Below are 576,716 nucleotides of genomic sequence, written 5' to 3'. Positions count from 1 at the left end.
TATGCCACAACAACTTTCATCTATCTGATCAATCAAACAAATTTTATCATTGACATTCAAGTGAAAGATATTACCTTTAGTCTTTGTCCCTGATAAAATCTCTATTCCTGAGGCATTTAGAATCTTGCATTTACCATTCTTGAATTAAAAATAATATCCCTTGTCAACCATCTGTCAAACACTCAAAAGATTATGCTTCAAATCTTCAATATATAAGACATCATCAGTATTATTATTACCATCAAAGGAGATAGAACCTCTACCACAGATCACACAAGCTTTATCATCTCCAAATCTCACTATACCACCATCATACCTCTCCATACTCACAAATTTTATTTTATCATTTGTGATATGATGTGAACAATCACTATCAATTACCCATTCATCTTTCTCTTCAATCTTAGTAGCCAAAGCTTTCTCCTCAACAATGTAGCTTGTAGAATTCACTGGTACCAGATCATCTCCCTTGATAGCAATAAATACAAATTCTTCTTCTGAATTCCCATTGTCTAATTCTTCATCTGTCACACCTTCATCAACTGTATAATAACATCTCTTCTAATATCTGTACTTTCAGTTAGGCTTATAGGGATTATCATACTTGTCATGCTTAGCATATCTATCATTCTTATCAGATCTATCACGCCTTTCAAATTTATCATGCTTATCTAAACATTCTTTCAAGGCACTTAGAAGCAAAATGTCCCACCTTATTACAAGAGAAACATTTCAAAGGTAACTTTTCATCATACGTACTGGCTCCCTTAGGCAATCTCTGAGCAATAAGTGCTTCAAGCTCATCCAAGTCCCTTTCCAGTTCTTCCATCTCTCTCATCTCTCTTTCATATCTAGAAACCCTAGATGAACTATCTCTTGGATTATACTTCTACTTCCGGAATACAAAGGCTTTAAATGTAGTCTTAGATTTACCATGTGTCTCTCCAAATTTTCTCAACTCAAATGCAACTAGCTTACCAAACAACATGTCTCTTGTCACAATAGTCACACTCCGGATCTCATAAATAGTAGCAACTTTAGCTTTGTAAGAAGGAGGCAAGGATCTCAAGACCTTAGCAACAATATCATCTTCTTCAAGAGTTCCACTGGCACATCTAATATTCATAACAAATTCATTCATTTTAGCCATAAAGGATGTTATATTCTCATCTTCTCCCATCTTCAATGTCTCATATTTTCCTTTCAAGCTTTGCAACTTAGCAACTTTAACTTGTGCATCTCCTTCATACAAGGTCTCTAACTTTTTCCAGATCTCATGTACATTATTTAAACCCATCACATTAGTCATCTCTGAATCGGTCAAGGCACTCAATAATTCTTCCTTAGCTGTTATATTATGTTCAACTTCCTTGATTTCATCAGTAGTAGCTGGTCCATTTAGAGGAACATTGTAGACATTCTTTGTAATCTTCTAATAATCTTCTCCAAGACACTTCAGATGAACTTCCATTCGATCCTTCCAAATAATATAATTGTTTCCATCAAATCTAGGACTCTACTTCTTAAACACATAGGTTGACATCTTGAATCTCCTCAAGTGGTTAAGATTCTTCTATAGGATCTAGCTTTGATACCACATGTTTTCAACAACAAGGAAGGAAAACTAAGAGGGGGGGTGAATCAGTTTTCACTATATTAAACAATTTAAACATAATCTTAGATCTGATCAACTACAGTAAGAACAAATATAAGCACAATAACACCAATATTTTGACGTGGAAAACCCGATTAAGGGAAAAACCACGGTGGGAACCTACCCACAATAAGATGATACTCTACAACAGTATGTGAAAATATTGCAATGGGGAATGCACATGCATTCATGCACACTTCCTAGATCTCACTGCTCAAATTACAATGACCCAGAAAGCTACAACCCTTAGGGAAGGTTCACTACCTTACAAAGATATTCAGACTACAATCCCGAAAAGATGATCTGCAAAGATAGCATTTGATAATGCCTAATGACAGTTCCGCTTAAGCATATTTGTCTGCCCTACAACAATCTCTTCTCAATACACCACCCTGAAAGATAAAATCACTTGTTCACACATACACCACTCTTTATTAATGTATAATCAACACCCATACCCAAATTACATGAATATTATACTCATTTATACAAATCATCAACCTTGACTACAAGGTCGGCCAAACCCTCAACACGTAATTACAAAATTACATCACACCATACATAAATTAGCCATTAGATGAATACAATGCCATATACAACATAGCATGAACCCAAATCAACTTTCCAAACATGCAACACCACTAAAAATCTTGCCAAGATCAATCACAACATGTCATACCACTGAAAATACCGCATAACACGAATAATATCACCGGACCTAGAAGATCTTCAATAAATCGCACAAGGATTAATGCAGACCACCAAAAGAAATAGGACATGATTAGGAAGCACCAACAAGCACATTAAAACCATTTGCAATAGCTGCACCAACACCACTTATTCAAATCTTCATTGATTAACATGCTAACACCGAAGAACACTTATCAACAGCAACTCAGATAAGAAATATAGCTTGCAGAGCGTCAAATCATGAACCATCTGAAATGAAGATACACACGAACATTCAAAACACTCCCCCAAATCTGCAACCTCAGTTACATCTTTGGGAAATTAGATTGTAGACATTATCACATATGGATGTACCATTACATTCATAGTATTCTAATTGGAAAATAATATTGTGACTGGTCTCAAATAGTTTCAGATAATATTCATCATCAATTATGAACATTTCTCCAAACAAAGAAGTTTTTCATGGCTTCTTATGTCATATGGGTGGTGGATAGAAGCGGAAAATACCCCGGATTGAACACAAGAGACAGGTTAGGAGAGGAGTCGAGCCAAAAGAGAGAGTGGGATTACTACACTCAGCTCCCAATCGAACACACCAAATTCCATTTTAGAAGGATAAATGATGCTTTTATTTTTGTAGCAATTTGCAGATTAACAGGTGTTGTAGGGTACCATCTCTCTCCAGAGGTGATGAAAATAATGCAGGAATGGGGCACATGGTTCTTACAAAATCAATGCTCCACCTACATTCGGGTAAGCGGATTTATAGGAAAACCCTTCCTCCTTCAAAGGTATTGCAGTGACCATATTATTATTCTTGAATACTCAAGACAAATTGTGGGATTTCAATCACTCTTGACTCTTAAGAACAAAATGGGAGTTACATTCCCAATTGTCATTGGACACTATACCTACCAAAACATATAAGTTGCCAAGTCAACCATTCATGAATTATAAGATCTTAGTCTAAAGGAATTTGATTATGCTAGGGAAAAGTATGACCCACTTGGGAAATAAAAGCAAATGATGGTTGTAGCATTTTTGGGCCATATACCAACTTTAGGAGATTTTTGGGTGAACATGCAAGATAGTTTTGAAGCAAGAGAAAGGGGATACTGTAGACATACCGTTCCCCAAATCAAAAATTTAAAGGTTGAGACAAACCTCCCTAATGATCTCAGAGATGATGGAGAAATACTAGATCTAGTCTACAAACAAATCGGGATTGATAAGAAACCACTTTCTCCAATTAGGTGGTCTGAGCAAGAGAAGGTTGATATTAACACTATAACTGAGAAATTGGTCAAAAGAACAATGCAGTGGCTAGGATTGAGGATTCATCCCAGTGCATTGAAGGACAAAAAGAAAGAAAAGGCTTCTAGCAATCCTCAATCTAAGACCACCAAGGAGTACGTTAGAAGGACGAGATCAGAGTCTAGGAAGGAGCCTGAGGCTATTACTCAAAGTATTGGTAAAGAAGATTTTCTACAACAACTTGATGCAAAAATACAAAAGTCCTAGCTCTTGAAAATTGCAGCAGAGCATGTAGTAACTATTGGGTTGCAGGTAGTATCACAAGCATCAGCCACCCCTATTGTGCCCATCATTGGGATTGTACCAGGAGAGGGTACATCACAACCAAGAGAAACTGAGCAACAGGTTCCTCCTTCTTCTCAAGCATTTGTATCAACTATGGCCGCACACCAAGAATATGTTATCATCCACATTTTGAAATAGATTTAGACAAGGACGATGAACCGATTGTAGTGTTAGTCCACCGTAAGAAGGGTGAACCCGTGCAAAAATGAGCCTCAAAGAATGATCGAGAAGCACCATTACTACAACAGGTAGAGCCTCCTAAGGACTAGGAAGAGAATATTGATCAGTTACAAGGAGAAGTTGGGAAAGATCAAACTATAGACATAGATGAGAAAGATGAACACTTAGTGTTGACTCCTCAAGACCAGAAGATGCTCTTGCAACAATTGGAAGGTGACAAAGAAAAATAAAATGGAGGGGTCGATAAGGAAGCATTTGAATAAGAAGTTGGTGAAAAGATTGAAGAGTTTGGTCAACAACAAAAAATTGAATAGGTACTTTCAGCAAACCTTGCCCAACAAGTCTCTTCAACACATGCACAAAAAGAGGACCCCACCTCCCAACAGATGCATGGGAAACTTCATGAGGAAGAGAAATATGAGGATGATGAACAAGAGAAACATGTGAAAATGCATATGGTTATAGTTGAGGTGATAAATTAGGGTGAAGGCCGCGATGAAAGCATGCCCCAATGGTTAAATTTCAACTTCCAAAAGAAGTAAGTAGTTCTTCCTAGCATCACCCTACAAGATGCAGTTTCAGAGTCACCAAGGCAAGCTAAGAGGGCCAAGGTTCTTCATCATTTGTCAAGGAGTGAAACATGAGATGTCATTTCTAGTGTGGCCACCCTAGCACATGACGAACAAGAGGATGTTAAAGGATCCCCAAAGCATCATATCTCACAAGTTATCCTTGTTAGACAAACTAAATGGGGGGAAATAGCCTCTTTGGATGCAACCACCACCTCAATCAAGAAAATGATGGAGAAATAATATAATTCTTAGAGTGAGGTGAAAGCATAGTTGCAGCAGTATAGATAACTTCTAATCAATATCTCAAAACCTCTAGACTCAAGATTCAAATATTCTCTACCTTCCACTTCTTTGCTCTCGTAGGAAGAAGTTAAAGCCGTTTATGAAATGAGAAGGGTTGTGTCATCTCTCAAACCGTGTACCACTGACCAACTTAGCAAAGTAAGAGGATTCCTTCAAGACACCATGGAAATATATGAAGACGCTCAACTCTCAGAAAACACTCTCATCTTTCGCAGTGAGAAATGGGGGACTCAATCAGATGGATTTGTGAAAGCAATAAAACTATTGAAGAAGATTAAAGGATTTGGTGAAGGTGTCATAAATGAAGAAGACATACTTGGAGGAGAAGACATCAACAACTTGCAAAAGTGTGTTGACATTTTGGAAATGAAATTAGATACAATAGATCAGTGCCAGAAAAAGGTATTAAAGGAATATCCTCCCCTTAGATCTATTTTAATGTTATGAACAATATGTAGTTGAGATACTGGGTAAGTGTGGGACAAACTTGAAGCAAGACAAATCACTTAAAAAGGAAGAAGTTATCAAGCAATGGTAAGCATACGCTGCTGAGTACTTTTCTTCGACTATTAAGTTCAACATGACATTTATGGATAGGTATATGTACATGATCTTCCAATCATACCAAGCAACTCAGCTGATTGATAACTTGGTTGATAAAGTAAAAGTGAATGAAGCACTAAGGGTGGCAAAATTCCATGTTGAATATATACTAGACCCACCATTCACTTCCATTGAGTGGTACATCAGTAACTACCACAGTTACAGGAGAAGCAAAAGACAAACATGTAGTTAACTTGCAGATGTAGATAAAACAAAGTGTCATCCTAAAGAGGTCACTGCAGTTCACTTGTAGTCCTCCTATTGCACCTATTATTTGTTAGCAATTCCATCCAGAGGTACTACACATGTGGAGATTATAGAGAAACAACACCTGGAAGACTACTTTGGATGACTCTAGTTTAGTAGTAGTAAAGTGGAGTTCCAATGGCACCGACTTGCATGTCGACTGCAACTCCCACCATTTTGTAACTAGGTCATAGGCATATTTTACTCCTAAAAGGCAGGAGGCATAATAATATAAGTATGGGGAATTATGCCATTTGGAGGGTCCAAAAATTTATGATTTGAGGCCCTAGATTAGAATTTCTTTCATTTCTAGCATTTAGTTTTGGATATTGTTGAACTTCTACAGTATCAGTGTTAGTTGTTACAACTATTCTTTCATGAAGAATCAATATAAGCTGTTGTTTTGGATCGCATGTTCCATGACTGATGTTGGATTGAGTTAGTATTCCCTTTATTTTAATATCTTCTCTCAATTTAGATGGTATGAGTGTTCTATGTATTATGCTTTCTATTGTCACGCACCTGAGATTACTTAACTAGCTTTGCTTGCAAATGAGATCATAGATATTGTATGCAAAGAAAAATCATAAGTGATGGTATTCAAATTATTATTGATAATATCTCTATTGAGATTCACTTTCTTTAATTCAACAAGCTTGTATGGTTATCTTCTTTTCTCTCACCCCTATATCTTTTGAACTTTGTTTCTAAATGATATGTGTAAGCATTGTCCGCAACCAACAATACCACCTTGATGATTAAGTCTCATAGGCCCTAAGCTACACAAACATTGTTGTGACCCAACTAACAGGACCTTGGGGAGCACATACTTTGTAGTGTTTTCTCTTTTCAGGAGAGGTTCCGCACTTGCAAAACCTGCATGTAGGTGAGTATAAAAGGCCCATGAACAAGACCCTATTCCAATTTTTTCAGACTCTCCTTCAAAAATTGATTTTTCTTGAAAGAAAAAGTAAGAAAAATTACCAAATATTTTGGGGGCATTATTCCACCAATTTGCAATTAGATCTTTAAATCCTTCAGAACAAAACTACATCTTTTTAAACTTGAAAGGACATCTTATCAGAGCCAAATCATCATAAATCAAAAAGAAAATTGGCTAATGATCCAATCCAGAGAAAGGACTAATATCAACCTAAAAAAAAAAGGAAGATATGCCCATCACCCAAAACAAAAAAATGATCTTGTTCTTTTCACAATATTCAACAAACCCTGTTTGTGATTAGACTAGGTGAATTCCCCAATTTTTAATTTAATCTCCTTTAGGCTATTATCATTAACAAAATTATTGAAGTCCTTTTGAACATGACCTTTCCCCCTTTCTTATTAGTGGGATTCAAAGTAGCATTGAAATTCCCTCTCACAAGAATAATCTCATGATCAAGGTCTCAAATAATTTTAGAAAGGTGAGCCCATAATGCTCATTTATCTCCAGTCTTCATTGGTCCATAGACATTAATAATATGAAGACAATTGTTTAAGGGCTTTGAGAATACCTTTACTAGCTACCAAGGTTTCTCCTGATTCACCAAATTACCCACCATCATCAAAGCATTCCAAAGTAAACCTAAGTTGCTTGACGCTCTAGTAGCCTCACTAAAGACCCCTTCCAAAAAATGAAATTTTTTCTTAAAAGAATTAATTTCATTGCCCTTCAATTTGGTTTCTTGAAGAATAACAACATGAAGTCACGATTGATCAAGGGACCTTTTGATCAATCACCTTTCGTCAGGGGCATTGTAGCCCCTAGCATTCCACAATAATACCTTCATTGCCCCTAAGAAAAGGCATAGCCTTTTTCTCAATCTGAGCTTACTCCAACCTTTTGCACTTCAAGCTAGTTCCAACTTCCTCTTGGTATTTCATGGACCTCTTTTCCTATTCTCTCCTATCTTGGATTTGATACTTTTAGATTTCAACTATCCTAGAGAATTCTTCTCCAAAATGCCTTCCGTAGATTGAATCCCCAAAACATTTTCTTATTTCTCATCTTCCCATGATTCAACATCATTAGTTTTCTCAACTAGAGATGCACCACACTCTTTGACCTTAAATCTAACTTTTTGATGGGAGAAATCTAAATATCTTACAATTAAATCTCGTAATCCATATCCTCCTCTTTGTTCAAATCTGAAATTGTCAGTCACTTGTCACTACCCATTTCGACTTCCCATTGTTCAAAATATTCTATTGCCTTTACTCTTCTGACCATCTAGTCCTCAACCCCAAACATTCCATTCATCGAAACAACATTTGCATTATTCAACAAGGGGGGGAATATCCCATTGTTGATTATTCCCTTCTATCCCATCTTTATCTTCCATTCTCAACGACTCTTCCCTTTTTGAAAAAGAAACATTGGTCATTCCCTCTTCAAAGTTAGGTCTCTTTAAAGAAGATGTGGTAATCTGCTTCTCTTCTTCTTGGGTATCATTCACAGGTCCCTCCATCATAATAGGATTGAGAATTGGATTACTAGCTTCCATGTCTTTTAATTCTTTCTAGAAATCAGTAGCATCTGGATGATTACCAGAACCCATCAGTTTGACAATAAGACTATCTTGCTTTAAACCTTTGCCTTTTTATTTTGAAGACAATCATCGACCGAGTGATTCACTTTCTTGCATTTCGAACAATTTTATACCATGTCTTCCATCTCAATTTCTTGCCACCAAAATCCTTCCCCCATTCTGATTTCAATCACTTTCGGTAAGGGTGGGAACAGTTTCCATAGGATACAAATCTTTGTGTACATACTATGTTCCTTTTTGTCTAGTGCTTCATTCGCCTTCATGAATTTCCCAATACAATTACTAATGAATATTAGTATTTTAATATCCCAATACTCATGAGGCAAGTTATACAATTTGATCCAAACTAGCACTTCCTTAATAGACACCTTCTTCAAGTCAAAGTTGGGAACCTAATCTTTGACATATAACCCCATTCCTCCCATCATAAAAAGGTTGTTTCACATTATCTCCAATTCCTCTCTCTCACTCAAATAGATAACCAGGTAGAAGCTATGTTGGTTCCCAAATCAATAGATTACAAGTCCTAAAGGAATAGCCACTAACTTATCAACAAACTTAGAAAAAGATTTGGCCAATGAATGGGATTTAGTCACAAGATTGAGATCTCCTACACTTTAGGTTATGCAAAACCAAGGTGGGTCTCCCTTGCAATGTCTTAATGACCTACAACAAATTTATGCTTAGACATTGCATGCTACAACAAATTATCCCAATAAAAATATACTAAGGAAAGAAAGATAAACTCCTAGTTTTGGCTTTAACCTCAGTTTATTAGCATCTATGCAACCATTGGGACTAGTTTTTCTACACTACTACTCTTAAAATAAAAATGACATGGTTATTGAAGAGATTTGGAACCAACTGGACCCGAACTTGCAAAGTAATGACCAGTGTGAAAGAGTGGGCAATAGAGTCATATGAAGAACTACCTATGCTGTTACATCAAAACATGCTTTGAAGATATTCTAAATGTTACTAACTTGTAATAACAAGATCACTGAAATAGTATCACATAATCATTCTTAATAATCCATTTAAAATGTAAACATCCTATTGCATTCATGAAAACATTTACTCTATCTCTTAGATAGACAACAAGCACAAAAAATACAACTCAAAACAACAAGTGTGCTTGAAGATTGAAGACATCCCTTGATCATTCCAGTCTGCACTCAAAATTCAAATGTGAAATCTCAAGAATCTAAAGAAACTTGAGTAGTCACTTATCACATTCAACTTTTGCCTCTACTTTGAAAATTTCCCCATTTGCCATATTTGCATCACTGTCCATCTCTGCAAATAGTCCACTTTTCAGTTCAATGTAAAAAAGAAACTTCCCTCTTTGATGAAAGTCAAAAAATGACTTTTACTGCCTCTTTTCCTGAAAATTGAAACTTTCCTATTTGGTGAAAATCATCTCTGCACATTTTACTGCTGACTAAAAATGAATTTTCTCTTAGAAAATTCTCTCTTTGATAGAAGTCATTTCTTGTATATATTTTTTTCCTTAAAAAGAGATCAAATAATTGCACTCCCATCCAAAAATACTTCCCTTTAACTTGTTTGAGAAATAATCCTCTTTTTTTGACAAAATTTCATGTTTGACAGAAAAATATTTTACCCACTGCGTTTACCCTTTCCTCTTGCAAAATAATAATCTTTGTTATGCCTTGATTTTGTGATTTTCTGTATTGATAAAGTAATCCTCTCCTAGATTATCTATTCACATGACCTTGATGGAATCAATGAACACTGAGAGGGGGGGTGAATCAATGTTCTGGTATTTATAAATTTGTTAATATGATTCTTCAACCACCAGATGCAAATAACTAAAAGCAATGTGCATAAACAAAAACCAAATAAACATACAAACATAACACCAAGATTTTTACGTGGAAACCCAGAAAGGGAAAAACCACGGTGGGATTTAGAACCCACAATATTATTTCACTATGGCCATGTAGTAGAACAATATTACATGAGATGAATGCACTTGCATTCAGGCACACTGCCTAGAGCTCACTACTCAATTACAAAAGGGCTACAACCTTGGAGGACTCACTGTCCTACAAATGAGATATAGAAGCTAATGCAATATGTCAAATGGAGTATAGCATCTACAAATGCTAGAAATCGGTTCCGGTTAGACTTAAGAATGATCCGGTACTGTTGTTTTGATAAACTGCTCTGTTATGCTCTGCTACTAATTACCAGATCATTAACACTCAAGATGCGCACGTGAAACTGTGCTCAATTGCACCAAAAACAATTTCTCTCACATACATACATACAAAAAGATCACCCAACACCATCTTATATATCCGCACCACCAAAATTGCTCTCGCACAAGTCGACTTCACAAAATATCACAATATGAAATGTGTAACTTCAAGACGGCTCAAATCTTCACAAAACCATATACTGGATCCAAAACATATAATCAAATGCTTCCCATAAGTCAATCCAATTACCTTGAACTTACCAATAACCACCGAAATTACCTCAAGACATCCGGTCCACACGCTACACCACCAAAATATAGATAACACCATTTTATTGCTTTTCTGGATATCAGACCTTCTAACTTGCTTAAGAAACATTACCAGAGGATAGGATTGCATGATAATATGCTTCTCATACTCAATCAACTTAACTCAGATCATCAAAACCAAAAATACATCACCAAAAATAAGAACTGTTCACCAAAGTTGTATGATAAGTATCACCAACAAACTTGCACCAAAACTCCATACCAAATATCCCAAACTATATACTGGATAAGATAAATAGGCTGAGTTGCCATCAATGAAAACTCCTAAGAAATCTTATGCACCAGACATCATCAATCTTCACTGGAGCATCATCAAAATAGTGTCTTATGCCAACAGACGCTACGTGAAAATAACCTCATTTCGTGCAAGAAGGGAATTCTGCTGTAGCTTTTCACTTTGGGATGAAAAATATCCATCACATTTTACCCCAACATTGGTAAAAATGAAACTTACCCTTTTGCCATATTATGAACATTTTCCACCTTCAAGTGAAAACCACTGGTAAAATATTTCACATGAAGCTTAGACGGGATAACAACTCCAAGGAAGTAAAGAAAATACTTCATATTCAATTTTCACTGTCAAACTACTACTTTGTACATGCCCTCTCATTTTCACAGGGTCCCTACTCACCTCATAACTATGTCTCCCTCTTATGAATAATTAATTTTGAACCTGCAAATTTAAGAATATTTGATATGACCCATTTTTCCTTCATAGGTCAAATTGTCGCACATGGATCTAATCTTTGCAATTTTTCTCTGATACCTGATAAAGCTTGTGAAACTACCTTTACTTGGATAGGGGATTCAACATAAGGCGTATGTTTGATTGCATAATCATCTCCATTTCTCATTTCTAAATGGGATATATGTGTTTGTTCAATTGCTTGGTGAGGAGCAGTATCAGGAAGTGAATCATTGATCTTGAATTCTTTAGGAATTTCATTGAAGGAGGGCATCCACCATTCTCAGTTTATACCTGCATCATACAATCATGGCTGAAATTGCAACATAATATTTTCATAGTGAAGTCTTCGACCTTTACACTTGTTCTCTACGCCATGTAATTGTGATTCTGTTATCAAATCTGTAAATGCCTAGATTCATGGCCTAGTAGATTCACCTGTCATTTTTCAAATATGCTGCTTACTTGATAGTGTCGTTGCACCATTACCATGCTACATTGGGGATAAGAGTCCAATTCTTAGCAACCCTTATCTCAGATTTCCCTATCACAAAATAACCTCCCATTTCGCCTTGGTCTAAACTCTACATTGGGCTTGGGTGCATATCGTGGAAAGAGAGAGGTATTACAATCTTCCTCCCTCGTTGGCTCCTCAATTTTTTTTAAAAAAGAATAGTGGCCCCCACAATTTTTCCTTTTCCCTATCCATTGCTTCTCTAGGCATAATTTTTCAATTGCTCTTACAAAATATACCTGATCTTTACTTTCATTTCCCTTCGTGAAAATTTTATACAACCATAGCAATTTATATATCCCTTTTTAAAAGGTGATTACCCAACCTTCTAATGGATCCAAATCAAATTTGGAAATATTATTACCTAGCTCAAGAAAGTAACCTGAACCATCTTATTTGCTACCTCTCTTGAATTGGCTTCTAATGTAGCATCATTAAAAATGAAATGATTTAACTAATGCATTCTTTTTAATATGCCTCAATTCGCTCCACTAGGTCTCATCATTAGTCGGGCCCCGAGTGGGCCCAGCTAAAAAAAAATTCATTTTCAAACAACTGGCCTAGAGAGAATGACTTGATACACCTGCCGGATGTACCTTGAGCATGGGAAATTAATTGAGCAATCATTAAATTCGATATTTTACAACTTTGAACTTTGGCCCAAAACACTTGAGTAGCCTCCAAAATTGGCTTTAAAAACTGACCAAAACATCTGATTAAGGCCTGCAAGCTGGCACATAGATAAAATGTAATAGTGAGAATCCAGAGAATCTTATAGGTCATCATTACGACATCCGAGGCAAAATTTATTAATTGTCAAAGTTGCCTACTCAAAAAAATTTAGAAAGTGCTGCTTGTTAACCCTGAAAAAGTTCTTTTTGAATTGATCTTGAAAAATGATCAGATGATGAGTTGGGGAGCTACAAAATGGGAATATGGTAGAAAATTTTATAGGGAATCATAGGGTACAACCACCTTGAAGTGTAGGTCAACTAGGAATGAAATAAAAATTCACAGAGCGGGCCTTTGACTATTGCTTGACACTGTCCAGTTTGCAAAACTGAACTTTTTGCAAACGAAATCAACTTTAGAAACTGAGAAAATGGATTCGTGGGCCTAATCCACTTGGAATGGGGTCTCAAAAAATTGTAGATAATCACAAAAAACTTTCTGTTTGGCTTGACAATCAACTGGTACAGAGATATAATGCCTCAAAGAGGGCTCCTCAAAAAGGTTGAATAACTGCAAATCAACAACCTAACTTTTGGACCTGCAAAGAAGACTTCACAAACTCATAAAATCTGGTCCAACGAAGTTGTAAATGGAATCGTATCATCTCTACAAGGTTCTTAACACTCCCCTAAGAGGATTTTGCATGATACTCAATATGTGCAAAATTGCAAGCTCTCAAACAAAGCAACTTTAGCTTGCTCTGCAAGGGAAAATCTGAGTGCAATTGAACAAATTTTTACATGGGCCCTCAAAATTATGCAAAATCTTTTAGGTCCCCAAAAGATGTTAGGGAGGGTTTTTAACATGATATCCTTACTCCAATGTTCATCGCACCACTTGCAAACCCTTGAAAAAGTTAGTCGTTCCCCAACTGACTTCATATAGAAGGCTTTTTCTCTGAAAAACTTAATCGAAACTTTCCATTTGGTATTATAAATATTCAATGAAACTGTATGATTATTTTTTGTTCTGATACATACTTTCTTTGGTGGTGGTTTAGATTCCTGCTTCAGCCTCCAAAACTTCTTCTCCGTGTTATTGAAATCCACCTTTTGACCGGAGTGAACTCTTGCAAACCCCCATCGATTTCCCTTGTTTGGATCTTGATTTTCCTCACCTGTCTTGCATCATGTACAAGCATTATTTGCTAAATCATTCCATGTCTATCCCGGAGGCTTCCATGCACTATTGTGATACCCTTGAGGCCTTGTTCTCTTGAGCATCTATCCATTCCTACAACTACCTTCTCTGTGAAACCCTAGACCTCAGCTCCTCCATGACTCCATCTTTTGATTGACACAACCACTTATTTATCAAGCCCTTTTTGGTGGTTTATTATTAAATTATTTCTTATTCCATCACTTTCTCATAATTAAATAATTATCTTAATTATTTAATTAGCTAACTAAAGTCTCCTATAATTAAATAAATTATTTAATTTATTTAAATATTCACTTTTCTTGGTCTCTCCTAAAAATAAATAAAACTATTATTTTATTTATTTTATTATTCTTAAACATATGTTTAAATAAATTTAATTATTTAAATATGAATTAACTTTACCTCTTAATTGACACTCACTTTAAGTTTTTTAATCAATCAGTCCACTTCAACTAATCAATTAATTATGTTAACTGATTCTTCAATTCACTTAATGGAGCAATCAAGTTAGTTGACCGATCAATCAATCCCAATCACAAAGTCAATTAACTCCTAATATATTCCTCTCAATTAATCACAACCATTGATCATCAAACCTCTTCCTTATATCTTAACTATTGATCAACATCGGGAAAAGCAACCTTGATCATCTATCATGAACAACCACAGTCTTCAAAATTTTTTGTGCCTACATTGTGATATTAGTGCTACAAATTTTGAGAGAAACACTACTACCAAGCATAGAAAGTGAGAAGAGGAATGGAGGCCAAAATGAGTGATTTGCATAATTGAGGTATAAATACTTTGATACGTTTTCTTTCATTCTCATTCTTCATTTTTATGATTGGAATTCATTGTGTTTCTTAGGATTGTTGTGGTTAAGCTTAGTATTGAATTATAATTGTGTTTGAATTTATTGATCATATAGTATGATAGTCTTATATTATGTTAAGACTATATGACACAAGGAGGCAACATACTAGAAATGACAAGAAAAATAAACCTTGGGAATAATCATGGTAAAATAAGCTAGAATGAATAATTATTAAGTAAAGAGAGTGATAAAGAGAGAATAGCTATACAATCACAAAAAAACATAGTTGCATGTGTACTTTAGGGCATTTAGTCAAGAGAATATAAAAGATAGTTAAATGCAAATAAGGTTAGATCATTAAGAGGATAATGTGCAATGATATTAACTTGAAAGTAGAAGATACACGATATGCAAAGGCACATTCATGCCTACTTTTTTATGATAGTGTACAATCAAATTGGAGTAGTCCTTAAATCACTATAAAAATAAGAAAACAATATTTTAGTTGAAGGTAGTTTGACTTTCATAAGAGAGGCAAAAGAAAAATTATCACAAGGTACCAAAAAGAATGATGCCTTAAGGATAAGTTTATAGGCCTCACCAAAAGAGCTAAGAATGTTTGTGATAACATAAGGAATATAATGTTTTCTGAAATGAGACTGAAGGTATAATAAAGACATACATAGCAATCTTAAGGTAATATGTAAATGAGAACGGGTTATAAAAGTCATCAAAGAGAATAATCACACGGAAATACAACACCAAGAATAAGACATGAGGGTACAACCACAAGTAATGGTGTTTAGTAATGATATGCCTTGATAAATGATAGTGATAGTGGTAATCTTCACATTAGTACAATCAACATGATATCTGACAATACACCTTTTTAAACAATCGTAATGCTTCACTAGATGAGAAGACAACCACACATATTTTAGAGTATTTAAGAGGTATCACATAGTGACAAGCACAATGAAGACACAACATTTTAGTGAGGCATAGTGATATTATTTTAGATAAAAAGAGGTTATTTACTTTATGTTGTAGACCTACCCAATGAATAGTACCACTTTGATAATCAAAATCCATGACATATCATGACAATGATAATCCTAGAAGAAAGAAATGTATGACAATCTAAAGGGAACAAAATGGACAAGTGATGTGAATAGTGAATAGGAGAATCTTTTAATATATTGGGTAAACTAATAAGACTATTTCAAATTATTTTATTCCCTAGAATACCAAACATAGTTATGTTAAATAAAATAAAAGGGCAATGAATGATAGTCCTTGTGAAGGATATTTTTGAAATTGTAGCGTCGTAAATTGTCACCAAACCAATTTACACCTCATGTTTGTGCCCCTACTTTAGTGTGTCCTATACTCATCACTTGTCAAGGTTTATTTTGTGCCTATTCTCCAGCTCTGAGACCATGAACACCCATTGGTGGGTCCCTTGGTGAGGTACCCCTCCCCCTTGAGCCTTGTTTTGGTCCCTTATGTAGGCGCCATGGTCTAGACCAATGGGGCCCAAATTTGAATTGGGGTAGGTGTTGTACTTCCCCAATGGGAATTGGTTGCCGTGGCTCCGCATGATCGGTGGAGGTTGGCCTAATCAACAATTTACCTAGATACCCCTATATAAAGACATTTTATCAACCTAATTTCATCTAAGCATCATAAGTGAACATATCCTAACAATCTTGCATCTGTGAAATATTCATTATCAAGCATTTTCAAATATCTTCAAGGTTGCATATTCATCATTCAACCATTGCATAGAAAAATTAAATCATTCCTATGCAAGTATGTGCGTGTGATTAAGGTTTTGTCATGTTCATGTGCCATTTTATATAACATATGTGATTACATTCAAAGAAGCAAAGCATCATCATCAACAATTACAAATTTGAGGTATATCTATCTAGCATTTATTTTAGTATTTGCATTATTTCATTCAAGGTTGATTCCAAACTGGGGTTTGACTTAGGCAAACCCCTATTCCAAAAAAATTCCCTCTTTTTCACTGTATGTAGTAATAGGTACAAAGTTGCGTTCGAGAGGGTTGACAGGGTTCACAGAGACGAAAAGGTTCACCTTTTTATGGCAAAAAATTTGGAGGACCAGGTTGGCCACCACCACGATCTTGAAAAATTAGGCCAAAATTCTAGGAATAGATCTGTGATATTTTATTATGCTCATATTTAGGTCCATGTCTCTATGGGATGATTGTAGCTCACTGTTTATGCACGATCTCTTCAATAATCACCTATTTGTACTAATTTCAGCATTTTCACAATTCAACTTGGAAAGAGGTGGTCAAAACAATAAATAGTGAATCTAATTAGAATTATTAGCCCTTCCTTATTTGTATTAATGCTAGATCTATTGGATTCACCCCTCTTTCAATGTAAAGGTTATTTTGGTTTATTAGTGGTCTTATCTTATTTGGTGCAACCCTAGTTCCAAATTACACCACTACATTCTTGGGAACCTGACTTCTTTCGTGCTAATTTTAGATTTGTGTTCTCATAGTTGATTTGTATGCATTTTGGATTTCAAATTCGCACTCATAGATCATATTTTCAATTAAATTCCATAAATTTAGAGGTTAATTTCATAAAATTTGACTAAATTTGACTTGTGGGTTGCATAATTTTTCAATTACATTTTTAGATTTGATTGTTATTACATGTTGTTCAAATTTAGATGCATTCAATTATTGTTTATGTAAGTTTGCATTAGTGAAAAAATCCTAAAAATTGCACATTGTTATCTCCTTTTATCATGTATTTTGTATATGTTATCATTTAAAAAAAAACAAATTGTTGTAATTTTATTTTCAGTTAGTTCCATGATGCAATTATTTCATAGATGTGATAATGGGTTAGCCTCCCTTGTTTCACTTTATCCATCTCTTAAATATCCTCTTATCTGTGAGGACATTTTAGTGCAAAAAGAGACCATTATCACTTCTTTCAAAACTCTCCCTCCTAAGGATAAAGTTTTGAAGAATGATGCTGATATTTCTCCTCAAATGTGCCTCTCCTATGAGAGTATCTTAGAGGATGAGGATGATATCATAAACTGATTCCTTAATGTTACCTTACCTTCTATACATGGTACCTCTCCTAGAGAAAATTAAGAATTGTTGATGGACATTGAATTATCCTCTACCAAATTTGGTCCTACCAATGAGGGCACATTGCTACAAAAAGAGTTTATGAACACTTCTTTCAAAACTTATCCCTCTAAGGATGAAGCTTTGAAGAATGATGTTCATTTTTCTCCTAAAATGTACCTCCCCCATGAGGATCATTTGGTGCAAGTGGATGATATTGTCACTACCTTTCCTATTAATACCATACCCTCTTATCATTTCAATAAATTTCCCACTAGAGATGAAGCATTAATGAGTTATGTTTGTTCTTCTCCTAAAGCTTTTCTTACCCATAAAAATACTTTGGAGCAAGAAGATGAAATAATTAGTAATTTCCTTGATGCTCTCCCTTATAATGATGTATTCTTGGAGAACAAAACAAACTAATCAAGTCAATACCATTCATGTTTCTTTTCAAGAGAGGCCTAAGACGAAGAAACCTCCTAGCATTCTAAAAGTTACATATGTGAAAGAGGTGATATGGAAAGGCAACTAGAACAAAAATATGGTTCCAAAATACATCACACAATTAATACTTGTGCCCACAAGAAAGATCCCAATGTTATTTTCACTTCCCTTCCTTCCTCACCCCATCTTAAGAAACCTATTAATAGGTGGTGCAGGGGCACTAGGATACATGTTTTCATCATTTGGATGTGTGTTGTTCCATGGTGATGTTTTGTGGTAGGATGTGTGTTGATCCATGGTGTTGTCCATGGTGGTCCTAAGACAATATAATAAGCCATAAGCCATAAGGAACCTAATCTTGTTGAGAAAATCCATGATATCTTAGCTAATATTTCCCTTTGGGATTTGATTCAAACTTCACCTTCACATCATAAGTTGATCCAATAAGCCCTACAAAGGGCGGTTCCTCATCCTTCTTCTAAACAAAATGATATTACATTCTCACAAGATGAATTGACTTCTATAGATGTTGAAAATAAAGATGATCCCCTTATTATTACTCCTTCCATTTATGAACACAAGATAAGAGGTGATTTAATTGATAATGTGTTAGTACTTAACATTTGTTGTGTTGACTTATTAGATAAGATAAAATTGGATTATTCTTCTATTCAGCTAGATCATCTTTGTGTGTGTGGCTTTGATAATTTTCCTAAATAATCACTTTGTATAGTCATATTACCTATCAAATTAGGACTCACGACTTTACTTACCCGTATCTATGCCATGCCCAACCATCTTAATTATAACCTTCTTCTAGGTAGACCGTGGATTCATGCTATGAAATCAGTTCCTTCTACCCTTCATTGCACAATCAAATTCATATAAAATAGTGGACTTCACAAAATAAAGGTTGATCCTAATCCTTATAATCTCATTCATCATGAAGTGGGATGCATTTACCCTTTTAACACTACGATTCCTTCAACAACACCATCTCCTATCAATAATGCTTCCCTAGCAAGGAATTGGGGTACAATAGACTTTACACCCTCTTTCAATGGGCATAAGATCCCTCAATATAAGAATGAAGGGAGCCTCTTGTGTCTTTTATCCAAGATTCTTCTAAACCAATTCCCACCTCTCCTTCCAACACAAATCTTGATAATGATGGGTGCTCTTTAGATTTTGATACTAAGAATGAACCCTCTCCTCTAGACATTTTAACACCTACACATATATACAATGGAAATGGTTTAAGATGTGTGCAATAAAGTTTTGATGGTCATAATAAATCTATATCACATTTTTCCAAATAAGGTCTAGGTTTCCAACCTCTTCCTTTGTCAACATCCCCTCCTCCATTGTCTAGTGAATTTACATCTTATTTCTATATGGCATTACAAAAAGATACTATTTTGTTCATCCCTCTTTATGTCAAGTTGATTTTTCTTCTTTTCCCTAAAAAAAGACATAAACTACAACATAGTACCCAAGGACCAAGGCCCTTGTCCTAGGAAAAAGATGCCAAATGCCTCGGTCCTACTCAGAACCATGGCACCCAGTGCCTTGGTTCTCCCTGTTTAGATCCAAATATTTAGGTTTCCTTCCAGGCTATTCCAAACTTTAGATTTGTAGGTTGCAACTCCGAATGCCATAAAAATAACATAAAAGTAGCATGTGACAATGGATGGAATATTTTTCATAATCATTTAAAATAACATTCAAGTTCCTTTTATGTTTCTCCTCACCCTATGACACTAGCAGTTAACTTAACTATGGGCTCTTTGTCATAAGAGGTTCTTTTTCAATTACAAACATCTTGGTATAACAACATAATTCATTCTTGCCTCTATGCTTGGGGAGCAAGAATATTATCTTATATCTTCTCTCTATCTAAAGTTTCACTATTCTCTTTAGGGGTTACATTTTTCATACTTTGATGTCCTTTCTTGCATGGAATTGTATGTCTTTTATGATTAATATTTCCTTAGGGGAGTTTGTGATCCTTCATTCTAATTCTCCCTTTCCTTCTTCAAAGATTACCTCTTCTTTAGAGTTGTATTTTGCATATCATAATGTCTTTTCTTGCACTAAAAACTCCTTCATGTGAGTACATGTGTGTTCCTTGTTTAGGACCTTTCTTTGCTTGGAATAGTGCATTTTCTTATGTATAATCTATCCCTATAGGTTGTTTAATTCTTCTCATTGTCCCTACGCTTGGTGGTATTTCTCTTTCCTATCCTTTCTAGGGATCCACCTTTCCTTTGTTGATTGGTGTTTGATTATGATTTGATATCATTCCTTGTGTGAAGTTGTTGTTTGATCAAGGATTCTCTCTTTAAGAGGTGTGTATCCTTTACTACAACCTCTTTTACCCTTGGCAATGCATATCTATTATAAAAAACCCTTCACTTTGGGTCAAAAGTGTGTCATCCTTCATCAAGAATCCCTTTCACCTAGCAAAAGGATAAAGTTAGGAATTCTTGTTCTCCTTCCATTATTTTGGTAGAAGATGTTATGTTTTTCAATAATTCATCTTGGAGGTAGATGTATTTGAGAAAATATCTCTCCTCCTCCAAGGACCCTCTTTACACTTGTTGCAAGATATCTTTTTTTCAACTATTGTATCCTTGCTTATAAGAGTATTACATCTTTAGCTTGGATTTATGAACATTGTTTCCTAAAAGGATATCTCCTTCATGTTGAAGGTGGGTATCCTTATTTATAGCTTCCTTAAGACATCAATATAGGGATATGTTAACATCTTAAGGGGGGGCATACACATCACCCTCTTTGTACTATATTGTACTATATTTTTTCATTTCTTAAACGAGGTGTTCATTATCAAAACCAAAGAAAACAAACTCTTACATGAGATGCTTCATGCCCAAAACTAGATGTAACATTTATATATGTCTTATATGAGGTGCACATTCTTGAAAATAGAGAAAATAACTCTTACACAAGATTTCCTTGAAACCAAGCATATATTTGTCTTACATGGGATTACATTTTCTCGAAACCAAAGTAAACTTACTCTTACATTAGATGTTCATGATACCAGACATGCATTTGTATTTTCATTTCATGTCTTACACAAGTTGTTGCATGATCAAAGCTAGATAAAACAAACTCTTATATGGGATTCTTAATGCCTGAAACTAGACATCACTTGCACACACAACAAGATGAGTGGAACTAGAAAAACACTGTAGAGGTATAAAAATGACCATATTCCTAAATGAATATTTTATGTTCATTTCTCTATTTAATTAAATCCAATTTAATTAAATTACCCACATTTCTCTATTTAATTAAGTAAATTACTCAATTTATTTAAATTAAATTCACTATACCCATTTAATGAATAAATCATTTTATTCAATTAAATCCCCTCTATCCACTTTTAATTAAATTCAAATTTAATTAAATAGTTATCCTAAATTGAATAAATCTAATTTATTTAATTTCCCCAAATTGCAACCAAATTGAATTAAATTAACTTTATTTAAATTAAATCCTATTATCCCTCCATCCACTTGCATTTTCCTACATCTCCCACTTGCTTCTTAAACCCCTTCCTAATTTCTTCTAGACCCTTCTAAACGCTTCTAATTAGCCTAACCCATCTTATGAACTTTGTCACATCCCTAAGCAAGGGGAGGTCACTTCTCAAACTCTTAAAGTCTTTGATAACCATTAAAGGCTTCAAGTCTTCAACCACTTAATATCCCCAAAGTCTCCCAAACCATTAATGGTTAATTCAACCCTCTTACATGGTTAGAGACTTTTTTCCTAACTTAACCTTCATCCAACCCAAGGATCTCATCAAGCCTTTAATGCTTTGACCATGATTATCTCTTAATCATTTGCACAAGGGTTTATCCTTGGATTAACTCTTAATCCATTAAGGTAAGCCTAACTTAAGCTTAACCCTTATCTCTAGATAACCATAAGGTCTTCTCAGACATTTAATGTCTCCAACCCCTTCTCTCAACCCAACCCTATGTTGACACTTGTCATCATTTCATTGGTACAAATTGCAAACATGGATTCCCAACTTTCAAACTCAACCCTTGATCAACTCTTTCAATTCTGACCATCCATTGCCCTATTTTTGCTATAAATAGAGCTCTCCATCCTGCATTTAAAAAAAACCAAGTTTGTAGTATCACACTTATGCTCAAATACATTCAAGCTTTCATATATCATTTTTATGCTCATCATTTTAGCCTCTCTTTAACTAGGAATTAGTCTAAATATGCATGTTTAGAATACTTTCTTTATCATTTAGTTCAATCATTTCTAATTAATCATGTTAGGATAGTATTTATACTAACCTTGTCATCTTATAATCTAGTTTATTGCATCTTAAGATCATGCATAACTTAGGATGCATTTCATTCTAAAATCTATCAAAAGCATCCCTCGTTCTTGCATTTGCCATCCCTAAACCATTTTGCTCAGTGATCTGAGAGCAAAAACATTGGTTTGAGGGATCGTGTAAGAGAGAGAACCATGGGACCAACCTTGGGAAGCTAAGTGATACTTCATTACTCCATGGCTTGCACCAAGAAGTCCTCTGTGTGTGTGAGCAAGGCTCCATAGAGCTCCATTTTTTGCATATTGAGTTCTATCGACCCGCTTTTCCCGCATACATTTTCAGGCACCCATCATGGGGCTCAACTCCATATATCAAATCGGTTTTTGCATTTAACCACTTTTGCAGACACGCAGGAAAAATGAATTAGCACGTTAAGTCAACTGTTTAGCGCATCCGGTTAACAGCCTAGCGCATCCGGTTCACTGTTCAGCGCATGGAGTCCATCATCTAGCACGTGAAGTCCATATATTAGCCCATGACTTCCACTAATCTTTTCCTGTAGGTCTCAGCGCGGGGGAAAAATAGAGCAGCGCTTTCGGTGCATAGAGTAGCACATCCTGAAGACAGTATAGCGCATCACAGGTTTCTTTTAGCGCATCACTGAGATTTTGTAGCGCATACAGTTTGTTCTGTAGCGCATCACAGACAAAAAAGAAAAGAACTAAAGTTTGTAACCGAAAGTTAAAAAAATTAGACTTGTGGAAGTCCACCAAATCATCTAACATTTTTTCTCTGGTTTTCTTGCAGGATTCTAACAAATTTGTTGCAGAAAGGAGCTTAATCTTAGGATATTTAGATAGTTAGGATTTTCACTAACTTAGTTAAAGTTAGTTTAAATTTTTAAAACATCTTTTATTCTTAAAATTGAACTCACTTATTTCTTTTGGGCTATAAAAAGAACCACTATCGAAAATTTTCTTGCTTTTATAGGAGAAAAACTTTATTTGGGCTCTAAAAAGAACAACCCAAACTTTCCTTTTTTTGCAAAAATAGAGCTTAAAAAGAACCTCACCATCCTTTGGTGTATAAAAGGATTCGTTTTAAAAATTTTCAAAGGAAAGAACCTCACTTACGAAGTTTTGTTACAATCAAAATAGGGAAGTTATTCCCCTTCTTCGATTTTCTTTTGTTGACCATATCGAAAATTTTGCTTTGTTGACCAGGTTCCTTCACTAGATTAAATAATCATTGCTTTGAGGAACTAAAAAGAACACCATGCTTTTTTGGAGCAACATCTCCTAGTAGAGATTAACAAATCACTGAATTGAAGGCTTAAAAATAACTTTGATTGCCTTGTCTCGAAAGTGGAAGGTATATGCTCTTCCCTTAACTGGGTGATCAAAAAGCCACACCACTCTTAAGCTTTCTGTATTTCAAGCATAAAACCTTTAGTAGGCCTGCCTTCCTGAGGAGTTGGAATCAACTCTTAAAGCCGTTTATGGCCGGTGTGAAGGGAATGACCTAAGTGGGGAATGACTTTAACGCCAAGAATTCCAACCCACTATAATCAAATGTGGAAAGTGACGAAAGTCCTTTTCAACGGTTGCACGCAGCGATTAGCCTTCCCCCAGTATCCTTGAGATACGTAAAGCCTTTGTTCTAAAGGTTGGGAAGCCTCCTGAGGGAGTTTATCACTGACGGCCGAACGGGAAGCCTGATTATGAACCATAGAAATAGAAGCTTTGAACCGAGTCAGTAACCAGACATTTATAACATCATAGTGCAAGGGTGGGGAAGAATCCGCCCCCAAGATTACTCACCATATATCTCCCAAGATAACTACTCAACTGTGAAATGATTCACTTTGAGTTAATTTCTGGCAAAAGGCAAAAAAATGGACGCCCTCTAGGGGGTGAGACGACTGTTTGAGTTGACGGAGTATCAAGACTAGTGGGCTATGATGTTATTTATGACCTTTGAATAAAGAGTCTTTCTGAAGTGTATTATTCGTATCCAAACCTATTAAAATATTGGGGATTTGAACACATCCTCGCAGAACATACACTTTTTGTTAGATTAGGCAAAATGGTTGTACTTTTTGTGCCATGCTTGCATTTACTACTTCAGAAAATCATCCATTAAACTTGAAAAATTCACAACCAAATTCCAAAATTTACAAAAGAAACCAACCAAAGGAAAAATCAGGGCAGTTTAGCACATAAGAGCAACTTCTTAGTGCGTGAGGTACTTTTGTTAGCACATCCAATCATTAAGTTAGCGCGTCGGTTCCAAACAGTAGCGTTTTTATCCCAAAACAAAATAGTGTGAAAACATTTAGCACATCAGAGAAACAGTCTAGCGCGTGGAAGCATCAGCTTAGCGCATGAAAACCGAACATTAGCGCATCAGGTTCAAAAGTTAGCACGTTCCAGGCCCATGCTAGCGCATGACTTTTTAAATAGATAGAAAACAATTTTTGAACAGTCAAAACTTTAGCGCGTGTCTGGGGGTAGCCTAGCGCGTGTGGTCATTATTTTAGCCCGTGGAGTAATTTTGGTAGCGCATGTAGTCTCTGTTTTAGCGCGTGATCAAAAACATATAAACAAAGGGCAAAACAGTGAGGAATTTTAAAATTTTTGAAAACATTTTTAGAAGCCTTTTCTATCAACATCATTTTTCATCAAAGCAAAGTGACAAAAACAAACCATTAAAAACTATTTCTTGAGCTAAATTTGTGTCAAAACAAACGTTGTAAAAATCCTAAACTGATTGCACGATAAAACATATCTATCTTATCATAATCTGAAAACCTCATCATCAGTATCAATAGAATCCTTTACCATCTTACAGATTTCATCTCAAAAAACACTTGTTTAAAAATTTCAAGTTGTCAAATCAAGTCTCCATATCGGGAGGCTTTTATCCATATCATTTGACACGCTTTGTCGTGAAGGGGCATCTAAACCTTCACTTTGATAGAGTAAGATTTGAAATTTTCCAAACAAGATCAACTAAATCCAAACAAATCAAAGGAAACCATTGATCACTCATTCATGACTAATCCCCATATTCTGAGAAGAAAGAACTTTTATCGTAACATCACGTTGAAGAAACAACAACCTAGTTTTTCCAAGTTCATCAAGAGAAACAAGTTTTTATACATCAATCGTCAACTCTTCAAATCTCATTGGGTATTCCTTCGTCATGTCAAACGTTCTATCTAAAACAAATCCAACGAATTTGACAAAGAACCCTTAAAAACAAGAGCCTACTGTCAAAAGTCTGTTTTTAATCAAATCATCAACCACGGAGGAAAAATCAATCCAACATTCTTGCCCGACAAGTGTATCACTTATAACACATCTCGACTAGAATCACTCACCCCCGAGCAACATATCAATGAGGCTTTTGTCCCCTTCATCACTGAAAGTTTCTACTAAAATGCCTATTTCTCGCTCTCAAAGAAACCAACAAAGTGAGACACACGCAAAGTCTAGTATGAATCGAAGATTGTCAAATCCTTTTGAAGTTCCACACTTAGAAGAAACTAAAATTTCTGAAGCGCTTCTTTAGGAATGTCAGGAAAACCCCTCATTCCAAAAACTTGTCAAAAGGCTCATGGAAAATGACAAAGAAAAGTATCTGCTCATGCTCACAAGTAAAGGCGTTAAACTTCCCGAAGATTTAGACACAAACTTCTTTAAAACTGGATCTCGACAATATGCGTATCAAGAACAACAAAGAGAAGAAGAAACTCACATACCTGAGCAACATATTCTAGAACAACGTATACCAGAAATGCGTATACCTGAGCTAGAAACTCTAGAGCAAAATATACCATTTAACACACCTTTTCAGCTGAGAACTAATACAAGGGAAGAACTTTTCCCTCGACAAGATAATGCACCTTTGGTTGCTCTTACTCAACAAATACAAATGTTACAAAGACAAATACAGGATATGCAACAAGGGACAACAGTGCGGTACTCTTTAAATGAAATCTGTCCCTATCCATTTGACAGAAGATTGAACATGGTGCCTTTTCCTCCAAACTCATATGTTCCCAAATTTGATAAATATGATGGGAAAAGTGATCCCCAAGATCATGTTTGAGAATTTTGCACAATGAGTCTTGAATTTGCTCATGATGACACCTATTTGATGAGGTTATTCCCAAGAAGCTTGGGAGGGCAAACAATGGAATGGTTATCCAAAATTACACCACTTGTCAGATCATTTGATGAATTGGTTAACAAATTCATAACCCAATATTCCTATAACATTCAACATGCCATAACCATGCTAGATATTTGTAACACCAAACAAAAGAACAATGAAACATTCATGATATTCCTTCAATGCTGGCGACGTATGGTATCATGATATCCTCGAGACATTCTCGAAAAGGAGAAAATGGAAATCTTCATCGATAACTTGAATGGTGAAATGAGTTACAGGCTAAAACTTCAATGCATACCATGTTTCGCTAAATTAATTGAAAATGGCATTCAAGTAGAGGAAGCATGTGTCAAAAAGGGAACACTCAAATTCTACAAGGAAGGAACAAACTCATCAAACTACAATAACCAGAACAACACCAACCTCGACAAATCTCGATTTTGGACTCGAAAAAAAAATGAAGGCAACAATGAATCATATGATCCCAAATCTAAGTAACCAGTGCTTGCATTATCCGGAAATCCTCAAAATACGAAAAATCCTAAAAATGCTAATCCAAATGCTAACACATATGCACCAAACACCGATCAAGGACAACTCAACACAAACAAGACCAGCGATACTCAAGGCAAAAACATGAATCCCGGACCTAACAACAATTCACACAACAACACGAATAATTTCCAAAAGCGTATCTTCACACCACTGGGGCAATCACTAGAATCATCATTCAGAGAACTTTTGGCAAACAAGATTCTTCCTTTACCTCCAATCAGCAACTATGAACCCCAAATCAAACCACCTTGGTGGAATGATTCACACTATTGTGATTACCATCGTAACAAGGGTCATCAAATGAACGATTGCATGAGATTAAAACATGTGGTGCAAGATATGATTGATCGAGGTGACTTAACAGTAGATGGTCTCAAAACAAATGGTGATCATGGAGCCTTTAAAAACCCTCTTCCAAATTATAACAAAGATGGAGCTTCAACCTCGAACGATACACGTAGAGCTCATATCAACCATATCTACAACAACACCATAAATCACATATCAGCTGAAGATCATCAAGTAAATGTCATCACCATCCGAGATAAGCGAGATCATGAATCTGTCAATGTAACAACCCGAACTTAGAAATGTGTCTTAAAAGGACATACTGCACCTACAACTACCACACCAAAAATCCAATATGACTTGGTTAGCCAACTACGCAAAACTCCAGCTCAGATATCTATACTGGAATTGCTGAAACTATCACCGAAGCACAAAGACATATTGGAACAAGCACTATTGGAAACAAATGTACCTCAAAATCTGGATACAGACAGATTTCAAGCCATGGTTGCCCATATGACTAGACCTCATAACCTCACCTTCTCAGAGCATGACAATACTTCCTTAAGCCATTCACATAATACTCCTCTCCATATCGAAGTCATTGTTTACAAACATTGAGTAAAAAGAGTCTTAATAGATGGAGGAGCCAGACTTAATATATGTACTTTAAAGCTTATCCATGCATTAGGCTTCTCAGAAGAGTGTATTGATCCTTGCAAGAAAATTACCATAAAGGCATATGATGATGAGGAAAGGTCCTCTAAAGGAACTGTGATATTACCCATTCAAGTAGGACCAGTGCAAAAAGATACTATGTGTCAGGTCTTAGACATAGATCTTACCTACAATATTTTGTTAGGGCGACCCTGGATACATGAAATGCAGGCAGTACCTTCTACATATCACCAGTGTGTTAAATTTCTTTATGACAGACAAGAAGTCTCCATATCTGCTGATCACAATCTATTTCAACATTGCAACACAATGGGGGCAGCCCAAGACAGTTTGGTTCCTCATAAGAGTGAGAAACAATGATCTTTAACATCAGATCTACAAACAACAAAGTCCAACTCCTTATTTGGAGACTTCAAACAGAAAATGCAAATCAAAGACCAAGGCATAGGAGAATACTCTTTGGAGCCCTTATGTTTGGCCGAATTGCCAACATCACCTAGATCTCATGAATTGCCTACTACATCAACGCATCTGGTAACTCAACCCCTCACCAAATTTGATGGTACCTTCATCCAATTGGGCACTCTAGCACATGAATCAGAAGACAAGTATATTCTTAGCTGGTTATACAAAGATGAGGAAGAAGATAACAGAGCAGCTGCTCTGGACATTGTTCTACCAACACACCTATATGGAAAAGGATACTTAATCATGCAACAAATGGGATATGATGGTAAAGGACCTATTGGGAAATGCAAAGAAGGAGTCACTGAACCCATAGATCTTCCTTCACGACCCAATAGAGATAAGACAGGATTGGGTTGTGAGCTCACTTTCCTATTAAAAAGACCACCCCGCCTAACTACAAAACCTCAACGGAAAGTAAAGAAGAAGTACAAAGAAGAATCCTGGCAGGAAACACTCTTTGAATTAGCAGAAACAATCTGCAAGGCACGGAAACGTCAAGATCAAAACTTACATCACGAAAAGCTTCTGAGCCACAAGAAGGCCATATCTGCAGCAGTAGCTCATATTCCAACACCAATATCTCAAGAACAAATCATATCATCTCTGGATACCATTATTCCTTCCCGAGGAAGCACAGTCTATGAACAAATACAGAAAATAGAAGCCGGATCTGACACAGAATCAACAAAAACTATCAAAATGGTATCCATCATCAAAGATTTGTTTTCACCATACAACATACTAGTTTACAACATTGATAAAATCTGGGATGAGGCCTCTGAGACTGATTCCAATGAATATGAATGGGGTACTTTCTCCAATGCTACTACAAATATCCCTGATGATACTGATTCCATATCCCTTTCTCAAGAAGAACATAACACAGAAGATAGACCTCTTGAATTTGGACCACAGAATATCTATGACACCAAGGAAAGCGAACAGAAACATTATGAACAAGTCTATGCGGAAGATAATACCATCGAAGACCTCGACGAAATCCTGGACTTCTTTAAAACCAAGAACAATCACGATGAACACTCTGTCCTAACACTTACAGTAGCAGAACTTGATCCACCTAACGATTCCTTACCGCTTGTCTTTCCTGACCTGATCGACTAGGATGAACCTGAAATCCATGATATACCAATTTTCCCAGATGATGAATCTATTATCCATTACCTATGTACCGTAAATCCAGAAATAGGCTCTATCAGTTAAAAAAGTAACGATGTCTGCCAATCAGGGAGTGCCAAGTCTCTCAGTCGCAAAAATAAATCACAAGAAAGATTTGATGTTGAAAACCAAACAATGGCAGCTCTAGATCACAAAAAAGTGAAAATAAAGGACGCATCTGAGGGTGAAAACCTTTTTAAGGAACCTAATGATGGGAGACTTGACACTCTTCCTAAGCACTTTCATGAGTGATCACCCATATTGATTGAGCCCATTCAATCAATCAACATTGGTACCACAAAGGCAGTCAAAAACATACACCTTGTAGAATCTCTGACAGAGGAAGAAAGATCAACATTCATCGTTTTCTTTAGAGAACAACAAATTAACTTTGCTTGGTCAAATGCTGATATGCCCGGAGTGGATCCACACTTGATCATGCATCACTTGTCCATCTCTTCAGGAGTTAAACCAGTCAAGCAAAAGCTACGAAAGATGAATCCACAGGTAGCACTCAAGGTAAAAACTGAACTAAAGAAATTATTAGATGTTGGATTCATCCGACCCATTGACTATGCAGAATGAATTTCCAACATCGTTCCAGTATCAAAACCAGATGGTAGTATCAGAATATGCATTGACTTCAGAGACGTCAACAAAGCTTGTGCAAAAGATGACTTTCCTCTGCCTAGTATCGACATAATTGTAGATCTTACAGCAGGCCATGCAATGCTCTCACTAATGGACAGTTTCTCAGGCTATAATCAAATCAAAATAGCTCTAGAAGATCAAGATAAAACCGCGTTCACCTGTCCTTGGGGAACGTACTATTGGAATGTTATGCCTTTTGGCTTAAAGAATGCAGGGGCCACTTATCAAAGAGAAATGACAACAATATTCCATGACATGATGCACACATTTATGGAAGACTATGTGGATGATTTACTAGCTAAATCCTTCACCAGAGAAGAACATCTCAGCATCCTAACAAAGATCTTTGATTGATTGGAGAAATTCCAAGTCAGGCTCAACCCTAAGAAGTGTGTCTTTGGGGTTACATCAGGCAAGTTACTAGGCTATATAGTCTCAGCTAAAGGTATCAAAGTAGATCCAGCAAAGGTACAAGCCATTATGGACATGCCACCACCAAAGAATATCAGTCAACTTAGATCTCTACAAGGAGGACTTCAATCAATTAGGTGATTCATCGCTCAGCTAGCAGATAAAAGTCTACCATTTAACCATTTACTACACAAAAATGTACCATTCAGATGGGAGACCAAATGCGCAGAATATTTTTACCAAATCAAATAGTACCTGATGAATCCACCAGTTCTAGTACCACCAATCGCAGGAAAGCCACTTATCCTATATATCTCAACAACAGATATATCGCTCAGGGCACTATTGGCACAAGATGATCAACAAGGAAAGGAAAGAGCCATATATTATATCAGTAGGACATTGAATGGCTATGAACTCAACTATACATTCATTGAGAAGGCTTGCCTAATAGTGGTCTTCGCATCTCAGAAGTTCTGACATTATATGCTAGCACACACCATTAAGCTAGTCGCAAAAATTGATCCTCTCAAATATCTACTCAGTAAGGCAGCTCTTACAGGCCGATTGGCTAAATGGGTCATGATTCTCAGTGAATTCAACATCCAATACACAGAAAGACGAGCCATCAAAGGACAAGATATTGCAGATCAGCTGGCTGAAGCACCGTTACTAGGAAAACAAACCATGAAGATTGAATTTCCAGACAGGGACATTCTTGCTCTTTCTACCAAACAATGGACCCTATACTTTGATGGATCCTATACACAACATGGTTCAGGTGCTGGCATTCTATTCATCACTCCTGAAGGACACACTATACCAAGATCATATAGGCTTATGTTTCCATGCACAAATAATGTGGCTGAATATGAGGCATTGGTTATAGGTATCAAAATGGTCGTAGAATGGAAAATCATAGAGTTAAAGGTCTATGGAGACTCACAACTAGTCATCCATCAAATCAACAAAAACTATCAGACAAAGGATGACAAGCTACTACCCTACAAGCGAATGGTGGATGACTTCAAACAGTATTTTGTGCACATCACCTTCGAGCAAATACCAAGGTTAAACAACAAAGCAACTGATGCAATGGCTACTATCGCTTCATTACTACAAATTCCAGAGCAACAGAGTCGTTATGAGTTCCTGGTAGAGCAACTGTTCTCCCCAGCCTATGACCACTCTGAATCCCAGGTTATCTATGCCTTGACTGGTTCAAATTCTCTGCTTTATGGACCAATATACGACTACCTCAAGCACAATATCTTACCAATTGACCAATCCCGTAACCAAAAACGTAACTTTATCCAACAAGCTACCCGTTACACCATTACCGTTGATACTTTGTATCATCGAGGTATAGATGGTACTCTTCTTCGTTGCCTTGATCGCAATGATTCCGATTCTACTTTACACGAGCTTCATGAAGGTATTTGTGGAACACATTCAAGTGGTACTACTCTTGCTAAAAAGCTTCTACGGATGGGATACTACTGGCCTACAATGGAGAAAGACTCATATCACTTCGCTAAGAAATGTCCTAAATGCCAAATCCATGGTAATCTGATACATGCACCAGCACAGGAACTGCAACCATTTACAACATCCTGGCCCTTTTGTTAGTGGGGACTAGACTTAGTTGGCAAAATTCATCCTTTGTCTTCAAATGGACACAAGTTTATTATAACAGCAATAGAATACTTTACCAAATGGAACGAAGTAGTTCCCATGACCACAGTGACTGGGAAACAAATTGCCTCTTTTATCCTAAATTATCTAATCTGCAGATATGGTATTCCAATTTCAATCATCACAGATAATGGACGGCCTTTCAAAAATCAAGATGTACAAGAACTATGTGAAAAATTCAAAATCCAACATAGGTTCTCTACACCATACTACCCATAGGGAAATGGTCAAGTAGAAGCATCTAACAAGACAATACTGAAAATCCTCAAGAAAACAGTAAATGATGCTGACAAAGATTGGCACGTCCAACTCAATCCAGCACTTTGGGCATACAGAACCAACATCCGCACACATACAGGAGCAACACCATACTCATTGGTATATGGATCAGAAGCCATTTTACCCCTGGAAGTAGAAATCCCATCTCTCAGAGTCTCTTTGAAAGGTTTAATCCTAGATGAAGAGTATCGAGTTAACCGACTGCAAGAACTCGAACTATTAGATGAAAGACGTTAGCATGCTTACACTTATCTCAAAGCATATCAACAACGCATGTGCAAGAGCTACAATCACAAGGTCATCCCTCGCAACTTCAAAGTTGGTGACCTAGTCCTCAAAGAAAATCCAAGAAATCAGCAAGATCGAGAAAAGAAAGGGAAATTTGAACCTAACTGGTTGGGTCCCTATGTTATCATATCAGTCTATGGATTAGGTGCCTATCAGCTAACAACTTCAGAAGGAGATGTGCTCGACGAACCAACTAACATCATCCATTTGAAAAAGTACTACACTTAAGTAGCCTAGTGCACGGAAAAAGCCAAAACAAAGCAAAAAAAAACAAAAAAAACAAAAAAATCCAGAAAAAGCAAAAACATAAAGTACAATAAAAACAAATGGTGAAAACCTAGTAAACAGGCGCTCTTGTGAAAGAATGGCTCCTCTATCTATCTCCATACGATTTTATCCGTAAAAACACTATCGGCCATCGCCCAACACTTAGCACATATCCATTCAGGACATACTTAGCGTAGTCACTATCCTGGGTTATCCATATATATACTCTTACCACATTCCACCATGGCTTGGAAATCACTATACATATTCACATCAAGAGGCACACTCAAAACTAGGGGCATTAAAATCGTAAAAATTTGTGAGCATTCAAGACATCAAAACTATTAGCAACACTCAGAAGCATGACATCCAACAACCAAAACTACACTTCATCGCAAAGCAAAACATAAAATTCACAAAAAAATACCAAGGATGGATGATTTTCTGAAGTACTGAATGTTGCATTATAGCATAAAAATCTTGACTAGTTTTGCATTTTGAACTTTTTCAGTTATTGGATTCTCTTCCTTATCTCACTAAATGCTTCACAGCTAGAGATCATGGGGAACTTCCAATATTTTCTTAGTCTTTTGTCTGGGAGTCGATCAATTGTACTGTGTGAATACTTGCCTCGAGACATGATACATTGAATATCACTGAAGGCTTGATTCCACTTCATGCATACAAATGATTTACTCTTGTCTGTTTATACGCAATACACACTTAGGTCGTCCTAGTTCAATTATACCTTGACGCTTGTGCTATCTTGCAAAATCAAAACATCATGTAAATTTTTCTCAGGTCATTATGGTTCAATTATACCATCATGCTTGTATAAATTTTCAACATATCCTAAACAAATCAATGCTCAATGATGATACCTACAAAGAAAGCAAACAAAATATGGCTATATCGGATGGCAAATGCAGAATGAGGATGCTACCAAAAACATAGTTGCATATCATTTTACAAATAATTGCATATCATTTTACAAATAGTTGCATATCATTTTAACATAGTTGCATATCATTTTACATTTTACGTCTCATTATCATACATCCCATTTTCAAGATACATCTCACATCATATCAAATCATACATCTCATTTTCAAGATACATCTCACAGCATATCAAATCATACATCTCATTTTCAAGATACATCTCACAAACATACATCCTGCATCATACATTATATCATATATTTAAGCATTGCATCATCATAAACGAAAAGAGCACATAAGCACATCCATCCATATAACACACCACATTATCAAAGAAAATGGTGCCGTATATATATATCTCAAAAATGATCAAAATGTACAAAATATATCATCACTGTGTCTAGTACAAAGAATACAATGATAAAAAATACAACAGAGACCCCGTCTCTCAAGTATGACTATCCCCTGACAGAGATGGTCTAGCTCCAGATGTGCCTGCCCCTGGATCTCTAGGAGGGTCCCGTCTTGATGGCCCTGTCACACCTCAGCTCTTGGATCATGACCCAGTATCTCAAGATCAACTGGATCTCGATTGTGTGAAGCTCTGTACTCGACGATCCCTAGGTACCGCAGCCTCATAATGCCGCTGGTAATACTCCACCTCCTGAGCTCTCAATGATAGATCTCTCAGGGTGTCTCTCATCGGACCACCTGCCACTGCTCTCTGCACACTGGCTGCAAGCTCCTCCGCTCACCCCCTCCGCTCTATCTCTGTATCCCGCTCAGTGGTCAACTGCGCAATCTGCTGCTGATATGTCACAACCTATGCCTGCAGCTGCTGAACAGTCACCTGCAGGGTCTGAATCTAAGCATCCTCCACATGGGTAGGGACCCGAACCCATAGCGGTACCTGTGCAGGGGCAACCCCTCCCACTCTACCTATCCTCAATGCTGGAGGTGGGAGCACATCTGTCCTCCTCCTTTGCGCTGGTCGCATTGTCTCACCAGTACCCCCCACTGCAGCTAGCACCTCTCCCACCCTCCCCTCTCCACTGGCTCCAATAGCTAATCCGCCTCTCCCCCTATCTATCGCCCCTTGTCTAACTGCTCTCTCCACACCTCTATCTCCTCTCCTCCCTCTATCTACCCATCTCCCTCTGAATCCTCTCCCTTGTCCTCCTCCTCCATCATCTCCATCATCCTCATCATCTCCCTCTCCCTCCTCATCATCATCATCAAATGCTGGCCGCATCTCCTCGGGATCAGATATCCTGGCCACCGCCCGTGTCGCAAACAATCTCACAAACTCATCGGTCATGCCCGCATCCAAAATCTCTGGGGCATAATCCCATATCTGCCCCGCCAACCTGACAAACTCCTCCACCGCTACTGCGCTATCAATGGTCGGACCCCAATTGACTACATCCTGCCTCCGCAAGCTCCCTGCGGTATACCCTGTTGTCAACCAAACTGTCTCAAAACTTGGGTCACCACAAACCTCTCAATGACAAATGGGGTCCTCCCAATCAAGTATCTAGTCATGAACACATAGGGCATCTCCAACCCGTCCTCCACCCACACCTTGCATCCTATATATGGTTGCCATGTGATCGTATCGATGTCATCCAAAACTCTCCTCCAATGCTCTAGTTTTCCCAGCTTTCACTGGACAACTAGACCCCTGTATCCATATGCATATGCACCTCCAACGGGCCTATCTTTGTCTGCTAATGGCCTTGCAGCTGGAATGTGCTCCCAGCACCATACCTGTAACAGTGTCACGCCAGCTGACAAACTGCCGTAACCGAGGTATACCACCTCATGCAAGCCCCTATACAGATGGGCTAGCATAGCCGATCCCCATGAAAACCTATGGCCCTGTGTCACCATCTCCTCTAAAACCAGCCCCCATCCCACAGAGAATCCCTTTGACCTGTGATCAGGACAAAGGAATCCACCAATAAACCCTGCCAGTACTGATGGAAGGGGTGCATAATCCAAGTCTAAGAACTCCTGCCACGGGATCTCATATCCACAGACTGTCTCATCATGAAAAATGTGGCAAAGTGCCTCTGTACCACCCTCCTCTGACTGCTCATATGGTAGTAGTGCACCTACTACGGGAATGCGCAGGATCCTGTAACAGTCCTCTGGTGTGACTGTCATCTCACCTGTGGCAAAATGAAAGGTGTTCATGTCGCTGTGCCACCTCTCTGCTTGTGCTGTAAGTAGCCCCCAGTTCACAGTGAATCGAGGCATATCTAATAGGGAGGTCAAACCGCATCTCTCAATGATGTCCAGGTCGGCCTGAGTCAACCATGGTATCAATGTCCACGGCCTCGAAAATCGCTCCCACGACTGAACCACACCCAATCGCTCCTGTCAACAAGCAAAACAAATCCAATATCAGTTTCCACATCAAAACAAAGATATCGAAATCAAACTCACATCAACAACATGAAACAATTTGCTCATCTACATCAAGTTCAAAATCCTATCATTTCATATCAACTTGTAAAACAACTCAAGTTCTCAAAAATCATATCAAAACTTGTAACACAACTCAAGTCTCCAAATCACATAAACTTGTAAAACAACTCAAGTTTCCCACCCATATCAGCTTGTAAAACAACTCAAGTTTCCAACCCATATCAGCTTGTAACACAAATCAGGCTTTACACATTGAACTTGAAACAGAGTGCAAACACAATTCATATTTTGATCCACACAACACATTGATATCTATGCATAACTTGACATATCGCAAATCAAAACAAGTGATATCAACACTCATATTGGACAAATCCATAAAAATCATGACAGCACGACACAACAATTTCACAAATCAGTTCATCTCGCAAATTTTTTTTCGGATGCACTAAAACAGATTCTCGCTGCTCTAAAATCCACCCACGTGCTAGGTTGTTGTTCCTAAGCGCTAATCTATTCACCCTATGTGCTAGACTGACTCTACGCGCTAATCTATTCACCCTATGCGCTAGACTGACTCTACGTGCTAATCTATTCACCCTATGCGCTAGACTGACTCTACGCGCTAATCTTTCCCCCCCATGCGCCACCTAACCTACCCTATGCACTAAACCCTACCGACGCGCTAACCTATGCCTCGCCGGTGCTACCTGTTTGACCTTATGCGCTAGGTTTACCCTATGCGCTAAAACCCCTTACCCATGCGAACCCCTGCGACCCCTGTGCGCTAGGTCTACCCTACGCGCTACCCTGCTGACCTGAAGCGCTACCTTACGTTTGACATGCACTATTTTCACTCTCTGCGCTAACCTAGACTTTCTATGCGCTACCCTATTTTATTTCAGACGCAGCCCTAAAAATCAACTTGATGCGCTACTTAAATTTTCGTATGCGCTACTTTGTGACTTTGACGCGCTAAAATGCTAAAACCAAATTTCAAAAATCAAAAAATGACCAAAAATGACCAAATCAAAAATCCAAAAGGGGTCAAATATGATGACTTACTGGTGGTCCATACGTGGCAGGCCTCCGGTACCTCCTAACATGCTCAAAACGGTGCCTGGAATATGGGATAGGCATTTTGCTTTCAGACCCAATTCTCTTTCTCCAAAGTTAACAATGCACAAATGAATCAAATCAAAGCACTTTTCCCCTTTTATAGGGAGAAAATGAAATTAGGGTTAGCAAACCGGACATGTAATGTGGTCACGGTCTTCCCTATACCCTAAAATCTATAAATTATCGGGAGATGAATCAATTCAAACATTTCACATAGACAAAATCATATACACCAAACACAAATCGCCAAATCAAATCAAAATTTTCAAAATATTGATTCATCTCCCGAGGGGGCATCATGCATCAAATCAAATCTGGGGCACGACTTGCAAATCATAAAAGCGACACAAAAATTGCATTTGATCATAAATCACGATAACACATCATTGTCTTTGAAATAACATATGCACACACGTCACTTCAAAGAGGGGCAAAATGTAGACGTATAAAAATGACCATATTCCTAAATGAATATTTTATGTTCATTTCTATATTTAATTAAATCCAATTTAATTAAATTACCCACATTTCTCTATTTAATTAAGTAAATTACTCAATTTATTTAAATTAAATTCACTATACCTATTTAATGAATAAATCATTTTATTCAATTAAATCCCCCCTATCCACTTTTAATTAAATTCAAATTTAATTAAATAGTTATCCTAAATTGAATAAATCTAATTTATTTAATTTCCCCAAATTGCAACCAAATTGAATTAAATTAACTTTATTTCAATTAAATCCTATTATCCCTCCATCCACTTGCATTTTCCTACATCTCCCACTTGCTTCCTAAACCCCTTCCTAATTTCTTCTAGACCCTTCTAAACGCTTCTAATTAGCCTAACCCATCTTCTAAACTTTGTCACATCCCTAAGCAAGGGGAGGTCACTTCTCAAACTCTTAAAGTCTTTGATAACCATTAAAGGCTTCAAGTCTTCAACCACTTAATATCCCCAAAGTCTCCCAAACCATTAATGGTTAATTCAACCCTCTTACATGGTTAGAGACTTTTTTCCTAACTTAACCTTCATCCAACCCAAGGGTCTCATCAAGCCTTTAATGCTTTGACCATGATTATCTCTTAATCATTTGCACAAGGATTTATCCTTGGATTAACTCTTAATCCATTAAGGTAAGCCTAACTTAAGCTTAACCCTTATCTCTAGATAACCATAAGGTCTTCTCAGGCATTTAATGTCTCCAACCCCTTCTCTCAACCCAACCCTATGTTGACACTTGTCATCATTTCATTGGTGCAAATTGCAAACATGGATTCCCAACTTTCAAACTCAACCCTTGATCAACTCTTTCAATCCTGACCATCCATTGCCCTATTTTTGCTATAAATAGAGCTCTCCATCCTCCATTTTAAAAAATCCAAGTTTGTAGTATCACACTTATGCTCAAATACATTCAAGCTTTCATATATCATTTTTATGCTTATCATTTTAGCCTCTCTTTAACTAGGAATTAGTCTAAATATGCATGTTTAGAATACTTTCTTTATCATTTAGCTCAATCATTTCTAATATATCATGTTAGGATAGTATTTATACTAACCTTGTCATCTTATAATCTAGTTTATTGCATTTTAAGATCATGCATAGCTTAGGATGCATTTCATTCTAAAATCTATCAAAAGCATCCCTCGTTCTTGCATTTGCCATCCCTAAACCATTTTGCTTAGTGATCTGAGAGCAAAAACATTGGTTTGAGGGACCGTGTAAGATAGAGAACCATGGGACCAACCTTGGGAAGCTGAGTGATACTTCATTACTCCATGGCTTGCACCAAGAAGTCCTCTGTGTGTGTGAGCAAGGCTCCATAGAGCTCCATTTTTCGCATATTGAGTTCTATCGACCCACTTTTCCTGCATACAAACACAAGTAGACCATTCCTACTCTCCTTCCCAACATGGATCGCCTAGAAAAATAGAACTAGAATGTGTATCCATGTCTTATCTCATTCTTCTTCTCATGGATCACCTAGAAAAACACATCTAGAATGTGTATCCATGCTCTTCCCTTTCTTCTCATGAGCTCATAACTTTTCTATTTGTAGTTCATGGATGATGCACGCTTTTTCTTTTTTTATGTGGTCACTTGTGTTCTTGAGATGGCATTTTCGAGAGTGATATTAGTGGTTGAGACATTTGGATATCAAGGTCTCTTTGACTAGTTGACTTGAGGTTTTATTTTTTATTTTTAGCTTTTGTGTGTTTTGTGTTTGTCTTTTGCATTTTTGTCTTTTTTTGCCTTTCTTTTTGTCTTATTTTGTGTTCCATTGCATGCCATTGAGTGAGTTAAGATCCTAAGATTGGGGGCTTGGTTCCTCGAAATTAGTGATATCCTATAGCCCTTGTGATTGTGCTCTTAATTTCTCATCTCTTTCATATTCTTTACCATGAGTATTTACATAGGCTCATACTCCCACTAAAGTGCGGGATAAATTTAGCCTCATAAATTGTAACCAAACCAAATTACACCTCATGTTTGTGTCCCTACTTTAGCGTGTCCTATCTTGATCATCTGTCTAGGTCTGTTTTGTGCTTATTCTCTAGTTTTGAGGCCATGAACACCCATTGTTGGGTCCCCTGGTGATGTACCCCTCCCCCCTGAGCCTTTCTTTGTTCCCCTATGAAGAAGGACCATGGCGCATAGTGCCATGGTCCCTCTTAAGGGGCCCAAATTTAAATCAGGTCAAGTGTTGTACTTCCTCAATGAGAATTAATCCCAGTGGCTCTGCATGACCGTTGGAGGTCGACCTAATAAATTTTTTACCTAGATACCCTTATATAAAGACATTTTATCAACCTAATCTCATCTAAGATTTAAAAGTTAACATATCCTGACATTTTTGCATCTGTGAAGCATTCATTATCAAGCATTTTTTAGAAATATTAAAGGTTGCATATTCATCATTCAACCATTGTGGAGAAAAATTACATCATTTCTATGCAAACATGTGCATGTGATTAAGGTTTTGTCATGTTCATGCCATTTCATACAACATATGTGATTACATTCAAAGAAGTAAAGCATCATCATCAACAATTGCAGATATGAGGTATATCTATCTAGCATTTATTTCAGTATTTGCATTATTTCATTCAAGGTTGATTCAAGATTGAGGTTTGACTTAGGCAAATCCCTATCCCAAGAATTTCCCCCTTTTTCACTATGTATAGGAATAGGTATAGAGATGTGTTTGGGAGGGTTGACAGGGTTTGCAGAGATAAACAGGTTCATCTTTTGACCGCAAAAAATTTGGAGTACCAAAGCGACCACCACCACGATCCTAAAAAATCAGTCTGAACTTTTGGGAACAGATCCATGATATCTTACTCTGCTCAAATCTAGGTTGGTGTCTCTGTGTCATGATTGTAGCTCATTGTTTATGCCCGATCTATTCAATAATCACCTATTTACCCCAATTTCAACATTTTCACAATTTAACTTAGAAAGAGGGAGTCAAAACCCTAACCAGTGAATCTAATCAGAATTCTCATCCCTTCCTTAGTTGAATCTAGGCTAGATCTATTGGATTCACCCTTCTTTCAATGTAAAGGTTAATTTGGTTCATTAGTGGTCTTATCCTATTTGGTGAAACCCTAGTTCCAAATTATACCTCTACATGAATAAAGAGGTAATACAAATCATCAACTTTTAAAGAATATAAATAAAAAAAGTAGAGAAAAGCATCAACAAGGGGAATGCATAGTGTGAGAAGGAGCTTAGAGAATCAAGTGGTCTATCAAGGGTTCCACGATGACATTGTAAAGCGTTAGAAGACAATACAACATTGTAGTGGCATATAGAATAAAAAAATACCTAACATGGCAAGACTAATGATATACTAAAAAGGGAAATCTTTGTTTTTCAAAGAAAAGAGATAAAGAGAGAGAAGGCAAAGCATTGATGATGGAAGTTATGGGTGAAGCACAAAGGGCGATCAAGAGTAATGATAAATAAGATAGAACATATAGACCAATAAAGACTATCCATGATTAACATAAAATAATCCAAGGAGAATAGTCAAGGCATACCAAGGAAAATGACATATAAAACTAAGAGGCATGAGTTCCATGAAAGGGTGTAAATACAAAGTTAGGACAATCCTAAACATAGTCGCTCATGACTTAAATGGGAAAATTATCACATGTATGACAATTAGAGGTGAATGGTAGAGTTATAAGTAGACCTAAATGTGATAAATATATCAAGTTATTGCATTTTCACGCTAAAAGAAATGAAGACAAGTTGTTCACTATTTTCACCAATCATAGGGAGCATAACCATGGTGAATAAATAAGGAATTTACAATGGTCTTGAGAAGGTTGAAGGCAAGGCATTTATGTATCAAATAAATTACTTTAGCGTGTTTTAAGTGAAGAGAACATTTGAGATCATGGAGAATTAAAACATTCATCATGATATACAAAATATTAACAAAGAGATCGTCCTCTCATAATCAATGATGCCAGATTCTTGGAAAATAGGATGATAGTTTAAGATAGTATTATAATGTCATATGACTGTTGAGAAGCAACACAAGGGTATGAAACATAATAAGACAATAATGAGAAGTTTTACTAGAAGTCAAAGACAAAAGAAAAATTCAATCTATGGAAGAACAAGGACATTAACACAAATAATTGAGACCCAATAATAAGATATGACAAAATTGAGATGAATGACATAGGATTAGTGCACAATGACTAAGTATATAAATGAAAAGAGTCATAAAGGAGTGACAAGGTGTAAAATTCTATCTTAAAAGGCATTCTATGCCCTCTTAGAGTATTTAGTCACTTTTAACCACTTTTCAACCATTTACACATGGCTTAAAAGCTAGGAAAGGCATGTTTGTTGGAAACACATACAATAGTAGTTGCAAGCATTTGAGAGTTTGGGGATAGAAGAAAGAGAGTCACGATGATTATTACAAGTGGTAAGATATCTCCCTAAGAATCCTCCTATGGCCATTTGTGGTAGTTAGTCAATTTCAATCACTTTTTTACTATTGTCGCATGCCCTATAAGTGTGATTGGTGGAAGTTGCAATGATTGGAAAATATCTAGGAGCGTATTTAACATCTTGAGAAGGTAGAAAATTCATGTTTCTCTTATCCAATTCCACCTAGTAATGTTTCAAGATATTACAACAAAGGGTGGCTTTTTCTAATACCAAATGGAGGCCAACTACTATGTTAAGAAAGAATAGGTCATTTAATAACCTTAATGCCTATTATACTACTTCTCCAATGTTGCATGGAGAAATAGAGTGCATAGGGTCATTTTTAGGGGTTATTATTATTTAGACTAAGGTTGGGAACTTGAAAGAAGGTTCTTTCTAGTTTTTTTTTTTCCTATCTCACAACTCATTGTAACTTAGTTTCAAATCGAGAAATACATATTTTTAGACACATATATAGTTTTACACCTTCTAAATCAATACCAGATATATTATTTTGTCTTCATAGAAGATATTTTATCATGCGTTATTAGATTATTGATGTATGTTTCTTGTCATTGAAATTTGTCTCATCATCGACATCTTTAGGCAAAAAGTATATGTTTTGTGCGGGTTGTAGGTTATGTAGATGATACTAATAGTTAAAGTTTGTGAAAAAAATTTGAATTTTCCTTTCAAGGGGTTCAATATCATAACCGTTATATAAAATACAGATACATGGGCATGCAAAAATGATGAGTTGTGCATAGACCAATGTTATATCTAATTTTTTGTTTCTCTAAAATAGCACTATAGGTTTTGAAATCAGCTTTGGTGCATCACCTTATTAGTCCTAGGTTTCATTGCCATGGTTTCTTCATCTCTTTTCTCAACAAATGCAGTAATAAAGATAGATTAGATGAACTCCAAGGGAGCTATCCCTCTCTAGAGGTTGGCTAATTATCAATTCCCACACTCTATGAGTTCATCCCATGGTTCACTAGATATTTGAGTGGAAAATTCAATAAGGGTGCATATCTAAGAGACAATAGTGCTAAGGGAACTAAAAAAGGGTTTTACAATGACAAAAATAAATATATGAGAAGTTAGAATAAAATAACGTAAACAAAATCACCTCACAAATTTGTTGAAGCCAAGAGATATAATGATGTTGTTGAAGAAGTTTCATTGGGCTTCTAAGGAATACTTGTAGAGAGTTGCAAAATTCACATAGAGCACCGATTTATATGTATACTAGAGGATTACTAAAGATTTTGGTAAGCGAGTAAAAATTGCAAGCTTGAGTGATAGAATTAAGAGACAAGTGATTGGAATTCAAAAGTTAGATGAATGGAAGGAGATAAGGGAGTTGGGAAAGTGTTTATATTCGCTCTAGAGTGGTTACCATTGAATTGGGTAGGAATTAAATGGAAACATTCTCTAATGTAACCATTGAATGAAAAAACACCATGATATGTTAATGTGTTGCATTAGTATTTGCATATTTTCAAATATTGAAACTGGAAAACAGTAGAAAGTCATAAGACCAAGATACTTGTAAGATTAATCATGATAAAAAAAATGACCAAGGGAGTCAAGGCCTTGGCACCCTAGGTAGAAAATATATAAGACAAGGGTTGAATGGACCTATAAACATGATAGAGGAGATGGACACCAAAGTGAGCCCAAAATATAATGTAAAATTATGTAGTGCTCTTGCGTGACACACGTTATTTTTGATGCATTTGATAGACATTAATTGACTTGTTTAGACTCTTTTCTATTGAGATATTCTGTGGTGACTTTGATGGATTATGTTTTTATAATTGGATGATGATATACTCAAGACTATGATGATGTTAGGGTTGTGTTTGTGTTATTTATGTTTACTCATTATCATGTGATGCGGCTTATATTTATTTATTATGATGTTTTTCCACGTGCTAACCCATATTTTTTTCTTACATTAGATGTGATGATGTTATTGATGATGCTATGTCATTCCCATGTTCTCTTCTTACTGTGGACATGAAAGGGACGATGTCACATCACTCATTGATGAGCAAGGTGTGATGTTGCGATTCTCTTTCACTTGTTTGTTTACTTTATGTTTATATGCATGTTGTGCACAAACATTTGGTGTTATGCAGGTTGTAGGTACTAAGCATTGACTCCACTTGGTCCCATAGGTCTGAGCATGACTCTAATCTGAATGGCAGTTGATCGAAAGTGACATAAGGTCTTATCACACTCTAAATCTAGTCGGTGTCTTGTAAGTTCTAGTGTTTAGCTCGAGTCACCTTGTTAGGTGTTATGTAATATTTTATTTAATCTTTTTGTTGGGTTGATTTTATAGAGTTGTGGTGACTAATTCATTAATTACTATATATAGCCTTTTTGTGTAATTAATAAATAATGTTATATATATATATATTGTGAGCATATAATATTATATTAATGATTATATGAGAATCTATGTTTATTTATGAATTTAATTGTTTATTTTATATTTGTTGGATACCTTGGAGTTGAATATCTGTTTCCCTTTTTTCTTTCGAATGAGGACGTGGAGTGATTTTTGTGTTTGCATGGGAAGTTTATATTTGGGTTCTCAGTGTTTTAGGAAAAGGCATTTTCTTTTTTATTTTGCATGTTTTTTGTTTGGTAAGGGTGGTATTTGGGTAGGAGATGGTTTTGTTCTTCCAGAGGATTTTCTTGATGAAGGTGGTTTTGATGCTCTTGTTTTCAAAAATTAGAGATTGTGGAATGGTGTGTTGAAGGTCTACATGTTTGGATTCAAAGATGGTTTCTTGATTTTGGATTAAGAAATTTTTCCTATGTGTGCTATAGTGTGGCATTGGAGAGTTTGCTTGGATTTATTGGTGGTTGGGCATGTGTTGGAGAAGCTAGTTTTGCTGTGAGTTTATTTTCGTGTGAAGGAATGATCATGTAGATACATCTACTTCTTAATTCATTGTCCAATTCATTCTTCTTTTCTAGGTTGGTGTTCTTTGTGTTTTCCTTTTCTCTCTTGCATGTGTTTTTCTTTCAAAGGGAAATGCATGCTTGCTTTCTATTTACTTGTTGTGTTTCTTATGCTAGAAATTTTGGCTGTCCTTTTGAGGTTTCATTGTTTAGTTGAGATAGGTGTGTTCTTTTCGTTTCTTATGAGGTTGTTTTAAAGTTGATTTTCTTGTGTGTTGAATTTTATAGGTATTGAGCTTATCTAATCATGTTTCTAGGTTAGAATATATCTTTTCTATAATGGGATTGTGTCGTTTTTGAGTTTAGAGTCGATTTGGAGTTTGTAGGTGGACTTGAGTCATTTTCTGGGTCATGTATTGCTCTCTATCTTATATGTGCTAGAACAAAAAATGTATGTGGTAAATTACTTGTCATATGTGCCATCGAGTGTTTCAAATGCGCTAGTTTATGTCATGAAGGCACTATTTTGTGTTGTGTATGTGCCAAAATAAGTTGTAAAAGTGCTAAAAGAAATGGCAAAAGCGCCAGAGAAGGTGTCAAATGCGCTAAACGATGTAACAAAAGCACTAACTCACAATTTTATATTTTTTGATTTAGTTTTTGAAGTCCGAGTCGATTTGCATTAGATCAAAGGCTTGTTTTAGGGTCTGTGTTTTTCTGTGGTTGCTTTTCCAGAGGTTGGTTAATTGAATTTGATAAATTTTATGTGTTAATTTATCTTCCTTGCATGCATGTATATTGAGATGTCGGTTTTGCATTCTTAGCATTGCATGAGACTTATTCGATTGGAGTAATGTGTTAAGGATAAAAAATGTTAATGTGGTTTAGATTTTTGATATGAAACCTATGTGACGATGTATCATGTGAATATCATGAGTTCTTTATATTTATGTTTAATCCCTAAGTTTTAGGAGCATGATAGGGGGAGTGGCTTCCAAGTGGGTGTCGGGGCCCTAAGTGGTTTCTAGGAGATCTCATTAGAAGTTGTTATAATTAAGTGATAATTCTAATGAATTAATCTAGGGGTTTGGGTAGTTTTCACATTAATAAGATAATTTTGTACCCCATTCATGGCCTAGAGTGCTAGTTCAAGCTTAGGATGAGTTTGGGAAGGCCTTGTTGGCATGATTGTACTCAAAAGGTTGAGTTGGTTCCGCATGGGTGTCACTTGGGCACTAGAGTCTGGGGAGAGACTACCAAGATAACCCTTGTTGATGGCATGCAATGACACTCTCTCCTATATGTGTCCTAAGACCTCAACCTTTGTGTTGTGTGAAGCCTCTGACCTGTCCATGTCTTGTGGTTAAACGTATGTCTTATGTTGCTCTAGTCTTTAATGTGTTGTTGTCATTGCATTTTATTTCTTTCCATGGTTGTGTAGGTGTCAGCCTATGTCTAAAGTGTCTGTGGGGCCTTATGTCATTCTCCAGAGCACGGGGGGTGGACCTTTTTGGTTCCACATGGTTAGGTGGTTTGATGCCTTCTTCCATTGGGATTCCTCATTGGATGTTCATGTTCATGATTGAGGATTCTACTTCTCTTTAGTTCTCGTGCTTTGGATTCATGGGGCAGATGTGATCTATTCTATATGTTCATGAGATATCATTTTAATATGTATTTGGGATATTATTCATGTAATTAGTGTATCATGATCTTCTATTTGAAACAAATAATGCATATTTGTAATGCAAACCTTGCATGAGATGCAATATGAAATGTAATGATGATTTAAGTGATTTATTTTATATAGAAATGGTTCCGACTATATTTTAGGAATGTGTGGATTAACAAGTATGTTAGGAATGTTGACTTAGGAACATTTTGCATTGGTGTATTAAAAAATGGACTTAATATGTTAGAAGTGTTAGATGTATCCTAATTCATGATTAATGTTCTATAGTTTTAAATGATTACATTCCTATGTTAAGTGCAATGAAATGGACATTAGTTTAAGTAGGGGAAAGTCATGTATCAATACTAATTATGTTGCGTATGTCTATACCATCATTGTTTCTAAGTAATGTCATTAAGTTACCTTAGGGAATGAAATATAAATGTTATAAGTATTTTTTGCTTGTGCATTTAGGATTATGTGATCACATTAATTTAATTAATGTGTTTCTGTTAAGTTTTATGTGTTATTATAACTCTTTAAAAAAAATTATTATCTCTACTTTCCTAGTTAAGTGTTTAGTTTGTCTAGGGTATTCTTGACGAGCATTAAAAATTACATGGGTATGCAATTTATAACATTATATTTTCCCCCACTTTAATAAGTTTATGACACTAAGTAACATGTAAGGATAAAGTTCGTATGGGTTTTGATAGGTGGGTATATGACAGAATCAATAAATTGGAAAAAATAGCCAAGCAGCAGGAAGAGTAGGGAAAGAAAGATGAAAGTAACCAGGAGGAGTGGAAAAAGGTTATGGATGAAAAAGTGGAGAAGCTAGAAGCTCAGATCAGTAAGCTGGAGGAAGGAAAGAAAACCATGAAGAACTTCTTGATTATGATTCCGGATATCCTTAACTCTGTGACCAGGAATATGGAGGAAATTGCCAAGTACCTTGATGGCTCCAGTACTTCCAAACCTGTTGTATACCTAGATGTTGATGATGATGCTATTGAAGCAGGGAACGTGGATAGTGCTCCTGGTGGTGTGGCCAAAAGGACTAGGGCGAGTAAAAAAGCTGCCTTGGCCTCTTCCAAGGAAATCCCAATGCTCAGGGATAATATCAAAGAAATGCAAGGGATTAGCGGAAAATTGGCTAATGCCCTTAAAAACATTAAGTAATTTGTCTTTTTTCTGTTTTGGCTAGATGTTGCTGGTTTTGTTGGGCTTTTATGCTGGCTTTTGCCTAGAATTTTGCTGGTTTTTTTTGCAAAATGTCTTTTCTTGTTTCTTAATTCTCTTATCTTTTAAGGATCTATTGTAAAGGGTTTCGGGGTCCCTTCAAAACCTGTTTTTCCCATAATAAAAAACATGTAAGGATAAAGTATATAAATAAAATATTGAAAGTTTAACATCATGGCACCCAAAAAGGATATTGTAGATGAATCAAATAGTTGTTCAATTAAAGATAATATGCCTCCAGATTGAGAACTTTCAAAATGTATGTATTAGAATGCAACAAACTACGCAACAAGAAATTTTAAACTAACATGTAAAACCTACACAAGACAAGAAATAGATAAGTACAAATTGCAAAATAAAGATGACAAAAAATTACATAGGCTTAGCACACACAAAACATGCATAAAAGATAGAAAAAACATTAATAAAACACCCAATACAAAAACACAAGAAGAGAGTGATAAAATTAAAAGAATGGCATCAACATATTATATTTCTACGAAAATGAAAGGTATGGTTCAAGGAGTAGCCTAATATCTATCTAGGAACAATAATGCCTTCGAGCTCATAAAAACTACAAACTTGGTTATATCAAAAAGGTACGAAATATGAAGTTCACAAGCTAGAAAGGAATGTTGCTAAGTGACTCATATACTACTATAGTAGGCTATGCGAAGCACATGGGTGAGAGATTTGTGTTTCTAGCTAACTCACAAGCTATTAAGCTACCAACGTTGTAGGTGGCATGATAAAAATGACGTGGGTGTGTGCAAATGGACTTGTTCATTAAAACATTTAAATAAATGGATAATATGCAATTTATTTTAAGGTAATAAACAAAAAAAAATATGCCTATAAGAGGACGTATTGAAACATGCAAATTATGCTCGAGAATGACATCACACTAAAAGGGACATCAAATGGAAATAAGAAACATCACATGAAGCACACAAAGGGATACACAATCTTGAATTTTTTATACATATATAATTATAATTATTATTAGGTAGAAAATGAAGTATTATCATCACTCAAGCTTGAGAGCTATGAGTACAAAGGAAGAATGAAATATATAAATCAAATAATTATTTTAGGTCAACATGGGAGAGATCTAAATTTCCCATGGAGCACTTTAATTCTTTGATGGTACATGTAGACTATAGGGATTGTTCCCTTAATATTTGACTTTGTTTTTTATCCCTTATACAATCTCTACAAGTGGGAGAATTTTAGAAAGAAAAAAAAGAAAGATTCTTTTATAGTCCATAATATTGGGTGGTCTTTATATGGGTCTATAGATGGCTTATAGAAATATGGGACTACCCCGTACTCCTTGCAACAGGCACCTAATTGTTCTAAAAATGAGGGATACATACATTACCCCCATGTGAGAATTGAACTTCTATCCTCTCTTTCAAGAGCACAAAATTTCCACCACTAGGCTAACTTGAGATGTATAGAGTTACCTATGTCCACTTGAGTTAGGAAAAGGTGTTTAGTAGACCTTGTGTAGAGTTCCCTATATCCACTTATGATTCAGCTAACCTAAAAGCTTCCATAACTCAATGATCAACTATGCTATATTGAGAAACCCCTAATGGACTATAAGTTACATTTAACTTGTCAACCCAAGAATGTATACTTAAAATGGGCCTACATTGCACGTGCATATGAATCTACCATGATAATATCCTAGTTTGAAAGAAAACATTGTAGTAAAGTAAATTGCAAGAAATCAATTAACTTAAAATAATTAACAATTGATAACAAAGCAATACAACAAGAAAAAGTACAAAAAGGACATTAATTAGTAATATGTATACTATGTTATGCCTATTGCAGAAGAAGATGCTTGGGAAGGATGCAAAAGATGACGAAAATTACAAAGATCTCTTTAAATTCCTCATAGAGGATTGGGACAGTCTATTTGCCTAGCTACTTGTTGGTTATTTTTTGGGTCTCTTATTATATAAGTTTAATAAAATTTTATACTGTATAGACTTTTATACTGCTAAGTTTACTTTGAACTACTTTTGACATTATAGTCTAGACAATTTGGTGTTGTTAATGTATTGTTAATGGTTTGTTAAAATTGCCCACGATGTGTTTGTCAACAAGGTCAACGCCCTTGTTTTTCTATTGTTTAATATAAAAAGAAAACAAAATAGTGTTGCTTTTTATTACGGTAAAAATAGGTTTTGAAGGGACTTGAAACCCTTTACAATAGGTCAAAACCAAGATGAGACATGAAAAACATAATAGTTAAATAAAATGCTACCAAAAGAGAAAAACTGAGAAAAAGGTAGCCCAAAACCAACCAAAAACCAGGTAGAAACCAAGGAAAGAAAACTAAGCCAAACTCCTTAAAGTCTCAGTGGCCTCTGCCTCCAATTGATTCATGTTTTGAACAAATTTCTTGAATTCCTAGATCTCCTACAGGGGTTTGCCTGCCCTCCTCTCTAGATTGGCCTAAGTCCTCTTACTAGGACCCTTTGACTTTTCATTATCATTTTCCTTCTCCAGATCCAAATCCACCACCAAGTTACCCTGATATACCTTTTCCATATTCATAACCATGGTATTCATGCTTTTTGCAGTGGTCTTGATAACTTTATGACTATGCCTCATGATGGAAATGGAGAGAATCTTTAATGCCTTTAATTTTCTTTTCGAATGCCGCAATCTTGTACTCATAGCTTTTTTTTAGATTATCCATAGCTTCAATAGTTTTAGTGAGACAATCAACAACTGAAATTTTTCTTCCTTTGTCCAAATTGCATCGCCTTTAGTGCCTTGTCTACAATGAGAACCCTCACCACCAGTTTCCAACATTTCTACTTTACTGTTTAAGTAGCCCTCTATTTTCAATTGATGTTCTTAATCTCATGGAAGGCCTACTTCATTATCCAGAAAGAATCCACTGCCCCATTTCTTGAAATGGATAAAATATCAATGGGGAACTCCTGGTCTAGATTCAAGAGGTGAGAATTTGGGTTTAGCTAGGAAGGAAAATGGGATCTATTCTCCTTGTTCATAGAGGGGTAAGAATTGAGTAAGTGCAAGGGAGACTGGGAATCTTGATTAACATGATTTGGTGAGGGAACCTCAGAATAAAGAGCCTTACCCTTTGATATAGGGAAACCCTTAGACTTCTTATTGCCACCTTTAGTTCCAGAACTATGGGGGAGGATCTCTGAATCTTTAAACTTCCCCTTCCCAGAAGGTGAAGGATTGATAAGCTTAATTTTGTTTTTTCCTTTTCTCAAGAGGGACAAAGAAATCATCCTCCATATCAGCGTTCTAGTCAACATCATTGGAACTATGGGTTTCCGACTCCACATCCTCCGAAATGGAAATAAGGGGGGAGTTGGGCTTGGCAGAATTGGCTTTAAAATGATCATAAATCAAGAGCAGTAACCCCTCATGAAGAATATGACTAACACTAGGGTTATCTTTATGGTAAAAAATACTAGCATTAATGGAAAACGAGAGATAGAAAGGGAGGAAAACAAAATAGTGTTGTTATAAGATGTTAACTGAATAATCATAACTCTATGCTACAATTGAATTAAGTATAACAATTCTAACTAGTGTACACAAATAAAACACATAGATGTGTTACCTCAAGTGGGCCCTCATTGGGCAATACACTTGGATTGATAATGAGATGATATAACAAATTTAATAGATCATATTATTCATAATTGTTCAAATACACACATGCTACTGTTCATAATCATAAACTTACACTGAAAAGAGAAGTAAGCATTAACCATATCTAGTCTTTCTCGAACTCATTTATAATCTGCATTCAACTAACTAACCCTATGACTATCTATTGGGTGAATATTTTGTAATCAACTGACCTATTGCAAGATGGTCAATTCATCCATAGTTATAGTGATATTGTATCTCTCTTCACAAAGGGGAGTTTGCCTACTTATTAGTAAAACAATTAGAATCTAAAATAAAACTATTTACACTAAGTTACTCTCTGGGTGTTACATTCATCATATTCTCTTTTTTCAGAATATAAGTTCTTCCTTTTGTGATAATTCTTAAATCACAAACTCGTGACAATTACAAAATGTATATTACACCAGGATACTAATTGGAGCAATAATAGCTGATATATAATCAAGTTAAATGAAGAATAATTGAAGATGCACCAAGAAGTTTTAAATAACAAACAAACCCACACAAACCAAAGTCTTATGTTGTTTCTCTAAGCTAATCAAAGGAATCAGATTGTGATATACAAGAAGATCAAAGTATCTCACGTACACCACAATTTAACTACTCTAAGTAGATAATAGAATACAATACAAAGTCTCTAAACTATTACCAATTCATGCATAACAAGAACTCCAAATATAATAATGTAGCACAAAGTATACAAAATTAGATTTGATCACCTCTTAAACAAATGATTCTCCACACTACACAATTCAATCACTTCAAGATAATGTGATAAGAAGGACATAAGAACAATCTCACCACACAACACACTGAATCCAAGGCAAAGATTGCATGGCAATTTTCTTCTTCATTTATTGAATCTTGATTTTTACTCTAAAGACAAAGTCTTAAAATTCTTCTCAAATCGAAAGAGTTTTGATGCATAGGGTAAAAGATAATATTCACAATGGGGTTGCCTCATTTATATAGAGAAAAACCTTGAGAAAAATTAGGAAACCTATAACTAATTTGACTTATTCAATAGTACAATTGACTTAGGACTTGTGTTGTGTCTACATGCAATTTTATATTTACAAAAAGACATGTAAAATGTTGATGAAAAAACTACAAACTACATAACTAGAAAGAATGAAAAATAGCTAAGTGTCTGGAGACATGTCTTTATCATCATCTTCGGTCTTATTCAAGAACTCTTCAAATTTCTAAAGGGTAGCTTGCATCTTTGATTCATTGTATCCTAGGGTGTGACTTCAAATGGCTTGAACCCTTGTGATAAAATATTGTATGTTGATGTATAATTTCTTGTGCTTCTTCAAAATGGTCCCTAGCTTGTCCAAAATCACCTGAAAATTCACTAATTTGTCAATAGAGGATATTGTGAAATATTTTGCTTCAATCTCCATTTAAATTAGTGAAGTGAATTCTTGAATAACTGTGTCTACAAGAAGTATCTTTTGATTGTAATTTTCAAGGGAGCTTAGAGAATTTAGTAGTGATGCCAAGCATTTTATCCACACTTTCTTCTTCCTCTTCTTCCAAATCTTTTATCAATTGCTTCAGAATATCCTTATGATGCTTCATCTCTTCTCATTGTTCAATGTACATCCTCTTAGTGGGATTACTTCATTATCCACCAACACTTCTAATTTGAAGTCATTTAGCTTTGACCAAGCATCTGTTGGCATTATGAGAACTGGTATGAGGACATAATGACATTGTATGTTGTCATTGATGTCAATATGCTGAAGAGGTGAGAACCGGTATATGAGAAGAACCGGTATAACACTGTGAACCGGCATGTGTGCCAAAGTGAAGCGATGTGCTTGTTCAAAGGTGAACCGACATATGGTTATGGGAACCGACACATGGAAGCATTGTATGACTACCGGTTGGTAGTCTCAACTTCAAGGTTTCCGGTTGAAGTGCTTCAAGTGTGTGTGGCTCAACCGGTGACTTTGTGTGATGAGTCAGCATGATAACAAAGAACATATCATGTTGCCACGCAAGCCTTGTGTGCATGAAGGATCTTGCATGAAGGAGATTGTTCCTATCTACCTGGGAATGTGAGAAGTCTATTAAATGGTGATAACATGTGATGGGTTATTAGCCGCCATAAAATCGGTGGAAATGGATGACGGAGAATGTCTTGAGATTGGATCATGAACTGTTGCATTTAATGCAGTGTGCTCAATGGTTAGGATTGAACCGTTTGAATTCCTTAACCTAACAGGTTTAGGGTTTAGGGTTTATGCTACCAACCTATCTATTTTCCTATAAGGTCGATGTTGTGTCTCTTTCTGAGGTTGTTGGCAAAATTTGTGTGTGTGTATCCAAGAGAAGGGATACGTGATTCTTGCCAGACCAAAAGGAGAGAAGTGATACCTGCAGAGTGTAAGTGCAGAAGGTGAAGAGGAGCTTAAACGGATCTGCATTGGCACTGAGTGCTATTACCAAATCATTGTAATACCTGTTGATCTCTAACCACCTCAATAGTTGGAAAATCCCTTAACAGGGTAGCCTTAACCGACTTGTTGTAAATCCTTTAACAGGGTAATTCAAACCTATTGAGTTCAAAATCCTTTAGCTATTGAGTTCTTGAAATCCTCTAACAAGGTAACCTTTAACAGGGTTTAACCCTTAACCGGGTATTGTAGCCATCCCTTAACTAGGTGATCTCTAACAGGATCGGTTTGAACTGAAAGCGTGGGTGCAACAACATAAATAGTAGAGATAATTGGCACATATGAAACAACAAAAATGGAAGGAAAAGATTGTATAGTAGAAACAATAAGAGTAGAAGGAAGGGACTGCACACTAGTGACAAGAGGAGTTACTGTAACAAAAAAAAGAGTAGAAATCCCTAGAGAAACTTCTAGTGTAGATCATTGCTATGATGTAGTTGGAGGTTCTAGTAGATCTTCCTCTTAGTATTCTTCATCTTGTTCTTGTTCTTCTTTCTCCTTAGTTTGTTTCTTAAATTGTGTGGAGGTTTCCCCTTGTTTTTAACCTTTATCCTTACCCATTGTGAACTTGTACTTTGGTGTCTTATTGGAGGTAGGGACATCCTCCTTATTCTTGGTTCTCAATTCAAATTTCTTGCTGACAAGTCCTATTGTGTCCTCTTCTGAGCCTATTTTGAAAGGTTTCAACCTAATTCCTTTCTCCTACAACCAAACATTTGTATTCATGAGAATAGGTCGAAATATTTCCCTTAACTCCTTTTCAAATGATTGAATTGGAGGAAGAGGAGTATAAAGAATCTTCTTCTATTCATATACATGGTCTAGGAGATCTTCTTCATTTTTCACGTTCTCTGGTATAGCTACAAGATCTTGTTTTGCCCTGCATATCCTACCACATCATTTTCGTTGGTTTTCAAAAATACGGGTCCCCTTTATTTCTTTTTTTGTTTTTCCTTGTTTTCTTTTTCTTCCTTTTTGTTTTTCCTCTTTGGGATTTAAGGTTCTCAAAATCCCATAGTTCTTTGTGTTTTCTTTGCTTTGCTTCTCTGGGATTTTGGGTTCCTGAAACCCCAAAGTTCTTTGTGTTTTCTTTTTTTTACTTCTTTGGAATTTTGGATTTTCAAAACTCCGGGGTGTCTCTTTTTGTTTCTTCCTTTTTGTTTCACTTCAGGGCTTCGAGTTCTTGGAACCCCAAAGCCTTGTCTTGTTCCTTTTGTTTTGGAGCCCCAAGATCTCAGATGTTCAGAATCCCAGGCTCTCCTTGTTATGTTCGTTTGATTTCCAGCTCCGAAACTCCAGAGTCTTGAAGTGTTTCCTTTTTTGTCTGTTCGAGCCTTAGGGATCATCCCCAAAATCCCAGGTTCTCCTTGTCTTTTTTTTTTCTTTTCTCCCTTTGGAATTTTAGAGTCCCGAAACCTCGAAGGTTTTCATGCTTCAGATTGTATGATTGCATGAAGGGGTATATATAGCACTCAAGGAGTCATTTTGACTCACTTGCACATTGAAGCTCTTGGATTCCTCTCCGTCCTCTCCTTTCTGGCGATCTAGTTCTTGCATGACACGCTTCATTTGGTTTCTCTCTTTTCTTCTAGGTAGGATCTTGCCCTCCTATTTTTCTCTTTTCTCATTTTGTGTGTTTTGTTTCTTTTCTTTCATAGGTTAGGATTTAGATTTTCTCGCTTTCAATAAGTCAATTTTTGAATCAACAGCTAGGTTTTGTTTTTGGCCTTATTTTCTTTGTTTCGAGATCTCGGGTTCTCAAAATCCCAGAACACCCCCTTTCTTTGGACCTACTTTGGAACTTCGGAATCCAAGAATTCCCCTTTTATCTCTTCCTTGCGACTTGAGAACTCCAAAACCCCAAAATTCCAGAGTCCTTGCCAATACTTTAAACTGCTTTGAGACTTCGGATCCCCAAAATCCCGAAGGCCATCCTAAAAACTATTTATGTACACTTTGGAACTCTAGGTTTTCGTAGTGCCAAAGCTAACTTTTTCAAGAAGACCCCTTTTGACCTTGGGACCCTGGAACCTTAGAGTTTTGGAGTGGTCCTAAGTGTTTCCTTATTTGCTTTGGAGTTTCAGAACTCCAAAACCCCGAAGTAGGTTCCATTTTTCTATATGTCAAGATTCAGGACCCTGGAACCCTAGGATCTCAAAATATGTATAATTGGCTCCTTTTTGACCTTCGAACCCTAGAATTCTAGGATTTTGGAGTCTCTTATGTCTCATCAATCTTAAGATACTAATCATGTGTAGTTTGCTGCATATTAAGGCAATCTTATGGAAACTTCAACATCAGCTAGAAAGAAGACCAAAAGAGAGATCAGGGTAGAGAAGAAAGCACCAACAATGAAGTACCAATACCCGAGCTAGACCTTGGTCTCAAAGATCAAGAATGAGGTATAGTGGGTGACAAGCACCGAGATTGGTCAAATGGAGCTTGAGGAAATTAGAACATATGTGGCTCAACCAAATCTTGAAGCACCATATAGAAGGATTAAGAGATCCGGGTTAGTTGAGGCCACTATATTCCCTCAGGTAATGCAATCACCTAAATTAATCCTTTCTATATCCCAACGTTATGATAAAAATACTAGAAAATGCTTGTCCACACAAAAGGGAATGTAGTAGTAGATCTCTCTTTGTAAATGCTTGACATGACGTTCAAAATTCCTTAGTTTGACAAGGTCCTCCAGACCACTGAAGAGGAGGTAGCTACCATTTTCAATCAAAATGCCTCAAACTACAAGCGTCACATAAATGAAGCTTGTCTCGAGAAGCCAAGGAAAATAGGCCTCAAAGATATAGACAATATTCTTGGGGCTAACTTCAAAGACACACTATGGATTTAATCATCTTGCTCAGTCGTGCCTTTGGAAAGCTCGATTGCAAGCACTATCATTTATGGATGGTCCATTACATCCATACAATCTTAATAGGCAAGGAGTATTTTTATTGGGCTCAAATTATTTCAAATAACATCCATGAGCAATTGTGCAACGTACTATAAACAAAGAAGTTTTTCATGACTTCTTATGTTATCTGGGTGGTAGCAAGGAGTGACAGGTACCTAGGAATCAACACAAATGGAAAACAAGGAGAAGCACCTAGACATAAAAGAGTTTGGGAATACTACACTCAATTTCCAATCACACAGGATAAATTCCGTTTCAAGAGAATAAATGATGCATTCATATACATTTTTATATGCAAGCTAAGAGGTGATGTAGGCTACCACATCCCTCCAAAAGAAATGACAATGGTAAAAGAGTGGGGTTGTTGGTTCCTCTAGAACCAATGCTCCACTTACATTTGAGTGAGATGGTTCTCAGGAAGGCCCTTTCTCCTCCCATGATACTGCGGTAACCATATAATCATACTTGAATATACAAGGTAGATCGTAGGGTTACAATCACTTTTGACCCTTAAACATAAGACCGGGGTCACATTTCCAATCTCCCTAAAACATAAAAGATGCCAAGTCAGCTATGCATGAATTGTAGGATCTTAGCTTGAAGGAATTTGATTATGCAACAGATAGGTATGATCCATTGGTTAAATTGAAACACATGATGCTTGTGTCATATTTGGGTCACCTATCCACCTTATAAGATTTTTGGGCAGATATGCAAGATAGTTTCGAAGCCCGAGAAAGAGGATATTACAGGTTAACAGTTCCTCAAATTAGGAACTCTCAAGTTGAAACAAATATTCCTAGTGATGTCTGAGATGATGGTGGGTTTCTAGATCTAGTCTATAAGGAAACCGGGGTCAAAAAGAAGCCTCTTTCTCCCATCAGATTGTCTGTGCAGGAGAAAGTTGATATTGATATTATCACCAAAAAAGTATTCGAGAGAACAATGAAATGGTTGAGCCTTAGGATTCGCCCAAGTGTTTCCAAGGAAAAGAAGAAAGGAAAAGCATCAAGAAATACTTAATCCAACACTACTAGGGAGTATGTTAGGAGAACAAGGTCAAAGTCGAGAAAGAACACTCCTACGAAACCAATGGATACTTCTCAAACCATTGATAAGGAAGAATTGATGAAGCAACTTGGTGCAAAAATGAAGGAGTCCCAACTCCTCAAGATGGTAGAAAAATATAGGATCACAACCGGTTTGTAAGCAGTGCCACAAGCTTCAGTTCATCCCATTGTGCCCATTATTGGGATTATCCTGGGAGAGGGAACATCACAAGAAGATGATGTTGATCAAGAAGCCCATCCCACTACTCAAACACCAACATCGACCTCTACACCACTTCATGAACAAGTCACTATACATAATATTGAATTTGACTCAGATGAAGATGAAGATCCCATTTTAGTGGTCGTTAGTAAGAAGAAGAGTGAAACCATGCAAATGCAGTCCACTCCTAAATAGGTTCAAGGAGAAGTAGTGTTGCAACAGGTTGATCAGCCCAAGTCAAGAGGAAAACATTGATCAAACATAGGTATAGGTAGGACATGATGAAGCCATGGACATTGATGAGAATGATGAATAGATGGTGCTAACTCTTGAAGACCAAGATATGCTCATTAAGTAGTTAGAAGGAGATAAGCAAAAAGAACAAGAGGAAACTAAAAAGGAAGCTTTTGAGCAAGAGGTTGGCAAAAAGTTAGAATAATTTACCAAACAAGAAAGACAAGTTAGAATAATTTACCAAACAAGAAAAGTTAAGTCATGAATAGGTGCTCTCAGCAAACCTCACTCAAAAAATCTCTCAACCCCTTGACAACATGAAGACCCTTCACAACAACAACCACGTGAGAAATCAATGAATGAAGAACAACAAGAAGATGAAAGGCACGAGCAACAGATGGAATCACATATGGTTACTGTCAAAGTAACAACCCAAGGTGGAGATGAAGATGATAACATGCTATAGTGGTTGACCTTGAATTTTCAAAAGAAAAAGAAAACTATCCTCATAAGCATCACCCTACAAGATGCCATAAGCAAATCACCAAGGCAAGTCAAAAGGGCCAAAACTCTCCATCATCTTTCAAGAGGTGATTCTGGTGATGTTATAGCAAGTGTTGCGGTTCCAATACAAGAAGAACTAGAAGGTGGTCAGATCTACCCAAAATATCAAATCTCTTAGGTTAACCTTGGCAAACAAACCAAATGGGGAGAGATAACTTCTTTGGATGTAGCCACCGCTTCCATCAAAACAAGAATAGAAAAGGAGCATAAGTCGAAGACAGAAGTTAAAGCACAATTCCAACAATACAGGAAAATTCTCATTGAGATGTTAAAGACATTAGATTCAAGTCTAAGGATGCTCTGCCTTTGACTTCATCGCTACCATAGAGAGAAGTGAAAACATTATATGAAATGAAGAGGGTTGTATCTACTCTTAAGACTTGGACTGGAGATCAACTTAGCAAGGTAGAGATGTTCCTACAAGATACTATGGAAATATATGAAGATGCTCACCTACTTGAGAATGGTCTCATCCTTTGTGCTAAATAATGGAAGACCCAATCTGATGGATTCTCAAATGAAGCCAAATTTCTGAAAAAGATCAAAGGATTAGTTGAGGATGTGACAAAAGGAGAAGACCTATTAGGAGGTGAAGATTTTAGCAACTTGCAAAAATATGTTGATATCTTGGAGTTGAAAGTGGATGTGATAAACCAGTGCTAGGAAAAAGTACTCAAAGAGCATCTGCCTTTCCTAGATCTTTTGGAGTGATACAAATGATGTGTAGTGGAGCTGTTGGGAAAATATGGTACAAATCTAATGCAGTCCAAACCACTCAACTATAAATCAATCCTTAAACAATGGGATGCATATTCTGTAAAATAATTCTCCTCAACCATTGTGTTTGATGTCACCATTATGGACAGGTACATGTACTTAATCCTCTAGTCTCACCAAGTAATTGACAACTTGGTTGACAAGGTAGATGAAGTGAAGGAAGCACTCAAGGTTTCCAAATTCTGCATTGATTACATATCAAACCTATCATTTGCTTCTGTAGACTGTTACATAAGAAACTATCATAGTTACAGGAAGAGAAAGAATCAAACTAGTAGTTGACTAGCAGATGCACACTCAGGGAAGCACCTCTTGGGGGGGATCATTGTAGTTCACCAACAACACTACATTACACTTGTTATGCATCAACATCACCATCAAGGGACATTGTATATGTGGAGACTACAAAGCCACAACACCTAGAAGATAACTAACTGCTGATACATGTGTAGTAGTAGTAGTTAAGTGGAGTTCCAAAGGCAATGACTTGCACGTCAATTGCAACTCCTACCAATTTTGTAACTAGGTTCTAGTAACATTTTACTCCTGGGTTATAGGGATTGAAATACTATACATTGTAAGGGGTTGGGCCATCTAAAGGGTCCAAGAATTGGTGATTCAAGGTGAGTAATTAGGAATTTTTAGTTTACTATGCAACTTTACTCTTACAACTATTTTGTTACTGTTGGAACACTCTCATTTATTCTTCAAATCACTACAAGCAACTTGTGGATTTCATGATCTAAAAATGTGTCTTTGTGATTGAAATCTCTCATAGTCTAGTATCTTCTCTCAATTTAATCAACAACTTAGTATTTCAACTTTGTCATTTCATGAATCATATTGCGGATGTAAATAGTGTATGAGGATGAGGTGGTGATGCAATTTTATGATCTTTAATATCTTGTTATGTTTGTATGTGAGTTGATTGGATTTGCATGCTTATTGGGAAAGATACTTAATTGTTGTTTTAGATGTTATTGATAATACTTTACTATGGTGCATCAATTTCGTAATTCACTTAGTTGTGCATACTTACTCTGTTATCTCCTATTACCCTGATCTATCTTTTGATATTTATTTCTAAGTGAGAATTTTAAAAAATAGTAGAGAAATATTTTGTATTTTGTGTTGCCAGCAAACCCCTTGATTGCAAACAATATTATGTGAATGCTGAGTTTCCACGCACCATTGTAACCCAACCATAGAGACCTTGGGAGGTTAGGGATTTCTAAGTTTCTTGTCCTCTTTCAGGAGAAGCTTTGTCTCATGAAGCTTTCATGTTAGGTGTGTCGAAAGGCCCATTAACAGATCTACATTCTCAATTTGCTCTAAAGTAAGTCGATTGTAGTCCAACTTCCTCACATATTCTTCTGATATGCAACCAACCCACATGTCCTCAATCCTATGAACACAAGTAAATATCCTCTCGAGCTTATCCTTGATTCTCCTTTTGGAAGAGGAGAAAAAGTGTGAAGAAGAAAATGAAGTTTGTTATGTGCTTAATCAGAATTGTAACCAGGCATTAAGGATGCTATTTCTTAGTTCATGATTTCTGGAGGTAATTTGTGATTGATTGTAAGGCAGTGAGCCTTCCCTGGGCTATAGCCCTCTTTATTTTGAGTAGTGAGCTCTAGGCAGTGTTCCTAAATGCATGTGCATTCCCCATTGTAATACTTCTAATAGAGTATACCTAATTTGTGGATTCATCCCACCATGTTTTTTCTACTAACAGGGTTTCCACATCAAAAATCTTGGTGTAATGTGTGTTTATGATGTGTTTCTAATTCATGCTTTCATGTTTAATTATCAGATCTGAGATCAAGTTCAAGTTGTGTAGGTTTTTGGTGACAACCAATTCGCCTTCCCTCTTAGTTTCCTACCCTATTTCATAACTATTTCATCATCAAAATCTTCCCCTCTTGAATTTTTTCATTATGACCCATTGCACCTTTGCTTCCATGGCCTTGCCCTTGTAAGATGTTGTCACTAAATATCTATCAATGGTGAGAGGGAATTTGAATCCATCTTTGTGTGATTCTGACTACCTTCCATTTGCAATCATGATCTGGTGACACAACTCCATTAGTACAATATTGTCACTTGGGAAAGTGGGAAGCATATAGGAACAACCTTCAAAACACACAATCTTGGTATATGTAAAGGTTGGAAACTAGAGGTATGTACAACCATTCTTGTTGATAGTTTCACATACCTCATATGAAACTCTTCTCTTTTCAAGTTTCTTGTCAAACAAACACATATAGGAACCAAATAAGGTATTATTAAATCTTCTAAAATGTTTAATATTTCTTTTAGAGTTAACTAAGAAGAATACCTATACACAAGAACTACACAAGAACTTGCCTTCTATCATTTTTAGTGGTCAAACTCAAAAAGTGTCTCATTGATGGTGCAACATAAACAAGATATGAAGTCATGTAGAACTTTAGGTTTTTTGTGACCTTTGAGAGTTGATCACAATTGGCATCACTAATTTGCTTCCCCCAAAGGATCTTAGGGTTAACTTTCCTAACACTATGAATGTGTACATCCATTCTTGAATGATGTTGGAAATTGGAAGGTGTTTAACCCTACTGAGAAGGGTTATCAGATCATTTATTTCCTCTTTGGAATCACTTCAGTAGAGAAATTTCGACCATCTTGTGATCATTGGCCTAGGATTTAGAAGCCAATTTTTGCTTATATTCCTCTTGCATTTGTTTGAGAACTTGTCATAGTAAGCCTGTGACAACTCCACAGTAAGGTTAGAATAGTCTTCTATATTTGGACATCTAAATATTTTGTCTAATAAATCTTTATCCAAATTTATGAGCACTTTCTCATCTGCATCCCTTACACTTTCTCTCTTTGTTAAAGAGAGTAGTCACTACTAGGACAAATTATAGATCACTTGTTGATATAGGAAAAGAAGATGCCAGATGAATACCATTATTTAGAATAGGTTGCATATGGGTTGGCATTAGTTGTTGGTTTATTCTATCCAAGAACTCAGACATATCAACATGTCCGATCTCAATGTCTCTGATGTCATTGACGTTAGATGACACTAAGCTCTTTGGGAACACATTTTGATACTTATAATTCATTCTTTTTTTTCTTGGTGAATAATTAGACATGTCAAAGGAAGCTACAATGTTGTTTCAACAATTTCCCCAAAGTTAGGGAAATTCAACATCTTAAATCAAAAATGCATTTTGGGGAAAATTTCCTGAAAAGCATGAATGGATATATAGTAAAATTATACAAATTGGTATTTAAACCCAAAACAACATATGGTAAATATGGTACAATTGTTGTGTATATCAGGTTTTTAAACCTGATATACACATAAGGAATGTTTATAGTGTACGTTGGGGTTTAAACCTCAATCTACACTTGGTAGGAATTGTCTCAAGTGTTGGTCAGGGTTTAAACCTCGACCTACATATTCAGTTGGTTCAATTGATATTATAGTTTGGGTTTTAAACCCTGAACCACATTTAACTCAAAACAATGTAATTTGGGGTTTAAACCCTTGAACCACATTGGCCTTCATTTTAGTCAAAAGTAATGGTGCATGTTGGTTGGGCTTTATAACCCAACCAACATAATGGGCATACCGAGTGTTGGTTGGGTTCCAACACAAGTAGTTTATGTGTTTAGGTAATGGGATTGTGTGGTTCGAGGTTAGAAACTTGAACTACACCATGTCAAGGGCAAAGGGTGTAGTTCAGGTTTCTAAAACTGGACCACACCTTCTTGGGTGGTTGTTGACTACACATGGAGAAATATGGAGCAAAGCGAGGGATAACCTTGAATTCACATTTAGAAAGAGGAAACCCAAAATAAAAACATGAATTAAAACCAAAAGCTAAGACATGAGCTGACACAAGAAAAACAAAACAAGATGAAAGAAAACAAAGAAATAAAATAGAGAGAAATACCCACGATGAACAAAAAGGGTGCACAAAGACTTTTGGATCAGGTTTTGGAGGAGGAAGAACAAGCTCAAAGAACACCAAGATTAAAAAAACATGAAAAATGAATGACCTAAAATGAAATAAAAATTAATTGACAATCTAACTTGAAGTTGTAATTAATGTGAAATGTGTGAAGGTATGACATGTAGTGAACCCAAAGGGCAAGTTAGAATTTTATGAATTGTATTTTGGGTTTTAAAACCCAAAGTACATGAAGAATATGAACAAGATGTCAATTTTAAAACCCAAAATACACAGTACTTCAAAGAACGAAAATAATGTAATATTAGGAAAAAAACCCCGAGTTTACACAAAAATAGAAAAATGACTAACTCTGAAAAGTGATATTTTGGGAAATTCAGGACAAAAAGAGATATGATCAAAATTAAGTTTTGTGGGATCTGACAACATGCAAGGGTAGGTGAAAATTTTACTGATTAATAATCTTATAGGATATGGGCTATAAAATGAACAAGCTTCATAGGGGCTATCCCACAATTTGAGCAAGCCAAAATCACGGATAAGAGTTGGCTTTGACTGGGGTACTTCCTTTGACCATTCTCTAAAATGATTAAAGGGATTATAATCCTCAAAACTCTAAGTGCCTCCAACCATCCATTGGGATATAGATTTAAGCAACCAAAGATGCTAAAAAGACAAAAAGAAAAAAACACAAAACAACACAACTATGTACAAAACTTATCCTATGCTTCACTAAGTGAACTACTTAAGATATTATCCATTGTGAGGGAGAAAAAATGGTGTCCCATCTTGGTATGCTACAATAAAAACATTCTCACCATAAAATTGATGAATGGTGAAAGGAATCTCCACAAAGAGTCAAACTTTATGTGCATCCCCTTCGGTTCTCTTCTTTTATTCCACAACAAAACTAGATCACGAACTTGGAAATCTTGAGATCTTTTTTTTCATGAAAGAGCTTCTTGACTTGGTTTTGGTGTTTTTATAATGTGATCCACCACCTGTATGCACTTCTCTTCCAATTCAAAAAGGAACATGATGTTCTTATCGATAGAGTTGTTGAAAGTCTCATCTTCTATGGCCTTAGCCAATTTCAAAGCGAGCAACTCCAATATGATAGGAATCTCAACATTCAGGCTATATAAGAGCTGAAATTAAGACATTCCAATCACCCATTTGAGGGTAATATGATCTTCCCATAACACATCATACAATGCCTTATGCCAGGATCTTTGACTTTCATCAAACAAGTTTTTGATTATGGTGACCAAGTCCTTATTACTTGATCCTACTTGACCATTCTTTTGAGGTTAATAGTTGGAATAATGAACAAGAGTGATCCCATGCTCAAAACAAAATTTAGTTGTTTCGTAAGATGAGAAGTAGGTAGCATTATTTACAACTATCTTATTTGGAATATCGAACCATGAGATGATGTTTTCTATGAGGAAACTACATACCACTTCAGAGGTAGGATCTTTGACTTTCATCAAACAAGTTTTTGATTATGGTGACCAAGTCCTTATTACTTGATCCTACTTGACCATTCTTTTGAGGTTAATAGTTGGAATAATGAACAAGAGTGATCCATGCTCAAAACAAAATTTAGTTGTTTCGTAAGATGAGAAGTAGGTAGCATTATTTACAACTATCTTATTTGGAATATCGAACCATGAGATGATGTTTTCTATGAGGAAACTACATACCACTTCAGAGGTAGGATGCTTGAAAAGAATGAGAGGAAGTGTATTTTGGGTTTTCGAACCCAAAATGCATGTTGTTGAGATTCCTATCACCTTGGGGTTTCCCGTGTTGAAATTTCCTAAGGCCATATATGATGAGACTTACAATAGCTCTATTGATAAGTGCATTATGTTCCTTTTTGAATTGGAATAGAAGCCCATATAGGTGGTGGATCATGTTCTAGAACATCAAAGCCAAGTCAAGAAGCTCTGTGATAAAAACCAAGATCCCAAGATTTCCATAAGTTTAGATTAGGTTTTAAAACCAGATATACACAAAAGAGCTTTCTATAAGTGTACATCAGATTTTAAAACCTGATGGACACAACAATTGCACAATCTTTACCATATATAATTTGGTATTTCAATATTTCCTATATATTCTTTCATGCTTTTGGGGAATTTTTTCTTGAAATTCAGTTTTGATCTACGATGCAAAATTTTTCTAACTCTGGGGAAATTGTCAAAACAACATTGGAGCTTCCTCTGACATGTCTGATCCTTCACCAAGAAAAGAGACAATGAAGTATATGTATCAAAATGTGTTCCTAGAGAGCTTAGTATTGTCTAACGTCAATGACATTAGAGACACTAAGATCAGACATGTTGATATGACAAAGTTCTTGGATAGAATAAACCAGCTTCCAATGCTAGCCCATATGCAACATATTTTGAATAGTGGTATTCATCTTGCATCTTCCTTTCCTATGTCAGCACATGATCCATATTTTGTTCTATTAGTAGATTTTTACTTTGACAAAGAGAGAAAAAGTGTAAGGGATGTAGATAGGAAAGTTCTCATAAAGATGGATGAAGACTTATTTGACAAAATATTCAAATGTCTAGATATAGAAGACCATGTTGACCTTACTATGGAGTCATCACATGCTTACTATGATAAGTTATCAAATAAAATGTGAGAAGAATATAAGCACAAATTATCTCCTGACTCCTAGGCCATTGATCATAAGATGGCCGAAATTTCTCTACCAATGTGACTTCAAGGAGTAAATAAATGATTTGATAACCCTTCTTAGTAGGGTTAAAGGCCTTCCCATGTCCAACATCGTTCAATAATGGATGTATCAATACATTCATACAATTAGGAAAGGTAACCCTAAGATATTTTGAAGGAAGAAAATTAGTGATGCTATTTGTAATCAGCTCTCAAATGTCACAAGAAACCTAAAGTTCCACATGACTTCATATCTTGTTTATGCTGCAACACCAATGAGACACTTTTTGGGTTTGACCATTGACGGTGACAAAAGACAAGTTCCTATGTACAATATTATTCTTAGTTAACTCTAAAAGAAAGAATTAAATATTTTAGAAGAGTTAATGATGCCTTCTTTGGTTCCTATAAGTGTCTCTTTGACAAAAAAATTGAAAAGATGACAGTTTTAGATGAGGCATGGGTAAACTCTTAAAAACTATGGTTGTATATATCTCCAGTTTCTAACCTTTCCATATATCAAGATTGGGTGTTTTGAATGTTGTCCTTGTATGCTTCTTAGGTACCCAAGTGATGAGATTGTACTAATGGATTTGTGTTGCCAGATCATGATTATGCATGGAAGGTAGTTTGAATCATACAAAGATGAATTCAAATTCCCTCTCGGTATTGTTAGATATTCAATGACAACATCTTATAAGGTCAAGGCCATGGAAACGAATATGCAATGGGTCGCAATTAACAAATTTAAGAGAAAGGAAGAATTTGATTATAGAGGAATGAAGGATAAGCTCAAGATAATTTTTACTCATGTCCACAAGATCAAGGACATATGGGCTGACTATTTGGACTACAAATGACTAAATTTAGAGAAAATTGAGAATCTAGATCTTACAGATATTCTAGGGAACATGAAAGATGAAGAAGATGTCTTAGACCATATATATGAACAAAAGAAGATTGTTGATACTCCTCTTCCTCAAATTCAATGGTTTGAAAAGGAGTTAATTTCTATAAGGGAAATATTTCAACCTATTCTCATGGATATAAATGTTTTGTTGTAGGAGAAAGGAATTAGGTTGAAACCTTTCAAAATAGGCTCAAAAGAGGATATGATAGGACTTGTTAGCAAGAAATTTGAATTGAGAACCAAGAATAAGGAGGATGTCCCTACCCCCAATGAGACACCAAAGTAAAAGTTCACAATGGGTGAGGATAAAAGTAAAAAACAAGGGGAAACATCTGCACAAGCTGAGTAAGAAGGAAAAAAAAGAGGAAGAAAAATGAGAGGAAGATCTACCAGAACCTCCAACTACATTAGAGCAATGATCTACACTACAAGTTTCTCTGGGGTTTCTTACTCTTGTTTCTATCACAATAACTCCTCTTGTCACTAGTGTGCAATCCCTTCCTTCTATTCCTATTGTTTCCACTATACAATATTTTCTTCCATTTTTTTTATTTCATCTATGCCAATTGTCTCTACAATTTATGTTATTTTAACTGTGCTTTTAGTTCAATCCATCCATTTTTCTACCACTAGTGAGTCCATTTTTGACACTCCTCATGATAATATTGAAACTATGTTTGGCTCTTTATTCATTTCCCAACCTATTTAAATTATTTTCGACTATGCTTGATGCTACTATGATTAATTTTAATAATTTCAAGTCCTAATCGTTGCCAAATGTATCAACTGTGGAAACACCATCTATAGTAATGACTAATACCACACCCATTGTAATCGTTTCTTCTCAACAAAAAAATACATATGTGCAAGCAGTGGTTACAAATGTTAAAGAAGATTCTACTCATACTCCTTGGTTGAACTCAATAACACCTAAAAGGAATAAACAAGCCATCTCCCTAGATAACTTTGATTTTAGCCAGCTCGTTCCTACAAAACCAAAGGTTGCAAAGAAGACCAAAACACTTTCAAGGGTAAAGGTGGATCAATCAGGGAAGAAATATGCAGAAGTAATCATGCCTCCAACAGAAAAAAATAGTTGAATAAGTTCAAGCTTCTAATAATGTGGTAACAAGGATGGATTTTAGCAAGTAAATGCATGAAAGTGTCAAAGATGACTTACATGCAGCTACAAACACACTTATTGAAAGATATGATGGAGACAAGGAAATAAAGGATAATCTTAAGGTTAAAGTAAACCAAATTACTGTCATTCTAATAAAGATAACCTAGTCTTCAGAGGTGGTTAAACCAATAGGTTCATTTGTTGATGAAGATACTATCAAAAGAGTTGAGCATATTAGTGCACAAGGGAGGGAAGTAAGTTCATGGATTGACAAGATGCTCTCATAGGGCACACATATATTAAGTTCCTCCATTAAGTTGTTGGATAATTTGAATATTTTTAAGTTTGAATTGGACTAAACACTTAATCTTCTATCTCAGGAATTACAAATACAGGAAAAATACCTTGATGCTTGGTCAAGCTAAAGCACTTCAAATTGGAAGTGTTTGTGGATAATGAGGTAATCACCACTAGGAGGATCTACATTGAAAAATAGGAAGCGATGAAGTATCACAAGGACGTTCTCGAGAAATTTAGACATGTCTCTAGACACTTAGCTATTTTTCATGCTTTCTAGTTATGTAGTTTGTAGTTTTGTCATCAACATTTTACATGTCTTTTTGTAAATATGAAATTGCATGTAGACACAACACAAGTCCTAAGCCAACTATACTATTGAATAAATCAAATTAGTTATAGGTTTCCTATTTGTTCTCAACACTTCTCTCTATGTAAAGGAGGGAGCCCCATTGTAAATATTATCTTTTAGCCTATGCATCGAAACTCTGCCAATTTGAGAAACATTTTAAGACTTTATTTTTAGAGTGACAATAAAGATTCAATCAATAAAGAAGCAAATTGGAATCCAATCTCAGTCTTGGATTCATTATGCTATGTGGTGAGATTGTTCTTATGTCCTTATCATATCATCTTGAAGTGATTGAATTGTATAGTGTGGAGAAATCATTTGTTTAAGAGCTAATCAAATCTAATTTTGTAGACTTTGTGCTACATATCACATTTGGAGTTCTTGTTATACATGAATTGGTAATAGTTTAGAGACTTTGTGTTGTATTATATTATCTACTTAGAGTAGTTAAATTGTGATGTATGTAAGAGACTTTGAGCTACTTGTATATCACAATCTTGTTCCTTTAATCAACCTAGAGAAACAATGAAAAGACTTTGGGATTGTGTGGGTTAATTTGTTATTTAAAAATTGCTAGTACATATTCAGTTATTCTTCATTTAACTTGATTATATATTAGGTTTTATTACTCCAATTAGTATCCTATGGTAATATACATTTTGTAATTGTCACGAATTTGTGATTTAAGAATTATTGTAAAAGGAAGAACATATATTCTGAAAAAAAAGAGAGTATGATAAATGTAACACCCAATGAATAATTTAGTGTATATAGTTTTAGTTTAAATACTAGTTGGTTAAGTTAGCAATAAGAAGGTTTCCTCCCCTTTGTTAGGAGAGATGCAATCTCACTATAATTGTGGCTAAATTGACCATTTTATAACCAGTCGGTTGATTACATAATATTCACCCAACGCTTTTATCTATTACTTGTTAGTTTCATTTAGGAAGACGATTATTAACAACACGAAAACATAAACAACTTTAGAGTCCTAATGTGATTGTACCGCATAACCACTTCCACATCATAAATATCCATTTGCAACAACATAATAGAATATTAAATAATAGTACTTAAAAGTTGTTGGCTATGTATTTGAAGAGGTATTGAGATAATATGATTTTTCAATGGTTCTGCATAAGTACACCAATATTGACTTATTCAAACTATGTTTGTTTGTTGTTGTAGGAGCTTGGACAAGTTTGGCTGTAAGAACTACTTCAATAAGTCTAGTTGAAATATTGCACATCACTTTAGTATACAAGAAATTTTTATATAAAACTAATTGCACAAGTCCATCACATTCAACAAATAACTTACATTTATATATCATATAATCATTCATTAATAAAACATATTGTAGTGCTCATAATTGACCTAGGTGATGGAAAGCATCAAGTTCAAGATAAAAGTTTGCAACATATTTAACATAAAATTCTAATTAAATTTTGATAAAAGGACATAAAATGGATAAAAAATGAGTCCATCATCTCCCTACCTTATCTTCCTTCTAATCCCAAAGTAGGTAGATGTAATTGATTCTTCATTAATGTAAGCTCATTGAAGTCAGATTATGTTGTCATTATTAGATACTAGCTTGGTGGGTTCTAGTAGAACTCTTTTGTCGTTCCAATTCTCTACCACTTGGATTCTTCTACTTATATTTTGTATCCCTTGGTTCCTCTATAATTGAGCATTGGTCACCAAGTAATGGTGGTTGGAAGATAAGAGGTAACAAGGTAGGTTCTTTGTCACTGGCCAATTGCATGTACTTTTTTATCCTTCTGATAACAACATGGTAATTGTTCAAGGAATAGGGCTTCTTCTTCTTTAGTTCATTGGTGAGCTCCTACCACCTTTTTGCAATAAATCCCAACACTTTTGCCAAAAATTTATGCCAATTTATCATACATATTGTAATTGTCCCACCTGGTTCTCACTACCTATTGTTGAATAGCAAGGATATTCATTAGGATGACCCAACTCTTTAATATAGCATCAAGATTCTCGAATTTGACCTTTAGAGATAAGACACTTGATTTTTCTATTTCTCTATAGCTACTAATTTTATTACCTTGTTTTTCTTCATTTTTCATGTAGGAATATAATGCACTTACTTTTAAGTCACCAATGTACAATAGAAAATTCTAATTGGTATCATAGGGGACAACAAAGTTATCCAAATAAAATATACATAGGGAATTTTGTAAATCAAGGGTGGATTAGTTAAAAATATTAAAAAAATATTTAGGAGTCACTAAAGAGCGTAAATCACAATAGAGTTGCATAAATTGAAAACTTGATAATTTCTCTCTTAAAAAGAGAGTGTACACCCTAGTTGGTGGTCTACAATTGACAATTTAGGGTACCATGTTTGTCATAATATCTACCTTTCCCTTCAATCTATTAATCTCCTTATCCTTATATTAAATCCCCTTTTCAAACTTTTGTTACAACTATTTCTTTTCTTATACCCACTTCTTTTGCAACTGTAACTTCTAAACCTTCTTCCATAGTCTTAGTACAATTATAGGCCAGGATAGTATAGGACAAACATGAGAAACAATAGCAACATGGAGAAATTTACTCAATAACTGACTCATATTCCTACATCTACCATTTTTTCTAGTCTATCCACTTTAGTGTCCTAATTCCTATTCACATCTTGAACTTTTGTTGTTGGCATTTCTATCTCTTGTCCCATTTCTTGTTGTTTCACTATCTCAACTGAGGCTCCCTTTTCTCCCACTGGCTAGTCTAGTTTAGGTCTATCAATGGATTCCATGTTTGTGTTCAAAGAGATATCATCCCCTCCTATAAGTGGTCTCTCCCTAAACAAATTCTCTCTTTCCCTACTAGTTTGAAACTTAATATCTAACACATACTTAGCTTTGGTTTGACCCTTTTTAGTGCCTAACTTTGATTTCATCCTATGGGACTTCCTAGGAGTTTTTGAAGAGTCTTTTGTATCTTAACTTTCTTCTCTATCTTGGTTACAATAATAGTTTCCTGTTGTTCATTAAACTTAAAAGAAGAAAATATAGGAGGTGGTTTTTCAATTACAAGGGTGCTAATAGTTGCTTTATCCTTTTGTGGGTCAAGTCTTTTCTTTACGTTAATGAAAAAATAAGTTGTCTTTTTCTATCTATCAGATACAAGGGATGATTCAGGTTTCCACTTCTTCCTTGCAACTATAGATGGTTCCTCTATTTCTTTCTTTTTGGTTCTAGATTGATCAATTTTTTTCTTCACTTTCCTAGGTGAGGGTTTTGCATTTTTCTCAGAAGGAGAAGAAGGTTTTTTTTTAATTCTTTCTCCTTTCCAAAGAAAACCTTTCTTTTCCCTTTTCTATCTATAACAATAGGGGATTTTTCTACATTTTTCAACTTCTCCTTTATAGGACTTTTCTCTTTTCCCTTATTCTTTCTAACCCTCGAATGCTTTTTACTTTTCTTTTTGAGTTGTGTTTGTGGCTTTTTGAGCCAATTTTTTACCATGAGTTTTGGTTGTAGGGTGGGTTTTTACATTCTCTTCTTCCACACTTTCGTATGACTCATACCCTAGGATTCTTGAAAATACTCAAAAGTGTCCTCTTTAGTAGAGAAACAAAGGGTTTCATACTCATAATCACTTGGTTTCTTACTGATTTCCCCTTTCCCCCTATACTTCCTATTAAAACCTCCAATTTTTTTTTGCATTTCTTACATAGTTATAGTGTCCTTAAATAATTTTCCCACTACTATCCATATAAATAGACAAACCAAATAAAAAACATTCAAAGGTATTCACAGATAGATTTCCTTATTGACATAATTCAATGTGTTTTCTAGCCTAAAAAATCCCCAAATTCAACACTAAATCCTTGATAACAAATCAAATATTTGAGCCATCAATAGACCCTAAAAGAATTATATCCTTGTTGATAACCTTATTTGTCAATAAATGATTTCATATCTTCCAATATTTCCCTAAAAATATCTATATATCCCACCTATCATCTCATTTGGACCATCATATAGTAATACCATGGAGCATTGTTATTTGGCAAGGTCATTATTCTATTATATCAAGCAACTTGCAAAATAGCAACAAGGAAAATGAAAACTATAAAGGTATCGCTATTTCGTAAAATACATATTTTACTATACTAAGTGGCCGGTAAAATGGCAACAAAGAAAATAAAGCCTATCAAGATATCACTATTTTGCAAAAATCATATCCTATTATATTGAGAAATCCACGAAATAACAACAAGAAGAGATAAGTTCATAAGAAGTCACCATATCGCAAAAGAGGTTTAATGTTGAAAACGGGCATTGCGATAACGAAATAACTTAAAGTGTTATCAGTGTATCATTAATGGAACTTGAATAAGAAATCATAAGACTGCGATATAGCTATGGCTTAATAGACTATCGCCAGTTCGCAAGGTTGAAGTAATTAATAAAACTTAAGGTTGCAATATAGTGATAACGACCAGATTACATGTCGCTATATCGCACAAAGCAAGGATAAAGGGGAAACAAGTATTGTGATATAGCGGTAACTATTATCGCTATTTCACAACAATGGAACAATATTTTTAAGGTGGGTTTGCAATACTGCAAAAACATTAAGCTGAGTCAAGTTGAGAGTGATGTCAACATTTCATAAATCAAGAATTTGAAAAGGTGGAGGAGCTATTAATAGCAGGCATGAATTAAATGAAGAAAAGACCCTCAAGAGCCATCATTAATAATTTAATTTTTGCTTGAAATTTTTATTTTAAACAAGGAATTACACAATGTGAGCTCTACGATAAGGGAGAACAAGCCAAAATCACTTGCAAAAGCATACAAGTAAGTAATTTATTACTCCTTAAGCTACAAAATTTATAGAGTTTAGTTGAATTTATAGTAAGAAGAATAAAGTGAAGATTCTTAGGAAGAAGGAAGAGTCTAAAATAGGTGAGGGCTCAAAAGGAGGTGAGATTTTTGAAAGAAAACACCAGTCATCAAACCCTGTGGATAAGAAAAGGCCATTACAAAAATCATTGTTAGACACATTGCCCAGGTCAGAATACACTAGAGCTAAGAATGAATTCAAGGATAAGATAGAGGGTTGTTGGGATGCTGCAATTCCAGTAGCAAGAAGGGATTTATTCTGGTACTTTTATAAAAATAGAAATGGGAAGGTCCATGTATCGAATCCTTGGACCCTTGATATTGAAAAGTTAATATTGCCCAATATCTTCATTGATGTTGATTTGATCTAGTTGTCGGTAGACAATAATTATCCAATAACTTGAAGTGTCAGAATGTCTAGTGGAAACCCTTTGTTGATAGTGACAAAATCAACTATTGTTGATTGCTTTATATTGAATAAGTAGGCCTTAACTAGGGTTGGTCTTGAATAGTTTGAAATGGAATATAATAGATTACACAAAACCTTCAAAAGGAATAAGCTCCTATATTATCAAAGGAGGGTTATCAACACTAAGCCCATGGTGATTACAGGCAGTGAGCCATTCCTTGTGGAGGCTTTTCTTGTCTACTTTTAGAAAACCTAATTTTCTTTGTGTAAGATATTAGGAGAGGATGCCAAGATAAGATTTCTAGTGTCACTAATGTATATGGCCATGAGAATCCAAAAATCATAATTAAACCTTGAATTTGACTTTGTCGTAGAATGAAAAAATAATTCACTCTCAGCTTGTGGTGTGGAAAGAGGAAAAGGATGTGACTTAAGCCACTATTCCCTATTATGTTACTTGATTTTGTACCAAAACAGATAGGCTTTTGGTCAATAGTTAAAGCTAGGAATGGTAGATGATAATGGAAATAGGCTACCTATGCAACTATGGTGCTACCTATGGGACAAAATATGTAGAGATTGTAGTTGCAAAATTTTTGATGATTCATTTGTTGTTGTGGTTTTTCGTTCCCTTAACCATCAGGTTGAAAGATTGTCATTGAATCTGAGAAAAGTTTTAAGCCAGTTGCTTTTGATCTCAAAAAGGGCCACACACACAACTTTGTTGATTGGTTCTACATGGGAGAACACACTATCATCAAAGTTTATGGGTGTCCTCAGGCTCCCCATCCGTTACCCATGTTTGTATAAGACAGGCTTGCACTCTTGGAGTTTATGTGACAATTGATGTGACTAGAGAACGAAATCATGGAGAAAAGAAAGAAGGGGACATTCTTGCCCCATGTGACCAAATGTGCAAACTTCTATATTGAATCAAATGTTTTAGAAAAATTATAAGCATCTAAAAACCAATTATTCTTTGAAGTCTGGTCAAGAGAGGATGTGTGACCTAGAAGGTCATATTTATTCTTATGTTAAAACAGTCTCTCATGAGGTGTCAATATAGGAGGTTTTGATCAGAAAATGTGTCACATTCCAATATATTGTACACAGAAGAAAGAAATGGCAAATTTTAATGAAATTGGAAGAAGAAAAGAAAAAGAAATATCCAGATTTCCTTGGGTTTTTTGATGAGGAGATTGATGAGTTGAAGAAAATTGATTTATATTTGGATAAATTTAAAAAAAAATATGGAAAGTCAATAGGCGGTGGGTTTCCATCAAAGAAGACCGAAATGCCACCAAGGATACCCCATGGGGTTGTTATTCATGATGTTTTTGAAGATAGTCTTTGCAAGAACCTTCACCTACTTCACCCCCATCCAAAAAACAAAGGATAAATGACCTAGAGCCACTAGTGCCTTATGAAGAATTAGAAGGAGAAGGTGACACCAATGAGGCCATCAGTGCATTAAGAGCTCTAAAAGGTGATGAAGGGGAAGAACAATCACAAATGGCACCATTGAGGTATGAAGAAGAGATACATGGCTATGAAGCTCAAGTGGAAGAAGGGGTAGAGCCAACAAATCATATGGATGAGAGGGTAGCTATACCAATGAGGTTCATAGAAGATGATGAATTCATCAATACCTTCGAGTTTAAATATTTCTGGATGAAGATAAAGATGAAGGAGTTTGAGGAGAGAAAATAGATGAGCCTAATGGGTGTGGAAAAATCCAAACATGAGGAAGTAATTGCCCAAACTTTCAAAGAGATAAAATTTGATGAAATACATATTACTCCTGCAGAAGCAAGAGAAATAGCTATGAAGAGTAATATGTTAATTGTTCCAGGGATAACACTGAAACAAATGTTCTTATTAGATCAAGTGAGGCAACAATAAGATCCCATGCTCATAGCAGAATTTGATTCTAAAGAAGGGGTAAGTGGTACAGGGTATAACCCAAAAATGGAGATACTAGCTGCATGGGTGAACTTTAAAAGTACTAGCAAGCCAAAGATGGTAGACATGGTGAAATAAACAAAGGGAACAACCATTTTGAAGACCATGAAAGATTCCTCCCCATTGGAGATGGCTATATTAACCATGCATTCTTCTATATTCACTAGGGATGCAATGAAACATATGCAACATAAAATTATTGAACTTGAAAAGGGGCATGCAGAGATGAACAATGAAATTAACAAGTTGTATATTGAAAATGCTATGTTAAAAGACAAAACAAAAGAGAAGCCTGATAGTCAGAGAAAAGCTATCATCCTTCATAAACATGTTATTCCTAAGCTAATAGACAAAATTGAGGACAACAAGGGGTGGGATGAAGAGAAGAAAAAATATGAAAAGGAAATTAGGGAATTGAAAGCGGCCAATGAAGAAATTTTGCAAAAGGTGCCACAACAAGTCCTCAATACCTTTGAGAAAATACTGACACATAGAATAAAACTTGTTCTTCACAAGTTGGATGAGGTTTATAAGGGCTATAAGTCCTTGTTAAAAATGTTGAACATATTTCAAGAAAATAAACCTAAACTGGAATCTTTGACAAAAAAGGTGGCAACCAACATATCTTACTCTAGTCACTCTATGTAATGTAACACAAAGGGATCTTGATGCTCCTCATGCAATAAAAGAGATTCAGAAAACAATTAGCATAATCACTGAAAGGATCAGGTATGTCTCCAGTGAAGAACAAAAAGTAAGGGCCAAAATTGATTCTTTTAATATGTTCCAACACTGGACCATACCTCACATCATTGACAAGGATAAGCACATCAAAGATTTTAGTGATTGGAGAATTGACTTTTGTCAAATGGTGCCAAATATTATAACACAGATGAAGGAGGAAACATACATGAGAATTCAAAGTTTCAATTTGTTTTAGGACAAGATCATAACATTAGATGTTGGTTACTCAAAGTTTATTGTAGAGGTGAGAGCAATGACAATCAAAAAAAGGCAAGATCACCTTGTGAACGTCCCTACCATCCAAAGCTTCAAATGGACAAGCGACTATGGAGTTTACCAGTGGGAGACATTATATTAGAAGGACTTAGGAGATTAAGTTCCTTAGAAAGCCAATCGATGGATGTGGAGCACACCCAACTTAAAGTATAACCTTGCCCGACCCACTGGCCATGGGTTGCTACTCATAAATATCATAATAAGGGGATTACTCACATTCACTAGCTATCTTCATAATTCACAATTATGTTTTGTTTTAATACATGTTACAAAACTTTTGTTCCAGAAAACTGTTTAATGTTTTAATTAAGTTCTCTTTTAATTATGCATAATTATATTTAGTTATGAAGGGTTGCAATATAATAGTTTGAAGCTTTTCACTCCTCCCAATTTTGATATATAAGGGAGAAACCATGACCGAATGAGGGGGAGAGAATATAGATACATACAATAGCAGTGACAAGAAAATTTTGTACTTTCTTTACAGTGGCAAATTATAATAGAAGAATCCCAGTTTCCCATTCTCAGTTATTTGTTGGTTGTGGTGATAAAATATTATATGGTTGTCTCCAATTCATTTCTTTCTCATTTTTTTTAATTCAAATTATCAAGGGTATTTTTGATTTATTAAAGCAACTTTCTCTGCTCTGTGTGATTTGGTTAATTGGTTTCTGTAAGACATAATTCAATTCCATTTAACTGAGTTACAAGAATTTGGAAGAAAATAATTGGATTAAAAAGAACTTGATAATATTACATTTGTGCATGTTTATATAAGATATAAACACATTTTTATGATGAATAACTTGAATTATAATCAGGAATCAGATGTATCTAACTCTGTAACCCTGAAGGAAGGCACTGATCGTAAATATTTTAAAATAATTTTCATTGAAGGTTCAATTTTCTTTTATTTATTTAAGAGAAGTAGGTAGGAGTAGGAGTAATAGGGTATAAAACCTCCATTTCAAGTATATGTGCCATACCAAGTGGATCTAAATTAGAGTTTCAACATGAAACTATAAATCTACTCTATTTATTAAAGGTATACCCACCAAGGTTTAGCAAAGCCTAAAGAGTAGAAGATATCTTCTTTCAAAAGATTCTTGTTTGTTGGCCAAGTCAATTGCACAATCTTATTATAGAACTTGGCACATTCTTAGGGTTTTGCAATCTATTGATTTGGGAGCCAATACTTCCCTTTGGATTTTAGTTTCCAACCTCCAAGTCCTATGTTTATGTGCTCAACCATCTTAGCATATAAAAATCCTCCTCAAGTCATATTGGGATAATAAATACTCAAAATTCTCTTGACCAGTATTGTAATTAAATAGTGGTATGAAAGTGGAGTGTCCTTACCTTTCTGCACCTTCACTACCATTCGAGATAGAAAGTGAGCATGATAGTCAGGTACATTAACCAATCTTCCATGTTATAGGTGGCTAGGAGCTTAAAATAGTGAGAATATAACAATGACAACCTTTCTTCACAGGTGAAATACCTTATAATTTGAACAACTTTATAGGCCCACTTTCTTGGAAGGGATATTTTTTTAGTATTCTAATTAGATGTGTCTAGTGGATCATCCCCTAGTCTTGTAAGTTCAGTCCCTGTCAAGATCACATCATGGTGTTTTGGGTAATCCTCTCCTTCAGAGTATAAACTAGACACCTTTACTATATCCATCATATTGGCATCAACCCTAAACCCTTTAACTATAGCTATATTATCTTTGAGGGTTAAATCAAACTATAATGTTATGTCTTTATTGTATTCATTCAGTCCGTGGAAGTAATCCAACCATCTTGCTTCCTCTATCTCTTGCCTACATTATCGATTATTTTCCACTATCATATGTTTTTAAGGCTCCTTTTTTAAGGGTCTTCTCCCATTATACTAAATACTAAACCTAATTCCTTCTAACTCAATATTTATGAAAAATTTTCACTATTCTTCCCTTATTTTCACTCTACAATTACCTCAATTTTGGCTATCCTATCATTACAACTTGTTCAAATCCTCTAGTACTCATAAAACTGTTCAAATCCTCTGGTACTCATAAAACTTTTAGCTTCTATTACTTGTTACTTGTGTCATTCATAAAAGGTTTGAATTTTTTTATCTAAGGGTAAGTGTTTGACTGCTAAAGGTAGACAATAACATGAGAATGATTGATGTAATAGCTATCGTACTTAGCACAATACATTACATTAATTGGGAGTGAGGGTGGATAAAAGCTAAAATGTATAACTAATTATGGCCTTAACTAAGTGAACTGATTTCCCAAAGTCATTGATAAATGATTCTATCCCTAGTTGAAGGTGAGCTAATTGTCCACATATGCAAATAGATAGGGCGAAGATTGATTAATTAAAATTGAGCACTTTATATGATTGTTGATAACAAAAATGATATAATAAATGCAATTATTATATAAAAATATGATAAGTTTGATATAACTAGTACATATGATAAATTTTGCATACCATGTAATGATGACAAATATCTTTTGTGGAATCTATTAATTTGATAGTTGCGGAGTGAACAATTAGTGGTGCATGAACTTGGGCTCAGAAGACATTGAGTTATGCTAGCATTTGACAAGTTGTAAAAAAGGTGAAATTTGAAATTGGAGCCTAACATGTGCTAAAGATGTGGTGTGGAATTGGAGTGAGCTAACGTTGAAGTCTAAAATTTCTTGGCTATGTGGTTGCAGGAACATGTCCCTTCAATATGATTAATGGTAACTCCTAGGCAATCAATGACACTTATTTATTATGAAATGATGAAGTGTCCACATGTGTGGGAACTTTATTATGGAGCTACAAACATAAATCTTATTAATAAATTTTCATTTGTGCCTAATATTTCATTATCAGGTACAGATGGTTCAAGAAGTTATAAAGATGTGTTTAGGACAAGCTTCTTCATAAAGTCTTCTTTATCTCATAGGGGACCGACCATCTAGTTTGGATTTTCCTCTTGTGGTCTTTATATATGGAGTTATACAAAAGGGCCCAATCATCATTTTAGAATTGCCTAGTTTTATGAACCTATCATGCCACTTGATCCTCTAGTTTTGTATCATCTTGATGTGTTGAAGTGCTTCCATTATGAATTCATCTAGATCATTTAGTTGATTGATCCTTTCTTATTTTTCTTGTGATAATTCCATCCCAAGTTCTAATTTTGTCCTTAATGTCTTATGCTCAAATTATATTAGAAAGAAAACCTTCTTATCATACACTAGTTCAAATGGTGTGAAGTTAGTGGTTGTTTTCCAAGTTGTCCTATAGGCCCATACAACTTCTATAAGTCTAGAGGTCCAATCCTTCTTGTGAATAGAAATTATCTTAGTTAGGATTGTCTCTATTTTCTTGTTGTTCACCTCTACCCGTCTTATGGATTGTGGATGGTAGGGTGTGGATTTCTTGTGTCTTAACTAATATTCATTCATAAATTCTTATATCATACTTGATGCAATTTATGGTCATTGATCTATGATAACTTCTCTTGGAACCCCATATCTGGTGAATCTATCCTCATAGATAAACTTTGCAACCTTGTTGTCTCTTGCATGCTTCATATATCTAAGCTTAACCCACTTTGTTAGATAATTAGCATAGACTATGATGTATTCCTTATTATTGGAAGGTGGGTCAATGGGACCAATCAAACCTGACTCCAATTTGTAAAAGGGTGCTAGAAATAGACAAGTTTGCAAAGGCATCTCATCAAATCTTGTAGGTCTACCCATCCTTTAGCATTTGTTACAATGCCCAATATACTTGATTGAATCTTTATGAAACACTAGCCAATAGTGTCTTGTGTTGGGTACCTTCATAGCATTCTTTTTGGCTAAAAAGTGGCCCCCATAGGGTTCATCATGGCAAGCCTAAAGTATGTCATGAATCTCATCTTCCATTATGTATCTTTTCATTATATTATTAAGTCTAATATTAAATAAGTAACCTGAAACCCAAAGAATATGAGAATATCTTTTCCACTAATTGACACCATTCTCTTGGAGAGAAGTATGGACGCATTTTGCTTGACACAAGGTAGTTTTCTATGTTGGCACACTATGGATTTGTACTTGGAGAGAAAAAAGATGCTGATAAACAATAGAGTAATATATGATAGGCTCTGATTCTCCATTTGTGAGCCTAGAAAGAAATTTAATAACATTGGCTCTAGTAGATTTGTCTATTATAGTAATATCAAATTCTTGCAATACAAGTAACTATCTAAATAACTTGCCACTAACAAATAGTTTATTCATCAATTACCTTATTGTTGCTTGACCAATGTGCAACAAGATTTGGTACCTAGTTATGTAATGCTTGAATTTGTTTATTCTATAGATGATTGTCAACATCTCCTTTTTTATTATTGTATAGTTGAGTTCTTGTGCGTGCACTTTTTTAATAACATGGTAAACATCATACTCAACAACCCGTTATTTTTGTTCAAGGACTGCTCCAACAACATGATCCAAGGCATCAATATGGCTGTGGAATGGGAGATTCCAATTTGAACCTCTAAAGATAGATTTCTTGTTTAATATGTCTTTTATTATTTAAAAATATTTTTGTCCGCATCAATCCATTCAAATACTACATCTTTGGTTAGCATAACAAGTAATGGCAATGTAATCTGGTGGAATTTTTTTATTGAAACTTCCATAATAACCAACATTTCTTAGGAAAATTCTAACATGATTTTGTTTAACATGGAAAGGCAAATTTTTTATTACCTCAATATTTGTAGGATCTACTTATATACGTTGTTGAGAGACATAATGGCCAAGCACTACACCTTATTGCATTATCATATAACATTTTTCATTTCTCAATGATAAGATATGGTCCTAACATATCTATAATACCTTCTTTGAGTTGGCCAATGCCTCTTCATAAGTATCACCATAAGTGGTGAAGTCATCCATATACACCTCCATGTAATCATGTGTCAAATTTGAGAAAATACTAAGGAATTATTTCTAGAATGTAGCAAGATAATTGCAAAGGTTGACAGGTAGGACTACATATATATATGTACCCCAAGGGCAAGTGAATGTAGTCTTGTGTCTTGGTCTTCTAGTGAAATCCTTATTTGTTTGTAGCCATTGAAACCATCCAGGAATGAGAAGTACTTTTTACTAGCTAGAGTCTCAAGTACTTGGTCAATGAAAGGAAGGGGAAAGTGATCCTTGTTGTTAAATTGCTTTCCATATAATCTACACAAACTCTCTACCTCACTCCTTTCTTAGGATAATGACCAAAGGTGAGATCCACTAGGTTTCAAAGATGGGGGTATATAAATATGGTATCCAATAGCTTTTGCAACTCTATTTTTATAATTTCCTTTATAATATGCTTCATCCTTCTCTAAGACTATTTAATTGGTCTACAATCATCTTCGATGTAAATCCTATATGAAAATATTGGATCAATCCCCTTCATGTCATGATGTCCCTAGGTGGAATCTCTCTTATGTTCCTGCAATAGAGAAATCAACTATGATGTTGTTCATTGAGCTTGTTGTTTATATTGAGATGCTTTACAAGAGTAATCTTCACCTAAGTAGTGGGGGGACTCGTTGATGCAACATTCATACAAGGAATATGTTATGCCTTGCATATCCCACCCCATCATTTTCATCGTGTTGAAAATGTGGGTCCCTTCTTTCTGTTTTGCTTTTCCCTTTTTTTTGTTTTGTTTTGCTCCTTCAGGATTTCGGGTTCCTGGAATCCCGAAGTGTTTCTTTGTTTCTTTTTGTTCTATTTTGGGATTTTGGAGTTACAAAACCTAGAAGCTTGTTCTTTCTTCTCTCTATTGTTCTTCAAAACTCTAGGTTCCCAGAGTCCTAAAGCCTTGTTTTTCTTTTGTTATGTTGAGACTCTTGGGTTTTTGAAATCTTGAAGTCTTGTTTCGCCTCTTTTGTTTGAGCCCCCATATCTCGTGTTTTCGAACTCCCAGGTTCTCTTTGTCTGGTGCACTACTTTGAAACCTCGGAGTCTTGAAATGGTATTTTGTTTGCCATTCTCGGAGCCTCAGAGTTCCAAAATTCTAGAATCTTGATCTTCTTCGTGTCTTGTCGTTGTTCCTCAGGGTTTTGAAATTTTGAAACCCTGAGGTCATTTCATGATGCGGGTTGTACAGTCATCTGAAGTGGGGGTATAAATAGTGCCAAATGAGTGATTTTGGCTCATTTGTGCAATCAGTCTTTTGGATCTCCTTGCTCTCCTTCGGTGATTCATTCTCCCGCAGTGCATGTGTTTCCTTCATCCTTTTTTAGGTGGGCTTTTGTCTTCCTCTTCTTGTTTTCTTTTCATTTTTTTGTGTTTCATACTTTTGTAGTTTAGTGTTTAGTTTAGATTTCATTCTTTCAATAAAATCTATTTTGATCGATCCTTAGGATTTTCAACCTTATTTCTAAGTTCCAGGATCTCAGGTTCTTGGAATCCTGGAACTTTCTTTTGTCCCACTTCGGAACTCCGAGTTCCTAAAGTTATGAAGTGCCCTCCTAGTCGAGTTTGAAATCATTTGGGATTCTAAAACCCCAAAATCTTAGAGCCCCTTATGCTTCCAAGTTAAACTCCTTCAAGTTCCTGAAACCACAGAATCCCAGAGACCACTTTAAGAAGGTACTTTGAGCGCTTCAGAACTCCGAGTTGTCGGAGTCCCAAAACCAATCTTTTGAAGAGTTCCTTTCTACCTCTGCCTAGAGTTCTAAAGTTAATCCTTGTGTTTCCTTTATCATTTTGGGGTTTCAGAACGCTGAAACTCCGAAGCAAGTTCCTATTCTTGCATTTTAAGCTTCGAGACCCCAGAACCTGGGGATCCCAAAATCGACTGTAATAATCTCTTTTAAGACCTCAAAACCCCAAAGTTCAAAGTCTCTTATACTTTGTCAATATTATGAAGTTAATTATATATCTCATGTTGTAGTTTAAACTAGGCTTATAGAACCATCCACATCAATTCGAAAGAAGACTAGAGGAGACATCAAGTTGGAGAAAAACCTACCCACTATGAAGTACCACTATCAGGATCAAACTTTGATATCTAAACTGGATGATGAGATACAATGGGTGACTGACACAGACATAGGTCACATAAAAATAGAAGAAATCAGAAAGGAAGTGGCCAAGCCTAATCTAAATGCACCTTACAAATGGACCAAGAAATTCGGCTTGGTAGAGGCTACAATATTTCTGTAGGCCCTGTAGTCTCCTCAACTTATCCTAACAATAACACAACATTATAATCAAGAGACCAAAAAATGTGTTGATGCAGTTGCAAATGTGGTAGTGGATCTCTCTCAAAAGATGATTGGGATGACATTCAGGATCCCTGAATTTGATAAAGTCCTCCAAACCATAGAAGAAGAGGCAGCCTCCATATTCAATAAGAATGCCTCTAATTACAAACTTCACATCAACAAAGCTTGGTTGGAGGAGCCAAGAAAGTCAAGCCTTAAGCCAATAGATAATATCTTAAGGGAAGACTTCAAGGAGGCACCAATGGATATAATAATCATGCTAAGTCATGCCTTCGGTAAGCCAGATTGTTAGCATTATCGTCTATGAATGTTTTATTATATGAATACAATTTTGATAGGAAAAGAGTATTTTGATTGGGCAAAGATTGTTTCTGACAACATTCATAACCAGTTGACTATTGTGATACAAACAAAGAGGTTCTTCATGACTTCTTACATCATCTGGATAGTAGCTCATGCTGGTAAATATTTAAGTCTCAACAAGGAAGGCGGGTTAGGAGAGAAGATAGGACATAAAAGAGTATGAGAGCATTATACCCAACTACCAATCACTCAAGCCAAATTCCACTTCAAAAGGATAATTGACACATTCATATATGTGGTTATATGTAAATTAACTAGTGATGTGGGCTATAGAATCTCATCAGAAGCTATGAAATTGATAAAAGAGTGGGGTTGTTGGCTCATTGAAAACCAATGCTCTACCTACATCAGAGTGAGTGGGTTCACTGGGAGGCCATTCCTTTTACATAGATTTTGCAGCAATAGAATAATCATTCTGGAATACACAAGGCAGGTTGTGGGATTGCAATCTCTCGGACCCTTAAATAGAAGAGTGGGGTCACTTTTCCAATTTCATTAGAGTATTATTCATGTCAGAATATACAAGCAACCAAGGTATTCAAAAAAGAGTTACAGGATCTTAGTTTAAAGGAGTTTGACTATGCCAAGGATATATATGATCCATTGGGAAAACAAAAGCAAATGATGCCCGTCTCATATCCAGGTCACTAGCCAGCCTTGGAGGACTTCTAGGCTGATATGTAGTACAACTTTGAGGCCCGTGAGAGGAGATGTTACAGGTTAACCATTCCTCAAATCAGGAACTTTGATATAGAGACCAACCTCCCTAAGGATCTTAGAGATGATGGAGAGATGCTTGATCTAGTGTATAAGGAAACATGAATTGATAAAAGGACACTCTCTCCTATTTGATGGTCTGAATAGGAAATTTTTGATGTTAATTCTTTAACAGAGAAAGTAATTGAAAAAACAATGTAGTGATTGAATTTGAGGATTCGTCAGAGCACGACAAAGGAAAAGAAGAAAGGTAAAGCAATGGATAATCCTCAATCCAAAACAACCAAGGAGTACACGAGAAGGACAAGGTCAAAATCAAGAAAGAACACTGCTACCAACCATAAGGTTGCTGCCCAAATGATTGGTAATCAAGAACTCAAGAGATAGCTTGATGAAAATATTAAGGAGTCTCAACTTCTTAAAACAATTGCTGAACACGGGATCACAATCAGATTGCAAGCTATCCCTCAATATTATATTCATCTCATTATTAGAACCACCGGGATAGTACCAAGTGAAGGTACTTCACAGGTCGAGGTGACTGAAGAACAAGCTCCTCCCGTAGAACCAACGCTTGCACCTGCTCCCACTCCAACTCAGGAACATGTAACTATACATTATATTGAAACTGATTCTGATCAAGATGATGAACCTATTGTTGTTCTTACAAGAAAGAAGAAAGGTGGGATGCTATCAAAGTAATTCACTACTGGACATTAGGTTCAAAATGTACCTAAAGGTGGGATGCTATCAAAGTAATTCGCTACTAGACATTAGGTTCAAAATGTACCTAAAGGCCAAGAAGAAGATGTTATTCAGGTGCAAGAGCAAGAGGTGCAAATAGAGCCCATGGAGGAAGAGACTAAAGAGAAAGATGAGTGTATGGTCCTTACACCTCAGGATCAAGAGATGTTGCTCAAACAACTGGAGGGAGATGGACCAAAAAAACTAGATGAAACAAAGAAGTTATTTGAGGAAGAGGCGAGTGAAAAGTTAGAAGATATAGCCAAGCAACAACAACTAACTCATGAACAAGTTCTTCAAGCCAACCTCGCTCAACAAGTTTCTCAACTTCCTCGAAAGCAAGAAGATCCTATACAACAATAGACTCATGAGAAGCCTCATGATCAAGAGAAACATGATGGTGGAACACAAGAAAATCAGATGGAATCATACAAATCACTATTGAAGTAACCATACTAGGAGGAGATCAAGACGACAACATGCCTCAATGGTTAAATTTCACTTTTATGGAGAAAGTCATCCTCCATAGAATAACTTTAAAAGAAGCAATTATTGAGTTCCCAAGGAGAATTAAAAGGGCTAAAACAATTCATCATCTGTCAAGAAGTGACTCAAGGGACATGATTGCTAGTATAGCAGCTCCTATACCAACACTCGAAGGATAGCCTCAAACCACCCCAAAGTACCAAGTGTCAAAGGTCAATATGGGTAAATAGACCAAGTGGGGAGAAATAGCTTCTTTAGATGTTGTGACTTCTACTATCAAGACCAGAGTAGAGAAAGAACATAAGTCAAAGGCAAAAGTTAAGGAACAATTGAGACAATATAAACAATTAATCATAGAGATAGCCAAGCAATTGGATTCCAGGATAGAAGACACCTTGTTGTCTACTTCATCTCTTTCACTAGGCAAATTAAATGCATTATACAAGATGAGAAATATGGCTACCATAGTAAAAACTTGGGCCTAGGACCAACTAAACATGGTAAAATTGTTTTTATAGGATACCATGGAAATATATGAAGAAGCTAATTTTAATGAGAAGGTCCTCACTCATTGTTCAACACAATGGGAACAACACCTCACCAAGTTTTCAAAACAAGCCAATCTATTAAGAAAAGTCAAGGACCTTGGAAAGGATATCATAATTAAGGAGGACTTATTTGGAGGTGAGAGCATAAAGAGTTTGTAGTCATATATTGACATTTTGGACTTAAAGATGAAGATGATGGAGAAGTGTCTCATCAAGCTTCTCAAAGAACACCCTTCACTCCTCCGTGTGCTTGAGCAATATGAGCAATTCATCATCAAATTGCTAGGGAAATATGGTTATAATATTAATAAATATGGAGCATTGCATTCAGAAACCATACTAAGCAGATGGGATTCTTACACTGCTGATCACTTTGCAACCACTACTGAATTCAATATGGATACAATGAGCTGATATATGTATGTGGTATTCCACTATCAAGGAGTTGAATCAATGACATGGATGAAATGGTGAGTAGGTTGGAAAGCACCAAAGAAACACTAAGAGTTTCTAAATTCAAAATGAATTATATAGGTGACCCACCTATTGCTTCCATGGAATGTTTTATTGGCAACTACCAAAACTATAAGAAAAACAAGAGACAAATAGGTAGTTAGCAACTAGATGCATGCCAAAGTGACACCACCACTGCAGTTAACCAATTAGCACTTTTACACTTATCATGCTCCTGCACCGCCCATGCACACTTGGAGGTTACAAATCTGCTGCACCGTCAAGAACATGAATTACTAGATCCAGTTTAGTAATAGTTAAGTTTAGTTCATAGGCAATGACTTGCATGTTGACTGCAACTCCCACCATTTTGTAATTGGATCTTAGGTAGGATTTATTCCTAGGTTATAGGGATGGAAACACTATAAATTGTAAAGATTGGGGCATTTTGATGGTTGGTGAATTGATGATTCAAGGCCAATTAATTAGAAATTTAGAGTATTTTAAGTAATCTCTCTCATACCTTTTGTTACAATTGAAGCACTATTATTCATTTTAAAGATTAATACAAAGAAACTTCTGGATAGCCTGATCTGCAATACGTGTTTTTTGTAGTTGATGTACTTCACAATTGGGTATCTTCTTTCATTTCAATTAGTAGTTTGTCCATTTGGTTCTATGGTTTTGTGACATGATATCTTATCCCATTTGTATGTGAGTTGCTTGACTTTTCATATTTATTGGAATGTTACGTAGTTTTTGTTTCAAATGTTATTGATGATACCTCTTTGTGATACACCAACTTCGTATTTCCTCAATTTCGCATGTTAACTTCATTACTCCTTGTTACCTTAACTTATCTTTTGAAGTTTGTTTGTAAGTGAAAATTGGAAAATACAAAAAAAAGGTTTTGTATGTTTTGTTCTAACCAACATGCCCCTTAACAGGTATAGTTGCATCAACCACTGAGCGACCCAACAATGTTGTGACCCAGCTATAGAGACCTTGGAGTTATCAGTTCTTCAATATTGATTGCTTTTCAGGAGAGGTGGTATACATATTCATATTCTACCTGATTGTTGGTGACTGCATAAAAACACCCATCAATAGAATACACACATCATTGGCATGAGCAAGAAACTTATGATTCACATGTACAGTAAACAAATAGTTCTTAGATGATGTCGTGGGAAGTAAGGCATACAATAAGTAAGAGGAACAAGCTAGAGCATAAGGCTTCCAGCAAATGTCATGAGGTCTTGTAGGTTATTATACTCATTATCTTTAGCATCGATCCATACTATCTGATCAACCTCATTACCTACTAGTGTTAGTGGATATAAAATTGGTTTCTTGGTAACATTTCCATTATAAATTATCATTTCTCCTGATCTACAACCAATGATTTCACCTATAGTGGCAAGCAAAGTTCTAGCTAGGATAAATGGATACCCCCCAAGCTATGTTGGCATTATAACAGACAATGGGAGATTGTTGGCATTTCAATTTGGATATTGAGAAGGTTGTTGATGATTATGGATATAACTGATTACGGATGATTTACTGTCTTAATATTATTATTTTGTCATTGATGTCAAGAAATTGATTTTCTAACTTAGTATGATGTTGCCATATCTTGAGAAGTATGATTTGATGAGTATAAAGATGTTGGTAAAAGACACAGAAAGAATATGATAAATAAGGGGATGAATAAGGTATTCAATGGGCAACTATTACCGAGTCAGACAATGATGAGATCATGATGTTTATATTGTTTTAACATCATACATATGTTGTAAATTGTAAGGTTAATACTATACTATGTTATTGAGCAAAGAACCTAGTCGGTAAACCCTAAGGAACCTAGTCGGTAAACCCTAAGGTTATCGCTATCGGTTAATGAAGGCAGAATGTCTACCGAGTGAAGTTTAGTATTTACCGAGTTGTGACCGAGCTGTAACAGATTACATTAAATGGTTACATGCATTATTTAATGAAGGAAACTGATGAGCTGGAACTAATTAAATGATTGGTATGTCATGCATGAAGTTTGTTAAAGAATCTATGGCAAAGGAAAATCGACATGAAGATCTACAGTGCAGATTGAACCACATTACCCTAGCACAAGTTCCAAGAAATGTATGCAAGTTCCAAGGCATGGTAAAACATTTTTCAGATCGAAGGATACATTGAACATGGTCAAATATTGAAGATCTGATGGCTATGATTGATCATGGGAAGTGTGATCAAGGAGATTAAGCGATTGGCGAATTGTTTATAAATAGGGAACTGTTGATAAACAATGCATGCGGGCAAATGTATGCATAGGGATGCTACATAGTGATTACCGAGCACAGAAGCTTGAAGACCTGTTTGAATAACAAAGTATAGAAGCTCAACAGATGGACAAGATTAGTTCTATGTCTAGATTGTATTGAGCAAATAAGAATCTGCTTTAGCATTTTAGATGTGAAGTTGCAAATAGATTTTTATTACTGTTATTTTGTGAAAGTGACAAAAAATCTCTTAACCAAGTGGACTTAACAGTCTTATTTGTAAAACCCTCTAGCAAGGTGACATTCTAATTGAATGTTTGAAATCCTTTAACAAGGTCACTTCTAACAAGGTGAAGATCCTAACAGATCTGAGGGAAATTCCTTAACTGGGTCACATCTAGCAATGTGTTTGTAATCTTTAATAGGATTTTTTTTTAACCGAGCATACTCTAGAAGAGTATATTTCTTAGTGGGTCCGAAATCCCACAGTGGTTTTTCCCTATTTGGGTTTCCATGTTAAATCTGGTGTTATGAGTGATATGATGTTTATATGCTTTTGAGTTTGCATGTTTAGCAGTTCTGGTTATATTACTGAAGTATATGTTACCAAGGTTGAATCTGATGTTTTTATGGAAGATTAAGTTTGTATGATTCACCCCCCCTCTCATCTTGTTGGCTATTGGATCTGTACTTACATTAAGTATCAGAACTATCAATTGGTATTAGAGCTTTGGACTCCGGAAGAAAAAGTTTAAAGGTACTTGAGGCAAAGATCCAAAGATGTATAAGAGGGACACACTGAAGCTGAACAAGTCAAGTTTCTCTACATGGAAAAAAAGGATGAAGCTACACCTATCAGGAGTTGGAGAATATGCTGTATATTATCTAGAGAATGATTTCATCACACCGAGAACCTATCCATTGAATATGGAAGAAATAAAGGCAAAGAAAGAACATATCCAAGCAATGATTGAAAAAACATCTGCATTGACCGACCCAGAGTTTAATGATCTAGAAGGCTGCAATGATGCAAAGGCAATGTGGGACAAGCTCATATCTGTATATGGCGGTGATGAACATGTTCAAAGAGAAAAAGTAGATAGTCTAAGAGGACAACTTGAATCTATGAGGATGAATGAAGGCGAGAACATAACCTAGTACAATACAAGACTAAAGGAGATTGTCAATCAAATCAAAGAAGTAGGTGGAACTATTGAAGAAAAAGATATAACAAGTAAGTTGTTAAGAACCCTTCTACTGGCTTATGCAATCCGAGTCTCTGCAATCAATGAATTGAGGTCTGTACCTAATATGCTAGTTTCTTTAGATGCTACTATTGGTAAGCTACATGCATTTGAGTTAAGTAACTTTGATAACAGTGGATCTTCGGTAAATAAAGTTGAATCTGCATTTAGTTCTTTTCATCTTGATGAATCTAATGATTACAATGAAAGAAAGTATAAGTACTCTGAAGGAGATCACAATGGAGCAAGTGAAAGATTTCGTAAGAACATGGAAGAAGTACACAAACTGTATGAGGAAATCAGAAAGCAGGAAGAGTTTGAAGCACTATTAGCCAGAAGGTTACCGAGAGGCAAAGGTAAGTATAAAGGAAAACTACCTTTGAAATGTTTCAATTGTGATAAAATAGGACATATGGCTTCTAACTGTCTTGACAAAGATTCTACTGAAAAGAGAGATTACCGAGATGACAAATAGAAAGATAATCATTATAGAGGACACTGAGACTTCAGAAGAAGATATAGAAAGACATGCTTAATAGTCGATGAGGAATCCAACGATGATAAATCAGATGAAACTGATACAGAGGAAGTAGTTTATGTGGCTATCAAAGATGGATTAGATGAAGAAAGGTATGAAGAAAAAGCCCTAATATTAATGATTCTTGGATCATAGATAGTGGATGCTCACATCATATGATAGGTGATAAACACAAGTTTGTTATGTTAGAAGATTATGATGGAGGCTATATAAGATTTGATAATGATGCACCATGTTTAGTAAGAGGTAAAGGATCTATAACACTTCTTGACAATGCAAGATGCAATGATGTTTATTGGGTTGAAGGTTTGAAATACAATTTGTTGAGTGTAGCATAGCTAAACAATACAGGTTATCGAATAGAATTTCAGAAAGGAATTGTCAAAGTTCATGACAAGCATGGAAAGTTAGCTACTACCGGGACACAAACAAAAGGTAACACATTTCACCTTGACTCAACTCAGAACAAGTGTTTGTATGCAAAGATAGATGATACCTAGTTATGGCATAAAAGGTTTTGTCATGTAAATTTTGATAATCTGGTCAAAATAAGTAAGAAGCACCGAGTAAGAGGTCTACTGAGTCTTGAAAAACCTAAGAATGCTATGTGTCGAGGATTCCAAATGAGTAATATGACAAGATCAAGCTTTACAAGTAAGTCTTACACTTCTAAGGGAATTTTAGATCTTGTGCATACTGATCTTTGTGGTCCTGTGAAAGTTCAAAGTTATTATGGTGACAAATATTTCATATTATTTGTGGATGACTATTCAAGGATGAAGTCAGTAATGTTTTTAAAAGAAAAATCATAAGCTTTTCAAATGTTTAAATGGTACAAGGCAAGAGTTGAAAATGAAACAGGAAGACAACTAAAATGTCTTAGATCAGATAGAGGAGGAGAGTTCACATCTGATGAGTTCAACTTATTCTACAATGATCATGGTATTAAAAGACAAGTCTCTACACCGAGAACTCCACAACAAAATGGAATAGCTGAGAGAAGAAATAGATCTATTGTGGATTGTGACAGAACCCTGATGAATGAAAAGAAAGTGCCACAAACATTTTGGAGGAAAGCAATAAGCACATCAGTTTACACCCTGAACCAAGTACAACTAAAGAAAGGTACTTTGAAGACACCATATGAAATATGGTATTACAAGAAACCTAATGTAAGTTATTTTAAAATTTTTGGAAGTAGATGCTATGTACACAAAGATGATAGAAATGACAAGTTTGATCAGAAAAGTGAAGAAGGAACATTTCTAGATTATTCTTCTAGAAGCAAAGCATTTAAATGTCTAATCAAATCATCTAACAAAATAGTAGAAAGTGAAAATGTGAAAATTGATAAATTTGTAGAAAGAAATGATGAAGGAAATTCCAAAGAACCAGAAGATTATGATGAATTTGTCTATGTTCAACTGACAAGTCCTACCGAGAAAACTGTTGAAGAAAATGAAGAGAATATCTAGTTAACGAGTGATGAAGAAGATCATACAGAGCCTACCAAGCCTGTATTAGCCAAGTATGTCAAAAGACATCATGCACCAAGTCAGATTATAGGAGATAAGGATGATCCAGTGATGACAAGGAACAAACTGGGACAGAACACATGTTTGATATCTGAATTTGAACCGAGAATAGTGAAAGAGGCATTTAACAGTGAAGATTGGATAAATGCTATGACAGAAGAGATTGATCAAATCAAGAAGAATGACACATGGACACTAATCCCAAGACTGAAGGACAAAAATGTAATTGGTACAAAGTGGATTTTCAGAAACAAGCTAAATGAAAAAGGTGAGGTCATTCAAAATAAAGCAAGACTGGTATGCAAAGGTTATGCTCAAGAAGAAGGAATTGATTATGGTGAAACTTTTGCACCTGTGGCTAGACTTGAAGGAGTAATAACATTGTTGGCATATGTTGCTTTCAAAAACTTCAAGGTATATCAAATGGATGTCAAATCTGTATTTCTGAATGGAATATTAGAAGAAGAAGTTTTTATTGAACAACCTAAAGGATTTGTTGAAGACAAGAGTAAAGATCAGGTATGTAAATTGAAAAAAGCATTATATGGTTTGAAACAAGCACCTAGAGCATGGTATGAAAGATTGCACTCTTATTTGATTAAGATTGGTTTTATAAGGACAAGTGAGAATAGCAATATGTACATGAAGAATGATGAAAATGGAATACTGATCTCAGCCATATTTGTTGATGATATTATATTTTGTGGAAATGACTCTTTATGCAAGAACTTTGGAAATGAAATGAGCAAAGAATTTGAGATGTCATTAATCGGTGAGATAAAGCATTTTATAGGTTTACAGATACTACAAATGAAAAATGAGATTTTCATTACTCAATCCAAGTACATAAAGGAAATCTTGAAGAAATTTGGAATGGAGGATTCAAAACCAGTAAGTACTCCTATGACTACCAACTATAAACTATCAAAGAATGATGAATTTGCATCTGTTGATGAGACACTTTACCGATCCATGATTGGAAAGTTGCAATATGTTGTTCACAACAGGCCAGACATAGCACATGCAGTAGGTATAGTTGCAAGATTCTCTGCAGATCCTAAGGAAACACACATGACAGCAATCAAAAGAATTTTTAGATACTTGAAAGGCACCGAGGATTATGGCTTAGTATATTAGAAAGGAAATGATTTTGATTTAAAAGTTTATATTGATGCTGATTGGGCAGGCAACACTGATGACAGGAAAAGCACAAGTGGAGGAGCTTTCTTTTTAGGAGAAAGACTAGTGAGTTGGCTTAACAACAAGGATGTGTTTCACAATCAATAGCAGAAGCTGAATACGTTGCTGCAGCATTGAATTGTACCAACATAGCATGGATCAAACAACTGTTGGAAGGTATAAATGAGAAAGTTACTGAGCCAGTAACTATATTCTGTGACAATACTAGTGCCATTAACATTTCAAAGAATCCTATTATGCACTCTAAGATAAAGCACATCTCTATCAAATATCATTATCTTAGAGAAGAAGCTCAAGAGAAGAAAGTGGTGTTGGAGTATGTTAGCACAAAGGAACAAATAGCAGATATCTTCAACAAGCCACTGCCAAGGGACACTTTTGAGTATCTTAGAAGTAAGTTAGGGGTCCTGCCCCTATCTTCTACTCACTGACCGAGTTTGGTGAAAGCATCAATTAGATGACTCTATCAAATATCTTTTAAGAGTTGATGCTGATTTACACACTTTAGGATGTTTTCTAAAGGTGTGCAGGAAACAGTGCAGGATACAATACAGGAAACAGGAATTGAAGACAAAATGCTTTGACCGAGACTAAGTTGACACATTACAGCAGGAATTCAATTCATACAGGAAGAAATTATGTTTTAGTTCTTTACTTTTTGGCATTGTTGTCAAAGGGGGAGAAGACTAGAGAAGAAGACTGGAAAAGACTGAAAAAAAAGCAGAAAAGAAAGACTGAGAAAAGAGGAGAAGTTTAATGTATGGGGGAGAATTCTGATGACAGGAAGAGAGCATTTTAGAATCTCACAAACAACTCACAACAATCCGAATCAATTAGGTCAAATCAATTAGTTCTACCATCAATGCCAAAGAGGGAGATTGTTGGCATTATAACAAACAATGAGAGATTGTTGGCATTTCAATAAGGATATTGAGAAGGTTGTTGATGATTATGGATATAACTGATTAAGGATGATTTACTATCTTAATATTATTATTTTGTCATTGATGTCAAGAAATTGATTTTCTAACTCAGTATGATGTTGCCATATCTTGAGAAGTATGATTTGATGAGTATAAAGATGTCGGTAAAAGACATAGAAAGAATATGATGAGTAAGGGGATGAATAAGGTATTTAATGGGCAACTATTACTGAGTTAGACAATGATGGGATCATGATGTTTAGATTGTTTTAACATCATACATATGTTGTAAATTGTAAGGTTAATACTATACTATGTTACTGAGCAAAGAACCTAGTCAGTAAACCCTAAGGTTATCACTATTAGTTAATGAAGGTGGAATGTCTACCGAGTGAAGTTTAGTATTTACCGAGTTGTTATCGAGTTGTAACCGAGCTATAACAGAATACATTAAATGTTTACATGCATTATTTAATGAAGGAAGCTGATGAGCTAGAACTGATTAAATGATTGGTATGCCATGCATGAAGTTTGTTAAAGAATCTATGGCAAAGGAAAATCGGCATGAAGATCTACAATGTAGATTGAACTGCATTACCCTAGCATGAGTTCCAAGAAATGTATGCAAGTTCCAAGGCATGGTAAAACATTTTTCAGATCGAAGGATACATTGAACGTGGTCAAAGATTGAAGATCTGATGGCTATGATTGATCATGGGAAGTGTGATCAAGGAGATTAAGCGGTTGGCGAATTGTTTATAAATAGGGAACTGTTGATAAACAATGCATGCAGGCAAATGTATGCACAGGGATGCTACATAGTGATTACCGAGCACATAAGCTTGAAGACCTGTTTGAATAACAGAGTATAGAAGTCCAACAGATGGACAAGATTAGTTCTATGTCTAGATTGTATTGAGCAAATAAGAATCTGCATTAGCATTTTTGATGTGAAGTTGCAGATAGATTTTTATTACTGTTATTTTGTGAAAGTGACAGAAAATCTCTTAACCAAGTGGACTTAACAGTCTTATTTGTAAAACCCTCTAGCAAGGTGACATTCTGATTGAGTGTTTGGAATCCTTTAACAAGGTCACTTCTAACAAGGTGAAGATCCTAACAGATCTGAGGGAAATTCCTTAACCGGGTCACATCTAGCAATGTGTTTGTAATCTTTAACAAGATTTGCTTTTAACCAAGCATACTCTAGAAGAGTATATTTCTTAGTGGGTCCGAAATTCCACAATGGTTTTTCCCTATTTGGGTTTCCACGTTAAATCTGATGTTATGAGTGATATGATGTTTATATGCTTTTGAGTTTGCATGTTTAGCAGTTTTGATTATATTACTGAAGTATATGTTACCGAGGTTGAATCTGATGTTTTTATGGAAGATTAAGTTTGTATGATTCACCCCCCCTCTCATCTTGTTGGCTATTGGATTTGTACTTACATTAAGTATCAAAACTATCAAGTTGGCCTTAGACTACATAATAATGAAGTTTGTAGGATACTCCCAAGTATCTAATTTAATAACTAGGTCCTCCATAATCCATTCTAGTTTTATTGTTGAGTTGTCACCTAGCTACAAGACTATGGAAGTATGCTTTAAGTACAAAAAATGCAAGTTTTATATAGTCTCCCTACTCATCAAATTGATGGCTACCGCTAATTCAATGAGTGTATTAGGTATCAATATTCTATTGATGGTAACATTTACCACATGGTTGTTGGGATTCATATACTTTGGGACAATGATCCTTCCTAATATTATGTATGTTATTTGTCCCACAACATGAACAATTGGAGGATCTTTCTTCTTCCTACTTAGTTTCTTAAGGCACAACTCCTTCATTTTGTTGTTATCAATGGGAACATCCTTAATTTCTTGGAACAAGGGAATCTCCACACTAACATTTTTGAGTTGATCTGGGAAATAAAAAACGTAACTTTGGTTCGCATTTTTCTATGGTCCTCTTATCTGGAAATCTTGGATTAGTTTACAATAGGCTCTTGTTTAGGTGGATAACTATGGGTTCTCAATGGTGGATTATCATCACTAGAGAGTTCTTTAGAAGGAATCTTGGTAATAAATGGTGGTGTTAGTGTAGTTAAAGTTTTACCTAAATGAAGGTCCGCGTTATCGACATCTAGAATATAGGCATAGAATTATTGTGTATCACTAGCATGTACATATTGAACATGATGGTTATTAGGGTTTTGTGTAGGTTTTTCTAGCAATTGAGTTTATTTTGGAGGTGTAGGAGATGAATTTTCAATATTAGGCATAATAGCTAGTTGAGAAAGTGGGGGTTTTAGTTGTTGCGAGTAACCTATATTAGGATTCCCCCATGGTTGATTGTCCCTCCATTGATGTTGTTCCTGCTAATTTGACTGTGGTATTTTTCAATTAGGATGTTGACCCTTGGCTTGATAGGGAGACCATCCCCTTAGAGGATTATTTCATGGTGAATAACCATAGTTCATCAAGTTAGAAGGGGGTTAATTTTTTTGTAGAGTACATTATTATAGGATAAGAGATCTTGAGTCATATATTGTCTCTGATTTCGTGTATTTCATTGGGCTAGGTAGAAAAAATGTCCATCTTTATTCTCTATATCCTTAAAGTCCAGTCTATCCTCTTACATTTGTATTCCTTCTTCCTATGGCATTAGTGAGGGCAATATTCAGTTAGTTCAACCTTTGTTTCTTCCTTGCATACAATGTACCCAATTGGGTGGCCATATGATTGCTAATACATTCTTCATATTCTTTAGTAAGTTTAGCATCTTAAAATTGTACCCTTTGTCATCCCTATGCTTAATCAGGACCTATTTATGCCTCTACCCTGCAAAATTGGCATGAGTATCATATTCCATCTTGCACTGCACCTTAACCTTGGCCCAAATATGGGGTAGGACCAGGGTGTGGCACCTTGGTCCTCATTGAGACCATTACACCATGCCATGGTCCTGCTTAGGTGGGCCCTAATTTAAACCCATTGCCCTATCCAAATTTTGGGTGGGAATCCCCTCCTCGTGTCAGCCTATGTCAGAAAATTAATATGTTTGATGACAGACAAGTATATAAGGAGGTCTACCCCTCTCATTTGGATAAGAAGGCATAAGGTGGCTACACGAACTACATTCAACCAATCAATCATTCAATCATTGAAGCATTCATCATCAAGCATTTCTAGAGGCCTTAAAGGTTGCATATTATTCATCTATCCATTGTAGAGAAACAATAATTCATTAATTTGAAAGAATGTGTGTGTGTTAGGCTTTTGTCATGTTTATGCCATTTCATATAACATATGTGATTACATTCAAGAAGCAAAGCATCATCATCACTCATTATAGATTTGAGGTATACCTTTCCATTATTAATTTCAATTCTTTGCAATATTTCATTCAAGGATGATTCTAAATTGGGGTTTGACTTAGGAAAACCCTTATTTCCAACCTTTTCCCCTTCTTTTTGTGTGCAGGAAATAAGTGTGGAGCTCTACTCTTCAGAATAAGCTTCATTCATAGAGACAAATCAACCCTTTTCAATGTGTGGAAAGTTCAGAGGACTGTGGTGCTGCATCATGGTCCTAGCTTTTTAGGATATTTTTTGAGGGTCAGATCTGATTCAGCTTATACTGTTTAGATCCAAGTGCACATGAAAATCTTGCATTTATATCTCTTTTTCCGCATATTTTCCTCCATTTTTCAGTACTTTACCTATTTTAGCATTTCAACTTACAAAAGAGGACACCAAAATCAATCCAATCCATTTAGCATTAAGTCCTTATCTAATTTGTGACTAAATCTAGTGGATCCCTTCCCTCTTTTGAATGTAAAGGCCCCAAGTGAAAATTGATTTAGTGGTTTCTCCCTTCTATGTTGCAAATCGCTAAGTCAAATTTTCCCCTTTACATTTTGGTGAACCCAATATGTCCTATGCTTACTTCTTATTTTTTGTTATCAGATCTGAGTGTGTATGCAATTTAAAATTCAAGTTTTAATTTACAAGTTTGATTTCCTTGCAAATTTTAACAATTTAGAGGTTAAATTCACTAAAATCCTAATTTTTATTTTCAAAATTGAGTTTGTGAATTGCTTAATTTGAGTTAATTATTTAAGATCCGAGTGTTCTTCAATTTCAAAATTCAAATTTTTGTCTGCAAATTTCAGTTTCAAAATTAAATTTTAAAATTAAGTGGTTAATTTGAAAAACCCTAATTAAAAAAAAAATAAAAAAATCAGCTTGTAGGTTGCTTAAATTTTAAATTTTACACTTCAAATTTGCATTTTTATTTCAATTCCAATTTAAATTTACAATCTTGAATCAAATTTCAATTTCAAATTGAGATTTTAAAATTAAGTGGTTAATTAAAAGAGCCCCAACTTATTTAAATTAACCTTGTACATTTCCCAACTTTTCAAATTTCATGTTGGAATCAATGAACATTGAGAGGGGGGGTGAATCAGTGTTCTCAAGTTCACAAATTTATTAAACTGAGTCTTTAACAACTAGATGCAAATAACTGAAAGCAAAGTGCAAAAACAAAACCCAAATAAGCATACAACCATAACACCAATATTTTTTTACGTGGAAACCCAAAAAGGGAAAAACCATGGTGGGATTGAGTACCCACAATATTATTATACTATGGTTAGTAATATAACAATATTACATGAGAGGAATGCACATGAATTCAAGCACATTTCCTAGAGCCCACTTCTCAATTACAAAAGGGCTACAACCCGAAGGAAGGCTCACTACCTTATAGGCTAATAAAAAATTATTATAGTGAGTAATGAACTAAATAATAACATCTAACTATGCCAAATGATAGTTTTAGTTAAGCACAAAGTGATCCGCTGTTGTTGTTCTGATAAACTACTTTATTCTACTCCACTACTTACTACTGGATCAACAAAACTTGGGGTGCACACGTGAAACTGCTCTCAATCGCTCCCAAAATCAATTTCACATACATACATCGCAAAAGATCACCCAACACCATCTTATATATCCACACCACCAAAATAAATCTCCAAGTAGTCGGCTATCAAAATATGAAATGTGTAGCTTCAAGTCAGCTCAGATCTTGACACATCCATATTCTAGATCCAAAACATATGATCACACATTTCCCATAAGTTGGTTTAATTACCTCAAACTTACCAACAACCACCGAAATTACCTCAAAGAATTCAGTCTACACATTACACCACCAATAATAAAGATACCCCTGTTTTACTACTCTATCGAATACGAGACCCTCTAACATGCTTACAAATCAACACCAAAGGATAGAATTGCATGATAATATACTTCTCATACATAATCAACTCAACTTTGATCACTGGAGCCAGAAACACATCACTGAAAATGAGAACTGTTCACCAAAGCTATACACTGAGTATCACCAACAGACTTATACCAAAACTTACTCAAGACATTCAGATATCCCAAAATCCATACCAGATAAGATCAATAGGTTGAGTTTCCATCAATGACAACTCCTAAGAAATCTCATGCACTAGACATCGTCAATCTTTACTGGAGCATCACCAGAATAGTGTTTTATGCCAACAATCTCCCCCTTTGGCATTGATGGCAACACTGTGAAAAATGATGAGTGTTCCAAAACTCTAAAAACTGCAAGCAATCAGACAATCTAAAATTTTTACACTTGACTTTGACTCCCCCTAACAATGAGCATCATTTTTCACCGCTCTCTCCTAACTCCCCCCCCCCCTTTGACATCAATAGCAAAGGTTAGGAATCCGCCAAAACTTATGTACAAATGAATGCAACAATTTACATGAATTTAAAAATGTTTGCATAAGTGAATTTCAAGGATTTTGAGTACTCATTCCATCCTCTTAGGAAACAATCTAAAACATTTATTAGAGAACTAAATATGTATGCATGAACTTCAACGCCTTTGAGATCTGATGGCACCGGTTTACCTAAGGCATTGACTGCATCCTACTGAGCTCCAAGTAAGGTGTCCATCCAGGGAGTGATTAGACTCCTTAGTTCTCCCACTCTTTTTAACACTTTCTCTCTTTCCTTATTCAGGCCCTTTATTTTGTCACTGAAATCCATTATTTGAGCTTCAAGGGAACTTGGAAAAAATGAATGAGGGGCAAATGAATGACCAATACCAGCTACTTTCCCTTCAAGATCTCTTATTTTCTTATCAATCTCTACAATAAACTTGGGCAAAAAGAGACATGATTTGAATAATTTGTCGCCTTCATCTAATGCATCTTCTACACTTTTCACAATAGACTTCAAAACTTACCTATAAACTTCAATTGTTTTCAAATAGGTTTGAAGCCTCATCTCATTGAACTTATTCAAAACCTTTATATCAACAACTTTCTCTAATGATACAAAATCGGATTTTACTTTATTTAACATATCCTTAAGGTTACTGAAGGTCGAGTCATTAGAAATCTACTTAAGGCTAGGCAAAAATTTCTCCAAAACTATAGTTGCCAAAGATATCACCTCTTTCTCTTCTGATGTGGACTTGGGTAAGTCCTCACTTTCCTTGATCTATGTGAGGGTGGCTAACTTAAGTGCTTGAAGAGGGGACAAGGTGCTCAGATCAACCAGACCATGAGAAAGATCGTCCTCAACTATAATTTTCTTTCCTTTATCAGGAACAGTGGATTTTGCCATGGTTACCGAAGGCTTGTCAGTTTTCTCTTCATCTTTCTTCTTCCCAACTTATTCATTCTTATCCTCTTCACCATTCTTACCATATCCATCACCTTTTCCTGCTTCACCTAACTCCTCAACTATCATCTCTGCTATAATCTCAATCTCTAGAGGATCCTGAGTAGCATCACTCGAGTTATCAACTGCTTGATCATTAGTGGCATCATCAATAGCTTTCTATTCAACCAGATCAATTTGTACAATTGGCTGATCCTAAGAAACTTTTTCCTGAATATGGATCACCGAAGGAGAAGTATCTTCTGGTTGGGAGTCATCCTTCTATGGAATAACTTGATAGTTATTTTCTTTCAAACTTTTCCTCAAAATACCATATGTGTCTTTCACCACTTCATCTACCTTCCCAAACATTATCTTGTTTACCCTATGCTTGCTTTGAAAGTTTTCCTTTGCAAGTCCCAAAATTCTTGGTATATCCTCTCTTGTTATTTCCAGACACAACTTTACTAAGATTAGTTCTTTTAGCCTTTCATCTTCTACACTAGTTGTGTGTCTCCAGGCATCCAAAATATCATACAACTCTTTTGGAATAAGGGATGACAATTCAATCAATGCTTTAATAAAAGAATTCATATAGTGTACAATTGCCTCTTCAATAGCTCTCCAAACTTTCTTAGAAGAATGCTCATAATATACATAAAGGTTTGAAAAATTGCCTTCATTAACTATTTTATCTACAGTCTTATGCAATGGGGGTACAATAGTTAAGGAAACTTCTATCTTACCGAACTTGAGGGCTTCATCTATCTCAAATTTCTTCTTTCCTATCCTTGACCTTCAGGATTGCTCTCCTTGTGATGGAGCATCATTGAATGTAGGTTTCTGGACTACCCTTGCATAGGTGGGAGTCCTCTTTACTTCCTTCACCTCTTCATCTAACTCTATTTCCTCTTCCACTACAACATATTTCCTTGTATATTTCTCCTTCTTCCTCTTCTTACCTCCACTGTTAGATGTTGTAAGTTTAGGCTTGGGTGGAGGTACCGGCTTCTGCACACCGGAGGTAGGTGCAGATTTTCTAGGTTTGGCCTTGGACTGCTTTGAAGATGAAGGTACCAGTTTGGGCTGAGGCTTCACCATATCCTCTTCTTTCAGTATATTCTTCTCTCTTTCCCTTTGCACTTCTTACCGGGTTATACCCACTTGCTCTGTTAGATGTTCAACTTCCTTACTTTCCTTTTCCTAGCTGGTTCAGTGAATTTCTTATATAGGTCCATATCCTTCTCCTTAAATGTACCAAAATTTTGTTCTTTCTAGTCTACTAGTTGGCTCAATATGTGTTGATAATATGCATCAAGGGTGTCAGTATCAACCTCATACCCCATGGGCATGATCCACACAGTTCTCGACTCAACTATTTCCATCAAACATTAATCCTTGTCCACCATAAAAAAAATAGTTTTCTCACATTTCTCTACTATGGTCTTAGGAATTCTCTCTCTTTCTTTCATAGTAGCTTGGAAATTCTTGAAATAGCTCCCTAAGGCAGATATCATCACTACATTGTCACCTATACCCAACAATCCTTCCTTAATTTGCATAGCCACCAGTTTTTCATAATCGCATTGGACTTTTCCTATACCAAGAATGTCATTCATGAAGTATAATGCTAGATAGACAATAAGGGATCCAAACTTGAAAGTATGTTTTTTATCCTACCTGATTTAATTCTAATTGCTCATCAATTCACTTAGGATTATTGAACAAAGATCATACCTTCTATCATCTTTGAGCATCTGATATGTAGAGAATATGGCAGTACCAGAGATTAAGTTTTGCCTGCTGGATTGATAAACTTTGTAGCCCACTACCATTGATGAAAATCTAACATCATGCTCAACTATGTGGCTAATTGTCATCGAATGGTTGTCATATTGGGAACCGGTAACAACTGGCACAATGGTGTTATGTAGTTTCCTTAGGCTAGGAATCTCATCAGATGCACTCAATCATGTGTCTACTTGAATGGCCTACTTTGTAATCTTATGAGGTCTGTCCAACCATATGAAATCATCATGAACCCTTCTTGGAATGTACTGGACCGATTCTGCTTCATCAAATACTGAAAAATGGATAAACTATGCGAAACCCTTGTCATGAAGAATCTTGTATTCTGGTTTCAGATTTCCCAGACTATCCGCCATATGCTTTTTATAGCGTATAAGCATGTCTGCATTGCCAAGTTCTTCAATATCACAGTGAATGTATGCCTTGATATATTCATTGTGAAGAACACCATACAAGAATGAAGAAAATGCTCCTTCAAGATCATCTTCAATAGATTTGAAAGGATGCTTTTTGAAAACGAGCCTTGCTCTATCAGAAATTTCAACTACCAGAGGAGTCACAATCTCAGATGCAAATGCAATGACAAATTTAGGGTGTGAAAATATTGCTCACAAATAGATAAATACCTCTTTCGATTTTAACCGGATGCACAAAATATCTAAAATGATCACCTCAAGCTCGATTATCTCAAATCAAACTTGGTCACCTTGCCTTGCTTCCTTTACTCTTTGTTCGCAGTGTAAAAAATAAATGACTGTAATGCCTTTTTTAACCTAATTTCTAGTTGTAATAAATGCTCAACCTTTAAGGCTTCCGGTTACACTATTTTTCATTATTTCATTCACCAAATTACCAAACTATCACAAATCTTCCGGATATCATTTGCATGTCAAATAAAGATCTTCTACAACCTTCCAAAATCAGTTACAGATCTCCGAAGAGGGGATTCTATTGATCTGCATGAAAAACTCCCCCTAAGGCCAAAAAGCCTTAGTTACTCGATGAGGTTCCATCACTAGATTCAGGTGTGGAGTCGTTGTGCATATTTGAATCTTCTTTCTTCACCCACATCTTCTTTATGTTGATCTCTGATTTTATCTACCTTAGCTTTTCCTTTCTCATTAGATTTGTTTTTTTTCACTGATGCATTCTTGCTTCTGCAATGTCTTGCTATATGACCAATTTTGTTACATGCATGACAAACTACATTCCTCTGCATGGGCCTAAAGTTCATCTGATTGGGTCTCATCCTGCATTGGTTAGATATATGTCCAAACATCCCACAAGAACAACATCTCTTGTTCTAAAAGTTATTTAACACTATTCTACTCATATTTGACTTATGACCAAAGTTGTTGCATATGAAACATTGATCGATAAAGGTGGGACCATTATTCATATTATTCATCATCCCATTATCCATCCTACTTCTGCACTAATTTTCCATATGACCAAATTTACCACAAGTATAAGATTTACCATTGAATTTATAGGAATTAGGTTTTGTTACCAAAGGTTTCTTTTCCTTCTTATGATGATTGTTTTGACCAAAACTGGAGGATTCTCCTTTCTCAAATCCAAGTCCACGCGTATGTTTCCCATGTCTCTAACTATCTAGCATCTCATCCAACTAGGTTGAACTAGCTTTGATTTTTTCTTTGTAATCATTAGTAGTAGCCAACGCATCTCTCAAAATTACAATCTGCCTTTCAAGTTCTTGTCCATCATTCTTTGGTTGCACCAATTCAATCTTTAGCTGATCATTCTCATATGCCACTATATAGAATTCATCAGATCTGACCTTCAGGGATTGAGTCAAGATTTCTTCATTCTTATTTTGGTCTTCAATCTCCTTAGTCAACTTTATTATAATAAATTGCATTTCATTCTTCAAAACTGCATTCTCCCTAGCCAACTTCTCACATTCATCAGTCTTGTCTTGTAAGGCTTGATTGTCAAGACTTTGTTCTTCTTTCTTCTACAACTTGTCCATCAACTCCTTTCTATTTTCTCTTGAGGTGTTCAATTGATCTTTTAGTGTCTCAATGAATTCTCCAGATACACTTAGATTTATTTTCAGACCACTCCTTTCCTTCATCGCCTCATGAAGATCTTCAAGTGCCACAGTAAGTTGTTTTTGCAAACCGGAGTCCATTGATTCAATCTTTGGGATGTTCCTCAAGCTGTTAAGCTTCCTTGAAGGAACTAGGATCTAATACCAATTGTTGGAATCAATGAAAATTGAGAGGGGGGGTGAATCAATGTTCTCAAGCTCACAAATTTGTTAAACTGATTTTTTAACAATCAGATGCAAATAAATGAAAGCAAAGTGGAGAAACAAAACCCAAATAAGCATACAACCATAGCACCAAGATTTTTTACATGGAAACCCAAAATAGGAAAAAACATGATGGTATTGAGTACCCACAATATTATTATATTATGACCAATAGTAGAATAATATTACATGAGAGGAATGAAAATGCATTCATGCACACTACCTAGAGCTCACTACTCAATTACAAAAGAGATATAACTCAAAGGAAGGCTCACTGCCTTACAAGTTAATACAATTTTTTTTATAGTGAGTAATTAACTAAAGAATAGCATCTAACTATGCCAAATGACAGTTCAAGTTAGGCACAAAGTGATCCACTGTTGCCATTCTGAGAAACTGCTCTATTCTACTTTGCTACTAACTACCGAATCAACAAAACTCAAGGTGTGCACGTGAAACTACACTCAATCACTCCCAAAATCAATTTTGCATACATACACACATCCCAAAAGATCACCCAACACCATCTTATATATCCACACGACCAAAATAAATCTCCAAGTAGTCGGTTATCAAAATATGAAATGTGTAGCTTCAAGTCGGTTCAATTATTGACATATCCATATTTTGAATCCAAAACATATGATCACACGCTTCCCATAAGTTGGTCCAATTACCTTGAACTTACCAACAACCACTAGAATCACCTCAAAGAATCCATTCCATACGTTACACCACCAATAATGAAGATAACCCTGTTTTATCATTCTACCAAATACCAGACCCTCTAACATGCTTAAGAATCAACATCAGAGGATAGAATTGCATGATTATCTGCTTCTCATACATAATCAACTTAACTCTAACCACTCAAGCCAAAAACACATCACCGGAAATGAGAACTGTTCACCAAAACTGTACACTGAGTATCACTACCAGACTTATCCCAAAACTTACTCAAGACATCTATATATCCCAAACTCCATACCGGATAAGATCAATAGGTTGAGTTGCCATCAATTAGAACTCCTAAGAAATCTCATGCACCAGACATCATCAATCTTTACCAGAGCATCACTAGAATAGTGTTTTATGCCAACATTTCCAAATTTCAACCTAGATCTAATTTCAAATTTTACAATTAAGGGGTTCTTTTTACAAGGCCCTAATTTTAAATTTAATTCTCTTATATTGGATAACTTTAAATTTCAATTTTAATATTAAGAGGTTATTTAACAAAGCCCTAATTTTAAATTAATTTTTTTTTTTGTATAAATTCAAATCTTCTAGTGTGTAATTTTAGATTTAAATTAAGAGGTTACTTTCAAAACCCTAATTTTAAATTTAAATTTCCTAGGAAGATTGCACACATTTTCACACTAATTGAATAATCATTTTTTCTAGAATTTTGCATTATTTAAGTATTTTGCAAGTTCCAAATTTCAAATTTTCATTTCATTGTAGATTTTTCAAAATTTAATTTAAAAAAAAAAACAAATTTGAATCTCATCAATTTACATGAAGTAAGTGGTAAAATCTTAATTTATTTCAATTAATTTGCTTCGATTTAAATTTCAATATTCATCATGGCAATTAATGGATTTGATCTATTTGTTATTTCACATATGATTACATTTCTTTTTACGTACATTTATTATAATCATGTGTCGGATAATGACCTCTTTCACTTCATGTTACTTCTTTTCATTCATAGCACTTGGACACATTGCATTCTTCGGATTTCCAAGTTGATTCCTTTTGATAAATTAGATCTCAAAGATTTCATTTTTCATGTACGTTGTGTTATGGTGATGTTTTTGGGCAAATGCATTTCATACGTAGATCACCTAAAAGCTTTTGTAGATCCCAATCCTAGAGATGACAATGACAAACCTAATACTTGTACCTCTCCTAGGGCATCTAATGTGAATGAAGAAAGACCTAATTCTCCAATCAATAATCTCTCTAATGGACAAAAATAATTGAAGATAAACATGGCACCATCTTCTTCTCATACACATACCCTTGCGCAAGGGGGGCAAGATCAAAATATTTGCATTTCCATCTCTCTAGATCCTCCTTATTATCCTAGAGCCTATCTTAAACATCAAAAAAATTGTGGATAAGAGGATGCCATGCATGTAATTCATGATCTCTCTCCCCACAAAACATTAAGTAAAGATGGGGCCTTAGATGATAAGGATATTTCTTCCCAATCAACCAAAGAGAATATGCATGATGAAACAAAGGAAGAATCTCCTCCACAAGATATTCCTTCTTCATATAATAATCCTTTCATTCCTTATAAACATCCTTACACTACAAACTTCAAAAAAATTTATTACAATATTCCTCCGCCTTCTCAATTAAAAGATTCTTATGGTAGTGGCTTTAACATAATATCAAACAAGGTTTTAGAGGATAAGGACTTGGAAAATTTGAACAAGGAATTTGAGTCCATATAAACCCCTCCTACACAAATCACTACAAAAGGCCTAGGAAATGATAATAAATATTCTATGGATGACTTCCTTAGGATTCAATATTTCAAAGATCATCTTGAAAGACAATAAGCCATTTGCTCCCGTAAAAGTGCTTCTTCTTCAAAAGCTCATTTTTGTTCATTTCATCAAACTCACGATCATCATGCTAATGATTGTCCTCATTTTCAAAATTCAATGAAATAACTTATTGATACTGATAAAGTTAGAAACATTGATGAAAATCATTCTTCTTCTAATAATATTTCTTTTTCTCAATCTCAAAACAATAAGCCTACACCTACTAATGATGAAGAAAAATTGGCCACTAGAATCTTTTGGAAATTGAAGTATGACAAGAACATTATTTTTCCTTTTGTGAAGTTTAGAAATAAGCATAAATAAGGAAATTTATATTGTATTTTTAATCATGGTGGTTCTCATTCTCTTGGAAAGTGTAAAGTATTTAAGGAATTTGTTCAAGAAAAATGCAATCGTGCTCGTATATGTCTTTCAACAGATCTTGCTCTCTTTCTAGGTGAAAAGGTAGAGCCTCAGCACTCCTTTCACCCTCATGTTGCTCCTCACCCTATGACAAAAGTAGTTGACTTAATTGGGGGCTCTTTGTCATTAGATGTGATTATTTTTAAATTTCAAATATCTTGGGGTAGCAACATGATCCTCTTTTATCTCTATCCTATCTTTTAACTTTAAGTTTCACCACTTCCTTCATGGATTGCATTGTTCATAACTTGATGTCATTTCTTGCATAGAATTATCCTTCATGCAAGTAAATGTGTGCCCCTTGTTAGGACTTATTCTTTTCTTGAAATGACACATCTCTTATGAATAATCTCTCCTAAGGAAATGTGTGATTCTTCCCCCTAATTTATCTTTGTGCTCAAGGATAGCTTCTTCCCTTTCTCTCTTTCTATCTAAGGTATCACTATTCCCTTTAGGGGTTGTATTTTTCATGTGTTGATATCCTTTCTTGAAATGGTATGTCTCTATTGATTAATTCCTCCTTAGGGTATTTGTGATCTCTCTTTCTTTCTCTCTCCCTTTGAAGATTACCTCCTCTATAGAGTTGCATTTTACATATATTAATGTCTTTTCTTGCAGTGGATATTCATTCATGTGAGTATATTGTGTATTTGCTTATTTTTAGTCTATTTTTAAAAGTAGTGTAATTCTTCTCATTGTCCTTACACTTCAAGGGGCAATGATTTCTTTCTCTCTCCCTATCTAAGGATCCATTTTTCCTTTGTTGAGTTGTGTTTTCTTGTGATTTGATGTCATTCCTTGTATGAAGTTTTTTTTTCTCAAGGATTCTCTCTTATACAAGAGGTGTAAGTCCTTGGCTATAACCTCTTCTTCACTTGGCAGTGTACATCTATCATAAAATTACACCATCACATTGGTTCAAAAGTGTGTCATCCTTCATCAAGAATATCTTTCACCTAGCAATGGGGGGAAGGCATGCATTCTTGTTCTCCTTCCTTTCTTTTGGTAGAAGATGTTATATTTGTTCAAGATAACTAATCTTGGAGGAGATGTATTTTGAACAAAGATCTCTTCTCCTCCAAGGATCTCCTTTACACTTGTTGAAAGATATCTCTTTTTCAACTATCTTATCCTTGCTTGAAGAGTATCTCCTCTTTAGCTTGGATTTATGACATTGTGGCCTAAAGGATATCTCCTTGGTGTTTCAAGGTTAGGTTTCCTTGTTTCTAGATTCCTTCAGACATCAACATAGGGATATGTTGACATCTTAAGGGGGGGCACCCATATCACTCCCTTTGTACCATATTGTAATAGATTTTTGCATATCACTCTTGCCTATCTTAAACAGGGTGTTCATTCTCAAAACCATAGCAAAACTCTTACACGAGATGCTTCACATCCGAAACCAGATGCAACATTTGATATATCTCTTAGACGGGGGTATACATCATAAAAACTAGAGCAAAAATATTACATGGGATGACCTCGAAACCAAGCATGTATCCATTTCAATCAAGGTTACACATTCTCAAAACTAGAGTAAAAATCTTACATGAGATGTTCTTGAAATTGCACACAATCTCCCCTTGTAATTTGCACACACATTTGCCCCTTGGAATTTACATTTACATTACATGACTTATCCAGGTTGAATCATAGTCTAAACCAGAGGAAAAAAACTCTTATACAGGGTGCTATACACTTGAAACCATACATCACTTGCACACATGCACGAGGATGAGTGGAACTAGAGGAATAGGGCTAGACTATTCCTACTCTCCTCCCCAACATATATCACCTAGATGCAAACATGTAGGGGCAATGCATCTATGTTATCCTCTTTTTTATCATTCTTCTCATGGATCACCTAGATAAACACATCTAGTGTGTATTTATTCTCTCTCTTCTTCCTCTCATGAACTCATAGATTTGTTATTGATAGTTCATGGATGATTCTTATTTTTCTCTTTTATGTAATCGCTTATGTTTGTGAGATGGAATTTTTCAAGAATGATTATAGTTGTTGAGACTTTTTGATATTGATGTCTCTTCCACTAGTTGACTTGAGGTCATGTTTTTGGTTCTTAGATTTTGTTGTCTGTCTTTTTCCTTTGTTTGTCCTTTTGTCTGTGTTTACCTTTTTTTTTGTCTTGTTTTTTGTGTGCCCTTGTATATGTTTGAGTGAGTTAAGATCCTAATATTGGGGGCTTGGTTCCTCTAAATTAGCAATCTCCTATACTCCTTATGATCTTGCTTTGCATTCCTCGTGATCATCTTCATTCCTCTTTCTTTTATTTTATCACAAGTATTTTCGCAAGCTCATACTCTTGTTAAAGTGGGGGCTAAAATTCTAAAATTGCACCCTTTTCAATTTTGACCGCATTAGGGGCCCTCGCTTTAGTGTTCTCATCCCTATGCTTGATCAAGACCTATTTATGCCCCTACCATGCAAAATTGGCATCAATATCATATTCCACCTAGCATTGCACCTTAACCCTAGCCCAACTATGGGGTAGGACGGGGGCGTGGCACCTTGGTCCTCATTGGGACCATGGTCCTCCTTAGGTGGGCCCTAATTTAAAACCCTTGCCCTATCCAAAGTTTGTGTGAGATCCCCTCCCCGTGTCAGCCTATGTGGAAAAATTAATATGTTTGAGGATGGGAAAGTATATAAGGAGGTCTACCCCTCTCATTTGGATAAGAAGGCATAAGGTGGCTACACGGAATAAGCGGGAGAACTACATTCAAGCAATCAAGCATTCATCATCAAGAATTTCTAGAGGTCTTCAAGGCTGCATATTCTTCATCTATCCATTATGGAGAAAAATAAAATCATTCATTTGTAAGAATGTGTGCGTTAGGGTTTTGTCATGTTTATACCATTTCATACACCATATGTGATTACATTCAAGAAGCGAAGGATCATCATCATTCATTGCAGATTTGAGGTATACCTTTTAATTATTTATTTCAAGCATTTGCAATATTTATTTCAAGGTTATTCCAAACTGGGGTTTGACTTAGGCAAACCCCTATTCCCAACCTTTTTCCCCTTCTTTCTATGTGTAGGAAATAGGTGTGGAGATGTACTCTTCAGAATAAGCTTCATTCACAAAGACCAATCAACCCTTTTCAGCGTGCGGAAAGTTCGAAGAACCGCGGTGCCACATCATGGTCCCAAATTTTTAGGAGTTTTTTCAAGGCTTAGATCCAATTTGTCTTATACTATCCAAATCCAAGTGCACATGAAAATCTTGCATCTATAGCTCACTTTTTCTGTATGTTTTCCTCCATTTTTTAGCACTTTACCTATTTCAGCATTTCAACTTACAAAAGAGAAGACCAAAATCAATCCAATCCATTTAACATTCAGTCCTTATTTGATTTGAGATTGAATCTATTGGATACCTTCCCTATTTTAAATGTAAAGGCCCTAAGTGAAAATTGATTTAGTGGTTTCTCCCTTCTATTTTTCAAATCGCTAAGTCAAATTTTCCTCTTTACAATAAGTTACTAATGCCCATCCATGAGACTCTTGCATCTCTCTTTGTAGCAAGACATTTTAATTTACGATTTTTATTTATTATTGATCTGGAGTAAATTCTAGCAAGTTGGCAAAGGTCATCCCAAGGAACTTGAGATATGTCTATTGGCTTGATGATGATTGTAATGATTAAACTTCATCATATGTTATCAGATGAAACACATACACACACATATGTTCATATTGTCTACCGGTGTGACTTCAAAGTTGTTTATACTACAACCGGTATTCTAGAGGTTTATATCCAACTGATACATGGTGACAACTGGTATCTATATATGGAGACTACCAGTGGATTTGCATAACTCAGCATCAACATGAGGATCTGATGGAGATTATCATAGGAGCATCAAGGATAAATGGTTTATATGTTTAACTCCAACCGGTATTAATTGATTATATGATGAGTTATCACAAGCCGTGATGAGTTATCCTTACCGACAAGATTTGGCTGTATTTTGGTGATGGGTTATGATCACTTGACTAGATACATTGTACCTAGGTAATTGTGTTATGATTTCTAGAGGCCGACATGAAATCTAAATGTCTATATATTGACATCACAATGAATTATTTTGTATGAGCGAAAGTGATATGTTATGTGTAAAGGCAGAAGTGTTAACTCACAGAGTATGTTGGTAAAAAAGTGTTAAGTGCGCAGAAGAGGATCTATACAAGCAATTTGTGCTACTACTAGATCACATCACTTGTTGTTTTCTAATCATTGCAACAATCAAATCCCCTAACTGGGTAAGCTCTAACAAGATTCATTGTTCAAATCCTCTAACCTAGTGATCCATTAATTTGGATTTAGAAAGCCTCCACCGAGGTTACTCCTTATAGGGTACTACCTTTTACAGGGTATATATTTTAACTAAGCTTTGAGATCTTTAACAGGATTCGTTCCTAGCAGAGCATTTTGTAGACCCTAACCGGTCAATTATCTATTACTACAGATAGTTAACTTGTGAGTCCCATCTCACCATGGTTTTTACCTATTTGGGTTTTCCATGTATAAACACTTGTGTTATGGTGGATGTTTTACTTATTGTGGATGTTGTTACATCATTTTTGATTGCATGCATATTGTTTAACAAACTTGTTAAGTTTATCTATTGGTCAATGTTTAAAATAGTACTATTTTTGGTGTCACTGATTCACCTCCCCCCCCCCCCCCCCCCTCTCAGTGCTTTACAAGTCCATCATTGTCCTCTCCTCCAATTAGGTCCAATGTATCAATACAATACTCATTAACTCCTCTTAAGAAGATCAACTTAAGAGAGTATTCTCCCAATCTATAATGTTTGGATTTTTGCAAGCTAAACAAAAAGCATTCTACATAGTCCTCTAGAGGCTCATCTTTTCCAACTCATTATAAAAGTTTCATCTCCTTGCAAATCCTCTCCTCTAAAACAGTCCTTATATTTATTGAGAATTTATCCTTAATGGAACCCCAATGAGCCACCTCATCTCTTCCCAGACCCATAAACCACCTCAAGGTAGAATCCTTTACAGTAGCAAGGAATAATTTCATCCTATGGGTATTTGTAGTGTATCCATAAATACAACATAGGAAATCAAACTCAAAGAGAAATGTGTAAGGATCTATTTTGATTGGCCAATGGAAGTTTGGAATAGCTGAGGGTGGTATATTCTGAGGGAAACATTTTTATCCTTGTTTACTATAGGAAAATGGAAGGTGGTTGTCTCATTGTTCTAATTGCCAATTGTTGCATCTCCCATGTTGACTCGAGGTGGTGAGTTGGAACTTTCTTGGGAGGCACATAATGATGGTGGAGAGTGATAAACTTGGTTTATGTCTACTACAGTTGATGGAGTAGATGAGCTACTTTTTACTAGGGATTAAACAAGTTTTGAAGGGACCCAAAATATCCTAATCAAAAAACACTACCATTAGCAAAAATATAGGGGCAGGCAACCAACAACAAAAAACCAAAGGAGACCAACAAACAACAAGACTACTAGTTAAGATTATTAAGGCCTCAACAACTTCAACTTCAAGATAGGGAATATTCAAAGCCATTTTCTCTATATGGAGTGGATGAATTGTTGATATTACGGATGAATGTTCCAAAAGGGTCTCTTCTATGCATGCAAGAAGTAGAATCCTTATTCTAGCTTACCTACATGTGGTTAGTAAAAGTTTGGATGTTTTCTTAAATTCTAAAGGTCCCAAGTACTTAAAATAAAAAAATATATCACTAGGAAAGTATAAAAGACTACTAAACAACCAAAATAATTTTATTTTTTGTCACCATCCCTAATAATGACAACAAGAATGTAAAGTTCCTTGTATCCACTTATGATTCAGGTTGACCTAAAAGTGTCCATAACTTAGGGATAAACTATCCAATACTGAGCAGCCCCTAATGGACTAGAAGTTACATATAAATTGTCAACCCAGGGATTATACTTTATATGGGTATTATAATGGAGGAATGTGATACCACAAAAGGAAAATTGTGCTCCTTTGAGAGCCAAGTTCACTTCATGCATTCAGATATCTCTAACAAGTAAAACTAGTGAAGATATCTAATTATAGATATATAAAATAAAAATCATGATTCATGAAATGGAAAAAGTAGATGACAGAGATTTTTCAGTCCAAATTTGAGCATCTTGGCCAAGGGCACCAATGTGATGCATAAATAGTTGTGTGGTGTTCTATATTCTTGTACAAACCAAAACATAAAAGACTCAAATAACACAAAAAATCTAGATGATCTACATTTGACTAACTTGTAAAACCCAGAAATAAAAAACCTAACAACAAATACTATATAATACATACAAATGAAAATAAATAAAAAATACACATGCAAACCTCTATGTTTGAATTCTTCCAATAAGCCTAAACACACATAGAAAAGGAAAAAGATTTGGGGGTGTTTGGAGACTTGCCTCAGTCAAGTACCTATTTTGGTGTTATTACCTCCACAACAACTAGTAAATAGCTAGATGAAATATAATATATAAAATGATAAAATGAATTGATAGACACGAGGTGTGAGAAATACCGAGATGCTCAAATACATATTAAGAATAGCAAGTTATTACCCAAGAGGCTTAAGGAAGCCAAGAGAACAATAAAGATTGTTGTAGCAAGCTAGAGATTGATATAGCAAGTAAGAGAGAGCAAGAGAAATCTATGAGAGATAAGAGAACAAGAGAGATTTAAAGAGAGAACCAAGTAAGGTCAAATAATGGATTAAAAAATGTGAATAGGAGGGAAAGAAGAGGCTATCGAGTCCTTTTAGAATATTTTGAGTTGTTTCCAATTACCTGAGTAGTTGACAAGTGTTAAAATGCTCAAAACTAACATTGAACATTTAGATGTCATGGGACTCTAGTGCGATGTGTGGATGTCCGCATCATATAAAAATGTTTAGACAAATCACACTAAAAAATGATGGGTCACAAGAGAAACACATGATTAATGCAAAATAGATGCAAGAAGGTAGCTATTAAAAAAGTGTCTTGAGCATCTTGAGGGGGAAAAGGATGATCCTAGGGCTGGAATGAGCCTACTCAGATGCTAGGGACATGGTCACTAAAATGGAAACAAAGTGTAGGTGAAATTGTAAAGGGGTTACAGTTTTTTACTCTACAAGTATGATTTGTATATGCATTGTGAATCTACCTAGGTTGTTGTCCTAGTTTGGAAAAAAACATTATAGTAAAGTAAATTAAAGGAAAGTAATTAACTTAAAATAATTAACAACTAATAACAAAATAATATAGAAAGAACAAGTACAACAAAGGCATTTAAGAGTAATATTTATAATATGGTAACAAAGTAAACAATTCTACTACGTGATGATAACTAAAATAATTAGATCTCTATGCTACAACTAAATGAAGTATAAGAATAAAATTAAAGCATGTAACTAGTGTATAACAATAAAATTAAAGCATTTAGCTAGTGTATAAAAAAAATTTAAAGCATCTAACTAGTGTATAACAATAAAATTAAAGCATCTAATAGAGGGGTGTTACCTCAAGTGGTACCTCCTTGGGTAATACACTCTCAGATTGATAAAAATATGAGATAACTAATTTAGTAGATCATATTATTCATAACCATTAAAATACATGCATGCTACTATTCATAATCATAAACTTGCATTGAAAGGAGAAGTAATCAATAACCATATCTGGTCTTTCTCAAACCCACTTATAATATACATTCAACTAACTAATCCTAAGAGTATATGTCACCCATTCCTTTCATCTAGGAAGAGAATTATTAACCACTTTCAAGGCATGAATATCCATTTGTAACAACATAACATAATATTAAATAATAGTACTTAAACTAGAGGTCATTCATTTCAAGAGGTCTTAAAATAATAGGATTGTTCAATGATTTTGGATAAGAAGACCAATGTTGACTTATTCAAACAACATTTTGTTTGTTGTTGCAGAAGCTTGCACGAATTAAACTACAAGAAATGCTTCAGTATGTCTAGCTAAAATGTTGCACATCACATTAGTATACAAGAATATTTCATATGAAACTAATTATATAAATCCATCACATACCACAAATTTAAGAATTTATATATCATATCATCATTCATTAAGCAAGCATATTATAGTGCTCCTAATTAACCTAAGTGATGGAAAGTATCAAGTTCAAGATAAAAGTCTACACCATATTAAACATAAAAGTCTACAAAGTGTTTGATAAAAGGTTTTAAAATGGGTCAAAACACGGGCCCATCACCTTGCATATTGTTATAATATAATTTAATATTATTTAAAGCATCACCTAGGGGATATAGGGATGCATATCCTATACACCATATCCAAATTATCTCCTAGTATTGGTTGTTAGGGATCTATATCCAAATGTATTTTAATCATTTATAATTCACTAACCAAACCTTATCCACTAAATTAAACAATCACATTTTAAAATATTATAATACATAACAACTAATGTGAAACCTATGAAAATATATTAGAGGATTTGAAGGTCTCATGTAAATTCCATAATAAACTAGAATTGATAATACTTTTAGGAAATTATGGGAAAACTTGTTACTAATGTTGCTAGGGAATTCTTCTAAATAGGATTAAGCACACCTAGGGGATATAGGGATACATATATTACACACCATATCTAAATTATCTTCTACTATTGGAAGTTGGGTATCTATATCCACATGTATTTTAATAATTTATAATTCACTAACCAAATATTATCCACTAAGTTAAACAAACACATTTAAAATATTATCATACACAACAATTAATGTGAAACCTATGAAAATATATTAGGGGATTTGAAGGTCTCATGTAAGTTCCATAGTAAACTAGAATTCATAATACTTTTGGGAAATTATGGGAAAACATGTGACTAATTCTATTAGGGGCTTCTTCTAAATATGAAACATATTAAAATAACTTAAAAATACTTTCATCATACTTGTCCTCAAGAAGATAAATCTGACCACTATGGCTATTTTTAGACCAAATAGCACGTGTAATACCATCTACAAAGTGTTCACCAAAAATATTTTTCACTATATACAACCATTTTTTGTCAAGATGAACTCTAATAGCCAAAAGGGCTCTGTTTGAGGGAGATAAATTATGGTTATGGCTATTATTATTCATAAAAAAATTATCTCTATGAAAAAGGAGTCATGTGCAAGGTATGATTTTGAAACTTGATATCTCTAAAACCTATGATAGGGTTTAATGGGAGTCCTTACTTAAAGTCCCTTGAAAAATATTCTTTCAAGTTAGAGTAGTTTTTTTTCTAATTAGTGAGAGAATTATCACCCTAAAATTATCTATTTTAGTTCAAGGTACCCCTAGATATCTCTTCAACTCCAATAGGGGTCTTAGACATTAAACATGCCACATGAATAAGAGGGGGGGTGGGGGGGTTGGTGCAGGAGCACCTAATAGGTCTTTATGCCTTAATAAAGCATGATGCAATATCATAAGTTTTTTAAGTTTATTTGATTTAATAAGGTCAATCATGATCATTATTGATGTAATAAGTGTCTTTGAATTCATTAGAAAGTGTTTAGAGTCATGTTGAAGTCATATAGGCAATATTGTAAAAAATTGTCAAAAGTTGTCATTATGTTGAAAATGAGTGTCAATGGGTCAAATATGTTGTTTTATGGAATGTAAGGGTCTTTGTGGCCTATTTGGACCTATTTGAGTCATTATTGGGACATGGGAGTCATAGATTAATTCTAGATGCAATTTGGAGCAAAATTGTCAAAATTAACAAGAGTTGTCAAGCAACTTTTGAGATTGTAAGGGTAATTATGTGTTTGTTGTTAAAATGAGTTTTAAAGGTGGTTATAACTGTGTGGAATCTTGGAAGGAATTATAAAATCATTTTACACATTTGGGTATGGATGTTGGTGGATGTAATAAGAAAAATCAATAAAATATCTTGATGTTCCCTAAATTTTCTGGTTTTTTTCAGAAAAATAGTTTGCTATTTCATGTTTTTCATTGCTTTAGCCTATTATTTTGAGGATAAAATAAATTTTAAGTTGTATAGGGTTTAATACCATAAAATTTATATTTTTTCTCACTAAATTTCATTTTGATTTGAAAAAGTTATAGTAATTTTCCTAAAAAATAGTCAAAACCCTACCCTAGGATTTGCTGAGGCATTATAAAATGTAAATAGCCTCCATTCAATGTGATAAAGGGCCAAAAAATTTTATAATGGAGGGAAAATATATTTATTTCTAGTTTTTTTTTTTCAAGGATTCATACATTATTTAGCACGTGCAAAACTTGAAGGAAGTTGACTGAAAATTTGTCTCAGTTTGGGAAAGCAGCGTAAAAGAGGAAGTTTTGGTTGGTTTGAATGTCTTGGAGGACCTTGAGGGGTCAATTAAGGGTTGTGGAGAGTGATTGAGGGTTATGTAGACAAGGAACAAGGTTTTTCAAGTTGGGGAAACAATCCAAATGCACAAACTATTGACTGTCCTAAAATGGCTAGTGGTTGTCCTAGTTTGACAATTTAACAAGAAATCGTGTTTATGAGTTTGAATGGTGGTTGGTTTTGTAGTTGGATCATTTGGTGAGTGTTTTGGAAGACCCTAGTGAGTCTCTATAATCCTTTGGAGGCATTTAGAAGTGGAAAAGAAACCTTAATATATGACTATCCTAAACATGTTGTTGGTTGTCCTAAACATGTTGTTGATTGTCCTAGAAACAGTCAGTCCTCATTGAACATTGTTTTGTCATTTTGGGAGGTTGGGTGGGTAGAGAGAGTCAAGTTTTAAAATGTTTGTAAGACCTTTAAGATTTACATGGGAGTTTGGGTGTTTGTGAGGAACCTTATGGAAAGATATGGGTTAGATACTAATGGAAGGTGGAAATCTTATTTGGGGCAGCCTTGGTTGTTTGAGTACAAAGGAAACTAATGGTGTTTAAATGCTATGGATCATGGATATGGGTTCAAGAGGGTTGAGTATGTATGGAGGAATATGTTTGGGAGGCTGGTTAAGGTTTTGAGAAGCTTGGGTTAGTTTTGGGCTATTGTAGCCTTGTGAGTAGGCTAGAAGTCTAGTAAGGGACTTGTGAAGACTTGGAAGAGTTAGTACCTATTGAATAGGAAAATTGGGAGAAATAAATCTCCCTAATATGGTTTTGGTGTGGATTATATGCATCAAAGTTGTATCAGAGCTAGCAAGTAGATCAAGTGAATATTGAGAGGTTGAAGGAGTTGAAGCCATCATGTAGGAGGTTGAAGAAATGAGAGCAAGGTATGCCAAGTTGAAGGGGATGACTCAGAGACAATCCATATTCAGAACAAATTGCAAATGTCAAGGCAAGGTATGTAGGAAATGGTTGAAAAGTTGAATTTTCCAATAAAACCTCATGAAACACCCTACATAGCATATTGGGTGAATGATGATGAGTGGGTTTATGTTAGAGAACAAGCATTTGTGGATTTCAATATTGGTTCATATTATGATATTGTTCTTTGTGATGTTATACCTTTGGAAGATTGTCATTTGATCTTGGGTAAAGTTTGGCACTTTGATAGATTTGTGTTACATGATGGTAGGAAGAATACATATACCATTGACAAAGATGGAGAAAAGTTTGTGTTGAATCCATTGCAAGATGTTGAGGCATCAATGAAGGTGGCAAAGATAGGGTTAATTGGAAGAAGAGAGTTACTAATGCATGAGTAACATGAAGATGAAGATGAGGCACAAATAAGAGTTTTTTTCAATGAAGGATGATGGTGTTTTGGAGAAGACAACCATGAAGAATGCAAATGTATGTGAGATTGGGACAATGATCCTGACAAGGAAAGAGGATAAGGACATGAGAAAAGACAGTTTTTTGTAGCATTGGGATAGTGAAGACACAAAGGAAGAGGTGAGTTTTCTACTGAATGGACAAGAATGCAAGGTGCAACAGATAGTTGATGAAGATGATAGTGAACCTATTGGCAAGGAGGTTATAAAAAGTGAGATCAAGGTAAAGGATAGAGGTATTAAAGATGACAACAAAGAAACAAGTCTTGAAGGGCTTGAAGATGGTAAGAAGATCATGATTGGGACCATGTTGTGTCCATTGGACATGGAAAAAGGTATAGTACAACAAGATACCACTATGACAGTGGTTTATGAGGCTGAAGATACAATGATATAGGTGGATAATGAGTTGGAACTGAGTGAGAAGTTGTGTCGAATGGAATGACATGTAATGGAGAATAAGTTGGTTGAAGTAAACCATGATGAGAGCATGACAAGTAGAGGTAATGAGATTGAGAAAGAGATGGAAGTTGGAGTGACCATGAAGGGTGAAGATGAGCAGGTAAAGAATCAGCAAAGGATCTCAATGTGGGGAGAGACTAAGACTGAAAAGTTGATAGTGATGGGCCATGAGAAGGCTAAAGAGTGTGTGTGGTCTCCAAGTGAGATAGAAAATAGAGGATATGCTAATGTCAAGGCAGTGAGTTATCTTTGGATGGCAAGTGTAGTTGTGATGCTGATATATACTATTCTAAAAGTGATGCCAAGCATGATGAAGTTGGTAATGGATGCGAGGAGGCAAGGTAAGAGGCATAAGGTAAAAGGAGCTTGTTGTTGCTTCTTGATTTTTTTAATTTTGCTGATGAATGCTAAACCAAAGGTAAAGATGAAACTGGAATATCAGTGTACAAGTTGTTTTGACATGAATGAAGTTGAAGGACAAATAGGGAGCAAATGGATGATGGAAAATCCGAGCATAGGAGTGCAAATCCAAGTTGGTAGAGAAAGCATGAAGGATCCAAGTAGCCAAGCAAACGTGAAACTTAAAAAAGAGGATATGAAAAAGCCTAAGGTTAAGATGAGAATATTTCAATGACAAAGAGGAGCATATAATCAGGTTTGTTTTGCAAGTACAACAGTTCCAAGAGACTTAAAATTTTTTCAAGGCCAGGAGTATGGTGCAGGAGCACCTAGTAGGTCTTTATGGCTTAATAAAGAATGATGTAATATCATAATTTTTTTTATTTCATGTGATTTAATAAGGTAAATCAGACCATTATTGATGTAATAAGTGTCTTTGAAGTCATTAGAAGGTTTTTTGAGTCATGTTAAAGTCATAGAGGCAATATTGTAAAAAATTGTCAAAAGTTGTCATTATGTTGAAAATGAGTGACAATGGGTCAAATATGTTGTTTTATGATATGTAAGGGTATTTTTGGCTTATTTTTCCCTATTTGAGTCATTATTGGGGCATGGGAGTCATAGATTAAGTCTAGATGCAATTTGGAGAAAAATTGTCAAAATTGACAAAAGAGTTGTCAAGCAACTTTTGAGTTTGTAAGGGTAATTATGTGTGTGTTGTTAAAATGAGTGGTAAAGGTGGTTATAATAGTGTGGAGGCTTGAAAGGAATTATAAAATCATTTTACACATTTGGGAATGGATTTTGGTGGATTTAATAAGAAAAATCAATAAAATATCTTGATGTTCCCTGCATTTTCTGTTTTTTTATAGAAAAATAGTCTACTATTTCGTGTTTTTCATTGATTTAAATTATTTTTTTGAGGATAAAATAAATTGGAAGTGGTATAGGGGTTAATCACCTAAATTTTCCTTTTTGTCTCACTAAATTTTTTTTTAAAAAAAAAAGTTATAGTAATTTTACTAAAAACAATCAAAACCCTCCCCTAGGGTTTCCGTAGGCATTATAAAATGTAAATAGCCTCCATTACATGTGATCAAGGGCCAATTTTTTTTGGAATGGACAGAAAATATATTTATTTTAGTTTACTTTTTGTTGTAGAGATTCATACATTATTTAGCATGTGCAAAAGTTGAAGGAAGTTGACTGAAAATTGTGTCTCAGTTTGGGAAAATAATGTAAAAGAGGAAGTTATGGTTGGTTTGAATATCTTGGATGACCTTGAGGGGTCAAGTGATGGTTGTGGAGAGTGATTTAGGGTTCCATAGACAAGTAACAAGGCTTTTCAAGCTAAGGAAACAATCCAAATGCACAAACTATTGATTGTCCTAAAATGGCTAATGGTTGTCCTAGTTTGACAATTTAACAAGAACTCGTGTTTATGAGTTTGAATGTTGGTTGATCAGTGTTTGGGCAGACCCTAGTCTCTAGAAGCCTTTGGAGGAATTCAGAAGTAGAAAATAAACCTAAATATATGACTGTCCTAAACATGTTGTTGGTTGTCCTAAACATGTTGTTGACTGTCCTAAAAACACTAAGTCCTCATTGAACATTGTTTTGTCATTTTTGGAGGTTGGGTAGGTAGAGAGAGTCAAGTTTGAACATGTTTGGAAGCCCTTTAAGATTGACAAGGGAGTTTGGGTTTTTTTGAGGAACCTTATGGAAAGATACAGGTTGGATACTAATGGAAGGTGGAAATCCTATTTGGGGCATCCTTGGTTGTGTGAGTACAAAGGAGACTAATGGTGTTTAAATGCTATAGAGCATGGATATGGGTTCAAGAGGGTTGAGTATAAATGGAGGAATATTTTTGGGAGGTTGGTTAAGGGTTTGAGAAGATTGGGTTAGTTTTGGGCTATTGCAGCCTTGTGAGTAGGCTAGAAGTCTAGTAAGGGACTTATGAAGACTTGGAAGAGTTAGTACCCATTGAATAGGCAAATTGGGAGAAAGAAATATCCCTAATGTGGTTTTGGTGTGGATGCTCTACATCAAAGTGGTATCAGAGCTAGCAAGTAGATCAAGTGAAGATTGAGAGGTTGAAGGACTTGAAGTCATCATGTAGGAGGTTGAAGAAATGAGAGCAAGGTATGCCAAGTTGAAGGGGATGACTCAAAGACAATCCATATTTAGGACAAATTGTAAATGCCAATGCAAGGTTTGTAGGATGATTTTTGACAATGGTTCATTTGATAACATAGTTTCAGTGGAAATGGTTGAAAAGTTGAATTTGCCAAGAAAACCTCATGAAACACCCTATAGAGCATATTGGGTGAATGACGATGAGTGGGTTGATATTAGAGAACAAGCATTTGTGGATTTTAATATTGGTTTATATTATGATACTGTTCTTTGTGATGTTATGCCTTTGGAAGATTATCATTTGATCTTAGGTAAAGTTTGGAAATTTGATAGATTTATGTTACATGATGGTAGGAAGAATACATATACCATTGACAAAGATGGAGAAAAGCTTATGTTGAATCCATTGCAGGATGTTGAGGCATCAATGAAGGTGGCAAGGATAGTTTTGATTGGAAGAAGAGATTTTGTAATGCATGAGGAACATGAAGATGAAGATGAGGCACAAGTAAGAGATTGTTCAATGAATGATGATGGTGTTTTTGAGCAGACAACCATGAAGAATGCAGAGGTATGTGAGATTGGGACAATGATGCTGACAAGGAAAGAGGATAAGGACATGAGAAAAGAAAGTGAGTTGTAGCATTGGGATAGTGAAGACACAAAGGAAGAGGTGAGTTGTCTACTAAATGGACAATAATGCAAGGTGTAGCGGATAGTTTATGAAGAGGATAGTGAGCCTATTGGAAAGGAGGTTCTAAAAACTGAGATCAAGGTATTAAAGATGACAACAAAGAAACAAGTCTTGAAGGGCTTGAAGATGGTAATAATATCATGATTGGGACCATGTTGTATCAATTGGAGATGGAAAAAGGTATAGTACAACAAGGTGCCATTATGACAGTGGGTTATGAGATTGAAGATTAAGTGATATAGGTGGATAATGAGTTGGAAGTGAGTGAGAAAGAGTACCAAATGGAATGGCATGAAATGGAGAACAAGTTGGTTGAAGTAAACCATGATGAGAGTATGACAAGTAGAGGCAATGAGATTGAGAAAGAGATGGAAGTTTTAGTCACCATGAAGGGTGAAGATGAGCAGGTAAAGAATGAGCAGAGGGTCTCAATGAGGGGAGAGATTAAGACTAAAAAGTTGATAGTGATGGGCCATGAGAAGGCTAAAGAGTGTGTGTGGTCTCTAAGTGAGATGGAAAATAGAGGATATTCTTATGTAAAGGAAGTGAGTTGTCTTTGGATGGTAAGTGTAGTTGTGAGGTAGATGTGTACTATTCTAATAGTTATTCCAAGCATGATGAAGTTGGTAATGAATGCGAGGAGGCAAGGTAAGAGGCAGAAGGTAAAAGGAGCTTGTTTTTGCTTCTTGATTTTGTTTATTTTGTTGATGAATGCTAAACCAAAGGTAAATATGAAAGTGGATAGTTAAGGTACAAGTTGTTTTGACATGAATGAAGTTGAAGGATAGATTGGGAGAAAATGGATGATGGAAAATCAAAGCATAGGAGTGCAAATCCAAGTTGGTAGAGCAATCATGAAGGATCCAAGTGGCCAAGCAAGCATGAAAATTCAAGAAGAGGATATGTAAAAGCCTAAGGCGAATATGAGAACATTTAAAGGATAGAGAGGATCATATAATTAGGTTTTTTTTCCAAGTACAACAATTCCAAGAGACTTAGAAAGTTTTCAAGGCCGGGAATATGGTGCAGGAGCACCTAATATGACTTTATGCCTTAATAAATAATGATGCAACATTATAAGGTTTTTTAGTTAATGTGATGTATTAAGGAAAATAATGACCATTATTTATGTAATAAGTGTCTTTGAAGTCATTAGAAAGTGTTTTTTGTCATGTCGAAGTCATATAGGCAATATTGTAAAAAATTGCCAAAAGTTGTCATTATGTTGAAAATGAGTGTCAATGGGTCAAATATTTTGTTTTATGATATTTAAGGGTCTTTTTGGCATATTTGGATCTATTTGAGTCATTATTGGGGCATGGGATTCATAAATTAAGTCTAGATGCAATTTGGAGCAAAACTATCAAAATTGACAAAAGAGTTGTCAACCAACTTTTGAGTTTGTAAGGGTAATTATGTGTTTGTTGTTAAAATTATTTGTAAAGGTGGTTATAAATATGTGGAGGATTTAAAGGAATTATAAAATCCTTTTACATGTTTGGGTATGGCTATTGGTGGATGTAATAAGAAAAATCAATAAAGTATCTTGATGTTCCGTGCATTTTCTAGTTTTTTTCAGAAAAATAGTCTGCTATTTAATTTTTTTCATTTCTTTATCCTAATATTTTAAGGATAAAATCAATTTTAAGTGGTAGAGGGGTGAATCCCCTAAATTTTCCCTTTTTTATCACTAAATTTCATTTTTATTTTAAAAAGTTATAGTAATTTTACTAATTAGAGTCAAAACCTTGCCTTAGGGTTTGCTTAGGCATTATAAAATGTAAATAGCCTCCATTCCATGTGATCAAGGGCCAATTTATTTTGGAATGGAGGTGAAATATATATATATATATATATATATATATATATATTGTATTTTATTTTTTGTTGTAGGGATTCATACATTATTTAACACATGCAAAACTTGAAGGAAGTTGACCGAAAAATTGTGTCATAGTCTGGGACAACAATGTAAAAGAGGAAGTTTTGGTTGGTTTGAATGTCTTTGACGACCTTGAGGTATAAAGTGAGGGTTTTGGAGAGTGTGTGAGGGTTCCATAAACAAGGAATGAGGGTTTTCAAGTTGGTGAAATAATCCAAATGCACAAACTATTGGCTGTCCTAAAATGGCTAGTGGTTGTCCTAGTTTAACAATTTAACAAGAACTTGTGTTTATGAGTTTGAATGTTGGTTAGTTTTGTAGTTGGAGTTGGTGAGTGTTTGGGCAGACCATAGTGAGTCTCTATAAGCCTTTGGAGGCATTGAGAAGTGGAAAATAAACCTTAATATATGACTGTCCTAAACATGTTGTTGGTTGTCCTAAACATGTTGTTGACTGTCCTAAAAATAGTAAGTCCTCATTGAACATTGTTTTGCCATTTTGGGAGGTTGGGTGGGTAGAGAGAGTCAAGTTTGAACAATTTTGGAAGCCCTTTAAGATTGAAATGGGAGTTTGGGTGTTTTTAAGGAACCATATGGAAAGATATCAGTTGGCAACTAATGGAAGGTGGAAATCCTATTTGGGGCAGTCTTGATTGTGTAAGTACAAAGGAGACTAATGGTGTTTAAATTATATGGAGCATGGATATGGGTTTAAGAGGGTTGAGTATGCATGGAGTAATATGTGTGGGAGGTTGGTTAATGGTTTGAGAAGCTTGGGTTAGTTTTAGGCTATTGTAGCCTTGTGAGTGGGTTAGAAGTCTAGTAAGGGACTTGTGAAGACTTGGAAGAGTTAGTACCTATTGAATAGGAAAATTGGGAGAAATAAATCTCCCTAATGTGGTTTTCGTGTGGGTTCTCTACATCAAAGTGGTATCAGAGCTAGCAAGTATATCAAGTGAATATTGAGAGGTTGAAGGAGTTGAAGCCATCATGTAGGAGGTTGAAGAAATGAGAGCAAGGTATGCCAAGTTGAAGGGGATGACTCAGAGGCAACCCATATTCAAGATAAATTGCAAATGCCAAGGAAAGGTATCTAGGATGGTTATTGAAAATGGTTCATTTGATAAATAGTTTCAGTGGAAATGGTTGAAAAGTTGAATTTGCCAAGAAAACCTCATGAAACACTCTACAGAGCATATTGGGTGAATGATGATGAGTGGGTTGATGTTAGAGAACAAGCATTTGTGGATTTTAATATTGGTTCATATTATGGTATTGTTCTTTGTGATGTTATGCCTTTGGAATATTGTCATTTGATCTTGGGTAAAGTTTGACAAAGATGGTAGGAAGAATACATATACCATTGACAAAGATGGAGGAAATTTTGTGTTGAATTCATTTTCAGGATGTTGAGGCATCAATGAAGGTGGCAAGGATAGGGTTGATTGGAAGAAGAGAGTTCCTAATGCATGAGGAACATGGAGATGAAGATGAGGAACAAGTACAAGTTTGTTCAATGAAGGATGATGGTGTTTTGGAGCAGACAACTATGAAGAATGCAGAGGTATGTTAGATTGGGACATCGATCCCGACAAGGAAAGAGGATAGGGACATGAGAAAAGAAAGTGAGTTGAAACATTGGGATATTGAAGACACAAAGGAAGAGGTGAGTTGTCTACTGAATGGACAAGAATTCAAGGTATAACAAATAGTTGATCAAGAGGATAATGAACCTATTGGCAAGGAGGTTCTAAAAACTGAGATCAAGGTAAACGATAGAGGTATTAAAGATGACAACAAAGAAACAATTCTTGAAGGTCTTGAAGATTGTAAGAAGATCATGATTGGGACCATGTTGTATCCATTGGTGGAAAATTTTATAGTACAACAAGGTGCCACTATGACGGTGGGTTATGAGGCTGAACATATAGTGATATAGGTGGATAATGAGTTGGTAGTGAGTGAGAAGGAGTTCCAAATGGAATGACATGTAATGGAGAAGAAGTTGGTTGAAGTAAACCATGATGAGAGAATAACAAGTAGAGGTAATGAGATTGAGAAAGAGATGGAAGTTGTAGTCACCATGAAGGGTGAAGATGAGCAGATAAGGAATGAGCAGAGGGTCTCAATAAGAGGAGAGACTAAGACTGAAAAGTTGATAGTGATGGGCCATGAGAAGGATAAAGAGTGTGTGTGGTCTCAAAGTGATATTGAAAAGAGAGGATATAATAATGTCAAAGAAGTGCATTGTCTTTGGATGGTAAGTGTAGTTGTGAGGCAGATGTTTACTGTTCTAAAAGTGATTTGAAGCATGATGAAGTTGCTAATGGATGCGAGGAGGCAAGGTAAGAGGCAGAAGGCTTGTTGTTGCTTCTTGATTTTTTTTATTTTGCTGATGAATGTTGAACCAAAGATAAAGATGAATGTGGATAGTCAAGATACAGGTTGTTTTGACATGAATGAAATTGAAGGACGGATTGGGAGTAGAGGAGTGCAAATCCAAGTTGGTAGAGCAAGCATGAAGGATCCAAGTATCCAAGCAAGCATGAAAGTTAAAGAAGAGGATATGTAAAATCCTAAGGTGAAGATGAGAACATTTCAAGGACAAACAGGAGCATCTAATTAGGTTTGTTTTTCAAGTACAACAGTTCCAAGAGACTTGGAAAGTTTTCAAGGTCAGGAGTTTGGTGTAGGAGCACCTAATAGGTCTTTATGCCTTAATAAAGAATGATGCAATAAGTTATTTTAGTTAATATGATGTAATAAGGTAAATCATGACCATTTTTTATGTAATAAGTGTCTTTGAAGTCATTTGAATATGTTTTGAGTCATGTTGATGTCATATAGGCAATATTGTAAAAATTGTCAAAAGTTGTCATTATGTTGAAAATGAGTGTCAATGGGTATATGTTGTTTTATGATATGTAAGAGTATTTTTGGCCTATTCAGACCTATTTGAGTCATTATTGGGGGATGGGAGTCATAGATTAAGTTTAGATGCAATTTGGAGAAATTTTTTCAAAATTTACAAAAGAGTTGGAGTCTACTTGAAGACTTGATCATCTTCCTTACATCCATACCGCATCGCATTTGGATCATTTTTCAACAAGTTATTGCTATTGGTTTCCTTTATAGTTTCCTGTTAGTGGTTGACAGTTCTTATTACCAATTTCCTAGACCTATTTTGGTGATCTACCGGAACCCCTTCCGAAGCTTGCGGAGCCTTGGGCATTGATTTTGATGTTTCTTGGTGTGTGGCCGACCTTTTCCCACGATGTACGTTTCATCCTTTGGATTTTCTAGAGGAATCTCTTGGCGGAGGCCAGACTTGTTTATTTTACATGTTAGGTCTTATTCTTCTAGTTTTGATCCTTTTTGGGCTGACTGGATCCTTTGGATCGTATATATAATTGTAATTGTGCATTAGAATGTAATCAATCGAAGAATCAAGTAGAAAGACTGTGCATAGAAGATAGATCTTATGATTCAAGGTCCCAGTTGTGACCTATTTTGTATGTTCTACCATGCCTATGAGCCAGTTATGTTGTAACCTTATTGTTATCGGTTGCTTGTAATCAATTTTCATGAAATAAAATAATCTGTTCTACATTGCCTCCATCATATCTTTGTGTTTCTGTTGTGTTACTCTTGCTAACTAGTTCGATTTGATCTCTTTGAGGTCCCTCCTCATCGGTGACTGCTTCAAGTAGTATCAGAGAAAAGTTTCATTCTGGAGGTTGCATGTCTTGAAATTTTTGTTGTAGGGTGGTGGATTATGGATCTGACCTACAACTATAGAGGATTGGCGTGAACAATGGTGGGAAGAGGAGATACGAATAGTGGATCATGTGGGAATGCAGAGCCTGTTGTGATGGAGATGTTGTGATGTTTAGAAGCCCGGTTGGAAGCCATGGAGATGACCCAAAGAAGAGGTTAACATATCAAAGATGTAAGTGAAGATGAAGGTGAAGAAGCCCCAATAGAACAAGCAAACCCACTGGTGGTTGATCCAAATGAGGAAAGGTTTTTGAGGGTTTTGAGTAGGGAAATTACTAAACCTTATTTTACCCCACCAAAATATGATGGGAAGTTGGATTTAGATGAATTGATAGATTGGATCTCGGAGATGGAGAAGTATTTTGATTTTGAAAACATTACAAAAGAGAGGAAGGTTAAATATGTTTGTACTCGATTGAAAGGTCATGCATCTCTTTGGTGGGAGCATTTGCAAGTTTATAGACAAAGAAGAGGTAAAGAGAAGATTAAGACATGGGATTAGATGATTGCTAAGTTGAAATTGAAGTTTATGCCAACTGATTATCAAGTGAATCTATTCCGGAAGTTGCAAAATTTGAGATAGAAGGAATCTTCTGTGAAGGAGTATACCGAAGCATTTTACAAGTTGAATATTAGATCTAGACATGTTGATGATGAAATTGAACAAGTTGCAAGATATTTGAATGGATTGCAGATGTCTATACAAGATGAACTTAGTTTGATCAAATTGGAGAGTGTTGAAGAGGCTTACTAGTATGCCCTAAAGGAAGAAGAGAAGCTAAACAAAAGACATGAGAAAAGGTAGAGAGGCAGAGGTGGAAGGTTTACCGGAGGAATATTTCAAGGAGGAAGACGATATATCGAAGGTAGAGGAACCTATACATATCAGAACAAGGAAAAGGAAGTGAAAATGGAAGGTAATTCATACCGGAAGGATGATTGAAATTTCTACTGGAGAAGAGAATCAGATGGCTATCGGAATGAGAATTTTGGAAGACAAGACAAGAGGACATTTAGACTAAATTGCTATAAGTTTGGAGGAGAAGGACATCATGCATTTGAGTGTAAGAAGACAGAGAATACTGGAAGAGAAGTAGTGGTTGAATAAAACCCCCACCGGATCAGACAACAAACTGAAAGATGGAGAACTATTGCTGATGAGGAGAGCTTTGTGTCATATCGGAGGAGATGAAGAGCCCTTGCAGAGGAAGAATTTATTCAAGACCAGATGTAAGGTATCTGGTAAGTGTTGTAAAGTTCTTATTGATAGTGGTAGTTCAGATAATCTTGTTTCAAAAGAGATGGTGAATAAGTTGAATTTGGAGAGATTGAAACGCCCTAAGCCTTATCAGATAACATGGATTTGGGATGAACATAAGTTGTTAGTAAGTGAACAATGTCTGGTGAAATTAAAAATTGGGAATTATCATGATGAGGTCTTGTGTGATATTATGCCTATGGATATTTGTCATCTTTTGTTGGGTAGACCTTGGTAGTTTGATAGACAAGCAATACATGATGGGAGGAAGAATACATACACTATTATGGCCAATGGGATGAAGAAAACCTTTTTGTCTTTGGAGGAACCCTTGAAGAATGAAGTCTGTACGAATGCCAGAATCTGTTTGGTAGATGGAAGGAAATTATTGGATGGATTGAGACATGAGAATGTGTGTTTTGCCTTAATTCCTAAGAAGATTGAGAAATCAGAACCTGGAGGAGAACAACCAGAAGAGATAGATTTGCTGATAGAATATGAAGACATCATTTCAAATAATGTACTTGATGGATTGCCACCTATGAGAAGTATTAGTCATTGCATGGACTTGGTTCTCGAAGAGAGTTTTCCTGACAAATCTGCACACTGGTTGACATTGGAAGAGAATGAGGAGCTGAATAGACAAGTGCAGGAGCTATTGAAGAAAGGTTTGATCAGGGAAAGTCTAAGCTCTTATGCAGTAGCAACAGTGTTAGCACCTAAGAAGAATGGAGAGTGGAGAATGTGTACTGATTCCAGAGCAATAAACAAGATCACAGTGAAATACCAGTTGCCTTTTCCTAGGATGGATGATATAGTGGACTGTTTGAGTGGAGAAAAATACTTTACAAAGATATATTTGAAGAGTGGATATCATTAGATTAGGATCAAAAAAGGAGATGAGTGAAAGACAACATTTAAGACAAATGAAGAATTGTATGAATGGATGGTGATGCCTTTTGGATTAACTAATGCACTGATTACTTTCATGAGGTTGATGAATGAGGTATTGAAGAAATTCTTTGGTAAGTTTGTTATTGTGTATTTTGATGATACTTTGATTTTGAGTAAGACAAAAGAGGAACATTTGTTGCAGTTAAGATAGGTTTTGCAAAGATTGAGAGAAGAAAATTTGTTCATAAATATCAAGAAGTTTACTTTCATGAAGGATGAGTTAGTCTATTTGGGATTTGTTGTATCTGAGGATGGTTTGAAGATGGACCCTGAGAAAGTGGAAGAAATTATTGAGTGGCCTAGTTTTTATCGAAAGTTTATCAAAAATTTCAGTTCTGTTTATAACCCTATAACTGAAATCATGAGAGGAGATCAGAAGGAATTCAAGTGGACCACCGGAGAAAACAAAAGTTTTAAACTATTGAAGCAGAAAGTGACTAAGCATCATGTGTTAGCTTTATCGGATTTCAATAAATTATTTCAAGTGGATTGTGATACAAGTGGAACAGCAATAGGAGCAGTCTTGAGTTAGGAAGGGAGAGTAGTAGCTTATTTCAGTGAGAAATTGAATGATGTCTGGAGGAGATATTCAGTGTATGATTAGGAGTTTTATGCCATAGTTCAAGCCTTGAAGAAGTGGAGTATTAGGATTTGAAGAGTTGAAGACCTTGTATGATGATGATCTAGATTTTGCAAAACCTTGGAAAGCATGTAGAGAACTGGTTATGGTAGATAGAAGCAAGTGGTTGGATTACTTCATTTAGGATGGGATGTTATTCAAAGGAGTTCAGTTGTGCATACCTAAGAGTTCTATGAGGGAGAATCTGATAAAGGGGAAACATAGTGGAGGACTAGCTAGACATTTTGGCATTGACAAAACAGTAGCATTGGTGAGTGAGCAGTACTTTTAGCCCTAGATTCATAAGGATGTTAAGACATATGTGCAAAGTTGTAGAGTTTGTCAAGTTGCAAAGGGTATTAGTCAGAATGTGGGATTGTATAAACCTTTGATAGTACCGGTAAGACCTTGGGAGGATATAAGAATAGATTTTGTACTTGGATTGCCTGAAACACCAAGAAGGGATGATTCTATATTTGTGGTAGTGGATGGATTCTTGAAGATGTCTCATTTCATACCTTGTAAGAAGACATTAGATGCATTACATGTAGCAGACCTATTTTGCAAGGAAGTGGTGAGATTGCATGGATTAACTAAGGCATAGTTTCAGATGGAGACACTAAGTTTGTTGGCTATTTTTGGAGAACACTTTGGAAGAAGATGAAGATAGATTTGAAGTTTAGTTCTACTTTTTATCCACAGACTAATGGACAGACAAAATTAGTTAACCGAAGCTTGGGAAATTTGTTCAGATGTTTAGTGGGAGATAAAATTGAAAGTTGGGATTTGATCCTTGCACAAGCAATGTTTGCCTACAACAATTCAGTGAATAAGTGTACCAAAAGAACACCTTTTGAGATTGTTACTGGAGTGCATCCTAGAGGTATATTAGAATTCAGAGACATTAGCAGTGAAGACCGAAGAAGTTCATAAGCAAAAGATTTTGTAGATCACATGATAGCCTTGCATATAAAGGTTAAGAAACATTTGGAAGACATGAACAACAAGTATAAGAAGAAGGCAGATGAGAAGAGGAGACATAAGGAATTTGAAGTTGGCGATGAAGTGATGGTATATCTGAGAAAAGAGAGATTCCCGATTGGAACTTATAACAAGTTGCAGATGAAGAAGTTTGGACTTTGCAATATTTTGAGGAAGTTTAGTTCTAGAAATGCATATGAAGTGGAGTTACTGGATAGTATGAGTATTTCACCTATGTTTAACATTGCAGATCTTCATGAGTATCATGAACAAGAATTCAATGAGGATAGTATTGTAGACTTGGAGAAACAGTTGCCCTAGAAGGAACCAGATCAGATTGCAGAAATTTTGGACAGTAGGATTGGGCGTAGTACCCAAAGTCGTCAATATAAGGAGTATCTAATGAAGCGGAAGGACATACTAGTTGAAGATTCATCTTGGATTTCTCGAGAAAAGGTAGACCACCTTGGTTTTAATCTGACCCCAACAAAGTGAGAGGCTCACTTTTTTAATAACCCTTGATGTCTGATGCTGGAGCATCCCCATTTCATACAAATCTTGCATCAACCAAAAACATTTTCTTTCCATTTTGCTTTCTATTTGTAGTTTCAGCTTTTCTTTCTGTGTGTCCTGGTTTTCGCTCACTGGATCTTGTGGAGTTGGATTCTAATTGAATACTTGATCATCTATCTTAGTTCTAGACCACATCACATTTGGATTATTTTTCGACAAGTTATCGCTATCGATTTCCTTGATAGTTTCATGTTACCAGTTGACAGTTCTTGTTATCGGTTGCCTAGACCTATTTTGGTGATCTACTAGAACCCCTTTCGAAGCTTGCGGAGCCTTGGGCATTGGTTCCAATGTTCTTTGGTGTGTGGCCGACCTTTTCCCATGATCTACATTTCATCCTTTGGATTTTTTGAAAGAATATCTTGGCGGAGGCCAACCTTGTTTATTTTACACATTAGGTCTTGTTCTTTGGGTTTTTATCCCTTTTGGGCCGATTGGATCCTTTGGATCATATATATAATTTTAATTGTGCATTAGAATGTAATCAATCAAAGAATAAAGTAGCAAGACTATCCATAGAAGATAGATCTTACTAGTCAGGGTTCCAATTGTGACCTATTTTGTATGTTTTACTAGGCCTGTGAGTCGGTTATGTTGTAACTTGGTTGTTACCGGTTCATTGTAATCAATTTTCATGAAATAAAACAATTTGTTATGCATTTCCTCCATCATACCTTTGTTTTTCCATTATGTTACTCTTGCTGACTGGTCTGAATTGATCTCTTTGAGGTCCCTCCTCATCGGCAACTGCTTCAAATTGTCAATCAACTTTTGAGATTGTAAGGGTAATTATGTGTTTATTTTTAAAATGAGTTGTAAAGGTGGTTATAACTATGTGGAGGCTTGGAAGGCATTATAAAATCATTGTACATGTTTAGGTATGGCTGTTGGTGGATGTAATAAGAAAAATCAATAAAATATCTTGATGTTCCCTGCATTTTCTGGTTCTTTTAAAAAAAAAATAGTCTTCTATTTAATTTTTTCATTGCTTTAACCTATTCTTTTGAGGATAAAATCAATTGGAAGTGGTAGAGGGTTGAATCCCCTACATTTTCCCTTTTGTCTCACTAAATTTCATTTTGATTTTAAAAATTTATAGTAATTTTACTGAAAACAGTCAAAACCGTGCCCTAGGGTTTGCTTATGCATTATAAAATGTAAATAGCCTCCATTCCATGTGATCAAGGGCCAATTTTTTTAGAATGGAGGGAAAATTGTGTCTTAGTCTAGGACAATAGCATAAAAGAGCAAGTTTTCATTGGTTTGAATGTCTTGGATAACCTTGATGGGTCAAGTGAGGGTTCCATAGACAAGGAACAAGGATTTTTCAAGTTGGGGACACAATCCAAATGCACAAACTATTGACTGTCCTAAAATGGCTAGTGGTTGTCCTAGTTTGACAATTTAACAAGAACTTGTGTTTATGAGTTTGAATGCTGGTTGGTTTTGTAGTTGGAGTTGGTGAGTGTTTGCACAGACCCTAGTGAGTCTCTAGAAGCCTTTGGAGGCATTGAGAAGTAGAAAAGACACCTTAATATATGGTTGTCCTAAATATGTTGTTGGTTGTCCTAAACATATTGTTGACTGTCCTAAAAATAGTAAGTACTCATTGAACATTGTTTTGTCATTTTGGGAGGTTGGGTGGGTAGAGAGAGTAAAGTTTGAACATGTTTGGAAGCCCTTTAAGATTGACAAGGGAGTTTTGATGTTTGTGAGGAATCTTATGGCAAGATATGGGTTGGATACTAATAGAAGGTGGAAATCCTATTTTGGGCAGCCTTGGTTGTGTGAGTACAAAGGAGACTAATGGTGTTTAAATTCTATGGAGTATGGATATGGGATCAAGAGGGTTGAGTATGCATGGAGGAATATGTGTGGGAGGTTGGTTAAGGGTTTGAGAAGCTTGGGTTAGTTTTGGGCTATTGCAGCCTTGTGAGTTGGTTAGAATTCTAGTAAGGGACTTGTGAAGACTTGGAAGAGTTAGTACCTATTGAATAGAAAAATTGGGAGAAATAAATCTCCCTAATGTGGTTTTGGTGTGGATGATCTACATCAAAGTGGTATCAGAGCTAGCAAGTATATCAAGTGAAGATTGAGAGGTTGAAGGATTTGAAGCCATCATGCAAGAGGTTGAAGAAATGAGAGCAAGGTATGCCAAGTTGAAGGGGATGACTCAGAGAAAATCCATATTTAGGATAAATTGCAGTGGAAATGGTTGAAAAGTTGAATTTTCCAAGAAAACCTCATGAAACACCCTACAGAGCATATTGGGTGAATGATGATGAATGGGTTGATGTTAGAGAACAAGCATTTGTGGATTTTAATATTGGTTTATATTATGATATTGTTCTTTATGATGTTATGCCTTTGGAAGATTGTCATTTGATCTTGGGTAACATTTGGCACTTTGATAGATTTGTGTTACATGATGGTAGGAATAATACATATACCATTGACAAACATGGAGAAAAGTTTCTGTTGAATCCATTGCAGGATGTTGTGGCATCAATGAATGTGGCAAGGATAGGTTTCATTGGAAGAAGAGAGCTCCTAATACATGAGGAACATGAAGATGAAGATGAGGCACAAATAAGAGTTTGTTCAATGAAGGATGATGGTGTTTTGGAGTAGACAACCATGAAGAATGCAAACATATGTGAGATTGGGACACCGATCTTGACAAGGAAAGAGGATAAGGACATGAGAAAAGATAGTGAGTTGAAGCATTGGGATATGGAAGACACAAAGGAAAAGGTGAGTTGTCTACTGAATGGACAAGAATGCAAGGTGCAACAGATAGTTGATGAAGAGGATAGTGAACCTATTTGAAAAGAAGTTCTAAAAACTGAGATCAAGGTAAAGGATAGAGGTATTAAAGATGATAGGAAAGAAATAAGTCTTGAATGGCTTGAAGATGGTAAGAAGATCATGATTGGGACCGTGTTTTATCTATTGGAGATGGAAAAATGTATAGTACAACAAGATGCCACTATGACAGTGTGTTATGAGGCTAAAGATATAGTGATACAGGTGGATAATGAGTTGGAAGTGAGTGAGAAGTAGTGCCAAATGGAATGACATGTAATGGAGAAGAAGTTGGTTGAAGTAAACCACGATGAGAGCATGACAAGTAGAGGTAATGAGATTGAGAAAGAGATGGAAGTTGTAGTCACCATGAAGGGTGAAGATGAGTAGGTAAAGAGTGAGTAGAGGGTCTCAATGAGGGGAGAGACTAAGATTGAAAATTTGATAGTTATGGGCCATGAGAAGGCTAAAGAGTGGGTGTGATCTCCAAGTGAGATGGAAAAGAGAGGATATTGTGATGTCAAGACAGTGTGTTGTCTTTGGATGGTAAGTGTAGTTGCGAGGCAGATGTATACTATTCTAACAGTAATTATAAGCATGATTAAATTGGTAATGGATGTGAGGAGGCAAGGTAAGAGGTAGAAGGTAAAAGGAGCTTGTTGTTGCTTCTTGATTTTGTTGATTTTGCTGATGAATGGTAAACCAAAGCTAAAGATGAAAGTCGACAGTGAAGGTATATGTTGTTTTGACATGAATGAAGTTGAAGGATAGATTGGGAACAGATGGATGATGGAGAATCCAAGCATAGGAGTGCAAATCCAAGTTGGTAGAGAAAGCATGAAACTTCAAGAAGAGAATATAAACAATCCTAAGGTGAAGACTTGGAAGAGTTAGTACATATTGAATAGGAAAATTGGGAGAAATAAATCTCCATAATGTGGTTTTGGTATGGATGCTCTGCATTAGGGGTGAATCAATTTTGACCTCAAAACACTTCACTTTTAATTTATTAAACTTTAAACCATAATTAGCTTATCACTACACTTATGAAACATGAAAGAACATAACACAACAAACACATGAACACCAAATTTACATGTAAAACCCTAAATAGGGAATAACCATAGTGAGAATTACACACACAATATAAATAAATGATTAAAATGTTTAGACACAATGCCAAGGAGCTCACTACCCCTTAAAGGACTTGCAACACTAAGGCGCACAACCTTATGGAAAGATACAAAGGGTTTCACAAACTTCCAAAAGGAACACACATTCTTTTGGAAGGTGCAAAGGAATAATGAACTGAAATGAATAAGATCTCTAGATCATGAAACTATCCTTGAACCACTATGTCAAGCGACCGATATCATGGCAAACATCTATCTAATCAAAAACTCTATCTCAACTCTCTTCTCAATTATCTTTCGTACTTCTACAATATCAAATAATCTTGCACATTAGTAATGTGCATTTCACATCAATTTGTATTCATCCCATACTCAACTCATACATTCACACTTCTATATATACAAGATAATTCATTGAAACTCTAAACTATATTGGCCATAGATAGAATAACAACATTACACAAATTCGGCCACACAAACTTTATCATCAAATGCGGTCCACTCCAAAAGATAGAGAGGACTTGAAGACACAATAAAATAACATTTCCAACTACTTCCAATGAGTTGCATGTGCTAACACATCCTCCAAGGTTGACACCGAAGAAACATGTAGATAAATGTTCTAACACGCCAACTAGTTAGTCAAAAACCATTCTCCAATGCATAAAACACAATGTGTATCTACACACACCATTATGAGACCCATGTCATCATTAAAACTCATCTACCAAAATACATTCGAAACAAAACGAGCATGATCTAGATAGAACACATCACCTTGGTCAATCAGTACCTATACCAACTAACAATACTAAACTGATAACATCACTTCCAAATCGAACCATTATTAGAAAATTGAATTGGAACATTGCATAAATCAAATAAACATGTCCTCCAAGCCATAGTATAAAAACCCGTATATCAAATAACTGCCAAGCATTATTTGGACTAGTTCTAACAGACATTCCACTGTAAGAAACAACAACTAAGTCAACCATCTAAATAATAGAGGACATATAAAATTGATAGTACAATATAAATAGATCATAAACATTATATCCAAAACCATAATCCATAATCTTCACACACCGAAGGTGATGCAGGATCATCTAGGGTGTAGGAGCAATCTTTCATCACCCAAAAAAAAGAAATGTTCTATTTTCCATTGTTTTGTGGTTTCTCCTTAGTTCTGTGGGACCCATTAGGTTGGTTCCACTATATATGATGTGTAGAAGCTTAAAATGGCCAAAAAATAGTCACACGCTACTTTCACGAATTTTGCTCATTTTTTGTCGTACGAACATGAAAATTGGTCTGAAGGACCAAAATTGAAAAATAAGATGATTGGTGCAAGAATCACCTCAATATCCTCAATAGTTTGAAAGACATCACAATTTTTATCCCGAGTGATTTCTCCAATGAAGCTTAAAACTCAAAATTAAAAATCTTAGAAACCTTGAAAACGTTCAAAACCCAAACAAATAGATCTTTGATGTACTTGTGGTTGTAGATCTCTTTGCATATTTCTAATGATATTATAATAACAAATCGGATGCCCAAGTCAAAGTTATGGCACCTGGAAGTTGTGCCACCAAAACTTAGGTTTTGATGAAATTCTACTTGGGCAAGAAAAATGAACTGATGGACCACTGGGCACCAAAAGGGGAAAAGTTACACTTCCAAAAAAATCTAAGGGAGTTATAAATGCTATATAATGGGGTGAATGAGGGTTACAGAGGACAGTTCCTGTATTGTAGATTGTGGCTCTTGCTTGTAGATTATTGTAATGGGAATGCCCATGTGGCTGTTGCATGATATTTTCTGAATGTTGTAATTTCATTTCATTGAGATAATAGAAAGAAAGTGTTTCCTCTTGCATTTTTTGTTTATTTCTCTATTGTTGTTATGTGTTTGGGTTTATATGTTGGAATTCTACACTCTTGTGAGAATAGTTGGTGTTGTCATTGATGGCAACCATCTAGAAACCTTCTAGCATTCATCTGGTAAGCCACCGACAAGCACCGACACTAGCATAGACATCTACATACATCAGTAGGCACTTCACCGGCAGTGGCAACAATGCATACTGACACCCCAGCTGATAGGGAATAAACTTTTGTTTATTGTATTTAAATGTAATTATCTTTTGTAAAGCCGACATGACATATTGTAAAAGACTCATATATATGTATGAGATATTATAGGTCATTTTGTGTAGAAGGTAGTATGCATGGAGAGAATATATGGATGATATTTTGTATAAGGAGATATAGTTGACAACGAAGGTTTTGGTTATAGAATGAGCTTAAACCGGTACTGAACCTGGCATAGTTGATGCTGATTTGAAGCAGTACATTGTATTGGATTTCATAATCCACTTTTGTAGTCAGTGTGACTCTTATTGAGTAGTGAGCTCTAGGCAGTTGGCCTTCCTGCATGTGCAGGCCCCTCATTGTAAGTAATATTTATTCATCGGCCAGTGGATGAATATTGTGGGTCACAAATCCCACTGAGGTTTTTCCCACACTAGGTTTCCTTGTTAAACATCTTGTGTTATGGTGTGTTTCTATGATGTCTTTATTGTTCCTGTTTACTGCACTAATTCTTATTTACCGGTACACTATTTTGGAATGCAAAGTTCTTAATAAGGTTAAATATTCTAACCGGTTATATACTGATTCACACCCCCCTCTCAGTATCTTTGGGACTGTCATTAATCCTAACATTATAAGGGGAGTACCCTTCATCAAGTGGTATCAAAGCAAAATTTCTTGAGTGCGTAAATAGATCATTGAACGTGAGGTAGTTTGCATTAGGATTGTGGTTGTGGGTTTGTGAGGAAAGTGAGAAAATTCCTCCATGAAGTAACAGTGGTGGAAGAAATGTCAGTGTGATGGAAGAGGGTTTTAGAGCCCTCCAGAGACAAGTTCAAGCACTATAAGAGGAGTTACATAGAGGAATTGATATCAAGGCAAGAGATGAAAGTGATGATGAAGAAGAAGACCAGTTCAAAGAAGAACAAGAACTAGCTAGAGGTCCTGATGAGGCTAGGTTTTCTAGGGTCATTTCTAAGATTGGACAAAGGCCAAAGATTGAAGTTTCCACATATTCTAGAAATCTTAATCCAAAAGAGTTGATCAATCAAATAAATGATATGGAGGAATATTTTGAGTATGAAGAAGTGGGCGATCCCAAAAGGGTCAAGTTTGCAAAGACCAAATTGAAGGGTCATGCAAGTATTTGGTGGAAAGAAGTTCAGTTAGAGAGAAATAGAAGAGGAAAGGAGAAAATAACAAGATGTGATCGGATGGTGGACAAATTGGAGAGATAATTCATTCTTGTTGACTATGAGCTTGATTTGTTAAAAAATATGCAAGGGTTGAAGCAAGCAAGAAAATTTGTCAAGAGTATACAGAAGAATTCAATTGAATCTTGATTAGAATAAGTCATTCTATAGCCAACAAGGAGAAAGATTTCCATTATATAAATGGGTTGAAGCCAAGTATCCAAGAAGAGTTGAGTTTGGTAAGAATGTCTACCATTTAAGATGCATATCAATTTGTTTTGAAGGTAGAAGAGAAGCACCCACCTCATTTTCATCGTTCTTCCAATAGTTTGCATTTCCATCAATCAATGATGTTTAGGTTTGTAGACTCAAACAACACCACATTTGTGATGCTACTCGAGTCTATGAACCTGAGCATCACTATTTTTCCCTTGGCACACTATTTTTTGTATTACCCTTCCTATTGGTGGAGTGTGGGTTGATGAACCCAAACTACACCAACCTTTGGTGGAGTTCAAGTCCATAAACCTGCACTCCACCCCTTTACCATTGTTGTGTATGTGAGCAGTGTGTGGTAGGTTCATAGGCCTGCCATGCACCAAAAGCCTTTTCTCGATGCTTGGCGGGTCTACAAACCCAACCCGCACCTTGCACTCGTTGATTATTGCCATACACATTTTCAAGTTTTTTTGCCTTAGTGTATGGCTAGTTTATAAACCTGCCTTACACTTTGATCCACCCATTTTGGTGTATGGCAGACCTATAGGTCTGACTTAAACTTGGTTTTGATATGCACTCAATTAGTGTAGTTCAGACCAATAGGTCCAACCTACACCTATTTGTTGTTTTTCCTAAGGTGTAGTTCGAGGTTATGAACCTAAACTACACCTGTGAACCACACTTTAGCAAAAAGTGTAATTGGGCCTATGGACCCAAATTACGCTAATTGCACACATGTAAATAGGGTTCATAGGCCCAATTTACTTCTAAATTACTATAATACAAGGAGGGTTTTTGAAACCCTAATGGCATCAAATGCATCTCATCCAAGAGCATGCTTGGTTCCAAATAAGTAAAGTGATTGGTGTTTTCACTTTTCCAATATTGATGATTTTCCCATGTTACAGTATTGCTACTATACAAATAATAGAGGCATCTCCAAGCAAGAAGGCCATGAAGTTCAATAAGCAAGACCCACATTCGGTCTTCTCTCCTTCATTAGTTTCATCAAACATAGACCAACTAAGAGACACGGAGATAGGTCATGTTGACATAGCTGAGTTTCTCAAGAGAGTTGAGAAGCCTCCTTCATACTACAAGATGGATTCCATCATGAATAGTGGTATCCATTTAGTTTCATCTTTTCTCATGTCTGCTCAAGATCCAGAATTTGTCATTGCAGTTATAGGTCACTTTAATCCTATTAGTAAAAGTGTAAAGGACAACACTTGTAAGAAGCTGATCTGACTAGATGAATATTTCTTTGATACTATCTTCAAGTGTCCTAGCATTGAAAAATACTCAAATATAACTATGTAATCAGCTTAAGCCTACTATGATAGGAATTATGACAATGTAAGAGGAATATGAATAATAACTGGTTGAAGGCTCCAAGCCCTACAATTTCCAGATGGCCAAATAATTTTCCCAAAAGTGATCTCATTGAAGAGGTAAATGATTTGGTAACTCTCTTGAGTAGGGTAAAAGGGATTACTACCTCTAACACCTATTATGAAGGGATGTATCAATACATTCATGTCATCAGATACACCAAAGAGAAGATATTTTGGGGTAAGCAAATCATTGATGCAATATGTGTACTTATCAAATTGCCCACCACTCTTAAGTTCTACATGACTTCCTACTTAGTATATGCAATAGCTTCAATGAGGCATTTCCAAGGATTATCTACATCAGAAGATAGGAGATAGGTTGTTGTATATGAGTACTACTCTCAATTGGTGTTGAAGAATATTTTCAATCATTTCTAGAGAGTAAATGTTTCTTTCTTTGGATAACACATGTGCATGATGAAAATGGATTTGTACAATAGAAGAGTATCAGATCATGCTTGGGAGGTTGTAAATTTGTACGAATGCATGTTCTTCCATTTTCCCACTTTCAGATATCTCAAAGTAGGGTGTTTCATGTTGGGATCAATGAACACTGAGAGTGGGGGGGGGGGTGAATAAGTGTTTTACAAATTTCAAACTTGTTAATCTGATTCTTAAACCACCGGATGCATAAGAAAGAAAGTAAAGTGTAGAAACATAAAGCAATCAACCACACAACCATAACACCAAGATTTTTACGTGGAAACCCAGAAAGGGAAAAACCATGATGGGATTTAAACCCACAATATTATGATACTATGGCCAGAAGTATGATAATATTACATAAGGGAAATACACTTGCATTCAGGCACACTACCTAGAGCTCACTTCTCAATTACATAAAAGGGCAAAAATCCCAGAGGACTCACTATCCTACAAATGTGATATAAGATAAATTACAATGTTTGAACTGGAATATAGCATCTAAAAATGCCAAACATCAATTCTGGTTAATTACAATATGACTGTCAAATGTTATTCTACCTTTCTGCCCTGTTCTGCTACACAATCATCTACCAAATCACCAATTCTGCATTTTGATGCTCATCTGCATACCACACATCCTCATTCACATAAAACCATTGCTAAAATGATCATCTAGATCAACATTATATATATGCACACCCTAATAAGATCTCAAACATGTTGGCTTCACAAAAACCACATAACACACAACATGAAACTTGTCACACCAAGTCGGTTCAATCCATCCACAAATCTATATGCGGACCTAAACTGAATGATAAAAAGATTCACATGAGTCGGCCCAATCACCTCAAACACAAAACCAATCACCAAAATCAACCCAACAATTCCACATCACACATTACACCAAAATAGATCTGTTCTAACTAAATTATCGGATACCAAACCTTTGATCTTTCCCATGAATCAGCACCAAATATAGGAATCACAAAATAAGATTCCTCAAACCTTGAATCAGTTGCCTTAATCACCGCAACCAAAATTACATCATCAATATCAAGATATGCACAATGATCTCATGCTCTACCAATTATTGTGTTCCACCTTCTAGACTTATGCCTTATGACTTTCGATAAATCAAATCTATGTACATCGAATGTGATATCCAAACTGGGTTGCCATCAATGACAAATCCTAAGCATCAATCATGCGTCGATCTTCACCAGAACAATGTCTCTTTCCAAAAATCTCTTGGTTTGGCATTGATGGCAACACTGTGAAAAATGAACTATACACTCAAGACTACAAAACTTTAAAATTACAAACTCTCCAAGAATCTACAAGCTCCCCCTGAGAATTTGTACAATTTTTCACTCTGCTCTCTCTCCCCCTTTGACAATAATGCCAAAGATAGAAATCTACCAAAACTTATATACAAGAATATGTACAATTGCTCACAAAAATTTGAAAATATCGGGAAAAATTATCCTAAGGGACAACAAATGAGTATCCCATGCCTTCTTCAAACTTTCCAAAATGCTGATAATTCTACTGAAAAGGTAAGCATGCATATCTTCTCCCCTTCTGTCTGTTAGAATAGGATTATGTAGAGCATCCTTAGCATCTTACATGCTACTCATTAGAGAACCTATCTGAGGAGTAATAATATTCCACACTTCTCCTACTCTACCCAAAATTTTGTTCTTCTCCTAATTTAGACTCTTAATCTTATTCAATACACTCAAAACTTGTGGTTCAAAATTGCCCGTCGGGACTGATTGAGGTGCATATGACTGAGATATGCTAGCAATCTGACCTTCACATTCCCTTATTTTCTTGTCAATGTGTATTGTAAACTTAGGCAAAATTAGACATGACTTGTATATATTACTAGCTTCATCAAGTGCATCTTGAATACTCTTTATAGCAGTTACTAAACTGACTCTATCATCCTCAATCATCTTTAAAAATGTTTTCAATATCATAGCATTGAATTGATTTAAAAATCTAATATCTTCTACCTTCTCCAAGGACTCAAAATGAGAACCTATAGCATTCAGCATACTCTTAAGCTTATCAGAGGTATTAGATATGTCTAGGTTGAAAGATGGCAAAATTTTCTCCAAGACATCTCTTGCCAATGTTATCAACTCTTTGTCTGTTGAATGGGACTTAAGTAAGTCCTCACTAGCTTTACCTTGAGCGAGAGTTGCTAACTTCAATGCTTACAACAGAGATAAGGAACTCAGATCATTAGGCCCTTGACCAAAATTATCTGAATCAGTAGCAATTTGTTTAACTTTATTAGTTATAGTGTCTCTTGCCACTGTTACCGGAGCCTAGTCTACCTTCTCCTCTCCTTTCTCCTTTCTGGCTACCTCTACACTAGCATCATTACCATCATCCTCACCCTTTCAGGTTCATCAAACACTAGAAAATGAATAAACTGGATAAAACCCTTGTCCTGCAATAACCTGAATTCTGGCTTCATATTTCCCATTCCATCCATCATATGCTTGGTATAAAGTGATAGCATGTCTACATTCCAAGCTCCTTGATGTTACAGTGGATGTATGCCCTAATGTCTTTGTTATACAATATGCCATACAAGATAGGAAAAATCACCTTCTAGATCATCTTCAACAAATTTAAATGGATGTCGCTTCTCAAATTCAACTGAATGCTAGGAATCTCAGACTGATCGCTTCAAGCTTGGTCATCACTACTCAATCTTGTTCACCTTGCTCTTCTGTTCTTTCTCTTCACTCGCAATGTGAAGAATGATTTATTGAAATTCCTTTTTATCTACTAAAAACCTAACTTTAAGTTGTAATAAATGCACAACCCTAAAAGATCCTGGACACCTTGCATCTTTGATAATTCATCACTGGATACTTAGATAGGCATGAAATCTTCCGGATATCAGTTGCATAGCTAATTTCCATCATCATCAACCATCCTTGACTAGTTATAGATCTTTGAAAGGGATTTCTTAAGATCTGCATGAAAAGCTTCCCCCTAAGGTCTAATGCCTTAGTTATCGGATGAGGTTCGAATGTCGAAATTAGGTTTGGAGCAATTTGGAACATTTGAATCTTCCTTCTTAACCCACATCTTATTTTTCTCTCTAAATTCTTAAACCTTTTCTTTTCCTTTTTCATCTAATTTGTTCTTGTCTACCAGAGCATTCCTACTTACATTCTTACTTTTGCAATATTTAGCAATGTGACCGGATTTGTTGCATGCATGACAACAACATTTCTTTGCATAGGCCTGAGATTAATTTGATTTGGTCTCATCCTGCATTGGTTAGAAATGTGTCCAAACATTCCACAAGCATAACATCTCTTATTCTAAAAATTCATCACTGTTCCGCACATGTTTGACTTATGACCAAAGTTGTTGTATATGAAACATTGACCGGTAAAGGTTGGACCATTATTCATCACATTATTCATCATCCCATTATTCAGCTTATTTTTGCATTCACTTGCCATATGAATGAATTTTCCACAAACAAAGCATTTACCATTGAATTTATAGTCATTAGGCTATCTTATCAAAGGTCTCTTGTTCTTCTATCGATGATTGCTTTGTCTAGAATCGGAGGATTCTCCTTTCTTAGAGCCAATTCCTTGCATGTCTTTCCCATGTCTTTGACTTTCCAACATCTCATCCAACCGGGCTGAGCTTTCTTTTAATTTTTATTTATACTCATTACTAGTAGAAATATCATCTCTCAAAATTATGATATGCATTTCAAGTTTTTGTCCATCATTCTTGCTTTGCACCAATTCAAGCTTCAACTGATCATTCTCATAGTTCAACCTGCAACATTCATCAGATCTATCCTTCAATGAATAACTCAAATTTTCTTCATTCTTCTTTTGGTCTTCTATCTCCTTTGTCAGCTTCATCACAATGGATTGCATCTCATTCTTCAAGACTGCATTCTCTCTAGCAAGCTTCTCACATTCATATGTCTTGTCTTGTAGGGCTTGATTGTCAATGCTTTGCTCTTCTTTCTCCTTGAGTTTATCCATTAGTTTATTTCTCTTCTCTCTTGATGTGTTGACTTGTTCTTTCAGAGATTCAATGAAATTTTCAGCTTCTTCCGGACTTCTCCTCAGGCTACTCTTCTCTTTCATAGTTGTATCAAGATCTTCAAGTGTTGTACTAATTTGCTTCTACAAACCGAAGTTCATTGATTCAATCTTGTGGATCTTCCTCAAGCTATTAGGCTTCTTCCAAGGAACTAGGCTCTAGTACCAATTGTTGGAATCAATGAACACTGAGAGGGGGGGTGAATCAATGTTACAATTTTCAAACTTGTTAATCTGATTCTTAAACCAACAGATGCATAAGAAAGAAAGTAAAGTGTAGAAACATAAAGCAATCAACCACACAACCATAACACCAAGATTTTTATGTGGAATTAATGAAAGGGAAAAATAATGATGGGATTTGAACCCATAATATTATTATACTATGGCCAGAAGTATGATAATATTACATAAGGGGAATGCACTTGTATTCAGACACACTACCTAGAGTTCACTGCTCAATTACATAGAAAGGGAAACAATCCCGAAGGACTCACTATCCTAAAAGTGTGATACAAGAGCAATTACAATGTCTAAACTAGAATATAGCATCTACAAATGCCAAAGATCAATTTCGGTTAAGTACAATATGACTGTCAAATGCTATTCTTCTTTTTTACCCTATTCTATTGAACAATCATCTACTAAAGCACAAATTCTACATTTTCATAACATTTGCATGCCACACATCCTCATTTGCATCAAAACATTACTAAAATGATCATTTGGATAGACATTATATATCCACATACCCTAATAAGATCTCAAACATGTCAGCTTCACAAAAATATCACAACACGCAACATGAAACATGTAACACCAAGTCAGCTCAATCCATCCACAAATCTATATGCGAACCTAAATTGAATGATAAAAAGATTCATATGAGTTGGCTCAATCAGCTTGAACACTAAACTAATCACCAAAATCAACCCAACAATTCTGCATCACACGTTACACCAAAATATCTCTATTCTAACTGAATAACTGAATAGCGAACCTTTGATCTTGCCCATGAATCAACACTGGATACTGGAATCATAAAATAAGCTTCCTCGAACCTCAAATCATCTACCTTAATTACCACAACCAAAATTACATCATCAATATCAAGATATACACAATGATCTCATGCTCTATAGGTTACTATGTTCCACCTTTCAAACTTATGCCTTATGACTTTTGGTATATCAAATCTATGTACACCAGATGTGATTTCTGAACTGGGTTTCCATCAATGACAACTCGTAAGAATAAATCATGCATTGATAATCACCAGAATAGTGTCTCTTGCCAACATTTCAATGGTGCACCCTTCATACTACTGAGATACCCATCAAAAAAAATAGTTTTGATGGAATTAGCTTGTCAGATGGTGGTGGTTCATGAGGCACAATCAGGTTCCCACAAGATGGGTTTGAAATTCACATTAACCATTGGTAGATATTCCATCACTTCAATATTAAAAGCTAGGGCCATGGAGGAGGAGATGAGGAAAGTGACCATGAGGTTCCTCAAGGCACAAAGATACTTCAACTACAAGGAAATGAGGAACAAGTTGAAAAAGGCCTATGTTCATCTTCATCATATAGAATATGTTTGGGTTGATTGCAAGATTGAACATGATATCAGGAAGCTTGATTATTGTTAGCTCATGATTGATTAAATTTGGGAGTTTAATCTTGTTGATATCCCAGATGACCTAGAAGAGGATGGTAACATCCTAGACCTTACCTATGTTGATAAGAAAGTTTCATCTACTCCTTTTCCCCTTATTCAATGGTTATAGGAGGAGTCAACTTCCATCAAGGACATACTTCAGAGTATTCTAGCAAATACTAATGTGTGGCTTTCAAGTAAGGGAATTTAGTTGAATCCCTTCTCCTTTGACTCTGACAATGATACAACTAGACATGTTGTGAGGAGATCTGAGATCAGAATGAAGAATAAATAGGATTCCTCCACTCCCACTAAAGCTCCTAAGTCGAAGTTCATAGTTGGGGCTCGTAAAGGAAAGGCTCAAGGAGAGCCATCTACCTCTAATGTTATGGAGACAATAGAGCCTGAGATACAAGATGAACATTTGGATGATGAACACCCTGATTTAGAGCCTATTGATGTTGATCATCTTGAAGGTGATCACGAGGGCGATGAAGAGAAAATGAATATGATAAAGAAGGGTTACCACAAGTAGGTAAGTCCCCCGAATCCTTACCCCAGACATCCCTTTCTTCTTATATGGTGCAAGATCTAGTTTTTACCTTTGAGTTAGAACCCTTTTTTGTCACACATGTCTCTCCTAGTACAGTTATTCACATTTCTTCCACTAGTGCTAGTGAGTCTACTCTAGATACCCCACATGACAATATTCAAAAAAAATTCTCCACTTTTCCAAGTTTGTCTAAAGTTTATGCCACTATGTCAGATGATTTTGATAAATTTATGATAGAGACGAGTCCTACGCCCAATGAGTCATCCCTTGAAAATCCTTCTAGTGTTGTTACTACAACGTCACCCATTGTTACTACTACCCCTCAATAGTTGATGAATCCCTCTCAAGATTTAGTCACGGATGATGATGACTCTTCTTTTCCACCATGGTTATTCTATAATGCTCCCAAGAGAAAGAAACAAGTTGTTTCTCTTGATGAATTTTATTTTAGTCAACTTGTCTCCACCAAACCCAAAATCACCAAGAAAACCAAAACCTTGTCAAGGGTAAAGGTGGAAAAAGCAAGAAACAAGTATGTAAAAATTACCATCCCTCTGTTGGCAATTTGGAGGAATTGATTATGTGTTGCATTGATGTTTGTCATCGATCTTAGTAGCTTGTTTGGTTGTCTACCTGGTTTCGGTAGAGTGGTTGGATTGTGATGTTGACTTGGAGACTATCTTTGGTATATTCTGGTATGTTCAGATTGGTGGAATTGGTTTGGTTTGGTCATTCAGATGTGTCTCACATTCAATTGGTTCGGAATTTAGTGATCTAGAAGCTATCATATGTTCTAGTAAGCCTTTTGGTTACCAGTAAGGGTTTTAGCGGTAGATCTTTGTTGAAGATCTTTTGATGGATTCGATAAGTGGTGTTGGTGTGGCTTCTAGAAGGTTTTTTGGATGTTGATGGTTATCTTGTTTGTGTTCCAGTTGATCAATAGTGTTGCATTTAGCACCGGATCTAATGCTATTTTGTTAGGTTATGGACCATTTTATATAACGTGTTGGTGGATGCTCCTGATACGTTACCGGTTGGATTTATTATTTGGTTAATATTGTTTTGGTCATAGGCCGACTTGTGTAATCATTGGTTTGGGGGTTTATAGAATGGATTTATTGTATTATCTTTTAGGTGGTTGACCTAATTGTTTAGGTCTCGAGTTGGTATAAATATGATGTAAGATCTCTTTGTAGAACATCGATCGTGGGTTATGGGATTATCCGTGTGCAAATAAAGTTGTAATCATATGAAGAATTTTTGGTTGATCATAGGTGATTGAATTGGGTTTGTGTAAGAGGTTTAAGACCTCTGGCATTGAGCTTAACTAGAACTGTACTCAGGCATAGGAGATGTTATTCTTGAAATTCTTTCTTATTTTCAGGTTGTAGTTCGAAGATTTTTTGTAGTCAATGAGGCTCATTTGTGATGAGTAGTGTGCTCTAGGTTGTTGGCCTTCCTACATGTGCAAACCCCTTATTCTAATCACATACTTACTGCAGAAGTATCATCTAATTGTGGGTAGGCTTCCCACCATGGTTTTTCCCTTTACCGGGTTTTCCACATTTAAATATTGGTGTTATGTGTTGTGGATGCATGGTATTTGGTTTATGATTTATGTTTGTGCCTAATTGATATATATGATATTCCGGTATTCAGTTTATGCATTCTGGTAAAAGGTTTTGTGTGCTTAAAGTTTCATAATCTGTTAACAATTGATTCACCCCCCCCTCTCAGTTGTTCACTGGTTATCCTAACAATTGGTATGAGAGCTTGGTCCTCTCTGCAGAAGCTTAACCACTTGAGGAAGATCCTATGGTGAGTAATCATTCAACTTCAATTGCTTACCGAAAGGATAGCCCAAGGCTTGAAGGAACAAACTACAAAGTATGGAAGTTTCAGATGGAGACTCATCTGAGATGTCTTAGCAAGGAGATTTGGGAGATCACTAAAAAAGGATATACCCCTTATGATCTGACATTTGGCAATCCTCCTATGGCAGACTTGGATAAGAACATTGAAAATGATTGTCGAGATAGAGAAGCCCTTTTAGATCAGCAAGTAATGGGATTAATGGACTAATCATCTACAAAAGATATGTGGGATAAGTTGGAGACTCTGAATGAAGGTGACCCTACTATTAAAATTGCTAAACTTGATGGTTACTGGGTGAGGTATGAGAACCTTAGAATGGAGGAAGATGAAAGAATTATTGCTTTTATGGAAAGAGTCAACGAAATTGTCTTGGGAATTCAATGTTGTGGTGGATCTCTAAGCGAAGATGAGATTGTTTCTAAAGTATTGAGAGCTTTGTCACTGACTTACAAGATGAAGGCTACTGCAATTAATGAGTTGAGAATAATGTATAATACTTCTATTAATAGGGATACTTTGGTTGGAAAGTTATATGCTTTTGAGTTTGAAGAATTTGGTCCTCAAGGAGCTACAAAGATAGATTCTGCATTCAAGACATCTACATCATCAACTTGCAAGAGTGATTGGAAATAATTATATGTGAAGGAACTAGAGCATATGAGGAAAGAAGATGAAGAGTTTGAGAAACTTGAAGCCCTATTTGCTAGAAGAGTACCTAAGGGTCCGATAGGAAGTAAGTATGAATGAAAATTACCTTTCAAATGTTTTGCATGTAATAAGATAGGTCATTTTGCATCTAGATGTCCTGAGAGGAATTCAATATTTGAAAAAAAAGATAGAATATCTTTTAAGCCTAACCATGAATATCAGAACAAGCATAAGTATAGGAGGAACAAAGACAAATCATGCTACTATGCTGATGAGGAAGGTGTAACTGATGATTCTGATGATGAACCGACAATGGAAAGGAAAGGGTATTCTTAGCTATCAAGGAAGATGCTTTGGAACCTGTCATTCAAAATGAAGAAAAGGCCCTTGCTGCTAAAGTTGAAGATAATGATGAATGGGTAATAGATAGTGGATATTCACATCATATGACTGGAGATAGAAGGAAGTTTCTATCTTTGCAAGAATTTGATGGTGGTCTAGTCAAATTTGGAGATGACAAAGCATGCATGATCAAAGGAAGAGGAACTATATCATTGGATGGTAAGCATAACACTAATAATATCTATTATGTAGAAGGTTTAAGGCATAATCTTTTGAGTGTAGGATAGTTGGTGGATAAGGGATTTATATTATAGTTCAATGATGAAAAATGCAAAATCATCAATAGATCTAGATTGGAGATTTTAACTGGTACTCAGACTAGAGGTAACATCTTTCATTTGGACTCTGGTGAGAAGACATGTTTGATTGCACATATTGATGAGAGTTGGCTATGGAATAAGAGGTTGTGTCATGTGAATTTTGATTGCATTGTAAATATCGGTTCAACTAAGGAAGTTAGAGATAATACTAAGATTGTGAAGCCTCATAATCTGGTATGTAAGGAATGTCAAATGGGTAAACAAGTCAGAACTTCTTTTAAGAGTATACAAGACAAATCTAATGATGTTCTTGATCTTATTCATACTGATTTGTGTGGTCCTGCTAGAATAAGAAAGTTTCAAGGTGATAGATATTTCATTCTAATCATTGATGACTATTCTAGAATGATGTGGGTTACTTTTCTAAGGGAGAAATATGAAGCCTTTGAAAAGTTCAAGATCTTTAAAGATATGGTCGAGACAAAGGCAAGGTTGAAGATCAAATGCTTAAGATCTAATCAGGGTGGTGAATTCACATCTGGTGAATTTAATAGTTATTGTGAGAAACATAGGATAAGGAGACAGTTGTCTACACCCAGGACACCTCAGCTGAATGGTTTTGTGGAAAGAAAGGACAAAACAATCCTAGACGCAACAAGATCTATGATGATGGAAGCAAATTTGCCTCATATCTATTGGACAGAAGCTATGAGCACAATGGTATACACATTCAATAGAGTTCATATCAAAGGAGACATCGATAAGATACCTTATGAGTTATGGTTTGGTCATACACCTACAATTAAGTACTTCAGAATATTTGATAGTAAATGCTATATCAAAAGAGACGATTCCATTGGAAACTTTGATCCTAGATGTGATGAAGGAATATTTATTGGTTATTCAAATGAAAGCAAAGCATATAGATGTTATAATAAAATATTGGAGAGAATTGTGGAGAGCACTAATGTCAAGGTGGATGAGCAGTACAGAGGTCAAATCAGAACTTATGAGAGAGAATCAGAAGTGGAAATGATCATAACTAAACCAGTAACACCTATACTAGAATATAATGTTGAACCAGTTACTCCAATAATATCAAAAAAATTAACAGTAACTGAAGATCAGAGCAAAGAAATAGAAAGTCAGAAGACTCCTAGGTATGTAAGGTTGAATCATTCAAAAAATCATATCATTGGAGATAAAAGAAAAGGAGTGATGACAAGGAGAAGGTTGGCAGCTGAAGAGGTATGCTTAATTTTTCAAATTGAACCATCATCAGTAGTTGAGGCATGTAAGGATGAGTGTTGGATCAAAGCTATGGAAGAGGAATTGGATCGAATAGAAAAGAACAACACATGGACCTTAGTTCCCCAACCTAAAAATAAGAATGTTATTGGAACTAAATGGGTTTTTAGGAATAAATTGAATGAAGATGGACAAGTTGTGAGGAACAAGGCTAGATTGGTCTATAAAGGATATTCTCAGAAGGAAGAAATTGATTATGATTAAACTTTTTCTCTGGTAGCTAAGATTGAAGTTGTGAGATTATTTCTTGCTTATGTTGCCCATAAGATATACAAGGTTTATCAGATGGATGTTAAGTGTGCAATTCTAAATGGAGATCTTGAAGAGGAAGTCTACATTGATTAGCCTGATGGATTTTCACTTTCAGATGACAAGAACATGGTTTGCAGATTGAGGAAAGCTTTATATGGATTGAAGCAAGCCCCTAGAGCTTGGTATGCCAGATTGGACAAATATATTTTGAATTTAGTTTCACTAAAGGTAATGCTGACAGTAACTTGTATTATAAGATTACTAATGATGACATATTGATTGTTGAGGTCTTTGTGGATGATATCATTTTTGGAGGTGAGGAAAAGTTATGTATGGAATTCTCTGATAATATAAAGAATGAATTTGAGATGTCTATTATTGGAGAAATGAAATTTTTCTTAGGTTTGCAAATTACTCAGACTGGTAAAGGTATTTTCATCTATCAAACTAAGTATGCTAGAGAGTTGTTGAAGAAATTTGGTGTGGAAAATTCTAAACCAGTTGGTACTCCTATGGTTACAAGCGAGAAACTGACAAAGAAAGATGTATCAACTCTGGTAAATCCTACAAGGTATAAATCTATGATTGGAGATTTGTTATATTTGACATAGAATAGACTAGATATAATGAATGCAGTTTGTATTGTATCAAGATATTAGAGTGATCCTAGAGAGAATCATGAGAGTGTAGTGAAAAGGATTTTCAAATATTTACAAGGTAAAACTGAATATGGTTTGTGGTATCCTAAAGATGACGACTTTACACTCTGTGCATATACAAATGCAGATTGGGCTAGAGATATAGATGACTGGAAAAGAACATCCGATGGAGCTTTCTTTCTTGGAAAGAAACTTGTTTCATGGTTCAGCAAGAAACAATCATGTACTTCTTTATCTACTGTTGAAGCTGAGTATGTTGTTGTTGCTACTAGTTGTACACAAGTTCTATGGATGAAGCAAATGTTGAAAGATATAAGGGTAGATTGTAATGAACTGATAGTTATTCACTATGATAACTCTACTACTATTGACATATCAAAGAATCCGTTATTTCATTCTAAGACAAAGCACATATCAATCGAGTATAAATTTTTAAAGGAAAAGGTGGAAGCAAATGAAGTTAGATTGGTTTATGTGAACACTAAAGAGAAGATTGCATATATCTTCACTAAACCTTTGCCCAAGGAATCATTTGAGTACTTTAGAGACAGATTAGGGGTCTCTGCCCCTCCGGTAAAGACTTAAGTGATGTTGATTGGCATCAGTTTGGTATGCATTATCAAAACTATTATTCATTCTGGATTGATGAGTTGGTGCTACTACTCAGGGGGAGTAGTTAGTTGTGTGGTTAAGAGGATCTATGGTTTTTCTTTAATGTTTATGTCAGACTTCTGGCATTGATGTCAAAGGGGTAGAGATATACATGTGAAAAATGAAGCTTAACAGAGATATCAGTCGCAAGGGGAGTTTGGTCTATGGTTTGGTTATTTGGTTCAGAACTTCATTGTTATATCATTTTTTGGATGTCTTCCATTGGGGGAGACTTGTTTGGCACTTCTTAGCACTTGGATGTTTTTCACATGTAGTGTTGCCATCAATGCCAAAGGGGGAGATTGTTGGAAATTTGGAGGAATTGATTATGTGTTGCATTGATGTTTGTCATTGATGTCAACACTAGCTTGTTTGGTTGTCTACCAGATTTTGGTAGAGTGGTTGGATTGTGATGTGGATCTGGAGACTATCTCTGGTATTCTTCGATATGTTTCGATTAGTGGAATTGGTTTGGTTTGGTCATTCAGATGTGTGTCACATTCAGTTGGTTTGGGATTTGGTGATCCGGAAGCTATCATACATTCTAGTAAGGCTTTTGGTTACCGATAAGGGTTTTACCGACAAAGCTTTGTTGAAGATATTTTGATGGATTCGATAAGTGGTGTTGGTGCAGCTTCTAGAAGGTTTTGCGAGATGTTGATGGTTATCTTGTTCATGTTCTAGTTGATCTGTGGTGTTGCATTTAGCACCGGACCTAATGTTATTCTGTTAGGTTATGGACCGATTTATGTAACATGTTGGTTGATGCTCCCGATGCATTACCAGTTGGATTTATTGTTTGGTTAATGTTGTCTCAATCTTAGGCTGACTTGTGTTATCATTGGTTTGTGATTTTATGTAATGGATTTATTGTATTATCTTTTAAGAAGCTGACCTAATTTTTTAGGTCTCAGGTTGGTATAAATATGATGTAAGATCTCTTTATAGATCATCAATAGTGGGTTATGGGATTATATTTGTGCGAATAAAGTTGTAATCACATGCAAAAGTTTTGGTCGATCATAGGTGATCAAATTGGGTTTGCGTAAGAGGTTTAAGACCTTCGACATTGAGCTTAACTAGAACTGTACTCAGGCATAGGAGATGTTATTCTTGCAGTTCATTCTTATTTCTCGATTGTAGTTCAAAGATCTTTTGTAGTCAGTGAGGCTCCTTTGTGATGAGCAGTGTTCTCTAGGTTGTTGGCCTTCCTGCATGTCCAGGACCCTTATTGTAATCACATACTTACTACAGAAGTATCATCTGACTATGGGTAGGCTTCCCACCGTGGTTTTTCCCTTTACCGGGATTTCCACGTACAAATCTTGGTGTTATGTGTTGTGGATGCATGGTATTTGGTTTATGATTTATGTTTGTGCTTAATTGATATATCTGCTATTCTGGTATTTGGTTTATGCATTCTGGTAAAAGGTTTTGTATTCTTAAAGTTTCATAATCTATTAACAATGGATTCACCCCCCCTTCTCAGTTGTTCACCGGTTATCCTAAAACCCTCCTCCTGATTAAGATATTGATTAGATTCAAGAATCGGATCACATCATTAATAGGATTGAATTGGGAAAAAACACTCATGATTCTGCTTCAGGTGATGTTCAATCAACTTTAGATTCTCTTGTTGCTAGGTATGATGAAGATAAGGTCAAAAAGGATAAACTCAAGGCATAGGTTGAACAAATCACCACTATGTTAATTAAGGTGACTAAGTCTTCAGAAGCCATTGAACCAGTGACTACTTCACTGGATGAACAAGTTATGAAAAGGGTTGAGAAAGAAACATCACGAAGTAGAGAAGTGGGAGAATGGATGGACAAGATGCTAAGTCAAGGTACACAACTCCTAAGCTCGACCTTCGCTATTGTCAGTAATCTCGATGCCATAAAGAAAGAGGTGGACAATAGTATAGAAATATTCTCTCAAGAATTGGAAGCATAAGAGAAGGATTTTGAGGCATGGTTGAAGCTTGAAGACTTTGATTTAGATGATCTTGTGTAGAATGGTGTTATTCCTTCTCATCATATGTATGTTGAGAAAAGAGAGGTGCTAGAGCCCCAAATGAATATTCTAGAGCACCTTATTAAGGACATGAGGAAAGCCCAAAAGGAGTGTGCAAACAAAAAGAAGGAGATCTTTGATAAAATATCTCAGATCCCATGTACTTTCCTCGATGAAAATCAAAAGGTTCTTGATGTGGGTGTGGTTATTAAGGAATTCAGTTTGTTGGTGACTATTGAAATTGATAGAGAGGACTTCTTCTTATCGTCTATTGATAAATTGGTTGATCTAAAATTCATCCTAGATTTTCTAAATTCTCTTCTGAAGAAACATAAGAAATGTTGTGTTGATTTAGAAGATTCTATCACATGGGAAGATTATCGTTAGCCATACCCAAGGACCCGATGGAGCTTAGATGAAGAATTTCAAAAATAGAAATCGGCATGAAGAAAATGATACTTAGTCATTTTTGTGATTTTCTAGTGGCATTTGGTAATGTCAATCAACACCTTAAGTGTCAATTTGTATATGCACTAGTACACATGTAGGACTACATGTGGTCTAAGTCAAATAGGTCTCTACTTTTGCTTTGTTCACAAATTAGTTGTAACTGTCCTAGTTTCATGTTGCACCTCTCCTCTATATATATGATGTTTTTCATTGTAATAAGGATCTTTTTCCATCATTATACTATGCAACAAAACTCTATCAAATTGAAGAGAAAGGTTAGACTTGGTGTCCATATTTTAAATTTGCAAACTTAATCAAAGAGAAGACAAGTTTGGCTTTCAAACTTTGTGTTGGAATCAGTCTTTTGTATGATATAGATGTTCTTATGTCATTTAAGTTATATTTTTTTGAAAGATCTAAGTTGAGCATTGTTGTTGATGCAAAATATTGAAGAGAAATTTGAATTTATATAAGTAGACTTTATGTTACTTTGAGAATTCAAGAGTTGGCAATTGGTAGGCACAATTGTTTAAATTCTTTGAGCTTTTACAAATTATCTTTAAAGTTTATATTAAGTGGATAAGAAGTTAAAGTCTTTGTGCTATACTAAGTTCTCTTGTTAGAGTAGAAAATCTTACGATATATTTCAAAGTCTTTCAACTAGAAATATATTAGAATTTTGGGTTACAGTGCTTGATAGGACTTAGGTATTTGAAAGAAACTTTGAGTTCTTTGTATATACAAGGCCCGTCCCTAAGTCATTTTTCAGAAAAAAGAAGTAACAGGAGACTTTGTTCTTTCACAGACACTTTACTTCCTAATTAGCATAGTTTTAATATTACCACAAGTTTGTGTTGTTTCAATTCAAAGAAGAAATATGTTCTAAATAGATAATTAGATAGAACTTGATCTAAAAAAAGAGAACAGATTTGATGTATCGTCCTAGACTACTATAAAGTTAGAAGGTAGATTTAGAATAGATAGTAATTGCAGTAGAAAGGGGGAGCTTTCCCTTATAAATAGGAGAGATTATACCTTTCCTTCTGAGAGTTATCATCTCATGTAATGTCGTAAAACTCACATTTTGTAGGCCTTCGCCAGCTTACAAATTTTTCACCCAACAATGTAGTAATAGGTTTAGAAATTATATTTTTAAAATATTTTAATTTTTTTACTCTCAATTGAAAATTTAAAACTTACTTTTACATATTTTAATAAATAGCAAAAAATTTTAAAATAAATTTTGATTTTTATAAAATTTAATTACATTCATATCTACCACATGTTATTAGACAATACTATTGCATTATAGCATTTATTGAAGCTCAATTCATCAATTATTTTGCATCCTCCAGTACCTTATTCAATGTATATTTTACTATCGGCCTAACTATTACACCTTGTTTTGGTACAAGTGCTAGTAGTATTTAAAAAATAAATTTAATAATGTACTCTATATAAAATATAATGATGATCATATTGGTTGACACTTTGGGTAGGCATATTTAGAAAATTGAATCAGATGACAAATGGAGAGGGGTGAGAATTGCAAAAGGCCTAGAATCGACTATCCACCAACAGTTTGCAAATGACCTCATTTTGTTTGGGGAAGCCATGGCAAGGGAGGCACAAACTATTAAAAAGGTTCTTAATTGCTTTTGTGAGGCCTCAAACAAATAAATAAACTAGTTAAAATCCAAAAAAAAAAAAACCTTCAAAAGTTCTTTAGACAAGCAAAGAGAGATTGTGAAAATATTGGAAGTTAAAGTTGGGAAACTGCCTGGTAGGTTTCTTGGCACCCCTCTCTTTGGTGGTGCAGACATAATTAATTTATAGCATAGCTTGGTGGGTAAAAGCACAAAGATGTGTCACGTTTCAAGACAACCTATCAGCATAAGTGAATTTAAGTAATTCTAACTAAAAATTAATTTTAGTCAAACATATGGTTTATAGAGATTCATTATAGCTATATTATATATGGTCCACAACTTTTCCAATTGGAATTGTCTACTAAATGTATATTTTATACCATTTTGGATCTAATTACCATTTTAAAAAAATAAAAATTAAAACTCAATGTTTCAACAACTCCTACTCTTATAAATAATTTTTTTTTTTGAAATGTAAAAATACCCTTTTATAGATGTATAAGTTAATTTTCAAAAATATATATCTTTTAATATTTAAATTAGTTTTAATATTTTTATTTTTTATTTTTTATTGAAAGTAGGTCATCAACACTAAAATATAAGGTTGATTATCTTGTAAAGGAAAAATACTAAAAAAAATTTTAAAATTTAAAAAAAAAAAATTGAACTAGAGAAAAGAGTCTATGTCAAGATGATATAATTCTTTTCTGATTTGGATAAATAATTAAGAAAAAAGGTGATGCCAAATGGAAAGAGTTATATTTTAGTACACACAACTTTTCAAATTTATTTAAAAATATATATATACATAAAAAATTATATATATACATAAAAATAGTTAAAAATATATTATTGCACTAAAGTTTCAAGTTATCAATATAAACAAAAAAAATGAAGAAAAAAGGTAAAATTTACTATATAATGTGTGATGCCTTGTGTAACTTCAATTTCAACATTTTATCAACAACTAAATTATAGTGTTTATTTTATAAGAAAGTATATTCAAATAATTTTTGAATTTTTTTAAAAAATTACAAACATAAAATATAAATTTTATTAGTTTACATCATTTCAAAATTCAAAACATATATTTCACTTTCTATTGATTCAATTTAAAAAGTTGAATCAGCATTGGCCATTTCCTTTATAAAAGTGTGACACAACTTTGTGCTTTTACCCTGGTGGATAGTCGTGTGAACAAATCAGAGGGTTGGAAAAGCAGGTGGCTCACATCTGCAAGTAGGCTTCTTATGCTCAAAACAGTGATTTCAGTCATCTCTATTTATTCAATGATGTGTCTAAAAATCCCTCAGAAAGTGGGGTAAGTTATAAACCAATGTATTAGAAAATTTATTTGGAATGGGAAGAATAAGCAAGATAAAATTTCACTTCTGGCATGGGACAAAATTTTCAAACCCAAAAATGTTGGAGGTGCAAGCCTGAGAAATTGGAGCTTTCTTAATGAGGCGATAGGGGCAAAATTGATTTGGAATATGTACACACACCAGATCAGAAATGGGTTAAGACTTTATCCTATGACTCTCTCGAGAGAGAATGGATTTTTACCATACAAAATCCACCAAAAGGCTCGATGGTTTGGAATTTCCTGATGTCTTGTCACAAAGTTATTGCAAACCACATCACCTGGCAGTTGGGGAATGGAGAGAAGGCAGATTTCTAGAGATTCTTAGAAGGGGTAGATGATTTTAAAAGACAAGGAAGGAGTAGAAGTTATCAGATAGATTGTAGTGGGAATATGGAGTCATATAGTTAAAGACTACGTGGAGAAAAAGAGGGTGAATGGGTTGGATGTATGGAAGTGGAAGGACACTAAGGGGTTGCCTCTAAATTAGAAATAAAGGGAGATTTTTGACAATATTTTGCAAGATCAAACTCTAATCTTGAATAGTGAAGTATATGTGTTAAAATGGTGTGGTTCAAAATTAGGGATCTGTTTGGTCAAAATCGAGTACAAGTTGCTTGAATAGGAGAGTGTAGATCAAGACTAGCCACATAGGTTGTGTTGGAACATTCACTACCTGCCTAAGGCAGGTATTTTCGCATGGACGACTCTGAAAGGGTGCACTCTAACAAGGGACAAATTTAGTAAATTGGGTTTTAATGGCCCTTTTAGGTGTGTATTCTGTAAAACTGAAAATAAAGGACTAAAACACATGTCGTTAAATTGTGAATTTTGACAACAATGTTGGAACCAACTGAAACAAAAGTTAAACTGGGCTACGCCACTTCCTGAGAGCGAGCTTGAAAATTTTCGGAGTTGGTATGTGGAAATAAAGAAGTACCTTATGTTTCTGGCTCCAAACTATGAATCAATATATTTTTTTTCAAGCTTCCTTTTCCATTTTGGGTTGTGTTTGTTTGTACAAAAAACATACAAAAATCATAAATATATGTACATATTTGCAGCTTAAAAATATAAATTAAGTTTAAATAGCTCATAATATTATTTTAAGTAGTACAGTGGAAAATTACAAATTTACATGTGTATGGTGACTCATAGCTCATAATTAACCATGTCAATGGTGTCTACACCACTAAAGATGACAAGTTTTTGCCATATAAATGGATGGTAGATGATTTTAAATAGTATTTCAATAATATTGTCCTTGAGAAAGTTCCCCGAGTACAAAATAAAGAAACCAATACTTAGTCACCATAAAGAACTGATTATGAGTCACCATAAAGAAACAACATGGAAAAGAACTTGATCATGGGTTAATTTTGGTTCTTGATGCCATTGATAGTACATGTCTTATTGTCATATACAACAGCAAATTGCTTCCACCCAACTCTTACCAGAAAAAGATAATCAGCATTGTAATAGCCCTGTCAACCACTCAATAGGAAAGCAACCAAATGAATTCAGAAAGGACAATTCAACAAAATAACTAATATTGTTTTTTAGCAGTTTGGTTTCAAGAGATGATGTCCAAATTTAGAAGTGAAGGGTGTGTAATTTTTCTTTGGAATCTTCCTTGAGCCATTAGGATAAAACTCAATACCAAAATTTAAGAAATATGTGGCTGCATTCACATGTTTTCAATTCATTGCTATTGTGTCTTTATGCAATGTTTCAATTTGTGAAATCCATATAATACAATAGGGAGAAGTTATGATTAAAAAAAATCCAAAGAATAGATTCAAAGAAAATTAAGTCAAATCCTATCGACTATTCAAATGGAAAACAAAAACCAACCAGAATTGATTTATAATATTAATATGACCAACAACCATAATTATATTACTTAATAAAATTTCAAAAATAAAAGTTCTGATTTTAGATCAATTACTAAAATATTTAAATTAGTAGACAAAACAAGTATCATCATTTTAAAAAGCTTCCTCTACAAAAAATGATATCTTTCAAACATGAACCATATAAATGTGTTAGAACGAGGATAGAAGTCATGGCAGCAAGCATAAAATTAATCTAAAATGAGACAAAAATATTGATTAGAGAGTTAATATCTATTTTAGGTGCCGGGGAGGATGGCGGTTTTAAGGAAGCCATGATGGATGCTAATTTTCTATAAAACCTTTCGGACATGGGGCATTTGTGGTGGGTGTTTCCCCATCCTAAATAGGACTAAAAATATATTTTAAGTTTTATTTTTCTTCATTTTGACTTAACCTAGACTCTAGTCTTTAAATTATTATTTTAAGTTTTATTTATTATTTTAAAAAAATTTACTAATGTAAAATTGTACTGAATAATTGTCTGGTTCAAAACTTAAATAAATTTGTTAAATTTTCAAGTCATTTTTTAGAGATTTCAATATTTATAAATAATTATTACTAATAAAGGTAATTTTATACTTTTTGTGATTTTTGTATTTTTCAATATATTATTCAAACTATATTTTACAATCAACATAACTATTGCACCTCCTTTTCATACAAGTGCTAATTGATTAAACACCATAATATAGAGGGGAATGTCTCTTGGAAATTAAAATTTCATGTGCAAATTGAAACCCACAAGCTGTGTGGTTTTCATTTCTAGTGAGGCATAGAAAAATTTCATAACATTTCTTCATAAGATTCAAAAATTATCCTATAGATCGAGGAAAAGATTCCGAGGTAATGATTAGGACAATCAAACCAAAGCATGCAAGATAAAACTAAGTCAATCACGAAATACTTAATCAAACACACTAATCTATCATAATCTGACCAACGAAATGAAATGAAACCTAAATTAAGATGCAAACCATCTGTGTATGTTCCTTCAGTTTAACTTTGTTGTTCTTCCTTTCATCTCCAATTTTGATATATTGCTCTTATCATATTGAGAAAATACAAAGTGAAAGCAAGGCTGGGATAGGCAAGATTTACTAGGAACTTGATTGAATGACAATGATGATGCTAATTACAAGATAATTTTGACAAAATGACAGTAGAAAAATAAGATTACATGCTAAGCTATTTCAACAGAATGAAGATACTAAAGTTATAAATAATTTGAATGAAGGACGAGCTCCCAATTTATAGAAAACTAGAGACTCGATGGATGGACAAGATCAAAAATATTCTTGATTAGATGGACAAATCTGATTGAGCGCACAACAAAGTTGTCATTTGAGGAAGGATGAAGATGATGAGGAAAAAGTGTAGAAAAAAAAAAAAGCAGATTTTCGAGGATGCATACCTCATTTTCAAATTTAAAATTAAAATTAATGAGATATTCCCAAAAAGGTGGATTTTCAAAAATCAAAGAGGATATTAGTCTCTCATTATCGAAAATTAAGAAGATTTGGGGAAAATTGCATAAAACAAATAAAATATTTGTTTCCATTTTGAAAATTAGGAGATAAATAATTACATACATAAATATATTTATTTAATTATGATGACATAACTAGATAATTAAATAATTTAAATAAATTATTCAATTATGAGAGGTAAAAATTGCAGGTTTAATTAAATAATTAAAATCATTTAATTAAAGTGTGAAATTTGAAATTAATTAAATAATATAAATTATTTAGTTAATATTTAAAAAGGAGATGGTTAATGATGAAAAATTAAATGACTAAGGAGAATAACTAGTAAAAGGGGCTTAATTAATTAAATAATCAATTAAACCTAAAAGGGCAAGTTAGTCAAATTGACATTCAGAGACCTTAATTAGGTCAAATTAAGTCAACTTTCTTCAAATTGGGTGAAATTGGGAAGAATTGGGAAGAATTGGAAGGTTCAGACAAAAAATGGGAAGAATTGAGAGAAAATGGGAAAATTAGGTCAAACCACGTAAAACAGAGTAAAAGTGGGTAAACTGGGTCAAAATGAGTCAATGGAAAAAAAGGGATGAATGTGATGACATGGGGTGGGAGAAGATGTTGAAATAATATCATAAAATAGGAATTGGGATAAAATGATGCCAACAGGACATAAAATGGGAAACAAGAAGCAACAAAACCAAAAACGAAGCAAAATGACCTATTCGGGGCAAGGTTCAGATCAAAATTGATATCACTAGATTGAAAAGGGAACACAATGGAACCAAGGGGTTGAAGTTGAGGAAAAAAAAAATCCTAGACTCAAAATGAGGAGAAAATGATCATGACAAAAAATGGGAAAGGTGAAGCAACAAGACCAAAATGGGAGTAGAATCACCTAATCGAGAAAAATTTGGGAAAACTAACGTCACAAAATCGAAAAGGGAACAAATTGACATAAAGGGGATGAAGCTAAGGAAAAAATGATATCATAAACTTTAAATGGGAAAAAATGGTATCATCAAGACATAAATTGGGAATGCGAAGCGGGATAGGATCACGTGAATAAAGAAGACTATACACGTGATTAGGTTAAAATGAAGAACACGGGTGTTTGCCAGTTTTTAGTGTCTACATTTTCCCCCTCTTTGAAACAATGTGATTTAACACGTTGTTTCAAAGAATATGTGAATGAAAAATACATTAAAACATGCCCCTAGGCATGACAGGTTGGCGCCCCCTCGATAAATTGATCGAAAAAATTGGAAAAGAGGTTAATTTGTCGACAATGATGTCAGGATCCTGAAATCACGAATGGAAGTGAAATTGGAGTTAAAACACAAAATATACAAGCCTGGGAAGGTTAAAACAACCACAACCAGTGCAAAAGGGAGTGTGTGCATGTCCATCTAGGTAGGCAAGGGGGATATAAAAGGGTGTGGGAGGGTGAAAAGAGCTCATTTTCACTCTCTTTTTTGGAAGAATTGAAGCTCTAGAAGGAAGGAGAAGTTAGGAAGATGGTGCAAATTCTAACAGAGAATCATCATGGTGAGTGCATACGGACCTACCAAGGACCAGAGGGGGTAGGACCAATGGTATGTAACTTGAATCCCACTTGTCAATTTGAGATTTGAGCATGCTTTTCTAGGGTTTATTTACTCATTTTTTATGCATGTCGGGGGGATTGGGTTATTGGGTGTGTTTTCTACACAGTTGGTTAAGAGTTGTGTAGTTGGTTGATAGTTTTGTGTAATTGGTGGCTAAAATTGCACAATTGGTCAAAGAAACTATGAAGTTCGTGAAAGAAATTACGAATTTGGTAAAGGAAACTGTGCAATTGGCTAAGCCAACACATAATTTGATTAGGTTTCAAGGTTAGGTCATGGACTAGGATAACTTAGGTTAACCTAGGGTTTAGGTTAGATAGACTAGGATTAAACAATCAGGTACCCAATTAGGAGACCAAATTAGGGTTTGCAACTAGGGTTTCAATAATTAGGATTAAGACATAACTGATTAGGTAAGGAATCATAATGGAAGAGGTTAGGCTAACATACTGTTTGCCCCACTAGTTTGTAGGTTAATCTCTTGACATTACAAACTCGTGAGAGTTGGCCATCATGTTTATCATTACATCATCAGCTATGAAGGTGAGAGAGATATTTCTTATTAGACTTAGAGTTGTTGCATATCACTTATATTCCTGAGATACGGACAAACAAGGAAGTGATTACCACATTGACAGAGCGATGGCACTCAGAGATAAATTCATTTCACCTACTGATGGGAGAGGCGATAGTCACATTGGAGGATCTCTGGCAGATACTTAGGATTCCTCTTCATGGGGAGCTAGGTGTGTACAATCCTTATACTAGGAGAGAGGTGTTGAGTTGGATGTTTGACATGGACGGGGATGAGCTATGCATCATTGGCCATGAGATTAGATGGGAGACTATGGCAGCTCAACACTTGAGGTTGGTGACTGTCATCAGTGCATTGATAGCGAGATTAGTAGTAGCAGATAGGAGAGGTCATGGATTCTCTATCCAATGGGGATGGGTGTTAGAGTGGATGGTTATGGAGGGTACAGTATTTGTGTGGGGACCATGCATGCAAGGTATGTTATACTTTCATCTATACTAGGTGGCATATATATAGACTCTGACTATCAAAAGCGGGTTCTCTATTACATGTGTGGACTTTTGAGCACATAGAAGTGTTCATACCTATTCCAGATAAACATGTATGGATAGGAAGACCTTATGTATATTGTTATGATGGGCCATTTTCATAGGGGGGATTGGGTCAGACATTATATTGGAGACATCAAATAGACTGCTTGAGGAATTTCACATGGAGACCATACAGGGATTGTGAGGGTTGGCGGGACAATGATGATCATCTTTCATATTGCAGATAGGAGAGGTACCTAATAGGTAGGACCATTATGAGAAAGATGATTATTGAGGTTCAGCTACTGAAGAGGGATCATAGGTAGGTTGCTGAGTGACAATATGTACCTACAGGTACAACATATTATGCACGATCCAAGCGAGAGGTTGGAGATTGGAGACTAGTTATCAGACCACATGTAGATTTCACAGAGTTTGAACAGTTATAGCTGAGACAGTAGGTTGTGAGGCCAGATGTTATAGACAATAGGGATGATAACAACATATGATAGGTGGTTTGTAGAGGATAGGTCGATACCTTTGATAGATCTAGATGTTCTAGTTCTAAGAATGCCACCTCGATGAAGATGAAAGAGAGGACAGGATGATGGAGAGATGGATGAGGTTGAGGGGGGCAAGGACGAGCAGATAGATGAGGATGACGAAACAAATTCAGATGAGGAGGATGAGACCAAGGATTGGGATGTCATGTTAATGGATCAGGTTGATACATACATGATCTACAGGATGAGCCCATGCAAGATATAGCAGTAGGTGATGAGGGAGCACATTTTGTATAATGGGGATGTTACAGGTGAGGTGAGATATCAGAGGGAGCACATTGTAGTGTTAGAGATACAAATAACATCTCTTCAAGGTGATAGGATAGCTTGGGATGCTGAGAGAGCATCATTGATTTCATATATGGAGAGATTAATAGTAGAGAGAGTAGTGGAGTGCAGACACAGCTACACTTTTTGTGGAGAGGGATACTCTAATATCCTCTCAAGATATAGTAGCAAATAGAGTTGTGTGGGAGGTAGAGCAAGCACAAATGATCACAAATAGAAACAGACTTACAACAAAGAGATTTATATCGATAGCCTCTTGAGATATAGCAATAGATAGAGCACAAAGAGCAGATGAGATAGTTCAAGAGTTCATCCAAAGTGGCATAGATATGAGTATGCACAAGGCTATGTAAGAGATAGGAGATCTAGGGAAAGAGATCAGGTGTTGGAGAGACATATATGATAGCATGGTGCAAGCAGAATAGAGAGCATCATCATATCAGGCACAAATAAGGTCATCTAGTAGGACACACCCACAAAGGACATAGAGTAGCATAGGGGTAATAGGGCCATTAAGGGTACCAGGACAAGAAAGACCAATTATAGGAGGAGCTTTGTCCTCGGGACAGGATAGAGGTCAAAAGGACTGAGGAAGCACCCAATGATACTTGCATTTATATACATCCAAGTAGACACCTTTTGAGATTGTAGCAAGCCTACGAGCAAAATTTTGACACAAAGACTCAAAATATATACTCAGACATTTTTATGATATATATGAGATGTTGATTTTATCCAAGACTTACTTTAAATGTTGTAATACATGTGACATTGTTTTTATGCTTATGATAATGGGTATGCATGATGCTATTGATTTTATGAATGAGGAGATGTATGGATTACTATGATATTATGAATGATGTGTAATATAAGATGTTATGTGATTATAAGTTAACATATGTATGCAGGTTGAGACAATATACAAATGATTATGATATGCATGTGAGCTAATATGTTATGAATGTAGGATGCTTATTTTTTAGTACCAGAGTACGAAACCACAAGGACCACAAGGACTGACCAAAGGAATATAAGTAAAAAGGACAAAAGTTTATACAAAGAAAATATTAGTAAAAGGAAAAAGTTAGACAGAGAAAAAAATTGTAGAAGGACAAGGGTATGTGCAGGATCATGGTGTGCCAAAACAAGCCCTTAAGTGGCAATGAAATTTCAAAAAATCAGAGTTATGCAACTTGACATGAAAAATTGAATAAGTTATGAACATTATTTTTAAAATATGTAAGAAGAGAATCTATAGAAAATTGAATGTAGTTTCTAAGCTACTAGTTTTTTTTTGAAAGAAAAAAAATCCTATTTGATGAAAATTTTAAATTTCAATGCAGTGGTACAAAAATTTTAGGAAAAAGATAGGAAGTAGATGTATGTCTGACCACCCTAATCACAATCAAATCATAATATTTTTTTATAAGATTTATAATATAAGTATTAGAATCATGTCCGGATGTGACACATATTTTTTTATAATTTTTTATAAAGTAAATAATTATTTATGAATTTTTTACTACAGCTTTTCAGAAATTCAGAAACTCCTACATCTGACCACCTTAACTTGGTCAAAACCTTATGAAATTCAATTTTTTTAATTTTTCCTTGTAGTAGACGAAGCATAGGATGTGGCGCATGTTTCAGATTCAAAAAATGTTATGCGGTTTGAAAGTTATGAGTATTTTTTAATCAGTCTATCAATCATGACTTTTGTCAGAATTCAATTAGAAAATAAATAATTATTATTTATTAAAGTCAAAATAAGACAAGCCTTATATTGTTGGAAAGTTGAGAACTTCCTTAAAAAACCCTTTTTTTTTCATATCAATTTTGGCTATAAAAAAAGTCGTCAGCCATCAATGTAAAGTCTGGAAAATCAAGGAATACTGAAAAACACGTTTTTTCAGTTGACTTTCCAGGCTTGTCACTTCCAAGCCAAATCCCAAATCAAACCCAAACCAAAAGATGGAGGGAAAAATTTATGTTTTAAAATCGGATATCCATTTTTGAAAAAATAAAAAAATATATTTTAGTAAATTGGGCATAACTTTTGCGTTTTATATCAAAATTTTGATTTTTTAGAGGCGTTGGAAAGGTAATTAAGAGCTCTATGATATGGAATAGGTATATTTTCAATTATTTATTTTAAAAATAATTTAAAAAAATCATCCTTCATTTTTAAAACATAAAAAACTCATGACTTTTTCATATGATTTCCCTATTGCATGAATTTTTGTAGCAATCATCTCAAAATAAACTAAATAAGTAATTAATTAATAATAGAAAATTTATGAATTTCATTGAGTTCGATAAATTTTGATAAACCATTTTATCTATGTTTGTTCCTTTCTCCACCTCTCTCTCCTAAACCTATCACTCCACCTATTTATTTCTTCCTCCCTCTCTTTAGCCCATATTTATGCATCTCTCTCTAAACCTATATCTCTAACTATCAATGAATATCTCATTCAATCTCTCAAGCTCTACAACGTGCTTATATTCCTACCTCTTCATAATTGCATCCTCTATGTCACTCTCTCTTCCCTAAGATCTAGACTAGTCTCTCTGCATTTCCTTCTCATCTCTAGCAACAAAATTCAGAGGGGACAAGGAGAGGCGCAGGGAAGTATCAAAAAAAGGAGAGGGGGAGAGAGGTGATAAGGAGAGATTAATTGGGGGGAAGAGAGTGTGAGAGATAGAGATATAGGTAATTAGGTGGAAGGCGAAGAGAGAGAGGGAGGGGGTGATTGGAGTGAAGAGAGAATGAGAGGGAGAGTTTGAGATTATTAGGGGGTAGGAGGAGAGGGGGAGAGGAGAAAGTATCAACAAAGAGAGAAGAGAGATGAGGGAAAGGTGAAGAGAGACATAGAGAGTAATTAGGGGCTGGGGAGAGGGGGAGAGGGAAGTATCTATAACCCATAGGAGGAGAAAGGTGATCGAGGGTAATTGAGGGAAAGAAATAATGTGTGAGAGAGTTGGGTGTAATTATCGGATAAGAAGAGAGGGAGAGATGTGGAGAGAGGTGAAGAGAGCGATAGAGAGAGGATAATTAGCGGGAGTAGAGGGGAAGAGGGAAGTATTAACAAAGAGATGGACTAGAGAGAGGGTAATCAGGGGGCTCTCTCCCTATCTCTCCCCCCTCTTCCTTTGTTGATACTCCCTCCCTCTCTCTCCCCCCTCCCCTTCCCCTAATTACCTTCTCTCTAGACCTATCTCTTTGAACCTCTCTACTCATCTCTCCCTCTCTCCCTTTGTTGATACTTTCCCATCCCCCCTCTCCTCCCAACACCTAATTACCCCCAACTCTCTCTAATTATCTCTTCCCCAAATGTCATCTCTCTGTCATACCTATCCTTACCTCTAACTTTACCATATGATCCCTTAGGTGTCATTAGGGGTCATATTGTGTCCTAATGAGTCATATGGTGTCCTATGAACCCTTAGGACACCATATGATGTTGTTAGGGGTCATATGGTGTGCTAAGGGTTCATATTGTGTCTTAAAGGGTCATATAGTGTCCTATGACCTCTTAGGACACCATATGACTCCTTAAAACACTATATGGTGTTGTTATGGGTTGTATGGTGTCCTAAGGGGTCATATGGTATCCTATGACCCCTTAGGAAACCATATGGTGTTGTTAGGGTTCGTATGGTGTGCTAAGGGGCCATAAGATATCATATGACCACTGAAGACACCATATGACCCCTAAGGTGTCTTTAGGGGTCATATTGTGTCCTAAGGGGTCATGTATGGTGTCATATGACCCCTTAGGACACCATATGGTGTCATCATGGATTGTATGGTGTCTTAAGGGGTCATATGGTGTCCTATAACCCCTTAGGACACCATATGACCCCTTAGGACAACATATGATCCTTTAGGTGTTGTTTGGGGTCATATTATGTCCTAATGGGTCATGTGGTGTCCTATGACCCCTTAGGACACCATATGGTGTCGTTAGGGGTTGTATGGTGTGCTAAGGGGTCATATTGTGTATTAAGGGGTCATATTGTGTATTAAGGGGTCATATGACCACTTAGGACATCATATGACCCATTAGGTGTCGTTAGGGGTTATATTGTGTCCTAAGGCTTCATATGGTGTCCTATGACCCCTTATGTGTTGTTAGGGTCATATTATGTCCTAACGGGTCATATGGTATCTTATAACACCTTTGGATACCATATGTCATCTTATAACCCCTTAGGATACCATATGGTGTCGTTAGGGGTTATATGGTGTGCTAAGGGGTCATATTGTATCTTAAAGGGTCATAGGACATCATATGACTCATTAGGAAACCATATGACCCCTCAGATGTTGTTAGGGGTCATATTGTGTCCTAAAGGGTCATATGGTGTCTCATGAACCTTTAGGACACCATATGATGTTGTTATAAGTCTTATGGCATCCTAAGGGGTTATATGGTGTTCTATGAGCCTTTAGGAAACCATATGGTGTGTTAAGGGATTATATGGTATCCTATGACCCCTTAGGACACCATATGACCTCTTAGGTATTGTTAGGGGTCATATTGTGTCTAAATGGGTCATATGGTGCCCTATGACCCCTTAGGACACCATATTGTGTCATTGGGGGTTGTATGGTGTGCTGAGGGGTCTTATTGTGTCCTAAGGGATCACAAGACATCATATGACCCCTTAGAAACCATATGATCCATTAGGTTTTGTTAGGGGTCATACTATGTCCTAAGAGGTCATATGGTGTCTCGTGACCCTTTAGGACACCATATGACCCCTTAGGACATCATATGGTGTCATTATGTATTTTATGGTGTCCTACAGGGTCATATGGTGCTTTATAACCCCTTAGGATACCATATGACCCCTTAGGACACTATATGATGTTGTTAGGGGTCATATTGTGTCATAAAGGGTCATATGGTGTCCTATGACCCCTTAGGACACTATATGATGTCATTAGGGGTTATATTGTGTTCTAAGGGGTCATATGGTGTCCTATGACCCCTTAGGACACTATATGATGTCATTAGAGGTTATATTGTGTTCTAAGGGGTCATATGGTGTCTTATGATCCCTTAGGACACCATATGGTATCGTTATGGGTCATATGGTGTCCTAAGGTGTCATATGGTGTTCTATGACCCCTTAGGACACCATATGGTGTTGTTATGGGTCATATGGTCTCCTAAGGGGTCATATGGTGTCCTATGACCCCTTAGGACACCATTTGGTGTTGTTATGTGTCGTATGGTGTTCTATGACCCCTTAGGACACTATATGACCCATTAGGACACCATATGGTGTCATTAGGGGTCGTATGGTGTGCTAAGAAGTCATATGGTTTCCTATGGCCCCTTAGGAAACTATATGACCCCTGAGGTGTCGTTAGGGTTTATTTTGTGTCCTAAGGGGTTTTATTATATCCTAAGGGGTCAAATGGTGTCTTATGACCCCTTAGGACACCATATGACCTCTTAGGACACCATTCGGTGTTTTTATGTGTTGTATGGTGTCCTAAGGGGTCATATGGTGTTCTATGACCCCTTAGGACACCATATGGTGTCGTTAGGGGTTGTATAGTGTGCTAAGGAGTAATATGGTGTCCTATGACCCCTTAGGAAATTATATTGCCCCTTAGGTTTTGTTAGGGTTTATTTTTTGTCCTAAGGGGTCGTATTGTGTCCTAAGGGATCATATGGTGTCTTATGACCCCTTAGGACACTATATGACATCATTAGGGGTCATATTACATCCTAAGAGGTCATATTGTGTCTTATGACCCCTTAGGACACCACATGGTGTCGTTATGGGTCATATGGTGTTCTAAGGGGTCATATGGTGTTCTATGACCCCTTAGGACACCATTTTTATGTTGTTATGGGTTGTATGGTCTCCTAAGGGGTCATATGGTGTCCTATGACCCCTTAGGACACCATATGGTGTCATTATGCATCGTATGGTGTCCTAAGGGGTCATATGGTGTTCTATGACCCCTTAGGACACCATATGGTGTCATTAAGGGTTGTATGGTGTGCTAAGGGGTCATATGGTGTCCTATGACCCTTTAGAACACCATATGACCCCTTAGGTATCGTTAGGCATCATTTTGTGTCATTAAGGGTCATATGGTATCCTATGACCCCTTAGGACACCATACAATGTTGTTAGGCATCATATGGTGTATTATGACCCCTTAGGACACAATATGACCCCTTAGGTGTCGTTAGGGGTAATATTGTCTCCTAACGGGTCATATAGTGTCCTACGACTTCTTAGGACACCATATGGTGTCGTTCGGGGTTGTATGGTGTGCTAAGGGGTCATATTGTGTCCTAAAGATTCCTAGGACATCATATAACCTCTCAGGATACCATATGACCCCTTATATGTCGTTAGGGTCATATTGTGTCCTAAGGGGTCATATGGTGTCTCGTGACACCATATGACCCCTTAGGACACCATAGTGTGTCGTTATGGGTCTTCTTGTGTTCTAAGCATTCATATGGTGTTCTAAGGGGTCATATGGTGTTCTAAGTTTTCATATGGGTTTATATGACCCCTTACGATACCATATGACCCCTTAGGACATCATATGGTATCATAAAGGGTCGTATGGTGTTCTAAGGGGTCATATGGTGTTCTATGGGGTCATATGGTTTTGTATGACCCCTTAGGACACTATTGACATTGTTAGGGGCCATATTATGTCCTACGGGGTCATATTGTGTTTTATGACCCCTTAGGACACCACATAGTCTCGTATGGTGTTCTATGACCCTCTAGGACACCATATTATGTTGTTATGGGTCGTATGGTCTCCTAAGGGGTCATATGGTGTCCTATGACCCCTTAGGACACCATATGGTGCCATTATGTGTCCTATGGTGTTAGATGACCCCTTAGGACACCATATGATCCCTTAGGACATCATATGGTGTCATTAGGGGTCGTATGGTGTGATAAGGGGTCATATGGTGTCCTATGATCCCTTAGCACATAATATGACCCCTTAGTACACCATATAGTGTCCTTAGGGGTCATATGGTGTCCTACAACCCCTTAGGACATAATATGACCCCTTAGGTGTTGTTAGGGGTCATATTGTGTCCTAATGGGTTATATGGTGTCATATGACCCCTTAGGACACCATATAGTGTCATTAAGGGTTGTATGGTGTGATAAGGGGTCATATTGTGTTCTAAAGCTTCCTAGGACATCATATAACCCCTTAGGACACCATATGACCCCTTAGGTATTGTTAAGGGTCATATTGTGTCCGAAGGATTCATATGGTGTCTCATGACACCATATGACCCCTTAGGATACCATATCGTGTCATTATGGGTCTTCTTGTGTTCTAAGGGGTCATATGGTGTTATATGACCCCTTAGGATACCATATGACCCCTTAGGAAACCATATAGTGTTGTAAAGGATGGTATGGTGTCGTAAGGGGTTGTATGGTGTCCTAAGGGGTTATATGGTGTCCTATGACCCCTTAGGACACTATATGACGTTGTTATGGCTCATATTATGTCATAAGGGGTAATATTGTCTTATGATCCCTTAAGATACCAAATAGTGTCATTATGGGTTGTATAGTGTTCTAATGGGTCATATGGTGTTATATGACCCTCTAAGACACCATATTATGTTTTTATGGGTTGTATGGTCCTCTAAGGGGTCATATGGTGTCCTATGACCCCTTAGGACACCATATAGTGTCATTATGCGTCGTATGGTGTCCTAAGGGGTCATATGGTGTTCTATGACCCCTTAGGACACCATATGACCCCTTAGGACACCATATGGTGTCATTAGGGGTCATATGGTATGCTAAGGGGTCATATGACCCCTTAGAACACCATATGACCTCTTAGGTATCGTTTGGTCATTTTGTGTCGTCAGGGGTCATATGGTGTCCTATGGCCCCTTAGGACACAATATGACCCCTTAAGACACCATGTAGTGTCGTTAGGGGTCATATGGTGTCTTATGACCTTTTAGGACACAATATGACCCCTTAGGTGTTGTTAGGGGTCAAGTTGTGTCCTAATGGATCATATGGTGTCCTATGACCCCTTAGGACACCATATGATGTTGTTAGGGGTTGTATGGTGTGCTAAGGGGTCATATTGTGTCCTAAAGGTTCCTAGGACATCATATAACCCATTAGGATAACATATGACCCCTTAGGTATTGTTAGGGATCATATTGTGTTCTAAGGGGTCATATGGTGTCAGGAGTCATATTGTGTTCTAAGGGGTCATATGGTGTCTCCTGACACCATATGACCCCTTAGGACACCATATGGTGTCATAAGGGGTGGTATGGTGTTCTAAGGGGTCATATGGTGTCGTATGACCCCTTAGGACACTATATGACCCCTTAGGTATCATCATGGGTCGTATTGTGTCCTAATGGGTCATATGGAGTTCTATGACTCCTTAGGACACCATATGACCCCCTGGGACACTATATGGTGCTATGGGTCGTATGGTGTCCTATGACCATATGACCCTTTAGGATGCCACATTGTGTCATTAGGGGTTGTATGGTGTCCTAAGGGGTCACTTAGTGTCTTAGGACCCCTTAGGACACCATATGGTGTCATTAGGGGTCTTATTGTGTCTTAAGGGGTCATATGGTGTTTTATGACCCCTTTAGACACCATATGACCCCTTAGGAGACCATATGATGTCGTTAGGGGTAATATTGTGCCCTAAGGGCTCATATGATGTTCTATGACCCCTTAGGACATGATATAACCCATTGGGAGATCATATATACTATTTCAAATAAGGAGAGATATAAGGGTGAAGAGAGATGAAGAACTAAAGAGAGGGAAAAGAACTAAAGGACAAGGACATAAATAGAGATATAGATATTAAGGAGTATGAAGTGAGAGGGAGAAAAACTAAAGGACAAGGATGGATAGAAAGAGGTAGACATATATAGATATTAAAAAGGAGAGAGGACGATATAGATTAAAAAAATGAAGATAAAGGGAGAGGGAAATGAATAGATATAGAGAAAGAGAGAGGTAAAGACAGATAAATATATGAAGAGATGGAGAAAAATGGATAGAGAGGTGTAAAGAGAGATAAAAAAGGAAGAGATAGAGAGATATAAAGGAAGAGAAATATCAATAGATAGAGAGATATAGATAGTACAAGAGAGTGAGAAAGAGAGATAGAGATTATAGATGGGGATAGATAGAGAGGGAGAGAGAGAAAGAGGAAGATATAGAGATATATAAAGACACTATAGAGAAGGATGTGGGGAGAGAGACAGAGATATATAAAGATGGAGAAAATAAAGAGATAAAGGTAGAGAAAGGGAAAGATACTTGAAGAGGACAATAGAGGAAGAGACAAATAAGTAGATTAATCATGTATAGAGGAAGATATATAAAGATAGAGGAACATATAAAAAGAGAGATTGATAGGGAAAGAGATGGAGATAGAGATAGATATGGATAGAAAGTGATAGAGAGAGTAAGACAAATGGAGGGAGAGATGAAGTGAATAAGTGATATTTAGAGATAATGAGATATAAATATACATGAAGACAGATCTATAGGGATATAGAGATAGAGGGGACAAGATAGGGAGATAAAGGAGGTGATAGAGAAAAGTAATATATAAGTATAGGTAGGATAAGGTAGAGGAGGAGATAAATAGAGAGAAGAGAGATTATTAGAGAGAAATATAGAAATAAGGAGTGACAATGATGGAGTGAGAGGGGGAGATAGGAATAGAAAGATGGAGATATATGCAGAGATGCATGTAACTTGGGAATTTATTTATCTAGATGGGATGAGAAAATAAGTGACATAAGTAAAAAAGAAAGAGATAGATAAAATATATTATATAAGTATAGATAGACAAGTGATAGATAAAGGAGGTGATAGGAAAAAAATGAGATTTTGTATGCAAAATTTGTGAGTATTTAAAGTTTTAAAATTGAAGGACTAACTAGAAATGATTATAATTAATTTTGTTCTATAATATCATCAAAATACCTTATTCATTTGATAGGTCTCTGATTTACCTTTCCAACGCCTATAAAAAATCAAAATTTTGATAAGAAACGCAAACGTTATGCCCATTTTACTAAACTATATTTTTTATGTTGAGAAAAATGGATATCCGATTTGGAAAAGTATGACATCACAATAGTGACATCACAAATCGGATATCTGATTTGGTTTGATATTACCAAACCAAATTCAAATTTTGGCCGACCCAAACAAAAAGTCAAAGCAGATTTTGGCATGTTTGGAAAGGTTTAAAACACATTTTTTTTTCCATTGCCACTTTTTGGCCCCCCATGATCTTACACATACCCACAAGAGTTAGAAAGAGAAAAGATTAGTGTTGATGAGTCTTTGCTTTCATAAATGCACCATTAGCAGCAAAGAGATTTATTTAATATCGAAAAAGGATACATTTTATCATGGCATATGAGGTTAGAGTGATAATGTGATCCCTTCGCAGAAAAAAACAAACAAAACATATTGCAGAAAAGGAATGTTCCAATTAAATCGGAAATGTTGGGGTGTATGTCAAGGGTCAAGGTATATGTAATAGTCACAAAGTGAACGTACCAACACAAACACCCAAGACATACATGTTTTAGAACTTCATGAAAACATCCCACAAATAGAAGACAAAATAAAAAGATCATGAACCATCCTGGCCACTCTAATCACTTGTGGATATCATCGAGTAGCATAGGAACATGATCAAAGATAAATCAAGGAATGATAAGAGACCAAGCGAGTCAACAACCATTATGATCTTGTTGTCAAAGTGTAATAGGTTGTGTTTGATAGGACAATCATGATGTATGATTTCAAGAATGATGTAGCCCATATAAGACAGACATGGTCTAGTTTCAAGTATAATGCACCCTATATAAGACTGATGATAGTCGGATAGGGTTAAGTGATAGGTTGATTGATACAACAAGTTTATGTTTGATTGTTGATTTGATTGATAGGTTGTCTATTGATGCGTGATTTGATAAGCATGGTGTTTTTCGAGTTTTTCATCTGTGTTATCTCAAATGTATGTATGTTGTAAAGAACAATTTACTAATGGATGGGAAATGGTTATTGTTTTTGGAGTTTTGATTGTTTGAAATTTTTAGGGTTTTGTGGTTATTTGATTTTTTTGGAGAGTTTCTTTAGGACGTTTTATCAATTTTTTTCGGGAAAAGTTTTTCATGACATTATTTGGATGTTTTTGGTCTTTTTTCAAGATATTTTGCAATTTTTAAGTATTTTTTTAGGACATTTTCTTTTTTCAAGATCCATATTCAATTTTTTAAATTCTTTTTTCAGGATGATATTCAATTTTTTGGTTCTTTTTTCAAGATCGTATGCCCTCAAGTATAATACTTGCAGAGGTACATACTATTTATAGGTTCAAATATTGGTTGTCCTTCTGATGTTCCCAACTGATAAGCTCCATATCCATAGGCTACAGTAACCACATAGGGACCTAGCCAATTAGGCTCAAATTTGCCTAGCTTCTCCCTTTCTTGTTGATTCTTTGGATTCATCTTGAGGACCAATTCTCTGACTTCAAAGTGTCTAGCTTTGACTTTCTTTTTATAGTTCCTTTGGAGATGATTTTGATATGCTTGTAGATGAACTAGAGCAATTTGGCATTGCTCATTTAATGTTTCTAGGTCATGCAATCTGGATACTTTGTATTCTTCATCATCAATGATATGATGAAATGAGACTCTCAATGAGGGCATATCGACCTCAATAGAAAGGATAGCTTCAGTACCATAGACTAGGGAATAACGGGAAGCGCCTGTAGGTTTGCATATACTAGTTCGGTAAGCCTATAAGGCGGGATTAAGCTATACATGCCAATCAAGGCCAACATCATTGATAGTTTCTTGAGGGTTTTTATGATGGCTTTCTTACATGCTTCAACTTGGCCATGACTTTGTGGCTAGTAAGGAGAGGAAAAGAAGTGTTGGATATGAAACTTCTCACAAAGTTCCCTAACATCATGGTTTTTAAAGGGGAGACCATTATCAGTAAAAATGGCCAAAGGAACTCCATATCGACATATGATATAATTTAGGATAAACTTGGAAATCTGTGTGTCGATAATATATGTCATAGGATTGACTTCAATCCATTTGGTAAATTATTATGTGGCAATGATAATGAACTTATGGCCATTGGATAAGGTAGGGTGAATCTTACCTATGAGGTCAAGTCTCCACTAAGAAAAGGGCCAAAGATATATGATAGGTCGAAGTTCTTGTGCTAGTGCATGAATTAGGTCTCCATGAATTTTGACATTTCTAGCACTTCTTTACAAAAGTGTGAGCTTCTTATTCCACAGTAGGCCAGTAGTATCATGTTCTTGTAAGTTTCTTAGCGAGACTTAAACCATTGAAGTGGCTCCCACAAATACCATCACGAACCTCTTGTAGAGAATTTTGTGCTTCATCAGAATCAAGACACCTGAGGAGGGTTTGGTCAAAAGAGTGATAGTATAGGGTGTCACCAATGATAACGTATCTAGTGGATTAATGGATAAAGGAACAATGTTAATTCTTAGACAAGCTAGGAGGCAATGTTTGTGATTTTAATTAGTTATATATGTCTTGGTACCAAGGAGAATTGGGACCAACAATTTCACACACGAGTTTAGATTTTGGAATCTTAAAGGTCAGAATCAACAGTTATTCTACCAAGAACTCGCACTTAGCAACATTTTGTGGGATATCAAGCATGGAAGAAATAGTAGACATGGCATATATTGGTTTGATTTGTAGCCATGGTACTTGAATGAATGTAATTGTAACAAACCTAGTTTTTTATAAATCAAACAACTTCTTGTAAGGGATAAGTTTCTCATTTTTAGTCTCATATGCATCATTTGCTTGCCAGATGACTAACTTAGAATCACAATATACTTGAAGATGATTAATGTCTCATTGTACTGCAATTCTTAATCTTGTGACTAAGGCTTCATACTTTGCAATGTTGTTTGTGCACTGAAAAGTTATTCTGTATGATTTAGGGATTGCATCCCACTGAGGTTTTGGAAACAAAATACCTACTCTCGAGCCATTATGTGTGTGTGAGAGCCATAAAAATAGAGTTTCCATTCAGTGGTAGATGTGACATTGAATAGTGACTCATCTAGGAAATCAAATAACAATGGGTGATCATCTTGTACAAGAGTTTCGGCCAGTTGATTTTCTATTGCTTTCTTTTTATCACCTTGCACTCTACATAATGTATATCAAATTTACTCAATATCATAACACACTTAGCAAGGAAACTTGTGAGTGTTTCTATTTTGAGTAGATACTTTAATGGATTTATCTTTTCTATGAGCAATGTTTTGTGACTCAACATGTAATGTCTCAGCTTCTGGATAGCGAAGACAACTACTAGGCATGCATGTTCAATAGGAGTATAGTTAAATACATAACCAACAAGATTTTAGTTGATATAGTATATATCTCTCTCTCTTTTCCTTATTTATTGTGTTGTGCTAGGAGAGATCCTAATGTTATTGTGGTTGTTGATATGTACAATATGGAAGGTTTGCCTTCAAATAGTAGGCATCAAGACCGATGGAGATAGCAAAATAATATTTCAACTATTGGAAAGCTTGTTAACATTGTTCGTTCAATTTGAAAATTACTCCCTTGTGAAGCAAATGTTGGAAGGGATGACATTTATTGGCCAACTATGTTATGAATCTTCTAATAGACGGTAATTTTTCCTATAGACTTCTTAATTGTTTCATATTTGAAGGTGGAGGCATATCCATTATGGCTGTCACTTTTGTTGGATCTACTTCAATGCCATGCTGAGAGACAATGTATCATAGTATTTTTAATAATGTAACCCAAAAACCACACTTTTTAGGGTTTAGCCTAAGCTTATATTGTTCCATTCTATAAAAAATCAAAGTAAGGATATTCATATGACTATCTCTAGTGAGTGATTTACAAAGAAATTCATCTAAATAAACTTCCATCAATGTGTGCATGAAATAATTAAGATAGTTATCACTACTCTTTGATAATTTTCTTTATCATTTTTTAGGCCAAAGGGTATTACATTCCAAAAATAGTTTCCTGAAGCACATGTGAAAGTTATTTTAGGCTGATCCTCATGAGCTATTCTAATCTGATTGTATCCAGAAAATCCATCCATTAGAGACATCATTTCATAGTTGACTATCAAGTCCACAATTATATCAATTTTTGGCAAAGGAAAGTCATCTTTTGGACATGCTTTTTTCAAGTCTTTGAAATCAACTTACAAATTTTAATGCCCCCAGTTGGTTTTCTCACTGTAACCAAGTTAGAAATCCACTCTGCATAATAAATAGGTCTGATGAAACAAACATCTAATAATTTATTGAGCTCAACTTTTACAAGTTAGGCAATTTGTAGATGCATTTTTCTCAATTTCTTTTTGATTGGTTTAGCATCTAGTTGCAATGGAAAATGATGAAGTGCCAATTCTAAATCTAGCCTTGTCATATCTACATAGGACCATGCAAAGTATTTTTCTAGGAAGAATGTGATGAAGTCTATCTTTTCTTGCTCTAAAAATGAGGATGCCAAGTGAATGATCTTAGGATTATTTCGCATTACCATATTTATTTCTTGTGTCATCTCCACCAAGAGAACATATTTTACATGTTATGTCAAGGGTTATTCCATTCTTCAATCCTCAGGCACCTCAAAAAGGTGTTCACCCTTGGATACATCATTTTTTTTACTTGTTTAATGTCTAGAGGTGCCTTGCAGTTTTCACCAAGAGACTCATTGTGAACTGACTGCAGGGACTGCACATGGGCTCAACATTTTGCCAATCAGTCCAGACTCCAATAGTTCTTCAATCTATTTTTCCATCTTAACATTCTGATTTGGGGTGAGCTTGTATGTTGCTTTATTAGGCAAGGTGGATCCAGGTATAAGGTCTATGAAATGATTTATATCCCTCATAGGAGGTAGTGTCCTTGGCATGCCATCATAGATGACACCTTTGTACTTGTTTAGTAACTGTTGCACTGCAAGGTCAACCAACCTCAATCTATCTCCTTTCTTGTCTTCAAACTCTTCCACCTTTGTCACTTTGGGACTAGGAATAAAAGCATAACAAACAATGCCTTCATCTGCTATCTTCTTCATGAATTGCTTTCCTCCTACCACCAACACCTTGGCCTCCTTTGCTTTTGTTTCCTCCTCACTCTCCATCAAAGGTAGCAACTCTATCACCTTACCATCTTTGGTGATTGAATATGTGTTCCTAGCACCATCATGTTGTGCCTTCAAATCAAATTTCCATGGTCTCCCAAATAGGAGATGGCAAGCATCCATCTTTGCAATGTCAAACAACAACCTATCCTTATAGGCTCCAATCTAGAATCCTACCCAAGCCTGCTCTTCCACAACAACTTGCTGACCTTGGGTGAGCCATGAGACCTTGTAGGGGCAAGGGTGAGGTATTCTTCTCAATTTTAGATTCTCCACTATTTCTAGAGACAAATTTTTCAGTTGATCTGGAATCTATTTAGAACCTTGTATACCTTTCCACCTGCTTTGCAAGTGGTCTTGAATAGAGACTTTCTCTGTGGGGGTTCTTTGTCAGCCATCTTCATGGTAGTTGTTGCTCTTCTAATCATCAAAGCTTCACCTCTTCCAGGGTAACCATATCTATGAGGGGTATTGACACTCTGGTATGTATTTCCACTTGCCACACTTTGGCAATCAGATTCTTGGACCAAGTTACTTCTTCTTTCCCCCATGGAACTAGTAGGCTTGTAAGAACACCTATTTGCCATGTGACCCTCTTGATTGTAGTTATAGCATCTAATGGGACCTCTACCTTGAGATCTTCCCCTAAATGGTGGTGTTATCACTATTTAAAATTGGATATTCTTGTTCCATAATTGACTAGAAGTCCACAAAAAATGTGTCTAGTATGGCCTTGTTACCACTGCTTTTCTTGGGTCAGAAGAGGGTTTGAGGTTTTCAAGTTTTAACCCTTCCTATGTTTACAAAAAACCCTTATGTTCTATTTCTGAGTTACTTTTACCACTTAAAGAAGGGTCGGTCTATTGTGAAAAATGTCCCCCCATTAGTTATTTCCCTAGGCAGTCCCTTAAATATTTTAAATCTGTGCGCCTTTACCTTTATCCTGTTTTAATATTTGTTGGGGCCCTTAATTGTTGTTCAACTCATTGTTAATCCTATGGTTGTCATTGTTTCGTTAAGCAGAGATGTCGGAAAGTTAAGTTTCATGAAGTAGCAAAAGGCTTGGCGGGCCCGACCAGATGGATTGACCGTCAGATAAAAGGACTACATCTTGTTTTAAATCTAACGGCTCGCGTTGATTCGCTAGCCCGAGATGCGGGTGAAATAAGTTATGTGAAACAGCGAAAGACTTGGCGGGTCCCAGAGGCAAGCGGCTTCTTTGGTTAAAGGATGATCATTTTAGAAAAGACCAATGCTTCACATTGATTTGTGGCCAAAAGATGCACGTGTTCTACCTTTCATGAAGTAGCTAAAAGGTGGTGGGCCCGGGCGAGGTGGTCGTAGCAAGGGTAACTGACGAGCAAGTTCCTGAGATCCAACAAATATCATTGCTTCACGAAGATAAGTAACCTGAGTTTTAAGCTCTGCAAAATGGCGAAAGGAGCTGGTGGGCCCAAAGGACAAGCAGGTCATAAAGTTAAAGACCGATTAAGTATGATTTAATCAGACGGTTGTCGTAGATTCGTGGCCTAAAGTAAAGCAGAGATTAGTGATCGCAAAATGGCGAAAGATAGGTGGTGGGTCAGATGGCACTTAGCTGGCAGTCCAGTGGTAGGTCTGGGTGGCGATGACTGAGCAATGACATGGTGCAGGAGGTGGCGGATTTCGATGAAAGTGCATATTCAATGAGACCTATAGACCGCTCGCCGAAGAAGAAATTCCATCGAAAGATTGAGACTAGACTGCTGAGGTGGCGGACATGAAGGCATGACATGCCAGGATAGATGATTTGTTCCGTGGAGTGGAAGGGTGACCTGTCAAGTGCGCGTGGCTCTAAAGGGTACAATGAGGGCCTGCCTTGGATCAACTTATGTGGAGAATAGTGAAGTAAAACACGTGGCAGTTTCAGAATGGAACCTGATGGAACTTCCTAAGCAAATGGCTAACTACCACATGGCATTTGTTAACCGGTGATGAGATAAAGCAAGTGATCTCCAAGATAAAGGGCCCACTTGAAGGGTCTAAAGCATGTTAAAAGGTGTTCATCTCGTGGTTGATCCAATGGTTGTCATTGTTTCGTGGCCTAAAGATGCCTGCAACTTAGTCTCTACGAAATGGTGAAAACCGTTAGTTGTCAAGGTGATGCGCGGTTAGTTAATAAGACTCACAGTCATTGTTGGAGATAAAGATCGGGCAGGTAGATCATGATCTAATGGCCAGCATTGCTTCGCAAAAGTAAATTGCACAAGTTGTAAGGGCCGCGAAGTAGCAAAAAGAAGGTAGGGCCCATCACTAACATAGAAAGACAGGATGGAATAAAAGCGAAACAAGTTCCCATGATCCAACGGTTGTCGTTGTTTCGTGAAAGAAAGGTGCGGAGGTTTTAAGCTTTGTGAAATAGCAAAACAATGAAACAGAGGAAATACTCAAAGAATTTATGATCCGTTGGAGCCCGTTTTTTAATTCAATTTGTGAATTCAATTCTGAGGTGATGGCTGAAGCATGCAGGATTAATTTCTAAAATTCAATCCCAACTTGCCGTATTAGAGTCTGCATCAACATGAATGTTGGCATAATTTCAAAGAGTGTGTTGCAGAGCAATTGGTGCAGAGCGGTTTTCTTCAAGCGAATATCAGGTTTTTTGTGCTTTTTCTTGCTAATTCTGGTTCAAAATCAATACTGATTGATGTGTGAATTGTTTCATTAGAGGTCTGTGCAAATCTCATTTTATATAGTTGCATTATCAAGATGGCACCAAGAAGGGAGTTGACAAGAGAAGTGAATTACCAGGATAGGAACATTTGTGATGATTTTTTGTAACAGCTAACTATGTCAATCAATGTCGGGGCTAAAGTGAAAGAATTAGTACCAAGGAACCCTCGTCTTAGAATTGGGGATGGCTTATATGATAAAGGTAATTGGTTAAGGGATCCAGAAATAGGGATGTCAGGTTTAGGATTGTTCAAAGTAGGTTTTGGTCAGAGACATTCCCTTGCCCCTTTTAAATAGCATATGGGAATTGGATGTGGGGAAGCTTATGGTCCCTGGAGTATTCATGGATGTAGATTTGTTGACCCTGATTGCACAAAATTATGACCCTATAGTTAGATGTATCAGGAATGTGAAGGGATCAACCCTGATTGAAATAAATGATGATGAATTCAGAAATGTATTTAAGCTCACTGAAGCTTCAAATCTGTTAGAGCCTATTGATTTTGAGTCATTAGCCCAGGTCTATAATGCTCAAAGGGATCACCTTAGGAGTGGCCCATTGAAAGAGTTCTTTGTTAAGATAGGAGGGTTAATAGTTGTAGGCCCCAATCAAATGGAACCTTTCTCCTTGAATTTGTTTACTCTAAGAGCTAAGGGTATGTATTGGGCACTGTGTCATATTTTTGCAGAAGATGCTGAGAAAAACATGCCAACCCATTACATGCTGATGATTGCACAAATTCTAAACCCCTCCCTGGCAATAACATTTGATTATGCACCATACCTTACTGATGCAATTCATGCAGGGCTAGTAAGGATAAAAAATGGTAAGGTGGACAAACCGTTTGGATGGTATTCCCTTCTGATGCACATGTTTTTGTTCAAAGGTGTTGATTATTTTGCAAAGGAAATGGATTTGGTTAAGGTAAGAGATAAGGAAGAGATGCATGTTCAACTTTGGAGCACTGTTTTATCCTGGGATAGGGAGGATGCTATCTTTTTAAAGATTGATAGATGCTTTGCATCTAAAATTAGATTTCTTTTGTGCACAGAGAACCCTAGGATTCCTAAGGCTCTCTTGGAATTCCTTAGGCCTAAAGAGTTTGCTGAGGGTATTAAAATTGTTCACAATTGGGGAGATATGTATTTGTACCCTATTTCTACCATTTTCAGAGTGTATTGTTTCAGAGGTACTCCCTATCTATTGCCCTATCAGGGCCCATTCAAGATAGGGATTGCAGAAGTCTTGAGGCAGATTGGAGGTTTACAAGAGGCAGAATTGACAAATAGGGGTAAAGGGAACATTTTCCCTACCATTTTTCTAATCACTAAAGGTGGCTAGAAATATTTTGAAGAATTATCTAAGCCATATAGGTTGTCAACTGCAGTTTCAAGATGTGTAGACCCAGAGGATTTTTTCAACGACATGTTTAGAAAGAGGGTAGTGTGTAAAGGTAGGCCTCACCAAATTTAGTTCCTTGAAGATTTAATTAGAAATGAATTCAGTTTGGATGAGAAAGAACTAAGGAAAGAGAAGTGGGTTGCATATAAGAGGGCTCTTGATTTCATTCATCAATTTGATAGCAGTTATGACCCTCTCTCTAGTTTCAATCCCTATGAGGAGAAAATCAAATTCTTGGTTCTTTATTTTGAAGACCTTATGCAAACCTTGAAACAAAAAAGGGAGGCTATAATGCAAAATGATCCTGATAAGGTTAAATTGGTCCTAGCTAAGGTTATCCCACCTGGTGATTATGTGATGCATAGGAAATCAAAGTACAGTATAATGATGCTAGTGACAGGTGAGCCTTCAACTTCAAGATGCAAAAGAGCAATTGAGGATGTCATTGACATCCAAGACTCCCCTAAAAGGCAAAGGATAGGAAAGGAAGTGCAAACCAATGAGGATTTGTATTCTCCATCTCAGTCCCCTATCCACATAGGAGATGAGCAAGCGGTGGCTGAACTATTGTTACAGTTAGGGAGTCTCAGGGAGATTGCCTACACATATGAGGAGACCCAAGAGGGGATGCTAGAAGAGCCACCTAGTGCTGAAATGAACTTGATTGATGGTGAGCTAAAAGGCCAAGAGTTAGACCTTACTATTAAGCAAGCCAGTGAAGAACTCTTGGCTGACAGTAATTTTGTTACAACAGGGGCTTTCATGCAATTTGTGTGAAAGCAAAATATAGAACAATTCAAAGCCAGATGTGAGCAAAGCAAGAGTGAACAACCTCACAGGGATGTAACTCAGGTGGAAGAAGAGGTAAAGAAAGAAATGATTGAAGAATTTAAAACTATTACTCCTGAGAAAGGAAGAGAGATGGTGTCTAAGGTTGGTGTTTTAATCCTCCCTGAATGGGATATAGTTGATGCTTTGGTCCTTGAAGCAGTAAGGAAGGAAACAAAACCCATGGAAGGAGTGACCTTTAGCAAGGATAATGCTGCTCTAGTCATGTGGTCACTAAAGAAAGATGAGAATAAAAGGAGTAAAGGTGTATCATATTCTAGCCTCCTAGGAGGCATGATTGTAAAAAGAGTCCAAGATACAGGGGTGGTGGAGGCTGCAAGCATAGTCTTGGAGACTGCAAAGTTTAGTGTGGCAGTAGCAAAAAAGGAGGCAAAAGAAAAGGCTAATCTCCAATTAAAATTGTAAACCATCTTAAAGGCTTACAATGAGGCCAAAGAAGGATTAGCCAATAGAGACAGTATTATTGCTAGACTTCAGATTCAGTTGGCAGGTCAATACCATCTAGGTGAATCCTCTACTCTCCCGATAGCCTCCTCTCCAACAAGACCTCCAACTACCAGTCCCATTATAGAATATCCCCCTTCTCCTATGCCTTTTGGTTTCCAGTCAGCTAAAACTATCCAACATGAGTTGGAAAATTTGAAACAAGTTCAAGTCTTGTTTGCAAGCAAGTATGAAGAAAAGATAAAAGCCACAATTTTGAAGTTTGTTGATTCGGCTAAGGCCTCTATTGTACACATTTCTATGAAAAGGATCCTAAATATCCTGATTGAATTAAGAGAGGATGAAACCACCTTGGAACCAATCCTTAATAAGTGGATGCCTAGAGGTAAGGAGTTAGAGCTTATGTGCTCATCCCATGCAGATGCAAAGGAAAATGACAATCTTAGGTCCACTAGTGAGTTTATAAAAGAAATGAATATACTCTCAGAGGAAAGGGTGGGTGTAAAAAGAAAATCCCAACTGTATAGAAAAGAATATTCAGATCACAAATATGAATTGTTTCCAGGTGGTTTTGTTGGTGCAATTCAGTTAAAAGAGGAGAAGGTATGGCTAGAAGAGTTGGACCACAAATTTTCCCAAAGGGTTAATGAAGTCATTAACACTGATGACACATCCTTGTTTGTCCAAACAATTGAAGAGATTGAAAAAGTAAAATCACATTATGGTTTCATAGAAACAAAAATTGGGCAGTTAAGGTGATAGAGAGGTAGTGCAAGTGGGTTGCCCAATAGGTTTGTATGTTATTAGGTGATAGTTCCTTTACTAGTTTCAAGGTGTAGCCACAAAAATCAAAGTGCAAAAGTTTTATAGACAACCTAGCAACTCTCCTTGTTCCACCTCCCTAAGACAAAAACATCTTGGTTGCTCAAGGGCTTTAACTCCATAGTTGTTGGCTTAGTAATCTAACACCTTACTCACTCAATTGGGATTCATTACCTCTATCTTGATCTATTCTCTGACTGCACAAGGTTTCCTTTTATTGGATTGCAATTTTGTGTCAAGTTATACCCCCATGGGTGTCTTTGGCCTTCTATGTTTTGGAGTGTAGTGATCCTTCTCAAGTGCTACAAACCAACTTATAGAGTCTACCTCACCAAATATGTTCAATGTATGCAAGAACAACTTGTCTCAACTAGATTTGATGAATTTTAGGCTTTACATCCTCCATTTGTGTACCCGATTTGACACAAACCCAAGTTTTAGGCCTAAAACGGGCTACTAGGAATTAGCCCTCCTTTTGGGGTTTTGTGCTCACCCTACTCCAACAATGAACTTCCAGACTAAAAGAATCTCATATATGGATACCCTTTTGGGATTGTTGAATATTATCTAAGTTTTGGGGTCCATTAGGCCTTCTCCATGACTGTCCCAAAAATGGGTGCAAAAAGGAGGGTTTGCAAGGGTTTGGTGGCAAACATTGACTAACAAGTTAGAGACCTTAAATTGAAACCATAAAAACTTGGTTCTACCATGTTACATGCTAGTTAGGCCATGAAAAGATAGTTTTTACACATTCCAAGGGTTAGAGAACAAGGTTTACAAAAGTTGCTCATAAGGAATATGCAACGTTGACAACTTTTCCTTTCTTGCTTTCTACAAACACATCTTTAGTATGAAAACCAATTACATTCTAGAACATGAGAACATGTCTATCATTAGAGACACAAGAGAATCACATTAGCACTACACAAAAGGAATTAGGAAATTACAAAACAATAAGTTGTTCACTGTCAAGTTAATTATGACTGCATTTTGCCTTCTCACTGCTTTTTCACTTTGGACCTGCACTTTACACTGTCAAAACTCTTTCCCAAAGGTCTATTTTGTGCCCTTTAACAATGCTTTGTCTTTAGTTACTTTTTGACCTTCATACCTACATTTTGAAGAGGAAAATTTCATATACAACTTCAACAAAAATGCAAAAATTAGTCATAGTTGACTGTGGCAGCCAGCTGGGCATTACAATTTTGCCTCAAGGATCATTAATTGATCTTGGTAACCTCAAACCCATGGACAAGACCAAAAAAACCACTCCTTGTTCTTGTTTACAAGCAATTAGAAGGAGGTACAAGGCTTTACCAACTCCAATAAATGGTGGAGAGGAAGCAAGTGAATGGAAATCAACTCCAAAACAGTGACTCACTGTTTTTTACATAATTTTCACAAACTGAAAATACAATCATCCTCATTATAGCTTAGAAAGACTCTTTACCCTTAAATTCAATCTTAAGGATCAAAACAGGTCTGATTATCTGAAGAATGCATTTTCTATAGAAGAGCAAAGCATCAAACTTCCTCAAAGACCCTAGCCAAATGGCACACTTGCCTAGGGCTCCATGACCACAAAACTTCTTGCACCTGCATTTTGGAAAGAAAAACATGTATATACATATCTTACAAGTTGACCAACTAGTTCTTGAGAAGCCATGAACATTTAGGGCTTCAAGAAGCCAAGTTGGTCAAGCATCCTTGCCAATTTCCTAGACAAGGCAGTGAAACTGTCAAAACTAAATAATTTTGCACAAAACTTGAAACTTAATGAAATTGAATGCCATGAAAGGGAAAAGCTTTAGGAAATGTAAGAGAACTGAAAAATGCAAAAATAGTACGGCCATGTATAGTAGGTGTACGGACTGCTGCTCACATGGAGTCAAAACATAAGGAAAACAAGGTAAAAAGTAGTGTAAACTTGCAAACTGCTTGATATATCTAAATGATCAACCCTTACAATGGTAAAAGAAAGAGAATAAATACTTCTACAAGTCAATTATCCTCCTGTACAGATAGGTATATGTCCAAGAGCACTTAAATTTGACATTTTGATGTCTAAATGACAACTTTTGATGCCTAGATGATGCAAGGTTGATCTCAAAGACTACAAAACACCTAAGAACACTAATAACACCTACAAACCAAGTACAAAGCATGTCTAAACACTTTCAAAACAAAAACACATTAAAAACTCACTTTTTACAACATTTTGCCAGGGAACTCCAAACTGGCAACTTTGAGCAAAAAGATGAAAACAGGAAGCATGACCACACAATGAGTTCAAAACTCATCCAAACAACTTAGAACAACTCAAAAACAACTTAAAAAACCTTTCCAACTCAAAACAAACAAAAATAAAACCTACTATCAAACTAGTGATGAAATGAAGGCTAGGTGCTCCTACACCATACTCCCTCAGTCACAAAGAAGGCATGTGACTCCTTTGGGCAGAAAAGAGAGAGGGATACCAACCTTATGGAAGTCACTTTTAGGTATCCAAGTGGCTTCAGAGGCTAGTTGATCTTTCCATTTGATCAAATGTTCAAAGTAGTCATGCTTTCTAGTCTTCTTGATGATTCTAGAATCAAGTACCTATTTAGGAATGGGAGAAGAAGAAGAGGGGAGAGATAGATCATAAAGGGAATGTGAAATGTCTAAAGCTCTCTGAGTCTCTTCTTAAGGCTTTCCCTTGAAAGGTACCAAATCTGCAACATTAAAGATAGGAGACAAGGAAATATCAGCAGGTAAATCAACCTTATAAGCATTAGGACCATACTTAGAGAAAATCTTGCAAGGCCCTATTATTCTCATCTGTAACTTGGTAGGAACTCCCTTTTGCAATCTAGACTTATTGAGATGCACCATCACAAAATCTCCTACTGATAATTGTACATCCCTCTTTGAAGCATCCACCCTTACCTTGACTCTTGTTGTGGTGTCGTGCAAAGACTGCTTAACCTGTTCATGGATCTCTTTTAGAGACTATGCCATATCCTCTGCTGTCCCACTAACATGTTGCAAGTTAGACACATCATGTAACTCAAAAACACCTTTTGGATGCATACCATAAACAATATGAAATGGACTCTTACCAGTGGATCTGTTTACACTATCATTATAGGCAAATTCTACCTGTGGAATGAGTTGATCCTAGCTTTGTCCATACTCCTTGGTGAGACATCTGAGTAGATTTCCCAATGTTCTATTGACCACTTCTGTTTGGCCATCTATCTGTGGATGGTAAGCTGAGCCAAAAGACAAGTTAGTACCCAATTTCTTCCACAAAGTCTTCCAAAAATGACCCAAAAACTTAACATCTCTATCTAACACAATGTTAGATGGCAAACCATGTATCCTGACAACTTCTTTAAAGAAAAGGAAAGCAATATGACTAGCATCATTAGTAGTTTTTCAAGGTATAAAGTGAGCCATTTTGCTAAATCTGTCAACAATCACAAAGATACTGTCATACCCTGCTTTTGTCTTTGGTAAACCTACAACAAAATCCATACTGATGCACTCCCATGGCCTAGAAGGAATGGGGAGTGGCTAATATAAACCAACATTAGTGCTATTACCTTTAGCCTTCTGACATATCATACACTACTCAACATACCTTCGAACATCTCTCTACATCCTAGGCCAATAATAGAAGCGTTGAACCAACTCTAAGGTCTTATTGAGACCAAAATGGCCACTCAAACACCCATTGTGTTTCTCTTGGATAAGATTTTCTCTCATGGAACCTTTAGGAACACACAACTATCCTCCCTTGAATAACAAACCATTCTGCAATGTATAGTCAGCATACTCACTATGGAAATGATTCTCAAAAGCAAGACAAACTTTATAAGCAGTAGCAAAATCATCATCATTAGGATACAAATCTTGAAAGCAATCAATACCAATACTCTTAACTTGGATCTCTTGAATAGTCAACAATCTCCTACTCAAAGCATCAGCTACCTTGTTACATTGGCCTTTCTTGTGTTTAAGAGTAAAGGTGTATGCTTGTAGGTATTCTACCCATTTCACATGCCTATGGTTGAGTTTATCCTGAGAATTCAAGAAACTGACTGCCTGGTTGTCTGTATACACAACAAACTCTTTAGGAAGCAAGTAATGCCTCCACTTCCTAAGTGCCTACACCAATGCATATAACTCTAAATCATAAGATGAATACTTTTTCTTTGCATCATTTAGTTTTTCACTAAAGAAAGCAACTGGTCTATTATCCTGACTCAAGACTGCACCTATTACAAGATGACTGGCATCACATTCTATGGTAAAGAGCTTATCAAAACTAGGAAGGATTAACATTGGTTGTGTAGAAACTCTAGTTTTGAGTAACTCAAACCCCTTATTGGCTGCTTCTGTCCATTGAAACTTAACCTTATGACCACCCTTTATTTTATCTAACATGGGTGCACAAATCTCACTAAACCCTCTGATAAGCTTTCTATAAAATTGGGCTAGACCATGAAAACTTCTAACTGCACTGGCTGATTGTGGGGTTGGCCAACTTGTTATGGCTGCAACTTTGGATTGATCCATCTTAAGATCTCCACTGGACACAACAAAACCAAGATAGACTAGCTCTTGTTTCATAAAATCACATTTCTCAAGATTTATGGTTAATTGCTCATCAGATAATCTTTGCAAAACAATAGCTAAGTGTTTCAAATGCTCCTCTTTAGTCTTACTAAAAATGAGACTGTCATTTAAGTAGACTACCACAAACTTACCAAGAAAATCCTACAATACTTCATTCATTAGCCTCATAAAGGTACTGGGAGCATTAGAGAGTCCAAAAGGCATAACCAACCATTCATAAAAACCCTCATTTGTTTTGAAAGCAGTTTTCCACTCATCACCCTCTTTTATTCTTATTTGATGGTAACCACTCTTCAAGTCTAGTTTGGAGAAATACCTCGCACCCCCTAAACAATCCATCAAATCTTCTATCCTGGGAATAGGGAACCTGTACCTTATGGTGATTTTGTTGATAGCTCTGGAGTCTATGCATAGTATCCATGTGCCCCCTTTCTTAGGTGCTAACATAGTGGGTATGGCACAAGGGCTTATACTCTTTCTTATTAATCCCTGATCCAACAACTCTTGAATCTACCTAGCTACCTCTTTGTTCTATTCAGGAGTCATTTTATAAGTTGCTTTGTTTGACAAGGAATCTCTTGGTATAAAGTCAATTTGATTACTAATGGATCTAGGAGGAGGTAATGTTGCTGGTTGTCCATCACTGATGATGTCCTTAAAGTTATCAAGAATTTTCTGCACTTCTTGTGGGATGTCTACTTGTTTTTCTTTCTTCTCTTCCTTAGGTTTCACTACAAGTGCATAACCAATCCCATCTCCCTCTTTCATGGTTTGGATGAACTCTTTTTCATTGACTAATAACAATTTAGGTGCCTGTGGTTTGTTGTTCTTTGTCTCTTCACTAAGGGACTGAATTTTGTAGACAATGCCATTCTTTTGAAAGGAATATGTGTTTTTCTCACCATCATGGTATGCCCTTCTGTCAAATTGCCAAGGTCTACCCAATAGTAGATGGCAAGCATCCATAGGAAGGATGTCACATAGTATCCTATCCTTGTATTCACCTATGTTGAAGTCTACCCATGCTTGTTCATTCACTAGGACATGTTGCCCCTTGTTCAACCAGGTTACCTTGTAGGGTTCACTATGCCTCATTCTAGGTAGGTTCAATTTGCTAACTGCCTCCTCTGAGATAATGTTATCTATGGAGCCTAAATCTATAACCACCTTACATACCTTGCCCAAGATTTTGCACTTGATCTTGAACAATGCTCTTCTCTGAGACACTTCACATTTGTGAGGTTCTTGCATCAATACTCTCCTCATCATTAGACTCTCACCATCTTCGGGTGTTAGGTGCATTGCTGGAGTTCGTGTACTACTTCCTTCCTCCTGAACATAGTTTACTCTCTTTTCACCTCCATGGGAAGAACTAGGCTTTTCTAGACACCTATAAGCAGGATGACCCAATTTCTGACAGTTATAGCATTTCATTGTGGAGAAGTAAGACCCTCTACCTAGGCCACTAGATCTACCCCTTCTTGGGTTGCTTGATCCCCTACCCCTATAGTTGGGCTTGCTCTGAGAATCCTCACTTTTCTCTATAAGCTTAGATTCCCCTTGGGACCTTTGATCTATGTGTCTTCCCCCAAAACTACCTCGATGGCCTTGACCATCTCTGCCTCTTCCTCTACCTCTATTATGCTGCTCTTGCTTCTTCCTACTCCTTTCCTCTACCTTGAGTGCAAGTTGATAGCACTTCTGAACTGTTGTAGGACATAACAAACTTAACTCTTCCTATATGTTCCATCTCAAGCCATTGAGATACCTAGCAACCTTGACATTTTCATCCTCTTGGATCTTTGACCTAAGGCATAGCTTCTGGAACTCCTTGGTGTAACTATTGACATCTAACTCCTTTTGCCTAAAGTTTTGCCTTTTCCTATGGAGCTATATTTCATAATCCTCTAGAATGTAAGTCTCTCTAATCTTGGACAACATTCCCTTCCAAGTTGCTATGGGCTTTTTGCCCTCTTTCTCACGTTCATCCTCAATGAACTTCCACCATGTTAAGGCAGCTCCTCTCAACCTGGATTTAGCCACCTTCACTTTTTGGGCCTCTGTCACACCATCACATTCAAAATGGTTCTCAAGCCCCTCAATCCACTCCATGACCACTTCTGGGTCCATTTTACTACTAAATAGTGGGACTCCTTCTAGTGTTCTCCCAGTCATAGCCTTAAAGGCTTTAAAAAAGGGTTCATTCTCTATCACAGGGTCTGGTATAGGGGTTTTGTCCTCTATAGCTAATAGCTTACTCTTGCCTTTTGTTCCTTCTATCTTATTGTTGACTTCATCTGCCTTCACTTCTACTTCAGCCAACTTCTGCTCTAGGAGGTCTAGCTTCACTCTGACTAACCTATTTTCTTCTTCGTGGTCTTCCACTTTCTTTGCTAGCTCTGCATTTGTCACCATGGTTGCCAAATTGCTACGTGTCCCCAAGTGTAACTGAGCTCTCATACCACTATGATAGGGAGGTAGTGCAAGTGGGTTGCCAAATAGGCTTGTATGTTATTAGGTGATATGTCCTTTACTAGTTTCAAGGTGTAGCCACCAAAATCAGAGTGCAAAAGGTTTATAGACAACCTAGCAACTCTCCTTGTTCCACCTCCCTAAGACAAAAACTTCTTGGTTGCTCAAGGGCTTCAACTCCATAGTTGTTGGCTTAGTAACCTAAAACCTTACTCACTCAATTAGGATTCATTCCCTCTATCTTGATCTATTCTTTGACTGCACAAGGTTTCCTTTTATTGGATTGCAAGTTTGTGTCAAGTTATACCCCCATGGGTGTCTTTGGCCTTCTACGTTTTGGAGTGTAGTGATCCTTCTCAAGTGCTACAAACCAACTTATAGAGTTTACCTCACCAAATATGTTCAATGTATGCAAGAACAACTTATCTCAATTGGATTTGATGGGTTTTAGGCTTTACATCCTCCATTTGTGTACCCAATTTGACAAAAACCCAAGTTTTAGGCCTAAAACGGGCTACTAGGAATTAGCCCTCCTTTTCGGGTTTTGTGCTCACCCTACTCCAATGATGAGCTTCCAGACTAAAAGAATCTCATATACGGATACCCTTTTGGGAGTTATTGAAGATCATCTAAGTTTTGGGGTCCATTAGGCCTTCTCCATGACTGTCCCAAAAATGGGTGCAAAAAGGAGGGTTTGTAAGGGTTTTGGTGGCAAACATTGACTAACAAGTTAGAGACCTTAAATGGAAACCATACAAAATTGGTTCTACCATGTTACATGCTAATTAGGCCATGAAAAGATAGTTTTCATACCTTCCAAGGGTTAGAGAATAAGGTTTACAAAAGTTGCTCATAAGGAATATGCAACGTTGACAACTTTTCCTTTCTTGCTTTCTACAAACACGTCTTTAGTATGAAAACCAATTACATTCTAGAACATGAGAACAAGTCTATCATTAGAGACACAAGAGAATCACATTAGCCCTGTACAAAAGGCATTAGGTAATTACAAAACAATAAGTTGTTCACTGTCAAGTTAATTATGACTGCATTTTGCTTTCTCACTGCTTTTTCAGTTTGGACCTGCACTTTACACTGTCAAAACTCTTTCCCAAAGGTCTGTTTTGTGCCCTTTAACAATGCTCTATCTTTAGTTGCTTGTTGACCTTCATACCTACCATTTTGAAGAGGAAAATTTCATATACAACTTCAACAAAAATGCAAAAATCAGTCATACTTGACTGTGGCAGCCAGCTGGGCATTACAATTTTGCCTCAAGGATCATTAATTAATCTTGGCAACCTCAAACCCATGGACAAGATGAAAAAAACACTCCTTGTTCTTGTTTACAAGCAATTAGAAGGAGGTACAAGGCTTTACCAACTCCAATAAATGGTGGAGAGGAAGCAAGTGAATGGAAATCAACTCCAAAACAGCGACTCGTTGTTTTTTACATCATTTTCACAAACTCAAAATGCAATCATCCTCATTATAGCTTAGAAAGCCTCTTTACCCTTACATTCAACCTTAAGGATCAAAACAGGCCTGATTATCTGAAGAATGCATTTGCTATAGAAGAGCAAAGCATCAAACTTCCTCAAAGACCCTAGCCAAATGACACGCTTGCCTAGGGCTCCATGGCCACAAAACTTCTTGCACATACATTTTGGAAAGAAAAACATGTATATACATATCTTATAACTTGACCAACTGGTTCTTTAGAAGCCATGAACATTTAGAGCTTCAAGAAGCCAAGTTGGTCAAGCATCCTTGCCAATTTCCTAGATAAGGTAGTGAAACTGTCAAAACTAAATAATTTTGCACAAAACTCAAAAATTAATGAAATTCAATGCCACCAAAGGGAAAAGCTTCAGGAAACATAAGAGAACTAAAAAATGTAAAAATAGTACGGCCACGTATAGCAAGTGTACAGACTGCTGCTCACATGGAGTCAAAACATAAGGAAAACAAGGTAAAAAGTAGTGTAAACTTGCAAAATGCTTGATATATCCAAATGATCAACCCTTACAATGGTAAAAGCAGGAGAATAAATACTTCTACAAGTCAGTTATCCTCCTGTACGGATAGGTACATGTCCAAGAGCACTTAAATTTGACATTTTGATGTCTAAATGACAACTTTTGATGCCTAGATGATGCAAGGTTGATCTCAAAGACTACAAAACACCTAAGAACACTAATCACACCTACAAACCAAGCACAAAACATGTCTAAACACTTTCAAAACAAAAACACATTAAAAACTCACTTTTTACAACATTTTGCCAGGCAACTCCAAACTGGCAACTTTGAGCAAAAAGATGAAAAAAGGAAGCATGACCACACAATGAGTTCAAAACTCATCCAAACAACTTAGAAAAACTCAAAAACAACTTAAACAACCTTTCCAACTCAAAACAAACAAAAATCAAACCTGCTATCAAACTGGTGATGAAATGAAGGCTAGGTGCTCCTACACCATAAGGGTCACTTGGAAAAGGCTAGAAGGAATGAAACATAAGATTATCGGCTTTGCTTGGCCAAGTGATGACGTGTTCCAGGAGTGGAAGGATAAATATATCGGACAACAAGAAGATACTCCAGAGTAGATAGAAAAGGTTGCAGCAGAACAACAAATGGAAGAGGTCGTTGATATTGAAAAAGACTTGTAACTGTTTCTTGGAGAGTATTGCGGTTTGTAACAAACTTTTTTAGGAATGTCTGAAGCTTGTATGCATCTATAATGTTATAAATGGATACCAGGACTATTGTAAAAGGGATCACAAGAATTTTGTAAAGAAACTCTGGCAAAATATACTTAGCCTTTTTCTGGTTTTAAGGAGATTGCTCTGAGTTATGTAATATTTTTAGGAATGAATATGAATATATAGATCAAAGTTTTAGGCCTAAAATTCCTTTGTCTTCTGGTGTGCATTGTTTAGTTTGTTGTTTTCATTTGGATAATCTAGGGTTGTTTGAATGAACATGGATTGTAAGGCAATCTTGCGGATGTTATTTCTGGCTTTTCTCTTCAGGAGGGATTAAATGTGCATGAAATACTTCTGTCAGCAAGTCTATTGTTTGTAGCTATGAATATGATGATTTGTTTTAGTTGAATGGGAGAGGATCTATATATATGTTTAGGCATGTATGGGATTCATAAAAGCCAAAATGATGAGATGTATATGAGTGTTCCATTTTGAGAATTATTATTTGATTTAGGTGACTCTGTAGCCCAGATAAGGCACTGGTATCAAATTGTAGGATGTCTTTCTATCTTTTCTTGAAGATCAATACTGAAAATGAATGCAAGTTTTTCCTTTAGTGTTTCAGTTTCATTTAGGTGATGAAGTTCATAGGTTTTCTAGCACTGGTTTACTATGGATCTCAGTTTTAAAGTGTGAAGATATTCACAAAAGGTATACCCACCTGAACTTTGGATAAGTTCAAAGTGTAGAAGGTTCTCAAAACCTTGTTATATGTTACTCTAAGGTTCCTTTTTTCGTTGATCTCTTCGTATGCAGATAGAGTTATTCATTTTCTTACAGGGGATAAGAGGGAAATCAAAATCTGAGACTAACAAAAGTGGCGACTTTGCTGAGGAGAGTCATAGTGTGTATCTATGTTGCATATTGGTGCCTGAATTAGTTCAGAAGTTGTTCAGATATCTGTGTTGTGGAAAATTGCCTGATCTTTGATTTGTGTTATCTGTCTCTTTGAAAATCTTCATGATTTTTGTTTTAAAAAAATTGGCTAGTTTTTTTTTGTCTAAAGCTTGTTTTCTTATTTCCCACAGTCTTTGTGGGTGGCGAATTTGACAAGTATAACCAATCCTTTTTAAATAAGTGAAATTCTTTTAAGAAAACAAGCATAATGCAGAGAGGAAGGAACACCTGGTCTTTCATGAAGAAGCATCCTCATGAGACATTGCAAGAGGGACTACCAGAATAGTCACAGAGAGGCCTAATTTTGCTTGGGTACAGAAGAGCATCAATACAGGTAAGTCATCTGAGAGACCCGTCTATGCAAATTCAAATTCTTCTTCCTACGAATCTGAGCATGATATTTTAGGTTTCCATTCTAGTTTGTTTGGGAATATTGAAGATGTCCAAGTTTCAAATCAGGGGATCTCCCATGCTAGTTTTTCTAGGAAAGGCAGTAGTAGTTCAAACATTAAGAGAGATTCTGTACCTAGGACAATTGATGGAAACATCAATTTAATTGATATTAACCAAGTCAATATGTCAAACTCTAAAGAAATCTTCCCTGATGATGATAAGGTATCCCAAGAAATTGAAGTCCTGAATAGAAGACTCCATCATTTAATTTCCTTAAGAACACAAAAGGAAGCAAATAAAGAGAGAGAGGTAAAAGCAAAATTGATGGAGAGAGACAGGCTTCTAAGACAAATTGCTGACCTTGAGCTATTTACCCAAGAAAAGGCCAAGAGTGAGGATGAAGGTCCAGTGATCAGAGAAATCTTAGTTCCCAAGACCAAACCTGCATATAAGTCAATAGTGCAACCAAATAGGGAAGTCCTTGGTGACCCACAACCTGTTAGAAATAATGTTGACAAACGAAAGCAGAAATGCATGCAAGATGGATCTAGATCTAAGACTACAACAAAAATCTCTCATATGCTATCTGCACATGAAAGAGAGATGGAAAGGATGAGGAAAGAGAAAGAAGATTTGCAAAGGGAGTTAAAGAAAGCTGAATTAGAAGCAGCCAACCAAGAAGTTAAGAGAAAGATTAGCTATCTAAAGGCTCCTCCTATCATGTTTCTCTCAGTAGACCTAAATAAACCTATTCCTCAGCAAGCTTCACTCCCCCCAGTTAAAATTCAGCCAACCTTGCCTATTAGCACTGCCACAGCAAATCAAGCCCCTGTTACTAACCAAGGTAACCAGAACTTTCTGACTCAAAGCCCCAATGTAAGAATGAACATGGGAAATAACCTTGTTGCTAACCAATTCTAGAGAAAACCTATTAATCTATAACTTTATAGGTAGCTTTTTTTTTATGGAATCCTAGGGTACCATAACCATGTTCCTATGGAATTGAGGGATAGAATTCACAAATTTGCTGGGAAAAATTCAATCAGTGCAGAAGAGCACTTAAAATCTTTTGGTGACTTGATCAATGATTATGAAATTGTAGATGAAGATGTCATCATGAAATTGTTTGTATAGTCTTTAGTAGAAGATGCAAGGGACTGGTACATAGGTCTCCCTATGAATAGCATTGGGTCTTGGGAAGATTTTAAAAATTGCTTTCAGGAACAATATGGTGACAAGACTAATGTGAGCTTTATGCTCAATGAGTTCAACAATATCAGAAAGTCTGACAATGAAATTGTCATAGATTTTAATGCCAGATTTCAGAAAGCAATGCGTAGGCTATACCAGGTAATGAGGTTAGATGACAATATGTCCCTGAATACTTATTACAATGCCTTTGATTCCAAAATGGCTTATATTTTGAGGGATAAAAATCTGCATAGTCTGAGAGATGCATTTAGAATTGCCATCAATGTAGAGAGCAATAGAAAAGCATCTGGGAAAATAGGGAGAAGAACTGATGGTAGTCTGTGGCAAGAATCAAAACAACAACCTAATAAAGTTGCTAAAGAAGAAGACAAAATAGAGAAATTAGTGACTGCTATGAAGGATCTTACTGCCAACGTGAGTAAAAATGATAAGCATCATTACAATTGGCAAGACAGGCCTCCTAGGTTGCACGACATGCCTTACAACATTACTTGGAAGGATGGTAAGCCTCAAAATGAGAAACCAAAGAATACTCAGAACCAGGATACCCCAGATCCTTTAAAAGGAGGAAATGTTCATAACATGAAGAATACTCCTTGGTGCATGGTTTTTGATGGACCACATTCTCCTCATCAGTGTGTTGTAGCTCAAGCCCTTGAATAATCCATGAGACAAGAGGCTGAGCCTGATATAAATATGTTTGAAACTATCATAGAAAGTGATGATGAGTCATTACAAAGTGAACTTAGTGAATGTGATGTGCTGAATAGTAAGAGGTCTTACCAAGGACAGTTGTCACTTGATTGACATCCCACTTTGAATGTGGTAACAATTGAAGATGAAGAAGTTCATCTCAGAAGACCCAGTGATGAAGAAGTAAGAAATCTCACTAACGCTTCCATAGCCAAGGCCAAGAACAACTATAATTTGAGAAGTACTAAGAAGGATGGGGATCAAGGTGAACTTGGTTCAATGTTTATAAAAGAGATATCTTAGAAGAAAACAGCAAGTAAAGCTACCTTGCCCCAAGATAGTCAAAAGGGGAATGACAAATTAAAGGATGCAGCTAAAACTATGGATGATAAAGCTACTAGTGATATACAAGGAACTACCACAATGAAGAAGGCAAGTCAGCCTAAGACAAAGAAAGTTAAGACTAATATTGAGTTGATTAATAATTCCACATTTGATATGACTCAGGCTCTTACCCAAATGAAGGTCACTAACCCATTGATAGAATTATTGAAAATAAAGGAACATAGAGAAGCTACTCTATCTTTGTTTTCTAAGATATCTGATAGTAACACAGCTTTACCTTCCGGTTCAACTAAGGATGAAAAGGATCGGGAGTTGCAAACCCCAGAGGTATATGTTGCAACAACTATTATGCAATAACCCTCACTAGTTAATCCTTTCTATGTTACTTCATTAGTAAATAACCAGTTAATTAAAAACTTTATGGTAGATTCTGGTGCAACTGCAAATGTAATGCCTTATGGTGTCATGAAAGAATTAGGATTGTCAGTGAGTATAGTGTATGGGAAATGTTATGCTATGGATAACATAGAAGTGCCAGTGATAGGTACAATGAAATATGTTGAAGTAAAAATAGCAGCATTCCCTGAAGCAACATACAAGATGGATGTCATTGTAACTGACACCAAACCTCATTATGGCATGTTGTGTTCTAGACAGTGGGCTGTAGCAGTAGGTGGAAATGTTCAGTTGGATCTGTCATATGCTACTATCCTAATTAATGGAAACCAAGTCAAATTATATAGAGAACCACGTGCTCCTAGGGTAATTGAGAAAGTAGATCCTAGTATGCTCAACTATATGATTGATGTGGATCTTGACAATTTTAGATTATAGCCAATTTTACCTCAATTGAAGAATACTGACTCTATTGTGACTGAATTGGAATCTCAACAACATAGTTTGTGGCACATGTATTTTGATGGAGCTTTCTCTAAAGAAGGATCTGGAGTAGGAGTTCTTTTTGTGTCCCCTTCAGGTTTAACCTTCAAATATTCCTTTATGTTATCCTTTTAGTGTACAAATAACACTACTGAATATGAAGCCTTGTTATTGGGACTTGGAGTTACAAAAAGGCATGGCATTCAGTTGTTAAAAGTGTTAGGAGATTCAGAATTGGTTGTTTCTCAAGTTAGAGCTAAGTATGCATCTAAGAATGATAGATTGAAAAGATACAAGCATGCAGTATGGGATGTGATTGAGAATTTTAGTGCATTCTCTATAAATTGGATAGAAAGATCTAAAAATATCATGGCAGATTTCTTAGCAAATGTTGCATTAAAGAATGATTATGCAACACTAACCGGTATATCCACAGTTGAGGTAAAAGCTAGGCCTGCCATTCTTGACAATGTATATAATTGGCAAGTGTTTGCTGATGATGAAGATATTCTCAGGTTTATACAATGCATTGATGACTATGATGGACAAAAAATTGATTGCAATGCCCTGGTGGAAGTGGTTGAAAATAGAGAAACTGTGTTTGGAAATGACCTAGTTCAGTTAAAAACTAATGAAATACCTAAAGGGTTGGTAGAACTGGAAGGTATACTCAGTTACAGTGATAGTCATCTGCACCAGCAATCAACCACTAAGTTAGAGGAACTAGAGGAAGTAAACTTGGGGACAGAATCATCCCCTAAGTTGGTGTATATTGGAAAAAAATTGCCTCCTCATGTCAGAATAAATCTTAATAATTTATTAAAGAAATATAAGCATGTCTTTGCTTGGTCTTATGAAGATCTTAAGGCGTATAGACAGGATCTGTTTTAGCATAAAGTCCCTCTGCTTCCAAATTCTAAGCCTTTTAGACAAAAACAAAGACCTATCAACCCCCTGTTGGAATCTAAAATGCAGCAAGAATTGACCAAGTTAAGAGAAGGGGGAATTATTAAGCCTATAAGGCATTCATCATGGGTCTCAAATTTGGTCCCGGTCAGAAAGAAGAATGGGGACATTAGACTCTATGTGGACTTTAGGAACCTAAATGTTGCTTCCTTGAAAGATAATTACTCATCTCCTAATATGGAGGCGATGTTGCAAAGAGTACATGGTTGTGACCTATTGTCTATGATGGATGGGTTCTTAGGGTATAAACAGGTGTTAATAAAAGAATCTGAACAATTCAAAACTACTTTCACCACCCCTTGGGGAACATACATGTATGTCAGAATGCCTTTTGGTTTGAAGAATGTTGGAGCTACTTTTCAGAGGGCAATGGATGTAGCTTTCAAAGAAATCATCAATATTATCATGGCAGTATATCAAGATGATTTGACATGCTTGGCTGGATGACCACTGTGGACACTTAGAACAGGTTTTCAATAAATCTCTAGAATTTGGAGTATCCTTAAATCCTAAAAAAGGGTCATTTTGTTGTTACTGAAGGGAAGCTACTAGGGCATATTGTCTCCAAAGAAGGGGTAAGAATAGACCCTGAAAGAATTGAGGCTATAAACAATGTGCCTGAGCCGAAGAATGTTAAAGGTATCCAATCTTTCTTGGGCAAAGTAAATTTTGTTAGAAGATTTATTGCAAATTTTGCAGAGATAGTCAAGCCCATTGTTAAACTGCTTAAAAAGGATAAAAAGTTCTGCTGGGATCAAGAAGCTTCAAAGGCTTTTGATGAAATCAAAAGGGCTATTCAGGAGGCACTAGTGTTGAAGTCCCCTGACTATAGTAAGCCTTTCTCTTTGTTTTGTTTTGCTTCATATCACACAGTGGCTGCAGTTCTTTTACAAAAGGATAATGAAGGATATGAACATCCTATAGCTTTTTATAGCAAATCTTTACAAGTTGCAGAGTTAAAGTATGAAATTATGGAGAAGCAAGCATATGCTTTGGTCAAGGTTGTTAAAGCTTTTAGGCCATATCTTGTAAATGTACGAGTAATTACTTATGTCCCACATGTGGCTGTCAAAGATATTATATCCCAGTCCGAGGTCATAGGTAAAAGATGCAGATGGATAACCAGAATCCAGGAATTTGATTTAGAAATTAAGATCACTAAATTGGTGAGAGGTTTAGGCCTTGCTAAGCTTATGGCTGAATCAAACCTTCTTGATGTTGAAGTGAATAATATTGAAGTTGAGAACATCCTAGTCACCAGTATTGAGACATAGCCCCGGTACTCAGAAGTAGTACATTTTTTAAGAGATGCAACATTTTCAAAAGGAATGACCCCTAACCAGAGAAGAACTTTGAAGTTGAAGTCACAGAAATATGTCTTCATTCAAGGTGATCTGTTTTGGCAGAATAGAGATGGGGCATTGCTAATGTGTTTGGATAAATCCCAGGCTAAGAGAGTGTTAATTGAAATGCATGAAGGAGTGTGTGGAGGTCATTACTCTGCCAAGACAACTGCTGGTAAGATAGTTTAGGCTGGGTATTATTGGCCTACTTTGTTTAAAGATGCTCATGAATATGTTGGGAGATGTGACCCATGCCAAAAGTTTTCATTAAAATTGAAGTATGAGGGAGCTTTACCCCTCAACCCAGTCACAGTGGAAGCCCCTTTTATCCAATGGGGCATTGATTTTATTGGAGAAATTGTTGAGAAATTAGGAAGAGGTCATAGGTGGATTATAGTAGCTACTGATTATTTTACCAAATGGATTGAAGCTATACCCACTAGGAAAGCCACAAGTAAGGTTATTATTGACTTCCTGATGGATAATGTGATAACCAGATTCAGAGTCCCTGTCACTAGTGATGGACAATGCCATGAGCTTCAAGTCAAAAGAGTTTGTTGAATTTTGCACCAGCCATGGAATAGTTATGGCCTACTCTTCACCTTACCATCCTCAGGGTAATGGTCAAGTTGAATCAAGTAATAAGAGCCTCTTGAACATTATTAAGAAAATCTTGGAGGAAAATAAAAGGTCTTGGGACCAGAAGTTGAAATTAGCCCTTTGGGCAGATAGGGTTACTGTTAAGAGAGAAATTGGTGTCTCACCTTTTGAGTTGGTCTATGGTATGCAATCTAGGGTGCTAGTCAATAATCTTCTTCCAGTGTATAAGTTCCTGCAAGCTGAAGACATGGAGTTATTTGAACCTATGGAAGACCGGATGATTTAGATGGTGGAGATAGAAGAAATTAGAACTTTGGCTCACAAGAGGAATTTGAAGATCCAATTGCAGTCAAAATATCTATTTTACAAAAGGACCTCATTGAGAAAGTTTCAAATTGGTGATGTGGTTCTTTAGTGGAATGCGAAAGGACAAGATAAGGGAAAACACAAAAAAATTGAGTCACTGTGGATAGGCCCCTATGTGGTTTGTGATCTTAATGGAAAGGATTCATATTTTTTGCAGAATATGAATGATGAGGTACAGGAATTTCCAGTGCATGGACAATTCTTGAAACATTACTTCCTATGTTTGCAAAAAAACCTTCCTATGTTTGCAAAAAACCCTTATGTTCTATTTCTGAGTTACTTTTACCACTTAAAGAAGGGTCGGTCTATCTTGAAAAATGTCCCCCCGTTAGTTATTTATCTAGGTGGCCCCTTAAATATTTTAAATCTATGTACCTTTACCTTTATCCTATTTTAATGTTTGTCAGGGCCCTTAATTATTGTGCAACTCATTGTTAATCCTGCAGTTGTCATTGTTTCGTTAAGCAGAGATGTCGGCAAGTTAAGTTTTGCAAAGTAGCGAAAAGGATTGGCGGGCCCGACCAGATGGATTGACCGTCAGATAAAAGGACTGCATCTTGTTTTAAATCTAACGGTTCACATTGATTTGTTAGCCCGGGATGTGCGTGAAATAAGTTATGCAAAACAGCAAAACACTTGGTGGGTCCTAGAGGCGAGCGACTTCTTTGGTTAAAGGATGATAATTTTAGAAAAGATCAATGGCTCACATTGATTCATGGCCAAACGATGCATGTGTTCTACCTTTCGCAAAGTAGCGAAAAGGTGGTGGGTCTGGGCGAGGTGGTCGTAGCAAGGGTAACCGACGAGCAAGTTCTTGAGATCCAACGGATATCACTGCTTTGCGAAGATAAGTAACCTGAGTTTTAAGCTCTACAAAATGGCGAAAGGAGCCAGTGGGCCTGAAGGATAGGCAGGTCATGAGGTTAAAGACCGATTAAGTATGATTTAATTAGATGGTTGTCATGGATTTGTGGCCTAAAGTAAAGTGGAGATTAGTGATCGCAAAATTGCAAAAGACAGGTGGTGGGTCCGATGGTGCTTAGTTGGCAGTCCAGTGGTAGGTCCAGGTGGCGATGACAGAGTAGTGACATGGCACTTGAGGTGGCAGATTTAGATAAAAGTGTCTGTTCGATGAGACCTATAGACCGCTCGTCGAAGAAGAAATTCCACTGAAATATTGAGACCAGACTATAGAGGTGGCGGACACGAAGGCATGACATGGTAGGACAGATAGTTTGTTCCATGGAGTGGAAGGGTGACTTGTCAAGTGCACGTGGCTCTGAAGGGTACAATGAGCGCCCACCTTGGATCAACTGACAGTTATGTGGAGAATAGTAGAGTAAAACACGTGGCAGTTTCAGAATGGAACCTGATGGAACTTCCTAAGCAAATGGTCGACTGCCACGTGGCATTTGTTAACTAGTGACGAGATAAAGCAAGTGATCTCTAAGATAAAGGGCCCACTTGAAGGGTCTAAAGCATGTTAAAAGGTGTTCATCTCATGGTCGATCCAACGGTTGTCGTTGTTTCATGGCTCGAAGATGCGTGCAGCTAAGTCTCTATGAAATGGCGAAAACCACTAGCAGTCAAGGTGATGTGCAGTTAGTTAATAAGATTGACGGTCATTGTTGGAGATAAAGACCAGGCAGGTAGATCATGATCTAATGGTCGGTGTTGCTTTGCAAAAGAAAATTGCACAAGGTTTAAGGCCCACGAAGTAGCAAAAAGAAGGTAGGGCCCGTCACTAACATAGAAAGATCGGACGGAATAAAAGCAGCGTAAGTTCCCCTGATCCAATGATTGTTGTTGTTTCATGAAAGAAAGGTGCGGAGGTTTTAAGCTTTGCAAAATATCAAAACAATGAAACAGAGGAAATACTCAAAGAATTTATGATCCGTTGAAGCCCATTTTTGAATTTGATTTGGGAATTCAATTCTGAGGTGATGACCGAAGCATGTGGGATTAATTTCTAAAATTCAATGCCAACTTTCCGTATTAGAGTCTCCATCAACTTGAATGTTGGCATCATTTCAATGAGTCTGTTACAGAGCAATTGGTGCAGAGCGGTTTTCTTCAAGTGAATATCAGGTTTTTTGTGCTTTTTCTTACTAATTCTGGTTTGAAATCAGTGATTGCTGTGTGAATTGTTTCATTAGAGGTCTGTACAAATCTCAATTGATATAGTTCCATTATCAAGATGGCACCAAGAAGGGAGTTGACAAGAAAAGTGAATTACTAGGATAGGAACATTTGTGATGATTTTTTGGAACAGTTAACTATGTCAACCAATATCGGGGCTAAAGAGAAATAATTAGTACCAAAGAACCCTCGTCTTAGAATAGGGGATGGCTTATGTGATAAAGGTAATTGGTTAAGGGATCCAGAAATAGGGATGTCAGGTTTAGGATTGTTCAAAGTAGGTTCTGGTCAAAGACATTCCCTTGCCCCTTTTAAATAGCATATGAGAATTGGATGTGGGGAAGCTTGTGGTCCCTGGTGTATTCATGGATGTAGATTTGTTGACCTTGATTGCACAAAATTATGACCCTATAGCTAGATGTATCAGGAATATGAAGGGATCAGCCCTGATTGAAATAAATTATGATGAATTCATAAATGTATTTAATCTCAGTGAAGCTTCAAATCTATTAGAGCCTATTGATTTTGAGTCATTAGCCCAGGTCTATAATGCTCAATGGGATCACCTTAGGAGTGGCCCATTGAAAGAGTTCTTTGTTAAGATAGGAGGGTTAACAGTTGTAGGCCCCAGTACAATGGAACCTTTCTCCCTGAATCTATTTACTCTAAGAGATAAGGGTATGTATTGGGCACTATGTCAGATTTTTGGAGAAGATGCTGAGAAAAACAAGCCAACCCATTACATGCTGATGATTGCACAAATTCTAAACCCCTCCATGGAAATAACATTTGATTATGTGCCATACCTTACTGATGCAATTCATGCAGGGCTAGTAGGGATAAAAAATGGTAAGGTGGACAAACCGTTTGGATGGTATTCCCTTCTACTGCACATGTTTTTGTTCAAAGGTGTTAATTATTTTGCAAAGGAAATGGATTTGGTTAAGGTAAAAGATAAGGAAGAGATGCCTGTTCAACATTGGAGCATTGTTTTATCCTGGGATAGGGAGGATGCTATCTTCTTAAAGTTTGATAGATTATTTGCATCTAAGATTAGATTTATTTTGTGCACAGAGAACCCTAGGATGCCTAAGGCTCTCTTGGAATTCCTCAGGCCTAAAGAGTTTGCTGAGGGTATTAAAATTGTTCACAATTGGGGAGATATGTATTTGTACCCTGTTTCTACCATTTTCAGAGTGTATGGTTTTAGAGGTACTCCCTATCTATTGCCCTATCAGGTCCCATTCAAGATAGGGATTGCAGAAGTCTTGAGGTGGATTGGAGGTGTACAAGAGGCAGAACTGACAAATAGGGGTAAAGAGACCATTTTCCCAACCATTACTGTTGCCCATCATTTTGTAATCACTAAAGGTGGCTGGAAATATTTTGAAGAATTCTTTAAGCCATATAGGTTGTCAACTGCAATTTCAAGATGTGCAGACCCTGAGGATTTTTTCAATGGCATGTTTCAAAAGAGGGTAGTGTATAAAGGTAGGCCTCACCAATTTTAGTTCCTTGAAGATTTAATTAAAAATGAATTCAGTTTGGATGAGCAATAACTGAGGAAAGAGAAGTGGGTTGCATATAAGAGGGCTCTTGATTTCATTCATCAATTTGATAGAAGTTATGACCCTCTCTCTAGTTTTAATCCCTTTGAGGAGAAAATCAAATTCTTGGTTCTTTATTTTGAAGACCTCATGCAAACCTTGAAAGAAAAAAGGGAGGCTATAATGCAAAATGATCCTAACAAGGTTAAATTGGTCCTAGCTAAGCTTCCCTTTGCTAAGGATATCCCACCTGGTGATTATGTGATGCATAGGAAATCAAAGTACAGTATGATGATGCTAGTGACAGGTGAGCCTTCCACTTCAAGAGGGAAAAGAGCAATTGAGGATGTCATTGACATCCAAGACTCCCCTAAAAGGCAAAGGATAGGAAAGGAAGTGCAAACCAATGAGGCTTTGTATTCTCCATCTCAGTCCCCTATCCACATAGGAGATGAGCAGGTGGTGGCCGAACAATTGTTACAGTTGGGGAGTCTCAGGGAGATTGCCTACACATATGAGGAGACCCAAGAGGGGATGCCAGAAGAGCCACCTAGTGCTGAAATGAACTTGACTGATGGTGAGCTAAAAGGCCTAGAGTTAGACCTTACTTTTAAGAAATCCAGTGAGGAATTCCTCGCTAATAGTAATTTTGTTACAATAGGGGCTTTCATGCAATTTGTGCGGAAGCAAAATATAGAACAATTCAAAGCCAGATGTGAGCAAAGGAAAAGTGAACAGCCTCACAGGGATGTAACTCAAGTGGAAGAAGAGGTAAAGCAAGAAATGATTGAAGAATTTAAAACTATTACTCCTGAGAAGGGAAGAGAGATGGTGTCTAAGGCTGGTGTTTTAATCCTCCCTGAATGGGATATAGCTGATGCTCTAGTCCTTGAAGCATTAAGGAAGGAAACAAAACCCATGGAAGGAGTGACCTTCAGCAAGGATAATGTTGCTCTAGTCATGTGGTCATTGAAGAAAGATGAGAATAAAAGGAGTAAAGGTGTATTAGATTCTAGCCTCCTAGGAGGCATGATTGTAAAAAGAGTCCAAGATACAAGGGTGGTGGAGGCTGCAAGCACAATCTTGGAGACTGCAAAGTTCAGTGTGGTAGTAGCAGAAAAGGAGGCAAAAGAAAAGGCTAATCTCCAATTAAAATTGGAAACCATCTTAAAGGCTTACAATGAGGCCAAAGAAGGATTAGCCAACAGAGACAGTATTATTGCTAGACTTCAGAGTCAGTTGGCAGGTCAGCACCATCCAGGTGAATCCTCTACTCTCCTAATAGCCTCCTCTCCAGCAAGACCTCCACCTACCAATCCCATTATAGAATATCCCCCTTCTCCTACGCCTTCTGGTTTCCAGTCAGCTGAAACTGTCCAACATGAGTTGGAAAAGTTGAAACAAGATCAAGTCTTGTTTGCAAGCAAGTATAAAGAAAAGGTAAAAGCCATAATTTTGAAGTTTGCTGATTCGATCAAGGCCTCTATTGTACACATTTTTATGAAAAGGATTTTGAATATCCTGATTGAATTAAGAGAGGATGAAACCACCTTAGAACCAATCCTTAATAAGTGGATGCCTAGAGGTAAGGAGTTAGAGCTTATGTGCTCATCCCATGTAGATGCAGAGGAAAATGACAATCTTAGGTCCACTAGTGAGTTTATAAAGGAAATGAATATACTCTCAAAGGAAAGGGCTTGTGTAAAAAGAAAAGCCCAATAGTATAGAAAAGAATATTCAGATCACAAATATGAATTGTTTCCAGGTGGTTTTGTCGGTCCAATTTAGTTAAAAGAGGAGAAGGTATGGCTAGAAGAGCTGGACCACAAATTGTCCCAAAGGGTTAATGAAATCATTAACACTGATGACACACCCTTGTTTGTCCAAACAATTAAAGAGATTGAAAAAGTAAAATCACATTTTGGTTTCATAGAAACAGAAATTGGGCAGTTAAGGGTCACTATGAAAAGGCTAGAAGGAATGAAATAGAAGATTATCAGCTTTGCTTGGCCAAGTGATTATGTGTTCCAAGAGTGGAAGGATAAATATATCAGACAACAAGAAGATGCTCCAGAGTAGATAGAAAAGCTTGTAACAGAACAACAAATGGAAGAGGCCGTTGATATTGAAAAAGACTTGTAACTATTTCTTGGAGAGTATTGTGGTTTGTAACAAACTTTTTTAGTAATGTTCGAAGCTTGTATGCATCCATAATGTTATAAATGGATACCAGGACTAGTGTAAAATGGATCACAAGAATTTTGTAAAGAAACTCTGGCAAAATATACTTAGCCTTTTTCTGATTTTAAGGAGATTGCATTGAGTTATGTAATATTTTCAGGAATGGATATGAATATACAGATCAAAGTTTTAGGCCTAAAATTCCTTTGGCTTCTGGTGTACATTCTTTAGTTTGCTGGTTTCATTTGGATAATCTAGGGTTGTTTGAATGAAAATGGATTGTAAGGCAATCTTGTAGATGTTATTTCTGGCTTTTCTCTTTAGGAGAGGGATTAAATGTGCATGAAATACTTCTGTTAGCAAGTCTATTGTTTGTAGCTATGAATCTGATGAATTATTTTAGTTGAATGTGAGAGGATCTATATATATGTTAGGCATGTATGGGATTCATAAAAGGCAAAATGATGAGATGTATATGAGTGTTCCATTTTGAGAATTATTGTTTGATTTAGGTGACTCTATAGCCCAGATAAGGCGCTGGTATCAGATTGTAGGATCTCTTTCTATCTTTTCTTGAAGATCAATACTGAAAATGAACGCAATTTTTTCCTTTAGTGTTTTAGTTTCATTTAGGTGATGAATTTCACTGGTTTTTTAGCACTGGTTTATTGTGGATCTCAGTTTTAAAGTGTGAAGATATTCACAGAAGGTATACCCACCTGAACTTTGGATAAGTTCAAAGTGTATAAGGTTCTCAAAGCCTTGTTATATGTTACTCTAAGGTTCCTTTTTCCTTGATCTCTTTGTATGCATATAGAATTATTCATTTTCTTATAGGGGATAAGAGGGAAATCAGAATTTGAGACTAACAGGTGGTCTTCTTCCTCTGAAGTTACCCCTCTGATTGTATCCTCCATTTTTATTGTGACTACTTTCTCCTTTAGTGCCTTCTTGATTTATTTCACCTTGGTTTCCAAAACCATTTCCCTTACCTCTGGAATAACTTCTTCCACCCCTCTATTGTCTTCCTCTTCCTTTATTGTTCTGATTTTATCTCCTTTTTATTTTCTCTTCCACCTTGATGGCGAGTTGATGGCATTTACCAACAGTATCCGGGTTAAGGAGGTTTAGTTCTTCTTGGATGTTGTACCTTAATCCATTTAGGTACCGGGCAACCTTTTCACTCTCCTCCTCCTTTGTCTTAGTCTTCATACATAGGCTTTGGAACTCCTCAATGTAAGAGTTCACATTCATCTCCTTCTACTTGATATTTTGCCTCCTCTTGTGGAGTTGAACTTCATAATCCTTGGGTACATAAGCCTCCTTTACTAAGGCAACCATATTTTTCCAAGAAACAATCTTGGGCTTGTTGTCCTTTTCTCTCTCCTCCTGGAAAAAGTTCCACCAAGTTAGAGTGGCTCCCTTCAACTTGGATTTAGCAATCTTCACCTTCTGGTGCCCTAGAATGTCTTCACATTTAAAGAAACTGGACAAGGAGTCTATCCAATCCACCACTACATCTAGTTCCATCTTCCCAGTGAAAGTTGGCAAATCAATCTTCTACTCCAGGGTTCTTCCCTCCATGGACTTGAGGGCATTAAGGAAGTGCCTCTGGTTAGGAGGAATCACCTCTTCCTCTGGCATAGGGATCTCATCTTCATCCCCTTCTTCACCACTACCAGTGCCTCCATATTCCTTCTGATCTACTCTACCCCTCAACCTCTCTATCTCCTTCTGCATGGCCTTGTAAGCATTGGCCTACTCTCTCACAATCTTTGCCAATTCCATGTTGGTGATTGGTCCCCTAGGGACTTCTTCCTCTCCCTCTTCCATTTTCTCAAAATTGCTCTCTTTAACAAAGTTATTACTAGCTCTGATACCACTTGATGCAGAGCCTTCCTTGTATCTTGTCAAACACTTTAGGATGTATGACACTAACCCCTCAACACACCAATAGGATCCTACAAAGCAAGGCTCTACACTCTTAGTTCCAACTTCTTATTTCACTCCAAGGTTCATACTACTCAAATTAGGTACCTTTCTCCATTATGCATCATGAAGCCTCCTAAGGTTCTTGACCTTCACAACCCCTATTTTGGATCATACAACACTCACATGGACCAGACCAAACACTGGTTTCAAGGCTTCAACCCAATTCCCTATGACACCTTCACAACTAGGCATATTTGCTTGTAGCCCTTGGAGACGGGTAATGGGACCTTAAGTCCAAACTTTTCCAAATACCCTAGAAAAAAAATCATTGATTCAGATACCCTTTATGGTCTTACACAATTCCAAAAAAGTAGAAGTCAAGATCTGACAAGGAAAGGTCTGAACCCGGTGATGACCAATTGTCCTAAAGGGCTAATTAGGCCTCCATTTGTGAAGCAACTATATCAAAATGGACACACATTACAACCAAAACCCCATGATCATGTGGGGAACCATAAACCATTATAAATTCCAAGGTTACACACCTAGAATCATCACCAATTGTCTTCTAGGGTAGCTATTGCAGTCTAAGGACTAGGTAGCCACATAGAGTTGTCTACCTAGGGAATGATCAAACACACATCTCCCTTGCTCCTCCTGAAAAAATATTTTGGTATCCTAGAATAAATAGGCCACACTTTCATCCCACCCACTACCATGAGTTTTAGATGAACAGGTTGCAACTTATGGCCATGGAAAGGCAAAACCCTAGGTGAAACCCTGGTTTTCTGGGTACCTACAACAAAACTTGGATATCTGGAATAAAAAAAAAGATCACGACCTCAAATAAATACAAAACCATTTATAACTTAATGCAATAACAAAATCACAACATTGGGGATTGGTCCCAATCCATACAACTCCGTACTTCATGCCAAAACCTCATAGTTGCAGGAAAAACTCAAAATTTCTTATTGTTTGCAATCATAAAATATTTCTTCATACAGTCTCTCCTTGGTAATTGTATCCTCAAGGTTTTTATGTCCCTCTAAAAATTCTCTCAACTTAAAACAAGAGTTTGGAGTCATTGGAGGAGATAAACCAATAAAAATTCAAAAAGTTGCACAAAAGTTGCTCATGACAACTTTTGACAAAGTTGTCAAAAATGTCATTTCTTGCACCCGAATGACTTGGGTCAATACTAACACCTCTAAACACCCTAGAAGAACATAAAACAAATAAAACCACTAGAAAAAACCTATCCTAAGCATACTTAGTCCCCTTCTGTCCAAAAGTCCTAATTGGCTTATCAAGATGCCAAAATAGGAGTTTGGCTCACAAGATGGGGTCCTTTATTACAAACACAAAATGTATGATTGAAACACAAGGAAAAGATCCTAAGACATGTTTAAAGTCTTATCCTTCCTCCTCTAAGCCTGAATGATCATGTTGAAGGGTTGCCCCAGCACCATAGCACAATGACACCCTTTGAAAGGCATTTGGCATCATCTTAAGCTTTGATAGTTATCCTATTTGAAGGATCGATGTCACTTTCAAAGTAGCCAAGAGCTATGATAACTCTCAATGTACAAATTCTCAACCTTGCTTCACCATCTATGAAGACTCATCTTATTTTAGTGTTATACAAAAATATTTTTAAATGCAGTGGATCATTGTGATTAGGCTTGTTGTGTGGGAAATCATTTTTAGTAAAAGTAGCTACATGTGAGGGAGCGATATTTCCTATCATGGCCTAAAATTGGTCGACATTTATATCGGTAGGAACTATGGATTATTGTAATGCTTTGTCAATTTAATTTCTCTATGGGTAGGGGATATATGCACCAAATCAAGGATAGAGATTTGTGTAGGTGTTTTGCCTAAATGATCAAGAATTATATACTAGCTAGTAGCTTATGGTGTGGAAGGATCTCCTTGCAAAACAACCTTAGATCATTAGGTAGTTATTGCACATTAAGCACTTGGATCCTTGATTATTATGGTACATACATGACTATCTGACATTTGGAGACAATTGATAATATATTGATTAGAGGCATTGGTGTAATTAACATTGTTTTTTTGAGTCAAAATTATATGTAGAGGCCTTTCCTTTATCATGATCAAGTAACAGAGTGTTGAATATGGTGTTATTTGTGCTTGAGGAAGCTGTCAGAGAATCTATCTCAACCAAATCTTGGTCAATCAAGTCTTGTATAAAATGTTTCAGCTAGATACAAGAAGGTATTTTATATCCTTTTGTTCGGTGATATTCAAAATATTGGTTGTCATTCCACCATTCAGGTTTTACTACTGGTTCATTTATGATCTTGGGTGATTGTACAAGATTTTATTGAAGCAATTGTTTTAATATAAACTCAATGGGTTCCCTCAATGGTTTGAACTGTCAAGGGGGTGTATCACTATTTCTAGGAGGTCTTTGTTGTTCATTTTTTTGTTGAGATTGGTTGTTTGTTTGAGTATTTGATGTTACAACCCCTTTGATGACTATTTTTTTCTTTGCATTCTTTACTGTCTATGCATCCACAAATCCATCGTTGGTAACATTCTTGTTTCTAGACTAGAATTTTTTTTCATCCACAAATTCCATCGTTGATAACATTCTTGTTTCTAGACTAGAATTTTTTTTCATTGGAAGTGCTAGGGTTGTTGTTATCTTTAGATATCTTGATAATCCCCTTTTTTATAAGATATTTCTCAATGTCCATCCCTTTCTTGACAATTTTGTTGATGGTGCTAGGACTTTTGACCTTTAATTCATACATTAATTTTGGTACTAGGTTCTCGATGAATAGGTTGACTTGTTATTCTAGATGGATGTTGAATTGACATCGACTGACTAAATTTTGCCATCTTTGTAAAAATATCATGAAGGATTCTCCTATCTTTTTTTTATCATGGTGACTTCATTGTCTATATTGAAGGCAAAGTGATAAATGAATTTCTCAACTAATTCACTCCATGACTTAATATTATTGGGTAGTCGGGCATACCAATCCATCGCTTGTCCAGATAGACATTGCAGGAATAAATGCATGTGATATGTGTTGTCATAATGAATTTTTATATAAGATGCATAGAATTATTTGATATGATCTTTTGAGTCTTCTTTCCCTCTATATTTTTGAAATTTAGGTACACTGAAATTTTTAGGGAAAGGAGGCATGTACAAACTTTTGTCAAAGGGATTAGGACATAAGTCCTATGGTGTGTAACTTCTTTTAATCCCTCTCATCTTTAATCCTTCAACTTGTTTGGATAATTTTTCAATTTTTTGAATCATCATATTAGAAAGTACTTGTCTAGGAGATTCGTTGTTCATTCCCGCATGGCCTCGTTGTCAGTATATTGTTCCTCCAAGTGTATATTGCTCTTGATATTTGGGAATAGTGTTTAGGGTGCACTTTCTATTGGTGTATCTTGGTATGGGTCCCTATATTGTCTCGTGGTTGTCTCTTGGTATTGATTTTGCTATTGTGGTTCTTGATATTGTACTATGCACTGAACATAGGGTTGATATTGAGTGTTGGATTATGTTTGAGGTTGAAATTGCATGTTTGATTGTGTCTGGGGTTGAAATTGTTGTGTTTTTTGGACAAGTTAGAATTGGTGTGCTTGTTGGACATGTTGTTGTTGAGTTCAAATTGCTATCAAAGGATGACATTATTGTTGTTGCAATTGTTCTACTGGTATTTGTTGTTGAGTCCCCGATTAAGTCGATTGTTGTTGAAATCAGGGTACTTGAGGTTTTGTTATTGATATTGTGGCACAGATTGTTTTTGTTGTAGGTCTAATTGATATGGTTGGATGATTGGTTGTTGTCATGTCACTTGGTGTGTTGGTCCAACGTTTTGATAAGCTTGGGGTTGTTGAGATTGATATTGGGTACCAGAATGCATAGTTGGTTGCATTTATTGTCAATATTGTGTAGCAACTTGTTCTTAAACAGTCGGTTTTGTGTATCCTAATCTCCCAAGAAGGTTGTCAAGAATTTCTATGTTTTGTTTTTGATGTTTAGAAGGTTTGAATTGTGATGCCATTTTTACACCCTCTTGTGGTAAAGTATTTCTTGTTTGACTTTTTTGTGTATTAGTGTTGATTTGCAATGTGGGAGTGGGTATGCCAACTTGTGGCGTAATAGTTGTTTGTTTGTGAGATTGTGTTTGCATCCGATCTACTTGGACATTTGCAGTTATTTTGCAAGAGGTTGTGTGCATGAGGGAAGCATTTGGTTGTGTTTGTATATTCTCATTCAAGGTTGGTATGTATGGCATTCGTGTTGTATATGTAACCACTTCTTGAGTAATGGGTTGTTGTAGACCTGTTTTCAAGGGATATTTAATGTTTGGGGTTGGATAGTGTTTTCTAAGGTTCTCATCGTTATCTGTGATATCGGTACCTTGTATGGATCCATTTGATGTGTTGATGATATTGGACATTGTTGCTACTAGGATATGTTGATGTCATTAATGTCAACATATTCTTGCTCTGATGATTGCAGATTAGTTTATTAGGATTATTGTTTGGTGTATGGAGTATTCATGGTATCATTATATTCTTCTATATTGGTCTTGGTGATTCGGGAAGCTTAATTGATCATATCATATAATCTGGTTTTGTAGTTTGTTTTTTTATCACTGTTGTGTAGAGTTCACTATTTGCTCTAATATATTCTGGTATGATCAAATCTTGAGCTAAGTCTTTGGGAGATTGTTTGGGATGGTCTTTTGTATCTTCATTTCAGATTGTTCATGATTTGGTGCTCTGCAAGCTATATTTTTTTGTGACAGTTGCTGGTGTTTGAGTGTTGGTGCAGTTGTTTCTGATGATTCTAACATGCATGTTGGTGTTTCCTAATTGTGTCCTATTTGTTTTGATGATCCACATTGATCGTTGTGGGAGTTGTTGGTGATTTTGCTGATTCAGTGATGTTCTTTATGTTATGTGGTATTTCTGGTGGTGTAGCGTGTTGCGGTTGATCTTGGCATGATTTTCGGTGGTGTTGTGTGTTTGATGATTTGATTTAGGTCCATGTTGTGTTGTGTATATCATTATATTGGTTTGATGGTCAATCTTTGTATTGTGTGATGTAATTTTATAATTGTCAGTTGAGGGTTTAGCCAACCTTGTTGTCAAGGTCGATGAATTGAATAAATAGGTGATATTGTCATGTAATTTTGATATTGAGGCGGTGTCTACATTCTCAGAGAGTGGTGTATGTGTGAACAAGTGATTTGTCCTTCAACATTATGATTGAGAAGAGATTGCCATTGCAGAGAAGACAATTGTGCTTAACTAGAACTATCATCGGGCATTTCGAGATACTTTTATTGTGATTCATTCCTTTTGGATTGTAGTCTGAATCTTATTGTGAGTCAATGAGACTTCCTTGAGGGTTGTAGCCTTATGGGTTATCATATTTGAGCAGTGATCTCTAGGCAGTGTACCTGAATGCATGTGCATTCCCCATTATAATATTTACACATACTACTGCAGAGTATCATCTTATTGTGGGTAGGTTCCCACCGTGGTTTTTCCCTTAATCGGGTTTTCCACGTCAAAATCTTGGTGTTGTGCATTGTTCTATCAATTTTCGTATCTTTGTTATTGCTACAATTTATCAGATCTATTTTTGTGGTTAACTTTGTAGATTCGATGAAAAGTGATTCACCCCTCCCCCTCTCATTTTCCTTCATTGTTGTTGCCAATGATTGGTATCAGAGCCAGATCCTCTAGAAGAATCTTAACCACTTGAGGAGATCTGAGATGGCAACTAGAACTAGAGGTGTTATCTTTAAGAAGGAGATTCTGAGATTTGATGGAAGTAACTATGCTATATGGAAGAACCGGATGGAAGTGCACTTGAGATGTCTTGGAGAAGATTACTGGAAGATTACAAAGAATGCCTATTCCACTCCTTTGAATGGACCGGTTACTGCAGATGAGATCAAGGAAGTTGAACATAATATTAGAGTGAAGGAAGCATTGTTGAGTGCCCTAATTGATTCAGAGATGACAAATGTAATGGGACTTCAGACAGCACATGAGATCTGGGAGAAGCTTGAAACCCTATAGGAAGGAGATAAACAAGTCAAAGTTGCTAAGTTGTAGAGTTTGAAAGGAAAATATGAGATGTTGAAGATGGGAGAAGATGAGTAGATAAATACCTTTATGTCTAAGGTGAATGTTCGTGTCCTAGGTATTAGATGTGTTGATGGAACCCTTGAAGAAGATGAAATTGTTGCTAAGGTGTTGAGCTCTTTGCTTCTTGCTTATAAACATAATGTAGTTGTTATTGATGAGATCTGAAGTGTGACTATAGGTAACAAGAGATATGTTGGTTGAAAATATTGTTTCTTTTGAGCTGAGCAAATTTGGTGAATCACATGGAAAGTTTGAGACAACATTTAGAGCATCTATATCCGGAAAGCAGAAGTATGATCCTAAAGAATACAGAATATACAAATATAAAAGAGAAAGGAGAGATTTGGAAGAGAAAGAAAGAGAATTGGATGATCTTGAAGCATTGATTGCCCGAAGATTTCCTAAAGGAGTCGTTAAGTATGATGGAAAATTGCTCTTAAAATGTTTCTCTTGCAATAAGGTAGGACATTTTGCTTCTAGGTGCCCAGAGAGAATGGCTAAGTATGATAGGAATAACATATTTGATAAGCATGACAGAAATGATAGATATGAGAAGCATGAGAAGTATGATAAGCCTTAAAAGTCTAACTAGAAGTATAAGCATCATAAGAACTACTATTATGTTGTTGATGAAGGTTTTATAGATGAAGAATCAGAAGGAGATGAAGTTGTGTTTCTTGCCATTAAAGAAGATGAACCGGTACCTGTTGATTCCACTAGCAACACTATTGAGGAGAAAGCCTTAGCTGCTAAAGTTGAGGAAAAATATGAATGGGTGATTGATAGCGATTGTTCACATCATATGACCAGTGATAAAAGCAAAATTGTGAGTATGAAAAGGTATGATGGTGGAATTGTGAGATTTAAAGATGACAAAGCCTATGTGATCTGTGGTAGAGGTTCTATTTCCTTTGATGGTAAGCATAATATTGATGATGTTCTATATGTTGAAGGTTTGAAGCATAATCTTTTGAGTGTTGGATAGATGGTTGAAAAAGGTTATGATTTACAATTCAATAATGGTAAATGCAAGATCCTAAATGCCTCTGGTATATAGATTGCATTTGGAACTAAGATTGAAGGTAATAGTTTTCACTTGAATGCTGGTGAGAAAAGTTGCTTGATTGCTCAAATTGATGAAAGTTGGTTGTGGCATAGGAGAATGTGTCATGTTAAATTTGACTCAATGATTAAGATCAGTTTTACTCAAGCTATTAGAGATTCGCCTAAGATTGTTAAGCCTGCTAATCTGGTATGTAAGGAATGACAATTAGGTAAGCAAACAGTATACATCTGATGGATTGCTAGATCTTGTGCATACTAACCTATGTGGGCCTACAAATGTTACAAGTGTGTAGGGAGACATATATTTTATGTTGCTAATTGATTATTATTCCAGGATGATGTGGGTTATCTTTTTGAAGGAGAAATCTAAAGCATTAGACAAATTATGGATATTCAAAGAAAAGGTTGAGACTAAGTCAAGATTGAAGGTGAAATTTATGAGAACTAATAGAGGTAAATTTTATTCCAGTGAATTTAATTCATTCTGTGAGAAGCATGGGATTAGAAGACAATTAGCTGCTCCTAGAACCCCTTAGTAGAATGAAGTTATTGAAAGGAAGAATAGGATTGTCTTGGATGTTGCAAGGACTATGTTGATTGAAGAAAATGTTTCGAAGATCTATTGGAGAGAATCTATTAGCACTTTTTTTAACAAATTCAGTTGAGTTCATATTAAAGGTGATATCGGTAAGACTCCTTATGAGCTATGGTTTGGTCATGTTCCTACAATGAGATATTTTAGAATATTTGGTAGCAAATGTTATATCAAGACAGATGATTACATAGGAAAGTTTGATGCAAGAAGTGATGAAGGAACTTTCTTGGGATATTCAACAAAGAGAAAAGCCTACATGTGCTACAATAAGAGACTAAGAAAGATAGTGGAAAGTGCAAATGTGAAGGTGGATGAGAACCTTGGGAAAGCAATCAAAGCTTGTGGATATGATGATGGTCATCATATTGTTCTGAATCCTATTCAGACTGAGGAATAAAAGCAGAATGATCTGGTAGAGATAGTTAATCTAGATATTGTTGATGTCGGTGGAGAGATGCAGGAACCTAAAAAATCAGAATAATCAGAAGACTTCAAGGTATGTAAGATTGAATCATTCAAAAAATTAGATTATTGGTGATAAAAATAAAGGTGTGATGACTAGAATAATGCTAGTTGTTGAAGAGGTATGTTTGATTTCTAAAGTTGAACTTAAAGATGTTGTTGAGGCTTGCAAAGATGAAAATTGGATGAGAGCTATGGAAGAAGAATTAGATCAGATTGAAAAGAATAACACATGGGATCTTGTGCCTAGACCTAAAGATAAGAATGCGATTGGTACTAAATGGGTATTCAGGAATAAATTGAATGAAGCTGGTGAAGTTGTCAGAAATAAAGAAAGACTGGTATGCAAAGGATATTCATAGAAAGAAGGGATTGATTATGAGGAGACTTTTTCTCTGGTAGCCAGACTTGAAGTTGTTATAATATTGCTTGCATATGTTGCCTATAAAGATTTCAAAGTGTATCAGATGGATGTCAAGTCAGCTATTCTGAATGGTGATCTTGAGGAAGAAGTCTATGTTGAGAAAGCTAATGGATTTTCATTATCTTATGATGGAGACATGGTATGTAAATAGAAGAAAGATCTTTATAGATTGAAACAAGCCCCTAGAACTTGGTATGCTAGATTGGATAAGTATTTGTTGAAGTTGGGATTTAATAAAGGGATTGCTAATTGTAATCCATATTTTAAGATTGAGAATGATAACATTCTAATTGTTTAAGTCTTTGTTGATGATATTATATTTGGAGGAGATGATAACTTGAGCATGAAGTTTGTCATTAATATGCAGAAAGTATTTGAGATGTCTATGATAGGAGAGATGAAATTTTTCTTAAGTTTGCAGATTTTGTTGGCATTTGATCATTTGAACTAAATCGGTAATGTTTGTTTGCTTGATGCAACTAGTACTTGTATGAAGTTATAATGTTGGATAATGACTATTATGTATGTTGTCATTAATGGCAACTATGTTTCTTTAAGTCATCTAAGTCCTACAGTTCAACTGGTAAGACTTAACCAGTAAAGTAGAGACAGTTTTATCAGAACTGATTATTAGGACTTCAATCGGTAAATGACTGACAGTCTTATATTCTGACAACTGGTACGTGAAACTCATGAAGATTGAGATGATGCAATTTTCAGTAGTATTGAAGACTATTGGATGAAGATATGTTTGTGACCGCACATGCAGATTCGATCAGGTGAATGAGATTTGTTTGACAGAATAGATTAGTTGATGAAAACTTAACTGATAGTGATGAAAATCACACAGATCGGTAAAATGACACAGAATTAGATTTTTTATGTCGGTGGCTGACATAACTAAAGCGTACAATGTAAGATTGTCTAGATACATTGAACCTAGGGAATTGTAACAAGGTTCTAGCCAAACTTATGATGATTTTAAATGTGTGATGAGGTATGAAAGGATATATGTATATGAGCTTGATAGTGTGATAGATCAGGAGCGAATTTTGTATTTTCTGATAGTGCGGTGGTCAGAGGAGTTGAGAGATGAAGTCAATGTGATGATGTAATGTTTTGAAGTGGATTTTATCAGACACAGAAGGTGTTATACTGAGATCATTTGTACTTGTTGACTCCCTAACAGTTGCAACAATAAAATCCTCTTACAAGGTCACTACTAACAGGGTGCAGTCAGATCCTAACAGTTTTGATCATTAAATCCTCTAACCGGGTGACACATTAACTTGTTTTTGCAAATCCCAGTAACTTGGGTAGCTCCTAATAGGGCTGGTCCTCATAGGCCTTTTTGTAAAGCTCTTAACTGGGCTTAGACACTTCTAATAGGGTGTGCCCCTAATTGGATGTTGTAGACCTTTACCGGTCAGATCTCTATACTGCAGATAGTGGATCTTGTGGGTACTAACTCCCACCGTGTTTTTCCCATTTGGTTTTTCCACGTATAAACTCTTGTTTCATGGGGTTTATACTTTATGTGGTGATTGGATAATTGGTGTTATTTCTTACATGCCTATTGAGTTTTAGGTTGGTGAAATTGATAATCAGATTTGTATTGTTTTTACTATCACTGATTCAACCCCCCCCCCCTCTCAGTGCCTTATAAGTTCATCAATTGGTATCAGAGCTTAACTTCCTTAAGGCTTAACTGGTTGGAAGGGATCTCTAATCCTAAGGAAAATATGTGGGAAGGAATGAGCCATAGAGAGATGGAAAGATAACTTGTTGAAACCAAGGATGAACTTGAAACCCTACGAGGAAAATACAGGACATCACTAGCTAAAAGGAAAGAACTGACCGAACAATTGTTAGAGATCTCTGACAGCAGCTCTTTAGATGAGGCAAACATTGATGCACTGGTTGAAGAAGTGGAGAAGTTGAATGGTGAGAAGACTAACCTGACAAGAGAGCTAGAAGCACTAACAATCTGAATGAGTGAGGAACTTGAAGCTAGAAGAAAGGCTGAAGATTAGATCCGAGATAAAGAGCATGAAATCTTTAAGATCAAGCAAGAGAATGCAACTTTGTATGAAAATTGGCATGAGGAGAAAGAAGAAAAAGAAGCATTATAGGTAGATCTTGAAATGGCAATGTCTCTTAGAGAGACCCTCATGAAAATAAATGAAGATCTTACAAAGGAACTTGTTGAGGCCAATGAGAAGCTTGATAAATTCAACAAGAGTTCCTCTATGCTGGATGAATAGATCCAATTTTAGAGGGTGAAAGGTGATACAAATGGGTTAGGATACAATACATCTGAGAAGGGAGAACATTCTGGTACAAAGAACAACATGCATGAAGATAAAATTGCTCCTAAGGCTCAGAAGCCTACTGGTAAGAAATCTTACAAACCTAGTTTTTTTAATTGTCATAAACCAAGACATACTGCTAATGTTTGTAGAAGCAGATCTGATGTAAATATTGGTTATAGACCTAACACTAGATATGTATCTAGAAGATTTGAAGGTTATTGTTAAACATGCAACATGTATGGGCATAGATCAATTGAATGCAGATATGGAGCAAACAATCTGGCACCTCACATGAACCCATGACCTATTGGTGAGTGGAGAAGGAATTTCAATGACTAGAGGAACACAAATTGGTAAAGACCCTATGTTAACTGGTCTAGTCCTTGTGAGATGGAGAAGAGAGTCAATGTGATTTGTTCAATCTACAAAAACTTTGGACATATGGCAATGAACTGCAGAAGAAGAACATGTAGAGGAAACTCAAGACCTTGGAGAGAATCTAGAATGACATGTTATCATTGCAACAAACCGAGACACGTTGCCAAGTTTTGCAAAAAAATAGAAGAACCAATCAATGAATTACCCTGCAGATCGGAAAGGAAAGCAGAAATTTAATATTGAATAAAACAGAGTTGAGATGAAGAGAACCTAGAAGAAGAAGTGTGATGACAAACCATCTGAGGAATCAGATTCTTCACCTAATGTGGAGAATCCATCTCCGGCAAACTAAGTTGTTTCTACAACTTGGGGTGATCTTATTGTCAAATCTTGAGTTGAACCCCTGGATGATGTACTATAAGTTAAATCTGCATATTCTGATGCATATTTATGTTTTGATGTTTTTCTGGATTATAACTGATAAATATCATTGAGTTTTTACTACCGATAATATGCTTTAGAGTATTTTAAGGTGTTTTAGGGTTTTGTCGATAAATGCATTTATTGCAATAGTTAGAAGGCAAATAAATAGATATTTTTGAATTTCATTTGTCACTTTGCAATCTTGAGAACATTTGACGAGTGAGAAGAGCAGAGATAAGTTTGTGCTAGTATCATTCAAACCATTTACCAGCAATTTGAGGCGATCGAAGTAAAGTTTGAATCGGTGATCGAGTATTGAAAGCTTTTGACAGTTTGAAACCCTAGTACCAAAGAAAAAAAGGTATTTATCTGAGAAATCCTATTCTTTGCTTGGTGATTTGCATATTTGAAATGGATACACCTCATCTCGTCGATGTAACTGAGAGGGAAAAACCAGAATTCAAACAACATCCATACAAGTCAAAGGAAACTGACATTATCGATGCCCTATCCAGTGTATCAAATGGTTTTTTGCATGTAGAAGATGTAAGATCCTTTTATCACTGCAAACTTGAAGACTTGGGAGTTGCAGTTATTCATGAGTAATACAGATCTCTGTGTAATGAATAGAGAAGATTGAAAGAACAATTCAGAAGCGTAGCCGATAAAGGTTTTCATCATGCGATCAATTTCATTAATGATTTTTATGATGAGTTGATAAGATTTGTTTTGAGCCGCATTCATGATCAATTTATGTGGTTAGACAGACCTCACAAAATCACTAAGGAAGCAATCCATGTTGTAACCGGTTTCTTTATGTAATTTGATTGAATGCTTGTTGGAGAGACCAAATCAGTTCAAAAGGAGACTGGAAATTTGGTGAAAAAGGCTTTAGGTCTTATCCCTGATGAAGAAGAGGAAAAAGATGAAGAAATTGAGGGTAATACCCATGTAAAACCAAATTCAAAAGAACCAGAAGAACTTACTGGAGGTGTAAAGATCACAAATTTTGAATCGGACGATAAGTATCTGTATGATGACCCTCTTGATACTGAACTGGTTGATATAACTAATGATGATACCGGTGATGCTGATAATGTTGCTAACATTGCTGACAACATAGTTTTTTTTGAAGTTAATGTACATATGTTTGAACATCAACGGGAATAGGTTGAGAACAAAGGAGACAAGAAAGAAGCAGACAAAAGATCGACTGAGCAACCGGTAACTGCACCGTCAATAGAGACTCAGACTGCACCAATAAATGTAAGTGCAGATGCAAATGTAATTGTTTCTACTGAGGATAATCAGAGGGATGCAGTTGATAAGGAAGAGGAAGCATCAGTGAAAGAACAGACTGTTGAAAATCTGCAACCGGTCAAAGACACCACTAATGAAGAGAAGACAGAAAAAGATGAGGAAGAGAAGAAAATAGAGAAGGTGGAAGAGGAGAGGAGAATGGAAGAAATAAAGACAACTCTTGAGGTACCTCCTAAATCCAAACTAAAGAAAACAATAGTTGATTATGATGATGATGATGACTCCGTGAGCATTAAAGGTCCTATTAATATGGACAATTTGAGTTCTTTAGAGTTAATGGAGATTACTACTGCAACGCAATACTATGCACAAAAGAAAAGATTGAAGGAACAGCAAAGAGAAGAAGAGACTATAAGGACCGTTGTTGATATTTTGTCAAGTCTCCTACCAGAGGTTGATACAGAACATTTGGATACCCCTATTCCCAAACTTCGACAACTAGTTGTTAGTGTCGTTGAACAACTTGAAACCCTTGAAGAAGTTACATACATTTCTATTGAAAAGGATTACAAGAAGAAAAGGGGAGGATAGTTAATGGTTGAGATTGATAAAGGCAAAGTATCCCTAACGGTGAATAAAGACTTGTTGAAGACCGGAATGGAAACCGGTTGTAAGATTTTAGCTAATATTTCCCAATTTTCACTATTTTGTGCTGACTTGAGAAAGAAGAGAGTTGATATTGAGAAGGAGTTACAAAACTTAAGTGACATTCATACCGGTATAGGACTCAGTGATCACTTTTGGTAGAAAGGTTGTTGATCTATAGCACCAATTAGAACTTTGTGAACATGAGCAAGTGAAATGGGTCAGATCACTGAAAGAACTCTAGACTCAGCTACTTCCGAAAGTATATATTCTTCAGAGAGCATTCAAGGAGTCAGAGGCAATTTTGGATACTCCTGAGATGAGTACAATTGATGCTATGGAGGAGTTCACAGCATAGATAATGGCACATGTTGAGATTACCGAGACACTGTTAGAAATTTGGGACAATGATCTAAAATAGTTGAAGTTTCATTACAGTGATGTTTTCTTGAGAATTGCATTGTAAAGACCTTAACACTTTTATTTCTATATAATAGCAGTTTTGATGACAAATTTTGATGAAATGTATGTATTTTACTTCTTTATTTGGCATGATTGTCAAAGGGGGAGAAGAATTAGTTTAAGAGTCAGTCAAACAAAATTTGTATGTACTGTTAAGGGGGAGTAATGATTTCATTTTTGTAATGGCATGCAATTTCTAAGGGGGGGTGTATGTCATGAAGTCAATTTTTTTTATGCACACTTGGTTGACAAAATTTTCCTAAGTGTTGCCATCAATGTCAAAGGAGGAGATTGTTGGCATTTGATCATTTGAACTAAACCGGTAATGTTTGTTTGCTTGATTCAAATAGTACTTGTATGAAGTTAGAATGTTGAATGATGACTATTCTATATGTCGTTATTGATGGAAACTATGTTTCTTTAAGTCATATAAGTCCTACAGTTCAGCTGGCAAGACTTAACCGATAAAGCAAAGATAGTTTTATCAAAACTGGTTATTAGGCCTTCAACCAGTAAAAGACTGATAGTCTTATATTTTGACAACTAGTACGTAAAACTCATGAAGATTGAGATGATGTAGTTTTGCAATAGCATGAAGACTATCAGATGAAGATATGTTTGTGACCGCATGTGTAGATTTGATTAGGTGAATGTGATTTGTTTGATAGAACAGATTATTTGATGGAGACTTAACTGGTAGTGATGAAAATCACTCAGATCAGTAAAACAGCACAGAATTGGATTCATTATGTCGGTTGCTAACATACCTAAAGCGTACAATGTAATATTGTTTAGATGCATTGAACCTAGGGAATTGTAACAAGGTTCTAGCCAACCTTATGATGATTTTAAATGTGTGATGAGGTATGAAAGGATACATGTATATGAGCTTGATAGTGTGATAGATCAGGAGCGAATTTTGTATTTTCTGATAGTGCGATGATCAGAGGATTTTAGAGATGAAGTCAATGTGATGATGTAATGTTCTGAAGTGGATCTTATCAGACATAGAAGGTGTTATACTGAGATCATTTGTACTTGTCGACTCCCTAACAATTGCAGTAAGAAAATCCTCTTACAAGGTCACTCCTAACAGGGTGCAGTCAAATCCTGACAATTATGATCATTAAATCCTCTAACCAGGTGACACATTAACTTGTGTTTGCAAATCCCAGTAACTTGGGTAGCTCCTAATAGGTTTGGTCCTCACAGGCCTTTTTGTAAAGCTCTTAATCGGGCTTGGACACTTCTAACAGGGTGTACCCCTAACCTGGTGTTGTAGACCTTAACAGATCAGATCTCTATACTACAGATAGTGGATCTTGTGGGTACTAACTCCCACCATGGTCTTTCCCATTTGGGTTTTTCATGTATAAACTCTTGTGTCATGTGGTTTATGCTATATGTGGTGATTGCATACTTGGTGTTATTTCTTACATGCCTATTGAGTTTTAGGTTGGTGAAATTGATAATCAGATTTGTATTGTTTTTACTATCACTTATTCACCCCCCCCCTCTCAGTGCCTTATAAGTTCATCAGATTTCATAGACAGAAAAATGTATTTTTGTATCTCAAACTAAATTGGTGAAGGAATTGTTGAAGAAGTTTGGGTTAGATGACTCCAAACTAATAGGAACTCCTATGGTGACTAGTTGCAAATTGTATGAGAATGATGAATCTCTGAAAGCTAATCAGAGCTTGTATAGATCTATGGTTGGTGGACTGTTATATCTTACTCTGACTAGGTTAGACATTATGCATGTTGTGTGCATGGCTGCTAGATATCAAGTTGATCTGAAAGAGAGATGTCATTGTTGTAAAGAGAATATTCAGATACTTGAAGGGAACTATGGATTATGGTTTGTGGTATCCAAGGAATGATGATTCCATGTTGTGTGCTTACACTGATGCTAATTGGGTTGGTGATGTTGATGACCGGAAGAGTACCTCTAGTGGTGATTTATTTTTAAGTAAGAGATTGGTTTCATAGGCTAGTAAGAAATAGAATTCAGTGTCCTTATGTACTGCTAAAGCTGAGTACATTGTTGTTGTTGGTAGTTGCACTCAGGTGGTTTGGATGAAGCAAATGTTGAAGGATATCATAGTTATCTATAATAAGCCTGTTAGCACATATTTTTGCAAAATATTTTATGCTATTTAATTATTTTTTATATGAATATTTTCATCATAAGAGCATTTACTGTTGAATTGCATGTGCAGGAAATATGTTGTTGTGTCAGAGAAATCCAATTGTAGCTTGAATCTGTATGAACAAGTATCACCTAGGCATATTAAGGGATGGCATTAAGTATGGTGACATTTTGATAACATTCATCGTGACAGTCTTTGCATTACACGAGAGAATTTTAGGGTTCACCACAGAAGCATGGTCATGAGTGCATTCAGAGATGTTTTCAGTGCCTTAGAAGTCCATTAGCATGGTTGTGGAAAGTTACATTTGTGAAAGAAAGCCTTCTCTTCATAATATGTAAAATTATGTTTATCGGCGTAAGTCACCCTGATAAGATTGCCTAAGCAGAAAAGGGTGCATTTCGATTGGCAAAACTCACACCAATGAGTCCGATGGTGTTTTCTCAGGGTGCGATCGTCAGGAAGAAGTTTGGAGAGTTAGTAATCCATCAAGAAGAGCTACACCGATAGCATAACAAGAAGGTAGAGTCATCGGCTTATCATTCACTATCGGAAGCACGAAGAAGAAGTTACCCCAATACTCGATGAGGTTATCGGCAAAACTTATGTCGATGTCGGATGGAGAAAAACACTTGTTGGCAATGTCATCGGGTCATCAGAAAGTGTCATCTTACGCTACCCCGATACCCGATGGACTAGGTGGCGAAGGTAGTGTTATCGGTTGGACCTACTCCGATGAGGCGATAGAAAAAGGAGGAGAATACTGAGTCATCGGGGTAACTTAAGCCATCAGGGAAAGGTGTTTCAGGTTATGTCAATACTTGATGAGGAAGACAAGTCGGGCACAGAGAAGGAGAGTTGATCAGGATAAGTTACACTGATCGAAGTCATCAGGATATCATCGGCTCATCTGGAGGAGACATTTTTTGTTACACCGATACCCAATGAGAAAGTAGAGATGGGTGCGAGCAAGGAGATCTCATTAGGGAAATGTATGCCGATAGACCAGAGAAGTAACGCAAGTATGAGGTCAATGTCATCGGGTCATCAAAGAAACATAAAATGAGTTGTTTTGATACCCGATAAGGTAACCCAATGTAACAAATGAGATGCAGATGACAAAGGACAACTCATCAGAATAACTTCTAACCATCGGAGGAACATATTTGGAGTTATGCCTCTATGTGTGAAAAGTGGACCTGTATCTGTATCTAGAATACACAACACTTCAATTAAGTCATTAGATGCATGGTTGGTAAATCAATAATCAATCAATAATAAACCATTACAAAGCGAACCATTGCCTTCTAGTAGATGTGAGTTTAGATTGCTCTCAGATTGCTAAGCTATCCAATGACTAGACAACACCTAAACGAAGGATTTTTAATCTATATGAGCATGGATTTAAGCTAGATGGATGCAAGATTTAAGCTAGATATGCAAGATTAATTTAACATGATTTAAGCAATATATTAATATTTAAGCTAAATGATTTAAACAATATGAAATAACTAATATGCAATATCTCAATGCAAATTCTCAATGAACCTAGAGCAAAAACAACATAATAACAATATATTCTCCAGGATCTTTGAATGAAATATGAAGGCCTGAATTTATAGAAAATTTAGAAAGAAACCAACGACTGAGATCAAATGATGATGAGCGGTCAAGATTTTCCAAGAGGAAGCACAATCTAGGTGAATTGATTTGATTGGATGTTTTTCTCAGTTTTAAAGGAAATTGAACTAAAATTAAGATAAAATCAGAAAAAAATGATTTATTCTCTATTTCATTCAATTTTAATATTTAATTGTTTTACTTGCTTTCTTTGAGATTATTTATCAATTTTTAATTCTTTTTTGTCAATTAATTCCTTTTTTGATGATTTAATGGCAAATTGATTTATTTAATTAAATATACTAGGATATTTAATAAAATAAATAAGATAATTGCTTAAAATGATTTAATTCAAATGATTTAATTAATTAAATAAATATTTAATTAATATTGAGTGATTAATTTGGAATGTGACATTGATCATTTAAGAAATTATTTGTGTGCTCAAGATTTATTTAATTGCCTTTGGTTAGGACCTCGGTGATGTTTCCGAGATTAGGGGCCCATGGTTTAGATGACCATTTTTAGGGTATTACATTTGCCCCTCTTTGAATTAATGTGCGAGCAGCACGTTGGTTCGAAGAATAATCGATGTCTAGGAGATACCAATTCTGAACTTGATTGATCGCGAACTAGATGAAGAGTGAGTTATTCAGTTTCTTTTGAAGCAATGAAACTGAACAGACTGATTGAAAGTGATACTAATCCCAAAATTGATTGAACTAGGAATGATAGAGAGCGAAGAACTGAACTTGAACTTGATTGATCAAGAAGCGGATCTTACTGATCTAGAACTTGATTGAACTAGACTCAGTGAGCGAAGAGAAAATCGATCTTGAACTTGATTGATCAAGATACGATGAGTGAAGATAAACTGTCTAGCTTGATTTGATGCGATGAAATTGAACACCTGCTTAGATTGAGCGTGTGATCGAAGAAACTCTTTAAACCATTGATTGAGTTTAAACGAATAATCAACTTGATGAAAAGAGATGAAACTGATTAATGTTAAGAGACTGATTCAGATAAAGACAATATCAGCTTGATTTGAAGTGATAAAACCGATATGCCCCTAGTGATTGATTTCGTGAAACTTAGCTGCTTGAAGATTTGAAAATTTTCTTGACATTTGAAGATGTGAGGTCATAAGGTCATGAGTATGCCCCCTCAGGAGAGAAATTGAAATATAGCAAGGGTACATGATTAAAGGCAATTGTTGAGTGATTATAAGTTATTTGAGCACAAATGATTCAGAGGAATATTTGAAAATTTAGTGATAAATTGAGAGTCAGTGTTGATTCATTAGAAATTGAGCGCAAATTAAAGAAAGAATTGAGGTTCTTATGAAAAGCGCTAAGTGGTCCAAATTTTGGAAATTGACTAGCAAAATGATCTCGAATTTCGATTTCAATCCCGAAAATGGAATCAAGACGAGCAAATTAGCTAAGGGTACAATTTTTATGTCCATCGGAGCAAGTTGAAAAATTAGGGTTTTGGCTATATATGGGGTAAACGTGTCATTTTCAATTCATTTTAACCCTCCAAGTTTGAAAATTCAAAAAGCCTTCTATGAAGAAAAATGCATCGATTTGAGTGCCAAAGACAACATAATCGACCTTGGAACTATGAGCTAGCGGTAAGTGATCTATCTTAAGCCTGTTATTCATTTCAATTTTGAATTTTTTTGTTGAATTTTTCAATTTTTTGCATGTTTAAGTCGGTCATTTTCGTGTTGTCGTACGAGATAGGATCTTGTCTCGTACAAAAAATTGATCAATTTTATTTTGTCATTTAAGTCTACCAGTTTTGTCGTATGAGACCTACCCTTTTGTCATACGACAATATTCAAAAGAGCCCATTTTGTCATTTAGGGGCTAGTCATGTGTCGTATCAGCCTATTTTGTCATTTTAGGCCACTTCCTGACTTGTACGAGTTTCTGTCTCTATGATTTTTTGTCATTTGGAAAAAAGTGAACATTTTTTAAGGTGTAAACATGAAAGTTTGATTTGCATGACGTTTTTCTTCCTTTATGGGCTACTTTGGAATGTTTCCTGATGATCTTTTGTTTGATTTTTGTAGGTTCGATTGCCCCATGTATTATTTAGATGTGTATATCCACCTACAATAGCATTAGTTCAGCAGTTATCAGATATAGACCCAGCGCATATTGATGTGTGTGGATTGACTCATCTTCTTGGGCTGCCTAATATCTATGTAAATCACGATATGCTGACTGCATTAGTGGAGAGGTTCCATTCAAAGCATAATAAATTCCATTTTCCAGTTGGGGAGATGAACATCACTCCCGAGGATGTATACAGGATTCTTTGTATCCCTTTTGCTGGGGATAAGGTAGATTATGATTCAGCACAGCGTCCTAGCCTTCTAGCCTTGAGGCAGGTATTTCGTGATGCAGACATTCTGACACAGGCGAACAATTGGGAGGACATGATGACCAGATATAGTGAGGACTTTCCATTGACTTGCATCTTGGTAGGTTTTATCAGCTATTTTCTTATGCCAGATAGGGGACAGTAGGGGTTTTTATGCAGATGGGGCAAGATGTTGGAGAGACTTGTGGAGAACCCCTAGAGGTTAGGATGGGTTTCTTGCATATTGGCCCACATGTATCGTGAGATGCATGAGATCATCTATTGGGAGGGGAAGAGCATGGTTGCTGGAGTTTTGATTTTGCAAATATGGGTCTAGGAGCATCTCCCACTATGCAGGTCAATTGTTGATGAGGCCAGAGATCCACAACAGCCCATTGTTTATAGGTATGCTGGATATATGACGCAGCCCCATCTGGGCAAGACCAATTTTTGGAGACGTCAGCTAGACGATCTGATAGCTATCACATGGAGACCTTACAGGGGTTTGGAGCTTTGGGATGATTGGAGAGTTGTTCATAGAGACCTCTTCATGACACGGCCTCTCATACGAAGATCACAAACAGTGGTCAAGCGGTTTATTGTTACGCGAGTGATGAGGTAGTATGGTAGATGTCAAGGGATCTCGCAGGATTTTACTGCATACGTATGTTATGCAGATGAGGAGAGGTAGGGATGAGGACCTAGGCTATCATATGCCTTGAGCATGGAGGAGCTTCCTGGATTACAATGGTTGAGATGGGATTACCTGGGTGATATTGCAAATGCGAGGGTATTGCCCCAGTACAGGGACTAGTTCCAGCAGCATCCATTCCTGGGATTCACAGATCTGACTGACCAGGAACCTCACATAGAGGATATTAAGGATGATTCCCTTGCACAAGGATAGGGACATGGATAGAGGTAGGGATAGAGAGCCAAGGCTCTAAGGTGGGAAGGTGGTGATCCTGGTGCTAGCAGTAGCAAGGTGCCAGCTAGTGGTAGGCAACAGAGAGGAGAGGGCGGATCCCTAGGGATGGTTGGAGTGAGGCTAAGTGGAGAGAGGGTGGTGGAGGGTGGAGGAGAGGAGGAGAGAGAAGCTCTGAGACATGTTTGGTAGAGGAAAGAGGAGTAGGGGGAGTCGGAGGCAGAGAGGGAGTAGGGGATGGAGGCAGAGATGGAGGTAGAGAGCCTACAAGGGATCAGGGGGCTAACACAATGCGGTCGATGAGAGCATGCCTAGCGGGTTTGCAGTCATAGCTGATAGTGGCACAGACTCAGCTGGTGGAGCAAGACCAATAGCTAGTAGAGCTTAGAGTAGAGAGAGATCACCAGGCATGGTGATGAGGGCACAACGAGACTCTCTTCAGTAGGATGTTCTCCATCAAATGAGTCAAGTATCCTATTATGTTGCAACTTACAGCGTAGCAGTTCCAGTAGCATAGCATTTTGTACTATATTCATAGTATATGGCTTGATCTGAGAGAGCTTGGGCACCTAGGAAGGATCCAGGTCAGTAGGCTCCACCTCTTCCACCACCTAGCGATTAGGGAGAGGTAGAGAGCTAGATCTTCTTTTTGTAGCTCTAAGATATTTTTTGTAGCCCTTACGATTCTTGCTCCGATGGGAGTTTGTATATGATAGTTGACATCCTTTTGTACCCTGAGACTAGATCATTTTATATATATGAGATCTTGATTTGACTTCATTTTACTTGTGTCAATCGATTTATGAGATGCTTTTCTATATGCTTTAATCTATATGTATGCATATCTATTTAGTATGGATGTATGTAATGCAGATGAATATGGATGTTTGTTTTTGTTTCTTTCTCATATGCAAATAAAATGGATGAAAATGAGTAATGAGTAGTGCAATTTTTTTTATTTTTCAATGCAATAAGATAAATGTAAATGAGTGATAATGAATGTATGAATCTATATAAAATGCTTATGTATGCAGCTAAACATCTCAATACACAAGTACTCGATCGAAGAAATGATGAAGAAGAGACCACTTAGCTAAGAAATGATGATGCTTCCAACTCTCATTTAGAAGATAAAGAGATCATTGTTACCATATCGAAATCACTCTAAATTCACAAAGTGTAGAATGAGATGCAAAATGAGATGCAAAATGAAATGCAACCTAAACCTAGTCACTGGATTTGAAATGCTTAATTTCCATCATTGAGCGTTTTACAACCATAACAGGTAGATTAGAGTTCCTTGCTTTTCATGTGCAATATTAATTATCTCATCCACAATGACCCTTTTTCGTTCATATCCTTGGACAGATTTCGCAGGGACCTGGATTGCATGATAAAGAAATTCCCTCAAAATAGACAAAGAAATGATGGGAACCTCCCTGTATTATTCAAATAAGTGGAGTCGAGGTATGTGTGGATATTTCATCTTGATGTGAAGGCTCTTATCACAGACACCCAACTAATTTAGATGTTTCCAGATCATCGAAATCATTCCTACAAGCAGAAAATAAAGAAAATATTATGCCCCCAATCCTTGCTCCTCTTAGTCAAGATAGACTTCCTCGAGTTACTCAGAGGGATAATAATTGAAAACCAATATAAAAGATAGCACACAAAGAAAATTTCATGCATAGCTCAAATTATTTAGTGATTGTTTTCAGTAATGTTGTTTTGCTTGTGGACTCAGTGATAAAACTCTTCATTAGTCAGGAGATAGGTGACTGACTTAGAGTGGACGACCAGGTTTCACTGATGTAAAGTTGACTTGGGTGATGCTGCTTAGGACATGTAATATGCTCTGTCAATTTAACCTAAGACTAGGACATTAATTAGTTTCAAGCCATGAGGGTTCCAATGAATGAGGACGTCACAAAAGTGACTGAAATATGTACAAGTGAAAGCAAAGATGCATGAAAGCAGGAATGCCAGTGTTGCATTGATAGATGGAGCGCTTGAGTACAAGAGGTGCTTGTTTGCTAGGTTTTTACCTGCTTGGCAGAGATTCATTTTTATTTTTTACCAAGGTGCCTGTTTACTAGGTTTTCACCAAGGCATTTTCTCTCTTTTTCCCTTTTTTTTCTTTTTTTTTCTTTTCTTTTTTTTGGGGGATTTCTTCAGGACTTTTTCTGATTTTTTAGGATTTCTTCAGGACTGTTTAGTTGCATAGGCTGTTGAAACAGAAAATATTTAGGTGAAGAATTTCTCCAGGACTGTTTAGCTGCATAGGCTGTTGAAGCTGAGAATATTTAGGTGAAGAATTTCTTCAAGTGGATGGTGTTGACCAGTTCACTGAGCTGTTCTCCGTCTGATGTTGAGAGTTGATAGGCACCAAAGCCAAAGGTTGCAGTAACAATGTAGGGACCCAGCCAGTTGGGTTCAAACTTCCCTTTGTTGTCTCGAAACTGTTGATTCTTAGGATTTTCTCTCAGGACAAGGTCACCAACCTGAAATTCTCATTGTCAAACCTTTTTTTTATAACCTCTAGACATTCTCTTTTGATATGCTCTTAGATGATCAAACGCCACTTGCCGACGTTCATCCAGCAATTCAAGTTCTTGTAATCTAGCTATTTTGTAGTCTTCATCAGTAACAAGACCTTGTAAAGAAACTCTTAGAGATGGTATTTCCACTTCAATAGGTAATACTGCTTCAGATCCATACACCAAAGAAAAAGGTGTAGCCCCAGTAGGTGTTCTGATACTTGTTCTATAAGCCCACAGGGTAGGATTGAGTTGCAGATGCCAATCTTTTCCAGATTTATTTACTGTTCTATGTAAGATAGTCAACATATTCTTGTTAGATGCCTCGACTTGTCCATTACCTTGAGGGTAGTACACAGATTACCAATGTTGTTTTATTTTGAATTTTTCACGGAGTTCATTTAGATCTTTGTTCTTGAACTATCCTCCATTGTCAGTTATAATGGATGAAGGTATACCATACCTGCACATGATATAATTAAGGATGAACAGAGCTACTTGTTTTCCGGTTGCTTTGATGAGCGGAACCACTTCTACCCACTTAGTAAAGTACTCAGTGGCAGTTATAATAAACTTGTGTCTGTTAGATGATGCAGGATATATTTGGCCAATGAGATCAAATGCCCACTGTTGAAAGGGCTAGTGTGTAACAAAGGGTATGAGATCCTTTGCTGGATCATGTATAAGGTTCCCATGTAGCTGACATTTTTCACAGGTTTTAGCAAATTTTATAGCTTCTTTCTCCATGTCTGGCTAGTAGTAGCCATCCCTTAGTAGTTTTCGTGCTAAAGTTAGACCATTTGAATGAGATCCACAAACACCTTCATGAACCTCAGATAATGCGCATTGAGACTCCTCAGTTTATAGGCACCTAAGAAAAGTACTATCTAAACCTCGCCTAAATAGGTCGTTAGCAATGATGACATACCATGACGCATTTTGGATTAGGTTCCTTTTTTCATTTCGGGAAAGATTGGCAGGGACAACTTGGTCACGCAGGTAAGAATAAATGTGGCTATAGCGAGATGAGTCATGTCCAATAATAGAACAGGCCATCTGGGACTCGAGAGAATCATAGGTAGGATAATGTAACTCTTCCCCCAGGAATTCAAAGCAAAAATTAGATTCTTGTAGTTGTGGTATAGACGCCAAGGTGGCCATTGCATCCGCTGCTCTATTTGTTGATCCGGGGATCTGCTAAAATGATACAAAGGTAAAGTATTTCTTGAGATCATCCACCATTCTCTTATAACGCATCAGTTTCTCATCTCTTGCCTAATATAGATTATTGATTTGGTTGATAATGAGTTGAGAATCCCATAGATGTTTAATTCAACAATCTTCCATTCGATGGCTAGCTTGATCCCATTTACCAAAGCTTCATATTCTACAATGTTGTTTGTGCAAGGGAAGAGAATCTGGTAAGCTTTCGGAATTGAATATTTTTGAGGAGTAATAAAAAGTATTTCGGCACCAGAACCATGTTGATTGAAAGACCCATCAAAGAACATCTTCCATGATTGTTGAGTAAGGTGCATGATTGATTCATCCAAAAATTCTATATGCAGAGATTGACTATCTTCAAGTGCAGCATCAGCAAGTTGGTCTGCAATAACCCATCCTTTGATGGCTTTTCATTCCACATATTCAATATCAAATTCCATAAGAATCATGACCCATTTAGCTAGTCTTCCTATGAGCATTGCTTTGTTGAGAATATATTTGAGTGGATCAATCTTAGCTACCAGCTTAATAGATTGTGCTAACATATAGTGTCTTAATTTCTGTGATGCAAAGACCAATGCCAAGCATTCTTTTTCTATTATAGTGTAGTACATCTCATAAGACACCAATGTTATGTTGATGTAATATATAGCTCTCTCTTTTTTATTTTCATCTTGTTGTGCCACAAGTGCCCCCAGTGAAGTATCTGTAGCTGATATGAATAGAATCAATGGCTTACCTTGAATCGGTGGCATCAATATGGGTGGATTAGAAAGATAATCTTTGATTTGTTTTAGATGTTGTTCACAATCTTTATCCTAGTTGTATTGAACTCCTTTCCTTAATACCTTTGTGAAGGGTTGAGCTTTGTTTGCTAGCTGAGATATAAAGCACCTTATTGATTGAAGACGTCCCTGTAAACTTCTCATTTGACTGATATTCTTGGGCGGAGGCATTTCCATTATAGCCTAGACCTTTTCAAGGCCAACCTCAATTCCTTTATTTGAAATTATGTAACCAAACAATTTTCCTGATGTTACTCCAAATGCACACTTTTTAGGATTTAACCGGAGCTTGAATCTTTCCATTCTATCCAGTATGAGGCCTAGCTCTTGAATATGAGTAGATCTCTTCATGGTTTTTACTAGGGTGTCATCAACATAATATTCCATTTTTTTATGCATCATACCATGGAAGATAGTGGTTACTGCTCTTTGGTAAGTTGCTCCTACATTATTTAGTCCAAATGGCATAACATTCCAGTAGAAGGTGTCCCATGCACATGTGAAGGTTGTCTTTTCTTGATCCTCATGAGCTATCTTGATCTTATTGTAACCAGAGAATCCATCCATTAATGAATACATCTCATATCCAGCAGTCATATATACTATCATATCAATGTTGGGAAATAGAAAATCATCTTTTGGACATGCTTTATTGAGATCCCTGAAGTTTGTGAAAACTCTAATAGATTTGTCTGCCTTTGATACAGGTACTATGTTTGATATCCATTCTACATAGTCTATAGCTCTAATAAATCCAACTTTTAGCAATTTTTCTAGCTCAGCCTTGACTAGTAGTACCACATGAGGATGCATCTTACGAAGTTTTTTCTTGACTGGTTTAACTCCTAGTATAATAGAGAGATGATGCATGATGAGATCAGGATCTAGTCTTGGAATATCGGAGTATGTCCATGCAAAGTTGATCTTCTTTTCTGAAAAGAGGTTGTTGAAATCTTTTAACTCTTTTGCTGATGGTGATTGAGCTAGATGAATGATATGTGGTTTTTCTTCACTTCTAATATTGACTGGTTGAGTTAGTTCAGTCAATATCGAAGACCTTTCTTGGAAGTGACTTGACAGCATATCAAGTATCTCACCTTCAGGCACCTTAGAGAGGTTTTCACCTTTAGGTATGTCCTTTATTCTTACTATTTTTGATTCTGACACTACCACAATGTGGTTTTCACCATCAAATCTCTTATTTTTCTTTTTTTGATTTTTATGACTGAGATACTTGATGTCTGTTTTAGTCATTTTCTCACTTTTCTCATTGGTGGAAGAGTTCATTGGTTCCACTGCGTTAAGATAGCAAGATAGTGTGTAGCCATTGGGGAAGGTGGGTATATTAAAAGGTTGGTTATAAAGAGTACAGTCAATCAACTCGGGATGTATCAAAGATAAAGTTTGAACAGGTTCAAGAGAGTTCATGGTACTATCATTATGACTTTCGACCAACCAGTCGAGTTCCAGAAGACTACCTTGCGTAGGTGTCTCGAGACCAGGAAGAGTTACAACACGGTTATCGAATATCATGTTAGTATTTATTGGACCTAACCCAACCGACCTACTTCTAGCACTGTCCCCTACTTCAAACTAGACTACATACCATGGTGTGACAGTAACAGGGTCAGCAAACAACATCTCAACATTCATGACAGAGTAGTCATAATGTGTTGTTGAATAGTTGTTGTTATAAATAGAGCTTTTTTCTGAGCTATCAGAGTTATAAGATGAATTTTCTAACTCATCTTCAAGTGGTTTAGTAAAAGTATATATAGTATCAATACCTAATTCTTTGATGTTGCAAGTTCCTTCATGATTTGGTTCATTGATCACTTGTATTTGACATACTTGTGGACATAAACTTGATGGTTTTGTTAATCCTTGTCATCTGTTCCATTCAGCTTCCTCTAGACTGATGACTGGTCCTGCTTCTGTAGCTTCTAATTCTTCTTTTGTAGTTCCATACCTAATTTGTCCTATCTCATTAGAGGGAGAGTTAGTAGGTGAACAAATTTCTTGTGTCCTTTCTTCCTCCAACTATTGTTCATAGTCTTCTTGTATTTTTACTCTGATTTCTTCTATTTACTTTTGCATTTTTAAGTGTATCAGCTCTTGTGTGTCATCTATGATATCACTGGATTCTTTGGGGGTTCCTATAGTAGATGTATCAGAGAGATGCTCTGGACCCCAATCATACTCATTTGAATCAGTTTATGAATCCTCCACTTGCTGTCTGCTAGTATATGTGACTGGAATGTTCAGTGGTGCAAACAATTCTCTAATTTTGTATACTTCTTCTCTTATATCCTCTGGAATTTCTATTTCCTGTAGTGTTATAGCTGATACAATCGGAACTTGATTACCATCTGCTTTCTCTCTTTGGGTTGGCAATTCTTCTTGTTCATCATCACACTCTTCCTGAGTTTGTTGAGTATTAATTTCCTATGGTGTTGAAGGTAGTATCTTTTTCCTCCACTTAGGTTGATGGTGAGGAGTATGTTTCTAATCTAATGACTTTCTTGGATCGTATCCCAGTCCAACTTTATCATTTGCAGACTTAGTTTGTAACTATATAGGTTCAACAATACCTTCCTGACGCTTTCCTAGAGGACCAGTACCTAAATATCCCATGCGTTGAAGCATCTTATAGCCTGGACCATATTGTGTCGGGGAGACCTCACAATGTCATATTTATTTGTTTGCGCTATCTTCTTTGAAAAGCCATTTGAGAGCAGCATCCTCTTCTATTTCATCTACAAGGGAAGTAGAGGACTGTATAAAGAGACCATCATAAATGACTTTTGGAGTTAAAATTTGTGGCTTCATAACCTCTTATGGTTTTCCCGTCTGTCTTGGTGATGGAGGAAGAGACATTAGTGAGAGTACAAGCTCTATCTTGTATCCATCCATGCCAGTGTTTGTGATTTTCAATTTCTTCTCTAAATCTTTCAGCAAAGATTCTAAACTTTCTGCTATAGAAGTTGCTCGGTTATGAGGAACAAAAGCATCAGCACTTTGCATTAGTGCATTGCAAGTATATCTTGTATCAGTAGGAATACTGACTTCAACTCCATTATAAGGAAATTTCAAGCACTGATGATACGTAGATGGTACTGATTTCATATCATGACTCCATAGCCTTCCCAGTAAGATGTTGTATGAAAGAGGAAGGTTAAGGACCTGAAAAATGACATCTCTTTCTATAGGTCCTACCCTGATTGGTAATAGTACAAACCTTTAGAGGTTCTTTCTTCTTCATCATAAGCTTTGATTGTTATTTTCTTTGTTGGATCAATAATATTTTCAAAAAATCCCAACTGTGTTAGTAGATTGTAAGTACAGATATTCAACCCGGCGCCTACGTCTATCAAAACACGTTTAACTTAGTGTTTATGGATCATAGTTTCGATGTGTAATGGCTGGTTATGCGGGTGACTCAGTGAGTTATCATTTTCTTCAGAGAAAGTGAGATAATGAGGTGAAGTCAGGTGACCCACCATAGATTGAAACCAATCTATGTCTAAATCTTTAGGGACATTAGTGGTGAGCAAAGCCTTGTCCAGGATCTCTCTATGAGCAGAAGAGATCTTAAGTAGTTCCAAAATGGAGATTTGAGCGTTAGTTCTTTTTTATTGTTCAACAATACTATAACCAAGAGAGGATGATTAAGCTAGCTATTTTGATTTGGTTGTGATTTTGTATGTTTGTCTATTTGTAGGAGTTGGTAGGTTTGATGTTGTTTGATCGAAAGTTGAGGAATTAGCTCCTTGGAGAGTAACCTTATTTTGAGTGCAGGGGTCACAGCATTGGTAGTTTTTGCTTGATTTTGTTTATCTTTGATTATGATCACATTGCAATATTCAGGTTGTGAAGATTCAATCATGTTGATCACGTTGTTATTTTTAGTGTAGGTATAATTGACTCTAGCACCTCCCTTGGATTTTGAGGAATCTCCTTGTTCATAAGTCGGTAAGGGATCTTTAAAGGCCTTATGATCAGCATTAGTCACATGATTTTCAACAATGATCTTGCCAGCGTCGATGAGATCTTGAATTTCATGTCAGAGTGTCATGTAGTTGTTTGTGTTATGTACCATGTTCCGATGGTAGTCACAGTATTCATTTTCTCTCCACCATTTGGGTTTAACTTTTGGATCATATGGTCTAGAATTGTTTGGCAACGTTATCAGATCATTTGCCAATAAAGTTTTAAAAGTTGATTCATATGATTCATCTAGAGGAGTAAACTCATGTTTAGGCTTTGAAAGCCAAGGTTTCTCTTTAAACCATTCTCTTGCTTTCTTCGGAGGATTTTCAACTGCAGTTTCAGCTGCCTTTAGTGCTTCTGTGCCACTAGCCAAGTTAAATATGGTGGATTTTGTTTTTGCCTTAACATTGTCTACCACTCCATCATTAACAACATTTATGTTGTTATCTTTATCATACTTCCAGTATTTGTTCTTTTCTTTAGAGCTAGAACCTTGCGATGTTTCTTTCCAAAGTGATATATCTCCCTTTTTTATAAGCACGTCTTCCATTCTAAGGGCATTATCTACCATTTTGTTGAATGAAGGATGTGATTGCATCTGGACACTATATTTCAATTCAGGGATTAAGTTAACAAAGATATCCATTTTCTCAAAATCTGGAATTGTTCGTGAATATCTAGAGAACATATTTCTCCATCATTGGAGAAAAGTGAGGAAGGGTTCTCCTCTTTTTTGTTTGGTATTGCAAAGCTCTATCATAGTGACTGGATGATGAATGTTATAGGAGTATTGTTGTAGGAATAGTTGGATTGATTCTTCAAAAGTTTTTATTCCCACAGGTAGACTTGAGAACCACTCCATAGCTTGCCCCCCTAAACTTCTTGGGAAAAGGCGCATGAGATATGTTTGGTCATGCATGAACTCCATACATAAAGCACAAAATTCTCTAATATGATCTCGAGGATCTGTATTCCCATCATATTTTTCAAACTTAGGTATTTCTGTGTTTGAGGGGAATGGAGGCATGTGGAGATTTTTGTCAAATGGGAATATGGGCATATTGTGTCCAGAGAATATTGTTTTGGTGATTTGTCTTTGTTTTTCAGTTCCGTGATCTCAGTTTACAATGCTTGTAATTGTTTGTTTAGCATTCCCAATGGTGTCTCTTCCTTTGGAATACACAACACTTCAATTAAGTCATTAGATGCATGGTTAGTAAATCAATAATCAATGAATAATAAACCATTACAAAGCAACCCATTGCCTTCTAGTAGATGCGAGTTTAGATTGCTCTCAGATTGCTAAGCTATCCAATGACTAGACAACACCTAAACGAAAGATTTTTAATCTATATGAGCATGGATTTAAGCTAGATGGATGCAAGATTTAAGTTAGATATGCAAGATTCATCTTACATGATTTAAGCAATATATGAATATTTAAGCTAAATGATTTAAACAATATGAAATAACTAATATGCAATATCTCAATGCAAATTCTCAATGTACCTAGAGCAAAAACAGCATAATAACAATATATTCTCCAGGATCTTTGAATGAGAGATGAAGGCCTGAATTTATAGAAAATTCAGAAAGAAACCAACGGTTGAGATCAAATGATGATGAGCGGTCAAGATTTTCCAAGAGGAAGCACAATCTAGGTGAATTGATGTGATTATATGCTTTTCTCAGTTTTAAAGGAAATTGAACTAAAATTAAGATAAAATCAAGAAAAACTGATTTATTCTCTATTTCATTCAATTTTAATATTTAATTGTTTTATTTGCTTTCTCTGAGATTATTTATCAATTTTTAATTCTTTTTTGTCAATTAATTCCTTTTTTGATGATTTAATGGCAAATTGATTTATTTAATTAAATATACTAGGATATTTAATAAAATAAATAAGATAATTGTTTAAAATGATTTACTTCGAATGATTTAATTAATTAATTAAATATTTAATTAATATTGAGTGATTAATTTGCCATGTGACATTGATGATTTAAGAAATTAATTGTGTGCTCAAGATTTATTTAATTGCCTTTGGTTAGGACCTTGGTGATGTTGTCGAGATTAGGGGCCCATGGTTTAGATGACCATTTTTAGCGTATAACAATGCCAATACCCGACAGGCAGAATGCCACGGAGGAATAGGAGGGTACATTAGAATGCCCTACGTCGATCTGACATAAAGGTGAAAGTAAAACCTAACAAGAAGGCAGAGCCATCAGGGAAGCTATAACCATCGGAATAAGGGAAAATGAGCTATGTCGATGCCCGATGGAGTGATCAGGGAGACCTATGCCGATCAACAAGATAGGTAGCACCAAGTGATTGAATCATCGGGAGGAGTTGTGTTGATTAGCCATTGGCAAATCAGATTTGAAACTGATCAACCCGCCATTATTAAATGCAGACAATGGATAGGTCTGTGTTTGCATGAGGTGAATCATAGCACAATTTCAATTGAGTAAATTCTCCTAATATATTAAATCTATATATGGAAGTTTGTTTAAGGAATTTGTGTGACAAATTGAACTGAACAGAGAGATTGAAGCAAAACTAAATTATAGAAAGTTGAATTTCAAAAAGCTTGAATGATTTAAATATGGAGGGTTCTAGTTCCAAAGGCAAGAGGAAGGTCACTGAAGTTTCTGATAGTGCCTCAAAGAAGTCTAAAGGTGGAGAAAGTGCACAGAAGTGGAAGTTAAATCAAGACATGATTGACCAGATGAGCTCACTAGGAGCCAACTCCTGAAAGTCTAAGGTTAATTTGCCTATCCATGACCATCTAGAAGATGATTTTAAGGAAATTGGTGATGTCTGGATTAGGGTTAGAGACCATGAATTGTTCTTATATAATTATTCATGAAGGAGCAAGCTGACCCCAGTCTCAAACCCATGGACAACTAGGTTGGGTAAGCTAGTGGTCCCTAATGTCTCCGTAAATATTCAATTGTTGAAAACCCTGGCTAGGGCTTATAATTCCATGAAAATATGTATCCAATTACCAAGTGGCGATGCATTCATCTATCTTTTAGTAGCTACCATTCATGAGGTTTTTGGTCTTGGTTTCGAATCCGATGTGCCTCTATCCTTTTAGAAGCTAGAAGAAGAATATACAAAGATGGATACTATATACAACGGGTAGAATTTGGCCATCCATAAGGATAAGAAAGTGAAGTTGACAGACGAAGATGGGCCCCCATTTGACATCAACATTTTCAGACAGTATTTGGAGTATACGTACATGGCATGCAGTCAACTAGGAGGAGTTGAGGTTCTAGATGTGGCTCGAATAAGACCTTTAGTACTTACCACAGATATACAAATGCATGAGCCAAGACAAATTTATTATGCTTCCTACATTGTGGAAAAAATGCATGAGGGTTTCTTGAATCTTCATAATAACTCTAATAAATGTTTTAAATTTTATTCATTATTGATGCATATTATCTTGTTTTATGGATGACCCAAGGGGTTGTGGCCTAAAGAATTGAAATTAAATGTTTATGGTAAGGATGGGTAGGAGAAGCCATTACAATTGTGGGTATCACTATGGGATTCTTGATTCATGAGATCCCATTATGTCAAATTTGAAGAGCTTTTTATTCAACCACTATACAGAGCTTTTGGGGTTTCTTGTGATGGATCATTTTTAGAAGAAATTAAAAGATTTCTTAGACCCCATGAGCATGGAGATACAAGGGTGAATCATAATTGGGGTGATTGGTACGTATGCCAGGATTTCTCATATGTTAGGGTTTTTGGATTCGAAGGTGCTCCCTATGTGCTACCAAAGTCTGTGCCAGACCGAATTTCTTACTTGGAGATTGTGAGACAAATGAGTTTCTCTAATGCACATCACTTTGGAGGTGCCCACAAGCAAGACTTCTTACCCCGAACTCTGCATTTTGGTGATTTCACCATTGTACCAACAAAGGCTTATGATGTTATTGACAGAAAGTCAATACAGCATTATAATTTGTATGAGCACACACGTAGGAAAAATAATGACTCGGAGGGCTATATACACCATTGCAGAAAAAAGAAAAATCTTGGTGATTACTTGCATGAGCATATCGAAGCTCTGGATATCTTCAGAAACAAGGAGTCTGAAAAAGCTATGCAAATTTTTCAGGATTTGACTCAAAAATTAGAAGAAAGAAGACATAGACTGCAAGAAATGGAGGAAGAAGAAGAAGTTGAAAGTGAATCAGGTGAAAATGAGGTTGTCTCAGGATTTAAAATGCCTGAAAGAGAAGAGGAGCATGAAGCACAAGATCAAATTATTTCAAGGATGAATGTTGATATTGATGCCAGATTAGAGGAGCATAGCACCTTTATGTCTGATGTTTTTTTTGTTAAGTCTAAAGAGTTTAGGACCTTTTTGTATCAATTCAAAGGCAAGAAATTGAGGGATGCAATCCCTAATATCACCCCGGATAATGAGGCAGAGTTAACAAGGAGGCTGAAAGGTGAGATTGATGCAGAAATGGCTATGATGACCCCTCAAAGAGGGAGACAATTTCTTTCAGAGGTGGGGATTATTCTTTTTCCTAGCTGGGATTTGAGTGCCTCATAAATTTTTGACAATCTATTAAATTCAGAAAATAAAGAATTCAAATCGGATATTCAGGGAGTTGATGATATTTTCATTGGGTCAAGGTATGACCAAGATGAGGAAGCTATGTTGTTGTGGGCTCTTTATCCTCCAAACAAAAGGCCAAAAATAATTGATGTTGATAAAGCTTTCGATCTCATGATGAAGCTAAAATTTGGTGAAGTGGATCCAATGGTCACAATAGATATGGGGATTGATATTTCCAAATTGAATAAGGCACAAATGAAGATGTTAGCAAAAGAAGCAGGGAAATACAAGTCATTGTATGAAGAGCTCTTGAGAACTAGAGATCAGCCTGTACCCCGAATAACAGATGAATCAAAATTGAAGAAGAAGTGTGAGGAATTGCATAGAGAAAATAAGAAGATGAAAGAGAGAATGTAGAACATAAGGGCAGACATAGCATGTGTCTTATTGCCAAAAAAATTTGAAAAGATAAGTGGAGTTTTTGAAGACTTCTGGATAGTTTACTAGAAGAATATGGATAATAGTATGTCACATAAGAGAATCTCTGACATATTACATATGCTCGTACAGGATAAGAAGGCTAGTCAGGCAGACAGTCCAATTATAGAGAAAATAAAGAGACTGATAAAGAAGCATGAGAGGTTTGATGCAGACTTAAAGGTTGAATATGATGATTGTAAGGGAATTGTGCGGCATGGTATTCCAGATCTGATAGATCAAATAGGGAAGATTAAGGACAAGAATGTAAGTATTACAGAATGTCAATCATTACTTAATGCTTCCTTAGATATTGCACGGGCTGACACCTTGGACATGGTAGAGATAGAGGACTACTTGGAAAGATTTGTAACTATAGAGATTGCAGTACAAGATATCATCTTCAACTCTAGCACTTACAAGGATGAGGCCTACCTCAGGCATAGCCAAAAATATTGCTTGGCCCTGGATGGCCAGAGTTAATTTGTGTCAATTGTAATATGTTTTATAATATTGTTAGTTGTTATAGTAGTTAGGGAGTTATTAGTTAGGTTTTTGTCAGTTTTTAGTTTGTACTAATGAAAGGGTGTGTCCTTTCATTTGTGTCTTTAGAGTCGCATATGTATAGGGAGTCATTTTTGTATATAAGGTGGGTGGACAATTTACAAGCATCTATCTTTCAAATTGTTTGTTGGGACTAATAGTGTTATGTTAAAGCAAGTTTATAGAAATGAAAAGTCATTTTTGTGCAAGCAAGAATATCATAAAGTACCTATGAGTCTGTAGCTTTTGTATATCTTTTTATTTTAAAATTAATATATAAGATTCATTGTCTTTATCTTCAGATCATTTTATGTCACATGGTGTTGATGAATCAAGTTCTTTGGATAAATCTAATTAAGCTTTGTTGCAGTGTGCCATCACATGCTATTGTGTAGGAAACAGAATTATTTTTGTTATTCTTGCAACATATAATGAAACCATGGCAGTGATAGTCTTGCATATTTGTGAGTTTTTCCAAATTGTCTCTGAAGTTGATTACAAATATTCATCCACTAAGTAACATATAAATTTTCAGATAAGGCATTGGTCTATTGTTAGTTTTTTGTGAGTAAATTTGGTGTGCATGAGGTCCTCATCAGGGAAACATACTTCTTATTCCTATTAGAATTATTTTTTCATAATTACTTAAGGTTCCAATGGCATTCTTTCATAAGCATTCATTCACTATTAATTACATTCAATTTTTTGAATTAAAGCAATTTAAAAGCACATAATAAAGCACAGTTGCAGAAAAAAATTTGCCATTCTTGCAAACAGCTAATTTGACAAGTCTAAATTCACTATAAAGAAGTCTCTTTGTTCTTTGGAGATTAAGGTATACCTACCTAGGTCTAGTGGAGCCTAAAGTGCAGAGGAATTTGGTCTTTGACCATTCCTATTTGTTGGCCAAGGCTGATTGAGGAATCAGTAGGAGATTTGGCAAAGCTCTAGGATTTCCAATCTATGGTTTTGGGAACCAACATATTGGCGACTCTACTGGAGGAAGGAGCTGAGAAGATTAATAAAATATATTGTTCCTCTTAGGAGGTGGTGACTCTACGTTTAATACATGAATAATAGTTGGTATTTTGAGAAAGTAAGAGAAACCCCTAGGAATTTATTAATAAGATTAATGCAAGGGAGAAGGTCTCTACACAAGGGACAAGATAATCTTGTTCAGTTGAGTCCAAAGAAAAGATACAAAGAAAAGAAATCAACACCAAGTATGGCATTTGGGGGTTATAAGAAGTTTCCTAGTAGAGAGGATGGCTTTTCATCTGATGATAAATTTGAAAATATGGAGAAAAATCCTTTCTATACCTTAAATGAAAAAGATAATAATGACAGCCATGATGTAACCCTGAATGTTGAGGAATAGGAGGAGAGGTAGTGGGATGCAATCATACTTAAAATGGCTGACTTAAATGGAGATGAATCCAAAATGGCAAAGGCTCTTAAGAGACAACTAGATTGAGTATTGTAGAAGCTCGGATTAGAAAGAGATACCATTCAAAGCCCTAAGTCAAACAAGGTTGAAGAAGAAAAAGGAAGAGCTGAGGTAAGTAGACTAACAACCCCTAGCTATAGTCCCCCTTACATGAGAAACATGGAACAACCATTTAGGATCTTTAATAATCCATTGTCTGAAGTTTTGGATAATAATTATGAAAAAAAGGATAAATGGAAAAATATACCCTACAATGAAAACAAAAGCCAGTATAATAATAGACAATACAATAATCACAATGGTGAAAGAAGAACTAGCTCTGGGGGAATTACTGGTAACTGGAATAATAGAGATAGGACCAACAATGTAAGTAATAATAGAGGTAACAATGGTAATAATGGAGATAATGGAAACAATGGTAATGGAAATGATGGAAATAAAAATAACAATAATCAAAATGGTGTTGGAGTCAACAATGGAAACAATGGTAACATTAGAGGAAATGGAAACTATCAAAATAACAACTATGGTTGCAAACCACCTATGACCATTGAAAGGTATAAACAGTTGGATTTCAGTGGGATGGTTGGATATCCGAATCAGATTTCAAATGATTTAAGGTCAGCCATCTCTAAGTTCACAGGAAATGGAACTGATTCTGCAGAACAACATGTAACAAATGTAAAAAATACCATTGAAGAATTTGAAGTCCCTTATGAAGATGTTTTTATGAAACTGTTTGTTCAGTCTCTAACAAAGGATGCAGCAGAATGGTACAGAAATCTTCTTGATAGGTGCATTGGTAGCTGGCAGGAGTTTGTGACACAATTCTTGGAAGAATTTGGAGACCATAATGATACTTCATTTGCATCTCATGAGTTGACAAGCATAAAGAAGAATCAAAATGAATCAGTCTCGGAATTTAATAAGAGGTTTAATAAAGTGCTTAATAGAATACCAAGGGACATTAGACCTATTGACTCATTTTTGATTGACTTTTATTTGAGTTCTTTTGACAGCAAGACTCACTATGAGATTCTATCTCATAAGCCTACCACCTTGCAGCAAGCATTTAAGACAACCATTACCATTGAAAAATAATAGAAAAGCTGCTGGGAGAATTGGCAAGAGAGATGATCCAAAATTATATAATCCTAGAGAAACAAAAAAGGTTGAGTTTGGTCAAATCATGGACATGCTAAAGGACATGAAGGGTAAGCAAAATCACAATGAGAAACCGCCACCATATAGAAGTAACAAGCCTATAAGTTACAATAGACCAAGATTTCATACTATTGTTGTGGTTATGTTACAAAAGAATGATGAAGGTCATGAACAACCAGTGGCGTTCTTTAGCAAAACACTACAAGATTCAAAGTTAAATAATGATATAAATGAGAAACAAGCATATGCCCTAGTAAAAGCTAGAAAATCTTTTAGACCATATTTAGTGGGAGCTAATGTCATTTCCTATGTTCCTAATGAAGTAGTCAAGGATATTTTCAGGCAAATTGAAACTACTAGGAGAAGATGCAGATGGATCAATCAAATCTAGGAGCTCAACATTGACATCCAGATTACTAAATTGGTAAGAGCCCAAGGTTTGGCTAAACTGATGACAGAATCAAATTTGGAAGCAACACAGATAAATCAGGTAAAATTAGAGGAGGCTCAAATAAGCATTGAAATGTGTCCTTGGTACAAGAATATTGTCTATTATTTAAAACACATGAAGTGTCCAGAGGATTTAAATGATAGTTAGAAAAGAACACTTAAGCTTCAAGCATCTAGGTATGCAATGCTTAAAGGTGATTTATATTGGAAAAAGAAGGACGGTGTCCTTTTATTGTGTTTGGATGTTTATCAAGCATAATTTGTTTTAAAAGAATTGCATGAAGGTATATGTGGGGGACACTTTTCAGCAAAAACCACTACCCATAAAATACTTAATGTTGTTTACTATTGGCCACAAGTCTTTAAGGATTGTCATACTTTTATTAGAAAATGTGAGGCTTGCCAAAAAAATTCAGGAAAGCTTAAATATGATGGAGCTCTTCCACTTAGACCCGTGCAGACTGAAGAACCTTTTCAGATGTGGGGTATTGATTTCATAGGAGAAATTGCAAGTAAATCCAATGGAGGACACAAATGGATTTTGGTAGCCACTGATTACTTTACCAAATGGGTAGAGGCAATTCCTACAAGGCGGGCTACAAGTAAGGTGGTAACAAAATTTCTTTTGGAAAATATCTTGACAAGATTTGGGGTACCCCACAAGATTGTTGTAGGTAATGGGATGTGTTTTAGATCCAACGAATTTGCTGATTTTTGTGAAAGTTATGGAATCACTTTGTCATATTCATCACCTTATCATCCCCAAGGGAATGGAAAAGAAAAATATAGTAACAAAAACTTGTTGAAGATCATTAAAAGGATTTTAGGTGACAACAAAAGGGCATGGGACTCAAGGTTGAATCTGGCAGTGTGGGAAGATAGGGTAACAATCAAGAAGTCCACAGGGTTTGCTCCTTATTAGCTGTTTAATGGTAAACAAGCAAGGTTGCCTTTGAACGACCTGCTCCCAGTGTATAAATTTGTTTCAGATGGATATTTAGAACAAGTTGATTTCATGGAAGACGGGCTGGCCCAGTTGGCTGAATTGGATGAATACAGAAGAGAGGCTCAGGAACAAAATAGACAAAGGTAGAAAATGGTAAAGGCATTGCATGATAAGAAAGCCTGTGACAAAACATTTAAAAGAGGAGAGTGGGTGCTCAAGTGGAATGTGAAAGACCAGGACAAGGGCAAGCATGGAAAGTTTGAAGCACTCTGGCTAGGACCGTATGTCATCTTGGAAAAGGGAGGATAAAATTCATATTTCTTGTAGAACATTGATGGTGAAACTCAGGAGTTTCCAGTACATGCTCAGTTACTCGAGCATTTTTTCTCTTAAGGAACAAGAAGTACTCTTGTACTATAGTAGTGTAGTTTTTTGGTTTTTTTCCTTTGTTTTTGTTTATTTATGGTCTTGTTTCCAGAGATAGCTGAGATCTTGCTATGTCCCTAAAAAGCACATACATCCCCAGAAAGAGCCATTGTTAGCACATATTTTTGCAAAATATTTTGTATTATTTATTGATGTTTTATATATATATTTTCATCATAAGAGCATTTACGACTAGATTGCATGTGCAGGAGATATGTTGTTGTGTCAGAGAAATCCAATTGTAGCTTGAATCTGTATGAAAATGTATCACTTGGGCATATTAAGGGATGGCATTAATTATGGTGACATTTTGATAACCTTCATCATGATAGTCTTTGCATTGCAAGAGAACATTTTAGGGTTCACCATAGAAGCAGGGTCATGAGTGCATTCAGAGATGTTTTTAGTGCCTTAGAAGTCCATTAGCATAGTTGTGGAAAGTTACATTTGTGAAAGAAAGCCTTCTCTTCATAATATGTAAAATTATGTTTATCAGCGTAAGTCACCCTGAAAATATTCCCTAAGGAGAAAAAGGTGTCTGTCGATCGGAAAAACTCACACCGATGAGTCCGATGGTGTTTTCTCAGGATGCGATCAGCAAGAAGAGGTTTGGTGAGTTATTAATCCATTAGGAAGAGCTACATTGATAGCATAACAAGAAGGTAGAGTCATCGGCATAGCGTTCACTATCAGAATCATAGAGAAGAAGTTACCCTGATACCCAATGAGGTTATTAGCAGAATTTATGCTGATGTCGGATGGAGTAGAACACTTGTTGGCGATGTCATTGGGTCATCAAAAAGTGTCATCTTACGCTACCCCGATACCTGATGGACTAGGTGGGAAAGGCATTTTTATCGGCTGGACCTACTCCGACGAGGCAATACCAAAAGGAAGAGAATACTGAGTCATTGGGGTAACTTAAGCCCTCTGGGAAAGGTGTTTCAGGTTATGTTGATACTCAATGAGGAAGACAAGTCGAGCACAGAGAAGGAGACTTGATTGGGATAAGTTACACTGATCGAATTTGAAGTCATCGGGATATCATCGGCTCATTAAGAGGAGACATTTTTTGTTACACCGGTACCCAATGAGAAAGTAGAGATGGGTGCGATCAAGGAGATCTCATCGGGGAAACGTATGCTGATAGACTGGAGCAGTAACATAAGTATGAGGTCAATGTCATCAGGTCATCAGAGAAACATAAAATGAGTTATTTTGATACCCGATAAGGTGACCCGATGTAACAAATGAGATGCAGACTATGAAGGAGGAGTCATCGAAATAACTTCCAACCATCGGAGGAACATATTTGGAGTTATGTCGATACCCAATGGGCAGAATGCCACAAAGGAATAGAAGGAGGGTACATTGGAATGGCCTACGCCGATGTGACATAAAGGTGAAAGTAAATCCTAACAAGAAGGCTGGACCATCGGGGAAACTATAACCATTGAAATGAGGGAAAATGAGCTACATCGATGCCCGATGGAGTGATCGGGGAGACCTGTGCCGATCAAAAAGATGAGTGGTGCCAAGTGATTGAATCATCAGGAGGAGTTGTGTCAATTAGTTGTTGGCACATCAGATTTGAAACTGATCAACCCACCATTATTAAATGTAGGCAATGGATAGGTCTGTGTTTGCACAAGGCAAATCATAGCATGATTTCAATTGAGTAAATGCTCCTAATATATTAAATCTATAAATGGAAGTTTGTATAAGGAATTTGTGTGACAGATTGAAGTGAACAGAGAGATTGAAGTAAAACTAAATTGTAGAAAGTTGAATTTCAGAAAGCTTGAAGGATTCAAATATGGAGGGTTCTAGTTTTAAAGGCAAGAGGAAGGTCATTGAAGTTTCTAATAGTGACTCAAATAAGTCTAAAGGTGGAGAAAGTGCACAAAAGCAGAAGTTAAATCAGGACATAATTGACCAAATGAGCTCACCACGAGCCAAGTCCTGAAGGTCTAAGGTTAATTTGCCTATCTGTGACAAGCTAGAAGATGATTTTAAGGAAATTGGTGATGTTTGGACTAGGGTTAGAGGCCACGAATTGTTCTTATGTCATTATTCAAGTGTTGAAAATCCTAGCTAGGGCTCATAATTATAGAAAAGATGTATCCAATTACCAAGTGGTGATGCATTCATCTGTCTTTCAGTAGCTACCATTCATGAGGTTTTATGTGCCTCTATCCTTTGAGAAGTTGGAAGAAGAATATACAAAGATGGATACTATATACAATGGGTGGAATTTGGTCATCCATAAGGCTAAGGAAGTGAAGTTGATAGATGAAGATGGGCCCCCATTTGACATCAACATTTTCAGACAGTATTTGCAGTATACGTACATGGCATGCGGTCAACTAGGAGGAGTTGAGATTCTAGATGTGGCTCGAATAGGACCTTTAGTACTTGCTGCAGATATACAAATACATGAGCCAAGAAAATTTGATTATGATGCCTACATTGTGGAAAAAATGCACGAGGTTTTATTGAATATTTAGAATAAACCTGATAAATCTTTTAAATTTTATTCATTATTGATGCATAATATCTTGTTTTAGGAATGACCTAGGGGGTTGTGGCCTGAAGAATTGAAATTAAATGTTTATGGTAAGGATGGGCATGAGCAGCCAATATAATTACGGGTATCATTGTGGGATTCTTGATTCATGAGATCCCATTATGTCAAATTCAAAGAGCTTTTTGTTCAACCACTATACAAAGCTTTTGGGGTTTCTTGTGATGGATCATTTTCAGAAGAAATTAAAATATTTCTTAGACCCCATGAGCATGGAGATACAAGGGTGAATCATAATTGGGGTAATTGGTACGTATGCCAGGATTTCTCATATGTTAGGGTTTTTGGATTTGAAAGTGCTCCCTATGTGCTACCAAAGCCTGTGCCAGACCGAATTGCTTACTTGGAGATTGTGAGACAAATGAGTGTCTCTAATGCACATCAATTTGGAGGTGCCCACAAGCAAGTCTTCTTACCTGGAACTCTGCATTTTGGTGATTTCACCATTGTATCAACAAAGGCTTATGATGTTATTGATAGAAAGTTAATAGAGGATTATAATCTATATGAGCACACAAGCAGGAAAAAATATGACCCGGAGGGCTATATACACCAGTGCAGAAAAAAGTTGAATCTTGGTGATTACTTGCATGAGCATATCGAAGCTCTGGATATCTTTAGAACAAATGAGTCTGAAAAAGCTATGCAAATTTTTTAGGATTTGAATCAGAAATTAGAAGAAAGAAGACATAGACTGCAAGAAATGGAGAAAGAAGAAGAAGTTGACAATGAATCAGGTGAAAATGAGGTTGTCTCAGGGTTTAAAATGGTTGAAAGAGAAGAGGAACCTGAAGCACAGGATCAAATTCTTTCAAGGGTGAATGCTAATATTGATGCCAGATTGGAGGAGCATATCACCTTTGTGTCTGATGATGTTTTTGGTATGTCGAAAGAGTTTAGGACCTTTTTGTATCAATTCAAAGGCAATAAATTGAGGGATCCAATCCCTGATATCACCCCGGATAATGAGGCAAAGTTAACAAGGAGGCTGAAAGATGAGATTGATGTGGAAATGGCTGTGATGACCCCTCAAAGAGGGAGACAATTGCTTTCAGAGGAAGGGATTATTCTTTTTCCTAACTGGGATTTGAGTGCCTCATACATTTTTGATAGTTTGTTAAATTCAAAAAATAAAGAATTCAAATTGGATATTCAAGGAGTTGATGATATTTTCAATTGGTCAAGGTATGACCAAGATGAGGAAGCTATGTTGTTGTGGGCTCTTTATCCTCCAAACAAAAGGCCATAGATAGTTGATGTTGATAAAGCTTTCAGTCACATGATGAAGCTAAAAGTTGGTGAAGTGGATCCAATAGTCACAACAGATATGGGGATAGATATTTCCAAATTGAATAAGGCACAAATGAAGATGTTAGCAAAAGAAGCAGGGAAATACAAGTCACTGTATGAAGAGCTCTTGAGAAGTAGAGGTCATCATGTACCCGAAATAACAAATGAATCAAAATTGAAGAAGAAGTGTGAGGAATTGCATAGAGAAAATAAGAAGTTGAAAGAGAGAATGCAAAAAATAAGGGCAGACACAGCATGTGTCTTATTGTCAAAAAGATTTGAAAAGATAAATGGAGTTCTTGAAGACTTCTGGATAGTTTACCAGAAGAATATGGATAATCTAGTATGTCACATAAGAGAATCTCTGACATATTGCATATGCTCTTATAGGATAAGAAGGCTAGTCAGGCATACAATCCAATTATAGAGAAAATACAGAGACTTATAAAAAAGCATGAGAAGTTTCATGTAGACGTAAAGGTTGAATATGATGATTATCAGGGAATTGTGCTGCATGGTATTCCATAAGTGATAGATCAAATAGGGGAAATTAAGGATAGGAATGTGTTGATTACAAAATGTCAATCATTACTTAATGCTTCCCTAGATATTGCACGGGCTGACACCTTGGACATGGTAGAGACAATGGACCAGTTGGAAAGCTTTGTAACTATAGAGATTGCAGTGTGATATATCATCTTCAACTCTAGTACTTACAAGGATGAGGCCTACCTCTGGTATATTCAGAAATGTGGCTTGGCCCTGGATGGATAGAGTTAATTTGTGTCAATTATAATATGTTTTGTAATATTGTTAGTTGTTATAGTAGTTAGGGAGTTATTAGTTAGGTTTTTGTCAGTTTTTAGTTTGTACTAATGAAAGGGTGTGTCCTTTCATTTGTGTCTTTTGAGTTGTATATGTATAGGTAGTCATTTGTATATACAAGGCAGTTGGACAATTTACAAGCATCTATCTTTCAGATTGTTTGTTGGGACTAATAGTGTTATGTTAAAGCAAGTTTATAGAAATGAAAAGTCATTTTTGTGCAAGCAAGAATATCATGAAGTACCTGTGAGCCTATAGCTTTTGTATATCTTTTTATTTCAAAATTAATATATAAGATTCATTGTCTTTATCTTCAGATCATTTTATGTCATGTGGTGTTGATGAATCAAGTTCTTTGGATAAATCTAATTAAGATTAAGATTTGCTACAGTGTGCCATCACATGTTGTTTTGTAGGAAACAAAATTGTTTTTTGTTATTATTGTAGCATATAATGAAACCATGGCAGTGATAGCCTTGCATATTTGTGAGTTTTTTCAAATTGTCTCTGAAGTTGATTACAAATATTTGTCCACTAAATAACATATAAATTTTCAGATAAGGCACTGGTCTATTGTTAGTTTTTTGTGAGTAAATTTGGTGTGCATGAGGTCCTCATCAAGGAAACATACTTCTTATTCCTATCAGAATTATTTTTTCATAGTTACTTAAGGTTCCAACAACATTCTTTCATAAGCATTCATTCACTATTAATTACATTCAATTTTTTGGATTAAAGCAAGTTAAAAGCACATAATAAATCACGGTTGTAGGAAACATTTTGCCATTCTTGCAAACAGCTAATTTGACAAGTTTAAATTCACTATAAATAAGTCTCTTTTTTCTTTGGAGATTAAGGTATACCTGCCTAGGTCTAGTGGAGCCTAAAGTGCAGAGGAATTTGGTCTTTGACCATTCTTGTTCGTTGGCCAAGGCTGATTGATAAATCAGTAGGAGATTTGGAAAAGCTCTAGGATTTCCAATCTGTGGTTTTGGGAACCAATAGAGCCTACTATCATATACTATGATAATTCCAGTGCTATTAATATGTGAAAGAATTAAGTGCACTGTTCAAAAACTAAACATATGTCAATCAAATATCATTGCTTAAGAGAAAAAGTTAGTGAAGAGAAAGTGAAGGTTGAATATGTGTCTACAAAGGAACAGATTGATGATATTTTCACTAAACCTTTGCCTACATATACATTTGTCTATCTGAGAGAAGACTTAGTGGTATCCACCCCTCCTGATGAGAACTAGATGCATTGAGTTGCATCAATCCAGTGGACTTCATAGTCTTATTTCCTTTTCCAGATTGATGAGTTGGTGTTACTCCTCTGGTGGAGTGGTATGGTTATGTGTTTTAAAAGGGGAGAGATTCATGTTTTATATTCTTAGGGGGGGAGTTTGGTTTTTTGTTTTGAGATCTTTGGTATTGTTGTCAAAGGGGGAGAGAAGCATGTGAAATACTATTTTATCTCCTTGATCTTAGGGGGAGTTTGTTGGAGTTATTTTCTTTCTTTGCACTGATTATTTTTCACGGTCATGTGTTGCCATCAATGCCAAAGGGTGAGATTGTTGGACACTACTGCTACTAGGATATGTTATTGTCATTGATGTCAACATATTCCTGCTCTAGTAATTGCATATTGCTTTATTGGGATTATGGTTTGGTGTATGGACTATTCATAGTATCATTATATTCTTTTGTATTGGTTTTGGTGATTCAGGAAGCTTAATTAATCATATCATATGATCCGGTTATGCAGTTTGTTTTTCTGATCAGTGCTTTGTAGAGTTCGGTATTTCCTCTAGTATATTCTGGTATGATCAAATCTTGAGCTGAGTCTTTGGGAGATTGCTTGGGATGGTCTTGTGTATCTTCATTTTATATGGTTCATGATTTGGTGCTCTCCAAGTTATCTTTCTTCATGACAGTTGTTGATATTTGAGTGTTGGCGAAACTATTTATGATGATTCTAACGTGTTTGTTGGTGTTTCCTAATTGTGTCCTATTTGTTTTGATGATCCGCATTAATCATTGTGTGAGTTGTTGGTGATTTTGTTGATCTGGTGATTCTCTTCATGTTATGCAATATTTTTGGTGGTGTAGCGTGTTGCGATTGATCTTGGTGTGATTTTTGGTGGTGTTGCATGTTTGGTGATTTGATTTAGGTCCATGTTATGTCATGTATATCATTATATTGGTCCGATGGTCGATCTTTATATTGTGTGATGTAATTTTGTAATTGTCAGTTGAGGGTTTAGCCGACCTTGTTGTTGAGGTTGATGAATTGTATAAATAGATGATATTGTCATATAATTTTGGTATCGAGGTGTTGTCTGCATTATTAGAGAGTGGTGTACGTGCGAACAAGTGATTCATTCTTCAACATTGTGATTGAGTAGAGATTATTGTCGCAAAGCAGACAATAGTGCTTAACCAAAAATGTCATCAAGCATTTAAAGATGTTATTATTGCAGTTCATTCCTTCTGGATTGTAGTCTGAATATTATTGTAAGTCAGTGAGACTTCCCTGAGGGTTGTAACCTTCCAGGTTATCATATTTAAGAAATGAGCTCTAGGCAGTCTGTCTGAATGCATATGCATTCCCCATTATAATATTTACACATACTATTGTAGAGTATCATCTTATTGTGGGTAGGTTCCCATCATGGTTTCTCCCTTAACCGGGTTTTCCATGTCAAAATCTTGGTGTTGTGTGTTGTGATATCAATTTTCTTATCTTTTTTATTGTTGTAGTTTATCAGAACTGTTTTTGTGGTTAAGTTTGTAGATCCAGTGAAAAATGATTCAGCCCCCCCCCCCCCCCCGCCCTCTCAGTTTTCCTTCATTGTTGTTGCCAACAGATGATGTGGTGCTAAATAATGGGTTATCAAATTTTTTGAATGATGTCTTTGAGGAAATTTGCACAATTAATTTTTTTTGAGGTCTTTTCCCTAAGTCTTCCTTTGTAAGCCTTGGGGATTGATCTATTTTTTGTGGGAGGTTTGTTTGAACTATTTGTTGAGCATGGTGTGTTTGTTTTCGTATTCCAAGTTGGTACTCAAATTCTCCTAATGTGAGTTTGTATTCAAGTGTTGATGCTAGTTTTTCATTAAGTTGATTGAAAATCACAATGGGTCTTTGAAAATCAATGGGTCTAAAGTTTCAACAATTATTGGGTCGTTTATAGCTTTGTCAATTTGTTTATGTGATACTTTAGTTAAGGATAAATGGCTCTCTTGTGAGGACTCTGAATCAGATGATGCATTTGATTGTATGTTTATGTTTAAGGATGTTTCAAGTCTAACTAAAGTCAGGGTATAAAACCAGTTATGTTCCTAAAAATAGTCTTGCTTGAATGTAGCCTTGGTTTGATGGGTCTAGGTTTAGACGTTGTGTTAGATTGATCAGTTTTATCAAGGGAATATTTCCTTCTCCTGGTTTCATTATTTGGGAATTAGGTTCTAACCTACTTGAGTCATGTCAAATTGAGATTGTGGGTTTAGACCTATTTCTAGATTGTGTTGAATGTGATTGAGATCATCTCAATGGTGTCTCTTCCATCATCTCTCATTGTTTTCTAGAAATCTAGGAACATGTTTCAACCATATGCACTATGAATTATGCTAAAAAAAAATTCGTTTTTGGATTTTGGATTTTGGATGCTACTAAATGATATAACATGTTTTTTTTTGTATTTTTCAAGTTTTTGGAGAAAATGTGGACAAATGCAATTTAATGCTCCTAAGATTTTGAGAAAATGAGAGATGCAAATTAAGGATAATGAATTTATTTTTTGTTGTTTTGGGATTTTTCAGCAATTCAAAGATTATGTCTTCTTGCTTATCATGGAAACCTAAATCAGGTTGAATTATAGGGGCTTCTTCCTCTTCCTCACCAAGGAGGACCGTCTTGATTCATTTTTAAAGACACAAGGTATCAAATTCTCAAAAGATTAGGATAGGTGTTGTCGGGTGCATGTTGTTCTTTTGTGTGTAAGATGAAACATACATCTCATATATTATAAGCACGATGTACTCATCGGGTTCATTGAATAATCGCTCTGCTCATTAGATTTTTGAAAGTGTTTGTTCAATTTCATATGTTCTTCTCTTTGAAGATATCCTAAAAACCTCGACTTTACTCTACGAGGCATTTTTTTTATTCATTTTGAAATATATGAGACAAACCCTAAACTAAGATGTAAGACACTGAAACTAACTAAGGTAAAACTCAAATTATCATATCGAGGTTGTGGAGGAGGTGGTTGAAAGGCTTGGATTCTCTCTTGTTCTCTTTATCATTTTTACTCTCTTTCTTGCTTAAGTTCTCTTCTTATAGTGTCTTCGAGATGTTGGGTTCTTTCATATTCTTATTCTATAACAAATATAGTATGCATCTATTCAGCATAACTAGTATTGGTTATCCACACAAGGTTGTTTAATCTAGTGATAACATCCTCTTGGTCATTTTCAAATTCTAGGTTGGGTTGGAGTACAAGGGTAACATTCTCACCAGGGAGAACCATCTTGGATCATGTTTGAAATTGAAACCCTCCTATTTAAGCTATGTGATATTATAATTGAATTAAAAAGAGTGAATTGACCTCCTAATTAAATTTAGATGAAGATTGTAATTGAAATTGAAACTCAATTTGCCTCCTGTTGGGTGAAAATTTTGTAAACTAGAGAAGGTTCACGGAATGTGTGTTTCACGACAACACATGGGATGATATCTCTCAGAAGGAAAGATAGAATCCCTCCTAATTAGAAGGGAAGGCTCCCCCTTTCTACTAAAATTACTTTCTATTTTATTTACCTACTAACTTTACATTAATCAAAGGTACAATAACAACTTAGTCGTCTTCCTTCAAAACTAGTTACATCTAATTCTCTTTTAAGAACAGATTGTTCCTTAACTTAAACAACTTGAAAACTTGCAATAATATCTAACTAATCTATATAGGAACTAAAGTGTTTGTGAAAGAACAAAGTCTTTCGTTACTTCCCCTTTTATGAAAATGACCTAGGGACAGGAATTACATACACCCAAGAACTCAAATATTATTTTTGTATACTAAAACTCCTATCAACCACTATAACCTAAATATATTGTCAACTCAAAGACTCACAAATATATTAAAATATGTTCTACTCTAACCAAATAGTATATATAGCACAAAGACTCTATTTTTTATCTCTTAAATAAAAACTCTAGAGATAACTTGTAAAAGCTCAAAGACTTAAAGCAACTTTGTCTCAACTATTCTCTAATTTCTGAATTTTCAAAGTAACTCAAAGATTACTTGCAAAGATTCAAAATTATTCAATATTCAACACCAACAACTATAGCCAACTTTAATCATTTAAGAACATATGATACCAATGACATAATAACATTCATACCACATAAAATATTGTACTCGTAACAAAGTTTGAATGCCAAGATACTATATTTCTTGATTAAATTACAAATTTACAAAATGAACACCAATTCTCAGTTTTCTCTTCACTTTGGTAGAGTTTCATTGAATAAACAAAGATGGAAAAAAATATGCTTATTACAATAATAACCCTCATATATATAGAAGAGGCTTGCAGCATGAGGAAATTATAACTAATTTTAAGACTAAGTCAAAGGAAGAGTTCAATTTGACATAGGACTTGTCCACTCAACAGGTGCACATGAGAAATTACAAAATGACACATGAGGTGTCGATGGATAAAATGAAATGCCACTGGGAAAAATAAGAAAATGACTAAGTCTCATTTTCCCTTAGTTGAATCTTGCTTCTTGAACTCATTGAACTTCTGCAAAGCATTCTTCATTTGAAATCCATCGGGTCCCTGAGTATTCCCAATGATGACCTTGACCCTGGTGATGGAATCTTCTAAATCGATGTGACACTTTTTGTGTTTCCTCAAAATAGTATCCAAAAAATCTAAGATGAATCGGAGATCAACCAATTTATTAATTGAGGACAAAGATAAGTCCTCCCTATCAACTTCAGCAATGACAAGCAAGTTGAACTCTTTGATGATTTCATCCACATCAAACACCTTTTCACTCTCATTGAGGAAGCCACATGGAATCTCGAAGATTTTTGCAACAATCTCTTTCTTCTTATCTTCACATTCTTTTTTAGACTTCCTCATATCCTTGAATAGGCACTCCTAGATATTCATTTGGTGTTTGAAGGCCTCTTGCTTCTCAATTTACATTCACTGCGAAGGAATGGCACCATTTTGGATGAGGTCGTCACGATCATAATCTTCAAACTTCAACTAGACTTCAAAATCCTTTTCTTGTGTTTGAATCTCTTGAAAGAATATCTTTGTGGTTTTATCTACCTATATACTCACAGAATCAAGATTGTTGATAATGGTGCAAGCAGAACTTATGAGTCATGTGCCTTGGTTCAGTACCCGATCCATCCACTCTCCTACAACTCTACTATGTGATGCTTCTTGCTTGATTTTTTTAACAACCTATTCATCCAAAGATGAGGCTACTAGTTCAATCGCTTCTAAGGACTTAGTTACCTTGATAATAATTGAAGTGAGTTTCTCAATCTATGCCTTGAGTTGATCCTCTTTGGCCTTGTCTTCATCATACCTGGAAACTAGGGCTACCAAGGCTGACTAAGCATCCTGTGCCACAAAATCATGAGTTTGCTTGCCCAAGTCAATCCTTTGAATGACAAACTGAATCTTGGACTTGACCAATAACTACATCTAGAGGAGGAACAACAACCTCAATATACTTATTCTTATTCTTGTGAACCTTTACCCTTGACAAAGTTTTATCTTTTTTGACAGTCTTAGGTGTGACAAGAACAAGTTGACTAAAATCAAAGTCTTTATAAGAGACAGCTTGCTTCTTTCTCTTCAGCGCATTGGACATCAACCAAGGTGGTAAAGTCAAATCATCATCCTCACCTGCTACCACATCCTAAGACAGATTGATAGAATTCTAAATGGTGGTTGTTACAATAGGAGATGTCACGGTGACTACATTGGTGGGATTTTCAAGAGATGATTCATTGGACCTAGGAGCCGAATCATTCACGAATTTGTCAAAATCATCTAGCATGGTTCCAACACTTCAGACAACATGGGAAAAGTTGAGAAAGTGTTCTCAATGTTATCATAAGGAGTATCTAGAGAGGACTCACTAGCACTAGTAGAAGATACATGAATAACATTTGGAGGAGAAACACGAGTGACCACCGAGGGCTCTAACTCAAAGGTAGAAATTGGAACCTGTCATTTAGATGAAGAAGGAGGTACCTGGAGTAAGGACTTATCTTCTTGTGGCAACTCTTCTTCATCAAACTCAGCATGTTCTTGATCACCTCCTTGTCCTTCATCCAATTGATCAACATCAATCAGTTCTTCATCAGGAGGCTCACGCTCCACATGTTCATTCGATACTTCTGACTCTTGTATCTCATGAACATTAGAGGTCATTGCCTCTCCTTAGTCTTTCCCTTTCTTAGTTCCAACTATGAACTTCAATTTGGGAGCCTTGATCATAGTGGTGGGATCCTATTTGTTCTTGGTTCTAATTTCAGACCTTCTTCCCATTGGGCCAGCAAAGTCATCATCAAAACCAGAGGAGAAGGGTTTCAATGGAATACCTATGCTTGAAAGCCACATATGTGTTTTTATAAGAACACTTTGAAATCACTCTCTAATGGAAGTACATTTCTTTTATGACCATTGGATGAGAGGCAAAGGAGCAGAGGAAACTTTATTATCAACATAGGTAGAGTCTAGGATATTGCCATCATCCTCTAAGTCATTTGGAACATCAGTGAGGTTGAACTCCTTGATTTGTTCAACTATTATCTGGCAATAGTCAAGTTTTCTTATATCATGCTCAGACCTGCAATCAATCCAAACATCTTCAATTCGATGCACATGAATATATGCATTCTTCAGCTTATTTTTCATTCCTCCGTAGTCAAAGTCCTTCCTGGCTTTGAAGAACCTCATGGTAACTCTTCTCATCTCCTCTTCCATTGCTTTGGATTTGTAGATAGAGTTGATGGAATATATACCAATGGTAATAGAGAATTTCAAACCTGTTTTATGAGAACTTGATTGAGCCTCATGTACTACATTCATTTGACGAGCTAGCTCCATCAACACAATTTAATCAGAAGGATACCTAGGGAGCATGAAAAGATCACCATTGAAATAATCAACCCTAAGGTATGTGAAGGTTGTAAATTATAGGAACATGCATTCATATTGGTTCACCACCTCCCATGCATGATTAGATACTCTTTTATTGTACAAATTCCTATTTAACATAACCATATAATAACCGGAGAATACATCATTTACTCTCCAGAAATGATTATGACTATTTTGAAGAACCAACTAGGAATAGTATTTATGTACCTCAATCTACCTCCTATCACCAGTTGTAGACAACCCAAGAAAATGTCTCATTGAAGCTGCAGCATACACCAAGTATGAAGTCATGTAGAACTTGAGTGTAGTAGGCACCTTGGTGAGTTGTTCACAAATGGCATCACTAATCTATTTTCCCTAAAATACCTTTTCCTTATGTTGTCTGATCACATGAATTTATTGATACATCCATTTATAGTAAGTGTTGGAGGTGGGAAGACCCTTAACCCTTCTCAAAAGGGTTATCAAATCATTGACTTCTTCAATGAAGTCATATCTAGGAAGAACTTCTTGCCATCTAGCAATGGTAACCCTCAGGGTCTTTAGCCAGTTATCATTCATGTTTTTCCTACACTTATCAAAATTCCTATCAATGTATTCTATGGTTGATTGCCTTGTAATATTAGAATACTTCTCAATACTAGAACAATTAAAGATAGATTCAAAGAATTCTTCATCAAGTCTGATCAATTTCTTCACAGTTTCATCCTTTACACTTACTAACTAGATTGAAGTGATTTGCAACTTCCATCATGAACTTAGGGTCCTGAGCAGACATGGGGAAAGCTCCTACCAAGTGAATACTATTTTTGGTGATGAATTCCATCTTACAATAGTAAGAAGGCTACCCAACCCTTTTTAGAAACTCGGACAGGTCAACATGACCTATTTTTGTGTCTCTAATATGATGAATATTGGATGTGACTGAAGAAGGTAGAAAGAACAAATGGGGATTTTGCTTTTTGAACTTCATCGCCCTCTTGCTTGAAAAAGATTATATCATTTGTACGATAATAACACTAAGAAAATAGAAATTATCAGCTTTACAATGATACATTTGGTTAATCATTTTGTTCATTTGAATTGAACAATCTTTAGAAAATCATACATTTTAGGTAATTTAGGGTTTCCAAAACCCTCTTTGATAATTTTCAATCTTTGAGGTGAATTGGCTATAAAATCTCAATTCATGTGTGTGCGATAAGTGGATTTCAAGTTTATATGCTTGAAAGATTCACTTACAAAAAAGTGTGGATCAAAGGTGTAATTTAGGTTTCTAAACCCTAATTGCACTTGGGAAGAACACACTCAAGTGTAATTTGGGTTTAGAAACCTGAATTACACCTAAAAAAGGTGCAAATGCAAAGTAGGTGTTCGGTGGGGTTATAGACCCACCGACCACCTTAGAAAAAAAATGGTGCAACTCAAGTGGAGAGCAAGTATACAAACCCGCTTTGTACCTCAAAGAGAAAGGAAGGCAAGTCGGTGCTTGGAGGGGTTATAGACCCACCAAACACCATGTTTTGCAACACTTTCAAATGAAATAATGAATGATGGAAGTGGTGGTGGTCAGGGTCACAGACCCACCACACACAACCATGTGGTGTGTGGCAATCCTATGGTCCCGCCCACACCACATTGGTATTACAAAGCATAGGAAATAAGGATGGTGGTGGTCGGGGTCACAGACCTGCCATGCACCACAATGTGGTGTGTGACGAGCCTATGGCCCCACCACACACAACACAATGGAAGTTCACAAAGTATAAAATGCAAGGAAAAACAAAGTGTGAGGTGAGGTTACAAACCCGCTGCACACCACTATGCGGTGTGCGGTGGGCCTACTACCTCAACCCAACACCATAGTGGCTTAACAAAACCAATGATAAAAAGGGATGTTTCTTGGGACCATTGGCCCGGATGAAATCACTAAAATTATGTCATTCGAGTCAGTGATCCCAAATGGCATCACTTAAAACAGTTAATCATTCGAATCCAAAAAAATAAATCACTCAAAATCAAAAAAGAAGGGTTTTTAAAACCCTAAAAAACTTAATGATAAAAATACATACTCGAATAAGAAATTGTCGAAATGTTCCTCTCCAAGTTTAAGTGATTTCAAAATGAACTAAAAGCGATTTGAAATGATAAAAATGTTAGCATTGTATTGTCATTGATGTCAACAGGTAAGTATAGTATGTCACTGGTATGCAAGGTGAATGCAGGATGTAAGAAGGAGATGGATGTTCACTGGTAAGTAAAAATGACAATCGATAAGCAAGAAAAAGACAACAGAGAAGAGTGTGATCCACTGGTAGGCATGAGTATCAAGATGTGCATTAATGACATGTTTTACTCAAGGATAATACCGGTATGAAGGCAGGTGTAATATCACCAATAAATACACTTAGTGGATGAATCGGTGTGTTTGTTGACAAGCTGGGTTGACCTACTGACAGAACAAAGGAAAGCAGACATAAAGAATAACCGATAAGGTGACATGTATAGGCAGGATGAGTAAACCGGTGAGAAAGTATGTTGTGGTCGGTGAATGAAACTAAACCACCTCAGTGGATTGAATAGAGGTGGATGCCAACAAGGATGATAGGTGGATACCAGGTGGCAAGCATCTCAAGGTCAGGGAGTGTCCATTGATGTGGTAGGTGATGAGCAAGTTGTCTTTAAATAAGAAACCCGTAAATCATGGGTCAATGGCAGAAGAAGTGCAGCTCAAGGTGGATCAAGATGCAGAAGCTTTTTGGTGATGTAAACCAAGCAACACAATCTGATCTTTGTGCTCATTGGTCAAATGAAATAGCTAAGGCATTAATAGTGAATGATAGAGCAAGGCCGAAAAATAAGTTGCAGGTTGCTAAATATAGAAAGCATGTACATATGTCATAAGAAATGGCGGTGATGGTTGATCTATGACAGATCATCAATCGAGGAGAGGAGATCTGATCATATTTGATACGGATTGAGTTGGTGGAGAAAATCCCTAGTGCACCACCATTTGAACTCTGGTCTGTAGGTCTCGGAGACAACTAAGAGGGGGAGGGGGGTGAATCAGTTGTCTAATAAATTCAAACCAAAAACTTATTAACCAACTTAATGCTTAATACCGGTAAATTAGTTAAGTATGCTGGTAAACAAAGTTAACAGTAATTTGTTATACCGGTAAGAATTAATCCATGAAACATAAGCACAAAGTCATCCACAACACATGACACCAATATTTGTACGTGGAAACCCTGTAAGGGAAAAACCACGGTGGGAAACCTTACCCACAATCAGATGATACTACTGCAGATAGTAAGTGTACAAGAGGGGTCTGCACATGCAGAAAGGCCAACAGCCTAGAGCTCACTGCTCAATCACAAATGGGAGTCACACTGACTACAGTTGGATGGTTAAATCCAATAAGAATGTATTGCATAAAATTGCATCTTCATATGCTGAATTCAGTACCGGTGTAATGTTGATATGCTTCTACAAAAACCTAACTTCACCTTCAAATAATGTCTTCGTGTATGCCTCTGCTTTATCTCACATATACTTTCACTTGAATCTTTTTCGCATTCCACACTTGATCTTACAAATAAGATCTTACATTTATACCATACCATAAGATCAATTTTAGTAGGTAGGCTCTACAAGATATTACAATAAAAACATTTTACAAACAATACAATATCTGATGCAATAACCGATTGAACATGTCATCTTAATGCATTTACAACAATAATAAATCATCTCCATAGTGTGCCATGTTGATCTAGAAAAGATAAACCTGTCGGTGTAACCCTAGATAACCTCGACCTATTTGCCGGTAAAAGCAAATATGCAAATAAGAATATACCAATTATTATTACTTCAAAATAGAGTGTCCACATGATGTCTTCGACATTACCAAGTGTCTTCCATGTCATTCTAGGTATCGGTGAACATTATATCCTACCGGTTAATCATATACCGGTAACTATTGCACAGTTTACTGTTTGCCGGTGAATGTTGCTGGATCTCCAAAGTAGGTGTATTTAGTAGGTGTTGACATCAATGACAAAACCATACCAAAATACCAACAATCTCCCCCTTTGGCATTGATGGCAACACAAGATGGAAAAACCATCAAAGTGCCAAAACAGAAATGCCAAGTGTAAAACCAACAATCTCCTCAAAGTGACAATCTCTCCCCCTAGAAGCAACATGACTTATTTTATGTTATCCTGTACCAATTTTCACCATAGATATCTCTCCTCAATTGATAATGTGTTTTTCCATATATCTCTCCCCCTTTGACATCAAATGCCAAAGCTACATAATTTAAGTCCATACAAAAATACCAACTACTCGCCCTGAGAAGTAGCTTCCTCATCAAATACCAGAATAAAATATTTGTCCATTTAATTCTGCCGGTTGATGACAATCATCAACTATCTAATTCTCTACCGGTGGAGGTATGACTTTGAGCTGATCTCTGAGATACTCAAAAGTTTCCTTAGGCAAAGGTTTTGTGAAAATATCTGCAAGCTGTTCTTTAGTATTCACATAAACCAGTTTTATCTCCTTTTCTTCAACTTTTTCCCTTAGAAAATTCAGTTTGATAGAAACATGTTTTGTTTTAGAATGTAATACTGGATTCTTAGATATATCGATTGCTGCAATGTTATCACAATATATAGTAATAGGTTCCTTGCATTTTACCTTTATGCCTTTCAACATTTGCTTAAGCCAAAGTACCTGTGTACAGTTTGTTGTTGCTGCAACATATTCTGATTCTACTGTTGATAAAGATGTACAACTCTGTTTCTTACTTAACCAAGAAACTAATCTCTTTCCAAGAAAGAATGCTCCTCCAGTGGTGTTTTTTCTATCATCCACATCTCCTGCCCAATTTGCATCTGTGTATGCATATAGATCAAAATTTTTATCTTTAGGATACCATAATCCAAGATTTGATGTGCCTTGTAAGTACCAGAAAATCCTTTTTACTATTGATTCATGATTTTCCCTAGGATTACTCTGAAATCTAGAAACTATACATACTGGATTCATAATATCAAGTCTTGTTTGTGTCAAATATAGTAAACCTCCTATCATAGATTTGTATCTAGTTGGATTAACAGGTGTAGATTCATCCCTTTGAGATAATTTGTCATTTGTAGTCATAGGTGTGCTTACCGATTTAGAGTTCTCCATCCCAAATTTCTTAAGTAGTTCTTTCAAGTACTTAGATTGACTCAAAAATATGCCTTTATCAGTCTGTAAAATTTGCAATCATAAAAAGAATTTTATTTCTCCGATCATAGACATTTCAAATTCTTGTTGCATTTCAAGAGAAAATTCTCTGCATAATTCATCTTCTCCTCCAAAGATTATATCATCAACAAATACTTCTATAATCAAGATGTCATCATTAGTTACTTTGTAATACAAATTGCTATCTGCATTTCCTTTAGTAAAACCAATCTTTAAAAGATACTTATCCATTCTTGCATACCAAGCTCTTGGAGCTTGTTTTAATCCATACAGAGCTTTTCTTAATCTGCAAACCATATCATTGTCATCTATCAAGGAAAATCCATCAAGTTGTTCAATATAGACTTCCTCTTCAAGATCTCCATTCAAAAATGCACATTTAATATCCATTTGATAAACTTTGTAATCCTTGTGAGCTACAAAAGCCAAGAATAATCTAACTGCCTCAATTCTGGCTACCGGTGCAAAGGTTTCATTGTAATCAACTCCTTCTTTCTAAGAATATCCCTTATACACTAGTCTTGCTTTATTTCTGACAACCTTACCATCTTCATTGAGTTTGTTTCTAAATACCCATTTGGTTCCAATTACATTTTTATTTTTAGGCCAGGGAACTAATGTCCAAGTATTATTTTTCTCAATTTGTCCTAATTCTTCTTCCATAGCTTTAATCTAAAATTTATCTTCACATGCCTCATTGATAGATAATGGTTCAATTTGAGAAATAAGACATACCTCTTCATTTGTCAATCTTCCTCTTGTCATGACTCCTTTAAATTTGCTTCCAATTATCTGATCTTCAGAATGATTTAGTCTTACATACCGGGGTGTCTTAGTCTATTGTTGTTCTTCAATTACTGTGGAATCCTCTGATGATACCAGAGTAACTGGATCATCATTTTGTACCGGTGGATTTATTGTAGGTCCATTTGTCATAATTTCTATTTCTGGTTCAGAGTCTATATACTTTGAAGTTCCTCTGAATTGTTCATCAATCTTTACATTTGTACTCTCAACAATTTTCTGTAATCTTTTATTAAAACATCTATATGCTTTACTCTTAGATGAATAACCAAGAAATATTCCTTCATCACTTCTAGGATCAAACTTGCCAATATACTCATCTCTTCTAATATAACATTTACTTCCAAAAATTCTAAAATACTTAAGAGTAGGAGTTGTAGACACCCAAAAATGGTCAACGCTTGCGAAGTCATACTTTAACAATTGCGCATTGCCTCATTTTAGGTTTTTGCGTCGCATTAACATTTCTCCTATGTCACACACTTGATTTTTATCATTTGCAAACATCGAGTCATTCTTCTACATTCTTCATTCGTCTCGCTCTCAAATTTGGTCTTGTCGACAACATTATCCAATCATGATTTTGATCAAGCTTATCTTGTTGCATCAATGTGCGTGCTAATTTGTCATCATTTTGGACATTGTCAATCCTAATTAGGGTTTTGTCCTCCTGTCAATCCTATCAATCTTATCAATCTTATCATCAATCATGTCAATCTTATCAATCGTATCATCAATGTTACCATTTTGGACATCGTCACTCCTAATTAGGGTTTTGTCCTCTTATCAATTTGTCATCAATCTTTATCATTATCAATCTTGTCATTTGCAGTCAATTTATCATCGATCGTGGTCATTTTCAATCCTATCATTTTGCAATCTATTTTGTCATCGATTCTTGTCCTCTTGTCAATCTTGTCATTTGGCGATCGATTTGTCTATCGATCATTGTCCTTCTCAATCATGTCAATTTGGATCAATTTGTCATTGTTCCTCGTCAATTGGTGCATTTTCTCAATCAAATCATTTATCACATTGGTCATTTATCAGTCCAAAATCAAATCAAATCAAGTCAATTATCTTTCAAGACCTAATTCGTCTTCCAAGGTTTCGTGATTTCATCATTTAACCTTGTGTGTCATTTTCTTCCTTTAGGATTAAATAATTTATTTATTTATCCTAAGTCTTCTTGTCACAATTAAATCTTCATTTAATTGGCTAATTATTCCTCTTTGTGAATTGATTAATAAATGAAAAATTATTAATTAATTCACTAATTTCTAATTTTCATCAATTTCCTAATTTCTAATTTCTTATTTCCTCTTTTTCTAATTTTTCTAATTTCTTAATTCTTAATTTCAATTTCCTCCTATTTCTCTCCTAAATTTATGGAAATGACATAGAAATTTGTCATAGAATTTGTCATAAAATGTCATAAATTCTTGACATAGAAATTTGTCATGAATTGTCATAAGCCTTGCATAGCAATTTGTCATGGATATGTCATAACTTTGCTATTATTGATTTAAATTTCTATTCAAATCTCTTTCATGCTAATTTGCTCATTTATCCAATTCTTCTATAAATTGGATGATTTTCAATCAAACCTAGTCCGAATTTCTATCAAACTACCGAACTTTCATTTCTAGTACTCTTGAGCTTTTTGCTTTCAATTGTGTGAGCACTTGTAGGTGAGATCCACAAACCCATTGAAGAGGAAAGAACAACAATGGAGCCGCATGGAAGAAGCATCCGAATTGTTATATGGTTTGCATGACATTTTCTTTTAAATGCTTTGTTTCTGTGCCTCTATTGAATGTGCTTTGGAATTAGGTTCATTTCAATGAGAGTTCTTTTGATTGAGTTATAATGTTTTGTGTTTTGATTGATTTACTTATCTTGTGATGATTCCTAATTTCTAAGCTACAGGAGTATTACCAAACCATAGTTCATGAGGGGTCTTACCGGTTTCACCTTTGATGTGAACTTTGTTGAATGTATAGACAACAGTGCTTACTGCCTCTCTCCAGTGCACATGTGGTAGATTTGCTTCTGATAACATACTTCTTGCTGCATCCAAAATAGTTCTGTTTTTTCTTTCAACAACTCCATTCTGTTGTGGTGTCTGAGGTGCTGATAACTATCTTTTGATTCCATTTACTTCACAGAATGTATTAAAATCTTTAGATGTGAATTCTCCTCCTTGATCTGATCTTAAACATTTAATTTTCTTACCGGTTTCATTTTCAACCATTGCTTTGAATAGTTTGAACTTCCCAAGTGCTTCTGATTTTTCTCTGAGAAAAGTAACCCAACACATTCTAGAATAATCATCAATAATTAGCATGAAATATCTATCACCTTGTAAGCTTTTAGTTCTAGCTAGACCACATAAATTAGTGTGAATTAAATCAAGGGCATTATTGGATTTTTCTGGAATACTTTTGAAACTAGCTCTAACTTGTTTTCCAAATTGACATTCCTTGCAAATTGTATTCTGAGGTTTCACAATTTTAGGTAGATCTCTAACTACCTTAGAAGTACTGATTTTTACCATGCAATCAAAATTTACATGACATAGTCTTTTATGCCATAGCCAACTTTCATCTATATGTGCAATTAAGCATGCCTTTTCACTATTATTCAAATGAAAGATATTACCTCTAGTCTGATTACCGGTTGCAATTTCCAAACCAGTTCTATTCATGATTTTGCATTTTCCATTTTTAAATTGTAACTGAAAACCTTTTTCAACTAATTGACCAACACTTAAAAGATTATGTTTTAATCCTTCAACATAGAAGACATTGTCAATGTTATGTTTACCATCAAGAGATATTGAACCCTTACCTTTGATTGAACAGGCTTTGTCATCTCCGAATCTTACTAAACCACCATTGTATTCTTGAAAGTTCAAGAATTTACCTTTGTCTCCAGTCATGTGATGTGAGCATCCTGAGTCAATAATCCATTCATCCTTTGATTCAACTTTAGCTGCTAGGGCTTGTTCTACCAGTTGAGCAATAGGTACCGGTTGATCTTCTGTTATAGCAACAAAGACCCATCCATTGTCTATTGGATCCTCATCAAAATCATCAGTCACACCTTCATCAACAATGTAACAAGATTTATCTTTGTTTTTCTTAAATCTGTATCTCTGATATTCAGGATTAGGTTTGTATGTTCTTCTAGCTTCTTCTCTTAGTCTAGCATGTCTATTAGGGCATCTTGAAGCCATATGACCAATCTTATTGTAGTTAAAACTTTTAAAGGGTGCTTTACCTTCATACTTACTTCCAATTGGGCCTTTTGGCATTTTTCTTGCAAATAGTGCTTCAAGTTCTTCAAGCTCTTCATTCTCCTTCCTAGTTTCTTCAAGTTCTCTTACATAAAAGGCTCTCCAGTCTGATTTGTCAAAGGATGGAGCAAATGATGTTGATGCTTTGAAGGCCAAATCAGTTTTTATAGTAGAAACAGGACCAAATTCCTCAATTTCAAAAGCTGAAAGTTTTCCAATCAATGTATCCCTAGTTACTGATGTATTAGGCATTGTTCTCAACTCATTTATAGTAGTAACCTTCATTTTATATGCTAGTGGCAAACCTCTTAAGATTTTTGAAACAATCTCATCTTCACTCAAGGTTCCTCCACAACATTTGATACCCAAAACAATTTCATTTACTCTTTCCATAAAAGCAGAAATCCTTTCATCTTCTTCCATTTTCAGATGTTCATACCTGACTCAGAAGCTTTCAAGTTTTGCAATTTTGACTATGGAATCCCCTTCATTCAGTGTTTCCAAATGATCCCAAATAGCTTTTGTAGTGGACCTATCTAATAATCCCATGATTTGTTGATCTGATAATGCGCTTAAGAGTGCTTCTCTTGCTTTGCAATCATTTTCTTCATCTTTAGCTAAAGTAGTGGGAGCAGTCTGACCAACTATAGTAGCAGTATAACCATTCTTAGTAACTTCCCAGATGTCTTTACTAATGCAATTCAGATGTGTCTCCATTCTGATTTTCCATATCCCATAGTTGGTTCCATCAAGTTTAGGACTATCCTTTCTGAAATAATTAGTAGACATTGGATCTCCTCAAGTTCTTAAACTTCTGCAAAAAGAGGACTAGGCTCTGATACCAATTGTAGGTCCCGGAGACAACTGAGAGGGGGGGGGGGGTGGGGGGTGAATCAGTTGTCTAATAAATTCAAACGAAAAACTTATTAACCAACTTAATGCTTAATACCGGTAAATCAGTTAAGTATGCCAGTAGACAGTGTTAACAGTAATTTGCTATACCAGTAAGAATTAATGCATGAAACATAAGCACAAAGTCATCCACAATACATGACACCAATATTTGTACGTGGAAACCCTATAAGGGAAAAACCACGGTGGGAAACCTTACCCACAATCAGATGATACTACTGCAGATAGTAAGTGTACAAGAGGGGTCTACACATGCAGAAAGGCCAATAGCCTAGAGCTCACTGCTCAATCACAAATGGGAGTCACACTGACTACAGTTGGATGGTTAAATCCAATAAGAATGTATTGCATAAAATTGCATCTTCATATGTTGAATTCAGTACCTGTGTAATGTTGATATGCTTCTACAAAAACCTAACTTCACCTTCAAATGATGTCTTCGTGTATGCCTCTGCTTTATCTCGCATATAATTTCACTTGAATCTTTTTTGCATTCCACACTTGATCTTACAAATAAGATCTTGCATTTATACCATACCCTAAGACCAATTTTAGTAGGTTGGCTCTACAAGATATTACAATAAAAACATTTTACAAACAATACAATATCTGATGCAATAACCGATTGAACATGTCGGCTTAATGCATTTACAACAATAATAAATCATCTCCATAGCATGCCATGCTGATCTGGAAAAGATAAACCTGCCAGTGTAACCCTAGATAACCTAGACCTATTTGTCGGTAAAAGCAAATATGCAAATAAGAATATACCAATTATTATTACTTCAAAATAGAGTGTCCACATGATGTCCTCGACATTACCAAGTGTTTTCCATGTCATTCCAGGTACCGGTGAACATTATATCCTGCCGGTTAATCATATACCGGTAACTGTTTCACAGTTTACTGTTTGCTGGTGAAAGTTGTTGGATCTCCAAAGTAGGTGTATTTACTAGGTGTTGACATCAATGACAAAACCATACCAAAATACCAACATGGTCTTGACGGTAAATCCAAGTATAAATATGAAGACCGAAAATGAAAGATCGTGATGCTTGATGTCTGGAAAGATAGAGTAACTGAGAGAGAAGAGAGTGATCAGAGAGAATATCAAAAGAATCAAAGTGTTGGAGTTGTCTGATAGAAGAGGAGAACCAGTAAGAGGGTTTATCAGAGGTTTTACCGGTAAGGTTAGAGCAACCAACAAGCTGCCAAACAAAACAACAATTGTGTGAACCGGCAAGGGAGATTCGGGAAGAAATTTGTTGGAGGTGAAGGAGAAAAGAGAGTGTAACGATGAAGGGTATGCAAGATAGAATCAAGGCAGAAAAGGTATAAATAGAGGACAGAGAACCGGCAGAGAACTAAGCAAGGGAGAACCAGTAGAGAAGAGTTAAACCGGTGAAGTATTTTGATTGCAAGAGTTACAAAACTCATTTGTAACAAGACTATAACTATTGTATTAATCTGATCTATTTTATATCACTAAGTTGGAGCTTGGTGTAGGGGTTGGTGCTCCTTGAGTTGGTGCCCTAAATCGAGGGGTGGTGCCCTAAACTTTGTAATCAATGTTTATTGTGAGGCTAGATTGGATTAGTAGTCTCCAGCAACATTTCTCACCAAGGTTTTTCCCACATTGGGTTTTCCTCGTATATCTGGTGTTATGTGTTGAGTATATTTGTGTGTTTGCATTTAATCACTTTTCTTAGCTCACCGGTATATCCTCCTTGTGTTTGATTTGCTAAATGGTACCAAGAGTTAGGTTTAAAAGATTTAGATTATTTGGAACCACTGATTCACCCCCCCTCTCAGTGGTACATTGTGTTCAACAAAAAAAAGACTTAAAAATCATAGAATAAGACTCCTATTCAGATGGCTCATAAGAGAAATTAATAACTGAAGTGCATTAAATATGTGCAAATCGGGTTTGTAAACTTGATTTCAACCTAAGGGGGGGAAAAAAAAAAAGAGGTGTGAATTAGGTTTGTAAACCTAATTTGCACCTACAAGGGTATACTTGGTGTAAATCAGGTTTACAAATCCGATTTGCTCTAGAATTTCTCACTTAAGTGAAAAAGGAAATGCAGGGGGGAAAATGTACTTATGACAATAAAATGTCTCGTAAAGTGTACATAGAGCATAAAAACTACAAACAAGCAAAAAAATTGTAGGGTATCCTCATATTTTAATAATGTGAAAATTGAGGATAACATCTCCTAATTAGATCTATATGAAGATTGTAAACTTTAAATTGAAACTCATTTAACCCCTAATTAAGATCTAAGTGAAGATTGAACTGAGATTGAAATTCATTAACCCCTAATTAAGATCTAGATTAAGGTTGTAACCAAAATTGAAACTCAATTAACCCCTAATTAAGTTGTAGATGTAGATTGTGTTAGGAAACCCAAAAAGTCTTTGTGAAGTCATGAATTTGAAGTCTACATTTTTGCCCATGCACCTTTGAAACCTTTTATCACCTTGTAAATTTTTTCATATCTCAAGTTTTCCACATTTGTGTTCCATGATTTTATGATCTCGCATTCCCTTTCAACCATGCCAAACTTGTCACACTTACTTATTGTTGCCTCATCACTAGTCCCCGCAATCTCGTGGGTATTATGTTTGAGAATAACAAAGGAGTTGTGAGCCAGTAGTAAAAGGAAAAGCATTGATATAATGCATTGCGCTATCGCAACCCCCTATGTTTGGGTTTCTTATCATTTGGCAGGACAGCAGGTTGATAGGAATAAAAATTGAAGTGTCCCGCTACCCCGCAAGGTGTGTTGAAAGTTAACTTGGCAAGTTTGTAGGTTGGCGGTATGAAGGAACTCATCTTAAAAGGCTTACCACTATCTCGTGGTCTTTAATGTTCAGCTCATAGGCTATGTAGCGAGGATGTAGTAAGAAGGGAAATCTTAAGTACATGTCCCTTTGGTCCGGCAACATACTTGATGATGTTTTGTCAATTATATGTGGGTTGGCGGTAAAGAATATACATACTACCACAGTTTCATAGAGTTGATATTATTAATTGAAATTATCCTTGTGATGTTGCAATGAGAACCACAACCCTGCAACAAAGGAATATTGTCTAGGCGACCAAGTAGCGGTACTATGATAAACCTAAAAAAGGTGGTGGAAAAAGGGATTTTGAGCCTTAATGACATTAATTTTGAAATGGCATTCTGGCTTCAAACTAAGTGAGTTAATGAGATTGGCATGAGTAGAATACCTGATCAAGTGGTATTTACAATATCCAAAATTCATCAATCTCATTCATTCAGTCTTTTCTAAAATTATGACAGTGACTACTAGAGATTTTCAAGACTGGACATAGTAGTGAGTCAGCTCAAAGGTGGTAAAAATTAAGTTGCATGTGCCTCTTTTTGTTTAACACACATTTTCAACTACATTGTTGAATACATTCAGAAAGAGTTACAAGAAGAATGAATTTTGTCATAATGACTCATAAGGCTAATAGTTCCAAACAAAAGGGTGAATCATCAAACCCTAAGGAAAAGAAAAGGCCACTGCAATATTCTATATTGGATATATTACCACAGTCAGAAGACAAAAGGTCTAGAAATATTTTTTAGAGATATTTTATAGGGTTTTAGGAATGCCCTAATTCTCATGGCCAGGTGGGATCTATTTTGGTCCTGTTATGATAAACGGGATGGGAAGGTTCCATTGTCAAACCCATGGACTTTGGACCTGGCCAAGTTAATTGTGCCAAATGTATTTGTCGATGTTGTGTTAATTCAAGTGTTGGGTAAGCATTATCATCTTGTCACAAAGATTGTTAGAATACCTAGTGGAAGTCCCTTATTAGTTGTGATGAGGTCAGCCATTGTTGATTGTTTTATGTTGAATAGGTGGGTCATAATGAAGGTTGAGTTGGTAAATCTTAAATAAGACTATGTTAGGTTGAGGAAAACCTACAGGAAGGATGAGCTTTCATTATATAGAAAATGGGGTTTCAATAATAAGACTATAGAAATTGCAGGAAATGAGCTCCATTTGTTGTGGATGAGTTTCAAGTTTACTTTCAAGGGACACATTTTGCCCTATGTTGGATATTAAGAGAAGATGAAAAAGATAAAATGTCATTTGCTTTGATGTACATGGCTATGAGAATATAGAATTTTGAGTTGAATCTTGAATTTGAATTTGTCCTAGAGATTGAAAGGAGAATTCATGGGCAGTTTGTTGCAATGAAGGAGAAGGGGTCATGTGACTTCATACATTACTCAATGATATGTCTGTTAGTATTTATCTTGTGACGGAGAGGGGGGGTGAATTAGTTAAAGCAATTTACTATAATTCAACCAATCAAACTGATCGGTCTGCAACTATCCTTTGCATTGTCTTAAACAGTGTGTAAATCATAAAAGCAAATAACATCATAGAAAAGAGATTTGCATGCACACATAAATATCACATAACACGGGTAATTATACATGGAAACCCTTAGTTAGAGGGAGAAAACCACAGTGGGGATAACCCACATTCTCTCTTACTACAGTGAAAAAGAGTGCCCTGTTAAGAGCTTACAATCTGTTCTTTCTAAGAACAACACCCTGTTAGGAGTGACTGGTATCCAGTTAAGAATACCTTAGAACCTGTTAAAGTTCACCTTGCTAGAGAATTTTTCACCTTGCTAGAGAATTTTACAACTTCATATTTGAAGTGACACTGTTAAGAGATTTTACATAAAGAACCGGTTAAGGTTCACCCTGGTAAAGGATTTACAATGTTGCAATTGTTAGAAGGCAACAAGGATGATTGATCTATCTAATGACACTACCTTTGTCTCATAGATCCTCTCTACATTCTTTGTTCAACAGATCAGTGTCAGCTTCACCGATTCATACATGTATCTGCTATACTCTATTGTGTTCCCCCTATTTACTTTCACATGGATCTTGTTCACATTGACAACAACATAACCAGAATGAATTATGTGAATATATTAGCCTATGGTTTTGGCACCAACTTTCCCTCCAAATTTTCAAAATCATTAATCCTAGCTCCAAGTAATAGACAAAGTGACGTTTGACATTGTAGTGGAAAAACACGGAGGAAAATGGAGGGAACAGCGTTTGCATGTGGAAATTTGAAATCGAGAAACGGAGGGAACAACGAGGTTGGATCCTCTGGTTCTAAATCCACTACAGCTCAAGGACAAGTAATGGATGATGAGGATGGGAGATAGGATGGGGACCCACAGCTATGGGACCCTCCCCCTAACCACAAACAGTTGAAAGATTCCCAAGAATCGAACCCCGAGGTGATGAAAGTTGACTTAGAAAATATCAAGGAGGGGAAAGTCTCCAAACCCTAGAGTAGTCTTTTTGCAAGGAAAGCATCTGGAAAACCGACTGGTAAATCGTCTTTCCCCTTTGTGAAAGATATATCAGATAATAAAACGGGTAAACTTGCTATTGAGATTCCTGATTTAGTTATCGATCATAGCATCTCTTTAATGGCTTTTTCTCTGGTGGGGAAGTTTGTTGGACCTCGACCTAATATTAAGGATGTAAGGTCTTTTATTAAGAGAAAATGGAGAAGGTCGGGTTGATGTCTCTACCCTGCCTAGAGGCTTTTTTGTTTTCTCATTCTCTTGTGGGGAAGATATGGAAGATTCTTTAAGTGGTGGTCCCTGGATGTTTGGTAAATCTTCTTTATCTATGAGAAAATGGTCTCCTAACATGGAACTCAATGACTCTTTCTTTGAAACTGCTCTAGTTTGGGTAAGGCTACTAGGTTTGCTAATGGAATACTGGGTGGAGGATGTTTTCTTAGGAATCGCCAACTCCTTTGGGGAGCTTGTTGCGATAGATCCAATAACAGCAGCTCACAAGAGATTGGTTTATGCGCGTATCTGTGTCAACATTTCGCAGAATATGGACCTTCCTAGCACTATTGATATCAGCTCCAAACTTGGATTATGGGAACAGTCAATAGAGTTCGAATCACTCCCCTTTGTGTGATTTTCTTGCAAAAAAGTTGGTCACTGGGCTAAGGCTTGTCCCAGCAACCCTAAAAAACCTATGATAACAAATACCCACAAACAAGTCTGGAAAGAAAAGAATAATAACAAAGAAGGTTACAAGTTAGAAGGAATAATTGGAAGCTCTGTCAATATACCAGAACCATCAGAAGGAGATAGAATTGACCTTCCTAAGAATCCCCCTATGAAGGAGAATAAAAAGAATGAAATCAGGGAGTTTGAGATCAAAACATTCAATACCTTTGAGGATCTACAGACACAGGAGAAGGAGAATGAAATCAATGAAGAGACACTTGAAGATGGCAAGATTGAGAATATCACTGACTCTCATCATGAGGTCTTTCAAGATTCTATATCAAAAAAAGATGAATAGTGCCTAGATGAATTTGAAGAAATGAAATTAAACTTGGAAGGAGCAACAAGTTTGGATCGCTTCAGGTAAATTTAAATGCGTCATTCCAGAATATTGGAGTTGAAATGCCTACATCATCCCAGAAAGGAGGAGAACTATGGAGTAATATGCAAGATAAGACTAGAGCGGAACAAGAAGAAAACATAACAAGAAATGGAAAGAAAATAAAAACTAAGAAGGTAGGAGGCCTTAATGGGGTGAAAACCAGAACTAGGTCCAAGGCTGATTTTGGTGCTTCAAGAACCCCACCGGGACGTAAAACTATGAAATGGCATAGGGACCGGGAGATCAAGCAAATATAGCTGATGGGAGGTAGCAAACTATAAAGGAATCCTGCCCTCAGGCTTCCAAATGAAGGTTATATCTTGGAACATCAGAGGCCTAAATGGTCTCAATAAACAGGATATATTACGGAACCTCATTCAAGATCAAAATCCGGATATTATCCTGGTACAGGAAACCAAAATGAGTAAAGAGAAAGTTGAGAAATTAAACTACTTTACAAGTGGAGGATTTTGCGGTAGTAGCTCGAATGGAGCATCTGGAGGGGTTGCAATTTTCTAGAACAAGAAAACCATCTCTGGAGAAATGATTGATGTTGATGGCAATATTTTATCCCTGAAAGCTAAATGAATCTTTGATGGAAAGGAATGTGTTATTACTAATATCTATGCCCCTAACTCCAAATCTGCTAGAAGTAAATTTTGGGATAAAATTCAGCAAAAAAGAAAATCTTTCCCTTTGAACAGCTGGATCGTGATGGGATATTTCAATACTCCTCTACAAGACATTGATAAATATGGGGGTATTCATGCTCAACCAGACAGCAGATTTGACTTGATGAACTTTATTAATATCAATGCTCTCATTGATATGGATCTTAATGGGGCTTCCTACACATGGTCTAACTGAAGGGATGGTGAAGATCTCATTCAGGTAAGACTTGATAGATCCCTTGTCACTAATGATTGGATTCTTTCCCATAGATTCTCCCTTTCTATTATTAATAGAATTGGTCTAGACCACTATCCCATCTCTTTTGTTGCTGAGAATTTTAAGAATAATCAGAGCTTCCCTTTTAGGTTCGAAAAGATGTGGATTTCCCACCCTAATCTTGAAAAATCTATTGCTAACTGGTGGAATATTGTTGTAAATGGAACTGCCATGTATAAAGTTGCCAAAAAACTTTAAAATATCAAAGTCAACATTAAGATATGGAATAAGAAGGTCTTTGGTGATATTTTAGATTCTAAGAAAAAGCTAAAGGAGGAGTTGGATTAGATCCAAAATTCAATTCAGAAAGATGGCTATAAAAAGTATTCCAAAGCCATGGAAGATGATGTTCTAGTCAAACTCCACAACATTGTCTCTAGGGAAGAAATCTATTAGAGGCAGAGATCCAGGGTGATCTGGCTGGAGACTGGGGACAAAAACACTAAATTTTTCCATATGACATCTTTAAAACACAAAGTAGCGAACCGAATTTCTAAACATATTATAGAGGACAAAACTCTTCTTAATAAGGAGTAAATTAGGGATGAAGCTGTAAGGTTCTTCAATCAACTCCTCACTGTTAGCAAGGACATTGACCATACCCACCAACACAATTTGGTTAATATCATTCCTAAGATCATTAATCCTATTCAGAATAAGGCCCTATCTGATATCCCATCTGCTGGAGAAATTAAAAAAGCTGTCTTTTCATTTCAAGGGGATAAAGCCCCAAGTCCTGATGGTTTCCCTATGTTTTTCTTCCAGGAATTCTGGCATATTGTGGGAGAAGACACGGTTAATACGATCAAAGAATTTTTTGGAGCTAGAAGAATCCTTAAGGAACTCAACTCCACATTTATTGCCCTAATCCCTAAGGTTGCTGGAGTGGATTCTATGGGAAAATTTAGGCCAATAAGTCTATGTAACTCTTTCTATAAGATCATATCTAAAGTTTTGACCACTAGAATTTTGGTTGTTCTCCCCTTCATCATCTTTGAGGAGCAGAAAGGTTTTGTTCCTGGTAGGCAGATTTTGGACTCTATAATTCTAGTGCATGAGAATATTCATTCCCTCAATTCTACTAAAAAGGAAGGTTTCTTGATAAAGTTGGATCTGGCGAAGGCTTATGATAGAGTGGAGTGGCATGTTCTTTTCAAAATCATGGAGGCTTTTGGATTTGATGAAAAGATAACCAAAATTATTAGAGAGTTGATCACCACTCCTTTGTTCTCTATTCTGATTAATGGATCTCCTATGAAATTCTTTAAAACGTCAAGGGGGCTCAGACAAGGAGATCATATATCTCCTCTTCTCTTCACCATTCTGGTAGAGAGCATGAGCAGATTGATTCATAGCCTAAAATTGAGTAAAACCATCAAAGGTCTTCAACCTTCCTCTGCTAATGTTTTTTGCTCTCATCAACAGTTTGTTGATGATACTATCCTAATGGGATATTCTTCTATTAGGGAAGCTGAAGCCTTCAAATCTACTCTTAATTCCTATGCTTTGGCTACTAGTCAACAAGTCAATTGGGACAAATCAGTTATATATTTCATGAATACTTTGGTCTTAAGACAATAGAAAATTGCTAAAATTATTGGTTGCAAGGTGGACATGCTCCCTTCCACCTATCTGGGTCTTCCCTTGGGTTTAACTCCCCCAAACTCCTTTTGGAATATGATCATTGATAAATTCAACAAAAAACTTGCTGGATGGAAAGGTTCTATTTTATCTCAGGCAGGAAAATTGTAGCTCCTTCAAGCTACTCTCCAGAACCTCCTTGTTTATGCCCTTAGTTTATTTGGTATCTCGACTAAATTTGCTAAAGCATTGGAAAGAATACAGAAGAGATTTTTATGGTCAGGAGTTGAAGAAAGAGGATATCCTTGGTTGCTTGGGACAAAGTTTGTAGACCAAAGAACAAAGGAGGTTTGGGGATTAAAGCTCTAAAAAATTTTAACAAAGCTCTTCTAGCTAAACAATTATGGAGAGCTTATGATTCCAAGAAATATTGGAATCAAATATGGTTTGATAAATATATTCAGAATTAGCCTATCCAAGGGGTCCTTGACTCTGAAGATATTCTTGTTGGATCCTTCATTTGGAATAGTATTATCAAATCCACAAAAGTGGCCAAAGCTGGAGTTGGATGGGTCCTTGGAAAAGGTGACAAAATAAGGTTTTGGGAGGACCCTTGGATGAAGAATGAAGCTCTTTATGATCAAGACATCAGTCAAGTTATTAAGGAATGTAAAAGGAGGCTTGGGCTTATGGTGTGTGACTACTGGAAGGAGGACAAATGGGTGAGGCTTGATGTTATTCATTCTGGTTTTTCCTTACTCCAGAAGGAGTTGTTGTCCTTTTCCCTTAACAAAGACTATGATGATGTTTTTCTCTGGAAAAGTAATCCTATAGGTGATTTCATGGTTGCTTCAGCCTACAAAAACACTTTTTCTCAGACTAGTAATCCCATTTGGAGTAAAGTTTGGAACAACATCCTGATCCCTAAAGACAATATTTTCTTTTGGATTGCTTCTCACAATAGTATCCTTACTCTTGACAATTTGGTCTGAAGAGGTTTTAAATTCCCTAATAGATGTGAGCTATGCCAGAAATAGGAAGAATCAATTGATCATCTCTTTTTCCATTGCACCTTTACCTAGGAAATTTGGTGTAAAATGTGGGAAAAATGGAAAGTTAGTTGGGTTATGAACAAGAGTATCAAGGATATTATCTGGCAATGGAATTTCCCCACTAAATGCCAACTTATCAAGAACCTTTGGTCCTTGACCCTCCCCATGATTTGTTGGGGCATTTGAAAAGAAAGAAATAACAGAATATCTAGGGAAGTTAAGTGTAGCTCTCAGGTGGTTTTTGAAAAAATTTGCAGGGCCATAAAAGAGAACATCAATATTCCTCACAAGAACAATAAGCAATGGTTTATTACTGATATGAATGATATGGAAAAATATATCCTCACTTAATGGAACCTAATACATAAAGTCTACAAACCTGACAACAAGAATAGGAGAGATAATATTGTTTGGCGCTTTCTTGATCATGATTGGATAAAGGTGAATTTAGATGGGCCGGCTAAGGGCAACCCTAGGAAGTCTGGTGGTGGAGGAGTTATCAGAAATGCTCGAGTCTGCATTGCATCTTTTGCTTCTCCATTTGGGGTACAAAATAATCATGTAGCTGAAGCTTTGGCCATGCTAAAAAGCCTCCAGCTTGCTCAGGGATTCAACTTCAAAAAAATCTGGCTCAAAGGGGACTCCTTAAACATCATCAAAGCCCTCAAAGGTATTAGCTTTGTTTCTTGGAATATAAGTAACTTAGTTAAAAGTGCAAAATATTTGTTAAATAACTATGTTAGTGTTAGCATAACTCATACTCTAAGAGAAGGAAATAAGGTAGCGGACCTCTTAGCTAATGAAGGGGTCAATTTAGAGAATGACGTTAATTATATTGGAGAAACTCATTGTAAAAGGGAGGTTAAAGAGCAATTATATTTTTATCGTATCAATGGGTCTAGTTAATATCATGATTATTTTTTGGGGAATGAATTCCAAAGACAGAGTTTGGGGGCAGATGAACTGCCAGTTAATGAGTGCTTTTTGGCATAATTTCCATCATCATATGTGTGAGAAAGATTATAATCATAATAGTTGGGTTTGTGCGGCCATAAACATAAGTTTCAAAACTTCAAAAGAGTCTATGTTCAGTAACTCCAAAATTTACAAGCATTTGGGGTTTCATCTGTGGACTGTGAATTATAGCTACTGGTATTTCTACCTAGAGCTCAAAATGGGTGGTAATTTAAACAGGAATGAGCCCCCAGGATGCGAAAATTGGGAGAGCGAAAGAAAAGTCTGGAGAAGACTTCACAGATATGGCTTTACTAACTATATGGAAAAGCTTCATGAAAGTAGAAATTCCGTCTCTCACAGTTTTGCCAGAGGTTGGAGAACAACAGAGTTACCCTATTCGGGGAGATATGAAAAATTGATGAGAACCTAGTCGCTGAGGTCACGGGTCTGCAGATGGAGGGCACCAAATTTTATAGGGATCGGAAGTATGCAGCTGAAGCATTCAAAATCTTCTCGAAATCGGAGGATGAGAAGGGACAGCTTGTGAAGAAAGACAACATTTCCTATTACATTCCACAGCAGGTAAAGCCCTTTTGACAAAAAGTTTTAAGGGTTTTAATGGAGTATTTAACTGTTGATGGTAGATTTACAAAAATTTATAACTATCACTTTGCTATTTTGAATCACTTCCATCATGGGGCCAAAATTTCCCTACCTTTTTATTTAGCATCCTCTCTGAATGAGAGTCTTGCTGACCGCGCTAAAAATCCGAACTCCTACCCTATAGACCATCAGGGGCTTATATTGCTCATTTATGAACATCTGAAGGACAAGACTAGGGTGACCAAAGATGACCCTCTGATCATGAATGCACATATCTCTGAGAGCGGCAAAGATTCAGATTCGGATGAGGAACAGCCTAGCGCTTCTACCCACAAAAAAAGGAAATCTGACATAGAGGTGCACTATGATGTGGAGGAGGAAAAGGGTAAGGAATCTGAAAATGATATGGAGTATGAAAAGGATGAGAATATTGGTGAAGAGAATGAAGGGGGTAACTCTGAAAAACCTCATTCTAACCCTATGGGATCGGACAGTAGGAATGTGGCTGACAATCCTAACTCTGTGGGCACAGAACAGGGTAGGGATTCTGTGAACACCATCCTGAATACTACCCGTAACTATGCTCTAGAGACCTTCAACTTCCAAAAATGGGTTGTTGACAACATTACCAGCATGCAAAGTAAACAGAGGGAGTTGGACAACAAGATTAATAAGTTGATTAAGGACACTGGGAAAAAGAATGATGAGACGAAAACCAGTGAAGCTGAAGAGGAAATCGAGATGGAGGATTGGCTGGAAAAGGATTTGATCAAAGGGGATTTGAAACACCTGGAGGATGTTATAAGAACCTTGAAAGAACAGGCTGAAGAGGATAAAGACAACATCAACTCTAGGATCGACCGTACCGAGAAGGCTCTAAAAAACTTCATGAACCATAGTCTCCAGGTCCTCAAAGTCTCATCACAGAACATGAATGCTTTGGTGGATCATCTGGAAAGGAAAATTTAGGAAAAGAATCTAGTTGTTATTGATGATATTCCAACTTCCAGCACCACCCACCAGACTCCCAGGTGCAGAACAAGGCAGAACACTACTGGAATGGAGATCAATACAAAAGATAGCCAGCTGAGAGAGGAAAACAACAACTTGAGGGAAGCGGCCAAGGTGATGATGCTCTTGGTTCAAAATGCTGAGGAATCTATTAAAATTTTCAAGTAATTTGTAATGTTGGGTTTGGAGCCAACTTCTTGTTGGCTTCTTGTTGTCTTTTTCTTTGTTGCTGGTTTTTGTGCTGGTGTTTGCAGTTGTTTTTTTTCATCTCTTTAATGCTTATCTTTTGAATTGTAATAGGGTTTCGGGTCCCCTAAAACCTATTTTTTCTTAATCAAAAACTTTCCCTCCAAACATCATATTCAAAATTATGTTACCGTGCCATAAATTACTCTCCAGAAATCATTCCAAGAATATCAGTCAAGACAGTCATTCATGCCAATAAATCCATCGATTGATTGTCGGTTCAACTAGATGTTAATTGAATGTTTCCAAGTCTGTCAGTTGAGACTCCTATTATGTCGATGTACTGATCAAATTTTGCCTAACTGGATACCTCCTGTATACCAGTCTATTAACAACTTAGCCGATTATCCTCCTGTGTACCGATCTGTTTGCTACTTAGTCGGTTGACCTCCTGTGTGCCGATCTACTCACATCTTAGTCGGTCTACACTCTTCTTACCCTATCTACACATTTCTTAGCTAGTCTATACTCTGCTTAGCTAGTTAACCTCTATATACCTGTCTACTCACTACCAATAGGAATAAGAACTCTTGTTCTTTATCGGTTATCCTTTACTTCTTTATCGATGGACTATGAAGACTTAGAAGATGATGTTGCCAACAATGATAACCATTTTATTCACCGGTCATACAAAATGCACCAAAATGCCAACAAACTCCCCATTTTGCATTGGTGGAAAACCCTACAAACATGTGTTAGTTATAACCCTTGTTTCAGCTACCCCATGTGCACTATTTCATCTATCCCCTGTTCATATACAAACTCCCCCTTTTGACATCAATGGAAAAGACTATACAAAATGATTTATCAAAGTAAAGCAAAAATTTCTTTGAGATTTTCTTGAGCTGCTTTCAAAGAGGATTTCCATGAAGGCTTTACCTATTTCATGGTGGTGAAGTGATCATGAAAAACTGTAACAAAATTCTCCATAGCATCAACTGTTTTGCAATCAGGTTCACTTATGAGATGTTTTACTTCTTTAACATTCCTTTGCATGAAATCAATAATTGGTGCCACATAGCACTGTAGCTCTAACAAGCTAAAACCTCATTTGCCCTCTTCTTCTTTTAACCTTTTGATTTCATGATTGAGATGTTTTACCTTGCCACTAAAAATTGTTCCTGAACTGTTAAGAGAATCAAAAGAACCTATTAGATCTTGAATTTCTCTTTGTGTCTAAGTTCTTTTATCTTCTAGATCTCTGATTAAATTAGTAAAACTTGAAGATTTGACCAATAATTGGCCAACTTCCTATACTATATCTTTCACCTCTTTTGTGCGGTTGGAGAGGGCAACTTTTCCAACTGATATTTCTTGTATTAGTTTTTCACCTCTCTTTGATTCATATCGTCTTACTGCAACCTTTTCCAGATCGGTTGCCTCTGAACCGATTGTTGTTACAAGAGTGCACAACTGATCAATGATGGGTGCATTGTCATCAACAACAATGTCAGGAATTAGGTCAGATAAAATTGTCTTGGCAGAATTGACAATTTTTGCCTTCTTTTTCTTTGCTCTCAATTTAGCCTTTTCAGCTTGAATTTTTCAGTTTTTCTAAGACTTTCATCAATTGCTTGGGAGTCATTTTCTTTATATCAATGATCGATTCTTCCTCTTCTTCCTCTTCTATTTATTCTTCCTTTTCTATAGTCTCAACCTCAAAACTGGCTGTAGTGGTGAGTTTATACTTTCTTCTTTTCACTTTCCTTTCCTAAATCTAACTTCCTCTTTGTCGGAGGAGTGTCCATCACTACTTTATTATCTTCTACTTTCTTCTCTTCCTCTTTGCATTTTTCTAACAGAATAGGATTTGGTGTCACTAAATTTCTATGAGGTGTATCTTCATAAGGAATGTCTCCAATTGTCACCTCATCTTTACTGAGATGCTTAGTTGGACAAGCTTCCTTCACCGGTGTAGTATGAACCGATTTCTCAACATCCTTTGTCAAATTGAGAATGTCTGACACAACATTTCCTATGATGTCCTCAACTAAGAAAAAAAAAACATTCAGTAGAGTCTTTGTCTTTACCTTTCCCTTTGCCAAGGGCAGCTGCACCTTGGTCCTATTTTGCTCCCTTTGCTATTTCTTCTTCAGCTTCCTTTTGTTGATTCATGATTGTTTTCCACAAGGCTACACTTTCTTCATGTACCGCTTCAACTTCACCTATAGCCACTCTCCCTGTTCTATTTCTTATCTTAAAATTTTGAATGTATGCTTCAACTACTAGTGAAGCTTGATCAAGATCTAAATCATGTTTCACTTCCATGAGTGCTTTTATCCTATGCTCTTTCTCAATGGATAGAATTGTTTTCCATCTTCCTTCAATTTGATCTTGCAAAATTGATGGAATTATTATGTATATTTCACTGGGAGTTATACAAAACTTGTGCAAGTTCTAGATCAGGGCTTCCTCAATTCTTCTTTTGTCTTCTTCATGACAGAGGGAATATGTTTTCCCAACACCAGACAGGCCTCCAAATTCTTTGATCCCATGGACCAATTCATCAACTGTTGGAGCTATGTTTCTTCTAGTTCTTTTAACCTCTTCAATTTCCACATCTAATTGCGCGTTAGTGTTATCACCCTCTTTTTCATCCTTTTTGGGCTTCTTTTTAGCCTTTGTATCAACTTTTCCTTCACTCTTTTTCTTTTTGGTATAAGTTACTCCTACCGGTCTATCTTTACTTGGGGAAGATACAGGAGTACCTATGTCATTTTCTTTTGTATATGTTGTTGGCTTGGTAGTTGCAGTCCCCTTGAGTTATGTCTTTGGCACTTTCTTCTTTTTTCCTATTGGTTCTTCATCTTTATTAGGTTTATCCCCTATTTTTTCACAAGTACCGGTGGAGATAGTGGCATCGGATGCTTCACCTCCATTTTTTTTTGTCTAGGGTATCAATCATTTTTCTTACTTTCCTTTTAATAATTGGCACCTTAAGTTCCTATTTTATTTTGGAGCTTGCCTCCTCACAAGTTCCAAATCTTTTTGCCTTCTGGTCTACCGGTTTGGATAGTAGCATGTTTGAATGAATTTTATCAATGTTTGTTGCAACCTCATAACCCATAGGTGTAACCCAAAAGGTTCTGGGTTGAACCTCTTGAATGATGCAACAATATATGTCTTCAAGAAATCAAATGTTGTCTTTGTACTTTTGCACTATACCGGTTGGTATTCTTTCCCTATTGTGCATCCTAATTTGAAATTCCTTAAAGTATCCCCACATTATTTCACCAAACATATCTCCTAGATTCCTAATCATTTCGCCTATCTGAACCATGATAAGTTTTTCTTTAGACCATACTACATTACCCTTATCGGGAAAAAGGTTTTGCACATAGAAAAATATACATACCAGTAGGGAGCCATATTTGAAAGATTCCTTCTTGTCCATCTTGATTCTCTCCATGTTCACTAGAAATTGGCTTATAGTCATCTCACAAGTATCATAGGTTGCGTCCTCCTTGATAATTCGATAGGCAGCATGTATAGCACCGCTCGGTACACTATTCATTTGGCTTGATTGATAGACCCTGTAACCTAGCACTGTAGAAGCAAATATTACTTTAGCATCCTCAATATGAGCGATTGTCATTGCTCTACTATCACATCGGGATTTGGTTAACTAAGTGAATTCAGTTGATGAAATTGTTCTTAGCATTGATGCTTCACCAATTGCGCTAAATCCTGTCACTCTTTGGATTACATCCTTTGTAATGTCAATCGGTGCTCCAGCTTCCAGCCATAGAAATTGATTATGCACTCTTCTTAATACATACCTAACCCAGTCGGCATGAAACTAATCGGGAGAATCAACAGCATTTGACAAACCCTTGATCTTCAAAGGTAAATATTCTGCCTTCAATTGATCGTTAACACAGAACCCTTTAATTCATTCTAAGTTCTTCAAGCGTGCAATGGATGTAGGAGAAAATATCTTCAACCAATAATACATTGGAGGGCACACATGATAAGGCACCGGTCATGTCGATCTCACTTGCTTTCATTGGGTGCATCTTGAATTTGGGTTGAGGTTCTATAATAGCTTCAACCAACACAGGAGTTGATATAGGCATTTCCATGATGACCTTCAAACAATTTTTTATCAAACAGAGTTTGAATACCTTCTCCTCAAAAATACTAAACACCACTATCACTCTACTTGAACTTTTCGCACAAATATCACTAGCAAGATTTCAATCACCTTTGGTTGCACAAGAGCTCAAGAAATTTCAATAGAAATCAGGGTAAGTGAAATGTATTGACATTTCCTTATTTATCTGTTGAGATTTATCGGTGTTATGATACAATGGTTAGTATTGAAACTTACAACTTAAAGTACACCGATTTACCTTTTACCAGTTTTTTGTTACCGATACCTATACACAAATAATTAACTCACAAGACATTTCTCAAACAAGAATTTTAGGCTAACTTTTATGCATCTCAACTATGCAGATAGACATAACCTTATATTGGTTAAGGGGATTCAAAAATAATCTTACCATATGTGCTCCCCCTAAACATCGGTATGTCTAGTTTGAAGAGGAACTGTCATCACCGATGGATGATGACTTGGTTTCAGAATGACTTTCTCCTTCTTTTCTTTCTTCCTTCTTAGTCTATGTCTTTTTCATTTCATTCCTCACTTCTTCAATTGTCTTCTTTCCTTTCGCAGATTTTTCCCTTTCTTCTTGCCAAACCGGTTCTTGTCTTTAGACCGGTTTTAGGATCGATTCTTACATTCTCTAGCTAAGTGACCAATCTTATCGCAATTGAAACATGTCATACCAGTTGTCCTCCATGGTCCTACATTTTTTCTCTGACTTATTCTCATTCTGCAATTTGCTGTAACATGACCAAAATTACCACAAGTGGAACAGGTGGCATTGAACTGATTACTCCTTTTATTAGGGCTAACCGGTTTGAATGATGATCTTGATAAATTTGGCTTGAACATTCATTCTTCATATTTGTGTCCATATTTATTACAATGTAAAGTAATATCCATTAAATCTCCTTCTATTTGGCATGCTGCTAGATTGAGATCTAAACTCATAAGCAATGTGACCATACTTGTGATAATTATGGCAGTAACCATCAAAGTGAAAGTCTTATTTTGAATAACCCGTTTATTTCTATAGACATCAGACTTATGACCCAGTTTACCACAATGATTACATCAAGATTTATTAAACTTCATACCTTTCACTCTCGAATGGTTCCTTTTATTATCCTTCATCTTTTTGGATTTAGATGATTCTCCAGTTTCCATAGGACCTGTACCGAAGTAACCAAGACCAGTTGTTTCCTTTGTTCTTCTCTGAGCTTTCAACTGTCCATCTATCTTCTTAGAGCTTTCATTAAATTTCCTCAGTTTTTCATTTCTCTCAGTAGCAGCTTTCAACTCATTTTTGAGTTGTTCAATCTCTTTCATCATCTTCTCCTTTTCCTTTGTGTTTCCATGTAGATGCTCATGTATGTATTCATTCTCCTCAGTGAGAATTCGGATTTCTTCATCTTTTTCAATGATGATTGCATCATTTTCTCTCAGGGCTTCTTCAACAAGCCTTTTGGATTTTTCAACCTTTGACAAAACTTCTTCTGCATCTCTTTTTCTTTCATCAGCATTTTTGTTGGCTTCCTATATCTTAGTCATTCTCAGGGCCTGACTTTCATGTTCTCTTTTGAGATGTGTGATTTCTTCAGTCAGCTTCTTGTTCGTTTCCATGAGTTCTGAGACTTCTTCTTCTTCTTATTCAGATCCACTATGTTCAAAGAGTTGATCTATTATATCCCGACTCTCATTTAGTTGTAGAGCTAGTTCCTTTCTTTTAGCAAGAGATTTTCTTAGTCTCTCTTTCAGTTGAGCAATAATTTCATTGGCTTCATCAATCTTCTTTTGATACCGGTATTCCTCCATGATCTTTTCCTCAAGTTGTCAAGCTTTTCTTTAGAGGACCGAAGCTCTGATACCAATTGTTAGTATTTAACCAGTGACTAAGAGGGGGGGTGAATCAGTTAAAGCAATTTACTCATAATTGAACCAATCAAACTGACCGATCTACAACTATCCTTTGCATTGTCTTAAATATTGTGTAAATCATGAAAGCAAATAACATCATAGAAAAGAGATGTGCATGCACACATAAATATCACAAAACACAGGTAATTATACATGGAAACCCTCGATTAGAGGGAGAAAACCATGGTGGGGATAACCCACATTCTCTCTTACTGCAGTGAAAAAGAGTGTCCCATTAAGAGCTTACAATTTGTTCTTTCTAAGAACATCACCCTGTTAGGAGTGACTGGTATCCGATTAAGAATACCTTAGAACCTGTTAAAGTTCACCTTGCTAGAGGATTTTACAACTTCATATTTGAAGTGACTTTGTTAAGAGATTTTACATAAAGAACCGGTTAAGGTTCACCCTGGTAAGGGATTTACAATGCTGCAATTGTTCGAAGGCAACAAGGATGATTGATCTATCTAATGACACTACCTCTGTCTCATAGATCCTCTTTGCATGCTCTATTCAACCAATCGGTGTCAGCTTCATCGATTCATACATGTATTTTCTATACTTTGTTCTGCTCCCCTTGTTTACTTTCACACAGATCTTTTTCACATTGACAACAACATAATCAGAATGAATTATGTGATTATATTAGCCTATGGTTCTGACGCCAACTTTCCCTCCAAACATTAGATTCAAAATTTTGTTACCATACCATAAATTACTCCCCAAAAATCATTCCAGGAACATCGATCAAGACAGTCGTTCATGCCGATAAATCTGTCAGTTGACTGTCGATTCAACTGGATGTTAATTGAACATTTCCAAGTCTATCAATTGAGACTCCTATTATGCCAGTGTACCGATCAAATTTTGCCTAACCAGTTACCTCCTGTATACTGGTCTATTAACAACTTAGCCAATTATCCTCCTGTGTGCCGATATGTTCGTTGCTTAGTCGGTTGACCTCATGTGTGTCGGTCTACTCATAGCTTAGTTGGTCTACACTCTTCTTACCCTATCTACACATTGCATAGTTGGTCTATACTCTACTTTGCCGGTTAACCTTTGTATATCGGTCTACTCACTGCTAATAGGAATAAGAACTCTTGTTCTTTACCGGTTATCCTTTACTTCTTTATCAATGGACTATGAAGACTTAGAAGATGATGTTGCCAACAATGACAACCATTTTATTCGCCCATCATACAAAATGCACAAAAATGCCAACAATGTCATTTAATTTTGTATCAGAATAGGCAACCTGTAGAAAGGAAGTTGAAATTCAGAATTGTGTATAATATGGAAAACAAAATGCTTGTCCAGATGTAGTGCTATGTCTAGCATAAAAAATGTAAAAACAATGATTATAAAATATTCTATGATATATTTGTTGTCTTAGTGATGCATTCTTTGAACCACCTTATTAATAGATTATAACTTAAGACTATGGAATTGATTAGGCCCTTAGCTATGCAACCTGATGCAAGGCATACCCATAACTTTGGTGATTGGTTCTATATGGTTGAGTACACCTTGACCAGGGTATATGGATGACCCCAAGCTCCTCATCAATTGCCATTGTTTGTATCTGACAAAATAGCATTCCTAGAGTTTATGTGGCAAATGATGTGGATGGAGAAGGAGATAATGGAGAGGAAGAAGAAGGGGACCTTTCTAGCCCATGTTGCAAGGTATGCTAGATTCTCTATTGGATCATATGTCCTTGAGGAATTGAAAGGATATTTATTAAAAATTATTCTTTGAAATTGGGCCAGGAGAGATTATGTGACACTGAAGGTCAAATTAATTTTGTCAAAAGGAAAATATTAACCAGATTAGGGGTTACCCATGAAGTGTTATTGGATGATGATGTGATCGGGAATTATGTAACTTTTGATGATTTTTCAAAGGAGTCAAAAGTGTAATATTTTAATTAACTAAGAGGAAGAGGAGAAGAAAAAAGATCCAAGTTTCCTAGGACTTTTTACAAAAAAAAAGGACATCCTTAAAAAGATTGATTTGTATTAAAATAACTTTGAGAAATTGTATGGAAAGTCGGTTGGTAGTGACCCCCCACCCAAACCAGAAAATTTGCCTACAAAGAGACCCAAAGGGGTTGTAATTCATGATCCTCCAGATGTGGTGTCTATTAGCAGAAATTAAGAAGGAAGACTTGTTGGCATGTTTGGCATAACTGATACAGATGGAGAATGATGATTGAACTAATACAAGACTGTTTGAGATGACATTATGATGAAGAGATTGAGATTACATGATGGATGACTTTGATCAGTTATTTTTGTTGTCATTGATAGAAACTAATTTTTATTCATGTCTACTGATGTTTACTTATGTTGTATTGTGTCATCTAAATCTTTTGGTCTACCGGAGAGAGCTTACCGGTAAAGAATCAAGAAACTGAGAATTAGGACCATAACCGGTAAATGAGGAAATATTCTGATTATATCTGGAGATTGGTGATGATTGAGGCTTTGTGGTTTTGAATGTAATTTTCTATCATTTTAACATGTATCTGACTAGAACCGCATCATGTTCTGACAACCAGAAGTTATGTTTATATTTTTTTTTTGAGTTTTTGTCAGGGTTTAAGGACCGTCAAACAATTCTCTTGACCGGTAATGATTTTTGGTTTGGTGGTGATCTACATCAAGTTCACATGTTGATGATAACATAGCACAAACTATGTGAAGTGTTTGAAAGATGTTTTGGCGCGTTTGGAGAGTGAATTTCTTGAGAATGTGCAAAGTGCTTAGCGAAATGAGCTAAGGGTTTGACTTTGTACCAGATCGACTTGTTGTGATGACTTATGATCATTCAATGGTTGATATTGATTTGTAATTGATTGTAATGATCCATATGATGATCTTTAATGAGTTTTAAATATCTATGATGATCTATGTTATAAGTCTTAGGGTTTTGATGTTGACCTAGTTGTAAAGGTTATTTATGTCGATACAGTTGATGTTTGTTGTTTCAGTGATTTTGAGAAGTGTGTGAAGCCAAACCAAGGTGTGAGAAGATCTACTAGAGTATTGAAGACTTAGAACTTAATTGGATCTAATCAAGCAAGCAGTTGAGTTCTATACATAGATCATTCACTGTTGTTCTCTAACAATACAACAACTAAAATCCCTTAACCGGGTAGGTCCTAACAGGACTCACATTGTAAAATCCCCTAATAGGGTGACTCAATATCTGAGTTCTAAATCCTCTTGTGAGGTTGATCCTAATAGATCAAAGCTCCTAACAGGGAATCATTATAAGCTTCTAATCAGGCTTGGCTCCTAATAGGGCGCATTCCAAAAGAGTACAAAATATTTGTGGGTACCAATTCCCACCGTGGTTTTTCCCTATTTAGGTTTCCACATGAAAATCATGGTGTTCATATGGTGAATTTTTTTGATGTGATGTTATGCTTTACTTTCAGTTTATGCATGGTTAATGAACACTTCATGTGCAGCATTGATATATCAGTTTAGCAGATGTTTATCAGCAGATACCGGTACTGGTAAATGACTCTATTGTTGGTCTATGTTTGATTTGGTGAAAGTTTTATGAGTTTAAGTTTATGATTTTAAATTATTGTTCCCCCCCCCCCCCTCTCAGTAATAATCAGTTCCTCTAAGATTAACAATTGGTATCAAAGCATTGGTCCTTTATGTGCAAAAATCCTAATAGCTTGAGGGAAAGATCTTGTGAAAGATGATGAAGAAGGAGAGTCCCAAGTTTACGAAGGACAACTATTGGATATGGAGTGATCAGATGAAGATCTACATTAAAGGAATGGGTTCACAGTATTGGAACCATGTGATAACCAAGTATGTTGCTCCTACTACCATTCCCTTAACACCAGATGAACTTAAAGAACAGCAGGAAAACATTCAATCCCTTGAAGTAATTGTAAGTACTTTTTTTGATTCTGAGTATATATATGTTCATGGATTAGAGACTGCAAATGAGGTATGGGAGAAATTAAATCTAATTTATGGAGGAGATGAACATGTACAAAGGGAAAAGGAAGAAAGTTTAATAGGAAAATTTGATGATATGAAAATGGTTGAAGGTGAGAACATAGCACAATACGGTCAAAGGATTAAGGAAGTTGTAGGTGGTATAAAGAGTGTTGGAGGTAAGATTGAAGATGATACCGTTGTTAGTAAAATGCTTAGAACTCTTTTACCGCAGTATTCTATCAGAGTTTCTGCTATTCAAGAAATGAGATCTATTTCTAAGGATAAAGTCGTTGTTGATTCTCTAATTGGAAAGTTAAATGCATTTGAGATAAATAGTTTTGATAATAGTGTTTCTAAGCCTTCTGAATCTTCTTTTAAGGCTTCTATAATTGATACATCAGCAAGGAAAGGAAAATATATTTGTCATAATCATGACTGCAAGTCTAGTCATGGCGGTAGCAGAGGTGATGGTGATGATGAAGATCATCTGATGGAACTTGAGGCATTGTTGGCTAAAAGATTCCCTAGAGGAACAAGTAAATATAAAGGTAAATTACCCTTGAAGTGTTTCTCTTGTAGTAAAATTGGACACATAGTTGCTAATTGCCCTAACACTAATAAGAAAGAGAAGTTTAGGAAATTCAAAGGAAAAGGCAAGAAACATTGTTATGTTGTAGTGGATGAAGGTGTGACCGATGATGAATCGGAAGAAGATGACAATGAGGAGATAGTATTTGTTGATGTGAAGGAGGATCTTACTGATGAGAAGGCATTGGTGTCTCACATGGATAACAATGATGAATGGATAATAGATAGTGGTTGCTCTTACCACATGATCGATGACAAAAGTAAGTTCTTATCCCTTGAAGAGTTTGATGGAGGTGTTGTAAGGTTTAATAATAACTCTCCCTACATGGTTAAAGGTAAAGGATAAATTTCATTAAATGGGAAGAGTAATGTAGATGATGTCTTTTGGGTTGATGCACTAAAACATAACCTCTTGAGTGTTGGATAGCTTAATGATAAGGGATATCTACTTGAATTCAAAAGTGGGGTGTGCAGGATACTTGGAAACAATGGATAATTGATTGCTACTGGAAAGAAAACTAGAGGTAATCTATTTCATCTGAATACTAATGTAAATGATTGTTTGGTGGTGAATATTGAAGACAGTTGGTTGTGGCACAGGAGATTTTGTCATGTCAATTTTGACAGTTTGATTAAATTTAGTAAGTCAAATATTGTGAGAGGTTTGACCCAGCTTGTGAAACCAGACAATGTGTTATGCAAGTACTATCAGATGGGTAAGATGGCCTATGTATCTTTTAAGAGTAAGTCTTTCTCTTTAGATAATATTCTTGATTTGGTTCATACTCATCTTTGTGGTCTTATGAGGACTAAGAGCTATTTTGGTGATAAGTATTTTATGATCTTTACTGATGGTTTTTCCAAAATGATGTGGGTAACTTTTCTGAGACAAAATTCGGAGGCATTCAATAAATTTAAAGCATTTAAAGCTCTTGTTGAGAAATATACCGAGAAGAATCTAAAATGTTTGAGATCTGGCCGGGGAGGTGAATTTATTTCTGATGAGTTTGTGAAGTTCTGTTATGAACAGGGAATTAAGAGGCAGATGTCAGCTCCTAGAAATAGCAGAGAGAATGAATAGAACAGTTGTTGAAGTTGCTAGAACCATGATGATTCAAGGTGAAGTATCGAAGATGTTTTGAAGAGAAGCAGTCAACATTGTTGTTTATACTTTGAACTGGGTACTTGTCAAGAAAGGTAATATCAAAACACCTTATGAATTATGGCATGGAAAGACTCCTAGTGTAAGTTATTTCAAAAAAATTGGGAGTAAATGTTATATTAAGAGAGATGTAAGTGTGAAGATAGATGAACTAAGAAGATCATTGAGATTGCATGATGGGTGACTTTGATCAGTTATTTGTGTTTTCATTGATGGAAACTAATTTTTATTCATGTCTACTAATGTTTACTTATGTTGTATTGTGTCATCTAAATCTTTTGGTCTATCGGAGAGAGCTTACCGATAAAGAATCAAGAAACTGAGAATTAGGACCTTAATCGGTAAACAAGGAAATATTCTAATTGTATCTGGTCATTGGTGATGATTGAGGCTTTGTGGTTTTGAATTTAATTTTCTATCATTGTAACATGTATCTGACCAGAACCGCATCATGTTGTGACAACCGAAAGTTATGTTTATAATTTTTGTTGAGTTTTTGTCAGGGTTTAAGGACCAGCAAAGAATTCTCTTGACCGGTAATGATTTTTGGTTTGGAGGTGATCTACATCAAGTTCACATGTTGATGATAATGTGGCACAAACCATGTGAAGTGTTTGAAATATTTTTTGGTGCGTTTGGAGAGCGAATTTCTTGGGAAAGTGCAAAGTGCTTAGCGGAATGAGCTAAGGGTTTGACTTTGTACCAAATCGACTTGTTGTGACGACTTATGATCATTCAATGGTTGATATTGATTTGTAATTGATTTTAATGATCCATATGATAATCTATAATGAGTTGTAAATATCTATGATGATCTATGTTGTAAGTCTTAGGGTTTTGATGTTGACCTAGTTGTAAAGGTTATTTATGTCGATACAGTTGATGTTTGTTGTGTCAGGGATTTTGAGAAGTGTGTGAAGCCAAACCAGGGTGTGAGAAGATCTACCAGGGTGTTGTAAACTTAGAACTTAATTAGATCTAATCAAGAAAGTAGTTGAGTTCTATACATAGATCATTCACTGTTGTTCTCTAACAATTACAGCAACTAAAATCCTTTAACCGGGTAGGTCCTAACAGGCCTCACATTGTAAAATCCCCTAACAGGGTGACTCAATATCTGAGTTCTAAATCCTCTTGCGAGGTTGATCCTAATAGATCAAATCTCTTAATAGGGCTGAGGTAAATCCCTTAACTGGGTGACTCCTAACAAGGCATCATTGTAAGCTTCTAACTGAGCTTGGCTCCTAACAGGGCGCATTCTGAAAGAGTGCAAAATATTTGTGGGTACCAATTCCCACCGTGGTTTTTCCCTATTTGGGTTTCCACGTGAAAAACATGGTGTTCATATGGTGAATGTTTTTGATGTGATGTTATTCTTTACTTTCAGTTTATGCATGATTAATGAACACTTAATGTGCAGCATTGATATATCAATTTAGCAGATGTTTATCAATAGATACCGGTATTGGTAAATGACTCTAATGTTGGTCTATGTTTGATTTGGTGAAATGTTTATGAGTCTAAGTTTTTTATTTCAAATTATTGTTAATACTTATTCACCCCCCCCCCCCCCCCCCCTCTTATTATTAAGTGGATCCTCTAAGATTAACAAGACTGAGAGGGGGGGTGAATCAATCTTCACCGGATCTCTACAAATTAAACTCCAAAACATAAACTGATAAACTGCAGCAACAAGTAGATAAGAAAATTAACAACACAACACCAAGATTTTGACATGGAAAACCCAGTTTGGGGAAAAACTACGATGGGAACCTACCCACAGTAAGATGATACTTTGTAGTAGTATGTGAAAATATTACAATGGGGAATGCACATGCATTCAGGCACACTGCCTAGAGCTCACTGCTCAAAATATATATGCTTGGAAGCCTACAACCCTCAGGGAAGTCTCACTGACTTACAATATGATTCAAACTACAATATGGAAGGAATGACCTACAATGATAGCATCTACAAATTCCTGATGACAATTCTGGTTAAGCACAATTTTCTGCTTTGCAACACCAATCTCACCCCAACAATTCACTGAATGATAACTCTCTTGTTCACAAAATCACCTATTTCTAATAATGCAAACATAATACTGACACCTAAAGTACATAAGAATCTCACCTATATATATAAATCATCAACTTTAATAACAAGGTCAGCTAAACCCTCAACCCACACCTTACAATTACAAAATTATATTGCACGATACAAAGATCGATCATTGGACTAATATTATGATTTAAATTACATAGCATAGATCTAATTCAAATTCTCAAACTATTACATCCACCGGAAATCCTGCCAAGATCAATCGCAACATGCTACACCACCAGAAATACCGCATAACATGAAAAATCATCACTGGTTCATAGAAATCAACAAAAACTCACACAACGATCAATGACGATCACCAAAACAAATAGGACATAACTAGACAACACCAGCAAGCATGTTAGAATCATCTGGAACAGTTGCACCAACACCTCTTTTCAAATATTCATCGGTCAACGTCCCAAAGCTCAAGAACACAACCAGTCAGCAACTGTCACGAGGAAAGATAACTTGGAAAGCACCAAATCATGAACCATCTGAAATGAAGATACACAACATCATCCCAAACAATAATCCAAAGTCTCAACACAAGATATGATCACATCGAAATATACAGGAGGAAATATCGGATTTTGCAAAATAGTGATTAGCAAAACCGGATCAAAAACTCTTCACAAACTCATCAGAATAACTCACAGGAATATGTTGACATCAATGAGAAAAATATATCCTACAAATAGAAATTAACAACCAAATCCAACAACTCCCCAATAATCCAACAGTGTTTGTTTAAGATTCTTCACCTAGTCCACCCCCACTAAAAAGACAAAATAAATATAATCTTGTACCCTCAGTTCCATATGATGATACTAAAGGGGAAGGGTTTATAGATGATGCAATTAGTTCTTTGAGAGATCTGAAGGATGACGATGGAGTGGATCAACCCCAAACATTACCCCCAATATATGAATAGGAAGCACATGGACATGGGGCTCGGACTGAGGGAGAGGCATTTCCCTAACATCATGAAAATGAGAGGATTGCCACATTATTTAGATTCATGGAGGATGGTGATTTCATTAGAATACCTAAATTTAATAATTTCTTGTTCAAAATAAAGATGAAAAAGTTTGAGGCAAAAAATTAGATGAATATGATGGGTGTTGATGAGTCTTAGCATGATGAAATTGCTCTAAAAATGTTTAGAGAATTGAGGTTTGATGACATAGATGTCACCTTGGATGAAGCTAGGGATATGGTGTTGAAAAGCAATATATGAATCATTCCAGTGATGACAGTGAAACAGATGTTCTTATTGGATCAGGTTAGAAAATAAGAAGACCCTATGTTGGTTGCGGAATTTGATTCAAAACAAGATAAGTGGAATAGGGTATAACCCCCGAATAGAAACTTTGGCTGCATGGGTGATATTTAAGAGCACGGAAAAACTTAAATTGGTTGACATGGTTAAATAAACTAAAGGGACCACTATCCTCAAAATTCACAAAGATACTTATCCCTTGGAGGTTGCATTCTTCTATGTTCATTAGGGATGTGAAAAATATGAAACAAAAATTGATTGTATATGAAAAAATAAAAGTTGATATGAATGAATAAATTAACAAATTATATATTGAAAATGTTAAATTGAAAGATCAGTTGAGAAGCAATGGGGCCAATCAAAATAAATAAATTGTTCTTCACTAGCATGCAGTACCAGAGACCACTTGAATGACACTATTGACAAGAAGAGGTGGACTGAGGAGAAAAGAAATTATGAAAAAAATTAAAGAGTTGAGAAAAATGAATTAAGACACTAAACAAAAGATGTCACAACAAATTCTCTTTGGATTTGAAAAAGTGTTGATATAAATAGTGAAGCATGTCATCAATGGGCTAGAGGATGTAAACAATAGTTATGACTCATTATTGAAGGCATTGGAAATATTCCAAGAGAATAAGCCTATGTTGGAATCATTGTTCAAAAGGTGGCAAACAATGCACCATAATTTGATCACTCCATGTAAAGTATTGCAAAGAGATCTAGATGCCCCTCCTACCATCAAAAGAAAAGAAAAAACAGTGAAAATTATGATTGAGGAGCTCAAGTACATTTATGCGTAGGAACCCAAGATAAAAGCTAAAATTTATTCATTCCACACATTCAAGCATTGGACCATATCACCGATTATTGATCAAGACAAACACTTCAAGGACTTCAGTGAGTGGAAGAGTTAATTTAATCAAATGGTTCCATAAATCATATCCTATATGCAAGAAGAGAAAGACATTAGTGTTTAAATCTTCAATCTCTTCATGGATAGAATAATCACGTTGGACAATGGATATTCAAGATTTATCTCTGGAGTACATGGAATAATAGATAAGAGATGGAAGGTTCACTTGGTCAATATCCTTGATGTGAAAAAATATAAATGGCTCATTGATTATGATGTGTATTAGTTTAGTTTCAATACTTGAATCCTTCTGAAGAATGTTGCAGTGCAGTGATAACTGGTGAACATGGAACCCACTCCAACTTTCAATAGGACCTTGCCAGGCCAACTGGTCATGGGTTGCTATTCAGATTATGAAGACAAGGAGTTAAATTCATGGTCACCAACTTTTCTTCAATTTTAGTTACTTTTTGTTTTGGATTAAGGCAAACATAGGTTTTGAAGGGGCCCCGAAACCCTTTACAAATTTTTGCTACTTTTTGTTATGTCCAATTTGCTTTAGCTATAATTAACTAAAACAATTATTATATTATGTAAACTTTTTAATGAAGAGGCATGTCTTTTCATTTTTGGGTAGGGTAACTGAATAGTTTCTTTGTAACTTTCTAAAGCTTGTCACTTATCCAATTTTTTATATAAGGGAGAAACCAAGACCACCTAAGGGGTTGGAGGAGGCTCAAGGAGAACATATACATCAATATGTAATACCTTTTTGTAGTGGTGATAATATAATGCAAGGATCTTGTGTCTAAATTCTAATTTCAATTATTTGTGGTAAAATCTGATAAATGTTGTTTGGTTGTCTCCAAGTTGATTCCTTTCTTGTTATTTAAATCAATGTATCAAGTATATTTCTAATTTATTAAAGAAGCTCTCTTGTTTTATGTGATTTATTCAATGGGATTCAGCAAGGCAAAATTAAATTCATTCAATAAGTCATAGTAATTTGAAGGAATCCCTTGGATTAAAAAGAACTTGATAACATTAAATTTATGCACGTTTATGTAAAACATAAATAGATAAAGTATCAAACAATTTAAATTATAATCAAGAGGAAGATAGTTATTATTTAGACTTCATTGCCCTGTGAAGGCACTAGTCTCAATTGTTCTCAAAGTTTCTTTCAACTAAACTTTCAGTCATATTATTTTATTTTGGTAGTAGAAGTAGAAGTAGTTTTTTATTTTTATTAATCTATTTCAACTCCTCATGCCAGAATGAAATAGATTGAAGGAAGGTTATCTGATTGAGGATATTTTTATACAAACCTTATAATTTGTGTGAGGATCAAAATTTGTTTTATTGTCATCGAAGATTTTATAAGAAGTAATTGTTGTTGATAGAGGTGCACTCACCTAGGCATAGCAGAGTTTGAAGAGCAAAAGAGATTTACCCTTGGGTTGATTCTTGTTTGTTGGCAAAATCACTTGTGGAACCTAATAATAGAAGTTGGCATACTCTTAGAGTTCTACAATTTTTTGATTTGGGAACCAATAGATTGATGACTCCGTTGGGGAGAAATAATTGAAGTTTTAATTTAAATATTGTTAATTTTCCTTCTTTTCACAAAGGAAGGTGACAACTCTTGAAGAAAAATATCTGAAGCAACAATATCAAAAATTCTAACCTTGCATGTTTGAAAGAAGATCGTTGAATTAGGAGCATCTTATCCACCCTGTGAAGATAAAACAAAAGGGTAAAAGTCAAAATAAGAAGGATTCAAGCAATATCTTAACAAGCACTGATTTCACTAGTAATACTAGTGCCTCATCTATTGATCAAGGGAAAACATTCTTAAATATGGTAGACCAATATTACAGTTATCCTCTTGTGATCTGTATCACGGCTGTTGAGAAGGAAATTCAAAAATATTATGAAGAAGAAATGATACTAGCTCAGGCGACAGCAGCATATAATTGGTACCATGCTAGAACATCAAATCAGGTATCTAGTCCAGAGAAAAGGCACCAAACACCTAGCACTCCTCCTGGATTCTCTTCCTCACCAAATGTTCAAAGGTTACGCTTTACCCAAATGCATCAGGTCTCTTCACCAAATACATAAAGCTAACCCATCGAACAAGAATTGTAATACCGAATAAGGGATATGTTGGCTAAAGTAGAACCCTTAAAATTGAAGAAACAGAGAGACTTTATAGCTCAAGAATTGTGGAGCTTGACATATCAAATAAATAATGTACCCTCATCTTAGAATAACATGTTGCAGCTCACTCACAACAAAAAACTGGTACTCATGTGTCCTCTCAAGTGCAAAAAAGTATGACAATAACAAATACCCTGACTACCATGAAATCTACCATTATTGTTCATCATTCTTCTCAAGTAACTACATCAGCCAACAATGTATCCAATTAGAATACCTAGTTATATGTGGCACTGGGGAATGCCCAAGTAAGTATCCCTCTTGTGTCAACCAACACTTATTTTCCACCTCGAGTTAATATGGCTCGAGGGATGGGTTAGCACAATTATGGATATAATCCATATGCAGGTGGATCTCAAATACCTCAATATAATTATCAATGTGGTAGTATAAATCATAATTTATAGAACATGCATTAGTATCAGCAAGGACCACAAAATTATGCATATCAACAATTCCAGAAAGGCCCACAATTACAACACCAACAAGCACAATATCAGAAACATCAAAGGAAAAATCCACTTACAAGAAGACCTATGAACCTCTCTAGGTTTAGACAATTGAATTTTATCGTAATCCAAGGATACTCAAATGCAATTGAAAATGAAGTAAGGAATGCAGTACCAAAGTTCTCTAGAAGTCATGCAATTTCAGCAAAACATCATATAAGGCCCTTTGAAACTGTCAAGGATAATTTTGATGTCCAACATGAGGATGTTTACATGAAGTTGTTCATGCAATCCCTGATTGAGGATGCAAGAGATTGGTTCAAGAATTTTCCAGATGAAGAAATTAGCCCATGGAATGAATTTGAAAGAATATCCAAAGAACAATATGGTGATCATTCATATCCAATTATTTTTGCATGATTTAACAAGCATCTAGAACAATTAAAATGAATCAGGTTCAGATTTTAACATGAGATTTATGAAGTCCTTAGATATAGTTCCCCAATATTTGAAGCCTACAGATCCTATGTGTTAATAATTCTATCTTAATGCATTTGATCCTAAGATCGGGTGTGAATTAAGGACAATAAATGCCTATGATCCAATTGAAGCATTTAGGTTTTCTTTGAACATTGAGAATAATAGAAAAGCATCACGAAAAGTTGGGAAGAGAGATGGGTTTAAGATGTAAAAATCTTCAGGCTAATCAAAATAAGCAACCAAAAGAAGATAAGTTGGATAAGGTTTGGAATGTAGTGAAATATCTGTCTAGTAAAATATCGAAGGGTGAGAAAACAACAACATATGATAGACCGAATTATCACAGAAATGGTAGACCTAGATTGCATGACATGCCTTATAGAACTAACTGGAAAGATGGTAAGCCTATTAAGGACAAGAAAAATGATAACAAAGATACTCCTGACCCATTGAAAAAGCATGGGACTAACATGGTTGAAGATAATCAATGGTGTATGGCATGTAACTTACCTCATTCCTCTAAATTTTGCGTAATCTCTCAATTAGTAGAGGATGAAGTGGTTCATGAGCAAGAAATGGGAGACCATATTGTTAATATGCTATCAATTGGACCACATGGAATGGGTATAGAATACTCATCTTTGAATGATGATGGGTTAGAGTATGATGTGTATTTTCAAAGCCATAACATGCATATGGGCCACCAACAAATATTTTCCAACCAAGGAGAGGAAGACACAACAGATTCTCATGTTTGCATTGCTAAACCACAAATGCATTAGGTCCAACTAAGAAGGTTGAAAGAGGAGGAAATTAAAGCATTAATAGTTGTAGCAATTGCTCAACCTAAGAGCAATTATAACCTCGGAAATAGGAGTGTGAATCCTAATCAAGTAACATTGACTAATATGTTTATAAAGAATCAACAAAGTGGAGGAACAATATCCTCATCCTCCTAGATGGATGGAGGAAAGCAAAAAATTCAAAATTTTACTTAGATTTGTGTCCAAAAGGAGGCAGCAACTAGTGAGCAGAACAAAGCTAAATCTTGTGGGTGCAAAATAATGGTTATCACACATAGCTAGGTACTCAAGCTAGAGACACAAGTTTGCATTGAGCAGCTATCTGAATTCCATTCTTCTGACTCATTTATCTATCAATCTGATGATATGTAACTTTAAATGGGACTGCAAAGTATATGCACTAAGAATATCCAATAACAAGTCTATCCTACTTTTAGGTAATTGAAAGTGATTAAACAACCATTTACAAAAAAGGGAATTGCTTGGAATCACAACTTTAAAGATAGTATTAATTTCTATGACCAAAATACCAATTCTTCAACTTGTACAGAAATAACTATTATGCCTCGTCGTGGTTGCAAGAACAGTCACAGAGTTACAGACTATGGTTGTGGGAACAGATAGTGAGCAAGCAAATGAAACAAAATTAAGTAACTTGAAAAATAAAATGCGTAAAAGGCAACCATACAGAATCCTCACCAAGTGGGCCCCCTTGGATGAGTCTCTTGAGATGAGAACTACAACAAAAATTAACTGATTAAGCCCACAACCATATCAGAATGCTATATTGACTTAGAAAATAGATACTTTCTTTATTCAGAAATCAACTAGATAGCATAACATTACTCAATTACAAGATCAATAACTAACACATGAATGTGTAAAGGACTTATAACATTCATCCCTAACAACAAATCCCATAACATTCGCTCCACTCCCCACTATCTAGGTGGAAGCTTTATTTAAAACTCATAAAATCTAGGAACGCTAAGATAATGAAGACTCTTGTCCTTTTTTGAACATTCATAGATTTTCCCTATATCCTCTCTAACATCCTTCATGACAACTAATAGTCTTTATTAAAAGATCGGGATAAGTCTACAGACTCCTTAATGAGCAAGGACTGTAGTGACCAAGTCCAAAATAGTTCTTTGAACTCTTCTTGCCTTGTTGTCCATTCTTTTATCCACATTACCTTGTTGCTATAAATGAGACCATGTTCCTTCATAAATATTGTTCCATGCAGCTTCCACACAAAGGTTAGAGCAGGCATTCTATCCACACATCATGACCATTCATTTTGAACACATTCACTAGTCACACATAAAAATAGTAAATACTTATAATTACATTTATAAAGTCCATGGTTCTGTCAGAATAAAGGTTTCAACTATAGGGAATAAGACTTATCAAAACAAGCATATAAGGTCAGTTAAAGCATGTTCATGAAGTCCATCATCAAAATATAAGAGTCTTAAAGATAGAAAAATATTTATAAAAGAAGCATAAAACTATGACTCATCATGCCCCCCAACTAAAGGTTTTGTTGGTCCACTAGAAGATGTTCCCTCAGTAGAGGTCTTTTGATTTTATTTCCAGGTCAGCAATCTGAAGTCAGCAACAAAATTCTCCCCTCATGTCTTGGAAATAGGGATCCAATAGAACTACTAGTCCTTTCTGAGATTCTCCCATCTGTCTTGTTCTTGTTCCTTATCATAATACTACCATTCCTCCCAGTGAGGAATAGGCCACCATAACATAGGTGGTTGAAAGATCAAGGGAATCCATTTTTCCTGCTCTGTCCACCCCAATTGTATATAGGTGGCTACTTGCCTAAGTGTTGCATGATAGTTTCTTAAAGAATGTGTCTCGACTCTCTTTAGGTCCTCAGGTAACCCATTCCATCTTCGAGCTAAATTTCCATACACTATTCTTTCAGACGTTCCTACCATTTATTCATTTTCAGTGTGAACTTCTTCTCTTAGTGATAGAATCCTTCTTTTGACCCCTGGATTGGAAGTAAGCCGGTTCCATCTATAATAGATTCCATCTGGGTCCCCTACTTCAATCCTCAATGGTAATGGAACAATTTGTTCCATATCCATATATTCTCTAGCCTGTTCACCCCTAATATTCTCATTCTAAATATAAGACATAAATGCCCTAAGATGAACATCTCCAATAGAAAGGATTGGATTCCACTAAGGAGTGTATGGAATAGAATAATTGTGAAGATAGAATTCACAAAGTAAGTTCTTTTGCTCAGGAGGAGAGGTATTATAGGCATTGAAAAACTCATCGAGATTCATTAATGATGAATTTGGTCCAGACAACTCCCTACCTATCTTGTAAGAGAGATTTAATTCCTTCAAATAAAGAGAATATTCTCTTGGAGGAGGCCTACATTATATTACCTGAGGTAACAGAGTAGCTAAGTTATCTATCCTAGCCTCCAGCTTGTTTATTTCTACATCTTTCTCCTGCAATTTTCTTTCCAAGACCTCTTTTTCTCTTTTCCATTCTTCCTCCTTGTTTTCTAATAATTGCAATAATTCGAGAGCAATTGATCCCCAAGAAAAAGAAGGTGGAGCATACACACTTACCATAACCTTTGTTTTCTTTTCTTCTTGATCCACTTTCTTGGCAACCTCGGCTAGATTTGCTAACCCAGATGCAATAGTTCTTTCATTATCAAGCTTATCCTGACTGGTTTGTTGAGGTCTAAAAGTATCATCATCCCCAAAATGTACTGACACTTCCTCTTCTTCTTCTTTTGCTTCTTTTTCTTCTTCTTTTGTTTCTTTTTATTCTTCTTATGTATTAGTCTAAACCATGTTTTGAATTACATGCTCTGTTTCATTCAATGTTTCTCCTCCCAATTCTTCACCTTCTTTTGTATCTTTATTCACCTCTTCTTCTGACAACTCTTTTGAATGAGAAAATTCATATTCCTACTCTTGTTCTTTTTGTTCTTCCTCATTAGAATCTGAGCTTGGAATTTCAATTCTAACCCCTGTAGCTGCTTTTCCTTTAAATTTATTTTTCAGCCTATGACTAGTTCTTGTAGGCTTCTCTCCTACAGAATATCTCTCCATTTCTTTCCTTTTCCAGCTAGATGAACCATCTTTTGTTATAGGGACTTCCATTTTCTAATTTTTTGTAGAGGTTTTAGGTTCCTTTCCTGTCTCCTTTTAGGAGATTTTTAATTTGTCTTCTTCTGAATTCTAGTTCTTTGGACTGATTTTTCATTCTTCTTACTCTTGGATGAGGGTTTTTGCTCTTTAGGAATTTTTTGAGCAACTTTTGGAATGGCATATTCATCCTCACTAGAAGAATTTTAGTAGGTCTAGAGGATGAAGCTCTTACAGCTTTTCCAGAGCTAGGAATTTGCCTTAGTGGACGAGCTCCACTTATGGCCAGAAAATCCACCCACTACATCCCAGGGTTGATTTCTACTAGGGATTTCTCAACCAATAGCTGAATTAAGAAATGGTGGGACACAGAGTCAAGGTTGCCTTTTTGTACCTGAGCTGACATCTACTTAAGTATATTATAAAGGAAATTTGGAACATTCATCTTCCTACCATGCCTTAAATGACATAACAATTTGAAATGAACAGAGTGCAATTGAGATTGTCTTCCCTCACAAGTAATGTACTTAATAATATAGGTTACCCTATGAGCCCAAAGAGGTGGAAGAGACAACCTATTAGTTCCTTTCTTAGTGACCTCCAAGGGAGGGTCACCTTGCTCTATAAATTATGCTCTAGCAAACCTGGCATCTTTACTTTCTGAAAATGGTTCACTATCCCTAGGAAAACCAGAAACTTGAGCAATACACTCCTTTGTAACAAGAATCCTCAATCCCTTCATTACAGCCATATCATTCTTCAAAGGTTGTGCAAATTCAAGGGCTACATCATCATCATAAGTGTATAATTTCAGTAAATAATCTAACCACCCACATCCTCTATATAGAGGTTCACAATCCTGATCATTTAATATCAAATTGCGGTCTATATGCTCTCTTTTAATAGAAGAACCTCCCATTACTGGAGTTGTTATCATCTTCAAGAAAATATCCTCTATGTAACCCAGAATATGAATCTTCCTACTTTCAGATGGCAACAAGAAACTGTGTGTACTAGACAAGCTTTCAAACAGCATGGGGTTTTGCACAGACTCATCTTAAAAGAAAAAGTTTTAAATTTTGCTAAATTAGGAATAAACTAGACTTTAACAATGGTTTAAAAACTAACCCATTCCTTTGACCTGAGTTAACATGCTTATTCAAATTTGTACAAACCTAATAACAGCAATATCTTATCTTAAAATCTATTCCCCCTAGTTGAAGGTAGACGTAGTGTTCGCACATGCGTAAGGGTAGGAAATAGGAATACAATCATAATTATTTACAATTGAATGAAATGACAAAATGTGAACAAAAAGATTTAATCATGAGAGTGAAAATATACTTACTTGTGTTGTAATGTGATTATGGCGCACTGCGATGGCTGTTGGCATGTGCGATGGGAGAGAAAATTGTTTTTGAAATATTCAAAGAATAATTATGGTGGCGGAAGTAAAATGAAATACAAGAAAGCAGAATGATATGGAAATGACATGGAATGAAATGGAGAAAGAAACTCCAGGTAGACATGGATTTTTTATTATAATTTGTGACAATTGGCATTAAGTAGATGGTGGACCCGAAGGATCATCTTTAGTGGCTACAGGAAGAGTCGGAAGTGGTTGAAACTGTTAAAGAAACTCCTCCTTGGTGCTTGGTTTTTGATATAGGTAGATTCTATGGCCATTGACAAGCAGTTTGAACCTTGCATTGTCAATAGTTGCCAACTTGACTGCCCCATTATCAAACACTTGTTCAAATTCAGAAGGACCTAGCCACCATGTTTGTAATTTCCCTATATTATCCTTAAACCTGGAATCGTACAATAAAGCCCATTCCCCAGCATGAAAAGTTTTAGATTTTATATATTTGTCATGCCACTTCATGCGCTACTATTGGACTAAAAGTGTATTCTACAATGTTGATTTCCTCAATTCATCCAACTGATTGAGATGTAGTATTCTTTCTTGTTGTGCCTCTGATAAATGCAAACCCAATTCTACTACTGTACACAGAGTTTTATGTTCAAATTCGATGGGCATTACAGCATGTTTACCATAAACCAGTTCAAAGGGTGTAAACCATGTTGTTGTTTTCCAAGATGTCTAGTAGGCCCATACTACTTCTCGAAGGTGATTTGCCCAATCTCTCTTATGTAGTGCAACTATTTTTGTGATAATGGCCTCAATTTCTCTGTTAGTCACTTTAGCTTGACCATTGGCTTGATGATGATAGGGTGTAAACTTTTAATGTCTGATATTATACTCCTTTATCATAGAAGCGATCAGGTTAGATGTGAATTGTGAACCTTGATCTATGATAAGTTCTCTAGGTACTCCATATCTGGTAAATATATCCTCATACATGAACTCTACAACTTTGTTGTCTCTGGCATGTTTCATTGCTTTGACTTCAACCCATTTGGTTAGGTAGTCGATGCAGACTAGGATGTAGGATTTTCCATTAGATGGAGGATCAATTGGACCAATGAAGTCCATACCCCATTTATAAAATGGGGTTAAAACTACATATGGATGCAGGGGCATCTCATCTAACTTTGTTGGGCGCCCCATCCTCTAGCATCTATCACATTTCCTAGTATAGTTAGTTGCATCGTATGTAGGGTAGGCCAATAATACCCTGTGTTAAGTATCTTGATTGTTGTTCTTTTTTCTGCAAAATGACCACCACAAGGTTCATCATGGCATGCATGGAGGATATTAAATGTTTCATCTTCTGTAATGCATCTTCTCATAACATTATCTTGTACAGTATAGAAAAAACATCCATTTACCCATGTGTATGGAAAGCTCTTTTCAATTAGAACTCTCATCATTTGGGGAGAAGAAGTTAGGTGATTTACTCGTAACTAAATAATTAGCTATATCTACATACCATGGTATCTGCACTGTGATAGAAAACAAATTCTTATATGGAAAAGAGTCATCTATTATAGGCTCATCAGGTTGGTGTGTAAGTCTGGATAAGAAATCAGCAACAACATTTGCCTTTTCTGGCTTATCAATGACGGTAATATCAAACTCTTGCATCAAGAGGAGCCATCTTTCTAGCCTTCCTGAAGCAACTAGTTTATTCATAAGGTATCTTATATTTGTATGATTAGTATAAACAAAGACTTGGTATCATGTAATCTAATGTCTAAACTTATTGAGAGCATATATGACTGCTAACATCTCCCTTTTTGTTATAGTATAACTGATTTCAGCTCCCTAGAGATTTTTGTTGATGAAATACACTACATTTTCTATGGCTCCTTTTTGAGAAATAATTTCTTCTACTGCATGGTCAAAGGCATCAGTGTATATATAGAAAGGTAGGTTCCATTTAGGTCCTTGTAGGACTCGTGCTTGTGTGAGTATTGTTTTGAGTTTTTGAAATGCTTTGTCACATAATCGTGTCCATTGAAAGTTGACATATTTCAACAAAAGTCCATACAAAGTGCTTGCAATGGTACTAAAATTTTTGATAAATCTCCTATAGTAACCAGCATACCCTAAGAAACTACATAAATCTTTTTTTCTCAGTAGGGACTGGAAGAGTTTGGATTACCCCAATTTTAGCAGGGTCCACTTGAATTCCTTTGGCTGAAATGTAATGTCCCAATACTACTCCTTCTTGCATCATAAGTAAGCATTTCTCACTATTAAGGGATAGATTATGATCTTGGAATCTCTGTAGAAACTTGGATAGATTATCAAGTGCTTCTTGAAATTCATCACCATATGTGGTGAAATCATCCATATAAATCTCCATACAATTGTGTGAGATGTCTGCAAAAATACTTAGAACTACTCTTTGAAATGTTGTTGGAGCATTACATAAACCAAATAGGAGGACAGAGTAAGCATAGGTTCTCTAGGGACAAGTGAAATTTATCTTGTCCTGGTCTTTCGATGCAATTTTAATCTAATTATAACCACTAAACCCATCAAGAAATAAGAAATATGTCTTACCTTCCAGAGAGTCGAGTACCTAATCAATGAAAGGTAGTGAAAAGTGATCCTTTTTGGTAGCTTTATTCAATTCTTTGTAATCTACACATACTCTTCATTTTCTATTCTTTTTAGGAACAACTACTAATGGTGAGACCCATTGGTTGTATGAGATGGGGTAGATGAATCCGACATCCAATAGCTTTTGTAATTTTGTCTTGACAAATTCTCTAAGGGCTAGATTAACTCTTCTCTAAGGTTGTCTGATTGGTTTAGTGTTCTCTTGAATGTAAACTATGTGAGTACATAGCTTAGGATCTAAGCCTACCATATCAGTGTAGTCCCAAGCAAATGCATATTTCTTTTCCTACAACAATTCTCTCAATGATTGTTCATGTTGTGTTGTGAGTTGATTGTTGATAATGAGTTAGCTTCCAGTTAACAATTCAATTTGTTTGGTCATTTCTCTCATTGAAGATTCATTCACACTGGGTAGCTTGACTTCATGAGGTAACAAGGTGTGAAGAAATGTTGGAGTAAGCAAATCAGATGTTTGTAATAGCTATTTTAAAGAGCATTCAAAATTACACGTAGTATCTTCTGTTGGATCTCCTTGTGTAAATGTATTGTTCAACACTTGTGTCAAGACTTGATCTTCATCATAGAGGTGGATAAGAGGGCCTCTATCAAGAATCATAAGTTTTACCATAGATTTAGCATCCTCTTCAGATTAATCTCCCAAATCAGGCCAGTTGAAGTTTTCTGATTCTTCTTGAGGTTGAGCAGGTGGAAAGACTGTCATTTTTTTTGTACTATCTCCATTTGAAATAGTAATGTTACCAGATTTGCAACCAATATAAGCATCTGCAGTAGCCAACCAAGGCCTTTTAAAGATAACTGGATATCCTCCTAAAGTAGTCTTAGGAGATAGAATCATAAAATCAAAAGGATACTCCCAAGACTCAAGAGTTACTACAATGTCTTCTATCATACCATCTGGTTTAATTATAGAACTATCAGCTAGTTGGAGGACTATATGAGTAGGTCTTATATGGGCCAAATTTACATTTTGCATCATCTCATTGGCTAGTACATTAATAGCAACTCCTAGGTCTATGAGAGCATTTTGAATCGTGAATCCATTTATCATAATTGCAACAACTGGTCTACTAGGGTCTGAGTACTTAGGCATGATCACTTTTCCCAGCATAATTTCAACTAGTTTAACCATGACATGAACTGTTGTAGGGTCCATTTTCTTTCATCCAGGTTTGTTTAAACAAGCTTCCCTAATAGATTTTCTATATATAGGTTATCCTTAATGGCCTAGAAAAGAGGAATTTTTATGGAGAATTGCTTGAGTTGATCCAAGAAATCAAATGTTGGCTCACGAACAAATTTTGATTGAGCCAATCTTTGATGGAATGGAGGGTTTGGATAATTAGGTTCATTAGGTGATAAGGCTGGGGTAGGTTCAACTATTTCTTCCTCCTCATTGGTTAACTTTGTGATTACTGGAGTACCTGGTGACTGGAATTTTTTTCCTAGCCTTAAATGAAAATCACTGATATTAACTGAGTAGGCAAGATATTGGTTAAACTCTACTGAATACATACGTTTTTGTTGTGGTTTATTGTTAGGATTAGGTGCAGGTTGTGTAGGAAGTTGAGTAGGTCTTGGCGGAACATTTGCAAGTGGTATAATAGTTGGTTGGGTGGTGGGAGGTGGATTAACCTGATTAGGCCATTGTTGTCCTCTCCAAGGTTGTTGTTGGAGCCAGCTGGATTGTTGAGCTTGCCAGTTTGCTTGAAGTGGCTACCAATTTCTTTGAGGTGGTTGTCGTTGAGCTTGAGGTCCAGACCAAGAATTAGGTTGGTAGTTCCATTCCAGGTTCCCATAATTGGTAATATTAGGAGGATATTAGTTTTTCCATTGATTATTAGATGTATACAAATATAGACCATTAAAAGATAAAAGATCAGGTGGCATACCTTGTCTTGGAACCCATGCCTTTCTTTGTGCAAAAAATAAAATTTGTCCTTCATCATCCTCAATTTGATGAAAGTTTGGTTGATACATTTTGTTATCAATATGGCCATTTTTTACATCTACACTCCTTTTTCTTTTGTCTGTAATGTGGACAAAATTTAGACATCATTGCTTTTGCAGCTTCTTGTTTCTATTTGGCTTGAAGAGTGTCAATTTGTGTGGCCATATTGTTGATGATATCTGTTGACAGGTGTTTTGACACACTCACCAACAATCAGGTAGTTTATGTGACCACTCACCAACTCTCCTGAAAAGTAATAAGTTTCAAGAAATTGACTACTCCAAGGTCTCTATAGTCGGGTCTCAATGGTGATGGGAAACTCAATGGTTTATGCGGTTGTACCTGTTAAGGTGCTTGTTGGTTAAACAAAACCCAATAACTTCATATAACTTCACTTTTTTTTGTAATTTATGATTTAAAACTCTTTTGAAATAAACTACAAAGGATATATCAAGGAAACAAGAAAATAATAATGAAACTAATGCAACTACAACTTAATGAATTACTCAATTAGTACCGTGCAATCCAAAAAATCATCAATATTATTTAAACCAACATTCAATAATGGACCTCCAATAAACCTGCAAAGTCAGCAACCTCATAAATTCATGGAAAGAATATCACCTCCCAATAATTCTCATACACCACTTACGTGCGTAGTATGATTCATAAAGCAATAAACATAAGACCAGAACAAGTTGATTTCAAACAATAGACGTTACCAGACTACAAAGAATAAATTAATAGAACATACGCATAGATCAGGAATCTATAAGCTTCTTCTTGTATTAACTTCAAAGAATGTATCACAAAAATATTCTAATTCATAACAATTTGCACAAAATAATCTTAAATCTCTAAGTGGGCCTCAAATCATCAATCTGTGGACCTATACAAATGAATCAAAGTCTCCAATTTATAGAGTTTCTTGTCCTAATTTCTAGGAAATAAATCTATCTAAATTAAGAACTTAAAAGCAAGGAGTCGCAGTTGATATGCAAGTCTATGCCTTAGACTCCAATTAACTACTACGAAACTGGGACTGAGAGAGCACTACAAAAACGGTGTTGCATGAGTTAATATTTTGTAATCATGCAAAACCCATTCCATAATCCATGTACATGTTGAAGCAATAGTTGAAGTCCCAGAAAAGGTCTTCTCGTCAATGGACCCGAAAGGGGGACCCAATGGACAGACATGTAAGTGGTCCTCGCTGTTTGGGGTTAAGCCTAAAGGTAAGTCCTCATTGCCTCCTATTAAAAACTCCTTGAATGTGTCTCAAGGGAAGTTTTCTATCGTTGTTCCAGACCAAATCATAGACCAAAACATTTCCAGAATGGAAAACACTTTGATTGGTAATTTTTTTGGGTCAAGACCTAATATAGAAATAGTTTGTGGATTTGTCAAAAGAAAGTGGAACCTAAAAGGTCAGGTTGATGTGGTAGCAATGAACAAAGGTTGTCTATCTTTCTCTTTTTCTTGTGATGAGGATAGAAGAAACATTCTTTGTAGTGGATCTTGGACAATAGGTAAATACATTATGTACATCTAGAAGTGGTACCCTAATGTAGCGAAAGGAAAGAATTTTTTGGTCCAAGTCCCAATGTGGGTCAAGCTCCCTGGGCTCCCAATGGAATTCTGGGAGGAAAACATTTTTGTAGGAATTGCCAATACCTTTGGGGAGCTCATCGCTATTGACCAGGTCACGGCATCCAAAAGAAGACTGATTTACGCTAGGATCTATGTTGGAGTCAGACCTGACATGAACATGCCAGAGGAAATAGAGATAGAATCAAAACTGGGGAAGTGGAAGCAAAATATTGTTTATGAAACATTCCCCTTCGCCTGTTTCCATTGTAAAAAGGTGGGACACTGGGCTAAAAAATGTCCAAATATGGAGGATAAACCCTTACTCCAAACTAAGGTCTAGAAAAAAGTAGACAAGCCATCAAAAGCCTTGGAATCCAACGATCTTAATCAGGAGAATCAGTCTCAGATAGGATGGGTGGAGGAAGAAATTACCAACGAAGTGGGTAATGAACTAAAGTTTCAGATGGTGGAGCAAAATGTTGAGGACTCAAAGTACAAAGAAAAAGACAACACTCAGCAAGAAGAACCGAAAGAGGATAAGAAAGAGTTAGTCCCAGATAAAGGAAAAAAGAAACCCTCAGTCAATGAGGAAGGAGATAACTTTAACCTTGTTTCAGAATCTCAAGATCAAGATAAAGAAATAGACTGGTTCCAGGAGGCCCAACCTGATACCATTCTAAGCCAAGGGCTATCGGAAATTTCTCTAACCACCCCAGCAAAGGGAAAGCTGGCATTTTTGGATGAACAAGATCCAAAATGGGGAGATGAAGAAGACATAAAAAAGGCACTGGGGAAGAATGAAACAAAGCAAGAGGACGAAGAAGCAGTAGAGGATAAAAGAAGGAACAAGCAAAAAAAAAAAGATTAGCAATAACCCAGTCAATAGTACGATGACTAGAAACACCAGAAGCAGGCTTGGTGATGTGGGAGCACAACATACTTCTCCAGGAAGACACTCAAATTCCAAGAAAAGACCTTTGGAAACAAGTAGGAACTTAGCAGATGGTACCCAAAGAACCATCTTTGAGGTAGGTATTTCCAAAAATCCATGAAAATCATCTCCTGGAACATTAGGGGACTTAATAGTCCCCACAAGCATAATTTAGTTAAAAATATGATTAGAGATAAAAACCCTGATATTTTTTTGATTCAAGAAACTAAGATGGTTAAAGATAAAGTTGAAAGTTTGAATATGTTCAAAAACGGTGGAGTCAGCGGAGGTAGTTCAGAAGGTGCATCGGGAGGAATTGTTACCTTCTAGAACAAAAACAATATAGAAGGAGAGGTGTTGATACAAAACAACAATCTGGCTTGTATAGGATTTAAGCACATTAAGAATTGTACAACTTGGGTTCTAACTAACATTTATGCCCCCAACACAAAGACTGGTAGAAGTGAGATGTGAAGATATCTAACTAGGTTGAGAAGTAAGTTTGCTGAGGACAGTTGGATAATTATGGGAGATTTCAATACTCCCCTGAAGGAAAATGAGAAAAAGGGAGGGAGTCAAGCTAATCTAGATAGCAGACTGGACTTGATGGAATTCATAAACAATAATGCAATTCATGATCTGGAATTGCAAGGAGTCAAATACACCTGGACCAACAGAAGAAGTGGTGAAAATATGATCCAGGTTAGACTCGATAGAGCTCTGCTTTCCTTAGATTGGTATAATCTTCATGATTGTTCATTATCCTCTCACATAAGGGCTAGATCAGATCATTATCCCATAACCTTTACGGCTGATGTAAAGAACAGAAGAAGACATTTCCCTCATAGATTTGAAAAAATGTGGACCAGACACTCGGATCTGGAAAATAAGATTAAGGAAAGGTGGCAGGTCAGTATTGAAGGGAACGCCATGTACAAAGTGGTTAAAAAGCTGAAGAATGTTAAAGATAATGTTAAGAAGTGGAATAAGGAGTGCTTTGGGAACATCTTTACATCAAAAGCTACAACCCTCTTAGAGCTCAAGGAAATCCAAGATGAGATACAGATCAATGGTTACACTAATATGTCTAGAAACACTGAAGATGCTATTCTTATGAGATATCATGATATAATAGCTAAAGAGGAAACCTACTGGAAACAAAGATCGAGAAATGTCTGGTTAAAGGAGGGGGACAGGAACACTAAATACTTCCATATGTCCACCTTAAGACATAAGGCCATGAATAGAATTGTTTAGATTAAAGTGAATGGCAGATGTGTTGTTGATGATGATTCTATGAGCAAGGCTGCTATGGATTTTTTCTCAAATTTACTTGCTAAGGACCAGAATTTGGAAATACAGGCACAGAGGGAAATCTTGGACAGCATACCCACCATTTTGGGGGAGGAACGGAATGATCACCTATCGGCTATCCCTTCCCATGAAGAAATTTTGATAGCTATAAAATCCTTTGAAGGCAACAAAGCCCCAGGTCTGGATGGCTTTCCCATGTTTTCTTCCAAATATACTGGCATATTATAGGAGAAGATGTCACCAGAGCTGTGAAAGAGTTTTTTGGTGCTAGGAAACTATTAAAGGAAGTTAATGGTACTTTTATTGCTCTCATTCCCAAAAAGATGGGGGCAAACTCAATGGATCTTTTCAGACCTATAAGTTTATGCAACTCTCTCTATAAGATTATCTCTAAGGTCCTAACCTCTAGAATTTTGAAGTTGTTGCCCTCCATCATTTCACCTCAGCAAAGTGGTTTTGTCCCAGGAAGACAAATTTTGGATTCTATCATCTCTGTTCATGAAAATATCCACTCACTGGAATTCTCTAAAAAAGAAGGTTTTCTTTTGAAATTAGATCTCTCTAAAGCCTACGATAGAGTGGACAGGGATTTTATGGTGGATGTTCTCTCTACTTTTGGCTTTAGTCCTAGAAGTGTCAGCCTTATCAGACAACTTGTCTCTTCGCCATCTTTCTCTATTTTAATGAATGGCTCCCCCTCTCCTTTCTTTAAAGCCTCAAGAGGTCTTAGGCAGGGGGATCCTCTATCTCCAGTGATCTTCATCATCATGGCGGAATGCTTGGGGAGATGTATTGGTAAGCTGGTTGAGAAAAGGGAGTTTTACGGTTTGAATCCCTCCTCGACAAATCAAATATGCTCTCATCAGCAATTTGTTGATGACTCTATAATAATGGGAAAAGCCACTGTTAAGGACTCTAGAAGACTAAAAAAGGCTTTGGACAACTATGGAGAGGCCACTAGTTAGCTAATTAATTGGTCTAAAAGCTTTGTTTATTTTATCAATACCCCAGAGAGAAGGAGGATTAAAATTAGTAACATTCTGGGAGGCCAAATTGGTAGTCTACCTGCTTCTTACTTGGGGCTCCCATTAGGCCTTGATCCTCCAAACACCTTTTGGGGAGCCTTGGTGGATAAATTCCACAAAAAGATGTCTGGATGGTAGGGAGCTCTCCTTAGTCAAGCAGGTAAGGTCCAACTACTTAAATCTACCCTTCAGAGTATCCCCCTCTATGCCATCAGTCTGTTCAGGATTCCAGATAAGTATGTTGAGGCCATTGAAAAGATTCAAAGATCCTTCTTATGGACAGGGGTGGAAGAGAAGAAAAGAATGAACTTAATTGCATGGGAGAAGGTCTGTAAGCCTAAGAATAAAGGAGGTCTTGGCCTTAGAAGAATAAGAGACATAAATGATCATCTCATGGCCAAGCAAATTTGGAGAGGATATAGAAATCAAGGAGAGTGGAAAAAAATATGGGACAACAAATACAAAAGCCAATGCTCGAATCTTCAAAGTTTCCTCAAAGCGGAGACCATCCCTATTGGTTCCAATATTTGGAAAAATGTCTCTAGGACTAGAGACTTAATTATCAAAGGTACAAAGTGGAAGTTGGGGAAAGGGAATCTTATTCAGTTTTGGGAGGACCCTTGGCTTCTGGATTCCCCTTTGAATGGAAACCCTGAGTGGAAGAGATATCAAAACCAATGCAGGGAAAGATTTGGAACCAAGGTTGAGGATTACTGGAAAGAAGGACAGTGGAAAGACTTATCTCAAGTGGATCAGTCTTTAGGTAGTTTGAACAAAATTATGAACTCTATGGTGAGGATTGAAGAAGAAGACCAAATAATTTGGAAACTCACAGCTAGTGGTACTTTTTCAGTGGCTTCTCTATATCATCAACAGTTCAAGACCATGGAAAGTCCTTGTTGGGCCAAAGCTTGGGTGAAAGGCCTCATACCCAAAATCAATATTTTCTTTTGGATAGCCCTTCAAGACAAAATTCTCATTACTGAGAATATCAGAAAAAGAGGTATTAGCATGCCTAGTTTCTGTATTCTCTGCAAGCAGAATGAGGAGACAATAAATCATATGCTCTTCCACTGTCCCTTCTCTGCTGATGTTTGGGGAAGCTGTCTGGATCAATTCAATATTAGTTGGAGCTTCCCTAATTTGATTCAGGAAATTTTCATGTCTTGGCATCATCCTTCAAAAAACAAAACTACAACCTTATTATGGAAAATTGCTTTACCCCACATGTGTTGGGGTCTTTGGAAAGAGTGAAATGATAGGATTTTCAGGGGAAAGACCACTAAGGCCAAAATTGTGTTTGAAAAAATTAGAAGAAGCATAATGGAAAATCTGAATATCATAGGTGGTTTGGATAATCCTCACACTAAGGAGGATCAATGTATCTATAAAAAGTGGAGACTAAAGGCTCAAGAGAGTGTTCAGAGCAACCCTAGAGAAGGAGTGAGATGGACCAGCCCACCCAGAGGATGGATGAAAATCAATTTTTATGGGGCCTCTAAGGGTAACCCAGGGGTTGCTGGATGTGGAGTGGTCCTAAGGGATGAACGGGGAATATGTAAAATCATTAAATGTATACGCATAGGAAATCAAACCAATCATGTAGCCAAAGCCATGGTGGCCTATCATGGGATGATCCTTGCAAAGGAATCCAAATGCACTAAATTTTGGTGTGAAGGAGACTCCTTAAACATTATCAACTGTTTAAATATGAAATTCCCGCCATCTTGGTCTATTAGTAATGCTATTAAAGCTACTAGGAAAATTAGCGAAGAGTTTGACATGTGTGTTTTTACACATGTTTACAGGGAGGCCAACTCTTGTGCTGACTGGGCTACCAACCTGGCTTGCCAATCAGGAGACATCATTACTAATTATGGTGAAACAGAGATTGCAAGCGAAATGAAAGCCGTGCTCAATCAAGACCGAAGCTACACAAGGCAACACGATACTTTTAATCATTATTTCTAATGACCTTTCTGCCTTTTTCGATGCAGGGCTCATTTGAAGATAATGAAATTTTAAATAGGTGTCTTATCATAATTAATTGGCACGGATTCTGGGCGCTCTCAAAGAATAACCACAGAAACCAGAGGGGAAGTGATCAAATCGAGAGAAGGAACTGCAAGGAAGGAGCTGGAAAAATGGGAGGTAACAAGAAGAGATTTGAACCTGCCTCCTACTCGGACTGGAAAAAGAATGATGAAGTCTGGGATATCCTCCAGCAGGGAGGAATGAATGTTTTCATGGAATGACTAAGTGGGAAAGACCCCACAATTACTTCTTACTTCATCAAGAACTGGAAAAATGGAAAAATTCTGATTGGCTCACAAATGATGAATGTCGATGAAGAGGTTATTGCCAAGGCCACAGGGATGTCTACTGAGGGTATGAAATTTTACAGGGATAGAGGAATATCTGACAAATCTGCAGACAAGTTTCCAGTTACGGATGGAGAGAGGCGAAAGATGATCAAAATTGACAATTCCTACCACTCCCCGAAGAGAATTTGCAGGCCTTGGAGGTTTGTTCTTTTCGCTTCTATTGAATACATTACCTTAGACGATAGGTTTACCAGGGCCTACAGGCATCATTTCATTCTTCTTAATCATTTTTGTCATGGAGAGAGGGTTAGCCTTCCCTATTACCTAGCCTGTTCTATGGATCACACCATAAAGGAAATCTAGAGGGATCCTAAAGGTGATCATGCCCTTCACCAGGGGCTTATGGTCCTGGTTTATAAAATGTTAAAGGGGAAGTGCATTGAAAAGCCTATCAAAGGCAAAAATGCTAGAGACAAAACTACAGAAAGTAAGGATAGTGGTTTTAATTTTGACTTGGAAACTGAGGGAGAGTCGGAGGAAACTAGCAAGAAAGGGAGGATTAGGGCCAAGAAAAGGAAGATTATTATGGATTCTGATACGTCGGACTTTGCAACTGAATCCCTTGAGGAAAAATCTGCTAAAAAAGGGAAAGAGAAAACCACTGGAAAGAAGGCTCGAAAAAAGAACATTAAAAAGGGGAACAATTTCGACTTCAATCATGTTCAGATTGAATCAGAAGAGGAGGCTGAAGAAAACAAGGTGGTTGATAGTCAGGATAAAGAAGGGGAGGGTAACCCGATGATGGATAATTTGGAGACCGTGAATACCACGAATCTGCATAAGGAGGAAAAAGGGGATAAAAGTGACAATGGTGACAAAGACACTGTTAAGGCCTTCTGTGAGACCATTGCTACTATGGTGAAGGATGTTAACAGTTTGAAAACTGATACACGGCCCATTGCAAGAATTACAGTTGGTGACAAGCCCTTGGCGGAACATGTTAAAGAACTAGTAGCCAATCTGCATAATGCACAAGCTATTGAATGCATGGTTGAAAAAATTATGGCAACGGAGAAAAAGGTCAACCAGATGGGAGATCCTAAGGAAATGGAAAACAAAATGAAAGATTTTAGCACCAGAATTGACAAGATGGAGCTCAATGTAAAGAAGATAGCCGACCAAAACTTCCAAATCCTCAAATCCTCGGTGGACAACATGAACATCCTTATTAACAGGTTCGAGAATGATGCTGATAAGGATGGTGATAAAGAGTAGTTGAACAAGAAAGGGCATGAAAGGAGGACTAGAGCAAACACAAAGAAAAAAGGCGACATCGAAGATCGTGAGCTGGAGGATCTGAAGACCTCAGCGAACAGCATGAAACAAATGGTTGTTCACGCTGAGGAAATTATGAATAGTATTTAGTTTCTGTTGTTGTCCCTGTTTAGGTCTCTTTGTTGTATTTATGCTTTCCTTTTTCTGTCTGTATCGAGATACTTTATTATGTAATGTTGTGTTTAGTTGATCCCTTTTGGTGGGTTCATTTTTTTTTTTTGAAGTGACCAGGCACTTTTTTTAGCAGTTCTCTCTCCTGGCTTGTTCAAGGTTCGAATACCTGCTTTTACTTAATCAAAATAGTCAAAGTCTCGGCTCTGGTGTCATGCAAAATTCCAAAAAAATATGATGCTATCATTAGCAACTTCCTTTTTATTCTTTACTTCTTTTTATAGCTCCTATATTTGCTAATGATGCATGCAACCACTTCCGCAAGAGGGTCAGCAACATGTTTGATCCTAAACTTGTACTTCTTCAAAATGTCCCCCGCATTCTTTCTTCTACCTTCCAACTTTTCTATTATCCCCGTAGCCTGTTGACACTGAGTTATCAAATATATATACCTCTCCATTAATGCAACATTAAACTGAGTAGGAGCTGTAAAATAATGTGCCTCATATGCATCCCATTGACGAAGTATATTGTCTTCCTCCATATATCCAGCACTGGTTATACCAAGCCCAAAAACTCCTAACAACTTCTCTATAAACTTCTCATATTTCTTTATTACACCAAGAAGGGGAGATTGAATACCTATTATATCATTCCCATTCTATTGAAGTATTTCAATCTTCAACTCCAAAATGTATATGTAGGATTGCAAATTTTTACAACTATCTCCACCTAAGAGGTCTTCTCTCATTATAACCTCTTCCCAAGGATCCAAAACTTTATTCAAAACTTGAAATTGTTTGCCAAAAATGTTGAGCTTTCACTCCCACTGCTGAGAACAGGAAGCTAATGCTCCTCCAACCTGCATGATCTTTTCATATTCTCTCATGGTGTTTTGTAAAAATAATCTAATTTTAGAGGCATGTGTTTGTGCTCATGCCTTTATTGTAGTTGTCACCTATCTTATTTCAACCAGTTCTTTTATATCTCCTTTTGGGAGTGATGAGGTTGAAGGTAGGTTGTCATCTATATGTGTATCTAGGGGTTTACACATCTCTACCAATAGTTGCTTATATTGTTCCAGTTGTGCCTTGACCTCTGAGTGGGAGATGTGCTCCTTTTCTATTCGGCCTTTGATGACACTAGTAGCAAGTTCCAATGTATCTATCTCTCCCCACTTTGTATGTTTACCCAATTTGACCTGTGACACTTGGTATTTTGGGGAGTCTTGACCTTCAGCTTGTGTTGGAACTGCTACATCAGCAATCACTTCACCAGAACCTGTCCTTGACAAATGATGCACTATCTTTGCCTTCTTTGTTTTTGTGGTTCTTTAGTGATGGCCTATTGTAGTGTAACCTTTGGGAGCACTACTTTCTTCTTCTTCTCAAATGTGAAGTTTAGCCATTGTGGTACATCCTTATCATTTTCACCTTAATGTGGTACGATGTCAGCAGTCACCATGTGTACCTTTGACTGCTCTTTTGCTTCATCTTTCTCCTCTTCTTCTTGCTCCCGGATTTGAATATCTTAGGTTGATGTAGCCGGTTGAATTTGGGCGGTTCGGAGAGTGGCATCAATATTTAAATGTTGTTGCTTATGTAGCTCTCCTAACCTATCAGTCACCTCTTCTTCAAACTCCCAATCACCTTTATCTATTTCCTCCATCCTTCCTCAAATAGCTATTTATTTTAGTAAATCTTCTTGGTCTTTTGGAGTTAAGACCAATCTCTCATCCTGTGAATCCCCAGGATCATTTTATTATTTTTCTCCCCCAAGTGGTTGCTCAGCTAGTAAACCATGTTCATCAATGTCCATGGGGTCCTCTTTCTTGAGCCTAGTAAACTTCTATTCTTTATTCTTTTCAGTCTTTCTCTGCACCAATTGTACCACAAGTTGCTCATCCTCCTCATCAGAATATGACTCAATGTTATGAATGTTGACCTTTTTGATAGTGGGAGTGATAGGGAGGAACCCACAGGAGGACCAATTAAAGCTAAGTATAATCTTCTTGTTAAGAGACTCCTTCAAATGAGAGAGGAAAGGTTTTGGTTTTCTAGATAAGGCCCACCTTCAATTTTCACAAGCTTCACTCAACCCAAAACTTCATCCTTGAGTTCTTCCCATCATTTGTTCATGCACTTGCTCAACTCAAACTACCATGCTCACTTAATCAAACCCTTAATCAAACCCTTACTATAGGTCTAAACCCCAAATGTTTAAACTGGAGTTATGAGACCTTCACAAGGTTTCCAAGGTTGTTTTGGACTGATTACAAAAGGTTTTACAAGGTCACCAATCCTTACTCCAATCGGATTCTTAATTTTTTTCAAAACAGGGCTACAAGGAATAAGCCCTTTTTAGCCCTCCTAAAACACTATTTTGCTCATTACTCACTCCCAACTTGGAATCTTTGAAAAAGGCAAATATTTTTTAGTACCCTTTTGGCAAAAATCATGAATTAGTGCCAAGAGAGGTCTTGGGAAGGTCAATTTATGACTGTCCTATTTTGTAGCCTCAAAACGAGGTTTTTTGTGAGGGTTTTGAACCATGATGCATTACAAATCACTCCTCTATTTTGTATCAAGCTCCCAAACTATCAATACAGCTCTTCCACACCAATTAGAACTCTCCCCTATCTCTGCCCTACAAACATTTCAACAAACACTTGGCAAACAAACACCAAGAAAGCAAATTTTGATAGCAAACTCACTGTTTACTACTGCAACACTGTTAAATTTGCTCATTGAAGGAAATGTAACCTGGTTTTCTTCCTTCACAATGCAAAACAACTTCATAACAGCATAATAAACCTTCAACTAGGAAGATTGACAATTAAAACTCATTAAAAATTGATTGAGACCATTCACTTGCTTGCTTCTAACCGAGTTTCTATCATGAACTCGCCTAGAACTTGGTCCCATTCATCCTTTCTATAATGTCTGACAGCAAAAACTTAAAATACAATATGTACAAAGGTCCAACTTGGTCTCCAAGGTTCATTTTTTCTCAGTTACCCATGGAGACCAAGTGTTTCAACCCATTTTCCTCAAAACCCTAGTTCAGGGCAGCGAACTGGCAAAAACTAAAAGATTTTTTTTGATAAACCAAAACACAGTAAAAACCCTAACAAAAAGAATGAAAAACCTGCATAAAATCATGACACAAACTCCCATGAAAGAACAGTGCAGAAATAGTGCTATTTACGGACTGTTACAGCATATTAATCTTAAAAAGCATGAAAAACAATCATATTTAATAACTTCCTCTTGACAATACAAATACCAACCTATTTACAATGTTTTAAGTGTCCTTATATAGGCACACTAAAACCATTTCAACCCTTATGGCATCCATAACTACCTTGTAGAGTGATTTTACAACTTTTCTCACTTTTTGTCAAAATGTTGCTTGACAACACTGGCAATTTTTTACTCTTAGTGCATTTTGACCTACAAGACAAAAATATTCCACCTAACCATTTGATAAGGTTTCAAATCAATAAATACACCTACTCCAAGTCCTTTCTAGGCTTGTTACAAGGTTTTGAGCATATTTTCACTATAATGCCATTTTTGGCTTACAAGGCACTATGGGCCAAAACTGGAAAGAAAACTTGAGAAAAACTATCTAAACACTCTAAGATAAACCTAAACCATAATGAAACCTAAAAAACACACTTGGACTCTTACAATAGTCCTTTATTCAATTCATGATCCCATCAGGATCAAACAAGCCAAAATTTTGAAGGTGCTCCTGCACCAGGGAGTAAATGTTTGCTTTAAGGGAGGTAATATTGTTGATGTCATAGCAAAAATATGAGCTGGGGTTGGCAGAGGGGTTGTAGTGGTTGACATCAAAATTGGAACCTGTGTGGTTGTTGTTGGTGGGGGCTGAGTAGATGCACTTGTCGTATCAGGAGGAGGGTGTGTACTTTCATCAGCTTTCCCTTGTTCATCTTCCTCCTAAGTACCCTCTCCTAGAATTTGCCCAATTGTTGTCCTAATGGGATGTACCTCTGCCAATGGCACAGCTCCTAACCCTTCTCTTACTCTAAAATCGGCAGCCTTCTTCAAAATATTGGCCTTCCTCATTTGCTCCTTCACTTGCTTCAGGAGTTCCTTAGTACTTTCTTCAATTCGGGCAGCCTCTTCTGGGTCTATGGACGTATTCTTTCTGGAGCTAGACCTTGTCCTGTGGTCATACTCTATGTGAGCCCTTAATTGAGGAACACTAGAGGTTGATTCCTTTTGCTTCCCTTTTGAGGTGCTTGTTCTAATTCTCAAACTCAACCACTATCTAGTCCTTTCTATAATATTTTGGGTTACAGAATCTATGTCTACCTCCTCCTGTCCTGACCATCTTATTGGAGACAAAGGCTTCTTATCAATTTTGTGCTCTTTATATGTTGGGTCTAGTAATTTGCCATTGTCCCTCAATTCTTTAGGGAAATTAGTTTCTACTTCAAAATTTCTTATCTGTGGCACTGAGAGTCTAGAATAATTTTTCTCTCTGACTTCAAAACTATCTTAGAGGTTAGCCCAAAAATCCTCCAAACTTGGCCTATGCCCCTCATATCCCTTTCGCATTATTTTCTTCAATTTGATGTATGGGTCATAGTACTTTCGAGCATAATTGAATTCTTTTAAGTTTAAATATTGAAGTTCCTACTTCGCCATCTTGGCCACCTGAACCTTGGAACAGGAAAAGTAACTAATAGAAACTGAAAGATCCACACCTACCTTATGTTTTGAAGACAATAGTGATTGTAACCCCAACATCTGCCTAATATATTCTATGAGTATTATTCGGTCATTGCAGTTTCTGGGTGACAGCATAGGGTTCCCTGTGAATACACTAACCCTGATATATTTGGAATGTTGGTTCTAAATGAACCAACATGCCCATTCCCTAATTATTGTCATTTCTTTTGGGCTTATCATGTAGCCTGTATCACCTGTGAGTTTGATTATAATAGGGAAAAGGAAGGCATCATTTATTCTTTTGAAATGGGTCTTTGTATCACCCAGAGGGAGCTGAGTGTAATACTCCCACACCTTCTTTTGTCCTTCCTCATCACCAAGTTGGCCCTTTGTTTATAGTCCTATAAATTTACCTACTTGGGCAGCTACCCAGATAACATATGAGGTAAAGAAGAATTTCTTACTTATGTGTACATTAATCAACTACTTATGTATATTATTCGATAGGATTTGAGCCTAATCAAAATATTTTTCCCCTATCAGAATAGTAGTCATGAAATGAAACATCCAAGGATGGAAGTATCGGCAATCAGGTTTGCCAAAGGCCTTGCTCAGCATGATAATTAGCTCTCATTGAGGCTCCCTGAAATCAGCTCTTAGAATATATGTGGCCTTTATCCCTGTCTTCCTCTCTTCCTCTAACCAATTCTCATTCATATTCCTTTTGCTTGAAGCAATATCCCTATCCCATACTTTGGCGGCTTCTTCTTCTGTGGTCAAGAGCACTTCATCCCTTGTAGGGATACCAAACACAAATCCCAACATATCAGTAGATAGATCAATCATTGTCCTTCCTTGGGCATCAGTGCATTTTCTTGTGTCCACAGTTTAAAACTGTGCTATGGTCATCATGAACTTCGGGGCTTGAACAAATTAGGGGAAAACAGTTGCTTCTACCAGCCCTAACCTCTTGATTCTCCTATAAGGAGCCTCTAGCCTTGGTTTTTCCAATTGAATTATAATATCCTCTAGCTCCACATGTCCCACTTCTATTAGTTACCATATAATTTGATCATCTAGTTTTGAAACATAAACCTACCCTTGGTAGTGGTACTTCATGGTTACGGGGAGTTTGTCCAATCCCTTGCCTCTCTTACTGGAGGTTGGATCCATCTAATTGCTTTGATCTGCAAGAAAGAACCAATAATATATCAATAATATCACCCACTTCGGGACTCCATAGTTTCAGGGTTCCGAGATTGGTAACTCCTTCTATAACAACCGACTTTGTAACTCCAAGGATCCGAGGAAGACAAGCATGGAACAATAAAGGTTGGAACTTTAGGGTTCCGAGGTTGACCAGTTAAGAACAATAAAGGTCGAAACTTCGAGGTTCCAGGATGGATAAAACAAGCTGACTCAGGACTTCGGGGTTCCTAAGTCCCAGGGTAGTTTATTGAGCACCAAAAAAAAATGTTTCAGATCTTCGAGGCTCTAGGGTTTCAAGGTTAAAACAGTGGCCTAAAAGGAAATAACTTTGGAACTCTGGGGTTCTGAGGTTCCAAGGTTGGGGGTAGTTCATTCATGGGTCAAAAGGTGGTCCAAAACTTTGGGGATTTGAAGTTCCAGGGTAAAATCACGACCCAAAAAGATCAACCTTGGGACTCCGGGGTTCCGAGATGAAGAGGGCTACCGAGCCCGGAACTCCACGGTTTCGAGGTTTTGAAAACCTAGGGCATGCGGGAAGATCAAAACACGCAAAATGAGAAAGAAAAAAAAAAAAAGAGGAAAATCTAAGCCCAAAAACTAGAAAATCTAAACACGAAAAACATAAGAAGGGAGAAAATCTACCAACCTAGCGGAAAAAAAACCCACAAAGAAACTCGGAAACACGGAGGAGCGAAATCGGGAGATCACAATTGGGAGACTAGAAAACTTTGATAATATGATGAAACTATAAGGATCCGGTCAACTACTAAGGGGGGTCGTGAATCAATAGATATAAAATAAACTAAATTTTCACCAAACTTAATTCCAACTCAGAAACAACTTGCTAAACTAAATTGTTTAGACATTGTACTAAAAACTGCAACTGCACTGTTAAACTTTACCGGTTGACCAAAACATCAATGATACAATGTAACAGATCTGAAACTCAAATACCATTTAACCAAAATATTAAACCACTTCACTAATATCAGTAATAGCTCATTTCATATCACTTTTGGTCATCTAAACATATCTAAGTGGATTTACCAGTTATTCATATCAACCATATCAAAACACATTCACAAAATCATTCACCACTTGACACAATAATTTTTCACATGGAAATCCAAATGGGAAAAACCACGATGGGGATGAATACCCACAAGTATTTTGAACTCTTCTGAAGTTCGCCTTGTTAGCAGCCAAGCCTTGTTAGAAGCTTATACAATAATGTCTTGTTAAGAACAGATCTGGTTAAGGACCACCCGGTTAAGGGATTGACTACAATACCCTGTTAAAGGTAATAGCTTGTTAGAGGTAACCTCGGTAGAGGATTTCAAATCCAAGCTAATGGATCACCTTGTTAGAGGATTTAAACAAGAAGCCTATTAAAGCTTACCCGGTTAAGGGATTTAACTATTGTAATGGTTAGAGAACAACAGGTTCTTTGTTGATCTGGAAATAACACTTCCTTTCTTAATCAGATCATTTTTTGCTCCTATCTGCCTTCACAATATTCTGCAGACACTCCTTCTGGTTCGGCAACAATCACTACCATACTTAATCAAATCTGCCACCACAATATTGAAACAAATCATCGACCTTATTAGCAAATACAATAGGTTGGTAACACAACATAAAACCTACAAATCTCATAGAGATTACAAACATATTGGTTCAATCATAACCATTGGATTACATAGGAATCAACTACACATTGTTCAAGACAACATCAACCACTCCTGGATCACCGCACATTGGATCTTGTATCTCATCACATTTTTTACTTCATGCTATACATTTGATCATTCCCAAGATAAACGGTTATCTCTATGCGCCAAATCTAGTTCAAAACTCATCACGTGCATCATGCATACGTGGCATCTCCATCTCTAATCATCATTCGGTCATAGATCGTCACAACTGATTCTCCAAGCTCCATCAGTTAGGGTTTGGCTTATCAACTCATTAGGGTTACCGGTTGATCTCTTTGCTTCAATAATAATACCAATACCGGTTGCCTTCACTGCTTTATTGCATCATTACTAGTTGTAATATATCTTCATTGCCGGTTACTATTGACATCAATGACAACACTATACTTCATCAATGCAATCTTCATGCAATGCCAACAATCTCCCCGTTTGGCATTGATGGAAATACAAATATCAATACCCATTGATTGTGATGATTGAGAGTAAAGCAAATACACGGGTATAGGAATCATGGTTTACATTTTTCCATATACTCTCCTTCAACTATATCTTCATGTCTTCAACTGGTAACTGGCTATCAATCGTATATAGTTCTTCTCCCCCTTTGACAGCAATGCCAAAGTGTGGGTTGGCGGTAAAGAAGATACATACTGTCATAGCTCCACAGAGTTGATATTACTAATTGAAATTATCCTTGTGGTGTTACTGTGCCAACCGTAATCCTGCAACAAAGGAATATTGTCTAGGTGACCAAGTGGCAGTACTGCGGTAAACCTAAAAAAGGTGGTGGAAAAAGGGATTTCAAGCCTTAATGACATTAATTTTGAAATGACATTTTGGCTTCACACTGAGTGAGTTGATGATCTTGGCACAAGTGGAGTGATTGATCAAGTTGTAATTACAGTTTCTGAAACTCATCAATCTCATTCATTCGGTCTATTCTGCAATTGCAATGGACAGTACTAGAGATTTTCAAGAATATGAGATAATAGTGAGTCAGCTCAAAGGTGGTAACAAGTTGTTTATGCCTCTGTTTGTTTAGCTTAGATTTTGAACTGCATTGTTGAATTTGTTCATTAGGATTTACAACGAGAAAGAGTTATGTCATAATGCCTCATAAGGTTGATAGTCCCAAACAAAAGGGTGAATCCTCAAACCCTAAGGAAACTAAAAGGCCACTACAGTAGTCTATGTTGGGTATATTTCCACAGTCAAAAGACACGAGGTCTAGAAAATTTCTTAGAGATAGTTTACAAGGTTGTAGCAATGCCCTAATTTTCATGGTCAGGTGGTATCTATTTTAGTACTTTTATTATAAACGAGATGGGAAGGTTCAAGTATCAAACCCATGGACTTTGGAGTTAATTCTGCCAAATGTATTTGTTGATGTCGAGATGATTCAAGTGTTGGCATAGCATTATCATCCTGCCACCAAGACTGTTAGAATGCCTAGTAGAATTCCCTTATTAGTCGTGATGAGGTTAGCCATTGTGGATTGTTTTATGTTGAACAAGTAGGACATAACGAAGGTTAAGCTGGAAAACCTTGAAGAATATATTAGGTTGAGGAAAATTTACAAGAAGGATAAGCTTCCATTGTACAAAAAATAGGGTTTCAATAACAGGACTAGGGAAATTGTAGGAAATGAGTCATTTGTTGTGGATGAGTTTCAGATTTACTTTCAAAGGACATATTTTTCCCTATGCCAAATAATAGGAGAAGATGCAAAAGATAAAATGATAGTTTCTTTAATGTACATGCCCATTAGAATATAGAATTATGAGTTGAATCTTGAATTTAACTTTGCCTTACAGATTGAAAGCAGAATTCACGGGCAGTTTGTTGCAATGAAGGAGAAGCGGTCATGTGACTTCAAACATTACTCACTAATATGTCATTTAATTTTTTATCAATATAGGAAACATGTAGAAAAGAAGTTGAAATTGGGAATTGTGGATAATGTGGGAAACAAAATGCATGTCCAAATGTGGTGCTATGTCTAGGATAAAAAACGTAAAAACAATGATTATAAAACATTCCATGATGTGTTTGTTGCCTCAGTGATGCATTCTTTGAACCACCTTGTTAATAGATTAGGACTTAAGACTATGAAATTGATAAGGCCCTTAGCTACAAAACCTAAAGCAAAGCATATCGATAACTTTGGTGATTGGTTCTCTATGGCCGAGTACACCTTGATCGGGGTATATGGATGCCCACAAGATCCTCATCAATTGCCATTGTTTGTATCTAAAAAAATAGCATTCCTAGAGTTTATGTGGAAAATGATATGGATGGAGAAGTAGATAATGCAGAGGCAGAAGAAGCGGACCTTTCTACCCCATGTCACAAGGTATGCTAGATTCTCTATTGGATCCGATGTCCTTGAGGAATTACATGGATATTTAAAAACAAATTATTCTTTTAAATTGGGCCACGAGAGATTATGTGACCCTAAAGGTCACATTAATTTTGTCAAAAGGAAAATATTAGCCAGCTTAGGGGTTACCCATGAAGTGTTATTGGATGAGGATGTGATTAGGAATTGTGTCACTTTTGATGATATTTTTCAAAGGACAAGAAAATGGAATATTTTAATGAACTTAGAGGAAGAGAAGATGAAAAAAGATCCAAGTTTCCCAATATTTTTACAGAAGAAAAAGGCATCCTTAAAAGGATTGATTTATATTTAAATAACTTTGAGAAATTGTATGGAAAGTTGATTGGTAGTGACCCCGCACCGAAACCATCAAACTTGCCTACAAAGAGACCCAAAGGGGTTGTAATTCATGATGCTCCATATGTGGTTTCTATTTAGGAATCTTCACCTAGTCCACCCCCACCGAAAAGGCAAAAGAAATATGATCCTATACCCTTGGTGCCATATGATGATACTGATGATTCCATTAGTTCTTTAAGAGATTTGAAGGATGATGAGAGATTTGATCAAACCCAAGGATCACCCCCAATATATGAAGAGGAAGCACACGGACATGGGCTTCGGACTGAGGGAAAGGCATTGCCCAAACATCATGAAGATGAGAGGATTGCCACATCTCTGAGATTCATGGAGGATGATGATTTCATTAGGACACCTTAATTTAAGGATTTATGGATCAAAATGAAGGTGAAAGAGTTTTAAGAGAAAAATTAGATAATATGATGGGTGTTGATGAGTCTCAGCATGATGAATTTGCTCTGAAAAATTTTAGAAAACTGAGGTTTGATGACATAGATGTCACCCCGGATGAAGCTAGGGATATGGTGTTTGAAAGAAATAAATTTATCAATCCAAGGATGACAGTGAAACAAATATTCTTATTAGATTAGGTCAAACATCAAGAAAACCCTATGTCGGTTGTGGAATTTGACTCAAAACAAGGATAAGTGGAACAGGGTATAACACCCAAACAAAAACTTTGGTTGCATAGGTGAGATTCAAGAGCACAGATAAACATAAATTGGTTGACATGATTGAAGAAACTAAAGGGACTGCTATCCTCAAAAATCTCAAAGATACTTCTCCCTTGGAGGCTACCACAATGACCCTGCATTCTGTTATGTTCACTAGGGATGTTGTGAAAAATATGCAACAAAAATTTACTGTATATGAAAAAATACAAGTTGATATGAATGAAAATTAAAAAATTATATATTGAAAATGTTAAATTGAAAGATCAAATGAGAAGAGATGGGGCCAATCAAAATAAAGAATTTTTTGTTCACCAGAATGCAGTATCAGAGGCCATAGATGACACTATTGATAGCAAGAGGTGTACTGAGGAGAAAAGGAATTATGAAAAAGAAATTGAAGAGTTGAGATAAATGAATGAAGACACTAAACAAAAGATGTCATAACAAATTCTCTCAGCAGTTGAAAAAGTGTTGATACATAGAGTGAAGTATGTCATCGACAGGCTAGAGGATGTACACAAGAGTTATGAAGCATTATTGGAAATTATAATTATTTATTGAATTTAAATATCCTTTATCATTTAATTTTAATTTTTAATTCAAATAAGGACATGGCTCCTAATCTTAACCACCTAGCCTAACCATATTCTAACCTAACCCATTCAGTCTAATCCTGCATCTAACTAACCCTATCTGTTTTAACTTCCTCATTCTAACTTCTTTCCAACCTCTTTGGAGTGTCCACCTTCTCTTGAAGACACATGGAATCTTTGCCACATGTCTTTTATCCCTTGACACTTTCCTTCTTGTGGGCAATTCGTTGGAGATTCATTGACCCTTGTCACTCTAGGGATGACAAGTGTCCCTCCTCTCAACCTCTTCTCCAAATTCTTCATTTTCAACCTTTGATATCTCCAAATCAGATCTCAACCATTGATTATTGCCACCTCTTCCTAGGCCTTGGAAAATCTATAAAAGCATCTCATTTGCACTCAATGGAGCTCTCTCTCTCTTTTTCATTCTTTTAGCTTCTCCATACTAGTTTAATTATGCATTGTAGCAATTAGTAATTATCATATCAAATTAGCATAGCATTTAGCATATTATCATGTACCTACCCATATTCTAGGTAATCATTTTGTTGATCTTGCTACTGTTGAGAGCCACATCCAGAGATCTACAAAATCCTTGGAATTAGAGGAAGATGGGACACCATTGGGAAGGTTGATTTTGTATTCCTAATTCTTAATTTGATTTTCATATATCTATTTCATCTTATGTGTGTTTTAGGATTGTTTAATGATTGACACCCTATTTTTCTACATACATTTTTGGCACCCACCATGGGGCACATGCCCCAAATTTTGATATCTTTTCTTGCAGGTTTTTCTTGATAGGTGCATCTAGAAATCCAGTCTAGCATTTTGGTGACTAAAATTGGCATATTCAGCTTCTGTTCTAGCACATTCATATGTTACATTCACATTTCAATTTTATAGACTAGTGTTCTGATATGATATATTAGCCTTTTTTTATATATTTTAACATTTCTATTTCATAGAATGGCATTCTAGATTGGCAGATTAGCGCTTTTCTTTGATATTTTAGTGTTTTGGTTTCACAAAACAGCATTTTAGGTTCACAGAGTAGCGTTTTCATAGCTCAGAATAGCACTTAGATGAGATTATTTAGCGTCTTCATCTCGTTTTCCATAATTTTATTTTTCCAGAACTAATTTGCATCATTCTATGTTGCAGGTACCTTTTCATTGTCAAAGATCGAAGCTACAAAACTTTTCGCTGCCAAAGACTCAATCATAAACTACTAACACTATGTGCAGCCATGGGATATTGTATTTTTTTTTGTAATAGGCACGTAGATTAATTAAAAGATCAAAGAACAACATGTCTTGTGTGTCTGAGATGATAGGAGAGTATGCTCTCAACTTCATTGGGTGATCAAAAAGCTAGACTCATTATTTTCCATCTCATTAGTGCAATGCCTTTAGCGGGCCTGCCCTCTCGAGTAGCCCATAAGACCGGGTGAGAGGGAAACGACCCAAGTGGTAATAGCTAACACCAAGTTCATCTAACCCACTCTAAAATAAAAGTGATTTCAATGAAAATTGATATCAATGGCAGTGCTTGGGAATAGCTCTCCTTCGTACCTTTGGGTATATAAAACCTTGGTTTTCAAGCCTGGGAGACCTCTTAATTGAGTTTATACCCTGACATGTTGAACGGATGCCCTTAATAGTATGTCTTTTTAGCTATAATCTACCTGGTTCACCTCCAAACACCTCTCAGTGCAGGGAAGGGGAAGAATCTCTCTCAAAGACACTCACCATATGTCCCTCTTGAGTGTATGTGTGAACTCCCCTTTTGAGTACTTATTGTAAGGCTTCTAACAGGATTCCACTAGCTCTTGCAAAGGCAAAACCATGGGCGACCTTTAGGGGGTGAAAAGGTTGTGTGAGTTGAAAGGGTACCAAGATGTGGGTTGAGAAATAATAGTGAAGCCAAATTTCCTTAGGATAAAACTGCTTGGTGTTTTCTTTTGTTATATACCCATGGAAACTTGGGCTTTATTCAAAGCCTCTAACATACACTTCATGATATACTTGAGACAAAGACAATTGTTTGAAATTTTGTTTTTTGTGTTTTCAGATCATTAATCAGACATATCATCCATTGAAACACACTCAGATTCGACCAAAATTAAACATTACACTGTCAAACTGTCAAAATTAAACTTCACAAAGTGGAAGAGCATTTTATTGTTTCAGAATAGCATTCTGGTTTCACACGTCAACTTTTTGACAACAAAATTTAGCCCATTGGAGATAAAGTTTAGCGCACAGAGATCAGACTTTAGCGCATTAGTGGAATAGTTTAACGCTTTCATAGACAAGATTAGCGCATATTGAAACCAAGATAGCGTATTACTATAACATTAAAATAACATTGCAACTAAAATTAAAACTTGGTCTAGCATTTCACATGTTCATTTTAGCATTTCAAAGGGGGTAGCTTAGCATTTTCAGAGTCCATAATAGCGTTTTGACTAAACAATTTAGTGCTCTTGTTCTCTATTTTAGCGTTTTGGTGATTTGAAACCTTGGACAGAGAAAAAAATGGGACTTTTTCCATAAAGTTAGTCATAGTTTTGGATACCCATTTCAAAGTAGATTATTTCCTCATCACTGTCAGGTCAATTCAAAACTAGTAAAAACAGGTTTCACAAATGAATTATTTTTAAAAGTATAGATCAAGATGTCCTAAGTGCATAATTCTCAATCTTTGATATTTGATTTCTTAGCACAGTTTTGTCATCAATATTTATCATCCTTATCTAAGAAACAAGGGCTTTAAAATCATATCAACTTAGTCATATCAATAGGATATTTCCTATTCAACTTAGTTGAATTCTATTAAACTAGAACTTCAAACAAAGATTGAAGCTTAATCATCTTCAGTCCCTTGTATGCCAGTTTTGACTAGAAATCAGAACAAGAAACTAAAATAGCGAAAACAAACACAAAAACCTACGATGGCTTAGGAAAATACTTTCTATAGATCCTGCAATCAAGATGATGAGGAGGAAGAAATAACTGAAGAGACTATCAAAGAAGCACAACAAGACCCAAAATTTGGTTAATTCATGGAAAAGGTCTTAGAAATGAATAAAGAGAAATAATTCCTCATGTTAGCACATCAAAGTGTTAAGTTTCCTCATGACTTTGATGTCACACAGTTAAAAAATAGTGAAAGAACAAGCGAGACTCGAAGCGATACTAGTGAAACTCATAATAAAAGAATTAGGAACAACCGAGGCAATGAAACAAGGAACAATACAGATAATCCTCTTTTGGCTCTCACTCAACAAATGCAATTTATTCAAACACAAATCCATGATATGAAAAGAGGAACCACTAAATGTCCCTATCCGTTTGATAGAAATCTAAACATGATACCATTCCCTCCAAATTCCGAAATCCCTAAATATGACAAATATAATGGTAGAACTGATCTGTAAGATCACATAGGGGAATTTTTCACAATGAGCATGGAGTTTTCCTATGAAGAAACATATCTAATGATATTATTCCCAAGGAGTTTAAGCGGACAAGCCATGGAGTGGTTCTCTAAACTTCCATCTAGTATTAGAACATTTATGGAATTGGTGGACAAATGTGTTTCTCAATATTCATATAATATCCAACATGAGATAACCATGTTAGACTTGTTCAATACAAAATAGAAAAATGGAGAACCATTTATGACATTTTTACAAAGGTGGAGATGATTGTTTGCAAGATATCCCCAACCTGTGTTTGATAATGAAAAGATGGATATTTTCATTGACAATCTAAATGAGGAAATGAGCTATTGACTAAAATTGAAATTTACACCAATCTTTTACAAGATGATTGAAAATGGAATCAAAATTGAAGAAGCTATGGTCAAGAAAGGAATTTTAAATGCTTTATAAAGAAGGGGCTAATTCTTCCAACAACACTAATAATAGCAATGACAAACCCAAGTTTTGGAACAAGAATAGAAACATTATCAATGATGGAATAGTGGATGCTAACAATTTAAAACCAAAACAGCCCAAATTCAATCTATCAAGTTACACAGCGATAGTCAATCAAGATAATAATAAACCAAAACCCTCTTTTCCTAATTTTCGCAAAAAATGTACTAACATTGGGGAACCACTAGGGTTGGCTTTAAAAACACTCCTTGCGAATAAATTGATCACATTGCCAAAAGTGAGAGATTTTGAACCTAAAGTTAAACCTGCATGGTGGAATGACAACCATTATTGTGAGCATCATCTAAGTAAGGGACATCAAACAAATGATTGTCAATGATTAAAACATGTCACTCAGGACTTAATAGATAACAAAGTGTTGGCAAGAGTTTGCCTATATCCTAGATTTTGTCGTCATCTTTCAATTTTTGTGTTCTAGTTCATGTCATGATCGAGGTTCATTTTGGGCAAGTTAGTTCTATGGTAATTTGTATCCTCATCTTTAAATGTAAGGTCAGCAATTTGTAAAATGTGTACCTTATTGAACTTATGTGAACCTATTTGAACCAGCATGAACTGCCTTGTACTTTTTGTTTTCGTTCAAGCCGATTTCTCCTTTCTTTTCAATATAGTCGAGAGTCTTTCTTGATAAATACATAAACTTGCTTGAACATGTGTGAACTAACTTGAACCTTTGTGTTCAATGGGTTCGTGGGGTTCACTAAGGAAATGTTATGATTCATTTTGAACGCCCAGGACTATTCTTTCAAAAACAATAGTTGGCGCCTACTTTTTCAAGGAACATGATTGGATGTTTGTAATCATGGAAAGTTAAGTTAATGACATTTGTCAAAACAATTGCAATGAGTGGAATGAGTGAGGTGATGAAAGTTAAGAGATTGCATTTAATGCTTGTGATATCAAAATCTTTGGCATGTGTGAGGTAGATTTGTTTCTCAATGAATTTAAATTTGATATATGGCACCGTTATAAGCGATGATTTTACCAACAGCTCAGTCGGTTTTTTATAAGGCACTGGAGGTGGTGAGAGGTAAACTTTTTCTGCAAGCATAGGGATTTCAGGAATTTGTTGACACAAGGTGAGTTTAGTTCTTCCATTTTCTTGTTGGCTTTTACTTCTGGTTTTTTCCTGCTTGAGGAATTGTATTTTAATGGCTGAGCTAGTGAAAGTGAAGTCTATATTTCATTTATTCAGAAATGTTGCTAGTCTAGAATGTGTGCATCCTTAATTCAGTGACACTTCCCTAAGAGATTTTGACATGGGCGACCTCTTAAAGAGGTTAAAAAGTCAAATGTCAGAACCATTCATGACTGAGATAGCAAATAGTGGTTTGGTGGAAGCTGCAGCCTTTCCTTTAGTGATCATTTGTCTAGAATTGGTGAGGGAATGCATCAATAGGTTTGATATTAGACACCAGTGTATAAGGAAAGATGATGGTTAGGTCTTGTTAACAGTGAACTGAGAAATATTCGTCTCAGTATTTAGAATTCCTGAGAGGGATGCATACTCTAAATTTACCTCTTCTCTCTTTGTTACAAGATTTCATGAGAAGGTAGACAAGCATAGAAATGTTATTGCTAGAAGCTGGTTGATTAAACCTCAGAGAGGCGGTTCTCGCTTACTGAAATCCTTGAATAGAGATCATGTGAAACCCTTCATTAGGGATTTAATAGTTTTGTTACATAAGGTTAAGGGAGCGGCCGATTCTTATCTATTCGCGGAATGGATGTATCATTTCATCCAAGTCATCTTAGAAGGAGGCTGCTACATTGATTAGGGAGAGGTTATTGCAGAAGCGCTCCAGGATCAATTGAAATAAGTGCAGTTTAGGGATAAGGATTTCTACATGTCTTCATATCTTATATATTGTCTAGCATGCACAAAAGAATAGCAAGGAGTACCTCACACCACAGTGTTTGAAGGAATTTGGGTTTTTGAATTCTATCCATGTTTTGAGAGTGAAAAGGCTTTGGAAAACTATAGGTGGGTTCATGATGTTTTTACTGGAAGAATGTTTGTAGAATTGACAGGAAATCTCGAAAGAAGGATTTCTGAAGAGGCTCAACAATTAATTAGAGTATACGGGAGCTACTATATTTAGTATCACCACTTCACTTACCTTTGGGTGGGTGGTTTTGAGGAGGAACCCATGAAATTGCCTTGGTATGCTTTTGATTGTTTTGTGCTAGCAGAGCTTTGTAGGCAATTGGCCCATGTGATTAAAAAGTATGCAGATTTCAGTGATTGTGAAGCCCTCTTTCCCCTTGAATTAGGTTCTTTTTCTTGCAAGTCATTTGCAGATGTAGCTAGTGTTGGAGTTGATTTAAAGAATTTCAATTTTGGTTTCTATCAAGCTAGAAATAGTTTTGATAATAAACTCTTTGTTGTTTAGACCTTTAAATTAGGAAAAAGTTATGCTCCTTCTGCCCATTTGGAAGATCTTTGGGAGGACTGTAGAGATGTGTTTGAAGACAAGTTAAGAGACTATAGTAGATTGAGGATCTAACAGATTATTGATTGGAAGTTGGAGGTGAATGTTGAGGGGGTTACAGATCATGATGAAGACGTCCTTGATCCTAAATTTGATAGAATCAAATCAAAGCCTTTACATGAGATAAGTTGGTTTGAGTATGAAAAGGATGACATCGATGTCAGGGAAATAACCATGATTCAAAGAATCATGCATTGGCTTTCTAGAATGAGATGATTGGATGCTCAGAGTTCAGAATCACAAATGACTAAACAAGTTGTTTTTAGGGCTCCTGATGCTAACATTTCTGAAAATATTTGTCTTGCAGGAAAATAGAAACAAAAACCAAGAAATCTTCTCACCATAAGAAACCCACCTCTACAGCTAAAGAGGCTATCAGATCACCTATTTATATTTGTGTGACTAGATCAAGGGCCAAAACTGGTATGAGCGAACTGCAGGTCACATAACACTTTATTGATCTAGACCTGAGCGAAGAAGGTGAGAAGGATAAGTTGCCATAAGAAAGTAACTTGTCAAATATGGATCACTTCAAGGATAATATTGATCTAGATTTTGTTGAAAACCTTAACACTTCTCTTGGTTTTAAAGAACAGACTCAGGAGAAGTCTTTAATCCTAAAGGATTTTGTTGTTAGTTCTCCCCGATGGCTAGTGTCTTCTATAAACAAAAGTAAAAATATTATTCACATCGCTTTGCCAATCGGCAATGTTGTGAGTAAGTATGTGACGAAAACACCTCAGCCAAAAAGGGCAAAGGCAATGACAAGGTTAGGGATTTATGATAAAACAGGTAAATGGATGGCAGAGGTTGCGAAGCCAAAGGTTGATGGAGAAGCATCTGAGCTTTCTGCCGATAGTTACCACATGGAGAAAGTAGAGCTTGGATTTGCTGGTAGGGATATAGATAACCATCACTTTGAAGTTTCTACAAAACGCATGCTAACTCGATCGTAAAAGGATGAGAAGGATAAGAAGGAGTTGAAATAGACAATCAGACTGTTGGTGGATTACATTGATACGACCAACGGTGTATCTTTGTCTCCTAAGTTGTTAGCTCAATCTTCCCAATCTTTTGACCCCACATCACCTGCCAGTCAAAAGTTATTGAGTCAGATCCAAAGGGAAAGGCCATTGCAGTTGTTTTTGATGATTGGGTGAATGGAGTCATTAATGACAATTGCAAATTTATTCGAGAATCTAGAAAAGTGTTTGATGAAACCTCACTATTAATAGCAGACATTTAGTCACGGGTTAAAATGTGGGAGAGTGAAGAAACCAAATGGACACCTGCCTCTTTACAGATTTATGAAATTCAAAGGTATGGAGTGGCTAAGTTTCTGACTGAAAAATCACTTAAAACAGTTGATGAATCACTCTTGTTCACTGGTAAGCGCAATATTGATTGGAGGAGTGCAACACTCAAGATAGGATGTGTGGAATTCATCAAGTGGGAGAAAGAATTAAAGGGAATATGTCAGAATTTGGCAATTGAATTAAGACATATTCATACCACTTATGTCTGGGGCGATGGCCAAGTAGAAAAGACCATGAATGTGGTTGTAAAACTTTTCTATGATGCTAAGAATGAAGTTAAGAAGAATGTAGCACCCACGACAGTTGATTTCACAAAGTTTTCCAGAGTTGAAGTTGTATTATACATTTACGCAGATCAGTTACCTAACTACGTGGATAAAATCAAGAAGATCTGGCTAGAGATAGTGGCGTGGAAATAGAGGATGACATCTGTTAAAATTCCCAGTGTTCCATCTTTACAGGAGTTCATCGCAGCATACAAGGAATGGAAGGCAGTGTTGAATGTGAATGCCGAGGATGGTGCAACTCAAAGATCCCCAACACCTAGTTTGGATTTGTTTTCATTTCTGAGGGCGTGTCCTCTTTTATCTCACTCAAAAGACTTTTTCTGTTATTTTACAGTTATATTTTCAAATTGTTTCTATTGGTAATTGTTTACCACAGAAAATTACTCAGTAAGGGTAAAAAGAAACAATTGATGTTATTTAAGGAAGGTTTTGAAACTAAAAGTGGGTTCGGATTTTTTGGAGAAATCCAAAAGGTTTGGGGTTTATTACTGTTTGTTGTATGCTTCTTTCAGAAAGATAATCATGTTGAATCGTTATTTATCTTTGAATGAATGAAGAAAATAGATATTGGTTGAAAGACTTGAATGTGTGTGTTCAATCTTGAGAATTTGCCTCTTTGTGGTTTTAATTATCACTGAATCATATCTGTTTATGTGAATGATTTATCTGAGAAAGAACATTATCTAGCAATACTGATTTGCCAATTCCTTGTTTATGTGAAGTCTGATATCTGTGAAACTGTGTTTTCATGATCAACAGAAATATTTACGTATGTTATGTTCATTGCATGTTTATGAATGTATTGCCTTACTACTTTCTGGTTAAAAGTGGGCACAAATTTATATTGAATAATTCATTGAATATTATATAAGGGAGTTGTACCTGTTTTAAAATTCAAAGGGAAAAGAACAACTGAGTTTTTCCCAATTTTTTAGTTTACAATTGTGACTTCGTGAGGGCATGGAGATTAATTGAATAAAAATCAAAGAAGCATAATATGTTAACTAACACAAAGGTATAACTATAGATGGGCATAAAACAAATGAATCCCACACAAAATATAAAACTCCACTCCCAAATTATGAGAAGGGAGAAGCATCAATAGCATGAGATGGAAAAGGAAAAGAAAAAGTCAACTATGCTCATGCATATGATAATGTTGTTAATATTATTGTCGTAAAAGAGAAATCACAACTAGAACCAGTACATGCCATCACTAGAAGTAAAGCTAAGGTAACTTTGTTGGGTCCTACAACCAACACACCATCCACCTCTAAACAGTATAATATGGTGGACCAATTTTAGAAGACCCCCGCACAAATATCAATACTAGAGCTATTAAAATTGTCACCAAAACATAAAGAGATTTTGGAAAAAGCTCTAGTAGAGACCATAGTCCCCAAAGATCTATATGTTGATCAATTCCAAACCATGGTGGGACACCTAATAACACCTCATTGCCTATCCTTCACTAAAGATGATGACATATCTTTACAACACCCACATAATGCTCCTTTGCATATCGAAATTCTCATCTATTAAACATATGTTTAACTTGTCCTAATAGAAGGAGGAGTTGGCTTCAATATTTGTTCATTAAGTCTTGTTTGTTCCTTAGTTTATTCCAAAGATGCAGTTGATCCCTATTAAAAGATCACAATAAATCTTATGATGAAGAGCACTCTACCAAAGGAATAGTGGTGTTACCAATCAGAATAGGACCCATGCAAAAAGATACAGGGTGTCAAGTCTTCGACCTGAATTTGTCTTACAATATACTTTTGGGAAGACCATGGATCCATGACATGCAAGCTATTCCTTCAAGTATCACCAGTGCTTAAAAATTCCCTACAATGAACAAGAGATCACAATTTCAGTAGACTCAAATCCTTTTCTACTTGAAACTAGTGCAAGAAGTGATTGTTCTACACAACAAAGAAGCATCTTCTTCTAGTGCATCACCCAAAGAGAAAGTGTTTGCTTCAATATTGGAAAGTTTTGAGAAAAACATACAACTGAAAGACAAAGGGGTAGGAGAATATTCACTACCATACTTACCAATCTCTCCAAAATCCTATGGGAAGCCATTCGTGTCAAAACAACAACCAACATCAAAACCACTTAAAATACTTGACGGATCATTTGTCAACGCAGGGACTCTATCTAAGGAAACTAAGGATAAATATGTTTTACAATGGCTATACAAAGATGAAGAAGATATTCAACCAAAGGTTAACAATGTTAGCATCCCAATTGAGTAGTATGGAAAAGGATATAATATCATGCAAAAAATGGGATATAGCAGCAGTGGCCTTGTAAGCAAAAGAAAAGAAGGTATCCTAGAACCCATACAACCTCCTTCTCAACAAGCCAAAGACAAATCAGAACTAGTCTTTGATCAGAACAATCTATATCAACAATAAGAAGAAGTAGCACGTAGACAACAAGAACAGGAAAATGAGCGAAGACAAGAAGAGCTTTCCATTAAGATGGAAGAAGAATCCACTCGCAAACAAAAACAACAACAATTAGCAACTTGCAGACAACATAAAGAAGCGGCTCACAAGAAACAAGAAGACACAGAGGAACGAAGACAAGAATAACTCGCCATAAAGAAAGAAGAAGCTATCATAACATTTATGAGCAAATCCTCATATTGCAAGCTTCCAGTGAAATGGATTCCAATGAGTGGGAATGGGATTCCTATAATTTTGGACAATCTTTCAAAGACTCCTATTATGAAAAAGATGTCGACGTCGATGTAGTTCACTCATATGAAGGCAAACATCAGAGTATAGACCACTTGAATTAGAATCACAATCTATCAATTCTAACTCCATTGAGGACGATCAGGAACTACTCGGAAGAGGTCATTCTGAGGAGGGTAACATCTTAGACATCAAAATAAACATTGAAGATTTTGATATCTCCATTATGACCCGTAATACCTTTCACACGCAAAAATTTGATGATCATTTACCTTTTCTACTCCTAGAACTTATTGACTGGGAAAATAATGGACCCATTGAGATAAATACCTTTCCTAATTATCATGCCATTAATCTATATCTCAATGAAGTAGAACCTAAAAAAACTTCCACTAGTGATTTCATTAATGCATCTTCCAGTCAAGGGGGTTCCAAATCTCCCAGTTGCAAAAGTAAAAATAAAGAAACAAATATCAGGACTAATGCTGAAAACCATTTAATGGCAACATTAGAACAAAGAAAAGTAAAAAGAAAGGATGTGTCTGATGGTGAAAACCTCCTTGAAGTACCAAAGGATGGGAGATTTGACACCTTCCCCGAGTATTATCAGGAAAGGTCTTCTATATTGATTGAGCCAATGAAAGTAGTTAACATTGGTACACAAGACAATCCAAATATTTTGTACCTAGCAACATCATTGTCTAAACAAGAGAAGTAGAACTACATTGAGTTCTTCAAAAAGAGAGAGATAAACTTTGCCTGGTCATATGCAAACATGCTAGGGTTGGATCATAATCTTATAATGCATCATTTGAATGTTTCACCAAATGCCAAGCCAGTAAAACAGAAGCTGAGAAAGATGCATCCTCACATAGACTTACTTGTTAAAGCAGATATAAAGAAACTACTAGATGTGGGGTTTATCCAACCTGCAGCATATCTAGAGTGGGTATCAAATATAGTTCCTAATTCCAATCCAGACAAAAGTATCAGGGTATGCATAGACTTTATAGATCTCAATAAAGTGTGTCCAAAGTATGACTTTCCCTTACCAAGCATAGGCATCATTGTAGACCTAACAGCGAGACACAAAATGTTCTCTCTAATGGATGGTTTCTCTTGGTATAATCAAATAAAAATAGTACCTAAAGATTAGGATAAGACAGATTTCACATGTCCATGGGGTACTTTTTGTTGGAACATCATGCCTTTTGGACAAAAATGTAGGTGCTACATACCAAAGAGCGATGACAACAATTTTCCATGACATGATGCACACATTCATGGAAGATTATGTTGATGATATATTTGCTAAATCATATAACAAAGATGAGCATATTGAGATGTTGGAAAAGATCTTTGGCCGATTAGAAAAATACAAGCTATGATTAAATCCAAAGAAATGTGCTTTTGGTGTCACCTCTGGAAAGCTTCTAGGATACACTATTTTGGCTCAAGGCATAGAGGTGGATCTAGCTAAAGTAAAGGCAGTCATGGAAATGGAATCACCTAAAAATATCAGTCAATTATGATCTCTTCAAGGAATATTGCAATCCATCAGATGGTTTGTATCTCAGCTAGCTGACAGGTGCCACCCATTTACTCATCTGTTGTATAAAAATGTTAATTTCAAATGGGATGGCCAATGTGAAGAAGCCTTCATCAAAATAAAGGAATATTTGATGAACCCGTCTGTGTTAATGTCACCAATCAAAGACAAGCCACTATTGCTCTACATATCAGCCACGGATGTATCACTAGGAGCTCTTCTCGCACAACATGATCATGAAGGAAAAGAACGAGCCATCTATTATATCAACAAGACCTTAGTCAAATACGAGCTTAAATACTCACCAATTGAGAAACCATGTTTAGTTGTAGTGTTTGCATACCAAAAGTTATGACACTATATGCTAACTTACTTAATCAAATTGATAGCTAAAATAGATCCATTGAAATATCTCCTCAACAAGGCAACATTAACAGGAAGATTAGCAAAGTGGGTAATGATCTTGAGTAAATTTGATATCGAGTATGTTGATAGAAAATATATCAAAGTACAAGTAATTGTTGACCAACTAGTAGAAGCACCACTTCCTGGTGATCATCCATTACACATCGAATTCCCAGATGTTGATATCCTCATAGTTACCAAGCAAACCTGGAAGCCATATTTTGTTAGTTCCTATACACAGCATGCATCAGGAGCAGGCATACTATTCATCACACCGCAAGGTCACACCATTCTGAAGTCATACAAATTGAGCTTTTCTTGCACCAACAATACAATAGAATATGAGGCATTAGTCACAGGAATCAAGATGGCCACATAATGGAATATCACACAATTACATGTTTATGGAGATTCTCATCTAGTCATCAATCGAGTTAATGATGATTACCAAACAAAAGATGATAAACTAATGCCTTACAAAAAGATGGTTGATTCTTTCAAAAAGTATTTTGTAGAAATAAATTTTGAACAAATTCCAAGGAATTATAATAAAGCAGCAAATGACATGGCTACACTTGCTTCTTTGCTCAAGACACAAGAAAATCAAGATCGCTACGAATTCCTGGCAGAAGAATTGTTTTACCCCACCCATGATTGTCCTAAAACCCAAATCATTTGTCACCTAGTTGGACCCGATTCCTCTCGCTATGGCCAAATTTATATATACTTGAAAGATAACACTCTCCCTCCCGACCTATCAAGGAATCAAAAATAAAACTTCATTCACCAATCTCCTCGCTACACCATCATCGCTGACACACTTTATCAATGAAGATTTGTATAGTACTCTCCTCAAGTACCTTGAATGTGAAGAATCTGAGAAGGCCATAAACAAAGCCCATGAAGGTATTTGTGGCACAAATTCAAGTGGTCTTACTCTTGCTAATAAACTCATACGATTGGGCTATTATTGGCCAACTATGGAAAAAGATTCTTTTCAATATCCTAAGAAATGAAAACAATGCCAAATTCATGGCAATCTCATACATGCACCAGCCCAAGAGTTGCATCTTCTAGCAAGTTTGTGGCCTTTTTCTCAATGGGGTCGTGATCTTGTACAAAAAATACATCCATCGTCTTCCAATGAACATAATTTCATCCTGATAGCCATAAAATATTTTATAAAATGGATCGAAGTGGTGCCTCTCACAACAGTCACAGGGAAACAGATTGCTTCTTTTATCCTAAACTACATTATTTTTCGCTATGGCATTCCCAGCTCCATCATCACTGATAATGGGTGACCATTCAAAAATCAAGATGTCTAAGAGCTTTGTGACAAATTTCATATTCAGCATAGATTTTTCACACCATATTATCCTCAAGGGAATGGTCAGGCCGAAGCATCTAATAAAACTATACTAAAGATTTTAAAGAAGACAGTTAATGAAGCTAGTAGAGACTGGCATGTTCAGTTGAATCTTGCTTTGTGGGATTATCATACTACTCTTTGTACACCCACTGGGGCAACACCATATTACCTTGTCTGCGAATCTGAAGTAATCTCACCAATTGAAATAGAGATACCTTATTTACGGGTGTCACTCAAAGGGCTCATCCCAAATGAAGAACAACGAGTATCCAGCTTGCAAGAATTGGAGTTGTTACAAGAGCATCACTAGAATGCTTCTGATCATCTAAGAGCATATCAGAAAAGGATGGCAAGGAGTTATAATCACAAAGTCAAGCCTAGGCTTTTTCAAGTGGGAGATCTAGTACTAAGATAAAACCCATGGAACCAACACAATCATGAGAAAAAGGGGAAATTTAAGCCAAACTAGTTAGGTCCTTTTGTCGTAGTTGCTACATATGGGTGTGGTGCATATCAATTGCCAACACCAAAAGGTGACTAGTTCGATTAACCCATCAATACTATGCATCTAAAAAAAAATTGTCTGAAAAAATATATATATATATATAAACAAATATAAAAAATAAAAAAATAAAAAAGAAGTGAAAAAAGAAAAAAAAATCAAATATGAGAAAAAGTGCAATAAAAACAGGTGGTGAAAACCTAGAAACAGGCGCTATATGTCAACTAGCTCTTCCATCTATTAGTTCATGCTTCTTTCCAAATCCATTCATCACATTTGTATATATCCATCATAAAAAGTCTTTTGTACATAATCAGGCATCGGCATCTTACCATTGTTTGGATCATTGTGTGTATCCATAATAACTTGTTTCTAGACTAGGGGAAAAATCATGAACCTGGCTAGGGGAAAAATTCACACTTGAACTAAAACAAACCAGACAAAACACCACTGATACAATGCTTGTACAGTGAAAACTAAGACATCTAACATTGAACACAAGATCGACACATTAGCACATTAGTTGATGATATCTTTTGAGTAATGGTTTAACTACTTTAGCATGAATGTTCAACTACGATATTCTTGACTTTCGCTACCATGTTTCCTGAGTGACTCGAGGATGTCTCAAACTAGAGGAACAAGGAAGGAACGTGATATTTTATTTGTCTATTGTCTGTAAATTAATCATTGAAAATGTGCAAGTTTGTCTCAGAACATGATCCGCAAAGCATCATCAAGGACATTTCGGATTTGCACGTAGAAATGGTTAATGCTTGTCTGTTTTGCGCAAGCAACTCTTAGGTCATCTTGGTTCAATTATACCTCGATGAACTTGCAATATCAAAAACCCAGAGAAGTAGTGCTCTAGTCATCATGGTTCAATTATACTATCAATTTTTACACTCGCTTGCCACATTTTAAAGGCTCAATGATGATAAAAATAATGATCACATGATTGGTCCGATCGCAGCATTGCATTCAATAAGCATTTGCAAATATACAAAAGATTGCATCTCATTTTGCATCAGCATGCTAGGTGTTCACCTTTTCCAAGGCTGAAGGCTTCAAACAGGTGTTATATCTCTTACTAAGTGATGGAGTGCATAGGACATTAACAAAAATAATGCAAACCATTTCCATATCACATGGTTCATCAATCATGGTGCAACATGTCATTCATTTAATTAGTCCATACATTGCATATTGCATTTCACATTATCATTGCATCATTTGTGTTGCATCCATCTCACATCATTAAACAAGAAAACAATGTCATACATACATAAAGGTAGAAAAAAAAATCATATCAATAGGCATCTCATATCATACATGCATCACATAGTACATAGAATCATTGCATTAGCCATAAGCATAAAACATCACATTAGCATCATCGCATATTCATCCACATAGAATAATTGCATCCATAATAAGAATAAAACATGATCATATAGATTCATTAGCATCATTCATTTCATAATCATACATAAAAAGCATACATCGTCAAAACTAGATCCATCATCCATCACATATCATCATCAATAAAACTCATGAGCTGCATCATCATATAGAAAATAAAGGCATACATCATGTAAATACTGCATGCATCCACCATATAGAAACCAAATGCATCATCATATAAAAAATAAATACATAACCATGTAAATAAATGCATCCATCATAAAGCATATAGATGTCGAATCTCTATTGCATCTCATATAATCAGAATAATCGGTGTCAAATGCACAATGATATCATAGAGTGTGAGAGATACATCAAAAATAAATGGCTTGAATCATCAAATGTCTCATAAAAGTGTATACAACAATATCAAATAATATGACATCTGCATCAAGTGGGGCGATGAGCTGAAATATCCCCAAAATATGTGGGTGTAGCAACACCTATGCCTATTGCACCACCACCTGAAGGACATGTGCATGTATCCCTCCTAGGGCCTGTAACACCATGACTGTTTGTACCCCACTGAGATCCCCCATGTTGGGAGCTCTACGCATATGAGTGTGCCTATCTCTCTGGGGGAACAACCTAGAAATAAAGAGCCTTGTAGTAATCAGCCCGACCGGAGTGATATGCAAGCTCCCTCATAGTGTCCTATGTGAGCCCCTGAGCGGCTGTCTATTGTAAAGTTTGTATCAGCTCTTGAGCACGCCCATATCTCTTTATGGCAGTGTCCCTCTCAATTGTCAGTGTCGCAACCTGAGCCTGGAGCTATGTCACCTGCCCCTATATTTGTTGTACCTAACTCTATAAGATACTAATTTGTGCATTCTTCTGATAAGATGTGATGCAAGAGCATCCCTCGTTCCTGGCAATCTTGCATCAATCAAAAACATTTCTTTTTAGTTTGTTTTTTGTTTGGCATTTTCAGCATTTCTTTCTGAATTTTCTTGCATATGCTCACCGAATCTTGCGGAGCTGGATTTTGCTTATGAACATGATTATCTTCCTTATTCCTGAGCCGCGAGACATTTGGATATTTTTCTAGCAAGTTATCACTTCCAGATTCTGAGACAGTTTCTGGCTTAGAACACCGGAACCGCTTGGACCTATTTGCTATGGTGAATCTTGTAGATCCATTTCATAGCTTACGAAGCCCCAGTTCATTGATTTCAATGTTCCTTGGCATGTGGCTGATCTTCCCTTTGATCCGCACTTCTTCCCTTGGATTTTCAGGAGGATTTTTATTGGCGAAGGCTAACCTGGTGGTTTTACATGTTTGATCTTTCTCTTTGGTATTTGATTCTTAGGTCGACCCAAATCCCCCCTAGACCATATAAATCAATACAATTAAGCATCATAATTCATTCTAGAATATATATCTTAATATTTAGAGGTCCAGAGTTGACTGACTTTGTAATTGAGCATGTATGTAGCAAGCCAGTGAGCTGAATCTTGTAACCTGGATGTTACCGGTCATTTGTAATCAGTTTTCATGATCTAATTCATTCAATTTTGCATTGCCTCCATCATCTTGTCTTTATTTCGTTGTGTTTACTCTTGTTGCACGATCTGGATAGATCTCATTGAGGTCCCTCCTAACCGTGACTGCACCAGGATGGCACTATGATATGAACCTACTCAGGTGCCTACTGTTGAGGTTCATGTACCTATCCAGCTCCACCCATTACTTTGGTACCTATATCCTATGCAGGTACTCCTCCAAACCTCCTCCGTCGAACCACACAGCTCTCCCAGTCACTAGGAAGATCTCTAGAGAGCCTTGAACTATTGGCCCTTACTATACCTATTGCAGATGCCAGAACACCACCCCCACCATCTCGTCCATCTCCATCGCCACCTACTCCACCCTCACCTCCATCTTTCCTATGTCTAGAAACCTTGCATGGTGGTCTATCCTCACCATCATCAAAGGTTGGGACTGGCTCATCTGGGTCTGATAACTGAGGGAAAGGATGAGTAACAAAACACTACACACACTCAGTAGTCATCCCAAGATCAATGGTACCTAGTAGATAATCCCAATACTGCCCCCAAAGTGAAATTTACTCTACATAGGCTACATCGCAAGAAATGGTAGCCCAAAATTGGCCACATCTTGTCATCTCAATGCGTAGTGAGTTGTACCCTATGGGGGTCCCTATACTCTGCCATACTAGCTCAGCACTCATGTAATAAAGAAGCACTCAATCACATATGGAGTGCATCAAATCAAGTATCAGGAAGAAAATACATAGGCCATCTCTAGCACATCCTCTATCCATGACTCATAATCTATGTAGGGCCTCCAGATGATTGTATCCAAGTCATCTAATGCTCGCCGCCAGTACTCCATTTTTTCCAACTTTTGTTGGACAACCGCACCTATATAGCCATAAACATGGGGTCTCCTAGCTAGTTGATCCATGTCTGCCAAAGGACGTGTAATTGCCATATGCTCCCACGCTCGAATCTGTAGCAAAGTAACTCTTGTTGACAAGCTAGTAGCTCCAAGATACACCACCCTGTGTAGATCATGATATAGGTGGGAAGCATGCAAGAACCCTAGGCAAACCATGTACCCTGTGTGATCATCTTCTCTAAAAATGACCCCAACTAATTGATAGTCCCTTTGACCTGTGATCAAGACAAAGGAATCCTTCGACGAATCCAGCAAGAATAGAAGGAAGTGGCGCATATGATAAATCGAGTATCTCTTGCCATGGAATGTCATATCCGCAAATGTGGTAATCATGGAATATCTTACTCAGCGCATCACTCCCACCCTACTTAGAAAAATCATAGAAGATAAGATCTCCCATCATAGGAATGCATAGAATCCTGTAGACATCCTCTGGCTTCACTATCATCTCGCCAATAGGAAGGTGGAAGGTATTATGCTTACTGTACCACCTCTCGGCTAAGGTAGTCAACAAACCTCGGTTGATGGTATATCAGGGCATATCGATCAACGAGGATAGTCCACATCTGTCAATAATGTCAAGATATGCCTATGTAAGGTATGGTATCAGTTGCCAGGTCTTCGGGAATCTCTCTCGAGACTAGAGAACACCTAGGTCCACCTATAAGCATATCAAATCACAATATTAGTTTTTTGATTTATCAATCAATCTATCAACCTAATCAACTCAAGTGAGATTCAATCAATCTCGTTGAGCTTTTATCATCGTCTCTCATTTATCATGAGGTCATTTTTATCTATCCTATCGACCTATTAATATCATGGTAATTGAGACTGATCGAAATCAATCAAAAAGAAGGACGACAAATCAAATTTTAATCATTTTGAAACTAAAACGCTAGACTGCCTTATGAAGACGCCAAAACAGTGGTAGATAACGCTAAAAAAATGAAAATGCCAATATGCGGTCTCAAAATGCTAAATCATAGACCAAGAGAGATAAATTGATAGAAAGCACTAAATCACAGACCAGAAGTGCTAAATCATGGACCAAGAGCACTAAATTGACTGAAAACGCTAATCTATAAACAAGAAATATTGAAAAACAAACTAAAAATGCTACATTACCAGAAACGCTAGATCACAGACCAAAAACGCTAAAATACTCGAAAACGCTAAACTCCTAACCAATAACACTAAAATAGAACTTTAAAAATGCTTTAAAAATCTAAAAAAAATGCTAAAATTTCAAACAAAAAAAAGAATCGTACAAGAAGGGTTTTTTTATCTACGTACCAGGGGACCATACTAAGGAGGCTGCTGATATCGTCACATGTTCTCAAATCAATGGTTTCGCCAAGGGGTCACCATTTTGCTTGAGAGATCCAAATTTCAAATTATCACAAATGCAAATGCAATGAATGGTAAAATGATTTTCACTTTTACCTTAAAAGGGGGGTTAAAAGGTTAATTAAGTGGGAGATGCTTTTCCCATATTTTTAAGAAAATCAATTAAATCAAATTGCAAGGCACATTATTCAAATTTTTATCAAGAGATGAATCGAAAAATCCAAAAAATTTAAAAATTTCAAAAATTCTGAAAAATTATAAAAATTTCAAAAATCCCAAAAAAATCAAAAAAAATCTTCAATTCATCTCCCGAGGGGGCATCCATGCATTACCATGTGATTATCAAAGTCTAGGGCAAAAACTAGCATTTTTATCAGTATTCAAAACGTTTGGGGCAAAAAATCAAATTGTATCAGCATCATCAAGTGATTTTTCTTTGAATCAATGCGTTGTCACACATCACTTCAAAGAGGGGCAAAATGTATATACCTAAAATTGGTTTGGAGATAATTAATTAAATATGAAGTGATTTAATTAATGAGCCTGGTTAATTAATTAAATAAAAAATGATTTAATTAATTGGCCTTTTATTCTTCTACTTGTAAATAAATTTAAGGAGAATTAATTAATTTAAATACCCTTTGTTACTCCAAAATGACTTTTTTTAGGGTTAAGAGATATACCATGCTCTAATGCTCTTATGAAAATTTTCTCCAAGTCATTGCAATCGTCTTCCTCCTTCCTTGAGTAGACTGTCAAGTCATCTTGATATACAACCAGAATATAATCGATCGAACCTTCAAATGCTACATCCATAGCCCTTTGAAAAGTAGCTCTTGCATTAATAAGTCCAAAAGGCATTCTAGCGTACACATATGTTCCCCAGGGTGTTGTAAAGGTGGTTTTGTATTTCTCTGTTTCCTTGACCTTCACCTAATTATACCCTGAAAACTCATCCATCATCGAAAGTAATTCATTCCCTGTGACTTTCTGCAACAAAGTCTCCATATTAGGCAAAGCATAATTGTCCTTTAGTGAAGATACATTTAAATTTCTAAAATCCACACAAAGTCTTATATCACCATTCTTTTTTCTAATAGGCACCAAGTTGGACACCCATGTTGAATGTCTAATTGGTTTTATAATCCTTGCATTTCTCATCTTCATCAATTCCTCTTTTATTTTTGGAGCTAGGGTTGGGTTTATAGGCCTTTGTCTTTGCCTAAAAGGTTTTGCATCCGGTTTTAAAGGGATTTCATGCTAAAAAAGATCTTCTCTATATGCTTTGAGGTCATCATATGACCATGCAAAGACATGTATGTATTTTCTCAATAAATGTATCAAGGTCGTTCTGATCTTAGGAGTAAGTCTTTTTCCAATGAATACCTTCGTGGGATTATGCTCACTACCCAAATTTATCTTCTCCACATCTTCACAACTTACAGGGCTAGACTTTAGATCAACTCCATCTTTATTATCAAAAATTCTTTCCAATTGTACTAGTCCTTTTGGGATCTTGTTTGATTTCAGTTGAACAATTTCTTTCCCAAACAAAGTATCTTTACCATCCTCATTTTCCACATATGCATTCCAATCAATCCTTTGATCTTCATACTGATCTTCAAATGTAAGGAACTTCAACAAATCTCTATCATCATCAAAGATCTGCCAATTTTTCACATTGTCTAGTATTGTTGGCCTTGTTTTGATTTCGACTTGAATAATCTCATCAAGAGGCATGTCATTATGTTTGATTGCCAAAGTCACCATAAAATCTGCCAACATATTATTTGATCTTTCAGTCCAATTAATTGCAAATGCATCAAAAAACTCTATGGAATCCCAAACTTCATTCCTGTAACACTTGAGTTTTTAATTTTTAGTAGCAAACTTATTTCTAACCTAAGATACAATCAACTCTGAATCACCATAAATAGTTAGCATTTGAATTCCATGTTTTCTTGCAATTCTAAGGCCTAACAAAAGGGCTTCATATTCAGCCACATTATTAGTACATTTGAATGCCAACAAAAAAGAATATTTAAAAGATTTGCCATTAGGGTAAATAAAGACAACTCCAGCACCGTTACCATCTTTACTACATGCCCCATCAAAATACATTTTCCATATCATTTCTTTATTTTCTTTGGCATGTTCTTCAATCTCTTCTATCTTTGGCACAGTGGGTTTGGTCATACTCACCTGAAAATTGTCCATGTGTGTATGGCAAAAACATGTTATTTGATTTGGTTCCACTTCTTCAATGATGTAGGTGATAGTTCTGATACTTAATGTAAGTACAGATGCCAATAGCTTACAAGATGAGAGGGGGGGTGAATCATACAAACTTAATCTTCCATAAAAACAACAGATTCAACCTCGGTAACTTATACTTCAGTAATATAACCAAAACTGCTAAACATGCAAACTCATAAGCATAAAATCATCATAACACTCATAACACCAGATTTAACGTGGAAACCCAAATAGGGAAAAACCACTGTGGGATTTCAGACCCACTAAGAAATATACTCTTCTAGAGTATGCTCGGTTAGAAGCAAATCATGTTAAAGATTACAAACACATTGCTAGATGTGACCCGGTTAAGGGATTTCCCTCAGATTTGTTAGGATCTTCACTTTGTTAGAAGTGACCTTGTCAAAGGATTTCAAACACTCATTTAGAATGTTACCTTGCTAGAGAGTTTACATATAAGACTGTTAAGTCCACTCGGTTAAGAGATTTTCTGTCACTTACAAAATAACAGTTATAAAAATCTATCTGCAACTTCACATCTAAAATGCTGGAGCAGATTCTTATTTTCTCAAAACAATCTAGTCATAAGACTTATTTGCCCCTCTGCCGGGCTTTCTACTCTTTTATTCAAACAGGTCTTCAAGCTTTTGTGCTCGGTAATCACTATGTAGCATCCATGTGCATACACTTGCCTGCATGCATTATTTATCAACAATTCCTTATTTATAAACAATTGCTAAACGCTTAATCTCCTTGATCACATTTCCCATGATCAATCTTAGCCGTCATATCTTCAAATTTGACCAGGTTCAATGTATCCTTCGATCTGAAAATGTTTTACCTTGCCTCGGGACTTGCAATCCTTTCTTGGAACTTGCACAAGGTTATTGCGGTTCAATCTGCGTTGTAGATCTTCTTGCCAATTTTCCTTTGCTATAGATCCTTAACAAACTTCATGCACGGCATACCAATCATTTATACATCTCCAGCTAATCATTGTCCTTCATTAAATAATGCTTTTATCTATCCCATGCGCACTGTCATAACTCGGTTGCAACCTGGTAAATACTAAACTTTACTTGGTAGACATTTCGCCTTCATTAACCGATATCGATAACCTTAAAGTTTACCGACTAGGTTCCTTAGGGTTTACCGACTAGGTTCTTTGATCGGTGACAGTATAGTATTAACCTTATAATTAACAACATATGTAGAATATCAAAACAATCTAAACATCATGATCTTATCATTGTCTAACTCGGTAATAGTTGCCCATTGAATAACTTATTTCTCCCCTTATTCATCACATTCTTTCTGTGTCTTTTACCGACATCTTAATTCTCTTCAAATCAATCTTCTCAAGATATGGCAACATCATACTGAATCAGATAATCAATCTCTTGACATCAATGACAAAATAATGTTATAAAGATAGTTATCATCCTTCTTCAGTTATATCAATAATCTTCAACAACCTTCTCAATATCCTTACTGAATATCAACAATCTCCTAATATTGAAATGCAAACAATCTTTCTTACTGTAATGCCAATAGTAGGATGACTTTGGCTCTCTGTTGATTCTTACCTTGGTACCATTAACAGGACTAGTTGCATATGATAGGTTCAACTACAGATGTCCTCCTACCAAATTAGACCATTGTCTAGATAGCAGCATTCCATAACTTGCAGGTACTTCAACCACTGTAACATCATTTTTGTAAGATACTTCAGGACATGCTAGAAATCTGAATTCTACATCCTTCATGATCCCCACCACAGGTACAGATCTATTATCCATAGCATAACACTTTCCATATGGTGAATCCACATGCATTTCAAGTTCTTTCATAACTTTTATTGGCATGATATTTATTGTTGCCCCTGAATCAATCATACAATTCTTGACCATCTTGCTATTAATCAATAAAGTTAAATAAAAGGATCCACCTGAGTAAGATTTTTAGTTATAGAGGTACCCAAATAACCAATTGGTGAATTTTCAACATTTTGTTGTTTAGGATTCTCTTTACTTACTTCACCAACACTAGATAGTATTTTCAGTGTTTCATTCTTATAGTTAGGAAATTTCATAACTTCTAGCAGGGGAAGGGAAATTTTTACCTAAGACAAAGCCTGGGACATAAAAGAATTACAGTTTGAAACTTGCTTACCAGCTATCTTTTTATCAGTAGGTTTTGTTAGCTTTGGAGGTTCTACCTATTTGGTCTGTTGTGATATACTCTCATTTCCCTTTTTGAGATTACTATCTTTATTACCATTTTGCTTTGGTACTTTTATAAACATCCCTGCTGGGTTTCCTTGATCTGCATTTACTGTTATGTTTCTCAATTGATAATTACTCTTTGTCTGTGCTACTGCTGCTATTGTATAGGCCTTCTTTTCTTCGTCTGTTAGAAAAAAGTTACTCAGTGTAGGTGTCTCCTCTTCATATGAAAAGACTTGATGTCCACTACTGTGTTGATTCATCCTTCTTAATTGTACATCGGGCATATATTCTTCTTCTGATGAACTATAGTCATCTCCACCTCAAAGTGGTTCAGAGGAAAGTGCATTTATTGTGGGTTGTTGATCTTCATCTTGGTTCTCATCTTCCAACAAACTTTGAGAAATCACGCATTGTTTAGGTGCATGAGGCAATCTACAAACATCGCACCATGGGTAATCGTCTACTAGATTATTTTTTTTCATTAATGGATCGGGGATCTCCTTACTTTGATTAGGCTTTTCAGGCTTTCCATCTTTCCAATTAGCATTATATGGCATATCATGGAGACTAGGCCTGTAATTAAATGGCTTATCATTCTTATATGCTGGTGGTTTGTCATTTCGATTTTGCCTTCCTTTCATGTCTTTGAGCATATCCATTATCTCTTTGAAATCATCATTCTTAGGAGCCCTAGGATTATACAATTTTACATCATCTCTCTTATTTACTCTTCCAGCATCTTTCCTGTTACTTTCAATAGGAGTAGCAGTTTTAAAAGCTTGTTGTAATGTTGTAGGCTTGTGTGACATGATTTCATAATGAGTTTTACAATCAAATGCACTTAAGTATAAATCAATTAAAAAAGAATCAACTAGTCTCACATCCCTTGGGATTCTATTCAACAACTTATTGAATCTCTCATTAAACTCGGCCACTGATTCATTAAAATTCTTTTTTATGCTAGTTAATTCATGAGAAGCAAATGATGTATCGTTATGATCTCCAAATTATTCAATGAATTGTGTTACAAAATCTTGCCAACTTGCAATATTCCCGTCATGCAGGCCTCTATACCATTCACCGGCATATTCAGTCAGGGATTGGACAAATAATTTCATAAACACATCTTCATGAGGAACCTCAAACTCTTCAATGGTATTTTTTAAACTAATCACGTGTTGTTCGGTTGATTCTATCCCATTTACAGTGAATTTTGGAATGGTTGTCCTTAATTCATTCTGAATAGGATTTGGATATCCCACTATGCCACTAAAATCAATTTGTTTGTATCTTTCAATAGTCATAGGTGCTTTGTATCTAACATTGTGATTTTGATTATTATCATTTCTCCCTCCATTGTTTTGATTTCTCATATCGGTGTTTCTTGTGTTATTTTGGTTTGGATTTTCGTTATTCCACTGTCTTGTATTATTCTGGTCTCTATTTTCTCCACGGTTTGTTTCCCCATGTCAGTTTCTTTCATTTCCATTGTCACAATTTCTAGTTTTTTCTTCAACTTTAGTTTCAAATAGTGGATTGTAGTGACTCCTGATGAAAGGTTGTTCTTTAACTTTTCGGTGGGGAGGGCTATATCTAGGGATTGTTCCACCCCTTGAACCTCTTTCATCCCCACCTTCATCTCTTCTCCTCCTATCATTTCTCATTGATTCATCTTCAGAGGACTTTTCTTTTGGAGCGGTAATTTCATCTCTTTTCATCCCCAATCTCTCTAGTATTTCATCAGGATGCCTTCTAAGGGCTCTAGCCATCTTGGCCCCACTCACGCCCATATTATCCATCTTAATAATGAGAGTGTCCCATTGTTGATCGTCTTCTTCTTCTTCTGTCCACACTCCATAATGTATCTCATGTCAAGAATTGTTCTCTTCCACATTCATCCTGTAAAAGGGATTACAATTTTCATCATTACTTTCGTGAGAATGATGGCTTGTCATGGGATCATCCTCTTTAGTCAATTTTTTTCTTTCCCTATCAGGAAAATTATTAAATCCTGCAAACCCCATGTCTGAAGTCGAATTCCTATTATTATTTGACCTTTTCTTTGGACTTAACTCAATGTGATTATCTTGTCCCTTTTTTAATGATCTTCGTCCCCACATAAATCTTACTAATAAATGCCTGGGATTCTCCCTCACTCTCGTACAGGACAAAGCATTAATCATGAACAATTTGTAAAGTCGCCACCTCCTACAAAGGAAGAAATTTTGTTGGGTTGATCCGAGCTCTTGTCCTCAGTAGAGTCTAGATTTCTATTTACCAAAGATTCTGAAGAGCTTCGCTTAGCAACTCCCCAGCACAGTCGCCAATTTGTTGGTTCCCAAAACCACAGATTGAAAATCACAGAGTATTGCCATTTCTCTTAATGACTTCTCAATCAGTCTTGGCCAACGAATGGGAAGGATTGTTGAATCAAATTCCCCTGCACTTTAGGCTTCGCTAAACCAAGACGAGTGAACCTATACCTGAAACCTAAATCTATAGGTTAAAGGTTTTTATATAGCAGATTTTAAAAGAACCAGTAATTTTTAAGATGGCAATTTTTCTTAACTTCTACCTGGTTATAATACTTGCTTATTGAAGACTGGGAAATGCTTATTTATAAATTAAGTATTGTAAAAGAAATGCTTATATGAATTTAAAGTATGCTTCCTTTAATGAAGATTGCTCTGAAAATACCAGATTTAATCACATCAAATCAACAAAAGACCAGTGCCTTCATCCCTAATTAATTTCACACCACTTCAATTGAGAAATCCTAAGTATAACCCTGGAGACAGTTTTGATAACTTGTTCTTATAACAAGACCATCACTTCAAAAGCATCTATATGAGTTGTAATTAGAATATAATATGTATTTTAGTCTTATTGAATTTAACTTTTCTTTGAAAGACCAATAAGACAATCTGAAGTTTGCCAATCAACCCTTCAAACTGATATTCAAAATAAAAAATAAATTGAATCAGAAGTACATAAGATAGCACGTCAAATTAATCTAGTTAAATAGATTTATCACAGGGAGCTAATCAACCAATTGAAAAGGTAGATACCATCATAGATAAAGAAATACTTGATTTTTTATATTGAGAATGAAAGATGAAATCTGTTGGTCTCAACACATATTGTCTTCCTCCAACTTAGTATTTCCATAAACAACTTGCATAAGTACTACATAGGATATTGTCTTGACAAAATAATAGAAAAATGAACGCTTCCCCTTCTTGCTTTCTAGATAGATCCCCCATATATAAATGAGGATACAGTTCCATAGTGAAAAGGCATACCCCTTCATTTGAAATCCAACTAACTAAACCTAACTAAAAACTAAAAAACTAACTAACTAAAACTAACTTGACTACTGGACTCATTACACAAAAGCACTCGAAAACAACAGTTTGAAATATTTGAGAATAATTTTAATCTTCAAGGACCTCGCCACATTTCTGAATATGCTCCAATTATTCTGTTGATTTGTAGGTGTCTGCATCTTGGATCAAGTTCCTAACAATGATCTCCCATGTGATGAAATTTTCCATTTGTTCCATAGTCCCCTTTAATTTAACACCATCAATCTGGGCAATATCGAGGGCAACATTGAGACGACTTCAACACTCTGAGATCCATTTCTCCATGTCTTTAATCTCTCCATTCTGATCAATCAACTCTGGGAAACCATGTTGCACTATCTGTTTACATTCATCATATTCATATTGTAACTGTTCATCAAATTTGTTGTGGTTTGCCAACAATCTTTCTACCTTTTCAATTTCCTTGGATTCTGCTTTGGCCATTTTCTTATCATGCAATTTAGTTCCCAATCTATTTTGAATCTTGTTATGCGAAATTGCATTATCCATATTCTTCTGAAAAACCATCCAGAATTTTTCCAGAATACCTTGTAGGGTCTCAGATCTTTTGGTTAGAAATACAGAGGCAATATCCGCTCTTACAATCTGCATTTTTCTAAGTAACTTTTTATTTTCTTGTTGCAGCTCTTCGCACTTCTTCCATTGTGATTTATTAGGAGAAAGAACCATTGGTACTGGTTGTCCACTTCTTCTTAGTTTTTCTTCATACAGTCCTTTATATTGGTCTCTTTCTCTTACTATCCTGATCATTTGTCCCTTGTTGAATTTTGAAACATCAACTCCAATATCTGCAAAAATAATAGGGTCAATCTCCCCAACCTTAAGATTCATCATATGGCCAAAATCTTTATCAGCAATCATTTTAGGCCTTTTATTAGGGGGGTACAAAGCCCATAACCGTAGAGCTTCTTTATCTTGATCAAACTGTGACCCAATAAATACATCATTAACACCCTATACATCTAATTTAAATTCCTTATTCTCTGAATGTAGAAAACTATCAAAAATAAAAGAAGCACTAAGATCCCATCCAGGGAACAAATCACTCCAGCCTCTGTAAGCAACTGTCTTCCCTTTTGAGGGGTCATTGTGACCAATTCAGCATCTATTTCCTCTTTCAACCTTCTCAACAATTCGGCTTCATTTTCTGGTGTGATGTTGGGAATGGAATCCCTCAGTTTCTTTCCCTTGAAATTGTATAAAAATGATTTGAATTCCTTTGATTTAATAAAAACATTATCTGCAACAAACGTAGAATATTCTTTCAACCTGGAATCATCATGAATCTATAATCTTGTCACAATTTGTTCCTGCACATTGGGCTCCTCTTCCTTCTCTGGTACTTGATACCTAGAGATGGCTACACTCTCATCAGATTCACTCTCTGCTTCTTCCTCCTCAGTTCCAATTTCTTGTAATTTTTGTTTCTTTTTTGCCAATTCCTTATTTAGTTTATCAATCACTTCTTGGGCTTCTGTATGTTCCATATTTCTGAAAATATCTTCTGCCTCCAGACTTGAGTGCAGATAATCTCCTAGGTTTTGCCTCTTCTTGCAAGAATGTATATAACCTCCAGATCATAATTTTTTCTAGCATAGCGCTCAAACAAGTTATATTCTTCCATTAATTTTATATTGATGATTTCATAAGCTTTTGTGGACACAATTGTAGAATCACCAAAACTTAGTGTTCCAGGCATGAAAGCTTGTTTGCGTTGATCAGCAAAATGCTTGGCATTTGACACACTTAATTGTCGTACAATCTCTAAATAGGCTATCATGTCTAGGACTAATTTGGGCAGCATATAAGGGCTTCCTTCAAATCCAAATATTCTGAAACATGTGAAATCTTTATTTACAAACCAATCTCCCCAATTGTGGTCAACAATTTTCTTGTCGTCAAAGTCCTTAGGCCTTAAGAATCTCTTGATTTCCTCCGAAATGGATCCTTCACAAGGAACTCCATATATTTTGTACAATGGTTTTACTATGAGCTCTTCAAACTTAATGTAATTGGATCTCATATATCGAGAATCCCAAAGATATGTCCACATTTGGACAGGTTGTTCCTCACCTTCCATGTTTCTTGTATTTAATTTGAGGTCTTCTTGCCATAAACCACTTGTATGTCCGTAGAACAGAATCAAATGCATTAGCAATGAGTAAAATTTGAAAGTAGGGTTCCGGTTATCCCTTAAGTTTAAAAAACCTTCATGCAATTTTTCTACCAAGTATGCAGCATAATTAAAGGGCCTGGGTTCATACATTTGTATGTCAGAGGCTAAAACCAGTGGCCCAGTATTGGCCAAATCAGGCACCTCAACTCCTCCTACTTGTCCGCATGACATGTATGTATACTGCAAGTAATGCCTGAATAAATCAATTTTGAAAGGAGGCCCATCTTCCTCAGTTAATTTCCCTAGCTGTGTTTTATGAATGGCAAGTTTCCAACCAGTGTATGTGGTGTCCATCCTAAGATATTCTTCTTCTAATTCTCCAAAAGACAAGGGTTTGTCAGGACTGGGATCTAAATTGAAAACCTCATTTACAGTATCAGCGGAAAACCTAATGAAATCATCACCATTCGGTAACTGAATATATCTCTTCGCAAAATTATAGTTCCTAACCATAACCTCCAGCAACCTTATGTTTACAAAAATATTTGGGACAGTTAACTTACCCAAATTCGTCATCCATGGATTACAGAGTGGAATCTCCTTGTTTCTCCTTAGGTAATGAAAAAGGAACAATTCATACCCCCTCACCTTTGTCCAAACATCCCCGACCTTTGTATTTATCTTCCAATTGGTCTCTCCCAGGTAGGTGTTGCTTCAACCTTATGGACTTCGGGCCGGGTGCTTGCATTTGCTGAATCATATCTTGATTCAATCTTCTCACAGGAGGCACATCTTCTGCCTTGGTATTTTTTGCCTTGGACTTCGAACACTTTATCACCCTTTTGTGATTACAGGGATACCCTCATCAGCTATTAGCAAGACAATTTTCTGCTTTTGTCGCTTATGTTCACTATACCGATGAGCCTTATCAGTATATGCTTCTCCGATATAACCGTCGTTGACTCCATGCTATAATCGACAAGACTGGTGTCGATAGATCTGATCTTGGATTTCCATGCTTGCTTATCAATATATAATACACCGATCAAAAGCTAGTATTTGTTGCCTAAGTGTTTTCATCGGGGTAACTTAGCCTGATAGTGCAACTTTCAATTATTTGTAACTTTCTACTTCCTCTTAAGGATACAAAGGATTAGTAATCAAACAGGAACTTCTACCATTCATAAGGGCTATGCCTTTTCTCATTATGCTTCTTGAGATGCTATAGAAACATACACCTTGGCAAGAGTCATGCCTATAAGGATCTCAAATTGCTTTATCCTATCTCAATGCCACTCCCAATATGCCTAACTGATGGTTGAATCTCAGGAGATGGATCATAAATAGAAGAGGACTAATGTTGTGAGATCAACCTGCCCAAGAAATCCAGCAGTAACTATTCTCATGATAAAAAGTGTTCGATGTATAAAGCCAAGAAATAGAGGAGACCAACATTTAAGAGCATCTATGGGAGGTCCTCTATTCTGGACCCATCCTCTTGGCAAAAGGTTGCTGCTAGGGTTGAGGAGGGATGGATTACTATTTAAAGTAAGAAATCTAAATTGTCCCAGTCCTCTTTTGATATGACCCTTCGATCCCATAAGGGTAGGTCAAATTCTTGATCTTTCCTAGTTGGGGTAGGGCTGCTGGTTTTTTGCAGCTTGTTGGTTTTTGGTGGGGGTTAATGTTGTTCCCCTTCCTTTGATTGGCTGGGCCAAATCTCTTTTTTGTTTTGTTTCTTTGAGTGGTCTTTCAAGTTTATCTTTCGGTTCGAGTTACAGGTCCTTCTAAAACATGTCTTGTATAGGGTTTCTGGTCCCTTTAAAACTTGTTTTTACTTAATCAAAAACATTTAAGAGCATAATTAATTTGAAAAATTATATGCTAACAGGACCATCCCACTGATTATTGATCAAGACAAACATGTCAAGGACTTTGATGATTGGAAGAGTGAATTTAATCAAATGGTTCCACAGATCCTTTCCCATATGCAAGAAGAGAAAGACATCAGTGTTCAAAGCCTCAATCTCTTCTTGGACAGAATAATCACGTTGGACAATAGATACACAATATTTATCTCCGAGGTACGTGGAATAATAGATAAGAGATGGAAGGATCACTTGGTCAGTATCCCTAATATGCAGAAATCTAAATGTCTGAATAATTATGATGTATATCATTGGGAGAGTCAGTACTTGAAGCCTTCTGAAGAATGAGGCAATATAGTGATAACTAGTGAACATGGAGCCCACTCCAACTTTCAATAGGTCCTTTCCAGGCCAACAAGTCATGGGTTGCTATTTAGATTATGAAGAGGAGTTAAATTCATGGTCACCAGCTTTTCTTCAATTTTAGTTATTTTTTGTTATGTTGAATTTTCTTTAGTTAATAGTTAACTGAAACAATATAATTATATTATGTAAAATTTAAAATGAAGAGGCGTGTCTTTTCATTTTTGGATAGGGTAACTGAACAATTTATTTATAACAGTCTGAAGCGTGTCGCTTCTCCCATTTTGTATATAAGGGAGAAACCAAGATCACTTAAGGGGTTGGAGGACGCTCAAGGAGAACATATACATCAATCTATAATACCTTTTTTGCGGTGGCAATAATATAATGCAAGGATCTTGTGTTTGAATTCTGATTTCAATTGTTTATGCTAAAATCTAATAAATGTTGTTTGGTTGTCTCCAAGTTGATTCCTTTCTTGTTATTTAAATCAATGTATCAAGGATATTTCTGATTTATCGAAGCATCTCTTGTCTTGTGTGATTTATTCAATTGGTTTGTGCAAGGCATAATTAAATTCATTTAATGTCACAATAATTTGAAGGAATCCCTTGGATTAAAAAGGAGAACCTAATAACATTAAATTTATGCATGTTTATGTAAGGCATAAACAGATAAAGTGTCAAACAATTTGAATTATAATCAGGAGGAAGATAGTTGTTATTTAGGCTTTGTTGCCCTGTGGAGAAGGCACTAGTCCCAATTGTTCTCAGAGTTTCTTTGAACTAAACTTTTAATCATATTCTTTTATTTTAGTACTCGAAGTTGAAGTAGTTTTCTATTTTTAATAATCTATTTCAAATCCTCATTCCAAAATAAAATAGATTGAAGGAAGGTTATCTGATTGAGGATATTTTTCTACAAACCTTATAATTTGTGTGAGGATCATAATCTGGTTTATTGTCATTACAGATTTTATAAGAAGTGATTGTTGGTGATAGAGGTACACCTGCCTAGGCATAGCAGAGCCTGAAGAGAAAAAGAGATTTACCCTTGGGTTGATTCTTGATCATTGGCCAAATCACTTGTGGAACCTACTAATACAATTTGGCATACTCTTAGGGTTTTGCGATATGTTTATTTAGGAACCAATAGATTGTAAACTGAAATTGAAACTCAATTAGAATCTAAGTGAAGATTGCAACTTGAAATTGCAAGTTAATTAACTTGCATGCACACATTAGGTCTTTCAAATCTGCAAATACAAAGCCTAATTAATGAAATTTCTTCATGTGATACATCATATTAGGCAAAACCCTGCATATGAAAATACAGTGATGAAAATGGATAAGTTTGACCAACTACATAGATTTAACGACCACCTATGCATTTCTATGAACCAACTGCATAGTTTTGTGTGCCAATTGCACGATTGTTTGAACTAATTGAATGGTTTTGTGCACCAAGTGCACAAGTTTGACCTCTAAGAGCTCAAAAGGTGGGAAAGTTGATATTTATGGAAAGTTGCTTCTCAGGTACCTACAAATGAGCAGAAACTCACAAAAATGTCAAATTAGACATGTGGTTCACATGGTTCACCGGACGTAGATCAAGAAAAAGATTTGAAGGTAATGATTACAACAATCAAACCAAAGCATGCAAGATAAAACTAATCCAATCATGAAATACCTAATCAAACACACTAATCTATTATAATCTAACCAACAAAATAACTAAAACAAAACCTAAATGAAGATGCAAACCATTCGTGTATGTTCCTTCAGTTTAACTTTGTTGTTCTTCCTTTTATCTCATATTTTAATATGTTGCTCTCATCGTGTTGATGCAAATACAAAGTGAAAGCAAGGATGGGATAGGCGAGATTTACTAGGAATGTGATTGAATGACAATGATGATGCTAATTACTAAATAATTTTGACAAAATGACGGTAGAAAAATGAGATTACTTGCTAAGATATTTTGACATAATAAAGATACTAAAATTCTAGATGATTCGAATGAAGGACAAGTTCCCAATTTATAGAAAATTGGAGACTCAATAGATGGACAAGATCAAAAAGATTTTTGATTAGATGGATGGATCTGATTGAGCGCACGGCATAGTTGCCATTCAAGGAAGGATGAAGATGATGAGGAAAAAGCAAAGAAAGAAGCAAAAACCAAATTTTTGAGGATGCATACCTCATTTTTGAATTTCAAATTAAAATTAATAAGATATTTCCAAAAAGATGGATTTTGGAAAATCAAAGAGGATATTAGTTTCCCATTTTCGAAAATTGGGAAGATTTAGGAAAAATCGTATAAAACAAATAAATCTAAAAAATGTATGATTTCAGCAAAAATCAAGATGTACCAAAAAGTGGGAACCAATATTGTGAGTTCACCCATAAATAATTAAATAAATAAATATTTATTTAATTATGATGACATAATTAGCTAATTAAATAATTTAAATAAATTATTCAATTATGAGAGGTAGAAATTGAAGATTAATTAAATAATTAAAATCATTTAATTAAAGTGTAAAATTCGGAGATGACCCCACAACGCAAAAGTTAGTTGTGAGCCTCCTACATGGGAGGTCTTGGGTTTGAGTCTACTCGACTGGTTCTTAGCTCCAAGGAAAAGCTAAAAAATACTGCTTCATTTGTGAATTATTAAAAAACAAGTGTGAAATTCAAAATTAATTAAATAATATAAATTATTTAATTACTATTAAAAAAGGAGATGGTTAATTATGAAAGATTAAATGATTAGGGAGAATAATTAGTAAAAGGGGCTTAATTAATTAAATAATTGATTAAACCTAAAAGGGCAAATTAGTCAATTGACGTCCGAAGACCTTAATTAGGTCAAATTAAGTCAACTCTGGTCAAAATGGGTGAAATTGAGAAGAGTTGGGAAGGTTCGGACAGAAATGGGGAGAATTGAACGAAAAATGGGAAAATTAGGTCACACTGGGTAAAACCAAGTAATATCGGGTAAACCGAGTCTAAAAGAGTCGGCAGATGGAAAAGGGACGACTATGACACAATGGAGTGAGAGAAGAGGTCAAAATAAAGTCATAAAATAGGAATTGGGATAAAATGATTGCAACAGGACAGAAAATGGGAAACGGGAAGTAGCAGAACCAAAAAGGAAGAAAAATGACCTATTCGAGGCAAGGTTCAGGACAAAATTGACATCACTAGATTGAAAAAGGAACAAATAGACACCAAGGGAATGAATATGAGGACAAAATAAAGCCCTAGACTCAAAATGGGGAGAAAACGATACAATCAGGACAGAAAATGGGAAAGGTGAAGCGACAAGACTAAAACGAGAGCAAAATGACCTAATCTGAACAAATTTGGGCAAACCGACATCACAAAATCAAAAAGGAAACAAAATGACATAAAGGGGATGAAGCTAAGGACAAAATGAAAATGATATCATCGAGACAGAAAATAGGAAAGGCAAAGTGGGACAAGATTGCGTGAATAATGAAGACTATATGTGTGATTAGATTAAAAATGAAGAACGCAGGTGTTTAGCAATTTTATAGTGTCTACATATCCTACTAAATCACATGGTGATATTTGAAAGAATCTTTGTAGTTGCAAATTATTTGTTTCTACTATTCGTCGTTCCCTCCTTGAGAATGGATTAAAATATTGCACTCATGTTGCTGCAAGAAAAATTGGGATGGTTCAAGTTACCAGACTAATGGAAGGTATTTTATGTTGATTTCATACATGAAGTTAGGTAATGATATTGTCATCACTATAGTTTGTGGGTGCTTTAAATCGATGTAAAACAAGAGACGCGTTTGTATTAAATTTGGAACTTTTGTAAATTCTAGCAATAACATTAAAATTTTGACACCTGTAAATAATAATTTATAATTCTTTTGTTATACTTCCAAGTTAAGATGCTGATTAACAATATAATATATGAAAGTAAACATGATTAGATTCTCAATGATTCTCAATGTATGAAGTTATGTGATTTCCTTCCATACCACATGTCTATCGTAGTGAGTTAATTTATTAAAGATAACTGAAAGATTTTATGAAATAAACCACATGATTTTATTGGTATATAGGTTTAGGTTTTTCTAAAATAGTGAAACTTTGTTCTTTATTTTGTATTGAAGTCCAGACCTACAAGCACCGCAGCCCAGCAAGGGCACAAAGCCCACCAGCACACCATCCTAGTGAGGGCCTTCACAATGTAGTTGTTTTTGCCACTGATACGAAGGCACGAATCTATAGGTTGAAAGCTCTTCGGCTAAGAACCAAGGTTATGATGTCGGAGCCTTGCACTCAGCAAGGCTTGATCCCTGGTGGGCTCATTTGGAGCAATTCAACTTCACCAGCCCATTGACAGGATAGTGAAATTTGAGAATAAAATGATAAAAAAATGTAGACACAAAATGAAAAACATTACAAAGCCAATAGAAGTTCTTTATAATTTATTAATTTGTAAAAGCTAAAAGAAAAAACTTCAGAAGTTATTGAGCTTATTCTGACCTTTAGTATAGAGAATAACCTTCAACGGGCTACTGTGCATGTACAGATTGAAAGTAATAGCAGACTATAAACTATAGAAGATTTTAAAATAAGGAACAGATTTGTACCAAGATAATGTCTTATTGTTACCCAAATTCCTCAGAACTGCCAACACTCGACTCTCAATCAGAGCAGTTCAGAGCAGTTCTCCATTTGTTTAGAGATACATCCCAAACAACTATGAAATTCTATTGGCAGCCAACAATCTATGAAATTCTTACGCCTACACACCATGAATCATCATGAAGTGCAATATAATATTTCTTTCATATCCCCAACAGCAAGATCACAACAAAAACAATCAATCCTCCTGAGAAACAAAGTCGCCTAAGAAATATCAATAGCTCTGCGGCCTCACACCCTTACGCCCAAACTTACTCCTCACACTCCCGTGGATATTTAGATAAGTCGGGCAGAAAAATCTATGCCAAAAATAAGGAAAGAAGTAGACACATGAGACTCCATTGTATGTTGCTTTTAAATTTAACTTTAGTCTGGAAAATAATAAAGTAGCTCTCTTATAATTTTCTATTAAAAAGGTCAATTAAAAGTTTTAGAATTAAATATTTTTATGATCTTGTTAAATAATTAAAATTAGTTATTATAAAAAAAAAATTATAATATAATTTTAATCCTTTAATTATATTCTAAGGTCAAATAAAAAGGGACGTTACAGTCCTCCCTTCTCAGAGATTGATTGTCTTCAAGTAATATGCATTTGCATGTCAATGCTAGGGTCTCAAATAAACCTATGGAATGCTCCAACATATATCTGTTGTACCATTTGAAATAAACTAAACTCAAAAGCTCTATCAACCTTTGTCACACTATGAAGCAATCCACCCATCATAGAAATTCTCGAGTTCCAAGGCAAAAAATGGAAGTCCATCAATCTCAATACCAAAAGACTTATGCGAGGTCTATGTTTCTTTTCTCCATTCCAGCATAGTGTCCATCCTATAGAAGCAAATTGGGAGTCTTGTAAGTTACAAATTTCCCTTCCATAGGCGACAACGTCTCTTTCAAAAGTTGTGTATGAAATCCCTTATATCAACCATTCATCCCATTCTTATGTATCATCAAAAACATGATCAAATCATCTATATGTGGGCTGAAAGAAAAATGATACGCTTTTTGATCATCTATATGTGGGCTGAAAGAAAAATGATACGCTTACTTACAATGCAATCAATATGAAATGCCTTGGCATGCTTCTTTGGAAATCCTGAACAATCTTTAGGATTCCATATCTCCCCACCCTTTTCGCAAGAGCCCAAAGATGTAAGATAAATCAAATTATGAGAAGATAGTTTTGCATAATAAATGGACGACGTATCACCATGCAAAAACTGATTATCAAGCCCAATGGGATTTCACTCATGATGATTTCCCCAAGCGCTATCAACATGAAAAATCTTTGTGCTAACTTAGAGGAGTTGTAGTAATTGAGTAATTCTTCTTCCTGTCACTTACTCCCACTATGTTTTTTGCTACTCTGCTCTAATATAATCACAAGCTGAGAATTTACTATCCCATTAAAACCTATCAAACTTGTGTGGTTTTGGATTCCTTATGTTCAAATCACCAAACACGTTTATAATCACCTCAAGCATGGCTTGCCTATCATGAACTAGTAAAACCTTATCAACATTCAATTCCCAAGTGTTATAGTGACTATCTTGTGCATACAAACCTATACAATTGGTAATACCACTACAAGATGTAAAAAAAATTATAATCAACATCGTGGGGAAGCCATTAAACATTGATGAGTGAGTTGGTAACCAAAGGACCAAATCTGAAAACTTTTCCATAATTTGTTGTACATTGTTGAAGATTTAACATATTTTAGTTTTGAAATCGTCAAATTCTAGGTATAAATTTTCCATAGTCCATATTGTGAGAGTTGCTTTTGGATTAATTTTGTATGTTTTTCGGATTGACGTTTTGAAACACACTTTGTGATCCATCATTAGGAAGAGGGATGTGAAAAAATAGTTAGCAAACTTGAGCATAAAAAGAAAAAACCAAGGGTAGAGAGGACTATAGAGTGGGGAGAGAAGAAAAGAAAAGAAATTAATATTTAAAACACAAGTCTAAAAAGAACTAACGAAAGGAGAAAAGAGAAGAAATAAATAATAAAAAGTAAAATCATAACTTTAAAAAGAAGAAAGAAAGAAAGAAAACAAAGAAATTGAGCCTAATGATTAAAAAAATAATAAAAAAGGAAGGGGTGATACTGTTAGAAATTAGGATCTTAGGATACTAATCATTATAAACAAGATTATAAAGTAAATGAAATATAAAACATACATGCAAAATGTACACAGTACACAAGATATACATGGGGAAAACCCTTTCGGGTAAAAAAACCCCATAAAGCATCATTTAATTAAAACACTTACAAATATAGTCTATAATAAAATAGACATGAATCTGGGGACACTCCTCCAATACTTCCACATAGCCAATAATACCTCATATGCATAGTGATACAACTCACAATAAAGCTCCAAATTCACACACCTCTCAAATGAGAGTGAACCTCCTTAAATATAGGAGGAAGGGTGACTTCACTAGTCACATCTTTTCAATAACCCCCACTTATAAATAATTAATAATCTAATAGTTATTAGATTATAATTATTTCAAATGGGATATGCTTATAAAGCATATAATATATAAGGTTTTATAACCTTATATTAGAACATTATATATAAATGTTATAAGGATGTGATCCCTAATAACATTATGTTCTAACACTCCCCCTTAATGTTAATAGGGGATCACATGTCAATTTCCATAAAAGAAAAAATGAAGCACCCCAGTAATGTAGGTCTGCTTTGACAGTGATAAACAGGGACACAAATATATGCCAACATGAAGATCATGCATTCCGGACTACATGAAAGTCATCTTGTCATAATTTATAATCCCAGTGTTTTAAAAATGATGCTGTGAGGTCTTAAAAATTATATTGGAGCCGTGGTTCCCTCAAATTAGCCTCTCCCCAAGTTCATTACATAGTGCCCATAGGTCTTAATACAATGCTTTTACAAGTGGAAGTTTTACAAGGAGAAGAATTTACAATGTGCCCATAGGATTTAAAAAAATCTACCCGTAGGACTTTAAAAAAAATCTGCCCGCAGGTCTTATGATATTGTGCCCGTAGGACTTTAAAAAAAATCTGCCCGTAGGTCTTACGATACTGTGCCCGTAGGACTTAAAAAATAATCTGCCCGTAGGTCTTACGATATTGTGCCCGTAGGACTTAAAAAATAAAGGATTTAGCCACTAGGTGGTGTCATTGACATGCACACTCCCCCTCAATGGAATCACCTAAGGCCAAGCATTATTTGAATTTGGAGCATATAATGCCTAAAGGTCTTATGCCTATTAGGTCTTAAATCTAGGATTTAGCCACTAGGTGGTGTCATGTACACTCCTCCTTAATGGCATCACCTCAAAGCCAATCATTGCATAGAGGATTTCAAAGTGCTGGCTAAAAATATAATATATAGTATGTGCTCATGATCTTCAAGGTGTCTTTATTATAAAATGCTTTCACTTGAGTGAGGTGCCCATGATCTTCAAGGTGCCTTTATTATATAATGCTTTCACTTGAGTGAGGTGCCCATGATCTTCAAGGTGCCTTTATTATAGAATGCTTTCACTTGAGTGAGGTGCCCATGATCTTCAAGGTGCCTTTATTATAGAATGCTTTCACTTGAGTGAGGTGCCCATGATCTTCAATGTTTATTTTGATCTTTAGAAATGATATTCTCTAGAATGAGTAAAGTAACTTCAAGTAATATGGTACTTTCATATGTATCCAAATGGAACTCTTCCATAAATCTTCAAGGCCATATTGATTCTTTAAGAGCTACATTCATATTTTGTCCATTTGATTCAAAGACACATAGAAGATAGTCTTCTTATTAAGGTATTGCCGCATCCATGTAATAGCACTTGCACCATATGTTTTGAAGGCATAAACTCACCATAGAAGAAACAATATAGTTAGTAACATAGTAATCAATTAAATTTGATTTTTGGTGCAAAGAAAGAACATAATAGTATGCATTTTCCATTTGCCAAAGATCATATAATATTCCTCATAAATGTAAAATATAGTCCAATAATTGGTAGCAAGGAGATCAATGTATATTTTCATGAGAACAAGCATGAATAATTAGATGTCTTGTTTAAAATACAAAATAGACATGCTACTACATATAGTAATGATCCATAGAAAATTTTAGGCAACGGGTGAGCTATCCTTTCAAGGTTTGCTCCCCAGACAGTTTATAAGGGCGATAGCCACCCATTATAATAAGGTCCATTAAAGTCAAGAAGTATTTAGAGGGTTTTTTCAATGTACATATATTATATATAATATAAAAAAATGTGAAATATAGGTAAATATTTCTTATCATATTTAATCTTATAGTCAATTAACAATTAATGTTATCTTTTTATTTAATATGGTTACAAATTTTGAGAACTTTCACACTCCAATAGTAAAATGGGGGCAAGCTTAAGTCTTTAACTTTTTCCTCTTGAAGAATATTTCATGGATTTTTAAGTTGTAAGATTAAGAGACTTTCTCATGCAGTTGGGCCTCTTCTTATTTCCCATATATTGACCATAAGCCTTGCCTTATTAGGTATGTGATAGTCATCACTAGTGCAATTTTCTCTAGATTGATGGGGTAAAATCAATGTGATTAAAGTGCCTTTTTACCTACATATTGCAAGAATTTCATATTTACTATATAGAAATAGATGCTTCTTAAGCTTTCACACACAAGAATACTAGTTCCTTGAAAATAATTTACAATTATATTTAATAACATGATGTTGGAACTTAAGTTTATTACGATGTTTATATAATCCATATTGTAAACATTCTCTTGTAGGTGCTATCTAAGATCATGCTCCAATTTAAATTACCAAGTAACCTCAAATGTTCATATATCATGATTAGGAGTGTACAGAAATTAACAGTGATAATTCTATTTAATATGTTTATAGTATCTATTAATTCTATTTAAGGAGACATTTCTGATTAAATCTGAGAATATAATTCCGTATACGAGTTATTATTATAATGTTGTGAACAGATAGTGATACTGTAAATGTGATTAAAGATATCATCATAATGTTGTAAACACATAATCATACAGTAATACTGCGAATTTAATTAAAATTATTATCTTAATACTGTGAATTTAATTACTTTATTATTTTAAAGTTAATGTTGTGAATATTCAATGTCATGGCTCATACTTGTGACCCTTCCTTATGGCCTAAATGCAACTTACCACTTCTGTGGAGGTCTGGGAACTTCCACGAAGGTTGTTTCTGTAATTAATTACCGTTATCTTTTCATATATATGTATCAGACTGTGTGAGAAATATATAAGATTCCAAATGTAAAATGTCAAAGTCACTATAGCATTGAGAAAAAAGCCAAGGAGTAAAGGATCAGTCAACTTAGTGGTGATTTTTTTATGCTTTTATCATCATGAAGAGGAAAAATGTTAAGAGATGCGACTTATTATGAAAGGGTACAACTAGTCCAAATCATATGACTTATTGAGGAATACTACTTTTATTTTATGATGTATCCTTTTCTTAGAATGAAATTTGGTCTATTAAAAAGAGTACATTTTTTAAAGTAGAAAAGTATAAAATCATTTGGTTATATACTATGGTTCTTAAAGATATATAAATATGTGCAAAGGAAATGTAATAAATGGTGTTAATCATAATTAAGGTTTTTTATTTTTTATAGTTCACAAGGACTACTAGTTATAATTTACAATGAAAATGTTAAAAAAAAATAGTTGTTGATATCCTTCTTTTTGATCAATAATTTTTTATATAAAATCTTATTCTACTTTTTATTCTTAAAATATATAGTAGAATTGATAAAAGTATTTTTAGAGGAAAAATGTTTTTCTTTTCTTAGGGGGGGGAAGATAAATACTTTGTAACAAATAACCAAGGATCATGTATGTCATTCTAAGACTTATTTACTTTTTAAAAAGCCATTCTTTTGACATTAATAAGGGATAATAATCTACTAAAAGAAGAAGAATTTTCTATTTAAAAGAAGAAGAATTTTCTATAGAGTAGGTACTAAAAGGTTCTGATAATATATAGTTCTTTCACAATAGAATAATTTTTGAGTTAAACAAATTATGAAATGTAATACTTAAATATCATAATCATCTAATAATCAAATAGTTGCCAATCACAATTCTATGCATTATAAATATTTTTTAAAAATGAAATATTGTTGAAAATATCACCTATGAAAAAGAATAGTTAGAAATTCCTTACTTGGCCTTGATAAATTAATTTTAAAATAATAGAGAATAGCACTATCTTCTAGTATAACCTGTACAAACGATTAGTATAGCCTAACCTGCTTTGATACCATGTTAGAAATTAGGATCTTAGGATACTAATCATTATAAACAAGATTGTAAAGTAAATGAAATATAAAACATACATGCAAAATGTACATAGTACACAAGATATACATGGGGAAACCCTTTCAGGTAAAAAAACCCCATAAAGCATCATTTAATTAAAACACTTACAAATATAGTCCATAATAAAATAGACATGAACCTGGGGACACTCCTCCAATACTTCCACATGGCCAATAATACCTCATATGCATAGTGATACAACTCACAATAAAGCTCCAAATTCACACACCTCTCAAATGAGAGAGAACCTCCTTAAATATAGGAGGAAGGGTGACTTCACTAGTCACACCTTTTCAATAACCCCCACTTATAAATAATTAATAATCTAATAGTTATTAGATTATAATTATTTCAAATGGGATATGCTTATAAAGCATATAATATATAGGGTTTTATAACCTTATATTAGAACATTATATATAAATGTTATAAGGATGTGATCCCTAATAACATTATGTTCTAACAGATACACTTCTAGAAAACTAAAGAAACGATCTAAACAGCTATATACAAGAGTAAATCAACGAAGAAAGAAGAAAAGAAGACAACAAGGAAAGCATAAATGGAAGGAAAAAAAGGGGAAAAGAGGATTAAGAGAGAGAAATGGGAGAAAATGAGGGCCAAGATAAAAGAAAGATAGAAAAGAGTAAGGAGACCATAGGGAGGGGAATGGGGTGAGGTGGGGAAGGATTAGAGAATATGAATAAGAGGAGAGGGAGGAAATCAAGAAGGATTAGGGTGGTCTGATATAGAGGTTAACAAATGGTGCTAAGAAGGACTAATATGCCAACCCTCCTTACAATTGAGATTGGTGGGATGATCTCTAATAAGGATGGTATTAATAAGCAACTCTCATAATCATCAAATTCTTATTTGGTAACCACATCAAAAGAGTGTTGCCTTTGACAAACTATACATTATCAAATTACATATCTTCCCTAAAGATAGTCTCTTAGTTTCCATAATCAATTCTTCAATTAAATGACTAGTTTTTCAATTAGATTACTCCAATGAAAACTCAAACTTCCCATTGGATCTAAGATGACAAAATCTTTACTTACCATGTGTCCTTCCAATTTGTTGATCTTCATGAAGTAAGGAATAGTAAATACATTGTGAAATGTCTATGTGTGTAACCTAGGCCCACAAACACAATCTCATGCTTAGTTGTATATTCTTGAAACGAGTGATCCTCCTTCCCAAAATCTATCCGCATAGATCATATCTATCACCTTATCATTATCAAGATCATACAGAGTCAATATATTGTTGTTTCCACTCATAGAATCCTCGTTTCTTCGTCCCTTTCAATGGTGTCTTCATGCACAACTTCTTCCAATTTTGGATGCTCGTCAGTTGATCCAACAAGAGTATCACTCTAACAAACCTACTTGCATAACCTATTATAGCAACTATCCCATGACTACAAATTGCATCATGATGTGAAGACTAATTCTCCAAGTTAAAGAGTTCAAATTCTTGATTAGTTCCCAATCCCAATCAACATATTGGATCTTCTTAGTATGTAAAAGGATGAAATAATTGTGCCCTATTTCATCCCTATGGAGCTCATCAATCCCTTCAACTATTTGTTTGATCTTCATCACCCTTTTACTGGCTTCTTGTTCCTTGAGTGTGGTTGCAACAAATATCTTATTTTCTACTTTGTGCATTGAGAAATAAGCCATACTTAGTTGTAAACAAAGTTTGTGGGTCTCTTTTTCCTTGCCTTTGGCAATTGAGTACTAGTGACTCCACTTGCAACTCCTTTTTGTATCTCCTCAACTTAAGTTTTCCAAACAAGATCTTCAATATATTCATGAGAATCGCCTGCCCTTGTTAACACTTGCACAACCTTCTCCTCTATGACAAATAATCAGTCCTTCAAATCCTATCACACACTATTTTCTTTATTTGTTTTCAACTATAGGGACATTACCACCATCAATATCAATTGGATGACTAGATGAAAGCATACAATCTTCAAGTAGAAATGGTTGGCTAACAATATGATCAAACATAGATTCATCAAGGAAATCCATCTCTTTACAAGGTTTGTCCAAAATAATCTTTAAGTTACCAATAAAGGGTAAGTGCTCCAAGATGCTAGGCAATTTAGTAGCCAATAGCAAAAAAAATGCTTAAAATGATCAAAATACGTGTTAATAAATTTACAAACCGTATGCGTATTAAGGCTTGGAAAATCCTAGCATTAACACATACATGTTATGATGATACTAAATTACAAAAAAAAACACTCATGCTTGGAATTTTAGTTCCAAAAAGCACACACAAATATTGAATGCTACTTCCTATGTCCTCACCTTAGTGTTTTTTCAACATAATATATACAAAAAAGATAACATTTAAGTCCTCTATCTCACACTCTTTGTCTCCCCAAATCTCTAGACCTCTCCTCCTCCCTCTCTAACTCGGTCTATCTTACTCTCTCCTCTCTCCCCAAGCTCTAGCTCTTATAATTTCTTAGATTTAAATTTCAATAATCACTAAGCTCCTATCATCATTCTCTTTCTATCTATATTTCACTCTTTGTCTTCCTTGATCTCTAGACCTGCATCTCTCCCTATAATTCCCCCTCTCCCTCTCTCCCTCTCTCTCCCTCTCTCTACCTCACTCTCTCCTTGGTCCCCAATCTCTAAACCTATCTCTCTCACCCTTCTCTCTACTCTATATCTCCACTCTCTTCTCTACCTACCTCACACACATTCTCTCTTGTCTATCTCACCTCTCTCTCCTTCCCTTTGTCTACTTATCTCTATATCCTCTCTCCCTCTCCCTCTCCCTGCATACCTCTCCTCATTCCCTCCCTACCTCTAGTTCTCTATATACCTCTCCCTCTCTCTACATACCTCTACCTCCCACCCTTCCTACCTATATTTATCTACATAAATCTCCATCTATTTCTCCCTCTCTATTTCTCTTTATCTCCCCTGAGCTTTATGCCTATCACTCTCCCTATCTCTATATCCTTTCTTCCTCTCCCTACATATCTCTTCTCATTCCCTCCCTTCCTCTAGTTCTCTACATACCTCTCCCTCTCTCTACGTACCTCCCACCCTCCCTACCTATATCTCTTTCTCTCTCTTTATTTATCTTTATCTCCCCTGAGCTTTATACCTATCACTCTCAATATCTCCCTCTCACTCTCTTTATATATCTTCCCTTCCTGCCTCTATTTATCAACATACCTTTCCTTCCCTCCTGCACCACCCTCTCTCCCCTTCAATATCTACTTATATCTTGTTGGAAGTATGTGTTGTTGTGGTTGTCATTGATGTCAAACTTGTTGTTCTGGATAGTTATTGGTCCAGAATATATGCGGTGCAAAGATATCTTGTTGTGTTTGTGTTGTAGTTGTTCTATTGGTTGTTCTGAAAGTGTTCAGGTCTAGAATGTGTTGTTGATGTTGTTTGATATTGTTATCTTCTTTGGTTATGTTTTTGGTATTGTGGATGTAATAGTTTTGTGGTCTAAAAATATCTGTGTTCTCCGAAAGTTGTGGTATATTTCATAGCAGGTTGTGATATTGTATGTTAGACCTATCTTTGTTGGAATTAAGGAACACTGAGAGGGGGGTGAATCGATGTTCTACCGGTTATTAAATTTTTTGACTTAACCTTGAACCACCAGAAGCATAAGCATGAAAGTGAAATGCAGAAACACAAAACAATCAACCACAAAATCATAACATCGGGATTTTTACGTGGAAACCCAATAGGGAAACACCACTATGGGATTTGAACCCACAATATTATTCCACTATGGCCAGTAGCAAAACAATATGACATGAAGGAGAATGCACTAGCATTCAGGCACACTGCCTAGAGCTTACAGCTCAAATACAATAAGGGCTACAACCCTGAAAGGCTCACTGCCTTACAGATCAACCACAGTGATGAATTAAAAAGAAAGAACTACAAAATAGCATCTAACAATGCCTGGATGAGTTCTGGTTAAGTGCAAAACTCTGACTGTACCACAATTGCTACTCTGCTTTGTTTTCTGTCTTAGTCAACTACCGGATCAAGAATTCGCACGTGCAACTACGCCAAAAGGAATTCTCAATCACTACTCACTCATATTACTTTATACCATATATCAAAAAGATCTTCTGCACCGGTCTTATATATCCACAATCACAAAGTAGACAAATATCAAGTCGGTCTGTAGTGTAACGTGTAGAATTGAGTCAGTTTGACCGGATCACTAAAAACAAAAGTGAATCACCAAAAAGATGATAAAATGATGTCTCTATGTCGGCCATATCATCCCATGCACGATTCATAACACCACAATCACTGAAAAGCTTCCGAACCAAAACTGCTTTGTTCAACCTGAAATACCGATTAACTAGTTACCGGTTCACATCCACTTTCGGTTATCAAGATCCGTGATTACCGAATAGGATTCCATGAAGAGTTGCCATTAATGACAACCCTAAAGCCAATAATCAAGCATCAGTATCCACCGGATGAGTGTCAATTGCCAACAATCTTTGGGTCGAAATATGATTTGTGAAAGGTTATTTGATATGTTATGGGTCTCACCGTAGCGTGTGGAGATCCGAATAAGAGATATTTGCATTGGAGGATATGTTTTGATCGTTAATTGCTTATATGGATGTGTTGTGTGTTGGTATGTTGTTAGTTTTTGTTTTAGTGATTGTGAATCGGTGGATTGATCTTTGGAAGATGTGTTTTGCTCCCCTCGTTCTCCTGGAGTGGATCAACGTGTCTGTTTTTGGTCTGGAAGGTGTATTTTGGTTCAGGACGACTTGGTTCAAGCTTTGATGATCTATCTTATATATATAAAGGATGTATGTGATTAAGTTGTATGGATGAGGATGTGTGGAAGAGAGAAGTATGTGATGTGAAGATAATCAAAGAAATTTGGTGAAGAGAAGAGAAGAAGAGTTGTCATTGAATGATATGCGAGTTGTTTGAGATTGTGGCATAAATATGAGATAGAGTGTTGATAGTTGAGGTTTGAGTTGTGTGAGTTGGTCGCTTGATACAGAGTTCAAGGATAGCTTCATGATCAGGAGATCCTTCTTTTCATATCCCTCTCCACTTTTATCTCCCCTCACTCTTTGCCTCTTTCCCTCCATACTACTCTCTCTTTCACCTCTCTCTCATTCACTATAGTGGGACAAAGGTAGAGAGGTGATAGGCCTACACAGAGAGAGAGAGAGAGAGAGAGAGAGAGAGAGAGGAGTGAAAACTGTGTGTAATGAGATAAAGAGGGGGGAGGGAGAGATAGAGAGGTGAGAGAGAGAAGAGAGGGAAGGGGAAAAAGGAGATTGATAGAGAGGGACAAAGGGAGAGAGGTAGAGAGGTGAGGGGCCTAGAGGAGGAGAGGGGAAGGTGAAAGAGATAAAAGGGGGGGAGAGAGAGAGAGAGATGGATGGATAATGTGACATGAAGAAAAAGGTAGAGAGAATTATTGATTATTAAGGTTCATTGGGGTTAATTTAGGTTTATAAACTTAAACAAACTTGAATTAACCCTAATAAACCTTTAAACACTAACCAATCTAAACAACATCTAATAACATTAATAATAATTAACCTTCCGTCCCAATAAACGCTACTATGACTCAATCTTGATAAACCTAAATAAACCCTAAACCCAAATAATTTCTAATTAACTTTAACAAACACTAATCAAGAGAGGCGAGATAGAAGTAGAAAAGAGGGAGAGGTAGGTAGAGAGGAGGGAGAGGTTTGTTAGGGTTAGTGTTTTTTAGGATTTATTAAGGTTAATAACATGGTAGAGATGGAGAGAGAATTATGTTAGGGTTGGTGTTTTTTAGGATTTATTAAGGTAAATAACATGGTAGAGATGGAGGTAGGAAAGAAGAGGTATGTAGAGAGAGGGAGAGGTATGGAGGAAGAGAGGTGAAAAAGAGAGTAGTGAGAGGAGGAAGTGGGGGACAGAGTGAGAGGGGAGACAAAGACATGTAGTGAGAGGGAGAGGGGGAGTAGAGAGAGGGAGAGGAGGAGATAGAGTAAGGCGGGAGATAGATAGATAGATAGATAGATAGTGAAATGGGGAGGAAAGTTAGGGAGTGGAAACAGATAGGTAGAGAGTGGAGAGAGGGAGAGTTAGGTATAAATCTCAAGGAAGACAAGAAGAGTGAGATAGACAGAAATAGAGAGGGAAAGACGGAGGCAACAAGATATATATATATATAGGGAGGGAGGTAGATGTATGTAGAGAGAGATGGAAGATAGATATAAGTAGAAAGATAAGTGCAGATGGATTATGGGAGGGTCGGAGGGAGAGGGAGGGAAGGAGAGAGGGAAAGGTATGTAGATAAATAGAGGTAGGATGGGAGAGAGTATAGGTATGTAGGGAGAGGGAGAAAGGATATGGAGATGAGTAGAAAAACAAAGGAGAGAGAGAGGGGAGGGGGGAGAGAGAGTAGAGATTGTGTGTGAGGTAGATAGAGAAGAGAGGGGAGATAAAGTTTGGTGTGAAGGGTGAAGAGAGAGAGAGAGAGAGAGAGAGAGAGAGAGAGAGAGAGAGAGAGAGAGAGATTTTAGGAGATTGATTGTTGAAATTTGACTATCTAAGAAATTATAAAATTTAGAGCTTGGAGAGAGAGATAAATAAAGGTAGAGAAGGGGGCGAAGGAAAGTGATAGGAAAATAGATAGGTCTAAAACTTGGGGGCGACAAAGTGTGTGAGATAGTGAGATAGCAAGAGAATGATCATAGGAGCTTGTTGATTACTGAAATTTGAATGTTTGAAAAATTATAAGATCTCCTAAAATTTTATGTATATATCTCAATGAAAAAACACAAAGGGGGGGACAAAGGAAGTAGCATTCAAAACCCGTACATGTTTCTAAAACTAAAATCCTAAGCATAACCATGGTTTTTGTATCAACATCACACTCACATATATGAGATAAGATGTGTGTTTTGGCTTCTACTTAGGCTTGGGAACTTCATTTCCCTCATTTTGATGTGATTTTTTCTTCCTTTCTCATTTCTTAACTTTCTTGTCATCAAATATACACATATCTATTGGGCTTTAGTAAAATTGCCACAATAATTTCAAGTCTTCGGAGCTCTCTAACCATGTAAGTTTTTTTAGATTTGAACAACAATAACATTTTTTTTTGATAACTTTTAAGATACTTGTCTAAATTAGAAATGAATTATATAATATTATTCTACACGTCATTCTTTACACATTCATTTTTTTTGTATTTTGATTTTTTAGCGTTTTATGTGATGTGCATGCTCGATGATCTAATTTTCAAGATGCATTTTTCAAATTTTTCAAAATTCTAAATACAACTAAAAAAAATTGGGAGACACCTAGAAGACACTATAAACATGACCCTCTTAATCATATCCATTTTTAATAAACCTCAATAGTTTAAAATTTGTGTTAGTCCTATCTTCTTTAATGTTGTTAGTCCTATCTGTTTCAAAATTGTTCCATACTTTCTTTACTATCTATATTCTTCAATCTCCTAAAGAATTAGCTTTATTCTCAATTAAGAAGCATTGGGAGTTACAAAAACAATTTCCTTTTCCTCTTCCTGAACCTTCTAAAATGGTAGATTAAGAATATGTGAATTTTTAGCAAACTCAACATTAGTATAGAGGAAAGGAGCCAATAGTCATTATAGGGCCAATAACCATCATCTTTTTTGTCAACCTCATCCCAATTAGTAGACATAGTAAGAGCCAAAAAAACGGTAATGGAAGGTCCAGTAATAAATATCACATGTACCAATAGTGGTACATTTTTTAGCTTCTTTTACCATACTTAACTCATTACTAGGACATTTGTGTACCACTACTGGGGCCATTTGTGTACCACTACTGGGGCAATTATCCACTACTACTGAAACATTTGCCCATTACTACTGACTATTTTGAGTTATCTACTATTGGCACAAAGGTGATCATATATTGGACCACACTTTGAAATGTGTACTTTTTAACTTTTGTGAACGTAATGACTTCCACAATGTGCATCGTTACTACCCACAAGCCAAAACAATAACTTTAAGCAGTTAAGTCGCATAAGAAGAGAACCAAATAAAAATCGTCAAAATCAGATAAACCATTGAGGAGCTTGAGATGCGTGCCCCTAGTCCTCATTTGAGATGTCTAACTTGGTAATGTGACAATTTGTTTGTTTTTCTTTTCCAATCTCTCCTAGCATCATTACCATTTTATTGGAGCATTGGTTGTTAGGATCCCAAAGGCCCTTTGCAAGAAAAACATTTCCAATCTCTACTAGCATCATTAGCACTTTATTGGAGCATTGGTTGTTAGGATCCCAAAAGCCCTTTGCAAGAAAAACAATGATTGTCTCTTAATTTGTTCTTTCCCATCTTTGATTTCTTGCGCTGAAAGAATCATTTTCGCTAACTTCTGCTTTCTTTTTAACTTCTAATTTTGAAAGCTGACTTTGTCCCTCCAATTTAAATGTAATTTCTCTTGTGGTCATATTCACGTATGCAGCAATTTTAGCAGATTAAACACTTTTTTCTTGATTTTCGGCTTCCTAATATTGTTAGGATTGTGCTTCTCTTAAAAATGATTTTCTGCTTCCTAAAATAGTTCGGATTGTAAACTCCATGTCCATTTCCATCGTATATTAATGAGAAACTAAGTGTAAAGTCAACAGCGAATCAACTGGCTCGCGAGATTATAAAATCACAAGCGATTCAACTGGCTCGCGAGATTATAGTTGCGATTCCAGTCCGAATTGACAACTCTTTTGCACCAATCAAGGATGCTCCAGAAAAAATTTCTTCTTACGGTTTTCTCCAATGCAAGTTAAAGAAAAATTTGTCATACAATGAAGAAATCATTGCCAAAAGCATTATTAGTCCCACATAATTTTAATCCCCAAAATTCAGAGACTCGCTTCAGTACACTGCTACTCTAAAATAATTATTAAGCATCTGGTGAAAAGGAAACAATAAAGAGCCCTGGCGAACTTGACCATTTATATATTTTAAATCTTCGTTTTTAGTCAACACGAATCCCTACGCATGTAAATTTAGAGCTATACTCTCTAAGCATTGGCTCTTTACCCAGTCCATTTGTTGCATCTGATGGAGAATGTCATCAAACTATAATAAATAAAAAATCTTACACCAAAAAATATAGTTGCCAAAATAAATAACTGTTTTGTTCTACATTAATGTATTGACAGTGATAATGTAATTGGAGAAAACCCAGTTGCATTAAAAATTTAGAACTTACAATGCACAAACCTTTCACAGAGTGAATATTTGAAACGAAAACCTGAGACAAATATGAAGAATATGGCAAATCACTGGGAAACTAGCGTGAAAGGTATCCAATAAAGCCAATTATAGCAACTAAATAGCTTAATGACTTTCTCATTAAATAAAGCTATTTCCAATTAGAGTAAAGTAACATATCTGATTTCAAAACTTGAGGTGGGATTTTTCAAAGAAAATGAACACCCAGCCGCACTCACCTGTATACTAATTTGAAATTGAATCAACTAGAACTCCAGATTAATAGAATGGGATGCAAAATTGTTCGCAGTACAAATGCTTAAACTTTCATTTTTGCCAGCCCTGTAATGGAAGCCTGCTTGAAAGAAAGCTACAGTTTTCTATCAAAATTCCAACTTAAAGCTGGTAAGCTCTGCAAGAAAACAAACGTGCCATATAAACAAGCCGCAAGAAGCATTTTCTTCTAGACATGTCATGCAGCTACAGAACCCATCCTAGGCCCATTGCTTGTGACCATACCACCACCTCGCCTACCACCTCTTCCACTATTTCGAAATTGTTCAACCCTTTGGAATCCTTCTGGGTCCTCGGAAAGATTGCCACGTCCAGATAAATTACCCCGACCCCTGTTTCCAAGATCACCTCTATTTGCAAATTCACCTCTTCCATTCCCTCGACCACCATAAGCACCGCGTCCCCTATTTCCATCATTTCTGAAAGCACCTCTGACAGGAACAGGCCGTCCTCGAGTTGCTGAAATTTAAATTAAAATGAAGTGAACAGCTCAGCAAATAGAACAGGCCAGCAATAACAAGCCAAAGTTATCTTAGTAAGCAAAGGTCTAATGCTTAAATACCTGAACCTCTAGCACCAGAAGATGGCCTCTTCTCCTCTACAAATGCTTGCCTTCCACCAATAGTAATAGGGGATGCCTAAAATAGATAAAATAAAATTAATGTCCGAAGTCGGATCAGGACTAATAATTCAAAATTCTTAAAACATGGACGGTGAATTGGGAAAAAACAAAACAACGAAAACATATATCCTGCATAGGGATTAAAAAATATTTCAGGGTCATTTAATAACAAAACAATGAAAACTTATATCCCGCATAGAGATTACAATTCCAAAATATTTTAGGGTCGGTAATATCATCGGCATATAGTAGTATCTGTGCAGTCCCAGAAATTAGTACTGTAATTTCATAACATCCTAACCCGCCATAAAAAATGAACTACTAAAAAACAAAATGAAGATTCTGTAAACAATATTCCTACCAAGCAAAAACATAACATTAATCAGATGATTTATACCGATTCCATATGGTCGATATCAGTAACATACCTCCAGTGCTGTTTGTACAGAGGCTGCTGTTTCAAATTCAACAAAACCATAGCAGAAACCGCCTTGCTGCAAAAAAAATTGCAATCAGCACTTAAATATCAATGGAATAAGAAAAAATTTGCATCACGTCAGTAAAGACCAGCTCAATTGCCATACCTTACTCCTAACTTGAACACCTAAAGGCTTAATTGCTCCAAACTTCTTGAACTCCTCCTCGAGTTGAGTTGCAGTAGCATTATAAGGTAAGTTTCTGATATAGATAGAGCATCCATTTCCTGTAGACAAGAAAACATAAAATCGTCAGGCCATGCAACCAAACAGAATTTAAGAAAAGGGTTGAATAACCTTGAAACAAATATTTATATAATCAGGCAAGAAAACTCTAAGGTTTGACGATAATACGAGAAACACAACCTTCGGAATCAATTGATGTACTGTTATCAGTTCCATTGGCAGGAACCGGACTAGATGACTCAGTAGCAGGTGCTTTTGGCAGAGTTGAATTACTTGCTTGGCGCTCAACACTTAATGGTACAGTTCTCACCGTAGGAGGTTTCTGAACTGCAACAACAGGTGCTATATTTTCCGACATCACCTTAACCTGTAGAAAATGCAAAAAAACACTTTAAAGAAATTCATTAAACAAGTTGCCCAATGCTCCTTATCATGCAAATCCTAGACAGAACTTACAATTGATGCATACGATTTCTTCACAACATCATGGACAACAGCTGGTGCTTCACGTGCAGTTTGTGCAGTTTGAACGTCATTGTTGATAGGTTTGTTGACAGGTTTGTTGACAGGTGGGGTCTGCTGTTCAGTTACAGTTTCATTTTCAACAACAGATACTTCTGGAATTTGCACTTGCTCTGTGGACTGAAACTCTTCCTCAACTGAGGAATCCTGCTCTACTGCTGGGGATTCATCTATATGACCATTTTCAGTCACCGTCTCGGGCTCAACAACTGCAGATGAATATAGATATTAAGATTGTTGAGTAAACGAATGTTCATTCAAACAGGATAACATAATTTGAAATGTACTTCAAATTCCCACTAATTCAATAAACAAAAATACCATATGCTTGTTTTACCTGGCTCAGAGAGTGAAACAGTGGATTCCTTGTCTGTAAGTCCCTTGACCAAATCAAGATCCTTCTTTGGTTGCTCTGGCTCTTCATCCATATATCTTAAAACATCGTTTAATACAAAATAACCCTTGTCCTGAGGAGCAAGGAAAAAGGACTGGGTGAACATGCGTGTTCCACTGACTTGAAAGCTTAGCGATCCCGTTACCAGGACCAATACACCATTGCTATAAGATTCCTGTGAATCAATTGTCTTGATCACAGGCTTAAAATCACTGTAGTCCAGAGACATTATCATTTGATTGATACCCTGCCTCAGCACACAAAAGGCAAGTCAATATCAGAAAAGCAAAAGTAGATTTTTGGAAACATTATCCTTAGATCCACGCTTTAATTCCAGACCATCCAAGCTTATAATATATTTCATGAAATACCTCCATGGTAGTTACTGTGAGCAATTCACCATTTGTGCTTGGACGGCCAAGTTTACTACAATCCTGATAAAATCTGTAAGCCATTTGTGGTGACTGATGAAGAACATTATAATACTGGGTCACAAAGGCGTTCCCAACCTGGTATACATGGATATGTAAGAGACCATCTCAGTTGCAATCGAATTCGACCATTACATCAAAAATAAGTATTAGAAATTAATCTGATCATACCACTTGTGCAGGATGTACAACAACGGGAATGGCTTGTTGGGCTTCCATTTTCTGTGTTGAATGTGAAAACAAACATGTTAGCCAAGTAATCAAAGATTGAAGAACTGCCCTTAACCAACATGAACAAGATAAATAGATTCTGTAAGTCTAATAGACACTCATACAACATAAAATTCATCATCAAGCATATGCTGAATGGAAACAATCCAGACACTATAACCATCAACAACTCATTACATATACACAATCAGAAACAAATACGAATATCAGAGACAGCAATCTACATTTGACATTTCCCTATTGCAGTTGTTGCTTAGCGGCTATAGGTCATCTCTGAGAATGTCTACTTATTACAGAGAGCAAAAGACAAGCAAAAAGAAAAGTTGAAAAAAAACACCAGTATCTTATTAGAGAAATGCAAACCCCCCCCACCATTTGGACCATCACAAAATATTTGCACACATGACAATACACAGGTGGCATCCCCCATGAATGCATTTTTTCTGCACTTTTTCATATACCTGGTTCCTTTCACAACAATTTTTATGTCCTAAGGATATTTCGTATTTCCAGAGGAAAACATCATAGGATGTCCACAATTTGGGGGCACCCTAACATCTCCCTCACATCAACAATTAATTAGAACACACCTATACAAAATTTTAAAATGAAAACAAGTACATTCTTAAATAAATATTTCATGTTCACCAATACATCAATCAATCAATCAGATGTTCACTATTACAATTTCTTATTCAGTGTTACATAAAAGTTTATCTTAAATATTTATGATTAAATGTTTAATGTTCAATGTATAGATATTGATGTTATTTGAAATTCAGATCATTAGAAATGTCAGGGATTTCTACCCCATATATTGTGAAGTCACTGAAACTTTCTGCTTAATGAATTGAAACTGTCAAAGCCTCAAGTAGTTGTGCTTGATGGTGTTTTAAAAGTTTAGTTATACAATTGAATAGCGTCAAAATGTTTTAATCAAATTTTATTTTTTGTAATTTAATATATTCTTAACTCTCAACAACTCAGCTTTTCCTAGAACATGAGAAATTTGTGGGCCACCCTAATTTCCTTTAAGGAACTAACCGCCAATCCTTTGGAACGCTCTTAAAGGGGCACTAAAGTAGACCTCTTGTATCCCTGGTCGAGGGATACCTGTCCCAAAATTTGGAAGATTCGTCTCCCGTGCAGAGGGAAACTTGACGGAAACAACAATAAATTAGATAAAATAACGAAAAATTTAAAATACATGAGAGGTAACCCACCGTGCAATAGGCAGATGAGGCAGGTTCATGAAACCATGAATGTGTAATCCAATGCATTGGACTCTATGATATTTGCATAGGTATGGGAGAGTGGCTCAAACTGTTAATGATTAGATAATTAGAAGACTTTGGACTCTAGAAGCAAATGTATGGCTTTAAAAACACAAATCTTTTAACATTTATTTCATGGTTGTAAATAAACCGCAATAATGAATAACAACTTTTGAACCAAGATCTTACCAATCTTCAGACCTTCCTTTTTCTCTAAGTTAACTTTGCCCATTCAGGAAGCCCCTGGAGGCTTCTCCAATAAATATTTTAGAAACTATTAGCTTTAAAAACTTGGTGACTATTTTATCAAAAGCCATAGTAAAGTTGCCACATAGATCCCAAATGGAGAATATTAACAAACGGAAAGGCAGAAGACCCAGAGCTTGGCAAGATCCCATGCAAACAGGCATTCATAATTGAAAGAATCATTATCATACAATGACAATTACGGTAGCCATGTCAACAAAACCAGCAAAGAAAATGGCAAGAGCAAGGCAGGCAAAAGAATTGATTTCACTGGTGGTCGACACATGTAAGCGAAACCCTACAAGTTAGACAACGTGCTATTGGTTGCTCTCACAGTCATCTGAAACAAATTATTCCCTATAGCTTCATCCACTCTATCATGCGAAACCAACTTACCCCTAGGAAAGTTGAAATCACAACAAATTGTACCATTAAGGCATATATATAGGCACCCACGCGACCTTAAAACTAGAGTAGAGCCTCAGCTCCTTCATAACTACAAAACAGCAAAACCTGCATGCGTCCCAAGTCAAGGATGCATGCCCAAGTTTTGATGCATGTTCAAAATATCAAATAAGTAGTTAAGATACATTTATCTGATATGTACTTAATCCGTATAAATAGATTTCTACGGACATCAAAGTCTCAAAGCTTTGATAAAAAACACCATGCACACATACCATTTGGTTAATATATAGAACCAAAAGATAAATAGATTGATGTGATAATAACTAATCTATAGAAACTAATTTCAAAGCATATCAAAGTCCCAGAACAATGATAAAAAATAAAAATCAACCTGCGTGTATAATCTTTTACATTGATAAAACAAAATAAAAACCAGCATCAACACTTTAACGGCCCTGCCAGCATCACGCGATCATGTAGATATCATGAATTAAGGAAGATTCGTCAAGGCTAAGGGAAAATGCTTCAAAACCTTAGGGACGTGATCAAAATCTGAGAGAGCAACAAGTCATGATCCGCTACTTGAAATCTAAAATGCAAGAAACTAAAACTTTTAGCAGCAGATCAATCACTTGGGTTGTCAATAATAAACTAGAAACTACAAAACGAAAACAGCATACGTCAAATCCAAGCACCCTTTGTCAGATCGCTTACAGCCCTAACTAGAAATCTAAGAGACCTAAAACCCAGTAAAAAAATTCTTAAGATAATCGTGTGTCTCTCCCATATTAACATCACTTACGAGCGCATGTGTTCTTAACAAGACCTCATGCCTTGTACGGCCAGCAGCGAAACCGAGAGAGGCAACGTAAGCGATTATTACTTAGGGGGAAATAGACCATGCAAGGATTTCTCTAATAAGCATTGCATGCAATTAAGAATCCCAAAAAATCAATCAATCACACAAGCCAAAACACCATTGACTGCAGATCAATGAATGAAAGTTTTCTGTGTGAAAGCAGCCGAAAACCGAAAACCCAACAACTTTCAGAAAGCCCTAAAAAGAAATTTAAACTGCTAGACGCCATTAAAAGGAATTTAAAAGGGATTGCATTGTAAGAGAACAACCAACCTGGATAGAGGTGGCTGTAAAAGAGGAACTAGTGGGCGAATGTGATGGCGAGGAACGCCTTGTCGTTAATGAATGAAGCAACGCAACCTCGCCTCGCCTCACCCCGTTCTTCTTCTATTTTTCCCCCGCCGCTTCTTCTTCTCCTTCTTCTTCTACTTCTTCTACGCCGCCGCCTCCGCGTCTAGTCGTTGTAAAAACCTTCCACGTTTCCCCTGCTCAAAACCAAAACCTCCGCGACGAATAATTTTCCACTATTATACGTATGCCCTAAAATTCCATCTTTTGAAAAGTGAAATGTATTGATATATATTCCATACTCATAGGACACACCCCCGAATAAAAATTGGAACTTTTAGTTGAGAGGAGATTTAAAGTGCTCACTTTGGGTTCGCCGACCTACTATTCGTATCATGGTGAAAATTGTGTGCTTTTTTCTTAAATTCTATTTTTGGATTAAATGTAGGTAGAAAAAAATTGAAGAATTTATCTAGGAATTAGTAATTGTGTCTTCGTGTGTAATGGGTATTGATTAGATGTAGAAGGTTAATTATAAAAAATTGGTCTATTTTTCCATACATTTGTGTGCATGAGGTAAATTGGTAGGGCATTTAATAAATGTTGTTTATGCTAACAAAGGTCTTAAAAGAAAAGTGAGAGCTTCAAATAAACTATGCACAAACACTTACATGGATCTAAACATGACTGAACAAAATCTCTGAATCGAGAAGGTAACCAGGCTCCATTACTAATAGGCTCATGTTTTTGTTTGCAATAGGAAAAGAGGGGGAGATAAGGATAGAAAGAAGAGAGAAGGGAGAAGAGCAAGAGAGAGAGAGATATATAGTGAGGGGTAAGGAGGTAGAGGTAGAGGTAGGGGATAGAAATAGAGAGGAACATAGAGATAGAGATGGAGATGGAGATGTAAAGGGATGAGGAGAGATAGAGAACGAGGGGAGAGAGGGATATATAGATGGGAAAGATAAATATAGAGAGAGGGAGAGCTGGAAATATAAAGATAGAGATAGGAAGTGATAGAGAGAGAGGTAGAGAAAGGGAAAGATATATAAAGAGATATAGGGTTGGAGATAGGTGGAGAGATTATGAGATAGAGATAGAGGGAAAGATGGAAGAAAAAATATAGAGAGGTAGAGCTGGAGAGGAAAAGATATATAGATATAGAAGGATGGAAACAGAGACAGGGAGAGAGGGAGGATAGAGAAGGGAGAGGAAGATAAAGGTAGAGGTGAAGATGAAGAGATGGGGAGATAGATAGGAATAGAGAGGGGGGGATATATTGAAGAGATGTATGGTTAGTGTAGACACCTAGAACTTGTTTTATTAATTTAATCATCATTTGTTCGCCTATTAATTAGACTAAGGTTTAATTAATATCCCTATTCTTCTAATCAACATGTTAATCAAATTGGACAAGATAGAGGAGAGATTATGAGATACAGGACAGAAAAACCCTGGAGGAAACTAGTGAAAAAACACTCTTGGACACAGTCGCCAAAGTGGACAAGATAGAGGAGTGCCTCAAGAACATTGTGGAGCAGAGCCTCAACATTTTGAAAATCTCAGCCAACAACACCCATACCCTCATCAGCAAGCTTGATGACGAAAAGGAAATCCAGGAAATTGACCTGGATGCAGAAGGAACAGGGGAAGCCCAGGGTCCCAGAACCCGCACCCGTGGGAAGAGGAAGGAAAAGAAAGTGAATAAGGACCTAGAGGAGCTGAAAGCAGTTGGGGCGACCTATGATGAGCTGGTGAAAAAGGCAGAGGATCTGCTTAAGAAAATTACTATGTAGTGTCTCCTTGGGTTCTTTGCCGTTTTTTGTTGTTTAGTTGTTTTTTCTGTTCGCTGGTCTTTTGACCAGTCGATCTGTATGTGGACTCTATTTTCTCAGCTTTATTTCTAACTATGTTGTAATGGTTTCGGGTCCGTAAAACCTGTTTTTCAATCAATCAGAACATGTTAATCAAATTAAAGATTTGATTAAAATCCTTTTCTTCTAGCATAACCTATTAGTTAAACTAAGGTTTGATTAAGTACCCTTTAGCCATTTAATTGAACAAATCTTATTTATTTATTTAAAACCCCCTTGTTCCCTTTTAATTGAATTTACATGTGATTAAATCCCTTTGCATTTAAATAAATCATTATTTATTTGTGAATAGTCCCCCCACTTGCAAAATCCTACAAGTGCAAGTTGCACCCCTTTTGGCTAAAATAAATCTTTTATTTTATCTAAAAATGCCTATTTCCCTCCACTTGCATTCTCCTACACTTTCCATTAGCATGCTAATATTCTTCTAGAACCCCTCTAATCCCTCATTAACTAGCCTAATTCCTCTAATCATGTCACATCCCTAAATTTGGGGGAGTCACTTCTCCAAATTTAGGGAAAGTCTTCAAAATGTGTTGAAGACTTTACCTTCTTCAACAAATTAACTTGTTGAGTCTTCCAAACTTGTAAGGCTCTTACAAAAGCCTTGAAGGTTATCTAACTTTCAACAAGTTAACCTCCAAAGTCTTCAAAGAGCATTTAATGCGTCTTACAAGACATCACCCTAGCCCATGATGGTTGTCCCTTTGGCCATCCCTCAACTTTGCACAAGAGTTTACCTCCTGGACAATAGCATGATCCCCTGGATAATAGCATTATCTAATGTTGTCATTCCTTGAGGTTGTTCCTAATGCTTTCTTAGCATCCTCTCAAGCCATCTCAAGGTGACATTTATCAACTTGAGATTGGATTGAATCCCCCTCATGGATTGATAACTTTCAATCCTAGCCCTTGTTAAAATTGTTCAATCTTGGCCATCCATTTCTCTATTTTCTCTATAAATAGAGCACATTTCTTTAATCAAAGGATCCATCATCTTGTGCATCAAACTTATAGTCATTTTGCAGGTTATCGAGGAGCTCAATTTGTCATCTTCAAGCACTTAGATCATCTTAGTTGCATGCTAGTTTAGCTTTCATCATATTGATAGTGTCATGCTAATCCCATTTTCATGCTAGCTTAATTCATAACCATTGCATGTCAATTTCATAGCAATCTCCATGTTAGTGTAATTAGCACACCTAAGCTTTCAATTTGGAATCAATCTTAATCTCATATCTTGCATCTTGCATTTCATCTTTTCATATCATTTGATCATCTAGCTAGGATCTTAGTTGCATTCATTTTGATCTTGGCATATCCTTCAATCGTGTTCTTTAGGTTGACATCTAAAAGATCAAGTGCTCTTCCAAGTGAGAGCCACCTTGAATCTTGAAGATCCTTGGAGATAGAGGAACATGAGACGCGCTTGGGGTTATTTACTTTGAAGCTAACTTAGTTTAGTTTCTATTTTGATTTCTAACTCTAATATAATGTTTCATGTGTGTGTTTAATGTTGTTTGGTTCTCTTTTGCAGATTCCACACCTTATGAGCACATAGTTAGATATGGTGATAAAGAGATGGAGATATAAGTAGATATATGTGAGATAAAGAGAGGCGAGGGGGGAGAAGTAGAGAGATAAAAAGATGGAGTGATAAGGAGAGAGAGGGGGGGGAGATGGACAGATAGAAAGATAAACATATAGAAGAGAGAGGGGGGGAGATGGACAGATAGAAAGATAAGCATGTAGGAGATAGAGATAGAGGGAGGGGGGATGGAGAGATCGAAAGATAAACATATATAAAGTGATAGAGAGAGAGAGAGAGAGAGAGAGAGAGAGAGAGAGAGAGAGAGAGAGAGAGAGAGAGAGAGAGAGATGGGAAGATAGAGTGGAGGGGAAAGAGTGATACGCAAAGGAGGTCATAGAGATAAGTAATATGGAGAGGGGAGCAAAGATAGAGAGATGGGAGAGATAGAGATATAGAAGTTCAAAATATAATTATTGTACAATATAGAATAAAAATAATTATAAATTGAACTACTTTTAATAACTTATATGTATTGTTGCAATTTCAAGTAATAGATATAAATAATTAAAATAAAAATAAATTTAAAGACTAAAATAAATAAATTAATAATGGATAATAGTAACCTTAGTATATAATAAGCTTACTAAGTTAATAAAAATAATTGAATAAGAATAGTATTTTTTTTTAGTTTATTCCTAAATGACAATATGGACACCACCCGATCCAGGGTGGGTAAAATTGAACTGTGATGGGGCCTCAAGGGGTAACCCTAGATCATCTAGAGTTGGCTACATTATTTTTGACCCTCAAGGGATAGTGTTATTCTCATCCTCTCTCCCATTGGTTCCGAGAACCAATAATGAAGTGAAATTTTGAGCCCTCCTCCATGGAGTGAAACTTTATGTGGCACGATAGGTCACTCACCTTGAAATACAAGGGGATTCATTGGTTGTAATAAATGCATTGTGGACACAGTCAACACATAGTTGGAAACTACAAGCTATCTTATACAAGACCTTAGCACAGCTTCATCACATACCTAATTTCCTCACTAATCATATATTTCACGAGGTTGATTTAGAATCCAACTGTCTGTCCAACGTAACAGCTGATAGGGTGGCCACCTTCTTTTCCAACTTCGGACAAGTTGATGAGTTGATGCATGAAGACTTACAAGGATGACAATTATTGATTTCACCTACAACATGCATCACTCTCCTTCACCATGGCATGCAAAGCATCAGTCAACTCAAGTGAAACTCAACCAAATGGATTATAAAGGGTTGACATAGCCAATTTTTGGGCATTCATCTTCTCTCTTCTTATAAAGTTAGTCTAGGTACTGAGATGGATATATAATTAATATCCCCTATTAATGGTGTTTCTGAAGTTGATTCCTCGTTAAAGAGAGCTACTTGGCAATATGGACACCATCCAATCTATGATGGGTAAAATTGAACTTTGATGGGGCCTTTAGGGGTAACCCTAGACCATCTAGAGTTGGCTACATTATTCTTGACCCTCAAGGGATAGTGCTCTTCTCATTCTCTCTCCCCTTAGTTCCAGGAACTAATAATGAAGCAAAATTTCAACCCCTCGTCCATGGGATGAAACTTTGTGTGGCAAGACAAGTCACTCACCTCAAAATAGAAGGGGATTCATTGGTTGTAATAAATGCATTTAGGAGGTAGTCAACACATAGTTGGAGAATACAAGTTATCTTAGAGGAGATCTTAAAATATCTTCATCACATACCTAACTTTCTCACTAATTATATATTTTGTGGGGTTAATTTAGAAGTTGATCATCTATCCAGTGTAGCAATTGATAGGGCGATCACCTTTTTTCCCAACCCCAGACAAGCTAATGAGTTGTTGCCTAAGGACTTACAGGGGTGACGGTGGATCCATACCATCAGGTCTTCATTGCATTCATCAACTTGAGGATGACGTCATCCTAGAGTTTTCCTTCGTGATGGCAAAGGTCATTTCAGCTCGCAACCACCCTATACATGCATTGAGTTTCTATTGCCACATTAGGACATGTGGTTTATAATGCCAACTTTTAGATTGAATCACATCTTTTCCTTTATATATTTGAATCTTCACTTCAAATTCAATAGATTGACATCCAAAGGCATTTAGTGTGGGTTTTCACTTTTACTACTTTCACTTACGATAACCATTACTCTTCTTTGCTATGGTGCACAAAGCATTAGTTGGCTTGTGTGAGACTCGACCGTAATAGATTATAAAGAGTCGACATAGCCAGTTATTGGGCATTCATCTTCTCTCTTCTGATAAAGGTAGTATAGGCTTTGAGATGGATACCCTAACTTGCTTTCTCATCCCCAAAGGCTAATTTTTTTTTTATGGTTTTATCACTACCATTGGTTGAAGGTGGCCTTTTTGGCTCTTAGTGGGTCAATGATGGAGGTCGTAAAGATGGTTCTTAGGGCAAATTTTTTGGTTGCAAACGATCATCATCGCGTCAATACGAACATTGCATCTAGATTTGTAGCTTCCCTCATCAACCAAGGTAATTGAAAAGGAGAGTCCAAACATTGGTTCATTCAGAGTTTTTGGTTAATCTTGATGTGGTGCTTGTGATTGCCCAACTAGGGTTTGAAATCCCTAGCCCAACTGATATACCACTCTACCTTAATTGAGGAGACCCAATGATCTAGCACTTGTTTCCAGGTAATTTCAAGGCAAATTCCATCACAGAGCATCATCGTCATGCAACAAACGGTTGTCATTTTATTAGGCGTCTTCTAGATATAAAACATGTTCCCAAGGAGGATTGGATGAATGATTTCATAAAAAAGGTGTTGAAGGAGCATCAACTCGAGCTTATTGAAGAAGAAACCAGAGCTACAAAGGAGCCCTGACTACTACTATTAATAGTTCAGTTATATTATCAACCTTGCTATTTAGAATTTTGGTTATTTTACTTCATTTTGTTATAGCCAAAAGATTAAAAAATATATTGTAACTATACTATGCTCTTTAAGGAGATTTTCATAATGTTTCTAGTTATCTAATTTCTAGGCATGGGGCATATGGTGTTGGCTATGAGCACTACCATACTATTGTATATGCTTAATGATAATATAAAATACTACTTACAAAAAAAAGAGTATAATTAATATCAAACAATTGTAAAATTAACAAAGATAGGTAATATAAATACATGATTTTATAATATATAATAATATTTTTAATATCGAGGATGACCTTGCAACGTGACGGTTGTCACGAGCCCTGTTGAGAGGGCAATCCTGTGTTGGAGTCCTTTTGTCTTGTGTGGTTACACTTTCTCTTGGTGGTGTTCATCCCATGGTTTTTGTTTGTAGTAGTATTTGACGATTGACTTGGTCTCCTCCTGTGATTGGTGCCCACGTTGCTCCGGTATCCACGCTGCTCCCGTGACTTGAGGCGTTGATGTCTCTTCGTGTTCATTGTGCCTTGCCAAGATCATGATGCCCACCTGCTAGTTGATCATGATGCCCCCCTGCTAGTTTAAGGAGCGACAAAGCCTGTGTTGGAGAGATAAGGAGAATTGTAATGGAGTGATAAGGATATGTTTGGAGAGATAAGGCGTTTGGAGTGATAAGGAGAGATAGATATAACAAAAATATATGTGAGTGTGGCATTCATATCATCGAGGAGGTGTTAATAGCTCATCATGTAATCCCTCAGGGAGGGGGTCCCCCATTGTGACCCCCACTGGTTCGTAGCTCCAGTTAAAAGCTTTCTTAATAAATAAAAAATAATCACAACATTACCGATAAAAATAAATAAAATAATATATTTAATAATTTATATTCTATGAGATGAAAATTGTGTGTGTAACAAATTTAGTTGTGTTCATTTAATAGTCTACAAAAATTTCCAATACCCTATTTTGGATTTCAAGAAGGTGGTGTTGCAAGTGATAATGATAGTGGGGCACATAACTAGTTATGTTAAGACTTTAAAAAAATATGCTAAACAATTTAAATCATAAAATCATAAATTATGGGGGATGACCCCACATCGCAACAATTAGTTGCAAGCCTCCTACATGAGAGGTCTTAGGTTTGAGTTTTCTCAAGGCCCATGTGTCCCACGCACAAGCAATGGAGAGATAAGGTGATGCCTGGGTGTGGAAGACATGATGACACAAGGAGATATAAGGGTGTTAATACCAAACAAGGCCCCTCAAAAATATGGTCTCACTGGTTCATAGCTCCAGTCAAAAGCGATTTGGCTTCTATTGGTATTAGATTGTCATTGATGTCAACAAGAGAACAGTTGCAAATAGGTGAAGCACATAACACGCAGGTTATGCAGTCATGCATAACATGTCGTGTTATGCTACACAAACATTGCAAAGGAATGAGTAGGCACAAAAGAAGTGATTTCATGTGTTGCAGAGGTGTACACAAGGCAACTTCATGTTCTACAAGGGTTCATGTTGTAAAAGTGACTTGTATCGGAGTATCACTTCAAACTTGAAAATAAAAGTTGTTCGCTAAGTTCACAAGTTAGTGTTTTGTCCAATCCTCCAACCTCTGATATGGACCCTGCCTTGTCGCACTGTGTATTGTCAGGTGATCGCCTCCAACCTGAAAAGTTAAAGTCTTTTTGCTCTCACTTCTAACTTCTAGCCGATATCTAACCCCCGATAGTCAGACCCACGTAGTGATGTGGTTTGTTTTTTATATGACTTGTGAAATATTTTTCACCCTTTATCGGCCTATCACATCCAAATGGAAAAGAATAAATTATTTATTTCATGTCGAGTTCCAACCAGCCTCTGACCCCCAATAGTTGAGCCCATGTTGTCTGAGTGTCTACATATGTCCAGCTAGTGACTACGTGTTGGTTCTACCTGATGGTGATGTGTTCCTATGGGACCCCGCGGTGGTGGACTAGCAGAAATGCCTTTTTGGCATAACTTGCCCTTTCAGCAAGACCCTTTTTCCTTATGGATGCCCCTTTGGATTACATTGAAATACCTTCTTTTAGTATGACAAGCTCATGGTCTGAGCGATATGATTCCGCCTGTCGGTATAACCACAAGGGTGTCTTGCTGACACCTTTCTCTTTTCGGCATGACCTCTCAGTTCAGCAAGACTCTTTTTGCCCTTTGCAGGACCGTGGGAGATATGGCGATTTTCTTTTCGGTATGACAAGAGAAGCGTCTGGCCAATATCACATTCTTTTTTGATGTAACATGGCACTTCACCATGACCCAAATTGACTCTTGTAGACCTTTGGAAAACTATAGCAATAAGAAATCTACTTCGTTGTGATAGGAGAACAAGTCTCAGCGATGAAACCTTGAGTGTTGTTTTGACCGACATAGATGTTTTTTATGCCACATCTGTAGCTCAATTGGTGATTTGTCCACATGGGCAGTCAACTCTAGCTAACCTAATGACTTAAACGACTATGTTGGACACACGGTGCTTTTAGAGCGAACTAAGAGACAAATCGTATTGTAGAGGACAACTTTTGCAAATGTGTAGATTGCATATGCACACAGATTGACCAAAAATTTGATTATGTAGTTAGTTGTCGACTCTTGTCAAGAAGATCTAGTAACCGACTAGAGAGTTCATTTATGAAGACAGGTGTAGTCGATCCAATCTATGCAAGAAGATAGAGATTTCAGCAATGATGAACCAGTTGCAGATGGTTGAAGAGCTCAAAGTGATCAATAGAGGCATAATCAAATATGTTTGATAGATATAGTTTGCTAAAAATAGAAAACCAATACAGAGAACATTTATAAAATCCGAGAAGAGTCATTTAATATAGATGTTTGATCCAAGAAAGCAAATCCAACCTGCTACAAACTAGCTCTCAGAGAGACAAAATGAATAATTTTAATATGCAGATTTGGAAGGAAAATATTCTCTAATGCAGAGCTGATTGAGTAGGGATAGAGTTGGTGAAGATTACCAAATATTGTAATCTAATCTCAGTGATTAATCCAAAGCTACATGATGATGAAATTAATGAGACTTGCACTTCTGCAGAAAGTAGATTTCTTGAAGGAATATAAAAATCATTATTTTTTGTGGGATATGCAGATGACAAGAAACAGGGTAGTTGGCCATCGAACAGAGGAAAAGAATTTCGAAAATCTGATCAGATTAGATAATATTTATTGTTGAAGAGCTATCTATGCACAAATAATCCAATCTATCTAAAAGATATAATCTCTCAGATGCTAGTAAGATAGAGGTGTGCAGATAGAGCAGAATGATATATACATTTCCTGTTTTTGTTGTTCATATAATGTGAGGAAAATCGGTAATGAACAAAACAGAGACATCAAAATGTGTGTAAAAAATCGAGAAAGATTGAAAACACGCTAAGAGTAGTGTGACGCATGCTAGAATTCATCTTCAAATAAACAAAGTTATCAATTAGAAGGACAAGAGAAATCATGAATCCCTATCTAATCAACAAATCTAACAAACCAGACAATGAAATGATACAATCAAGCAAAATAGGAATTATAATTTCAATCTATAAAAACTCCCTATTCTGTGACTGCGTGTTGCTTCCATTGCTCTTCTCCTCTTCGTGGTATGATGGCTCTCAGATATTGCGCTGGTAACCTGCAAGTGACACAAAGATTCAAAGTTCATGATTGTTGAAAATAGAGATTGGATGGTCAATTTATAGAAAATTGGAGAAGATTGATTGAAAGGTAGAATGGATTGATCAAGAGGTGTGAACTCAGGTGAGCTCAAATGAAAATTGATAGTTGAACTGCTGATTGTAGGAGTGAAACTCAATAGATTGAATAGATTAATTGAGTCAACTAATGGATGAAAGAGTTAACTGAAGGAAGAAAAAGAATGATTGGAGGAAATAAAGAGGATGACACAGAGAGCTTAATTTAGAAAAAGCTAACTAAAAGATGGAAATAGAAGTTGGAGAGATAAATGATTTAATTAATTGATTGATTTAATTAATTAATTTAGCATGTGCTTGCATTTAGATTTAGATTATTCATTTAATCTTTGCATGAGATATTATTCAAATAATTGAATTAATAAATTCAATTTAGTATTTGAATATATTTAGAACTTGACTTTGATTTTCAATTTGGTTTTTGAAATCATGCACGTGTATTTGAATTTGGAAGAAATTAGAAGAATATGAAATTAAATGAAATTAGAATTTGGGGATTTGGAATTGGAAGAATTAATTAGTTAATTAAATAATTTAAAGAAATTGTTTAATTATTTAGAAGTGGAATTTAATTAAATAATAAAGATTATTTAATTTAAAGGATTAAATCACAATTAATTAAATAATAAATATTTAATTAATATTTAGAAAAGGGTTGAATGATTAGTTGATTAGAGATAGAAATTGAATAATTAGTAATTTATTTAGAAAATAATTAAAACTGACTAGATGATTAGAGATAAAAATTGAGAATTAATTTATTTAAATAATAAAGATTATTTAAATTGAGGAATTAATTAGAATTAATTAAATAATAAATATTTAATTAATATTTAGAAAATGATTAAAATGATTAAATGATGATAGAATAGGAAATAGAAATTGAGAATTAATTTATTTAAATAATAAAGATTATTTAAATTGGGGAATTAACCATAATTAATTAAATAATAAATATTTAATTAATATTGAGAAAATGATTAAAATGATTAAATGATGATAGAAATAGAAAATAGAATAATTAGTAAGATTGTGAGGAGATATGAATTTAGAATAATAAGATTAATTAACTTAATTAAATAATTAAAGAATTATTTAACTAATTAGACGAATAATTAGTACATGATCAATGAGACATTTTTAGGTGTCTACATTTGCCCCTCTTTGAGACAAAGTCGAAACGACATTGTTTCAAAGAAAATGAAAAATTTATGCCCCAGTATGCCTCGGTGATACTTAGGGTGTAATGCCCCCTCGAGAGATTGTTTGTGCATTGAAGACATGAATGATCTCTCGAAAAAAAGAAGAATGTGAGATTAAAGATAGAAGAATGGTTAGTTGATTAGATATAGAGATAGGAGATGTGAAGATGATATTGAGATAGAATATGAGAGAATGAACCTTGGAATGAAATAGATTGATGTTAGATGATAGAAAATGATTTAGAAAGAGATGATGAGAAAAGAATCAACAAACTAGCAATAAACATATGAGATGATAATGAGAATGAAATTGAAAGAATCATGAACATGTGTCACATATTTTATTGCGTCAATATATTCATCACTGAGCCTTATTATTGAACAATGAAGCTTAGAACATCAGGGTATAAGGAACCAAGATGTAAGATATCTCATCGAAGAAACAAACACGTAGCAGACAAGCAACAAACAAAGAAAAAGATAATGCCCATCATGGCTCCTCTAGTCACTTGTGGACATCCTTGAGTAGCATAGGAACAATATCTGTCGCCAAATGATAAAAGATAAAGACTGACCCGGACAAAATTCAGCAGCTATACTGACCTTGTGCCTTCGTTCTCAGTTGTTTGATGTGATGGTTGATAATGTCTGATCTCAGAAAGTTGCGGACCCCGTTTAAGACTGACATGTCTGATTTCGAGTGTATCCTCTTCTGTTTAAGACAAGATAATGATCACGTTGATATGGATATGATACGATTGCTAAGACAGTTTGATCAGTTGATTGCAGATGTTTGACTGGATAGTCGTATCCTTTGTTAACTTCGTGCGAAGTGTTTGTTGGATATCTACTAGGGTATTTGTTTCTCACAAGAAATTTTATTGCAACTTTTTCTGATTGATTGATTTTCGATTTTTAGTTCTTTTCCAAGAGCTTTTTCGATGTTTTTGGATTATGTAGGTAGATTTTTGAATGTTTTTGGTTGATTTTTTCAGGATCGTATTTGAATGTTTTTGGTTGATCTTTTTAGGATTGTATTTGAATGTTTTTGGTATTTTTAGATTTTTCAATGTTTTTGGATTTTTGTGGTTTTCGATGTTTTGGATATTTATTTTTATTTTTTTCACGACTTTATCTGATTTTTTTGGATTTTTTCAGGACTTTATCTGATTTTTTGGGATTTTTTCAGGACTTTATATGATTTTTGGGATTTTTTCAAGACTTTATCTTATTTTTTGGATTTTTTCAAGACTTTATCAGATTTTTTGGATTTTTTCAGTTATGCCCCCAGTGTGCAAACCTGTATGACATGATGATATGCAGAATGCGTGTGGAGACAAAGAATTTTTGACATGACCTATATGAATGCAATATGCAGGACGGAGATGCACTTCCTATTCGAACAAGGTTGAATGTCTTTGTATTTAGCATTTGTAATACACTGATTGAAAATGAAGGTGCAAAATGTTTCATAAATAAGCAGTCAATCGATCTCTAAGGCCCTTCAGAACATTCATCTCAACACACTTAGTGACTAGGATTTACAAATGGAGACGCTTTAAACTTCCCCATTGATTCTTGAAACTTTGATCTTCTTTTGCCCATGTGTGTGCAGATGAGTTAATTCCCGCTCTTGTGTTCACTAAAGATCCTTAGCATCCTATACGACTAGCTACATGAATTATTCTAACTTCAAAAGCATCCCGAATAGAGCCTCGTTGCCAACAAGCCTTGAGAGCTCCAACGAGGTTATAGACTGTAATTTCTCAAATATTGCTCCATTGCTAGTAGGCGTTCATAGCCCTGATGGAGTTACTTGTATGTTCCCATAGTCAAGCCTTTTATCGCATTTGTATACAAGATATTTCAGTTATATAGTATCACTCTTTTGCCTTGAGATGGATATTTGGCATCTCTTTTTATTTTTTTGTTATTTTCTTGCCTTGACTTGTAAGTAATGAAACCTACTTGGGTGTGACAATTACAGCGGCGCTGAAGCAGAATTTTAGATTTTTCACTAGTCATATGATCAACTAGGTGTCTAGAATGAATTATAGATCTTGTTAAGGTGTGAGATATAGCAATTGATAGATTGTGGGTTAACAAGTCTCAAATAGTGAAATCACTACCCAACCATAAGTAAAGTGTCGTCACAGGGTAATGTTGAGAATGAATGACTTTAGAACCCCAAAGACTTCATGTCCGAATATCTAAGAAAGGCGATGACCCTTGTTTTCTTTAGATGCAAGCGAATGATAAACTCGAATAGTTGCCTTGTTTTATTTGATGCTTCTATATAAGAATGGAGAACTTTAAGAATGTGATGCATTTTTTAAAAAAGAAACCATATGTAATGCAATGTTTTCAAATAATGTGATATGCAATGCGGAAAGTAAAACCTAAACTAACCCATCTTTTAGGTATTTGTGTAGGCAGTTCATTGGTCTTTGTTTGAAAAGTCAGATAAAGATGTGTTTTCCAATAAGATATAAGGACCCAACTAAGTGTACGTGTTCAACATCTCCAATGTTGATTTCTTTAGTTTTTGGATTTTGTGAATCATCAGAAGGAAATCTAGCTTTGGAACTCATGAATTCAGGTATAGCGTTATCATTTTCAAAGACATCTAATTGTGGTAGATTCTCTTGCCCCCAATCTTTCAAGTGTAGGTGTATGAGACAAATTGGTTTCGAAGTTATGACATGAGCGGGTGTTATGTCTGTTTTTATTGATGCACTTGAAGAGGATGATGAAGTCAACCAGGTGTTGATCTTATTAACTGGTGTTATGATTGTGCTTGAACAAGATGATGAAACAATTGTTGACAAGTTGTTCTGTGTAGTATAATCTGGATTGGTGATTTCATTGATAAGGGGTTCATGAACAACTTGTGTAAAGGAATCATGAGAGAGACTAGGAGAAATGACAAGTTTGTTTGAGAGGGAATCTTCTGAAGAACATGGAGGATTATGACATGGAGATGAAGGGATGGAGGGACCTTGATCAGGTTTTGGAGAAATAATGGGATCTTGTTTTGGACATGAAGGTAAAGGTATGCTTTGATCTTGTCTTGGAAAGGGATTGTTATGAAGGATAGAAGGGATGTCTCGATCTTGCTTAGGAGGTGGTTGTTGGATGGGACTTGAAATGATACTTTGTTCTCAAGATTGAAGGGTTTGATTATGAATGGAATAGAAAAGAGCGAGGGGATCATCATAAGATTCTTGGTCAGTGGGATCTTGATCAAAAACTAGGTAGGATGGAAGTGTTTGTTCTTGATCTTTATTTGTTTCAGGACTCATTTCTTCTGATTTTGGATGATCCTCTCGACACGGGGAAGGATTTTGGAAATTCATGGGAGATTGTTGGAATGTTTCAACATTTTGGTTTGATGAAGAAGGATTTTGATTGAGATCCTTTGAATCATGACTTGGATTGGATTGGTTTTGTACGATGGATAACCCTTGGGAGGTTGTGTTATTAGATAGAGATGGCATGGATTGGTCTTGTGTGACTTCAGGGGATGATAAAATGGTGGATAGATATGGTTGATTTGGGATTTGGTTGAAAGGGATTTGATTTTGGTTGAAAGGAGTATGATTTTGGGTGAAAGAGGTTTGATTTTGGTTGAAAAAGGTTTGATTTTGGTTGAATGAATTTTGATTTGGACTTTGGTTGAAATGGGTGTGATTTTGGTTGAACGAGGTTTAAAAGTTGGGTTGATATGAATTTTGATTTGGACCTTGGTTGAATGGGGTTTGATTTTGGTTGAACGAGGTTTGAATGTTGGGTTGATATGAATTTTTATTTGGAATTTGGTTGAATGGGGTTTGATTTTGGTTGAAAGGGGTACTTTGAATGTTGGGTTGATGTGATTAGTATGAATGATGTAGTGGATTGAAAGAAAAAGAAGGTTTACATGACTCTAATGTTGGTTGAACTGAGGTAGGAACGGATTTGTTGAAGAATAAAGGTTGGCATGTTTGAATGGTCTCTCAAGAATAAGAAGGTTGGTCTGATATTGATTCCCTCATGGCCATCACTTCTCTCATCATGTTTTCTAACCAGCCCCTATGGTTGTCAGGACTAGCCATGTCTGTCACTTGTTGTTGCAAAGTTTTTATTTGTTGAGGTAACATATCTATGGATGGCGATGGAATAGGAATGGGAGGGATGAATCCTCCACCTTCCCTACAAAATGTATAATTCTAATCCATGATGTTTTCTTGTTTGGTTTGGACTTATGATCACAACATGTAAGATATTTTCTCCATTTCTCTGAATGTGACAATGTTTGATTGAACTTGACCAACTTGTTTGAGTTGAGGTTGAGCTTGACTGATCCTCTGATTGTGTTTTGGACGTTTGGGGTATGACTTTCTAGGATGATAATGAGGATGTAAGTGTGACTATGCAAAAGAAGTAGGACGATAATAAGGACGTAAGTGGGACTATGCAAAAGATGTAGGATGATAATGAGGACGTAAGTGGGACCATGCAAAAGACGTAGGACGATAATGAGGACGTGATTGGGACTATGCAAAAGACTATATATAAGACTGCCTAGGGTCACAAGTATGTAAGGACTTTTGAGTTTTGGTTTCAAAATGGATTTTATTTTCTGTGACTTCGTGTGTAGGACAATGTTTTGTAGTTTTCCAAATCTGAGAACAATTGCTGGTAGGTATGTATAGCTGACTGACTCAATTTTCATACAATCTCAAAAAATTTGGAGATACGTGGGATAGGGCCTAAAATAGCCCAAGGGACTGACTCAATACTAGTCTATCACAATGATACATAAAAAAGCACAGAATACAATCTTAGGCTGGATAGTGGACACCATTTAGTGAGGTCCCCGCGACAAAATACCAAAACAAGACGGACGGATAGAGAGTCTGGCAGCATTGGCTCCACTCCACAGCACACACTTCTCGAGCATGCCAGTCTCTCTTACCCCGAAGATCCGAAGATCTTATCACTGAGGGATTTATGTCTCATAATGTAAGGTACATGAGGGGTATCTATGGGGTACTATCCGCACTCCCGGAACCACCGAATGTAGGATTTTTGGCAACTAAATTGGTTCTTAGTATTAGGTTTTGAGGGATCCCAATCCAACGACAAATTCTCAGAGTAAGCCACTTAAGGCTTTAGTTGAGCTTATCAGTGCAGGGAAGGCCCCCACATACATCGAATTCACTCAACACTCTAGCCGCCTGACTAGTGTATTTATATAGCGGCTTGAAAAACCCGCTCGAGAGTATGCTGGGAGAGATGATATCCCCAACGCATCCCAATTTGAAGTACCTCTGTGGGGTGATGAAATCCCTAGTCAAAGATACCCCTCACTATGTAGAATAAAAGAAAATTTGGATGTCGTTGTCACCTTCCTTCTTTCTCCCAAAAGCCCGATGGCGGGTGGAAAGTCAGTTAATGCAACTGTAGGTCCACCCCAGACACAATGAAAAGTTCTTTTCCCTTAAGAAAATGAAAAAATGATTTAATCTAATGCAGCCTGATTCACGTTCATTTTATAGCCCAAATTTAGGTGTTAGATTTGCATGTGCATGTCAATTTTAAACACCAAATCCAAGAATGAAGGCATACATGTCAATTTTAACCATTTGAACTGATTTTTAAGCACCAAAAAACAAGTGTAAGATGCATGCATGTCAATTTTAGCCCATGTCCATTCTAAGCACCAACAACAAAGTGTGAGATTATCCATGCATGTCAATTTTAGCCCATGTTCGTTTTAAGCACCAACAACGAAGTGTGAGATTATCCATGCATGTCAATTTTAACTGTTGTTGATTTTAAGCACTAAAAATTGAAGTGTGAGATTATCCATGCATGTCCATTTTAACGGTTGTGAGATGTGCATGCAAAATTACTAATCTAATCCTCTCTACGAATCCGCCACAGGCCATAAACAGAAGATTAGTAGCAAAATAAACCAACAGAAAATAGAAACTGAGAACTTGATAGAGGCGATTGCGTAATACTACCTGAGCGATTGCGTGATACTACCTGAGTGATTGCGTGATACTTACTGAGCGAATGCATGAATCTGATAGAGCGAATGCGTGAATCTAACAGAGCCAATGCATGACGTTATCTACTCGATTGCATAACACTAACAGGTCGATTGCGTGACAGAATGCATACAACAAAAAACATTAGAAAAATACAAGAAAACTAAACCCGATCAGGAACCTGCGAAACCAATTGTGAAGCCCTAGCCAAATCCCTCATCATCCATTCAATATTGATTAGATCATATTTAACTATATAAGAAAGAACTAAGCTATTATAAATGTCTAAGGCCAGTTGTTCTTCCGAATCCTATATCAATTTTTCTGCCTGGAGAACTTTTTGATATCGTTTGGCTTCTCTCCTTTGTTGTTTCGTCCTTCTTGCACCTGAAATCTTGAACTGAGCTTTTCTTGCCATAAACCGTGTTAATCAAATCCTGAAATAAAAAAGTAATTTTGATCTCAGATTAACCAAATTTAAGACAGAATTATACAAAAGCAATAACAGACAGAAGAAAAATAAAATAGCAATTAACCCTGCGGATGCGTGACCCAGAAAGGGCGATTGCGTGATCTCTCGAGATAAATGCGTGACAGTGATAGGACAACTGTGCGATACTATCAAGACCAATCCATGACACCTACAGCGAATGCGTGACACTTTTTGTGAATGCGTGACAGTTATGGCGAATGCGTGACACTTATGGTGAATGCATGAAGATATTAGCGAATGCGTAAAGATATTGGCGAATGCGTGAAGATATTGGCGAATGCGTGATGATATTGGCGAATGCATGATGATATTGGCGAATGCGTGAAGATATTAGTGAATGCGTGAAGATATTGGCGAATGCGTGAAGATAATGGTGAATGCGTGACTCAAACCAGAAAATGAAAAACTATGAATGTCTATTGGTGCCTACATGAATGCGTAGATCTATCTATGTGATTGTGTGACAGAAAAATCTTTTCTCAAAATTCGTGCAACCTGCAAAAAAAAGTGAAAAATCTGTACAATCTGCAAAAATCACACAGAAAAATAAAGAAGGTTAAATTGTTGTTGGTTCACGTCGGGTTCACCAAAATGTGGGGATGCAAAATTCATTCAGTTCTTTATCAAAGCAAAGTAAAGTAATCAATTAGAAACAAGGGAAATCACGAATCCCTTCTAATCAAATAATTTAACAAACTAACAATGAAATGATGCAAGATCAAATAAAATAAGAATTATAATTTCAATCTATAAAAACTCCCTATTATGTGACTGCGTGTTGCTTCCATTGCTCTTCTCCTCTTCGTGGTATGATGGCTCTCAGATATTGCATTGGTAACCTGCAAGTGACACAAAGATTCAAAGTTCGTGATTGTTGAAAATGGAGATTGGATGCTCAATTTATAGAAAATTGGAGAAGAGTGATTGAAAGGTAGAACAGATTGATCAAGAGGTGTGAACTCAGGTGAGCTCAAATGAAAATTGATAGTTGAACTGCTGATTGTAGGAGTGAAACTCAATAGATTGAATAGATGAATTGAGTCAACTGATTGATGAAAGAGTTAACTGAGGGAAGAAAAAGAATGATTAGAGGAAATAAAGAGGATGACACAAAGAGCTTAATTTAGAAAAAGCTAACTAAAAGATGGAAATAGAAGTTGGAGAGATAAATGATTTAATTAATTAATTTAGCATGTGCTTGCATTTAGATTTAGATTATTAATTTAATCTTTGCATGAGATATTATTCAAATAATTGAATTAATAAATTCAATTTAGTATTTGAATATATTTAGAACTTGACTTTGATTTTCAATTTGGTTTTTGAAATCATGCACATGTATTTGAATTTGGAAGAAATTAGAAGAATATGAAATTAAATGAAATTAGAATTTGGGGATTTGGAATTGGAAGAATTAATTAGTTAATTAAATAATTTAAAGAAACTATTTAATTATTTAGAAATGGAATTTAATTAAATAATAAAGATTATTTAATTTAAAGGATTATATCACAATTAATTAAATAATTAATATTTAATTAATATTTAGAAAAGGGTTGAATGATTAGTTGATTAGAGATAGAAATTGAATAATTAGTAATTTATTTAAATAATAAAGATTATTTAAATTGAGGAATTAATTAGAATTAATTAAATAATAAATATTTAATTAATATTTAGAAAATAATTAAAACTGACTAGATGATTAGAGATAGAAATTGAGAATTAATTTATTTAAATAATAAAGATTATTTAAATTGGGGAATTAATCAGAATTAATTAAATAATAAATATTTAATTAATATTGAGAAAATGATTAAAATGATTAAATGATGATAGACTAGGAAATAGAAATTGAGAATTAATTTATTTAAATAATAAAGATTATTTAAATTGGGGAATTAACCATAATTAATTAAATAATAAATATTTAATTAATATTGAGAAAATGATTAAAATGATTAAATGATGATAGAAATAGAAAATAGAGTAGTTAGTAAGATTACGAGGAAATATGAATTTAGAAGAATAAGATTAATTAACTTAATTAAATAATTAAAGAATTATTTAACTAATTAGACAAATAATTAGTACATGATCAATGAGACATTTTTAGGTGTCTACAAGTAGTAATTGATAACTAAGAGTAGAAGAAGATCAAAGTGTTGTCATAGCAGAGTATGATTGACTGTGAATCATAGAGAGTTACAAAACTCATTTGTAACATGGTACCTACACTGTAATTGTTTCTCATAATTTTGTAATCTAAGTTGGTGCTCACAATAGGGGTTAGTGCTCCTTTGATTTGGTGCTCAGAATAGGGGTTAGTGCTCCTTTGATTCGGTGCTCATAAATCACAGGGGTTGGTGCTCCTTTGAGTTGGTTCTCATAAATCATAGGGGTTGATGCTCATAAATCACATGGGTTGGTGCCCATAAATCTATTGTAATCAGTTTCATTATGAGGTTGGATTGGAACAGTAGACTCCAGCAGCTATTCTCACCGAGGTTTTTCCCACATTGGGTTTTCCTCGTATATCTTTGTGTTATGTGGCTCTCTTATGTGTGTGTGCATTTACTCTACTTGCTTATTAGAATTTGCACATATGTTTTAAAGGTTTAAATTTCTAACTAAGTGATCGCTTGTGTTCTTCAACTTCGGCCTATTACAAAACAAAAAACAAAATCATAAAATATGACCTATATTATTATTTAAAAATTTATAAAAAAATGAGTATATATATAATCTTAATTCATTTTTCTAGTTAAAAATAATCTTTAATTCAAAACCTATCTCTAAAAAACATTAGGCTCAAATTAAAGCTACCTTTTGTAGCTTTTGGACATGAAAATGATCACTTTTCAAGAAGTTTTTCAAATAAAAGCTAAAATATAGTAGAAAATGACAACCAAATTCCATAGAAGACATGTTACTGGATTTTTTTACTTAATTTCATCAAATAAAAACTAAAAAGATTAATAAAACATGCATAAGTGAAGAAAAATTGCTATCTAACACTCAAAAAGTAATTATGACGGAAGTAAAGCACACAAGAAGTACATTACTCTTGAAATTAATATGCATATGAAACAAAGAATGGATTTTCAAATGCTCCAATTGTAAAGTAAAAATGTGGAATACAAAATGACAAGTGTTTTAAAAAAATTACAATGTCGCCCACTTCCTATCATGTGTTCAAGAAGAAAATAAAGGTGGATTCCACAAATTCTACTAGTGATATGGAAAACATCAACGAAATCTGATGGTGACCAAGTTTTGGATCGTCTTGCATACCTCTCAAATGCTACTAACCCTTGATGTGCAAAGTTAGCCTATCCTATTCATATATGAAATGCCTTCAACATAAAAATATACTCACAAAGAGAAATATAATGGTTGGAGTGTGCAACATAGCTATATGAGTATGAAAATGAAAAAGATGCACCTCTTATAATCATTGTCACTAAAGAACTTATAACAACTAAAGACATTATGAATGAGACTAAAATGCTTGCAATAGGTAAAGATCAAGACATAGGTAGCCTACAAGAAAAACATCTAAAACGGGTCATTGAAATTCAAACAACTTGAATCAAAAAGATAATTCATCAAGATCATTCAAAATGGGCAATCAACTTAACCATACCTTCATTTTAGAGTGGATATGTAAATAATCCCTCAAATTGTTGAGTTATCATGGTCAATCATATCTTTGAAAAGCTTTTTATGAATATAATAAAACATAGGATTAGCAACTAGGCAAGGGAACAAAGAAAAAGAGCAAAGAGAAATTGAGATTTAGACCTAAACACTCAACTACTAACCATTATATCAATGTGCTCAAACCCCTAGCCAAGAAGGTTTGGGATAAAAAGAGGATGCATATTATTTCTTTGTGGGCTTCAAGAAAGAAAATCTCACAATACCAAGGAGCGAATTAACAAGTACTAGGAGTCCTAATACATTATAGCACAACAATTCATAATTCATGTGAGCGAGCCAATGCTATAATCAATATGCAAGTAGGGATGTCTAAATTTTTTGAGAGTTATATAGATATCAAACAAATCTATTCTTTATCTCCAATTTATTTGATCTATACATTGATAATCTAGAAGATTAGATAAATAAATTTGAAGGGAAGGGATCCACTTGGGTGAGTATGTGGTGAAAGTCTTATTTTATGCCAATGATAGAGACAAACCAATATCTAAGAGAAAACCTACAGGCTTTAGATCTCTTTTGTAAATAACTTGAGATGCCAGTGAGCATTAATAAAAATAAATTTATGATTTTCTCTTTGAAAGGGAAGAAAAAATATTATATTTTACAATTCTGAAGAAGATATTATAGAAGTGATGCTAGAATAAACATATCTTAGCCTTAAATTTCACAACAAACTCAACTAGGATACATGTAGGATGTAAAGAGTTCAAGAGTTTAGAGAGATCATTATGTGATTCATAATAGATGTAGGAATGTGGACTTATGGGATTCTAAGACAACTAAGCTCTTATTTGGGTTACTCGTCACACTTGTGGTATTAGGTGGTTGCAAGCTACATCTAATAGAACAACGAGTTTGAAATTGAGGTAAATAGAAAGGATCTAAAAACATTTAATCATAATTTTTTTATAGAATTAAAGCTTTAGTTCCCTCCAAAATTGTCCCTATAAAGATGAGATGTTTCCCTTTAGAGATAATCATTATCACTCAGATAATATGTTACTTAAAAATTAAAGTATATTTAAATCAATGATTGGCACGAGGCTACATGAGTTGAAGAGTTGCATGGAAAGAAGAACACATGAATGAGACAAAATCATAAATAGATGAGTAGATGGGACATTAGCATAAATGAATACCCAAATTTACAAAGGCAAAAGTTTATGTTAACGAAAATCTTAGAATAGTGACGTGAAGGAAGAAGGCAACTACGAGACAACAATACTATATGATTCAACCTTAATTACATGTATTGCAAATAAACATGTACAAGGGTTGCAATAAAATGGATTGGAACGAGGCTACATGAGTTGAAGAGTTGCATGGAAAGAAGAACACATGAATGAGACAAAATCATAAATAGATGAGTAGATGGGACATTAGCATAAATGAATACCCAAATTTACAAAGGCAAAAGTTTATGTTAACGAAAATCTTAGAAGAGTGACGTGAAGGAAGAAGGCAACTACGAGACAACAATACTATATGATTCAACCTTAATTACATGTATTGCAAATAAACATGTACAAGGGTTGCAATAAAATGGAGAGGAAAGATCCTAGTTTTTCAACTAAGTACTAGATCACATAGGTTCATGTTTGAGATAGGCATATGAATGAAAATTAGGGAAGAGTGGGGAGAGAATATTTATATATTTTCACCATAAGGATGATAGATTGGTTATTTTGTAAAAAAAACATATTAAAAGGATTGGGGGGTCCTTGCTAACACAAATTAGAAAAAGGAGTAGCCTTCTTAAGGATGCCACCTATTCCAAACAACTTTAAATGGTTGAAGCAAAGGATGCGATCAATATTCTCATAAACTATTTTCTACCATAAATTATGTAATTAAAATCATTTAATTGATTCATTTAGTTGAAAAGGAGAAATATGTTCCTTGTGCTAGTTAGGTAACTAAACACAACTAAATATAAATTAATCTAAGTTTTAAATTGGAAGTGTCATGTGTGTGAAGTAGGATACCTGCAGCTTCAACACAAACACTCAATAGATCATTACAAGCATGGCTAGCAAATTGAAATCAAATGAAAGATAAACCATGACAAAGCGACCTATCACCTCCTAAGAGATATGAGTGTGGATTTGCTCTCAAAGCTAGATGAGAAATCCTAGCGACTTGACTACACCAAGACAAAGGATTTAAAATGATATGATGTGCAAGCTAGATGAAAGCATGATTAAACTCGATTCATCCAAGAAGCTAATTATGCTAATTATATGCATGACTATGCTAAATGAAGATGCAATTAAGCTAGATGAGAGATTGATTATGCTATATGATAAACAATTATGCTATAATATGATCAAATTAAGCTAGATCTAAGATGTAATTGCCTATGATAACAATGCTTGAACTAGAATGCTAGAAATGATATGCCTATAATAACAATGCTTGAGATGAAAATGAGATGGGATGTGCCTATAATAACAATGCTTGAAATGATATGAGATGGGATCCTTTGTGCTCCAAAATGGGGGATATTTATAGGATTTCCAAGGCCAAGGGTGAGGTGGCAGGCATCAACGATCAAGATTGAGTCTAAAGATATCAAGGGTCAAATTGGAGGAGATTGGAGAAGAGGTTGGAGGGAGGTACACTTGTCATCTATGTGGTGACAAGTGTCAAGGAGCCTTGCTCATAAGAGGGCAAGTGTCTAAGGGAGGAGACATGTGGCATAAGTGCCATGTATCTCAAGGGGAGAATATCCAACCCATAGGAGGTTAGGATAAAGAGGTTAGGATGTGCAAGATAGGATAGGGTTAGTTAAGCCCATGATTAGGTGGAATGGGTTAGATTAGGGGATGGTTAGGTTAGGTGGTTAGAAGTTAGGAGGCATGTGGGTAATTTGAAATTAAAATTCAAATAATAGGAAAAGGCTAATTAACTTTCAACAACTCATAAATTGATTTGTTTTAATTAATTAAGGGATTAGAAGAAATGAATTAAATGGGAGGATTGATTAATTAATCAAAGGGGACTATTGAAATGAACCTATTAAATAAATCCTTAGATTTATTAATAAGTAGATGAATGGGAGAATTTAATCAAATTCCTAATGAATTCAATTAAACTAGGAAGGGGGATTAATTAAATAATTTCTTATTTAATTAATTATCTTCAGACCATTTTTAGGTGTATACATTTTGCCCCTCTTTGAAGCGAGGTGTGATGACCCGTTGATTCAAAGAATAATCTCATTTTGATGATGTTTGATGTGATATTGGTTCTATAGGATGCCCCAGACATTGATTGATAAATTGCGATATGATGATGCCCCCTCGGGAGATCAATTAAGATAATTGACCTTTGGAGTGTTTGGATCTTTGTGAAATTGATTTCCCGATTAGAAATGATTGGAATATTGCAACAGTGATTGATGAAAGTGCGAGTTCTTTGATCACTATGATGTGGTTCTGGATGTGATGGTTGATAAAGCTTGATTGAATTTGATAAGATTGATTAGATTGATAAGATTGATTAGATTGATAAGATTAAGATCTAGTCTGGTTTCAGGAATGATACCTCCTGTATAAGACAAAGATGATCAAAGCGTCTGGTTTCAGGAACGATATATCCTGTATAAGATAAGATCAAAACAACTAGTTCTAGGAAAGATACATCTTGTATAAGAAATGATAGATCAAAGAAGATGGATTAATAGATTTGATAAGATGGAATGGATAAAGAACTGACATTTTGTTGATATCCTATTGCAAGAAGATTCAGATGTGTTGATGTTGGTATACTCGAGGGAGTAGCATAAGATGTGCATTGGGTCGATGATATCTGGAGAGAGATGAGTCATCGATCTGATTGTGTATACACCTATGATGATACATTGATGATTCTTGTGATAGATTTGGCCTTGGATAAGATGAGCTTGTGGGATCCTATGCAAGAATGAAATGCAAGCTAAATGCAAACGTAAAATGCAAATGAAATGCAATGCTGCGATTGGACCAGTCACTAGGTTATTGCTTCGTGTCATCATTGAGCTTTTTAAAATGTGGGAAGTGAGTGCAAACATCGATGGTATAATTGAACCATGATGACCTAAGCACTACTTTCCTGGATTTTGATATTGCAAGTTAGCACAAGCATCGAGGTATAAATTGAACCAAGATGACCTGAGTGTTGCGTGCATAAAACAAGTAGTATTAATCGTTTCTATATGTAAATCGGAAATGTCTTCAATGATACTTCGATGATCATGTCCTGAGATAAATTTGCACATATTAATGATTAATTTATAGACAACAGACAATAAAAATATCATGTTTCTTCCTTGTTCCTCTAGTCAGAGACATCCTGGAGGCACTTAGAAATCATGATAGCGAAAATCAAGATATGGAAAAAGTTGAACCAAAGTGTTAAAATCATTATCCAAAAGATATCAGTCATTGATATGCATGTGATGTGCTTAGACTGGCATGTGATAGGTTGATGGTTGATAATTTGATCTTGTGCTCAACATTGGATGTGTCTCAGTTTTGCTTGGCAAGCGTTGTCTAACTATTGTTCTACCTGTTTGATTAAGCTCAAAACGATCGAAAATTTTGCCCCCACCTAGATGCAGGATTTTGCCCCAAGCCTAGAAACAAATTTATTATGATATACCCAATGATCCAAACCATGGTGAGAAATCAGCTGCGATGCCTGCATATGTACAAAGGCTTATTATGGATATGGACATCGTTGATGGAAGAATGCAAGCAGAAGGATGCATAAACCAATAGATGGAAGAGCTAGCTGGCAGATAACGCCTGTTTGCCAGGTTTTCACCATCTGTTATTATTGCACTTTTTCTCATATTTAATTTTTTTGTTTATTTTTAATTGTTTTGTTGTTTTTGTATTTTCTGATTGTCTGCTGTTTTTGAATTTTCTTTTTTTCACTATTTTTGGATTTTCTGCTTTTTCACTATTTTTTTATTTTTCTACTTTTTCACTGTTTTTTTTTGTTTTTTTTTTTCACTGTTTTTTGATTTTTCTACTTTGTCGGATATAAATATTCTTTAAATGCATGCTATTGATGGGCTCCTCGAGCTGATCCCCATCTTGCATTGATAGCTGATATGCTCCTAACCCAAATAATGTTGTGACCACAAACAGACCCAACCAGTTTGGTTCAAACTTTCCTTTATTTTCTCGATCTGCCTAGTTGCGTGGATTTTCCTTTAGTACTAGTTCTCCAACTTGAAAGACTCGTGGTTTGACCTTGTGATTACAACTGCAATGCATTCTTTGCTGACACACCTTTAAATAATTAAAGGCATTTTGTCATCGTTCATGGATCAATTCTAGTTCTTGTAGTCTAGATACTCGTTGTTCTTCATCTGGGATAAGGCCTTTAAATGATACTCATAGAGAAGGTATCTCTACTTCTATTGGTAGTATTGTTTCTAATCCATAGATAAGAGAGAAAGGTGTGGTGCTTGTTGGTGTGTGGATACTGGTACGGTAGGCCCATAGAGTATGGTTCAATTGAATATGCCAATCTCTACCAGCATCATTCACTGTCTTTTTGAGGATTTTCAGAATATTTTTGTTTGATGCTTCTTCTTGTCGATTCCCTTGTGGATAGTAGGGTGTGGAAAATCTGTGTTGGATCTTGAATTTCTCACATAACTCTTGTACATCCCGGTTCTTGAACGGTTGCTCATTATCAGTGATAATGGTCATGGGTATGCCATAGCGACATATGATGTAGTTCAAGATAAATGCAACAATTTTTTTTCCTATGATATTGATGAGAGGTATTGCCTCAATCCATTTTGTGAAATATTATATAGCTACAAGAATGAATTTGTGACCATTGGATGAAGGAGGATGTATCTTTCCCACTAGATCAAGACCCCATTGGCAGAATGGCCAAGATGTTGCCAAAGCATGAAGTTCTTGTGTTGGTGCATGAATCAAATTTCTATGGATCTAACATTGTTTGCATGTTTTAGCTATTTGAAAATAATCTCGTTTCATAGTTGGCCAATAATAGCCCAAGCATATGAGTTTTTTTCGAAAGGGTAAGACCACTTGAATGAGTGCCACAAATGCCACTATGGACTTCATTTAAGGCCTTCTTAGATTTGTCATGCTCGAGACATCTTAAGAGAGTACCGTCCAGACTTCGTTTAAAAAGGGTATCCGCGACAAGAGTATAATGGGAGGATTGGCGAATAAAGTTTCTCTTTTGATTCTTTGACAAGTCAGGGGGGAGGATATTATCTTTCATTTATGTATAAGTTTGGCCATAGCGGGAGGAATCATGCCTGACAAGGTGACAAATAGTTTGGGAATTGGGACAATTATGAGCAGGGTAAAACAACTATTCCACCAAGAATTCATAACACTCTTGATTTTCTTGTGTCTGAAGTAGAGAAGCAAGTGTTGCTATGACATCTACTATTTTTTTGTCATTCCTCGGAATCTGCTCAAAAGTTATTTTGACAAAGTATTTCTTGACATTATCAACCATCTTCTTATAAGGCATTAGCTTGTCATCATTTGTTTGATAATCGTCATTGATTTGATTGATGACGAGCTGGGAGTCTCCAAAGACTTGAAGTTGTGTAATGTTCCATTCTATGGCCATTTTGATTCCTGTGACCAAAGCTTCATATTCTGTTATGTTGTTGGTGCATGGAAAGCTTAATTTGTACGTCTTTCGAATTGTATGACCTTGTGACGTGATGAATAGAATGCTTGCTCCTGATCCATGTTGTGTTCCATTATTGATGCCTGCTCCTGACTGATATTCGGGTGATGTATTATAAGATCTGGATCTAACCCTGGAATGTCTGCATATGACCAGACAAAATTGATTTGCCATCTTTTGAAGGGTTTCAAACATTGTTGCACTTTGTGTTCTGATAGAGAGATTGTTGGATGTAGATCATTTGTGTCAATGGTAACTGCCTCTATTGGTTCTATCAGGATATATGACCTCTCTTGATAGTATTCAAGTAAGGTGTCAAATATCCCATCTTTTGACGCCTCGAGAAGGTTTTCACAGTTAGATGTGTCCTTTCTTTTTACTTTTTCGCGGTCTAATGTTGCCAATAAATGGTTTTCAGTAGTAGACTTGATATTGTTTTCTTTATTTTCATTTTTATGACTAGGAGATTTGACATCCACTTGATTGGAAATACGTTAGCGAAATCCCTGGTGGAAGTTGTTGTGGGTTCAATTGCATTAAGGTATAAGGATATGGCATGGTCATTAGGAAAGGTATCAATGGTGGTATGTCTTTAATTTTCCCAGTCCATAAGTTTAGGATGGATTAAGGGTAAAGGATCCTTTGGTTGAATTATTTCAAAGATATTAGGGGGCATGATAGAGATGTTAGAGCTTTCAATATGTATTTCAATGTCTAGAACGATACTCTCGTCAGAATGACCTTGCGCAAGTATCTCCTGATCGTCCTCGATTAAGTGCAAGTCAACCGAATGTGGTCCTGATTCAAGTGAGCTAGTTCCTAACGTTTACTCTGCATACGCATGAACTACATCGACATCTACATCTTCTTCTTCCCTTTCAAATGCAAGTTTCTCTTGTCTGTTATCATGTTCATCTTGTTGTTGGCTAGAAGATGTATCCTCTGGTAGAGTAACTTGTCCATACCCTAAGCCTGATTTGTCTATAGCCTGCTAAGTATGAGGTTCTATTGGTTCTAGAATACCTTCCTTCCTTTTTCCTAAAGGACCCATTCTAGTGTATCCCATTTTCTGGAGCATGTTAAATCCTATGCCATATTTTTCTGTAGGTATTTTGACATGATTGATCTATTGTTGGACTTCGTCATCCTTGTATAGCCGTTATAGCACATATTTGTCTTCTATTTCTTCAAATAAGGTCCTAGCACTGATAGATGCTCCATCAAATATAAGAAGATTTTTCACAATGGGGGGTTGTTTAGAGGTTGATTGTTTTTCATAAGATTGAGGAGAAAGTGGTATCTGTGATAGTGAATATTCTCCATTCCCTCAATCTCTTAGTTGTATTTGTTTTTCCATGCTTGAAAAATTTGAGGCAAATGATTTTCCCTAGGATTGTGTGCTTAAAGATGATACCTCTCTGTTATGTTGAACAATAACCTTTGGGGCCGATTTTAGATTACTACAACACTGTAATGGATTTGAGTCTGCTGAGATCGTGATTTCTTGCCCATTGTATGGAAACTTTAGGCATTGATGATATGTTGATGGAAGAGCCCGTATGTCATGTATCCATGGTCTTCCCAAGAGTATGTTGTATGATAAACCCAAGTCTAGAACTTGGCATGCTGCGTCTTTTTGCAAAGGTCCCATTCTGATGGGTAATATCACAATTCCTTTGGAGGAATGCTCTTCTTCATCATATGCTTTGATTGTGATCTTTTTTCGGGGATCAACTTCATCTTCATAATAACCTAGAGCACAGACAAGACTCAATGAGCAAATGTTTAATCCAACTCCCTCATCTATTAGGACACGTTTAATGAGTGTTCTATGAATGAGGACTTCAATTTTCAAAGGAGCATTATGGGGATGTTGCAAGGAATCAATGCTTAGATATGAAGGAGATGGGCTTTGAATAGGATCCTCTGAAATAGGTTTGATGGTCATTATGGATATCCCTTGGGGAACTTCATCCTTTGGTGTATTGTTTGATGAGAATTCTATGGAAGGTTCTTGCAAGTTTTCAATAGGTGTAGGAATAAATGCCTTTGGAGAGTCAATTTTCTTATGGGGGATGAGCCATTGCTAGACATAGGTGCACGATTTTGATCTTCCTCAACAAAATCCCTTAGGGATCTCTTTAAGAGTTGCATAAAAGAGCCACCTTTCTTTGGAGATGTATTTGAATCCTTGTGAGGTTTTGACATAGTTGGCTTTTGATTTTGGACTTGTTTGATTTCTCTGATATGTTGACTTGTTATGTCTTCTTCTTGTATTTTGCTTTGGTATGCCATGTTTCTATGATCTTCAGCTATTCCAAATGTTTCTATTTTCATTTCTTCGATATTATGTTTCTACGTTCTAGTTAAAACAGGCATACACATGTGTTGAATATTGTGCAAGTATTTGATTGTCTAAAAGGTGTTTCGATAAGTGACCAACTATTAATGTAGATATGATAAAGTGATATGACACGAAAAGATAATTCAAGTATTTGTAGATTTGTAAGTTTTTCGATCTTTGGTTTGGAGTGCAATGATGATGATTTTGATAAAACCAAGTCCAATAGGAATGATATATCCTATGATGTGGGACAAGGTTATCCTAACCAAACATTGTAGTTTCGTGATAGAGAATGATAGATCTTGATGAGAAACTATGTTTTGAGTGATCGGTTTATCAAAGAAGGTGATGATGCGCTTTGAGATGTTAGATCTTGAACTTGTTGAAGATGAATACTTGAAAATATTGGGGTGTCTAGTTGTAGAATCCGATTTGATAAAAGATTACTTAACCGAGCAAACCTAGAAGATAACCTAAGCACATAATGACATATATCAGGTGTTTATGCTCACTATAAATTGACCAAGCAAACATGACAGATCTGGAAAAATACATGCAGTAAGACAACTCTAGATTGACAGACATAAATTCGTATGACAGTTTACACATTTCCAGATGACAATTTAGACAGACCCATACGACAAAGGCATAATCTCGTACGACAATTCCCATAGAACTAGATGACAACTGATAACACAAAATATTCTGCTAATCTGACTCGTATGACAAACTAGAAAACTCGTACGACTGAGGATAGAGCAGAGACAAAATTTTGACTTTGACTGGTTTTTTATGAATGATGTTTGATGTTTTGATTATGTTTTCCAGTTTTAGATGTCTAAGTTTTTGTTTTAGAGATGAAAACACAACAAACACGCGATATGATAAGTGACCTCAAGCACATCACGCTAAATCCTAAGGAAGTTGGCTGAGAGAGAAAACCTTTTCTTGCAAACTTAGGCACACACCCAATATCTAATCAGAATACAACCACTGAGTCTCATGCAATGGATTCTCAAAACCGTATTATCCGACTCCAAACGCTAATGGGGGCACGATATGGCAAGTGTCTTGGGAGAGTTACTATCTCTCTTGCACAAATATTATCCCCATTTCAGAGGTGAACCGGGTAACTTCTATCTTAGGGTTCATAGTAAGGATTTTCGTTTGGAATTACCCCTTGCAGTCGTGCAAGCACAATTGAGGCATATAGCCCAACAAGGTACCGAAACAAGAAGTAGTCACACAAGAGTGATTGAGACCGCGAGGCCCTACTAAATGTTTGATATGAGAGATATCAAAAGAGAAAACTCAAATAATCCCATCCTCCGAGACTTTAATACCGAGAGGCCTATTTTTTAGAGTCAGTCAGAAATGTTAGGTCTAGTTGTACTCACTTTGGTCATTCTCACAATTTGATTACTTTTTCCCACTGTGACAGGTTCACTAAAAGTATTCAAATCTCAAACATAGAAGCGCTTCGAGGATCAGGAGTCCAAATGGACAAGAGCATACTCTCCTACCTTTTAGACAACTTCTCAAGCATAGAAAACAAGATGTTTATTAACCAATAGCAAATCAAGTGTGCCTAGAAAACTTTAAGAAGACACAAAGTTTGGTTGAGTTCTCTTAGGCAACCTGCAAAACAAATACATTAGTAATCATGTTGTTTTGATGAATTGAATTTCTTTGGCAAGCATAATCTTCGATAATCGTCCTACAAAAACTAATCAGGCTACTAGAAAACTCACAAAAAGACCAGGGTTAGCATTAGTAATAGCCAAATTGAAGAATACAAAACCCTTAAATGCAAACTGTTTTGAAAACACAGAAGCAAAAAATCGTACGAGTATTCTTGTAATGCCCTGCCAAGAACCCTAAAGGAAAACAACACAACTAGGCAACTAAAGGGTGAAATAATTTTTTTTTAAAAGATTAAGTGCATTAATTATAACAATTGCACATTTAATAACACAACGAAAGTCTAACACATGATTTCCTAAGGGTTACCAACGAAGATTAATTCATAGATTATATTAACACCATGGTTAATCCAATTGTCCATTTAATTAGATAAATCAAATGCTTAAGATTAAACCTACACATACATCTAAATTTCAAATGAAAGAATCAAAGTATTCCAATGCATTTATTTATCCATATTTCATTTATACATAAGATCAAAGCAACTGAATTAACATACACTCCACTGACATAATATTACAATATCCATAATTATATGGCTTCCAAAAATACCACAGAATCCAAAAGTTACAATATCAAGGTTACATAAAAGTTTGATACAATGACCACAAGGTCTCAACTGAACAATGATCACGACAATGAGTTGGTACGCGAACCACGAACCAAGAAACACCAATGAAGCCTTTCCTCACCTGAAGATACAATCCAAAACATCTGATAGGAAGTGGCACTACCACTCGACCATGTGATCCCGAAATGGAACCACCCACCGTGCTAGGAGATAGTAGAAGACCCTCAAGCAAGCAAAATAAGACAAGTACGAAATAACTACATGACTCCGCAAACATCCATGTAACTCAACTCACAAACACTAGTGACTCTAAGGAGAGAGTAGCATCGCATAACTTAAGATTAATACCATGGTACAACCTCCATAGATCCTGACTCACTGTCCTGGTAACCTCTCCCAAACCTCCGGTTCCAACTAAGTCTCATGCGGACCCTACCAATCCTTTCGTGAAGACAAGGTGGTAAGTTTGCCATTCCACGCCTTCTCGCAACATTATGAGCCATGTACTAGCACTCACCTATGCACGAGGTACATTATCTTAATTAATATTTATTCTACCCACCCCCTAATCAGTTATTAGGTTATCACTTTTTAACTGACTTTCGACGGGTTATCCTGCATCCACTTCAGGTGCGGCCCCCGCTCAAAAGCCACTCTCTCTCATAGGACACTAACAGGAAAGGTCTCTCTACGAGAACTCTATGGTGAAACAGATAGCCATAACTAATCCTGACAAACCACAGGTGAAGGATACACAATCACTAACCCAAGATTGACCATTTGGAACAAAACACAAATGGCTCACATCCACGAGGTTATACAATAACACCTGACCAAGGAAATATAACAGCATATGACATAGTGACAACTCAACCAGAATTGCTACGAAATTAAGCTTGACTGCAAATACCATTTACGCAAGATCCTAATATAGGCAATCTTTTCTTAAAACAGCCAGCAACATAAATAACTTGCAATTAAAGATTTTCCAGACAATTAAAAAATACTACTATATTAATGCAAAGAATCCAATTTTGTCATTTGTCCAATAAAGTTTAAACAATCACATAAAAATTAATCTCCTAATGTATATGTTCATAATTTATTAACAAACAAATCTGATTAGACTATATCAATAATCTAAATTAAATTCCAAATTAAAAATTATATATATATATATATATATATATATATATATATATATATATATATATATATATATATATATATATATATATATATATATATATATATTATAATATATTATAATTACATAATATGTATATTCTTCAAATATAATATTATATAATTATATCACATTAAAATATATGATAAAAAGAAGATTTAAATTTGAAATAATTTTCATTTCCACTAATTATGAAATAGCTTTATTTTTCAAAATAACCTAATTAAAACCACAACAAATAATATATACATATATATAATATTATTATTATTTTTATTTTTTGTTTTTTTGTTTTTTTGTTTTTTTATTTTTTAATTTTTTAATTTTTTAAATTCCAATAGCCAAAAAAAAACATTAAATTTTATTTCCAATAAAATTTATTTTCAGGGAATCTAATTAATACAGATTTTCTCCAAAATACTAAAATAAAACAATTTCTCCATAACTTTTAATAACCCAATAAATTTAATTAAAATTAAATTCATTACCATAGTAACTAAATAATTACACAGGGATGTACAAATATTGACAGAACAACCATAGCAAAATATCGAAACCAATACCGGTCCAGAGGACATTTTCTCTGGCAAAACCCATTTTCTTTCAAAACTTGCAACTTTTTATACACAGTAAAACATCTTGGCAAAATTTGCCATAATAACTTTTCCCAATCTTCTCAAAATTTTAATCTAAAAACACCCAAGAAATAACTTCTTTCCATAAACCAAAAATTAACTTCAGGAATGGACTTTAGCCAAGAATAAGAAATAGTTAGATAGGATTTTAGATTTGACAAACATCTTAACACACACATCATTCAGAAAGATAGAAGAAATAGAAATATTTTCTTTAAAACAAACAATCAAAAGAAGCCACCCAACCTGGTATAGCTTTCCTGGAAGAAAATTTATAAAAGAGAACCAATCCTTCAACAAGCTTCCAAATAAAATTCTTCACCTAAATCCCTAACCCGTTTCCTGTGTATCCCTAAAATAAAGACCTATTTCCCTTTTTAAACTAAAATTCTAGGTTGAATATATTTTTTCGAAAAACCTAAATTTAGTAATAAAAGCAATTTTCTTTTCTTTTCTAATTTTCTAACAAAGGGATAAGTTAACATGCAATAATTAAAAATCATTTTTCTTTCTTTTCTTTTCTCATGCAAATTAATTAATTTTCTAAATAAAGAAATTAAAGCAATACTTTAATTCTAATTAATTCTTTTATTCATTCATTTATTTATTCTTTTATTTATTTAAAATTCTAGGAAACAATAAATGAAATTAATCTAATTCATTTTTCCACTAAATTTAAATAAAATATATTTCTAATATCATGCAGCTTGCAACTTAATTTAATAGTTTCTTTTAATTAACTAAATTTATAATCTCAATGCATAAAATACATAATTCCCAAGAATACCAACTATGAGATAAATCCATAAATTTAATTAATTAATCAAAACCACTAAACACACAACTGAACAAACCTCAAGCAAATACTCATAAAAGATCAAACCACAAAATATGAAGGCCGAACAAACTAACAAGACGACCAACTAACGACACTCACATGAGTGTAACTGAATAAAATAGGGTCAACTACTATTTCCTCCACTTCCATCGAAAAATATAAGGCACGCTCAGACCTGTGAAGCCAGATGGAGACGATACCCTGTACCTACCCGGTACTTGTACCTGCAATATCCTGCATCATTGAACCACACATGCATATATACAATATAGAAAACACGGCATACACACCGATGAAGGAGAATCTCAACGTTCCCTGTCTCACTGAAATGAGTGAAGGAAAATCGTCCCCTTGCATCCAACACACTTGCAGACACACAACATAAAATTCCACATTGCATAGATAAAGTAAAGTGTTAGTACATAGCAATAATCCATAAAATACCATAAATCACCAGTACTGAAATACTGCAAATAAATTATGCATCTCATATATAGATAAAGCATGAAATAATGTCATATAAGTTTGAATCACACATCATGGTAATGTATCCACTGAAAGTAAATAATAATAAAATATGAGTCTAATGAGTTCAAACGAGAAAGGGTACTACAATTCTCACCTGTTAGTACGAGTATTCCCACATACCCGTATGAGTGTACAAAGAAACTCATACGATACTGTAAAGGTACTCGTACGAGATTTTGAAACAGGCCCGACTAGAAACCCATGAGATTGAAGATTTGATGATGAGAGAGGCCAAAAATGAGATTTCCGGCTGCATGGTGAGTGCCAAAATGTTGTGTGTGTGAAGTAGGATACCTACAACTGCAACACAAACACTCAATAGATCAGTACAAGCATGGTTAGCAAATTAAAATCAAATGAAAGATAAACCGTGACAAAGCGACCTATCGCCTCCTAAGAGATGCGAGTGTGGATTTGTTCACAAAGCCAGATGAGCAATCCCAGTGACTTGACTAAACCAAGACGGAGGATTTAAAATGATATGATGTGCAAGCTAGATGAAAGCATGATTAAACTAAATTGATCCAAGAAGCTAATTATGCTAATGATATGCATGATTATGCTAAATGCAGATGCAATTAAGCTAGATGAGAGATTGATTATGCTATATGATAAACAATTATGCTTGAATATGATCAAATTAAGCTAGATCTAAGATGCAATTGCCTATGATAACAATGCTTAAACTAGAATGCTAGAAATGATATGCCTATAATAACAATGCTTGAGATGAAAATGAGATGGGATGTGCCTATAATAACAATGCTTGAAATGATATGAGATGGGATCCTTTGTGCTCCAAAATGGGGGATATTTATAGGTTTTCCAAGACTAGGGATGAGGTGGCAGGCATCAACGGTCAAAATTGAGTATGAAGATATCAAGGGTCAAATTGGAGGAGGTTGGAGAAGAGATTGGAGGGAGGGACACTTGCCATCTCTGTGGTGACAAGTTTCAAGGAGCCTTGCTCATAAGAGGGCAAGTGTCCAAGGGAGGACACATGTGACATAAGTGTCATGTGTCTCAAGGGGAGAATATCCAACCCATAGGAGGTTAGGATAAAGAGGTTAGGATGTGTAAGATAGGATAGGATTAGTTAAACCCAAGATTAGGTGGAATGGGTTAGGTTAGGGGATGGTTAGGTTAGGTGGTTAGAAGTTAGGAGGCATGTGGGTAATTTGAATTTAAAAATTCAAATAATAGGAAAAGGCTAACTAACTTTCAACAACTCATAAACTGATTTGTTTTAATTAATAAGGGGATTAGGCGGAATGAATTAAATGGGAGGATTAATTAATTTAGATTAATTAATCAAAGGGGACTATTGAAATGAACCTATTAAATAAATCCTTAGATTTATTGATAAGTAGATGAATGGGAGAATTTAATCAAATTGCTAACGAATTCAATTAAATTGGGAAGGGGGACTAATTAAATAATTGCTTATTTAATTAATTATCTTTAGACCATTTTTAGGTGTATACAGGAAGCATAGGTAGAGAAAAGTATAATTGATTATATTAGTAAATGTAAGATTATAATTATGACACGATAAATAATAATTAATAAGAAGAACAACACTATAACTAAATATTGATTGTTGATTGATGAAGATAATGAACTTTAAGTGCATTAGAATTTACAAATGTACAAAACATTAAAACATATATGTGTATGGATGAAAATCAAATTAAATCAAAATATTATTCTATATTCGATGTTGGGTCATATTCATAGTTCTAGATCTATTGCATAGCTAGAAATTGGAATCATGCTTACAAAATCAACCTATAATATTCTTTAGACTAAGACCTATTGATTCTTTAAAAAAAAAATAGTTATGACAATTTTTTTGTTATGTAAGGTTTTTCTATTAAGCTAGTGTTTTTTTTGGTCAGTAATATTGAGAATTTTATTAATATATCAAAGTATTGCATACTTCATATCTTCACCATTTCACCATCAAAAATTCAAAATTGAAACATCATAATAATCGAAAGCCTTCGAGGGCATACAACTAGAACCTTCCACCATCAACCCAAAAAACCACCTGAAACAACCTTGATTGTCTATACCATTAAAAATATATACCATACCATCAAAAAATTACATACATATTGACATCAAATTTAAAGAAAACATAGTTATTTCTCCTCGCGACTTTGAGTGGCCCATTCACCCACCGATCTTTGAGCTAAAACCTTGTCTTTGGGTCCTTTGATGTCCCTACCTCCTTCTTTCCCTTTGAGCACACATGTTTCTTCTCATGTAGAAAGAGCTTCAAAGAGCCCCAACCGATATATGCCTTAGCCATGCATTCATCCTTGTTCATCCCCTTCGACCAACATATAAATGGCATCAACTATTGTGGCACTTTCTCCTCTAAACCTTTCACCACCTCCGCAGGAAGAAACCCTACTCTTGAGACTACACAACCAAGCACAAATTACAAATTGAAAAGCTAGTTACCATCCACACACCCCTTCATCACCCACTCCACTTCTTATTTCTTGCCAACTTCTAACCCCCACACCACCACCATTGATACAATATCAATTTTTGTTATGTATCTATGTTTAGTCGTCAAAAATTCTTCACGAAGAAGAATTTCCATTGTTTGGATGAAAATCTCCTCATCAAATTTGAAAAGCCCTTTCAATGTCTTCTCTGAAATTCATCCCAAAAATGCTAATTGTGCCTTGATGTAATAAGAGAAAAGATGGCCTCTATGTTTTGATATACTCAACACCCATTGCAATCTGTGGTCTCCACTTGCTATCTCTATGGGATTTATTAATCCCCTTGACAACCCTCATCACATCCACCCACCACCACACCAATTCATTAATAGCTCTTGAAAGTGACAACATCCTTCACCATCTCATTCATCGAGTTTGAGATTTCTAAAATCCTCCACCATACTTATCACCTCATCATTTAAGGACAATGCCCAATTTGATAACTTGTTTGCCAACTCATTACCTGATTACAACACTTGACCCACTTTGAATTCATTGAATGTTTATAAAAGGAGTTTGGAAAAGGATATAAAGTTACTCAACTTCCACACTTGACTCTCCCCTCTTTTAATTGCATTAATGATTATCAAAGAGTCCTCTTTGAGTTGGATTTTCGACAAGCCCATGTTTTTTTGCCATTTTTAACCCCTCAATAGCCACTTGTGCCTCGACTTCATTGTTCATCCCTTCTAGGAGTTTAGAAGCACCAATCACCAAAATATTTCCCTCCCAATCTCGCACCACATACTCGACACCAGAAGGTCCAGAGTTTCCCTTAGAGGCTCCATCAAAATTAATCTTATACCAGCCTACCTTTGGTTTGGACTACTCCACCTTCATCACCTTGCAAGAATATGGTTGAGCCTAAATAGGCCCATTAACAGGCCTCTATTAAGCTAGTGTTATTTAAAAATAAGTTGACAAATAACAAGCTTTAAACATATACATGAAATTCTAGATTATTGTTACTTAATTCATGCGTGCTAAAATGAGGGTGATCATAATACTATATTCCTTGTTTAATTTAAGCATGCATATGAATGATTGTTCTGGTGTGATCATTTGATGCTAAGCAATGGAAGATAGATTCCATTCGATGATTATATGATTAAGACATCTCTTCCCTTGGAATTAAATAAAATGAATGTCTTTATACATAAATGTAATTCCAAATCATGATTTTGTGTGCATAATTGGTCCAAGATTAAAACGTGAGATGGAGGTAGGTAGCTAAATGTTTGATTTGATTTTTTTATTTTTTTATTTTTATTTTTTATTTAAGTGGATCAAGATTGTAATTGTACGGATAACCTCTCACCCATGCACACAACCTAGGTTAGACAACCAAGTTGGATATATATTTAACAAGATTGGATTATAGATATAAATTATATTATTTACCTATATTAGACAAGTAAGCTAATTGGAATAGGATTTTATCCACATAAATATAGGGACAAGCAATAAGCATAGGAATAGGTGCAATAAAGGTTAGGTATGCAAGCCCATCTATAAACAAAAATGTTTTATTTTTATCCATATAAATGCATTAAGACACTACCACAAATTAGGTAGAAAACTAAGTGGGAAATACTTGACAAAGAAGGATTTTTCACCAATATATTTTCCCCTTACTTTGAAATGCATGTGAATCTCTAAGTATAAACCATGTATCTCTATTTATAGTCATTCTAAAAAATGCATAGCAAAAAAGCAATAGATAAAAAAACTTATGGTTCATAAAGGACAAAGATTCTCATTCAATTTTAGTTTCTTTAACATTTGGTCTCCCATGAATTCTTGCATGTAGGGACAAAAAATTCTATGACTAGCTTTTGACTTGTAAGATATATCAAATATAAAATGGCAAAATTAGCGTTCTTATATGTTCCCCTTTAGTTGATTATGCCCATATAGTGTAATTAATTGAAGGGAGATCTTGTCAGATATGTTAATAATAAACACAAACACATAAGAATGGGTTAATAATAAACTAAAACATGAGATAATCTTAACCACAATCAAGTGATAATTAATGACTAATAATAAGCATGTAAATGCATATAATCATCCATGCACGAACTGTAGCAATCATAACTAGAATATTACATCACAAGAAGTGTAATAATGGATTAAAAATAAGATTATTACTCCCTAACATGGGTAGAATAATGATTGTAGCCCTTAATGACAAAAAATAGCCATAAAAGTATAATAATGGCCCAATATGGCATCTATGAGCATGAAAAGGAATATGGTCGAATTAGAGGTATGAAAAATAACAAGAGATATAGATAGATAGGATAAATAGGACAAAGGCTTGATAGTGAGTTCAAATTCCCCAAATATAGCAAGTTTGAACATAAGATCAGTGATATAGATGTAGATAATCATGTTACTAGTACTCAATAGGGGGCATAATGCCACCTAATACAAGATCAACATGATTAAGTGGACAATCGATTAAATCATGATATTGCAATTGAGATCAATATATATAATATAGTAATGTAAGCTTGATGTAGATAAGACCATGCACAATATATAACAATTTAAGATTAATGGATAAGAGGGGAATATTATAATTCTCCCCAACACAAGGATTAATAATAATATTTGAAGTAAGATATGGTCATCTAAATCATGCAAGTATATGTTATAACAATGTAAGAGCTTATAGTCACAAGATAAAGATTGCATAATCATAGCAATGTAAGATAATAATATGAGTTCTCTAAGATATAATGATGTAGCAATATGGGATTGAGATAAAAATGCTTTACAATGCCAATATATGTTAATAGTAGAACATAAAAACTCTTAATAGTAAGATACATTAATGATAAGATGTGGATCGCATATAAGAATAAGACAATATGAAGTTTAAATCATAGATAGAGGGCTTGTAACAACTAAGTATAATCAATATAAATATATGACAAATAAACCAAGAGTATAAGGGGTCAAAAAGATTAGAGAAAAAAGGGACCAAAAAGATAAGTAAAAGGATCAAATAGATGGAAAAGAAAGCAATAAAACAATATGATTAAAATGAGATATAATGATTTGGAAAAATGATCAAAATTAGATAAATATATTTATTGGATTCAAATTTCATGCATAAAAGAAATGGAGCAAGCAATAAGTATAGGGGTAGGTGCAAGCAAGAAAAGGTGTGTGAGCCCACCCAATGCATAAAATGCACCATCTTAGGCATATAAATGGATTAATAAATTGAGAAAAATTAGGAACAACACTAAATGGGAAATGCATCAAGGATGCATTTTGCACCACTATAATAATATTAAAAATATAAATAGTTGAAATATTAAATTATTAATGGTATGGTTAATATTTGTGAAGTAGAATACATTTTCCTAGGTGGTATATGGACTAACCAATTAAATATTAGTAATGAAAACACAATTGAAATAAATAGTAGAGTTAGGTAAATAAGTGAATAATAGATGCTAGTTTAGAAACATTAAAAGTGAAGGAAGAATGTACTTAAATTTTGGAACTATGACAATGAACAAACTTTACGTTACACAAAGCTCAATCACCTAAGTACGAAAAATAGATGACCTCAATGTGCTTACAATCTAAACTCTACACAAACCTAGAACTCTCGAGGGATCAAACGAAAAATAGATGAGTATGGATCAATTTGGTGGCATGAATTTACTATATGACATATGGATTTGATTTACTAAGCATTTTCTTCTACTATCTAGCATGCCAAACTCTTATTTTTGGTGGTGCTTTTAGGACAAACAATATTTAAAAATACCTTGGATAAATTATTAAATCATCAAGGTTCAAATTTTCTTTATTAAAATCCATATTTGATAAACTTTTCAACCTCTAGAAAATATTGGTTATAAATAGCAATTAGACATGTGAGTGTCCTAAATGAATGTGACATAGATTAAAAATCCCCTTTAGCGCTCCAATTAAATTAATCCTAAAATTGTTCATCTTTCCAATGTATATGATATCTCAATGATTAGTTGGACTAAATTTGTGATGCTTAACTAAATATTTTGTAAATATGAAGACATGACAAATTGTCACATAACCGTGTGCAAGTTGAACTACAATGATTGTGAGGAAAGTATAAGGGGTGGTGATCTTTTTTTTTTTTAAAATGAATCCATAAAGAGCATGCAATATAGATCATATGCTTTCAAAGATTGACCGAAGATAGGCAATGTCAAATTTTAGGATCAAAGATGGATATGTGGAAGTTTAGGTTATTGATGAGGAAAACATGATCAAATAGTTTGAATGCATAAAAAATATGGGTGAGATTAAATAAGGGTGGATAGGGATCAAGAAAGGAATCAAACTTAGCACAAACGTGTATCACATATTGCTATGTAATTTTATTCGTATATAATTTCAAAATAAGTTTGAAAATAAATGGGAAATAACATGGTTATTCAAATTTTACTATTACAGATACTTGAACAATTCTTGGAGGATGGAGTTGCGCATGGTGGATGTTGTGCACGGGCTAGGACATCGCAGCCCTAGCTCATGAGTGGCGCCTGCAGGTTGGTGCAACGGAGGGAGGGAGGTGTTTGCGTGTGTGGGTGGTGCTGCAGGAGGGATTATCTTTGGGGCTGCAGGGGCAGAAGGAGGCGCGGTGGCTGCGGGTGGTGGGTGGTGTTACGGGAGGTAGTGGCTCAGGGTTTTGACGGTTTCACAGCCTGCTTGCGGGGAAGGGAAATGGGGTTTGGATCTGCCAGGTGGTGGAGCATGGTAGGGTAGGTGTGCGTGTCCTTGCAGGGGGGTGTGGTGTCCTTGCCCATTTCCTTTCAGGAGGTGGTCTCTTTGAGTGGTGCTATGTCTGATCGGGTGGAGAGGCCTCGAAGGCATCTCTCGATATGGATTTCTGGGCTGCGGTGAGTTTGAAACATCCATCCCAAAATGTCAAGACCTTTGATAATACCCTTTTTGCCTCAGAGTTTGGGGCTGGGAGTGCTGGTGGCTCTCGAATCTCAAAGCTTAATGGCTGCCTAGAAAGATGCAGTGAGAGACCAAGGTTGATTATTCCTCCAGAGATGATAGCAGAAGATGTTGATTACTTTTCTAAACATTCATTATACTGCAAGTTTTTGGGGATGAGGGTTTCTCTGCAGTTTTTGGAGAACTGGGCTCAGAGAACTTGGGCACCGGAAGGGGAAATGGAGATTATGTTACTGGCAAACAACTACTTCATGGTTACTTTCAACTACATGGAGGATCAGAGTAGGGTTTTTGAAGGAGGGTCGTATTTTTACAACCAGGTGGGGTTGTTCATCAAACCTTGGCATGCAGGATTCAACCCATTGGAGGAGCTTCTGAATAGGGTCCCGGTGTGGGTTCATTTACCGCGTTTTTCAGTGGAATGTTGTCAGGAGGATGTGCTACGGATGCTCACTTCAATGCTTGGGAGGCCAGTTGGAGCCTCATCGCAAACCTTGGGGAGAAAGGTAATGACCTTCGCCCATATCTGTGTTGAAATTGATCTTAGTAAGCCCTTGCCAGATGCTATAGATATGTGTGCGAGTTCCTATGCTTGGGTCTAGCAGTTGGATTATGAGACTTTACCATTTTGGTGTCGTTTGTGTCATGAGTATGGTAATTTACAGTGCAAGTATCTTGGGTATAAACCGATGGTGCGTCAACCTCAACAATCGACCTGTAACATAGATGGGGCTGACAAAGGAAAAGCCACCATAACTAGGGAAGTTGTGGGTATTGATGGTTTTGTCCCAATGAAGACAAAGAACAAGAATCGGGGACAAAAGAGGCCCCTATAGGAGAGACAAGAGGAGGATACCTTTAACAGATTTGAAGCCCTGGATGACCTTACCCAGCAGGAGGTGAATCCTAGGTTGACTCCTTTGGATCAGGGTGCACCAGGGTTGGTCAATGATAGTTTGAATTGGGACTTGACCCAGGCTCTGCAAATTGTTGGGAGTCAGCAAATGGAGACAGATCTTCCAGTAGCGGCTTAGTTGGGGACCATGTCTAGTGTTGTAGTGGAGTTGGCTGGGGGGGATGTTTCTCCTATAGCTCATAAATTGGAATCTGTTGGGGCCAAAAGTAACAAGATGGTCTTACATTTGGGTCTCCATCACAAGGACAGTAAGAAAGGATCAACGGAGAAGATTTCAAAGGTTGGCAGAAAGAAGGATTTGGAGAAGATCAAATTGATGGGGGAAAATTTGGTTGAGTCAGGGTCAGTAAAGACTCTGGATTCTCATTTTTCCAATCCCTTGAAATGATTGTTTTATCTTGGAATGTGAGGGGCTTGAACAGTGGCCCTAGATGGATTTGGTGCCAAAGCTATGGGGGAGAAGCCAGTGTTAGTGTATTGGGGCTGTGGGCTCCTCAAGAGGAGTGGCTTGTCTTTGGAACCCTTTAAAGATTCCCCATGTTTGGTGGGTGGCCTTTAGATCTTTGTTATCTGGGGTTGTCTCTAGTCTTGAGACTGGGGAATATATCTTGTTTACTAACATCTATGCCCCCACTAATCTTCAAGGTAAGCAAAACTTATGGTCTCATATTTCTTATATGCGAAGGTTGGTCCCTTTTCATCCTTAGATTATGGCGGGCGATTTTAATACTATCCTTGAGTTGAGTGAGAAGAAGGGGGGTGTTATGTGATTGGAACCTTCTTCTTTCCTTTTTCGGGATAGTATAGAATCATTGCATCTTGTTGACATTAAGCCTGGTAATGGTTTGTTCACCTAGAACAATAGGAGGGTGGGGGAGTATTGGATTGCGGAAAGGTTGGATCGATTTCTGGTTTCTAGTTTTGGGGTTGGTGGGGGGTGGTCCACAAGCTCTGAGATTCTTGACTGGAGAGGGTCAGACCACTGGCCCATCAAGATGGTTTCTTCTTTTGCTCAGGTCGCTCACTCTCCTTCATTCAAATTCCAACTTATGTGGCTTCAGGATCCTGATTCGTAGACTCTTGTAGCAGAGTGGTGGAGGAAAGGGAGGCCTGCCTTTGGCACTGCTATGCACACTTTTTCCAAACAACTGCAATTTGTTAAGTTTCAGCTTAAACAGTGGAACCGTCAGGGATTCAGGAACATTTTTCATGCTAAGAAAGCTTCTCAAATAGTGTTGAATGGCATCACCAGTGAAATCAGAGAGCATGGTTTGTCTGAAGCCTTGCTTAGGGAGGAAGACAGGGTTGTCAAGGCTTTAGAGGAATGGGAGCTTAGGGAAGAAATATACTAGAAACAAAGAGCTCATATTGATTGGCTTCAAGAGGGGGATAAGAATGTTGCTTTCTTTTTCAACTCAGTGAAAGCAAGAAGAAATGGAAATTCCATTCCTGTTCTGGTCAATGATAAAGGTGAGCAGCTTTTATCCTTGCAGGAGATCTCTAGGGAGTCTTTACATTATTTCCGGTCCCTCTTTAGTGAGGATTCTCAGGGGGAATCAGTGGAGGAGAATCAATTTCCCGATTGCTTTCCTTCTCTAGTTATTAGGGAGATGAATGAGAAACTTATGGGTCCCATTTTGCTGGAAGAACTAGAGCAGATTGTTTTTCACATGAGAAAGGGAAAGGCTCCTGAACCGGCTGGGTTCCCGGTTGAATTCTTTCAAGATTTCTGGGATATTAGCAAACTGGACTTATTGGAAGTATTTCAGGAGTCCCAAAGGAATAAGCAGATGCTTCAGGCTTTGAATGCGACTTTCATTGCACTTATCCCCAAGTGTGATGGGGCTAACCGGTTAGGCCAGTTTCGCCCTATCTATAAGACATGATCAAAACAACTGGTTAGGCCAGTTACCCCTTTATTCAATTTTTTTTTTTACTATTACCATATTATAGTTAATGAGCATGTTTATATTTGAAGGAGTTGTTATAGTAGTAGAATGTGCATGGTCAATTGGATTGTCTTCCTCTATAGGGAGTAGAAGAAGGATGATTGTCTCAAATAAAATAGGAGAAGGGGTATTAAGAAATTGCACAAAGTTGATACAACTTATATGGATGAAAGATATTTCAAGTAATGTTCACTTAGTATATTTCTTCTAAATGAGACTTGTCTAAGGTTCTTCTTAATGAGAGTTACATGTCCAAGAAAAAAGGTAGGGAGCTCCACTAACTCTTCTAATTTTTTTCTAGTTGACTTTGACCTTAACATAAGACACGTGTTGAGCTAGGGGCCTAGCTTAATCAACAAGAGCTTCTTATGGTAGGCATAAGGTCACAATGTCTAGTCTCTCCCCAATCCATGTGGTACCAAAGGGCATGTCACACTAGCATCACTAGTCACATTAATTTTTTACCTCGTGCACTACAATTTATAGGGGAGGCTACACGAATCCTACAATCTTAAAAAAATGTAGGACATGCGATAATTTTAAAAAGTGGTCCTTAGAATTTAGATGAGTTTTTGATTAATTAAAAACAGGTTTTAAGGGACCCGAAACCCAGATACATAAGAAAGATATTCAATATAGCAACAAAATACAACAGTAGCAAAACACCAGCAAAAAGACCAACAACAAAGGAAAGGACAAAAAAAGGCCAGCAAGAGATTGGCCTCAAGCCCAGCAAAAGACAACAATTAGAAATTCTTCATGGTTTCTTCTGCATCCTGTATGAAAAGCATCATAGCTTTTGCCGCTTCCCTCAAATCAGTATTTTCCTAAGCAGTCTGGCTATCTTTCATCTTCATTTCCTTCTCCGTCGTAGTTTGCCTAGTTCTGCGCCTAGAGGTCTGGTGTTTTAGGCTGGAAGTAGGAGCATCTTCAATAACCACGAGGTCCTTCTCCTAGTTTTTCTTTTCCAGGTGGTTCACCAGCGCATTCATGTTCTGGGAGGAGACTTTTAGAACCTGGAGGCTATGATCCATAAGGCTTTTCAGGGCTTTCTCATTTCTAGCCATCCAGGCATTGACATTGTCCTTATCCTCCTCCACCTGTTCCTTCAGAATTTTGATGACGTCCTCCATGTGTTTTAGGTCGCCTTTAATCAAGTCTTTCTCCTACCAGTCTTCCATTTCCATTTCTTCCTCCGCTTCACTATTCTTCATCTCCTCGTGCTGCTTCCCAAAATCAGACATGTTGATCAACTTGTTGATCTTAACTTCCAACTCCCTTTGTTTACCCTGCATGCTGGTAATGTTTTCCACCACCCACTTCTGAAAGTTGAAGAATTCAAGGGTGCAATTGCAGGCGGTATTCAGTATGGTTTCCGCAGAATCCTTGCTTTGTTCCGTCTCCTCCTCATTAGGGTTTTCACCTTCCTTAGGCTTTAGAGCCTCTTTCTCAATTTCCGATCTGACAATATTATGTTGACAATTCTCAAAATTGCCCCCTTCCTCTCCTTCCCCATACTCCTCCTCCTTATTGATCTCCTTTTTAGAAATTTCTTCATTATTTTTTCCTTCTTCTTCCTCACAAAGCACATCCGTTTCTTCCTACACATTAATCTTCCTTTTTTTATGGGAAGGGGTTTTGGTCTCCTCAGTTGAACCAGAGTTTATGCTTTTCTCAGAAGTCTGAGCATTGAGAATTAAAGGGTCATCCTTTGTTTCCCTAGTCTTATTCTTCATATATTCATAAATCAGCAGGATGAGACCCTGGTGCACAAGAGGGTAGGAGCTGGGTTTTTTAATGTGGTCGGCCAAGCTCTCATTTAGAGAAGAAGCAAGATAGAAGGGAAAAGAAATTTTCACCACATGGTGGAAGTGGTTCAGGATGGAAAAGTGATAATTGTAAATTTTTGTAAACCTACCATCCACAGTTAAATATTCCATTAATGCCCTAAGAATTTTTTGCCATAAAGGTTTTACCTGTTGGGGGTTGAAGTAAGAGATATTATCCTTCTTCTCCAGGTTGCTCTTCTTGTCCTCCTTCTTAGGGAAGTTTTTGAAGGCCTCAGCGGCATACTTTCTATCCCTATAGAATTTGGTCCCCTCCATCTTGAGCCCCGTTACCTCCGAGATCAGGCTTTCATCAACGTGCCAGATTTCCCCAAACAGGGTAGCCCTGTTATTGCTCCAGCTTTTTGCGAACCCCTGAGAAATAAAGCTTCTACTACCATGGAGCTTCTCCATGTAATCCATGAACCTATGTCGGTGGAGTCTTCTCCACACCTTCCTTTTGCTCTTCCAGTGCTCGCACCCGAATGGTTCATTCCTGTTAAGGCTGCCTCCCATTCTACTTTTCAGGTCACAATCACCTCTGTTACAACTCTCAGTCCGCAAGTAAAACTCTATGTTTCTGGTTTCTCCTTGAAAAGATACTTTCACAATTTTGAAATTGTCTTTCATGTTCATACGAACCTGGCTATTATTACAATTACCTCTCGCACACATGTGTTCTTGGTAATGATGCCTAGAAACACTCATCGACTGGCAGTTGATCCGCCTCCATACTCTGTCATTGGCACTCGTTCCCCAGAATTCAATAATAATATTTGCTTGCTCCATTAAGGCAATCAAAAAATAATTGTTCCTTAATCTCCCACTTAATGTGATCTTCCCCTATATATTTGATCCCCTTTTCCAAATTAACCCCTTCATTAGCAAGGATATCCGCTAGCTTGTTACCCTCTCTAAAAATATGGGTTAAAATAATGCTAACATAGTTATTAAGGATAGTCTTTGCATTTTTAATAATATTAGCAATATTCCAGGAGACTGAACTAATCCCTTTGAGGGCTTGTATGATATTTAAGGAATCCCCTTCAAGTCAGATTTTTTTAAATTTGAATTCCTGGGCTAACTGGAGGCTCTTAAGCATGGCCATAGCTTCAGCCACATGGTTGTTTTGGATTCCAAAAGGGGAAGCAAAAGCAGCAATACACCTTCCTTGAGCATTTCTGATAACTCCACCTCCACCAGCCTTTCCAGGGTTCCCTTTGGTAGCCCCATCAAAATTAACCTTTATCCAGTCATAATCAGGGAACCTCCAAACAATGTTTTCTCTCTTCTTCTTGTTATCCACTCTGTAGACCTTATCAATCAGGTTCCATTCAGTAATAATGCCTTTTTCCATATCATTCAAATTTATAATAGTCCATTGCTGATTATTCTTGTGAGGGATGTTGATGTTCTCCTTTATAGCCCTGCATATTTTTTCAAAGACAACCTGAGTATTACACTTTTCTTCCCTAAATATCCTGTTATTCCTTTCTTTCCAAATGCCCCAACATATCATGGGGAGGGTCAGGGACCACAAGTTTTTAATAATTTGGCAATTGGTAGGAAAATTCCATTGCCATATTATATCCTTAATGCTTTTGTTCATGACCCAATTAATTTTCCATTTTTCCCATATTTTACACCAGATTTCCCAAGAGTAGGAGCAATGAAAAAATAGGTGATCAACTGATTCCTCCTCCTTCTGACATAGCTCACATCTATTAGGGAAATTGAAGCCCCTTCGAATTAAATTATCAATAGTATTATAGGAAGCAAGCCAAAAGAACATGTTGACTTTTGGGATTAGGATGTTGTTCCAAACTTTATTCCAGAAAGGATTGCGGATTTGAGAAAAAGTGTTTTTGTAAGTAGAAGAAACTATGAATTCACCTTTAGGGTCACTTTTCCAGAGGAAAACATCATCACAGTTGTTGTTAGGGGAAAAGGACAGCAACTCTTTCTGAATAGAGGAAAGACCAGGATGGATGTCCTCAAGATTGACCCATTTATTCTCCTTCCAATAGTCACAAACCATCAGCCCAAACCTCCTTTTACATTCTTCAATGACTTGATTGTTGTTTTGATCAAATAGGGCTTCATTCTTCATCCAGGGGTCTTCCCAAAACCATATTCTGTCACCTTTTCCAAGGACCCATCTAGCTCCAGCTTTTGCAACTTTTATGGCTTTGGTTACACTATTCCAGATGAAAGATCCAGCCGAGATATCTTCATCATTGAGGATCCCTTGGATAGTCTGATTCTTAATGTATTTATCAAACCAAATTTGGCTCCAGTCCTTCTTAATGTCAAAAGCTCTCCATAATTGCTTGGCAAGAAGAGCTTTATTAAAAGTTTTAATAATTTTAATCCCCAACCCTCCTTTGTTCTTTGGTCTACACACCTTGTCCCAAGCAATCAAAGGTATTCTCTTCTTTTCTTCAACTCCTGACCATAAGAATCTCTTCTAAATTCTTTCCATTGTTTCAACAATTTTTGCCGGAATACCAAACAGACTGAGGGCATAAATAGGGAGATTTTGAAGAGTAGCTTGGAGGAGCTACATTTTCCCAGCTTGAGATAACATTGAACCTTTCCATCCTACAAGTCTCTTATTAATTTTATCAATGATCATATTCCATAAAGAGTTTGGGGGAGCCATCCCTAAAGGAAGACCCAGGTAGGTAGAAGGCAGCAAGTCCACTTTACAACCAATTATATTGGCTATTCTCTGCTGTCTTATGACTGGAGTATTGAGAAAGTACATAGCTGATTTGTCCCAGTTAACCAGTTGACTAGTTGCCAAAGCATAGGAGTTGAGAGCAGTTTTGAAGGCTTCGGCCTCCTTGACTGAAGAATATCCCATGATGATAGTATCATCAACAAACTGTTGATGAGTGCAAAACACATTGGCAGAAGAAGGTTGAAGACCTTTGATAATTTTGCTTTGTTTCAATTTATGAATCATTCTACTCATACTTTCAGCCAGAATGGTAAAAAGGATAGGTGATATGGGGTCTCCTTGTCTTAGCCCTCTAGAGTTTTTAAATTTTTTTGTAGGAGATCCATTAACCAAAATAGAGAACATAGGAGTAGTGATTAGTTCTCTAATTATTTTGATAACCTTACCATCAAAACCAAAAGCCCCCATGATTTTAAATAGAACATCCCATTCAACTCTATCATAAGCCTTAGCCAAATCCAACTTTATCAAGAAACCTTCTTTCTTTGCAGCGCTAAGAGAGTGAATGTTCTCATGAACAAGAATGATTGAATCAAGAATTTGTCTACCGGGAACAAATCTTTTTTGCTCTTCAGATATGATGAAGGGAAGCATCGCCAACATTCTTGTCATCATCACTTTGGATATTATTTTATAGAAAGAGTTGCATAGACTAATAGGCCTAAATTTTCCCATAGAATCTGCCCCAACAACTTTGGGGATTAAGGCAATAAAAGTGGAGTTCAACTCCTTAAGGATTCTTCTGGACCCAAAAAATTCTTTTACCACATTAACCGTATCCTTCCCCACAATATTCCAAAATTCTTGAAAGAAAAACATAGGGAATCCATCAGGGCCCGGAGCTTTATCCCCTTGAAAGGAGAAGATAACTTTTTTGATGTCTTCAGCAGATGGGATGGCAACAGGGGTCTTATTCTGAAAAGAGTTTATAATATTAGGAATATTGCTGACCAGATTGAGTTGATGGGTCTGATCAAGCTCCTCATTACTAGACAACAGTTGCTTGAAGAATCTAACAGCTTCATCCTTGATTTCATCCTTATTTGTCAGAGTGTTGTTCTCAACAGTTAACTTGGTGATTCTATTAGCTGCCCTATGTTTTAGGGAGGTCATGTGGAAAAACTTAGTGTTTCTGTCCCCTGCCTTCAGCCATATAGCCCTGGATCTCTGTCTCCAATATATTTCTTCCCTTGAAATTATGGTATGAATGTTGTCAAGGACCTTATCTTCCATGGCTCTGGAATACTTTGTGTAGCCCTCTTTCTGAATGGATATTTGAATCTGGTTCAGTTCCTCCTTTAGCTTTTTCTTTGAATCAAAAATATCACCAAAGACCTTTTTGTTCCAAGTCTTAATATTGGTTTTGACATGTTTAAGTTTTTTGGCAACTTTATACATCGCTGTTCCATTAATATCAAGATTCCACCATTCAGCAATGGATTTTTCAAGATTGGGGTGGGATATCCACATCTTTTCAAAGCGAAAGGGGAATCTTTGATTTTGCTTAGAGTTCTCAGCAACAAAGGAAATGGGATAATGATCTGAACCAATTCTATCAATGATAGAAAGGGAACAACTATGAGAAAGAATCCAATCATTAGAGAGAAGAGCTCTATCAAGTCTTACTTGGATAAGATCTTCCCCATCTCTTCGGTTTGACCAAGTGTAGGAGGCTCCACTAAGATCCAGATCAATGAGAGCATTGTCATTGATAAAGTCCATCAAGTCAGATCTGCTTTTAGGTTGAGCTTGACTACCTCCAAATTTTTCTCTATCTTGTAGAGGAGTATTGAAATCTCCCATAACAATCCACCTGTTCATAGAGAAATTTTTCCTTTTTTGCTGAACTTTTTCCCAAAATTTACTTCTAGCATGTTTGGAATTAGGGGCATAGATGTTAGTTATAACAAATTCCTTCTCATCAAAAATATTTCTAGCTTTTAAGGATAGAATATTGCCATCCTCTTCAATCATGTCTCCAGAAGTTGTGCTTTTATTCTAGAATATAGAAACTCCACCAGAGGCGCCATTTGAGCTACTGCCATAGACTCCCCCATTTTTAAAAAACTTAATTTTCTCCACTTTTTCTTTGCTCATTTTAGTTTCCTGAATCAGGATAATATCCGGATTTTGATCTCGAATAAGATTCCTTAATATATCCTGTTTATTGAGACCATTTAGGCCTCTGATGTTCCATGATATTACCTTCATTTTGAGACCTGGGGGCAGGACTCCTTGATAGTTCTCTGCCTTCCATCAGCTATGCTTTGTTTACTCTCCTGGTCCCTGTGCCATTTCATGGTTTTGCGTCCTGGTGGGGATCTTGATGCCCCAAAATCTGCCTTGGATCTGGTTCTGGTTTTTACTCCATTAGGGCCTCCTATCTTCTTGGTCTTAATTTTCTTTTCATTTTCTATCATGTTTTCTTCTTGTTGTTCTGCCCTGGATTCATCATTTGCCCCGGATTCATCTTGTATGTTACTCCAAATATTTTCTCTCTTCCGAGGTGAAGTGGTCATATTTACTTCTATGTTCTGGAATAAGGCATTTAAGTTTGCTTGTGGTGATCCAAACTTGTTGCTCCTTCTCATTTCTATTTCCCCTTTCCTACAACTCTTTCCCTAAACAGGGTTCTTCTTTCTCTGACATGGGTTCATTTCGTTCCTCATGATGCAAGTCAGTGATATCCTCAATCTCACCATCCTCAAGGGTCTCTATACTGATTTCATCCTCCTTTTCTTGCAACTTAAGGGCTTCAAAGGTATTACCTATTTTGATCTCAAACTCCTTAGTTTCATTCTTCTTGTTCCCCTTCAAAGTAGGGTCTTTAGTTAAGTCACTGGATTCATTTTCCTGATTTTCTGTAAACAGATTTCCACTTTTTTCTTCTGCCTTATTGCAGACTTTGTTGTTATTTTTTTCTTTTCATATCGGTTTATTAATATTTTTGTCTTTAATCATAGGTCTTTTAGGGTTGCTGGGACAAGCCTTAGCCCAGTGACCTGCTTTTTTGAAGGAGAAGCACACAAAAGGGAGAGATTCAAATTCAATGGTTTGTTCCCATACCCCAAGTTTGGAATTTATATCAATGGTACTTGGGAGATCCATATTCTGTGAAATGTTGACGCAGATGCATGCATACACAAGTCTCTTGCGAGTTGCAGTCATTGGGTCTATCGCAATAAGCTCCCCAAAGGAGTTAGCGATTCTTGAGAAAACATCCTCCACCCAGTATTCCAACGGTAGTCCAGGCAGTCTTACCCACACTGGGGTAGATTCAAAAAAGGAATCATTTAGTTCCATGTTAGGGGTCCATTTTCTTAAAGAAAGAGATGATTTACCAAACATCCAGGGGCCTCCACTTAGAACTACTTCCAAATCTTCCCCGCATGAAAAAGAAAACACAAAAAAACCCCTTGGCAGGGCAGAAACTTCAACCTGTCCTTTCATTCTCCATTTTCTTTTAACAAAGGATCTTACATCCTCAATATTAGGTCGGGGTCCGACAAATTTTCCCACAAATTAAAGAAATGCTATGATCAATAACCAAATCAAGAACCTCTATCGCAAGTTTACCTATTCTATTGTCTGATATATCCTTCACAAAGGGGAGAGAGGATTTACCAGTCGGTTTACCAGAGGCATGTCTAGTGAAGAGGCTATTCCATGGTTTAGGTATTCATCCCTCCTTAGTAGAACCTAAAACAGCCTGCACCACCTCGGGAGAAGAATCTTGCTTGTTTTTTAACTTTTCAGGATCGGGAGGAGGGTCCCATGTTCGTGGGTGCCCATCCTGTCTTCCATCCTCATCATCAGCTATATGTCCTCGAGCTGCAGTGGATACAGACCCAGAGGACCCAACATTGTTGTTCCCTCCATTTCCTGAATTCAAATTTCCCCTTGCAAACGCTGTTCCCTCCATTGAGAGAACTGACATGTTGTTAGAATTTAGATGAGTAATTATATATATATTTTTTAATTTCAATTTAAGTTTTGAATGATTGTTTGAATTGGTTTGATTCTTGTTTATTTTCTTGTTTAAAAGTTTATAAGTTTTCTTGGTCATTGGATTGTTGAATGTATACTAATTTGATTGGACTTATTTTTAGTATTTTTATAGTTTTAGATGCAATAAAAAAAATAAAAATCATTAAATGGAATTTTATGTTTTTAGTATTTTTATAATTTATAAGTAAACTATTCTAATTTGCAACTAAAGTGATTCTAAGTTAACTAATTAAACGGACTAGAATAAATTAACCCTCTTAACTTGATGTAATAAGTAAAAAATCATTTTATCAATAAATTGTGGCCATAGGCTCGTTCATGGGCCTAGACGGGATGATTCATCTCTAGGATCTACAAACTCGCATCTCAATTGTAAATGGACACCACTAGAAGAAGGGTGGATCAAGGATAATTTTGACTGAGCGTCAAAGGAAATCTGGGAGAATCTGGCGTAGGGGTGGTGTTCCGGGATTGGAAGGGTAACATTGTTGCATGGGGTGCCAAACGTTTGGAGAGGGCATGAATAATGAGGCTAAGGTGCAAGAAACACTCTTGGAGGTTGAGTGGTGATTATAATTTGGTTTCAAAAGATTACACTTGGAAGGTGATTCATTGATCATAGTAAATGCAATTACTAAAGGGGAAATACATGCTTGACTTCTAAATAAGTATGTTTAGAAAATTAGAAGTAACTTAAATTGTTTTAATGACTTCAAAGTTACTCATGTGCATAGAATAGGGAATGACGTGGTTGATGTTTTATCCAAATGGGTCATTTCATTTGAAGTAGTACAAGAATATCAACTGGAAGACATCTGCAATCTCCCGAAGGATGATGTGGGGGAAGTTAAGATGTCTATGGCAACCCCAAGAATGTTGGAAGGACAAAATAATGGATGATAGCTAAGGTTATTAGCATGATTTAGAGGTGGATTTAATGCCAAACTGTGCGGCCAGAATGGAAGAAAAAGATCGAACATCCCGATTAATGGTGGCGATGGAGGATATTGGTGTCAGTCATAGTGTAAGGAGTATTGAATGATATATTGAATTCTGGTGGCTCTGCATTTTCATTTTGACATCTCAGTTTCCTTGAGAGTGAGTTGTAGAGAGTGGAGAATACACTTTAGAGGTGACGACATTGTAGTAAGGAGAATATGGAAGCGAGTTTCACCTTTAAAATGGTGAAGAAATTAGTGCCTTTTGTGGGCAAAGTGTTGAATAGGCAAATACAAGGCCTTTTTCTCTATGAGGATGAAAGACTATTGTAGGCGGTAAAATTAATGCCGGGAGAAGATATTATGCATATTAGTCACAAATATAGGACTAATATGGAGATTTACTCTTTAATTGCTGCTTGGGGCTTAAAATTTGAAGATGTTGTGGATAAGGTATTTAGCGGGAGTTGAATGAGTTAATTACAGAAGAATTTTTGGGAAACATGGACTCAATCTTTGAATGGGCTATCCTGAGTGTTGGAATTGACATTTCGGAAGGGATGGCGGAACCTGTGAATCCCCTTCCCTTGTTCACTGGCAAGAGGATGAGTTGAAAGCAAGGTGCAGAGCTTCGACATGATGAGGATGGGAGGCGTTCAAGACTTTCACAGAGTTAATGCGGGTTGAAGAGGCTCTTAGAGAGGCACATGAAGTGGCAAGGGTGGAGATGGGTCGTGAACTAAGACTGAGGGTGCACACAAAGGAAGCGATGAAAGTCTTGGCCAGGTTCAATGAAGAGCATGAAAATAATAGTTATAACTTAATTTAAAATTGTCTGTGTTTGGTTTAGTAGTTTTAAGGACAATGATATAGATTTTGTTTACACTATATTTTGATTACTACTGGGCTGAAAATGTACCCACTATATTGTTTTGTATAGTACTTTCTTATTTTGTAATGGTTACAGGGATCTGAGCTAGATTCAATGGGTTGTATGTTGTGTAGATGTTTGGGATGGAGGCTTTTTAATGTGTACTTTTTTGATGACATATCAATAAAAAAAAACTTTATTACCAACCCCAAAAAAATATTTGTGGCCATGGGATTTATGCCCTTTGAGTAATTAAACCAAAAACAAAATGATTTGTGTTCCTATAAATATGAGTGCATAAGAAATTTTGACATTCTATCTTCCTCATAGTTTGCCAATTGGCAAGACCAACCAACATTGAAAAGTGAATCAAATAAAATTTATCAATCATATGGACCTTTATTCCCACCTTATCATTAGAGCACAAAGTCATTGGACACTTGCCTTATTCACTTTGTTATGTGCCTTGTTTTTATGACCGTCATTAGTCTACTCATCAACCTTTTTCAAAATATATTTGGTTTTCGATCCTTGAATCAGGTACACATTCTCCAGGATGAGTCAAGTGTCATTGATGTTCTCACCATAATTTTAGACTCTTCATTTGCAAAGGTTGAATCATTTTTTTTTTAGGCATTATCCTCAAAAATAGCCTTATAGATTAGGAGAGTTGAAGTAGAGGAAAAATTAGATTTTGTAGGAGCATTGACCTCAACACCATCATTAGAAATAGGTAAAACATGTTGATGACTAAGCTAGCTCTAATCTTCTAGGTAGATTCCTTATGGATATTGTAGACACTTAAAATTGTCCTAATCCAATTAAATAAATATTTACTATTGTAATGGTGAAAAATTAGGGTTTCTACCATAGAAGGATGAAAGCCACTATTTTTTACTTAGGGACCATTACATTAAAAGAAGGAGGTAAACCCAGTGGATCTAGCCACAAAACCAACAAGGATAAGGGCTAAGAATTCTGTTGGATTTACTAGATTTCATTGGACTACCCTCTTTTAAGTTGAATTGTGAAAATGTTGAAATTAGGGTAAATGTGTTGGAATTGATGTAAAAATGCATGAACAGTAAGCTACAATCATTAGATCAAGCCACAAACTTGGATTTGAGGATTGTAAGAGTATTTGGACCTATTCTTAGAAGGAGCTCTTGATTTTCAGGACCAGGATGGTGGTTGCTTTGGTCCTCTACACTTTTCACACTCTAATGGGGGATTGATTCATCACTATGAATAAAGCCAATTCTAAAGATCGCAACTCCGTACTTGCTCCTGCACATAGTAGAGAAGGGAAATAGGTTGGTAATAGGGGTTTGCCTTAGGTCAAACCCCAATTTTGGAATTAACCATGAAATATATATGAAATATGATTGAATTGTAGTAGTGGAAATGCTCTCCTTTTTAGGGAGATGCTATATAATGACTGAAACATAAATGCTATACCTCCTTGTGAAATTTTGTTTGTCTCCACATGAAATTAGGGTTTCATGAAGTCTTCAATAACATAGAATGTGAATGTCAACTCCAATGCTTGAATTTTGACTTTTATCTCTACTCCAATATTTGAAAGAAGACTGATTGCTTGCTCACTTGAACTTGAATGATTGATTGCTTGAATTGATTGATCAATATGATTGTTGGATTTATATTGTATATCAAAATGAGAGGGGTAGACTTCCTTTTAAACTTGCTCTTAGAAAAACAACTTAATTTTTTAACATGAGCTGACAGGGGGTCTGAAATTTTGCTTTAAATCTTACGATCATTAAGGGGCCCAAAATTGGGTCCTAATTGGGAGGACCAGGGTGCCACAACCTAAACCTACCCCAATTAGAGACCAAAAATTGAGGGTAGGATGAAGTGTGAGGTGAAAATGGTGGTAAAATTATATAGTATAAGCATAATCAGGTCCCAATTAGGCCTTGGGGAGTGAACAACAAGGTGAGGGCCCAAATGTGGACAAAATTGTAAGGGAGTACAATTTAGAATGCTATATTTATCCCCCACTTTAGCAAAAGCATGAGACTAAGAATACCCTTTGTAAAGTACAAAGGTTCACATTGAAAGGGTTTTATCAAGATGCTAAGGAGGCAAGACACGCCAAGTCCCCAGTGGAATTTAGGTATCTTACAACTTCAAGTTCAAGATAAAATAGACATCATAAGAAAGAGAAAGAAAAGAGAACCATTAATACTTATCCTAGTAAGGTTCAATTACTATGAGTCATGAAAAGAAAAATGCCAAAATTGCCAAGCAAAAGGCTAAGTTTGTAAAGTAACTTGAGTTTAGAGATGTGCCAAAGAGAGAAACATTGAGCAGAGTGTATGCCCCCATGTTAAAGTGATTGCATATGTATGCATTCATCCAAAAGACAAGCACTTTATCACAATGATATGCCCCCAGAAAAGGGCAAGTCAAAGGATAATGATCACAAAACACAAAACACATAACGGTTGTACTTAACTCTGGGGTCAGTATGCTCTTACGATAGATAATGTATATCATATATATTTAACTGAATTTTCCTCAGACTCCAAAGTAAGTAGAACAACAATGGAAGAAGGGCACATGTGTCTTTTGAGTCAACATGGGAGAGACCAAAAGAGATCTCAACGCTTTGTGTATGCTAGGAATGTGAATCAATTAATTAGAACATCTAACACACATCAATGAGACATTATATTAAGGAGCTGATTAATAAACAACACAAAAGAGTACTCCCCAATGTCCTCCCATTATCCTCTATCTCCAAGGACCTTATTCATCTGTTGATTTGGCTCTCAGCAACATGGACCTCCAAGATGACAACTTGAAGAATGAGTAGCTATACTATTGAATCTATGATCTAAATGTAAATGATTGGATGATCAACGATTCTAAATTAACATGATTGCTATGCTATGATCAATTAAACACTATGTTAGAAATTATGGATGCAACTATGCTCCATATGTATGCAAAGTCTTAAAATACAACATATTAAGGATGCAAGATTAAAGATTAAGGAGTTTCATGAATGAAAATTGGGGGTATTTATCATTTCCAAGATATGAGCCTAGGTGGTAGGATTCAATGGTCTAGATTTAGCCTGGAGAGATGAATGATGAGAGATGAAGAATTTAGGCTAGGCTTGGGGAGATATGACACTTGTCATTTTTGGAAGGACAAGTGGCAAGGGAATCTCCAGCAAATACCACACATGTCCTACAAGAGGGCAAGTGGCATGGAGGACAATATGTGGCAAAGATGCCATGTGTCCTTATGAGGAGAGAGACACTCCATAGGAGGTTAGGATAGAAGTAGTTTGAAGGGATAAGATTGGTTCAACCCAAGGTTAGATGGTAGGTTAGATTAGAGTGGGGTTAGGTTGGGTGGTTTAGAATTAGGAGACGTGATCAAATTTGAATTAAAAATTAAAATGAAGTGGGAGGTAATAATTAAATAAGAGAAATCATTTAAATTTGCTCATTTAATTAAGAGAATGGAGAAAATGATTTATGATAAGATTTTTTTTTAAAAATGAACTATATAAATAAATTATTCAATTTATTTATAAGTAGAAGAATTAAGGATCCATTTATTGAATAACTTGTATTTAATTAATTCTCTCCAGGGCAATTTTAAGTGTATATATTTTCCCCTCTTTGAAGCAATGTGTTTGCGACATGTTGGTTCAAAGAAAAATTTGCTCGATGCCCCAAGTTCGATATAAAATTTGATCTTTTTTTTTCCCCAAACCTTGATCATCGCTTAATAATGTATGTATGCCCCCTTGGGAGATGAATAAGAGATATTTTTTTAATTTTTAGGGTTTATTTTTTATTTTTCAAAGTTTGATGATTTTTTTGAAAATTTTGAAGATTTTTAAAATTTTAGAATTTTTTCGAACAATTCATCTCTTGATAAAATAAATGAATGATGATGCATAGAAAATCAATGTGACAAGTGGAAAATACAATCCCACTTCATTACCCCTCTTGGCAACCATTAATAGGGTAAAAGTTGAAAAGTTAACTCACTTGGAGTTCATTTGTGCATTGTGATCCCATAAGTTAGCTTAGAGGCAAAATGGTGATCCCCTACCACTAGCACAAATTTGAGCCAGTTCGCTGATTTTAGCGACCTCTAGCATGTGGGCCACTGGTACGTACTTCGATAACCTCCCTTGTCGTTAAGTTTTACAAAATTTTGCAAGTTTTTATCGAGTTTTTAGTGCTTTTTGTCTTTTTAGCACACACGATAGGAGTTGTAGCACATAAGTAAATTTTTCTAGCGCATTGAACTTAGGGTTTTGTTTTAGCGCATAGGTGTGTTTGTTTAGCACATAGGATAGATTCACTAGCGCATTGATTTGTTTGGTGCATAGGTTAGATTTTGTAGTGCATTGAGTGGATATTCTAGCACATTGAATTTATTTGGCGTAGGGCTAGTTTTAGCACATAGGGTGTGTAGATTAACACATTTGATGTGTAGATTAGCGCAAAGATATTTTTGGCACATACATGCAATTTTTCAGCACATAGACTACGCAATCTAGCGCATCTACACCAAAAAGTCAGAATATTGATTTCTCTTCCTCCTTCTGAGATTTTTTGATTAGTTTCGATTTTTATGATGTTAATATTTGATAGGATAGATGATGATTGAACTCATGATTGATGATATTCAATGATATATGCTCAACGAGATTGATTGAAATATCATGAGCTTATTAAATTGATAGATAAGTTGATTGATTGAATGTTGACACTATGATATGTCATGATTATAGGAGGATTTAGGAGTAATGTAGTCTCAAGAGCGATACCTGAAGACTTGGTAGTTGATACCCCGTTTGGTGCAGATAGATCTTGATATTATTGGCATATGTGAATTGTCTTCCCTTATAGAGGTGCCCTAGTATAAGATAAATAGGGGGTTATTGACTGCACTACCTGGGAGGTGGCATAGTGAGCATAGCACCTTTCACCTACCCAATGATGAGATGACAGTTACATCGGAGGATGTCTATTGGATTCTGCAGATTCCTGTGATTGGAGATTCTGTGATGTACGATCAGGTCGAGCAAGGAGGCACCGAGGCCCTCAGGAGGATATTTTAGGATGACAAGATAAGTGGCTATGAGATCCCTTGGCAGGATATGCTTGATCAGTACGAGCCATTACCCTTTGTTTTAGCTAGATTCGTTGCAGGTTTTATATGTCCCAACCATAGGTCAAAGGGACTGTCAGTTGGTTGGGGATGAGTGCTAGAGAGCAAGATCACACAAGGTACTCGATATGCATGGGGCTCTTGCATGTTAGCACATTTGTATCATGATTTGCATCGGAGTGGTGTACCTCAACGCTTCAAGTTTATCAGCTAGAGTGACACTACTGTAGATATGGACATGGGAGCATATAGTTGTTACTCACCCATTGGCTAAGAGGGATCGACCAGTTGGGAGACCCTATGTCTTCATATATGCAAGTATTGTTGTCCAGCGTAAACTAGACAAACTGGAGTATGGAGACATTGATTTAGACACAGTGATATGGAGACCCTACCTGGATTATGAGCCTTGGACTGAGGATGATATTGAGATGCCATATGCTTTTACTTATCCTTATCTTATTAGGGGGACACCATTTGCCATTGAGAGATTCATCTATTCTAGGGTGTTTCAATAGTATGGTCGAGTTCAAGGATTCCCACATGGTGTTGCACTATATACACGAAGACAACAAGGTGTACAAGATTGGAGTCCTACCATTTCTTATGAGACATGATGTACTCAGTATTTTTAACTTGGAGCTCAGATATGGGATTATTTACTAGGTACTACAGATGAAGGGATGATTGTAGAGTACTCACATTATTTCACGACGCATTTAGTTCTGAGGCTATCCTGTCCTGATGAGCCAGTGCCTCCATTTGATAATGATGATAGAACACAACATAAGGGACCTCGACGAGGGAGGGGTGGAGATGATGGTGGAGATGGTGGGGGTGATAGTGGTGATGGAGGGGATGGTGGAGGTGGAGGAGATGGTGGGGGTGGCTTTGGTCAGCACAGAGATAAGGGGGAGCATCCTAGCGGGTGGGATACTAAGGTGTGTGGAAGTAGGAGATCATGGAGACCTCCTACATAGGATACAAGTAGAGTGGATGCCCCTAGGTAGGATCTAATAGAATAACGACCAATTCAGTGCCAGATTCAGATCAAGGTGCCTTCACATCAGGAACAAGCATAGATAGCTACATTACAGAGCATGGTTTAACAGCTGCAGGGACAACTTACACAGGTAGAGGCTTAGCTTACTCAGACATAGGGTCATCTCACTCAGGCATAGGCCAAGAGAGATTCAATGATTGAGCGTTATGGACGTGTTGAGGCCCTGGTTGATAGACTAGAGAGGGCCACTACTGGGACCATTACATGAGACACCATTCGAGAGATTCAGTACTCAACCAAGGAGGTTGAGTATTACTTGAAGTTGTATGAGGATATGGTTCCTATTGATCAATGTGCCCATAGCTACACATAGGTTTCTGGGACATGATCTGGATGAAGTCAGTCACATACGGAGAGTAGGGGTGTTACTAGGCCACTTTGCAGAGATCCATCAAGGAAAGATCCAGATATTGGGCCATTCGAGGGAGTGGAGGGAGCATAACTTAGATTCATGTGTTTCTTCTTTTGATGTATACATATACTTGTTCAGAGATCATATGATTCCTATCATTTTTTTGATATATCTCTCGTATTATGCGATATAATTATAAACTGGATATTGATTATTTCTTGAGTATATGAGATGCAGTGGAGATTATTGGTGGATGCCATCTATATGATTTTATGGTGTGATTGTGCATTATTTACACGATGGATGCATTGACTTTACATGTTTTATTTGACCTATATGGTGGATATATACATTTGTTGATTAGATGGTTCTATGATGTGTTGCTCATGATTTTGGATTATGATATGTACGATATTCATGTGACCTATGATGCTTTATATGTTGTTTACTTGATTCTGAGCTGCATGGCGATGATTTTTACAATAATGATGTTGTAATGATCTATGTTATGACTGATGTGCAATGATGATGATCTACTATGTGATGCATTTTATGAAATGATGATATGATACATGATATGAGATGCTTATGAACACTTGATTCTTGATGCTTATGCATGTATCATTTCATTATGTATAATAAGAATGATATGAAACAAATTGAAATATGATGCAATGTGATGTAATGATTAATGGAATAGAATGTCTAATGAATGTAATGTGTAATGATGAAATGTAATGCTTTATAAAAAATGCGATGATGTATGAAATGCATGTATTAACCGAATAAATGAAATGATATACAATGATAAGAGAATATAATGATTTAATGTCCTGAAATGAATTAAAATGCAATGGAACTAAATGTGACCATTAAAGGAATGTGACAATATACAAAATGACTAATGCAATGCTTAATTAAATGTAACTACATGCAAAGAGATCCTAATAAAAGAATGAAAATGATTAGGATTAATGACATGAAATACCTATCCTGAATAATTACAATGATGAAATGAAATAGACTATAAATGAGCTAATAAAATGATATGAAATGGAATGCAATGAAGATGAACAAGTTGTTTTTCTTAATGTCCAATCTACTCAATCTCTTAATAAGAGAGATAAAATCATTTTAAAATCTCAATCCTGGGAAAAGTAATGTAGGATATGAATGCAATGCTTGTGCAATACACACTATGAATGTGATCTATCTTAAATATGCAAAAGCTAACTAGTGTAACGTTGTCATCTTGTCAACAATTTCTTCATGCTTTTTATCATCAACAAGCCTTTAAAATGTTGCAAATTATTACAAACATTGATTGTATAATTAAACCATGATGACCTGAGTACTGCTTACATGGATTTTGATATTGCAAGTTAATACAAGCATCGAGGTGTAATTCAACCAAGATGACGTGAGTATTGCTTGCATAAAACAAACAAGAGTTAATCCTTTTCCTATGCAAATCCAAAATGTCTTTGATGATACTTTGTCGATCATGTCCTGTGCCAAATTTGCATAGTAATAATGATTAACTCACAGAATTCAGATAAAGAAAATATCAAGCTCCCTCATTGCTCCTCTAGTTCAAGACATCCTAAAGTCACTTAGGATACATGATAACAAAAATCAAGATACAACAGTTGAACATTCATGCTAAACTGATCAAACCATGATTAATAATAAATCATCCATTGATTTTTGTTTATTGATCTTGATGTTGAGTTTGATAGTTGTTTTCCTAAATTTTGATTGATGTTCGATGTTGAATTTAGTGATCCTTGTTTTACAATTGTTGTCTTACTGTTGTTCATCTGTTGTTTTGAGCTCAATGTCCTAACTAGGTTCAGGATTTTGCCCCTAGTCCAAAAATCAATCTTTTATAATGGATATATACGATAATCACCAAGCCATGATGAGAATTATGTATGATGCCTTAATATGTACAAAAGGGATTTATTACGGACATATGCAATGATGGCGGATTTGGATGAAAGCGAAAATATGCATGCACTAATAGATGGAAGAGCTAGTTCACAAATAGCACCTGTTCCCAGGTTTTCACTATTTGTTTTATTGCACTTTTTCTCATATTTGATTTTTTTGTATTTTTGTGCTTTTTAAATTTTTTTTGTATTTTTGTGCTTTTCTGATTTTTTTTGTATTTTTGTATTTTTTTGCTTTTCTGATTTTTTTTAATTTTTCTGTTTTGTTTTTTATTTTTTTGTATTTTCCTGCTTTTTGCTAGACATTAAAACTTTTTGAGATGTAGGTTATTGATAGGCTCTTCAAGCATATCGCCTTCGCCTTCTGGTGTTGATAATTGGTAAGCACCAGACTCATATCCGATCACAATAACAAAAAGACCCAACCAATTTGGTTCAAACTTCCCTTTCTTCTCACGATCTTGTTGATTATGTGGATTATTCTCTAGTACTAGATATCCAACTTGAAACACCCTAGGTCTGACCCTATGATTATAGCTCCTTGACATTCTCCGCTGATATGCCTTCAAATGGTCAAAAGCCTCTTGACGACGCTCTTGCAACAATTCCAACTCATGTAGCGTGGATTCCCGATATTCTTCATTTGGAATTACCTTTTATTGATACTCGCAAAGAAGGCAACTCAACCTAAATAGGCAAGATTGCTTGAGATCCATAGACAAGGGAATATGGTGTGGCTCCAATTGGTGTGCAAATACTGGTATGGTAGGCCCACAAAGCAAGATTTAACTGAACATGCCAATCTCAGCCAGTGTCATTAATTGTCTTTTTCAAGATTTTCAAAATAGTTTTGTTAGAATTTTCAGCTTGATCATTTCCCTGGGGATATTATGGTGTAGAAACTTTGTGTTGGATATGGAATCTGTCACATAGTTCTTTTTCATCCCAATTTTTGAAAGGTCTCTCATTATCAGTGATAATGGAGATAGGAATGTCATAATGATAGATGATGTAATTTAGGATAAAGGAGGCAATTTGTTGTCCTGTGATAATAGTTAGAGGAATGACTTCAATCGATTTTGTGAAATATTTTGTGGTTGTGATAATGAACTTATGGTCATTTGAGAAAGGAGGATGAATCTTGCCATCGAGATCAAGACCCTATTGGCAGAAAGACCAACAATTTGCAAGAGTGTGCAACTCTTGAGCTGGTGCATGTATGAGGTTACCATGAGTTTGATATTGTTTACATTTCTTGGTTAACTGAAAAGAGTCTTTCTCCATAGTCGACCAATAATAGCCCGATCGCACGGGTTTCTTCATAAGAGTAAGGCCACTTGAATGATTTCCACAGATACCTTTATGAACTTCTTTCAAGGCCTTCGCAGATTCTTCACGTTCAAGACACCCGAGGAGAGTACCATCCAAACCTTGTCGATAAAGTGTATCAGCAATGATGGTATAACGAGCAGATTGTCGAATAAAGTTTCATTTTTAATTTTTTGATAGGTCAGGGGGAAGGGTATTATCTTTCAAGTAGGTATAAATCTACCCATAATGAGAGGAATCGAGTCCCACCATGTGGCATATGATTTGGGTATCGGGGCAATCATAGGCAGGGTGAAACAATTCTTCCACCAAGAATTCATAATGAGCTTGGGGTTTTGAAATCTGTAGAAGAGAAGCAATTATCACCATAACATCTATAGCTTTGTTGTCAGACCTTGGAATTTGTTCAAATGTGATTTCAAGAATGTACTTCTTCAAGTCATCAATCATTCTTTTATAAGGCATCAACTTCTCATCCTTTGTTTGATAATTATCATCGACTTAATTAATTACCAATTGAGAATCGCCATAAACATATAGCTCTACAATATTCCATTTGATAGCCATTTTGATCCCAGTAAATAATGCCTCATATTCTGACATGTTGTTGGTACAAGGAAACCTCAATCTGTATGACTTCAAGATTTTATGTCCTTAAGGTGTTATGAACACTATGCCAGCTCCTGGTCCATGTTGAGTATAAGAGACATCAAAATACAATTTCCATGTATGCTCTGTAACAGTGAGAACATTTGCATCTAGAAATTCAATGTGCAAAGGATCATGATCACGTAATCGTGCTTCAGCTAGTTGATCTGCAATTACTTGACCCTTGATAGCTTTCCTATCTACATATTCAATATCAAATTCACTCACTTGATCATAACCCACTTTGCTAATCTCAATGTTAGTGTTGCTTTGTTGAGAAGATACTTCAATGGGTCTATCTTAGCTATTATCTTGACTAAATGTGTCAGCATATAGTGTTGCAATTTTTGAGACGTGAACACTACAGCTAAACATGCTTTTTCAATAGATGTAAAGTTGAGCTCGTACCCAACTAAGGTCATGCTGATGTAATATATAGCTCTTTCCTTTCCTTCATGGTCTTGTTGCACCAAATGAGCACCCAATGATACCTCCATGGCTGATATGTAGAGAAAACATGGTTTTCCTTCTATTGGTGACATTAAGACAGGTGGACTCATCAAGTATTCTTTTATTTTGTTGAAAGCCTATTCACACTTATCATCCCATCTAAATGGAACATTCTTGTGCAGTAGATGAGTAAATGGCTGACATCTATCTGCCAACTAAGAAATGAATCTTCTGATAGACTATAGCCTTCCTTGTAGAGACCTTAATTGACTGATATTCCTGGGTAATTCCATTTCCATAATTGCTTTCATCTTTGTTGGATCCACTTCTATGCCTCGAGTTGAAATGATGTATCCTAAAAGTTTGCCCGATGTGACTCCAAAATTACATTTTTTTGGATTGAGACACGACTTGTATTTTTCTAAACGTTGAATTTTTTATCTAGGATCTTAAGATGTCCTTCTCTGGTGGATGATTTAGCTAACAGGTCATCAACATAATCCTCCATGAATGCATGCATCATGTTATGAAAAATTGTTGTCATTGCTCTTTGATAGGTTACACCTGCATTCTTTAGTCCAAAGGGCATGACATTCCAACAAAATGTACCCCAAGGACATGTGAAAGTTGTCTTCTCTTGATCCTCAGGTGCTACCCTAATTTTATTATATCTTGAAAAATAATCCATTAAAGAAAACATGGCATGTCTAGTTGTTAAATCTATAATAATGTCTACATTTAGCAAAGGAAAGTCATCCTTTGGACATGCTTTGTTGAGATCCCTGAAATTTGTACATATCCTGATACTTTTATCTAGTTTAGAAATAGGTATGATGTTTAACACCCATTCCAGATAGTCAACTAGTCTTATGAACCCCACATCTAACAATTTCTTCAATTCAACTTTTATAAGTAGAGCTATGTGAGGATGCAACTTTCTCAATTTTTGCTTCACTAGTTTAGCTCCAGGAGAGATATTTAATGATTCATTATGAGATCATGATCTAACCCTGGCATATTTGCATATGACTAAGCAAAATTTATTTCTCTCTTTTTGAAAAAAATAATGTAATCATGCTTCTCTTGTTCTGACAGTGATAATGTTGGGTGTATGATCTTTGGATTGGCTTATGTATCAATGTTGACTAATTATGTTGGCTTGATCAATATTAAGACCTCTCCTAATAGTACCCAGGAAGAGTGTCAAGTCTCTCATCCTCTCGTGCCTCAAGGAGGTTTTCACCATTAGATACATCCCTTCTTTTTACTTTTTCTTGATCTAATGTTGCCATGGAATGGTTTTCAACATTAGATCTGATATATGATTTATTTATTTTACTTTTGCGACTGAGAGACTTGGCACCCCCTCGACTAGAAGTTGCATCATTAAATTCATTGGTGGAAGATGTTTTGAGTTCTACGACATTGAGATATTGAGCAATAGCATAGTCATTAGGAAAAATATCTATCTCAATGGATCCAGTTTGCTCCCAATCAATAAGCTCTAGCTATATCAAAGATAAAGGGTCATTTGAGTGATAAGTCTCAAAGGTGGTAAGGTTCATAATGGAAATGTCAAAGTTTTCCATGGTTACTTCCAGGTCTATGATATTACTCTCCTCTAAATGATCTCTCTCAACTGGTCTCTGATTTTTCTCGCTATAGTCGTAATCGATATCATGTGATTCTAATTCATGGTCTATACTCCGACATTTGTCCTGCATACAAGTGAACTACATCAACATCAACATCTTTTGCATAACAAGATCCTTTAGAGGATTCTTTAGACTGATACGAGTCCCATTCCCACTCATTGGAGTCTCTCTCACTAGAGGCTTGTAATCTGAAGATTTATTCATAGAGAATATGGATAGCTTCTTCTCTTTTATGGGCAAGTTCTTCTTGTTTTTGACCATTCTCCTCTTCTTGTTGCTTGTGGATTGTTTCTTATTCTTGTTGTTTGTGAGTTCCTTCTTCTTGTTGTTTATGAACTGGTTTGTCCTATCCAAAACCTACTCATGCCTTTTCCTTGACATGTTTAGAAGGAAGTTGCATAGGTACCAGGATATCTTCTTTTCTTTTGTCTACAGACCCACTGCCATCATATCCCATTTTCTGAAGGATATGAAATCCTTTTTCATATTGTTTTGTTAGTATACTAACATTATTTACTTTTTGTTGAGATTCCTCTTTATATTTGTATAGCCACTATAGGATGTCTTTATCTTCGGTTTCTTCAGATAGAGCCCCCACCCTGACAAATGATCCATCAAATATTTTGAGTCTTTTTGAAACGGGTTGTTGCTTTGATGTTGATAGTCTCCCATATGATCTAAGAGAAGGTAGCAAACCTAATAGAGAATATTCTCCTATTCATTTATCCCCCAATTACAATTTTTTCTCAAAACTTTCCAAAGTGGATGAAATAAACTCTCCTTAGGTGAACTAGAAGAAGATGCTTCTCTATTATGCAGAATAATGGTATCTATTGCAGGTTTGACAGTGTTACAATATTGAAAAGGGTTTCAATCTCCAACAATCGTGAATTCTAGACTATTGAAAGGAAACTTTAAACATTGATGATAAGTTGATGGACCAAATTTCATATAATGGATCCATGATCTACCCAAAAGTAAGTTGTAATATATATTCAATTTTAAGACTTGACACACTGTATCCTTTTGCATGGGTCCCACTTTGATTGGAAACATCACTATTCCTTTAGAGGAATGTTCTTCTTGATCATATGCCTTTATTGTGATCCTTTTCCGAGGATCAATGGTCTTTTCAAAAAATCCTAATGCATGAACAAGACTCGATGAACAAATATTTAAACCAACTCCTCCATCTATTAGGAAACATTTGACTCGTGTTTTGTGAATGAGGACTTCAATATGAAGAGGAGCATTATGTGGATGCTGTAAGGACATGTCATCATCTTTTGTAAAGGATAAACAATGAGGCATTGTTAAATTTCCCACTATGGATTGAAATTGATCGACACCCAAATCATCAAGGATTGTGGTATCAAATAAAGCTTTTTCTAGAATTTCTTTATGTGTCGGTGAAAGTTTTAAAAGCTCTATTATAGATATTTGCGCGAGTGTCTTTGCAATTGATCCACCATGTTGTATTGTTTAGAAGTGGATTGTGCATCAATTGTTGGACCCCACAAAGTTACCTTAGTTTACTTCTTGTGATTGCATTTGTAGGTTCAGGTTATTGTTTCTCTTTAACCACAATGACATTGACCACATTGTCATAAATGTGAGCACAATTGACCTTTTCTTTTCCTTTGTTATCTTTTGATGTTTATGCTTCAACCTTCTCATAATTTGGAAGTGGTGTTTTAAATGCAACATGTGCCTCATTTGTTTTAGGTCCATCCACAGTTATTACTTCGTTATCTATTAAGTCTTGGATAACATATTTCAATCTTTGATAATCGTTCGTTTTATGTTCCTTACTTATATGATAATCACAATAATGATTGTCGTTCCACCATGCTAGTTTGACTTTGGGCTCAAAATATCTTTCTTCCGGTAATGTGATCAATTTATATGTAAGAAAAGTTTTTAAAGCCGATTCAAATGGTTCACTAATAGGTGTAAATTTTCTACGAGATTTGGTGGAAGGTGATTAATGTTTGTTGCTGCCTTGATTAACCATTATTGTATGACTTAATAGATTGAAGATGGGTTGTTTTGGTTTTATGTTATTGGCATCAACCACTCCATCGTCGACAATGTTTCTATTTATTGTCCAAAACTTTGGTTTTCCATTATTGTTATTATTGTTGGAAGAATTCACTCCTTCTTTATAGAGTTTCAATGTTCCTCTTTTAACCAAAGCTTCTTCAATCTTGTTTCCATTCTCAATTAGTTTTTCAAAGCTTGGCGGACATTGTAATTTGAGTCTATAATTCATTCACTATTTAGATTATCAATGTAGATGTCCATCTTTTCCTTCTCAGGTACAACACGAGGATACCTAGCAAACAATTGCCTCCATCTTTGCAAAAATGTAATGAAAGATTCTCCATTTTTCTATTTCATGTTACATAGATCAAGCATGGTTATTTTGTCTTCAATGTTATATGAATACTGATAGACAAATTTTTCTACCAATTCTTTGAATAATTTGATACTAGGTGGAAGCTTTGAAAACCATTCCATGGCTTGTCCACCCAAGCTCCTTGGAAATAACCTCATTAGATAGGTCTCGTTATGTACAAATTCCATAATCATTGTACAAAATTCCCTCACATGATCTTGTGGATCGGTTTTCCCATTGTATTTGTCATATTTAGGAATTTCACAATTTGGTGGAAAAGGTATCATGTTTAAACTTTTGTTGAATGGATATGGACAAATATCTTCCAATGAGTATCTCTTTGTTGTTCCCCTTTGCATATCTTGGATTTGTTTTTGAAGTGTTTGTATTTGTTGTGTTGGTTCCAAGAGGGGATTATCTATATTATTCCTTGTTTCATTTTTTCTAGTGTCCTTTATCCTATCATCATGAGTTCTAGTGTCATTGTTTTGATTAGTGTTGTTTCGAGCTTCAATTGTTCCTTTGGTTTGTCTCAATTGTGTCACATCAAAGTCATGAGGTAATTTGACACCCAAGTTTGCCAACATTAGAAATTATTTCTCTTTGTCAGATTCCAACAACTTTTTTATGAATTTACCAAACCTAGGATCTTGTTGCGCTTCTTTTATTGTTTCCTCGAATATTTCCTCATCATAATCATCATGTGATCTAGATCGATGAAGGATAGGATTTTCTTTTTCCATTGTGGACTTTTGTTTTTGTTTTCGTTTTTATTGTTTCAGTCTTCTCTTTAGATTTCTAATCAAAACTAACATGCAAATGACTAAGGTTTTTAAGCTTTGATCTTTGTTTCAAGTGTCAATTTGATGTGAGTTAATCAAGTCAAATAGGAAAGATCCTATTGATTGGACTAAGTTGTTTTGATTTAAAGCCCTTTCGTGATTAGATCCTGATAATGAAACTGTGCTAAAAAATCAGAGATCAAAGATGATAATTGTGCACTTAAAATGTTTTGATCTAAGCTGTGTCAAAAAGGTTTCACTTGCAAAACCAAATTTTCCTACTTTTGAAACTGATCTGGTGATGATGAAAATGACCTCAACTTTGAAAAAGGTATTCAAATTTGCCTTTTGTTTTCTATCAAATGCTGGATTTTTCTCTTTGTCTTCTAAATGATATTGTGTATATGCTAAACTGTTCGGTCTATGCACTAAAATATGCTTCCAATGCGCTAAACTGTACTTTGGATGTGCTAATCTGTTGGGTCTATGCGCTCTTTGTGCTTCCAATGCGCTACTTTGTTTGGTCTATGCGCTATTTTGTGACCTTTATGCACTATTTTTCTGGGTCTGTGCACTAACATGCCCTAATGTTTAGTGTTTTGATAGTTTAATCTTGTTTTGAATTGAAAGTTCTATGTGTTTCAATGGATGATTTTCTAAATGATGATTACAAACACACAAGCAAGTAGTTAAACAACTATTTTACCCTATGATCTAAAAATTGAGTGTATGTTCAAGGCTCAAAGAAAGCCCAAATTTCCACGGGTATAACACATAGAAGACAATTCAAACAGTTCTAGCCTAAAGGATTGGATGCAATGTGATAACTCAGCCCACAACTTGGAATCTCTATGACACAATTGTAAGCACCCTAAGAGGGGGTACCCACTATTGTCATTGTGGAGAGGCTGTAGGTAGGGGCCTCCAAGATTGGAAGGATGACCCAATAATCCTCTCCTCGGAAGGCTAAAAGTAGCCTATGCAAAGTCGAGGATTTCTGCCTTTCCTCCAAGGAGCCTGATGGTGAGTCTCTTGGGGGGAAAACCTTCTATCCCCTTGAACTGATAATTATTGCACCAAGACTAAAAAGGGTGGCTTCTATTCTAACAACTTTAGTACAGGCATCCATTCAGAGCGTGAGGATAAAAAATTCGTTAAGAGGTCTCCCAGCCTTAAGAACCAAGGTTTTATAAACTTGAAGGTACAGAGGAGAGCTATTCCCGAGCACTTTTGTTGATCTCAATTTTCATCAAAACCACATTTATTTTATAGTGGGTTGGAAGAACTCAGCGTTAGTCATTCCCCCTTAGGTTGTTCCCCTCTCACCCGCCCATATGGGCTACTCGAGAGGGCAGGCCTTCTCAAGGCATTGCACTACTAGAAATAAAAAGGAGATGAATCTAGTTTTTGGATCACCCAATGAAGGGGAGAGCATACCCACCTATCATATCAAACATGGAAAGCATGGTGTTCTTTAATTGTCTAATTAAACTAGGCACCTAAGTTAACAAAATGATATAGCTCTAGCCCTTGTAGACAACATTAGTAGTTTCAGCTTTTTGGTCTTTGACAACGTAAAATATACCTACAAAACAGAAAGATACATATCAATCTCAAAAATTTAAAAATTTGTAGGGAGAAACAGATGTGCTAAAATAGAGACTAGATGCTAAAATTTTAATTGTATGCACTAATTAAACTATTGTATGCGCTAAAATAAATCTCCTATGTGCTACTCTGTCAATTAGATGTGCTAAATATGAGAAATTGAAAATGCAATAAGATCCTGTGGATGAGTTTATCTAGATAGTGGATGCGCTAAAACAAAACTCTGATGCGCTAATATTTAAGACCTATGCACCAATATTTGCAATAGATGCACTAAACTATTTCTCTGAGCTAACCTGTCAATTAAACCTACAAAAAGATATTAAATGTGAGGCAAAGCCCCACAATGGGTGTGAGGAAATGTATGTTAGGAATGTGAATCAATTAATTAGAACATCTAACACAAATCAATGAGACATTATATTAAGGAGTTAATTAATAAACAAAGCAAACGAGTACTCACCAATGGCGTCCCATTGTCCTCTATCTCCAAAGACCTTGTTGGTCTATTGATTTGGCTCTCAACAGCATGGACCTCCAAGATGACAACCTAAAGAATGACTAGCTATACTATTGAACCTACGATCTAAATGTAAATGATTGAGGGATGATCAATGACTCTAAATTAATATGATTACTATGCTATGATCAATTAAATACTATGCTAGAAATTATGGATGCAACTATGTTGTATATGCATGAAAAGTCTTAAAATCCAATAGATTGAGGATGCAAGATTAAATATCAAGGAGAGTTAATGAATGAAAATTGGGGCTATTTATAACTTTCCCGAGATACGAGCCTAGGTGGCAGGATTCAACGGTCTAGATTTATCCTGGAGAGATGAACAGTGAGAGATGAAGAATTTAGGCTAGGCTTGGGGAGATATAACACATCATTTTTAGAAGGACAAGTGGCAAGGGAATCTCCAACAAATGCCACACATTGCCTACAAGAGGGCAAGTGGCATGGAGGACAACATGTGGCAATGATGCCATGCATCCTTATGAGGAGAGAGACACTCCATAGGAGGTTAGGATAGAAGTACTTTGAATGGATAAGGTTGGTTCAACCCAAGGTTAGATGGTAGGTTAGATGAGAGTGGGGTTAGGTTGAGTAGTTTAGAATTAGGAGATATGTGATCAAATTTGAATTAAAAATTCAAATTAAGTGGGAGGTAATAATTAAATAAGACAAATTATTTAAATTTTCTCATTTAATTAAGAGTATGGAGAAAATGATTTATGATGAGAATAATTTTAGAAAATGAACTATATAAATAAATTATTCAATTTATTTATAACTAGAAGAATTAAGGGTCCATTGATTAAATAAATCGTATTTAATTAATTCTCTCCAGGCAACACTAGGGACAACAAATAGAAGAATTGAGAAACAAATAGAAGAAGGTTATGAGCAAGAAAGAGAGGAGAGAGAGAGAGAATCTACAACACGAATGAAGCTAATAAAGCAAGTCATCCACCTCCTAATCCTGCTCAACATTATTTTGGGAAGGTGGAAAATATGAAAGAGGAACAACTTCAAGCTCAGTAGATGGAGCTACCACAAGTTCTAAACAAGGAGAATGATCTAATGATGGACCAATTTGTCTGTTACTAGGAGCTAGGATTAATCCTTGTGAATTGTTTTTAGATAAATCATTGTCAACATCAACATATTTATATTTATCATTGGAATCATTAACATGAACATCATTTTCATTCATCTCTTCATCAAGATTAATAGAAATAGGATCTTTAATACAAATACAACACGAACCATCATCTTTCTTAAGCATTTTACATCTTGGAGATTTAGGTTGAACTTCCTCCCTAGGTATAGGTGAAGGCTGGACGGATGGGATCATATAAACATTTAGAGTCTTCGAGGAGGAAATTGGTTGAGAAACAAGTTCCAAATCCTTAGCATGATGTCTCTATCAGCGTTCTCTCGCACAACGGTTTCTTTTAGTTTTAACTAAAGGTTGTGAAGGTTTAGGATCAATAGGCATAGTATTTTTCTCTTCCTTTAAATAAGGATGCATGGGAGAAGGTTTTTTAGGTTGAAAGATAGGAGATGCCAGGCACTTCACTTTGTAAGATTTAGGAGCCAGAGCCGCCGTATATAGAGGAGGAATAGAAGGTGTAGGAAGAAGACTAGGTCCATCATGAGGAGGAGGAATAGGTCTATGATGAAGAAGAGGAATGCGATTAGGATATCTAGGCTTACTCAAGGATAAGATTATTTTATTCTTCCACTTTTGATGAGATTGAAAAAGAGAATCACTTCTAGGCTTAAGAGGTTCAAATTGTTTATGCCAAAAGTAATCAAGATTAACATCCCCACGCCTCACCGTGGGTTGGTACATGCTATGATTAATTGTTATGATTTTGTCATTAGGAGGGAATTTCAAACACTTATAAACAATAGAATGAATTTCTTTCATGGAAGAGATCCAAGGATGTCACAACTTCATGCAAAATTGATCCAATGTAGGAATAATCTAGCAAAGTTCACATCTAAGCACTTAGTACCAACCTTAATAGGAAGAGTAATAGAGACAATATCAGGACAAGAGAAACCATCAAAGATCTTAATTACTACATCAAATTTATCATATATTACTTGTTGTAATTGTAAGGTATTAAGATAATCTTCAGTTATCACATTCACCATACACACTAGATCAATGAGCACCCCTCGTGAAAGCATGTCTTTGATCCTCACAGTGATATATAATGGGCCATCGGGTGCTTCAATAGTCTCACTAGGATCAAAGGTAATGCGTAGCTCCTTAGGAGATGTAGGTTTATCAATAAGTTTCATCATGTTATTAGACTCAAGGCCAAGATCATTAGGAGAAAAGGCAAGATGCTCAAATTCAATCACACTAGTAGAATAAGAAGGCAAATGATTTGTAAAGATCTAGAGGTTTTGATTTGGAGGAGCTATGGATTTATTTCCTTTGTCATTCACACTAGCTATACATATGACATTATTATCAATAAGGTCTTGAATTCTACTCCTTAGGAATAACACGTTTTAATGTCATGACCGGGTTGATGATGATATTGGCAAAAAGCTTTGGAATCATGATAAGGTGGAAAATATTTGGATGTGTCAATTGGTTTGATGGGAGGAAGTTTCAACATATTTTTATCCATTAATTGTGTCATAATGCTATGCAAAGATTTAGAAAGAGGAGTAAATTATTTTCTAAAATACTTGGATAAAGGAGGCACATCCATTGTTGTAGCTACTACCTAGGTGTTTTTGTTGTCATTGAACTTGATGAATCCCTTGTTCAATTTAAACTTCGCAAAAGGTTGTTGAGCACTTTCATTCTTATCAACCAGAGCCATTGAAGGAGATTGTTCAAATTGTCTCACTTGAAGATAATAGTTATGAAGTACTACACACAACTGTGTAAAAGAAGTAAACTTAGAAAATAGAAGCTTATCCCTAATGTCATTTTGCAATTTAAAAATAAAATTGTTTGAACATCTTGATTAGGCAAAGGATAAGAAATTTGAGAATACAAATGTTTATATCTACCAATAAATTTAGTCACTTTTTCTTTAACACCTTGCTTAGCAGTAGATAAGGTTGTAGGTGGCAGAGTGAATGGCAAAGATGGCAGAGGTAGTTGACTCAGCCAGTTGCCCCATCCATTTGAGTTCACCCAGCTGTATCCCCGAGATCCACCAGTAGCAAGGGCATAGGCATCAAGGACAAGCGGTAGAGATAGTAACACAGTGAGCACTATACCCTGTCCTTGTTCCCCCAACGTAGCCACGTGTTCTCCTTTGTTGGGTTCCGTTGTCCACTCCAATGGTGGGGGTGAATTAGTTTGCACAAAAATTACACAATTCAAACTTAATTTCAAATCTAATAATTATCAGTTAAAGCACATATTAATACCATACAAATAACACACATAATACCCTATTAGGAGTAAGTAAAATATTACAATGGGGAATGCACATGCATTTAGGCTCACTACCTAGAGCTAACTACTCAAATATAATAAGGGCTACAACCCTGGGGAAGACTCACTGTCTTACAAAAGATTTATACAACAATCCAAATTACATGTCCTAAGAAAATAGCATCTCCTAATGCCTGATTACAGTTCTGGTTAAGCACATATACCCAAACTCTACTCTTATACTTCTACACACTCTTTCACACCTCTTCACTCTTATCTTTTGCTTCTAAGTGATCAATACAATATTCACATATGCAGATGCTTCTCTCAAATGAATATTACATGTATATATACAAATTATTGACCTATATTTCAAGGTCAGCTAAACCGTCAACATAAATTACAATATAATAACCTCACATGCTACAACAACACATGCAAACCAAAACAATGTCAGCTAAGACATAGTCTAGACCCAAATCAATACTGCAATTATGAAACACCTCCAATAATTATGCCTCGATCATCCACAACATGCTACAACTCCATAAATGTCGCATAACATGAAGAACACCACCAGATCACGAAAATGATCAATATCGCGCACAACGATCAATGCAAACCAACAACACAGATAGAGCATGATTTAGGAACATTCACAAGAAACGTGAATTGCATCACAAAAACTGCAACAACTCGGATTACTAGAATCATCATCATTTCTTTACCTAAGCTCAAGAACACTGACATAATAGATTGTCAATTTGAAAGATTCACTCGTGGATTTATAAATCATGAACCACCAGAATTGATGACACCCTTGAACATCCCAAATACTCTGCCAAATCCACACACAAAGATATTGCAATTCTGGAGCAATGCAAAGCAAAAACTAGAATATTGAATAACACAAATAACTGAGAAATAACCATAGTACCAAACCTCACAACTCGATCAAATCATCATGCGAACCACTGAAACTTATTCTGAATCAACTAGAGATACTTATCTCAAAGTCCATTAAACCACATCAGCTCAACTACAACACACTTACCAAACCAACTCATTTAATTTGGTTGCAACACTGAAACACACAAAAGAATATGTTGACATCAATGACAAAACACTGTTCCAACAAACATCTCAACAATATCCAACTATCTCCCTCTTTCGCATTGATGGAAACATATGAATGTGAAAAACAATCAATGCAAAGAAAGAAATCAACAACCAATAACTCTCAATAACTCTCAATAACTGTCAACAAATTTCCCCTGAGATCAACACAGGATATAATAGTTTTTCACATGCCTCTCTCCCCCTTTGACAAAAATGGCAAAGACAAATCTCAAAAATATCCACAACTGAACATTTGAACCACCATACTGACTACTCCCCCCCAGGTAGCAGCTACCACTCATCAATCTGGAGCACAATATATCTCTATAAACACCAGACTGATGCAACTCAATGCATCTTATTTCACATCAGGAGGGGAAATTGCCCCTAGATTCCCTATGAGATACTCAAAAGCATCTTTAGGAAAAGGCTTCATGAAGATATCTACAATTTGTTCCTTAGTAGGCACATACTCTAGTCTGACTTCTCATTCACTTTCTCTCTCAAGAAATGAAACTTGATTGATATATGCTTAGTCTTAGAATGCAGTATCTGATTCTTAGAAATATTAATGGCACTTGAATTAACACAATACATGGTTGTAGGTTCATAAAAAATAACTCCGATATCCTTCAACATTTACTTCATCCAAATTAACTAAGTACAATTGGTAGCAACAACAATATATTCAACTTCTACAATAGATAAGGAGATAGCATTCTATTTTTTACTTGACCATGCAACCAGTCTCCTTCTAAGGAAAAATGAACCACCACTAGTACTCTTCCTATCATCCATATCACCAGCCCAATCAGCATCCATAAAAGCACTTGAAGTAAAGTCATCATCTTTAGGATACCACAAACCAAAATCAACTGTCCCTTTCAAATATTTGAAAACTATTTTCATAGCTACAACATGAGATTCATTAGGATCAGCTTGAAATTTAGCATCGAGGCCAACAACATTCATAATATCTAGTCTAGTCCGAGTCAAATACAATAAACCACCAATCATAGATCTATATCTGGTCTGATTTGCTTTCAGAGAATCATCATATTTTGTCAACTTACATCTGGATACCATAGTAGTACCAACTGGCTTAGCATTATCCAAACCAAAAATTTTCAACAATTCCTTCACACACTTAGAACGAGATATAAAAATACATTTACCTGACTTTGAAATTTGCAATCTCAAAAAGAATTTCATCTCACCAATCATAGACATTTCAAACTCACTCTGCATATCGTCAACAAACTTCTTGCACAAACCATCATTGCCACCAAAAATAATGTCATCAACAAATACTTTAACAATTAAGATGTTATCATTATCAATCTTGAAAGACAGATTAATGTCAACAATACCTTTATTGAATTCTAGCTTCATCAAATACTTATCCAATCTTGCATACCAGGCTCTGAGAGCTTGCTTCAACCCATAAAGTGCCTTCTTCAACTTGCAAACCATCTCTTTTTCCTCTGTCAATTGAAATCCATCTGGTTGCTCAATGTAAACTTCTTCTTCCAGCTCACCATTAAGAAAGGCTAATTTGACATCCATTTGATACACTTTGAAATCTTTGTAAGTAGCATAAGCAATAAATAATCTAACAACTTCAATTCTAGCTACCAGAGAAAAAGTCTCCTCAAAATCAATACCTTCTATCTATGAATAACCTGTACAAACAAGTCTAGCTTTATTCCTAACAACCTCACCTTGTTCATTCAAAAAACCCACTTAGTTCTAATAAATTTTTTATCTTTAGGTCTGGGAACTAAAATCCATGTATGGTTCTTTTCAATTTGATTCGTCTTTACAAGCTTCATCAACATCCTTGGGTTCAATTTTAGAAATCAAACAATATTCTTCAGCAATTATTCTCCTAGTCATTACACCTTAGTTCTTATCTCCTATGAATTGATTTTCTGAACAATTTAACTTTACATACCCAAGAGTCTTAGGATTATCTCTATTTTCAAACTCTCGAACTCTCTGTTTAGCATTAGCATCTACACCTTCATTCTTAGGCTTTTTCGGAGCATTTTGAATTTGATATTGAGTTTGCACTTACTTTCCTTTATGTGAACTGACATCTTGATCATGTAAATCATATCCTCTAGTTCTAGGCTGATACACATTCCCTTCATCAACTTTCACATTAGCACAAGTTCAACTATTTTTCTCAATCTTTTGTTATAACACCAGTAGGCCTTACTCTTAGTAGAATAATCGAGAAAAATTCCTTCATCATATCTAGCATCAAATTTCCCTAGATCTTCATCTCTCCTAATATAACATTTACTACCAAAAATTCTAAAATATCTAACATCAGGAGCATGACCAAACCATAACTCGTAAGGAGTCTTACCAGTATCACTTTTGATATGAACTCGGTTCAAGGTATCTACTGCAGTACTCACAACTTCTCTGCAGTAGATTTGCAACACATTTCCTTCAATCATCATTATTCTAGCAGCTTCCTGAACTGTTCTATTCTATCTCTCCACAAAACCATTCTGATGAGGGGTCTACAGAGAAAATAATTGTCTCTTCACCCCATGCTCTTCACAAAAAGAATTGAACTCATCGGAGGTAAATTCTCCACCTCTGTCAGATCTCACACACTTCAGCTTTAATCCAGTCTCTATCTCTGGCATAGCCTTGAAAATCTTGAACTTCTCGAATGCTTCAAATTTCTCCCTCAAGAAGGTAACCCACATCATCCTTGAATAGTCATCAATCAGGAACATGAAGTACCTATCACCCTATAAGCTTCTCACCCTAGAAGGACCTTACAAACTAGTATGCATAAGATCCAATATCCCTTTAGAAGTATATTGTTTGTTCTTGAAAGAAACTCTTGTCTGCTTCCCTAACTGACATTTCTTACATACCGAATTAGAAGGCTTTAGAATCTTAAGCAGAGCTCTCACGACTTGAGTGGAACTTATCTTAACCATGCAAAGAAAATTTATATGAAACATCCTTCTATGCCACAACCAACTTTCATCAACCTAAGCAATCAAACACCTTTTACCACCAGAATTCAAGTGAAAGATATTACCTTAGTCTGTGTACTTAATGCAACCTCAATTACAGAGCTACTCAAGATCTTACATTTTCCATTCTTGAATTGAAAATCATGTCCCTCATCAACCATCTATCCAACACTCAAAATATTATGCTTTAGACCTTCAACATACAAAACATCATCAGTGTTATGCTTACCATCAAGAGAAATTAAACCTCTACTATGAATTATACCATCTTTATCATCTCCAAATCTCACTACACCACCATCATACTTTTCCATACTCACAAATTTACTCTTATCACCTATCATGTGATGAGAGAAACCACTGTCAATAACCCATTAATCTTTCTCTTCAACTTTAGCAACCAAAGCTTTCTCTTCAACAATGTAGCTAGTAGAATCAACAGTCACCAGATCTTCTTCCTTGATAGCAATGAACAACCATTCATATCCTAAATTTACCTTCTCAGACTCATCATCCATCACACCTTCATTAGTAGCAAAATAACACTTCTTTTGATATTTAGGCTTGTAAGGCTTCAATGGCTTCTTAGGATTTCTATCTCTTTCCAAACATCTAGAAGAAAAATGTCCAGTATTATTACATGAAAATAACTTAAGAGGTAACTTACCTTCATACTTTCTGACACCCTTAGGTATTCTTCTAGCAATCGAGGCTTCAAGCTCTTCAAGCTCTCTCTCTCTTCTTCTTCAAGCTCTTTCATCTCCTTCTCAGATCTGGATATCCTTGTAGAACTTTCTCCTAGATCATATTTCTTCTTCTCAGATACAATAGCTTTGAATGCAGATTCAGATTTAGGAGGAACTTCACCAATTTCTCTATACTCAAAAGTAGCAAGCTTTCCAATCAACATGTCTCTAGTCACATCTGTCACAGTTTGGATCTCTTCAATAGGAACAACCTTGTGCTTGTAAGCAGGAGCTAGGAATCTCAACACTTTAGCCACAATCCCAGATTCTTTCAATACTCCATTGACACATTTGATATTCAATACAAGCTCAGTCACCCTTTGCATAAAGGAGGTAATGTTCTCATCTTCACCCATCTTCAGCATTTCATACTTTCCCTTCATTCTCTACAACTTAGCAACTTTAACATGACCATCACCTTCATACAAAGTCTATAGCTTCTTCTAGATCTCATGAGTAGTCTACAAATCCATCACATTAGTCATCTTTGAATCTGTCAAGGCACTCAACAATGCTTCCTTCACTCTAATATCAAATTCAGCTTCTTTAATTCTGAGGAACATTATACAGAATCTTAGTAATCTTCCAATAGTCTTCACTGATGCATCACAAATGACATTACATCCGGTTCTTCTAGAGAGTATAATTTGTTCCATCAAATCTTAGACTATCCTTCTTAAAAGCAAAGGTTGCCATCTTGGATCTCCTCAAGCAGCCATACTACTTCTAGAGGATCTAGCTCTAATACTAATTGTTGGCAACAATGCAACAAATTGAGAGGGGGGTGAATTAGTTTGCACAAAAACTCTACACAATTCAAACTTAAATTTAGATCTGATAATTAACAGGTAAAGCAAATATTAATACCACATCAATAACACACATAACATCAAGATTTTTGACTTGGAAAACCCAGTTAAGGGAAAAACCACAGTGAGAACCTACCTAAAATGAGATAATACCCTGTTAGGAGTAAGTGAAATATTACAATGGGGAATGCACATGCATTCAGGCTCACTGCCTAGAGCTCACTACCTAAATACAATAAGGGCTACAACCCTGGGGAAGACTCATTATCTTACAAAAGATTCAGACAACAATCTAGATTACATGAACTAAGAAAATAACATCTCCTAATGCCTAATTGCAGTTCTGGTTAAGCACATATACCAAAACTTTGCTCTTATACTTTTGCACACTCTTTTGCACCTCTTTACTCTTATCTTCTACTTCTAGATGATCAATACAATATTCGAACATTCATATGCTTCTCTCAAATGAATATTACACACACACACACACACACAGATATACATACATACATACATATATATATATATATATATATATATATATATATATATATATATATATATATATATATATATATATATATATATATATATCATCAACTTATATTTCAAGGTCAGCTAAACCCTCAACATAAATTACAAAATAATAACCTCATACGCTACAACAACACATGCAGACCAAAACAGTGTCGGCTAAGACATAGTTTGGACCCAAATCAATACCGTAATTATGAAACACCTCCAATAATTATGCCTCGATCATCCACAACACACTACAAATCCATAAATGTTGCATAACACAAACAACACTACTGGATTAAGAAAATGATCAATATCATGCACAACAATCAATGCGGACCAACAACACAGATAAAGAATGATCTAGGAACATTCACAAGCAACGTGAATTGCATCACAACAATCACAATAAATCAGATTACTAGAATCACCATCATCTCTTTACTGGAGCTCAAGAACACCAACATAATAGATTATCAACTTGAAAGATTCGCTTGTGGATTTCAAAATCATCAACCACCAGAATTAAGGATACACCTGAACGTCCAAAATATTTTGCCAAACCTGCATACAAAGATATTGCAATTCCAGAGCAATGTAGAGCACAAACTAGAATACCAAATAATAGGGACAACTAAGAAATAACCATATTACTAGACCTCACAACTCGATCAAATCATCATGTGGACCACTGAAACTTATGTTGAATTTGTTAGACGTAGTGTGCCACTGAGAGGGGGGGGGTGAATCAGTGGCTTACAAACGTTTCCCTTTATCTGTCCTATGTGTGTATACCGGTTATCAGATCTAATAGAAAGCAGACTTACCGGTTAGATGGGAGACTATCATAAATGCAATCACACATGAAAGGGACATCACATAACACCAACATATACGAGGAAAACCCAAGATGGGAAAACATTTGGTGAGAAATACTGCTGGAGTCTACTGCTCCAATCTAGCCTCACAATGAATCTTTGATTACAATGTTTAGGGCACCAAACCAAGGAGCACCAACCCCTGATTTAAGGCACCAACCCAAGGAGAATCAACCCTTAATTTAGGGCACCAACCCAAGGAGCTACAACCCTTGCACCGAGCTCCAACTCAGTGATTACAAAATCATATTTCGAATACCAAAGTTATCTTTTTGTTACAAAAGAACTTTGTAACTCTCATGTATGTCTCTCAACTGGGTCTCCTCTCTTCATATCTTTGTCGGTTCTCTCTTTGCCTTTCTTTGCAGGAACTTTATCTCCTGCTGCAACCCACTCTCCTTCTCATATTTCACTGTTGCACCTTTGCTAATTCAACCTCTTCTTCTACTCTGCCGATTCTGCCTTTTGTCGGTTCTCCTCTCTGCCACACTGTTGCTCTCCACCACTGGTCTTGATAAATTAGTCAGATGTCTAGTATCTAATTCCTTCTAGTTCTCAACTTGCCTTCTCTGCAAATCTTCTCTGCCAGTATGGTCACCATCGGTTTACTCCTCTGTCAAACTCACTGGCTAACTACCGGTAGCATCACTGATGTCGGTTGAACCATTCAACCTGATTCACTCTTTCTCACACTCAATCTCTTCTCAGATTATATTTTTCACACTTGATTGATTTCTCCTCTCACATGCAACAACACTCTCTCATTTAGCGACAAGCATCATCGATTTTGGCTTGCATATTTATAAACTGGTTTTTCCGCCAAAAACCAATTCAAAATTCAAGCGATTAGGGTTTCTTCTTCGACCCCAAGGCAAACTAAATCCAATAAGATCTTATCGGATCTGATCTCCTTGATTGATGACTTGCAACTCATCAATCAATCCCACCATTGTCGTGCCTTCCAGAACACACCTTCCACATTTAGCAACCCGTTTTTAATTTGGTAGCTTATTTCTTGGTCGATCACCAAGAATGGTTTCACAGTTTCCTTTACCTACCTCGATCTGCTCAAACAGTCTGTTCTGGATCTCTGTTGTCCATTTAACCTCGAGCCACAAACCTCTGCTACGCATCCCATGAATCACACAGTCAACATAAATTTTGACCTGTCGCCAACTACCTCACCGACACATCACACAAACCTATGCATGCTTGCCACTTCACTCCCATGTGGCCTCTTAGTCGGCATCCACCTTTGCTAGGTTGGTTATGTTGGTCCATACAAGATCACCAACCAACCACTCACCCAGGTTATATACCAGTTCACAAACCCTGCTGGTTATACCCTAACTAGTCTATCATCAACCTTGCACCTTTATTCTCTTTTTGTGGAACACTTAACTGGTCAACACTCTTGCTAACCTACCTTATGCACATCATCATTAGATGGGAGTCTTCTGCATCTGCACTTTGTCAGTATTACTGGTGGACATACTTACCGATAAACACCTTGATGACTCCATGTCATCAACCTTCAACTCTTTCTAATAGAGGCAACTGCATTCCAGTTGCACTTTCTATCTACAGCTACTTATCCTTGCCTTCTTCATCTTCAGCCTGGATCATATCTTAACCGGTTTGTCAAGGTGACAACCATATCCTTCAATCTCTGTACCGACAACTCAACATGTCTACCTTTGCAAATCTAGTACATATCCATGATCTCATGCACTTAAGAAAACTTAGTGTTTCACCCATTCATCCAGTGTGAGCCTCCAATCACCTTCCTTCTACTCTCCTCTCTTATCTCGAAGGACGGATGCATTCCATGCATAATAGGAGATAAACTCCACTTATTGGTGGGAGTGGATCCTTGTCATCTACATCCTGCAATGCACCAATGTGGCTTCCCTATTTGAGAAACATATCTTCAAACATGCACATGTGATCCGGTTTGGGCATACTCACTATCAGTCATCTCTTCAAATGGTGATTGCATCTTTATCTGGTGGGAGTCCTGTTGTTTGACATCCACACAACATACCGGTGGTCTATACATACTTATCCTCCAGTGTTGATGTGATTCTTGATAACATTCCACCTCTTCATCACAATCAACCGACCATCATCATGCTCTCTTACAGATGTCATCATTTACTAGTTGTTATATCATACCGGTCTCCTATCCATATCTTCCACACAAGTCAAACACTAACTTGTGTACCGGTGACTCCAATGGCCATTATGCTGGGTGACATTCTCTCCTTTACCGATGACCTACTAAGCTAGGTGACATCAAAGACATCACATCCGATATGCGTCAATGATAGTGTTGCACATATATTTCTTATATCGGTAGCCATTCTATACCGATTGACATCAATGACAACACAATGCCAACAATCTCCCCCTTTGGCATTGATGTCAACACATGTAGTATCCGACATACTACATATTCTCTCTCCCCCTTTGTGTGATCCATAGATTCTCACACATGTAGTATGTGGCATACTACAAAATATCTCTCCCCCTTTGACAACAATGGCAAAGGGCAATCTCAGGATGTTTCCTCCTCTTGTTTCTATCGGACACTAACAAAGATTTGTCTCCCCTTTTTCTCTACTGGATGCATCTTCTCCTTTAACCTTCATACTTTACATTCTCTCAAATCACATCATTTGAGATGGAGGGCTCAACCACTACCTGTCGATCAGACTGCATCATCTCCCTTTGATTATGAAAGAGTCATTCTGACCCCAAAAGCTGATATCAAGTGTTGAGGCTAACATTGATACCAATTGTATCTTCTCTGATACCAAATGCATGTTCTCTTGTATAGGTAACTCTCACAACCCCTGATACTTCCAAAGACATAAACATTCCCGGTACAACCATAGACACTTGCACACCCTCTGTGTCTAGCAAGTCTGATACAAATCAAGAAAACATGGTTGTTAACTCCCCCCGAGTCATGCATCTCAGGTCCACATTGTCGGTCACATCCAATACCAGAACTCCAATCTTCACCATATATCAGCTGAGCTATGCAAATGTGATCATCTAATGATATTTTATCTCCATTATATCTACCACAGCCTATGACATGATCCTAGAAGTACACAATGCCATACAATATCATCATCATGCCATAAATCAAACCGGTTAGTCCTCAAAGGTTACATGCATACATAATCAACAACTGGACCATCATATGTGTTAGGTCTTTTCCAATACCACCTGAGACATAAACTCCTCATTCCATGCTACTGGGGCTAATGCAATGATATTGAACCTCATTGTCTTACATAACCTACAAGTACTTGTTAGCATTCATACCGGTAACATCCTGCACATACCAGTTTCTTGTACCAGTCCATCATCACTACCGAAGCACCTTCTTGTAACTCCTGACTTCCCGTGTCAATTTGCATCTGATCCCAATTTGCAAATTTTCCAGCAATTGACACATGCAGTAGTGATCCATCTTCCATCTGTAGGTTGTAGCCAAGGCAACCACTACACACACTTATCTTCTCATTTCCTTCCTTCATACCGACAACAACTTGTTCTTCCATGTGTCCTTTTTCACTAAGGGGGTGAATGATCTAATCAATATGTTACTCCCCCTAAAGTCCTACATCTCCTTTAGGCCTTAGGAGATATAAATTGTGCATTGAATGCACAGTGCTGATCCAAGGCCCTACTCTCCTCTTTCTTCCTCCATACCTGCATGAATTCACTTTTCTTCCCATTTTCAGTCTTGGGAGCAGGTGTTACCTTCTTTTGCTGATGGGTCCTTTCATTTCCCAATTCTGCCACATAATCAGAATCAGTGCTATAATAGCACACAATATCCATGCCAATCTCGTGATTGGGAAACCTTCTAACATACCGGTTTTCTCTTTCTTTCTTGATCATGCCACTGTAGTCAATTGCCGGTCTCCATGGATTGCTTGCATGCGCAGGTACACTTCTCATCTTGTTCCATGTAGGTCTTTGTCGTTCATATGCTCTATATCCATTTCTATGTTGAACATAGCTGTTAAACTGGCTTCCATATGATTGTAAGTTCTTCTTCCTACATTCAAACTCTCTATGGCCAATTCTATTGCAGTTATAACAAACACTGTTTGCATATCGGGAGAGGAGATATGCATGTTTCTACTCATTGATACATTTTGCTCACATGCATGATATATGTGAGATCCTAGATTATTCCTTCTATATCCCTTTCTACATTCTTCTGCCCTATGGACATAACCATTACATGCAAAACAATAACCAGAGAAGGAAGGTTTATAACTTACAAACTTGTTTTGCCATGCATGGGGAAATCTTACCAGTTTGGCATCTCTATTTCTACTTCTTTGGGGATGGATCCTAGGTGGTCCATTCTTTGCAGCTCTTCCATCTGATCTCTTCTTTTCCCACACTTGCTTTGTCTTGTGGGTGGTAGCATTTCCTTGTCCTCTATCGGTAGGAGGTCTTCTTTGTTGTCTTCTTCTGTTCTTGCTTTGATAAAGCTCCCTTCTCCCATCTTTCCTTTTTCCTTGGGATCTACATTGTTTCTTCTTCTTGCAACATCGATCTTCATCCTTGTTTGCATGTCTTCACCGATTGTGGTTAGATCAATCTTCTTCTAGGGAGCATTTCTAACTATGAAGGTCTGACCCTTGTTATCTCCATTTGAAGAGACAAACATAATGTCATTGTGGGGGACATTCTTGCTGGTGAAGCATTCACCGACACCACTTCCTAATCCATCGGTGTCCTTGGCATGCTTTTGAATTTTCAACATTTTGTCCAAGGCATCACTACTACCATCATACCAGATTCTTACCTTGATCTCATCTTGGCATTTCTCAAGGTCATTTCAGAGAATCTCCATTTCTCCTACCACCTGCTGATATTCTTTATCTTTTACTTCTAGCTTAGATACTAGATATTTACACCGACATTCCTTGGTGTCTTCTTGTTGAGTTTTCAACTCTAAGATGAATTTATCATATTCTTCAAGGCATTTGATCAAATGGTTTTGCTCCACAACTGCAACATTCTTGAATAACTTGTATTCATTTCTCACTCTACTAAGTTCTTCAAGTGCACTTACAAGTTCTCCTTCAAGATCAACTTCTGCTTCTTTTTCTTCTCCTTCACTATCACTGCCAAACACATCTTGCCGGTAGGAGTAATTTGTATAATCATTCTCAGATGTGTGCCTATCATCTTCTAATTCTTGAGCCATGAAGAGGTGGGTTCCTTCTTCATCATTACTGCGGCTACTAACAGATCTGCCTTCATCATTTGCATACCCATGAGTTTTATTTCTCATCTTTTCTTCACAAAAAGGTTTTGCAGTGGTAGGCTCATTTCTATAGAGCTTCTTCAATCTGTCCCATAGGATTTTTTCTGATCTGCACTTGTCCACCTGGGAAGAAACATCACCGGACAGTCCATTGAATATAGCCTTCATTGCTGCTTCATTGCACCTAGATCTTCTTTCTGCTTCAAGATCGGTGGGAGGACTCACTTTACTAGGGCAACCATTTACAACTAACATCCACACATCAAACCCTAGAGATGATAGGTAGACTTCCATCCTACAACTCCAAATGGAATAGTTTGAACCATAAAAAACTAGAGCAGGGACTGACACTAAACATACCATTGTGTGCTTAAGCCAGAATCCACCCAAGCTAGAGAAAGCTTATCAAATGGGAACCTATGTTCTAATATCAATTGTTAGACACAATGTGCCATTGAGAGTGGGGGGGGGGGAGAATCAGTGGTTTAAAAACTTTTCCCTTTATCTATCCTATGTGTGTATACCGGTTATCAGATCTAACAGAAAGCAGACTTACCGGTTAGATGGGAGACTGTCATAAATGCAATCACACATGAAAGAGACATCACATAACACTAACATATATGAGGAAAATGCAAGATGGGAAAAACCTCGATGAGAAATGCTGTTGGAGTCTACTGCTCCAATCCAACCTCACAATGAATCTCTGATTATAATGTTTAGGGCACCAACTAAAGGAGCAACAACCCTTGATTTAGGGCACCAACCCAAGGAGCTACAACCCTTGCATCGAGATCCAGCTCAGTGATTACAAAATTATATTTTGAATTCCAAATTTATCTTCTTGTTACAAAAGAACTTTGTAACTCTCATGTATGTCTCTCAACTGGGTCTCCTCTCTTCATATCTTTGTCGGTTCTCTATTTGCCTTTTCTCCGCAGGAACTTTATCTCCTGCTGCAACCCACTCCCCTTCTCATATTTCACTCTGTTGCACCTTTGCTGATTCAACCTCTTCTTCTGCTCTGCCGGTTCTACCTTCTGTCAATTCTTCTCTCTGCCATACTTCTTCTCTCCACCACCTATCTTGATAAATTAGTTAGATGTCTAGTATCTGATTCCTACCGGTTCTTAGCTTGCCTTTTCTATAGTCTTCTACAAATCTTCTCTTCCGGTATGCTCACCACTGGTTTAATCCTCTATCAGACTCACTGGATGACTACCGGTAGCATCATTGATGCCGATTGAACCCTTCAACTTGATTCACTCTTTCTCACACTCAGTCTCTTCTCAAATTATCTTTTTTGCACTTGACTGATTTCTCCTCTCACATGCAACAACACTCTCTCATTCAACGATATGCATCATCGATTTTGGCTTGCATATTTATAAACTGGTTTTCTCGCCAAAAACCAATTCAAACTTCAGGTGGTTAAGGTTTCTTGTTTGACTTGGAGGCAAACTAAATCCAATTAGATCTTATTGGATTTGATCTCCTTGATTGATGAACTGCAACTCATCAATCAATCCTGCCATTGTCATGCCATCCAGAATGTGCCTTCCTTATTTAGAAACCCGCTTTTAATTTGTCAGCTGATTTCTTGGTCGATCACCAAGAATGGTTTTGCAGTTTCCTTTACCTGCCTCGATCTTATCAAACAATTTATTCTAGATCTCTATTGTTTGTTTGACCTTGAGCTGCAAACCTTTGCTACGCATCCCGTGAATTATTCAGTAAACATAAATGTCGACCTATTGCCAACTACCTCACCAACACATCACACAGACATGTGCACGCTTGCCACTTCACTTCCACGTGGCCCCTTTGTCAACATCAACATTTACTAGGTTGGTTATGTCGGTCCATACAAGATCATCGACCAACCACTCACCTAGGTTATCTACCAGTCCACAAACCCTGTCGGTTATACCCTAACCAATTTTTCATCAACCTTGAACCTTTCTTCTCTTCCGATGGAACACTCAACCAGTCAACACTCTTGCTAACCTACCTTATACACATCCTCATCAGATGGGAGTCTTCTGCATCTGCACTTTGTCAGTATTACTGGTGGACATACTTACCAGTGAACACCTTGATGACACTATGTCATCAACCTTCAACTATTTCCAATAGAGGCAACTGCATTCCGGTTGCACTTTCTATCTGTATCTGCTCAGCCTTGCCTTCTTCATCATCATCCTCGACCATATCTCAACCAGTTTGTCAAGGTGACAACCATATCCTTCAATCTCTGTATTGACAACTCAACATGTCTACATTTGCAGATCCGGTACATATCCCTGATCTCATGCACTTAAGGCAACTTAGTGTTTCACTTGTTCATCCGGATTGAGCCTTCAGTCACCTGCCTTCTACTCTTCTCTCTTATCCCAAAGGACTATGATGCATTCCATGCATAATAGGAGATAAGCTCCACTTACCAGTGGGAGTGTATCCTTGTCATCTGTATCCTACAATGCACCAATGTGGCTTCCCTATTTGAGCAACATATCTTCAAACAGTCACATGTGATCCAGTTTGGGCACACTCACTGTCAGTTATCTCTTCAAATGGTGGCTGCATCTTTATCTAGTGGGAGTCCTACTATTTGATATCCACACAGCATACCAGTGGCCTGTACATACTTCTCCTCTAGTGTTGATGTGATTCTTGATAACATTTTGCCTCTTCATCACAATCAATTGACCAACATCATGCTCTCTTACAAATGTCATCATTTATCGATTGTTATATCATATTGGTCTCCTATCCATATCTTCCACACAAGTCAAACACTAACTTTTGTACTAATGACTCCAATGGCCATTATGTTGGGTGACATTCTCTCCTTTACTGGTGACCTGCTAAGCTAGACATCAAAGACATAACATCCGATATGCATCAATGACAGTGCTACACATACATTTCTTATACCGGTAGCCATCCTATACTGGTTGACATCAATGACAACACAATGCCAACAAAATCAACTAGTGATACTTATCTCAAAACACATTAAATTGCATCAGCTCAACTGCAACACACTGACCAAACCAACTCATTTAATCTGACTACAACACTGGAACACATAAAAATATGTTGACATCAATGACAAAACACTGTTCCAGCAAACATCTCAACAATATCCAACAATCAGAGGACCAATATCATTATGAAATTGTTGAATGAAAGCATTAGTCAGTTGTTGAAATGACATAATTGAATAAGGAGGTAAAGAACAATAACATTGAAATTCTTTATCCCTAAATGTTCTAGTAAACAATTTAGCCAAACGTCTTTGATCATAAGTAAAATTACTACATAAAATTTGAAATGTTTTCACATGAGTCACGTGGTCACCTTTTCCATTATAAAGCTTCAATTGAGGGACTTATACATATTTAGGGGGGACATCGTGAGCAATATCATTAGATAATGGGCTTGCTACATCAAATTTGGGCACGATAAACTTGGATTGGTTCATGGAAGCTATTTGTTGTTGCGAGGATGACATGGTTTGAGCTAGGTTGTTAATGTTTGCTTCGGTGGATGGGTTGAAATTTGACATGTTGGATTGGGATGAAGAAGTCAAATTTTTAAATGAAGGAGGAGGTTGAGAATAAGGACATGGGACACTATGATAGGTAGGCATGGGAGATGATTGGGTGACAAATGGAAGACTCACAGAAGGAGGGATAAAATAATTTTGATTATTAATGTTGCCCCCTTGACTAACATGTGTAGGAATAACATTTTGTGTGGAAGTAGCCATGATGTTGGATGTGAAAGTAGGAACACTAGTCATAGAAGTATTCATAGGAATAGAATGATTAACATCCCTAGGAGGTTGAGTGTAACCTATTAGAAATCCTAAAAAATTTCACATTTGTAAATAATTTTGCCACTACTGTCCAAAATGATAGCCAAGCTAAGTATACTTGAGCTTTGTGAACTTGCCTAGTAAGATCCTTATTATTCATAATTGAATGTGTTTTCTAGCCTAAAGTCCCATAGTATGATATAAATCAAATATGAATGTTCCCCATGAAAAATCTTATTCTTTCCCCACCTCTCAAAAAATGCCCATTTATTACCTTGTGAGTCATCCTAAGGCCATATTCCCAATTTTCTCTATATCGCAGTAGTCACTCACTGAAATATTATGTCCCCCACAAAATAGTGACAAAACAAGCCTTATCTCTAATTTGTGGAGCCAAATTATTGTTATACTAAGTATTTGGCGAAAAGGCAAGGAGTTAATCAAATTTCGCTATTTCGTGAGGCCAAGGTTATGATGCACTGCTTATACAACGAAATAGCAAAAGTGAACGTGAAGCACAAAAAAATCGCTATCTTTCCAATACTAAATCCCACCAAGCTAATCATCTCATGAAATAGCATAAAGGGGAAGCAAGGCACATATGGTTTTCTCCACTTCGTGGGCTCCGCACGGTTTGTCATATCCAACAAATCGCGAAATAGCGATAGGGAAGACTCAATTATAAGATATTATCTATTCTGCCAAAGAAAAATGTTGAGGATTTTAAGGAGCACGATTTAGCAATAACTAAGTAAAAATCGCTAATTCACTAGTAGAATATAGAAAAAGAGAAGTCATCTTGTGATATAACGATAAAGGTATAAGATGGTTTCATCATTTTGCAGAAGGACAAAGTAAGAGAAGAAGAGATATAACAACATAATGATAAGCATTGTCACTATTTCACAAAAATAAAATAGAGGCGGTGACACTTATTTGCAAAATTACAAAGAATGAACGCTGAGGCAATTTGGTGGTGACATCATCATAATTTAATAAAAGGTGTCGAAGTGCTAAATCACACAAAGGAATTAAATGCAAAAAAGGCCCCGAAAATCACCATTAAAGGATGAATTCTAGCTCATAATTTTCATTCCAAGCTGGAGAATTGTGAGGGTTGAGCTCTGCGGTGAGAAGGGACAAGCCAAAAGCAAGTATTGCGAATTACAAGTAAGTACCAAGTTTCTACTCATACTCCCATAATTGCAGAAGCATTTGAGTGTTCTGTAAAAAACAAAATGCCCAAAACAAAACAAGAAATCGAGGAAGGGGAAGGGCATAGGAAGGATGAGGGCATAAAGAAAAAGCCTAGGATATTAAACCTGACTAAGAGACCCATGTAGAAATCACTACTAGATGCATTACCCGACTCAGTTGACACAGGGGCTAGAAATGTTTTTAAAGATAAAATGGAGGGTTGTAGGGATGGTGTAATTCTTATTGCAGGAAGAGACCTGGTATAGTATTTCTATAAGAACAAAAATGATAAGGTACCTGTGTCAAATCCTTGGACTTATGACATTGGAAAGCTAGTTGTGATGAATGTGTTTATAGATATTGAATTGCTTTAGGTTCTGGCAGATCATTACCATCGTGTCATGAAAATTGTCAAGATGCCAAGTAGAAACCTAGTGTTAGTCATTTCAAAATCTATTATTGTCGACTGTTTTATGTTAAATAAACAGATCCTCACTGAGATTTACCTCGAGCAATTTGTCATGGATTATAATAGGTTGTACAAATAATTCAGAAAGGATGAGCTCCCATCTTATAGGAAAAGGGGCATAAATAACTAGCCCTTGGTAATCACAACTACTAAACCCTTCCCTGTGGATGAATTACTTTTGTATTTTCAGAGAGCATACTTTGCATTGTGCTAGATATTAGGAGAAGATGATAGGGCCATGATGTCTATTTCTATGATGTACATGGCCATGAAGATACAAAACCTTGAGGTGAACCTCAAATTTGACTTTGCATCTACAAAACTTGTACAATTAGCTCCCCCTAAGAGTATGCACCATTTTTCACCGCACTCTCTCTCCCTTTGACATTGATGGAAGAGGTAGGAATCTGCCAAAACATATGTACAAAATAATATATACAGTGATTTACATGAATTTAAAAATATTAGCATAGGTTGTCTGAAAGGATTTCAGATATTCATTCCATCCTCTTAGAAAACAATCCAAAACATTTATCAAGGTGTTAAACATGTAGGCATGTATTTCTACCCCCTTAAGGTCTAAGTGACAACATTACCCAAAGCACTCACTGCATCCGGCTGGCTACCAAGCAAAGTGTCTAACCGGGGAGTGATCAAACTCGTCAATTCACCCACTGTGGTTATTATTTGCTCCTTCTCTGCACTCAAGCTCTTGATTTTGTCTGATAGATTCATAATTTGAGCTTCTTGATTGCTAGCAAAAACTGAAAGAGGGGCAAAAGATTGTAAAATTGCAGCTAACTACCCTTCATATTCCTTAATCTTCTTGTCAATGTCTAAGGTAAACTTCAACAAAATGAAACATAACTTATATATCTTTCCACCTTCATCTAAAGCATCTTTAATACTCTTTATCGTAGATTGCAAAATTGCCCTATCATCTTTAATTTCTTTAAAAAAGGTTTTCAATCTTATTTCATTAAAAACTCGTTCAAAACTTTTATATCTCCTACTTTCTCCAACAACACAAAATAAGAATCAACTTCTTGCAACATATTTCTAAGCTTACCGAAGGATGAGTCACCAGAATCCTACTTAAAAGAAGGCAAAATTTTCTCTAAAACACTAGTTGCCAAAGATATAACCTCCTTGTCTTCTGATTGAAACTTTACTAATTCCTCACTTGCTTTAATTTGGGCAAGGGTGGCCAACTTCAATTCTTGTATGGGAGATAGTGTGCTCAAATCAATCGGTCCATGGGAAAAGGCCTCTTCATCAATAGCAATCTGCTTCCCTTTGTCAGGTACAGTGGCTCTTGCCATGGTTACTGGTGCCTCATCAAATTTCTCTTCTCCTTGTTGTTTTTCTGCACCAACGCTAGCACTTGCATCACCTTTTGTTGTAGCAGCTTCTACTTCTATTTTCTCACCTACTCCTTTCTCACTTACAGTCTCCTTAGCTGCTTCCTTAGAATGAACTTCCATAACCAGAGGATCTTGCACAACTTCACCGAAATCCCCTATTACCTGGTTATCAGTGGTGTCCTACAATTTCTTGCTCTAGTGGACTAGTCTGCATAGATGGCTGATCTTTCTATTGATGAGATACCTCAAACCGAGTGTGAACTGCCAGAGTAGAAGTATCTTTGCTTGATTTCCCTTCTGGTTGAGAATCATCCTTCCCCAGATTAATCTGATAGTTATTTTCTTTCAAAATTTTCTTTAGAATACCCTCTATTTCTTTAACCACTTCATCGACTCTTTCGATCATTATTTTATTTAAATTGTGTTTGCTTCAAAAGTTTTCCTTAGCAAGTCCCAAAATTCTTTTTATTTCATCTTGTGTTACATCAGGACACAAATTAACTAGGGTATATTCCTTCAATCTCTCATCCTCTAAACTGGATGTGTGTCTCTGGGAATCGAAAAATTTCATATAACTCCTTTGGGATCATAGATGATAGTTCAATCAATACTTTACTAAAAGAGTTCATATAATGCAAGTCTTCTTCCTTAATAGTGTAATACCCTAAAATTGGTCATCTAAACCATGGGCCCCTAATCTCGACAACATCACCAAGGTCCTAACCAAAGGCAATTAAATCAATCTTGAGGACATTATTAATTCTTTAATTATCAAAAATCACATGGCAAATCAATCACTCAATATTAATTAAATATTTATTTAATTAATTGAATTATTTCAAGAATAATCATTTTGATCAATTATCCCATTTTAATTTATTAAATATCTTTGCATATTTAATTAATTAATAAATTTGCCATTCAATCATGCGAAAGGATTAATTTATTACAAAGAGTTGAATTGAAACAAAACAAAAGTCAAAAGAATTGAATTGAGAGAGAAATCAAACTTGAGATATTATTTCTTTTTTCTAAATTTAGAACTTGAAATTAGAAAAGCAATTTAATTGAATTGTTGAATTATTCTCTAAAATTGGAACTCAAAGCTTTTCAGAAAAAGAAGTTCAGTCGCATTAAGAAAACTCTTTTCTTGATTAAATTGAAGAATTATCTATTTTTATCAGATGTGCATGGAATTAATTTATTATTATTTTCCAATGCAACTTGGACTTCTAATTTGAATGCATTTCAATTAAACTATAATTGGAATCTATCTCAAGGTTAACTCAACCTAATTTCTCAATTATTTTCAATTAATCCTAAATTGAGCTTTTGGTAATTCTCTATAAATTCAGTCTTCAGCTCTCATTCCAATTCACCCCAGAGATTTTTGAGAACATGCTTGGAAATTATTATCACGCTAATTTCGCTCTGGAGTCATTGAAATCATTGTGCTTTTTTAGATTACATGCATCCATTTTACATTCATTATTGCTTGCATGCATTGTTGCTTGAATTTGCTTGAATTATTCATCCATCTTGCATCCATATAGCTTAATATCATATAGATTAAATCCTTCGTCTTGGTGTAGTCTAGTCATTAGTATTGCTTATAAAAATCTGAGAGCAATCTTATACTCGCATCTTTTAGAAGGCAATTAGTTGCTTTGCTATGGTTTATTTCTTATTGATTATTGATTACTAACCATGCATATAATGACTTAATTGAAGTGTTGTGCTTGTAGCTACAGGTTCACTTTTTCACACACACATTTCTGACGCCCACTGTGGGGCCCGAAGACTACATTTTTTTCGGCCTCCAAGACTGACTGTTTTATTTTTTCTTATTTTTCCAGGTTTTAGATTTTTTGGTTTTTTGTCCGTACATCTCTTACGACAATTCTTACAGGCTAAAACGATAAATTGTAGGTGTCGCACGAATTACAAACATATTATCGTACAAGTAGACACTCTGTCGGACGATCAGATCCTCTGTCGTACGAGTAGTAATCATCTATCATATGAGTCAACATCATCAGCAATCTGGTCTCATACTATACTATATCCTATCTCGTACGAGTCAAGACTCTATCGTACGATTCTGTATTTTCTGGTAAAAGAGGCAAAATTTCATATTTTTCATTTCTAATGACTGACTTTGACTGTTTATCTGTCTGTCTCAGAGTTTTTCACAGCCTAACTAGTTTTTTGCAGAACGCTTGTCGAAGAATATTGCTTGCCGCACAAAGACAATATGACTACTGATTCATTGTCTTTGCAGGTTGCCTAAGGAGAATCGACTAAACATCGTGTATTCTTTAAATTTGTTTTTAGGAACTTAACTTGCTATCTGGTTAAAGAACAAATCTATCTTTTGTGCTTTTAGAAGATTCTGAGAGGTAGGAGAGTGTGCTCTTGTCTTTTTCTAGACAATCAGAAATCCAGACCCTTGAAGCTTTTTCTTTGTTTGAGATTTGTACATCTTTAGCAGGCCTGCCCTCCCGAGGGGTTGAAAAACTCTTAAAGCCGTTATGGCCAGTGTGAGGGGAATGACCTAAGTGGGAACGGCTAGACGCCAAGTACTCCAACCCACTATAAAATAAATGTGGTTTGATGAAAATCAAGTCAACGACAGTGCTCAAGAATAGCTCTCCTCTCTACCTTCAGGTATATTAAACCTTGGTTTTCAAGGCTGGGAGACCTCTTAATTGAGTTTATACCTCGACGCGCCGAACAGATCCCTGACTAAATCCAATTTAAAATTAGAAGCTACTCGGTTCATCTCCGAAAGGGGGATAATCTTTGTGCAAGAGAGATAGTAACTATCCCAAGATACTTGTCATTTCGTGCCCTCATTAGCATTTGGAGTCGGATAATACGACGTTGAGAATCCATTGCGTGAGACTCAGCGGTCGTATTCTGATTAGCTATTGGGTGTGTACCTGAGTCTACAAGCAAAGGTTTTCTTTCCTCACCAAAATCCTTAGGGTTTGCATGCTGTGATTGAAGTCACTATAAATACTACTTGTTTTTTGTGTTTTTCATCCCTGAAACAAAAAAAAACTGAAATACCAAAAATCAGTGAAGACCAGAAACAACTCAGTAAGTTGAAACTCTGTCCATGTCAGAAACTAGTCCATCCTAAGTCAAAACTCTGTCCGTTTCAGAAACTAGTCCATCCTAAGTCGAAACTCTATCCGTGTCAAAAAATAGTCAATCCTAGTAAAAAATTAGTCCATCTCAGAATTTGTCATACTCAGTTGGTCATACTCAGTAGTCAGAAAACTCAAAATTTTTAGTCTCTGCCCTGTGAGCAGTCATACGAGTCTGCTAAGTTATCGTGCTGCACCAGTCCTGTGTTGTATGAATCTACTAAATTGTCATTCTAAAGCAGATTCTCTGTCGTACGAGTCTAAATCATTCATCATCCTACACTATATTTTGTTTCGTATGAGACAAAATCGACCTCAGTCTTTTGTCATCTTGCACATGCCCATCAGTCGTACGGTATAAGACAACAACTTGTACGAACCATAAATTCTGTCATCCTGCAACTGATAAATTATCGTCCGGTTCAGAAAACCCAGTCGTACGAGTCTCTGGTTTTGTCAGACAAAACATTCAAAATTGCCAAAAACACAGTCTATAGCGAACATAGTACTGGTTATCATTTTCCTGAGCATAAAACAGATCAAGATAGTGTACCTTTGTCATTTTTTTTGTTGCACGATTTGGTCGATCACCCTTCAGCTAGTTCAATCAAAACTACCTATCAAACTCAAGTCACTTAGATAACGTCTTACATAGGATATATTGCTCCTGAATCAGACTGAATCTTAGTTACAATTTTAGAATCAACCCAAGAAAATGTCTTAGACAGGATAGATCATTCCTGAAATCAGACAAAATCTCAGTTGTTTCTCCCAAACAATACGCTAAACCAAACAAACTAGCTCTGAAATTGATCTTGACCTCTGCATCGCAAAACAACTCTAGGTCACACTAATCCATAAAAATGCCTATTCAAACTAGGATTTCTCGTAAGACAAAAGCCAAAGACAAAGAACAAACCTTCACTTATCAAGATAATCCATTCTACATGAAGGATCCCCTCACTGACATACCATCGTCATCAGGCGGACCGATTTTTGATGAACCAAAATCTCCCACTATACATGAGACAAAATACAATGATGGAAACAAAAATGATCGTAATATTCCTGAAAATCATAATGACTCCTCATCATCAAGTGAGACTGACGAAGCTATTGAACCTCTAGAAAAAGAAATCCTTGACTGTCAGAAAGACAAAGACTTTAGAAAAATGATGAAAACTATCATGATCCGAGAAAAGGAAGACTATTTCTTAGAACTAGCGAATCAAGGTGCTAAACTTCCTGTTGGATATGATGTTCAGACACTTGTTACTAAGAGGAAAGACTCACCTATACTCATGGTACACAAATAGTTAATAGCTTTGTGAACAGAGCTCACAGAGCTGAAGAATAAGGACAATTCCCCGAACCAATATTCTCTGGAAGCAATATGTCCCTTCCCATTTGACAAGAATTTACACATGCCTCTATTCCCTTCATGAGTGGAAACCCCAAAATTTGATAAATATGATGGTACCTCAGATCCTCAAGATCATGTCAGGGAATTTAGTGCTGCTTGTATGGAATTCATGCATGATCAAACGTACCTTATGCATCTTTTCCCAAGGAGTTTAGGGGGCCAAGCAATGGAATGGTTCTCAAGTCTACCCAAAGGAATAAAAACATTCAAAGAACTAATCCAATTGTTTTTACAACAATACTCATACAACATTCAACATCCTGTGACTATGATCGATCTTTGTAATACTCAACAAAAAACATGGGAACCTCTTCTTACTTTTCTCCAACGCTAGAGAAGGATGTTCTCTAGGTACCCATGACCTATCCCAGACTCTAAGAAAATGGATATATTTGTCAATAACTTGGTCCTCGAACTAAAATATAGTGTACAAATGCAAGTACACCCATCATTTAACAAAATGGTAGATAATGCCATTCGAATGGAAGATGTGCTCATAAAAAAGGGAGATATCACACCTTGGAAAGAAACACAAATAGGATCCAGTTCTAAAGAGAAGAACAAGTATTGGAAATTTGCCAAAGACAACAACAAGAATGTTGTTAATGATGGAGTAGTAGACACTGTCAAAACCAACTCAAAATCAACAATATTCAATCTGGCTAGTGGTACACAAGCGCTTAAAGCCACTGAAATTGCAACAGAAAATCAGCCAAAGAAAACAAAGGAATGGTTCAAAGAAAAGCCGTGGCTTTCCAGACCTAAGTGTGATTTTACTCCTCTTGAAGAATCATATGAGTCCGCTTTCAAAACTCTATTGGCAAAAAACTTGATAACACTACCAGATAACTCCAGACCATATGATCCATATGTCAAACCAAGATGGAGGAGAGAAAATGAATACTATGACTTCCATCGGAATAAGGGTCATAACATAAACAATTGCATGAAGCTAAAACATGAGATTCAGGATCTCATAGACGCTGGTAACGTTGTTGTTGGGAATCACCCAACCAATGCTGATCATAAAGCATTTAAAGACCCCTTGCCTGCTTATGAACAAGGTGGTTCCTCAAAGACCAAAGGAGGTGCCAAGGTAAATTATGCTTATGCCAGCCAGGACAACATTATCAACATGATTGAACCTTCACACTCAAAATATTGCAATGTGATTATAGTTCAAGATAAACCAAATGAATCACGATATGCAAAAGCTCTGACCAGATCTCAAAAGAAAGTCACCCTCCAAGGAGCTAGCTCTTCCAAACCGGCTCAAGAAACATCAAATCCGACAGCTGTGCCAAATAAACAAAAGGAATCAACCTTGGACAAATTTAAAAGATTAACCTCCTCATCATCCTCTCGATACAACGTGGTTGAACAGTTGAAAAGGACAAATGCTCAAATTTCAATTTTTGAATTGCTATAGCTCTCATTTGCTCACAAGGAAATTCTACACCAAGCATTGCTCACTACCAACGTTCCAAAAGATTTAGACATTGATCAGTTTCAGTCTATGGTGGGTCATCTGACTTCACCTCACTATTTGACCTTCTTTGAGGAAGATGAAAACTCATTAAATAATCCACATAACCAACCATTGCATATTGAAGCCATGATCCACAAACACAGAGTTAAACATGTTTTGATAGATGGAGGCGCGGGGTTGAATATCTGTACTTATCATCTGCTTACACAACTAGGATTCTCTGAAAAATGTCATTGATCCAGACAAGAAAATAACAATTAAAGCCTATGATGAAGAAGAGAGGACCTCCAAAGGTTTGGTATCATTACCAATCAGAGTGGGACCAGTAGAGAGAGATGTCCTTTTCCAGGTTCTCGATATTCCATTGTCATACAATATATTGCTGGGCAGGCCATGGATTCATAAAATGAAGGCAGTACCCTCAACATATCACCAATGCTTAAAGTTTCCTTATAATGGAGTTGAAGTCAATATTCCGGCTGATACAAATGTCATCTGTAGTGCATTGACAAAAGGTGCAGATACTTTTGTGCCTCATAATAGGGCAGCCTCCCCAAATGAAGATCCAGAAACATTGATAAAAGACTTAGAAAAGAGATTGAAGATTACAGATACTGGTATGGATAGCTACAAGATAGAACCGGTATTATCATTAGTTTCTCTTCCTCCATCGCCAAATTAGTTAGGCAAGCCATCAGAGGCTATGAGAACACAAACTCCATCTCCGAATACTATATATGATGGTCTCTTTATACAGTCTTCTACCTCCTTGGCAGATGAAATAGAAGAGGATGCTGTGCTTAACTGGCTCTATAAGGAAGATAGTCCAAATGAGGAGGTACGACATTGTGAGATTTCCTCAAACCAGTATGGTCATGATTACAAAATGATTCAATGCATGGGGTACTTAGATACTAGTCCTTTGGGAAAACAAAAAGAAGGTATTACTAAACCAATTCAGCTACAAACCAAATCCACACATGATAAAGCTGGACTGGGATACAATCCTAAAAAGACATCGGAACAAAAACATGTTTCTGAGTCTAAAGGCTTGAAAAAGATATCGCCTTTAACATTACATGAAGCAAATGCTAAACAAATGAAAGAAGAGTGTAGAAAAGAGAGAGAGGAACCAACAGTCAAGAAAGAAGAAATAGTCAGTGCTCAAGCTTCGACCGTATCAGCTACGATAATATAAGAAGTTGAGGTTCCTGAAGATATAAGAGATGAATTTGTAAGAATCAAAGAATTGTTTGCACCATTAAAAGTTCCGGTCACATATACTGGCAGGCAACAGGTAGATGATTCAGAGACTGATTCAAATGAGTATGAATGGGGTCCTGACTATCTTTCAGACACATCCGCTACAGAAACTCTAGAAGAATCTAGTGGTGTCATAGATGATACTCAAGAGTTGATGCGCCTAAAACTAGAGAAGGAAATACAAGAAATTAGACAAAAGAGGAAAGCAAACAAGCATTGAAAGAAGGAACAATACCAGAAAGCTTCTCATCTATGTGTCCTTATCCTGAAATAGAACAAATCAGTTATAGCACTACACAGGCAGAGTTAGAAGCTGCAGAACAAGAACCAATTGTCAGTCCAGAAGAAGCTGAATGGAGTAGATGACAGAAAGTCACAGAAACAATGAGACCATGCCAACAGGTGTGTCAGATAAAAATGACAAATGAACTACAATATGAAGGAATTTGTAGCATTAAAGATGTTAGTATTGACACCATACATATGCTTACTAAATCACCTGAAAGAGACTTGGAAACTTCATTTGATAACTCTGATGATTCTGATGACTCTAATGACAGTCCTGTTCATGATGATACCCACTCATCCTCAAATTCTAAATCATCTGATACAAACAATGAAAAATTGCCTACTAGTCTTATTGCTGTTAAACCACAACATGACGTCCAGTCTGACTTAGTCAATGATGTTATAAGTATGTCTATTGGATTAGATCGATTAAATATTAACGTGAACTTTAATAATCATGATTTGACTCTTCCTGGTCTCGAGACATTTACGCAAGGTATCATTCTGGAACTTGACTTTTTGATCCGCAACTATGATAACAATACGGTGAACGCTCTTGAACCTATCCAAAATTTATCCTTAATACATCCCGAATTGATTGACTGTACTTTATAGAACCTATTTTTGCCAATGACTATACATTATCCTATTATCTCAGTGCAGTCGAATCTATTAACTCTTCCACCAATGAATGGAGTGAAAATATGACTGAAGAGGATGTCAAGTATCTTAGTCGCAAAAACAAGAAAGATAAAAATAAAAGATCTGATGGCGAAAACCACATTGTGACAGGGTTAGAATCTAAAAAAGAGAAAATAAAGGACGTACCTAAAGGCGAAAACCTCTCTGAGGCACTTGAAGGTGAGATACTTGGTATACTACCCAGTCATTTTCAAGAGCAGTCTTCCATATTGATCGAGCCAACTCAGCTAATGAATATCGGGAATCAAGACACACCACAAATTATTCACGTAGCTCAATCACTATCAGCAGAGGAATTGAAGGATTTCACTCAGCTATTCTTAGAGAAGAAAATAAATTTTGCATGGACATACTCTGATATGCCAGGCTTGGATCCTGATCTCATTATGCACCATCTCTCAATCACACCAGGAGTAAAACTAGTTAAACAAAAACTTCGTAAGATGCACCCGCATGTCGCACTATTGGTCAAATCTGAACTAGAGAAACTACTCAAAGCTGGATTTATCAAAGCGATAGATTATGCTGAATGGATTTCCAACATAGTACCTGTGTCAAAGGCAGATAAATCTGTAAAGCAAAAAATTGAACCCTAGTTGTTCCCCCCACTCCACTCCAAGGAGAGAGAAAGGAGGGTCACTAGGGTTGACGGTTTTCACTTAGGAGAGACTTTACATTCAAAAGAGGGGTTGAAACCCACAAGATCCAATCCCACGCAATGCAAGACTGGATTTTAAATGAGTTTCAAGGGTTAAGACATCAAGGATACCCTCTTTTGTAAAGAATGTAGATAGAATGATTGAACTAGGAATGCATGTAAAGTAAGAAAGATTCACTTATAAACAGAGATAGGGATACAGGATGAAGCTACGGACCTGGAATTAGCAGTAAAATGTCGAGACAAAGTTGTTCTACAAATTTGAGCGAAATTTGACGGGACGATGGTGCCCGAAGTGCACACGGTCCCCCGAAAAATCTGTGAAATGAAGGGGGATCTGTTCGTCTCTGCACGAGGATTCCAGATCTTCAATTACAGCCGCGTACCTGCAACCTACACACAAAAAAGAGAGGACGATTGGGGGGTTAGGGATTAGGGGTTTGCCTTTAGGTCAAACCCCAGTTTTGGAATTAACCAAGAAATGAGAATGCTGTAAATGTAAATGTTTGTAATGTAAACAAGTACTGATACCTTGTTGTAAGAATTTTTGTATTCTTACATGCGAAGGTGTAATGAATGTTGTATTTTGTATGTTGTAAGTGATCTCCTCTTCAATGGTTGAATCCTTGTCTTGAATGCAACACCTAGCCTTGAATGGAGACTTAGAATACTCAATTGCTTGAAGGAATACTTGAATTCTTGAATGTTTGAATGTTTGAATATTGCTTTCGCGCCTTTCTCTTGCTTATTTCCTTTCTCTTTCTCCTCCTCCCTTTTCTAGGAGAGGAAAAGTAGTTTATATACTTGTCAATTAGGTTGAGAGACTGATTTTTCCGACCTTGGGCCGACATGGGAACATTATTTTCTGAATTGCAAACTTAAAGACCCGATGCCCAACAAGAGACCGAGCCCAAAATAGGGCCAGGGACTAGGGCGCTGGGCACCATGGTCCTGCCTCCCGGGACAGCAGGGTGCAAGGAAGGATTAGGCCAAGGTGCAAAAATATGCAGTTTTTGATGTCATAAACAGGTTTCGGGGTCTCCATTCAGGTTCAACGTTGCGCCGCCATCGTGAAGACCCAAATGCAGTCAAAATTGCAAGTGTCACAATTTTAGGACGCTACATTTAGCCCCCACTTTAGCGGGAGTATAAGCGTACGCCCATACTTCCGGTAAAGTACAAGGAAACAATGTTGAAAGACTTTCACCACGTCAAGGAGGCAAGATACACCAAGCCCCCAGTGGACTAAGGATCTTACGAATTTGATTGACAAAGTAAAAGGGAAGATCACAAGGGAGAACCATGACTGTCAGTAGTAAGGTTCCCTCACTATGAGTCATGCAAGAAAAATACCAATAATTTTCAAGGCAAAGCTAAGTTCGCCAGGAAATTTTCAAGTATCTTGAAGAGATATGAACGGGGTGTATGCCCCCCTACATTAAAGCGATCGCACACGCCTCATCAAGGGTGATTTCTTTAAGGTAGTAATACATATAAGAAATGAGAAAGGAAAGGAGCACGTTATCACAAGGATTTAGCCCCCAAGTGTGAGATAAGCCCAAGGATAATAGACACAAAACACAAAGCACAAGGTGACTTCACTTTCCTTGGGGTCAATATGCTGTATGATAATTCATGTATATCATATGTATGTATGCATAATTGTTCTTCATTCCCCAATCAAGGAAGGTCACCTAGAAGAAGGAAACACATGTGTCTTTTGAGTCAACATGAGAGAGACCAAGAGATCTCAATGCTTTGCATCGTCCTCAAGTAGAAAACACTAAGGACAACAAATAGAAGCATGAGAATAACACATAGAAGAAGTAACAAAAGAGATCAAGAGAGGAGGAGAGAGTCTGCTATGCTAATGAAACTAGTCTAGCACGTCATCCAACCCCCGATCTTGCTGATCAATATTTCGGGAAGGTAGGAAACATGCTAGAGGAGGAACATCCAACACAGTAGATTGAGCTATCATAAGATCCAAACAAGGGCTATGTTCATGTTCCAAGCCACGTTGTTCTTGTCTAGGAGCTAGGATAAGTGCTTTAGAAAATGCGTTAGATAAATGGTTATCAACATCAACATATTCATATTCACTATCAGAAGAAAGAGGAGTAACATTTTCATCATGAATAACATTTTCATCTATATCATCATCAAGATTTATAAAAATAGGTTCTTTAAGTCGCACAGGATCGAGACCATCATGCATCTTATGTTTAGGAGATTTTGGCTCAATTTTCGGCTGAGGAGAAAATGGAATAATACTAGCTGAAGGTGTTTTTGGGGATTGCAAAGTTTGAGAAGCAGCTGCCTGAGCTCTAAGACGACGCTTTCGTCGGCGTTCACGTGCAGAACGATTTTGTCTAGTCTTAGTAGGAAGTTGAGAAGAGTGAGGAGGAGGAATGTTCTCATCCTTATCACTTGGGTGTTTAGGTTGTGGTCTCTTAGGTTGAATAATAGGAGAAGAGGAAGGTCGCTTCTCTCCATAAGAGGAAGGAGGAGGAACTGCTCCATATAAAGGAGGAATATTTGGTTTAGGAAGGAGACCAAGTCCATCATGACGAGGAGGTATAGGTCTATCTCTAGAAAATTTATTAGTCATAGGCGTAGTCACATTCATAGGGATGAGTTGGGAATCTTCTTGAGGAAAGACATTAGTTTTATCTTTCAAAGGAAGGACTTCTTTCTCAAGAACGATAGGAATATCAAGTTTGGGTGTTCTAGGTTCACTTAGAGATAGGATCATATCTTTTTTCCACTTTTGATAAGATTTGAAAAGATGATCACTCCACGGTGGAAGGGATTGGAATTGTTTAGGCCAAAAATAATCAATAGGAACGCTAGAAGTTCTTTCAGCTGGTTTAAAGAGGCTATGATTGATAGTAACAATTTCACCATTATGGGGAAATTTCAAACACTTGTGAATAGGAGAAGCAATAGCTTTCATGGAAGATAGCCAAGGATAGACTAGCTTCACACGAAATTGTTCGGATGATGGAATAATAGCAAAGTCTACATCAAGGTATTTGTTATGGACCTCAATAGGTAATGTAATAGAACCAATTGCAGGAGAAGAAAATGCATCAAATAGTTTCACAACCACATTTGTTTTGTCATAGATCACTTGATTCAATTGCAAAGTAAAAAGAAATTCTTTAGTAATGATATTAACCATACAAGAAGGATCAATAAGCACTCCACGACAAGGTGTATTCTTGACTTTTGCAACTATATATAAAGGACCATCAGGTGCCCTGATAGTTTCACTGGAATCAAATGTGATGGAAGATTCTTTAGGGATTTTCTGCTGTTCCACAAAGTTAATCACATTCGGAGTCATAGACACAAGATCATCAGGTGAGACAGAGGAATCATTAGTATCAATCACATTAGAGGTATGAGAAGGTAATGGATCAGTAAAAATATTAAGATTTTGGTTAGGAGGAGCTACAGATGTGTTGCCTTTATCATTCATACCAGAAATAGAGATAGTATTATTATCAATCAAATCTTGAATTTTACCCTTTAAAGCAAAACATTTTTCAGTATCATGCCTAGGTTGACGATGAAATTGACAAAAAGATTTGTTATCAAAATAGGGTGAAGTAATATTTGCAGGATCTATTTGCCTTATAGGAGGGAGAGTAAGCACATTTTGTTCCAATAACTTATTCATAATACTATGCAATGATTCATTCAAAGGAGTAAACTTTCTTTCTTGAGAAACTTAGAAATAGGAGGCACACCTGATGCTGCATTCACATTGTTGTTGTTGATGTTTTCATTGAACTTAATAGACTCTCTATTCGGTTTAAACTTCCCAAATGGTTGTTGACTACTATCACCCTTATCACTCGGAGCCATAGGATTTGCTTGTTCCATTTGACTCACAGTCAGTTGATAATTGTGAAGAGTTGCGCACAACTGTTGGAAAGAAGTAAACTCAGAAAACAAAAGTTTTTCTCTAATATCCTTTTGTAAATTAGAAATAAATATTCTTTGAATATCATTGTCAGGTACTAGAAAAGAAATCTGAGTATACAAATGCTTATATCTACCAATGAAATCAGTCACTCTTTCTTTAACACCTTGTTTACAATGCCTTAAATCAATCAAAGTAACTTTAGGACTTATATTGTTTTGAAATTGTTGAATAAAAGCATTTTCAAGTTGTTCAAAAGAAGTAATAGAATAAGAAGGCAACGAGCAATACCATTGTAGGGCTTTATCTCTTAATGTTCTAGTAAACAGTTTTGCAAGCAACCTTTGGTCATAAGCAAAATTGGTACATATTGTTTGAAAGGTCTTAACATGTGTTAGAGGATCACCCTTACCATTATAAAGCTCCAATTGCGGGATTTCAACATGTTTAGGGGGAATAGCTCGAACAATGTCAAGAGAAAGTGGGCTCGCAACATCAAATGTGGGCACACTAAACTTAGATTGATTCATAGAGGCAATTTGTTGCTGTAAAGAAGAGACAGTTTGTGCAAGATTGTTAATGGTCGCTTCAGTCGAAGAGTTCATATTAGACGTGTTAGATTGTGATGGAGGTATTATGTTGTTGAAAGAAGGTATTGATTGAGAGTAAGGTGGTGGGACACTATGATAGTTAGTCATAGGAGATGATTGGAAAGGAGGAACACTGCAAGGAGGAATGGAATGGTTAAATGAATTGCCCCCTTGCGCCAGGTTCATTTGTGGAGATATAATAGGAACACTCATTGAAGGAATGAATGAAGAAGTTGGATTGAATGAAGGAAGAGGGTTGATTGAAGAGGAAGGATTGCCCCCATGACTGGTGATCATAGGTGGAATGTCTTGTATTGAAGTAGTCATTATGTTTGATGTAAAAGTAGGTATACTAGCAATAGAAGTCGTCAAAGGAATATAATGATTAACTTGAGTAGGAGGTTGTTTATAACCTAAGGTTTCGGCACAACTTTTCATCGGCATCACATTCGAATCCACAATGTGTGCAATACCACGCAAAATATCAATTCCATTCTTATCACTTTGAACCATACGTTTTAGACCCTCAATTAATGAAAGAGCTTCACTATCAGGGTATTCTTGAGACATCCATTGTCGAAAATCATCAAATTGGTTATCCAATTTTGAAAGTTGTTCTACAGAAACCTCATGGAGAGCTTCTTCATCATTAAGAGGATTAGAGGAATTACCCATGTCCTCGTTAAAAAGGCCATTCAAATTAGGTTCCATCTCCTCGGTAATTAAACCTTGGAAGGACTTAATTCTAAGGCTTCGTCTAACGAGAATAGTGTAAGTAGGGCTTATTGTTGTAAAACTCATGCACTAAGGAGAGAGAGAAGATTTTAAATTTTAGAGGTAGCAAATTTCAATAAAATCAGCCAATCTCCTAGATTTAAGCTGTTAGATACAATCAGGACAATCTCCCGAAATTTCAGAAAAAATGTCAAGGACCGTGGCGAACGGAGTGCACACGGTCCTTGCAACTTTTTTCGAAGTTTTCAGGGATGAAAGTTATGATGATTTTAAAGCTAATCTGAAAAAATTGAGTGATTTTACAATCTGTAGATAGGCCAAATTAAATTTGCAATCTCAAAATTGAACCCTACCAAGGTTGTTGAAAAATGCAAAATTTGAATTTTGAAAAGAAGAGGGAAACTGAAATTTTGAATTTTATGATTTTAGAGGGAATACTGAAAGTAATGCAAGCTTTGAAATTTAAAAGTTGACTCGATTTCATGCAAAATCCAAATTTGAAAGTGGAAATCAAAGTTGATGCAATTAAACACTTAATTTCAAAAGTCACAAACTGCAAAAATTTGAACAAAGCATTGAAATTTCAAATGAATGCCAACACACTTTTCAGATCTAGGACTGTAAGAAACACAATTTTAACGCAAATTTCAATTTCAACAATTTTTGAATGATTATAAGCCTTAATCCAAGCAATCACTAGACCAACTTTGACTTTAATTTTGAAAGTGTTAGAATTGATAAAATCAGCCAAAATTCTGGATTTTAGCAGAAAAATACAGTAAGATCTAGCTCCCAAAATTTCAGAAAAAATGTCGGGGACAATGGCGCTCGGGGTGCACACGGTCCTCGCAACTTTTTTCCAAATTTTTAGGGATGAGAGATATTATGATTTTGTTGTGGAATCCAAAGTTACAGCCGATTTGGAGGTGTTTTGATCAGTGAAATCATCAGTCAAAGGTTGAATCAAGAGGGTTTTAAAAATTAGGGTTTTGACACTTAACCACTTAATTTTCTGAATTAAAGTACAAATATGATTTGACAATTTGCAATAGAAGGGTAGATCTGAAACAAGCATTAACAATTAAACATTTCACAAGCTCAATTACTAAAAAGAAAATTTTAGGGTTTTTATGCAATTAACCTCTAAAATTTGCAAAAGATCAAACATGGAAATGTAATTAAGGAAGCAAATTTTTTCAGATCTAACCATGAATAATCAGAATTAGGATGTTCACGTCGGGTTCACCAAAATGTAAAGCGAAAAATTGAACCCTAGTTGTTCCCCCCACTCCACTCCAAGGAGAGAGAAAGGAGGGTCACTAGGGTTGATGGTTTTCACTTAGGAGAGACTTTACATTCAAAAGAGGGGTTGAAACCCACAAGATCCAATCCCACGCAATGCAAGACTGGATTTTAAATGAGTTTCAAGGGTTAAGACATCAAGGATACCCTCTTTTGTAAAGAATGTAGATAGAATGATTGAACTAGGAATGCATGTAAAGTAAGAAAGATTCACTTATAAATAGAGATAGGGATATAGGATGAAGCTACGGACCTGGAATTAGCAGTAAAATGTTGAGACAAAGCTATTCTGTAAATTTGAGCGAAAGTTGACGGGATGATGGTGCCCGGAGTGCACACGGTCCCCCAAAAAATCCACGAAACGAAGGGGGTTCTGTTCGTCTCTGCACAAGGATTCGAGATCTTCAATTATAGCCGTGTACTTGCAACCTACACACATAAAAGAGAGGACGATTGGGGGGTTAGGGATTAGGGGTTTGCCTTTAGGTCAAACCCCAGTTTTGGAATTAACCAAGAAATGAGAATGCTGTAAATGTAAATGTTTGTAATGTAAACAAGTACTGATACCTTGTTGTAAGAATGTTTGTATTCTTACATGTGAAGGTGTAATGAATGTTGTATTTTGTATGTTGTAAGTGATCTCCTCTTCAATGGTTGAATCCTTGTCTTGAATGCAACACCTAGCCTTGAATGGAGACTTAGAATACTCAATTGCTTGAAGGAATACTTGAATGCTTGAATGTTTGAATGTTTGAATATTGCTTTCGTGCCTTGCTCTTGCTTATTTCCTTTCTCTTTCTCCTCCTCCCTTTTCTAGGAGAGGAAAAGTAGTTTATATACTTGTCAATTAGGGTTGAGAGACTGATTTTTCCGACCTTGGGCCGACATGGGAACATTATTTTCTGAATTGCAAACTTAAAGACCCGATGCCCAACAAGAGACCAGGCCCAAAATAGGGCCAGGGACCAGGGCGCTGGGCGCCATGGTCCCACCTCTCGGGATAGCAGGGTGCAAGGAAGGATCAGGCCAAGGTGCAGAAATATGCAGTTTTTGATGTCGTAAACAGGTTTCGGGGTCTCCATTCAGGTTCAACGTTGCGCCGCCATCCTGAAGACCCAAATGCAGTCGAAATTGCAAGTGTCGCAATTTTAGGACGCTACAAAATCTATCAGAGTTTGTACAGATTTTAGAGATCTCAATAAAGCATGTCTAAAAGATGACTTTCCATTGCCAAATATTGATATGATAGTCGACATGACAGCTGGGTATGAGATGTACTCACTAATGGACGGATTCTCCAGCTACAATCAGATTAAAATTGCTCCTGGAGATCAAGAAAAAACAACTTTCACCTGTGCATGGGGAACCTTTTGCTGGAATGTTATGCCATTTAGGTTAAAGAACGCGGGAGTGACCTATCAAAGAGTAGTTACAACTATCTTTCATGACATGATGCATAAGAATATGGAAGATTATGTTGATGACACCTTAGTGAAGACTATGAAAAGATCAACGCATATTCAAGAGTTAGGTCCTATACTTGACAAAATGGAAAAGTTCAAGCTCCGATTAAATCCAAAGAAGTGTGCATTCAGAGTGACATCTGGTAAACTACTTGGCTACATCATTTCAAAGAAGGGCATTGAGGTTGATCCTGAGAAGGTCCAGGCTATAATGGAAATGCCGCCTCCAAAGAACATCAGTCAAATGAGAAGTCTATAGGGACGTCTCGAATCCATTAGAAGATTTATTTCTCAACTAGCAGACAAAGCTCAACCTTTTACAAAGGTACTAAGGAAAGGCGTATTATACAATTGGGATCAAGAATGTGAATAACATCTTCAGCAAATCAAAGAGTATCTATCAAATCCACCAATATTGATGCCACCTATTCAAGGTAAACCATTAATCTTATACATATCAGCAACTGATTCATCATTGGCGGCACTTCTGGCATAACAGGATGACAACAAAAAGGAAAGAGCTATTTATTACATCAGCAGGACATTGGTGTCTTATGAAATGAACTACAGTATAATAGAAAAAGTATGCTTGGCATTAGTCTTCACATCACAGAAATTGAGGCACTATATGCTCGCACATTCACTCAAGTTGGTGGCCAAAATTGATCCACTCAAGTATCTTCTTAATAAAGCAACACTCACCGAATGATTGGCAAAGTGGGTAATGATCCTTACAGAATTTGGCATTGAATATGTGGAACGCAAAGCCATAAAACGACAGGTAATTGCTGATCAGCTTGCCGAAGCTCCACTTGAGGATACTCAACCACTACACATTGAGTTCCTAGATGAATCAATAATGCATCTTACTCAACAACCCTGGAAGATGTTCTTTGATGGGTCCTTTACTCAAAATGGTTCAGGTGCTGGCATACTATTCATTACTCCTCAGAAGTACTCAATTCCAAAGTCTTACAAGATTCTATTCCCTTGCATAAACAACATTGCAGAATATGAAGCACTGGTAAATGGAATAAAACTAGCCATTGAATGGAAGGTTGCTGAATTACATATTTATGGAGATTCTCAGCTGGTCATCAATCAAATCAATGATACATATCAGACTCGAGATGAGAAATTGATGCCTTACAAGAGGATGGTAGATGATTTTAAGAAGTATTTTTCTTTTGTATCATTCCAACAAATTCCTAGATCAGCGAATAGAGCAGTAGATGCTATGGCTACCTTGGCATCTTTACCTGAGCTATAGGAGTCTAATTTTCGCTTTGATTTCCTGGTGGAAGAGTTATATTACCCTGCTTATGATTCTCCTGAGACCCAAATAGTCTGTTCTATTATTGGACATGATTCATCCCGATATAGCCACATCTATTCCTATCTTTGTGACCAAATTATCCCTGAAAACCTTACTCGTAACGTGAAATGAAACCTAACTCAAAATGCTTCATGATATGTTATCATAGCTAACGATTTATTTAGACAAGGTTTGGACGGTACTTTGCTTAGATGTCTAGAAACTGAAGAATCAAAACGTGCATTATCAGAAGTCCATGAAGGTATTTGTGGATCTCATTCGAATGGTTTTACTTTAGCTCAGAAAATTTTACGGGCTGGCTACTACTGGCCAGATATGGAAAAAGATGCCATAAAATTTGCTAAGACTTGTGAGAAATGTCAGCTTCAAGGAAATCTCATACATGCCCCGACGAGGGATCTCATACCATTCATTACACACTGGCCTTTTCAGCAATGGGCCTTTGATCTCATTGGTCAGATATATCCAGCTTCATCCAACGGACATAAATTCATCATAACAGCCACTGAGTATTTCACCAAGTGGGTAGAGGCGATTCCGCTCATCAAAGCAACTGGTAAACAAGTCGCGTTATTAGTCCTAAACTATATAATTTGTAGGTATGGGATACCTTCATCCATCGTGACTGATAATGGAGGACAATTCAAGAATAAAGACCTAGATGAACTTTGTGAGAAATTCAAAATAAAGCAACACTGGTCATCAGTATATTACTCTCAAGGTAATGGACAAGCCGAGGCATCTAACAAAAACCTACTGACTATCTTGCACAGAATAGTGAACAAATCCGGGAAAGATTGGCATCTGCAGCTCAATCTGACACTATGGGCTTACAGAACAAGTATCAGAACACCTACTGGGGCTACACCTTTCTCTTTGGTGTATGGGTCCGAAGCAGTATTACCTATTGAAGTAGAAATACCATCTCTAAGAGTTTCGTTGCAAGGTCTTGTTATTGATGAAGATCATAAAATATCTAGATTGCAAGAACTCGAATTGCTGGACGAGTGTCGACAAGTGGCGTTTGATCATCTCAGAGTGTATCAGAAGAGAATGTTTAGAGGGTATAACAAGAAAGTTCAACAAAGAGAATTTCAAGTTGGTGACCTAGTTCAGAGAGAAAATCCAAAAAATCAACAGTTTCAAGACAACAAAGGGAAGTTTGAACCCAACTGGCTGGGTCCCTATATCGTAACTGCAGTCTTTGGCTCTAGTGCCTATCAACTCTCAACATCGGAAGGAGAATAGCTCTGAGAACCGATTAACACCATCCACCTGAAAAGATTCTTTACTTAGCATTCTCTGCTCCAGCAAACTGTACAACTGAAAAAGGTCCTGAAAAAAATCCTAAAAATTGGAAAAGTCTTTTAAAAAAAATAAAAAATGGAAAAATCATAAAATACAAAAAAATTAAAAAAAAAAGAAAAAGAGAAAAAAAATATAAAGAGAGAAAATGCCTTGGTGAAAACCTGGTAAACAGGCACCTTGGTACAAAAAAAAAAATGATGATGACTCTCTGCCAAACAGGTGAAAACCTGGCAAACAGGTGCCTCTTGTACTCAAGCGCTCCATCTATCAACGCAACGTTGGCATTTCCTGCTTTCAAGTATCTTTTGCTTTCGCTTGTACATATTTTCAGTCACTTTTGTGACATCCTGGTTCATTGGAACCCTCATGACTTGAAACAGATCAATGTTCTAGTCTTAGGTTACTCGACAGAGCACATTACATATCCTAAGCAGTGTCAACCAAGTCATTATTTTCGTCAGTGAAACCTGGTCAGCCACTCCGAGTCAGTCACCTGTCTCACTGAGTTCACAAGCAAAACAACATAACGAAGAACAATTATTAAACAGTTTGAGTTATGAATGGAAAATTTTCTTTGTATGCTGTCTTTTATATTGGTTTTCGATTATTATCCCCCTGAATAACTCGAGGAAGTCTGTATTGACTAAGAGGTGCAAGGATTGGGGGCATAATATTTTCTTTGTTTTTTGCTTGTAGGAATGATCCTGATGATCTGGAAACATATAAATTAGCTGGGTGTCTGTGATAAGAGCCTTCACATTAAGGTGAAATCACCTCACATACCTCGACTCCGCTTATTTGTATGCTACAGGGAGGTCCATGTCATTTCTTTGTCTGTTTTGAGAGAATTTCTTTATGATGCAATTCGAGTCCCTGCGAAATTTGTCCAAGGATATGAACAAAAAAAGGGTCATTGTGGACAAGATAATTAATATTGCACATTGAAAAAGAAAGGAACTCTACCTTGCCTGTTGTGTTCGTTATGCTCAGTGATGAATCTTAAGTATTTTAAATCCAGTGACTAGGTTTAGGTTGCATTTTGCATATCATTTTGCATTTCATTCTGCATTTTAGTGAATCTAGGGTAATTTTGGGATGATAATAATAATCTCTTTAGCTTCAGAATGAGAGTTGAAAGCATCATCATTTCTTACGCTAAGTGGTCTATTTATCATTATTTCTCCAATCGAGTACTTGTGTTTTGAGATGTTTAGCTGCATACATAACATTTCATATAGATTCATTCATTTTATTATTAATCATTTGTATTCATCTTATTACATAAAAAAAAAAAATTTTTTGCACTACTCATTTTCATTCATTTATTTGCATATGAAAAAAAATAAAAACATAGACATCCATTATCATTTGTAATACATACATTCATGCTAAAAAAGAAATGCATACATATAGAATAAAGCATATAGAAACATCTCATAATCGAATTGACACAAGTACAATGAAGTCAAATCGGATCTCGTATATATAAAAATCATCTCAAGTCTAAGAGTACAAAATGATGTCCAACGACATGTACAAACTCCCATCGGAGCAAGAATCGTATAGGCTACAAAAAAATGGGTGTGTCTACAAAAAAAAATATCCGAGCTACAAAAAGAATCATCTAGCTGACACCCTCTCCCTCATCGCCTGGTGGAGGAGGAGGAGCCTGATGCTCGGGATCCTGTTGAGGTGCTCGCGCTCCCTCTGATCTGGCCATATACTGCGAATAAGGTTGCACCTGCTGTGCAACAGGAACTACAACACTATATGTGGCTACATAATAAGATGCCCTACAGCTCTGGAGAAGGACCTCCTGTCATAGAGACTCTATCTCTGCTCTAGACTCTGTTCTCATAGCCGCAATCTGGCGATCACGCTCAGTCCTCACCTCGGCCAGCTGAGTCTACACCACTAACAACTGTGACTGTAGCGCTGCAAGACGTGCTCCCATCGACTGACTTGTGTCAGCCCCCTGCTCTCTCGTAGGCTCTCCGCCACCATCTCCACCACCATCTCCACCCTACTCCTCTCGCCGTCAATGGACCTACCTCGAAGCTGCTTGCTCCTCCTCTCCCCTACCCAACCTTACACCTACTCTCCCAAGGGATCCACCCTCACCCCTCTGCTATCCAATGTCAGCTCACACTTCGCTGCTGCTGGCACCAGGATAGCCACCAGTCCATGGTGGAGCATCTGGTCTCTGGCCCTGTCCCTGCCTATGACCATGTCTCTGTGCCTATCCCTATGTTGGTGCGGGGGCATCATCCTCCACATCCTCAATATGAGGAGCATGCTCTCCAGGATCCGTAAACCAAGGGAATGGATGCTGCTGCAAATAATCCCTGTACTGGGGCAATACCCCTGCATCTGCTATATCCTCTAGGTAATCCCACCTCAGGCAGTGTAAACCTGTCAGCTCCTGCATAGCCAAGGCATAAGATAGCCTAGGTGCCCAACCCTGCCTCTCCTCATCAGCATACCTAGCATATGTTGTAAACTCCCGTGAGATCCCCTGAGGCCGACCATATTGCCTCATCACTCGTGACACGACGAATCACTCCACAACAGTCTGCGATCTCCCAATTAGTGGGCATGTGACAAATAGATCTCTGTGCATTGCCCGCCAGTCATCCCATGGCTCTAAACCTCTATATGGTCGCCATACAATAGCTATCAAGTCATCGAGCTGCCGTCTCTAGAAGTCTGTCTTGCCCAGATGGGGCTACGTAATATATCTAGCATATCTAAAGATGACCGGCTGTCCTGGCTCCCTGCTGTCTGTCACTATCGGCCGACACACGGGAAGGTGCTCCCAAGCCCACACCTGCAAAATGTACACCCCAGTAGCCATGCTCTGCCCCTCTCTATAAACGATCTCATGCATCTCTCAATACATGTGGGCCAGTAAGAAAGAACCCCAGCCAAGTCTTTGAGGGGATTCTATCAATCGCTCAAGCATCCGGCCCCATCCGCTCTGGAAACCCTGTTGCCCTCGGTCTGGCATAAAAAAGAACTCAATAAAACCTGCTAAGACACATGCTAGTGGATACTCCTCACTATACCTGCTCATCAGTATATCCCAACTCATAGAATGAGTCAAGATATCTGGATCCCTAAATACATTCCTTAGTGCCTGCAGTCCAGGTAACAATGCGGTATCATAGTCCACCTTATCCCCAGCAAAAGGGGTATGAAGAATCCTATACACATCCTCAGGAGTGATGGTCAACTCTCCAACTGGCAAATGAAAGGTATCATGCTCCGAATGAAATCGTTCTACCAATGCCGTGAGCATCTTGTGGTTCACACGAATATCAGATAAACTCATCAAATGAGCCAAGCTGCATAAATCAACATGAGCCTGCTCAACCTTAGACAAATCCCGAACTAAAGCCATCATGGGTGGATATACATATCTGAAGAGCACAGGAGGTAAACAAACCTGCAAAACCCAACAATGAACATCAGAAAACATTCCAAATTAGCCTGCAAGAGAAGTTAAACATCATGCAAATCCAAATAAGTTAAATGCAAAATCAAAATTTCATGTTTACACTTTCAAAAATTGTCACTATTTTTTGAATGACAAAACACAATTAAACAACATCTCATACGAGTCAGGAATGGCTCCCGTACGAGAAAACAGCCTCAAATGACAAAGTTTTATACAACGCACGACAAAATGGTCTTTTAACTGACCTGTCGTACGACACAAGGGTTGCTCTCGTATGACAATTCTAATGGGTTTAAATGATAAAACAAAATTTGCCAGTTTCTCGTACGAGACAGGATCCTGTCTCGCATGATAAACCAAGAAACCCGACCTAAAACCCGTAAAAAACGTGAAAAATACACAAAAAAATTCAAAATTGGAAACATACAAAGGCTAAAGATCGATCACTTACCGCTGGCTCGTAGTTTCGGGGTCGATTATGTCTTCTCTGGCGCTCAAATCGAGCTGACGAGTTGGGACCACCATTTTTCTTCGCAGAAGGCTTTTTGAATTTTCAAACTTGGAGGGTTCAAATGAATTGAAAATGACACTTTTGTCCTATATATAGCCTAAAACCTAATTTTTCAACTTGCTCGGATGGACACGAAAATTGTACCCTTGGCTAATGTGCCTGCTCTGATTCCATTTTCGGGATCGAAATCAAAATTTGAGATCGTCTTGCTAGTCAATTTCACAATTTTGACCACTTAGCGCTTTTTTCATTAATGCTCATTCTTTCTTAAAATTGTGCTCAATTTCAACGCTGAATCTTAATTCAATTTCAATTCTACACATCCACATTTCAATTCTACCAATCAACTCTATGCTCAATTTCTCATCAATCATTGCCAAATTTTCAGAAAAATCCTCAAAATCAATTTGTGCTCAAATAACTTATTTTCGCCAAACAATTGCCTATAATCAACTACCCTCGCTATCTTTTGATTTCGCTCCTGAGGGGGCATACTCATGACCTTATGACTTCACATCTCACAAGTCGAGAATTTTTTTTCAAATCTTCATCAAAAGTCGAGCAAAATCTTTTCAATTAAAGGAAAAAATCCTTATTGCTAAGGGGCACCTCAACTTCATTGCTTCACATCAAGTTGAAATCTCTCGATCATCTGAATCAATCAATCGCTAGGGGCATATCAGTTTCATCGCTTCAAATCAAGCTGATATTTGTCTTTCATATGAATTAATCTCTTAACATTAATCAGTTTGATCACTTCAAATCAAACTGATTATTCGTTTAAACTCAATCAAAAGTTTAAAGAGTTTATTTGGTCATTCTAAATCTAAGCAGGTGTTCAGTATTCATTTCTTGATCAAGCTGGACAGTTTATTCTTCGCTCATCGTGTCTTGATCAATCAAGTTCAAGATCGATTTTTATCATCATTCACTGTATCTAAGATCAATCAAGTTCTAGACCAGTAAGATCTGCTTCTTGATCAATCAAGTTCAAGTTCGGTATCTTTGTTTTCTATTGTTCCTCAGTTCAATCAAGTTCAGGATCGGTATCACTTTAATCAGACCTCATTTAGCTTTGTCGCTTCGAATCAAGCTAACACCTCACTTTTTATCTAGTTCATGATCAATCAAGTTCAGAACTGGCATCTCCTAGACATCACACATTCTTTGAATCAAAGCGCTGCTTGCACATTAATTCAAAGAGGGGCAAATGTAATACCCTAAAATTGGTCATCTAAACCATGGGCCCCTAATCTCGACAACATCACCAAGGTCCTAACCAAAGGCAATTAAATCAATCTTGAGCACATTATTAATTCTTTAATTATCAAAAATCACATGGCAAATCAATCACTCAATATTAATTAAATATTTATTTAATTAATTGAATTATTTCAAGAATAATCATTTTGATCAATTATCCCATTTTAATTTATTGAATATCTTTGCATATTTAATTAATTAATAAATTTGCCATTCAATCATGCGAAAGGATTAATTTATTACAAAGAGTTGAATTGAAACAAAACAAAAGTCAAAAGAATTGAATTGAGAGAGAAATCAAACTTGAGATATTATTTCTTTTTTCTAAATTTAGAACTTGAAATTAGAAAAGCAATTTAATTGAATTGTTGAATTATTCTCTAAAATTGGAACTCAAAGCTTTTCAGAAAAAGAAGTTCAGTCGCATTAAGAAAACTCTTTTCTTGATTAAATTGAAGAATTATCTATTTTTATCAGATGTGCATGGAATTAATTTATTATTATTTTCCAATGCAACTTGGACTTCTAATTTGAATGCATTTCAATTAAACTATAATTGGAATCTATCTCAAGGTTAACTCAACCTAATTTCTCAATTATTTTCAATTAATCCTAAATTGAGCTTTTGGTAATTCTCTATAAATTCAGTCTTCAGCTCTCATTCCAATTCACCCCAGAGATTTTTGAGAACACGCTTGGAAATTATTATCACGCTAATTTCGCTCTGGAGTCATTGAAATCATTGTGCTTTTTTAGATTACTTGCATCCATTTTACATTCATTATTGCTTGCATGCATTGTTGCTTGAATTTGCTTGAATTATTCATCCATCTTGCATCCATATAGCTTAATATCATATATAGATTAAATCCTTCGTCTTGGTGTAGTCTAGTCATTGGTATTGCTTATAAAAATCTGAGAGCAATCTTATACTCGCATATTTTAGAAGGCAATTAGTCGCTTTGCTATGGTTTATTTCTTATTGATTATTGATTACTAACCATGCATATAATGACTTAATTGAAGTGTTGTGCAAGCTCAAGACTTTTTCTTTAAAAGCACCAATTCTTTCCTCCTTATCATTCACCGGTTTACTGAGGATGTTGGTATTATGGATGACTTCATCATGTGTTGCATTGATTTTGTCATTGATGTCAACACTTATCTTTTTGGAGGTCTACATTGTTGATTTCGCACTCTAGTTATATTAGTTTATTGTTGAACCGACACATTGTGGTCCCGATATGGATATTGGCTTATGCACAGTGATCGATATATGCTTCACCGACAAGATATATGGTTCACCTACAATGATGATGACTTGTTATCATCTGGAGATCATTTGGTTATGTCAAAAACATGGATTGGATGTTTACATTTGGTGTTTTGCTTATTGGACTAATCAGGTTCACATATTTGCCTTTACCGATAGATAGGTCTAGGTTATGGACCGGTACAAGATATCATGTTCTAGATCAACACGACACATTTGGAAATGGTTTATTGATTGAATAATGTGTAAATGTATTGAGCCAACATATTGTATCGCATCAAGACTTATTTTGTAATTATAATATCTTTAGTGAGCCGACCTCATGATTAGGTCTTAGGGTTATGTATAAATAATCGTAAAGATGTATGAGTGTATGCATGATTGAGTGCGTGTGAATATTGAAGATCATTGTATAAGAAAATCCCTGTGCGAATCACACAGATATTATTTTAAGGTTGAAGGAAAGGTTATGAAGGTGTTTGACACTCATGCTCAGAGCTTAAACTGGTACTGAATCCAACATTGTAGATGCTATTATGAAGCAATACATTATTTTTGGATTTAACCATCCAATTGTAGTCAGTGTGACTCCTATTTTGTGATTGAGCAGTGAGCTCTAGGCAGTTGGCCTTTCTACATGTGCATACCCCATTATTGTATACACTTACTATCTGTAGTAGTATCATTTGATTGTGGGTAAGGTTTCCCACCATGGTTTTTCCCCTTACAGGGTTTCCACGTCAAAATCTCTATGTCATGTGTTGTGGATGTGTTTTTCTTTCTGTTTCATGCATTAAGTTATACCGATATTAATACAACTATTAATATGCTTTACCAGCACCGAGTTTTAAGTTGGACTAATTAGTTTTGGGTTGTAATTTATTGACAACTGATTCACCCCCCCCTCTTAGTTGTCCTTTTGGTTCCTAATAATTGGTATCAGATCTTAGTCCTCTTTTTGCAGAAGCCTAACAGCTTGAGGAGATCCTATGGCAGCAAATATTTTCAGGAAGGACAATCCTAAACTTGATGGAACTAACTATGGTATATGGAAGATCAGAATGGAAACACATTTGGACTGCATTGGACGAGATACATGGAATGTTACAAATAATGGCTATGTTGGTCCTACTTCGAATAACCCTCATCCACCAACATTGGCTAAAGACTTGGAGAATGATTGCAAAGCAAGAGAAGCACTTCTAAGCGCATTATCAGATCAACAAATCATGGGATTGTCAAACAGATCTACAACAAAACCTATTTGGGATAAACTAGAAACATTGAATGAAGGAGATACCACTGCCAAGATTGCAAAATTGGAATGTTACCGAGTCAGGTATGAAAATTTAAAAATGGAAGAAGATGAAAGAATTTTTGCATTTATGGAAAGAGTTAATGAAATTGTTTTAGGAATACAATGTTATGGAGGATCTTTAAGTGAAGATGAAATTGTTTCTAAAGTTTTAAGAGCTTTTCCACCGGCTTACAAAATGAAAATGACTGCTATTAATGAGTTGAGAACGATGCCTAATACATCAGTATCTAGAGATACTTTGGTTGGAAAACTTTCAACATTTGAGCTTGAAGAATTTGGTCCCATTGCTATAGTCAAAACTGATATAGCTTTCAAAGCATCATCATCATCATCATCTGACAAATCTGATTGGAAATCACTTTATGCAAAATAACTCGAAGATATCAGGAGAGAAAATGAAGAACTTGAAGAACTTGAAGCACTATTTGCAAGGAAGATGCCTAAAGGTCCATTAGGAAGTAAGTATGAAGGTAAAGCATATTTCAAATGTTTTAATTGCAATAAAGTTGGTCATATGGCATCTAGGTGTCCTGATAGACATGCAAGACTAAGAGATGAAGCTAAGAGAACATATAAACCTAACCCTGAATATCAGAGATACAGATTTAAGAAAAATAGAGATAAGTCATGTTACTATGCAGATGAAGGTGTTATAGATGATTCAGATGAAGATCCATTAGATAGTGGATGGGCATTTTTTGCAATAAAAGAAGATCAACTGACACCTATTGTCAAACCGATAAAGCAGACATTGGCAGAAAAAATTGAAGAAAAGGATGAATGGATCATTGATAGTGGTTGCTCACATCATATGACTGGTGATAAAATGAAATTCTTATCATTCCGGGAATGTCATGGAGGTCTAGTAAGATTTGGAGATGACAAAGCTTGTTTAATCAAAGGAAGAGGCACTATATATTTGGATGGTAAGCACAATATTGACAATGTTTATTACATTGAAGGTTTAAAACATAATATTTTGAGTGTTGGTTAGTTAGTGAAAAAAGGATTTCAATTACAATTCAAGAATGGAAAATGCAAAATCATGAAAATAATTGGATTGGAGATTGCAACCAATAATCAGACTAAAGGTAATATCTTTCATTTGAATACCAGTGATAAGAAATGTTTGATTGCTCACATTGATGAAAGTTGGTTATGGCATAAAAGACTCTGTCATGTGAATTTTGATTGCATTGTAAAGATCAGTTCAACTAAGGCAGTAAAGGATTTACCTAAGATTGTGAAACCTCATAATCCGGTGTGTAAGGAATGTCAAATGGGAAAGCAAGTTAGAACAAATTTTAAGAGCATTTATGAGAAATCCAATAATATTCTTGATTTAATCCATACTGACTTATGTGGTCCAACAAGGACAAGGAGTCTTCAAAGTGATAGAAACTTTATGCTAATAATTGATGATTACTCTAGAATGTGTTGGGTTACTTTTCTCAGGGAGAAATCATAAGCTTTTGAAAGATTTAAGATATACAAGGAAATGGTAGAGAATGAAACTGACAAGAAAATCAAATGCTTGAGATCTAATCAAGGAGGAGAATTTACATCTAGGGAGTTCAATGCATTCTGTGAGGAGAATGGAATCAAAAGACAACTATCAACACCCCGGACACCTCAGCAGAATGGAGTTGTGGAAAGGAAGAACAAAACTGTATTGGATGCAGCAAGAACCATGATGATGGAAGCAAATCTACCTCATGTGTACTGGAGAGAAGCAATGAATACATTGGTTTATACTTTCAACAGAGTTCACATCAAAGGTGAAACCGGTAAGACCCCTTATGAACTATGGTTTGGTCATACTCCTACTCTTAAATACTTCAGAATATTTGGAAGCAAATGCTATATTAGGAGAGATGAGTCTATTGGCAAATTTGATCCTAGAAGTGATGAAGGAATATTTCTTGGGTACTCAACTAGAAGCAAGGCATATAGATGTTATAATAAAAGATTGCAGAAAATCATTAAAAGTACTAATGTGAAAATAGATGAACATTTTAGAGAAGATTCAAGATCTATAGGTTCTGAACTGGTAGTAGAAATGATTATAAATGAACCGGCACAGATTGCACCAGAAAAAAGTGAAGAACCAGTCACACTGGCATCATCAGAGAACTTAACTGTGACTGGAGAACAATAACCTGTAAGTGGAAATCGGAATAAACCCAAGTATGTAAGATTGAATCATTCCAAAAATCAGAGAATTGGAAATAAAAATCAAGGTGTTATGACAAGAGGAAGATTGGAAAATGAAGAGGTATTTTTAATTTCCCAAGTTAAACTAGTATTAGTTGTTGAAGCATGTCAAAATAAACATTGGATAAAAGCAATGGAAGAATTAGAAACAATTAAAAAGAATAATACTTGGACATTAGTTCATCGGCCTAAAGACAAAAATGTAATTGGAACTAAATGGGTATTTAGAAATAAACTTAATGAGGATGGCGAAGTAATAAGAAACAAAGCAAGATTAGTTTGTAAAGGTTATTCTCAGAAAGAAGGAATTGATTATGTTGAAACTTTTGCACCGATAGCCAAAATTGAAGCAGTTAGACTATTTCTTACATTTGCAACTCATAAGAACTATAAAGTTTATCAGATGGATGTAAAATGTGCATTTTTGAATGGAGATCTTGAAGAACAAGTTTACATTGAACAACCTGATGGATTTTCATTAACAAATGATAAGGATGGTTTGCAGGTTAAGGAAAACTTTATATGGATTGAAGCAAGCTCACAGAGCTTGGTATGCTAGACTGGATAAATATCTTTTAAAGCTTGGTTATACTAAAGGTAATGCTGACAGTAATTTGTATTACAAAATTACCAATGATGAAATTTTGGTTATTGAAGTATTTGTGGATGATATCGTTTTTGGAGGTGAAGAAGAGTTATGTAAAGACTTTGCTAATAAGATGCAGGAAGAGTTTGAAATGTCTATGATTGGAGAGATAAATTTTTTTCTAGGTTTGCAGATTTCACAAACAAATAAAGGTATATTCATATGTCAAACAAAATACTTGAAGGAATTTTTGAAGAAATTTGGTATGGAAAACTCCAAACCGGTAAGCACTCCTATGACTACAACTGATAAATTGACATTAAAGGATGATTCAGCTCCTATTAATCTGACAAGGTACAAATCTATGATTGGAGGATTACTGTATTTGACACAAACCAGACCTGATATAATGAATGCAGTGTGTATTGTATCAAGATTTCAAAGCAATCCTAAAGAACATCATGAAACAATAGCAGAAAGGATTTTCCGGTACCTACAAGGCACAACAAATTTTGGTTTATGGTATCCCAAGAATGAAAATTTTGAGTTATGTGCATATACAGATGATAATTGGGTAGGTGATGTGGATGACAGAAAGAGTACCACTGGTGGAACATTCTTTCTTGGCAGAAGGTTAATTTCATGGATCAACAAGAAGCAGACTTGTACATCATTATCTACAACAGAAGCATAATATGTTGCAACAACAACTAATTACACTCAGGTATTATGGATCAAGCAAATGTTGAAGGATATAAAGGTAAAATGAAAAGAACCGGTAATTTTTTACTGTGATAACTCAACAACAATTGATATATCAAAGAATTCAGTATTTCACTCTAAAATAAAGCATGTTTCTATTAAGTACAATTTTCTGAAAGAGAATGTTGAAGCAAATGAAGTGAGATTGGTTTATGTGAATACTAAAGAGAAAATTGGAGATATCTTTACAAAGCCTTTGCCTAAGGAAACATTTGAATATCTTAGAGAGCAGCTTGGGGTAATTTCCCCACCGACAGAGACTTGAATGATGAAGATTGGCATCAAACCGACAGGGACTAACAAAAAAATCTTTTTCCAGCTTTGATGAAGGAGAGCTACTTCTCAGGGGGAGTAGTTAGCTATATGTTATGTTTTTATTTTGATTCTTGACTACTTTGGCATTTGATGTCAAAGGGAGAGAGATATCTATGAAAAAACATTTTACTTGGAGGGATGTATTTTGGTTTTGGTTTCTATTTTTGGTAGAGAACTTTGTATTGATCTATTTTGGGAGATTGTTGGTTTGTTGGTTTTTGGCACTTAGATGTTTTTCCATCTAGTGTTGCCATCAATGCCAAAGGGGGAGATTGTTGGTATTATGGATGAATTCATCATGTGTTGCATTGGTTTTGTCATTGATGTCAACACTTATCTATCTGGAGGTCTACATTGTTGATTTGACACTCTGGTTATATTGGTTTATTGTTGAACCGACACATTGTGGTCCCAGTATGGATATTGGCTTATGTACCGTCACCGATATATGGTTCAACTGAAGGATATATGGTTCACCAGCAGCAATGATGACTTGTTATCATCCGGAGATCATTTGGTTATGTCAAAAACATGGATTGGATGTTTATATTTGATATTTTGCTTATTGGACTAATCAGGTTCACATATTTGCCTTTACCGATAGATAGGTCTAGGTTATGGACCGGTACAAGATATCATGTTCCAAATCAGCATGACATGTTTTGGAAATGGTTTATTGATTGAATAATGTGTAAATGTATTAAGCCGACATATTGTATCGCATCAAGAATTATTTTGTAATTGTAATATCTTTAGTGAACCGACCTCATGATTAGGTCTTAGGGTTTTGTATAAATAATTGTAAAGATGTATGAGTGTATGGATGAATGAGTGTGTGCAAATATTGAAGAACATTGTATAAGAAGATCCTTGTGCAAATCACACAGATATTATTTGAAGGTTGAAGGAAAGGTTATGAAGGTGTTTGGCACTCATGTTCAGAGCTTAAACTAGTACTGAATCCAACATTGTAGATGCTATTCTGAAGCAGTACATTGTTATTGGATTTAACCATCCAGTTGTAGTCAATGTGACTCCTATTTTGTGATTGAGCAGTGAGCTCTAAGCGGTTGGCCTTTCTACATGTGCAGACCCCATTATTGTATACACTTACTATCTGCAGTAGTATCATCTGATTGTGGGTAAGGTTTCCCACCGTGGTTTTTCCCCTTACAGGGTTTCCACGTCAAAATCTCTATGTCATGTGTTGTGGATGTGTTTTGCTTTCTATTTCATGCATTAAGTTATACCGATATTAATAAAATTGTTAATCCGCTTTACTGGCACCGAGTTTTAAGTTGGATTAATTAGTTTTGGGTTGTAATTTATTGACAACTGATTCACCCCCCCTCTTAGTTGTCCTTCCAGTTCCTAACAGAGGAGGTGTTGTGCATATGTATCAAGAGTGATTTCATCCACCTCATAGCCCATCAACAAGATCTAAATAGTCATAGGATCAACTTCTTCCATGTGGCATTGGTCCTTGTCCACCATGAAACAAATTATATTTTCATACTTCTCAATAATAGCCTTTGGAGCCTTTGGAATTCTTTCTTTGGATTGCATCATCTCCTGAAGTGTCTTGAAGTAACCCCATAAGGGTGATTTTTGAGCAACTACATCGCCCAAGCCTAGCAAACCTTCCTTTATTTGAGCTCCCACTAGTTTTTCATATGGCCATTGAACTTTTCCAATACCGGGGATCTCATTTAGGAAATACAGTGCCAAGAAAATCATAAAGGAACCAAATTTGAGCACACACTTCTTATCTTGTTTAATCTTCTTTATGTTTCTCATTATCTCACTAAGAAGCACTATACATAGGTCATACCTCTTATCTTCTTTGAGCATCTGATAAGCTACATAAATAACAGTAACTGATACTGAATTTTGTCTGCTTGACTGATAGACCTTATAACCAGTGACCATTGAATAAAATCTTACATCAAATTCCACAATATTACTAATGGTCATTGACCGACTGTCATGCTTGGAACCGGTTACCTCCATTACTGTGGTGTTCTTCACATTCTAGAGTGCAAGAACTTCTCCAGTAGCATTCAAACAAGTTACAACTTCAATTGCTTGTTTGGTGATCTTGTGGGGTTTATCCAACCATAGGAATTCATCATGAATTCCACTTAGAACATACCTCACCCATTCGGGCTCATCAAATACTAGGAGTGTACAAATTGAATAAAACCTTATCGTCCAAATTCTTAAAATCAAACTTGAAATTTCCAAAATCATCTACCATGTGCTTAGCATACAGAGATAACATGTCTAAATTATCTATTTCCTTGATGTTGTAATGTATTTATGCCCTAATGTATTCATTGTGCAATACTCCATACGGTACAAAGGAAAATACACCATTTAGATCATCTTCAATCAACTCAAATGGATGTTTCTTGAACATGAGCCTTGCCCTTTCAGTGATTTCGACAACAAGTGGAGTTGTAGTGCCAAAAGATGATGCCATTTCGAATTTTAGGGTATGAACTAATAGCTTGGAAAATGGATAAATACCTTTTCAATCACAATTGGATGTAAGTAGTCTCTATCAGATCGCTACAAGCTCAAATTTTGCTTTTATATCACTTTCGCTCTTCAACTTTTCTCTTTTCTCTTTGATTGCTTTGTGAAGAATGAATAGAGAAATGCCTTTTTATGCTCAAAAAACCTAACTTTTAGTTGCAATAAATGCATAACCCTAAAATCTTTCAGATACCTTGTTTTTCATGAAATATTCCACCAGAATCACAAATCACCATGAATTCTTCTGGATATTATCTGCATAGCTGATCTTGATCTTCCACAATCATCCACAACCAATTATAGATCTCAAAGAGGGGGTCTTGAAGATTTTGCATGTAAAACTCCCCCTAAGGCCAAAAATGCCCTAGTTACTGGATGAGGTTTTAACAATCGATTCAGGTGTGGAGACATTCTGGACATTTGAATCTTCCTTCTTTACCCAAATCTTCTTATCCTGATTTCTGATCTCTTCCACCTTAGCTTTTCCTTTTTCATTTGAATTGTTCTTGTTCACTAGACCATTGTTACTCATGTTCTTACTTCTGCAAAATTTTGCAATGTGAGCGGATTTGTTGCATGCATAACAAACAACACTCCTTTGCATAAGCTTGAAGCTCATCTGATTAGGTCTCATCCTGCATTGGTTAGAGATATGTCCAAACATTCCACAAGCATAACATATTTTATTTTGAAAATTGTTTATCATCGTTCTGCACATGTTTGACTTATGACCAAAGTTGTTGCATATGAAACATTAGCCAGCAAAGGTAGAACCATTGTTCATCACTTTATTTATCACTCCATTATTCATCCTACTTCTGCATTGACTTTTAATATGACCAAATTTTCCACAAACAAAACATTTATCATTGAATTTATAGGCATTAGGCTGTCTTACCAAAGGTTTCTTGATCTTTTGCTGATGATTACTTTGTCTAGAATCAAAGGATTCTCCTTTCTCAAATCCAAGTCCTCGCATGTCTTTCCCATGTCTCTAACTTTCCAGCATCTCATCCAATCAGGCAAAGATTGATTTGAATTTTTCCTTGTACTCATTAGCAGTAGAAAGCTCATCTCTTAAAATTATGATATGTCTTTCAAGTCTCTGTCCATCATTCATTGTTTGCACCAATTCAAGCTTCAACTAATCATTCTCATATGTCAATCTGCAACATTCATCAGATCTATCCTTAAATGACTGAGTCAAGGATTCTTCATTTTTCCTCTGGTCTTCAATCTCCTTTGTTAGCTTCATCACAATAGATTGCATCTTATTCTTCAAGACTGCATTCTCCCTAGCCAACTTCTCACATTCATCTATCTTGTCTTGTATGGCTTGATTGTCAACATTTTGTTCTTATTTCTCCTTTAGCTTATCCATCAACTCCTTTCTCTTTTCTCTAGAAGTGCTTACTTGATCTTTTAGGGCTTCAATGAAATCTTCAGCTGCATTCATTCTTTTTAGGGAACTCACTTCATTTCTTGCTGCATCAAGATCTTCAAGTGCCACACTAAATTGTTTCTACAACAAACCGGAGTCCATTGATTCAATCTTTCAGATCTTCCTCAAGTTGTTAGGCTTCTTCCAAGGCATAATGCTCTGATACCAATTTTTGGAATCAATGAACACTAAGAGGGGGGGGGGTGAATCAATTTTTTATAACTTGCAGTATTATTAAGCTGATTCTTAAACCACCAGATGCACAAGAAAGAAAGTGAAAAGTAGAAACATAAAACAATTAACCATGCAACCATAACACCAAGATTTTTACGTGGAAACCTAGAAAGGGAAAAACCACAGTGATATTTGAACCCACAATATTATTATACTATGTCCAGTAGTGGAACAATATTAAAAAAAGGGAATGCACTTGCATTCAGACACATTGCCTAGAGCTCACCACTGAAATACAAAACAAGGCTGCAACCCTAGAGGAATCAATGTCCTACAAATGTGATATAAAGGAAAATGCAATGTCTGAACTAGAATACAACATCTAGAAATTCCAGGAATCAATTCTAGTTAAGCTCAAAATGATCTACTGCCACTGATCTAAAAAATGCTCTATTTTTCTCTACTGCCAAGTACCGGATGACTAAAACTCAAGATGCACACATGAAACTGTGCTCAATCGCTCCCAAAACAATTTTGCACACACATGATCTTCCAAAATGATCATCTAAGTCAATATTATATATTCGTACCGCCAAAATAGATCTTCAACAAGTCAACTTCACAAAACTGCAAAATATGAAACGTGTAGTCTCATGTCGGCTCAATTCATCACAAATCCATATACCAGACCTAAAACATATGATTACAAGCTTCACATGCAATGACACAAACTCCTTGAACACAACACCAATCACCAATAAAATCCCTATAATTCCATAGCACACGTTACCCAACTTGTCCACACAATAGCTTTGCTCTTCTAGAATTATCAGATATTGAACCAATAATCATGCACTAGAATCAACACTGGAGGCTAAAAATGTGAAGTAAGATGCCTCAAACATTCAGTCAACTACTCCAATCACCGCGACCAAAACTATACAACCTAGAATGAATTATGCTCAATGAATCTGCAATACTATGCTCAAATTATGTTGGACTTATGCCTAAAATCAATATGATTTCTTGTAGATCAAATCTACAGGTACCGGATAGGATTACTAGACTGAGTTGCCATCAATAAAAACCCCTAATCTATCTCCATGCATCTAAGATCACCAGAACAACGTCTCTTGCCAACACTAATGAATTGAAGAGAATTAAGCTATGTCTAAATAGTCTTGAGAATATATACGTCAAATTGGCAAGTGGTGAATCTTCACCCAAGCAAGCAACTGTTCCATTTAAGAAACCCACGAGGGTTGTGATCCATGATGTGTTAGATGATGAATCTGCAGAAGAATCTTCTCTTCACCCCTTCAACCAAAAACCAACATTTGAATGATCCAGATCCCTTAGTGCCTTATGATGAGTCAGAAGGAGAGGGTGATACAGAGGAAGCTATTAGTGCTTTGAAAGATTTGAAGGAGATGACCTAGGATAGTCACAAGTTGATTCCCCCAAGTATTGTGAGGAAACACATGGTTATGAAGCCTAGGTGATAAATGAGGCTATAAATATTGTTTATGAAAGGACAAAAATACCCATGAGATTTATGGATGATGATGAATTCATTAATAGTCCAAAATTTCAGGATTTTTGGTTAAAAATGAAAATGAAAGAGTTTGAGGAGCTGAAGCAAATGAACCTCATGGGTGGAGATGAATCTAAGCATGAGGAGATTGTAGCTAAAACCTTTAAAGAAATGAAGATTGATGAAGTGCAAGTCATTCCTGATGAAGCTAGGGAGATGGTATTGAAAAACAACATGTTAATTATACCCAGACTAACTATGAAACAAATGTTCTTGTTGGACCAAGTGAGGCAACAAGAAGACCCAATATTAGTAGCCAAATTTGATTCAGAAGAAGGGGTAAGTGGAACCGGGTACAACCCAAAAATTGAAGTGTTAGTTGCATGGGTAAGTTCCAAGAAAACTAATAAGCCCAAGCTTGGGGACTTGGTGCAAGAAGCAAAAGGAAAGGCTATTTTGAAAATCATGAAACATACTTCTCCATTGGAAGAAGCCACAATGACCATGCACTCGACCATGTTTATAAGAGATGTTGTGAAGCATATGCAACAACTAATAATTTAGCTTGAAAAGGGGTAGGTGGATATGAATGATGAGATAAATAAATTGTATATTGAAGAGGCTATGTGGAAGAAGAAGGAAAAATAATTAGGTCAACAATAGAGTAAAGCCATCATCCTGCATAAAAATGTGTCTTCTCAGCCAATTGACAGCGCAAGGAGTGACGATGTTTGGGAGGAGGAAAAAAAAATATGAGAAAGAAATTCAGGACTTGAAAGTTGCCAATGAAGGAATTCTAGAAGTTGTAGACACCTAAAAATGTCTCATTAATTCTACACTAATTATTCATCTATCTAATTAAGTAATTCTTCAATTATTTGATTAAACTAACTATTTCTTCTAATCATCGCCCTTCAACACTTCTAATTATGCTATTTCTATTCTCAAATCATTTTAATCAGTTAACCATATCTCAATTATTAATTAAATATCAATTATTTAATTAATTACGACCTTTTCCTTAGTTAAATAATCTTTATTATTTAATTAATTCAATCTCTAATGTTTAAATAATTTCATTTAAATTATTTAAATTAATTAATTAACTAATTTCTCCAATTCCCCAAATTATAATTTCACATAATTCCATCTAATTTCATCTCATTTCTCCCAAATTCCTAATTTCACTTAATTTCATCTAATTCCAAATAACCAAATTCACATTTTCCCCAAATCTGAATTTCAGTTAATTTCATGTGCATTTCAGCATTCGAATGACCAAATTCAAATCCAAATTGAAAATGAAAATGAAATTCAATTTTCAAATTCCTACAACACATGCTAAAATCAGAATTGATTGATCAAATCAGTTAACTCATCAATCATTCTTTTTAACTCAAAATCAATTCAGTCTTCTAATCAATCAATTCAGTCATCTCCCCAATCTATTCAGTTCACTAATCAATCAAGTGAGCTGACTAATCCATCTATTCAGTTCACTCCTCAATCAATTCAGTTAACAAATCAATCAATTGAGTTCACTGATCAATCAATTTCAATTATCTCTCAATCAACACTTGAGTTCTATTTCTCACCCCCTTTGTGTTGACAATCAATTCAGTTAACAAATCAATCAATTGAGTTCACTGATCAATCAATTTCAATTATCTCTCAATCAACACTTGAGTTCTATTTCTCACTCCCTTTGTGTTGAAAGTCTATAAATTCAACCTCTCTTCTCAATTCAGTCTAGAATCACAGTCTTCAAAATTGTTGTCTATCTTATGTAGAAAATCAAGTGCAATACCTAAGAGCCACCTACATCAACAACAATGGAGAAGAGAAATGGAAGCCTTGCTACGTCAATTGGGGGAGTCTTAGATAGATTATTTCAATTCAATTGATATTAACTTTATTCTATTGTTATTTAGGAGTAATACTAATTAGATTTAGAGTTGTGATTCACTCTTTGATAATATGATTACGCAATTTATGCCTATTTACTTCCTGAGTACATTTGGTGAACCTGACGTGAATCACTCTAACCTTCATTTCTATTTTGACAAAATTTGCAGATCCATACCTGCATAGGAAAGTAGATATCTAACAAAAGAGACAACAAAAGGTTTATCAAAGACTTCTAAAGGCTGAAAGGGAGCTCCGTAAGATCGAAGAAAGAGAGGAGATCGCTCAGTATCATAGAACCATCCATCATTTTTTAACCAAATAAAAATTCTTTGACGAAATCAATGTGTTGGCTCACGTAGTGTGGAACAATATCATTGTAGAATAGCTCTTCTATCTTCTGTCTTTTTCTTATGTTTTTTCTGTTAAAAGTTCAAAAAATCCAAAAAATCTAAAAAAAATAAAAAATAGAAGTCGCAATTGCTATCGCATCATATCTCAATTGATCAGTCATCATGTCGCAATTGCTTACACAATAATTCATAATTGATGGTTGATTATTTTGCATTTGATATGATATCAATTTGCATTTGATTAGTAGTTTAGTCACATTTGATAGATTTAGTTTTTCATTTTCTGTTTTATTACAGTTCTCTTTTTTACCAGAATACCTTTCTGTCTGTGAAAAGACAGAACTTTGTAACCTGAAAATTAGGCTAGATAGCCCACTGTGTGTTGACTAATGTTATTCTTTTTCTGTAGGGGTAGCTTAGAAACACTTATTTTTGGTGCTTTAATAAATAACAAAACAAATTTCATCATTCCTATGCTAGTTAAAATGTACACCATGTCTGTGTGGAGAAACATCTCCACTTAGAATAGAAAATCATTGCAATGAAGGGATAAAAAAGAACTTTGTTTTTTGTGTCTTGAAAGGGATAGGTATTATGCTCTCCCCTTCAATGGGTGATCAGAAAACCAGACTCTCTTCTTTCATTCTTTCCTTTTTTTTTGCAATTAAATCCTTTAGAAGGCCTGCCCTCTAGAGTTTCCCTTAGGGCACCATTAAGGCCTGTGAGGGGGGAACAACCTAAGTGGCCAACAACTAAAGCCAAGTAATCCAAGCCACTATAGTCAAATGCATATGTGATGAAAATCATGTGCAATGAGTGTTACATGCTGTCACAATGACGCTATTCCTCCCTCAGTGCCTCTACGATGCGTTAAAATCCATAAAGTGTAACTCTACAGATTGGGAGACCTCCCTCAACGGAGTATAAAATGCTACTGATTGTGACCACTCGAACAGAACCCTGTCTAAACACCATAGAAATTAGAAGCCAAACTGAGTCAATAACCAAACACTTGTTTTATCACAGTGTAAGGGTGGGGAATAATCTGTCCCCAAGACACTCACCATATATCTCCCAATATAATGGGCAAATTGAGGAGCAATCTTCTTTGGTCTAATTTCTAGAAAAAGGCAAAAAAATGGGCACACCTTAGGGTGTGACAGGGTTGTTTGAGCTAACGGAGTATCAAGACGTGGGCTGTGATAATACTTGTGACCTTTTGACATTAGGAGAGTTTGCTTGATGTGATATCGAATTGCCCAAATACAACAAAAACAAAATGGGGTCTTGAAAAGGACTCCAACATTCATGGGAATTTAAAAAAAAGTTCCTTAAACAAGTATTCTTTTCATGGTTTTATTCTTTTTGATGTGTCTGTTGTGTCCTTTGCTACATTTCACCAAGTTCAAACATCTTAGAAAATACCAAAAAAAACAAAGTGTAATCTCAACCAAAGTTTTGTCAAAATATCAACAAGATCAAACCCCTCAACAAAGTCAAGTTTCAATATCAACAAGATCAAAATCCTGTAGAAAACAAGCTTGTCAACATCAACATCAAATCAAACTTTTGCAACATTCTAGAAATGAAGAAAACATCTTACATGTTGTGATCTTAGGTTCAAACCAATCAAGCAAACATCATGGATTGTCATTATGCATTTCATAGGGGAGGTGAAGAATTCATCTCTTCCATTCCTATTCCATCACAATCCATAAATACATTAGCTCAACAAATCAATACTTTGCAACAACAACCAAGAGACATAACTAGTCCTAGCAACCATAGGGGCTGGTTAGAAAATATGATGAGAGAAGTGATAACCACGAGGGAATTTTTATCAGGCCAGCCTTCTTCTTGTGAGACCATTCAAACATGCCAATCTTCATTCTTCAACAAAATCATTCCCACCTTAGTTCAATCAGCATTAGAGTCATGTCACCCTTCTTTCAACCCAACATATCTATCATACTAATCATATCAACCCAACATTCAAACTCCTTTCAACCAAAGTCCAAATCAAAATTCACACCAACCCAGCACTCAAAGTACCTCTTTCAACCAAAATAAAACCCCATTTAATCAAATTCCAAATCAAAATTCACACCAACCCAACATTCAAACCTCTTTCAACCAAAATCAAACCCCTTTCAACCAAAGTACAAGTCAAAACTCATTCAACCAAAATCAAACTTCTTTCAACCAAGATCATACTCCTTTCAACCAAAATCAAATCCCTTTCAACCAAAATCCAAATCAACCACATCTATCCACCATTTCATCATCCCCTAAGGTTACACAAGACCAATCCATGTTATCTTCATCCAATAGCACAATCTCCCAAGGGCTATCCATAGCACAAATCCAATCTAATCCCAAGTCATGATTTGGAGAGTCTCATTCAAAATCGTTTCTCATCAAGTCAAAAGGTTGAAACCTTCCAAGAATCTACCATGAATATCCAAACTCCTTCCCTATGTTAGGAGGACAATCCAAAATCAAAAGAAATTAGTCATGAAATAAATCAAGATCAAGAACAAACCTTTTCATCATACCCAATTTTCAATCAAGATCCCATCGACCAAGAGTCTTATGATGATCCCCTCATTCTTTTCTATTCCACTCATAATAACACCCTTGTTTTTCAAGAGCAAGATGTTCTTTCAATTACCATCCAATATCCACCTTCTAAACAAGATCCCATTATCATTTTTCCTAGTCTCTCTCATGATTCCAATACACAAGTTGTTCATGAACCCCTTATCAATAAAATCAACAATCCAGATCATACTGCACAGGACAACTTGTCAACAATGGTATGTGCACCATCATCAAATGCCAATGTCGTGACAGAAACAAGCATAACACCAGCTAATGAAATCAACACCCAAATTGTTTCATCATACTCTTCAAGTGCATCAATAAAAATAGACACAGCACCCACTCATGTCACAACTTCGAAACCAAAATCTATTTTCCTCATACACCCACACTTGAAATACTGGGGGCAAGAAGATTTACCACAGCTGAATTGGTTTGAAAATAAGGGGGCTATAGCAGAAACTATACATGAAAGACTCCCGATTGAATATCCTATTGAAGAAGATAGGTTCATCCAACTCTTCAAACAATGGCCAATGAATTATCTACACAAAGTTCATACCAACTCAATAACAACATGCACCTAAAAAGATATTACATCTAAGGGTGGGTTCATTTCAATTTTCAGTACTGCATTGCATATTTCTTTATTGCATTACATATCTCCATTTCAGAGTGCATCATAGTTGCTTGCATATCACCATTGCACAAAATATAGATGCATATCATTATTTCTTTCTCATATGGTTGTATCAATAAAACATGATGATTGTCTGAGTTATTCACCCATCTGGACTGAAAGGAATGAAGGTTGTCTCATTTTCTAGATACTTGTCCATGAAGTCTTTAGGATGCCTTTAGTCATTCATCTTCAATGTCATATTATGATTAAGATTTATCCTTGGTTGGGTAGAAGTTTCACTATCAAGTCTTGTTACCCAAAATCTATCAATTGCTATATCTCACACATTAATCAAAAGCTCTAAGTCATTATAGATACCTAGTTGGTCATGTGGCTAGTGAAAAATTGAATATTCTGCTTCAGCACCGCTGTAATTGTCATACCCAAGTAGGTTTCATTACTTACAAGTCAAGGCAAGAAAATAAAAGAAAAAAGTGTTATGTCAATCTCTAGGCAAAACCAAAAATGATATATTATTGAAATATCACACATACAAGTGCGACAAAAAAAATCTTGACTATGGGAACATGCAAATACCTCCATCATGGCTATGGACGCCTGTCGGCAATGGAGCAATATTTGAGATATTATAGTGCATAACCTCGTTGGAGCCCTAAAAGCTTGCTGACAGCGAGGCTCTATCCAGGTTTCTTTTGAAGTCAAAATAACTCACGTAGCTAGCCACATAGGATTCCAAGGGTCTTTAATGGTTATAAGAGTCAGAATAAACTCAAGTGCACACACATGGGCAAAAGAAGATCAAAATTTCAAGAATTGATGGAGAAGTTTTCCGTGCCTCCATTCATAAATCTTGGTTACATAGTGTGTTAGGTTGGATGGTCTAAGTCTTTTGAGAATGGATTGAAAGCCTACCTCTGAAATGTTTCATACCTTTAATCCAATTAGTGCATTTCAGAATGAAAGACACACACACTCATCTTTGTTTGAATAGGAACTGCATTTTTGTCATGCATCCTGCATTAGCATAAATCATATCAAAAATTCATTCTCTACCGCATTATGCATCATCATGTTATCATCATAGGCCTGCATACTTGGGGGCATAATTGAAAAAAATCTAAAAATCAGATAAAGTTCTAAAAAAATCAAAGAAAAAATAAGATAAAGTCCTGAAAAAAATCAATCAAAAACATTTAGATAAAGTCCTGAAAAAAATCAATAAAAAACATTCAGATAAAGTCCTGAAAAAATCAATCAAAAACATTCACAAAATGTCATGAAAAAAAAAAAAAAAAAAAATCAAAGCAAGAAAGCATGGGCTATTCATCAAATCAAATAAAAAACAAACAAACTCTCAAAGTCTACAATCAAATTGATCACATTTCTTGTTAATCCATCAAACTCTATCAAACCACAACATGTCTTATACAAGGAAGGTTACACTCAAAACTAGTCGGTCTTATATGGGGTACTCACTCTTTGAAACCAAACATTCCTATCAATAAACACACAAATCAAAACAATGACATAGATTAGTATGACTGTTGGATTTTGTCCAAGTTAGTCTTATCTTTATCAATTAATGGAAGGTCATGCTTGATCAACACCAAAAACATAAAAAAAAATTAAAATCAACCAAAAATATTGAAAACCATAAAAAATGCCAAAACATTCGAAAAAGTCTTGAAAAAATTAAAAATCAGAAAACATCAAAATCACAACAAAACCATTCAAATATGATCCTGAAAAAAGAACAAAAACATTGAGAAAATACCAAAAAACCCTAAATATCGAAAAGATCTTAAAAAACAAACTAAAAAATCAGAAAACATCAAAAACTTACAATAACATGTCTCGCAAGAACCAAATATCCTAGCAGCTATCCAACAAACACTTCACACGAAGTTAAACAAAGGATACAACTATCTTGTAAAAACATCTGCAATCAAACTAATAAATTTTCTAATCTATCGAATTATCAAACTATCAACATGATAAACATCTTGTCTTAAATATAATCAGTACACTCGAAACCAGACAGATCGGTCTTATACGGGGTCCAAAACTTCTGAAACCAGACAATATCAAAATCACATCAAACATATCAAAGCAAAGGCACAATCAGTCTAACTGTTGAGTTTTGTCTATTTTTGGTTGACTCTTTTTATCAAATTGGTGAAGATCATTGCTTTTAGCTACTCAAGGATGTCCAAAAGTGACTAGAGGAGCCATGATGGGCATGATCCTTTAGCTTTGTTTGCTGTTTGTGGTTTGAACCAATGAAGTTCTGGGGCAATTTCTCTAGTGGGTGTCTGTGATAGGAGCATTCAACTTATGAATGCCACACATACCTTGACCCCTAGTGTAATCCCCAGAATGGAGGGTTCAATCCTTGTCTGCTATGTGTTTGTTTCTTTGCAATGAGATATCTATGCATCTTGGTTCCTTATACCCTGGTGTACAAAGCTTCATTGTTACATAATAAGGCTCAATGATGAAAATGTATTGCACTATGAATAAAGACAAGAAGACTATTCATTATCAATCATATCATTTCATTTTTCTAATCTCATCATGCTGATTGTCTCTTCATATCATTCTTTCCAATCATTCTTTCATCTAACATGATCTCTCTCATCACTTGATTTCAATCTTTTCATCTATAATTCTATTATATCAACTATTCTATCTATCGATCAATTATTCCTCACCTTCATCATATTTTATCATTCATCTAATTTTTATCTATTTTTGTCTTATACAGGATGTATCCTTCCTAAAACCAGATGTTTTTGACCTATCATTTGTCTTATACAGGATGTATCCTTCCTAAAACCAGACAGATCAGTCTTATACGAGATGTATCCTTCTTGAAACTAGACGTTTTGATCATTTTGTCTTATACAGGACATGTCCTTCCTAAAACCAGACTTTATCTTTATCAAATCAATCCTATCAATCTTATCTACAAATCATTCTAACCATTTCTTTTCTCTAATCAAACTCATTCCTGTCATCAAGTTAACCATTCTTCATCTTTCATCTAACATTCTTCTTCTTTCAAGAGATCATTCATGCCTTCAATGCACAAACAATCTCTCGAGGGGGCATTATACCCCAACATTATCGGGGCATACTAGGGCAAAATTTTTCATTTTCTTTGAAACAAAGTCGTATCGACATTGTCTCAAAGAGGGGCAAATGTAGACACGTAATGTCTCATTAATTCTACACTAATTATTCGTCTATTTAAGTAAGTAATTCTTCAATTATTTGATTAAACTAACTATTTCTTCTAATCATTGGCCTTCAACACTTCTAATTATTCTATTTCTATTCTCAAATCATTTTAATCAGTTAACCATATCTCAATTATTAATTAAATATCAATTATTTAATTAATTACAACTTTTTCCTTAGTTAAATAATCTTTATTATTTAATTAATTCAATCTCTAATGTTTGAATAATTTCATTTAAATTATTTAAATTAATTAATTAACTTATTCCTCCAATTCCCCAAATTATAAATTCACATAATTCCCGTGTGTGTGAAAAAGTGGAATAAGAATGTGTAAGCTGCAAGACACAATACTTCAATTAAGTCATTACATGTATGGTTAGACAGATATAAGCATGAATAATAAAACCATAACAAATCGACCAATTGCCTTCTAAAAGATGCGAGTATAAGATTGCTCTCAGATTTGTATAAGCAATACCAGTGACTAGACTACACCAAGACGAAGGATTTAATCTATATGAGTATGAGAATTAACTAAATGGATGCAAGATGGATGAAAGATTCAAGCAAAATGGATTTAAGCAATATGGATGAACTAAATATGGAAAAAGCTAAACTAAGATGCAATAATCTCAAAAAGCAAGCACAATATATTCAATGACTCCAGAGCAAAAAGTGTATAATAATAAATCTCCAGGGTGTTTTGAATGAGAGCTGAAGGCCGAATTTATAGAAATTCACAAGAGAGACCAAGAAAAAACACAATTTAGGATTAATTGAAATAATTGAGAAATTAGGTTCAGTTAACCTTGAGATTGATTCCAATTATAGTTTAATTGAAACGCATCCAGAAAAGAAGTTTGAGTTTGCATTAGAAATATAATTCAATTAATTCCATGCACTCGAGATAAAAATAGGTAATTCTTTGATTTATTCAAGAAAAGAGTCTTTCCAATGCAACTGAACTTCTTTTTCTCAAAAGCTTTGAGTTCCAATTTTAGAAAATGATTAAATTCCTTTTAAATGCTTTTCTGATTTCAAGTTATCTCAATTTAGAAGAAGAAATAATATCTCAAGTTTGATTTCTCTCTCAATTCAATTCTTTTAATTTATTTTCAATTTAACTCTTGCTTTGTGATTAATTCCTCTTTTGTAATAAATTAATTCCTTTTTGACTGATTAATGGAAAATTTATTAATTAATTAAATATGCTAGGATATTTAATAAATTAAACAAGATAATTGATCAAAATGATATTCTTGGAATGATTTAATTAATTAAATAAATATTTAATTAATATAGAATTATTGATTTGCCATGTGACATTTGATGATTAAAGAATTAATATTGTTCTCAAGATTGATTTAATTGCCTTTGGTTAGGACCTTGGTGATGTTGTCAAGATTAGGGGCCCATGGTTTAGATGACCATTTTTAGGCTATTACATTTGCCCCTCTTTGAATTAATGTACAAGAAACGCATTGGTTCAAAGAATAGTTGATGTCTAGGAGATGCCAGTTCTAAACTTGATTGATCACGAACCAAATGAAGAGCGAGGTGTTCAGCTTGATTTGAAGTGATGAAGCTGAACAAAATTGATTAAAGTGAAACCGATCCCGAACTTGATTGAACTAGGACCGATAGAGAGCAAAGATACCGAACTTGAACTTGATTGATCAAGAAGTGGATCTTACTGATTTAGAACTTGATTGAACTAGACACAGCGAGCGAAGATAAAATTGATCTTGAATTGATGGATCAAGACACGATGAGCGAAGATAAACTGTCCAACTTGATTTGAAGCGATGAAACTGAACACCTGCTTAGATTGAGCGTGTGATCAAACATACTCTTTAAAATTTTGATTGAGTTTAAATGAATAATAAACTTGATGAAAAGCGATGAAACTGATTAACATTAAGACATTGATTCAGATGAAGACAAATATCAGCTTGATTTGAAGCGATGAAACTGATATGCCCCTAGCGATTGATTCGATTAAGATGATCGAGAGATCTCAACTTGATATGAAGCGATGAAGCTGAGATGCCCCTTAACAATAATAATTTGATTTTCTTTACTTGAAAAATATTTTTGCTCAACTTTTGATGAAGATTTAAAAATTTTCTTGACTTTGAAGATGTGAGGTCATAAGGTCATGAGTATGCCCCCTCACGAGCGAAATCGAAAAATAACGAATGTACACGATGATTAGGCAATTGTTGGCGATGATTTTTATTTGAGCACGAAAATGATTCAAAGAAATATGTGAAGATTTAACGATGATTGATTAGAAATTGAGCACAAAGTTGATTTGTAGAATAAAATTGAGATTCAACGTTGATTCATGAGAAATTGAGTGTAATTTGAAGAAAGAATGAGCTTTTAATGAAAAGCGCTAAGTGGTCCAGATTGTATTGAAATTGACTAGAAGAACGATCTCGGATTTTGATTTCGATCCCGAAAATGGAATCAGGATGGGCAAATTAGCTAAGGGTACAATTTTCATGTCCATCGGAGCAAGTTGAAAAATTAGGGTTTTGGCTATATAAGGGATAAAAGTGTCATTTTCAATTCATTTTAACCCTCCAAGTTTGGAAATTCAAAAAGCCTTTTGCGAAGAAAAATGGTTGTTCCCACACAGGAGAACTATGAGCCAATGGTAAGTGATCGATCTTCAGCCTCTTAATCATTTCATTTTTGAATTTTTTTGTTGATTTTTTGAATTTTTAGGCATGTAAAAGTCGGGTTTTGTCGATTTGTCGTGCGAGACGACATTCTGTGTCGTACAACAAACTGCTTAAAATTGTTTTGTCATTTGAGTCGATTAGTTTTGTCGTTTGACACCGACCCTTGTATCATACAAGTTTATGTAAAAGAGACTATTTTGTTGTTCTAGGGCTTGTTTTGTGTCATGTCAGAGTCTTTTGTCGTCCTATACCCATTCCTGACTCGTACGAGTTTTTGCCTCGACTGTGTTATGTCGTTTGAAAAACAGTGAGCATTTTTGAGGGTGCAAACTTGGAAATTTGATTTTACAATTGACTGTTTTAGATTTTTGTGATGTTTTACTTGTCTTATAGTATACTTGTCTTATAGTATAATTTGAAATGTTTTCTGATGATCTTTTGTTTGATTCTTGTAGGTTCGACTACCTCAAGTTCTTTTAAGATGTGTCTATCCATCGACTATGACATTAGTTCGCGAGTTATCTGATATTGATAGAGAATATATTGATTTGTGCGGATTGACTCACCTTTTACAGATGCCAGATATTCGTGTGAATCACAGGATGCTCACTGCGCTTGTAGAGAGATTACATTATGAGCATAACACATTTCATTTGCCAGTTGGGGAGATGAATATCACTCCTGAAGATGTATATAGGATTCTTCGGATTCCATTTGCTGGGGATAAGATGGATTATGATTCAACACAACAACCTGGCCTACTAGCTCTAACGCAGGTATTTCATGATGCAGATATTTTGACACGATCTATCAATTGGGATGACATGATGGCCAGGTATAGTGATCAGTTTCCATTGGTATGCATCCTAGAAGGATTCATCGGTTGTTTTCTTATGCTAGACAGGGGACAACAGGGTTTCTTATGCAGCTGGGGCAGGATGCTAGAGAGGCTTGTGGAGCACCCTCAGAGATTAGGATGGGGTTCTTGTATTCTGGCACACATGTATCGTGAGATGCATGAAGTGGTTTACCAGGAGGGGAAGAGTATGGCTGTAGGGGTTTTGGTATTATAGGTATGGGCCTGGGAGCACCTCCCAATTTGCAGACCAATTGTGGATGATGCCAGAGATCCACAACAGCCGATTGTTTATAAATATTGTGGATACATTACTCAGCCCTATCTGGGTAAGAAAAAGTATTGGGGATGATAGCTAGATGATCTTATAGTTGTCATATGGAGACCTTATAGGGATCTTGATCCTTGGGATGACTAGAGAGCTGTGCGCAGAGACCTATTTATGGCTCGGCCTCTCATTGGTAGATCAGTGATAGTGGTCAAGCGGTTTGTGGTTACTTGAGTGATGAGGCAGTATGGTAGACCTCAGGGGATCTCACACAAGTTTACTGCATACACATGTTATGCAAAGGAGGAGATATGGGGATGGGGACCTAGGTTATCATACACCCTGGGCATGCAAGAGTTGACTGGGTTGCAGTGGCTCAGATGGGATTACCTGGAGGATATTGCAGATGCAGGGGTATTGCCCCAGTACAGGGATTGGTTCCAGCAACATCCATTCCCTAGATTCATAGATCCGGCGAAGCAGGCACCTTTGATAGAGGAGGCTGAGGATGATGCCCTTGTACGGGCATAGGGACATAGACAAAGGCAGGGATAGAGAGTTGAGGCTCCAAGGTGAGAAGGTGGTGATCCTAGTGCTAGCAGAAATAGGGTACCAGATGGTGGTAGGCAACAACAGAGAGGTGAGGGTGGATCCCTAGGGGCTATTGGTGTCAAACTGAGTGGAGCTAGAGTACCAAAGGGTGGAGGTGAGGAGGAGCGAGTAGCTCCCATGCAGGTGAGATGGAGGAGAGATGAGAAGGGGGGATTCAGAGGTGGAGATGGAGGCGGAGAGCCTGTGAGGGAGCAGGGGGCTGATGCAGCGCGGTCGATGAGAGAACGTTTAGTAGGTCTGCTGTCATAGTTGATAGTGGCACAGACATAGCTGGCGGAGCAAGACCAACAACTAGCAGAGCTTAGGGCTGAGCGCAATCATCAGGTCACAGAGATGAGGGCAAAGTGAGACGCTTTGTAGCAGGAGGTTCTCCATCAGACCAGTTGGGCGGCCTATTATGTTGCAACTTACAGTGTAGCAGTTCCATTAGCGCAACAGGTTGTACCCTACTCGCAGTACATGGCACGATCTGAGGGATCTCGGGCACCTCGTCAGGACCCTGGTCAATAGGCTCCACCTCCTCCACCACGTGGCAATGAGGGAGAGACAGAGAGCTAGTTTTTTTGTGTAGCTCTTAGATTTTTTGTAGACACACCCATTTTTTGTAGCCCTTATGATTCTTGCTCCGATGGGAGTTTTTATATGTCAGTTGACACTATTTTGTACCCTGAGACTTTATCATTATATATACGAGATCTGGATTTGATTTCATCATACTTGTGTCAATTGGTTTATAAGATGCTTTCTTCTATATGCTTTATTCTATATGTATGGATATCTTTTCAGTATGGATGTATGTAATGCAAATGAATATGATTGTTTGTTTTTGTTTCTTTTCATATGCAAATAAATGATGAAAATGAGTAATGAGTAATGCAAATTTGTTTATTTTTCTATGCAATAAGATGCATGTGAATGAGTGATAATGAAATGTATGAATCTATATAAAATGCTTATGTATGCAACTAACATCTCAATACACAAGTACTCGATCAGAGAAATGATGAAAAAGAGACCACTTAGCTAAGAAATGATGATGCTTCCAACTCTCATTCAGAAGATAAAGAGATCATTGTTATCATGCAAAAATCACTCTAAATTCACAAAATGCATAATGAAATGCAACCTAAACCTAGTCACTGGATTTGAAATGCTTAAGTTTCATCACTGAGCATTAACAAACATAGCAGGCAGATTAGAGTTCCTTTCTTTTCATGTACAATATTAATTATCTCGTCTGCAATGACCCTTTTTTTTGCTCATATCCTTGGACAGATTTCGCAGGGACCCAGATTGCATGATAAAGAAATTCCCTCAAAACAGACATAGAAATGATGTGAACCTCCCTATAGCATACAAATAAGCGGAGTTGAGGTATGTGTGGATATTTCACCTTAATGTGAAGGCTCTTATCACAGACACCCAACTGATTAGATGTTTCCAGATCATCGGAATCATTCGTACAAGCAGAAAACAAAGAAAATATTATGCCCCCAATCCTTGCTCCTCTTAGTCAAGATAGACTTCCTCGAATTACTCAGAAGGATAATAATTGAAAACCAATATAAAAGACAAGACACAAAGAAAATTTTCATGCATATCTCAAACTGTTTAATGATTGTTTTCAGTAATGTTGTTTTGCTTGTGTACTTAGTGATAAAACTCTTCAGTAGTTAGGAGACAGGTCACTGAATCGGAATGGACGACCAAGTTTCAATGACGTAAAGTTGACTTGGTTGATACTGCTTAGGACATGTAATGTGCTTTGTTGATTAATCTAAGACTAGGACATTAACCAGTTTCAAGACACAAGAGTTCCAATGAACTAGGATGTCACAAAAATGACTAAAATATATGCACAAGCAAAAGTGAAGATGCATGAAAGTGGGAATGCCAACGTTGCGTTGATAGATGGAGCACTTGAGTACAAGAGGCGCCTATTTGCTAGGTTTTCACCTGCTTGGCAAAGATCTTTTTTTTTTTTTTACCAAGGTGCTTGTTTACCAGGTTTTCACCAAGGCATTTTCTCTCTTTTTCCTTTTTTTTAAAATTTTTTTTAATAATTTTTTTTTAATTTTTTTTTTTTTCAGAACTTTTTATTATTTTTAGTTTTTTTTCAGGACATTTTTCAGCTGTACATGTTGCTGGAGCAGAGAATACTAAGTGAAGAAATTTTTCAAATGGATGGTGTTAATCGGTTCATGGAGCTGTTCTCCTTCCAATGTTGAGAGCTGATAGGCACCAGAGCCAAAGACTGCAGTAACGATGTAGGGATCCAACCAGTTGGGTTCAAACTTCCCTTTGTTGTCTCAAAACTGTTGATTTTTAGGATTTTCTCTCAGATTTAGGTCACTAACCTGAAATTCTTGTTGTCAAACCTTCTTGTTATATTCTCTGGACATTCTTGTTTGATACACTCTGAGATGATAAAATGCCACTTGTTGATGTTCATCTAGCAATTCGAGTTCTTGCAATCTAGCTATTCTATAGTCTTCATCAGTAACAAGACCTTGCAAAGAAACTCTTATAGATGGTATTTCCACTTCAATAGGTAATACTACTTCGGACCCATACACCAAAGAAAAAGGTGTAGCCCCAGTAGGTGTTCTAATACTTGTTCTATAAGCCCATAATGCAGGATTGAGCCGCAGATGCCAATCCTTCCCAGATTTATTCACTGTTATGTGTAAGATAGTCGGCAAGTTTTTGTTAGATGCCTTAGCTTGTCCATTACCTTGAGGGTAATATATAGATGACCAATGCTATTTAATTTTGAATTTCTCACAGAGCTCATCTAGATCTTTATTCTTGAATTGTCCTCCATTGTTAGTCACGATGGATGAAGGTATCCCATACCTACAGATGATATAGTTAAGGATGAACAGAGCTACTTGTTTACCAGTTGCTTTGATGAGCGAAACCACTTCTACCCACTTAGTGAAACACTCAGTGGCAGTTATGATAAACTTATGTCCATTGGATGATGTAGGATATATTTGACCAATGAGATCAAAGGCCTATTGCTGAAAAGGCCAATGTGTAATGAAGGGTATGAGATCCCTTGCTGAACCATGTATGAGATTCCTGTGTAGCTGACACTTCTCACAAGTTTTGAAAAACTTTATAGTGTCCTTCTCCATGTCTGGCTAGTAGTAGCCAGCTCGTAGTAGTTTTTGAGCTAAAGTATGACCATTTGAATGAGATCCACAAATACCTTCATGGAATTCCGATAATGCACATTGGGACTCTTCAGTTTCTAGACACCTAAGAAAAGTACTATCCAACCCTCACCTAAATAAATTGGTAGCGATGATGACATACCATGAAGCGTTTCAGGTTAGGTTCCTTTTCTCATTACAGGTAAGATTTTCTGGGATAATCTGGTCACGCAGATAAGAATAAATGTGGCTATAGCAAGATGAGTCATGTCCAATAATAAAACAAACCATCTGGGACTCAAGAGAATCATAGGCAGGGTAATGTAACTCTTCCACCAAGAATTCAAAGTGAAAATTAGACTTTTGTAACTCTGGTATGGATGCTAAGGTGGCCATAGCATCTACTGCTCTATTTGCTAATCTGGGAATCTGCTGGAATGATAAAAAAGTAAAATATTTCTTGAGATAATCCACCATTCTCTTATAAGGCATCAACTTCTTATCTCGAGTTTGATATATATCATTGATTTGATTGATGATTAGCTAATAGTCTCCATAGATGTGTAATTCCAGAACCTTCCATTTGATAGCCAACTTGATCCCATTTACCAGAGCTTCATACTCTACAATGTTGTTTGTACAAGGGAAAATAATCTTATAAGCCTTCGAGATTGAATACTTTTGAGGAGTAATAAAAAGTATTCTAGCACCGGAACCATTTTGAGTGAAAGACCCATCAAAGAACATCTTCCATGATTGTTGAGTAAGGTGCATTATTGATTCATCTAGAAATTCTATATGCAATGGTTGAGTGTCTTCAAGTGGAGCATCAACAAGTTGATTTGCAATCACCTATCCTTTGATGGCTTTACGGTCTACATATTCAATATCAAACTCTGTAAGAACCATGACCCTTTTATCCAATCTTCCTGTAAGTGTTTCTTTGTTGAGAAGATATTTGAGCAGATCAATCTTAGCTACTAGCTTGATAGAATATGCTAACATGTAGTGTCTCAATTTTTGTGATGCAAAGACCAATGCCAAGCATGCTTTTTCTATTATAGTGTAGTTCATTTCATAAGACACCAATGTTCTGCTGATGTAACATATGGCTCTCTCCTTTTTATTTTCATCCTGTTGTACTAGAAGTGCCCCCAATGATGAATTAGTAGCTGATATGTATAAGATCAATGGTTTACCTTGAACTGGTGACATCAGTATTGGTGGATTGGACATGTATTCTTTGATTTGCTGAAGGTGCTGTTCACATTCTTGATCCCAGTTGTATATTAATCCTTTCCTCAATACTTTTGTGAAAGGTTGAGCTTTGTCTGCCAGCTGAGAAATAAAGCGTCTGATTGATTGGAGACGTCCCTGTAAACTTCTCATTTGACTGATGTTCTTTGGAGGTGGCATTTCCATTATAGCTTGGACCTTCTCAGGATCAACCTCGATTCCCTTCTTTGAAATGATGTAGCCAAGCAATTTCCTTGATGTTACCTCAAATGCACACTTTTTTGGATTTAGCCAGAGTTTGAATTTTTCCATTCTATCTTGTATAAGACCTAGCTCTTGAATATGCGTGGATATCTTCATATTCTTTACTAAAGTGTCATCAACATAATCTTTCATATTCTTATGCATCATATCATGAAAGATAGTAGTTACCACTCTTTGGTAAGTTTCTCCTGCATTCTTTAGCCCAAATGGCATGACATTCTAACATAAGGTTCCCCATGCAGAGGTGAAAGATGCCTTTTCTTGATCCCTAGGAGCTATTTTGTTCTAATTATAGCCAGAGAATCCATCCATTAGTGAGTACATCTCATACCCAACAATCATATCGACTATCATATCAATGTTTAGCAATAGAAAGTCATCCTTTAGACAAGATTGTTGAGATCTCTGAATTCTGTGCAAGCCCTAATAGATTTGTCTACCTTTGACACAGGTACTATGTTTGAAATCCATTCTGCATAGTCTATAGATTTGATAAATCCAACTTTTAGCAGTTTTTCTAGCTCAGCCTTGACTAGCAGTGCCATGTGAGGGTACATCTTACAAAGTTTTTGCTTGAATGTTTTAACTCCTGGTGTGATAGAAAGATGGTGCATGATAAGATCAGGATCCAGGCCTAGCATATTAGAGTATGTCCATGCAAAATTGATCTTCTTTTCTGAAAATAGATGAGTGAAATCTTTCAATTCTTCTGTTGATAGTGATTGAGCTAAGTGAATGATGTGTGGTGTCTCTTGACTCCCAATGTTTACTGGTTGAGTTGGTTCAATCAATATAGAAGACCTTTCCTGAAAATGACTTGGCAGTATATCAAGTATCTCACCTTCAAGTACCTCAAAGAGGTTTTCACCCTTAGGTACATCCTTTATTTTCTCTTTTTTAGATTCTGACACCACCACAATGTGGTTTTCGCCATCAGATATTTTATTTTTATTTTTTTGATTTTCGGGACTAAGATACTTGATATCTATTTCGGTCATGTTTGCACTCTGTTTGCTGGTGGAAGAGTCCATGGGTTCAACTGTGTTGAGGTAATAGGCCAGTGTGTAGTCATTGGCAAAAGTAGGTACATTCATGGGTTGGTCTTGTAGACTACAGTTAATTAATTTAGGATGTACCAAGGATAGAGTGTGGACAGGTTTGAGGGAGTTCACGGTATTGTCATCACAACTGCAAATCAAAAATTCAAGTTCTAGAAGACTACCTTGTGTAAATGTCTCGAGACCAGGAAGAGTCAGAACATGATTATTAGAGTGCACGTTAATATTTAGTTGACCTAATCCAATAGACCTACTTGTAGCACCATTTTCTTCGCCAGACTGGACTACATATCATGGTTCAACAGTAACAAGATCAGTAGATAGATTCTCATCATTTATATCAGATGATTCAGAGTTTGATGTTGAGTAGATATTGTCAGAGTCATCAGAGTCATCGAATGAAGTTGCCGAGTCTTCTTCAAGTGATTGAGTGAATGTATGTATAGTATCAACACCCACATCTTTAATGCTGCAAGTTCCTCCAAGATTTGGCTCATTTATCATTTGTATCTGATATACCTATTCACATAACCTTGATGGTTCTATGAGTCCCTGCCATCTACTCCATTCAACTTCCTTTGGACTAATGACCGGTTCTCCTTCTGTAGCTTCCAATTCTTCTTGTGTAGTCTCATACCTAATTTGTTCTATCTTATTAGAGGGGTATAATAGATGAAATTTTTTATGGTATTCTTCCTTCTTTCAGCCCTTGTTCATAGTCTTCTTGTCTTTTTAGTTTGATTTCCTGTATCTCCTTTTCTAGCTTTAAGTGCATCAGCTCTTGAGTGTCATCTGTGATATCACTGGACTCTTCTGGAGTTTCTGCAATGGATGTATTGGATAGGTGGTCTAGACCCCATTCATACTCGTTTGAGTTAGTTTTTGAATCATCTACTTGTTGCCTACCAGTGTATGTGACTGGAAATTTCAGTGGTGCAAACAATTCTCTGATTTTTTCTACTTCGTCTCTCATATCTTCTGGAACTTCAACTCCTTGTATTGTTGTAGTTGATACCATCAGAACTTGAGTACTGACTGTTTCTTCTCTCTTGATTGCTAGTTCTTCTTTTTCTTTTCCACACTTTGCTTGAGTTTGTTGAGTGTTGACTTCTTGTGATGTTGAAAGTGATAACCTTTTCTTCCACTTAGACTTAGAAGCATGTTTTTGGTTTGATGTCTTTTTTGAATTGTATCCCAGTCCTTATCATTTGTAGATTTTGTTTGCAACTGAATCAGTTCAATAATACCCTCTTGATGTTTTCCCAGGGGACCAGTACCTAAATATCCCATGCATTGGATCATTTTGTAGCCGGGACCATATTGGGCTGGGGAAATCTCACAATGCCGTACTTCCTTGTTTTGACTATCTTCCTTGAAAAGCCACTTAAGAACAACATCCTTTTCTATTTCATTTGTCAGGGAAGTAGAAGACTATACAAAAAGACCATCATATATGATATTTGGAGTTAAAGTCTGTGTTCTCATAGCCTCTGATGGTTTGCCCAATTGTTTCAGTGATGGACGGAGGGAGACTAATGAAAGTACTGGTTCTATCTTGTAGCCATCCATGCCAGTATTTGTAATCTTCAATTTCTTTTCTAAGTCCTTCATTAGAGCTTCTGGACTTTCATCTGTAGAGGTTGCTCTATTATGAGGCACAAAGGTATCAACATCTTTTGTCAATGCATTATAGGGGAGATTTGTATCAGCAGTGATACTGACTTCAACTCCGTTATAAGGAAATTTTAAGCATTGATGGTATGTAGATGGAACTGCCTTCATTTCATGAATCCACAACTTGCCCAGTAAGATATTGTATGACAGAGAAGATCAAGTACCTGGAAAATGACATCTCTTTCTATAGGTCTCACCCTGATTTGTAATAATACCATACCTTTAGAGGTCCTTTCTTCTTCATCATAGGCTTTAATTGTTATTTTCTTGGCCATATCAATGACATTTAAAAAAAATCCTAGTTGTGTAAGTAGACTGTAAGTACATATATTCAACCCCACACCTCCATCTATCAAAACACGTTTAACTTTATGTTTATGGATCGTGGCTTCAATATGCAATGGCTGGTTATGAGGATGATTTAGCGAGTTATCATCTTCTTTAGAGAAGGTCAGATAATGAGGTGAAGCCAGATGACCCACCATAGATTGAAACCGATCAATATCTAAATCTTTTGGAACATTAGTGGTGAGCAAGGCCTTGTCCAGGATCTCTTTGTGAGCAGAAGAGATTTTTAATAATTCAAAGATGGAAATTTGAACATTTGTCATTTTCAGTTGTTCAACAATGCTATATCTAGAGGATGATGATGATGAAGTTAGCTATTTAAATTTATCAAACATTGATTCTTTTTGTTTGTTTGATGAGGTTGGTAGGTTGATGTTGTTTGAGAAGGAGTTGAAGAACTAGCTCCTAGGAGAGTGACTTTATTTTGAGAATGGGTCATAGCATTTACATGTCGTAATTCATGTTGTTTATCTTTGATTATAATCACATTGCAATATTCAAGTTGGGAAGACTCAATCATGTTGATGACATTGTCATTGCTGGTATAAGTGTAATTTTACCAGTGTCTATGAGATCTTGAATCTCATGCTTGAGCTTCATGTAGTTGTTTGTGTTATGACCTTTGTTTCGATGGTAGTCGCAGTATTCATTTTCTCTCCACCATTTTGGTTTGACTTCGGGATCATATGGCCTAGAATTGTCTGGTAAGGTTATCATATAGTTTGCCAATAAAGTTTTGAAAGCAGATTTGTATGATTCTTCCAGAGGAGTGAATTCGCGTCTAGGTTTCAAAAGCCAAGGTTTCTCTTTGAACCACTATTTTACTTTCTTCGAAGGATTTTCTGCTGCGATTTCAGCTACTTTGAGTGCTTGCGTGCTACTAGCCAAGTTAAATATCATGGATTTTGTTTTTGCTTTAACAATGTCTACCACTCCATCACTAAGAATGTTTTTGTTGTTGTCTTTGCCATATTTCCAATACTTGTTCTTTTCTTTGGAATTAGATCCCAGTTGTGTTTCTTTCCAAAGTGAGATATCTCCCTTCTTTATAAGCACATCTTCCATTCAGATAGCATTATCTACCATTTTGTTGAATGATGGGTGCACTTGCATTTGGATACTATATTTCAATTCAGGGATCAGATTGTTGACGAAGATATCCATTTTCTCAGAATCTGGAATAGGCTGTGAATATCTAGAGAACATCTTTCTCCAACTTTGGAGGAAAGTGAGTAAAGGCTCCCCTATTTTCTATTTAGTATTGAAAATCTTGATCTAGTAATGGGGGGTTGAACGTTATAGGAGTATTGTTGTAGAAATAGTTGGATTAATTCTTCAAAAGTTTTTTATTCCCTTAGGTAGACTTGAGAACCATTCCATAGCTTGCCCCCTAAACTTCTCGGGAAAAGGTGCATGAGATATGTTTGGTCATGCATGAACTCCATACATAAAGCACAAAATTCTCTGATATGGTCTTAGGGATCTGAGGTACCATCATATTTGTCAAACTTTGGGATCTCAACTCGTGAAGGAAATGGAAGCTGTATAGATTTTTGTCAAATGGAAATGCGTATATTGTCTCCAAAGAATATTATTTTGGGGATTTATCCTTGTTTTTCAGTTCTGTGATCTCAGTCCGTAAGCCTTGTAATTGTCTGTATTCATTATTATGGGTGATTCTTCCTTTTTAGTGATGAGAGTTTGAACGTCATAACCAGTAGGAAGTTTAGCACCTTGTTTTGCTAGTTCTAGAAAATAGTCTTCTTTATCTCTAGCCATGATAACCTTCATCATTTTTTCGGAAATCTTTATCCTTTTGACATCTATGAATATCAGTTTCTGGAGGTTCAGAGTCTTTAGATTCACTTGATGAAGAATCACTATCGGTGCCATGAATATTGAGGTTGTCTTTGATATTTTGTTCTGTTCCAGGTATAGTGGGAGATAAAGATTGATAAAAAATTGGTATATCTGATGATGAGAGTTTATTAGTGAGCGGGTCCTTTACGTAAAATTGGTTATCTTGATATGAAAAGGATTGCCCTTTGCCTTTAGCATCTTTCTTACGAGAACTTTTGGTTTGAGTAGGCATTTTTATTGATTGATGTGACCTAAAGCTGTTTGTGATGCAGAAGTCAAGATCAAATTCAAAGCTAGTTGTTCGGTTAACGTATTGATTGAGAGAAGCAACTAAGATTTAGTCTGGTTTTAGGAAAGATCTATCCTTTGTAAGACATTTATCTAAGTTGATTCAAGAGAAGTGACTAAGACTCAGTCTGGTTTCAGGAACAATCTATCCTGTATAAGACGTTTATCTAAGTGACTTAAGTTTGATAAGTAGTTGATTGAACTAGCTGAAAGATGATCGACAAAATTGTGCAACATAAATGGTAGAGGTACACTATTTTGATATGTTTATGCTCAGGATGATGATAACCAATTTTATGCTCACTGTAGACTGTTTTAGGCAAGTTTGACTATTCTAGACTGACAAAATCAGAGATTTGTACGACAGGTTTTACAGGACCAGATGACAGTTTAATAGCTTTAGGACGATGACAATAGTGTTTTGTATGAGTTGCTGCCTAAGGCTGTATGATAGATGGGTATGTCTGAAATGGGAAACTAATCAATGCAATGGTTTATCGTACGACATAAGATGCAGGCTTAAATGATAGTTCCCTAAACAAGATGACAGATAATAAGGTCTCATATGACACATAATGCAGGCTTAAACGACATACTATTAGGATTGATGGAATCTCGTATGACATAGATATGTAACAGGATGATAAATCAGAAAACTCATACAATAGTTTACTGGACAGAGGCAAAATTCTAAGTTTTCAATGACTGAGTATGACTAGTTTTGAGGTGGACTGAGTTTCGACTGACTGACGATGAACAATTTAGAGGTAGATTGAGTTTCGACTAGGATAGACTAGTTTTGACACAGACATAGTTTCGACTAGGATAGACTAGTATTGACACGGATAGAGTTTTGACTAAGATAGACTAGTTTTGACACGGACAGAGTTTTGATCACTGAGTTTGTTTCTTGTTTTCTCTAGTTTTAGTTTGAGGGATGAAAACACAGAAAATACATAATATAAATAATAAGTCCAATCACAACATGCAAACCCTATAGAAATTGGTGAGAGAAGAAAACCTTTGCTTGTAGACCCAGGTACACACCCAATAGCTAATTAGAATACAGCTGCTGAGTCTCACACAATGGATTGTCAACATCGTATTAGCCGACTCCAAATGCTAATGGGGGCACGAAATGACAAGTATCTTGAGAGAGTTACTATCTCTCTTGCACAAAGATTATCCCCCCTTTTGGAGGTGAACTGGGTAGCTTCTAATTTTAATTGGAACTAGTAAGGGATCTGTTCGACGCGTCGAAGTATAAACTCAATTAAGAGGTCTCCTAGCTTTAAAAACCAAGGTTTAATATACCCTAAGGTACATAGGAGAGCTATTCCCGAGCACTGCCATTGACTTGATTTTCATCATATCACGTTTGTTTTATAGTGGGTTGGAGTACTTGGTGTTTAGTCGTTCCCACTTGGGTCATTCCCCTCTCACCGGCTGTAATGGATATAGAGTTATTAGCTCCTTGGGAGGGCAGACCCACTAAAGATACACAAATCTCAAACTTAAAGAAAATGCCTCAAGGGTCTGGATTTCTGATTGTCTATACAGACAGGAGCATACTCTCCTACCTCTCATAATTTTCTTAAAACATGAAATACAGATTTGTTCTTTAACCATATAGCAATTTAGGTGCCTAAAAATTAATTTAAAGAATACGCGATGTTTGGTCAATTCTCCTCAGGCAACCTACAAAGACAACGAATCAATAGTCATATTATCTTTGTGCGACAAGCATATTCTTCAACAGGCGTTCTGCAAAAAATGATTAGGCTGTAAAAATTTCTCAGATAGACAGATAACAAGCCAGGGTCAGCGTCAGTATAATAAAAAATTGAATAGAGAACCTGAAGAATGAAATCTACTTTTTTTTACCAAAAAATACAGATCCGTACGATAATTTTCACCGACTCGTACGATAATTTGTATAGGATCGTACGATAATTGTGGTTTGTCATCCGACAATATGGGAAAACTCGTACAACAATTCACAGAAACTGTACGAGTGAAAATCCAAAAAAATAAAAAAAAATCTGAAACAAAAAAGAAAAAAAAGTTAGTCTCTAAGGCCAAAAGATGTAGTCTTCTGCCCCACGGTGGGCACCAAAAATTTGTGTGTGAAAATGTGGAATAAGAATGTGGAAGCTGCAAGACACAACACTTCAATTAAGTCATTACAGACATGGTTAGACAAATATAAACATGAATAATAAAACCATAACAAATCGACCAATTGCCTTCTAAAATATGCGAGTATAAGATTGTTCTCAGATTTGTATAAGCAATACCAGTGACTAGACTACACCAAGACAAAGGATTTAATCTATATGAGTATGAGAATTAACTAAATGGATGCAAGATGGATGAAAGATTCAAGCAATATGGATGAACTAAATATGGAAAAAGATAAACTAAGATGCAATAGTCTCAAAAAGCAAGCACAATATATTCAATGACTCCAGAGAAAAAAGTGTATAGTAATAAATCTCCAGGGTGTTTTGAATGAGAGCTAAAGGCTGAATTTATAGAAGTTCACAAGAGAGACCAAGAAAAAGCACAATTTAGGATTAATTGAAATAATTGAGAAATCAGATTCAGTTAACCTTGAGATAGATTCCAATTATAGTTTAATTGAAATGCATTCAGAAAAGAAGTTTGAGTTTGCATTCGACATATAATTCAATTAATTCCATGCACTCGAGATAAAAATAGGTAATTCTTTAATTTATTCAAGAAAAGAGTCTTTTCAATGCAACTGAACTTCTTTTTCTCAAAAGCTTTGAGTTCTAATTTTAGAGAATGATTAAATTCCTTTTAAATGCTTTTCTAATTTCAAGTTATCTCAATTTAGAAGAAGAAATAATATCTCAAGTTTGATTTCTCCTTCAATTCAATTCTTTTATTTTATTTTCAATTTAACTCTTGCTTTGTGATTAATTTCCTTTTTGCATGATTAATGGAAAATTTATTAATTAATTAAATATGCTAGGATATTTAATAAATTAAACAGGATAATTAATCAAAATGATATTCTTGGAATGATTTAATTAATTAAATAAATATTTAATTAATATAGAATTATTGATTTGCCATGTGACATTTGATGATTAAAGAATTAATAATGTTCTCAAGATTGATTTAATTGCCTTTGGTTAGGACCTTGGTGATGTTGTCGAGATTAGGGTCCCCTAGTTTAGATGACCATTTTTAGGGTATTACAGTTCCATCTAATTTCATCTCATTTCTCCCAAATTCCTAATTTCACTTAATTTCATCTAATTCCAAATCACCAAATTCACATTTTCCCCAAATCTGAATTTCAATTAATTTCATGTGCATTTCAGCATTCAAATGACCAAATTCAAATCCAAATTGAAAATGAAAATTAAATTCAATTTCAAATTCCTACAACACATGCTAAAATCAGAACTGGTTGATCAAATTAGTTAACTCAGTTAACACATCAATCATCATTTTAAACTCAAAATCAATTTAGTCTTCTAATCAATCAATTCAGTCATCTCCCCAATCTATTCAGTTCACTAATCAATCAAGTGAGTTGACTAATTCATCTATTCAGTTCACTCAATCAATTCAATTAACAAATCAATCAATTGAGTTCACTGATCAATCAATTTTAGTTATCTCTCAATCAACACTTGAGTTCTATTTCTCACCCCCTTTTTGTTGAAAATCTATAAATTGAACCTCTCTTCTCAATTCAGTCTAGAATCACAGTCTTCAAAATTGTTGTCTATCTTATGCAGGAAATCAAATGCAATACTTGAGAGCCACCTACATCAACAACAATGGAGAAGAGCAATGGAAGCCTTGCTATGTCAATTGAGGGAGTCTTAGATATATTATTTCAATTCAATTGATGTTAGCTTTATTCTATTGTTATTTAGGAGTAATACTAATTAGATTTAGAGTTGTGATTCTCTCTTTGATAATCTGATTATGTAATTTATGCCTATTTACTGCCTGAGTACAGAAGGTACCCGAACAGCTGTGCGACACCTTTGAGCAAATACTGACCCATAGGGTTAAACTAGTAATGGTGAAGTTGGATGAGGTGTATAAAAGTTATGAGGCTATGGTAGAAATGACAAGGGTATTTATAGAAGATAAACCCAAATGAGAGATATTGTCAAAAAGATGGCAACCAACATACCACACTTTAGTCACTTTGTACAAGGTAGAGATCCAGATTCTCCTTCTCTAATAAGGGAAACATAGAGCAAAGTACATACCATTGTAAAAGAATTGAAATATATCATTGGAGAAGAATAAAATATTAAGGTTAAGATTGGTTCTTTCCATACTATTCGGCATTGGACAATCCCACCAATCATAGATAAAGATCAACATATGAAGAGCTTTGAAGATTGGAGGACTGATTTCAGCCAAATGGTCCCCAAAATTATGGTACATATGAAAGAGGAAGAGGAGATAGATGTCAAAAATTTTAACATATTTTTGGATTGGATCATAACACTAGATGTAGGATATGCAAAATTTGTCACAGAGGTGGAATCCATAACCGAGAAAAAATGGAATGGATAATCTCATCAACATGTCCATCATACAAGATTTCAAATGGACAAGTGACTATGGATTTTATCAATGGAAGATAAAGTACTTGAAGAATGTTGGAGATTGAGAGGACATGGATACAAGTCGGTGAGCATGAAGACTGCCTAGTGAAAAGTAGAACCTTGCTAGACCCAAGGGTCATGGGTTCCTACTCGTATCATCCTAATAGTGGGCTTACTGATACTGTCCAGCCTTTCTTCTTTCCTCTTTGTGTTTCATTTGTTTATATTGTTAAAAAAACTTTCATCTTTTAATTAGTTTTAAGTAGAATAGTTATGAAAAGACACATTGTAATGGTACGAAGCTTGTTTCTTCTCCCCATTTTGTATATAAGGGAGAAACCAAGACTGATAAAAGATATAGGAGAGAAGATGGATGAACACAAAAGGAAAAAATGGTACAAAAGTTTTGTATCTCATTACAGTGGCAATATAATACAAGAATCCAAAATTTCTGGTTCAATTATTTGTTGATTGTTCAAGATAAAATACTTTGGTTGTCTCCAGTTATTTTCCTTTCTTGCATGTTTAAATCAAGTATCAAGGATATTTCTGATTTATCAAAGCAACCTTATTGTTTTGTGTAATTTAGTTGATTGCGGTTCTGTAAGGTAGGATTAAAAATCCATTCGATTAAGTTACAATAGTTGGAAAGAAGTAAATAGATTAATAAGAAGAATCACATAATACTACATTCTTGCATGTTTATACAAAGTGTAAACATTATTGATGCCAAATAATTTTAATAAAGTCAAAAACAAGATTGGATAACTCTATAACCCTGAATGAGGCATTGATCATAAACACATAATTTTGAAGTTAAAAATTTGGTTAATTTATTTTCTTTTAAAGAAGTAAGATAGAAATAGGAGTAGGATAAGTCAGGATATCCAATTCAAGTAATTGTTCTACACTAAGTGAATAAAAAACTAAAGAACCAAGACAATTCACAAGTCTGCTAAATTATAAGATACACCTACCTAGGTCCTGCATAACCTAAAGAGCAAAATATTTCTCTGCGTAAGGAAATCTTGTTCATTGACCAAGTTAGTTATTAAACCTGATCATAGAGCCTAGCACACTCTTAGGGTTTGATAATTTGTTGATTTGGGAACCAACATAATCAAGGGCTTCGACATAACTTTTTAGAGGCATAATATTAGTGTCAACAATATGAATAAGGCCACACAACAAATCAATGCCAACTTTATCACTTTGAACCATTCTTTTCAATCCTTCAATAAATGGGATAGCCTCACTTTCCAGGTATTGTTGACTCATCCATTATTGAATATTTTTAAATTCATTGTCAATCTTCTCCAATTGGTCAATGGAAACCCTAGTTAGTGATTCACCCTTGACATGAGAAATATGTAAAGAATGCAGATAAATAACATCAATTGTCAGAATAGAAGAACCACCCATATTATCATAAAACAAGTTATCTAAATTAGGCTCCATATCCTTAGTAAGTAAACCTTAGGAAGTGGTGCTAGGGCACCTAGCAAATTTTGGTAAATTTTTTTCCAGGATGTTGGAATCATGTTTTTGGTTTTGTAATAAGGCAGAGAGGCCATTGAGTGTGTGCTCAAATGATTGTAAGGGCCCTAAGAGTTTTTGTTTGGCCAATGTTGGCATGTGAGCTCTTAAGGGTGCCAGGTAGAACACTTAATAGGATAAGTTGTTTTTGGGTTAATTTAGGTTGGTTGATGTTGTTTTGAGTTGTTAAGGTCATATGAGTCATTTGAAAGTGACCAAGTTTGGGTTTAAGAAAAGTTGCTCACCTATGCAACAAATTGCAAAAGTTGCTCATAGCAACTTTGCAACATTTTCATACACCAACGACTAGTTAGTTGTCACAGTTGGTTATGAGCATGTGTACCTACTCCAAGGCCAATATAAGTCTTGGAAAGACCAATGATAAATGATTGTTGTTTTTGTTGAAGATTTGAAGCAAATAAACTAATTTGGTTTCCCATTTGATGTGTTTTTCCTCAGTTACCGTTTGTTCTTTGCAAGTTTGTATGACCTATACGGATTGACACTTCCAAAACTGGAAAATAGATTATTATCCTGGTGTCTTACCTTGATTTTTTTTTTGATTTGGAATCTTGAAGTTTTGTAGTTTGTGAATAATCTTCATTTTGTTGCAGGCGGGTTCAAAGGCCCTAAGAACTAGGGTTTTGAGAGAAAAATGGCTCCAACCTAATGTTCCAAGATGGATATATTCTCTGAAACCTTGTATAATTTTAGGTTTCTATGTATACTATGTTTTATTTTTGGTTTTGAGACAAGGGAAGCTGAACCAAAGATTTGCCACCATACCCTGGGCTTGGCACGTTGAGTCAGCAAGCACTAGGAATCATGGATAACAGGCCCTAATTGGGTGAATCCGGTGGATGGAGGTGAGGTATGATTGGATGGGAATATCATGTGGAGGTATAGACATTCAATCAACATCATTTCATAAAGGCAATCAGACCTATGAAGGTGTTTTGACCAATCCCTACTTTCTAGGCCTAGGAAGGGGCAATTAGGCCTAATTAACTGGAAAGGGTTAGATATGTTAATAACAAAACCCACCTCTAGTTTTGAGATATTATATGTAAACCCCAAAAGGGTGTCTGGAATGTAAAATATTTCATAGGGTTGTAAAGGAAGTTTAGCAGATAAATGCAGAATACCCTGTTGATAGGGCTACTGGAATTAGGTCTCTGATTAGGCCTAAAAGTGCAGTTTGTTTGTAAAACACAAAAATGATAAGTGTCAAATCTCTTGAGTAAGTAATAGGGTTGGGAATCCTTCCCAAACCATCCATCCTTATGTGTGTAGTGTGGGGAATGTAGATCCTATGGTAGAGGGGTTGAACTCTCCGGTTGAGTGTGAAAGGGAGTGGGAAAGCAAGGTCTTCGAAGCAAGAAAATGGAACTCACAAAACAACAAGAGATTATACTAGCCTAGGGACCTTGGGAAGTTTAGAGAGGGTAAGTCTTGCAAACCCTTGTGGGGTGTGAGGTGTAGAACCATTGGATGGTTCTTGTGTAGCTTGGAGGAGATACCTAGACAAGGTAGCACAAACTGATGAGAGAAAACTCACTCTACATAAGGAAGCCTTAATTATACAACTTCTTCTCATGAGAATATTATAGGTAGGACTAATAGTAGTAAAACTTGTGCACGAAGGAAGGAAATTTGAATTTGAATTTGAAAATTATGATTAAGCAATACAATTTTTTGTGAAAAATGATTGATTTACCAATTAATTAAGGGATCTAATTTGTGAAAGATAAATTGATCTAGATCATAGCATAACATTCATAAATATCAAATCTGGAAATTAATTTGAAAAACTATGCAACCCACATGATAAATTTTAGAATTATAATTTAAGGTTTTTGTAAATTCAACCACAAAATTAATGTAATACAATTTGAAAATAAGATCTAGGAGGGGAAAATTAAATTTTAAATTAAATGAATAATCAGATGTGAAATAAAAAATATAAATTAGATAACCCATAAGCTCAATTTTTGAATAAAAAAATAGGGTTTTTGTAAATTCAACCTCTAATTTTTTAAAATTCAATGAAAGATTAAACTTGAAAATGTAAATTTGAATTTGAAATGCATAAACACATAGATATGAGAACATAAATCAGAATTACAAGTGTAAGGATTCAGGTTCACCAAAATGTAATGGTAAAAAAATAGGGTTTCCACCATAGAAGGACAAAAACCTCTAATTTTTTCTTAGGAACCATTACATCAAAAGAGGGAAGTAAACCCAAGGGATCTAGCCACAAACCAACAAGGATAAGGGTTGAGAATTCTATTGGATTTACTTGATTTGATTGGACTACCCTCTTTTAAGTTGAATCAAAAAATGTTGAAATTAGGGTAAATGTGTTGGAGTTGATGTAAATATGCATGAATAGTAAGCTATAGTCATCAGATCGAGCCACAGACCTGGATCTAAGGATTGTAAGAGTATTTAAACCTGTTCCTTGAAGGAGATCCTAATTTTTTAGGATTGGTATGGTGGTCACTTTAGTCCTCTGCACTTTTCACACTCCAATGGGGGATTCATTCATCACTGTAAATAGAGCCAATTTTGAACATCACAACTTTGTACCTGCTCTTGTGCATAGTAGAGAAGGGAAATAGGTTGAGAATAGGGGTTCCTTAGGTCAAATCTTAATTTTGGAATTAACCCTAGAATAGAAATGAAATATGATTGAATTGTAGTAATGGAACTGTTCTCCTTTTAAGGGAGATGCTAAATAATGATTAAAATGCAAATGCCATACCTCCTTGTGAATTTTTATTTGTCTCCATATGAAATTAGAATTTCATGAAGTCTTCAATAATATAGAACGTGAATGTCAACTCCAATGCTTGAATCTTGACTTTATCTCTACTCCAATGCTTAAAATAAGACTGATTGCTTGCTCACTTGAACTTGAATTCTTGATTGCTTGAATTTATTCATCAATTTGATTGCTCGATTTGAATTGTATATCAAAATGAGAGGGGTATACCTCCTTTTATACTTTCTCATCGAAAAACAACGTAATTTTTTTTACATGAGCCAACATGAGGTTTAGATTCCCACTCAAATATTATGACCATCAAGGGGCCCAAAATTGGGTCCTAATTAGGAGGACAAAGGTGTTGGGCACTATGTTCCCTTGAGGACCAGGGTGCCACACCCTAGTCCTACCCAATCATAGACCAAAAATTGAGGGAAGGATGAAGTGTGAGGTGAAAATAGTGTCAAAATTGCATAGTATGAGCAGAATAAGGTCCTAGTAAGGCCTCGAGGCACAAATGCCAAGGCCAGGGCCCAAATGTGGACAAAATTGTAAGGGAGTACAATTTAGGACACTACAATAATTTAGGTAATTATTTTTCCTTCATTCTTTTTTCTTTTAGTTAAATACTACCTTAAAGGGGTAGCATCCTTTTATTGATAAATCAAAAGTTACATCACGAATAATGATGTTGAAAAAACATATCCCAATACCAACCAAAATCCAATACTCGTTTAACCTCATTTTTAGAAAACTATTCAAGGTTCTTATTTATGAATTTGATTAATTTCAAGAAATCTTCTTTCTTCACCCCTAGCTTGAAAAGAGACTAGGCTGTTTGCATTTTTCCTCCTTCCTTGGTTTTTCCAAAATAAAAAAATAGATAGTAACCCCGATATCCCACCAAATTCTACTTCATATAGTGTGTTTGAGATATTGGGCCAGTTATGTTCTACCACTAACAAACTACCAATCTAAAAACCCTAGTCTTTGGACTCCATCGATTGAATACTGGTAAAAAAAGAAAAACATGCAGATCATACCATCATGAACATGACCATATCCTCCAAAGTTTCCACCTACCACCATCTGAATGGTTTTCATGACCCGATCCTTACTGCACTTAAAGAGTTTGTGAAACTATTCTTCAAATGTTTCTTCTATACATGCACAATCTACACCATAGATGAACCCCATTGTTAAATTTATCTTAGAAACACTTCACCAGACATGACTACACCCCTTTCTTTACAACCACACCTCTATTTAACATATTTATCCTTCCTATGATTGCTATTTTGTCTATGGGAGATATATATAAGGTCTCTCTTTGTGTGAACTCCAAGATGATTAGACTATTCACATTCTGTGACTGTGATAAAAATTACTAATCATAAATATTTTTCTCTAAATGTATATCTACCAAATACCTTTTATCGATACTAATGCAATCAGTCTTCCCCTCTATTTTCGGACAACATCATCCTTTCTTAAAATTTTAAGCAGCTATAATGAACATTTGGTTGTGATTTTGTTCAATATCAATAAGTCATTTTCTAAATTTGAGGCTTGAATGATCAAATTGTACCTCTATTTCATAGTGCTGGACAATATGTGATTTGTGAACAGTTACAGTCCGTTCTCAAAGAATCAAAATTTAGTATCTTTTCTCGATCATTTGGTCAAATATTTTCCCAATCCTAACCTACACCAACCCGACAGTGATCCAGTGTAACTAATTTATCTTTCTTGATAATGCTAACCAATTTTAGCCATTTAATTTGTGTATCCTTCATTGTTTCCTTGCTTGCTAAGAAATTCATGGCTTTATTAGCTTCATGACAAATATGTGTTATTCTATAGTCTTTAAATGCTTGTAAACTTTGCTTGATATTTTTTCACCCAAGTTTCTAACTTCCAATTTGTTATTTGTCCTTTTACCATTGCATTCACACATATCTGGGAATCTCCCTCAATGTCAACATACTATATCCCTTTCTCTTTGCACATCCAAATTTTCCTTGCCAATGCTTCCACTTTGCCTCATTAATTATAGTAGAACCAATAAATTTATAAAGAGTCTAGATTGATTACCATTACTTTCCCAAATGATACAACCAACCCTTCCCTCCCCAAGGTTACCCTTGGCAATCCCATCAAAATTTAGCTTGTATCTCCCTTCCTTTAGATCCATCCAATGGGCCTTTGTTCTTGAGTTTTATTTTTAAGTAATGTTGATTAGATAGGGCTTGAGTCTAGGCCACACCTTTTGAATCTCACTATCCCAAATTGATATGTACTCAATATTCCCATTAATGGCTTTGGCATTTTCCATTTTACATATTTCATCCTCTATTTTTGAGATGATATTTTCTACTATTAAATCTTTGCCACTGAATATTCTTCTATTCCTTTCTTTCCAAATTGTCATACCACAATAAAGGAGCAACATTCTAGATATCCCTCCACATCGACATTTTTCCATAGCATGGCTAGCTTATCAGGAAGGAGAGAAGAGTGTTCTATCTAACCGTATACCAACCAAGGGAAACCACAAGCCAATCCTAGCATCATGTCACAAAGGGACACTCAAGAAGTAAGTGATTTGTTGTTTCCTCATTTTAGAAACACATAGGACACACACATGGGCCTTCTATTCCCACAGTCTTGAGTCTATCAAATGTCAGAATACAACAATGAAGAGTTTTCCATGAGAATGAACCAACACAAGGAGAAAAACTTTTGTGGCAACACAATCCAATTAGCGAATCCATATTTTTATTTTTCTTCCTTTGAATTGTATAGCCTAATTTCATCATATATTCACCGAATTTGGAGGCACTCCAAAAAATTCCATGCTCATCTATTGATAACATAATTTATCTCTTCTTCAAGATTTATAACAAAACCAAGATCACATAATCTAGAATATTTAATTATGTAGTTGGACACCATACATAAATATTATACTCCTCATTTGATGCTTCTTACCACCTCTTCCAACTAATTTTTATAGTCTAATAAATTGATAATTGCTTCCTCTCCATTCTAAGCATCATGCCAAAATCTTGCCCACTTACCATTTTTAATTTTCTAAGATAGATGATTAGTGATAAGATTTCTACTCTCTCAAATGAATTTCCATATAACTAATCCGCCTGTATTACTAGACATTGTTAATATGGGTAAGTGCACCAAGAAGGTGAACAAAAAAGTGGCCACATGCAAAAAAAAAAGAAATTTTCATAACCTGTGTGTGTTCTATGAAATTAAAAAACGTGCTAGTAATTCAAAAAATTAAAATTTCAGTTTTGAGGAACAATTTCTCATAACCCATACTAGTTATGCAAAACTAAAGTTTTACCCTTAATACTGCATAACCCATACGAGTTATGTAGAACTATGAACCAAAGAGGAAGTGGAGAGAGAGAGAGAGGGGGGGGGTGAGAATAGGATTAAGAGAGAGAGAAGGGGAGAGAGAGAGAGAGAGAGAGAGAGAGAGAGAGAGAGAGAGAGTAGGGGGTAGGAAGAGAGAGATAGAATAGGATAAGGAGAGTATTAGGATTCCCACAGATACTGAGAGGGGGAGTGAATCAATATCTAACCGGTTATAAGATTTTCTTAACTTAAAACATGTAAAGCATATCAATACTGTATACTGGTAAACAAGAAATAATGCAATAAACAGAGATAACAACAACCACATGAAAAACACACCATAACATAGTAGTTTAATGAGGAAACTCGGTGTGGGAAAAACCTCGGTGGGATTTGTGACCCACAATATTCACTTACTGGTCAATAAGAGAATATTACTACTACAAGAGGGGCCTGCACATGCAGGAAGGCCAAGTGCCTAGAGCTCACTGCTCAATTACAAAATGGGAAGTCTCACTGACTTACAAAATGGATTATATAAATCCAATGTCTTGTACTGCTTCAAAATAACATCTACTATGCCAGATCCAGTACCGGTTTATAGCTCTGCTTCATACATAAACCCTTAACCTATAATTCACATAATAGGTCTGCCTTATTTCGCCTATATTCTTCCTTCCATCTATTACAAAATGTTCTACAATGATCTCTTATATATATGAGTCATTTTACAACTTGCCAAGTTGTCTTACAATGATTTTACAATAATTAACAAAATATATTACAAACAAAATTCCTGTTGGCTTTTGTGTCAGTATGCTTCCTTTTACTGCCAGTGGTTTCTATGCCGGTGAGAGTGTCTTTGCCAGTGTTGGTAAATTGTCTTGCTGGTTTCATAGGATTGTAAGGTTGCCATCAATGAAAAAACCTTCAATCACCTACAATATCTCATTGGAGTGTGCATTTGCCAACAATCTCCCCCTTTGGCATTGATGGCAACACTCATGAGAAAAATCCAAAAATTGTTATCCAAAAGAGTCTGCCGGAATTGTCTTACCAAAAATTTGTGTACCAAAAGAATATGTGCTCCCCTGAGCTGATGAGTCATTTGCTGGTTATTTTTCTCATTCCACTACTCCCCCTTTGGTATTCATGACAAAGGTTGTCAACGTGTCAATGAGTGTGGTTTCTTGTTTCATCCTTGTAACCGGTTGGTTACAATCTGAAAAAGATCTGCCAAAACTAGATTCAGGCTCTCAATGAACTTTTTGCTATCTTTTATTGCGGCCTCAGTCCTTTGAATTGTACCGATGAGGTGTTGCATTTGCTCTGCTGGTGTTTTTTGTCCTTGAATCAAAGCATCAGATATTTCTTTTCTTAAGGAGGTGAGGTAATCCAATTTTGGACCAAGTCTCCATTGTAGATCTTTAGCCTTTCCTTTTATTCTTTCCTTCTCTCTTTAGTAGTTCTTCCTCAAAACCTGTTATTTTCTACTAAAAAACTGATAATGAATCAGATGAATTAATGAATTTATCAGCTAGTTGATTTATTTACTCCTGTACCTTGCTGATTTTCTTGTCTATATTTACTGTCAAAAAGTTAGTTTTACATGTATCCCTGTACAAAGTTATAAATTCCTTCAGTGTACTACACAGTTCCGGTAAAAGAGTGTCAAATTGTCTTATACACTTCTTTATTTCCTCCTCAAAGAATTTGTGTTTTTCTTTCTCTAGTCTCTCCTTGAATGCTTCCTCTTTTATTTGTTCAACTGTCATAGTGTTGTCAGTAATATACTTAGACAAAGTGTCAAGTTGACCTAAAGAATCTTTATTATCTATATTACACTTAGGTGCTATCATTTTCAAAATTGGAACTATGTCATCAATTGCCTTGTATGCTTGTGAGCTACACTCTGTATACTTCTTGATGGAGTCCAGAAGAACTTCTGTTACATTTGTTGATTTGAAATCTGCAGTGGAAGAATCAACAATCTGTATACTATCGGTGGGAGCAATTTCCTTGCTTGTGGTGACCTCTGGTAGGTCGGTTTGTGTTTCCATTTCTTTAAGCAAAGGTTTGGATTACTCAGCTATTGCTGGTGGCACTGTCTCTGTATGAACCTATTGTTGTGAAGGAGCCTGTTGCTCTACCTGTTTCTCAGTGTTGTCACCTGCCGGTTTACCTTCTGTATTATCTGTTATCGGTGGCTCATTAGCCATATCTATTTTCCCTGTTGAATCCTTATCTACTACAATATTGATTTTCTGAATGTCAATGTCCACTATATATAACACCTCAGAATTGGGATTTGTGTCCTCTTGTGGTGTGTCCATACTCTCATTAGCCGGTTGATTGTCTGTGGTAACTACCGGTGGAGTATCAAGAGGCGGTGGGGATAGATTATCTATTGTTTTTATGCTACGTGGTCCACCAACCTTGCCTTTTCCCTTATCCTTATCTTTTTGGTATACTCTGATGGGTTTAGGATTTTGATATTCTTCCTACTTTTCCTTTTCTACAAGGAATATGTCCCATGCATTAGCTGTTTCCTCTGCAACCTCATTCACTCTACCAACCATAAGTGCTACATGCCGGTGTGCAGTTAAAAATACTAATCGGTTAGCCTCAGAGATATTTATCTATCTCATTTGGTGAGTTGACTGGATATACAAGTAGTTTTTCAATTTTTATTTTCTTATCAAGCTCTACAACAAGTTGCCTTCTAGCTTCAAGTCTTTTGAACAATTCTGCTAGTAATTCATCCACAACTTGCATTAGAAATTTTCTCGTAAATGTCCAAGTGTAGGATTACACTGTTTTCAACTTTTTCCTTGTCATCAGTTGATAATGAATCATACAATTTATTGATGTTTTTCAGCTTTCCATCCTCTGTTATTTCATTCAGAAGTTTGTCAATTGGAACAATGGTTTGTTGATTCTTCTTCTTGGGTGTTAACTTCTTCTTTGGAGTTAACTTCCTAAATGGGGGCCTTACTGCCTATTGTTTCTGTCTGGTTCTTCTAGGAGAAGGTGTAGATATTGGTGAAGGTTTCCTTTTTCTCACAACTCTTTTAAATTCAGCTGGTATATCACTTTTTGAAGAATTTCCAACCGGTGAAAGGTGAGTTTCCGGTTGAAGTGTTTCTAACTCATCTTCAGTAATACCAGTTTGTTTGAGTACACCATCCTTAATAGCTTTTGCTTGCCCAGATCCTCTTCTAACTGTTGCTTAAACCTTCTTAACCCTTTTCTTTGATTGAATTTGGTTTTCAATAGTCTCAACACTACCAAATACCTCTTCTTTAGGCTCCTTAGGTGCTTCCAGGAGGGCTTTTGCATATGTTTCAATTATGTGATCATCAGTTTCATACCCCATTTCAGTAACCCAAATGGTTCTTGGGATAACTGCCTCCATCCAAATTTCATCCTTCTTAATAACAAAACAGATTTCATCCTTATACTTATTTACAATTTCTTGTGATAGTCTGACTCTTGTTTTCATCCGGGCCTTCAATGCTTGAAAGTACTCATCTATGTTCTTTTCTCTATTCTCTCCCATGTTGTTTAGTAAATCTGACAACCATTTGCCTACCGGTATGTCAAAACCAAGATTTCTGTTACCAATACCAGGTACTTGTTTGGTTATGTGCAACATTAAACATACAAGTAGGTTTCCAAATCTAAATGTCCCCTTTTGGTCTTTCTTTATCTTTCCCAAGTTGTTAATTAGTTCATCTTTCAACCATTCACACACATCTATTTTTGCATTATCTTTAATCACATCATAGGCACTCTTTATACATAGGCTAGAGACCGAGTTTAACCTATTTGCATGTGTGGTTTTGTAGCCTAAAATCATGCTAATGAATCTGACATTGATGTCAGTTACATCATTTACTCTTAAAGATCTCTTATCTGATGTTGCACCTGTTAGGTTAGTCACCAGGTCATTTGAGACCTTCTTTGTCTTATCAGGCTTGTTACCAGTGGAAGGTAACCCTATCATAGCTTTTACTGCCTCTTTAGTGATTTTGTGAACTGAGTCTAACTAGAAGAATGCACCATGTACCCTGCTTAATACTATCCTTATAACATCCTTAGGAAAATCTGGAATACTGATAATTTCAGTGAAACCTAGGGTTTCAACTATCTTGTGCTCAGGTTTAACATTACCAGAATCATCACAGGTTACTGATTTATACATGTTCTTGATTTCCTCATCACCTAATTCTTCTATTTGACAATGAATATACATTCTAGGGTCTTCAGCAAAAACTACTCCTTTGGGGATTTGAGAAAAAGCACCAACATTATCATCTTTCTCTGCAATTTCAGGAACTAACTAAAATACGGGTCTAGGGTGTTTAATCACTTCGACTACAGTAGGGTTTGCTATGAATTCAAGAACATATGAAGAAGCCATGATTATAAATACCTTTAGCTGCCTTAGGAATGATTGCTTGCTGAATTGCTTCACTTCTTTGCTCAGAATGCCTTTGCTCTAGAATTTTCGCGCTCTTGAAGGTTTGAATGCTTGGTGAAATGAAATTGGAGCCAAAACACTTGATTTATAATGTTAATTTTGCCAACCACCACATTTAATTCTTGCCGGTTAAGTAATGACTTAACTTATCTACCGGTATAGAAGTAATTTGAACTTCTCACCATCAACTGAGGGAATAATAGCATGTTTCACATTTGATTGCCAAACCCTCAAGGGAATTTTCTTCAGTTAGATGAAGAGTCTCCTGCCGGTGGAGTGTTACTCTATTCTGCCGGTGGAGGAGTGTTCCTATCACCATTTATATTTGAGTTCCTGATCCATTGTTTTGAGAATTCTTGCTTAACTTCTTCAACCTTTTCTTTACCTTTCAAACTAGGACCTTTGTTATTTACCGGTGAGGACTTACTTCTACAAAATTTTGCAATATGTCCAATCTTGTTACAGGCATAACGTCACATTATTTTTTGGAATAGCTTTTCCATATCCTATGTTGGTTTGTGTTCTACATTGATTAGATAAGTGTCCAAATCTTCCACAAACATAACATCTTACATTCATTATGCAATTCTCTGAATTGTGACCAACTTTGTTGCATTTTGAACATTGACCGGTGGGTGTATTGGTATTCTGATAATTTCTAGATCTACATTGATTTGCTCTATGACCATACTTGTTACAGTTAAAGCATTTGCCATTAAATTTATAAGTAGTAGGTTGTCTTACCAGTTTGCCTTGATCCTGTGTGTTTGCAGTACCAGAGCTTTCACCAGCTTCAAAGCCAAGACCATTAGTGTCACCATTAGGTTTCTGATTCTTCAACAAGTTACCAAGTTCTTCTAAGCTTTTCTTGAATTTTTCTTTATGTTGATTTGCAGCAGTCAGTTCTCCTTCCAAGATACCTTTTTGTCTCATGAGTTCATTTGAGTCATTTTGTGCATGCATCAGATCTATCTTCAACATATCATTTTCATAACTAAGTCTTGTGTTTTCATTTGCAACATCATTTAGTCTTCTAGTCAAGTCTTCTTCATTCTTCTTTCTATCTTCAATTTCTTTACAAAATCTCATAGTCATATCCTGCATCTCATTCTTTGTTGTCATATTTTCTTGTTTCAGCTTATTCATCAGATCACTAAGAGTTTCCTTTTCATCATTCTCATTTTGCATCTTTTCACAAAGTTCTCTTCTCTTGTTCCTTGCAATGGTAATATTTTCTTGAAGTGCTTGAATAATACCCTGTGCAGCCTTTAGATCATCTTCAAGTTTGATGTTTTTTAACTTTTCTGCATCATAGTCTGAGAGAGCTGCTTCTAATTGCTTCATCAAGTTTTCCATCTCTACCGGTGTCAAGATCTTCGTCAAGCTGTTAGGCTTCTGAAAATAGAGGACCAAGCTCTGATACCAATTGTTAGGATTCCCACAGATACTAAGAGGGGGGGTGAATCAGTATCTAACCGGTTATAGAGTTTTCTTAACTTAAAACATGTAAAGCATATCAATACTGTATACCGATAAACAATAAATAATGCAATAAACAGAGATAATAACAACCACATGAAAAACACACCATAACACAGTAGTTTAACGAGGAAAC

General features: G+C 36.0%; 1 protein-coding gene across 1 annotated transcript; it reads right to left on the bottom strand.

Moving 5' to 3' along the window:
• Positions 1 to 394,612: 394,612 nt before the first annotated feature.
• Positions 394,613 to 401,195, bottom strand: LOC131039371 (nuclear transport factor 2). The gene is made up of 10 exons (XM_057972103.1): positions 400,878 to 401,195; positions 397,758 to 397,808; positions 397,527 to 397,664; positions 397,099 to 397,402; positions 396,696 to 396,970; positions 396,420 to 396,606; positions 396,162 to 396,280; positions 396,006 to 396,071; positions 395,518 to 395,593; positions 394,613 to 395,414 (listed from the first exon to the last, which is right to left on the bottom strand). The coding sequence occupies exons 2-10, from the start codon at positions 397,803 to 397,805 to the stop codon at positions 395,134 to 395,136; spliced, it is 1,494 nt and encodes a 497-aa protein (XP_057828086.1). The 5' UTR covers positions 397,806 to 397,808; positions 400,878 to 401,195; the 3' UTR covers positions 394,613 to 395,133.
• Between the last annotated feature and the right edge of the window lie 175,521 nt (positions 401,196 to 576,716).

The sequence above is a fragment of the Cryptomeria japonica genome, chromosome 10 (genome assembly GCF_030272615.1).
Source record: "Cryptomeria japonica chromosome 10, Sugi_1.0, whole genome shotgun sequence".
Taxonomy (NCBI): Eukaryota; Viridiplantae; Streptophyta; class Pinopsida; order Cupressales; family Cupressaceae; genus Cryptomeria; species Cryptomeria japonica.
The sequence above is the reverse complement of the archived record's forward strand: the minus strand, read 5'-3'. Positions and strand labels throughout refer to the sequence as shown.

Bases quoted from the DNA above. Each gene is read 5' to 3' on its own strand.
- LOC131039371 (XM_057972103.1), bottom strand. From the start codon at position 397,805: ATGGAAGCCCAACAAGCCATTCCCGTTGTTGTACATCCTGCACAAGTG. The intron at 396,971-397,098 runs GTAAAACAAGCA...ATTCATCTGCAG, and splicing joins TGTTTCACTCTCTGAGCCAG to TTGTTGAGCCCGAGACGGTG. The intron at 396,607-396,695 runs GTAAGTTCTGTC...CATTTTCTACAG, and splicing joins AGAAATCGTATGCATCAATT to GTTAAGGTGATGTCGGAAAA.